Here is a 503018-nt window from a genome sequence, read left to right as displayed (position 1 = left end):
CTATTCACAGTTTGGCAAACCTTTTCATAGATATCCTCTCCTGTAGTTGTCCCTTTGATGCTTTGCAGTGCAGCAAGCTCTTCTATGACTTCAAAATAGCCATCCGTCCCACGAATAAAAATTAGAAGTTGTGCAGAATCTTGAATATCATTAATTTCATCGAGTGCCAAGGAAAAATAGGAAAGTTTTTTTGCAGAGTTTTGCAAATGCTGATGCAAATTGTCTTCCATTCTTCAATCCTTCGTGTAATTGAGGGTCTTGAAAGACTGTATTAAATAAATCGGCCTTCTCTGGACACATCACTTTGGCGACAGAAAGAAGGCATTCTTTAACAAATTCTCCCTCCACAAATGGTCTGCCAGCACATGCTATTAGCTTGGCAACTTGAAAACTTGCTCACAGTGATGAAGTATTTAGCTGTTTCTGCTTCACAAAAGTATTTTGCTGAGTTGTCAATGTATATTTTAGTTTTAATATTTTATCTTTTCTCACTTCTCTGACCAAACAATCATATTTATCTTTATGTTGAGTTTGATAGTGTCAATGCAAATTGTATTCTTTGAACACAGACACTATATTCTGGCATATCAAACACACAGCTCTTTCCTTGAACTGCATGAAAAAGTAATCCTAAGTCCACTGTTCTTTGAATATCCTACACTCCAAGTCAATTTTTCTCTTTCTTGATATCATCGTTTCCTAGGGATTCCAAATTGCTATTAGTAAAACACCAATATATATATACAGCACTCCAAAAACAATATAACAGCAATAACTTTACCCACACAGAGACATATAGACTGCACTGCCCATCAATGCAGTCTGATCAGTGCCCATCAATGCAGTCTTGCCAGTCCACATCATTTCAGCCTCGCCAGTGCCCATATGGTGGAACTCCACTTTTACCTCAGGCTCACACTGGTGTGGTGCAGGAACAGGCACAATTACAGAGCTGGTTCCTCTACCACCTTTCCAGTTCACACTACCCGGTGCAAACTGCACTGTGATCTGTGAACTCGCACAGGAATCTGATCGCATGATCTCACCCATGCAATCAGATTCCACTGCAGGAAAAAAGAAGGCACGTATGCCTTTTTTCTTCTGAATCTAATGCGAGTTCAGCCATACAAGCATATGGCTGAACTCACACTGCTCAAAGATAGCAACAGTGTGAACCAGGGGTTACACAGCACACAACATACAACATCATACACAACTGAATAGCAATCAGAATATAAATGCACTTACTGTCAATTAAATTGGGTTTCCTACTCCTCAGCTGTCTGCAGAGCCAGATTAAGTTCCCATGGGGCCCTAGGCAGATTACCAGTTTGGGGCCCCAATGCGATAACACTGAGCACTGACCATTTGCATTAATACTGACTGTTGACCATTTGCAATAACACTGACCACTGACAATTTGCATTAATACTTAATGCTAACAATTTGCATTAACACTGAGCACTTATAATTATCATTACCACTGAATACTGACTATTTGCATTACCTCTGAGCTCTGACCATTTGCATTACCTCTGAGCACTGACAATTTGCATTAGCACTGAGCGCTGACTATTTGCATTATCACTGTGATACAACTTCCCTAGAAATCATCCCCAACCAACTAACCAACTTAAAAAACAAAGGCTCTCCTAACTTCAAAAAAAGGCTCTTCTAACTTCAAAAAAAAAAAACATAAGGTGCCCCCATATGCAAAAAAAAAAAAGACCTCCTAACTTCAGAAAAGAAAGGCCCTCCTTAACCACAAAAAAAAAGGCCCTACTAACTGCAAAATAAAAAAAAAAAAAAAATAGACCTCCTAACTTCAAAACAAAAATAAATCCTAACTTGTTCTTACCTCGGTCCTTAGGCAGCAGCAGGCTCTGCACAGGCAACCTGGTGACTACTTCAATTACACCAGAGACTGAGAGGAGGAGTCGAGAGATAGAGAGAAGGAGGGGAGTCAGAGAGTAGGAGGGGAGTCAGAGAGTGTGGGGCACATTCCACACATGAGCACTGCGGGCTGGGATGAGTACTGTGCTCCTGGCTCATGTGCTCATGCCATGTGCTCCTGTCTCATGTGCTCATGCCATCTAAGCAGGATGGCAAAAACACCTGGCAGGGAGAGACAGAGAGAAGGAGCAGAGTCAGAGAGTTGGCGCACATTCCACACATGCGCACTGCGGCCCAGGATGAGTCAGCTGCAAAGCAGGATAGGCAGCTGTGGCAAAAACACCCAGTGGGCCAGATAAATGTTCTTGGCGGGCCACATGTGGCCTGTGGGCCGTAGTTTGAGGACCCCTGGCCTATTATGTACAAAGTTGCATGTCTAGGCACTGTGGAGGATAAAAATAACCCAAATATTATTTTAGAAACTTCTGCTCTGCTTTGACATGGCCAGTCTTTTCTACACTCTAGCATGGGGGACACCTTTTTGTCTCTAGCACTATGACCCATCCTAAGATGGGTACTTGCTAGGACATATTGTTGTCCTCTAGTGTTCCTTTATATTTATTTATATAGGAATTCTGGGAAAATGGCTGACTGGTAGCAACCCTCAGCAGAGGCTCCTGAGCAGAGAAAGAAAAACTGGATGAATCAGTCTCTCTGAAGCCAAAAGTGGGGACCTGAGCCGAGAAGTTCAGCAAGCTGTAACTCCAAGGAAGAGCATTCAAGAAAACAAATTTCAGGTACAAATCCTATCAACTAGAGGACAGGAGACCCCTCCCCCAAGCAGGAGGCCTGCCTCAGGCTATCTACAAATGAGCAGGGAACAAAAGACTTCTCATTTTACCTCGGAGAGAGCCACTAAACTCCAGGTCTCTTTCTCCAGGGAGGTCCCACTTATGAACATAGACTCCATCCTGCTAGGCATAAAATTGAAGAGATATTTCCCCCCACAAGTCCAAACTCCCAGTCCACCTTTCCCCCTCACATGGTGGTCTGAAGTTCTGCCCCCTACAGAGCACAGAGTGTTTGGTCTTGTCCTGAGAAATCTGGGCATAGTGTGGACCGTCAACCATCAGGATGGAATCTGTGACTAATGGAGAAGAAAGAGGGTATGCAAAGAAAGGGACACTCAGAGGGAGGAGGAACAATCCCCTGGTTATGACTATGCCTGGCCAGTGGTGGTGTTGACCCTCAGTTTGGGCTGTGTCTGGCAGGATGGGGTGCAGAACTCCAGGCTCTGATGGCACCCAGAGCAGGAGAGTGGTTGCCCCATGTAGACTGAGTTCAGCAGACAGTGCTAGTCCCCCAGCCCTTGCTGGGCCTGCGACAGAGGCTTGCTAGGTTTGAACTGACACCTGAGAGCAAGGGCGTAGTCCCCTGATTCCAATAGAACCCTCAAGCAGTGGTTTGCTGGGTGTGAACCAAGACCTGAGAGCTAGTATGTAGTCCCCTGTCTCTAGCAGGGCTGGTGAGCACAGGCTTACCAGGTGAGGACTGAGACCTGCGGGTGGGGTGCGGTGCCCTGACTCTAACAGAGCCCATGAACAGTGGCTTGCCAGTCAGTGGACTGAAACTGGCAGGCGGGGGCATGGTCCCCTGACTCCAACTGGTCTGGCAAGCAGAGGCTAGCTGGGTGTGGACTGAGACCAGTGGGCGGGGGCATGGCCCCTGGCTCCAACTGGGCCTGTGACCAGAGAAGCAGACAACAGTGTGGACTGAGTCTGGTGGGAGGGAGTATGTATCCCTGGCTCAAATTGTGCTGTTGGAGACCCTTGAATTCCTCTCTGTTGAGCAGGATTTGCACTGCCGGAGACAATCTAATGGGAACCTGTGTCTGGGGCTGTCCACTTGGGGACATTCTGAGGTTGACCTTCAAAGTTCTGTGGCGGAAAAGAACTGAAGGGTGGGGGCTGGGCAGCACAGCTGTTTGTATCTCTTCACAGTCAAGATTTAAGCCTAATACTGTGGCTTCTTAAGATAGGGTAGAAGTTGGCTGATATCAAAACAGAGCTAGCTTGTGCTATCTCACCAAGTAGGTCCTCAAACTCTCTGGCCAAACTCTGAAAGGGCCCTTTGTAAAGTTGTAGGCGATAAGCCACAATTACAAAGCCTAGTGCTTTGGTAAGAGGCTACCTCTACTACCTGGGAACTCCGATTCATTCTCATCCTACCAATTCTAATAACCAAACAGTGGAAAATAAACATGGTGCGGACCCAACAGAAGAACTCTGGCAACAGGAATAACCAGAGTAGATCAACACCCCACCCCACCCCCAAAAAATGACAAAGGAGATACAACTGAAGATGCCATGCTTAGACAAATGGCAGCAATGTCAGAAGTTGAATTCAGAATATTGGTTGCAAATAAGATAAATACAATGGAAGAAAAGATAGAAATTGAATTCCAAAGAGTAGTTCTAAAGTTGTCTCAAGAAATTAATGAATTCAAAGCCCAAGTCACCAAAGATATGGACATAATGAGAAAAGAGATAGCAGAGCTCAAGGAAATGAAAGAGTTAGTTGAGGAATTCCAAAGCACAGTAGAATCCCTCAGTAATAGAGTGGACCAGGCAGAAGAAAGGATCTCTGAAACAAAAGACAAAGCTTTTAAATGCTCCCAAACACTCAAAGAGGCAGACAAATGGAGAGCAAAAACTGATCATTCCCTGAGAGAGTTGTGGGATCACTCCATAAGTTCAAACATTCATTTTATAGGAATTCCTGAAGGAGAAGAGGATGGCCCTAAAGGTACAGATGCCCTACTCCAAGAGATTTTGGAGGAGAATTTCCAAAGCATTGCAAGAGATACAGAACTTCAGATAGCAGACAGTTTCAGAACCCCAGCAAGACTCAATCCAAATGAAGCATCTCCTAGACACATTGTGATTAACTTTGCCAAAGTTAAGACATAGGAGAAAATTCTGCCAGCAGCCAGACAGAGGAAAAGCATCACCTACAAATGGAGAAGTATCAGAATGATTGCAGATCTCTCAGCTGAAACATTTCAAGCCAGAAGAATATGGTCATAGACCATCAGTCTCCTAAAACAAAACAACTTCCAGCCCAGGATCCTGTATCCAGCTAAACTGAGTTTCATTTGTGATGGAGAAATCAAATACTTTAATGGCATAAACATGTTGAAAAAATTTGCCATAACTAAACCAGCTCTCCATGATATTCTCAGACACATCCTCCACAATGACCAGCGCAATGCTCTACCTTCAAAGTAAACTCACCAGAAATTTTTGAACAAAACCCAACTTCCACAGTGGTGAAAGGATTAAAAATGTTCACTGGGGGCGGTGCCTGTGGCTCAAGGAGTAGGGCGCTGGTCCCATATGCCGGAGGTGGTGGGTTCAAACGCAGCCCCGGCCAAAAACCACAAAAAAAAAAAAAAAAAAAAAAAAAAAAAATGTTCACTGGACATCCGAAAATCATGACACCCAAAACACAACCAGGTTTATCAATTCTCTCAATTAATGTGAATGGTTTAAATTGTCCTCTAAAGAGGCACAGGCTGGCTGACTGGATATATAAACTCAGACCAGATGTCTGCTGTAGACAAGAATCTCACCTTACCTTAAAGAATAAGAGGGGTGGCGCCTGTGGCTCAAGGAGTAGGGCACCGGTCCCATATGCCGGAGGTGGTGGGTTCAAACCTAGCCCTGGCCAAAAACCAAAAAAAAAAGAAAGGATAAAAATAGACTTAGGGTGAAGGGATGGAGTTGTATAATACAGGCAAATGGAAACCAGAAAAAAAGCAGGGGTTACAATGTTAATAGCACATACAATTGGTCTTAAACCAACAAAAATAAAGAAAGATAAGAAAGGTCACTACATATTTGTCAAGGGAAACACCCAACATGAAGAGATTTTGATAATTGGCATTTCTGCACCCTACTAGAATGCTCCTCAATTCATAAAGCAGACCCTAATGTATATGAACAACTTGATATCTTCCTGCACTATAATAGTTGGAGATTTTAATACCCCTTTGACAGTTTTGGATAGATCCTCCAAGAAGAAACTAAACAAAGAAATATTAGACTTAAACCTGACCCTAGAACAAATGGACTTTACAGACCTCTACAGAACATTTCACCCTAATAAAACTGAATATACATTCTTCTCATCAGCCCACAGTCATCTTCCAAAATAGATCATATCCTAGGACACAAGTCCAACTTCAGCAAATTTAAAAGTATAGAAATTATTCCTTGTATCTTCTCAGACCACCATGGAATAAAAGTTGAATTCAACAGCAACAGGAATCCTCATACTCAAACAACGTCATGGAAAGTAAATAATTTTAGGCTGAATGATAGCTGGGTCAAAGATGAGATTAAGAAGGAAATGACCAAATTTTTGGAACAAAATGATAATGAAGTCACAAATTATCAAAACCTGTGGGCTACTGTAAAGGCAGTCCTAACAGGGAAATTTATAGCATTAGAAGCCTTTATTAAGAAAACAGAAAAAGAGGAAGCCAATAACTTAATGGATCATCTCAAGTAACTGGAAAAGGAAGAACATTCCAACCCCAAACCCAGCAGAAGAAAAGAACCAAAATTAGGGCAGAATTAAATGAAATTGAAAACAAAAGAATCATTCAGAAGATTAAAGAAACAAAAAGGTGGTTTTTTGAAAAGATTACAAAATTGATAAACCTTTGGTCAACCCAACCAGAAATAGAAAAGTAAAACCTCCAATATTGTCTATCAGAAACAATAAAGGAGAAATAACAGACAGTTCAGAAATTCAAACAATCATCAATGATTACTACAAAAATCTCTATTCCCAGAAATATGAAAATCTGAAGGAAATTGACCTATACCAGGAAGCACACCAGCTTCCTGGACTCAACCAGAAAGAATTATAAATCTTGAATAGACCTATATCAATCACAGAAATAGCATCAACAATACAAAATCTCCCAAAAAAGAAAAGTCTGGGACCAGATGGCTTCATATCCCAATTCTATCAAACCTTTCAAGAGGAACTAGTACCTATGTTATACAACCTTTTCCAAAGCATAGAAAAAGAAGGAATGTGTTGGGACACATTCTATGAAGCAAATATCACCCTGACACCCAAACCAGGAAAGGATCCAACAAAGAAAGAAAATTATAGACCAATGTCATTAATGAATATTGATGCAAAAATATTCAATGAGATCTTACCAAACAGAATTCAACAACACATCAAAAAAATTATACACCAGGATCAAGTTGGTTTTATTCCAGGGTTCAACATATGCAAATCTATAAATATAATACATCGCATCAATAAAATAAAAAACAAAGACCAGATGGCTCTCTCAATTGATGCAGGAAAAGCCTTTGATAATATCCAGTATCCTTTCGTGATCAGAACACTTAAGAAAATAGGCATACAAGGGACATTTCTTAAACTGATAGAGGCCATCTATAGCAAACCCACAGCCAATATCATATTTAATGTTGTAAAATTGAAAACATTTCCACTCAGATCAGGAATGAGGCAAGGATGCCCACTGTCTCCACTGCTATTCAACATAGTAATGAAAGTCTTAGCCATAGCAATCAGGCAAGAGAAGGTGATCAAGGATATCCAGATAGGGTCAGAGGAGATCAAACTCTCACTCTGTGCCGAAAATAATGATCTTATACCTGGAAAATCCCAGGGACTCAACTATAAAACTCTTAGAAGTGATCAAAGAATACAGGAGTGTCTCAGGATACAAAATCAATACTTACAAATCAGTACCTTTTATATATGCCAACAATAGTCATGCTGAATAAATAATCAAGGACTTTATTCCTTTCAAATAGTGCCAAAGAAGATGAAATATCTGGGAATTTACCTAACAAAGGACCTGAAAGATCTCTACAAAGAGATCTATGAAACTCTGAGAAAAAAAATAGCTGAAGATGTTAACAAATGGAAAAACATACCATGATCATGGCTGGGAAGAATGAACATTGTTAAAATGTCCATACTACCCAAAGCAATCTACAGATTTAATGCAATCCCTACCAAAGCACCATTGTCATACTTTAAAGAACTTGAAAGAATAGTATTTCTTCTTATATGGAATCAGAAAAAAACTCAAATAGCAAACACATTACTCAGAAATAAGAACAAATCAGGAGATATCACATTACCAGACTTCAGGCTATATTATAAATCTATAGTGATCAAAACAGCATGGTACTGGCACAAGAACAGCTGTAGATTTTTGGAACAGAATAGAGAACCAAGAGATGAACCCAGCTACTTATCATCATTTGATCTTTGACAAGCCTATCAAAAATATTCAGTGGGGGAAAGACTTCCTATTTAACAAATGGTGCTGGATGAACTGGCTGGTGACCTGGAGAAGACTGAAACTGGACCCCCACCTTTCACCATTAACAAAAATTAATTCTCAATGGATAAAAGATTTAAACTTAAGACATGAAACTATAAAAATACTAAAAGAGAGTGCAGGGAAAACACTTGAAGAAATTGGCCTGGGAGAATATTTTACGAGGAGGATCACCCAGGCAATTGAAGCAACATCAAAAATACATTACTGGGATCTGATCAAACTAAAAAGCTTTTGCACAGCCAAGAGCACAGTAAGTAAAGCAAACAGACAACCTTCAGAATAGGAGAAGACTTTTGCAGGCTATGCTTCTGACAAAGATCTGATAACTAGAATCTACAGAGAACTCAAACTAATCAATAAGAAAAAAACAAATAATCTCATTTCTGTGTGGGCAAGAGACCTGAACAGAAACTTCTCTGATGAAGACAGGTGCATGGCCTACAAATACATGAAAAAATGGTCATCATTCTTAATCATCAGAGAAATGCAAATCAAAACCACTTTGAGATGTCATCTAACTCCAGTAAGATTAGCTCACATCACAAAATCCCAAAACTACAGATGTTGGCGTGGATGCAGAGAGACGAGAACACTCCTACACTGCTGGTGGGAATGCAAGCTAATACGACCTTTTTGGAAAGGAGTTTGGAGAATATTCATGGAACTAAAAGTAGACCTACCATTTGATCCTGCAATTTCTCTCTAGGTGTATACCCAGATGATCAAAAATTATTTTACAACAAAGACATTTGCACCAGAATGTTTATTGCAGCCCAATTCATAATAGCCAAGACCTGGAAACAGCCCAAGTGCCTGTTGACCCATGAATGGATTAACAAATTGTGGTATATGTACACCATAGAATACTAGGCAGCCATAAAAGAAGATAGACTGGGAAGTGCCTGTGGCTCAAAGGAGTAGGGCGCTGGCCCCATGTGCCAGAGGTGGTGGGTTCAAACCCAGACCTGGCCAGAAACTGCAAAAAAAAAAAAAAGATAGAGACTTCACATTTTTTTTTTTGTTTACCTGGATAGAGCTGGAACATATTCTTCTTAGTAAAGTATCTCAAGAATGGGGTGAAAAGTACCCAATGTACTCAATACTACTACGAAATCAATATATAATCACCTATACACTCATATGAATGGCAAAACATAACTATAGTCCAGAAAGTAGAAGGGAAGAGGAGAGAGAGGGGAGGGGGAATATGGGAGGAGGGAGAGTATTTGGGGGGGACCTCACCTAGTGTGCATGATGCAATGGTACATTTCAATACTATTAAGAAATGAGTATAATTGTGATGGATGTGTTACTTAGTTCAATGTAAGCATTTCACATTGTATATTGAAGCAGTACCCTGAACACCATAAATGCATCTATGTACAAAGTTATGATTTAATAAAAAATAAATTTATTTACTTATTTATTTCTATAGTTTATTGGGGCAGAGTCTCACTCTGTTGCCCAGGCTAGAGTGCCATGGCATTAGCCTAGCTCACAGCAACTTCAAACTCTTGAGCTATCCTCCTGCCTCAGCCTCCTGGGACTATAGGCAACCCCATGACACCTAGCCAATTTTTCTGTTTTTAGTAGAGATGGGATTTTGCTCTTGTTCAGGCTAGTCTCACACTCCTGAGATCAAGTGGTTCTCCCACCTCCCAGATGCTAGGATTAACAGGTGTGAGCCACTGCACCTTGCTTAAAAATTTTAAGTTCTAAAAGATGAGTTAATTTAAAGAATTTTTTTTAGACAGAATCTGACTTTTTTTTTTTTTTGAGACACAGTCTCACTTTATCGCCCTGGGTAGAGCACAATGACATCATAGCTCACAGCAACCTCAGACTTTTGGGCTCAAGTGATCCTCTTGTCTCAGCCTCCCGAGTAGCTGAGACTACAGGTGCCCACTACAATGCCCACCTATTTTTAGAGGCAGGGGTCTAACTCTTGCTCAGGCTGTTCTTAAACCTGGAAGCTCAAGTAATCCACCCACCTCAGCCTCCCAGAGTAAGCCACTGCACCCAGCCAATTTAAAGAAATATTAAAGTAGATTGTGTGAAGATGGGATATGAATGGTTAAGTTTGGGAAACACTGGCTTAAACTCTTCAAGCACTATTTTATTTTATTTTTGCAGTTTTTGGCCGGCACTGGGTTTGGACCCACCACCTCCGGTATATTGGGCCGGCCCCGTATTCCTTTGAGCCATAGGCGCTGCCCCAAGCACCATTTTCATTTATATCTTTTTCTCTACTTTCTTTTTTTGTTTTTTTTTTGTAGAGACAGAGTCTCACTTTATGGCCCTCAGTAGAGTGCCGTGGCCTCACACAGCTCACAGCAACCTCCAACTCCTGGGCTTAAGCGATTCTCTTGCCTCAGCCTCCTGAGCAGCTGGGACTACAGGCGCCCGCCACAACGCCCGGCTATTTTTTGGTTGCAGTTTGGCCAGGGCCGGGTTTGAACCCATCACCCTCAGTATATGGGGCCGGCGCCTTACCGACTGAGCCACAGGCGCCGCCCTTTTTCTCTACTTTCTTACACAGCCCACTCTCAACTCTGAAGCTTAGAGGTGTGATAAGACAGGTTGCCTGGGACTGATTCCTTATGAGCTGTGACCTGGAGATGGTTACTGACCCTCTTTGTGCTTTCTCAACTCTTAAATGGGAGTAATTACAGAGTCTTCATCACAGGGTTGTAAGAATTAAATAGGTCATATGAGAATTAAATACTCACAGGTTGCTATTAATATTTTAAAACAGACCATCTGGGCGGCGCCTGTGGCTCAGTCGGTAAGGCCCCGGCCCCATATACCGAGGGTGGCGGGTTCAAGCCTGGCCCCGGCCAAACTGCAACCAAAACATAGCCAGGCGTTGTGGCGGGCGCCTGTAGTCCCAGCTACTCGGGAGGCTGAGGCAAGAGAATCGCTTAAGCCCAGGAGTTGGAGGTTGCTGTGAGCTGTGTGAGGCCACGGCACTCTACTGAGGGCCATAAAGTGAGACTCTGTCTCTACAAAAAAAAAAAAACCAAAAAAAAACCAGACCATCCTTTCTTTTAATTTTTTTTTTCACACATGGACTTGATTTTTTATTTATTTATTTATTTATTAAATCATAGCTGTGTACATTAGTATGATCATGGGGCACCATACACTTGGTTCATAGACCATTTGACACATTTTCATCACACTAGTTAACATAGCTTTCATGGCATTTTCTTAGTTATTTTGCTAAGACCTTTACATTCCACATTTACTAGGATTCACATATACCCTTGTAAGATGTACCACAGGTATAATCCCATTAATCCCCCTCCCTCCACAGACCTCCCCCCTCCCTCCCCTCCCTTTCCCACTTCTCCCTATTCTTAGGTTGTAACTGGGTTATAGCTTTCATGTGAAGGTCCTACATTAGTTTCATAATAAGGGTGAGTACATTGGGTACTTTTTCTTCCATTCTTGAGACACTTTACTAAGAAGAATATGTTCCAACTCCATCCATGTAAACATGAAAGAGGTAAAGTCTCCATCTTTTTTTAAGGCTGCATAATATTCCATGGTGTACATATACCACAATTTATTAATCCATTTGTGGATCGATGGGCACTTGGGCTTTTTCCATGACTTAGCAATTATGAATAGGGCTGCAATAAATATTCTGATACAAATATCTTTGTTATGATGTGATTTTTGGTCTTCTGGGTATATGCCCAGTAGAGGGATTATAGGATTGAATGGCAGATCTATTTTTAGATCTCTAAGTGTTCTCCATATCTCTTTCCAAAAGGAATGTACTAATTTGCATTCCCACCAGCAATGCAGAAGTGTTCCCTTTTCTCCACATCCACGCCAACATCTCTGGTCTTGGGATTTTGTGATGTAGGCTAGTCTCACTGGAGTTAGAAGATATCTCAAAGTAGTTTTGATTTGCACTTCTCTGATGATTAAGGATGAAGAGCATTTTTTCATATGTCTGAAGGCCATGTGCCTGTCTTCTTCAGGGAAGTTTCTCTTCAAGTCCCTTGCCCAGCTTGTGATGGGATCCCTTGTTCTTTTCTTGCTAATGCGTTTGAGTTCTCTGTGGATTCTGGTTATTAAACCTTTGTCGGACACATAACCCTTTGAGAGTTTGCTAACAAGATAAAGTCCAGAATTTCTCGAATTTTTAATAAATTTATGTTTTCCTTCCTAGCTCATATCTTTATTTTTATTTTTACTTTTTTAATTGTTTAGAATTCATTGAGGGTACAAAGAATTAGGTTACACTGATTGCATTTGTTAGATAAAGTCCTTCTTATACTTGTGTCCTACCCCCAACAGGTGCGCCATACACCATGACTCCCATCCCTCTCCCTGCTACCTCAATTCCCCTACCCCAGCCCTTGTATTAGCTTATCTACTGCGTTCATATTAGAATTGAACATTGGATTCTTGCTTCTCCATTCTTGTGATACTTTTTACTAAGAAGGATGTGTTCCACCTCCATCCAGGTTAATATAAAAGATGTAAAGTCTCCATCTTTTTTGATGGCTGAATAGTATTCCACGGTATACATATACCACAGCTTGTTAATCCATTCCCCAGTTCATATCTTGCCATCTGCTCCCAAGTATCCTCTGTGTCACACCTAATTGCTTGATCTGAACACACAGAATTCCTCCCCATGTCTTTGCACTTGGTATCTGCTCAGAACATCATTTCCCCTCTACTGCATGCGTGACTGAATGGTAACAGCTTCAGTGAAGCCTTAGGTGATTGCTCCAACATGAGTCCCCTCCTATTGCAGCCTGGGGTCTGGAATCTGGACTCTTTCCTATCTACAATAGGAATTATTTACCCAATTTGTCTCCAGTATAGGCTGTAAGCTTCTCAAGAAGAAGGACTATTTCTCTTTGGATCTCCAGGTCACTGTCTCCTTGACAAGAATGCATTCATTCAAGAAGGAAGATAGTGTGAACTTAAGGGTGGGTTTAGCTACAGACAAGGTTACAGGGAAAATAGGACAGATGTTTCCTCTTCTCCTTATACTCAGAAAGTGCAAATTCCCTAGTGTAAAAAGAATGTAGAAAATTACTAAGTTACCTGAAAATTTCCTTATTTGTATACATTTTCAATGATATAAAATATAAATTATAGTAGCATCCATCTTAGATGGCTTCCTTTTTAAAGTCACATTTATTTTCCTCAGTGAAGCCAATCAGAAAAAAAAGATCAGCAGGTTTTATGGGGAAAGACTAAAATTTGCCAAGTGAACTAATTAGTTGTACAGTTGCCAATGAATTACTTTCTCATGGGCCTTGATTTTAAAGAACTTGGACTAAATGATCAAAAGATGTATTTTTTGCTCTAATGTGCCAGAATTAGAGTTAGCTTAAATCTTAGGTCTGTAGAAATTAAAATTGAAATCATTTGCATCTAGAAGTAGAAGCTCCTATTCACCCTTCATGTGCTGGTGTAGTACTGGAAAGTAATCTGCTACATTGACTCACTCCAGCTCTAAGACATGCTGCCCTAATAAGTTACTTGTTCCAGCAGCCAGCCAGGTGCAACCAATAATAAATGGCACATGCTAAAGGAACAAACCATTCCTGCAATTCGAAGATCAGAGAGAGACACTTTTTCAACTGTGGTGAGGACATTTTTGCTCCATGGCCAGTCTTGTTGCCTGGGGCATTCTGTTTTGTTCAGAGGCAAAAACATTTAGCAGTTGTGGATGTGTGACTTCCGTACTCACCTAGTTCTTCCAAGATTCTGTGAACAAGTGAATTGACTTTCAGGTTTTCCTTGAGAAAGGAGTGTGCATAGAGTTATATTTGTTTCCTACTGCTGCTATAACTTGTTACCACAAACTAAAAACACACACACACATTTTCTTACAGTCTGAAAGTCAAAAGTCTTAATGCGGTATTTCTGGGGTGGCATTCCTCCTGGAGGCTCTGAGGGAGAATCTGTTTCCTCACCTTTACCAGCTTCTAGAAGCTGCCTGCATTCCTTCGTTTCTGGCTTACTCCTCCATCTCCCAGGCCAGCTATATAGTATCTTAAAATCTCTTCCTTATAAATACCCTGTGATTATTTTGGGCCCACCTGGATAATCCAGGATAATCTCCCCATTTCAAGATCTCTAATTTCATCTTATCTGTAAAGTCCCTTTTGCCATGTAAGATCACAACTTCAGAGGTGGGTAGGACATAGACATCTATAAACGACCATTATTCAACCCACCACAACTATAAATATCATTAACCTAATAAAAATTGCCTAAATAAATGTTGGTGCCTATTAATTGGATGAATCCCAAACTGGAAGCTGTAGTAAACAACTGGCTTTTTAATTATGAAAGCAGTAGTTCTCAAACTTTAATGTACACCAGAACCCCCTGGATAACTTTTTGAGACAAATTTTGGGGCCCATCCCCTTAGCTTCTGACTCAGAATTTTCAGACCTGGGGAAGGGCTCAAGAACTTGCATTTCTAACAATATTCCAGATTTAGCTGTCACTGCTTTTCCAAAAGGCAACACACTAAAAGATGAATGAAGTAGACACTCAACAAATATGGGCGGCACCTGTGGTTCAGTGGGTAGGGTGGCAGGTTCGAACCCGTCCAAACTGCAACAAAAAAATAGCCAGGCATTGTGGTAGGCGCCTGTAGTCCCAGCTACTCGGGAGGCTGAGGCAAGAGAATCGCCTAAGCCCAGGAGCTGGAGGTTGCTGTGAGCTGTGATGCTGTGGCTAAGTTCAGGTAACTTAGTAATTTTCTACATTCTTTTTACACTAGGGAATTTGCACTTTCTGAGTATAAAGAGAAGAGGAAACATCTGTCCTATTTTCCCTGTAACCTTGTCTGTAGCTAAACCCACCCTTAAGTTCACACTATCTAATTAATATCACCCTATCGAGGGTGATAAAGTGAGACTCTGTCTCTAAAGAAAAAAAAAATAGCAACAATTTGCACTACAGGGCCATATGGCCACATGAGGAGCTCTGCCACTGCACTGCAAATTTGTTGGGAAGTACAGCAACAGTGTTCAAGTGTAATCACTGGCCCACAAGTATCTTCATTAGGAGCCTCTCTCACCTTTTCTCCTTCATGAGAGGGACCCACTTCCAACTCTCTTTGGAAGTGTTCTAAACTTTCTCTTTGTTCTTCTTAAATAAAATCTTTCTTTGTTACTCTAAAACTTGTGTAGGTTACTTTTGTTTTCTATCCACACTGCCTGTGCTGCATTAGTTTTATTTTGTTCCCACTCATTTTTGCTTTTGGTTACCATTCTGCCTTGGTTGAACTTTCTAGCTCAGCCAAGTAATTCAGGGTTTAGGGAATCAGAACTCCCACCCCCAGCATATTTTCTGGTGCTGCAAAACCTGGAAAGAAAATTCTCAGCCTTTTCCCTGGCACAGAAGCCCTGGGAAGAAGACCCCCAGAGGACCCCTGTATTCTCCTCATTCCACATGGGATCCCGGGTAGAATGTCTGAGTGGCTGTGTCTGCTTAGGGCAGCCCTGGCAAACCTGCATTTTGTTCACCCCTTCCTCAGGTGTGCTCACAAAAGTGTTAGACTGGGTGGCGCCTATAGCTCAAAGGGCGCCTTCCCCGTATACTGGAGGTGGTGGGTTCAAGCCCAACCCCGGCCAAAAACTGCAACAACAAAAAAAAAAGTGTTAGGCTGAAAAGGTTAGTAGATGGCTCCCAGGAGGAGAAAGGAATTTCTCTAGACCAAGTTTGGAATATGAAAGCATGTTTTTTTCTAGCTTTTTTTTTTTTTAGACAGGAGTCTCACTATGTTGCCCTTGGTAGTGCCATGGAGTCACAGCTCACAGCAACCTCCAACTCCTGGGCTTAAGCAATTCTCTTGCTTCAGCCTCCCAAGTAGCTGGGACTACAGGCATCCTCCACAACACTCAGGTATTTTTGTTGCAGCTGTCATTGTTTAGCTGGCCCAGAGCCAGGTTTGAACCACCAGCCTCAGTGTATGTGGCTGGCACCATAACCACTGTGCTACGGGCACCAAGACAGAATGGTGTTTTCTTTTGGCTTCCCCGAATGGGACCGAGAGGGCACTTCCACTTCCTGGAAGGTGCTAGCATGGAGGATTCAACATGGAGCCCACATGACTTCCCGGAGAGGGAAGATGGAAATGCCAGTGTGGGGGATCCATGGGGAATGCACAGAATGCTGTGAAACTGGTCCATCCGTTTTCCTCTGGTGACTGATTTCTCTTAAGAGTCTTTATTGAGGCTCGACGCTTGTACCACAGTGATAATGGTGCCAATCACATACACCAAGGCTGGCAGGTTTGAGCCCAGACCTGCTAAACAACAATGACAACTGCAACAAAAAAGAGCCAGGCATTGTGGCAGGTGCCTGTAGTCCCAGCTACTTGGGAGGCTGAGGCAAGAGAATTGCTTAAGCCTAAGACTTTGAGGTTGCTGTGAGCTGTGATGCTGTAGCACTCTACTGTGGGCAATATAGTGAGACTCTGTCTCAAGAAAAAAAAAGTCTTGATTGAAAATTGTAGATTGTACAATCACCAAGGGGTGGAAACAACCTACATGCCCATCAACCCAGGGGCAAGAGACAATTATAAGATGGACTTTACCTAACATTTGCAATCAGTGTAACCTGGTATCTTGTACCTTCAATGAATCCCCAACAATAAAAAAAAAAAATAAAAATAAAAAAAAAAAAAAGAAACTATGGTATATGTATACCCTGGAATGCTATTCAGCCATAAAAAAGATAGAGACTTCATATCTTTTATATTAACCTGGATGGAGTTGAAATACATTCTTCTTGGTAATACTTTTTAACAAGAATGGAAAAGCAAATATCCAATGTACTCAATATAGACTATCTATTTCATGGCCACATAGGAGAAAAACTCATTTCAATTCAAGTTGGAGGGGAAGAAAAATGAGGAAGGAGGGAAGTGGAGGAGGGGAGATGGGTTTGCTCCCATTTAATGGGCACGATGTAAGGGTGTATGGCACACCTTTGGAGTGCGGAATACAACTACAAGAGGGACTCTACCTCGCAAATGCAAATACTGTAAACTAGTTGTTTGTACCCTCACATTAAAGTGAAATTTTAAAAAACCTTGTTATAAAATAGTTATGTGCTATACTCCAATAGACAATTTTACTCTTTTTGTGTGGATTATATTATATTATTATTGATATTAATATTATATTAATGTATTATCAATATTATAATATCAATTAATAACAAATTAACATAATAATAATATCAATAATATCATAATCTATATATACAATATTATGGTGATAAATTAACAACAGCCATTAAGTCTCTTTCACCTTCATATCTTGTTTTTCACTCTGATGCTTGCCTGAAGTCTCTGCCATAAGCTGCTAGCCAAAAACAAAGTCACTGAGCCTTTAAATCATTGACACTTCAAAGACTAGATTCTTGGGTATAGGCTTCAGAACTGACATCCATAGACAACTTTCAAGCGACAGTGGTGGAATGCTTCACAAAAGAAGATTAATCCAAGATCTATTAGAACAAAAATTAATTTCCGAAGGAAAAGCTGATTAGGAAAATTTTATCATGATTTAGATAGAATACTACTGGTGTTGTTTTAAGATTCAATTTTTTATTTATATGTAGCACCTCTTTCTTCTTAAACTGTGTAAAATGCATACAATTCATCAAAATCTGCTTTTTTTATTTTTTGAGGCAGAGTCTCACTTTTTATTTTTTGAGAGAGTGTCATGGCATCGCAGCTTACAGAAACCTCACTCTTGGGCTCAAGTGATCCTCTTGCCTCAGCCTCCCTAGTAGCCGGGACTACAGGTGCCTGTCACAACACCTGGGTGGTTTTAGAGATGGGGTCTCACTCTTGCTCAGGCTGGTTTCGAACTCCTGAGCTCAAGCAATCCACCTGCCTCAGTCTCCCAGAGTGAGCCACCGCACCCGACCTAAAATCTGCTTTTTAAAACTGAAAAACACCAAATTTTTCCTGGATGGTGTAATTACTGGCACCACCTGTGTATACACCAGAAGGGAAAAACCCACAATTAGGTGAAGAAAAAGAGAGATTGAAAATGAAGGGCCCCCTGCCCAGCTTATAGTTCAGAAGCGACCACAGCCTCACCCTCTATTCCCCCAGACCCCCTAACCTTCTTCTATATGAGTTACCCTCCCATAACAGCGGGTTATAAAGGTGCATGCTCCATTCAGCGTGTCGGAGTTAAAGACTTGTAAAGAGAAAGTGAGGCATTTTTCAGCAGATCCTAGGAAGTTTATAAAAGAGCCTCAGCATTTGACTAACTTTTGATTCAACTAAGATCTAATAATTTTACTGTCCTATGACTGTACTGTGCATGAAAAGCAGCACATAATGACAGCTGCACAACCCAGGGCAGATGGACAACACGCTACTACTCAGAACTGACTGATGGGGCGAATGCAGTTCCTGCCAAGCCCTGGGTGGAGCTATCCACCTGGGCAAGCTGGAGAGGCTGGCAGAGCAGCCAGGGATCCCATGCAGACCTGCCTCCCGGAAGGCATCGAGGAAACACATGTCAAGCCAATTAGCTTTTCCAAGTTAGCAGAGCTGACCCAGAGTAAGGGTGAAAATCCAGCTTCCTTTGGGGAAGACTAGTGGAAACATCCAAAAGTATACCAACTTGGAGCCTGAATCAGCAGAAGGGAGAATTGTGCTTAATACTCATTTTCTTAACCAATCAGCCCCTGATATCCACAGTGTGAGGCACTGGGACCCCAAAATGACTCAAATGCGCTACTGAACTTGGCCACCTTTGTTCAATAACTGTGACCTGGAGGAGGCAAGAATGCCAAAAAACTAAATTGTTAGGAGCTGTTACTGCAGCCAATCTGGTGTCCCGGGGCATCACAGTGGAACCAGGTGGGGCGGGGGAATACCCTACCCCTTCCACCATCATGTTAGGGCCCCTTCTGGTGACACTCTGTCCTCAGATGGCCCAGATTGCCATGGCTGAAACACGTCTGGTCAGATTCACAGTGCTGCCAAAGGACAGTTGTCTCCTTTACTTGTCTCGAACTTGACCACGGGGATTGGCTGCAGTAACAAACAAGTACCCGCCTTCAGATTGATGGGGCCCAGACTCCTGAAACAAGAGGGCTGTGGGTCACCGTAATGTTTCCGGTCAGCTTGTCACATTGTACAAAGGAGCTGTTTTTCAGTTTTGAAAGCCTTTGGCGGTTACTGTCCTCCTTCCCTTTGTTGTTGGCATCGAGGGGCAATAGTCACAAGTGTTTAACTTCCCCTTCACTTTGTACTTAGGACACTGGGCAGTGCACCAATGAACTGTACTACCCCAGGGATTCCAAGACAGTCCTGGAATTTTCAGGAATGCTCTGAGTAAACTTAGCTCCTCCAGAGAGCCCTTATTCAGTACATAGATGACTTACTTATCTGTAGCCTCTCATGTAAATCTTCTGTTAAGGATACTAGACAAGTGTTAAATTTCCTTAATGAGGAAGGATTTACAATGTCAAAGGAAAAGGCTCAATTGTGCAAACCTGAAGTTACTTGGGCTTTGTTCTTTCCCCTGGGGAGAAAGGAGGCTCTGACACAGTCAAGACAATTAGTTCCCTCCCTAGCCTGTCTACCAAAAACACAACTCAGGGAGTTCCTGGGATTGACTGGTTACTGTCAAAATATGGATCCCCTGACACAAGGAGCTGTCTAAGCCTCTCTATGAGGTTCTAAGGCGGGAAGAGATGAAGGAGCTAATGTAGGGTAGGAAACAAAAGCCTTCCAAACCTTGAAACAGGTTCTTTTAAATGCACCTGCCTGAAAATCCCTAATTTAAAGAAACCTTTCTTTCTATATCCTTTCATTAGGCCTACAGTTATGATCAACCTCTTGTGAATGTTTAGACCCCGCCTGTTCAAGTTCATTATTAAGTTTGTGCCTTCCAGGCTCCAGCAGTCCCACATTAAGACGATGGTGATGCAGGAATTCCAGCAATTATTGATGAAACCTGTTGACCAAGTGGCCAGAAACTTTTGACCCCTGAAATCCCTTTATTACTTCTTTTTTTGTGAGAGTCTCATTTGTTGCCCTTGGTAAAGTGCCGTGGCCTTGTAGTTCACAGCAACCTCACACTCTTGGGCTCATGCAATTCTCTTGCCTCAGCCTCTTGAGTAGCTGGGACTACAGGTGCCCACCACAACGCCTGGCTATTTTTAGAGACAGGGTCTCACTCTAGCTCAGGCTGGTCTCCATCTCCTGAGCTCAAGCAATCCACCAGCCTTGGCCTCCCAGAATGCTGGGATTATAGGCGTGAGCCACTGTGCTGGGCTGAAACCCCTTTAGAATGGGGAACCTGAGAAGGGTCCCTAATAGGTAGGCTGCTGCTCCTTTCTAACAGCAGGAAGTAGTTATGAGGGGTCAGGTCATGTCCATTTTCTCTTCAAGAAATCAGGACCATATCTCCTGGGGGTGGGGGTGGAGGGGAGGAATGAGAAGGAACACTAAGAAAGGGGCTTCAAGAGGGGTGGAAGGAAAACCTGGCCTGCTGATCCAGGAAACCTGGAGGGCCCTAGTGGATATGAAGTAACCAGTGACCAATAGAAAGAGACGATCAATAACAAATAAATAGGTAAGGACAATACTGCCTGGAGGTACAGAGAGGCCAAAGGAAGACTTACAACCAATTTCAAATGGGGTATTTAATACCCCCGGCAGGCCTTTGTCTCTGTCTCTCACCTCTTCTCTTCGGTGAGAGGGACCCACTGCAACAGCACCTGGCTAATTGTTCCATTTTTAGAAGAGATGGGGTCTTGCTCTTGCTCAGTTTATCTCCAACCCCTGAGCTGAGAGGATCCACCCACCTCAGCTTCCCAGAGTGCTAGGATTAGAGACCTGATGTATTTTGACTCCTCAGTGATTGAGTACTGTGGAGACGTGTGATGAGAGATTGGCAACTACTAAAAAATATTTCTTGTCTATTAAAAATAATCCAGTAGGACAGTGGGACTAATTTAATTACATGCCTCTATGCAATAAAATCTAAAGTAAAAAAACACAGGCAAAATAGCTTTCATTGCACTATTCACACAAATCACATCTTGCTTCAAATATTTATTTTCATGGCAAAAATATACTCATTTCACATATATTACATTCAACCATTCAAGTTTTTTTGCCCATTAAATGTACACACCTTTACAAACCAATTAAGTTTCGAATTAAACTTCTGATTATACATTTTTACATGACTGATTATGAGACAGTGGCACATAAAATTACTTTTTAAACTAGAAAATGCCAGATTAGTATTTATATTACCATTTTGAAAAAGTAGATTCCCAGTGCATTGCTTAAATTACAGGGCAACTTTCTAGAAAAATGTATTTCATATAAATTTTCTCCAAATTTTGGTTTTAGGTTTGCCAGGCATATTAACTCATATTAACATCTTTTGAAATTTTTATTTTTTATATATTTGCCATTTAGATTTTTTAAATTATGCTTTGCTAAATTTTCTATGGTTAGAGTTTGGTTTGGTTCAATAAAACAACACAGAAACATACAACAGATTTCTGGTTTGTTACAGTGTAATTCTCCCTCTGAACTAAAAAAGCTCTGTTATAAGTCAGAGTTTTCACCTCAGTTAATGGTACAATACATGAAAACATGGAGATGACTTATAGAAAATATTCATTTAACATGTAACAATATCTGCATAAAAAGCTGTTTTATATTTTAATGTAAAAAAATTACTTGAGAATACAGTAAAAAGCAACAATACTTCAGCCCAGTGCCAATCTTTTGAGTAAGATTTGACTGTATATCTGAGTTTTTTAAAAGGCTTTATATAATTACAGATTTTAATTTTTTCCCATTTTCAATGTATTACTTAGAAATTGAATCTACTGATAAATATGTAATAGCTCAAGTCTACTGGAAATTAAGCTGCTTACCCTTTTTTTCTTTTCCTAATTACATCAATTATGTTAGGATGCTTACCCTTAATATAGAAATTTAAAAAACCTAATATGGAGAGGGTCTAAACTGATCATATTAGCAAATTTTCAATAACCACTCAGAATCATCCCTCCACAATAACTATCTTCTCAATTTCTCTATTGTGCCACAGAAAACAAACCAGCAAACAAAACCAGTAGAGCTCTACCAACCTAGAAGTGGTTGCAGACTACAATGCTTTTTCTTACTTTTCTTTTACCTTTTTGGTTTATATGGCTTGAAGCATTCTGTATTCTTTTTACTCTTGTTTTAATTAAATCTGTTTTAAAAAGAAATTTGTCACCTCTGGAGAATATTCACTTGGTTCGGGCTAAACCAGGGTTGCCTGGTATTATTCCAGAAAACTACAAAACCTTACCAAAATCCTCTCAGGACACTTAGCTCTAAAATTAAATTATATTCCAATAAATATTGATAACTGTAAGTACCAAATATTTCTCATTCAATCATTAATTTCAAGTGATTCCTAATAAACTCCCAGGACAAAAAAATTTGGACACTCTGTTAGTATATTAGTTTATATTCCCCATTCATTTGTTCAGTTGATGAATGAGCCGATGGAAACAGAAAACTAGTTACAATTAAACATGTACTAGTCTCATCAACTTACCCCCCAAATTGAGGCTCAGATTCATATTCTGGCAAACCAGATAATAATCCAACCTTCTGAATTTCGTTGGCAGTAGAGATCTTTTTTTGTAGAGACAAGGTCTCACTGAGTAAACACTGCACATGTTAGTTTCACCAAGTTTTTATAGAGTCCGAATTTAAAATACACATGCACCCTTAAATGTCAGTAGTATTTGTGTTTGACAACTTAATATAGTATTTTTGCACAGTTAAAAAACCACCTGCCAGTTCAAATTGAAGGTTTTTTACACTACAATCATGCTACTTGTGTACTGCCATAGCCAGCGCAGGTATACCGCATTGTAGATTCAAAGCCACAGGATTTTACAGATTTTAAAGGGCCCTCTCATTTTATATACCACAAATCATTTAATAGAAGTTAATGAATTAGCTAACTAGTAATATACAGAAATGTGGACTAGTATGTCAGTGATACTGTTAGAAGTAAACACAATTATTCCTGTCTTGTCATCCATTTGTACTTGTTTTTAATACACTAAAGCAAAACTTAAAAGTATATGGCTACTATCCCTTTCTTAACTCATCAATGTCAGGAAATATTTAGATGTATTCTAGAGTTTTGAAAGCTAAGTATTTTTGTCAAATATACATGGGTAATTTAAACATTTTTGGAGAAATTATGTGCAGGCATACTTTACCTATATGTGACCAGCGGATAACCTTTACATATTTGCCTTTGGACTGCTGATCCCTCACCTGAGTGCTACAAACGTTAAACTTCCTTTTTGGCCCATTCTTTAACAGTTTCATAGGCAGCAACACTGCTTGCTTCATCATAAGCCCCATTCTGTTACCTACCCACGTACCACTCACCTTCCTGCAACAAACACTGGAATATTCACTTCTGTTAAGTCTTTCCATGAAACACTGACCAGTCTGACCTAAATTGCTTTCTGAGTCTTAGTGGCCACTGCCCTATAGAAGCAGAGAGAATTTATTCTCTGACCTCACCACCAGGGTACAGTAGAGAGTCAAGCTATAGACTTTCAGGAAGTCCAGAATACTGTTTAGCAATCTGATTTTATACCACAGCTTAACTTTCCAGGCCCCTAGGGTTGTATAAGCTTTGGGGGGACAAACTTAAGTTAATATCTGGAGCATCACTTACAAGGGTAAATACTGCTATATTTAAATGCAATATGCTCGCCACGGCACTCTACCGAGGGCGGTACAGTGAGACTCTGTCTCTACAAAAAAAAAAAAAAAAAGAATTTTAAATGCAATATGCAAGTGAACTTCCATAACATTTTTATTTGAGAACTACCTGAAATAGAAAACTACACCATTTCAATTCAGCCTTTATAACATCTAAAAGAAAAAAAGAATAAATAAATTAAGAAAACTACACCACTTTTAACAATCCAAGTATCCCTTTGAATATCTTCTAAAATCCAAGTTTAAAATGCAAGTTTAAAATCCAGTTTAAAATGCAAACTTTAAACTGAACTGCCTGATTTTTTGTTATTTTTCTATAAGTAATTATATAGTAGGGTATATGCAGCCCTTATCTACAGGAATTTGAAAAACTTGTTTTCTTTTGAGAAATGTTTTCCCAGGCAAATTCTTTTTTTTTTTTTTTTGTAGAGACAGAGTCTCACTTTATGGCCCTCGGGTAGAGTGCCGTGGCATCACACAGCTCACAGCAACCTCCAACTCCTGGGCTTAAGCGATTCTCTTGCCTCAGCCTCCCGAGTAGCTGGGACTACAGGCGCCCGCCACAATGCCCAGCTATTTTTTGGTTGCAGTTCAGCCGGGGCCGGGTTTGAACCCGCCACCCTTGGCATATGGGGCCAGCGCCCCACCGACTGAGCCACAGGCGCCGCCCTCCCAGGCAAATTCTTAACGGAGTTATTACTCTACTTTTGAAATGTAGAGTATTTTTTTAATCCTCAGCTTCAAAAAAGAGCTCCAGGCCTAGCACAGTGGCTCACACCTGTGGACTGCCTGAGCTCACAGGTTCAAGACCAGCCTGGGCCAGAGTGAGACCCCCATCTCTAAAAATAGCTGGGCCTTGTGGCAGGTGCCTGTAGTCCCAGCTACTTGGGAGTCTGAAGCAAGAGAATCACTTGAGCCCAAGAGTTGGAGGTTGCTGTGAACTATGACGCCATGGCACTCTAACAAGGGCAACAAAGTGAGACTCTGTCTCAAAAAATAAAAAATAAAAAAATAATAAAAGAAGAGCTCCCTGCAATTTAATTATTTTTTCAAAACAAATTTAAAACTGCAAAGGGATAATCTTAGCTTGTTCCACATGAAATCTTTTTTCTGGGAAGCAAATTCCCCTACATTTATATCCAAAATACTTCCTTTAAAAAGTCTGATTTAAGAAACAATGTACAATAAATAGCAGTTCTTGTTTCCATTTGCTCATGTAAATCTCAAACCTGCTCTTGGTTAAGTAATCAACGACCTCCTGTTTAATATATTCTACTATATATGCTTGTATATATTAAATATTGAAATTCTCTCAATATTGTGAACATTAGTATATCAACCCACTTGAAATGACGGTTTTCTTCTGATGATGAAAGCTTCATGGAAAAGCTGGCCAAGCCGTGCTGCTATCACTCAGTGCCATACCACCACACTCCTGGCTCTGGTTCTGGCTATACATTGCTTTCTGGAAGTTTCTAAGGAAGTACGGGCCCAGCTTCTGTTTAATCCTGCTGAAGATTTTTAAAGACTAAATTCTAGGGCTTTCTGAATACTTCACAGTAGATGTTCCAGAAGAAACTAATAATGACTACAAATAACATTCCAAATGATAATTCTAAAATAAATACTTTCTGTGCTCAAAACTACCAACTAAAATATTTCCCCAGAAGACTCCCACTAATCAAAAAAACTGATGCCAGAGATACCAAAAGTGATCAGTGGAAAACACTGGCTTATAACCTACTTTTTGTAGAAATGTACATTTTTATAATTTTGATATGAAATTAATATTCAGTAACTAAAAGACACTAAGGGATACATGAAGCATTATATACGTTTGGCAGATAGTAACATCTTTAATTTAGACATGGCAAACTTATGAAACCTCAATGTTCTACAGTTTGCTCTTGACAATCTCATTTCAGGGTGGCACCTGTGGCTCAGGGAGTAGGGCGCTGGCCCCATATACCGGAGGTGGTGGGTTCAAACCCGGCCCTGGTCAAAAACTGCAAAAAAAAAAAAGAAAATGACAATCTCATTTCAAACTCCAGAAATGTAGACTGATTTTTATTCAGAAATCCCTTCCTATTCACTAACTGCAATTAAGTTTATTGCATAGCTCTTAGAAGCAATGTCAAAAATGTGACATTTAAGAGTGACACTTAAACACTGTAATTTATCCCTAAGAAATTTACTTATGAAATTATTACAAGAGGAACACCAATATACCATATATTACTCTTTAATTAGATTTTTGTTTTACAATATGTTCCTGTTAACAGGATACTTCAAAATGTTTAAACCTGACGGAAATGCATTTTTTAAAAATGTACCACTGAAAGTAAAAAAAGAGCATCAGAAAAATTGCTATCTGTTTTATACGGTGTGGAGATGGGAACAATGCCATAAAACTCTATTCCATTCTTCTGGGGAGCTCTTTCTGAATATTTTCTTCACAGTAGATGTTACAGAAGAAAATGGGTCTGTCTATTGTTCTTTAAATAGAACTTCTAAAAGAATTTTAGATCTAAAATTAGTAATTTGTTCCTAAGTGAGACATGTGCCCACTTTCAATATTATTTTCATTTGTATATTCTGACTTCCCCTCTTAGATGGTTGGTTAGGCTGGCAGACATATTTAGTGATTACACAGCTTTCGAAGTTATATGAGAGATCAGAATATGCCTTACATATTGTAAGTGGGAAAAATAGCCCTAGATTTGTCATTTTGGAAGCTCTCTGTTATAAGGAACTGCCTAAGAAGGAAAAAAAAAGGATGCGTCCTCAGATAAAAGTATAAATTAACCCTTATGTACTGGACAGCAACTAAGACAAACCCATCTTAGCTTGGGGCCAGAAACACTCCTCCCTTTTATCTCAGCTTGGCTCCGTCCCCTACTGTGTGCCTAAATGGGCTGGGGAGGAAAGACTGAACAGCTAAAACTGACCCAGGAGATGAAGGAGCTAAAATTCTTTTGAATACCATAGCAACCTCAGGTAATTGCACAAATGTGGGCTGTGGTTTTGGGAGGAGAGGTGAAAACTTTTGGTAACTATTCCTTTCCTTCAACCAAAAGAAAATAAATGATAATATAAACCTGAATTTATTTATTTAAAAAAAAAAAAAGATACAGGTTTAGGTGGAAGAACTTCCAGAAAACAAAGGAAGTCACTGACAGTGAGCCGCCTTGCGTTCCTTTGGGACAGTGCTACAGGGTCAGCCCCCACCCTCCCCAGCCTACTCTCCAACGCAGCACCTCAGTGTAAGTATAGATAACACTGCACTTTGTAAAGACAAAGGCACCTGCATTCACCACCATCACACTCCACTTACTCTCATCCTAGTCATTTCACATACTCGTAATTCTTCTCTCCTCTAAAACATTCCTTCTGAAGTAGTATCTATTGTTGTTTCATCTATAAAGTAATACATATATTAAAACTCATATTTGTTTTCAATAAAAAGTGCTTGAAACTACCCTAGGCAATTGTTTTTCACTTCATTTTCAACCAAGGCAAGCTCATTTAAGTTTATGAATAATACTGAAAAACTGTGCATCGGATTATTCTCTTCCATTTTAAATAATGTGCCTTTATTCCCAACTTTCCTTTACATTAATTGACTCGTTTTTGTACCTTAATGAATGGAGCTCCTGTGTGGAAAATATAGAAACTACAATTATATAGAATTTTTAGGATAAAAAAATTTCTGGATATAAAAATGCTTTCCATGTTTTAAAATAACACTTAAAGATTTTCCTTATAGTTTTCGGTTTGGTAACAAAACCATAAAGTCCCCAAGGTTTTTTAAAAATAACAAAAGATATAATAACATGGTTTTAAATACAAAGTTATACAGGAACCACTCATATTCGTGGATCATCCCTATGGAAAGTTCAGTTTCTCACTAAGAAAATCCCTCAATATTTCAGTCATAAAATAAAATTCCATTATGAAAAACTAGTTTAAGATAGAAATCTATGCACTTTAATGATTGCCAGAATTGCCCAGCATAGCTTCAGTAAAATAGAGAATTGTATACAAAATACAATCTCCAAAATGTGTGCAAGTACTGCAAATCAGACAGACGGGAGTGGGGCAATGCCCTTGAAACACCCTTTCCCAGCACCTTTCCCAGGCAGGTAATCCCCTTCTGCAGCCTTGTGCTTTGCATATTTCCTTCAGTGCATTGCCATTCACACTGCACCATTTATGTCCCAATATAGTGTTGCCTGGATCAAGTGTCAAGGGGCAGCAAATAGGAGTTGGGCAAGTGTGAGTTAGGCAAGCACTTTTTTTTTAGCTGTAAACACTTCACATGACAGGGTCCCCATAAGAAGGGTGGGAGCTTAGATGAGCCTGGAGCTTTTCAGGAACTGAATGAGAACTCTGTACACAAATGTGTACTGGCAGAGGGTCTGCACCAGCATCATCCTCTGCTGCCTCAGCATGTCCAGCACTCTCGGGATGTCCGACACCTAGGAAGACAGAAACAGGGATGAAGGTAATGCGTTTCCCTGGGGAGAGACAGGATTGGGGGAAAGCTATGTCCTAGCAGAAATCTGGTCAGGAGATAGTCTCTTTTCTACCTTAGCATCTTCCCATGACTCCGTCCTTCTGATTCTTTTTAACCGTAAATACCATGTCCATGTGGACTACTTCTTCGAAATTCCCTGGGTGTAGCTATAAACAACCATCTCTCACCAAATACCAAGATTCAACAAAAACTCAAAACAAACAGTTATTTGGAAACTGATAAATAGCACAACATCCAAAAATTTGGAGAAATACATAATATATTTAATTAACTGTCCGACATACCACTGCAAGACCTGTCCCTCCCCCTGTATTTTTACATCTAATGCCATTGATTTTGTAATATTTTCTGTTAAGAATATGGAAAAAATAAATTATTTCCTCTATCATGAGTAAAACAAACAAACAAACAAAAAACAACAAAAACACAGTATGCTAAATGCTATCAGTATCTAACTCAGAATGTCCCACACAGGGCTACCAGACTAATTGTCCTTGAAAGTTAATAGGCATTCTAGGAAAAAGGGTTCTGAGCTCAAATTTGAAAAATACTAGATCAAACAAAATTAACCAGCTTTATTTATTACAGGACTTTTCATATTTAATATGCTCATAGACACTAAAAAGGTACAACCTTTTATAAGGAATAGTTAATAATATCTTGAGGCCTCCACCGTCCAAGAAAATGTGTTCAAAAAGAACTATTAGGTCACTATGTCTCTCTTTTCCCTAAGTTCAGGCTTAGAGTAAGAGTCATCACCTCATTGTGTTCCAGGCAGGCAATCATGATCTCTGACAAAATGACGACACCAGTCCTTCCTACTCCAGCACTGCAATGGACCAACAACGGAGGGTTGGGGCTTTTGGGTTCACTTGTACTATTTGTATGGCGTCGAACAGACTGGATCTCTTCAAGATATGCTGTGAAAAATCAAGGAAATAGGAAAATACTCAGTGATTAAATCATCATCAAACTGACAACTGAGTTTTCATGGCTCTCCACTGACTGACCATTGCCAACCAGTAAGGGCCAGCGTGGCTGGGGCAAGTTGCTACCCCTGTCTGGGCATCCCCGTTCTATCTACAAAATGAAAGGTAGGAGATCCTTGAGAGTAAGTGATGACATTCAAATGACATCTTCAAAACATCTTCTGTTAAGCCTCCTCAAAACATGTTAAACTTGTTTTATGTTAAAGCAAGTCCAAAGCTTAAATGAGACAACATAAAATACTTCAGAAACCTAAGTCTTATTCTCTAATAGCCCCAGAGGAGGATTGTCCTAGGAACAAAGACACTCACACAAAAATCCCTTGATGTCTTCTGGACAGCCATGCTCAGGCCAATCTGTGTATTGGAGATGCCAAACTGTCCTCTCCTGCCCCGTGAGAAGGTGCTTCATCTTTAAGCCCGTAGTGGCATAGCAACCAGAGTCTGTGCGGAACCGGGTTGTGATCTTAAACCTTCCATAGGTGACAGTGTTGTGCCTAGAACCAAGTCGTGGCCAATACCTAAAACTCTTCTCCCTTCCACCTTCCTGTTAAAGACAAGAACAATTAAACAACACAACCTCCAGCAGTGGGGCCCTTTCATAAAGCATCTCAAACTCATTCCCACCCTGCCCCTTTCTCAGGATTCTTCATGATTATACTAACTGTTCTTCGAAGGCTGAGAAAAATCACATAAGAGAAAATGAGTACATACCTCTTCTGCTGTCACCATTGCTATAATTGCAATTCCCTGTTCCCACACCATTTGCCAAAAATCCTGACAGGTATTCTGTAATGGTCCCTGTGTGGCAATATAATCCCATTCAATTCCACTGACAGAGATCTGAAATCAGGAAAGGTGAAAAAATACTGGTATGTATGTATGCATGCAGAGCAGTACTTAAAAAGTGAACTGCTTATTCAGCAGAATAAGGAAGACATTCAATCTTTTCCTTTATCAACACAACTTCCATTATTGACATCTTTATAAATTTATGTATGGTGAATGTGACTGGGGCAATCTGCTTAACCTTTCTGAATCTCAGTTCACATTTATAACATAAAAATATCACCTACTCTCTAAGGGCTGCTATATTTGAGCTAATGTAAGTGGTGCCTGGCACATAGTACTCACTGTGTAGCTATTATTGCTGCTATGACTTCTTATTAACCTATCAAAATCATTGTACTCCAAATTTTAAACAGCTTCCCCTCATGAAATACAAGCATGTTGGAAAAAAACATTAGCAATTAAGTTAAAAGCCTAAGCTAATATCAGATTTAGAGGGAAAATATATATCTCCCTACCTAGGGTAATCTTACCTGTAAAAATTTTTTTGAGACAAAGTTGGGTGGGGAGCAATGGCTCACGCCTGTCATCCTAACACTCTGGGAGGCTGAGGTGGGTGGATTGCCTGAGCCTAGGATAGACCAGCCTGAGCAAGAGGAGACTTGTCTTAAAAATAGCCAGGACTTGTGGAGAGTGCCTGTAGTCCCAGCTACTTGGGAGGCTGAGGCAAGAGGATCACTTGACCCCAAGAGTTTGAGGTTGTTGTGAACTATAGCGCCATGGCACTCAACCCCAGGCGACTGAGATAGACTCTATTTCAAAAAAAGAGAGAGAGAGAGCGCGCACGCATGCAATGGCATAATCATAGCTCATAAGAAATCCTGCCACCTCAGTCTCCCAGGTAGCCAGGACTCAGGCACACACTACCACCACATCCAGCTAATTAAAAAAAATTTTTTTTGTTGCTTTTTTAGAGATAGGGTCTCACTATGTTGCCCAGGTTGGTCTCAAACTCCTGGCCTCAAGTAATCCTCCCCCCTTGGCCTCCCAAAGTGCTGGGATTATAGGCACGAGCTACAGCACCCAGCCTCATCTCTAGACTTTTGAAATAAGCTCATTCTCCATAATAGTCGAGTCCTGCTCCACACACACCCTTCCTCAGGGCTGCTAGCCTCCCAGCCACAGCTCCGTATCCTCTCACTGAGCACCCACTTGGTGGCAGACATGTGGGTGGATACCAGGTTATAATAGCAAACAAGTACTAGGGAGGAAAGCTGTAATGGGAAGCTTATGGAGCAGATACCATCATTCTTTATTTAAGGGTAAGTAAGATAAGGTTCCCACAACTGGTGAGTTGGTAGACCTAGAAGTCAGACCCAAGTCTATCCAATTCTGAAACTCATACTCTTTCTACTTGTCAGACTGCCTCTGAAGATTTTTAAATATCACTATAGAACTACAATGCTATTCAATTCTTATCCATTTAGTCACAATAGACTGGTTATTCCAAAGAAATGCTTGCTTTTTTAACAAGTTATGTCCATTATTAAAAGACATAGTAGAACATGCACAAATTCCCCAAAACCATCAGGGAATACTGGCATTCACAGGTAGATGACCAGGTCTTCAGATAGGGAACAAAATATTTGTTTTCCTATCAAATATTACTTGTAAATCAAAGATGATGTGGGACAGAAGAAAAACAACACGTGTCCACAGATAAGTACTCATTTACTCACTATAAGGAGATTTTCCCTTCCCCAAAATAAAGAACTGGGGCGACGCCTGTGGCTCAGTGAGTAGGGCGCTGGCCCCATATACCGAGGGTGGCGGGTTCAAACCCAGCCCCGGCCAAATTGCAACAAAAAAATAGCCGGGCATTGTGGCGGGCGCCTGTAGTCCCAGCTGCTCGGGAGGCTGAGGCAAGGGAATCGCATAAGCCCAAGAGTTAGAGGTTGCTGTGAGCCGTGTGACGCCACGGCACTCTACCAGAGGGCGGTACAGTGAGACTCTGTCTCTACAAAAAAAAAAAGAACTGAACTAGCCAACAAGAACAAGGGGTACAATGACAGAGAAAATGTCTGGCTTTACTCAACCACCTGTTGTAAATCATCACTTGTCCATTTTAATGGGTATACTTTAACACCAGTTAAGACACCAAGAATGTACCCTGGGGAAACAACAACCTCTTAATGGGAAAACTGGATATCCACATGCAGAAAAATGGAACCAGACCCCTATTTCTCACCAAGAATATTATTCCAGTTAAATGGCATTAAACTGTTTTTTTTTTTTTTGGGGGGGGGAGGTGGGTGCGGAGCACTTCTTCAAAGAACAAAATGATATTTTAAAATGATTGTAGGTAATATGCAAAGAGAACAGATGGTACCTTCATAAGTAAAAAATCTTGTGAACACCATCAAAAAGCCCAGACACTTTTGTTACATAAAAAGGCATATAAATATATGATGAGGAAAAACTACCAATTTAGGGGCTCCTGAGAGAATTTATGAGCTAGAAAGAGTTCTTTGGCTTTAGGACAAAGTTCTAAAGCCAAGGCAAGTACGCGCTCCCTGGGTCTTGGTTACAATGTTGGAGGCAAAGGGATTTACCCCATGGAAAGTGAAGACACTGACTCTGGCTCTGTCTGATAAACACTTTTTATCTAGCACTGGGGCATGGATTTCCCAGATGTGATACACTTTATCACAATGGTTCGAAACTGCGGTGTTTATTAATAATAATAATAAGATAAAATAATTCAAAAAATGAATTTTTTTAAAATGTCTGTATTCTAAACAAACATGAATACAATTTGTACCATCTTGTAACTTTTATCAAAACTGTAGGTGTTTTTTATTATTCTTTCCACCTACCTTAATATGGGATGCATTGATGTAACCAGTATTGTTTTCTTTAGTTGGGACCAATTCCACTCTAGCATCGTCATAGGGAAGAACATCTTGGAATCGATTCCTTTCTGCATTTTCAGGGAGTCGTGCTATTGAGCACTCACCATCAACTAGCCGTTTTTTCAGAATTCTTTCATATTCTGTGAATACCATTCCCTGTTCTAACCGTTGTTCCAGAATTTTACACTGTAAAATAGAATATATGTAATACTAAAATGAAGATAGCCACATATCACAGCTGCGTTTTGACTGAACATTTGAGATCTCCTTTTCTCCTTTCTAGATTATCTAATATTGAAAATCTAGGTGAGCCAGGTGCAGTGGCTCATGCCTGTAACGCCTGTAATCCCAGCACTGTGGGAGGCTGAGGAGGGAGAATTGCTTGAGCTCAGGAATTGGAGACTTGCTTAAGAGAGTGAGACCCTGACTCCTAAAAAAATGAAAACCCAGCCCGGGGCTGTGGCAAGCACCTGTTATCCCAGTGGCTGTCAGAGGCTGAGGCAGCCGGACGCCCACATCCCAAGTCTGAGGTTACAGTGAGCTATGACACACCACTGCACTCTGCTCAGGGCATAGGGTGGGACTCAGTCTCAAAAACAACAAAAAGAAAATTCTAGGTGAAACTAAAGTTGAAATGTTACCAAGCCACAACAATATGATTTAAAAGAACAAAGACACAATTTTGTTAGTGAGAAATATATTGCAAAATTTTGTTGAAAGTTGAAAATTGGCCTAAAGCAATTTGTTGAATTTGTCTCTAAATCTGTGGTCAATTGTGTGACCTGTAACAAACAGAATTCTCCTAAAGAACAGTAAGTAAATCTAGGGCAGTACCTGTGGCTCAGTGAATAGGGTTGCCAGCCCCATAGACTGAGGGTGGCCCCGGGCAAACTGCAACAAAAAAATAGCCAGGTGTTTTGCGGGCGCCTATAGTCCCAGCTACTCGGGAGGCTGAGGCAAGAGAATCGCCTAAATCCAGGAGTTGAAGGTTGCTGTGAGCTGTGATACCACTGCACTCTACCGAGGGCAATAAAGTGAGACTCTGTCTCAAAAAAAAAAAAAAAAGAACAGTAAATCTAGAGGAAGGATAATCTCAAACATCTTTAAACAAATGCTTAATTTAAAATGTATGATATATAAAACGCTGAATGCAGTAGGAAATGGGAAACTACCTCCAGGACTCAGTTCAAAGCAAACTCAGGCCTGTGTGCTTTTGATAAAAATCACAAAAAAAGTACACCTCAGTTACAAAGGTACCTTTGAAAAACTTAGTTAACTGTTATCTAAAGATAAATCCAATATAATGAAAGCAGTCATTCTTTTCCTATGTATATTCATAAAACAAAAAAGAGCATTCAGAAACAGAAAAAAATTAATCAACATTCAAGCCACAAATCCATTAGGTCATTAGCTGTACGTTTGTCCCAATTTTGAGGCCCACATTATAAAAGTCCTTATACCTACTTATAATTATCACCTTATGTTAGAAAGTTCACCAAAATTTCACAAAGGTATTTTTTAGTAACTGCCCCCTGTCCCGGGGCAGACACAAAGCCCCGTGCGCCCCACACGTACCCTTTCATCATTCGTTGCTCTGGCAGGTACTTCCTTCCCTTCATCAGGCAAAGGCAGTCGAGACAGGGAGAGGCCGTTTAGGGCAGCCAATTTAAGGGGACCAATTTTTTTTGCGTCAAGTCGAGTCTTTTTCATACCCTGTTAAAGTATTTATATGTACATTTGAAATACACACAAATACGACCCGCTTGACAAGAAATTTCAGTAGACTTATGACTGGAAACAAACAGAGAGAGTGTGCTCCTTTGCCAACCTCCCCAGAGATTACACTCCTTCACACTATTTGTTTAACATGAGGAGGAAGACATTCTTTTTTCAAGGCCAAAGCCCTGATAAGTCTTCCAGATACAAGGTTTTGAAACTCAATTGGATACAAGGCTCTGTTGTAATGAAAGGTGAGGCTCCAGGCAAACAGCATTCCTTTTAAAATCAGACACACACACGAAAATCAGCTGTAGTCCACAAAAAAAAAGGTTTTAAATGTGATCACTTGATTATAATAATCTTTTCTAATTTTAAAATATATAAATTATTTAAACTATTCTGAAAAAATTAAATTCTTTCTGCAGCAGCCCTGTGTGTGTGCTGCCTTCCCATACCCTATTCTACATTCTACTGCAGACCTGTGGGACCTGGGCTGGATCACTATACTTCTCAAAACAGTCACATTTTTTAAACCAGGAAAATAAAACAAGGCTAAAATCTCCATTGTGACCCCAGGAGGATAGGGTGTAAGACAGCATTATCAACAGAACGCTGTCTCCTGAAAACAAGTGTTTCTAAAGCTATTCTTTCTAAGGCAAATATGTATAAGAAAGCTAAAGGTGCTTGAGTCAAACAATTTGAGGTTGCAATGAGCTATGATCATGCCACTGTACTCCAGCCTGGGGACAGAGGAAGACCTCATCTCTAAAAACTTAATTATTTAATTTTAAAAAGAATGCTAAATCTCAATAGATATTCTACCCCTCCTTAGAGGCCATAAAGATGAGTAGCTCCAATTTGGAAAAAAAAATGGTTTTCTCTGTTGTCTGATAAGTGACATGACCTTTATTCCAATTCTATAGGTCTAGAAAAGGCAATGAAACCCCACAATCAAAATAATGCAGCAAGGGCCTGGTGTAGTAACTCAGGCCTATAATCCTAGCACTCTGGGATGCCGAAGCTGGAGGATCACTTTAGTTCAGAAGTTCAAGACCAGTCTCAGCAAAAGAGAACCCCATCTCTACTACAAAAAGAAAAATTAGCCAGGCCTGTAACAGGCACCTGTGGGCCTAGCTGTTTGGGAGGCTGAGGCAGGAGCATCACTTGAACCCAGGAGTCTGAGGTTGCTGTAAAAAGTCAGGCATGTCTGCAGTCCCAGCTACTCAGGAGGCTGAGGCAGGAGGATTGTTTGAGCCCAGGAGTTTGAGGTTGCAGTGAACTATGATGATGCCATTGCACTCTAGCCCAGGCAACAGAGCAAGACTGGGAGGGAGGGAGAGAAGCAGAAAAGGGAGGGAAGGAGAGAAAGAAGGGAAGGAGAGAGGGAAGGAAGGAAGAAAAAGAGAAAAAAGATTGCCATTATAATTAAATATAAAAGTTAACCAGATTTAAGTTTTTAATTTTATAATTCATATCTAAGCATGAGCTTCTATATAATCCAGACTAGGAATGCCCCTGTAGAATCCTGGATTAAAATGCAGCCTCTGACTTCTTTCAGGCAAGTCACTTCTCTCTGATCCTCATCTAGACAGAAAGAGAGACAGACACACACTGACACACAAAAGGTTCCTGCTAAGGGTAAAATGTCATAAGTCTAATGTGTACAAAAACAGTGATGTACTGGCAACATTGAGCCACTGGCTCCAGAGGGAAAAACTTCTGATCAGAAGCTACCAATTTTCATGATGTAAATACTCCCGTCATAGCCAATATCAACTGCCAATGTGACAACAACCAGCTCGCAAGACTCCTAAAAATTTAACTGTCAGCTATTGCCAGATAGAATGAGCTGGCAGGTACTTCTCTGCCTGAAAATGACTTAAAATGCCCCATGTTGATACACAGGAATAAAGTTGATTATATCTCTAGGCAGTACAAAAGCCAGTATGTGAAGTAAGTTGCATATAGACAAAACTAGCCTCAAATATTTCTTAATCACCTCTTTATAGTACATGTACATGGGTTTTAAACACATAACTTGCACAGTGACTTGTTAGGTGAGAATCACTGCCCAAGAGGTTCAAGAAGAAAAAAGTCTTTATGTAGATGCACCAGCACCAGAACCAGTCTGTCCTTAAGATAACAATCAAGTCCCTGGAGGTGGAGATGGGTGGAGAAATCTAAGATACTCTTGTTTGCAATTATTTCACTGTTTTTAATACTAAACCATGTACAGTCAGTGTATTTGTTTGTTGTAACAAATAAGATAATGACAACCATGTTAACTATAAAAGGGTCAGAGGGTTTACATAGTAGGGGGTTGGCCTCTTCAACTCTGAGAAAGTCAGTAAATAAAATGTCTGAAGCAACCTTACAGTAATAAGTTAAAATTGACTAAGCACTTTCAATGGGCCAGAACTGCATTTTATTCCTCCAGCAACTCTCTGGGGTCGTCTCATTTACAAATGTAAAAACTGAGTCACAGAGAGATTAAATAGCTTGTCTGAAGTCATACACTACTTCTTATTATGAGGTAATTGGTGTCAAAACAATAAGAGCAATCATCCATGAAAATAAGTTATGCAAGATCATTTATTCAGAAGGCTTTATTTTCATGGCTGACCTCATGTAGGACTTAATGCCACGAATCAGGCAGAGCAGGGATGCCCATCCCTGTGTTTAGACATAGAAGCTGATGTTCTAACACAGGAAGGGTCCTGCCCCCTGAGTAGAGAACTAACATAGCAGGGTCTAGACTTAGACCCACTGTTTTTTAACTCTTAGGACCTGTACTCTTTCCCCTCGAACACAGCTGCTATACTTTATAGAGTACATGATTTTAAATGCATAACTTGCACAGTGATTTATTATGTCACTATGTCTATTCTTTAAGTAGAGTCACTTATGCAAAAGGATGGGGACCCAAAGCAAAACCTAATTACATAATTTTTTAATACTGTAGGCCTTAAAAGTCAACAAGAGGCCATGCGTGGTCTGCTATAATCCTAGCAGTCTGGGAGGCCTAGGCCGGTGAATTGTTTGAGCTCAGGAGTTAGAGACCAGCCCGAGTGAGACTCCATCTCTACTGAGAATAGAAATATTACCTAGGCATTGTGGTGGGCACCTGCAGTCTCAGCTACTCATGAAGATGAGGCATGCAGATTGCTTGAGCCCAGGAATTTGAGGTTGCTGCAAGCTGTAACCGCATAGCATTCAACCCCAGGGCAACAGAGTAAGACTGTCTTAAAAAAAAAAAAAAAGTCAATGAGAGAAAATTTGTATTTCAAGAGAACCAAATTATCAAAGTCCTCAGATTTAGCTAAACCTATCAGGCCCCATTAAAAACATAGGGATAAAATAGGCTTGACTACTAGGCTATACACAAAACAAGTATTATATGGGGAAACTACATGGGTCACATATAAAAACAATGGACAATTCTTAATGTAATGGGAAGAGTGTTAACTATAAAATGATCCTGTCCAGCTGACCCAGGAACTTAGGCAGAGATCTCTCGAAAATCCACCCACCCCTGTTCCCACCCTCAATCACTACTGCTCATCAGCCTTTACTATACATGTAAGAAAGACTGTTCACTCTGGAAAAATTAAACTTAAAATTCAGACCTAAAGCTAATTAAAAGAAAGCACATTTAAATACATGGTACTTTAGTAAGTAGTTTCCGTATATGCATATTAATCTCTTTAATAAGCACTGTAATACTATGTGAATTTTTCCTACTTATCAAGATGTTTGCAGTGTTTTAGAGGATCTCATATGCTAGGTGAGAACCACACTTGAGATGAGCCCTCAAGCGTGCATGTGCAGTCTAGTAGAGATGGAGAAGGACAGCCTGGTGACCATGGCACTGGGAGCCACTGAGAAATAGAATGAATGCCCTAGTTATGCTGGCTTGGCTTGAGTGCAGGGTGTGGGGAATGGGTGTCGGCCTCAAGAGGCCCAAAGCTTGAGCAATGCAACAAAATGATTTCGAGCAGACATACTTCAGGACAAAGCCACATTAATCAAAAATTGAGGACTCAATAGCCGGGCATTGTGGCGGGCGCCTGTAGTCCCAGCTACTCGGGAGGCTAAGGCAAGAGAATCACTTAAGCCCAGGAGTTGGAGGTTGCTGTGAGCTGTGTGATGCCATGGCACTCTACTGAGGGCCATAAAGTGAGACTCTGTCTCTACAAAAAAAAAAAAAAAAAAAAAAAATTGAGGACTCAGTTTAAAAGTTTCAGTGAAAGAATAACAAGACCTCAACAAACAATTGTTAGTTAATAAAACATCAGATACATTCTACCTCTATGTAGACTTGTTGAAGGAAAAAAAAGAACAGGTTGCATAAGTAAATATGGGTTTAAAATTCTAGTTCAGTCACTTACTAGTTATACAACCTTGGAACAGTTACTTAATACCTCATCTTATTAGTCTGTTTCTTCCTCATAAAATGGGTATAATGGGCGGCGCCTGTGGCTCAGTGGGTAGGGCACAGACCCCATATACCGAGGGTGGGGGTTCGAAACCAGCCCCAGGCAAACTGCAACAAAAGTAACGGGGTGTTGCAGCAGGTGCCTGTAGTCCCACCTACTCAGGAGGCTGAGGCAAGAGAATTGCCTAAGTCCAGGAGGTTGCTGTGAGCTGTGATGCCACCACACTCCACGGAGGGTGACAAAGTGAGACTGTGTCTCTAAAAAATCAATAAATAAACAAAAATAAAATAAAATAAAATAAAAATGGGCATAATGATGGGCTTATAAATTGGATGCAGTAAAGCACAGGAAGTGCTCTGCACAAGGTAAATGCTCTGAGATCAGAGCTTGAGATGATTATCCTTTTTTATATTTTGCTTCAAATAGGTAAGAAGTGCTTAATGCATATTTATTATACCAAACATTAAAGAGGCACATTTTCTTAGAAGGGACATTTTCCTTGAATTCTCAGTTCACTTAAAGAGACCTAAACTTCTTAGGGATTTATCTTGACAAAGTACCACCTTCCCAACTCCAGAATCACTTTCCAGTCCTTCCAGGTCACTGCCAAGATGGTCAATCTGTATCCACACAGACTCTGATCTTGAGAATTACATAAAGGACTAAAGAACACAAATGAATCCCAAACAATAAAATAAATAAATAAAAGAATTAAGAACACGTCCCTACATGCTTCTCGGACATCTCTTGAGCAAAGTGAGCAAATGCAGCCTTGAGGTTTTTTAATGGATGGCTAACAAAGCAAACCTGCTGAAGCCAGGACTTCCTTTTCCTGAATAGCATTTCATTCGCCCTTTTGTATTTCATTCCGCAAAGCCTCCTACAGTTACCTTTTAACTTCATCTAACTTATCATCTCTGGCAAAACCACCAAAATTCTAATAGATCTCTACTATTTCCAGAGATAAACTGAGGAGTTCAAAGACTCAAAGACGGACAAAAACAGATTAACACAGAGGGAGAAGGGAGGAGAAAAATGTAAAAAGAACCAAAGAACTGAGTAACTTCAGAAGGAACGCATCAAAGACAACCCAACGCCGGGTAAATGACCAGGCAGGCTGCAGGCCTTACCCCCACCGGCGGCAGGCCTTCCACCACGTTCTTCCTGCCGGAGAGGAGGTCCGACACCGGCCTCTTCTTAGGAGAGTCCCTCCTGGCGCGGTACCGCCCCGACGTGGTGAGGTCGGACTCAGACATGGAGGGCGTCAGCAGCCCGTCCCTGCGGGGCACCCGGGGGCTGGCGGCACGCGTGTGCGGCTGGGGCTCCAGCACCTGCAGGGGCCCGGCCGGGAGCGAGGGCTCCCGGGGGCAGCCTCCGGGCCGCCGGGGCGCAGCCTGTGCTCTGCTTTCCTCCTCAAAATCCTCCTCCTCTTCGCTGCTGTGTATCAGCATGGTGGCGTCTGAGAGGGACTTCTTATGGCCGTATCTCAAACCTTCCTGCTCTTCGGGCTCCTCCTGCTTCGTCCTCTCGCCGAACACGCTCTGCTGGGAGGCCGCGGAGACGGCGCGCGGGGTCACCTCGGCGGCCGACGCCGACAGGGTGCGCTCCTTGAGCCGCAGGCCCTCGAGCCCGTGCGCCAGCCCCGCCACCTCGATGCTGTTGCGCTTGTGCAGCTGGGCGCGCCGCGCGGCGGTCAGGGGCTCGCTGACCTCCTGCAGGGAGTGGGCCACCGGCAGGCTGTCCTCCTGGAACGTCTGCACTGAATGGTGCACGCGCCGCGTGATCAGGTCGGGGTTGCTGCTGCTGATGTACAGGTGGCGCGACAGGTCTGGGGTGCTATTGGCCGGCCTCGGGTATGGGTAGGGCGGCGGCGGCCGGTACACCTGCGTCTTCATGATGTTGGCGGCTGGATAGTCCTGGGCCTGCAGCTGGACGTTGGTCAGCTCAGGGACACTGACGGCGCCCACGACGGGCCTCCGCTCCGCGGGGTAGGGGTACGGGGACGGGCTGTGGAAGCTGTAGTTGAGGGTGAGCGGGTAGTGCGCCGGTGGCGAGGCCACGTGCGCATGCTCGCGGATCTCGGGCTGGCTGTAGACCAGGGCGTCTGGCCGGCTGTAGGCATAGGAGTTGCCGATGCTGAGGTTCCGCAGAGAGTGGCTCTGCCGGTCTGCGTGCACCAGCCCCCGGTTGAGCTGCTTCATCACAGTCTCATAGTCCGGGGTCGGGCGGTAGGACGGGGGTATCAGGGCGCTGTGCCTGTGGGACGGGACGTAGTCGGGTCTCATGACGTCGCTCCCAGTGATGCTGGGGTTGGAGGACATGGGCGAGGGCTGCAGGTAGGACTGAGGGTTATTTAGGGAGTTAGTGCTGTGTGCGCTGTAGACACTGCCGTTTCGGATCCGACCGTTGAGGTCCATCTGGGGTCTATCCAGACTTGTCTGAGAGTGACAATAGTATCCATTCTGGTTGGGCATGAAGAGGTTATCTGAAAAAATAATTTTTAAATGTTTTATTTTAATTGGCCTAATTAATCCACCCAAATATTGAGATAGGCCCCCTAAACTTTGAGGACATTTTTAACATAGCTTGTAAAAATCCATTCTAAAGTGATCTGGCTTTAGCCACGCTGTTGGCATGAACCCAAGCCTCAGCTTTCTCATCTATACAGAAAGTCTCTGCCTGTTCAAAGGGCACTAGTCAGGATCTGACATCCTATAAGATTAGCCAAATATAAGTCCAATGTCACAAGTATAATTCTGTCACAAAACATATCTTCTTCTGAAAGTTAAGAACTATTTTACTGGTTTGGTACCTATAGCTCAGCAGCTAGGGCACCAGCCATATACACCGGAGCTGGTGGGTTCCAATCCAGCCTGGGCCTGCCAAATAACAATAACTACAAAAAAAAAAAAAAAATAGCCGGGCATTGTGGTGGGCGCCTGTAGTCCCAGCTACTTGGCAGGCTGAGGCAAGAGAATCGCTTAAGCCCAAGAGCTTGAGGTTGCTGTGAACTGTGATGCCATGGCACTCTACCCAGGGATAACAGTGAGACTCTGTCTCAAAAACAAACAAACAAACAAACTATTTTATTAGAGACACAAATAGACTTCTGTGAATTCTAGGCAGCAATACTGTTCAAGGCACCAAGCTGCTGACTGCTTTCTCTCCCTGGGCAGGGATGTAGGCTTGCTGATGCTAAGCTAGTTCAAGCACCAACTATAAAAAATTTCATAACTGGAATTTTAGATCATTTGTATAGGTTCTTCCAGAATAAACATAAAAATTTTGGCCATAATAGTGGTAGTGAGTGATATAGCAGGGTCTAAGCTTCTCTGGCCAACAGTGTCACCAGTAGCTACACACCCCATTAGGCCAAGAGGACATGCTAAGATAAATGCAGCTGCCCTGCCCTGGCCCCCATGCTGCAGGCCCAGGGCTAACAGAATCAGGAGTGCAATCTAATTTTACCATGGCTGTGTGTGTGGACCTATTAGGGGCTAACAGGGGGCCGTGTTTTTTCCAGCCACCCTGTAGATCACTCAGTGCTGTTATTAGTGAGGATGATTTTTAACATGTCAAAGAAACTCAACAGTCAAGTCCTTTAGAGAACTGTTTCCTGTGAAAAGCATTCTTTTTTGCTTAAAAAGCCCCATGATGGTTTAAGTGACAACTGATTACCAAAGTAATACACCACAGTCTAGAGAGTGTTACTTCATTAGAGAGGCACACACAGCTGCGAAGAAACACATTGTAATGTTCATTGTATTCTCCCTAGTGACACATAATGCTTCCTTGTCACTGTCCTTTCTCCATCTGTGGAACAGCTGGCTACCTCTCAGTCTCTGGAGTCTCTCTTTCCCACTGCCATCACCCAGGCCCTTCCCACTGCCATCACCCAGGCTTGTGTGTGGACTAGCCTGACACTCGCCTAGCTGGTCTCCCTGCCACCAGGCTTCTCTCTGCACCCCACAAACCACCCAATCCTTTGTGAGACTGTTATGTGGAAAAGACTATACTAAGAACAGAAAGGGGGCAAAGTTAAATGGGATACAGGCAAGTAAAAGAGGAAGATATGCACAAAATCACCATAATTTAAGCAAGAAGAGAGAAGAGTTATAGGAGTCCAGAAGGAAGGATCACTTCCAGCTTGGGCTGGGCTGATGAGACAAAGAAGAGAGGATGGAGAACAAGCCCACAGAAGAGACAGCAGTTGGGGGCCTGCAGGGTAGGCACGTGCAGCTGCTTCCATCAGCAGATGTCTGCACACCTCGGAGAGCACACACCTCACCCCTTGACATCAGGCACAGCAATGCAACTAGTATCAGTAAAGAGAAGTCAGCAAAGGACTAGGAGCCAATTTCCATGATCTATTTCCCCTGCAACATTCCAGATGGAAGAGGCTCCTGCAGCCCAAGGCCCTGAGGTAGGCTTGACATGCAGCAGAGCCCTCCTGCCAGTACACAGGGACAGGAGCTGGGCTGGGAGTAACCTTGACTGCTTTAAGCCACAAGAGTTTGGAATGGTTTCTCAGCACAACATAACCTGGCCTATCCTGTCTGGATAGCAGTATATAGACAGGAGGGTGCAAGGGATAAGGGTGACTGGCTAATAGGGCAACAAGGGCAAAGCTGGGGAGCATGCCTAAGAGGGCAGGCTCAACTTGGCCGGAGTGTCAGGTAGCTAGCCAGGAGCAAAGTAATAGTGGGAAGTAAGACTGGAGAGTAGGCTACAGGAATATCATGCAGAGCCTTGAATACTAAGCAAGGGAACCTGGCCTGGCAGCCATGACCAGATGAACGAGGGAGAACGGATACTGAAGATACCAGCCTGTGAGATGCAACAGCTATATGAGGAGCAAGAAAAAAGTAAAGGTAAAGAAAAAGAAAAAGAAAGTGAAAAAAAAAAAAAAGAAAAGGAGGGAGGGAGGGAAGAAATAAAGAGAAAGACTAGATTTGGAGGACTGGATGAGGAGCAGGAATATGGGGAGAAATATGGAAGATGCAGTGGGATTTGTAACTGACTAGATGTTGAAAGCAATAAAAAACAAAAGTGAAATAATTAATATGTACAGCAGGGAATCTAAGTAATCAGGATAATGATGTCATCATAAAAACAAAGTAAGGAACACAAGAAATGGGGCAGGCCTGTCAAGAAGAGTGTAGAGTTCCAATTTGTTCTTTTAATTTCCAGCAAGTCTTAATGGGGGTACTGTTTACTGAGTGCTACCATAAGCCCGGTGCTGCATGAAGGCTTCACACACAGAAGCTATCATAACTGTCATAACAACCTATCACATGGCTAGAAACATGGGGCTGGAGCCCAGGAGTGAGGAAAATATAGATTTGATGGTCGTCCTTGATGAAATTTCAAATGTGGCTGAGGCTATTGTAGAAGAAATTTTGTAAGAGATTTTGAAACAGATTTTCAAGAAGGAGCAAATCCTTAAACTGGATAGAGGAGAATCTAGGGGTGCTGGGGACCTAGAGAGGGCAGCATTAGCCTAAAGGCAAAGGCAAATGGGTCACCAACCAGCAGAAGTAGCACACTGAGGGTCCTCTCTGAAGAAGTGAGTGAAAAAAGAAGACAGCCTTAGCGCAGTGGTTTGCACCTATGATCTCAGCATTTTGGGAGGCTGAAACAGGAGGATTATTTGAGGTCAGGAGTTCGAGGCCAGCCTGAGCAATATAGCAAGATCCTATCTCTACAAAATAATAAGAAAAATTAGCTGAGTGTCATGGCACATGCTTGTAGTCCCAGCACTCAGGAGGCTGAGGCAGGAGGACTGCTTAAGCATAGGAGTCTAAGGTTGCTTTGAGCTAGGATGACACCACTGCACTCAAGCACAGGCAAAAGAGCCAAACTCTGTCTCAAAAAGATAAATGAATAAATACAAGAAAAAAATAACTCAAACCATAGTTAAAAGAGAGGAGAGCAATATATATATTGCTCAATGCCTACAGACTGAGGAAGTAGAATAAGCAGTAGAGAGAGACCCTTGCAGAGGAGAGCCTTGTCCCAGAAGTGAGAGTGGCTGGAATTCTGAGTACTACAAAGGAGCAGAGTGGGGTGGCGCCTGTGGCTTAGTGGGTAGGGCGCCGGCCCCATATACCAAGGGTGGCGGGTTCAAACCCAGCCCCGGCCAAATGACAACAAGAAAATAGCCAGGCGTTGTGGCGGGTGCCTGTAGTCCCAGCTACTCGGGAGGCTGAGGCAAGAGAATCACCTAAGCCCAAGAGCAGAAGGTTGCTGTGAGCTGAAATGCCACAACACTCTACCCAGGGTGACAAAGTGAGACTCTGTCTCTAAAAAAAAAAAAAAAGAGCAGAGCGGAAGTAGGAGAGGATAGTGAGGAAATAAAAAACATCTGGGTTGGATGCTCACAGAATCCACACCCCAAAGCAATGCTCCCTACTGCCCACCTCAATGCATGAAAATTCTTATGTTTGCACATAAGGGCTGCACAAACAACACACATACAGTCACGAGCTACCTTCTGGGCCCTTCGTGCATTATTCCCTACATGAGAAGGCAACTGGACCCCTCTACTCTCTAAACACCCTCTTCTTTACTCTATACCACAGCATTTACTATCCCTTAAACCCAGGAGCAGTAATCCCAGTCAAGTATTCACTTCTCTACATGCTGAAATCCACTCATCTTTCAAGCTCCAGAAATTTCTTCTCAATCTCCCCAAAAATATGAATCTTTCTTCTAGGAAACAGCACAGTAATTACATGCCTTCTCTCAGTAAAACAATCAAGTTCCTTTTCTTTTTTTCCCCAAGTTCCTTTTGTATTCAAGTTATTTGTGCACTTATCTCTCCCCTTTGCCCCCACTAAATTCTAAGCTTCTAAAGATTCAGGGCCAGTGCAGGGGCTCACGCCTGTAATACCAACATTATGGGAGGCCAAGGAGTTGAAGTCTAGCCTAGACCAACATATCGAGATCCCACATCTACAAAAATTATTTTTAAATTAGCCAGGTGTGGTAGCTGAGACAGGAGGATCACATGAGGCCAGAAATTCAAGGTTGTAAGTGACTATGATCATGCCTGAATCACAGAAAGATATCCTGTCTCTAAAAAATAATAATAATAAAGCTGGGCATGGTGGCTAATGCTTATAATCCTAGCATTCTGGGAGGCCGAGGTGGGTGGATTGCTTGAACTCAGAGGTTCGAGACCAGCCTGAGCAAGAGCTAGACCCTGTCTCTACTAAAAATGGAAAAATTAGCCAGGCATGATCATGGGTATGTGTAGTTCCAGCTACTTGGGAGACGGGAGCAAGAGGATTGCTCAAGCCCAAGAGTTTGAGGTTGCTGTAAGCTTTAAGGCCACAGTATTCTACCTAGGACAACAGAGTGAGACTCTGTCTCAAAAAAAGAAAATTAAATTAGAAGTTTAATAAATAATAAAATAGAAATATAAACAAAAGATGTAGAATTACTCATGTGCATAAACCTCCCTGGTCACAGACTAAATGTTAAATGACTGCCTGACTGTCAGCTTTGGGGGCACTGTTGTAAATACAGTTTGCTGTACTTCTCATGTGAAGACCACAGTAATCAATTATTTAAACTCTGATAATGGGAAAGTCTCTGGTGGGAAAAAACACAGCAAGCCTGGGACATCTTTCACCAGAAAGTAAGGAAGCATTTAATGGCTAATGGGGGAGTATTAAAAGGACATAAGAACTAGCCTGATTAAATTCCCTTTGGCTAAATTTGGGATCATCTGAGCATCAGAATTTGATACTACATGTTTTTTTTTACAAATATCCAATCACTTGAATATAATGGCTATAACCATGTCAACAATGTTGGGATTAAGTTCACCCCAAAACTATCCAGGTTTCAAAAGCTCTCTGTCGTCACAGATTTATTCATAGTAGTAACTATGTAAGGAAGGCATTGCAGAAACTGTGTACTTTACCTTGGGAAGAAGCATATGGTTCCGTATAATGTCCATTATAGTGCAGCGGGGGTGGGGGAGGCATCACGTAGGGCTGAGGTTTAGGCTAAGAAATAGTGTTGGAAATGGGGTTAAAAAGTATTACCCATGTAACACAGATAAAGTCATTCTCTGCTGGATTCATTCCCTGCATTAAAAGACTTCTAAAAGGAGCGGCACCCATAGCTCAGTGAGTAGGGAGACAGCCAAATACATACAGGCTGGTGGGTTCGAACCTGGCCTGGGCCAGCTAAACAACGATGACAACTGAAACCAAAAAATAGCCAGGAGTTGTGGCGGATGCCTGTAGTTCCAGCTACTTGGGAGGCTGAGGCAAAAGAATCACTTAAGCCCAAGAGTTTGAGGTTGCTATGAGCTGTGATGCCACATCACTCTACCGAGGGTGACAAAGTGAGACTCTGTCTCAAAAAGAAAAGAAAAGAAAAGAGTTCTAAAGAGTTAGATAAAAATAAACATTGGCGCCTATAGCTCAGGGGCTAGGGTGCTGGCCACATACACTGGGGCTGGCAGGTTCAAACTCGGCCCAGACTAACTAAACAACAATGACAACTGTAACAAAAAAACATCCAGGTGTTGTGGCAAGCACCTGTAGTCCCAGCTACCTAGGAGGCTGAAGCAAGAGAATTGCTTAAGTCCAAGTGTTTGAGGATGCTGTGAGCTGTGATGCCACAGCACTCTACTGAGGGCAACATAGTAAGACTCTGTCCCCCCACACAAAAAATAAATAAATAAAAAATAATCATGACGAAGACACAGTTGCTCTTACCATATCTATCATTTTTAATGTTTCCCCAAATGGGAATTCTAAGCTCTATGCACTGATACCGAGGATATTAGATAGCGTAAGAAAATCTTCATTCAAAAAGAGCAAGAAGGTATAGTCATAAATATATATATATATATATATATATATATATATATATATATATATATATATATGGGCGAGGTGGCTCACACCTCTAATCCTAACACTCTAGGAGGCCGAAGCAGGTGGATGGCCTGAGCTTAGGAGTTTGAGACCAGCCTGAGCAAGATTGAGACTCCCCTACCTTACTAAAAATAGAAAAAACTAGCCGGGCATTGTGGAGGGCACCTGTAGTCCCAGCTACTCTGGAGACCGAGGCAAGAGAATCTCTGGATCCCAAGAATTTGAGGTTGCTGTGAGTTATAATGCCATGGCACTCTATTCAGGGTGACAGACTGAGACTCTGTCTCAAGAAAAAAAAAGGAGGCTTACATGTAGTACAGTCAATCTGGCTAACAAAGTTTTTAACTTTTGATTGGACCTAAAATTATGTATCATAATACAAATAATTTTCTCTAGATTGGACCATTTCTAGTTAAAAATAATCAGATATCAGCACAAGTTTATGGTTCAAACTTCAAATTAACACTTCTGAAAGCATATTTTATAAGGAGAATGACATCACTAAAAGACAAAAAAGCAATCTTCCTTTTTTCTTACCAGAGACATCCTTGAAGAAGACCTCCTCCTGATGGGGTTCCCTGTGACACTCTGAGTTTGCCTATAAAAGAAGAAGTCCTTGAGAAGAGGACACATCCACACACATGCAGACACACATGTGCACACATGTACATATACACACATATGCGCACACACACGTGTGCACACACACAAATTCTACAAAGACAAGAAGATACGGGAAGGTAAAATGATAAATCTTCTTAGACAAAAAAATGATAAACTAACCCAGTCACAAATTAGAGAAAAGAAAGGAGATTCTCTGTCAGCCTGTGGGGCCTTGGCCCTTTCCTGCTGCCCCAACCCCTTGGTCCGTGAGCTGTGGTGTCAGGCTCCCTGGGGAGCCTTATCCCCTGGACCACCAGAGCGTACTGGGTGAGTCCTGAGCATCTCCACTAACAGTCCTGGGATGACCATCAGCTGTCAGCCCAGGAGACTGAAACAGCATGAACTTCCTTTCACTAAAAGTCTGTTAACCAAGACCACAAACATAATGAAGAGATACATTTTATAATTACGGTGACTTAAGAATCTACATTTCCTCTAAGGAACAAAGTTAAGGACAACAAAAAGTAGAAATTTTGGTTCAACGAGCATGTGGCACTTTCTTTGAAAGGCATTTCTCTCTGATCAGCTTTAATTATACAGTTTTTAAAAGCAACTAAGAGTATTAAAGAACGCTAACTGGGGCAGCGCCTGTGGCTCAGTGAGTAGGGCGCTGCCCCCATATACCGAGGGTGGTGGGTTTGATCCTGGCCCAGGCCAAACAGCAACAAAAAAATAGCCGGGCGTTGTGGCGGGCGCCTGCAGTCCCAGCTACTCAGGAGGCTAAGGCAAGAGAATCACCTAAGCCCAAGAGCTGGAGGTTGCTGTGAGCTATCTTAAAGAATGCTATCTGTCTGTTAATCTGAGATTTAAACTATTCACATAGCAAGTTCCATCTTTGAAGAAACAATTAGGTAATAAAGGAACAAGAACTAGAAAAGCCATGTGTAACCACCATTGTTTTCAAACAGAAGCAAGATTTCTTTTTTTCTGTGTAGTAACTTTTAAGTGCAAATAGGATCTAAGAACCTAAACACGTTCAATTCTTGGCTTTGTTGATAACATGAAATGTTGTGAAAGCTCTTTTCTTTTACCATTTGTCCCTGGCTCATGAGCTCATACAACACAGTTAATAACTGATGCAAAGATATTTTGTGACCCTTTGTTTATAGTGTTCTAAGCACTAATTACTAAAAAAATCCACCATCACAAATGGAACATTCAATCCATTTAATCAGAAAATTTACCATAATATCAAGCCTATGTTTTACAAATTAACATTATTCTTAGCACTCTGCTAAGAGGTATCTTATATTCAAGCCCTGAATACTAGCTTTTTCTTTTTTTAACAAAACTTTTGAGAGAAAAAGAAAACTGGTACATATTAGGAACTAAGTATCAGGTGACTACAACTGTTTTACAGTTGACTTTTAAAAATAATTTCTTGGCCAGGTGCAGTGGCTATAATCTTAGCACTCTAGAAGGCCAAGGCAGGATGATCCCTTGAGGTGAGGGGTTCTAGGCTGCCTGAGTAAGCCCATCTCCACTAAAAATTGAAAAAATTAGTCAAGCATTGTGGCAGGCACATGTAGTCCCAAATACTTGGGAAGCTGAGGCACATGAATCACTTGAACCCAGGGAGGTTGATGTGAGCTAGGCTGATGTCATGGCACTCTAGCCTGGGCAACAGAGTAAGACTGTTTCAAAAAATAAATGAGGCCAAGGCGGATAGATTCACAGGTTCAAGACCAGCCTGAGTCAGAAATCCATTTAATGAATAAAAATAGCCGGGCACTGTGGTGGGCACCTATAGTCCCACTTACTTGGCAGGCTGAGGCAAGAGGATCACTTGAAGCCACGAGTTTGAGGTTGGTGTGAGCTAAGATGCTACGGCACTCTATCAAGGGTGACCAAGTGAGACTCTGTCTCAAAAAAAAAAAAACAACAGGGTGGTGCCTGTAGCTCAGTGAGTAGGGCACCAGCCACATATACCGAGGCTGGTAGGTTTGAATCTGTTCTGGGACAGCAAACACAACAAAGACAACTGTAAAAACAACAACAAAAATAGGCAGGCATTGTGGGGTGGGGGTGGCACCTGTAGTCCCAGCTATTTGGGAGACCGAGGCAAGAGAATCGCTTAAGCCCAAGAGTTGGAGGTAACTGTGAGTTGTAACACCATGGCACTCTACCCAGGGCTATAGCTTGAGCCTCTGTCTCAAAAAAAAAAAAAAAAAGAAAAAGAAAAAAAGAAATCTCTTTTCTAAGGATGTCCCATTCTTCCGGTATTTATTTTAGAGCAATAATTCTGCATGATGGGCCTGGACTTTTTTGTTTCTGAAATACTCCTTAACTGCACATTAATATATTTTTTAAAACTGGCGTCCAGAAGTTGAGGACACTATGTTTTCTAGCCTTGAAATCCATTGTTCCTGGTTGTTTTCCATCGTCAAGACTAGGTTTAGACAAATTAGGTCCTAACCTTTATGTTCAGTCTTATGGAGACTCATTCTCTCAGTAGACCAAACTTTTCTTTATTTAAAATTTTTAATTATGAGTATATAATAATTGTATAAATTTCTAGGGTAGATGTGATGTTTTGATATAGGCACACAATGTGTATTAATCAAATCAAACCATTTATCATTTCTTTGTGTTAGGAATATACTAATTCTACTCTTTTAGTTATTTTTATTCATTTATTTATTTTTATTAAATCATAACTGATGCATTTATGGGGTTCAGTGTACTGATTTGGTATACAGTGTGAAATGCTTACATTGAACATATTCATCACCTCGCTTACTTGTTGTGGTAAGACAATTATACTCTTTCTATTTCCTTTTTTTTAGAGACAGAGTCTCACTTTCTCACCCTTGGTAGAATACTGTGGTGTCACAGCTCACAGCAACCTCCAACTCCTGGGCTTAGGCTATTTTCTTGCCTCAGCCTCCTGAGCAGCTGAGACTATAGGCGCCCGCCACAACGCTCAGCTATTTTTTTTGTTTTTGTTGTTGCAGTTTTGTCCGGGCCGGTTTCGAACCCACCACCCTGGTTATATGGGGCCAGCACCCTACCCAATAAGCCATAGGCGCTGCCTGACAATTATACTCTTTTCTTAATAGTTTTAATTTTATTATTTTATTTTATTATTATTATTATTTTTTTAGAGACGGAGTCTCACTTTATTGCCCTTGGTAGAATACTGTGGTGTCACAGCTCATAGCAACCTCCAACTCTTGGGCTTAGGCTATTCTCTTGCCTCAGCCTCCAGAGTAGCTGGGACTACAGGTGCCTGCCATAACACTGAGCTATTTTTTTTTTGTTGTTGTTGTTGTTGCAGTTTGGCTCGGGCTGGGCTCAAACCTGCCACCTTGATACATGGGGCCAGCGCCCTACTCCTCAAGCCACAGGCACCGCTCTTAATTGTTTTTAAATGTACCATTGCATCATGCACATTAGGTGAGGTCCCCTCAAATGTCCTCCCTCCTCCTACCTCCTCCCTCACCTCCCTTCTCTCTCCTCTTCCCTTCTACTTTCTGGACTGTAGTTTTGTTTTACCCTTTGTATGAATGTATAGGTGATTATACATTGATTTCATAGTAGTATTGAGTACATTGGATACCTTTTTCTCCCCATTCTTGAGATACTTTACTAAGAAGAATATGTTCCAGCTCCTTCCAAATAAACATAAAAGATATGAAGCCTCCATCTTTTTTATGGCTGCATAGGATTCCATGGTGTGTATATACTACAATTAGTTAAATCATTCATGGGTCCATGGGGACTTGGGCTGTTTCCAAATCTTGGCAATTATGAATTGGGCTACAATAAACATTCTGGTGCAAATGTCTTTGTTGTAAAATGATTTTTGATCATCTGGGTATATACCTAGTAAGGAATTGCAGGATTGAACGGTAGGTCTACTTTTAGCTCCTTGAGTATTCTCCCAACTTCTTTCCCAAAAAGTCATATTAGCTTGCATTCCCACCAGCAGTGTAGAAGTGTTCCCTTCTCTCTGCATTCACGCCAACATCTGTAGTTTTGGGATTTATGGGTTAATCTTAATCTGTTATGTGGGTTAATCTTACTGGATTTAAATGATATCTCAAGTAGTTTTGATTTGCATTTCTCTGATAAAAGATGATGAGCATTTTTCATGTGTTTGTAGGCCATGCACCTATCTTCAGCAGAGAATTTTCTGTTCAAGTCTCTTGCCCACACAGAAATGGGATTATTTGTTCTTTTCTTATTGATTAGTCTGAGTTACCTGTGGATTTTAGTTATCAAACCTTTGTTGGAAGCATAACCTGCAAAAATCTTCTCCCATTCTGAAGGTTGTCTGTTTGCTTTACTTACTGTGCTCTTGGCTGTGCAAAAGCGTTTTAGTTTGGTCAGATTCCAGTAATGGATTTTGGTGTTTGGTGTTACTTCAATTGCCCAGGGGTAGGAGGGGCGTGTCCTCCTCATAAAATATTCTTCCAGGCTGATTTCTTCAGGTGTTTTCCCTGTACTCTGTTCCAGTGTTTTTATAGTTTCATGTCTTAAGTTTAAATATTTTATCCAGTGAGAATCAATATTTGTTAATAGTGAAAGGTGGGGGTCCAGTTTCAGTCTTCTACAGGTCACCATCCAGTTCACCCAGCACCATTTGTTAAATCAGGAGTCTTTCCCCCACTGAATGTTTTTGATAGGGTTGTCAAAGATCAAATGACGATAAGTAGCTGGGTTCATCTCTTGGTTCTCTATTGTATTCCATACATCTACCTCTCTGTTTCTGTGCCAGTACCATGATGTTTTGATCACTATAGATTTATAGTATAGCCTAAAGTCTGGTAACGTGATATCTCCTGATTTGTGTTTATTTCTAAGTAATGTATTTGCTATTGAAAGTTTTTTCTGATTCCATATAAAACGAAGCACTACTTTTTCAAGCTCTTTAAAGTATGACGAGGGTACTTTAATAGGGATTTCATTAAATCTGTAGATTGCTTTGGGTAGTATGGACATTTTAACAGTGTTGATTCTTCCTAGCCATGACCATGGTATGCTTTTCCATTTATTAACATCTTTAGCTATTTCTTTCCTCAGAGTTTCATAATTCTTTTTATAGAGATCTTTCACATCCTTTGTTAGGTAAATTCATAGATACTTCATATTCTTTGGCACTACTGTAAAAGGAATACAGTTCCTGACTGTATTTTCAGTTTGACTGTTGTTGGCATTTATAAAAGCTACTGATTTGTATTAATTTTGTATCCTGAGATGCTGCTGTATTCCTTGATAACTTCTAAGAGTTTTGTAGTTGAGTCCCTGGGATTTTCCAGGTATAGGATCATATCATCAGCAAAGAGTGAGAGTTTGATCTCCTCTGACCCTAGATACCCTTGATTGCCTTCAGATCACTCAGATTAAACTGAACTTTTAAGGAACCATAAATTCAGAAATGGGGAGAAAGAGTTGTTTATTCTATCTTTATAGATAGAATCCTCTATCAATAAATTCCCAAAACATCCATAGTTGCTCAGTCTAAGGCAAAACTAAAACTTAAGTGTGTGAAACACAAAATCCAAGGCTGCAGAGCACAGGCAGCAGCTCCCGCCCACAATAGCTATCTTGGCACCCTACGAGCAGTGCCCCGTGTGGAGGTGCACACTGCCCACTGCTTAAGCCGGTTCTGCTAAACACAAACCAACTGGTGAGTCATCCAGTTACTACCTGCTAGGTTGTTTTAACCTAGGCAGACTCACCAATTCTAGTATTTTAACCTCCTTTCTTTTTGGCATTGTTTTTTATAAATGCAGTTTACTCAGAAACCAGCTATGCTCAACGCGGCATAGAAGAGAAAATGATTTAACTATTGGTTATGGTTTCCAAATTTCTGGGGCAGTAACTATGTTGGTGCATGCTGATAAAAATGAAATAGCTAAAGATGTCAGAAGAAAATGTGTGCTGAAGAAGAAAAAAGGCTGAGCCAGGAGCAGTGGCCCATGCTTATAGTCCTACCTACTTGGGAGACTGAGGCAGGAGGATAGCTTGAGCCATGGAAGGAGTTCAAGGCTATAGTGCACTATGATGGTACCTGTGAACAGCCACTGTACTACAGCCTGGGCAACACAGTAAGACCCCATCTCTTAAAAAAAATAGTTTGCCAGCTAACGTATAATCAATTATATTGCTTATTTAAATTGCACATAATTATCTCATGGAATCTGAACACCAACCCTGTAAGGGAGTTCCAGTTATTATCCTGATTTTACAGATAAGGAAACTGAAACTTAGATCAAGTAAATCACTCCTAGTCACATGGCAAACAAGTAGCAGAACCAGCATCTGAACCGGCAGGTCTGTCAGATTCCTGACCACAGGCATCTAACAATAATCGACTTGATCCCCTCCCCAGTCCCAACTAATTTGTAAGCGCCATGGAGGCAGGAAGACATGCCATGGTATCACTGGCACTTGGTACACAGGAAGCCCTCAAATGTTTGTTGAGCAAATGAATGACATGGTGACTAATGACTGAAATTGATGTTCTTTACTAAGTATTTCTGGTCAAGCTAATTTCTTTTATTTTTATATGTAAATTAATCGTATATATTTATATATTAATAGCTAGTGAAGGTGAGAGATTGTATTTATTTATTATTTTTTTTTTGAGACAGAGTCTCACTTTGTCACACTTGGTAGAGTGCCATGGCATCATAGCTCACAGCAACCTCAAACTCCTGGGCTCAAGCCATCCTTTTGCCTCAGCTTCCCACACAGCTGGGAATACAGGCACTAGCCATAATACCTGGCTGTAGAGACAGGATCTCACTCTTGCTCAGGTTGGTCTAGAACTCCTAAGCGCAAGTGATCCACCCACCTCAGCCTCCCAGAGTGCTAGGATTACAGGCATGAGCCACCGCACTCAGCCTGAGAATGAGATTTTTAATGAACAAAATGGGGAGAAAGAGTATTGGATGGTGAAAATACTCAGCAAATTCCTATCTTGGTAACTTGCCTCTTGAGCTTAGTAAGGGTAAGAAAGAACAAAAGTTCTCCCTCCCTACACTAGCGTAGACCAGAGCCCCATATTCAGGCTGAAGGTCATTGGTCTGGCCATGAGATGCCTGGCCCCATGGCCCCCATCTTAGGTGTAGCTCCTTGGCACTGCAGGCAGGGAAAGGAACAAAGCTGGCAGAGATCACCTAGGGCAAATGGGAATACTGACTCTGGGCTTCTCCCTAGCCCCAGGACATGTAGGGTTTTTTAGGGTGATACCGATCTTTATCTATATGAGAACCTACTTAGAAAAGGAAGCTGCCTCTCTTTAGCCTTATCAGAGGCCTATGTCCCCACACCTAGAGATCCACTGTTTGGCCCTGTGGCTGCTCCTCAGCTTACCCCCATTACTGCCCTGCTGGTCCACATGAGTCTGTGGGAACTACTGGATCCTCTCTGCACTTCTGGGGGCCCAGAAGACTGGACAGAACAGGGCTGCTCCATCTTCTTCCAGGGATTTTCAGTCTCCTTAAGCCCTGCCACAAGCCTAGAGAAAGGGAGAGCAACCCTCTTCCTTTTCCAGGCAGGACCTGCTCCAGTCTCCTGATCATAGAAGTCTCCAGGGGCAAAGTGGACCCTGGCTGCTGTGTTCACCAGGAGCCCTGGTCTGCAGAACACTCACCAACTCTCTCACTGTGCTCAAAAAGCTGCCTGCCACTGACTTAAAACCAAGTGTCCTCTGGGGAAAGCCTCTTTAGCTCTCTCTCATTTGGTTTAAAGGTTGGAGAATACAGGTTGGAGAATCCTATCCTGCCCTTCCCCTACAGAGAGAGGAGAAAAAAGGCCCTTTTACCAAGGACCTCTCAAGACTCCTTCTCTCTTCTAGGCTTTTTGTCATATAAATTGGGGAGTGTGATTACAGCATGATCAGTTCTGAGGCTTGGGGTGAAGAGAGGAGGTTGAAAGCAGCTTTTGACCTAGTACATTGACATTATTATCTCATTTATAACTCCTAATTCAACCCTAAAGGAATGTTAAGTAAAGGTCCCATTATCCCCATTTTACAATTTAACACAAACAAGAAATGAGATTGCTATCTACCTAACATTTTTAAGGCTTGAGTGACATAAAAAAGATGATTCTGTACCTAAACTGCCTTATTGGGTGGGCAGGGGTGACTATTGGATCATGCCATTGCATAAATAGTAAAATACAGTTACCTGGGTCAAAATTAGATGAATCGCATAGGCTACCCCAAACACTATTAGATTATAGATCAGGACTGGGGATGAAGGGATGCTCTGAGAACCACCAGTTACCCCAGCCTGAACCAGACATCTATGATGCACTGTTCAGTTCCAGGTCAGCTGTAGGCTTTTTTTTGTTTGTTTGTTTGTTTTTGAGAGGGAGTCTCATTTACACCCTTGGTAGAGTGCCATGGGGTCACAGCTCACAGCAACCTCAAACTCCTGGGCTCAAACGATTCTCTTGTCTCAGCCTCCCCAGTAGCTGAGATTACAGGTGCCCGCCACAACATCTGGCTATTTTTAGAGACAGGATCTGGCTCTTCTCAGGCTGGTCTCGAATCTGTGAACTCAGGCAGTCCCCCACTCCCAAAGTGCAGTTTTATTAAACACCCATCACACTTGAGCTATCCTTGTGGATACTAAGAACAAGTCTATCAGGACTTCAGAATCATTAACACTTGGCTCGGCACCTGAGGCACAGCGGCTAGGGTGCCAGCCACATACACTGGAGCTGGCAGGTTTGAATCCAGCCTGGGCCTGTCAAACAACGACAATAAAAACAAAAAAACCCCTAAAAAACAGAAATAGCCTTGGGTGGCGCCTGTGGCTCAGTGGGTAGGGCGTCGGCCCCATATATCGAGGGTGGTGGGTTCAAACCTGGCCCTGGCCAAACTGCAACAAAAAAATAGCCAGGTGTTGTGGTGGGTGCCTGTAGTCCCAGCTACTCTCCTGAGAATTGCCTAAGCCCAGGAGTTAGAGGTTGTTGTGACCTGTGTGAGGCCACAGCACTCTACCAAGGGTGATAAAGTGAGACTCTATCTCAAAAAAAAAGAAAAAAAAAAAAGAAATCATTAACACTGAACATGACCTAAATAATCTACTCTGAGAACCTTAAAAGAAATGGCGATAAAAATCATAGTTATTTTCAGTTTTGTTACCCATCAAAATTTTAAAAGTTCATATTAAAAGCTTCATTTACTTTACATGGGAAACAATGCTCAGACCGGTTTCCACCGAATGAATTATAGATAATTACATAAGAATGGTTCATGGAAATTGGCTGCTATAATCTATTGGATATACAGAGATTAAAAATAAATTTTGGAAAATAGTCCTTTAAACACAATTATTCCATTTTTAAAAGAATCAGATGTTCCTTATACAGATATAATATATGCAACATGATGATGACATTAATGTGATTTTATTCACACTTACCAATAAACAATAATATCCCAAAAATTATATTTCTAAGACTAAATCATTTAACACAATCATTTACTACTTTTCCTTTTACATTTTAAAATTACTACTGGGTGGTAATTTGCCAAAAAACAGTTTTTTTTTGGCTTTTTTATTTTATTTCGTTGCTTATTTTTTATTTCTTTACTTTTTTTTTTTTTTTTTTTTGTTGAGACAGGGTCCCACCCTATGCCCCTGAGCAGAGTGCAGTGGGCATGGTAGCTCACCACAACCTCAGACTCGGGCTGCGGGCACCCCGCTGTCTCAGCCTCCGGAAGCCGCTGGGATTACAGGTGCTCGCTGCGGTGCCCGGCTGGGTTTTTCCATTTTTTTCACGAGTCGGGGTCTCACTGTCGCTCAGGTGAGTCTCGAACTCCTGAGCTCAAGCGATTCTCCCTCCTCAGCCTCCCACAGTGCTGGGATTACAGGCGTGAGCCACGGCAAAAAACAGTTTTTTAAAAAAGCACTAACACCAGCCAATACAGGAACCATTTGCAAAGGGATTATATTTTATGGTTTATTCAAAATGACTGATTCTTTACTATTTTCCAGAAAAGGAATGAACTGACATAATGATAGCTAATATAAATTCTCTCAAATTTATGAAAGGCTTTCAAATGAAAACGCTGTGTTCTAATAAATTACTTATCTACTGTTCGACTCTTAGGACTCACTTCTGTTTAGAAGTAATGTCACAGGAGCTTGGGTAATTTGAGTCCAGCCTGAGGGAGCCCCAGAGGCAGCTATCCTGGGCCATTAGCAGTACTGAGTCTAAGCACCAGGGGGAACACTTTCATATTCAAATACACCTAGACAATGAACAGAAAGGGTTTCCTAACCCCACAGAGAAAGCAGGATTTCTCCTCCCTGTCAGTTGGTGCTTACCAAAGCACACAGGAGACTACCAGTAGAGACTCAGATAAAAACATGGGAGGGCGGCACCTGTGGCTCAATGGAGTAGGGCGCCGGGCCCATATGCCAGAGGTGGTGGGTTCAAACCTAGCCCTGGCCAAAAAAAAAAAAAACATGGGGAAGAGGGTGGCGCCTATGGCTCAGTGAGGGTGGCGCCTATGGCTCAGTGAGTAAGGCGCCCACCGAGGGTGGCAGTAGGGGTTCAAACCCGGCCCCTGCCAAACTGCAACCAAAACAAACAAACAAACAAAAAATCCATGGGGGTGGGGGCAGAGAGGAGAGGGAACACCTAAGTGCTAATCACTGGATGGCTCTCTTTCCTAATGGACAATGCCTATTCTCTTTGCACTGCCAATCCTGACCAGTTTCTTTCATACCCTGTAAAAAAGAGCACTTCCACAGCCTTTCTTCAATGCTCCCCTGCCCCCAATTTAAAAACAGTAATAAAAAGAAATCAGGGAAGCATCAAAAGGGCTTTCTCTCACAACTCAATCACTGTCTCATTCGGCCTTCCTCTGTTCACCAAGCCCTTACATGTCTGGCAGACCCAGACCGTGAAGAGGAGTGAAAGGAGGCCCTGCCCTCAAGGAGCTCCATTAGACAAAAGATACAGATCAAATCCACGTGTAAACAGCAGACACAGATACTCTAGCAGTCTGGCAGGTTCTCACCTTGCTGCTCTGAATCACTAGCTACAGGGCTGGGCAAGACATTTCACTTCTATCTCTATACCTTCACCAATAACCAGGCAGCAATAATTGTGCCAAACAGGGTTACTGTTAGGACTGAAGAAGATAAAAGCTTCAGTATAATTCTTGACACACAGCAAACATTTACTAAATTATTGTCATAAATTATTAGAATCATTATTATTTAAAAAGCAGGAATAAACCAGACCTTTCAGAGTGATATTAAGGACTAAGCAGACTAAATGCTTGGTGGTGTCCAGGGAGGCTGCATTTCACACCAGATCATGAGCAATGATGAAGACTTTATCAAGGAAGTGAATGAATGAAGGACATTCTAGCAAAGGGCTGGGCCAGAGAGGTATTAGCGCCATAAGGAATGATGGGTTCTGAAAGCCAGAATCAAGAGTCAGCAGGGTTGGGGCAGATAAATCCAGAGAAGGAGGACCTCAGGAGTCTGCACTTAATTCTGTAGCCAGGAAGGGCTGGAGGCGGGGAACACATTCTGATGTGGTCTTGAGCTATAACTTTAAGAGTAGTGTTCTTTTGCTTATCCATCCAGAAGACTGATTAGCCACAGGTGAGACAAAGAGCCAGGAGGCCAGATAGGAAGCAGCTGCAGCAGTCTCGGGGCAGAGGACAACTTAAAGAAAGGTTGTGGGGACTGAGCAAAACCTTTCATGTCTCAGTTTAGACATCACTTCCCTGGTAAGCCCCTCCTAACTTGGCAATTCTAGATGAAGTATTAACCCTTGTTTCTGTAGATTAACTCAACAAATTCATCAAGACCTATAGGTACTTGCTTGGCACTGGGAACACAGCAGTAAAGACAGTGAGAGCATCTGTCCTCATACCTTGTTAGAGCTTAACCTATTGGTAGGGGATGCAGACAATAAATGAGAAACAAACAAATATACAAATTCAGGTGGCCTAAGTGCTATGAAGAAAAATCGAACAAAGCAGGAAGGTAAAGAGAGTTAGGTAATAGTGGAAGAGGGGTGCCACTGACTGTTCGGGGGCAGCCTCTGAAGAGGGGCACATCTGATCAAACAACTGGCTGACTAGGGAGCCGGGCACATAGAGAGTGGGGAAAGAGCATTTCAGGCAGGGGAGGAGCAGGACAGCATCCTTGAGCGTGAGACACCTTCACACATCAGCGAGGATGCTAGGACGGCTGGAACAGCATGAACGAGGGTAAAGGAAACAAGCCAAGGGCCACCTCATGGACAGCCTCATGCTTTTGTTATAAGTAAGATGGAATGCCAGTGGAGGGTTTTAAGAAGAACGATAGGCTCTGACTCATGTTAAACCAACATCATCCTGGCTGGCGTATGAAAATAAGCTACAGGCAGAGGAGGCACAGAAATAGGGAGAGAGTGAGAAAGCCATTGCAGCATTCCAGATGATGAGTGGTGGTGGCTGGCACTAAGTTGTTAGTAGAAAAGGTGGTGAAAATGGTAAGATTTTAGATATATTTTGAAGCTAAAAGCTGGAAGTTGTAGCTGATGACAGAGAAACTGCAGCATGAAAGAGAAACAGGAATCAAGTATGACTTTGGGGTTTGGGGCCTGAGCAACTGGGTAAATGTGGGTGTGCTGCCAGGTGTCGATGTGGGAAGGAGTAGGAAAGAAGTAGATCTGGGAGGAGGAGGAGAACAGGGGATCAATTTCAGACATACCAAACTTGAGAGGCCTCGGAGGTACCCAAAAGGTGATGTCAACTAGGCAGCAGCATGCAGGAGTTGAGGGCTCAGGGAGAAGAAGCTAGAAATAAAATTTGATGGACTTCTAGTGTGTAAGCCTGAAGCAAGGTGAAACCCCCTAGAGATGTAGATGGAGAAGCGGTCTCAGAACTAAACCAGGAAAGATGACTGCGAAGAAACAGCTAAGAATGAGGACACCCAGAGGGGGTTAAAAAAGGAAGGAGATTCAGTGCTATGGAGAGACCGAAGGAAGGAACTCCTGACATGACCACAGGATCAAGTACAGCTGACGATGACAAGCACTGTCAGTGGTATGTCGCAGGGGAAACGGGGGAAAGAATGAAAGGAACACATACATACTTTGATTAAATCAGCTTAAAAGGAAAGCAGAGATACAGGTGCTAAAGCTAGAGAGTATTTCACATGAGAACAATCACAGTGTGCTTAAATACTGATGAGAATGCTTTAGCAGACAGTGAGGAACCAGTGGACTTATAAAAATGTACAGAAGCCAGGCAAAGTGGCTCATGCCTGTAATCTTAGTATTCTGGGAGGCCAAGGTGGGTAGACTGCTTGAGCTCAGGAGTTCCAGATGATCCTGAGCAAAATCAAGACCCCATCTCTACTAATAATAGAAAAACTAGCTAGGCATTGTAGTGGGCACCTGTAGTCCCACCTACTTCAGAGGCTGAAGCAAGGGGGTCACCTGAGCCCAAGAGTTTGAGGCTGCTGTGAACTAGAATGCCACACCATTCTACCCAGGGCACAGAGTGGGACTCTATCTCAAAAAAAAAAAAAAAAAAAAGTACATTAGGAAGAAGGGGCATAAATTCTTCAAATGGCTTGAAATGTCGAATAATTACTTAAAATGCTAACTAGGGCATTGATTTTAAAAAAATATATTCTCTTTTCAACTTTCAAGGATTAGAACGGTTCTAGTAGGGCGGCGCCTGTGGCTCAGTCGGTAGGGCGCCGGCCCCATATACCGAGGGTGGCGGGTTCAAACCCGGCCCCGGCCAAACTGCAACCAAAAAATAGCCGGGCGTTGTGGCGGGCGCCTGTAGTCCCAGCTACTCGGGAGGCTGAGGCAAGAGAATTGCTTAAGCCCAGGAGTTGGAGGTTGCTGTGAGCTGTGTGAGGCCACGGCACTCTACCGAGGGCCATAAAGTGAGACTCTGTCTCTACAAAAAAAAAATAGGAAAAAAAAAAAAAAAAGAACAGTTCTAGTAACTAGTTGGAAGAAATCTTAGAGGCCTATACACAGCTATTAGAAGTTGGTTCAAAGCTAAAATGAGAAAAATAAGTAATGTCATTTTAACACACAATAAGAGATTATTATAAAAGTGTTCAAAAGAGATCATTTGATAAAACTTGCCTTTCTAGATAATACGATAAAGCTTCAAAATGTTAAAATTCATTATATTCCAGTTCTATAATTTCCATGAGCAGGACATACTTACAGGTTACACTGATTTAGTCTGTAAAATTTGTGTCGTGCAACACAGAGTCTCCATACATATTTTGCTGTTTCCATATCTTCCTAGCAAACAAAATAGGCATAAAGTAATAAGAAAGTGCACATACACTTGGTACTTTTTTTTTTTTTGCAGTTTTTGGCCAGGGCTGGGTTTAAACCCACCACTTCTGGCATATGGGGCAGGCACCCTACTCCTTTGAGCCACAGGTGCCGCCACAACTTGGTACTTTTAAAGCAGGGTTTGTTTGAGGACAAGATATGACTTGGCGACATATTATGTCACGGACACTTTCAGCATGCTGTAATTCTTTGATTTTCTAACACTGTGCTTATCATATGAAGACCTTAAGTAGGATTTAAATTACAGACAAAACAATTTGTTCTAACAATGTGATTCTGATATTAAACAGTTTCAAAATGACTTTCAATTTTTCTTCTTAAATATACTCACAAATACTTTTAAAAATCATTTGAGTCAGTAACTCACTATTGCCTTTGTCAAGTGAACAAAAGCTCATAACTATTAAATAATATTTCCTCAAAGCCTTTATCAATAGAATTAAGATATCAGTGTTTACCTTCTCTCCCAGTTAGTCTCTGAAGTTTAATTTAAAGGTCATCATGATCAGATAGTACTTACCCAAAGACTCACTCATTCAGCAATGCTTACTGATCATCTCCTTTTTACCAAGTGTCATTTATAACATGTTATATAAAAAAACTTTACTATTTATAAAATAATGAAATATTATAATTCTAATGCCATCTCCTCTCCAAACACATGCTTGTGAACTTTAAGGAAAAATTTTTCATGCAGATCCCTAATACTCACAGTTTGAAACTGGATGGTCTCTTCTTTATTTGCCAGCTCTAATGCAAAGAAGGACTTGTTGTGGGACATGTTAGCAATATCATGCCACCTAAAGAACAGCAAGTAGAGAATGGCAACTGAGTATTTGTGTATATTCTAGGAGAAAAAGAGCACCTGAACCCTCCTTAAGATCGAGGCCTAAGTTAATGTTTGTTAGTCATTTTTGAAAGAAAACAATGGTTTTAATCAGCTAACATGCATCTTTCTAACTGAAGCAAAGGCAGCTAGGTGCAAAAAGTAAGTGTATATGTTATTGAGGGGGAAAATGCATTGTATGTAACTGCTAGATTCTCTTGAAAATAAAAGACCCCTATATTAGCTAGTTGCCAATTTCTCATTCATGCATTTAACAAAACCAGGGGTACCCATTATAATAATCCCAGAAATTACATTAGGTCCCAGGGACAGTTAAGATCAGTAAAGCACAGTGTTTCCCTCAAAGGAGCACAGTTGGAGGGTAGGGGTGCAAGAAAAAACAGCAAATAAGTAACGTTAAGTTATTTAAGAAAAAAGGCACAAAAGTGGGGAGAAGTGTTCTGAAAAGTTTCACGGTGAAGACAATGTTCAAATGCTAGGAACTCAAGCACTGAACTATTTGGGGTACTCATCAGGATTCAAAATAGTATCTTAGGCTCAATGCCTGTGCTCAAGCGGCTAAGGCGCTAGCCACATACACCTGAGCTGGCGGGTTCGAATCTAGCCCAGGCCCGCCAAACAACAATGATGGCTACAACCAAAAAATAGCCGGGTGTTGTGGCAGGCCCCTGTAGTCCCAGCTACTTGGGAGGAGGAGGCAAGAGAATAGCTTGAGCCCAGGAATCGGAGGTTGCTGTGAGCTGTGATGCCACAGCACTCTACCTAGGGCCACAGCTTGAGGCTCTGTCTCAAAAACAAAAGTATCTTATACTTTCTAATTTATATTTAGTTTTTATATATTAATATTTGATTTTATTATATAACTGTGATTTTATAAAAAGAAAAATTATGGTGGTACCACACCTACAGTGCATCTTACAAGTGTACATGTGAAATTTACCAGGTGTAGAATATAAATGTCTTAACACAATAACTAAGAAAATGCCATAAAGGCTATGTTAACCAGTTTGATGAAAATATTTCAAATCGTATATATAACCAGCACATTGTACCCCATGATTGCATTGATGTACACAGCTATGATTTAATTAAAAACAAAAAAAGAAGAAAAATGGAAGAAAAAATTTTACCCCCTTTATATCTTTCTATATTATATTAAATTTAAAATCTATTAAAATTAATAAAATTAATTTAGTAGTGATTCAATGTTTAATTGTTAAACCCATAAAATCATTTACATCATATTGAATAAGGCAATTTGTAATATTCCTATCTAATGGAGAAGGAAGGCACACAGATGTCTCAAGTTTCCTTGTAACTCTTTGGACACAGTTGGAGACCTGCCCTTCGGGGTATCTCAGATCCATTTTCTTCTCCTTGACTCCAAATTTGACATGTTGGGAAGACTTAATATGAGTGGCTGGAGGACAAGGAAGGAACCACCATAGTGGAGCCACCTGGGCCAGGGCAGTGCTGTCTGGGAGTTGGGGGTCTGTTGCTCAAACTGTATACAATGGTCATATTCACCATGGAGAATTCAGGGCCCAAAAGGCAGTAAAGCAGAGGATGTGAAGGAGGAGAGGTTAGCTTAGAGAAAAGTCTCTTAGCAGAAAAAACTCCAAGAAAAATCTCAAGAAGAAATGGCAGTAGGGATGGGTTGGAAGGCTTGACTTGGGCAGGGGTAGTAGGCATGGCACAGAAGGTTGAGAGTGCAGGGAATAAAAGCAGCTGCTTAATACAGTGGTTAAAAGCTCAGGCTTAAAGTGGAGAATCTAAGTTCTTGTCCTGGTTGTGCTAGTTAATAACTGAGTGACCTTGGACAAATCACTTAAAATTTTAAAACCTCAATAATTGGCTTGGTGCCTATAGCTCAGCGGCTAGGGCGCCAGCCACATACACCAGAACTGGTGGGTTTGAACCCAGCCTGGCCCTGCCAAACAACAATGACGACTACAACCAAAAAAACAGCCAGGCATTGTGGTAGGCACCTGTAGTCCCAGCTACTTGGGAGGCTAAGGCAAGAGAATCACTTAAGCCGAAGAGTTTGAGCTTGCTGTGTGCTATGACACCACGACACTCTACTGAGGGTGACACAGTAAGACTCTATCTCAAAAAAAACCCTCAATTATCTACATGCAAAGTGGTAGTGGTAATACCTGCCACTGAGAGTTATTATGAAGATTACATGAAAAAATACACAAAAGTACTCAATATGGTATTTGGCTCACTATAAGCATGTGATAAATGGCAGACACAAAAGAACTAAAAAATACTTTACAAAAAATAATATAACAATTTAATTTTTCATTAAGAGAAGATAAAGGCTGGGTGTGGTGACTCACGCCTGTCATCCTAGCATTCTGGGAGGCCAAGGCGGGTGGATTGCTTGAGTTCACGGGTTTGAGACCAGCTTGAGCAAAAGTGAGACCCCATCTCTACTAAAAATAGAAAAACTGAGGCAAGAGGATCACTTGAGCTTGAGTTGGAGGTTGCTGTGAGCTATGACGCCACAGCACTCTACCCAGGGTGACAGCTTGAGACACTGTCTCAAAAAAAAAAAAAGAAAAAGAGAGAGAGAAAAGATAGAATTGGGTAGATAAGGCCAGATGTGGTGGCTCACGCCTGTAATCCTAACACTTTGAGAAGCTGAGGTGGGTAGATTGCCTGAGCTCACAGGTTCAAGACCAGCCTGAGCCAGAGCGAGACCCCTGCCTCTAAAAAAAGACAGGCATTGTGGCAGGTGCCTGTAGTCCCAGCTACTTGGGAGGCTGAGGTAAGACAATCACTAAAGCCCAAGAGTTTGAGGTTGCTGTGAGCTGTGATGCCACAGCACTTTACCAAGGGCGACAAAGTGAGATTGTGTCTTAAAAAAGCAAAACAAACAAACAAAAAAAAAAAATTGGGTAGATAGAATATCAGAGTAAAACTGCAATTTCTATGAGATGATACTTTGGATTTTCTGGATTATAGGTTTTAAGGGCTTAAAAAGCAGAGGTTGAACAACATGGTCCAGTTTACTATCTTTAAGATATAAATTTGAACATAGACTACTAAAAAGGAAATTTAAATCACCTGTAGTTTCATTGTTGCATATCCTTTCTGTCTTTCTTACTATGTACATTTTAAGACTTCCACAAATGAATAGTATCACTTTTTAGTATCAGGGGAGGAAAAAAAAAATCAACACTATAAAAAAAAGTTGAAATTTGCTTAGATGTTAGTACTTTAGGAATTTTAGTATATAACTAGAACCAAAAGAAAGGTTTAGGTTTTTCATAAGAAACAGCCCTAGAATCCAGAGCTCAAATGAAAAATTTATACCAAGGGTGGTGCCTATGGCTCAGAGAGTAGGGCACCGGCTCCATGTACTGAGGGTGGCAGGTTCAAACCCAGCCCCAGCCAAACTGCAACAAAAAAATAGCCGGGTGTTGTGGCAGGTGCCTGTAGTCCCAGCTATTCGGGAGGCTGAGGCAAGAGAAGCGCCTAAGCCCAGGAGTTGGAGGTTGCTGTGAGCTGTGATGCCATGGCACCTTACCGAGGACAATAAAGTAAGACTCTGCCTCTACAAAAAAAAAAAAAGAAAAAAGAAAGAAACAGAAATTTATGGGCGGTGCCTGTGGCTCAAGGAGAAAGAGAAATTTATATCAAACCAATGGCCTCCTTAAGGCAAGAAAATGGTCACATATTTTTAAACATTTTATAAATAGGCCATCATTTTAAGCATTATTTTTTTGTGCATTTGGTTTTTAAGAAAGTGGTTTATTGGGTGGCGCCTATACCTCAAGTGGCTAAGGCGCCAGCCACATACAACAGAGCTGGCGGGTTCGAATCTAGCCCAGGCCTGCCAAACAATGACAACTACAACCAAAAAATAGCTGGGCATTGTGGCGGGCACCTGTAGTCCCAGCTACTCGGGAGGCTGAAGCAAAAGAATCACTTAAGCCCAGGAGTTTGAGGTTGCTGTGAGCTGTGACGCCATGGCACTCTACCCAGGTTAAAGCTTGATGCTCTGTCTAAAAAATAAAATGAATAAATAAAAGAAAGAAAGTGGTTTATTAAAAAGAAACACTACAGGCCAGGCACGGTGGCTCACATCTATAACCTTAGCACTCTGGGAGGCTGAGGTAGGTGGATTTCTTGAGCTCACAAGTTCGTGACCTGCCTGAGCAAGAGTGAGATCCCGTCTCTAAAAATAGCCAGCTGTTGTGGCAAGTACCTGTAGTCCCAGCTACTTGGGAGGCTGAAGAAGAATTGCTTGAGCCCAAGAGTTTAAGGTTGTTGTGAACTATAACACCATGTTTAAAGTTGTTGTGAGCTATAACACCATGGCACTCTACTGAGGGCAACAAAGTGAGACTTTGTCTCAAAAAAAAAAAAAAAAAGAAAGAAACACTGCCGTTAGGTGGTATTTTATTCTAGGAAGAGAATATTTCCATTTTTTATTGAGATCTTCAGAGAGACTTCTTGGCAATTAATTTAACTATTGTAAGTACTAAAAACCAAATCACCAACAGGAATCCCAGAAAATACAGAACAAGAAGTAAGAAAAATACCTAAATATCACAGGAGGCCTTCCATTCTTGTGTTTCACAAAGATACCTTCAAGACATGCTCCAATGGATATGTCACTTCCTTGGCTATCCTAAAAGGAAAAGGCAGAAAAGAAACAGGAACAAATGCATAAGAGGTACAACTGTATCGCGTTCCTTTAAACCTGTTTCCCAGGTATAAAATATTCAGAAGACCTATGGAGTAACTATTCAGAAGGAAAAAAGTCTGAATGATACAAACATATTATCTTGTAAATACGTACAGAAATTGAAAAAGTCTAAACTTCTTCAAGAACTTTATTTCAAGATCATTTCAAAGAATGAACTGCAACAATGAGAACGTTCTTTACTATAAAATTTTGGTCACAAGGACCTCAGCCTTTAAGTTTCCAGACCTTTGCACGTCTTCATCCTTCGCACATCAGGGCATCCTTAGGCTTCCCTGTTGTTCTCTCACATTGCTGAGCCTACTGATAGAGCCCCAGCCATCGGCCATGCCCACCTTTGCAGGGTAGCTCTCCTCGCCATAGCCACCCATCCTCTCCACCTCCTGCATGTACAGCATTTCAGCATCAGGAGCTGTGAGTCCCCTGCAACCCAAAACACGTTAGATTGTTCACAAAACTAAAAATGTTTTAAAATAAAGGTATTCTTTAAAACTATGTATCAATTTGGCATAAGACATTATAAACATTTCAAGTTTCGGGCTGTGCCTGTGGCTGAGTGGGTAGGGCGCCGGCCCCATATACCGAGAGTGGCGGGTTCAAACCCAGGCATGGCCAAACTGCAACAAAAAAATAGCCGGGTGTTGTGGTGGGTGCCTGTAGTCCCAGCTACTCGGGAGGCTTAGGCAAGAGAATCGCCTAAACCCAGGAGTTGGAGGTTGTTGTGAGCTGTGTGAGGCCACGGCACTCTACCAAGGGCGATAAAGTGAGACTCTGTCTCTACAAAAAAAAATAAAATAAAACAAAAAAACATTTCCGATTTCAAGACATCTGTTATTGGTTACATTGATCCATCAACCTTTACTTAAAACCAACTACTTGCAAAGCCCCACGTGAGACACTGACACTGAGTTGTATATAAGGTTCTGCCCTTTGTACTTTAGGCAGGTGAGGCAAGAAGAGGAGGATAAAACAACCCCCTGAAAAATCTTCAAGTGAAAGCATCACTGCCTCTTGGCCACCTTCTGAGATTCACCAATGCCCCCGCTCTGGGCAATCACAACACATCTCTCCCACTATATTCATAATCTGATTATATGTATTATAATTGCCATAACAACGGGCTGTAGTGCTAAGCCCTTAGATTGTAAGGTGAAGAATGAACTCTTAGAAGGCAGGGAATTATTCTATTTTTCTTTGTGCCACAGAATCCAGCACTCTGCCTCATACAGTGGCAGAATACCAGACTGGCTTTTAAAGAAATGCACAAATGAATGAATGAAAGTGACAAAAAGCAGGGCAATGTGCTAAAAGGCATCAGTTAGGTTTGCAAGGGGAGGCTCATTTGGATAGCAGAAAGAAAGTAAAGCTAAAAAGGCAGGATTTAACCAACCTGTGGAAAGCCTTTAAATCCAAGGGTAAAGAACTCCTACTACTGGAGGGCAGGAAAATACCCAGAAGCATTTGGGAAGAAGAGGGTAAGAAAAGAGAGTAAAATGATATTCTAGAGCAGGCGTCCTCAAACTTTTTAAACAGGGGGCCAATTCACTGTCCCTCAGACTGTTGGAGGGCCGGATTATAGTTAAAAATAAATAAATAAATAAATAAACAACTATGAACAAATTCCTATGCACACTGCACATATCTTATTTTGAAGTAAAAAAACAAAACAGGAACAAATACAATCACACCGCCTCATGTGGCCTGCAGGCCGCAGTTTGAGGACCTCTGTTATAGAAAGACTAATCTTTTGTGAGTGATTTGATTGTACAAATTTGAATGGAGAGAGACTAAAGGCAAAAGGTTATTTTATTTGGAAGGGGATATACAATAGTTTATTATCAGACCTGCGTTCAAATCCCACTTCTACCACATGTAGGGAAACTAAAGTCTTTTTTAGTTTGGTTTCCTCATCTATAAGTTGGAGATTAAATAATGTTTACCTTAAAGACTAATTATAGAATTTAATGATATATAGACACTCGACAATAGTTCAATTTATAAATTTTCAACTTTACAACGGTGTGAAAGCAATACACACCCAGTAGAAACATACCGCAAATACCTATACAACCCATACCATTCTGTTTTTCACTTTCACCATTCAATAAATTACATTAGCTATTCAAGACTTTATTATAAAATAGGCTTGTATTAGACGATTTTGCCCAACTATTTTTAAGTAGGCTAAGATAAGCTATGATGTTCAGTATGTTTGGTAGGTATATTAAATGCATTTTGATTGACAGTATTTTCATCTTACAATGGGTTTACCAGGATTTAACCACATCCTAAGTTGAGGGGCATCTGTACCTGGAACTGTGTGGTGGCAGGGGCCAGGCACAGCGGCTCACGCCTGTAATCCTAGCACTCTGAAATGCCAAGGTGTGTGGGCTGTTTGAGCTCTTGTGTTCTAGACCAGCCTGAGTAAGAGTAAGACCCCATCTCTACTAAGAATAGAAAAACTAGCTGGACATTGTGGCAAGTACCTGTTCTCCCAGCTACTTGGGAAGCTGAGGCAAGAGGACTGCTTGAGCCCAAGTGTTTGATGTTGCAGTGAGCTATGACACGACAGCATTCTACTGAAGGTGACAGAGTGAGAGACCTCTGTCTCAGAAAAAAAAAGTATACGGGGGAAATAACTCTATACCTGCAGATTTGAAAGAAAAATCTGCCTAATCTTACATTACCCTACACAGAGTTAGGTTGCTACAAAAACCTTTAATACATGGGGTGAAGAATTGGCACCCTTCAATGCCTGGCTGCTTTCAACTTTGTCAGTTTCCTCTCTGGCAGAACATGCATAATAAATGAGTTAATATGGGTAAGTGCTTGCTTACAACAGCACCTGGCACACAGTGAACACTCGTTAAATGTTGGCTACTTGTAATAGCAGCAGTAAAGTTCCAAATTTAATTGACAATTTCATATTAATTGTGCAAAATGAAACATTTAATTAAAAATTTCAAACTCAAACAGGCATTTGTTTATACTATTTCCATGTTTTATTTCTCAGTGTTACCTGTATTTCTGGTGTAGTAAGGCCACTTTTTGGATTGCTTCTTCCAGTACTTTTTCATCTTGTAACCACCCCTGAAGAAAACACACAGACATATAGAATAATTCAGCCAAATTTCTTAGGAAGAATCATTGCTACTGAGTGTTCCTGACTCTTGTCACCATCAGGGGAAATCATGGCTATTATTATGTGGGAGCTTTGCTTACATAGGTAACCATGATCGTTCTAAGGAATTAAGTGGCTTCTGCCTAAGAGCCAAAACCTTTGCCTTGCCTTCTCAATTCATCCTGGAGAAAGTTTCAACTGAATTATTTCAGGTTGGTGACAACAGTCAGCCAATTCTGAGCCAGTAAAATAACATCATGTACATTCTCTGGCTGGCTGTGTAGACACTAAGAAAAAGAGCATACCAGCTCCCTTAGTTGTTCCAAAACAGTTTTATGTCACTTCTATCAGTAGTGACTTAAAATGTGGAAGGCAGTGTCTTTTTGTCACCTGCTTTTCTTTCTTTTTTTTTATGAGGCAGAGTCTCACTTGGTCAACCTTGGTAGAGGTCTGTGGCATCTCAGCTCAGAGCAATCTCAAACTCTTGGGTTCAAACAATTCTCTTGCCTCAGCCTCCCAAGTAGCTACGCCAGCTATTTTTAGAGATGGGGGTCTTGCTCTTGCTCAGGCTGGTCTCAAACTCCTGAGCTCATGCTATCCACCACCTACTTTTAAAATGGCTGATGAGAAGTCAAATTCATTTTCAACGTAACTTTGTGAGGTTTCAAGCCTTCAATTAAAAGCAAAATCTCTGTCCGGGCATCGTGGTGAGTGGATTGCCTAAGCTCACGAGTTCGAGACCAGCCTGAGCTAGAGTAAGACCCCCCACATCTCTAAAAAATAGCTGGGTGTTGTGGGCGCCTATAGTCCCAGCTACACAGGAGGCTGAGGCAAGAGAATTGCTTGGCCAAGAGTCTGAGGTTGCTGTAAGCTATGATGCCCCAGCACTCTACTAGGGGTGACAAAATGACACTCTGTCTCAGAAAAAAAAAAAAAAAAATTAAACATGAGAATTAAATCCAAAGGCTTAAAAAAAAAAAAAGCAAAACCCTGCATGGTGCCTCAGAAGCTGAAAATGACTCACATTGAAATAAAAACCAATTTCTCTGGGGACACTGCTGGGACTACAGACCCTTCAGTTCGTATGGTTGACAAAGACCCAGAAGACTACAGCAGAGAAAGCATTCATACTTGAAACTTTTACAAAAGGGAACTAGGATTTTTAAATGCCATTCCTGACTTAACACAGACTTCATTTCAAGGATTATTAAAGGCATGGGAATAAATTGTTTATAAAAAGGCCCACGGTCAGAAGAAGTCTTACCACAGGAAACAAGGCAAATTTCTGAAGAAAGTCCTGGGATTCATACTGATCGAAGTCACCAAAATCAGCTATACAAAATGACAAATATTCACATGTTAATTATATATAATTTGGATTGTGAAAAATATACAAAAAAATTCAGTCTGCAATGTATAGATGATGTGCTTATAATTCAAAAGTCTAACTTGCCTAATAGTTATATAAAGTATATTTTAAAAAATATTAATTGGGTAGATATATGTGTCTTAACTTGGAAAAAGCCTATGAATTAAGTAGAAAACATGTTATAAATTATATGCTCTCATTTATATAGTTGAAAAAGAAACAAAACCTAGTCTATAGTTATGTATGCTTACTTACATATAGAAAAATATCAGGAAGAAACAAAATTATTGACAGTAGTGATTACCTCTGGAGAATGGGATTTGATTATGTGCATGTGTTACAACAAGATTTATTGTTTTGAAAACAATTTTTTTTTTTTTTTTTTTAGACAGAGTCTGACTTTGTTGCCCTCAGTAGAGTGGGATGGCATCACAGCTCAAAGCAACCTCAAACTCTTAGACTCAAGTGATCCTCTTATTTCAGCCTCCCGAGTAGCTGGGACTACAGGCACCCCCCATAATGCCTGGCTATTTTTAGAGACGGAGTCTCACTCTTGCTCAGACTGGTCTTGAACTCTTCAGCTCAGGCAATCCACCTGCCTCTGCCTCCCAGAGTGCTAGGATTACAGGTGTGAGCTACCATGCCTGGCCCCGAAATTTTTAATTCTTTAAAAAAATTAACAGTGGGGCGGCGCCTGTGGCTCAAGGAGTAGGGCGCCGGTCCCATATGCCGGAGGTGGTGGGTTCAAACCCAGCCCCGGCCAAAAAAAAATTAACAGTGATGGGTGGCGCCTGTGGCTCAGCGGAGTAGGGCACCAGCCCCTATGCCAGAGTGGCAGGTTCAAACCCAGCCCCGGCCAAAAACTGCAAAAAAACAAAAACAAAAACAGTGCTTGCTTCAGTAGCAGATATACTAAAATTGGAACAATACAGAAAAGATTAGCATGGGTGGAAATAATATAACTCTCCACACCTATTATCTGAAGGGATTTTATTAATGATTATTCTAACTAAATTTCAATTCATAAGGTTAAATGCCACTTATCATTTGAAATAATGCTCCATCAGAAATTTTCCCAAGTATATACACACATAAATATATGTAGATTAAACATGTAAAAAATAAAAAAATTTAAAAAATTCAAAAATGTGAGGGGTAAAATCTTCATTTGTTGTGGGTCATTATGAAAGTTCTGAGATACACACACATAAAAAAGTCAAGAAATGCAAAATCCATGCAGACAGAAACAAATGAAGCCCTCCTATCAACACCAATAAGCAAGCAAATTGAAACTTGCACCGGTGAATCAAAAAGGAGAATGTCAACTGTATTTCTTGGAATTCAAATAATGGACCATAACACGGTCTGTCTCAAAATTTCTATAGTGATCCACCTGACAATACCCTGTAATCCAGGATGACTAAGAAACCAAACAAATCAAGTGTACTTAAAGTATAAGTGGATATAACCTCATCAACATCATTGATTGGCAGATCTTTCTAAAATATTCGCTATTAGCAGCAGATCAAATCTTTGAACCAAATAATACGAAGCAGTCACACATCACTTTACAATGGGGATACATTCTGATATGTGCATTGTTAGGGGATTTCACCCTTCTACTTACACAAACCCAGATGAGGTGGAGTTTACTATACACCTAGACTATATGATACAACTTACTGCTCCTAGGCTACAAACCTATGCAGCATGTTACCAGACTGAATACTGTAGGCAGCTGTAACACAATAGTAAGTATTTATGTATGTAAACATAAAAAAGGTACAGTAAAAATAAAGTATTATGCTTATTGCTTTTTATAAATTATGTTAAATTTTTATTCTGAATTGAGAAATAATATATATTTATTGGGCACAATGTGATGTTCTGAATAAAATAAACTTGTAAAAGAAAAAAAGAAAAAAACTAAGGTATTATTATTATTATTTTTTTTTTTTTTGAGTCAGAGCCTCAAGCTGTTGCCCTGGGTAGAGTGCCATGGCATCACAGCTCACAGTAACCTCCAACTCCTGGGCTAAAGTGATTCTCCTGCCTCCGCCTCCCAAGTAGGTGGGACCACAGGTGCCCACCACATCACCCGGCTTTTTTGGTTGCAGTTGTCATTGTTGTTTGGTGGGCCCAGGCTGCATTCGAACCTGCCAGCTCAGGTGTATGTGGCTGGCGCCTTAGCTGCTTGAGCCACAGGCGCCAAGCCTAAGGTATTATTATTTTACAGGATCGCCACAGCATGTGCAGTCTGTTGTAACCAAGATGTTGTTATGTGGCACATGTCTATATACACACATACATTACACATATTTCTATTAATTGAACTGTTTGCTCTGTTGAAATATAATACCGTTAACCTACAAGTCTCATTTCATTGAAGTAATTTAAGATCATTTTTCCCCAAAAGAAAGATGCTTAAATTACAGTAATATGTCACTAATAAAAAGACACTACTAAAGATATATATAAAACATCAGTTGCTTTAAGAATTCCTTGCTGTCTTTGTTATAAAACACGTTTTAATCTGATATAACTATTACATTATTGATGGCCCTTATTTACCTTGCACAGCTAAGCCTGCTAGCTGAATTGCTTGTTCTAATGTACAAGGAATGTTTCCTTCCAAGACATCTTTCTTCAGCTGCAGATAATACTGATACCTATATAAAAAAGTCAATTTTATAAAGTCAACATCAATATTATCTCCAATTGTAACATAATGCATTTCATCATAATTTGTTAGAGAAGCATAAACCAGTCAAATAAAACCTTAACCTCAAAATGTTTGGAAAAATGATAAGAATGTACTTGACCACATTCACATCCACACACACACACAAGTAAATCAATTCAGTGAGTCCCTTATCCCTAACTATATATATTTCAAAACTAAAACTGTCCATAAGACAGTTGATTATCTGTCTCATCCTCTGTATCAACTTATCAACTTTTTAATACAAAACACTTCAGACAAAAAACTACATTAATAATTACAGTAGAATCTCCATAGTTGACCAACTCCTTAAGTTGACCTAATTTTCATAGGCCAGACATGGACCACATGTACTCAACGGAAGTTCCTTCTGTTCACCACCTTTGTATGTTGACCAGTTTCATAGGCCCTTGGATGGTCAAACTGCAAAAGTTCTACTGTACATAATAAATTAGGTCATCTCATTTTGCATAATAGAAATTCTAAATATGTAAAAAGGGAGCCTTTTTCTTCACCTATTTTTCTTAGACTATTAACAGAAGGCATAAGTGAGTATTGGCATTTTTATTTTTTAAATATTATTTTGAAAACTTTGTAACATGTATAGAGAATAAGTACAGTGAGCGGATGCTCATTGTGCTGCCTCAGTCAACCCTGAGCCTGCCATGTTTGGTATTCTGCTCTTATCAACTCCCTCCAAGTGCTCTGCAGCAAACCCCAGATGTCATATTTTATTACCTGTAAACACTTCAGTAGGTATCCCTACAGAAAACTTTATTTTTAAGACATAACTATGTTTTAACATACCCAACAAAATGAACAATGTCTTCACACTACCCAGTTTATGTACGATTTTTATGACTGCCTCAAAAATGTATTTTTACAGTTTTTTCCCGAAGAGATTAGGATCGAAGGGTCCAAAGAAGGTTTACATTCAAATTACAATTGAGACAGAGTCTCACTATGTTGCCCTCAGTAGAGTGCCGTGGCGTCACAGCTCACAGCAACCTCAAACTCTTGGGCTTACGCGATTCTCTTGACTCAGCCTCCCAAGTAGCGGGTCTACAGGTGTCCACCACAACACCCGGCTATCTATTAGAACTTTCTGCAGTGAAAGAAATGATTTATATCAGTGCTATCCAATATGGTAGCCATTAGTTACATGTGGCTATTAAGTACTTTCATTGTGGCTAATGCAGCTAAGAAACTAAATTTTTAATTGTATTAATTTTAATTTATTTAAATTTAACAACAAATAGCTACATGTAGCTATCAAACAGTACAGACTTAGAGGCTTGCTTAGATACAAGTTCAGTTTCTTTAAGAATAATGAATGTATCAGTGGTGCTGGCTATTTCCTGATATATCGCATTACAAGAAACAATATTTGGTTATCCCACTTATAGTGATGCTGACATTGCCCACTGAATTCAGATGACGTCAGCCTGTTCCTTTTACCCAAATGTTTTAGTAGTTTTGACTGTTAAGGAATTTCTTTCTTTTCTTTTCTTTCTTTTTTTTTTTTGAGACAGAGTCTCACTATGTTGCCCTTGGTAGAGTGTTGTGGTGTTACAGCTCACAGCAACCTCAAACTCTTGGGCTTAAGTGATTCTCTCGCCTTAGCCTCCCAAGTAGCTGGGATTACAGGGACCCGGCACAATGCCTGACTATTTCTTTGTTACAGTTGTCATTGCTGTTTAGCTGGCCTGGGTTGGATTCAAACCTACCAACCTCGGTGTACATGGCTGGCACCCTACCCACTGAGCTACAGGCACCACCATCCATTGGGAATTTCAAATGGTGATTTTGGTATTCTACAATTTCTCCTGAATTCATTTGGTATGATTTCTTCTATAAAGAACTTTAATTTGATTATCCTTATAAACTTTACAACAAAAAGATAAGGCTGGTTGCAGTGGCTCACGCCTGTAATCCTAGCACTCTGGGAGGCCACAGCAGGTGAATTTCTTGAGCTCAGGAATTCCAGAACAGGCTGACCAAGAACAAGACCCCATCTCTGCTAAAATAGAAAAACTAGCCAGGCATTGTGGAGAGTGCCTGTAGTTCTAGGTACTCAGGAGGCTGAAGCAAGAAGATCACATAAGCCCAGTAGTTTGAGGTTGCTGTGAGCTATGATGCCACAACACTTTACCCAGGGTGACAGAATGAGACTCTGCCCCTCCCAAAAGATAAATTTACTGCCATTCAGAAAAACAAATTGGTACTCTAGCAAATTTCAAAAGTGACCAACGAGGTTGTTTTTTAAGTATTATAAATTCATAAATTTTAAACATATACCCGATGTGTTTAATTCTATGCAGACATTCTGACTCAAATTTTCCTCTTTTTTTATAAGTAAAAAATCCAGACACAAAGTGTTCGCTCTCTCTGCCATGTAAGAACCCAGCAAGAAGGTCTCCAAGCTAGAAAAAGCCATCATCAGAACCCAATGAATGTTCAGACTTCCGAACTATGAGACAATTTATCAGTTGTTTAAGTCACTTAGTCTATGATACTTTGTTACAGCAGCCCATGCAAAGACATATTCCAAGGTCATTTTTGATGGCTATATTGTATAATCATTGCCTCATACTACAAATTTCCTTTCCTTGAGGATGTCAAATGTTAGTCTGTTTGTTAGCATGAAGTGTTCCTCTGAAATCTGATGCTAATCTTATTTTCTTAATTTCATAAGTAACTTAGCATTTTTGTCCAGATACACAGTATGCCTTTTCAAAACAGAGCATCAAGTCATCTTTTTTTCAAGAAAGTTTTTAGAATGTTACATAGTTAGAATATAGAATTTTTAATATAGTTTTTTTTTTTTTTTTTTTTTTTGTAGAGACAGAGTCTCACTTTATCACCCTCGGTAGAGTGCCATGGCATCACACAGCTCACAGCAACCTCTAACTCTTGGGCTTATGCGATTCTCTTGCCTCAGCCTCCCGAGCAGCTGGGACCACAGGCGCCCGCCACAACGCCCGGCTATTTTTTTGTTGCAGTTTGGCCGGGGCTGGGCTTGAACCCACCACCCTCGGCATATGGGGCCGGCGCCTTACTCACTGAGCCACAGGCGCCGCCCTTTAATATAGTTTTTAGAATGTGTTCTTTGCCAATGTTTTGGCTTTCTCTATTAGGGAATCCTATTACATGTAATTTTTTTTTTCTTGGTCTTGTCTCCTATGTTTATACTATACTATTATAATTTCTATCATGTTAAAATTTATCTCTAATTCTTTTCTCAGCCATTTTTTTGTTGTTGTTGTTAGAGACAGCCTCAATTTCTTGCACCCAGTAGAGTACCATGAGTAGAGGACCACAGCACACAGCAACCTCAAACTCTTGGGCTTAAATGATCCTCTGGCCTCAGCCTCCTGAGTAGCTGAGACTACTGGTGTCTGCCACAAAGCCTGGCTATTTTTTAGAGACAGTATCTCCCTCTTGCTCAGGCTGGTCTCCAACCTGTCAACTCAAGCGATCCACTTACCTCAGCTTCCCAGAGTGCTGGGATTACAGGTGTAAGCCACCATGCCCAGCCTGCCCCTGGCTTTTTTGAGACAGAGTCTTACTTTGTCGCCCTAAGTAGAGTGCTGTGGCGTCATAGCTCACTGAGACCACAAACTCTTGGGCTCTAGTGATCCTCTTGCCTCAGGCTCCGGAGTAGCTGGGACTATAGGTGCCTGGCACAACACCCAGCTATTTTTAGAGACAGAGTCTCACTCTAGCTCAGGCTGGTCTCAAACTCCTGAGCTCAGGCAATCCACCCACCTCAGCCTCTCAGAGTGCTAGGATTACAGGTGTGAGCCAATGAGTCTAGCTTTTTCTCAGGACTTTATTTTTATGTCCACCCTCTGCATAGCCAAATTTTTCCAAAGCTTTTCTAATTCAGATTTAAATGGTTCTTTCATAACATGTTATTTTCTTTTTCTCTTTTTTTTTTTTTTTTGAGACAGTCTCACTCTGCTGCCTTGGTAGAGAGTGTTCTGGTATCATCATAGCTCACAGCAACCTCAAACTCTTGGGCTCAAGCAATCCTCTTGCCTCAGCCTCCTGAGTACCAGGGACTGTAGGCGCCCTCCACAACGCCAGGCTAACTTTTTTATTTTTAGTAGAGACAGGGTCTTGCTCTTGCTCAGGCTGGTCTTGAATTCCTGAGCTCGGGCAATCCACCCCCTCGGCCTCCCAGAGTGCTGGGATTATAGGCATGAGCCACCCTGCCTGATCACATGTTATTTTCTTAATTTGCTTGAGGTCATTTTGTAATATTAGACAGCAATTTTCTGCTGCTTTGTGAACACATTCTTTTTGGTAAGTCTTCATTTTCCTTAGATATGTTATTCAGATTGTTATTTTCTTAAAATATCTTTGAGTGGGTTTATAACAACATTTGGAGGATATAATTGGTATATAATAATCTCAAATTTAAAGCATATAATTTTGATACATGAATATATCCATCACCACAGGATAAAGAACATACCAATCACATGTAAAAGTTTCCCTTGTAGCCTCATACATTATCCTTCTCCGCTACCCCTTCCCCCTTCCTAGGAAACCACAGATCTGCTTTAGGATGCTATGGACGTGAATAGCTAGAACATCTCCAGATACCTTGGAGTCGGAGGTAACCTAGTAAAGGGAAGAACACACTAGGCATGATGTAACAAGGGTCCTTGGAGAGTTTGTGGAGCTGTTAGACAAGCTCTGAATGACTGACCTCTTTCTTGCCTTTGCTTACCTAAGTCAACAATATTTAAAGTTTATTGTCATGTATAGTGGCACTTAATCCTTACTGACACAACTTCTCTGTACTACACTTGTCCAATGAGCAATCCCACTGACTGAATATTGTCAGCCTATTCTCTCTCAACCTGGCTAACGCCTTTGGTCAGGTCTGAACTAATGCCTAGCTTACGGCACAGACATTCCTAATTGGTCTCCTGACTACAGTCTTGCCACCTCTAAGAACTTCTCATGATAGGTGATCTTCAGAAAATGCAAATTTGATCATTCCATTCCATTAAAATTCAAAAATGTCTTCTTCATTGTCTCATGACTTTACTACCAATGCCTTTTTTAAAACTTCCTCCCGGGCGGCGCCTGTGGCTCAAGGAGTAGGGCACAGGTCCCGTATGCCGGAGGTGGCGGGTTCAAACCCAGCCCCGGCCAAAAACCAAAAAAAAAAAAAAAACTTCCTCCCTGAGTGGCGCCTGTGGCTCAGTTAGTAGGGCACCGGCTCCATCTACTGAGAGTGACCAGTTCAAACCCAGCCCTGGCCAAACTGAAACAACAACAACAACAAAATAGCCAGGCACTGTGGTGGGTGTCTATAGTCCCAGCTACTTGGGAGGCTAAGGCAAGAGAATCACCTAAGCCCAGGAGCTGGAGGTCGCTGTGAGCTATGATGTCACAGCACTCTACCAAGGGCGACAAAGTGAGACTATGTCTAAAAAAAAAAAAAAAACTTCCTTTCTCTTCTCTGAGTAATATCTGAAACTCCTTGAAAATACAGTCATTTTCTTTTCTTTTTTTTTTTTTAGAGACAGAGTCTTACTTTGTTGCCCTCAGTAGAGTGCTGTGACATCACAGCTCACAGCAACCTCCAGCTCTTAGGCTTAGGCCACTCTCTTGCCTCAGCCTCCCAAGTACCTGGGACTACAGGCGCCCACCACAACACCCAGCTATTTTTTTGTTGCAGTTTGGCCGGAGCCTGGGTTCAAACCCACCACCCTCAGTATATGGGGCCGGTGCCCTACTTACTGAGCCATAGGCACCACCAATACGGTCATTTTCATTATTCATTTTCATTATTACTCTTGCTTGGCATTAACTATTTTCTCTAGAAAATTCCTTCTAAAGTCAATAAAAAACTCAGCTTCTTTACCTTGCCTGTCCAAGTTACCTTTGTACTGCCTCTAGGAATGCACAGCTTTAATAACAGCATTTATTATCACATGATCACTATACATAATTATTCATTTATATGAAATGCCAGTCCCAGACTATAAGCAAGCAACTCCTTCCTGTTAAGATTAAAATGTATTCACTTACATATTCACCTCCCACTATGAACAACATAGTTCTTAGATAATATGGTGTCTTCAGTAAATGTTTAAATGAATTAATGATCAGTTTTCCTCCCAGCTTCCACTTCTCTCTTTAATCTTTATATTTCAGACTTATTTTGGTCCATTTGTGCTTATCTCTACCACCTGATCCTTGCTGATGGGTTTTCCAATCTCTTCTAATAATTAACCAGCAGGCTCAAACAGCATTCCACACACATGGGGCAGTACCAGGTTCTTACTATCTGCAGGGCATTATGTTAGATAGCATAACGAAAGTAAGGCTAAAGAAAACAAGGATTTAAAATCTAGGAAAAAGATAAGGTATATACAGAACCATAATGAGAGGCTGTAACAAAGGCCATCTTAACACAAGTACAAGCAAAATCTAGGACAGTCTGGAAAAGGCAAACTCATTACAGACTGGAAGCCAAGGATGCTTCATGGAGAAGGTACCTTCTGAACTTCAACTCAGAAGATGAAGGAGATTTCAGTACATAAATATGAGGGAAAGATCTAGGACACAAAGATGAAAACATATGTGGCATGTCCAGGGCCCTGGAAATAATCTAGCTTGGCTCAAAAGTAGTGTTAAATAGGATTTAAAAGATAAGGTAATGATGAATTTCAGGGAACTCTGAAAGACAGACTCAAGAATTCAATTTTTTTGCTGTTGCTTTTTGTTTTGTTTGTCTTGGGGGTTGGGGGAGAAGAACATTTAATTTAGCTCCTCTATCCTGCTCCTTAATATCATCTTCCCTTTCTGGTTTTGTCCCTGTTAAGTATACTTATTAGCCAAAATTTTCTGTTCTAAAACACTTCACTCCTCTCCTTCTCTACCTTCCCTCCCCAACAAATTTTCTCTCCCACCCGTCACAGAATGCAGCTACTGGAAACTTTTGGCACATTTCCTTGAGGAAGGAACAAACACTACGATTTTTTTTTAATCTCTCTCATTTCCTTGTTAGAAAGGATCAGAAACAAAACAATAAAAACATTAAAGGTGACATCACTACAAGAGTTCACAGCCAGGGTAAAAACATCGTTTTTCCCTGTAATGATTCCTCTGGGCCTATAACTCATCCAATGTGTAGTAAAATACTCTGACATGCGACATACCAGCACCTCCTTGTAACAAGATAACTGAAAACGTAGGGCAAGAGGGCAAAATTTTAGGCTTTTATCTCTTGACTTCGACCTTAGTTTTTTTTAATCTCACTAGATTATTTCATAAAAACAAATAGCATGTCATTTCTCACCTGGTAATTTCCTGCTGCAGCTGTGAAACTGAAGGCACGTAAAACACCACCCCAAAATAGACGGTAGGTTCCGATGCATATTTGTCCAGCTGCTTCTTCAGAGGTTTTTCCAAATCTACCCACCGGCGTTGATTTTGCTTATTGTAGTACCAGAGGCTGAAGTAAGTGACCTGAAAGACAGAAGGTCACTGAAGAAGACAGTAACGTACAAAAGGATTTCCATGACTTCAGTTATACCAATCCATGACCTGGACCAATGACAGTGGTCTGCTATGGCCTCTCTACTCAGAAAGGAACAATAGCAAGAACTGAAAGGGAAAAAAAAAGGGAAGACCTATCTTTATCTAGAGACTCATTTCAGGAAATAAGGCAAAAAGTCAATTACATCTGTATATCATTTCTTGAATTCAGCACACAAAAGAAGCATTCCATGTCCTGGATGTTGAATATAGTTGGTGCTACTGAATTTTACACACAGGTTTAACAAAGACAAAAAATACTGAGAATATTATGCTTTAGTAAATTACTATAATATTCTTCAATGATTTTTTTTTTTTTCTAATTTTTCTTATTTCTTGTAGAGATAGGGTCTTGTTATGTTGCCCAGGTTGGTCTAAACTCCTGGTCTCAAGCGATCTTCCTGCCTTAGTCTCTCAAACTGCTAGGATTACAGCAGTGGGAGCCACCACACCTGGCCAATTTGGGCTTCTATAAATAAATTACTTCATGTAAATGCTGCAAATGTCTAGTACAAATATAACTGGAACTCTTTTTTGCCTTTTTACTCCTCCAATTTCATTAGACATGAATTTAAAGGAACTGTAATGCTGAGGCGAATTCATTCTCTCTCCTCCAACTCCCATACACACACACACACGATAATAACTATGACTGATGCAGTAAAATAACACAAGTATATTGCTCAGAGGTTTGAAAAAAATACCGAGTTATTAGTACTTAGATCTCACTTGCAGCGTAATGAAACTTCTAAGGTAAATCAATACTAGTCCTTGGCCCAGACAAGGTGAAAGGGTATTAATGCACGTTAGCAGTTTGAAATGATAATCTCAGGCCACTGCTAATACTTCAAAATCAATTTACAGATCAATGCAATTGGAAAATCGCTACTTTGTAGTTTTAGACTCTAAAACAACATCGTCTGATAGAATTTTGTGCAATGATAATAACGATCTATATCAGCACCGTCCGATAGCCACACATGGCCAAGAGTACCGGAAATGTGGCTAGTGCCACTTAGGAACTGTATTTTTATTTATTTTTATTTATTTATTTTTTTTGTAGAGACAGAGTCTCACTGTACCGCCCTTGTGTAGAGTGCCGTGGTGTCACACGGCTCACAGCAACCTCTAACTCTTGGGCTTACACGATTCTCTTGCCTCAGCCTCCCGAGCAGCTGGGACTACAGGGCACGCCACAACACCCGGCTATTTTTTTCTGTTGCAGTTTGGCAGGGGCTGGGTTTGAACCCGCCACCCTCGGCATATGGGGCCGGCGCCCTACTCACTGAGCCACAGGTGCCGCCCTGTATTTTTATTTTTATTTTATTTTTTTATTATTTTTTTTTGTAGAGACAGAGTCTCACTTTACTGCCCTCGGTAGAGTGCCGTGGCATCACACGGCTCACAGCAACCTCCAGCTCTTGGGCTTACGCGATTCTCTTGCCTCAGCCTCCAGAGCAGCTGGGACTACAGGTGCCCGCCACAATGCCCAGCTATTTTTTTGTTGCAGTTTGGCCGGGGCTGGGTTTGAACCCGCCACCCTCGGGTTGGGGCCGGTGCTCAGTGAGTAGGGCGCCGGCCCCATATGCTGAGGGTGGCGGGTTCAAACCCAGCCCCGGCCAAACTGCAACAACAACGACAACAAAAAAAAAATAGCCGGGTGCTGTGGCGGGTGCCTGTAGTCCCAGCTACTTGAGAGGCTGAGGCAAGAGAATCGCTTAAGCCCAGGAGCTGGAGGTTGCTGTGAGCTGTGTGATGCCACGGCACTCTACCAAGGGCCATAAAGTGAGACTTTGTCTCTACAAAAAAAAAAAAAAAAAAAAGTTTGGCAGGGGCTGGGTTTGAACCCGCTACCCTCGGCATATGGGGCCGGCGCCCTATTCACTGAGCCACAGGCGCCACCAGGAACTGTATTTTTAATGTTATTCAGTTTAATGTTTTTTTTTTTTTTTTTTTTTTGAGTGGGAGTCTCAGTCTGTCACCCTGGGTATAGTAGTGTCATCATAGCTCATAGCAACCTCAAACTCTTGAACTTAAGCAATACTCATACCTCAGCTTCCTGAGTAGCTGGGAATATAAGCGCCCACCATAATGCCCAGCTAATTTTTTTTATTTTTAGTAGAGACAGGGGTCTCACTCTTGCTCAGGCTGGTTTTAAACTCCTGAGCTCAAGCAGTCTGCCCATCTCAGCCTCCCAGAGTGCTAGAATTACAGTCAGGAGCCACTGCACCCACTGGCCTTTTATTCAATTTTAATTGACTTAAAGAGCTGAAAGTATCTAGTGGCTATTTTACTGGAGAGTATAGCCTTAGAGCAACAATAAAACTGAGAAATAATGCTTAGGCCATTTTATTGACCAGTAATCCTCATTCAAATAAAAAATAAATAAGTAAGAAATATATGTGTCATTTTTCCCTTTATATCCACAAATTCTAGTATACTGTTGGAGTTTGGTAAACTTTGTTTAATGAAAAGTATGAATGTTGTTCTCTTGTTTCTTGGTTGCCACTCAAGACATCATGTATGAATGAAATATTTTGTACATTTTTGTACGTTTACTATGTCCTCGTTTTTATTCCAAGAACTGTATAAAGTTCAAAGATTAAAGCACCACCACTAACTTTCTAAGAAGGTATTTTTACCTGTGTTAAATCCCAAAGCCAGTGTTTCTTTAAGTATTGTCTCTGGACTTGTTCTACCAGAATTTCCTGGACAACGTCATGAGCTCTAAAGAGCTATTAAACTCCTAAAAAAACTCCTAAACTCCACAAAAGTTTGAAGACCACTGCACTATTGCACATTGTCCCTCCAAAATTATACAGGAGAAAGCTATACAAATAATCTATCATTTATTTTTTATCTTTTTTTTACGGACAAGGTCTCAGTCATATTGCCCAGGCTAGAGTGCAGTGACTGTTCACAAGAGTAATCCCACTACTGACCAGCACAGGAGTTTTGACCTGTTCCGTTTCTGACCTAGGCCAGTTCACCCCTCCTTAGGCAACCTGGTGCTCCCCTCATCCCCCACCCCCACCCCCGGGAGGTCACCATATATATTTTTAAATTTTATTTTGTTTTTTAGAGACACCAAAGTCTTACTTTGTTGCCCTTGGTAGAATGCTGTGGCGTCACAGCTCACAGCAACCTCGAGTTCTTGGGCTTAGGTGATTCTCTTACCTCAGCCTCCCTACTAGCTGGGATCACAGGAGCCCGCCACAACAGCCCAGCCACAATCAGCCCGCCACAACAGCCCGCCACAATCAGCCCAGCTGATTTTTTGTTGCAGTTTGTCCAGAGCCAGGTTCGAACCCCCACACTTGGTACATGGGGCCGGCGCCCTACTCACTGAGCCATAGGTGCTGCCCAGGAGGTCACCATATTGATGCTGAACTTAGTAAAGACACCTGATTGGCATTGCACACTACAGCCTAGAACTCCTGGACTCAAGCAATTCTCCTGTCTCAGCCTCCTGAGTAGCTGGGACTACAGGCATGCACCACTGTGTCCCGCACAACTAATCTATCATACAAACATGAGAACAAAACCAACAATAAAAATCTATACTTGAAAAAAACAACAAAATCTATCCTTGAAAAACTACATGGAAATCAAATTTTTGAAAATCTAAACAGTTTAATATATCTGAAAGTTCAAATCCTATTGTTAATTATTTTTTGAAGCCATGATTATGTTTATAAAATCAGTTATGTTATTTGTAAGGAAACAGTATGTATCACATTTATGGGAAACAACTACTGTTCCTTCCCTCTTATAAACAGCAATTTATAAAAAAGAAAAATCTGGGGTTGGTGCCTGTAGCTCAAGTGGTTAGGGCGCCGGCCACATACACCAGGACTGGTGGGTTCAAACCCAGCCCAGGCCTGCTAAACAATGATAAGTACAACAACAAAATAGCCAGGTGTTGTGGTGGGCGCCTGTAGTCCCAGATACTTGGGAGTCCGAGGAAAGAAAATCGCTTAAGGCCAAGAGTTTGAGATTGCTATGAGCACTCTACCAAGGGCAACATAGTGAGACTCTGTCTCAAAAAAAAGGAAAGAAAGAAAATTATGATTTAATAGAGCTTGGAAACTCTTAGCCAGAGCAATTAGGCAAGAGAAAGAAATAAAGGACATCCAAATTGGAAAGGAGGAAGTCAAACTCTCCCTGTTTGCAGACCACATGATCCTATATCAAGAAAAAGACACTACCAAAAGCTTATAGAACTGATAAATTCAATAAAGCTGCAGGATACAAAACCAATATACAAAAATCAATATCAGTAATGGTTCTGTACATAATTAACTGAAAAGAAAAAAGAAAAAAATCAAGAGGCAACCCCATTTATAATAGCTACCAAAACAAACAAACAAAACACCCCGGAATAAATTTAACCAAGGACACGAAAGACCTCTACAAAGAAAACTACAGAAAACTCATGAAGCGGCGCCTGTGGCTCAAGGAGTAGGGCACCGGTCCCATATGCCATAGGTGGCGGGTTCAAACCCAGCCCTGGCCAAAAACCACAAAAAAAAAAAAGAAGCCTTCAAAAAAAAAAAAACTTTGAATTTAGGGCGGCGCCTGTGGCTCAGTCGGTAGGGCGCCGGCCCCATATACCGAGGGTGGCAGGTTCAAGCCCGGCCCCGGCCAAACTGCAACCAAAAAATAGCCGGGCGTTGTGGCGGGCGCCTGTAGTCCCAGCTACTCGGGAGGCTGAGGCAAGAGAATCGCTTAAGCCCAAGAGTTGGAGATTGCTGTGAGTTGTGTGAGGCCACGGCACTCTACCGAGGACCGTAAAGTGAGATTCTGTCTCTACAAAAAAAAAAAAAAAAAAAGAAAACTCATGAAAGAAACTGAAGAGGAAGGGCTGGGCGCAGTGGCTCACACCTGTAATCCTAGCACTCTGAGAGGCTGAGATGAGTTGATTGCCTGAGTTCATGGGTTTGAGACCAGCCTGAGCTACATGAGACCCCATCTCTAAAAATAGCCAGGCATTGTGGTGAGCATCTGTACTCCCAGCTACTTGGGAGGCTCAAGCAAGAGAATCACTTGAGCCTATGAGTTTGAGGTTGTGAGCTATGATGCCAGGGCACTCTACTAAGGTCAACAAGGTGAAATTGTCTCAAAAAAAATTAGGACAGAAAGAAAAGAAAAAAGAAATTAAAGAGGATGCAAACAAATGGACAGACATCCATGATTATGGATCAGAAGAAGTAATATTATTAAAATGACAACACTACCAAAGCAACCTACAGTTGCTGGGACTACAGGCAGGCACCACCGTGTCCTGCACAAAATAATCTATCATACAAACATTAATTGATACCTATCCAAATACCAATGACATTCTTCACAGAAATAGAAAAAGAAAGTCTAAAATTTGTATAGAACCACAAAAGACCCCAAATTGCCAAAGCAATTTTAAATAAAAAGAAGAAAGCAAGCCCGGGTGTCACACCTGTAATCCTAGCACTCTGGAAGGCCAAGGCAGGTGGACTTCTTGAGCTCAAGAGTTGGAGATCAACCTGTGCAACAGTGAGACCCCTGTCTCTACTGAAAACAGAAAAACTAGCCAGGAGTAGTGGTGAATGCCTGCAGTGCCAGATATTCGGGAGGCTTAGGCAAGAGGATTGCTCAAGCCTGAGAATTTGAAGTTGCTGTGAGGTAGACTGACACCAGGGCACTCTACCCAGTGCAAGAGAGTGAGACTCTGTGTCCAAAAAAAAAAATATATATATATATGCGCATATATATGCATATATATATATAAAGACACAAATAATATGCCAAGTGGCAGAAGTTCATATAATAATATAATAATCTCATATTTATAGAAAGACACAAATAATCTCATGCTGAGTGGCATAAGTTCATTTTCTTTATGAATGTAAAAACTTGTCCTGAATTAGTCATGTAACATCCATTTATTTTTATTTTTTTGAGACAGAGCCTCAAGCTGTCACCATGGGTAGAGTGACGGGGCATCACAGCTCACAGCAACCTCCAACTCCTAGGCTTAAGCGATTCTCTTGCCTCAGCCTCCCAAATAGCTGGGAATACAGGTGCCCATCATAACGCCTGGCTATTTTTGGTTGTAGTTGTCATTGTTTTTTTTTTTTTTTTTTTTTGTAGAGACAGAGTCTCACTGTACGGCCCTCGGGTGGAGTGCTGTGGCATCACACGGCTCACAGCAACCTCTAACTCTTGGGCTTACCCGATTCTCTTGCCTCAGCCTCCTGAGCAGCTGGGACTACAGGCACCCACCACAACGCCCGGCTATTTTTTTGTTGCAGTGTGGCCGGGGCTGGGTTTGAACCCGCCACCCTCGGCATATGGGGCCGGCGCCCTACTCACTGAGCCACAGGCGCCGCCTGTAGTTGTCATTGTTGTTTGGCAAGCCCAGGCTGGATTCAAACCCGCCAGCCCCAGTGTATGTGGCTGGCGCCTTACCCACTTGAGCTACAGGCTCTGAGCCGTAACATTCATTTAGATGACTCGGAAATATTCATAACTAAAAATCAAGTACAGAATGTTTTTTTGTGTGTGTGTGTGTAGAAACAGAGTCTCACTTTACTGCCCTCGGTAGAGTGCCGTGGCGTCACATGGCTCACAGCAACCTCCAGATCTTGAGCTTACGTGTTCTCTTGCCTCAGCCTCCTGAGCAGCTGGGACTACAGGCGCCCGCCACAGCGCCCGGCTATTTTTTTGTTGCAGTTTGGCCGGGGCTGGGTTTGAACCAGCCACCCTCGGTATATGGGGCCGGCACCCTACTCACTGAGCCACAGGCGCCGCCCCAGAATTTTTTTTTTTTGAGACAGTTTCATTATGTCGCCCTCAGTAGAGTGCTACGGCATCACAGCTCTTGGGTTGAAGTGATTCTCTTGCCTCAGCCTCCCAAGTAGCTGGGAATATAGGCTCCCACCACAACACCCGGCTATTTTTTGTTGCAGTTGTCATTGTTGTTTAGCTGGCATGAGCTGGGTTTGAACCCACCAGCCTCAGTGTATGTGGCCAGTGCCATAACCATTGTGCTACAGGCACTGATCCCAAGTACAAAATTTTAAAACTTTATTCTCAAATATTTAAATAGATCAAATTCAGTTCATTAAAAAAGTCTAAAGAAAAAAAGGCCAGAAATAGGCCAGAGTGTGGAGTTGATAACATTTCCTATACTTTCTTATGCATAAAGTCAAGATTTTGTACAGTTTGGGCTGGTCCAATGGTAGAGTTATCAGAGCTTATTAACATTAGTGTCACTCAAGTTGCTATTCAAGTACTGACTGCTAAATTTGACTGGCTAAAAAAATATTTTGCAGTTTGACAATTATCTGATAATCTCAACTATCTGAACAGAAAATAGGAAAAAAACGTGTTTGAACAATGAAAAATACATGCCAAAAAAAAAAAAGAAAAGAAAAATACATGCCGATGTCAAATTTATAAAGGACATGCCTTTGACAAAAAAATTCCTCCTGGGTGGTGCCTGTGGCTCAAGGGAGTGGGGTGCCAGCCACATATGCTGGAGGTGGTGGGTTCAAGCCCAGCCCTGGCCAAAAAAACTGCAAAAAAAAAAAAAAAAAAGATTCCTCCTATCTTTTCATGGACATTTTTTTTCTTATGTTATACATATTTTTAATGAGTTTAGTGACTTGGTTATTCAGTCCAAAGTGGATTAAAAGATGACACATTAAAGGAGATAGTTAAATAATAGCAAATTGACAATAGAAGGAAGTTATAGGCAATACTAAAAAGCAAGGGAGAATACATATATCCAAGTAAAAACCCTTTAAAAAGTTATGAAGAATCACAAATGCACAGTAGTGTGGAGTTATTTACTGAAGGAACATTTGTTCTAAATATTAGTCATGTATTTAACAATCATTTTTCCTACTCTACTATTTAAGACAAGTGGAAAAGTGTATAAATCTATCCTAGTATTAGCACTCAAAATAGTTGTTCAGACCAAAGAGCAAACCTTGATTGTTAGGCAAAATTAATGACACAGTATGCTTCACTTCCCCAAAATAATTGGAAAAAAAATTATTTTATATACAGCTTTACTGCACTTTAGCCAATTTAATTTTGGCTTTATTATTTCACTTGCATGTTCAAGCCTGTTTTCCAAAGCCAAATATAAAAGATATCTCCATTTTTGCTGTTTTGGAACCAGCCATTGTTTTTGAAAAGTTTGACATTAGCTTGGAAGCTAATTACGGTCACGCGCTGTATAACATTTTGACTGGTAATGGACTGTAAATATAACAGTGGTCCCTTAAGATTATAATGAAACAGACTCTACGCCTATAGCTCAGCAGCTAGGGCGCCAGCCACATACACTGAAGGTGGCGGGTTTGAACCCAGGCCAGGCCTGTCAAACAGCAATGACAACTACAACCAAAAAAAGCCGGGCATTGTGGCAGGTGTCTGTAGTCCCAGCTACCTGGGAGGCTGAGGCAAGAGAATCGCTTAAGCCCAAGAGTTTGAGGTTGCTGTGAGCTGTCACATCACCACATTCTACCAAGGGTGACACAGTGAGACTGTCATGGGAAAAAACAAAAAAAAAGATTATAATGAAACTGAGGCTGGGGTGGGTGGATTGCCTGAGCTCACAAGTTCAAGACTAGTCTGAGTAAGAGTGAGACCTTGTCTCTACTAAAAATAGAAAAACAAGCTAGACATTGTTGCCGGTGCCTGTAGTCCCAAGCTACTCAGCCAGCTGAGGCAAGAAGACTGCTTGAACCCAGGAGTCTGAGGTTGCTGTGAACTATGACGCCGCAGCATTCTACCCAGGGTGATGGAATGAGACTGTCTCAAAAAAAAAAAAAAAAAGGAAAAAGATTATAATAGAACTGAAAAATTCCCACCACCAAGTAATGCTGTAGCTGTCACAAGTTGTAGTGCAATACATTGTCCGTATCTGTGGCAATGCTGGTAAACACAAACCTGCTGCACTGCCAGTGGTATAAAAGCATAGCACATTCAATTATGTACAGCACCTAATACTAGTAAGCAACTATGTTACTGGTTTATGTATTTATTACAATATACTTTATCATTATCTTAGAGTGTGTTCTTTCTACTTACAAAAGAAAACATTAACTTGAAAACAGTCTTAGGTAGGTCCTTCAGTGGGTATCCCAGAAGAAGGCATTGTTATTATATGAGATGATAGCTCCATGCCTGTTAGCACCCCTGAAGATTTTCCAGCGGGAAAAGATGTGACAGCACAAGACAGTAACATTGATAATCCTGACCCTGTGTAGGCCAAAGCTAATGAATGTTCATGTTCAAGCTTTCAACAAAAACTTTTTTTTTTAAACAGAGTCTCACTTTGTCACCCCAGTAGAGCACTGTGACGTCATAGTTCACAGCAACCTCAGACTCCTGGGCTCAAGCGATTCTCCTGCCTCAGCCTCCCAAACAGCTGGGATTACAGGCGTATGCCACAATGTCCTGCTATTTTAGAGGCAGGGTCTCACTATAGCTCAGGCTGGTCTCTGAATTCGAACAGAAAGTTTGAAAAGTAGACCAGGCACAGTGTTTCATACCTGTAATCCTAGTCCTCCGGGAGGTTAGGGCAGGAGGATCCCTTGAGCTCAGGCGTATGAGACCAGTCTGACTAAGCAAGATCTTGTCTCTACTACAAACACAAAAAGTAACCAGGCTTCATGGTGCTTGGTATTTCAACAGCCATCTCTAAATCACTGAATATTTTAGCATCCCCTAGATTAATTCTCAATTATCACTGAATAGACTTTTATGAAACTTTCATTGTCAGATATTTTTAACATTCTCCTTTTCTTTCCTATTCTGTTCTGAACATATCAGAATAGTTTCATAAAGTTAAAATGATTTCTTCATAGCCAATTAAAAATTTTCTTTCTTTCTTTCTTTTTTTGTAGAGACAGAGTCTCACTTTATTGCCCTTGGTAGAGTGCTGTGCCATCACAGCTCACAGCAACCTCCAGCTCCTGGGCTTAGGCGATTCTCTTGCCACAGCCTCCCCAGTAGCTGGGACCACAGGCGCCTGCCACAACACCTGGCTATTTTTTGTTGCAGTTTGGCTGGGGCCGGGTTTGAACCCACCACCCTCAGTATATGGGGTTGGCACCCTACTCACTGAGCCACAGGTGCTGCCCAGCCAATTAAAAATTTTCATAGCTATTCCCTACAACTGTTCAGATAACTATGCCTGCTATGTAAAACTACAGTAAAAACAAAAGTTTAACAGAACTTGGCCTCTTTTCAGACATAACAGCATTGACTTACTTTAAATGAACTGATGTTAACTCTGAGAACAAAGTGATTTGATAATTAAGCTTATTGATCAGAGGAAAAGATGGCTTATAAATTTGAGCTTGAGAAAAAAGTGAAGCACCCTAAACCATAGTCCTCTGAGAAGATATCAGCTATTACAAGCAGGTCCAAATCCTGTAAAAATGTAAACTCTTTTCTAAACTCTAAATCATTTCTCATCTAATTATTTTTAGTCTTTTTGGTTGTACTGTTTTCAAAGCAGAGCAGAGGGATGCATAAATTATCTGAAGGTTTTTTTAAGCCACTTATCCACTAGGTTTCATAAAGTCAATCCTATATAAAAATTGCAAATATAATTTTATCTTGATGCCTTTCTTTGACGAGGCAGAAGTCAAGAGACTTCATCAGGAAGGATACGAGAAGAGCTAACACTAGATAAAGTCTATCCTGGGATGAGATCATTTAACAAGGGTAGTTAACAGTATTAACCTAATTCAGTCCTGGAGCTTACCTCTACACTGAGACCGCCATAAATAATGAATTGTCTTACTTCTTTCTTTTGACAGACTAGTGTCAAAAGACAGAAGCAGACAGAATTTTCCCCTTTTTGATTTAATTTTAATTTCATACCGAGTAGCAGAAGTAATGGCAAGACCCTTACTATTCTATTAAAATTAGAAACAATTAGCCAGGCATGGTGGTACACATCTATAGTCCCAGCTACTCAGGAAGCTGAAGCAGGAGGCTCACTTGAGCCCAAGAGTTTGAGATTGCAGTAAGCTGTGGTGACGCCACTGCACTCTAGCCAGGGTGACAAAGCAAGACAGTGTCTCAAAAAAAAAAAAGAAAACAATTGTACTGTGGACACTGCCTGTCTTTGGTCCACTCCATCGCCAAGATGGTGGGAAGAGATAAGGAATTCAATTATGCTCAGAGTTAAACTAAACATAGCTAAAGCATCTAGTACAGTGAGTGCTTGGTGTATGGTCAATAGCCAATGAATAGCCTGGGTTGAGTGCCGTTATGTGATAGCTTACAGCAACCTTGAACTCTTGGCATCAAGAGATCCTCTTGCCTCAGCCTCCCAAGTAGCTGGCACTACAGGTGGCTGCCACAATGCTCAGCTAGTTTTTCTATTTTTAGGAGAGAAGGGGTTTCACTCTTGCTCAGACTGGTCTCCAACTCCTAAGCTCAAGCAATCCACCTGCCTCAGCCTCCCAGAGTGCTAATAGGCGTGAGCCAGTGAACCAGGCTATCATTCTTACTGTTACATGCAACCATATCACGTATGAAAAAAACAAAACCCAAAAAAGTTAAGTTGGTTTTCTTGAGTGACACTAGTAGTACAAAGATTTGAACAGAAGATCAGCTGGCACTGAAACTCTACCCTGCTGTCCCCCAAATCCCACTTTTCCAATTACAGTTGAATAGAATGGTATAAAGTTCAATCTGCTGAAAATGTACCTAAAGTTGAAATTAATTCGACAGGTCAACAAAGTCTGAGTCATCTCAATGAATGTTACATGACTAAGACAAGTTTTTAGATTCATAAAGAAAATGAACTTCTGCCACTCAGCATGAGATTATTTGTGTATTATCTTAGCCTATTCAGTTAAAGCTTATTTAAAATAACGCAATTACTCTGTCCTATTTACAAATCTATACACTGTACACCTTTTGGCAATTTCATTTGAGTAATCCATAGAAAGTGATACAAACACTTCATTAAAAAGTTACTTCTATTACATACTGCCAATGCTCTTGTAAGATTTCTGACATGCATAGTTTGTTCTAGGGAAACCAGCATCTTAAGCAAAAAATTAAATTGCCTCTGGATATTCTGTCAGTTCATTAAGAGATAAAAGAAATCTAAGTGACATTTGATTATGAACAAATTGCTTGGAGAATAGAATAGGAAAATATCAAAATGTCATGCTTGGATAGGTTGTGCATCTGACAAAAAGAATGATATAGAGGGCTAAACAATTGGACCAGGAATTTGATTAATGTATAAAGGAAGTATGAGTCACCCATACATTCCCTAGAGTTTTGTCACACACCTACTACCTAAGTGGGCACAAAGGTGCTTCCTGGGAGGGAAGACAGACATGGATCTATTATCTTTCCTCCCTGAGAGAGGATTTTTCCATAATAGTAACTTGGCCCATAAAGGAAATGAACTTCCCAAATGGCCCTTCCTATGAAGGCCAAGGAAAAAAAGGGCATTTGTGATAGGAAAGTGGGCAGGTAAAGGGGGTTACTATATTCAGAGGCAAGTTTTCTTCCTTTATTTTTTTATTTTTTGAGACACAGTCTCACTCTGTGCCCCAGGCAAGAGTACTGTGGCATCATAACTCACAGGAACCTCAAACTCTTGGGCTCAATTTGGCAATCCCTTGCCTCAGCCTCCCAAGTAGCTGGGACTATAGGCACCTCAACCCCTGGCTAGTTTTTCTATTTTTAGTAGAGATGGGGTCTCACTCTTGCTTAGGCTGGTCTTGAACTCCTGAGCTCAAACAATTCACCTGCCTTGGCCTCCCTGAGTGCTAGGATTACATGCGTGAGCCACTATGCCTGACCACAAATTATTTACTTAAAAACATGAAGATCAGGTTGGCGCCGGTAGCTTAGTAGGTAGAGTGCTGGCCACATACAGCCAGGCTGGCGGGTTCGAACCTGGTCGGGGCCAGCTAAAACAACAATGGCAATCACAACAAAAAAATAGCCAGGTGTTGTGGCAGGCGCCTGTAGTCCCAGCTACTTGGGAGGCTGAGGCAAGAGAATCCCTTGAGCCCAAGAGGTTGTTGTGAGCTGTGACACCAAGCACTCTACCCAGAGTGACAGTTTGAGACTCTGTCTCAAAAAAAAAAAACAAAAAAAGGGTGGTGCCTGTGGCTCAAAAGAGTAGGGCTCCAGCCCCATATGCCACAGGTGACAGGTTCAAACCCAGCCCCAGCCAAAAACTGCAAAAAAAAAAAAAAAAATGAAGGTCAGCTGGGTGCCATAGCAGTGGTTAGAGCACCAGACTGGCAGACCAGGAGCAGTTAAGTTCAACCCTCACCTGCACATGATTAAGAAAAATAAACCTGGGGGCAGTGCCTGTGGCTCAACGGAGAAGGGCACTGGCCCCATGTGCGGGAGGTGGCGGGTTCAAACCCAGCCCCAGCCAAAAAAAAAAAAAAAAGAAAAAGAAACCAAAAACATCAAGGTCTTGGCCAGGCCATTGGCCTCACGCTTATAATCCTAGCACTTTCAAAGACTGAAGTGGGAAGATCATTTCAGGCCAGGAGTTTGAAACCAACCAATACACCATAAGGAGACCCCCAACACCATAAAAGAAAAAAAAAAAAAAATACAAAAACTAGCCGGGGATGGTGGCATGTACTTGTAGTTCCAATTATTGGCGAGAATGAAGTAGGAGGACTGCTTGAACCCAGGAGTTTGAGGTTGCAGTGAGCTATGGTCACAACTCTGTACTCTAACCAGGGAAAGAAGAGTAAGACCTTATCTTGAGTAAATAAATAAATGAAGGAAGGAAAGAAGGTTTTGAATTGTTCACGCATACTCCAAAGTTAAGACCAAGGGAAGATCCTGATCTGTAGGGACTGAGGAAAACTGCCTCATCCAAGAGGCCTCTAGGCCCACAGCCAGGTCCCATAACAAACTAGAAGAGGGAGTAGCAATGAAACATCTGAAATTGTGTGCAAAATTCTGTGTTGTCATCAGGTTCTCAAAGAGGTCCATAGCCTTTAGCCTTTAAGGGTCCATAACCCTTAAATTTAAAGGTTAAAGTTCAAGCAGAAATCTGACAAATAAAAACTCAAATTCTGTCTCTTTTGCTTATTAGCTATGTGATCCCAAGCAAATCACCCAAACTTTTCATAACTTGAGTTTCCTCATTTTTAAATGGAAAAGATAATTGCTTAGCCCATTGTGAAGATTAAATGAGATTATTAGCCAGCTACTCAGGAGGCTCAGGCAGGAGGATTACCTCAACTCAACAAGTTTGAGGTTGCTGTGAACTAGGCTAATGCCATGGCACTCTAGCCTAGGACAAAGAGTGAGACTCTGTATTTAAAAAAAAAAAAAAAAAGGCAGTGTGATGTGGCTCACATCTGTAATCCTAGAACTCTGGGAGGCCAAGGTGAGTAGATTGCCTGAGCTTACAGGTTCAAGACCAGTCTGAACCAGGGCGAGATCTCGCCTCTAAAAATAGCCTGATGCTGTGGCGGGTGCCTATAGTCCCAGCTACTTGGGAGGCTGAGGCAAGAGAATCGCTAAAGCCCAAGACTTTTTTTTTTTTTTTTTTTGAGACAGAGCCTCCAGCTGTCGCCTTGGGTAGAGTGCCGTAGCATCACAGCTCACAGCAACCTCCAACTCCTGGGCTCAAGTGATTCTCCTGCCTCTGCCTCCCAAGTAGCTGGGACTACAGGTGCCTGCCACAATGCCCAGCTATTTTTTGGTTGCAGCCGTCATTATTGTTTGGCGGGCCCGGGCTGGATTTGAACCCACCAGCTCAGGTGTATGTGGCTGGTGCCTTAGCTGCTTGAGCCACAGGCACCAAGCCAAAGCCCAAGGCTTTGAGGTTGCTGTGAGCTGTACCGTCAAGGCACTCTTCCAAGGGTGATATAGTGAGACTCTGTCTCAAAAAAAAAAAAAGAAGAAAAAAAATTCAAAACTGGAAGAAAAACATCTCAACCATTTGACTTTAAGTTTATTAGACATTAATCCTAAATTGACTATTACTCTATTCTTTAAATAAATTTCCAAATTCTGTGATAACTTGTATGATAATGTATTATATACTTTAAAATGCATATTTTCATGTTTATATGTTTAATTCCCATACTTATTTATATGACTAATTCTTAATTACCTAGATTAAGAAAAGTTATAGAAGGGTGGCGCCTATGGCTCAAGGAGTAGGGCGCCGGTCCCATACGCCGGAGGTGGTGGGTTCAAACCCAGCCCCAGCCAAAAAACCACACACACACAAAAAAGAAAAGTTACAGAAATCCTAAACAGCAAGAAAAAAACACTGATTATTGGTTTTTGACTTTGGAAAACTTTCCATATCTAGATGAGGGACTAGTCTAACGTTATAAAGTAGAACCTCCATAGTTGACCACCTCCTTAAGTTAACCTAGTTTTCACAGACCAGACATGCACCACACATACATAACACCATGGCAGGCTCAGTCCCTTATGTTGACCGCCTCTGTATGTTGATCAATTTGGTCAACTTAAGAGGATCCTCCCGATTTGCCTCAGATGGTCCAATAGCTAACTGAAAATACTGATTCTTGGGGCGGCGCCTGTGGCTCAGTCGGTAAGGCGCCGGCCCCATATACCGAGGGTGGCGGGTTCAAACCCGGCCCCGGCCAAAATGCAAAACAACCAGAAAATAGCCGGGCGTTGTGGCGGGCGCCTGTAGTCCCAGCTACTTGGGAGGCTGAGGCAAGAGAATCGCTTAATCCCATGAGTTGGAGGTTACTGTGAGCTGTGTGAGGCCACGGCACTCTACCGAGGGCCATAAAGTGAGACTGTCTCTACAAAAAAAAAAAAAAAGAAAATACTGATTCTTGTCTATATCTCAATCTTATCGGTTTCTAACATACATATGCAAATAACTAGCTGCTCAGCTCAAATGGGCAAAAAGGTTTGCAGGTATTATATTTTTACCTTACACATATCTTGGCTATTTTTGGAGTCCAAATGAAAGCAGCTGGTACAGAAGGAAAGGAGCATGAAATTCTTGACATCTACTTAGATGACTGTCAAGATAAGGTCAGTGGATATTTAGAATACCTAAGACACTCATTTCAAATGAGATACTGATGGCCAACAACACTTTCTAAAGTTGTGCTTTAGAGTAATGGTTTGCATTATATGATTGATTTCTTTCTATTCCAATAAAATCCTTAGTCAAAAAAATAATTCCATATGCCGTAAGGCGCTATGAAAAGAATCTACTCAAAGTTCACTAAGCAAGCTGACACCTCCTTGACACAGCATTCTTACCTCAGGGACTCCCTAGAACTAAATCACATTCTAAGAATTTCAAAAGAAGCCCAAAGTGAAAAAGAAACAAAAGTATAGAGAAGATGATGCTTTTTATACCTGTATGTGAAGCTTTGTAAATATGCACCTCTCTCCAAATAAAATCATAGAGCAAATAAAGGCTGACGTCACTACTGTCTGTGCTCATCAGCCTAAATTCAAAACAAAAATCTTAATTTTTAAACTTAATAGACAATTATTCAGCAACTATCTACTTTAAGGTATGAGACATTATTCTAAACACAGGTGGTATATTCATGAAGAAAGGACCTACTTTGAGGGAACATATATCCTTTTAATTTTTTTTTTTGAGATAGAGTCTCTGGGTGGAGACCCATGGTATCACCATGGGCTCACACTCCTGGGCTCAAGTAATCCTACTGCCTCAGCCTCCCAAGTAGCTGGAACTACAGGCACTGGCCACAACCCCCAGCTAGCTTTAAAGACGGGGTCTTGCCCTTCTCAGGCTGGTCTCAAACTCCTGAGCTTAAGCAATCCACTCACCTCTGCCTCCTAGAGTAAGCCACCATGCCCAGCCTTTTTTTTTTTTTTGAGACAGAGTCTCACTATGTCACCCATGTTAGAGTGCTGTGGCATCACAGCTCACAGCAATTTCAAACTCTTGGGCTTAAGCAATTCTCTTACCTTAGCCTCCCAAGTAGCTGGGACTTCGGCCCCGGCCACAATGCCTGGCTATTCTGTTGTTGTTGTTGTAGTTGTCATTGTTGTTTGGCAGGACAGGGCTGGGTTCAAACGCACCAGCCCTGGTATATGTGGCTGGCACCTTAGCTGCTGAGCTATAGGTGCTGAGCCCAACTTCAAACTCTTGGGCTCAAGCGATTCTCTTGCCTCAGCCTCCCAAGTAGCTGGGACTACAGGCACCCGCCACAATGTCCGGCTATTTTTGGAGATGGGGTCTCGCTCTTGCTCTGGCTGGTTTTGAACATGTGAGCTCAGGCAATCCAACTGCCTTAGCCTCCCAGAGTGCTAGGATTATAGGCGTGAGCCACTGCACCAAGCCCAGAGCTTATATTTTAAAGAACAAAAACTTGACATGACTGTAATTACTGCAAATGCACTTTAAAAAACATTTCACAAGATCTATGAGAAACCAAAATAGGATAACCAAATATCCAAAGCCTATAATCAAGAAATGAGAGGCTATAGTTAAGAACTTGTAAATTTGATGAGATTTTCCATCTTCTTCAACAAAACACTTTGGAGAAGATTTTAGAAGTGGCTCAATATTTAACTCAACCTCAAAACTGCAGTTATATACAGGCTATATATACAGAAGGAATAATAAGGATTCCTCCCCCCCCCCCAATACAGAAACACCCCTCAGAACTAGCTGGAAAAAAACTGCTAAGATTTAAGTTATAAAACTAACACAATGCTATAGCAAAGTCTTGGAAAGAATTCTATGCTTTCAATAGCCTCAGGATTCAAAAACTTTTTTTTTTGAGACAGAGCTTCAAGCTGTCACCCTGAGTAGAGTGCTGTGGCATCACAGCTCACAGCAACCTCCAACTCCTGGGCTTAAGTGATTCTCTTGCCTCAGCCTCCCAAGTAGCTGGGACAACAGGCGCTCGCCACAATGCCCAGCTATTTTTTGGTTGTAGTTGTCATTGTTGTTTGGCAGCCCCAGGCTGGATTCAAACCCACCAGCTTGGTGTTGTGGCTGGCACCTTAGCTGCTTGAGCTACAGGCGCTGAGCCAGATTCAAAAACTTTTAAAACTGCAAAATAAACCGAATAAGGACTTCAAGATTGAGGAAAACAGAGTATACGTAATAGTCTGCAATGAATTCAATTATATCTATGATCGCAGCTCGGCGCCTGTAGCACAGTGGTTACTATGCCAGCCACATACATGGAGGCTGGGGGGTTCGAACCCGGCTTGGGCCAGCTAAACAACAAGGACAACTGCAACAAAAAATAGCCAGGTGTTGCGGCAGACACTTGTAGTCCTAGCTACTTGGGAGGTTGAGGCAAGAGAATCACTTAAACCTAAGAGTTTAAGGTTACTGTGAGCTGTGACACCACAGCACTCTACTGAGGGCAACATAGTGAGACTCTTTCTCAAAAAAAAAAAAAAAAAATCTATGATACCATGATGAAAATATAATTATAACATCTAATATTGAACAATGGCCAAGCACTTCACATCTGTAATCCCAGGACTTTGGGAGGCCAAGGTGGGAGCATCACTTGAGCCAGTAGTTAGAGACCAGCCTGGGCAACACAGTAAGACCCCATCTCTATAAAAATTTAAAAATTAGCCAGGCTAATGGTGGTGGTAAACACCTGTAGTCCCAGTCACTCAAGAGGCTGAGGCAGGAAGATTGCTTGAGCCCAGGAGTTCAAACCTGGAGTCAGCTATGAAGCTATGATAATACTACTGTACCCTAGCCTGGGCAACAGAGCAAGACCCTGTCCCTTAAAAAGAAAAAAATATATATCCAATATTGAACAGGATACTTGAAAAAGACATACTCTAAGGAAAAAAAAAATAAGCCTTAATCCAAAATTGCATAAAACTTTTTTATTAATCCTAGCGATTAGGTTGTGAAAGCAAGGGGGAAGAAAACAGGCTTCTATTTGATATATATATCCTTCTGAAGCTGTTTTCTCAGGGAAATGGGCAGCAACATTTTACCAATTACCGTAGAGTCTCCATAGTTGACCACCTCCCTACATTGACTACCCCCTACATTAAACTGACATAATTTTCACAGACCAGACATGTACCACATGTATGTATCCATACTGTAAGCCTAGTTCCTTATGTTGACCACCTTTGCATGTTACAACAAACACCTTGGTAGTTTGTTACAACCCATTGGATGGTCAATAGAGGTTCTAGTGTAATTTTTTTCAGCTGACAAGGAATCAGAAGTTCAAATATGACTGCCAAATTACAATAGCATATGAACATTTTAAGTTTAGTATAATGAATAAGAATTGTGATTCTAGGGTAGTGGTTCTCAACCTGTAAGTCAAGATCCACGGGAACTGTATTAAAGGGTTGTGGCATTAAGAAGGTTGAGAACTACTGTTCTAGTGCCTGCTATAACAACATTTTATAAATAAGAAGGTATTCTAAAAATAAATAAATAAATAAATAAACAAGAAGGAGTTCTTTAGGCCAGGCATGGTGGCTCACTCCCGTAATCCCAGCACTCTGAGAGGCTGAGGCAGGTGGATTGCCTGAACTCAGGAGTGGGAGACCAGCCTGAGCCAGAGCGAGACCTCTAAAAACAGCCAGGCACTGTGGCAGGGCCTGTAGTCCTAGCTACTCCGAAGGCTGAGGCAAGAGAATCACTTGAGGCCAGGAATCTGAGGTTGCTGTGAGCTATAACACCAGGGCACTCTACCAGGGGCCACAAAGTGAGACTCTGCCTCAAAAATAAGTAAGTAAATAAATATTAAGTATTCTTTCACTAAATGCAAGCAACATTTACAAAAGAAAAGAGTTCATCTGAAGACAATTTGGTCAGTAATAACAATGGTAATGAAGGCTAACACTTAACTGAGAATTTCCCAAATACCAAGTCCTCTGCTGGATGTTTTACCTTTAACGCTGAATCCTTACAACCATCATCAAGTACCTACTACCCTGTTTCCCCGAAAATAAGACAGTGTCTTATTTTAAGGTGTGCTTCCAAAGATGCGCTAGGTCTTATTTTCAGGGGATGTCTTATCTTTCCTGTAAGTAGGTCTTATTTTCGGAGGATGTCTTATTTTCGGGAAAACAGGGTATTAGCATTCCCACTTTACAGATCAAACACTAATGGACTTAGAAAATTAATTGAAGCCAGGCACAGGGGCTCACACCTGTAATCCCAGCACTTGGGAGACTGAGGTGGATGGATCACCTGAGCTCATGAGTTTGAGATCAGCCTGAGCAAGAGCAAGACCCTGTCTCTAAAAAATAGACGGCGTTGGGCGGCGCCTGTGGCTCAAGGAGTAGGGCGCCGGTCCCATATGCCAGAGGTGGCAGGTTCAAACCCAGCCCCAGCCAAAAATCACAAAAAAAAAAAAAAAAAAAAAAATAGCCAGCGTTGTGATCAGCACCTATAGTCCATCTACTTGGGAGGTTGAGGCAAGAGAATCGCTTAAGCCCAAGAGTTTGAGGTTGCTGTGAGCCATGACCCCACAGCACTCTACCGAGGGCGACAAAGTTAAGACTCTGCCTCAAAAAAAAAAAAAAAAGAAAGAAAATTAATTGAATAATTACTTAAGTGTCAACACTGGGATCCAAAGGCAGGGATACTGCAGACTGTCTTTGTTAAGCAGTCTTTTCAAGAGCACTGCCCAGAGGAAAGGGTGTCCTGACTCAAAGGAACTTGTCTGGTCCTGCTGGTAGCACTATTTCCCTTATAAAATACGTAACTTTTTAAGACAACACCTCTTCTCTGATCCCATGTGCACCAAGTAACTCTTGATTTGCTCTGGCTCCCATGTGACCTGTCTTTAAAGAGATCTTGGCATGGTCAGGAGACACACTACTTGGGGGCACAGCCTTGGCAGTTCCACATCACATATAAATTACTAAACTTATGTCCTGGTTTTACAAGTCTCCTCCCCATGACATTAGGTTTTTAAACCCTGATCACTGGACTCTAAACTGTGCTAATTCCACCAAAGTGATACTGCCCATGAAAGTGACCACGTCTAGCGGATACCCCCTGGTCTCCCTGGTCTCACCACCTCCTTTGCATCTCCATAACATACTTTCAGGCCAGGCGCCGTGGCTCATGCCTGTAATCCTAGCATTCTGGGAGGCCAAGGTGGGTGGACTGCTTGAGCTCAGGAGTTCAAGACCAGCCTCAGCAAGAGCGAGACCTCCATCTCCACTAAAAATAGAAAAACTAATCAATGTGGCAAGCACCTGTAGTCCCAGCTACACAGGTGGCTAAAGCAAGAGGAACTCTAGGTTTCTGCGAGCTGTGACGCCAGGGCACTATCCAGGCCAACAGAGTGAGACTCTGTCTCAAAAAAAACTTTCAAATCAGAGTGAAACTTTTCTAATTCCACTTAAATTCCAAAGACTTTCACAGCCTCTCTCGAAACTCAGAATGAATAATGGGCAGAGAATTTCTTTTCTTTCTTTTTTTTTTTTGAGACAGAGCCTTAAGCTGTCATCCTGGGTAGAGTGCCGTGGCATCACAGTTAACAGCAACCTCCAACTCCTGGGCTCAAGTGATTCTCCTGTCTCCGCCTCCCAAGTAGCCAGAACTACAGGCGCCTGCCACAATACCCAGCTATTTTTTGGATGTAGCCATCATTGTTGTTTGGCAGGCCTGGGCTGGATTCGAATCCGCCAGCTCAGATGTATGTGGCTGGCACCTTAGCCGCTTGAGCCACAGGCGCACAGCCAATAGCCAGAGAATTTCAACAGCTTTGACAGGATATTACTACAACAAACAGTAGTATTTTCCTAAGAGAATAATTCATTTTCTCACTTTTAAAAGTAAATTTCTGTAGTTCAAATACAGTGAATTTAGAAGAAAGTCAAGAATCTAAGTTAACTAAATTAGATACAAATATATGCACATTTGTTTTTAATTTCTTTCATATAAAATCTCAGACATTTATAAAAATATGAAGGCTAAATGAAACCAAAACCATACACCCAAACATCCAGCTTAATAAAATACTAGTGACATAGTGGAAGCTCATGGATATAGTGTTATAATGGTAATATTGTAGGTAGCCCTGATAATCGCCTTTGTGGAAGTGAAATTATATTAGGAATTTCCTAATTCCTAATTAGGAATAATTAGGAAGAGTAAAGATTTTTCCCCCCAGTATGGGCAGTAGCAAAGCTTACTGGCTAAAGCTACTTGCTATCAAAATTTCAGGTTTGCTTGGTGGGAAAACAGTGCAAGGATCCAAAAGATCAAAATATTTCTTGGTATGTATCATACATGCTCTAGATATACAAACTAGAAACAGGTGTTACCCTCTTCAGATTATTTCTGAACACTCATTTGGAAAGATTAGGCCTGATGCCTGAGCCATCTGTTTACATACTGCAGAGCAGAGCTTTTAAGAAAAAGTCTGCTACACAAACTTTCTAACCTTGACTGTTAAATGCTGGAAATAATACAATAGTCTTCATGGGTGAAACATTTTTTAGGGACTCTGCTTGTTTCTTCTCAAAGCACTCTGCTCTTCTTTTAAAAAAATCAGACTCCTGGGTGGCGCCTGTGGCTCAAGGAGTAGGGCGCCTGTCCCATATGCTGGAGGTGGAGGGTTCAAACCCAGCCCCGGCCAAAAACCACACACACACAAAAAAATTCAGTCTCCTATCCACAGCTGTATAAAGTCACTTGTTCCCTGAGGCTGAGAAACTCTAACAAGGGATGGCAACTTCTCTAGACTTCTTGCCTAACAGAAGGAAAGGAATGCCTGTGGGTTCATTTCACCCTGTAGTTATTGAGCACATTCCACTCCTGGCATCTGGAGTACAAAAATAAATAAATCACAGTTTAAGAAACTAACTCTATAGGTCTACAGACCTGGTGCATGAGGAAGAAGGATCCAGGGAAAAGAAACCAAAATAGGAAAAATGAAAAGATGGGTGAGGCAAGCAAAAAAAAAAAAAAAAAAAGTTGGGTGTGGTGGCACATGCCTGTAATCCTAGTGACCTAGCAGGCTGAGGTGGGAGGATCCCTTGAGCCCAGGAATTCGAGTCCAGCCTGGGCAATAAATAAATTCAAGTAAGCAGCAGGACTGGTCACTGAGGCCAGACGTTCTGGTTTACTTTCTCTTTCTTGAGCTATTCCATATCAGTTTCTCTCCAAGGCTCTTCCTTCCTCTATTCCACCCTGAGGGATTTGAACAGTCTCTGCATACCCTCTCCTGGCTTTGATTACCTAAGGGAATGATTCCTAAATCTTTTCCTTCTAGCCTGGATCTCCTGCTTGAACTCTTGACCAGCATATCCATCTGTCTCTTCAACTTCTCCAAATGGCATCACAAACTCCATATTTACTTCCCAACTGAACTAAATGCATGATTTTCCTTGCCTCCAATATATGGGCTCTTCCTTTTACTTTTCCTCTCTCGGCTAAAGCCCCCAACATCTACTGAAAACTTGAGTGTTAACCTGGATCCATGTTAACCTTCCCAAGTCCTGAATAGCTCCAGATTCCAACCACTTCTCTCCATCTCATTCAAATCCAGATGGCCACCACCTAACTACTCCCTTTTAATCTTTCTCCAGAGGGCTTTCATTTTGCAAAAAACACTCTTTTCTCTTTGCTCACACCTATAATCCTAGCACTCTGGGAAGCCAAAGTGGGTGGATAGCTTAAGCTCAGCAGTTTAAAATCAGCCTGAGCATAGTGAGACCCTGTCTCCACTAAAATAGAAAAATGAGCTGGGGCCGGGCATGGTGGCTCACGCCTATAATCCTAGAACTCTGGGAGGCCAAGGCGGGTGGATTGCTTGAACTCAGGAACTCAAGACCAGCCTGAGAAAGAGCAAGACCCTGTCTTCAAAAAACAGCCAGGTGTTGTGGTGGGCACCTATAGTCCCAACTACTTAGAAGGTTGAGGCATGAGGACCACTTGAGCCCAAGAGTTTGATGTTACCATGAGCTATAATGGAACCACAGCACTCAACCCCAGGGAAGCAGAGTGAGACTCTGTCTCCAAAAAAAAAATCACCAAAACACTTTTTTCACCATTTAAACCAGTGATTTTCAACTTATGTGCCATGAGAGGCTCTTAAGTGTACTGCAAAAAATTTTAAAGATCATTTATTAAATTATTTTTAAAAGAAGTTCAGGCTCGGCGCCTGTGGCTCAAATGGCTAAGGCACCAGCAACATACACCTGAGCTAGCTGGTTTGAATCCAGCCCAGGCCCGCCAAACAACGACGGCTGCAACCAAAAAAAAATAGCCGGGCGTTGTGGCAGGCGCCTGTAGTCCCAGCCACTTGGGAGGCAGAGGTAACAGAATCGCTTGAGCCCAGGAGCTGGAGGTTGCTGTGAGCTGTGATGCCATAGCACTCTACCCAGGGCAACAGCTTGAAGCTCTGTCTGAAAAAAAAAAAAAAAAAGAAGAAGAAGTTCAAAACACAGTATGTATATTCTTTCTTTTACTCTTTTTTGGAATCAATATAATTTAATTGTGCCATGGAAGGTTAATTATAAGTTCAAGTGTGCTGTGAGATAAAAAAAAAAAAAAAGGTTGAAAAACACTGATTTAAACCCTTCCCTATCTTTCTCACTACTTTCAGGATGAGTTCAAATCCTTTAACAAAATCCCCTGCATGACATGGCTGAGTATCTTAACCTTTCCTCCCTGTACATCAGGCTTCAAGCAGACCAGCTGCCTGTGCGTCTTCCACCTCATGCATATTTCCTTGTTGGATGCTCTTTTCCAGCCCCTGATAGGACACCTTTGCCCCCAGTTCAGACATCATTTTCCATGGGAAGCAATCTTTTTGCTGCCCAGCCCTCCAGCCTCTAACATATTCTCTTCTTCCCTTATCATAACATGCATCAAGCTTCTTTCCTTCTTGGTAAGAACACTACAGTGAGCTCCTCGTATATGTGGGCTTAGCACTTATAGGTCTTCCATATTCAGTGACCAGACAATTATATGCTTACCAGGGACAAAGTTCATTATTCCTGACTATTTAAGTGGAAGAGCCAGTTTCCCTAACTTTCTTACCATAAAACCAGGCAGACAAAGGGCAAGGAGGGTCCTAAGTTTAACTAAAGCCCTTTCCTCACAGGTCTTACATAACTTTTTAAATTTTAAGCCACTATATAACACGAGGAATGGAAGAAAATACTTCCAAACTACGCAGGGAACTAATATCCAGAATTTACAAGAAACTCAAACAACTCAACAACAAAATACTCCATCAAAGAGTGGGCAAAGGATATAAACAGAAATTTTCCAAAAGAAGACACACAAATGACCAAGAAGCATATGAAAACAGGCTCAACATCATTAATCGGAGAAATATAAATTAAAACCACAATAAGACATCATCTTGTGCAGTCAGAATGGCTTGTTTTTTGTTTTTTAGACAGGGTCTTGCTCTGTCACACAGGCTGCAATGCACTGGTGCTATCATAGCTCACTGCAACTGGCCTGAAGGGATCCTTGTGCCTGGACCTCCCTAAGTGCTGGGATTACAGGTGTGAGCCACCTTACCCAGCCAGACTGGCTACTATTAAAAAGTCAAATAATAACAGATGTTGGCAAGGCTACAGATTAAAGAGAATGAGTATACACCATTGGTGGGAATGTATAGTAGTACAACTTCCATTGAAAACAGTAAGGAGATTTCTCAAAGAACTAAAAATAGACCTACCCTTCTATCCAGCAATCCCGCTACTAGATATCTACCCAAGGAAAAGAAATTATACCAGAAAGATACCTGCACTCATGTTTATTGCAGCACTTTTAGCAATAGTAAAGATATGGAATCAACCTAAGTGGTCATCAATGGATGACTGCATAAGGAAAATGTGGTATATATACACAATGGACTACTGTTCAGCCATAAAAAAAATAATGAAATCATGTCTTTTGCAGTAACATGGATGGAACTGGAGGTCATGATCTTTTTTTTTAGAGACAGAGTCTCACTATACTGCCCTCAGTAGAGTGCTGAGATGTCACAGCTCACAGCAACCTCCAACGCTTGAGCTTAAGTGATTCTGTTGCCTCACCTTCCCAGGAGCTGGGACTACAGGTGCCTACCACAACACCCGGCTATTTTTTTAGTTAGAGTTGTCACTATTGTTCAGCAGGCCCGGGCCGGTTCAAACCCACCAGCCCTGGTGTATAGCCCTAACCACTGAGCTATGGGTGCCAAGCCTGGAGGTCATTATCTTAAGTGAAACAACCCCAAAACAGAAAGCTAAATACCACATGTTCTCGCCTATTATTTAGTGGGAGCTAAATAACATGTACACATGGACATTGAGTGTGGAATATAGACATCTGAGACTTGGGAAAGTGATGAAGGATGAGAAATTACTTAATGGGTACAAAATACATGATCTAGTCGATGGATACACTAAAAACCACACTTCACCACTATGCAATATAGCCACATTACAAAATCACATTTATACCCCTTACAATTATAAATAAAAATTTTAAATAAAACATCATATGGATGTGAGGCCTCCACAACTTCCTACTAAATAGATTAGGAGTTCCCCTTGACAAACCTCCCTTTGAGTACTTTCAACAAACTAGTTATTACAGATTATGGCTTCATACACACATTAAATCCTGCAACCAAACTGAGAATTAGCATGGTTATCCCCATCAGTTAGATGGGGACCTGGAGCTCAGAGATATCAAATAACTTGCCCAAGGTTACCCAACCAGTTGATGAGTAATTCAATTCAAACTCAGGAAAGATGTTTCTGGATTCTTGGCCTAGGCTGTGGAAAACAATAAATTATTTTTTTGTTTTGTTTTGTTTTAAGTCAATGAATATTGAAAGAATGAAGTCAGTAAATGGTACCAGAAATCAGAACGACCCATTTGGAGTTACATTGAAAATGGAAACTTGGATAACCCAAAGTGCATTCATATTTGATTCTGGATGACAGTTTGGGAGGAACATAAACATGTTCAAAACTCAGGCATTGTCAATTCAATTATGAGGCACCCCAAGAGAAGCCTTCTTGCCCTGACCTATTGCTGCCTCATGGGGCGGAGACTTGAAAGCTCAACTCCGATGCCACATTCAGGGACAGGTTATGAAGGTCTGATGGGCTACAACACGGCCCAATGTGCATTCATATTTGATTCTGGATGACAATTTGGGAGGAACATAAACATGTTCAAACCTCAGGCATTGTCAATTCAATTAGGGGTACCCCAAGAGAAGCCTTCTTGCCCTGACCTATTGCTGCCTCACGGGGCGGAGACTTGAAAGCTCAACTCTGATGCCATATTCAGGGACAGGTTATGAAGGTCTGATGGGCTACAACACGGCCAGCAGAAAGTGGTTAAAGGGCCTGGGAAGTGAGGAGCAAAGCCAGGCATAGAAAAACCTGCAGTCTCTTTAGCGGCTTACCTCTCGCAGCTCCAGTCTCTGGGCCACAGCCTCAAGGCTCTCCTGGCCAGTGCTTTCCACCGACAGCGTAAATTCCACAAACTCATTATTGAGCAGCTGAATCCGGGCAACCAGGCAGCTCTTGCTGGACACAGTGTAGCGCCGGGTGCGTTTCAGTTTCAACCCAAACGGCAGTGGCATCTTCTCCCTTCAAGAGCGGAGGCGTAAAGAGAGAAAAGCACCCCCACTAATCCAGCTCTGGTGACACCGGGAGGAAGCGATCCTGTCCTGGCTCCGGCTGCTCACCCAGCAGCCGCTGCCGCCATTAAAAAGCAACCGAGTCTCCGAAGGCCGGGGAAAGGGAACATCCACGCCAGCGCTGAGGAGAGAGGAACGCTGGTTACGTGAGCAATGGTTAAAAATCAGTCAGTGTCCAGAGAATCAGCTTTCCCTCTCCGCTGTAAAAAGGCACTCACTGTACCTGGAGGCAAGGTGGAAATTTATCATCAGAGCTATTTTGGGGGCCCTTGGTCAGACTCCACCCCTTTATTTTACAAATCTTGATAACTGTAGCTAACGTCAGATTGAGTGAGATAATGGCCAGCACTGCTTAATCCCAAATTTAGTAGTCAGCAGTAGTTGTCCTCTTCCAATTCTGGATAAAGTGTTGTTTTTCACAGGTAACCCTTTCGGGCTCACCAATACTTCAAATGTTAGAGTTCTCAAGTTTTTAAGTGAGAAAAGTGCAAGACACCTTCCCAAAGAGGTTCCAGTCCTAGACCCATTAGTCAAATTGACCCTGAAGGCAAAAGTGAGGAATAATCTGCTCTAGTTTTTAGCAGCTGTGAGATTCAAACAAGGTGAAGTGCTTAATAAGTATTTGTAGAACTTTTTCTGGCTTGTAAGTATTGACCTCATCAAACTGATTTACTGCGAATCATCATAAAAGACCCTACAAATACTTAGAAATACTAGAATTACTCGTTAGAATTACTAGAACAACAGTTCTGCAAACCCTGACCCCCGGCTCCTTTCTAGGGTAGGAACGCCCAAACCGGCGATGGACCTTCACCTAAGTGGTCCACTAGACAAGGGAGGCGAGGCCTTAAACTCCATTCGGAGTTAATGAGCAGACGGAATTCAGAAAACCCACGAAGCCACCCGGGCGGTGGAGACCTCTGGCTTCAACTCCTGCCGCACCCTCAGCACCCGCCGGGTAAAGGAAGGCGTTGTTGCTACGCCAACAGGTAATTTGGCAGGCCCGGAACTCTCCGCCCGCGGCAAGCGTTTCTGGACGGACGCGACCGGGTAGGACCAGCCCCTCTGGTCTTGAAAGAAATATTTAAAAGGGTCAGCTCGAGCCCTACAGGCGATGGGGACTGGGTGGGCTTTGTGTGAGGCCTGATGTGGAGCCCTAGGGCCCCCAAATAGGCTACTTACAACGATTTTAGCTACACCTATTGATTGTAACTTCTGAACTGAGGCAAATTGGGGGCGAACGGCAGCTGGGGATTTTTATATGAGCTGGATTTATTTTTCCACTAATCGAGTCAACAAACTCCCGGTTATTTCTAGAGTCCTGGGACGGTTCCCACCTTCTCTCTTCCTCTGCGCAGAGGATGCCCTCAAGGATGAATCGCTTAGCGTGGCCCGGCCATAGCTGCCTACGGTGACCTTGGACTGGAAACCTCGCGGAGGGACTAGGTCTGCCCCCAACCCTCTTATCTGGGAGACAGAACGCAGGCCTGAGGAAGAGAGCGGTTTTCTCAGCTTTCCACTAGGACGGGCTGACCTGGGAATCGACAGCTGTTCTGTCCGCTTTCCTGACTGCATCGCAGCCCCCAGAGGTGATGGGTACTCAGAGCTAGAGAATAGGGTTTATCTATTACCCTAGGCTTTGCCAAACGTAACATTTTGAAATTCCATTCCACAAATGTGTATTGCATCTCTTGAGTACAAGGCAGAGTAATGAACATCGTGAGAAATCTAAGACGGATCCTAAGCCGTCGCTGTCCTTAAGGAGATTACAAGCATGCTATAATTACATACGGAGCTCTATCTCTAATAAGAACTCAACCACGGTTTTCTCTGGCTGGCTTTTTGTTTGGGTTTTGATTTTGTTGTTGGTTTTTTTTCTTTAAATTTGTTTTTGAGCTCTCATTATCCCCAGACAGCAAAGAAAATAAAACAAAAAGTTAAAAACAAGGGATGTGAGAAGGCCAGGAAAAAACAAAACTGGAACTACCTAAAGTATTGTGTTAACAGCATAAGTGCCTTTTGTAGGTAAAAGCACCCTGGCAGGGGTCCTCAAACTTTTTAAACAGGGGGCCAGTTCACTGTCCGTTGGAGGGCCGGACTATAGTTTAAAAAAAAAAAAACTATGAACAAATTCCTATGCACACTGCACGAACGAGAACAAATACAATCACACAGCCTCATGTGGCCCGCAGGCCGCAGTTTGAGGACCCCTGAATAGGGAAACAAGATAAGTATTATAAAAAAGGGTCCCCACGGCAGTACCTTTTGATGCTCTTAGCTGTTTTATAGTTATAAATACTTGAACGTAGCTGAAGCAAAATGGAAAAAAATCAAGAAAGGAGAAATATACTAAGCTTTTAACTAGAAATTTGCCTGATAAACTACAGATGTGTAGACTTTAAAAGGTAATATAATACATAATGTATAACAAACTCTCACGAGATGAGCTGATAGACTTCAATTTTCTATACCAGTTTATGGTAACTGAAACAGGGTAGGTTAAGTAGTATAGATGAGAGACAAGATATTGCATATATGGAGAGAAGAATAAATATTTGAATTAAGAGCTGTTCAGAGGCAGTCTTTTCACTACATACAATTATGCCTGGAAGGTAAGAGATACTATATAACTTAATTATTGACTTAACTTCTGATTAAGCAAACTCAGAGTAAAACTTTAAATTGTCCCTTAGACTTTAAATGTATTACAGCATCAGGGATATTGAAAAGTCAATGTTTTCTCTTTTATTTTAGCAGATGTTATAAAGTTAAAAAGTTGATGTTTATCAAGTGCATTTTCCCCCAAGATCTATAAGAATGGCTCGACCTTTGCTTATTTATGTAAAACTCACTGTGTTAAAATAATTTGTTTAATCATTTAATAGTTTTTAAGGAAAACTAGGAGATAATTTATATACTTTTGTTATGTAGTAAGAAAACGAATATCTATTAAATTCTGCTCCAGTACAAGTTTACAAAAGGCAATCAGAGCTAATTGTTAATTCACTTTAATATTTCCAGTCCCCTTCCAAGTTTCTCAAATACACTTTAACTCTTTATCTTGTTTCCCGCCTTGTGCTCAGGTCCTCGCCAAATGTAATTTTGGCAATGTTGCTTTAAAATAATTACTAAAAAGAGAATGTATGGCATGTTTAGAGTAATATCTGTATCTATAGCATTAAATCAAACCTATGTTTCCTAAGGACAAAACTTGCTCGTAGGTACTCGAGAATAAAATGTCCTAGAAACAAAACACAACTACGTTCAGAGTAAAATTACTGTCAAATCGAAAACTTAAAAAAAATAAAATAAAACCCGTCAGCAACTATTAAGCATACAGCGGTTGTCACTTGTAGTACAAGAATGTTTTGACTGTGTTTACGAGCATACGCTATTATTATAAGGCTTTCTCAGCGAAAAAGAAAATAGGACGAGCACGCCAAGAGCGGCCAATCTAATCAGGATTTGCAGAAATCACAAGTCGGAATTTGCAGATCCAAGAATTTTTTTTCCAGAGTAAACACTCTTTACTCCAAAAACAAAACAAGGCGTTACCAAACAATCCTTCCCTGTGCCCGTTCTCGCCAAAGTTATCCGGCAAATTTCATATTTACATATTCTGAGAGGCATAAATATGCATAAGACTTGTAAAACTCTGACCCAGAATTAAGCCGCAATAATCAGCTGAGAAGTTCAGAGTAGAAATATGAGACCTCTTCTTTTAGAAATTACTCAAGTACACCACAGCGAACCTGGAAAAAGAAGACCTTTCTCTTTGTTACGTTCCTGCTATGGGTCTGGCAGCTGCGACTCATCCTCCGGTACTCCAAGGCTGGCCGGGGTGCTCCGGGGTCCCAGCGTGCGGACACACCCCACCGCTCCGCGCGGGCGCCCGCCCGCCTCCCGTCGGCCCGGCGGACCCCGGGCCCTCACCTGCTCCCGCTCCCGCATCCTCGGGGCCGCGCGCCCCGTTCAGCGGCCCGCCTCCCGGGGCCCCGCCGCGCGGCCGCCGCAGCCGCGCCCGCACACCAGTCCGCGCCGCGGCGCGCTCATGGAGCCCGCATGCCTCACTTCCTGTCTCCCAAAACTCGGCCCGCGGACCATTCCCCCGAGCAGAGTCCGGCAGCGGCAGTGACGGCGAGGGGAAAGGCCTGGGGGTGACTGGCCGATGAGAAACGCCACACAAAGAAGCCCACGGGGATGGGAGGAGGCAGAAAGACGGGCGGACGGACAGACCAGAGACGCGCGGCCGAAGCAGTGGAGCGGCCAGAGCCGGGCGTCCCTCCCCCTGGGCCGGGCGGGCGGGCGGACAGATCCGGGGAGGCGGTGGTGGCCGTGACCTCAGAGAGTTGGAATGCGGGCTCCCGGGTGCGGGGGAGGCGCGGACAGCTGCGACCGGCCGCCGGGGAGGGGGCGCGCCGCTGCTTTTTTTAATCGTATGACCACTTATTTTAAGAGTTTCCAAATAAAGCAAGGCTTTTAATAAAATGAAGGTATTATTTCGGTTCCAGGTAAAGAGTTTTATTCTTGTGTTATTAGGTGGTCTGTACTATGCTGTTATTGCTGGAGCTATTCCTTTACACTTGGACATTTCTGAAAACAGTTCAAATACGGTAGAACCTCTAAGTTTACCACCCAAGGGACTGTACCAAACTAGTCAACATACAGAGGTTGTCAACATATGGAGGTAGGCCTACTGTAGGTACATGTGGTGCATGTCCGGTCTATGAAAATTAGGTTAACTTAAGGAGGTGGTAAACTGTGGAGGTCTACTTCATTGTACTTTTCCTTTTAGTGCTTCTAAGGATATAGCCTATAAAACTAGACACTGATCAGTATTGAGTGGAAAAATTCCCCCCACCAAAGTGTTGATAAGCCTAAGAACTGTATGATGTGCAATACACACTAGAGCTATTAAGGATGAAGACTCCGTGTCTAGTTGTCTGGATTCAAAACCCCACTCCAACACTTTCTAGCTGGGTGACCTTGTGCAAATTTCTTAACGTCTCTGTACTTGTTTCCTATAAAATGGAAATAACAATAAGTAATATCCAATAACGTCTGTAAAATATACGTGAAGTGCTTCTTTAATGCTAGGCTCTATTAATAATGTTTATTATTGGGCGGCACCTGTGGCTCAGTGGGTAGGGCACTGGCTCCATATACTGAGGGTGGCAGGTTCAAACCCGGCCCGGCCAAACTGCAACAAAAAATAGCCAGGCATTGTGGTGGGCGCCTGTAGTTCCAGCTACTCGGGAGGCTGAGGCAAGAGAATCACCTAAGTCCAGGAGTTGGAGGTTGCTGTGAGCTGTGACGCCACCGTACTCTACTGAGGGTGATAAAGTGAGACTGTCTCAAAATATAATAATAATGTTTATTATTATATTATGTTACTGTACTGTATTATCATCACTGTATTGTGACACTAAGGAATAAAACTGTGTGACCTCAACAACACTGCAATAGAGTATTTATAAAAATATTTACACAGTGGTTACTGCACCAGCCACCTACACTGAGGCAGGAGGGTTCAAACCCAGCCCAGGACAGCTAAAACAACAAAGACAACTGCAACAACAACAAAAAAATAGCCAGGCGGGCGGCGCCTGTGGCTCAAGGAGTAGGGTGCCGGTCCCATATGCCGGAGGTGGTGGGTTCAAACCTAGCCCCGTGTCCAAAAACCACACACACAAAAAAAAAAATAGCCAGGCATTGTGCAGGTGCCTGTAGTCCTAGCTACTTGGGTGGCTGAGGCAAGAGGATCACTTAAACCCAAGAGTTTGAGGTTGCTGTAAGCTGTGACAGCACAGCACTCTACTGAGGGCAATATAGTGAGACTCTGTCTCAAAACAAAAATATTTACTTGGCATGTGCTTTGAGTAATTGGAACAGAGAAGTTTTTAATTTTTGTAAATTTTAATTTAAATCGGGCAGTGCCTGTGGCTCAAAGGAGTAGGGCACTGGCCCCATATGCTGGAGGTGGTAGGTTCAAACCCAGCCCCGGCCAAAAACTGCAAAAAAAATTTTTTTTAATTTAAATTATTTTTTCATACTATTTCTGGAAAGCTTTTTTTTTCTAACTTTGTTTCATTTAAATCTCATTTTCTTCAACAATTACCAAATACTTAAATACTTACTATACCTCAGTTATGTCCCTGCACACAAAGGTCTAGTGAATGATAAGCAAACCTACACACCACACACACACTACAAAGGGGCCTAAGTGGGGAGCACTATCATAGAGGTATGATGCTATCTGAGAACAAACCCTAGTGAGATTCAGCTTGCATCATGTACCTAAAGGCAATAAAATTACCCGTGTTTCAAATAGGAAAAAAATGATCAATTCTGTTATTAATTGACATTTCAACTAGCTCAATTTGTGTGTGAGTCCTTTCCTGGCCTCCCAAGCTAGAAAAATTGAAATTTCTCTTCTCCTTTTCTCATCTCCAGCCTGTCCTCAAGACCTAATATTTTCTCCTTTGAAATATCTCACCAATTCTTTCTTTCCTTTCTGTTCCCTTTGATACAGTCTAAATCCAAATCCTCATCATTTTACATTCAGATTATTACAATAGGGATGATCTCCCAGTACCTGGTTTCTCAGTTCTCCCTATGTTAGTACCAGACTTACTTCTGTCTTGTGTATAGCACTCTTGGTGGACTCACAAGGTTAAGCTTTTCTGCCTCACCTTTAGGGACTTCCATACTGGCCTCTCTAACCACCTTTACCACTTTCTTCTCTCCAGCATGCCCTCTACCCCCTTCAAGCAAGCTGTTGTCCCAGGCCAGCATCACCTCCTGTCCTCCTTCTATTTGTCTAAGCCTTCTGCTTCTCTCCAAGTCTCAATTTACGACTCTGCTTCCAAGACAACTTTCTATTCACCTCATTACATGATGATCTCCTCACTTGGCAAGAACTTTAAGTTGTTTCATGAAGGCTTCTTTTATATCTCCTAGAAGTCCTAGGACAGTACTGGGCAGAGAGTAGGCACTAAATAAAAACGTGTTAATTGAATTGGGAAGAAAATAAAAGAATTTTAAAAATAGAAAATGATCATAAAACCCAAGATATGTGAGACAACTGAGTTGAACTTCCTCCCTCACAGTCCACAGATGTCATTTACTAAGTACTTAAGCTCTATTTTCCCTCAACTATGTTAATTTGGCCGTAACATCCCCATAATAAGGCACTTGAACAACCCCTTCAAAATGTTAAACATAAAATTATTATTAGTTTATGTTTCGTAAGTAAGAAAGTGAGATAATTTATATGGTTCAACCCCTAAAGATACAAAAGGGTATAAGCGATAGGTCTCCTTCCCACCCTGTCTACTAGATAGCTCTTCTTGGGGTAACCCAGTGTAACCTCATTCCTGTATGTCCTTAAAGAAATATTTTGTAGCGGCTCGGCGCCTGTGGCTCAAGCGGCTAAGGCACCACATACACCTGAGCTGGCGGGTTCAAATCCAGCCCGGGCCCGCCAAACAGCAATGACGGCTGCAACCAAAAAATAGCCGAGTGTTGTGGCGGGCGCCTGTAGTCCCAGCTACTTGGGAGGCGGAGGCAGGAGAATCACTTGAACCCAAGAGTTGGAAGTTGCTGTGAGCTGTGAAGCCATAGCACTCTACCCAGGGTGACAGCTTGAGGATCTGTCTCAAAAAAAAAAAAAAAAAAAAAGAAATATTTTGTAGCAATACAAGCAACTACACATATGCATCTATACCTCCTCTTATCCAGAAGGTGGCATATTATGTGTACTTTCACACTGGAAGGTAATTCTTTCTAAAATAAATTAAAATAAACCCCTAAACTATATGTATACCATGGAATACTATTCAGCCATTAAAAAAAATGGAGACTTTACATCCTTCGTATTAACCTGGATGGAAGTGGAAGACATTATTCTTAGTAAAGCATCACAAGAATGGAGAAGCATGAATCCTATGTACTCAATCTTGATATGAGGACAATTAATGACAATTAAGGTTATGGGGGGGTGCAGAAAGAGGGATGGAGGGAGGGGGGTGGGGCCTTAGTGTGTGTCACACTTTATGGGGGCAAGACATGATTGCAAGAGGGACTTTACCTAACAATTGCAATCAGTGTAACTGGCTTATTGTACCCTCAATGAATCCCCAACAATAAAAAAAAAAAAAGGAAAAAAAAAAAATAAATAAACCCCTAAACATAAAACAATGAAAGATAAAAAGGTAAAAGGGAATTAAATTGTGGTTTGGATGGTACATTGACTAATGTTTTCTTAGGAGTTACAAAATCAATCTACTTTGATAGCATGGTAAATACCCATTGTACAATTTATCATTCTCTGCAAGAATCCAACTTGAATGAGTACCCTACCTCACAAAGACAGTCATCCCCTGGAAAGGGGGCTGTGAGGGCCAGAACTAAAAAAGTGACATCTTTGGTCTCTGAGCTCAGCCTACCACATTCATCAACACACCAGATGCAACACCTCTTCAGTTCCAAAAGAGTGAGAATTTTATGGATAGATTCCCCTGGATGTCAGAGAAAGGATGATGTTAGCAGGGTACTTGTTCAAATTAACAAAATAATGGAGAAACATGTCAGCCAATAGCAAAAGTGAATGCTGTAGCTTGTTAACTAAAAAAATTAATTAAGTTTGTACTTTGGAAAAAGGAGAGCTTTATTTCTCATAAAAGGTAGCAACCTATTGGGTGGCCATTCAAACAGGTTGGGGAAGCTGAGCCCTGGCCAGAAGCCAGACACCTGTGCTTCAAAGAGACAAAGGGAAACAGGATTGTATACTGACTGGGTGGTCAAATACACATATTTAACAAGCTATAGGATGAGTCATAAATATGAAGGGAAATTATACACACGTAATTGTGCTTTACCTTTCCCATCCCATCATGGCTAGAAACTAAGTTTTAAGGTGTTTCTGGGGTCCCCTTGGCCAAGAGAGGTACATTCAGTTATCAGAAGACTTAGGACTTTTAGTTCACAAACTGTAATGCTTAGTGATTTTGATCTAAGTGCAGACATGCCATGTAATAGTCACTGTGAATGGAGACCTATCCATTGATCCCACCTGTATTGGAAGACAGGTGCTGCAAGAAAACAGGTGAATGGACACATATCTGTCCTCAAAGATTCACCATTATATATTCATGAATATATAATGCTAGTAGGTGAGGAAATTTACACATAGGTATACTGTATAGTCTAAATGTATTATTAATACCTAGTTAATCACTGTGATCAACTTTTGCTTGAGTATGGAAAGACAAATAAAAGTTAAAAAAAAAAAAAACGGGAAAAGAAGAGGGAAAAAAAAAAAAGCATTCCTGGCTGGAGGAAACCCATCCACCCTCTGAAGCCCAAAAAGTAGCTACAAGATGGAGTCTGAAAAGCTAAGCTGAAGCATTACAGCTGACCTAGTCTGCTTAGCTCACATTTTCCCTGTTCCATTCCCCATCCCGTGATTATCTAGATAGGTTTCGCCACGATTGTGAGGATATTTGTCTCAGGAGGCTTTGAGGAGGCAGTTGCACATAGACAGACAATACGTGTTGCGATACTGGCAGAATAATGGTTACTTTGATAAAATGATTTTTTGACAATTTTCTTATTTTAATTATAGTGAAAATTACTTTATTTGTTTAAACATTTTGAATTGTTAGAAGGAAGACTACTTTGATGTTGTTTTCTGTCAGATAAAGTTAAAATTTTCTAGGTTTGTTTCCTGGTATTCCCATTATAAACATTATTAGAATTGTAATCTAGGCAGAGCAGAATTGAGGCTACTCTCCTTGTTCTCCAGAATTGCTGTCCTTCTGAAAATAAAGCTTGTTTGGACCTAATCCCCATCTCTTACATATTGACTACAGCTTCTTTGTCTGGTAACACCTCCGCCCTTGCTTCTGCACACACACACACACACACACACACACACACAAAAGCACATGTAAAGAATATGCAACATCCAGCTGAAATGCAGACATAAGAGGAGGCTGGAGATGACAGAGAGGCCAATGCTAAAGGGCTCATGACTTCATGGAGTAGGAGTTGGTACTTAAGCCTAACTTCAATGCTAATGCTCTTTTTTGGAAGACAGCCCAGAGCCCTCTTACTAACACTGTGGTTTGTTGAAATCTGGTCTTTGTAAAATCCCCTAGACTCTAGGGTCTAGAGGAAAATGTGTCATTCTCCTGAACCAGAGAACCCTTCTAAGTTGGAAAAGAACTATCATTGTCCATTTCAAGCCTATACTCTTACTTCTTTTTAATGGTTTCTCTTAGAGCATCATCATGAACACTGCCTTTAAAATGAGATATGGTTTATGAAGCAGTTTACAGGGAGGCACCTGGAACTGTCAGACCACCAAAAACCATTGCTTTAGTGGGATTCCTCCTCTGTGATCAAACACTTGTAACTTCTGAGATCTAAAGATAGAGTTCTCAGGCAGCCTTCTCCATAGTTGTAAGCTCATTGTCCTAAAGTTAACATTTTCTTGAATACATTTTAATGAAAATGTTCTTTTCCTTCTTCTTTTTTTTTTTTTTTGAGACAGAATTTCATTCTGTGCCCCTGAGTGCTCTGGAGTCATAGCTCACTGCAACCTCAAACTCTTGGACTCAAGCAATCCTCTTGCTTCAGCCTCCTGGGTAGCTGGAACTACAGATGTGTCTTATCACACTCAGCTAATTTTTCTATTTTTAGCAGAGATGGGGTCACACTCTTACTGAGGCTAGTCTCAAATTCCTGAGCTCAAGCAATCCACCCACCTCAGCCTCACAGAGTGCTAGGATTACAGGCCTGAGCCACTGTACCCAGCTGAGTCTCTATTTTTTTTTTTTTTTAATTGAGATGTAGTCTCACTTTGTCACCCTTGGTAGAGTGCCATGGCGTTATAGCTCACAGCAACCTCAAACTCTTGGGCTCAAGCGATTCTCTTGCCTCAGCATCCTTAGTAGCTGGGACTACAAGCTCCCACCATAATGCCCAGCTAGTTTTTTTGTTTAGCAGGTCCGGGCTGGGTTGGAACCCACCAGCCTAGAGCATGTAGCCGGCACCCTAAATGCTGAGCTATGGGCACCCCCCCCCCGCCATTCTCTATTTTTAATAAAATATTCTTCAATATTATCTAAACATTGAGAATTTTGTACCCAATAATGGTAAAACATGTGTTTTCATTTTTAGTTCTGAAATGGTGAGTAAAGGAATTGAAATAATTTATCTGTCTTTTGGATTTTGTCATGAAAGCATCTTTTTGTTCTGACTCCTAGCAAAGTCATCTGGCTTATTGCAAGCATTTAATTTTTAATCATCTGTGAGCCAGGCACACACAGTTCAAAATGTTTCACAAATATCAACTTATTTCTTCTTCATTATAACCCTTTCAGAGAAACTAGTATCATACCTATGCCACAGATGAGGAAACTGAGGCCCAGAGAGGATAAGAAATTTGCCTGGTCTCAGAGGGAATGGCAGAGCAGGAATTCAAACCCAGACAATTTGGCTCCAAGATTCTTGTTCTCAGTCACTTTATTCTGCTACCTCTCATCAATGTCCAATGAGTGTATGATCATTTATCTTTGAGGAATGCCTTTGTAAATTAGGTCTTTAATTTCCTTTACCTTGTTAATATTTTGCTTACTATGTGTCTAGCATCCTGAAAGAAAGTTTGGAGAAATAAAAAGACCTGCAGAGAGTTTATAATTTTGCTAGAGAGGACAAACACACACCTGCATCAAACAGCATCACTGTATACTGTCATGCAATCGATTCTCAGCGTTTTGGCTAAGAGCAAGTATGGAGAGTATATTCTTATGTTTGTAGTTCTCATATAGATGCCACAGGAATTCAGAAAGAAAGATTATGAGAGATTATTAAAGGACCATGTGACACATCCTAGTTGGCCCCATGACTCCTGCTCTCTTGCTTTTTACACTCTGCATAACCTCCCTCCTGGCCCTTAAGTATGGATTGCTTCCACCTAATGAAGATGGCAAAGACGAGGATTTGGGAATGTGGTTTAGTTAAGAATTTGGGTTAATGAAAAATTCGGTCATCAGCAGCATAGAGGTGACAACGGAAGTCCTGAGAACAAGAGTAGTCCAAGGCTGGGTGCAGTGGCTCATGCCTGTAATCTCAGCATTTTAAGAGGCAGAAGCGAGAAGATTTATAGAGCTCAGGAGTTCCAGGACAGCCTGAGAGAAACAGAGACCTTGTCTCCATTAAAAATACAAAAATCAGCTATGCTTGAAGCTGCACGCCTGTAGCCCCAGCTATTCCCCAAGTACTCGGCAGGCTAAGGCAGGAGGATAGCTTGCGCTCAGGAGTTTGAGGTTGAAATGAACTGTAACAAGATCACGGCCCGAGCGCGCGCGCGCGTGCACACACACACACGAAGAAATAAAAGAAAAAGGGCTGTCCAAAGGAGGGAGTTCAGAGAGGGGGAAAGGGGGAAAAGCCCCCGGGGGCCGGGAAAAAGGAAAAACAAATTAAACCCAAGACAGCCAGTGTAGCACCACAGCCAAAGTGAAGATGAATTGGTTCCATTGCTCTGGATAGTCCCATTTTCTCTCCAAATGTAGTGAGTGCTACCTCTAGGAGGCATTCTTTATTTTACAGGTATGAAAACGGAAGTCTCCGCAGTTGAAATACCTGGACCACTACCATAATGCTTTGAAGGTTGGATTTGAACTCAGACCTCACAAAGCCCTGGATCTTTTTGCTACAGATTTAATTCATCCGTGTTACCCAAAGGAGAATAAAATGAATAAATGGACTGGCAGGAAGGTAAAGAATTGAACATTGCTCAGGCGCTGAAGAGGAAGAGAGAAGCCAGCCCACTCCCAACCTACCGCCTTCTTCGCTTCCAGCAGAGGTCGCAGACAGCAGGTTCCGCGGGAGGAGTGCACATGCGCAAGCGCATGCGCGCACAATTCGGCGCGCCGGTCCGGCGGGGGCGGAGACACACGGTGCTCGCGGCCGGGGGCGGAGCGGCGGCGGGAGCTACTGGGGTGGCGGCGACTGAAGCGACCGTGGCTGGGCTGCGGGGTAGGAGACCCCGGCAGGCTCTGAGTAAGCGAAGCGCCGCGCAGTGCTGAGCCTGCTGCAGAACCATGGAGATCGGCACCGAGATCAGCCGCAAGATCCGGGTGAGGCCTGCGTCGACTGGCGCTGGGCAGGGGCGGGAACTGGGCCTCGGCAGGCTGGCAGGCGGTTGTCAGGAGTAACGGGGACATTGGGCCCGGGTGGACGCCGCGGCCTGGCCATCGCCCGGTGTTACTAAAAGGGCTGTAGCGCCGGCGAGCGGCACCTCCTTGCCCAGGCCACCTCAGAGCTCGGAGAGTAAACGGGGTTGTGGCTGAAGAAGTAGCGGCGGGGAAACGGAAGGACGCGTACAGGGCCGGGTGAGGGCCACACACCGCGGCGCAGTAAGCCTCCCTTGGTCGGCAGCTAGAGGCGGGCGCCACCGGGGCCTGGAGTGGCGGGAGGAGGGGTCAAGGTTCCTCCCCACCCCCACCCGGGCTGCAGACGGGGGCGGAAGGTGAGAGCACCAGCATAGTTGCCTCTGCTCTGTTGGTTTGGTTTTCTAGAGCCGACTTTCTCTAAATGCACCTTTGCTTTTTTTTTTCTTTCAGAGTGCCATTAAGGGGAAATTGCAAGAATTAGGAGCTTATGTTGGTAAGTCCTTGTTATTTTTAGTCTTGTAGAACTTAGAATTTGCAACAAGTTGAAATTTAGTGAATGTAATTTTTCCATCATACTTTGGACGTTAGAGAAGATCCCTTTCAACCTTTTTCAAATATGATACTAACTAGTTTTCTCCACTTTTTGCACCCTTTCCTTTTTTCCCCCAAACTCCCTTCTACTGTGTTTTGAAACATTTGGTGTCCTCCATTAAGGCTTTGTCGTGTTTTCCATGTTTGTCTGAATTTTATTTTCCGTTTGTTTTTTTTGTTGTTGTTCTCGATACGTTTTTCTTGACTTTTGATTTCAGAACCGTTATTTTGGATGTGAATGGTTGATGATTTCTGGCACTTGCCTTTGTAAGGATTCGATGAGTTTTATTTTAAGATCTGTTTTCTTTTTTCTTTTTCTTTTTTTTTTTTTTGTGAGACATATGTTGCCCTCGGTAGAGTGCTGTGGCATCACAACTCACAGCAACCCCCAGCTCTTGGGCTTAGGCGATTCTCTTGCTTCAGCCTCCCCAGTAGCTGAGACTGCAGGCCCTGGCCACAACGCTGGGCTATTTTGTTTTGCAGTTTGGCCAGGGCTGGGTTCGAACTTGCCACCCTCAGTATATGGGGCCAGCGCCCTACTCAATGAGCCCCAGGCACCGCCCTTTTCAGATCTATTTTCTTCCTACCTCTTTCTTTCTTCCTTGAAACAGTAATGTGTTCTTTAACCTTATATAATAAGTTGAGTGTTTACTGTGGGCCCAGGCACTGTGTTTAACTATTGCCCTGTATATGCATTAACTAATGATAATCCGCCCGGAGAACAGTGTGAGGTAAGTGATAATATTCTCTATATTCTTGTACAAACAAGGAAACTGAGGCTTTGCCTGCTTGAGTTTTTATGGATTGAGACTTAGGTCTATCTGACCTGAAAGTTGGTGCCTCCTATAAAAATAATAGATAGCACTCACAATAGTGGTTTTCAAACTGTGGTAGAACTCATAAAGTCAAAACAGTTTTCATACTAATACTAAAATGGTACTTGCTGTTTTTGACTATTTTGACATGTGTGTTGACCCACGATTGATAAAATTACTGGCACTTTACCATAAATCAAGATAGTTGCACCCAACTCTGCTAGAAATCATATTCATATCACTCCCCCGTTATAATTAAAATAACAGAAGAGTTTCATTTAAGAATGTCATTGATGGAAAAAAAAAAAAAGAATGTCATTTATTTAAACCCTGGACTATTTTTTTTAAATTTAGAGACAGGGCATTGCCCTGTTGCCCAGGCTGGAGTGCAGTGGCTAGATTATAGCTCACTGCTGCCTCAAATTCCTGGTCTCAAATGATATTCCTGCCTCAGCCTCCAGAAGTGCTAGGATTACAGGCTAGAGCCACCGCTGCTGACCTAAACACTACTAGACTATGACTACATCTTTTTAATATTGGGTGTAAGGAAACACATGGTGCCCATAAAACATTTCTGCTGTATACTGAAATGTGATGGTTTTAAGGAAAATAATTTATATGATGAGAACTAGATTGAGTCTCACTTTGTCACTCTGGGTAGAGTGCCATGGTATCCTAGCTCCCAGCAATCTCAAACTCTTAGTTTCAAGCAAACCTTTTGCGTCAGCCTTCTGACGCAACACCTGGCTAGTTTTTCTGTTTTTAGTAGAGATGGGGTTTTACTCTTGCTCAGGCTGGTCTCGGATTACGGAGCTCAAGCAATCCACCCACCTCAGCCTCTCAGAGTGTCATCTTCTTTAACTTACAGTAACATCTTCTTTAACTTCTTATAAGAACTGAAAAACTGGTTACGTACATTAGGGTACTTGGCAGACATTTACTTGAAAGTTAGCAAAGGAAAAATTTCGTAGACTTTGTTGCCAATGACAAGTTGGGCTGTTGAGCTTTCACATTAAAATTAGAATTTTTGAAAATCTGTGCCTGCCTCCATAAGCTTGACAGCTTCTCAGAACTTGAAGAATTTCTGATGAAGTCTATGGCAATATTAACAAATATTTTATATTGTGTATAAAAGGTATGAACATGTCAGTGATTTCCATAGCTCAGCAAACTAATACTTTCCAAATCACTGATGCTTTTTTTTGTTTTGAGACAGAGTCTTTGTTGCCCTCAGTAGAATGCTGTGATGTCATAGCTCACAGCAACCTCAAACTCTTGGGCTCAAGTGATTAGGCGACCGCCACAACACCCAGCTATTTTTATAGAGACAAGGTTTCGATCTGGCTCAGATTGGTCTTGAACTCATAAACTCAGGTAATCCACCTGCCTCACTCAGCCTCCCAAGTGCTAGGATTACAGGCGTGAGCCACCACACCTGGCCCCTGATGCTTAATGATACAAAATTATGCATACATGGGCCGCGCCTGTGGCTCAGTCAGTAAGGCACCGGCCCCATATACTGAGGGCGGCGGGTTCAAACCCGGCCCTGGCTGAACTGCAACCAAAAAATAGCTGGGCGTTGTGGCGGGCGCCTGTAGTCCCAGCTACTCGGGAGGCTGAGGCAAGAGAATCGCTTGAGCCCAGGAGTTGGAGGTTGCTGTGAGCTGTGTGAGGCCACGGCACTCTACTGAGGGCCATAAAGTGAGACTCTGTCTCTACAAAAAAAAAAAAAAATTATGCATACATTAAAGATCCATTAAAACTGCAGGATGGGATAGTGGATTTTTTTTTTTTTTTATTTGGCCGGGGCTGGGTTTGAACCCACCACCTCCGGCATATGGGACCGGCGCCCTACTCCTTGAGCCACAGGCGCCGCCCGGGATAGTGGATTTTTATGTAAGAGTCCAAGAAGGTGATTGAAATAGTTTGAGATTCTGTATTGCTACTAGCATTTAAGAAATTACCACTTACTGAGTTTTGGTGTATTTTCAGAGAAGAATATACACAATTACAGGAAGCCTCCAGGTTACGAACAGGATAGGTTCTGTAGGTTTGTTCTTAAGTTGAGTTTGTGTGTACGTTGGAATGGGTACATTTACCTGTAATAGCCTCCGTTTGTAACAGTGGGTCGTAGTCAGTGTTTGTAACTTGGGGACTGCCTGTATTTGAAAAGGCTACTCCTTTTTCATTTTTTTTTTTTTTTTGTGGTTTTTGGCCGGGGCTGGGTTTGAACCCGCCACCTCCGGCATATGGGACCGGCGCCCTACTCCTTGAGCCTCAGGCACCGTCCGGCTACTCCTTTTTCAGCGGCATATCTGTCTGAGATCAGGTTTTCTTTATGTTCTTCAATCAGAACAACATAGCAGAACTGATTAAATGCAGAAGCAGAAATTGGAATCCAGCTGTCTTTTATTATTTTTTTTATTAAGAATGACGAAAATAGGAAGGAAAGAGAAAGGAATGAAGGAAGAAGTGGGGGAGAGAAAAAGAGAAGACAAAGGGAAGAAAGAAACTTTTTTTTTTTTTGAGACAAGGTTTCATTCTGTTGCTGGACTAGAATGCAGTGGCATCTTTATAGCTCACAGCCTCAGTCCAACTCCTGGGCTTTAAGTGATCTTCCCTCAGCCTTCCAAATAGCTGGAACTACAGGTATGCACCACCACACTTGGCCAATTTTTTATAGAGGCAGAGTCTCACACTTGCTCAGGCTTTTCTCAAACTTTTGAGCTCAAGTGGTCCTCCCACCTCGGCCTTCCAAAGTGGTAGGAATATAGGTGTGAGCCACTGTGCCCAGGCCAGCTATATTTTAAATTAGATATTAAAAATATTTGTAGAAAGTGCTGGGTGCGGTGGTCCACGCCTGTAATTCCAGCCTCTGGGAAACGGAGGCAGGCGGATTGGTTGAGCTCAGAAATTTGAGACCAGCCTCAGCAAGAGCAATACCCTGTCTCTAAAAAAAATAACCAGGGATTGTGGCAGGTGCCTGTAGTCCCAGTTACTTGGGAAGATGAGACAGGAGAATCACTTGATCCCAAGAGTTTGAGGTTCCTGTGAGCTAAGACGCCATGGCACTCTACTAAGTATGACAAAGTGAGACTCTGTTTCAAAAAAATAATAAAGGGTGGCGCCTGTGGCTCAGAAGAGTAGGGCGTCAGTCCCATATACCAGAGGTGGTGGGTTCAAACCCTGCCCTGGCCAAAAACTGCAAAAAAAAAAAAAAATAATAATAATAAAAAGGCCAGTGTTCGTGCCGATTTTTTTTTTTTTTTGAAAATTTAGTTCTAATTAAAATAACATTTATGTTAATATAATTGGGTTTGTGTTTAATATAATGGATGTGTTACTTTGAAATAAATACCTTAAAAATTCCCAGTTTTAGTTTTGAATACAGCAAATATCAATAGATATTCCCCCTCATAAATCTGAGAGGGGCCTGGGACCAGTTGGATAACTGCTGGTTAGTTAATGGAGTACTTAACCACTTGCTGGGGACTGTTCGTATGTGGTCTGTAGTCACTATTGTTATAAGACTTGAACAGATGAAAAAACTGAGACTCAGAGAAGATGAAGCTAAACCAGGATTTCCAGGATTTTTATTTATTATTTGATTTGATTTGATTTTAAGCTGTTGCCCTGGTTAGAGTGCTATAGTGTCATAGCTCACAGCGGCCTCTAACTCTTGGGCTCAAGTAATTCCTCTTGCCTCAGTTTTTCTATTTTTATTAGAGACAGAGTCTTACTTTTGCTCAGGCTGTTTCAAACTTGTGAGCTTAAGCAATTCACCTGCCTTGGCCTCTCAGAGTGCTAGGATTACAGGCATGAGCTACCACACCATGTCTATTTATTTATTCTTTCAACCCTTAATGGATGCCATCTGTGAGCCAGGAACTTGTTTTGTCTTAAAAAGAGAAATCACAGAAGACTTGTGAGAACTTTCCTAATGATTCTTAAAAGGGCTACATAGAGCTGGTCAGTGCAAATTTTAAGATCAAAGAACTCTAGTCTTCTGGGTTCTTGGTGTGTCTTTTTCTTTTTTTGAGACAGTCTCAAGCTGTTTCCCTGGGTAGAGAGCCGTGGTGTCATGGCTGCCAGCAACCTCCAACTCTTGGGCTCAAGTGATCCTCTTGCCTCAGTTTTTCTATTTTTAGTAGAGACGGTGTCTTGCTTTTGCTCCTGGTCTTGAACTCATGAGCTCAAGCTGTCCACCCGCCTTGGCCTCCCAGAGTGCCCAGCCCTTGGTGTTTCTTTTATGTAAATTTTATAGTAGTAACTTGGTTTAAGAAGGAATGAGTAGGAGTCACTTAAGTTTGTTTACCTAGCACTATTGAAATGTGCCCCAGAAGTTACACATTAGTATAGCTTCTTTTTTTTTTTTTATTTATTATTATTGTTTTGGGTTAAATTGAGGGTACAAGGAATTAGCTTACAATTTTTGCATTTATTAGGTAGAATCCCTCTTATGTTTGTGTCTCACCCCCTACAGGTATGCCATATACCCTGACATTGTGCCCTTTAAGTGGGAACACACCCATCCTCCACCTCTTCCCCTCTCCCTTGTTCCCTCGCCCCTACCTTGAATTGATATGAGTTTTTCTTTCTTTCTTTGTTTTGTTTTTGTTTTTTTGAGACAGTTTCACTTTGTCGCCCTTGGTAGAGTGCTGTAGCATCATGGCTCACAGCAACCTCCAACTCCTGGGCTTAGGTGATTCTCTTGCCTCAGCCTCCCAAGTAGATGGTACTACAGGCACCCACCACAACACCCAGCTATTTTTTGGTTGCAGTCTGGCCGGGGCTGGGTTTGAACCTGCCACCCTCGGTATATGGGGCCAGTGCCCTACCCACTAAGCCACAGGCGCTGCCCAGAGTTTTTCTTTCTGATGTGGGTGTGTATTAGATCCTTTGCTGGCTTAGTTTGTCTTCTACTTAACTGAAAGTTTTTTTACAGGCAGAGACTTCATGTTTGCTCTGTCCTAGTAACCTGGCAGACAGCCCTAATGTTTCACAAGTGTTGATTAGATAAGTTGGTTAACAGAGTCACCATTAGACTCTATTTGAGCCCATGCTTATAATCCCAGCACTTTGGGAGGCCTAGACAGGTGCATCTCTTGAGGCCAGGAGTTCAAGACCAACCTGGGTAACAGCGAAAACCCTGCCACCCTATCTCTACATAATGAATAAGAAATATCAGCCAGGCATGGTGGTGTACAACTATAATACCAGCTACACAGGATGCTGAGACAAAAAAGTCACTTGAACCCAAGAGTTGGAATCTGCAGTGTGCCATGATCATGCCACTGGACTTCAGCCAGGGTAAATAGCAAGACCCTGACCCAAAAAAAGAGAGAGAGAGAGAAACACTATTGGAAAGAAAGTAGTGTTTATGGTTAGCTACCTATTTGTATCTACATACATTATTATTTGTCTGAAATGGATGACTTTCCAGCCTCTTTCTTTATGCTAGAAAGAGTCCTGGAACCCTTTAAGATTATGAAAACAATCCTCTAATAAATACTTGAAAATCTACTCTGAGGGAATTGGGTGGGATATAAACATGAACAACCTTTTTTGGAGGTGATAAAATCTCCTTTGTGCGTTTATTTACAGGCTCACACCTGTAATTCTAGCACTTTGGGAGGCCAAGGTGGGTGGATTGCTTTAAGCTCAGGAGTTCAAGACCAGCCCTAGCAAAAGTAAAACCCCATCACTACTAAAATAGAAAAACTAGTCAGGTGTTACCAGCTATTCAGAAGGCTGAGATGGGAGGATTGCTTGAGTCCAAGAGTTGAGGTTACTGTGAACTGTGATGCCAAGACACTGTACCCAGGGTAACAGAGTGAAACTCTGTCTCAAAAACAAAAAAAAAAAAGGCATTTCAGTGAGGTAGCTGCTATATTTCATTCCCATTGGAAGTATGAACTTCTAGCAACATTCATAATTTTTACTGTGTTTTTTTTACTGCTGATTTCAGATGAACTAGAGCAGCGGTTCTCAACCTGTGGGTCCTGACCCACAGGACCTGTATTAAGGGTACCCACATTAGGAAGGTTGAGAACCACTGAACCAGAGCATTCTATTAGAATTCTCGTAAATATATCATTCAGTTTTCATTAGATTCTTAATTCCCATTGTGTGTCTGCTGAGAAAACAAGTGGATTTCTTTAAAAGCTTTGTTGAGAAATAATTGACATACATTAAATTGCACTTATTTAAAGTTTACAGTTTAGTATGTCTTGACATGTATACACCCATGAAACCCATCACCACAACCATATTTATCACCCTTAAAAGTTTAGTGGCTCCTTTGTATATGTCCTCTTAACTCCCTGCCCCATCTTGTCCCAGGCAATGACCAAAAGTTTCACAAAATGCAAACTAGCATACATGTATAATGACAGAAAGCACGGTCTATTTGTTTTTATTACTGATGTTATGAGAAGAACTATAAAGCCTGCCAAAGTATTTCAACTTTTTTGTCTGTTGACCTTTTTTCTGAGTTACCATTGGTGGTCCATAGTAGATCACACATAAACTAACTAACACACATAAACCAAACTAATTTACTATTAACTGGTAGGAAGCAGCGCAAGCCTTTTGATACTTTACAAAGAGAACACCAGATGACTACTTCTCCTTACTTATATCCTCACATATTACATGCTTTCATCAAATGTTCTTATTTCTTCTTTCCTTTTGTAGATTGGGCTTTTTCAAGATGTGTGTGCTTTTCTTGAACTGGATTTTTAATGTTTTTCTTAGAAACAAAACAAGTATCTGATAATACTTATGAAATGAACTTTTTTGCCTACGTACAAATATTAAGAGTGTTTAAGGTGTTAAGGAAATCAAAAGGACTTTTTGAGGGGTAGAGAGTAGGGTTTCTAATAATGGCTTTTGCTTACTTCTTTTGTTTTCTTTTCTTTTCTTTTTTTTTTTTTTTTTAGTTTTTGGCCAGGGCTGGGCTTGAACCTGCCACCTCTGGCATATGGGGCCAGCACCTATTCCTTTGAGCCATACGAGCCGCTCTATTTTTTCTTTTTGGAATTGTTTTTTCTTTCCTCTTATTGAGGTGGTTTTTGGTCTTTGTTGTTGTTGTTGTTGTTGTTGTTTCGTTCTAGACCTTATCATCATAATCACTGTATAGAGTTACCACTGTAAGGATAAAACAGTGAGTTGATTTTGTTTAACCAGTCTTAAAATTGTATTTCTTAAATGATGAGTTTTTGAGTGGTCTTAGTTTATTTGATGTTGCTGCAAGTTTGTTGTGTTTGCTGCAAGTTTGATGTTAGTTTATTTGATGTTGCTGCAAGTTTTTCTGAGCAGTTAAAATCTGCCTTAACTCAAGATAAAGATTTTCTTTTGAGAAAATGAGTATTATTTTACTCATTATAAACATTATAAGTAAAACTAAAACACTGTTATTCTTGGGGAATACCTGTGTCTTACTGGAAGCATGTCTGAAATTAAGATTAGTAAAAAGATTAAAAACAAGCTGAGTGAGGTGGCTCAGGCCTGTACTTCCAGCACTATGGGAAGCTGAGTCAGGTGGATTACTTGAGCTCAGGTTTTCAAGACCAGCCTGAGCAAGGAGACCCCTGTCTTTTAAAATAGTTAGGTACTGGGCAGTGCCTGTGGCTCCCTGCGTAGGGCGCTAGCCCCATATACCAAGGGTGGCGGGTTCAAACCCGGCCCTGACTAGCTAAAACAGCAGTGGCAACTGCAAGAAAAAATAGCCAGGCGTTGTGGCAGGCACCTGTAGTCCCAGCTTCTCGGGAGGCTGAGGCAAGAGAATTGCTTAAGCCCAAGAGTTGGAGGTTGCTGTGAGCTATGATGGCACGGCACTCTCCCAAGGGAGACACAGTGAGAGTCTGTCTCAAAAAAAAAGTTAGGTACTGTGGCAGGTGCCTGTATTCCCATTGAGCCCAAGAACTTAAGGTTGCTATGAGCTGTGATGCCATGACATTCTACCAAGGGCAACAGAGTGAGACTCTGTCTCAAAAAAAAAAAAAAAAAAAGATTTGCTTTTATAATTTAAGAGTGTCTAGTTTTGTAAGTATTAATCAATTATTTCTAATTCCTATTCTTCTGATACTTGAAGTACCTGTGAAATGAAAAGTAAAAGTGAGTTTTCTTGTCCAACATAATTCCAATAGAACCAAGATACTAATTCTTAGAGCTGCATCTGTATATTCAAGCACATCAACTTCAGTAGAACAAAATATTGAGGAAAACATAAAAGTTTTGACTTACTTTTCCTTTTAAATAGATGAAGAACTTCCTGATTACATTATGGTGATGGTGGCCAACAAGAAAAGTCAGGACCAAATGACAGAGGACCTGTCCCTGTTTCTAGGGAACAACACAATTCGATTCACCGTATGGTATGTTTCTGAATGTCTATGCCTCACAGACTAAAGTTTGGCACAAGTCAGAATAGATAGTCTCTCTAAAAAGGTTCTTGATGGTTGAATTACATTCACTTTGGAGAAGTAATTTGTGAGTAATGAGAATGCAGCCTCTGGAGTCAGCTAAGACTGAATCCTGGCTCTCCACCCTCCCTCAGTTTTTCCATTTGTATAGTGGGAATAGAAGATCACCTACTTTATTATAGATTTGTTGGGAAGATTACATGAGCTAATATGTGAAAAGTGCTTTCAGGTGTGCCTGGCCCATATGTGTTCTTAGTGTGTGTCAACTGGAATTTTATGTTTCTGTCATATAAACTTCATAGCTTATTGGTCCTTCTGGCCCTTCCCCCAAATCAGATGTGTGTTAATTGAATTGAATTGGCTTCCTATATTACGTTATCTAATGAGCTACTTCTTAAGGGGTAAGAGTTTTTATATTTTTAGATTTCTTTTTTTGATTCTCACTCTGTCACCCTGGTTATAGTGTTTGTGGCATCATAGCTTACGTCAACCTGAAACTCTTAGGTTCATGTAGTCCTCTGGCCTCAGCCTCCAGAGTAGCTGAGACTCCACGGCACCTGGGTAATTTTAGTAGAGGTGGGGTCTCACTCATGCTTAGGCTGGTCTCTAACTCCTGAGCACAAATGATCCATCTGCCTTGGTCTTGCAGAGTGCTATATATGTGAGCCATTGTGCCCAGGTATTCTTTGAGCACTTTTTTTTTTTTTTTTAAGAGACAGAGTCTCACTTTATCACCCTCGGTACAGTGCCATGGCGTTATAGCTCACAGCAACCTTCAATTCCTGGGTTAAGGTGATTTCTCTTGACTCAGCCTCCCAAGTAGCTGGGATTACAAGCGCCTGCCACAATGCCCGGCTATTTTTTGTTGCAGTTTGGCCAGAGCTGAGTCTTAACCCACCACCGTTGGTATATGGGATCAGTGCTCCACTCACTGAGCCACAGGCACCACCCTTCTTTGAGCTTTTCAAATTTAAAAATTTTTTTTCTTATTTTTGAGACAGAGTCACCCTGGAGAGAGTGCCATGGCATCATAGCTCGCAACAACCTTAACCTCTTGGCCTCAAGCGATCCTCTTGCCTCAGTTTCCCAAGTAGCTGGAACTGCAAGCACCTGCTATGATGCCCAGCTAGGTTTTGTTTGCTTGTTTGTGATAGAGTCTCACTCTGTTGACCAGACTGGAGGGCAGTGGTATCAGCCTAGCTCACAGCAACCTCAAACTCCTGGGTTCAACTAATCCTCCTGCCTCAGCCTCCCGAGTAGCTAGGATTGCAGTTGCCACCACAGTGCTCAGCTAATTTTTCTATTTTTATTTTTTTGAGACAATCTCAAGCTGTTACCCTGGGTAGAGTGCCATGGCATCATAGCACACAGCAACCTCTAACTCCTGGGCTCAAAAGGTCCTCTTGCCTCAGTTTTTCTTTTTTTAGTAGAGATGGGGGTCTCACTTTTTAATTTTGGCCGGGGCTGGGTTTGAACCCGCCACCTCCGGCATATGGGACCGGCGCCCTACCCGCTGAGCCACAGGCGCTGCCCGGGGTCTCACTTTTGTTCAGGCTGGTCTCAAACTCGTGAGCTCAAGCTATCCACCTGCCTTGGCCTCCCAGAGTGCTAGGATTACATGCATGAGCCACCCCGTCCGGCCCCACCTATTTTTTTTTCTAATTTTAATAAAGTCGGGATCTTGCTCTTCCTCATACAGGTCTCAAAACTCCTGAGCTCAACCAGTCTGCCTACGTGGACCTCCTAAAGTGCTAATATTACAGGCAACTTTTAAAATTTTTGTAAATTCCTGCCTTCCTTTGACAAATATATATAAATATGTAAATTTTGGAATTTTTAAGTGGGTAACTTTGTTTTCAAATATAAAGTACTATTAGAATTTTGAATTTTTTTTCAAACCTCATATGTTCTTAGTTGAGAATACTAATTTAAAGCCATAAGATTGAATTTAAGAAGGCCAGGTGGCTTCAGGACCAGGTTTGAGGTAGAGTGAGGATAGGTAAGAATAATGATATGCCCGAAAATAGAAGCAGGAAATACTCATAATAAAGGCAGTCAGACTAGGAAGCACCAGTTACAGTGAAAGTTGCTGATGGAACAAAAGTTGAGCAAGCAAGTAACCTGCTCAATTTAAATGGCTAGATACTAGGGAAGGGATCAGGTGGCACTAAAGAAGGAGTTGAAGCTGGTTAACTTTTTTTTTTCTTTTCCTTTGGAGTCAGAGTCTCACTATGTCACCCTTGGTAGAGTGCCATGGTGTCACAGCTCACAGCAACCTCAAACTCTGGGGCTTAAGCAATTCTCTTGCCTCAGCCTCCCCAAGTAGCTGGGACTATAGGCACCCCCACAATGCCCAGCTATTTTGTTGTTGTAGTTGTCATTGTTGTTTGGAAGGCCCGGGCTGGGTTCAACCCTGCCAGCCCTTGTGTATGTGACTGGCTCCCTAGCTGCTGAGCTACAAGCGCCAAGCCTAACTTCTTGACTTTATGCCAGCATTTGTCTTCAAGGTGTTTTTTTTGCCCCAGTAGACAACTGTGTGCTTGACAACTTTTACAAAGTCATGTTAAAATTCTGCCCAGAATTCTCTGGTTTATATTGTACATTTTTGAAGATAATTAATAGAATGTAGTGCTCCTCAGATGTCATGATAAACTCACTGCTTCAGTCTTTTTTTTTTTTTTTTTTTCCAGGGGCCAAGTCTTACTTTGTTGCCCTTGGTAGAGTCCTGTGGCATCACCGCTCACAGCAATCTCCAGCACTTGGGCTTAGGCAATTCTATTGCCTCAGCCTTCCCAGTAGCTGGGACTATGGGCACCCACCATGCCTGGCTATTTTTTGTTGTTGTTGCAGTTTGGTCGGGGCCAGGTTCGAACCTGCCACCCTCTGTATATGGGGCCAGTGCCCTACTCACAGAGCCATAGGTACCACCCTGCTTCAGTCTTACTGATCCGACTCAGGTGTGTTACAGTTTGTCCCTGAAGCTTTTAGCCAAAAAAAAAAAAAAGAGAAAGAAAGAAAGAAAAGAAGAAAAATCACAGTGCTTTTGTTGTGAGCACTTTTTCTTTTATTAAATACATCTTTAGCAGTCCTGGTACTTATTTTGTTCATATATATTTTTAATGGCTTGACCTTAGTTCATCCTTTGGATTATGCTTGGTTTGAGTCCAGCTAATGTAAGATGGGAGAGTGACCTACAGGATTTTTTTTTCTCAGATAACTTGATAGAATTATTTAAACAAAGTAGACTACTAACTGAATCTGAATTAATTACTTTCTTTATTTTTTTTTGTTTTTGAGACAGAGCCTCAAGCTGTCACCCTGGGTAGAGTGCTGTGGCATTATAGCTCACAGCAACCTCCAACTCCTGGGCTCAAGCAATTGTCCTGCTTCTGCCTCCCAAGTAGCTGGGATTATAGGCACCCGCCACAACGCCCAGCTATTTTTTTTTTTTTTTTTTGGTTGTAGCCATCATTGTTGTTTGGCAGGCCCGAGCTGGATTCGAACCCACCAGCTCAGGTGTATGTGGCCGGTTCCTTAGCTGCTTGAACCACAGGCGCCAAGCCAGAGACAGAGTCTTATTATGTCTCCCCTCTGTAGAGTGCTGTAGTGTCACAGCTCACAGCAACCTCAAACTCTTGGGCATAAGTGATTCTCTTGCCTCAGTCTCCTAGGTAGCTGGACTGCAGGCGCCCCTCACAATGCCTGGCTGCTTTTTTGTTGCAGTTGTCATTGTGTTTAGCAGGCCCAGGCCAGGTTCCAACCCACCAGCCCTGGTGTGTGTGGCTGGCGCCCTAATCACTTGAGATACAGGTGCTGGGCCTATTTATTTTTGAGATACTGTCCCACTCTTTCCTACCGCTAGCTGTTGGCAGCAGGGGATAGGTAGGAACTAGGTTAGGCCCCTTCTCTTAAGAAAGGCTCCACAGATGGACTGGCATTCCCAATTTTATTTATTTATTTATTTATTTTTGAGACTGAGTACAATGATGTCATCACAGCTCATTACAACCTCAAACTCCTGGGCTCCAGTGATCCTCCTGCCTCGGTATTCAGGATTACAGACATGCACCACCATGTTAAGTTTTTTGGTTTTTTGTAGAGATGGGGTCTGGCTCTTGCTCAGGCTGGTCTCAAACTCCTGAGTTCAAGCATCCGTTTGCCTTGGTCTCTCAGAGTGTTAAGATTAGAGGTGTGAGCTACTATGCCTGGCTGAGTCTGAATTTAAAACCAAATTAATTTAACTTTTTCTTCTTGCCATAAATTGAGTTTTTTAACATGTACTGATGCAAGGAATGATATGTCTCCATTTGGGCACTTTGCTTTCCTAAGTTAAGCATTCATTAATAGGTCAAGTTTGGTGGTTCACACCTGTACTCCTAGAACTCTGGGAGGCCAACATGGGTGGATTGCTTAGAGCTCAGAAGTTCAAGACCAGCCTGAGCAAGAGTGAAACTCCATCTTTAAAAATAGCTAGGCGTAGGCCGGGTGCAGTGGCTCATGCATGTAATCCTAGCACTCTGGGAGGCCAAGGCAGATGGATTGCCTGAGCTCACAGGTTCAAGACCATTGGAGCCAGAGTGAGACTTCTTTTCTAAAAATAGCCCGGCATTTTGGTAGGTTTTTGTAATCCTAGCTACTTGGGAGGCTGAGGCAAGAGAATCACTTGAGCCCAAGAGTTTGAGCTTGCTCTGAGCTATGATGCCATGGCACTACTGGGGTGACAAAGTGAGACAGAGTCTCACAAAAAAAAAAAAAAAAACCAAAAAACAGCTAGGCATTGTGGGGGGTGCCTGTAATCTCAGCTATGCTGGAGGCTGAAGCAAGAGGATCTCATGAGCCCAGAAGTGCAAGGTTGCTGTGGGCGGGGATGCCACAACACTGTACTGAGGGTGGTAAAGTAAGACTGTCTCTCCAAAAAAAGAATTTATTAACACCAACCCCAAACAGACTGTCAATTCTTTGGAGCCCTGAAATAATTGTGTTCCTGGGGACAGTGGCGTGTTACTGGGTTCTCATTGAAAGAAAACTAATGAGATTTCTAAGGTGCTTTCAGGAGGAATCACCTCTTGGAAGGACTATAAAGCAAATTTGCTTTGTCTGTAACTACTAAAATAGGTTACATTATAAGCAAGGTTGTAGCCTGTGTTTGCTTATAGAATTAGTTTGAAAAAATTAGTTACAGTGAAATGGTGTGGTATATTTGGAAATTACTGATAATTTTTTCACCTCTTGGAATTACGTTAAGAAACTACGTAAGTAGGTAAAATGGGTACTGTGCTTAAATAATTGTAATGATAAACAGTATTTTATGTTTTTGATGTTAATCTTTTCTTACTGTAAACTACAGTGAGTCTTCTTCAGGAAACAAGGTGACAGTTTTTGTAGAACAAGACTCTGGGGTCAGGTATTCTTGCCCTTATATTTGTAGAGGCTACATGTTGAAAAGAGTAGAAAAAAATGTGATTTTTAATTGACTTAACACAGTATTCATATAAAACCTTTTTTTAAAGATGATCTTTGAAAGTAATTTTAATACCATGTACTCATTAAATATCATTTATCCGTATGTATCTGGATACAGTGTCATCAGATTTGGCGTGGCACTTCAGATAAGATTGTTCTTAAGGGAGGCTTTATTTTTGAATTTGTTTTGTTTTTTAGGCTTCATGGTGTAATAGATAAACTTCGCTCTGTGACAACTGGTAAGATTCATAACATTTTTTGTATTTCTGCTTGCTATAATATGATTTATTTCTTTTTAAATTCATTCTTAGTGCTTTGGAAAAAAACTTAAGTTTGAAAACTGGTTCATTTGAATGTTTTAGGAAGCACATATTTTTATGATTCAAGAGCAATAATTTTAATATAATTCAAAGGTCATTTAACCAATGGAGAGGGAGCAGTGTGATTTATCCTAAGGAAATGCCTCAAGGATGTTTCGGGATAGTATAATTGAAAATTAAAAGTCTAGTAATAAATTATTCTATTATGCTATATGGAATAATATTCAGCTATTAAAAGTAATGTGGAAGAGGTGGCACCCATAGCTCAGTAGGTAGGCCACCAGTTACATACACCCAGGTGGGCAGGTTTGAACCCAGGCCAGCTAAGTAACAATGACAACTGCAACAAACAAAAAAAAAAAATAGTGGGACGTAGTGGCAGGCACCTGTAGTCTCAGATACTTGGGAGGCTGAGGCAAGAGAATTGCTTAAGCCCAAGAGTTTGAGGGCGGCGCCTGTGGCTCAAAGGGGTAGGGCACCAGCCCCATATGCCAGAGGTGGCGTATTCAAACCCAGCCCCGGCCAAAAACTGCAAAAAAAAAAAAAAAGAGAGAGAGAAAGAGAGTTCGAGGTTGCTGTGAGCTATGTGAGCTATAATGCCACAGCAGTCTACTGAGGGTGACATAACAAGACTCTGTCTCAAAAAAAAAAAAGTAATGTGGAAGAATAACATGAGAATATATATATATATGATATGTTTTAGTTTTTAAAAATGCACATGTATACCCTTCCCCCCAAAAAATCACCTTTGATATAATTGGTTTTTGTTTGTATTTTCAGAATGTTCTACAATAAAACCTATATTGCTGTTGAATTGGTGATGAAGGAGGAAAAGGTTTTAAAATAATGAAAACAGATTAAAAGGACTGTGTTTTCCTTTTCAGAGCCCTCTAGTCTAAAGTCTACTGATACTAACATCTTTGATAGCAACGTGCCTTCAAACAAGAGCAGTTTCAGTCGGGGAGATGAAAGAAGGCATGAAGCTGCAGTGCCACCCCTTACCATTTCTAACAGTAGACCTGAAAAAAGAAATTCCAGAGTTTCTACCAGTTCACAGGAGCAGAAAACCACTAATGTCAGGTAAGAGTCCTCTGAAGACTTGTAACATTTACATTAATTTTCTATCTTTCAGTTGTTCTTTTTAACAGTTTTATCCCCCCCACACCAAGACCCAAGCATTCAGACCTATGTTTTTAGCAATTTTTAGAAATTGTGAAATGATCATATTTCTGAATGAAATAATGGGTAAGACCTAAGTATAATTTCTTTTATCTCAAATGTAGTAAATTAAAGTTTAAGGAAACTACAATTTCAAACTAGTTTTTTTTTCTCTTTTTTTTCTTGAGACAGAGTGTCACTTTGTCACCCTGGTACAAGCAATCCTCTTGCCTCATCCTCCTGAGTAGCTGGGATTACAGGTGTCTGCCACAATGTCCTAATATATATATATAGGTGTTTTACTTTTGCTCAGGCTGGTCTCCAACTCCTGAGCTCAAGCAGTCCACCTGCCTCAGCTTCCCAGAGTGCTAGGATTACAGGGGTGAGCCACCACCCTTGGTCTTGCATATTTTTTTTTTTTTTTTTTTGGAGACAAGTCTCACACTGTCACCCTAGGTAGAGCATGAGGGCCTTGGTGTCATAGCTCACAGCACCTCAAACTTTTGGGCTTAAGTGATCTTCAGCCCCCCACGTTGCTGGGAGTATAGGTGCTAGCCACAACAACACCCAGCTAGTTTTTCTATTTTTAGTAGACAGGGTCTCAAACTCCTAAGCTCACACAGTCCACCTGCCTCAGCTTCCCATGGTGTTGAAATTAAGGCATGAGCCATCTCACTGGCCTCAAAGTAGTTTTCGAGGAAATATGTGATGGATGTATCCTCCCATCGGTGGATACACACTTCATTAAAACTTTCTAAAGTAAACCAACCTTCCTTCCTTCCTTCCTTCCTTCCTCCCTCCCTCCCTCCCTCCCTCTCTCTCTTTCTTTCTTTTTTTTTTTTTTTTGTTGTTGAGACAGTCTCACTTTGTCACCCTTGGTAGAGTGCCATGGCATTATAGCTCACAGCAACCTCTAACTCTTGGGCTCAAGTGATTCTCTTGCCTCAGCCTACTGAATAGTTGGGAGTACAGGCGTCCACCACAGTGCCTGGCTGTTTTTAGAGACAGGCTTTCACTCGGGGGCTGGTCTCAAACCTGTGAGCTCAGGCAATCTATCCACGTTGGCCTCCCAGAATGCTAAGATTACAGGCCACTGTGTAGATTATTTGCTACTGTGAGCCACTGTGCCCCACCTTAAAGTAAATATTACTTAAAGATTCAGAGATAATTGCTCTAATTTAGTTGTACTGTGTTTTGTTCTTTTTTTTAAATAGACAGACTTATGATGATGGAGCTGCAACCCGACTGATGTCAACAGTGAAACCTTTAAGGGAGCCAGCACCTTCTGAAGATGTGATTGATATTAAGCCAGAACCAGATGATCTCATCGATGAAGACCTCAATTTTGTCCAGGAGAATTCTTTATCTCAAAAGAAACCTACAGTGACTCTTACCTATGGTTCTTCTCGCCCTTCTATTGAAATTTATCGACCACCTGCAAGTCGAAATGCAGATTGTGGTGTTCATTTGAACAGGATGCAATTTCAACAGCAGCAAAACAGTATTCATGCTGCCAAGCAACTTGATATACAAAACAGCCGGGTGTATGAAACAGGACATTTGTGTGAACCAGAAATGCTTAATAGCTTAGAAGAGACTTATAGCCCCTTTTTTAGACACAACTCAGAAAAAATGAGTATTGAGGTTTGTATACTTTTAAATTCTGGCTAGCTAGGCTGAAAATTGGCACTTCTTGATACCAAATAATATGTAAAGTAACTGAACATAGATTGCAGATTTACTCTAAGCTGATTTATTTGCTACTTTTCATGATACATACTAGACGGATTTTCCACTCCATTGCTGGCTCTTAAGAGTTTTTTCCTGTCACATCTTTATACCTTCTTAGGATTTCCAGCTTTAGAGATAGTTTTAACGTTACATTTGCCTGGGGATGGGAGGGGTTAGGTCACTTTTAGATTGTTTATGGTAATTTGTAGTAAGTAACCAAGTAACTCCAATTTATTTTCTTGATAGTGCTCTACGCAACTGTTAGTAAAATGAATGTAAAGGTCTAATTTTTGTTTTATCTAAATGTTAGCTATTGGGGATAATGTATTTTTTACAAAAAACCAAGAAATACCCTTTGAATTCTTAATATTACTGGCTTTTTCTTAAATTGAAAAATATTTTATAGTAGAACTTTTGTTATTTTCTGAGATTGGGTTAAGCATAAATTTATCTGATTGCAGGATGAAAACTTTCGAAAGAGAAAGTTGCCTGTGGTAAGTTCAGTTGTTAAAGTAAAAAAATTTAATCATGATGGAGAAGAGGAGGAAGAAGATGATGATTATGGGTCCCGAACAGGTGGCGTCTCCAGCAGTGTGTCTGTGCCAGCAAAGCCTGAAAGGAGGTACCTGACCATAGCTGTAAATTAATTTTTAACTTCCTGATGGAGTGTCTTAGGTTTCTTGAAGAGGATAATCATGACAATAAAAATTTAATGTAATAACATGTAAGACTTTTCCATTGGCACATATTAATGAGAGAAATGTTGAGTTCAACATTGGAGAGGATTGCTGAGAATATTATTAGGTTATTGAGTGTGAAATGTCTGATTTCTTTTTTGTTCTTTGAGACAGAGTCTATTCTGTTGCCCAGGATAGAGTGCGATGACATTGCTCACAGCAACCTCAAACTCTTGGGCTTGAGCAATACTCCTGCCACAGCCTCCAGAATAACTAGGACCATAAATGCCTGCTACAAAGCCTGGCTAGTTTTCTATTGAGTTTTTAGTAGATACAGGGTCTCTTTCTCAGGCTAGTGTCTTAACTCCTGAGCTCAAGGAATCTATCCACCTCAGCCTCATACAGTACCTGAATTATAGGTGTGAGCCACTGTACCTGACCATTTTTGACATTTTACTTTGGTACTTCTTGTTTTTTATTGTGAAAGTACATCTTATTTCTTTTTTATGATTTATTTATTTTTTTTTGAAGACAGAGTCTTACTATGTCACCTTCGGTAGAGTGCTGTGGCATTACAGCTCACAGCAACCTCAAACTTTTGGGCTTAGGTGATTCTCTTGCCTCAGCCTCCCAAGTAGCTGGAACTACAGGCACCCGCCATAACGCCCAGCTATTTTTTTGTTGTAGTTATCATTGTTGTTTGGCAGGTTCGGGCTGCGTTGGAACCGGAGCCAACCCTGGTTATGTGGCTGACGTCCTAGCCACTGAACTACAAGTGCCAAGCCTACATTTTCATTCTTTAAAATGCACGTTTTGGGGCGGCGCCTGTGGCTCAAGGAGTACGGCGCCCGTCCCATATGCCGGAGGTGGCAGGTTCAAATCCAGCCCCGGCCAAAAACCACAAAAAAAAAAAAAAAAAAAAAAGCACGTTTTGATGTGTGATTATCTTTTAATTTTTTTTGGCAGTTTTTGGCTGTGGCTGGGTTTGAACCCGTCACCTCCAGTGTATGGGGCTAGCACCCTACTTTGAGCCACAGGTGCCACCTCAAATTTTTTTTAAGAGCAATTTTTGTGAAACCTTAGACAAGTAAAAAACAGGTTTGTTTTTTTTTGTTTTTTTTTTTGTAGAGACAGAGTCTCACTTTATGGCCCTCAGTAGAGTGCTGTGGCGTCACACAGCTCACAGCAACCTCCAACTCCTGGGCTTAAGCGATTCTCTTGCCTCAGCCTCCCAAGTAGCTGGGACTACAGGCGCCCACCACAACGCCTGGCTATTTTTTGGTTGCAGTTTGGCCGGGGCCGGGTTTAAACCCGCCACCCTCGGTATATGGGGCCGGCGCCTTACCAACTGAGCCACAGGCGCCGCCCAAAAAACAGGTATTATTTTTAATATGAATCAGTGCAGCTTAAGACAGCTCAGAGTATCGATGAAGTGTTTGGGAAGATGTGACTAATAAATACGCAGAATGTGGGTTGTTTGAGAAGTTCTGTTTTAGTGATTTGAATCTTGAAAATGAGCTGTGTGGGCAACCTGAGACCAAGGTGGATAATGATGAGCTGAATTCTGTATTGGAAATGAATCTTCAACCCAAGCATGAATTAGCAGCAAGGTTTGATGTTACTATTCTAATAATATTGGACCATTTAAAACAAATCTGCAAGGTTAAAAAGCTGGATAAATGGATTCCACATGAATAAACAAGGATCAGAAGAGAAATCACCTCAAAACTTGCCTTTCGTTGTTTTCATGACATAAAAGTGAGCCATTTCTACATACCATTGTAATGTATGGTGAAAAATGTATACTTTTTGATAATCGCAAGTGTTTGGCACAACGGTTGGATAGAGATGAAGCTTTGAAACGCAGCCTAAAACTGAATGTTCATCAAAACCTAATGGTGTTTGGTGGTCCAATGCTGGTATTATCCACAGCAGCAGCATGAAACTTGATCAGGTGGTAACAGTTTATGTCTTCTGCAACCAGTTGGACAACATGATGAGGACACGTGGGATCAACCTTTAGGCAGGGATCAACACCAATAGGCATTCGAACAATATGTTTGGTGGGAACTAGCCCTAAAGTTCCTGATACAAGATGTTCATGTGGTTGGAACACCGTTTCTGAGCACTCTGCCGTCATAGGGTTAGAGGGGTAAGCAGCTGAGGTTGGTCAGTGTAGACTGGCCAGTCTTGCACAGTGCTGCTCAAATTACAGAAGTTGGAATAGGAAATTCTTTGTCATGCACTCTGTTACCAGACCTTGTATCAACTGTCTGGTAGGTACTTCTTCTAGGCTTAGGACTACTTTGTGCAGGAAAAAATACTCAGTGTTCAGTAGGATGTGGAAAACTCTCAGGATTTCACTGCCCTTGGTCTCCAGCCTTCATTGCTAATGGCATAAATAAGCTACTGTTAAGATGGCCAAACTATATTGATAGTTTAGGTGCATACTTTGATTTATTGCACTGCTTGTTTTAGATAAGATAAACTTCTGGTTTGAAACCGGAACGTTCAGATTTAATGTCCTAAAAAAATTTAATAGTATGAGAGGGGAGAAAACATTGTTCCAGATTCATTATTGTTAAAAGTTAAAAGGCTACAGTCTCTGTAAGTGACAACTAGTCTGTTAAAAATCTAGAAAAGGCTGTAGTAGAGGGATAATCCATGGCTAGTGTTTAAAGAACTGAATAAATATAATAAAATAATAATAATAAAAATAACTTTAACTTCTTTTAACTTTTTAGACCTTCTCTTCCACCTTCTAAACAAGCCAACAAGAATCTGATTTTGAAGGCTATATCTGAAGCTCAAGAATCTGTAACAAAAACAACTAACTATTCTACAGGTAAATGTATTAACGTTTACACTGAGTAGAAAATTTCTGTAATTCTTGAGTAAGTTGAAAGTGCTTGCTTCCAGATTTGTGGTACAATAAAGGCGCCTATCAGAGCAAGATGAAGTTCCTCTACAGAGGAATGGTTTTAAAAGGAGATTTGAGATGGGCGAAGTAGCTCGTGCCTATAATTCTAGCACTCTTGCAGGCTGAGGTGGGTACATTGCTTGAGCTCAGGATTTGAGAACAGCCTGAGCAAGAGCAAGACTCCATCTCTACTAAAAACAGAAAAATGAGTCAGGCATGGTGGCGCACGCGGGTGTCCCAGCTATTTGGGAGTTTGAGATGAGAGGAGGTTGGGGTTTGGGGTTAATGTAAGCTGTGATAGTTCCTTGGAACTTTACTCAGGATGACTGAGTAAGACTTTGACTCAAAAAAAAAATTAAAACATAAAATAAAGGGAGATTTGACCATTAGCTCTCAGTGGAGTTTAGTTCTTTGAGTACCATGTGATGCCTTTTATTCCCTCTTGGCAATATGTGTAAAATACATAATAAAAATTTTATTAGAAGGGTACAGGCGAAACTTACTAAATGCTGAATACAAATGCCTACATACAGTAACTAAGAAAATGCCATGAAGGCTACGTTGAATGAGAATGAGAACAGTTTGATGAGAATATTTCAGATTGTATATGAAACCTGCACATTGTACCCCTTGATTGCACTAATGTACACAGCTATGATTTAACAATAAAAAAAAGAAAAAAATAAAATAAAAAGCATCTATAAAGATCTCTGACCATCAAAAAAAGAATTTTTTTTTTAAAGAGAGTCTTGATAAAAGTGGAAGTTTCATATTAATAACATTAGATTTAATGTTAGATAAGAATTCATGATACATAAAAAGGAATAAAATTAGAGCCAGGCAAAATGGCGCACACCTATAATTCTAGCACTTTGGAAGGCTGAGGCGAAGCGATCCCATGAGGCCAGGAGTTCAAGACCAGACTAGGAACATAGACTCTTATCTCAACAAAAGAAAAAAAATTCAAAAATTAACCAAGTATGGTGGTATATGTCGGTTGTCCCAGCTACTCAGGAAACTGAGGCACAAGGATTGCTTTAGCCTAGGAGTTTGAGTTACAGCAGACAATGAATGTGCCACCTAGGAGATCCATCCTAGGTGACAGAGAAAGACATGTCTTTCTTTGTTTTTGAGACAGACTGTCAGTCTGTTGCTCTGGGTAGAGTGTTGTGGCATTTTTGTAGCTTGCAGCAACCTTAAATTCTTGGGTTTAAGTGATTCTTTTGCTTTAGTCTCCCAAGGAGCTGGGACTACCAGCACCCACCACAACATCTGGTAGTTTTTCTGCGTTTAGTGGAGATGCAGTTTCACTCTTGCTCAGGCTGGTCTTTAACTCCTAAGCTCTAGCAATCCACCTGCATCTGCCCTCCAGAATGCTAGGAATATAGGCATGAGCCACTGTGCCTAGCCCAAGAGACCCTTTCAGAAAAAAGTAAAATTGGATAATAAGTAGTTGAAGTTATAGAAATTTGTTTATAAACAGATTATTTTCAGTGGAATAAAATGGAATAGAAGATAGAGAATTACCTCTTTTGTGATGTTCCTACCCCAGTCCCAGTGGAAGTACTAAATAAATCATTTTATGAGAGAATGTAAAGGTATTACATGTTTCTGAAACAAAGGAGATGAATCAGCTCTAAGCTGATCTTAAGGAAAGTTCATACTGAAATGCAGACTGAAGGAGTTTTGTTGTTAAATTATGTACTTTGCCTGACCTGCCATAGCCAGTGTGTAAAACTTCTGTTAAGTTGATAGTAATTACCTACTCTGAAAAGATTTTTAAATTTTTGCAATGGATTTTATGAATGCTCTTACCACATTGCTCTGCTTGTCCATTCTCTCTTGCATCTCTTTTTGTGATCCCTTTCGTAAAGTGGACTAAACTGTCAGCTATAAATTTTCGATCCTGATACTCATGTGTCCTCTTGCTTTTCCTTGCTCATTCCTAATTTAAACTTGAACATAAAATTAAGCAGGTTTTGGCATATAGAATAAGGATTATCAGACAAAGGCCAATACTTGACCTAACAGTTTATTTACATTCCCTTTTCTGGTTTATCAGCATTATTAATAGCCTAGAATGATGAGAAATTTAGAGAATTTTCATGATCTTGAAATACCTTGTTTTTATAATCCTTAAATTTTAAGAAATAGTATTGACATTTCTCTCTATATAGGTTATTTGAATTACAATTTTTTTTTTTAGAGACAGTCTCACTTTGTCACCCTGGGTAGAGTGCCATGGTGTCATAGCTCACAGCAACCTCAAACTCCTGGGCCCAAGTAATCTCCTTATCTAAGCCTCCCAAGTAGTTGGGACTATAGGCTCTCACCACACACTCAAGTATTTTTAGAGACGAGGGTTCTCGATCTTCTTTAGGCTGGTCTTGAGCTCAAGTGATCCACCTGCCTTGGCCTCCCAGAGTGCTAGGATTACAGGCATGAGCCTCCACACTCAGCCTAAATTATAATTTGAAATTGATAAAAGATCATGAAGCACAGCCTAAGATGCATTTGATTAAAAATGAATACAGCATATGCTATTTTTTATTGTATTGTGATGTATTCATGACGGTGGCTTAAACACACATAGGTAGTAAGTCAGCTATCTCAGGAATGTTCTAGAGAAAGAAATGAGTGGCATCTATGGACCAATTTGAACTCCTTATATATTCTAAGCTAATCCCAAGGAGGAGTTTATGTTTAATATGACATGTTCACTATTGAATTTTGATGTGTTGCTACATTTGTATTTCCTTCTTTTTTTGCTTTTATGTTAAAGTCCCACAGAAACAGACACTTCCAGTTGCTCCCAGAACTCGAACTTCTCAGGAAGATTTGTTAGCAGAAGTGGTCCAGGGCCAAAGTAGGACCCCTAGAATAAGTCCCCCCATTAAAGAAGAAGAAACAAAAGGAGATAATATAGAAAAAAATCAAGGTAATAAATGATTTCACTTTCTATTACACTATTTTTTATGAGACATTAAATGTTTTCCAGTGAATTTTTACAAAATATATTTATTAAAAAAGTAATGATTAAGAAAAATAGAGAAGATATAATGAGGAAGGTTCATATCTGTACTTTTCAGAAAATTTTTTAAATCTTTTAATTGTGGACATTTTTAATGTTCTCAGAAATGGAAACATTAGTGCAGTGAACTCCTGTGAACCCAGTTACCTAGCCTTAAGTTATCAGAATTTTGTTGGTTTTTAGAAAGCTCCTACTTAAAGATAAAGTATTTATACATTCTTCTTTCCCTCTTTCTTGTTTGTTCTTCCTCTGTTCTCTGGAACTGGAGATCTTAGTTATCTTTATGTTTCCCCTCCCTTAGCATCTTGTCTATAACATACTATCCTAGTGGTCCTACTTTATCTCCTTGTATCTAACATTATAGTTATCTTCCCATTGGTTCTTTTGTTTCCATTTTCTCATTTCCCACTCTCCCTCATAGCCCCAGTTCCTGCTGTCTTTTAACTTCTAAAATGTGACTCTCATCGTGTGACTCCTTTGTGAGAGTGTCCCCTCCTCTTACTGCCCAAGACTAATGCCACATAGCTCAGTTACATGGCCCATGGACCAATATAGCCCTTTTCCTCTATTCTAAAACCTCTGGTCTTTCTATTCTTGTTGGGTTTTTTTTGCAGTTTTGGCCAAGGCTGGGCTTGAACCCTCCACCCCCAGTATATGGGGCTGGCGTCCTACTCCTTGAGCCACAGGCGCCACCCTGGTCTTTCTATTCCCATCAGGAAAGATTCTGGTTTCTTTGTTTTATTCTACTAAGATCTGAAATGAAAAAAAAATCTGAATTTTAAAACCACCAAAAATTCTGTATGCTTATCATGTTATTTCTAACACAGGTTTTTTTGAACCTTGGAGTACATTTTTTTGTTTCTCCTAAACTGTGTCCCTAAATTGTTCCAGGTTTTATGAAACCTTATGATTTTAAAACCATTGGTATCATAAAGCCTTTATTTTTATTTATTTTCTCAAGACAAAGTGAAACTGTGTCGCCCTGCATAGAGTACTATGGCATCATCATAGCTCACAGCACCTTAAACTCTTGGGCACGAATGATATTCTTGCCTTAGTCTTCCAAGTAGTTGTGACTACAAATGGCCACCACGAGGCTCAGCTATTTTTTTTTCCTATTTTTAGTAGAGACGGGGTCTTGCTCTTGCGTAGGTTTGTTCATGAAGCCTTTATGATTCCATCCTATATTCATCTCTTTATTTTGTCTCTCTTTTAAAAATTTTTGACTGCACTGTGTAATTTTCTTTTTTTCTTTTTTCTTTTTCTTTTTTTGGTTGTAGTTGTTGTTGTTTGGCAGGCCTGGGGTGAATTCGAACCCACCAGCTTCGGTGTATTTGGCTGGCGCCCTAGCCACTGAGGTATAGGCGCCGAGCCTGCACTGTGTAATTTTCCATGTCAGTATTATATAGTGTGTGATACATGATGGACCCCAGAACAAGAAAACCTCAGAATAGCCAGTAGGTAATAACTGCAGTGTGAATGGGCTGATTTGAGTAGCCGCATTGCTAGGGATTTTGCAAAGCGTAGTAGCCGGTAGCTCTAAAGGAGCTATGGCAGTCTGTTCCCCATGAACTCTCCAACTAGTTCACCAGGATTCCCTTCAGACAAGACTCCACATGAGACTTCTGGAATGGAATCAAGAGGAACAGGGAAGCTTGGTGCCCGTAGCTCAGTGAGTAGGGCACCAGCCGCATTCACTGAGGCTGGCAGGTTCAAGCCCGGCCCAGGCCTGCTAAACAACAATGACAACTCCAACCAAAAAATAGCTGGGTGCTGTGGTGGGTGCCTGTAGTCCCAGATACTTGGGAGGCTGAGGCAAGAGGATCGCTTATGCCCAAGAATTTGAGGTTGCTGTGAGCTGTGACGCCACGGCACTCTACCAAGGACGACTTAGTGAGACTCTGTTGCAAAAAAAAAGGAATTATGTCTAGCAAAAGAGACCTTCAAAAAAAAGGGCATCAATTGTCATTTATATGCAGAATTTCAGAAGTTATTATTTTCATGAGCTTTTGATGAATTTAATGGAGTATGAGGTTCAGATAAGTAAAAACCCTGTCATGAATTTGTATTTAAATTTTTATGAACTTATATTGTGTTTTATCTGTAAATAAATATGTTTTTGTCTAGTTCTGTCTACTGGAAAGGCATAGAAATAATGATTAACTCATAAATTAATTCCTTATTCCCAGAATTTGGTCTTGAAGTACTTGTATTTAGTGGATCCAGCTTCGTGACAAATGTCTGATTCCAGATATAGGACAGGAAATGTTAAGATGGTCCTGGAATGTCTTAGTATTTCACATAGCAAAAAACCATCAGTGAATGCTAGAGTCATATCAAAAAGATACAGAAGCCAACTTTGGTTCCCATTGGTGAACCAATTTGTCACCTTCTGGAGAACAGCTGATATTAATTGTCTTGAAAACTGGGTAAATAAAATGAGCATTTACACTATTTTTTTTTTTTTTGAAACAGAGTTTCACTCTGTTGCCCTGAGTAGAATGCTGTGGCGCCATGGTTCACAGCAACCTCAAACTCTTGGGTTCAAGAGACCCTCTTGCCTCAGCCTCCTGAGTAGGTAGAACTACAAGGAGCCTGCCTCCATCCCCACCCCCAGCTAGTTTTTCTATTTTTAATAGAGATGGGTCTGGTTCTTGCTTAGGCTGGTCTCCAATCCCTGAGCTCAAACAGTCCTCCCTCCTTGGTCTCCCAGAGTGCTAGGATTATAGGTGTGAGCCATTGTGCCTGGCCTGTATGTTTTTTTTTTAAACAGCAAACACCAGTTATTCTATACTTCCTGATGAAAGAACAAAACACTACCTTAGTCTTGCTAAAGATTTGAACCCAGTTTATCAAGTTTCCAATACAATAGTGAGCTTGCCAGAAGTACAGGGGCCAGGAGAATATTTTGGTTGAGCTGTACCCTGAATGTGCAACAGGCAAAATACAGTCTCTGGGATACTCTCTAAGTCAAACAGTCTGAGAATTTGACATTAAAGGACAAAATAAAAGTGGCGAGGTTAAGTTGTAGTGTCTAGGGATGCACACTTGTTGTGAAACCACAAAGACCCTCTAGCCCAGGAGTGTCCAACCTTTTTTCTTTCCTGGGCAGAGTGCCACACATTGGAAAAATAAAGATTGTCTTGGGCCACACAGTAAATGCCCCAACACTAAGAAAAGCTCATTAGCTAAAGAAAGTCCACACATACTTTTTGTGACAGCCAGCACCACAGATAAGCAAAAGTCCTGATAAAGTCACTTTGAGAGAAAAGATATGTAATGATTACTTCTGGAGGATTAAGGTGGGACACATGGAGAGGCTTGTGGGGTAGCTAGCAAAATTCTATTTTTTGACCTGGGTGGTGGTTAGAAGGTATTTTGCCTTGTAAAGATACATTAAACTATATATTTTATGTGGATTTCTATATTACTATTGTATTTTAAAATTAAAAGGCTAAATTAAAATGTTATCAGGTACCTCTTCATCTATGAAGACTCTTAGTATTACTAGATCACTTTGTCACAAGTGCATAGTGATACCGCAGTGCTTTTTTGCTTATTATTGTACTTTTTTGCTTCATTGTTTTACAGTTAAATCTTTGGCAGGTTTAAAAAATCTAAATTTGACCATGTATTGATATGAATTGATGATAGCATTCCTTTCTCTCTTTTCTTTTTTGTGAGACAGAATCTCACTCTGTCACCCTGGGTAGAGTGCCCTGGAGTCGTAGCTCAGAGACCTCAAACTCTTAGGCTCAAGAGTTCCTCTTGCCTCAGTCTACCCGAGTAGCTGGGACTACAGGTGCCCGCCACAACGCCCAGCTAGTTTTTCTATTTCTAGTAGAGACAGGGTCTTGCTCTTGCTCAGGCTAGTCTTGGCCTCCCAGAGTGCTAGGATTATAGGTGCGTGCCACAACGCCCAGCTAATTATTCTATTTTTGGTAGAGGTGGGGGGTCTTATTCTTGCTCAGGCTGGTCTTGAACTCCTGAGCTTAGGTGATCCTCCCACATTGGCATCACAGAGGGCAAGGATTACAGGCATGAGCCATCACCCCCTGGCCAAGCATCTCTTTTGTCCTGTTTGAGCAGTTAAATTTTCTCTCATCTCTCTAGCATCTTTATTCTTATTACCCTTCCCACTTCACAACATATATATGTGCTTTTTCTCTACTTATTTTGGGTCAGTCACCAGAAGTTTATTTTGCTAGTCTTTTCAAAGATAACAACAACACACTTTTCAAGGAACAGCAGTTTGGGCTTTGTTTCTCTTTTAACATCTTTATTTTCTATTTAATTGATTTCTGCTCTCTTTTTTGTTTGTTTTGTTTGTGGCATGGTCTTACTCTATTCCCCAGGCTAGAATGCAGTGGCACCAACATAACTCACTACAAGTTTAAACTCTTGGACTCAAGCAGCCTCCTGCCTCAGCCTCCCTAGTAGTTGTGACTACAGTAGTACATCATCCCACCTAACTATAATTTTTCTATGTTTTTGTAGAGGCAGGATCTCACTGTGTGTCTTAGGCTGGTCTCCCATTCCTGTCTTCAAGCTTCAAGCCTGTCAAAGTGCTAGAATTACAGGCATAAGCCACTGCTCCTAGCCTGCTCTTGCACACAAACTCTATATTTCTCTTTTCTTCATTTTTTTTTTCACCTTCACCTCCTAACGTGCGAGCCACCACACCCAGCCTATACAATTTTCCTGTTGTGCCACTTTTATTGCATTTCACAAGTTTTTATGTATAAGGATTTCACTATCAAAGTTTCTTTAATATCCATTGCAATTTTCGTCTTTGACCCATGAGTTATTTCAAAAATTTTTTAAATATGTACATAGGTTTTGTTTGTTTTTGTCTTTTATCTTTTCAGTTATAGACTCCTGAATTAATTGAATTGTGGTTAGATGTGATCTTTATTATGCATATTCCTTGAAAACTGTTAATAGTTGCTTAGTGCATAATCGATTTTGTACATTTTCCATGTGTATTTTGGAGGAAAGGGGACTCAGAATTAAGAGGATTGAGAATTTTGTGTTCATTTGGTAGACAAAACTCTGATAAGTTGTCCAGATCTTTTTTTTTTTTTTGGCCAGGGCTGGGTTTGAACCTGCCACCTCTGGCATATGGGGCCAGCGCCCTACCCACTTGACCACAGGTGCCGCCCAAGTTGTCCAGATCTTGACCTTGCTAAGTTTTTAGCCCACTTGACTTACCAAAAATTGAGAGAGTGTTGAAATTGCCCATCATTGTGAAAAATTTATCTTAATTTATCTGTGCTTTTGTTAGTTTTTGCTTTATTTATTTTGAGGCTATTATACACTAGATGTGCAAATATTTGAAATTGTTGTATCTTCCTGCAAATTGAATCTTTTTTTTTATTTATGACTCTGTATTCCAAAGGATGCTTTCATGTTAAAGACACTTTAAAATGTATAGTTATTTTATTAGCATTTTCTTTATATGTCTGTTTTCCATGCCTTTATTTTCAGTCTTCTCTATTTATGCTTTAGGCATAACACAGGTTTGAACTGCCTGGGTCCACTTACATGGATTTTTTTCTTTCTAGTCAAGCAGGGCTGTGGGGGGTGAATTTTTTTCAATAAATAAATTGGAAAATTTTTTGGAGATCTCTGACAATTTGAAAAAACTTTCAGGCGAACTATGTAGTATAGAAATGTTAGAAAATAGAAAGTTAGGTATTTCATGAATGCATAAAATTTATACAGCCAGTAGTTTGGCTATTAACTATCATAAACTATACACTCATATTATAAAAAGTTAAAATTTATCAAAACTTACACATAGGTCATACATAGTGCCATTTGTAGTCAAGAATTTAAATGTAAAGATGCAGTATTAAATTATAACTGCATAAAATTAATTGTGACATACACTTACATAACAAGTTCATAGCCACCTTCTATTACTATTTCAATGAGCTTAAGTGTTTGAAGTATCTACTTAAAATTATGTGTGACACAGATCATTTTCACATGAGCAATTTGTCTCCCCAATAAAATGTACATTTTGGTAAAAATTTATCTTACAGGTGTTGCATGTTTTTCATTGTGGTTAATGAAGTATCATAAATCTTGAATAATACCATGAAACCCATACATAGGAAGTCCTACTAGTGCTCCTAAGAAGTAGAGAAAGGTTACTACATTATAAGAAAAGGACAAATTGCTTGTTATATACCAAAGATCAAAGTTGGTAGCTGTGGTTGCCCACCATTTCACGATAGATGAATCTAGTATAAGAATAAATGGTAAGAAAAAAAAGCAAAGGAGATTTGTGAAGCCATCACTATAGTTTACACTGTCAATAGCAGTAAAGTTTTTGGAAAGCCAGAAGTTAAATGCAGATTTTCGACTGAGTGGGGAATTAGTACCCCAACCCCTGAGCTGTTCGACGGTCCTTTGTTTCTTTCTTAAATATCATGAAGATAGATTTTTGTTTTTTAGTCCAATCTGAATTTGCCTTTTACTGGAGAGCTTACACCATTCACATGTATTAGGATTATTGATAGAGTTGGGCTAGTTTTTGCCATCATCATTCTGATTCGTATTTACCTGGTTTTCTGTTTTTTTCTCCTCTTTGTAAAAGTTGATTAATTACTGTTATTATTCATATTTTTATAATTAGTTTACAATTTAAAACCTTTATTTCAGTTGCCACTGAATTTTTACTATGCAAATTTAATTTAGTATTCTAAAAGTTAATATACTGACCTCATTCCAAACAGTAAAAGGACTTTTTTTGGGGTGGGGACAGAGTCTTGCTCTGTCTCCAGGGTCTAGGCTACAATGCCATAGCCTCAGTCTACCTCACAGCAACCTCACGTTCCTGGGTCCACAGCATCCTCAAGTTCCTGGGCCTGTTCCTCAAGCTGTTTTCTATTTTTAGTACTGACACGGTCTTACTCTTGCTCAGGCCTGTCTCAAACTCCTGAGCTCAAGCTGTCCTACTAGGGCCTCCCAGTGTGCTAGGATTACAGGTGTGAGCCACCATGCCTGGCCAATAAAAGGACTTTGGAATACCTTTGAAGAGCGTCAGTGTTTCACCTTTTGATATACATTACGTTTTCAATTTTTTTTTTTTTTTTGCTTTCATTTGTTTTTGTGTTTTTCCTTTTTGAGGCGGAGTCTTGTTATCCTAGCTCACTATAACCTCAAACTCTGAGGCTCAAGTTATCTTCCTGCCTTAACCTCCAGAAGGTGCGCACCACAAAGCCTAGCTAATTTTTTCTTTGTTTTTTTTTTTTTTTTGAGACAGAACCCCAAGCTGTTGCCCTGGGTAGAGTACTATGGCGTCACAGCTCACAGCAACCTCCAACTCCTGGGCTGGAGCGATTCTTCTGCCTCCACCTCCCAAGTAGCTGGGACTACAGGCGCCCACCACAATGCCTGGCTATTTTTTGTTTGCAGCCATCATTGTTGTTTGGCGGGCCCGGGCTGGATTCGAATCCACCAGCTTAGGTGTATATGGCTGGTGCCGTAGCTGCTTGAGACACAGGGGCCGAGCCATTTTTTTCTATTTTTATAAATAGCAGAAAAAAGTTCTCTTGCCTAGGCTGATTTTGAGAGTCTGAGCTCCAGCAGTCCTCCTGCCTCAACCTCTCATAGTGTTAGAATCACAAGGGTGGGCTCTTATGCTTTTCTTTTTCTTTATTATTGTTGTTGTTATATATTTTTGGCCTGTATAGGTCCTAGAATGTCCTTTTTTTTTTTTTAATGTAAAATTTAGACACCCAGGCAGCATTCATTCCAATTATCATCTACATGTTGATAATTTTATCCATTTTTAGAAGTGTTATTTGGGGATCATTTTCTAACATTTTGAAGACTTTTTGAAGTAAATTCTTTAGAAGTACCTTTGAATTAGCCTGCTGGTGGTAAATTTTCCCAGTTTACCTATGAATGTTTTTATTTCTTCATGTTCTTCTGCACTGTCTTCCCAAATCTAGGTTAACAACAGTTACTTTCTCTCAATACCTTACATACATTATTATTCCATTGTCTTCTGGATTCCATTGTTGAATGGAATTCTGTCATTCTAATTGTCTGTCATTCTTTTGTAGGTGATCTGTCCTTTCTCTCTGGCTGTGCAAATTTTAAGATTTCTCTTTGTTTTTGAGGTTCGGCGGTTTCACTACGATGTGTCTAGGCATGGATGTTCTTTTTTTTTACTGTTTGGTATGATGCATAAAAAAGATATACATTTAAAATAAAATATCTTACTACATTATGAAATATTCACCATCGTAGAAAATTTGGAAAATGAAAAAATGTCCATTAATATCTGCTCACATAAATTAGAAAAACATTCTAAAAATGTTAAAAATTAAAAGCAGTCAGGGCTTGGTGGCTCACACCTATAATCCTAACACTCTGGGAGACTAGGTGGATTGGTTGAGCTCAAGAGTTAAGACCAGGGCAGCACCTGTGGCTGAAAGGAGTAGGGCGCCGGCCCCATATAATGGAGGTGGTAGGTTCAAACCTGTCCCTGGCCAAAAAAAAAAAAAAAAGAGTTCAAGACCAACCTGAGCAAGGGCAGAGACTTCATCTCTACTAAAAATAGAAAAACTAGCTGGGCGTTGTGGCAGGTATCTGTAGTCCCAGCTGCTTGGGAGACTAAGGCAGGAGGATTGCTCGAACGCAGGTGTTTTGAGATCACTGTGAGTTATGATGCCATGACACTCTCCCCAGGGTGACAGAGTAAGACTCTGTCTCCAAAAATACATACATACATAAAAATTAAGAGCAGTATTCCTTGCTTCATTCTTCTCCATGCGTTGCTTCTCTCCCCAAAAGCCACCACTTTTTTTCTATTTTTTTTTTTTTTTTTGAGACAGAGTCTCAAGCTGTGCCCTTGCTGGAGTGCTGTGTCGTCATAGTTCACAGCAACCTCAAACTCTTGAGCTCAGGAGATCCTCTTGCCTCAGCCTTCCGAGTAGCTACAACTGCAGGTACCCACACAGTGCCCAGCTGGTTTTTCTATTTTTAGTAGAGACAGGGTCTCCCTTTGCTCAGACTGGTCTCAAACTCTTCTGCTCAAGCAATCCACCTGCCTCGGCCTCCCAGAGTGCTAGGATTGCAGGTGTGAGCCACCGCACCTGGCCTAAAGCCACCACTTTCAGTCCTTTAATTTTTTTCCATGTCTGTAATAATATACTAATATTTCTTTATTTATTAGCTATGGATATCTGTTGATTTGCTATGATGTGTCAGGATCTAACATTCTTCTAAGCTTATAAAGTAAAACTACTGTTTTTACATCATTTCTTGGTTATTTTTTATAATTTCAAGTAATACACCTAAAATTAATATTTCTTGTCTGATTAACTGTTTCAATGTATTTGAGTCTTCGATTTTGGCATATTTTGATTGCTGGAAGATACGTCCTTTGATTCTATTTTTTTCGTCTCAGAGGCAGAGTCTCAACTCTGTTGCTGAGGCTGAAGTGTGGTGGTGCAATCATACCTCACTGTAACCTTGAACTCTTAGACTTAAAACAATCCTCTTTTTATTTTGACCTCCCAGGTAGTCATGAGCCATTCATTCTTGTTTCTTCCTTCTTTCTTCCATCTTCTAAATTCTGTCATCTGTATTTTTTTGGCTCCATGAATACACTTAGCCATGTAATTTTTATATTGTTGAAGTTGAGATCACATTTACATTTTTGTTCTGTTTTTTAGCTAAGTGTATTATAGTAGATTAGTTCTAAAAGTAGAAAAGCAAAAAGCATTAAAGACTAAATAAATGTTATTAGCCAAATTTACATTGTCTTTCTTGTACGGTTTTTTGTAGGAATTCTTTAGAGATGTTTTCATATTTTCCCCTCTTACAATTTTTTGTTTTCCTTAGGTTCCTATATCTTATTTTACCTTTTTTCATTTCCTACTTGTACCATAGTCTAAAAGTCTACTATTCTTTACTTTTGAGTCTTTAGGTTCCCCTTTTTTCTTAGGTGCCTTCCTTTTTGCAGCCTCTCTCTTCCTTTTCTAATCTATTTGCTCTCGAGGCCTGCTTCAAAGCCTTGTCGTAGGATGTACTCCTCTCCTGAGTTTGCTCTACATTTCTCACATCCCACTTTGTTTTTGTTTTTGTTTTTTTTTGTGCATTTTCCATTTTGTAATTACATTATGAAGAAACTTCATAAGAAAGATTATGGGAGTAAAATTTTCTCAATGTTTGCAAATCTGAAGCTATCCTTGATACTTTGGCTAAATATAGAAATCTACATTCAAATCATTTTTCTGAAAACTTTGAAGGCAAAATAATGGTCTTGAGACTTCCATTGTTTATGCTGAGAAGGTAGTTACCCATCTGATTCTTTTGAGACACAGTCTCACTATGTCGCCCTCAGTAGAGTACAGTGGCATCACAGCTCACAGCAATCTCAGACTCCTGGGCTCAAGCACTTCTCTTGCCTCAGCCTCCAAAGTAGCTGGGACTACAGGCACCTGCCACAATGCCCGGCTATTTCTTTTGTTGCAGTTGTCATTGTTGTTTGGCAGGCCCGGTCTGGATTGGAACCCACCAGCTCTGGTGTATGTGGCTGGCACCTGAGCTGCTGAGCTACAGGCACTGAGCCGAGATACAAGTATTTCTAATACAATAGAATTTCTTGTATTTTCTTCCTGCACCTCAGTGGATAATTTAGAAATTCAATTTGGAAAACACGGTTGTATGTTGAGATTTATGTCTTTTTCAAATTCTTTACTTCCTTTTTAAAATACACATGCTCGCTATATCATGTTGGACTGGAAATACTATGAAAGATACTACTATGAGAAGAAGAGCTTTTATATTCAGAGAAAATGAGGACAATCCCTCTCCTTTGTTCTGTGCATTGCCTTCCTTGAAGGGAAACACTGTTGTATAAAGTGTTATTATATGATTATTTATGTACACACATAAATAGGCATAGAAAATAAAACTATACCACACATAGTTCTTTGTGACATGTTTTACTCTACTTAATGTATCACAGAAAGAGGTATAACAACATAGTAATTATAGGTAGGGACCCAGACTACCTAAAGTGTCTAAAATGTTAATCCAGCCGCTGTCACTTCCTAGCTGACTTTAACCTCTCTTTGCCCCAGTTTCCTATTCTACAAGCAGTGTTAACAGTAGTACTTATCTCAAAGTTAACATAAGGAGTAAATGCTAAAGTACATAAACTTTTCTCTGAGGATGGATATTTATATTGGAATCTGTGAAAGAGTCTTTGCCTAAGTTGGGCTAGGCACTTAAGTCTTTGCTTAAGTTAATGCAGGAAGCAGCAAAAGTGCTATTTTTAAGTACTTACTTCTCTCAGACCCCTGTCCTACTTTTCTCACTGGGGTTGTTTGCTGCCCTCTAGTGAACTAACTGGTTTGCAGGTGGTGCTGGCTGAAGATAGGTTGCTTTTAATGTTACTGCTACATGTTATCCAGCAGTTGGTGCTCTGAAAAATTGTGTGAATCTAAATTCTCGTTTTGCAATTTTACCGATTGTCTTCTGCCTACAAATTTGGATGAATTACAGTTAACTTATAGGTACGGGGAGAAATGAATGAAGATTCTTATTACATAAATTCTAGCACTTAGCTTTTGTTATTGTGAGTGACATCTGGGACTCAAAGGGTACAGTTCTTCTAAAACTACTTTTGGCTGTGGTGAATGGTGTGCCCCACCAACTTGCATCCTTATATATTGAACAGCTTGTTTGTTCCCTGGAGAATAAACCGAAGTAAAAAACGGCTTTTGTCAAACTAAAGCCTTGGAAAGATTTTCTATATTAATGGTTTGGAAGACTTTGATATTGTTAAGATGGCAGTAGTCCCAAATTGATCTACAGATTCAACTCAGTCTTCTGTGAGATTCTGGGTTGCTTTTTACAGAAATTTGCTTGCAGATTCTAAAGTTCATATGGAAATAAAAAAGGGACCTAGAATAGCCAGAAATGGAGGGGGGAACGGTTAACCAGCAAAACAATAAAAGTAGAATAACGAAAACCATTGAAAAACAATGTTGAAAGGGTCTTATATATTGATTTTAAAATTTACCACAAAGCTATAATAATCAAAATGGTGTGGCACTGGCATAAGAATGAGTATATAACAATGGAATAAAAATTAAAGTCTAGAAATGAACCTAAATGTTTATAACTAATTGATCTTTGGTGAGAGTGCTAAGACAATGTAATGGAGAAACAATAGTCTTTCCAACAAATAGTGCCAGGACAACTGGTTATCCACACGCAAAAGAATGAAATTGGACCCTTATACCATATATAAAAATAAACTCAAAATGAATTAAAGATGTAAATATGAGGGCTAAAACTGTAAAACTCATAGGAAAAAAAAATAGGTATAAATCTACATGACCTAGGATTAGGGAATGGTTTCTTACACTGAAAGACTGAAAGCACAGGTGACTTAAAAAATTGGATTTCATCAAATTAAAAATTTTTGTGTTTCAAAGGATACCATCAAAACAAAAAAAAGTTCGGCGCCCATAGCACGGTGGTTACAGCACCAGCCACATACACCAAGTCTGGCGGGTTTGAACCTGTTTAGCAGCCCAGGCCAGCTAAACAACAATGACAACTGCAACAAAAAATAACTGGGCATTGTGGCAGGCTCCTGTAGTCCCAGCTACTTGGGAGGATGAGGCAAGAGAATCACTTGAGCCCAAGAATTTGAGGTTGCTGTGAGCTGTGACACCATAGTACTTTACTGAGGGTGGCATAGTGAGACTGTCTCAAAAATAAAAAAAAAAAAAGGAAAAAGAAAAGACAAACCATAGAATGGGAGCATGTTTTTGAGAATCAAAAGTTCAGTTCTCATTTCTCCATCCATAAATTCATATGTTAATTGTAGTTGAGTTCCATTATTACCACTTTTTTTTTCTTTTGAGACAGAGTCTCAAGCTATTACCCTGGATAGAGTGCTATGACATCATAGCTCACAGCAACCTCCAACTCTTGGGCTAAAGCGAGCCTCTTGCCTCAGTTTTTCTATTTTCTTGGTAGAAACAGGGATCTCGTTTTTGCTCAGGCTAGTCTGGAACTCATGAGCTCAGGCAATCCCCTCCCAGAGTGCTAGGGTTACAGGCATGGGCCACTGCATCCCGCTTACTACATATATTTTTAAAGAGGTTTGTCTGTGATCATGTGTCTAAGGATCCATGTCAGTACTGTCATACACTGTTTTGAAGGGGAAATCAATCTCAAAGTACAATAAACCAATTCAGAAATAGTCTGAAGCAACTGCTGTTCCCGAGGTTCCGGGCCATACCACTTGCAGCGGCTTCTGGGTCGGGGCTCGCAGCCCCAGGCCTGCTGCTGGGCGTTGTCCAGAGCCGGGGCGCCCAGGATTCGTGTCTGTGAGTGCCGCCCCCAGCCGAGGCGCAGAAGTGGGACACCCTGGCCTCAGGGCCACTGTCTTCGCTTTCCCTGCATTGTCGCGAATGTTGTCCATGGCGGTCAGCGCGATGAGTGCCAACGAGGACCAGGAGATGGAACTGGCAGCATTACGTTCTATTTATGAAGAAGATGAAAGTTTCCGAGAATTAAGTCTGGTTTCTTTTCGATATAGGATAGGTGAAAATGGTGATCCCAAAGCCTGCCTAATAGAGATTTCCTGGACAGAAACATATACACAGACACCTCCAATTATATAGATGAATGCTTTCTTTAACAACACCATATCATCAGCTGTAAAGCAGAGTATATTAGCCAAGTTACAGGAAGCAGTGAAAGTCAACCTTGGAACGGCGATGACCTACACGTTGTTTGAATATGCCAGGGACAGTAAAGAGCGGTTCATGGAGAATCACCATCCTGTTAATTTTGCAACAACAAGCAGTACAATCTCAGTTGAAACTCCTAATACAAACTCATCAAGTAAGAAAAAAGACAAAAAAGAACAACTTTCAACAGCCCAGAAACGTAAGGTGGCAGGTAAAACAGATCACAACGGTGAACTTCCTCGGGGTTGGAATTGGATTGATGTTGTCAAGCATTTAAGCAAAACTGGCTTTAAAGATGATGAATAGTGCTTGGAATTTGAGACAAGGAAAGAAGATTCTTTACAAAGTAAACTGGGTTCACAATCTTTCATTACTATTTTATGGTATCAAGGTGGCTTTTATAAAACAATTTTTTGTGTGTTTCCTATATTTAAAATGTTGTAAGCTGAAAGTTCATGAAGAGAGCTGGTTGTGTTAAATTATTTTCACAAACTTGCCTTAATAAAAGGTGAAAATGTTACTGTTTAGTATATTTTAAAAAGCCTGTTGAGCTTTATAAATGGATAAATATGGCAAAAAATAACCAGTGTTAATTTATGTGATCTTATTCTAGTGGATGTGGTATTTTTTAAAGGAGCATGAAGCCCTTTCAAACTGTCATCCAATGGAGTAGAATGTTGACTGAACAGTTACTCCCGAGCATGATCCATTTTAATAGCCCTCTCATCTGAAATAAAGTCTTCATCTCTTCTTTTGCTTAATTACTGAACCATAAATTGCTTCAGAGAAATTTAAATACCAATATTTGAACTTCATACATGGTACTTTTTGTAATTCCTTTTGATTTTTCAAGAGTGAATTGCTTCCCTTTAGTGAATTGGTATCTATTTATACTTTTCTCTTGATTTGGGTCAAGGTGTTTGATAACAGCTTTTAATGGCATGTAAAATAGGAGAACATAAAGTCAAATCTGCCAAATATTTTGGAAAACATTTGATTAGTGTTGGCTCTCACCTACATTTCTCTTTGCTGCATAAACCAGGATGGAAGTACAAGATGCCTTAATATTTCGTTTTTGTATTGTTGAAAACAGTTGACTTTAATAAATTCTTATTTATCTGTAAAAAAAAACGAGTCTGAAGCTTGAAAGTTATAGTTTAATGATGAAAGGAGAAACACTTATCATTGATATAGAAAATAATAATGATGTTGGGTTATGATGCAACTCTTCAGTGCACTTGTCATATGAAGTAAATAACAGAAAAATTCTTTGTGTGTCACATGTCTGTTTTTAGCCAATCAGAAGTCAGGATTATTTTGTATGTAATAATAGGGTTTATTTGGAGAGCAGTTATAAGTAGGACTTAGAGGACACAAGGGGCTACGTATTACGGCTTCTTTGTTGTAGTGAAGACATAATTGGTCTGGTGTGTGTAGCATTTTTAAATTTAGTTTTGAGGACTGACTCTAGAAATGTACAACCGTATCTTTTCAATTGTAGGTTTTCAAATGTTATTCATTCTTAATACCTCTTAAGGTAACAGATCACTGGTTTTTACTTTTGATGAAACAATTTAATGGGCTGTGAAGGAAAAATTACCAGATATTAAGGGGGGAGAGAGAATTTTATGAAAATGTCTTCAAGATTTCCGTCACCGTCTCTACCACTTTTTCTTTCACCGGAGCCAGTTGATTTAGGTTCTGTAGCAAGTTCCTCTTGTTCACTGAATGAGCTGGACAATATTTCCCATCTTTTAAGGAAGATATCAACTGATATAAATGAAATTAAAGGAATGAAAGCAGCAATTTTGACAGTGGAAGCAAATCTTTTTGATCTGAATGTTAGAGTGTCACAGAATGAAGCTAAAATTTCATCTTTGGAGGTTAAAATGAATGAATATTCAACATCAACATCTGAATGCAACAAACAGTTTGAAGATCTTCGCGAGGAAGTAGATTTTGAATCACAGTCAAGGGCTACTGATGTAAAAATAATTGGCTTCCTTAGAAACATTGAGAAAGGTAAACTCTTAGCATACAACATCTTATAGGTACTCATCCTTTAATCTGTCTTCATAGAAAACTTGAATTTTTCACAGACCTCTAATGACACATTTGGATGCTACAAAATTTCAGTTTAGAAGCCTATAATTTATCAGAATTTCATTCTCTTTACTAGAGCTCTCTAAAATATTATTTTTGAAAAGTATAGAGAGATAAAGCAAAACTGGAAATGAGAGAGAATGATCCCCTTGTATGTATCTGTATGAAATTACTGGTATTTCAAAATGTATAATTCTTTCATTATTTGCTGTTGATGTTAAAGAGAATTATTGTGGTATATGAACCTGTCTGGACTGGAAGAGCATTCTTTTATAATCTGTAACATGTCAGTTTCCCAAACTGCCCCCCAGGAATACAACCTGACCGAAATGACATCTGGTTGCAGGTCTGTTCCTCTGGATTTGTGTTATGCTGTGATATTTTCAGAAGGAATTCATTTTCTTTTGGATACACCACTAAAGAGTAATGAGATATAACTCACATTTTAAAAGAAAATAGCTGATAAAATTTCAAACTGAACATAGCTTTTGAAATTTAAAAACACCTTTTAATGAAACATAGTACTTGATGAGAGATTGCCCACTTAGATGTTGCACTAAGGAAGCAGAGCCTGTCCTTGTGAAACCAGTTGTGATAGATGTACTCGAAGTTAGCATGTAGGCATCTTACTAATACTTCAGCATTTGGAGCCCTGCTAATTACTTTCCTTCATACACCATAGTGCAGCATTTTTCTTCTAAGTGAAGTTGATACTTGCTAAGCATTTTGTGGGGATGGGAGGAGGGTACAGAGAAGTGTGACATTCTTCCATTCTTAAGGAGCTTACCATCAAATTGGAGGTAGAGAAAATCAGTTCTTTGTCACTGTTTTGCCCAGTATGACTATTAGGAATATGATTAGAAATTAATATTATTAATCTGTTTAAAAAGTATTAAGTACTCTCTTTAAAAAATACTAATTTATTTATTTTTGGACATAGTATCTTGCTTGTTGCCCAGGCTGGGAGTGCAGTTATATCATTATAGCTCACTACAAACTCTTGGGCTCAAGCAGTCCTTTTGCCTTCACTTATTAAGAAGCTGAGACTGTAGTCCCCAACACCTGGCTGATTTTTAAATTTTTTTGTCATTACAGCATTTCACTATGTTGTCAGGCTGGTCTTGAACTCCTGGCCTCAAGCGATGGCCCCACCTCAGCCTCCCAAAGTGCTGAGTGCTGGTATCACGGATGTGAGCCTTTTGGGGCGGGGGGGTATGTGTGGGGAGGGGGAGGCAAAAACTACAGTTGAGCATAGGGTGCTGTCTTTTTTTCTGGAGATCCAAACAATTCTTTTCATGGCCTGACTTCTGAGCTGAGTATTGTACTTGTTTATTTCCTTTGCATCCATTCAATCCCATAGTTTGGTCTTTTAGGAACTCCATGATTACATAGTTCTCTAGTGCTTTGTTTTGGAATTGTAAAGGTGGAGGAGTAGATATAATGAAGCTCGGGTGATAGTGGGGTTGCTTATCATGTTTATTGTGTGAGCTGCTAGTCCACCAGGCACCCTCCCTGGCTTTTCCATGCTTTTACCTTTACTTCCCCACAGACATTACTTCCAGGAATGTCCTCCCTTGCAGTTGTCGATTTAAGCCTGAGTATAGCTTTTTGCCTTACAGGATATATCTTTGGTCTATTAATACTCCTAAATTGCATTGGTGAAGCTTTAAGTGAGACTTTCATTTAAGAACCCAATAGGATTAATTTCTGGGAAATACTCGCTGGTATTGTTTGTTTATTAAGCTTAGTGAAGTTTTAAAATTTATGTTCTAGGAACTCAACAGAGGCAATTATTATCCCGACTGCAAATTGACCCAGTAATGGCAGAAACTCTGCAGATCAGTCAAGGTTGGTAATATTTAAATTTTCACTATCATCTAGCAATTTTCAGTTGCCATTTCCATTCCTTACACATCATTTAATGTGCCTTGTATCTCTTAGATCCTGCCCTAACATGCTATGTTTAGATCTGTGAAAATAAATTAGGGCGAGGAGATAAGATCTACATTTTCTTCATGTTATATGCTGTTTTCATTTTTTGCCTCATAAATTTTCTTCCTATCATGCCATTCCACCTGGCTCCCTAGTACCTGCTGGCTGCTAACTCCTTTCAGGGATAACTTGAGTCCCTTTGTCACTTTCCTTCTCTATCCAGTTGGCGCCATTGCCCTAGGCTCCTTTAGCATCCTGTTTTGCCTATTCCAACTTACCCTCACTTTTTACCTCACTTTAGAATCTTATGGCCACATCTAGGATTGTTCTACAGGCACTGTTATTTACAGTAGAACCCCTATAGTTGACCACCTCCCTACATCGACCACCTCCTTCAATTGACCTAATTTTCATAGACTGGACAAGTACCACATGTACTAAGGCCTAGTTTCTTAATGTTGCCCACCTCTGTATGTTGACCAGTTTGTTACAGTCACTGCGTGGTCAGTTTACAGAGGTTCTACAATGATTGTTTACCCATCTCACCTGTCACTTCCCCTGACACACAGTACATGAACTACTTCAGGAGTGGGCTGGTGCCTCACTCATCTCTGTGTCCTCTTTGGTTTCCCCTGCCAGGTAGATGTTCAGTGCCTACAGAATGACTGCTGGTCAAATGCAGGGGAATCACTGGTCCTTGAAATCTTCTCATTCCTTGTGTTCCCCCTAAGTCTGCCCTTCGTTGGAAGGTCTGGTCCTTTAGCCCCTTCCTTTTAACCCCTCTTGAATTTTTTTTCCCATTTGGACCCCTAGTCAGTGACCATATCCCTTGACCTTTCCCCAGCTTTCGTCTCAAAAAGATGTGTTTGTCCTTTTGGTTAAACTTCACCAGATGCCAGATACCACCCAGCTAATGAACATCATGACGCTGCCATATTCCTTCAACATTAGTCTCTACCTCTCACTCTACATGTGGAAGTATTCAGATATACTCCAGCCTTGATGCTGCCCTCTCATTTCCCAGCATTCCATCCTGCTTTCTACATAAGACTGTTTTCTTTCAGAAAGTTTTACTAGCATAGGTCTGTATGTCATATCCACTTCCTCAGCTTTTGTGCAGTCTTTCTGTTTTGTTTTCTTTAATTTTTCTTTTTGTCCGTAGTGCACTCAATAGTTTGAAGCCTCAAGTACTTCTTTGAGGCTTATGAATGGTTATAACCTTTAACTTACCTCCTATACATCTTTATTTCTAAATAAAGACCTTTTCTTTCTGCATATTCCATTTACTTTAAAAACATTCTGATTGTGTTCATGTATGCAATGCTTTTTCTTCTCTGAGGTATTAGAGGTTGTCCTCCCCCTTCTTAGTTTTGTTTTCTCTGTTTGTTTTGACTGTCTTTCATGATAGAGGTTTTCCTCAGACATTTCAGAATCCTGTGTTGTTTTGTATTTAAGAGTGGGCCACTAAAAAACTCACTGGTTTTGTGGGTGCATGAGTTGGGGCATGGGGGATTTTGGTTTCATATCTGAATGTAGAACCTGCAGTAGAGAGTGATTTGTCCTATGTGGTTTGGGGGTGCTTGATATGTCAGTGGTTTCAGGTCTTTTCTCTCTGGTTGGTCACCTTTGCCAAAGAAGATCTTGCAGGCCTGGTTGCCAGAGTTCTGGGTGCTAAGTGGGGAGAGAAAACTGGGGGGAGCACCTCCACATTATTTATTACGCAATGTTTACTTAACATCCCCTTCCTCATTTTAGTACAGCACTTCTTTCAATATACCTGGCTTCTCTTGGTTGACTGAACCTCTATCCTTAATTTCTCAAGAGTCTAAAGCTCCATTTCTTCCAAGGGAGAATGTATGAAATGGATAGAAGTTATCAGGAAAACTAACTGCCTTTAAGAACATAATTTTAATAGTATATATTTAGGTTGGTTTGTTGTAGTGTCTTTCCAACGGAGATCTTGATGCTTCATCCACGGGCCTCTCCAGCAGTAAGCAGCAGGAGCAAGCACATCTCCAGGCATCCCGTATGTCTTCATATGGGGAGATGAGTGCCATGTGGACCAGAGCAAAACAGACAAGTGGAATTTGGAGTTTAGGAAGAATTCACTGCTTTTTAAATGGACTCTCTGACTTACCTCTGTTTGGCTTTGTCTTCACCATTTCTTTCCAAGGTCTTTTCTGCTAAGTTCTCAGCCTTCGGAGAATTTAGAGCTTGTATTGCTTCACTATTGGTTTAGAATTTAGCCATTGCAGATCTTTACTGAGTTAGTTCCTATTCGTCTGTTTTCTGCTTTCTGAATGTGACCGGCTCCCCTTTTATGGTGACTTTATTTATGGGTTTATGCTTTTATTTAAAAAAAAAACCTTTTAGACACTATTGTGGGGTTACAGGAGGGAACAAAAACCAAATGCATGGATTCAGCCCATGTTCTTCACCCAGATGTCACTCACTTCTGTGTGATTCAGGCTGCTAACATTCAGCTTTCAGAGGTGACCAGCAGCTTGGGTAGGATGGAACGCTCTGTTTTCAACACACACCTTCCTAAACTCTATAGCCCCTTGTATTCCCATGTTTCTTTGATCCTTCTTTCTCTCTCTCCCCACCCCTCTCATTTTCGTTCATTCTTCTTTATCAGCTTGTCTCCTGCACTGCCCTTTACACTGTTAGTTAGCTTTGCCCTGTGTCTTACACTCAGCATTATTTTCATCTCTTCTACATTCTCCCAAGGTGTGAACTAGTAAAATAGCTTCACACTTCAGGTTGGTGAAAAGGAAAGCAGCAGCCCTTGGGCCAAATTCTGGGCTTTGCTTTTGCTCTCTGTGAGACCTCAGTCAATTAAGAACCTAGAGCTACAAATTGGTCATCTATAACATGGGAGGAAAACTCTTAACTTCTTAGGCTTCAGGCGAGGATTCAGTGAGAGATGACAGCCCTGAATACATAAAATGAAACACTCTTATTTCACCTTCCATTTAACTGTTTTCCTTATTTCTCTTCTCTTGAGGGTCAAGTCTGACTTTTCAGCTTCATTCTAAACACAACAGCCCCACAAAGACTTCACAATGAATAAAGTGAACGTTGAACTTTGTCTTTGCCTTCTTTTAACTCAGCTCTCTCTCCTTTCCTGTTTCCCATCTCTGTTTTCTCCATGTCTGTCTCCCTTTACCACCCCTCGTATCCTGGCTGGGGAAGGCAGGCCTGCCCCTTGGTGGGGTGGTGGTGGGAAAGTGCGGCTGCTGTTGGGTGCTCCATCAGGGAGCTCGTCCTGCCTCTTCTCCCCTCTTGATTGTGTTAGAGTAGGACAGAGCCTCACGATGCCGCCTCTAAGATCTAGGGCTCCATTCCTTTCTTAAGACTGTTTTTCCAAAAACTGATTTGATCAGGTCACTTCCCTACATAGGAATTCTTTTGATTTCTTGTTACTACTAGACCAGAATCCAAAGTCATTGACACAAGATCCTTTATTATGTGCTTCAGCTTTCCTTGCCTCTTACCTGCTCAGCCCACTACACACACACATTTTACCTTCTCGTGAACGCTCTAGGCCTGTGAAAGCCCCTGCCTTTCTGTGTTTCCCTTTGCCTAAAGAGTTCTATTTACTCTCTCACTCTCTTTCTACCCAAGTTTATTCCTGCTCATCCCTTTAATACCCACTTCAGATGTTTGTCCTTGGTAAGCTTTTTCTTAATTCCCCAGCTGGAGAGGGTTACTTTCTTTATTCCTTTTTTGGATCTCTTTTTGGGTCATGAAGTTCTGGAATCATGTGTTTTCTTTATATACTTGGCTCAGTTCTCCTCATTTAGTAAATGAACATGAATGATACCCTGTGAATTTTGGTCTCTGTTTTTAACACTTAGCTTTAAAAGAAGTGGATTAACTTTAGTCACTCAAGGCATATTGATAGGCTAGACCTGGGCTTCAGGTCTTAGCATATTTTATAAAATAGTCTTAAGAAGAATGTTATAGATGATGTGAGCTTTTGGTTATTTGCATTGAAGGTCAGTGTTTTTGTTGCTATAAATTAAAAAAAATGCCCATTCATCTTAAAATTCCCTTTCCATATACCTTCTTTCTATAACTAGGTAGGGACTGTGCCACTTAGAATTCTTTTTATCAGCATCTATTCTTCTCTGTAAGTTATACTGCGTAAAATGAGCAAAACAGGTTTTAGAAAAGTAGTTCAACAATTTGTGTGAATCATAATTTCAGAGAGTATTAGGACTCTTCAATTCTTCATGTTTTTAGAAAAGACTATTGTACTTAAAAGGGTATATTGTTAATACCCCATTAAGTACCCTCATGAGAACCTTTCTCTACTATTGTAGGGAGGGAATGTTAATTAGAATCATTTGTAATGTGCCATATGAGGAAAGGACTCCTTGAGTTCTTTGAAAAAATATTTGGAATAGAATTACATTCCTGTTCCTGAGTAGAACCAGTTGTGATATTCTTTTGAAAGTAATTATGGATATATAAAAGATTGACAGTCTTCTCACATGTGTGATGTTGGGAATGCAAGGTATATTCAAAAGTAAACATTTGTGGCCAATTCTTTTGGCTCAGATTACTATGACATGGAATCCATGGTCCATGCAGACACAAGATCATTTATTCTGAAGAAGCCAAAGCTGTCTGAGGAAGTAGTAGTGACACCAACCCAAGAGTCGGGGATGAAGACTGCAGATACCCTTCGGGTACTTTCAGGACACCTTATACATACACGGTAGATGGTTTCTTTTTCTTGTGTAGATACTTTGTGTGATTAGATAGTGCAGGTTAACTATTAGTTCCCTGCTTCCCTCTCCCAGCCTCCAGCATAGTGCTTTTATTGATTCAGTAGTCAGCTCATGAATAGTTATCCAGATTCTGTTTTCAAAAATTTCATTTCATCTTTCTTATTCAGAAATCCATTAACCTTCAAATAAAAGGTCAGTGTATGATTTAATGCCACTGATAAGATTCTTTTCTTTATGCACATCCAGGAAATAAAATTTTAAAAGCCAGGTGACCTAATCAAGAACTCTCTCTGAAGAGAGTTAACACATCAAGTTTAGGAGATTCTTTCCTTAGGAAATGGACTATGTGTTCTATAAGGGAACACAAGTACAGATAATAAAATTAGTGTAAATGTAAAACTGCTGGCCCTTGTGTTCTGAGCATCAATGCTAATTCTTTGGTTTATCTCCATGTTAACCCTATGAGGATCAGGTGGACAGTGGGGTCAGGGTTGAGAAAAGATTGTCCTTAGTAAGTGCAGGCTGGAAGGCCACTGTTGGTGATGCCGAGTGATCGCTTGTGGCTATAGTGTGTTAGCAGAAACCCATTAATGCTGCACCTGGAGTCTTTCCGAATCTTTTTTTATTGAAGCAAAGGCAAAACAAGAGAGTGATAGTTCTACTGAAGATCACTTTAGGAGACTCAGCATTTTGTGTTTGTTTCCCTAATTCTATGGTATTTTTTATCTGTCTGGCAGAGATCTTGTACAACCAGATAAACCTGCAAGTCCCAAGTTTATAGTGACGCTGGATGGTGTCCCCAGCCCCCCAGGATACATGTCAGATCAAGAGGAGGACATGTGCTTTGAAGGAATGAAACCCGTAAACCAAACTGCAGCCTCAAACAAGGGACTCAGAGGTCTCCTCCACCCACAGCAGCTGCAGTTGCTGAGCAGGCAGCTTGAGGACCCAAATGGTAGCTTTTCCAACGGTGTGTTGAGAGTTCAGACTTCCCCCTTCTCAGAGCGTGCTGTCATTGTGAAGGGAATCTTGGACTTGTTTCTCTCCCTTGAGTATTGGTCAGAGCCCTTGCTTTGATTTGTGTTCAGTGGTGACCTTTTAACCACCACTTAAATTTCAGGCTGTTTCTCCTGGGTATGTTTCATAGGTGGGCTGTTATTCTGGTGCTAAAATGGAATTCAGCCATGGCAACTAAAAATTCCTCTCCTTTATGTTTGTTAACGGATGGACCATCATTCTTGATGCCTTGTTTACTCATTTTTCTCTAGAAACCATACTGTCACTTTCACCTCGTACTAGCAATAGTCTTTTGTAATTAACTTGAGAGAAAAATGAATTTGGTTTTTGATGCTATTTCTGTCTCAGTGAAGTTTCTTTGAAAGGACTTTCTCACCTAATGTGTCAAGATATTTCTTGGGAGTGTAGGAAAAGAACTTCTACTACTTGGCAGCACTCAGAAAAATGCAGTTCAGACAGTGCCATGCTTTTAGGCTGCTGTTTTTGCTGGATCCCCACTTGCATTTTCATTCATGACAGAACAGTAACTGTGCTTCTCATATTTGAAAAAATTTTTAGAAAACACCTCTTTACTCACCGGGTAGATGATTACTGAATCTTATAAATGAACAAATTGAAAGAAAAAAACTGATGGATTTTGAAACTTTTTCTATGTAATCCTCTTGATAGAGATATGAAAATGTATTGAATACCTTTCTCAGATTTTAGGGGGGAGATCAAGAATTGGTAAAGAGATAATACTATTAGCTTTAACCTGAGTGCTTTTCCTGCTGCAAAATAGTTTCATAATTTTGATTATGAAAATTGAAAGTTTCATCCTGGCTCGGTGCCCATAGCACAGTGGTGACAGCGCCAGGCACATATGCCAAGGGTGGCAGGTTTGAACCTGGCCTGGGCCAGCTAAACCACAAAAAATAAAAAATAGCTGGGCGTTGTGGCAGGTGCCTGTCGTCTTAGCTACTTGGGAGGCTGAGGCAAGAGAATTGCTGAAGTGCAAGAGTTGGAGGTTGCTGTGAGCTGTAATGCCACAGCACTCTACCGAGGGTCACATAGTGAGACTCCGTCTCAAAGAAAAAGAAAATCTCATCCTGTCAACAGGAAGAAACATAAAAACAGTAACGGGAAGAACTGTAGTAGCGAGGCAATGCAGAATTTGTGTTGTGTAAAATATGAAAATTCTTGTTTTTTACTGTTTGTGATTTTCAATTTGGTAGCTTAGTAAATGTCCATGTTAGGCTTTAGTGGTATGTATGTAGTAGCAAAAACATTGGTGTGGAGACCTCCATGATGAGTGGTGAGCCTCTTCCCCCTTGCTTTGAATAGAAACTCAAAATGTTTTGCTATTGCTCAGAGATGATACTTTGTAATACTAGGGCATAGCGGAGCCTGGCTGGCTGGAGAGACTGCTGCTTAACTAGTCACCAGGAGTCTGGCCTCTGCAGCACTTCTCTTGGCAGGGAGTTTGAAACTTTGTAATTACTTTTGATTGATTTTTTTTTTTTTTTTGGAGAGTTATTTCAAGGGCACTACAATAGTGACATCTATTTTAAGCTGCCCCTGTCCCCATTAATGGTGGTACAGATTTTTTAGCTTTCAGTAAAAAGTGAATTTGCCTCTTAAAACTTAAGGAAAAATTTTATTAGTTTATGAGGTAAATGTCATTTGGGGAAACCAGAGGCCATGGCCTTTGTATGTATCAAGAAGGTAAAGTTTCCTTGTGAAATATTAAATTCTTTAATATTACTCTTGAGTACCTTACTACTTTATTCATTCTCCAGCTAGTGAGTATTCGCTCAGTCTTTCATTTGTACTGGGTTCTCAGGTGTATACCATAGTCTAAGACATTTTCTCAGCAGGGATGACACAAACGTAAGTTAGAAAAACTCCTTCCAGTCCTGTCAGATTTTCTTTGGAACTTAGAATACTTACGTTTCTTAGAGGTAAAATAAAGGACTTTTTTTTGGCCCGGCTGGGTTTGAACCCACCACCTGTAGCATATGGGGCCTGTGCCCTAGTCCTTTGAGCCACAGGTACCTCCCATGACTTAGTATTTTTAAGTAGCATAGAAAATGTATATATCAGGCATAGTCAAGTTAACTCTTTGATGATGCTTCCATCTGGGCTGCACGACTGGATTGTGTGCCTTGTTCTCCAGTAATGCGGATGGAAGTTGGGCCACTGGAACAAAGTACTCATGGTACTAGCTACTGCTGCTGCTATTGGTATTGGTATGTTATGACTTGGTTGTTGCCTGTTTTTGTTTTTGTTTCTCACTCTGTCACCCATGTTGGAGTACAGTAGCACACTCATAGCTCACTACAACCTGAAACTCCTGGGTGGTCATCTCCCCTTAGCTTCCTGAATAGCTAGTACTACAGTCATGTGCTAATTTTTTTTTTTGTTTTTGGAGATAAGAGTCTCCTCCCTGCGTAGAGTGTGGTGGATCATAGTTCTATAACAACCTCAAACTCTTGGGCTCAAGCAATTTTCTTGTCTCAGCCTCTCCAGTAGCTGGGACTACAGGTACTCACAACAACACCCAGCTATTTTTAAAGACGAGATCTCCCACTGGCTCAGGCTGGTCTCAAACCTGTGAGCTCAGGCAGTCTACCCACCTTGGCCTCCCAGTATACTAGGTTACAGGTACGAGCCACAGCATCCAGCCTATGCTAAATTTTTTTATAAATATGAGGTCTCACTCTGTTGCCCAAGCTGGTCTCCAACTCCGAGCCTCAAGTGATCTCCCTTCCTTGGCCTCCCAAAGTGCTGGGAGCCACCCCATCTGTCCAGGGTGGGCTGTTTTTCATTCTTCCCATGTAATCATCAGACTTTGAGGAAGGCATTATTTTCTTTTTGTATAGATGAGGAAACTAAAGTTCACAGAGTTTAGATGATACTTGCCAAAAGTCTCTAGCTAAGCTACTAAGTTGCAGAGCCAGATTTGAACTGCCAGACCTCAGGCAAGAGGACTAGAAGAATATAGATGAAATACTATTTGCTTTCATAAATGCACAGGTGAACCATAATATGTAACATCCATGATGTGGGGGATTTTGGTTAGAGTGTCTCAGGCCAGAAAAATTGGCAGCTGAATCGGCCCATAGGGGTAGTTTACTTGTTTTATTTGATGTTCTAAATTTGACTCAAAATTTCGCTGTCATATGAAAAGGCATAGTCTTGGCTTACTTAAACAGGAGAAAATCTGGCAACATAGGTGGCATAGTAGTAGATGATGTAATTGGATGTGACCCTGTGAGTGATGCGATTGGGCATAAAACTGCTTTCCAGATTGCTGTTCCCCACCTATCCCTTTGTGTAACGTACCAGTCTTACTCCGTGAACTGCCTTCTCCCTTACAGGTAATGGCATTTGTGACCCATGGTAGGCAAAAGTGTTTTGCTCTCCTTTCAGACATTGCTGTGAGTTGAGCACCTGCACTTAGGGAATTGAAAATTCTCAGCAAGTGGGAAAACTTTTGTGTGATTTGGACCACACTGGGATTTGAGGATTAGTTCACATTTCCTTATCACCAAATTTGTGTTTTCAGTTTCCACTTAATTTTATTGGCTCCCTTACTTTTATATTTAATTCAGCTCTTAAATAATGTTTAGAATTAGAATCTTTGGTGAAAACTTCAGTCCTAGTTGCAAAATCACTGTCCACTTTCCTTTCACAATGAGAACTATATATTCTCATTCTTGGTAATCTTTTATGGGATTCTGTTATCAGTGTTGATCAGATTATTTGGGCTTATTTTATATGGCTGAAAAGTAGATTTTTTTTTGAAGGCCGAGGTTTGAGGGGAATCTGTTGAGGTGTGGCATGTACTGAGTTGATCATAATTGAGATACTTTAAATTCCTTTTCTTTTGTAGCTGAGATGAGTGAACTGAGTGTGACACAGAAGCCAGAAAAGCTTTTGGAACGCTGCAAGTACTGGCCTGCTTGTAAAAATGGTGATGAGTGTGCTTACCATCATCCCATATCACCTTGCAAGTGAGTAGCATCACACGGATTCTGGTTTTCAGTTTAATGTCTGTATCTTATAGCTTATTTTGTTCTTTCTTTTCTGTGGACAAATTTGAGTTATATAACTAAATGCAGTGGTACTGCCCATGGCCTCCCTTTCTGAGAGCAGCAGACTTCTGTGGACATGTTTTTGCTGGGGGAGGAGGCTTCTTTGTGCTCAGACCTGTGACTTACTGATATCTGGGTTGAGATGTCTGCACTTTAGGAGATGCTAACTCCTATTGAGTTATATGATATAACTGCTCCACTTGGTCTGATTATGTTCATATACATAATCAGGAGTGGAAGATAAAGTTACAGGTAATGAAACCATATTTTGGACTTAGGTTAAATTTTTCTTCAATGTAATGAGTTTTGTGAGATGGTTTTTAGAATTTTCGTGTAGTCTGGGTTCTATCGAGGAAACCTTTCCATGTTTCAATTTCCTTAAGGAAATTTTAATACGGGATTTATATGGCTATACATTTAAGGAGACCACGGGAAGAGTCTTTCCAGCAAGCCTCGCATGTAGGCTATGCTGTATTGAATATACTGTGGAAAATATATAGACCTTTCAGAGAAAGTGGTGTGATTCTTAGCACAAAATAAGCTTCTGCCTTTTATGTGGCTTGGCTTACTTCAAAGACCTGTGTTACCTCAAGCTTTGGAATAGACATTTGTGTCCTCTTTTGATGTGTATCTGCCTTTGAATAGAGTACTGAATCCTCTTCTGTTTCTCCTGTATTTCTCAAAAGGAGTAGTGAGGAGATAGCAGAGATAAGGAGCCCTCTACAAAAACTGATAATGCGCTGAGAAGCCGACAAATGAATAATGTGCTGTTTTTGTTTTGTAGAGCCTTCCCCAATTGTAAATTTGCTGAAAAATGTTTGTTTGTTCACCCAAATTGTAAATATGATGCAAAATGTACTAAACCAGATTGTCCTTTTACTCATCTGAGTAGAAGAATTCCAGTACTGCCTCCAAAACCAGGTTAGTGACTTTTAGTACATACTCCATTTGGGTAAAAAAGTAGAAAGTGACATTTTATGACTGTAGACAAAATTGAACAAACATGGGGAATAGTTTTAGAAGTTATTTTGATGGGAGCAGTTAATCTCACCAGTGTTCAAAGAGTAAAATGTAAGTCTTTTCCTCGTTGCTATAGTGGGCCCGTTTGTTGTCTGTGGCAAACAAATGTTGCTCTGTAAACCTTATCTTACCTTTGTTCTGTAAACCCATCTCTCCCTTCCTCAATAAACTTTCACGCTTGCGCTGCAAAGGAAAAAAAGCAAGTGTGACTGGGCAGCGCCTGTGGCTCAAAGGAGTAGGGCGCCAGCGGCTGGCAGGTTCAAACCCAGCCCTGGCCAAAAACAGGAAAAAAAAAAAAAGCAAGTGTGACTATCCTGTAGTATTATTATTTTATCTTGACTAATGAATAAATACATATATATACCAACCTTACTATTCTAAAACTAGTTCTCACTTACATAAAAACATCAGTAGACTGCATTAAAAATTATTTAGCTAAACAGACTTTATCAATCTTTGTTGTTATTTTCGTTAGCAGTGACAACACCACCAACACCCTCTAGTAGTCAGCTCTGCCGTTACTTTCCAGCATGTAAGAAAATGGAATGTCCCTTCTATCATCCAAAAGTAAGAACTTTGATTTTCTTAAAAGTCAGTTTAGTGGCATCTTCTCCGTGCTGAGATGTATAAAATCATTAGCAAATTGAAGGTTTGCTTTTCCCCCCAGTTTAGCTTCTTTTGTGTCAGTGTTTTAACTCTATGGTCTTTAAGATCTTGTTCCTTAGTTGTCACTATACCTCTGTCTGGTGCCTTAGAGCACTCATGGGAAAGAGGCTCATCTTTACATCATATTCTCCGTTCTCTGCTCCTAAGTATTGTGGGTGTTTTTAATTGTTTCCTCATGCCCAAACTGAGATGATGAAATCCAGTAAGTAGGACGGTGCCTGTGGCTCAGTGAGTAGGGCGCCGGCCCCATATATCAAGGGTGGTAGGTTCAAACCCAGCCCCGGCCAAACTGCAACAAAAAATGGTTGGGCATTGTGGTGGGCGCCTGTAATCCCAGCTACCAAGGAGGCTGAGGCAAGAGAATCGCCTAAGCTCAGGAGTTGGAGGTTGCTGTGAGCTGTGACACAACAGCACTCTACCAAGGGGGACAAAGTGAGACTCTAAAAAAAAAAAAAGAAGTCCAGTAGGTACTGCTCAATATCTTCCAAACTCGTATGGATGCTTTTAATTGTGTGTTATTATAAGAATAATCAGTGCATCTCCAGTTGCACAGTTGTTTGGGTAAAGGATCTCCTTTTTGCACTAACAGACACCTGTGAAAAGCCTTTGACTTGGCCCAGCTGTTACTGGACATAGCTAGCTACTCAATGAAGAGTATAAGAAGGGATGATTACAGCATTGATTAGAAGTTTATATTGTATGCTAAGCCTCCTTTTGAAATTTCACTTGCTGGGACTCTCTTGACTAGGATTTTGTCTTTCTCTTGACTTGGATTTTGTCTTTCAAAGGGAGGTTTCTTTTCCAAGGCTTTGGTACTATTAGAAGAGACATTATAGAGTAGATTTCTTACCCTGTTGATGGTAAGGGTAGACTGTTTACTGTCATCTCAGATTGTTGTTTGTTTACTTGTATTAGGCTTGCAAATGTTGTTTAAGCTCTGTTGTCTTTATTTAGCACTGTAGGTTTAACACTCAGTGTACAAGACCGGACTGCACGTTTTACCATCCTACCATTACTGTACCACCACGACATGCCTTGAAATGGATTCGACCTCAAACCAGGTAAAAGTTAAAATTAATTTTTCTTTGTTTGTTGTTCTTTTTTTGGGACAGTTGAGTCAAGTCTCACTCTGTTGCACTAGGCTGGAGCACCATAGTATCATAGCTTACAGCTACTCTGGGCTCAAGGGATCCTCTTGCCTCAGCCTCCTAAGTAGCTGGGAGTACATGTGTGCACCACCACACACAGCTAATTTTTCCATTTTTAGTAGAGCTGGTGTCTCAACTCTTGCTCAGGCTGGTTTCAAACTCCTGAATTGGAGCAATCCCCCTGCCTCAGACTCCAAGAGTGCTAGGATTAGATAGGTATAAGCTACTGTACCTGATCTAAAATTAATTTTTCTTTATCATTATTTTTTTCTTTGAGACAGAGCCTCAAGCTATCACCCTGGGTAGAGTGCCGTGGTGACACAGCTCACAGCAACCTCAACTCTTGGGCTTACGCAATTCTCTTGCCTCAGCCTCCCGAGTAGCTGGGACTATAGGCACCTGGCACAGTGCCTGACTATTTTTTGGTTGTAGTTGTCATTGTTTGGCAGGCCTGGACCGGATTCGAACCTGCCAGCTCTGGTGTATGTGGCTGGCACCTTAGCCGCTTGAGCTATAGGTGCCACCCATAAAATTCATTTTTCTATTGTCATTTCTAATTATTTTCTAATAGTAGTTTCTTATAATCATATAAATTTGGGGGAAATTAAACAGTCCCTTTTTTTTCTTTGCTCTTTAATTTTACAAGCGTCCTATGACATAATTTACTACATGGACCAAACTTTGTTTTATTTAGTGATTACTTTTTTACTTAGATCATATTTCCTTTTTGTTTTTTTAACTTCTGATCATATACTACAAGCATATCCTAAGGCCAGCAGGAGTTTGTATATATACACTGCTTATGAATCTAATCAATTTCCTTAGACATTAGCAATTGTAAAATATGCCAGCAAGTTTCAAATATTATTTTAGTGTGGCATATAAATTTAATTACGTTATCTTTTATCTGCTTACATAATTGATTTTAAAATATTTGATATTGTAATCTTCTGACCAGATATTCATTGTCTAAAAATATTCAACTTTTTAGCTGAGGTATATGTGTATATGGGTGCGAAGCAGATAATTTAAAACGTTTTTGATTCTGTTCATTCAGTGAATGACAGCCAGTCCTGCCAGGCAGAAGATCATGCGGTTTGAAAGTTTCCATCTACTGATGAAAGATATTCTACAGAACTTGTCAAATCTTTGAAACTTGGAATATATTGCTTTCATAATATGAAGTTTATTGCCTATCTGAAGTGTCTGATTTTTCAAGTTTGTAAGTTTCTCAAGTGATTTTAACATTGGGTGTTTTTTTGTTTTGTTTTTACAATGAAAAGACAGTTCAAGGAAAGGCTAAATTCTATTAAAACATTTGAGGCATGTTTGTACACTGCTGTTTTAAGTATCAGCATTTATAATGTAACATCACTGTTAGTAATAATGATACTATAATTTAGGACTATATGGTTTGTGGGCTATATAGAGAGAGATACAGTGAAGCAAGTCTTGTTCTAAAAGTTGAAATTTGCTGCTTTCACTTTTCCCAATGATCATATAATCTCATAATCTACCATGAAAAGAGGAATCGCCAAAATAACTGAGAAGGCTTAAAATAGTCATTCAATTTTGCTTTTTAATTTTTAAGTGAATTTCATTTGAAAAGCATGATAATACAGGCCTCTTGGATTGAGAGCTGCTTTGGTAAAGTTTCCCAGTTTCCTTTCCTTCTGTGACAGGGTGAGCGAGGTTATTATGGAGGGTGGAGACAGCTGGAATAGCAAATATGAAAAATAGGAACAAGTCCTTACAGTGCTCTCATTTACTATAGACATGAGCTTTTTCAATTGGGGGAACTGTGTTATCACAAAATTATACAATTTTTTTACAAGTATATACACAAAGTTTCATAAACAGACTTTAAACTCACAAGATTATAAATACAAATATATTCACACATTCTGGAAAATAACATTCTCAGAAATAGCTTCACAGAAAATATACTTAGTTACTACTGAAGGTAATATTTGAAATGTAAAAATTAGATTTAAATGCTATATTTTAAATGATAGGCTATAATTACAGAGATCAGATAGGTAAACTGCAAAATAGGATGAAACTTGGCCTACTGGATCATTTAGAGTTTTGTGTGTGTGGTTTTTAAAAGTTAAGGCAAGAAGTGTCAAATTTAGAGTTAAATAACAAACAGATCACTGATAGCAAAGACTTGATGTATAGTACTGTTAAAAATTAAAGCTAACAGGTGGTTAGAAAAAAGTGAATTAATGCAAAAGGAATAAGGACTCAAACATTCACAGGACCAAATTAAACTATCTCTATAAAAAAATTCATTGACTTGCTTAGTTATATACCCAAATGGTAATAAACCCATGTCTGTAAAGTTCCGTGTTTTAAGATCATAAAGCCAGCAGTCTGTTTTGTGGCTACTGCTCTTCCTTTGAAAGAAGAATTAACCAGTCCCATTTGGTAAGTTGCACTTTGCTGTGCTGATCCAGAGGAAGACTTGAAACATGAGAAGAAACAAAGACAAAGCACACAAGAGCAGAAGGCTGTTGTGTTAGGCTTGGGTGAAATGGCAATTCCACTTCATTTTAAAGGTTTCCTCAATTGAATTTAAGGCATTTGTTCATTCCAGTGTTACTTGAGATGCTTTGCATCTCTGCAGAAGAAAGTTCTGAATTGCTTAAATTTCTGGAAACAATAGACTTAGCTTATTTATAAATGGTATATACAATGTCTGATAATTACGTTTGAAAACTCATCCTAGAAAACTCATCTTATATACCTCATCGTTAAATATCACTATAGTCACCTTCCAAAGTTCTCCCCTTGGGAAGCTATGCACCAACACCAGCACCTCGTTTACCCTTCAAAGCAATTTTAGAATGCTTTTTCTGGAATGGCCATCAGAGCTGTTGTCATACGAGGTCTGACAAGTTCGTGAACTTGCCACCAGGTGTTTATGTTGGCAGCACTGAACAAACAACTTGGTAAGGTTTTATAACCTTGTCATGTCATATTGACTGTGTGGTGGTGTCTCGCTGAGTGCATTCACTGTTGCATGTTTTTGTGTGCTGTATGACAACAGCTCTGATGGCCATTCCAGAGCTCCAAAATTGTTTTGAGGGGTGGACTAAGCACTGGTGTTAGTGCATAGCTTCCCAAGAGGAGTACTTAGATGGTAACCATAGTGATATGCAGCCATGAGGTATGTAGCATTTTTTCTAGGATGAATTCACAGACTTAATTGTCAGATTTTGTAAGTATATTCTCAGGGTGTCACTATAAAGAACAGAAGGAAAGACGAGGTCTTTCAATGGTTCAGCCATAAAATGCTAAAATCTGATTATTTAATAGACACTGCCTGGAAACACATTTAAGAGTTTAATTTTTCAGTCACTCTGGTTTATGGGCAAGCTAAGGTTGCCCCCAGAACATTTGTTGGATGGATAACCCTAGTATAAAATGAACCACCACAACAAAAGGATCATAAGAAAGGGAACAAGCATTGACTAGGAGCATGTTTGGTGATGAGAAGTGAGCAGTCCTGGAGTGCACAGTGTGCTTTGGCATGTAGTTTATACATAAAATGAACAGTATGAAATGTGCCCAAAGTCCTATTTATAGATTCAGGAGCTTAGATACTACACACAAGATAACTCTCTGGGTTAAAAAAAAGTAAAGATAGGGATTTTCTATGTATGGCCTATCATGTTTCTTCTCCTTCCCTTAGTTGATGGCTGGTACAGCAATGTGGGGATGACTACTTAGTCTGAATGAACTTTACTGGTGAAACTGACTACTGCCGTGATTAAAGCCACTTAGATTGGCCACCTCGAAGGACAGAAATGCATTTGGAAGCCTTATTCTCCCAAGTAGTTTACTTGTTGCAGGTTATGAAGTTTCTATGGAGCTATAATAGAAATGGGATTTCTCTGTAGCCAAAATCTGGTGAACATGACCTAGAAGAGAAATTTAAAACTCCAACATGCTCAAATTTGAGTATTTTTCTTTTTATGGGAGGGTGGTTTAGGGGAAATTTTTTCCCTTTAATGACTGCCTCTTTGTAAAATACATAAATAGAAATCTAACAGTAATGTATTTCAAAATTTAGATTAATTCAGGAGGAAAGAGTAACATTTTTATGTTTCAAGCTTCTTAACCCCTTAATCAGCCCTTCAGACACAGCTATTCAGAGCTTGAAAACTGACTAGGCTCATTCACTGTAGGTTTTCTGTGATATCTTGTAGTTTCTGTTTTTAATTTTCATAAAGTATTAGACACAGAAAATAAATATTAAGAATCTCAATGTCTTGTTAAACTGAGGATTCCAGAAACCTGAGGGGGTGGGATCTATTATACTATAAAGACAGTAACACATTAAAATAAAAATTCATAGGACTAATAGAGCGTCTTAAACTTCATACTTAGAAAAATATATTTTTAAGTAGCAATCTACATAAATTTCAGTCTTCAGGAAACTACACTTAAGTTAAACAGCAAATTCCTGAATGGTGAGTACTGATCTTTGGCAGCATTTAAAGTGAGAAGGAAAAAAAATCTAAGAAGTCAGCCTTAATCCACTAAAAAGGAATTGACAAGTTTTACAAATTTATCTGGGTTCATTCATTTTGGAAATCAGCCTATAAGATGGCACACATATGACTTAAAATTTTCACAGTAAAAAAAAGGTATAAAGATTTTCTTCCATGATTAAATTGTATAACTTTGTGTGAATTTAACACTTTTGTTTACATGTTCAACGAATCATATTTTATATATTAGATTACACCTTTATGCAGTATTCTCTTCCCGTTAAATACTATTTTATTGCTGTCTAAACCTTAACAGAACTGTCCACCATTGGAAATGATTTTGTATTACACTCCTTTCCCAAGAAGGCTACATCATGTTTTCAGTTTTCAATTATAAAGATGGCTTCTGAACTGAAAATAGGTCACAGCTCAAAAATGAAAATGTAGCAGCCATATATTGACAACTTTGGATCTGTTCCTAAATTCAAAACTGCCTGGAAAACATGTCCTTTGTTTTAAAAAAGGACTTTATTCGTGCTTAAAAAACATTCTCCAGGGAAGCATGTGTCTGTTTCCTTAGGGAATATGTTTGCCTTTTAAAAACTGATCCTTTAGAGCAGTGGTTCTCAACCTGTGGGTCGCGACCCCCAGGAACTGTATTAAAGGGCCATGGCATTAGGAACGTTGAGAACCACTGCTTTAGAGTGATCATGGTTTTTCCTTTCCTTATATATAATACATGTATTTGATTAAACAATGAGCCTTGAAAATATAAATGCTAAGGAGAAACACAGTTTTGCTAACAGAGAAAAGATGATGAAAACTGTCCAACTAGGGCTTTTTGTTTTTTTTGTTTGAAGGTGTGCTATACCTTAAATCTCTTCCAGCAAGTCTGCCAAAATTGCTCATTCCTCTGTAAGGGTCAGGGGAAGGTTGGCTTTTACCATTAAGTATTCAGTACTTCCTTGAAATGTAATTATCTGGCAGTGTATGGATTATGGGCATTTTGAACTCATCATTCTTCTGTTTTGATGATTCTGGGCATTTCTCTTGTTACAAACTGGGGTTAGCACCACTTGACCATGCAGGGTTTTGTTTTGTTTTCTCCTCTGTAATTCTGGTCTCTAAAGGCTGTTAATTTGTATAGTATTCTTCTCAGCATCCCTCCATCTCAGTGAGGCATATGTATGCATTTCCAGACAAATAAACTGTAATCAGAGAAAAAAATTGCAGGGAGTTCATTACATTTCTAGATTTTCAGAGTAGTTTAATGTTCTTCAGTTACAGTTGAGCTTTCAGATTAAACACATATAAAATTTTTCCTCATTATTCTGTATGTACGTAAGTATATGGCTTCAAGGAGCCATCTGGTTATGCTACCCCTGATAATGTTACCTAGTTACATTCATAAACCAAAGCTGTAGCCGTTATTATTGTTACATTAACTCTCTAGTAAGGTAGTCTGTTCTTGTCTTGGGATGAGAAAGTTACTAACCTGTAGTCATCCCCTCCAGCACTAACAACATGTCGATCAGCACTGGTAAATCGAATATTTGTCACATGGGGTGAATGACCCAAGAACCTTTTGTGCTTTGCCTAAAAAACAATGACAAAGTCAGGGCATTTGAAGCACAGAGAAGGTAAATGTTTTCTGTCCCAAGAACTGTGGAGACAGTAGGGAGTTGGGATCACAGCCAATGATTTACAAATGCTTTTTCAGAGTTAGTAATGGATTTGCACTTAATACAGCAGGTTATTTGGGCAGTCAGATGTCTCCTGGGACTCTGAAGATTTTTCTCAGAGGAAAAGCATTTGAAATTATAGGTTTGGTAAAAAGCTAATCACCACTTACTAGGATAATCCCAAAGGTGGTATTATTGGAAGGAGGATATCTATTTTTAATAGTTTTTATTTTCAGGGTAATGGGTTGAGATAGTTTAGGGAAAAATTTTGAAATATAAATTTTCAAATCAAGATAAAATGTTTTAAATATTATGAAGGAAAAAGTACTAGAGATCAGACATAAAAATTAGGTGTAGGATGATACACTAAACAAAACACAAACTTACAAATTTTTCTGGACACGGGAAGTCAAATAACTTAACCATGCCAAAGTCATCTCCTGTTACAAGGCTGATTCCTGAATGAGATACACAGGCACAATTGATGTCGGCTTTCTCTGCGTGTCTGGACCAGATTCCCATAACTTCATCTCCCAGAGTACTAAAGGCATGGAACAGAAGAAAATCCACCATCTCAAGTATAAACAGGTTTACCACACTGAAAAAATCCCTTGGCAACTAATCTCTTAAGTACTTTATTATTATTTAAAATAAAGGAAGTAAATTGTGATAAGGCCTAAATTTCATCTGGGTAGCCTCCATTTTTAAAATGAAATTTTATCATTTTAAGGATTTATGGATTGCTCCTTTTAAGATTCAATTAATACGTCATAAAAGATGAGAACTGCTTTTTGAATTAAAAGTGACTTAGAAGCTGGGCTTTATGATACACACTGTTAGTCTCAACTACTCTGTTTGTTTGTTTGTTTGTTTTTGGCCGGGGCTGGGTTTGAACCCGCCACCTCCAGCATATGGGACCGGCGCCCTACTCCTTGAGCCACAGGCGCCGCCCTTTTTTGTTTTTTTTTTTTTGCAGTTTTTGGCTGGGGCTGGGTTTGAACCCGCCACCTCCAACATATGGGGCCAGTGCCCTACTCCTTTGAGCCACAGGCGCCACCCAGTCTCAACCAGTGTGGAGGCTGAGGTGGATCACTTGAGCCTAAGAATTCAAGGCCAGCCCAATTAAGCTAAGAAAATCCTGTCACTAGGGAAAAAAAAAATTTTTAAGTGATAACTTTTAATAGGAATTTGGTGGCATTTTTATTGATCAAAAAGATGGATATTTATATAGCCAGCAAATCTGAACAAGTCTGTAAGCTTTGATTACTAGGAGCTTCAGGATAGCATTCTTTTGGATAACAAATACATTCACATAACAGTACCCAATGTGTTTTTATTGCCCAGTGTTAAATTTAACATTAAGGAAAATATGCTATCTAAAGTCAAGACTTTGATTTTCCTCTTTAAAAGAACTTGATAAAGCATGGAAGTATGTTCAAATACAGACACAGATTAACATACTATTATTCTCTTCCTAAGAATTCAAGACACAGTAACAACCTGAAAATTACTATTCTCTGGTAGAATGGTTCTGTTCAGAAATACGATTTTCTAGTTTTCCTAACTGACCTTAAAAGTCACTTCCCTTTTGAATATATGAAGTATTTACCTAGTCCATGTAGCCCAAGTAATTCTGTCAATAGCAGCATGATCCGTAAGATGTTTTCCTGAAGGCACTTCATAGACATGCCGTTTATAGCAGCCACTGGAGACCTTTCATTATATTAAAATGGGACAAGAATTTCATTAGGCAAGAGGCAGGAGGAGTTTGCAGAATAATAGCATATTGCTACTCAATTTATGTGCTCACATCTATAATCCTAGCTCTCTGGGAGGCCGAGGCTAGTGGATCATCTGAGCTCACAGAATTCTAGACTACCCCTGAGCAAAACTGAGACCCCATCTCTACTAAAAACAGGATAACTAGCCAGGCGGGTACCTGTAGTCCTTCAGCTATTTCACTTGTACTCAAGTTTGAGGTTGCTGTGAGCTATAAAGAGATGGCACTACCCAGAGCGACAGACTCAAAAAGTATACAAAAGACCACTATAAAAGCATTAGTACATGTAGAAAAAAGGACTGATAGGTCACAGGTTACAAAAAGGTAAAAGTTGAGAAGTTCTGAAACTGAGAACCTTTAAATGTATTCACTAAATGCCAAATGTAAAAGCAGAACTACCCTTATAAACTGGGTATATGGTATCCATACTGTACCTGGAGATACCTGCCATCTGCAGAGAAGTCCATTTGAATGACAAAGCTTGGAATATCTTTGCAGTAGTTGATTCTGTTAAGGGTGGGGCCCAGTGTTAGGTCATAAAAATCCACTGAGTTCTCGCTAGAGCCCACTGCCAGATACCGGGAATCTGGACTAAATCTGAGTATGAACCAAAACATATAGAGATGGTTTAGACCACATGTAATAATATAAATATTTAAGATCAATGACTTTTCTAGCAATTGGAAATTTGTGTGATATTTGGCCTTAAGTAGGTTTACCTGACACATGGGAGTTGTACTGAAGTTATACTTGTGTTACTTCAAATAAGAAAGCTTTATATTTTACTTCCATTTGAGATATTTTCTCAATTGTCATCCCCTAATTCCTAGAACACAGTCCACCTAAACTCGCCTCAGGTTGTTAAAATAAAGTGACCCTTTGCAGTTTGGAAGAACTTATTTAGAAAAATGACAAAGTGAAATACTATTTGCCTAGCAATCACTGGAGTCAGCATGGGACAATTCAGTCTTTTGAAAATGTTCCATGAGTGTTGTGAGGTGCCTAGGGACATGTAGGCTCTAAGGAAAGCCACTGTTAACTGTTTCATATAGAGAGGGTTTATAAGAGGAAGGTCTCATTTGTAAAAGGGTTTTACTGGTGAGATTGCAAGCTTTTAATAGTACTGGTATCAGTCTTACCTACTGATAACAGAAATGCTCAGTAAATGGTAGCCACTGTTAAACAAGCACCGAAGGTTCAAGAAGGTTTAAATTGATTCAGATTCTGGCACATAGTATTTATTCAAGAGTATTGATTAAATGAGTAAACTATATATTCCCAAATTGGGGTTATTTTGAGAAGTAAGATATTTTTAGGGTTACAATTTAGTTTTCCAGAGTGTCAACTTTTGAAGTTCAGATGGTTTTCTTGTGTTACAGAGGGAGATAACGTCGATACGGTGAACTTACTGAACATGTCTAGCGTGAATCTATTCATCAAACATTACCTAGTCTTGCAATTATAAGGCACTGTGATTAGTGTCCGGTGCATTTGTAAATTTGCAAGAATTAAGTATATAACAGCCATATTTCAGCAAACAACTTAGGATGTGTAAAATGCTACCTGCTCTCAGACCTTTTTTGAAAGTGTAGCTAAGGAAAATCTTTTGGTTTGGTTTTGTTTGCAGTTTGGGCCAGGGCTGGCGCCCTACTCCTTGAGCCACATTGAAGTAGGTGCCGCCCTTTTTTTTTTTTGAGACCCACTCTCACTTTGTCACCCTTGGTAGAGCGCTGTGGCCTCATAGTTCACAGCAACCTCAGACTCCTGAGAACCTCACATTCTCTTGCCTTAGCCTCCCAAGTAGCTGGGACTACAGGTGCCCACCACAATGCACAGCTATTTTTAGAGGCCGGATCTCACTCTAGTTCAGGCTGGTCCCGAACCCGTGAGCTCAAGCAATCCATCCACCTAGGCCTCCCAGAGTGCTGGGATTACAGGTGTGAGCCACAGCACCCGGCGTTTTCAGTTGCAAGCTGAGTCATTTATATACTAGAAATTCTTTCCCATTTGTTGACTAACCTGATATCATGGATTGCGCAACGTCTGTCTCTCTTCTTTCCCCATATTTTTAGAGAGCTCACTAGTAAAATAATAAATTCTCCATTTTTCATTCCAATAGCCACCATGTCCCCTTCAGGGCTATAGCACACAGTACGAGCAGCATGTCCCAAATTCACTTTGTTTAACATCTTCTGCATAAGAACCAAAAGAGTCATAGAAAACTATGTTAAGTGAAGTACTTATAAAACCAATTTCTTCCCAGAATTCTCAGCATGAGTCTGAAATAGTTTTGTAAGCACTAGCAATTTAGGACTTCATCTTTCCTTCTAAGAAATTGTATAATCTTTTAAAAAACTGTTTATACCTACTTTATCAGTGATATCCCAGAGTCTCACTGTTCCATCCTCTGCAGCAGAAAGGAAAAAATCCCTGGAAGGATGTGTTGCCAGCCCCCAGATCGGTCCATCCACATGCCCATTAACTAAAATATTACATGCTGCATTTTTCTCTCCAACTTCAATTATTTCAGCATTCCTTGTCCCAACTAGTATTTTGCCCTGAAACACAAGTCACACCAGTTCATTTAATATAATAAAACAGTTGCTCTTAATAGAAATAACCCTGTTGACCTACTTTTAGGAACACAACTAGTTATAAGCCATTTTTGCATTATGTCCTATAAAATTTCCTATGACTACAGGCACATCTGTAATAACACTTGGCTAGGTTACATGTTAAAAGAATTGTTTTCTCTATGGTAATATACACCTGGATTCTTCAATAGTCAAACTTTTGACTGACTATGATCATCTTGTGATCTTCAAAGGGGGTAAATGCACTGGCATATAGGAAGAAAGTACTAGGACCTATTTTTTAGCTAAAGAATAAGTAAAAATAAACTTAATTTAATATGCAGACTAAGGATAATGCCAGTATAAGACTTATAAATACATTTATTGAGTGCCTTAATGCTGAAAAAATTTTTATTGGAATGTATAGTTTAAAAAATTGTTTTTTGATTGATACATAATTACACATATTTATGGATACAGGGTAATTAGCATATATTACCTCAAACATTTGTGTGGGAATATTCAAAATCTTATCTATCCAAAAGTATATATTATTGTTAATTATAGTCATTCTCAGTGCTACAGAACACTGGAACTTACTGCTTCTATCCGGCTGTAATTTTGTACCCTTTGGCCAGTCTTTTCCTATCCCCTACCCTTCCCAGACTCTTGTAACCACTATTCTAGTCTCCACTTCTTTGAGATCAACTTTTTTAGCTTCTCCATATTAATGAGAGCGTATGATATTTATCTTTCTGTTCCTGGCTTATTTCACTTTACATAATATCCTCCAGGTTCATTCACATTGCCATGAATGACAAGATTTCATTCTTTGTTGTGGCTGAATACTACACCACATTATCTATACCCAGGCAATGTGTTTTTAAAAATGTGGAGACAGCTGTCCTAATCAAAATGAATCAATTAGTAGGGATTTTCAATTCTCTCTACCATAGTTGAATTAACAGATTTAAGAAAGTACAAATGTTTAGATGGAATAGCTTCCTTTATGTACTATGCACTGCACTAGTGCCAAGGGTGGAACCACCAAACAGCAGAAAAGGGAGAGTAAGGCTGGCAAGCCAGTCTGTTTTAATGCATCATTATAAGCATTCATTGAATTGCAAAGGGTAAGAGAATCATGGTAGCAACCATGCTGTCTTGGCTCACAGAACATCTTACTTTGCTTCTGCACACAGAACGAACACAATCTGTGACTTGTCCTGTCTCAAGCCTGAAGGCACGGCATCGCCTCAGTTCCTGATCCCACAGTTTTACAGCTCCTCCTTCTTTTGACCTAAATAAATAACCAAACCAAAATAAGCATTTACTATTGGCTACTACAAGTAATTTTTATTATAAACAAATACTAAATTATAAGCAGGATACTAAAACAAAAGGCCTCTGGCATTGATTTGTGCCTGTAATTCCAACACTTTAAGAGGCTGGGGTGAGAGGATTATTTGAGGCCAGGAGTTCAAAATCAGTCTGGGCAACAGTCTCTATAAAACATAATTTTAAAACATGAACCAAGCATGGTGGCATACACCTGTAGTCCTAGTCGCTACCAAGGAGGCTGAGGCAGGAAGATCATTGAGCCCAGGAGTTTAGGGTTTTAGTGAGCTATAATCATGCTATTGTCTCCAGCCTGGGTGACACAGTAAGGCCCTGTCTCAAAAAAAAAAAAAAAAGGCCCTAAGACTGATAATTTTAGTATTCTTCTAAATTTTCTCTGGCAATTTTAGGGTATACTATATCTCACTCAAAATATTTGGTTTCAGAAAATTTTATTAATTTTATTAGCATCCACTGTACATTATCTTTGTTAGTAGTACTTTTTAAGAAGGTAACAATTTTGGCTCGGTGCCTGTGGCTCTAGCGACTAAGGCGCCAGCTACATACACCTGAACTGGCGGGTTCGAATCCAGCCCAGGCCTGCCAAACAACAATGACGGCTGCAACCAAAAAAAATAGCCGGGTGTTGTGGCAGGCACCTGTAATCCCAGCTACTTGGGAGGCAGAGGCAGTAGAATCACTTGAGCCCAGGAGTTGGAGGTTGCTGTGAGCTGTGATGCCACAGCACTCTACCCAGGGTGACAGCTTGAGGCTCTGCCTCAAAAAAAAAAAAAAAAAGATAATTTTTAGTTTTAAAGGAAAAACAGAAATGTAGATGAGATAATAAGATTACAGATACTGTGCTATAGAGTGGTGTTTTGTTTTGTTTTGTTTTCCTTTTTTGGAGACATTCTCACTTTGTGGCCCTTAGAGTGCTGTAGCATCACAGCTCACAGCAACCTCACACTCTTGGGCTCAAATAATCCTCTTGCCCCAGCCTCCCAAGTAGCTGGACTATAGGTGCCTGCCACAATGCCTGGCTATTTTTAGAGAGGGGGTCTTGCTCTAGCTTAGGCTGGTCTTTAACTCCTGAGCTCAGGTAATCCACCCTCCTTGGTCTCCAGAGTACTAGGATTATAGGCATGAGCCACTGCACCCACCCGGCCTTACAGAATATTTTTAAGGACCAAAAGAAAAGCATATTTTTCCTACCATTATTAAAACAGCCCACTGAAACGGTTTAGTAGGCTACTAGAGAGTAGGATATGCAGGAGTAGATGACATGGGAAATACAAGTGTTGAGTAATATGTAAATATAGCCCTTTTATGGCTTTTCTCTCAGAAGAACTGAAAATGTATTTCAGTTCATTATCTGCTAAACGAATTGCTGTCTTACGAAAAAGCATGTCCATGGACATTCTTCCTTTATGTGAAAGGCAGAAGGTTCTGTACTCATGCTTAACATACGTGGGCTCTTTTCAGCCCTATAACGATGTGTTTCTTAGTCACTTGTCACATTTCAACACACATGTGACTATGTAGATAGCAAATACAAGTATCTGGTTACTGCTGGAAGATTTCAAAATTACTCAGAAAAAGGCCTCTCAAATTTTGAGGTTTTGTATAAAATTATCTAACAAGTGCGCCTCGAGCAATAGCAAACTATAGAGTTTGTCTTTAGCATCCTCTCATCCTTTTCTAGTGCAAAAATATGGATTTTGCCCTTCTGTATCCAACGTGGATAAAGAAGAACAGGTAGTCAAAATGCATCTTGCTTCAATGGTAAAGATTTCTGCCATAGCCCCTGTCACACAGCAAATATTTATACAGACACATAGTCATCAGGAAAATCAATGCTTAATTTGTAGGGCAACCATATAGTCACACCTCAGAAAAAGTATCACCCAGTTGTTGGAGTTTAGGTTTATCTCTAAAGTGGAAAACAACTGGAAGGTGATTTAAGACCAGAAAGGAGAATCCAGAGAAGGCATAAGACAGACAATGAAGGAGAAGTGTATAAGGAGGAAAGTCAGCGAGGGTGATCCGTGTAGCCTAGAAGTTAACCAGAATACCTCACTGCAAACCTCAGGCCGATCACAAACATTCAGTGAGGCTGAAAAGAAGAGGACTCACGGCCTTTCCTTGCCACCAGTCACTATAAGTCCATCTCGCAGGGTGGTATACATGGCAAACACAGGCCCATTGTGAGCTCTGGCCACGATTCTACACAGTATGTGATCTTTCCACACACAGACATCACCACTGATGGTACCTGTAAACGTCAAGTTATTCTGAAAAGGAGTGGGGAAAGGGGGAGACAAACTCATCAAAAGTTCAAATAGACGTCAGACAGATGTAATTTTTTCTATGTAACTATAATGCTGACTCCTTCCTGGGTACAAAGAACATGCAGGGGATGGTGGGAGATGCACTAGACTCAACAGTCAAGAAACCTGAACTTGAGGCTTAGCTTTCTCAGGGCCTTTTCCTTTTTCCGGTCTGTTGGTTATTAGCTGGAATAACCTTGGACAATTCTTTCCTTCCAATTCTAAAATACTATTAATTCTAGTTTATACTGTTTCTCTGGATTGCTTTTCTCTGCATGCTCAATAAGTAATTTAAAAGTCATTAGTAACTGAGAATAAAAAATACAAATAGGAAGTGAAGATAGCTTTTTATTAGGTAAAGTACTTTGTCATACAAAATAAAACTATTATCTGTGGGAAAGTAGTTTTGCAGATTTCACTGACTCGATACAGGTCTAGAAGCATGATTAATGCATACCTATCTGCACTTAGATGTAAATGCTTCAGGGACAGAAACCGCTATTTCACTTCCCCTGGCTCTTTTAATAGTCCTTAACATCGATGATGCTCAAAAAAGCTTAAACACAACATAAAGCTACCTTGTTACATAAGAAAACATTCTCATTGAGTATACTGTGTTTCACACATAAAGAGCCAACTGTTTATTTTATATTGAGAATAGGCAACTGACTACATAAAGTTAATCTATATGACCAAACTAAACGTCAGAAGCACGTGTATGAATGTGTGGGGTTTTCTTCTGGAAATGTACTACTGGTTTAAGAATAGCCAAAGCATTCAACTGAAGTTTGACATGGCATTACCAACATTTTCAATGATCTTTATCTCGAAAACATAAATGAAATTAAAGGTTTTAGAATTATAAATTTCCTTCTGCAAATATTGCATACACATATAAATGCTTTAACAAGTACATCCACTTAATTTTTTGATGCACCAAAGGATTTATAAAGCTAGCCAAACAGAATATAAAAGGACAAAGCTGTGGATTGTGAGCCACAGGCCCAGGTGGGGTGCACTAAAGTGAGGGGAATAGAGAGCTCTTGAACAATCTTCTTTTATGTGTATCAAGATCAGGAACTGTGCCTTCTGCTGATGTCTCTCTACCTCCTTCTTCTGAATTAGAGACACTGGCTTAGAACACTTCCAGCTAGGTGATAAGCAGTGAGTTAAAATGGTAAAAACCAAAGGAAATCCCACCATTAAAATGGTTTATGTATCTAAGAAAATTTAAAGTCATTGAAGTCACACCACCACATGCATTTTAAGAGACATACTGCACCAAAGGCAACAGCAAGCATAGTCTGCATCCGGGCATCTTGCAGTGTGCTCAGGAGCCCTTTTTTGCTAAGAAGAGCCCTTCCTGCTAGGGTCCAGAACTTCACATGTTTTACTCCCACCGAGACAAACTGGGTATCTGAATCTGGCCGGAATTCTGCCACAAAAATACGTTGGTTATGACCAGCTCTGCTGGCAATTTTGGCACCTGATGAAGATAAAACAAAATTATCTAGGTTATTATAGGAACCAAGCTAATCAACAATTAGGATAAAACAATTATGTAAGATATATAATTTAAAAAACAAATGCTTATAAAAATAGAGGACCTGTTACCTAACAATCATAAGATGTACAATTACTTGTGCAGTGAGTGCTTTTCACATATCTTTGCAAGTCATGTATGTATTTACAGAGACCTTCATTGCCATTGAAGGGCCACTGTAGATTTTGGGGACCATGTCTTATTTTCATAAAGCTGACTACAACTTTAAACTCCTGGGCTGCAGCGATGCACCTGCCTCAGCCTCCCGAGCAGCTGGAAATACAGGCATGTATCAGCACACCCAGCTAATTTTTAAAAATGTTTTATAGAGATAAGGTCTCACTTATGTTGCCCCAGTTGGCACTGAACTTTTGGCCTCAAGCAGTCCTCCCAACTCAGCTTTCCAAAGTGCTGAGGTTTATAGCACCTGGCAACTTCTTTTTATATAACTTAAAAGCAAATGTATTAGGTAATATGACCTGGTTGCTCTTTCATTATCATTTAAAATATACTTGATTTTCATTCTCTAGTGAGACCCTCCATAACCAATCAAATCATTAATAATTAGCAAAGACATTCCTACTAAAAGGAAATAACAGCACATGATTAGACTACTATGTACTAATAACAGTTTCATTAATTTCATCTGTTTTGTGAGCTTACAGTTTCACTGGGCTTTTAGAATGGAACATACCTGTAATACCAACTGTGTACTGTGTATTATGTAAGGCTATAGTAAAATTCATTATTACCCTAGTATTCTTTTTTTGAAAACTCACATACATACAAAAATCCTACCTTCCTGCCATCTCCAAATGGTTATAGTATGTTCTGGGTCTAGTCCCACAGACAGCAATAGTTTGCCAGTAGCACTGAAGCTGACTGAACACACTCCCTTTGAATGGTAGCATCTTAGTATAGATAAAGTCTGCTTATTCATTGCATCCCAGATGTGGATAGAAGGAGCTGTAGCTAAATAAAAATAAAATCCAAAAGTTGTAATATACTTGTTACAAATGTTTTCATTTTTAAAGCTGATGCATATTCCTCTCTGACACATGGAAAATATGTACCACAGAAGAATTATACTTAACAGATAGCTCAAAACTTAGACTACATTTTAAAATGGAGAGGAGGAGGAAGGAGAAGGAAAAGAAAGAAAAAAATATAGAATACTTCAGGCTACATTCCAAATTGCACAATTGGAAAAATAGCATTTGACAAGCAAATCAGGCAATAACAATTTAAACAACTCCTCCATAATAATATTTTATATAATTATTAGGGGAACTGCATAAATATTACAGGTACATATGAAATAAAAGTATACATTCAGTAGTGATGTTATCTGAAGGAAAAACGAAAAGCAAATTGAGAAAGGCAATAGATAGATCTCAAAGGAAATTTTCAACCATACAGGAAAGTTCATGTCACCTTAAAAGACTTTTTTTTTTTTTTTTTTTTTTTTTCACAAAACAGGACTTCATGAGAAAGATAAAACTGCTTATTTTTTTTAAAAAAGTATTATTACTCATCTTGTGTAGCTTATTACTACTGCTTAAAAATTTCTCTGGGCCAGGTGTGGTGGCTCACACCTGTAATCCTAGCACTCTGGGAGGCCGAGGTGGGTGATTGCTTGAGCTCAGGAGTTCCAGACCAACTTGATCAAGAGTGATAGCTTGTCTCTACTAAAAATAGAAAAACTAGCTGGGCAGGGCACTGTGGTGGGCGCCTGTAGTCCCAACTTCTTGGGAGGTTGAGACAAGAAGACAGCTTAAGCCCAAAATTATGAAGTTGGCGGGGATGTGGTGGCTCACATCTGTAATCCTAGCATCTGGATACCAAGGCAGGTAGACTGTTTGAAGTCAGGAGTTGGAGACCAGCCTGAGCAAGAGCAAGACGCCATCTCTACAAAATAGAAAATCTAGCCAGCCATTGTGGTGGGTGTCTGGGGAGGGTGAGGCAGGAGGATTTCTTGAGCCCAAGAGTTTAAGGTTGCTGTGAGCTATGATGACACCAGGATACTCTACCCAGGGTGAACCAAGTGAGAGTCTGTCTCAAAAAAAAAAAAAAATTATGTTTACAAAATATGTTTTATTTTTTGTGCTCAGGCAGCACAGATATAGGTCTTATTCCTCCTCTGGGAAGCCATCAGGTATTGAGTGTCTGTCGTGGCAGGCATACTACTGGATACATCTCATATTTTCTAATCCCTACCTTCTAGGCAGATAGGTCCCCTCCTGCCCAAACTCAGGTTCACAGAAGTTAAGTGACTTGCCCTAATGCAGATCAGAGGTGGCAGAGCAGCACAGGTGTGCTGTGGTCAGTATCCAGGTTCCATTCTCAACCTTGCCACCACATCTAGCTCTCTCTGGAAATCAATCCCAACAACTTTTCACAAAATTATTTTATTTACCTATTTATTTTTGTACTGCATAATATTCATATTTGATTTATTGTGATTATTTAACAATTTATTGAAAAAAAGGCCAATGTTTTTGTTTTTTTATTAAAGTACATTCCACAGCACAAAGCTGCCATGAATAATGTCTATACAATTTAATAGTTTCAATAGCTCTTCAGACACAAATTTCAAACAGATAACTGGCAAACATAATTAATTACAAGTTAGAATTACACTATCCCAGTGGCATAAAATATTAATATAAACAGTAATTTATAGTTGCTCAACTGTGGTTAGCAAAATAAAATCTAGAGTATGGCTAGTAATTACTATTATAATCGCAGAAAGTCAGAATTCCTTGGGTGCCAAAGTCCTCTGCAAGCACTTAGTAGGCACAATTCAAAGGTGATATATGTATTCAAAGGCCATGCTCTCCCAAGGAACAAGAGGCACTTCTATATTAAACATGCAGAAAGAACATCAAAAAAAATCCCCTTCCTAACCAGTTTGATATGGATGCTGTAAGATGAAGAGTGGTCAAAGTTAAATCACTTTCACAACAACTGTCAAGCTCATAACATCTACCTTATGAATGGAGGTTTATTTTTTCCACTTTGAAACTTAGCCTCTCAAAAACAGAAGTTAATTTAGTAATGTGGGAGGGAAGACTATTTTTTTAAAGAAAAGAAAAACTAGAAAACAAAGATAACTCAGCAAACTATCACACACACCCACACTGACCTCACACCATTCTCAAGGCACAGGACAAATCAGAGTGCAGGAACTTCCCCTTTAGTAGCAGAGGAAGAGGTTTAGTGTACAGGAGGTTGTTTATAAAGGGCCAATAAATGTTACTGACATTCCTTCATCTTTGGAAACAACGTCAAGGGGCAAATCAAAACCTAAGATTGAACAAGGGAAAAGAAGTGCCAACCAGATACCAATATCCTTTCCGTGAATGGTCAGTGTGACAATGCCCCACACTCTGGGGCTGCAGAGTACTTGGCAACTCTGAGGACCTGCCAGAGCCACCACACTGGATGACACCAGAGATGACTGGGGTGGGAGTCATGAGTTTGGTGCTTTGTATCACTCAGGAGGGCCTTCACCTCGATGTGGGCCTCTGTACCAGCCTGACCTGTTCTGCAGACTCCAACATACAAGCAGGTCCTGAGAACACTCTGGCAAAGCCAAGATGCATGAATTCTAGAGCCAAGAAACCCAGTCAATGGGGCCTTCCTTCTTGTTCTTCCCTTGCCAGGGCTACAATTACACAGAATGATTTTTTTCTTTTGAGACAAGAGTCTCACTCTGTTGCCCAGGTTAGAGTGCCATAGCCTCAGCCTCACTCATAGCAACCTCAGACACCTGTGTTCAAATGATCCTCCTGTCTCAGTCTCCAGAGTAGCTGGAGGACTACAGGGACTTGCTACAATGCCCAGGTAATTTTTCTATTTTTTTTAGTAGAGATGAAGTCTCAATCTTGCTCAGGTTGGTCTCAAAGTCCTGAGCTTAAGCGATCTTCCTGTCTTGGCCACCCAGAATGCTAGGGTTATAGGTGTGAGCCACCAAGCCCAGCCCAGAATACTGATTTTTGACAGTGAAGCCAAATGAATACTATGGGAGTATACACTCGTGCTCAGGAGTACTTAGTAGGAAAACAACAGCAACAAAAAAATTTTAAGGTACTTCTCTATTATACATACAGTATAACAAATCAAACATTTTATGTTAAGCTTTAGGAACTGCATTTTAATACAAGATTCCCATTATAATCACACACACCACATGCACACAAGGATTAATGACAATATAAAACACCGTATAAATTCTCCAAGAGGGTTCTAGGTGATCCACATCAACCCTGGTTTATGGTTCTTGAGCCCAGCGCATGGCTAAGTGTGAACACGCCCTGCATTAGCATCTCAGGCACAGGGGACCCTGACTTCAGCAACCTGAGGCTAAGCTGTTATGTACATTATATTTACATGTGGATACAGTATTTTAAATTAGGAGGCAAGCATGTATATACTGTTACTATGAAAAACATCAGGAGATGGTTGCAGGACAAAGAATAGTAAATAAAAAAAAGCTATACTGCCCATAGGGAGATGATATGACTGGCTTATAATTCTTTAAGCTAAAAGAAATTGGTATACAAAGAAAGCATAATAAAGAAAATTACTAAAGCAATCCAGAGAGATTTTTTCATTGTCCAGTATGTTCTAATATAGTAAGTCAGAATTAATCATGACTTGGGATGGCCAAAAGGAGAATCTAACTTTTTTTTTTTTTTTTTGCAGTTTTTGGCCGGGGCTGGGTTTGAACCCACCACCTCTGGCATATGGGGCCAGCGCCCTACTCCTTTGAGCCACAGGTGCTGCCCAAGAATCTAACTTTTGACAAGGAAAATCTATATATATGACACACCTCTTGGGTACGGGACACAGCTACAAGAGGGATTCTACCTAACAAATGCAAACACTGCAGCCTAGTTGTATCCTCACATTAACCTGAAATAAAATTTAAAAAAATCATTAATGAATCAAACAATAAAAAATAAATAAAAATTTCATTTCTGAATGTCTACCCTGGACATTCTGGTAAGTGGCATCTAAAATTTCATGAAGAAGAATGCCGTTTCTTTTTTTTTTTTTTTTTTTGTAGAGCCAGAGTCTCACTTTATCACCCTCAGTAGAGTGCTGTAGCATCACAGCTCAGGGCAACCTCCAACTCCTGGGCTTAGGCGATTCTCTTGCCTCAGCCTCCTGAGTAGCTGGGACTACAGGCGCCTGCCACAACGCCGGGCTATTTTGTTGTTGTTGTTTGGTGGGGGCTGGGTTTGAACCCACCACCCTTGGTAAATGGGGCCAGTGCCCTATTCACTGAGCCACAGGCACCGCCCTAGGCAATTCTCTTGACTCAGCTTCCTGAGCAGCTGGGACTAAAGGTGCCCACCACAACGCCCACCATTTTTGGTGCAGTTTGGCCAGGGCTGGGCTCGAACCCACCACCCTCAGTATATGGGGCCAGCTCCCTACTCACTGAGCCACAAGCACCTCTTCTTTCTTTCTTTCTTTCTTCCTTTTTTTGAGACAAGAGTCCTACTCTGCCCCTCTGGGTAGAGTGCTATACCATCACAGCTCACAACAACCTCAAGCTCCTGGGCTCAAGTGATTCTCTTGCCTCAGCCTCTCAAGTAGCTGGGACTATAGGTGCCCACCACAACACCCTGCTATTTTTAGTAGAGACAGGCTGGTCTCCTGAGCTCAAGCGAGCCACCCATCTTGGCCTCCCAGAGTGCTAGGATTACAGGTGAGGTATAAGCCACTGCACCCAGCAGAATGCTGTTTCTTTTTTTTGTGTGTGGAGACAGAGTCTCACTTTACTGCCCTCGATAGAGTGCCATAACATCACAGGACTCACAGCAACCTCCAGCTCTTGGGCTTAAGCGATTCTCGTGTCAGCCTCCAGAGCAGCTGAGACTACAGGCGCCCACCACAACACCCGGCTACTTTTTTGTTGTTGTTGTAGTTTGGCTGGGGCTGGGTTTGAACCTGCCATCCTCGGTATATGGGGCCGGCACCCTACTCACTGAGCCACAGGCACCGCCCCAGAATGCTGTTTCTTAAAAGTGCAAAGCAAAATAAATTTGAGGCCAAGTCTTCCCTTGTGGATTTACAGACCATATGCTCCTTTTGTATGAACAATTTACATTTGAAGAATAGATTATTTTTCACTGATGAGGAGAAGAAATTGGCTCCTGTTGTACTTGAAGTCAGTGAAGCTAAAGTATCCTTCTCAAAGTAGAACTAGAATCGGGGGTGGAAAGTATTGGTACTTGAACAGTTAGGCTCCTTTTCATCTACCTAGAGTCTAGAACCAATTCCAGCTTCATAATTCATCTGTGAATGAATTCCCTTAGGCATTTGGTAGCCATGTTGCCATAGAGGAGTTCAAGATTATAACACCCTGAAATGGGTCAAAGCAGGACTATATCTGGAGATGTTAAGTGTATGTTCTAGAGAGAGAACAAGTCTCATTCTGGGCACTAGGAGGTACATTTAAGAAATCCCAAATCAAAATAGCACCATCGTGGGAGCTAATGATGATGTGAAATTCACCAACTGTAGCCAAAACACAGGTCCTACATGTTCCACAAATATGCACAGACATAGTGTGTTTCTGGGGCTTGAGGGTCAAGAGCAGCTTGCAAGCCCCAAATTTTATTTTCCCAACATAGGCTCCACTAACAGTCCTCTTATTATCAAACCAGATGCACTGGAGCAATTTTTCATGTCTCTCTAGTACTCTTAAGCAGACACCACATTTGACATCCCAGAGACAGCCACTAACACCCAGCTAATCCCTATATTCATGACAGGGCAATGCCTTGCTTATGCCCACTGAAAAGTACCAATAAATTCACCAGTATTTGTGCTCCAGACTTTGATGATACTGCCACCAGAGGGAGATGAGATGTACTTATCATCAAAGTACCCTACATTGACAGCAGTATGGTGGCCAATCAAGGACCCCGCATAAAGTGGTATCAGTGGCAGAAGCCATGTCCCACACAGCAATGGATGGTCCTTGGAACAGGTCACCATCCGTCCACTTCTGAAAGCGTTAAGTGCAGTACAGCTTCCTTGTGGTGGATCAAAGTGGTAAGAACTTCACCCATGTTCACATCCCAGACTCTCACTGTAGACTCTGAAGAACCAGTTACAATGACAGGTTCATCATACTGGAGACAGCACAGATCCTGTTAACACTTTCAAACATTCCAGGCTGATTTTATCCCAAATCTTAATAGAATTATCTCACAGGTCACCGATTATTTTTTCATCATCACACTGGAGTATAAACAGTAGACCTTTACCATTTTCAGAGTGGCACTGAAAGTGCCTCTGCAAATTGTGTCATCCACACTGCCACTTAGATTCTATAGTCTCTATAATCTGGATTATATTTGGGTATAATTGACCTATAAAATTAATTGGGAGGTCCATCTGTGGGTCTGTTTCTCTCTCTTCTTTCTGAAAATCCCCTCCATAGAGGATCAGTGTGTACCATTCATTCCTCATGAAATCACTTACTGCCACTCTTTACATAACAATTCTGCTGCACACACAGACCTGGCATCCTGGCAGAAGAGAATGTTTTCTGCTATAATCTAAGCCTTGCTCTGGTGAAGCAGTAATAAAGTCGCACTGCAACATGGGCTTCCGTAAGAGTTAGTATGTCCATGCTCACTGACACATCATGAAATAAGATGTTCCACAAATTCCATGATCCTGAGTCAGACCACTGGTAAAAGTATTAAATACATGAATCTTTTACTTTTTGATAGTTTTCTTCTGATGTCCTCTTTCTGGAGATGATCATAGATAATATTCCATTGCTTATCTGTCAAAGAGTATTTTTCTTTGGGAACTCATCTTTATTTTAATCTTTCATAACTGAAAAACTTATGAGCTCAATGGTCTTGTCCTCAACCACTGAGTTGGGCTTCCTGGTGACCCACTTCACTCTCCCTGTGCAGCAGCAAATGGCCTGGGCGTGGACAGAGGCAGCTATCACTATGGTACCCACTCTAGCTCCCTGTTCTCACCGAAAACTGCATCTTCACAAGCATTTTAGGCTCAGTTTCCTGTACAGATAATCAATATCGCTCCCTTTTACATTACAAATTGGATCTCATAAAAATCAAAGTTTTAAAGGATATTCTTTCGACATCCCCTAGTTTACCATTGATACAGTGTAATAAAAACTGAATTTTAAAACAAAATTTGAACATGGCTATTAGGTGTGCCAATTGTATCTTGCCCTTCAGTCTTTGTAGTAATCAACTCTTTGCAGCATACCCAGCACCCACTACATCCTTTCTTCTTAACAAAGTTCCAGTTTTATTCAGGAATCTACTCCTACCTGAAGCGCAAGTGCTTCAAGGGAAACAAAGTGAAGGCTCAACTGGTAAGTTTGAGTCCATTGTCATAATCACGCCTATCCCAGCTCCTCTCCTTCTAAGGCCCAACCTCAGTGTGATTTATAGTATAATAGTTTAGTAACCCAGATAAGCCAATCAGCACATGGCACTTCCCTGGTTTCTTCTTAGCATATGGTTTCCTTCATGCCCTAAAATGACCCAATCAGACTAAAAAGGACTTTTAGGTCATGGTTATGAAAAGTTTTGAAAACTTTTTTCCTTCTTCCTCACTGGATAACAATAAAGAAGCGTGTAACCTCAACTGCTACTGTAGCAATTTTTATGAACATAGCTGCAACCAGCCTTATAGGTGAACCTAACACCTAGGATGGCAGAGTGGAAGAGACACAAAGCACCTGGGTTCCGGATGGCCTGGTGGAGCTCAAGAGGTCACCTCCCTCTTCACTGCTGAATGCTAACGGGTGTCTCTCTTTCCTGTTGTGTAAGGCACACAGAGGATCACTGACTTCATTAGAGACAAAAGATGTTCCCTGGTGTCCACTGAAAACACATCTAACGTACTCAGTGGTAATTATACTGTATCTTTTCTAATGTATGTATTTATTCTCCCACATTCCAAAGTGACAATTTAAAAATTTCTCTCTCTTTAAACCAATACCCACTTCCCTACCACCTTGCTTTCAGCTGACGTAGGAAAACTGAAGTCATGAGACGGGAGCTCAGCCATCCCTAAATCTGCCAGTCTTCTTGTATTTGTACCTAAACAGACATCGCTTCTATCTGTGGATAATTTCTTCTTGCCCAACTGATTTCTCCCAAAGTATCCTCTCATCTCAGTTAGCTAACTGGTCAAGGAAAAAATTAACAATTGGCCTTGGTTTTGTCTTTGTAACACCCCCATATCCAATTTATCAGAAAGGATTACTAGGTTTACTTTCAAAATATATGTCATATTTGTCTAGTTCTCTCCACTCTCACTCCTAGCACCCTTATTTAACTGCCTTTTGTTTGGAATACTAATTTTCCAACTTCGTCTCTTGACCCTCTACATTTTTAACAGTGTAGTGGGAATGGCTTTCTCAAAGTATAAATTAGACCACATCACTCTCTTGTTTAAAATTCTCCAATGACAAATACTTAGCATGAATCCAAACTCCTCTGCATGAGCTACAACACCCTGCACGGACTGACCACAACCCCTCTCTAAATTCATCTCAGACGCCTTACTCCAGTCCTGCTTACCTTCCAGTTTCTTGATCCAGCCTTAAAACTTGTGTGGGAAAGAATTAATATAAGTAGGCCTGAGGTTACCACCATTAGAAAGGCCTGCTTGCTGGGCTAGCTCTTGGCCCATGTATAAGAATGTTACTTTTAAAGTGTTCCCTATGTAGAGCGCTGTGGCATCATAGCTCACAGTGACCTCAAACTACTGGGCTCAAGCAGTCCTCTTGTCTCAGCCTCCCAAGTAGCTAGGACTACAGGCACCTGCCACGACACTCAGGTGTTTTTAGAGGCGGGGTCTCCCTCTTACTTAGGTTGGTCTCAAACTCCTAAACTCAAGCAATCCATTAGCCTCAGCCTCCCAGAGTGCTAGGATTACAGGTGAAGTTTTTCTGTTTTTAGTAGAGGTAGGGTCTCATTCTTGTTCAGACTGGTCTCAAACTCCTGAGCTTAAGCAATCTACCCACCTCAGCCTACCAGAGAGCTAGCATTATAGGTGTGAGCCACCATGCCCGGCCCTGTAGCCTCATTTTCATTTTTTATTTTTGTTAAGTGATTTTGCTGTGATAAGATAACTCGGTTTATTTTCTCATTTTTCTCAATGTTGCTTTCCTATGAGTTAGGAATATTGTGATGAAGCTATGTGTGAAAATGTTAATGTATTTTATATTCTTTTAGCACAGCTAGTGTCACTGCATTATAAACACAACACTTCTGTGTTATGAGATAACACAATTATCTCCATGCGTCACTGTGTCTTAAAAATTCTGACATTCAAGGACTGTTTTTGTTCCCCCTCCCTTATTTTAATAATTTGGGGATTAAAAAACAAAATAAAATGTTGTGAGATAGTAATATACAGAGTGCTCAACTGTGTCACTGGAACTTGTGTGTGCCAAGCAGCAGTGCAAAGCAACAATAGTATCACATACGGTCTCTGTGGTTACCACATAACTCTGCAACAAAGGCCGCTGTAGAAAGTATGAAACTGAATGAACATGGCTGTTTTGTCAACAAACCTTTATTTATGGATACAGAAATTTGGATATTATATAGTTTTTGTGTATCCTAAATGTTATTCTTTTGATTTTTTCCAACTGTTTAAATTGTAAAAACTATCTACAGCTCATGAGCCATATAAAAACAAGTGGTGGGCCACTACAGTTTGCCAACCCCTACTCTTAAATTTAACCATGACAGCAAGGACTTTTTCTGTTGAGTTGGATGAATTTGTACTTAAATAGTCAAATCAGAAATCAAGCTTTGCTATGGAAGAGGGGAGGGAAATAGGTACATTGCTGGAGAATATTTTATTATGATCAATCTGCAAATTCTTATTATATTACATAAAAAGCCTACTTATTGACAGACAGGTAGTATGAGGAAGAAAATTTAAAAAAAGAAAAAAATTTGAAAGAAAAAAAGCCCAATTATTATAGTATCAACAAACAATGGATACACATTAACTTAAAAGCTTTTTAGGCCTGGCATGGTGGCTCAGGCCTGTAATCCTAGCACTCTGAGAGGCCAAGGCATTTGAGCTCAGGAGTTTGAGACCAGCCTGAGCAAAAGCGAGACACTGTCTCCACTGAACAAAATAGAAAAACTAGTCAGGCACAGTGGCCCACGCCTACAGTTCCAGCTACTCGGGAGGCTCAAGTCCAAGAGTTTGAGGTTGCTATGAGCTGTGATGCCACACACTCTAGCCAGGGTGACAGAGTAAGACTTTGTCTCAAAAAAAAAAAAAAAAAAAAAAAAGCTTTTTAAATTCACAAAGCCAGGATTAAAAATCAATAATAAAAAGTTATTTTTAAATCTTTTAATGATGTCTTTAGCTAATATGTACAATAGATGAAATTGTGTATAAAAGATTTTTTAAATGTCATTCTTTGGCAACAAAATTTACTGATTTATATTTATGATTAAGTTTAAACCCACCTCCATTTTCACCAGCTACATGCCACTGGCAAGTTATTAACTACCATGAATTTAAAAATATATATTAAAAAATATATATATATATTTATAGGCTGAGTTCAATATCATAACATTAAAATGTTGCATTCTACATTTTAAAAAACCTATAGGCTTCTTTATAGATATTTAAGTTCAAGTATCTTAATATTTTACAAAACTTTAGGCTATCATTACCAAACAATAAAACTAAAACAGAAAGTATTTAATTTTTCTTACCTGACATGTCTGCTGAATCACCTACAAAGGAAAAATATCCATAAATAACATAAATACTAACAGTAAAATGTGTAAAAGTTCAATTATCATCAAATAATAATTTAAAAGATAAAGTGCCATATACAAAATCAGTTTTATTACATTTAATTGTGTGTCCACATACTTGTTTCGATTATACATACCTATTCTATGTATGACCCTTTGGTCTTTCTTTTTTTTTTTTTTTTTTTGTAGAGACAGAGTCTCACTGTACCGCCCTCGGGTAGAGTGCCGTGGCGTCACACGGCTCCCAGCAACCTCTAACTCAGGCTTACGCGATTCTCTTGCCTCAGCCTCCCAAGCAGCTGGGACTACAGGTGCCCGCCACAATGCCGGGCTATTTTTTGTTGTTGTTGTTGCAGTTTGGCCGGGGCTGGGTTTGAACCCACCACCCTCGGCATATGGGGCCGGCACTCACTGAGCCACAGGCGCTGCCTGGTCTTTCTTTATATATAACTTTTTCTTTTTATTTAATGAGTTACATAAAATTTTAATTATAACAACTTTAAAAATAATAGTGATATAATTTAAATTGATATGATCCTTATTTTTGTTTATAAAATGCATTGCTAATAAGCCCTTTGGAGTTTTCATGCACCTCTTATCTCCAGGAAGGAATTAGATATAAACCTTCTGAGAGACATGATGGCCAAAGGTAACTCAAGAAAGAAAAAATGTTCTTTCTTTTAACTAAAACTTTTCCATATGAGTAGAAGTTTGCCAAAAAAAGAAAATATGAAAGCCTATGCTCATTATATTTGTGGTGGAAATACCTATTAACCGAACTCTTAAAAGTGACAGTCTTTAGAGCAAGGAGTAAAATTTACAAATTTTAAAATGACAAAGTGACCATTTTTACTTTCGTAGAACCTTATGTCCATATGAAATAATGATTTCAAGGATATATTGTTAACAAAGGCCCAGACTGCCTTGACCTAGCAAATGAGGAAAAAGAGTAAATAATGTACTCCAAAGGGCTTATTATCTGCTGAGTAGACCACATGGAAAATGCTGTTTTTAGTTCTGAGCACACACTAATAACAACAAAATGGTGAGAATCCTTGACACTATGCCACGTGGAGAATGGTTGAAAGACAGGGAGCGTGTGGTTTGGAGATCAGGCGTGTCTCTTAATAGCTACAGGGTCTGGTAGAAGAGTACAAAGAAGGCTTAAACGCCATTGGTCTAAATATTTTAAAGTTGACAATCAAGATAAAAATTGTCAAGTGCAGTATGCCCCTCTAATAATGTGGAAAGCCTGGTATAAATTTAAAACTCCTTGGAGAGCAAACAACCTGTCCCATACTCTTCCCACCCCCAGCTCCATCCCACACCACAAAGAGTCATGGAAACGCCTGTGTGATGCTACAGACTGAATGTTTGTGTCCTGTCCAATTTTATACATTCATACCCTAATCCCCAGTGTGATGGTTCTAGGAGGTGGGCCTTTGGGAGGTCATTAGGTCATGAGGGTAGAGCCCTAATAGTGAGATTAGTGTCCTCACAAGAAAAAGGAAAAAGAATATTTTTCTCTGCAAACCCTGGAGAAGACCCTCACTACAACCCAGCCATGCCAGCATCGTGACCTTGGGACTTCCAGTCTCCAGAACTGTGAGAAATAAAGTTCTGCTGAATAAGCCACCCAGTCTATGGTATTTGTTACAGGCAACTCAAAGTGAGTAAGGCATGTGGTTACCCCAACTTGTACATCAAAACTCCATCCATTGAACAGCTACCCCTTGGCCATCCCTCAAAGGTACACTGATTGGTTATACAGGCTACCATTCAGAGTATGGAACTCAGAGAAAAAAGTTCACTCAGTTCCAGAAGTAGGTTCAGGACCATTTGGTAGAGAATTCTGGAATTTCAGATACCTAAAGCATGGTCCAGTAGAGGGGTAGGCTCCCTGATGGAAAGGAATTTCCATGCTTTCATGTACACTTTGTCCTATGGAACACAGGTAGAGGATATCCATACTGGGCCTTCTTGAGGGAGAATAGCTCAGAGGTAGAGCTTTTGACTGCAAATTGGGCCTTCTAAAAAAGAACTAGATAAAACACAGACTATCAGAGCTGTTTCCAAAACTGGAAGACAACATCATAGGAATGAGTGATTAGATGTTCTAAGTTCTCCGAAAATTAGAACCAATGAGTAGCAATCACAGACAGACATATTTCTGTACTATGTGAAGAACCACTTTATAACTGAGCCTTGTAGGGAGAGGTTAGATTACTTCATTAGGCATTAAGAGGTGGTGAGGTGCAAGCATATAATGATGGACAGGATAAAATAATACACGTGGGCCTTGAGATTCCATGATTCTAGCCACAAAAAAAGATAAATTTGGATGTAACTGGCTAAAATACCCCAACATAAAATACTTTAATTCCTCTATGATCTGTATTATTTTTTAACACAAATAACAATAAACTTTTTTTTTAACAATAAACTTTTTAAAACAGTGTTTTGTGCTGTTGAACATAACAACCAACACAATTCTCTTTATGTTCAGAGGGGAAAAAAAAAGTCCCTCCTCATTCTTTGATTCTCCCTTGAATCTATCTTAATTAGTCATCAGTAAAGCATTTTATTATCATTTTCTGGAAGGGTATACTGATATGTATTATAAATAAAGCTGCTTAACAGAGGGAGAGAAGGCTCGGTGCCTGTGGCTCTAGTGGCTAAGGTGCCATGCTGCCATGGCACTCTACCCAGGGCAACAGCTTGAGGCTCTGTCTCAAAAAAAAAAAAACAAAAACAAAAAACAGAGGGAGAGGAAACAAGAGGAGAAGAAGCAAAGTTGGGAAATGAAAAGAACCATACCTTCTAGAATTCTATTTGCAGAATGCAAATTCCATTAATACAGAAATTTTGTTAGCCGCTTATATCCCCAGCAACTAGAATAATTTCTTACAAATTGCAGATGTTCAGGAAGTTTGTTGAATAAATGAATTTACTCAATAAAAATTAACTGAACAAAAACTATGTGCCAAGATGCACTGAGCTACATGATCTCTCATTCCTCAAGGAGACGGGCCTTCATTCCTTGTACGAGTGAAAGTAGTACTTTGCTTTCAATAAACTTAAGGCAACCAGGGACAGTGTTTACATATAAAGATTGGAATATTTTCTATATAATGGGTGAAGAAATAATCTATTAACTTTTTTTTTAAAGATTTTTTTTTAATTAATTAAATTTTTTTTTGTTGCAGTTTTGGCCAGGGTCGGGTTCGAACCTGCCACCCTTGGTATATGGGACTGGTGCCCTACTCCCTACTCCCTAAGCCACAGGCACCACCCTTAACTTCTAAGAGGAAAGGCTAGGCACAGTGTCTCATGCCTATAATCCTAGCACTTGGGAGGTCGAGGCAGATGGACTCCCTGAGCTCATGGTTTAGAGACCAGTCTGAGGAAGAGCGAGACCCCCATCTCAAAAAATAGCCGGCGTTGTGGAGGCGCCTGTAGTCCCAGCTACTCAGGAGACTGAGACAAGAGAATCACTTGAACCCAACCAAGAGTTTGAGATTGCTGTGAGCTATTATGCCCTCTACCAACAGTGACAAAGTAAAACACTGTCTCAAAAAAAAAAAAAAAAAAACTTTTAAGAGGAAAAAGCTGCACAGAAAAGAAAAATACAGGGGTCTATGTGGCATAGCTGTAGAATCAGGCTCCCAGAGAATGAGTTCCCAACTGATCAGTTTAGTACTTACATGAGAAATGAAGATATTAAAAGCACAAACAGTCAAGAAAAAGAGATAACTGAAAAGCTAGCTTAGCAATCAAAGCCCACTGAGATAACCAACCCACTAATTTTAATAACTTTTCCAAACTATACCAGAGCTGTGAAGATCTGACGAGCAGATCTATTATGCTGCATTCACAGTGGTCATGGTTGGCAGATTTCTCCTAGATAACCCTGCTATCCTCTCAACAAGTGTGTTTTATGAAGTTAGGGCCTTTGATTTTCCACAGAGATAAAAGACAACAGGCGCATTTCAAAGCAGCTGGTGAAACTAAATCAACATCAAAGAAAAGAAAAAGGCAGAAGAGATTCACCACCATGAACATACTTGGGTTTTCCCTTCTTTGTAGCCTGACCTCTACTGAAGCAGGTTCTGCCCTCCCTGTCTAGTTACTACTACTACTGTGTGGCTCCCCTTATTCACCATTTTCTCTTCAAATCTTTTTCTGCTTTAGATGCTATTGAATTAAACCTTTTTGGTGACCAGAATTCCTGGTAAAGGATCCAACTATTTCAACCATCATACAAGTTAATTTCAAATCCAAATCATCTGAACTGATTCAGATAATCAAAGTGAGTGACATAAAGATACTTGGAAGAAATAATATGGTATAATTGGGTGTGTGCTTTGTATAAATACAGAGTTTGAACAATCCATGCATATATACATACATATATATATATATTTTTTTTTTTTTTTGGAGAATGAGTCTTACTTTGTCACCCTCGATAGAGTACCATGGCATCAGCTCACAGCAGCCTCAAACTCTTGGACTCAAGCCATCCTCTTGCCTCAGCCTCCCAAGTAGCTGGGACCACAGGCTTCCACTACAACGCCTGGCTATTTTTAGAGACAGGGTGTTACTCTTGCTCAGGCTGCATGCCTATCCTAGGATATTGAATTTATTTGAACAAAACAAATGCATCAAATTGTTTCTTTTTAAAATATAGAAACATACCTACTTGGCCAGTTGCCACTATGTTGATAAACTTGGGGTGCTGATTCACAGTGAGGCACAGAATATCATCATTATGTTCCTGATAAAAACTCTGAGAACCTACAAAAAGAATTTGAGAATTAAGTTTAAAACTTAAGACATAATAGACAAATGCATTTATCCAGAGCTACAAAATACTCTTACTTGCTTAGTCATTACATATTTTTTGAGCATTAACTATGTGTATATGATCATAAGGATAGAAAAATGATTCAGAAGTCTTTAAAGGGACGGAGCTCTGAAAGGAATAAACCATACAATACCAAATGTCGCCAGAGTGTTAGGGATCAAAATGCTGTGAGAATTCACAGAAGAAAAGATTATTCTCATCACAGGAACATGGCATTCCCGGACAGACCTGGATTGATTTTGTAAATGTGAAGGTGGGTAAGGAAGGACATTTCTGGTAAAGGAACACTAAGAAAAGACACCGAAGCAGGAAAATGTTGGGTATATTTATACATAGTTCATTTTGCTGAAGGGTCATGACGAAGAAGAGTAACATAGTTGGAAAGGCAAGTTGGAACTAGAATTATGGGAGATTTTGAATGCTAGACTATGATTTTTCTGTTTTGGTTTCCTAAGAGAAGGATTCACTAGTGTCACACGAAAACCAGTGGTAATTTTCCATTTAATAATCTGGGCCATATTTACTCTATTTTATATGTAATCTGCATTTAGCAAAAAAGTCACCAAAGGTTTTTGATCAAAGAAGTAATGTGATTCATCTAGCAGCAGTGACAGTGAAGAGACCTTGTAAAAGTACGATAGCAGACCATGCAGGAAGTAATAAAAGGTCGGCTTTTGCAAGTAAAATGAAGAGGTAGAAAATGAGGTCAGAGCAGTGGGTTGGGTCTAAATTATAAAGGATCCTCCAAAAAGCAAAATAAGAACAAAACAAAAAAATTTCAACAATTACGTTTAACAGACCTAATACAACTTTAAAACTTCTTCTCAAGTGAAATGTACTTCCTGTTTGCCAGGGCTGACAGCTCTATGACTAATTACATATCAGAAAATTAAAAATAAAATTACACAGCTCAGCGCCTGTAGCTCAGTGGCTAGGGTGCTGGCCACGTGCACCGGGCTGGTGGGTTCAAACCTGGCCTGGGCTTGCTAAACGACGACAACGACAACAAAAAATAGCCAGCACTGTGGTGGGTGCCTGTAGTCCCAGCTACGTGGGAGGCTGAAGCAAGAGAACTGCTTAAGCCCAAGAGTTTGAGGTTGCTGTGAACTGTGATGCAACAGCACTCTACTGAGGGTGACATAGTAAGACTCTGTCTTAAAAAAAATAAATTCAGGCGGCGCCTGTGGCTCAGTTGAGTAGGGCGCCAGCCCCATATGCCCAAGGGTGGCAGGTTCAAACCCAGCCCCGGCCAAACTGCAACAAAAAAATAGCCGGGCATTGTGGCGGGCGCCTGTAGTCCCAGCTACTTGGGAGGCTGAGGCAAGAGAATAGCGTAAGCCCAAGAGTTAGAGGTTGCTGTGAGCTGTGTGAGGCCACGGCACTCTACCCGAGGGCGGCACAGTGAGACTCTGTCTCTACAAAAAAAATAAATAAATAAATTCAATAAAATAAAATAAAATTACAAGTATAAACTCAATAGTTTATGTATACATACATTTTCTTTCTTGCTTATCTTACTCTTCCCCATTCTGTTTGAAGGATATGTGAAGCCTCAATTAAAAGGATTTTCTCCCTATGTAGTACTTTTATTTTTTATTAAATTATAACTTTGTACGTTGATGCATTTATGGGGTTCAGGGTACTGTTTTGATATACAATGTGAAATGCTTACATTGAACTAACACATCCATCACAATTATACTCATTTCTTAATAATTTTGAAATATACCATTGCATCATGTATATTAGATGAGGTCCCCCCAAATACCCTCCCTCCTCCCATATTCCCCCTCCCCTCCCCTCTCTCTCCTCTTCCCTTTTACTTTCTGGATTATAGTTAGGTTTTGCCATTCATATGAATGTGTAGGTGATAGTATATTGATTTCATAGTAGTACTGAGTGCACTGGATACTTTATTTTTTCCATTCTTGAGATACTTTACTAAGAAGAATATGTTCCAGCTCCATCCAGGTAAACATAAAAGATGTGAAGTCTCCATCTTTTTTATGGCTGCATAGTATTCTATGGTGTACATATACCACAATTTGTTAATCTATTTATGGGATGATGGGCACTTGGGCTGTTTCCATGTCTTGGCTATTATGAATCCGGCTGCAATAAACATTCTGGTGCAAATGTCCCTGTTGTAAAATAATTTTTGATCATCTGGGTATATACTTAGTAGAGGAATTGCAGGATCGAATGGTAGGTCTACTTTTAGTTCCTTGAGTATTCTCCAAACATCTTTCCAAAAAGGTCTTATTAGCTTGCATTCCTACCAGCAGTGTAGGAGCGTTCTTGTTTCTCTGCATCCATGTCAACATCTATAGTTTTGGGATTTTGTGATGTGGACTAATCTTACTGGAGTTAGATGATATCTCAAAGTGGTTTTGATTTGCATTTCTCTGATGATTAAGGATGATGAGCACTTTTTCATGTGTTTGTAGGCCATGCACCTGTCTTCATCAGAGAAGTTTCTGTTCAAGTCTCTTGCCCACATAGAAATGGGGTTATTTGTTCTTTTCTTATTGAGTTCTCTGTAGATTCTAGTTATCAGATCTTTGTCGGAAGCATAACTTACAAAAATCTTCTCCCATTCTGAAGGTTGTCTGTTTGCTTTACTTACTGTGCTCTTGGCTGTGCAAAAGCTTTTTAGTTTGATCAGATCCCAGTAATGGATTTTTGGTGTTACTTCAATTGCCCAGGGGGGTCCTCCTCATAAAATAGTCTCCCAGGCCGATTTCTTCAAGTGTTTTCCCTGCACTTTCTTCTAGTATTTTTATTTTTCTTTTTTTTTTTAATTATTGTTAAATATCATAGCTGTGTACATTTGTGCAATCAAGGGGTACAATGTGCTGGTTTCATATACAATCTGAAATATTCTCATCAAACTGTTCAACATAGCCTTCATGGCATTTTCTTAGTTATTATATGTAGACATTTGTATTCTGCAGGTACCCTGTTTCCCTGAAAATAAGACAGTGTCTTATTTTTAAGGTGTGCTCCCAAAGATGCACTAGGTCTTATTTTCAGGGGATGTCTTATCTTTCCTGTAAGGTCGTCTTATTTTCAGAGGATGTCTTATTCTCAGGGAAACAGGGTAGTAAGTTTTGCCTGTACCCATTCTAAGATGCACCGTAGATGAGGCCCCACGCATGACTCTCCCTCCACCCCAACCTCCCCCCTCCCTTGGCCCTTTCCCCATATTCTTGTGCTATAATTGGGTTATAGCCTTCATATGAAAGCTGTAAATTAGCTTCATAGTAGGGCTGAGTACATTGGATACTTTTTCTTCCATTCTTGAGATACTTTGCTAAGAAGAATATGTTCCAGCTCTATCCATGTAAACATGAAAAAGGTAAAGTCTCCACCTTTCTTTAAGGCTGCATAATATTCCATGGTATACATGTACCACAATTGGTTAATCCATTTGTGGGTCGATGGGCACTTGGGCTTCTTCCATGACTTAGCAATTATGAATTGGGCTGCAATAAACATTCTGGTACAGATGTGTTTGTTATATTGTGATTTTTGGTCTTCTGGGTATATACCAAGCCTCTTGGCTAAGATCAAGTGTAGTATCTAGTATTTTTATAGTTTCATGTTTTAAGTTTAAATCTTTTAACCAGTGAGAATCAATTTTTGTTAATGGTGAAAGGTGGGGGTCCAGTTTCAGTTTCTCCAGGTCGCTGTCCAGTTCATCCAGCACCATTTGTTAAATAGGGAGTCTTTCCCCCAATGAATGTTTTTGATAAGCTTGTCAAAGACCAAATGACAATAAGTATCTGGGTTCATCTCTTGGTTCTCTATTCTGTTCTATAAATCTACCTCTCTTTTTGTGCCAGTACCATGCTGTTTTGATCACTATATAGATTTATAGTATAGCCTGAAGTCCAATAACATGATACCTCCTGATTTGTTTTTATTTCTAAGTAATGTATTGGCTATTTGAGGTTTTTTCTGATTCCATATAAAATGAAGCATTATTTTTTTCAAGCTCTTTAAAGTATGATGATGGTACTTTAATAGGGATTGCACTAAATCTGCAGATTGCTTTGGGTGGTATGGACATTTTAAAAATGTTGATTCTTCCCAGCCATGAGCATAGTATGTTTTTCCATTTGTTAACATCTTCAGCTATTTCTTTTCTCGGAGTTTCATAGTTCTCTTTATAGAGATCTTTCACGTCCTGTGAAGGTAAATTCCCAGGTATTTCATCTTCTTTGGCACTACTTAAAAGGAATAGAGTCCTTGACTACATTTTCAGCTTGACTATTGTTGGCATATATAAAAGCTACTGATTTGTACGTATTGATTTTGTATCCTGAGATGCTACTGTATTCCTTGATTACTTCTAAGAGTTTTGAAGTTGAGTCCCTGGGATTTTCCAGGTATAGGATCCTATCATCAGCAGTGAGTGAGAGTTTGATCTCCTCTGACCCTATCTGGATACCCTTGATTGCCTTCTCTTGCCTGATTGCGATGGCTAAGACTTCCATTACTATGTTGAATAGCAGTGGAGACAGTGGGCATCCTTGCCTAGTTCCTGATCTAAGTGGAAATGTTTTCAATTTTATACCATTCAATATGATATTGGCTGTGGGTTTGCTGTAGATGGTCTCTATCAGTTTAAGAAATGTCTCTTCTCTGCCTCTTTTCTTAAGTGTTCTGATCATGAAAGGATGTTGGATATTATCAAAGGCTTTTTCTGAGTTAATTGAGAGAATTATATGGTCTTTGTTTTTTATTTTATTGATGTGGTGTATTATATTCATAGATTTGCGTATGTTGAACCAGTATGTAGTACTTTTAAAATGCCCCCAAACTATTAAATGAAAATTGCCACTGATTTGTCTGATCCTGGTGAATCCTTTTCTTTAAGAAAGCAAAATAGGCTCCATGCCCATAGCTCAGTGGTTAGGGTGCCAGCCACATGCACTGGGGCTGATGGGTTCAAACCCAGTCAGGGCCTGCTAAACAACAATGACAACTAAACAAAAAAATTAGCTGGGCACTGATGGGCACCTGTAGTCCCAGCTACTTGGGAGACTGAGGCAAGAGAATTGCTCAAGCTTAAGAGTTTGAGGTTGCTGTGAGCTTTGAGGCGAGGGCCCTCTACCGAGGGCTAGATAATAAGACTCCATCTCAAAAAAAAAAAAAAGAAAAGCAGAACAGAAAGATCATATTAATGTTTAATACCACTCTACCCAATCATAGTGGAGCTATCATAAGGAAAGCCAGAAATAATGTCTAGAATAGATACCCCTCTTTTCTATTTTTTTTAGACAGAGTCTCACTCTATTACCCAGGGTGTAGTCCTGTGGCTCAAGTGATTCTCTTGCCTCAGCCTCCCAAATAGCTGGGACTCAGGCATCTGCCATTACACCCAGCTAATTTTTCTATTTTTAGCAGAGACAGGTATCTTATTCAGACAGATCTTAAACTCCCAAACTCAAGCAATCCACCTGCCTCGGCCTCCCAGGATAACCTCTCTTCACTTCCAATTTTCTGACTTTATGAAATTTGCAATTATACGTATTAGAACAATTCAAAATTAAATACTTAATGTCACTAGTAGGGTTATCACACTGGTCATCAGATGACTCTAAGAGAACTTTTTTTGCTCTTCAACAATCCAATCAGTTGAACATCAATAAATATTTTCTTGCTTTCTTGAATCAAACAAGGTTTCATTGATATAACCAAAGACAAGCAGCTTTCTTAGCTTCTTCCTTGGCTATCCAAAGCCTCAGTAAGAAAACCCCTCAAATGCGGCACTCACTCACCAGACATGCTACTTTCACTGTCAGAGACAATCATCCATTCGCAGCATGAGGTTATAGGGAAACAGAATTAAAGTTTCACTAAAAATTATGGTTTTAAAATACAGTAAACTTTCACTTCTTTTTAATTTCAAGTTAATGTAAGGGTACAAATAACTGGGTTACAATGTTTGCATTTGTTAGTTAGAGTCCTTCTTATAGTTGTGTCCCGCACCCAAGAGTGCCCTATACCCTTACATTGGCTCATTAGGTAGGAGCACACCAATCCTTCTCCCTGTTTCCCCCCTAACCTTCACTTCTATGAGAACTTTGCATTATGAAATCTTCACTATTGTATCATAGGACTGAAATTTGGTTACCTGAAATATTATCAGAAAATCCTTAAATACGAAGTATTTTTATTCTGAACAGTTCTGTTATGCATTTTTAAATTACTATCTGTAGTTTTAACAAAGGTTGTTAAGCTGCTAGATGAAAATTTCTAAGTTTACAGAGTTGGGGAGGGGTAGAAGATCAGGGTTTCCTACCTGTAGCAACATTGTGTAGAATCCCAATGGACGCAGCATGATAAATTATATCATCACCATCGTTTAAATAGTGAACGTTATTCCTACAATCTCTTCCTCGATAACCGAAAACAAGCTCCAACACAAGATCCTATAATAATAATGGTAATGATAAAACCATTATACAGTTATATTCTTCCTCTCTGTAGTCCTAAAATAATTTGGTTGGAGTGAATCAGACTGAAAAATTGTAAGATATTTATGCTGAGTCATGTTAAGCCAATTATTTATTAGGGATCTATCAAAGGTGGTAGACAAAAACCGATGAAATGTTTCACTCAATATATTATGTTCAATGAGAAAACTGGACAAGAGTAAATGTGATAATTAAATTTATAAATTTTATTTCTTCAGTAATCATTTTGTGAATATGAAATGATAATAACATTTAGTTTTTACCTAAATTATAGCAGTGTTTTATTACTTACCATGTACAGCAGTGAGCCACGAAAATTTTAACAGACATTAATTATCTTCAAAAGAAGTTCATAGCTCAGTAAGTATATTCTTTCTTTTCTTTTTCCTTTTGAGACAGTGTCTCACTATGTCGCCCTTGGTAGAGTGCTGTAGTGTCACAGCTCACAGCAACCTCTTGGGCTTAGGTAATTCTCTTGCCTCAGCCTCCCAAGTAGATGGGACTACAGGCACCCACCACAATGCCCGGCTGTTTTCTTGTTGCAGTTGTTTAGTTGGCCCAGGCCTGGTTGGAACCCACCACCCTCAGTGTAGGTGGCTGGCACCATAACCACTGTGATACAGGTGCTGAGCCACTCAGTAAGTATATTCTTTTTTTTTTTTTTCTCTCTCTTTATTTGATCAACATAATTTTAGTGTGCTGCAGAAGTTTAACTACTCTTTAGTGCCAGGAGATAAGAAAGGTTGAAAAACACTGATATAGAGTTTTTTTCTTCCATCCCAACTCTAACAGATATCATATATAGGGCATTTTATTGCCTGGAGAAGGACAGTGTAAGTAAACTTTTTGAGTCTGTCCATAGTAGTATAAAGTTCTTGGTGCTTTTTATTGTTGTTGTTAATTATCAAACATTTAGTGAGAGCAGCAAAGGAACCCAGAAACACCTGTAGGGTTCACAATGTAGTTATAAGAATTGACACATTTACAGTAGGTTTGGTGTGCTTCTAGATTTATTACATTGTAGTTGGACAGCAGCTCTTTTTCTCTCAGTGTTAATGATAGGATTAGGACTGATTTTCACTTGCCTGTACTGAGTGCGATTATCATAAATAAGGGATTTCCAAGACTCACAGCTGTGACTTAGAGTTTAACTATATCTTTGCAGAATTACTACACTGCCAAAGATCAATAGAATGTCTACTACTCACTGAGCAAATGAATGTAGTCCTATGTCTTAACAGTTATTGTGCTCTAACTTTTTAGAAGCTCTATAAATAATACCAGATTAGAAATTAAAAACCTTTCATATTACAAAATGCAATTTGAATGATGGAAGGCGACTCAAATATTGGCTTTCTGTAAAAACTTTACTATGTTAAATTTAGATTATTTGTAATGAAATAATAAATTTGGCTGCTTGAGCAGTTTTAATTACTACCTTAAAAAATTATACTCTTTGTCATGTCTAAACAATCACCATTATTTTGTCCCATACATAATGCCAGTGTCTTCAATCAAAAAGGAGGGCACATTTTTGATGTTTTCAAACTTCAAACACAAAATTAAGCTAGACATATTTTTCTATGTAACCTATTTTGGGCAGCTGAAACATAACATTCCATACTTTTTTAGATAAAATTAGAAAAAAAGAAAATGGAATCACAAGATAATCTGATTCCAAGAATCTTAGTTAAGATTTCATGTGTTAAACACTGAAATATAGCCATTCCTCCACATCTGAGGATTCAACCAACCATGGATAAAAAATATTTGGGAGAAAAACCCAATAAAAATGGTACAATAAAAACTAATACAAATAAAAAAATACAGCATAACAAATATTTCATATAGCATTTACAATGTATTAGGTAATATAGACAATCCAGAGATGGTTTAAAGTATACTGGTGGCTGTGTATAGATCATTTGCAAATACTATGCCATTTTCTACAAGAAACTTGAGTGTCTGAGGATTCCAGTACCCACAAGGGGATCCTGGAACCAATTCCCCCCTGATGTGGAGGGACAACTATACATTTTGTGTCCAAAAGAAGAATATTTCAATTTGTGTTCACTGGTAGTCACAATACCTGATTTGGATACATAACTAGGATAAATTATGTCAAGTTATATCTTTGAAGAATCCAAACAGCACAATTAGCATTGGTGGACAAAAACTAAGTAAACTTGTCTCTGACAACTCATGCTAAGGTTTAGGCAGATAACTCTGCAATGCAAGTGTCCACTTTCATTGACCTTGTAGGGCTGGGGTAGGGAGGGAGCTACAAAAATCACCTTCCCACAGCTTTACACCTTGTTTATGCCTTGTTTATGCCTGCTGCTATGTTTATTAGCAGCAAACAGTTTGCTTGTTTGCTGCTAATACTAGAGTTATAAAATGCCTGCAGAACCTTCCTTCTTCCTCAAGTATTGTGCAAGTTTTCTTTGATTAGAAGCAGAGACAGAAGGAGAAATGTCTTTACAAACTCTACCATGAAAACATCACATGAGGTTAAATTTCTTGATTCGGCATAGGATTTAATCTGTATCATATAAATTTAAATACTACTTAGTGGCTGAAACTTACAAGACATTGCCAAGGCGTCTGTGATTCTGTAAAAAATATATCATTCATTTATATAGTAGAACTTCTGTAAGTTGACAACCCAAGAGACTGTAACAAACTGGTCAATATACGGAGGTGGTGGCATAAGGGACTAAGCCTATTACACTGATATGTACATGTGGTGCATGTGTGGCCTATGAAAATTAGGTTAACTGGGCAGTGCCTGTGGCTCAGTGAGTAGGGCACCGGCCCCACATACCGAAGGTGGTGGGTTCAAACCCAGCCCCGGCCAAACTGAAACAAAAAAATAGCCAGGCATTGTGGCAGGCGCCTGTAGTTTCAGCTACTCGGGAGGCTGAGGCAAGAGAATCACCTAAGCCCAAGAGCTGGAGGTTGCTGTGAGCTGTGACACCACGGCACTCTACCCAGGGTGACAAAGTGAGACTCTGTCTCTTAAAAAAAAAAAGAAGAAGAAATTAGGTTAACTTAAGGAGGTGGTCAATGTAGGGAAGTGGTCAACTACAGAGGTTCTACTGAATTTATGTTTAAAAGTCCTCTGAGATAAGTCGATTCAGGGTATTATTCACAGAAATGTAAGAGACTGACAAAAAAAGAGAGAGAGAGAGAGAAACTGAGGATATCAATCCAAAACTCAGGCATGGGCTAGAGTTAAACAATCAATTTTTATGTCCAAACAAAAAAGATTATTCAATACATTTATTTTCATGAAAACTAATGCCAAGACTTGGATATTTTATAAAAAGAAACTCTGGGTACATTTTAGTGTCATTATGGAGTGGGGCTTTCTTACCTCTATAGGTCTCTTTTTCTTGCCAACATTGTTTGTCTGGAGTTTCTCTGGCTGTGGAGGGGCCCTGCTCACTGGGGGCCTAAAACAGAAAATGAGGAAGGAGAAAAAGCACATAGCATTTGGAGCCTTCATTGAGCCTCCCACACCTGCCATTCAGAGAGGTGTCTGTCACACCTTCCCCCAAGGTGTAAACTGCCCTTTACACCTTGATAGCTTCTAAAACAGGAAGATAGAGAGAAAATATTTAAACTTTTATTCATTTTATGTTTAATTCCTTTGGGTATGCTTTATATGTAAATATTATAATAGCATAAGAATGGACTGTTTATACACAAATCAACAATAATTTCTTGATGGGTGCATTATTAACAAAGTCTGGATTATTTTTTTTTTTTTTAAATAGCTTTTTTTATTCTTTTTTTTTTTTTAGAGACAGAGTCTCACTTTATCACCCTCAGTAGAGTGCTATGGCATCACACAGCTCACAGCAACCTCCAGCTTCTGGGCTTAGGCGATTCTCTTGCCTCAGCCTCCCAAGTAGCTGGGACTACAGGCGCCCACCACAACGCCCAGCTATTTTATGTTGCAGTTTGGCCGGGGCTGGGTTTGAACCCACCACCCTTCGTATATGGGGCCGGCGCCCTACTCACTGAGCCACAGGCGCCGCCGCCACGGCAAAGTCTGGATTATTAACTCTAAACAGCATACCTTACATATAGTAGTACTCAATACATTCTCCTTCAGTGGAATTTTGGTAATAGTTCTAAGAACTTTCTACACTCTTTGGCAACAGAAAGTACATCTGGGTTCAAATTTGTACTTATTACTTGTTCCTCCATGCCCTTACCTTCTTTACTTCCTGAAGTCCCTGGCATTGGTTTTTTGTTGTTGTTGTTGTTTGTTTGTTTTTGAGATAGAGTTTCACTATGTCACCCTTGGTAGAGTGCCGTGGTGTCACAGCTCACAGCAACCTCAAACTCTTGGGCTTAAGTGATTCTTTTGCCTCAGCCTCCCAAGTAGCTGGGACTACAGGTACCCACCACAACACCCAGCTATGTGTGTGTGTGTGTGTGTGTGTGTTATTGTTGTCATTGTTGTTTAGCAGGCCCTGGCTGGGTTCAAACCCACCAGCCCCAGTGCATGTGGCTGGTGCCCTAACCACTTAGCTATAGGTGCTGAACCATTTTTTTTTTTTTTAAGACAGAGTTTCACTTTGTTGCCCTGGGTAGAGTGCCACGCTTACATAGCTCAAAGCAACCTCAAACTCCCGGGTTCAAGTGAGTCTCTTGCCTCAGCCTCTGGAGTAGCTGACTACAGGTGCCCGCCACAACGCCCAGCTATTTTTAGAGATGAGGTCTTGCTCTTGCTCAAGCTGGTCTTGAACTTATGAACTCAAGCAATCTACCCGCCTCAGCCTCCCAGAATGCTAGGATTACAGGCATGAGTCACTGTGCCCAGCCTAAGTCCCTTGTATTGAATGCCATGAATCACTCATTTATACTCAAAGGAGATATTTTACAGTCACAAAACACTGTAAACCATACAACACTCAGTAAAAGGTCATTACTACTATTATTATTATTACCTCCAACTTTTCCTCTTCTCTTATTCTCCCTATTTACTAAACATTTATCAACTTTTAATTACATAGGAGCTCTCAAAGGTAGCCCTCTTTTTTCTGTTCAGGATCTACTTACAATGTCCCATGTCTGAACAAGTGTATAGAGTTCACATTAGTTCCTCTCAAAAACTCATTAACTTATAAAAAAGCACCATTATTTTTATCTCAACTATTATTCAAATATTTAATAATCTAAATATTGAATGTAAATCAATCATTCCAGAATCCCTCCCTAAATTATAAGTTAACATTCAATCTCAAACAACTAAATCAGGAAATGCTAAAAATGAGCTTTCCTGTGGAAAAAAATTCTAACATCTAAGCAATTAAAATGTCCTTAGATTTTCAAAATGATTATCAAGACATACATCTATAAAAAGTAATGAAGAGTTTTTATCTGATACATGCAATATAAAATAAATGTGGGTTTTCACATATAAGAAGCAGAATGACTAGTATCATAAAAAAAAAATGTCCTTATCAAAAAAATACAAGCAACTTTTCAAGTTAGCATAGAAATTCTGGTTTAAAACCTCCTTCATGGAGGGTAATTAGTGGGTCCACACCTACGGTGCATCTTAGAAGGATAAAGGTGAAATTTACTAAATGTAGAATATAAAAGTCTGAACACAATATCTAAGAAAATGTCACAAAGGCTATGTTAACCAGTTCAATGAAAATATTTCAAACTGTATATAAAATTAGCACATTGTACCTCATGATTGCATTATTGTACATAGCTATGATTTAATTTAAAAAATTAAAAAATAAACCTCTTCCATATACTTTTTGAATGTTCATAAGTAAAAAACAGAAGTGAATTCATACTATTTAACATTTAAAAATATTTCTGTTAGAATAATCCCAAAGAATGATAGAACCTTGGCTTTTCTTCCAAGGCAATTTTGTTGATGACCTTTATTCGGTGTTATTATCTGACAGCTTTAATTGTAATTCAAACAATAAAAAGGTAATTTTTATTCTATATAATCCTATGTAATATTTAGGTGTATTTTAATTTTTATGAAGATCTTTATATAAAGTATATTATTCCTTAAAATGAAATTATACAATGTACAAAATTATACATGTTGAATAGATAAAAGTTTTAGTAAAGCCATTACTTATAGTATAAGTCCAGTAATTAGGATGCTATTCAGGTATACTAATTCCAAAGGGAAGAAAGTAGAAAACCATAAATAGAGGTAAAGAACACCAAGTAACCTAGCTCATTAATGGTAAATATACAGATAACAAAATTAGGCCTTGTGAGCATAGCAAAGAAAAGATTACCTGGAACCTCTTTTCAGCAGCAGACAAAAAAGGGAAAAGATTACAATATAAATTTGAATTTAACACTGGTAAAATACCTTCTGTAACATATTTTTACAAGTTTAATGTAATTAAGTTATACTGCATATATTAAAAGGCCTGTTCTTTTGAGTTTATTATTGCATGTACGAAAAGGCTTAAATTATTCCATTAATGGCAGGGAAATCAGAAGAAAGAAGATAAAAAAAGAAAAATAAACTAAATGAGAATTCAAGATGCTTTATATATTGTAAACTTTAAAGCTTGTCATACTTATTTCTCTGCAGTGCAATCTGAATTTCAAATAAAATATTTAAGCTTATATTTGTTCTTAAGAATGAGCAGTAAAATGTAAACCAACTTAAAGGCTAGTAGCTAGAGCTACTTTCAAGGAAATTGCCTAAAGAGCCTAAGCTCCTCCAATTCTGACCTAAAAGAATTCTCCAGACAGCCAATCCAAGCAGGCAGAATGAGTCACTCAGGCCCATGCTAGATCTGGGACTTTGCTATTAAAGGATGTACTTGTGTTTTAAAAAAAAAAAAACTTCCCTTAGTAGTATATTAACTGAAGCAGAACTGGAAAGAATCAGAGAAGTAACTGCATCCATCTTCCCATTGAAACCAAGAGGCTTCTTTACATGTCTAGAACATCCCTGTATAGCACCAATGATAAGTGGTCAGCTACAGTGGTCATCTAAACTCTGTATGACCACTGCTTGTGACAAAAAGGTTATGTCTACGTAAAAGTCCATTCACATTCAAGACAGCAATTTTATCTCCGCTAGTTTTCTTTTTTCGTTTGTTCGTTCTTTTTTTTTTTTTTTTTTGAGACAGAGTCTTACTATGTCGCCCTGGGTAGAGTGGAGTGGCATCACAGCTCACAGCAACCTCCAACTCTTGGGCTTAACTGATTCTCTTGCCTCAGCCTCCCAAGTATCTGGGAATACAGGTGCCCACCACAACTCCTGGCTATTTTTTGGTTGTAGTTGTTGTTTGGCAGGCCCAGGCTGGATTTGAACCTGCCAGCTCCAGGGTATGTGGCTGATGCCCTAGCTGCTGAGCTACAGGTACCAAGCCTACATTAGTTTTCTTGTTCTGGAACAAATGATTCCCAGCATAATTCATTTTTCTTTCTTTTCTTTTTTTTTTTTTTTTTTTGAGGCAGAGCCTCACTCTGTTGCCTAAGGCTAGAGTACCCGGGTGTCATAGTTAACTGCACGCTCAAACTCTTAGGCTCAAGTGACCCTTATGCCTCAGCCTCCAGTTAGTGGGACTAAAGGTGCCCACTATGACAATTGGCTACATTTTCTATTTTTAGGGTCTGGCGCGCCTGAGCTCAAGCAATCCACCCACGTTTGCCTCCCAGAGTACTAGGATTATAGGTGTGAGCCACACCATACCCAAGCCTTCTTTTTTCTTTATATGAAGTGCCTCCCAAGCTTTCTTAGTCCTATGCTTTTTGCTTTCTTCTAGACCAGTAAACTGTCACTACACCCTTTAAGATGCAAAGATGAATAATGAATAAGCTGCTCTAATATAAGGCTAGGTCTGGATACTTTCTGTTAAAATGGTATAAGATTATGTGGGCCCTTTTAAAGATTGTTTCATACCCTGGACTATTTTTTCTCCCCACTAGTTACATATACTTTTAAATATTTGTTTGTTTGTTTGTTTGTTAAGAGATGGGGTCTTGCTATACCTATATTGCCCAGGCTGGTCTTGAAGTCCTGGCCTCAAACGATCTTCCCACCCCAGCCTCCCAAGTAGCTGGGACTACAAGGTGTGAGTCACTGTACCTGGCTGGACTCATATTTTTGCACTAATCACCCTACTTAAAATAGAGAATGGATTCTTCCATTCTTGTTTGTTGAATATTACGGGATGCAAATATTTGAGTTTCTGTGAAATCTAGTCTCAAATCTACTTATTTCACCCTTATCTCCCAGCATTTTCCTTGGTGGTACCTTTTTTTACTTATGAAAAAGACTAGCCATATTCCATATTGTCCTGTTTCAGAAACTCCCTGAAGACATTTTCATCTTCCTAAAGGTAGCTATAGGAGTACTCTAAAGAGTCCTTTCTCATGTATCATTTTATTAAATACCACAATTACCCTATTTGAATGTTTTTAAATGAATGCATAGGTTAAACACGCACTAAATGAAATTAACATGTTTATAAACCAAAAAATCCTTCACTTAAAAATGTGTGATTTGTGTGGTTAAGTTTCTTTTTATGAGACTCTGAAACTTAAGAAAAAATTAAAACTATCTTGCAAGGGTGTGCAACCTTTTGGTTTCTCTGCACTACAATGGAAGCAGAAGAGTTGTCTAGGCTACACATTAAATGCAACACTAACAAAAACTAATGAGCAAAAAAATGGGTTTGTGCATAATTTTCGTGATAGCTGACACAGATAAGCAAAAAAGACCTCACGTAATCTGCATGTGGCCCACAGACTACAGGTTGGACATCCCTGAAAGCGTAGTAATTTATAAAGCCATTTGTAAAACCAATTTATCATAATGAAACCCCTCATAATAACCACATATAAATTGGGCATGGTGGTGCATGCCTGCAGTTCAAATGCAACTCTTTTGTAGGATCTGTCCTAGTTCATTTTCTAATTCTTTATGAATGTAGTTAGAAATCAGTATCTAAAATACTATAAAGATCAAAATAGGACAAAGAGTAAATTTTTGAATAAAGTATTTCCTTTAGTAAAATACTTACCTTACTACTCCCTGCCTTGAAAAGGAGCAAGGGAAAAAATTAGGGAAACATACATGAACATCAATGATGGATAAAATACAGACATTTAGTAAATGGAAGAAAGGCAACATACCAACAGAGTTCTAAGGAAATATAAAAATGCCTAATTTATGTCACATTTTAAAAAATATTTTTATTTCAAAATACTGAAAACTTAACTGACAACACTTAAGTACTTTAAATATACAAGATTCACTATAAAAACATTTTATTTTATTTTTTGAGACAGTCTGTCACCCTCAGTAGAGTGCCATGGCATTAGGCACAGCAACATCAAACTTTTGAGCTCAAGCAATCTTCTTGCCTCAGCCGCCTAAGTAGCTGAGACTACAGATGCCTGCCACAACACCCAGTTATTTTTTTACAGATGAGATCTCCCTGTTGCTTAGGGTGGTCTCCAACTCCTGAGCACAAGCAATCCACCTGCCTTGGCCTCTCAGAGTGCTAGGATTATAGGCATGAGCCACCGCACCCAGCCTACTACAAAAACATTTTAAAGAAAAATATAAATTAAAATTAGGAAAAAAAAACCCAAAAGCATCAACAAAATAGAATAGTTATCAATTGTCATCTTAAACACTTTCCTAGACTGGGTGTGGTAGCTCATGCCTGTAATTCTAGCACTCTGAGAGGTCAAGGCAGGTGGATCAACTGAGCTCAGGAGTTCCAGGGCAGGCTAAGCAAGAGTGAGACTTCATCTCTAAAAAATAGTCAGGCATTGTGGTGGGTGCCTGGAGTCCCAGCTACCCAGGAGGCTGAGGCAAGAAGACTGTTTGAGCCCAAGAATTTGAGGTTGCTGTGAGCTATGCCATCACAGCACTCTACTGAGAGCAACAAAGTGAAACTATCTCAAAAACAAACAACCCCCCCCAAAACCAAAAAACCAAAAATACAAACATTTCCCTTTGAAGTTGGCAAGATATTTGATTAAGTATTTGTTTTAATTATTTAAAAAACTGTTCACTTTGGGCAGCGCCTGTGGCTCAGTGGATAGGGCACCAAACCCAGCCCCGGTCCCGGCCAAACTGCAACAAAAAAATAACCTGGCGTTGTGGCGGGCACCTGTAGTCCCAGCTACTCGGGAGGCTGAGGCAAGAGAATCACCTAAGCGCAGCAGTTAGAGGTTGCTGTGAGCTGTGTGATGTCACGGCACTCTACTGAGGGCGATAAAGTTAGACTCTGTCTCTACAAAAAAAAAAAGTTCATTTCATATTTAATAAAAATATATTTTATTTAAAATACAAAAAAGCACTTAAACAGACCATATCATTTTCCCATAAATATATTCAAAATTAGTAAAAGGAAGTATCCATCTCTTTTATTCCCTTTGATTCTTTTATTTTGTGAAAACAAAGTCACAATAATGACTTCTGCCTTGGAATTTTCAACAGAATTTAGTAGACTCAAAATTGTAAAAATTTTTTTTTCAAAATTGTAAAATGAATCGAAAACAAAATACAAAACAATTTCAAATAATTTTGGAAAAGCTGTAAAAAATCCAAGCTAACAGCAAAAAATATAGTCAAGATAGTGGTAATCATCTTGGGCAGTAAAATATTTTCATCTGTAAGTACATGGGTCACTTTAGCAATAAGAGTTGGAAAATTTAAATTTAAGTGTTTTAGCATGAACGAGACACCCTACACATTAAAATTAGGTCACATAATTCTGACATACCAGATTTACCTGATAAATGGCAATCAACTTAGGGGAATGTCTAGAGTTATTTTTTTACTTTTTCACTTTTCATTACTTGGGAGATGTAAAATTTCCTTTAATATGTATATTAAGCACTATACTGCAAATATTCTAACTATAAAATTTTAATAATGTACACATTTGCATATTTATGTGTACTCCTATAATTAATATTTATGGAATGCTTATTACTTTGTGAGTATCTAATTTCAGAAATAAGTGTTTCAGTATTTGGTATCTCCTCAGGTTACTCTGTATTTCATCAAGAGAAGAGTGTCACTGGTGAAGACCTACTATCTAAATTCTTGATTTACAGTATTTCATTTGAATCTTGAAATACTCCATAAATTAGGGGCTATAACGATCATTTTACCACTGAGGAAACTTTGGTTCAGAAAGAACAATTTTTCAAGGTCTCACATAACTGGTAAATGAAAAAAATGAGTATTTTAGCCCATCTGATTCCAAAATCCATGTCCTTTGCACTGCATGCATATAATGCTGCTTTCTATAGAGCAATATGCTTAAACCTGGAATTCTGTGCAAGTATTAAACTATGGTAACATAGGCTTTCTTAGTATTTCTTTTTCTTTTTTTTTTATTGTTGGGGATTCATTGAGGGTACAATAAGCCAGTTACACTGATTGCAATTGTTAGGTAAAGTCCCTCTTGCAATCATGTCTTGCCCCCATAAAGTGTGACACACACTAAGGCCCCACCCAACTCCCTCCCTCTCTCTTTCTGCTTCCCCCCCCATAACCTTAATTGTCATTAATTGTCCTCATATCAAGATTGAGTACATAGGATTCATGCTTCTCCATTCTTGTGATGCTTTACTAAGAATAATGTCTTCCACTTCCATCCAGGTTAATACGAAGGATGTAAAGTCTCCATTTTTTTTTAATGGCTGAATAGTATTCCATGGTATACATATACCACAGCTTGTTAATCCATTCCTGGGTTGGTGGGCATTTAGGCTGTTTCCACATTTTGGCGATTGTAAATTGAGCTGCAATAAACAGTCTAGTACAAGTGTCCTTATGATAAAAGGATTTTTTTCCTTCTGGGTAGATGCCCAGTAATGGGATTGCAGGATCGAATGGGAGGTCTAGGTTGAGTGCTTTGAGGTTTCTCCATACTTCCTTCCAGAAAGGTTGTACTAGTTTGCAGTCCCACCAGCAGTGTAAAAGTGTTCCCTTCTCTCCACATCCACGCCAGCATCTGCAGTTTTGAGATTTTGTGATGTGGGCCATTCTCTCTGGGGTTAGATGATATCTCAGGGATGTTTTGATTTGCATTTCTCTAATATATAGAGATGATGAACATTTTTTCATGTGTTTGTTAGCCATTCGTCTGTCGTCTTTAGAGAAAGTTCTATTCATGTCTCTTGCCCATTGATATAAGGGATTGTTGGCTTTTTTCATGTGGATTAATTTGAGTTCTCTATAGATCCTGGTTATCAAGCTTTTGTCTGATTGAAAATATGCAAATATCCTTTCCCATTGTGTGGGTTGTCTCTTTGCTTTGGTTATTGTCACCTTAGCTGTACAGAAGCTTTTCAGTTTAATGAAGTCCCATTTGTTTATTTTTGTTGTTGTTGCAATTGCCATGGCAGTCTTCTTCATGAAGTCTTCCCCCAGGCCAATATCTTCCAGTGTTTTTCCTATGCTTTCTTTGAGGATTTTTATTGTTTCGTGCCTTAAATTTAAGTCCTTTATCCATCTTGAATCAATTTTTGTGAGTGGGGAAAGGTGTGGGTCCAGTTTCAGTCTTTTACACGCAGACATCCAATTCTCCCAACACCATTTATTGAATAGGGAGTCTTTCCCCCAAGGTAAGTTCTTGTTTGGTTTATCGAAGATTAGGTGGTTGTAAGATGTTAGTTTCATTTCTTGGTGTTCAATTCGATTCCAAGTGTCTATGTCTCTGTTTTTGTGCCAGTACCATGCTGTCTTGAGCACTATGGCTTTGTAGTACAGACTAAAATCTGGTATGCTGATGCCCCCAGCTTTATTTTTGTTACTAAGAACTGCCTTAGCTATACGGGGTTTTTTCCGGTTCCATACAAAACGCAGAATCATTTTTTCCAAATCTTGAAAGTACGATGTAGGTACTTTGATAGGAATGGCATTGAATAGGTAGATTGCTTTGGGAAGTATAGACATTTTAACAATGTTGATTCTTCCCATCCATGAGCATGGTATGTTCTTCCATTTGTTAATATCCTCTGCTATTTCCTTTCTGAGGAGTTCATAGTTTTCTTTATAGAGGTCCTTCACCTCCTTCGTTAGGTATATTCCTAGGTATTTCATTTTCTTTGAAACTATGGTGAAGGGAGTTGTGTCCTTAATTAGCTTCTCCTCTTGACTGTTATTGGTGTATACAAAGGCTACTGACTTGTGGACATTGATTTTATATCCTGAAACATTACTGTATTTTTTGATGACTTCTAGGAGTCTTGTGGTTGAGTCTTTGGGGTTCTCTAAGTATAAGATCATGTCGTCAGCAAAGAGGGAGAGTTTAACCTCCTCTGCTCCCATTTGGATTCCCTTTATTTCCTTGTCTTGCCTAATTGTATTGGCTAGAACTTCCAGCACTACGTTGAACAGTAAAGGTGACAGAGGACAACCTTGTCTGGTTCCAGTTCTAAGAGGAAAAGCTTTCAGTTTTACTCCATTCAGTAAAATATTGGCTGTGGGTTTGTCATAGATAGCTTCAACCAGTTTTAGAAATGTGCCACCTATGCCTATACTCTTCAGTGTTCTAATTAGAAAAGGATGCTGGATTTTATCAAATGCTTTTTCTGCATCTATTGAGAGGATCATGTGATCTTCATTTTTGCCTCTGTTAATATGGTGGATAACGTTTATGGACTTGCGTATGTTGAACCAGCCTTGCATCCCTGGGATGAAGCCTGCTTGATCATGATGAATGACTTTTTTGATGATAAGCTGTAATCTATTGGCTAGGATTTTGTTGAGAATTTTTCCATCTATATTCATGAGTGAGATTGGTCTGAAATTCTCCTTTTTGTTTGGGTCTTTTCCTGGTTTTGGTATCAGGGTGATGTTTGCTTCATAGAATGTGTTGGGAAGATTCCTTCTTCCTCAATTTTTTGGAATAATTTCTGCAGTACAGGAATAAGCTCTTCCTTGAAGGTTTGATAGAATTCTGGAGTGAAGCCATCTGGACCAGGGCATTTTTTAGTTGGAAGCTTTTTTATTGTTTCTTTGATCTCAGTGCTTGAAATTGGTCTGTTCAGGAGGTCTATTTCTTCCTGGCCAAGTCTAGGGAGAGGGTGTGATTCCAAATATTGATCCATTTCCTTCACATTGTCAAATTTCTGGGCATACGGTTTCTGGTAGTATTCAGAGATGATCTCTTGTATCTCTGTGGGATCAGTTGTTATTTCCCCTTTATCATTTCTGATTGAGGTTACTAGAGATTTTACTTTTCTATTTCTAGTTAGTCTGGCCAATGGTTTATCTATTTTATTTATTTTTTCAAAAAACCAACTCCTTGTTTCATTAATTTTCTGAATGATTCTTTTGCTTTCAATTTCATTGATCTCTGATTTGATTTTGGAGATTTCTTTTCTTCTACTGAGTTTAGGCTTAGATTGTTCTTCTTTTTCCAATTCCATAAGGTCTCTTGTGAGATTGTTGATGTGCTCTCTGTCTGTTTTTCGAATGTAGGCATCTAAAGCGATGAATTTTCCTCTCAAAACTGCTTTTGCAGTATCCCACAGGTTTTGGTAGCTTGTGTCTTCATTGTTGTTATGCTTAAGGAAGTTAGTGATTTCCTGTTTGATTTCTTCCTGCACCCATCTGTTATTCAACAGAAGATTGTTTAATTTCCATGCCTTTGGATGGGGTCGAGCATTTTTGTTAGAGTTGAGTTCCACCTTTAGTGCCTTATGGTCTGAAAAGATACAAGGTAAAATTTCAATTCTTTTGATTCTGTTGATATTTGTTTTGTGTCCCAGGATATGATCAATTTTGGAGAATGTTCCATGGGGTGATGAGAAGAATGTATATTCTTTATCTTTGGGGTGGAGTGTTCTATATGCGTCTATCAAGCATAATTGTTCTAGGGTCTCATTTAAATCTCTTATATCTTTGTTTAATTTCTGTTTAGAGGATCTGTCCAGCTCTGTAAGAGGTGTGTTAAAGTCCCCTGTTATGATGGTATTATCAGATATCATATTGCTCAGACTGAGTAAGGTCTGTTTCAAGAATCTGGGAGCATTTAAATTTGGTGCATAGATATTTAGAATTGAAATGTCTTCTTGTTGTAGTTTTCCCTTGACCAATATAAAGTGACCATCTTTGTCTTTTTTGACTTTAGTTGCTTTAAATCCACATGTATCTGAAAATAAGATTGCAACTCCTCTTTTCTTCTGAATTCCATTTGCCTGAAAAATTGTCTTCCAACCCTTGACTCGGAGCTTTAATTTGTCTTTTGAAGCCAGGTGTGTTTCTTGCAGACAGCAAATGGATGGCTTGTGTTTTTTAATCCAGTCAGCCAATCTATGTCTCTTCAGTGGGGAATTCAAGCCATTAACATTTATGGAGATAATTGATAAGTGTGGTAGTATTCTATTCGTCTTATTTGGTGAGAGTCCATTGCTTAGTTTTATCTTTTGCATCAGTGTGGAGGTTAGGTTCTGTCCTTCGATTTCTGAGTTCTTACTTTGCTGCTGATCCATTGTGGTGGTCAGTGTGCAGAACAGGTTGAAGTATTCCCTGTAGAGCTGGTCTTGTTGTGGTGAATTTCCTCAATGTTTGTATATCCGTAAATGATTTGATTTCTCCATCAATTTTGAAGCTTAGCTTAGCAGGGTACAGAATTCTGGGCTGAAAATTGTTCTGTTTAAGTAGATTAAAGGTAGATGACCATTGTCTTCTTGCTTGGAAAGTTTCATTAGAGAAGTCTGAGGTCACTCTGATGGATTTGCCCCTGTAGGTCAACTGGCGCTTACTCCTGGCAGCTTGCAGAATCTTTTCTTTTGTCTTGACTTTGGACAGGTTCATCACAATGTGTCTTGGAGAAGCTCGGTTAGAGTTGAGGCGACCTGGGGTCCGATAGCCCTCTGAAAGCAGTGTGTCAGAATCTTTGGTGATGTTTGGGAAATTTTCTTTTATAATATTCTCTAGTATGGCTTCCATTCCTCTGGGGCATTCTTCTTCCCCTTCTGGAATTCCTATAACTCGTATGTTGGAACGTTTCATAAAGTCCCATAATTCTGACAGTGAACGTTCTGCTTTCTCTCTCTTCTTTTCTGCCTCTTTTACTATCTGAGTTATCTCAAAAACTTTGTCTTCTACCTCTGAAATTCTTTCTTCTGCATGGTCTAACCTGTTGCTGATACTTTCCATTGCATCTTTAAGTTCCCTGATTGACTGTTTCATTTCCTTCAGCTCTGCTATATCCTTTTTATATTCTTCATATCATTCATCTCTGATTTGATTCTGTTTTTGGATTTCCTTTTGGTTATTTTCCACTTTATTAGCAGTTTCCTTCATTGTTTCCATCATTTCTTTCATTGTTTTCAACATGTGTATTCTAAATTCCCTTTCTGTCATTCCTAACATTTCTGTATAGGTGGAATCCTCTGCAGTAGCTACCTCATGGTCCCTTGGCGGGGTTGTTCTGGACTGGTTCTTCATGTTGCCTGGAGTTTTCTGCTGATTCTTCCTCATGAGTGATTTCTTTTATCTGTTTCCTTGCCCTAATTTTCCTTTCACTTCCTCTTGCTCTTTAAGTTCTTGTGCCTGTGGAAGTTGTGGGCGGGTTTAGACGGGTTGAACACACGCGACCACTTGCCGGTTTTCCACTGTTTTAGTCCTCCTCTTGGGGTCCAGAAGTCTCTCGCTGACTCCCTGTATCCTCATAGGAGTGATGATAGGCAGTTCCCACCAGCCAGAGATGCCTGGAGTCCTATCCTTTCTTAGTATTTCTAATTCAATACTTTTCCTCTTTGTACATAATGACAAAAATAAATGACCACTGTCTATCCCCCTTTATTAGCTGACCTCTTATTGCAATTATCTGAGATCAATCATCAGCACACCGGGCACCTGAAGTTGCTGAGGAAGCATCAGGACCTCAACATTCCAAATAGAACTTCCTGGGAATACTGGGGTCAGTCAATTCACTGAACCTCTAGTTCTCCCATTCTCCACACTCATGTGCATCTTACGTTCTAACTTCATTTCTGAACATTAACCCCACAGGTGCAAACTCAAATCCCTCTGCCAGAATTTTCCTGAATGGTGTAGCATTCCTACCTAGCTGAGCTCTCAGTCTGTAGCGCTACCCTCACTGGCCACACATTCACTTAAATTTTCCAAATCCTGTTCAACTATGAATGAATTCCATTTCATTTAATTTTTTCCAGGAATACTCTAACTTCTCAGAAGAAAAGTCCTCATTTGAGCCTTCTCAGAAGTCACTGCTGGTCTCACCTCCTACTCCCTCTTTGTTCCTTGTTGCTGTTTCTGGATATTATCTTCATGATTCTTTAAACCTCTTCACTTGCTGACTTCCATGCCATTCACCAATCCATATGCTTCTTTATTATTTTCCATCTTTGATTTTAAAAACATCAGCTTCACAATTTCTCTTGTGATCTGTCTGAAACCCCCTTACAAATTGATGACGAGGTGCAAGGTGAGAACTAGAGCTCTGTGAAGGAGCAGACTTAGCTAAAATAACGGTAGTAATCAGCCACTGCCCCTTCATTTGCTTGATAATAATCACTGTTGCCCTTTGCTTCTTTACCCTGCAGTCATGCATAATTGTCAGTATAGAACATTACCTGTGTGGAACCTTGAAATAGTTTTTGAGATATCTTTTAGGTTCTGCATTCCAGGAATGGACCCACACAGACTAAGGACTGACTCCGAATGGTCTTGGGACACTCCATCCAAGGTCCTTCATTCTAGTAACTGACCTATCTAGACAATAACCCATAACAAAGGATTGATGGTTCTCCCCCAGACCAGCCAATTAGCAGACCCTGACTAGAACTCCAGAATTTTTTCTTTTTCTTTTTCTTTTGTAATACCAACAGGCTGAAATGAAACGTTAGTCTTTTTCTGGCTCCAGTGGGTCTGGACATTCATTAAGCAAAGAATAGAACTCTCTTTGCTCTTCCAGTTCTGTCAAAACATTCCTTCACATCTAGCAGATAACCCTTGGAACTTTTACAAGGCCTCCAAAAGGTGGCTTTTATTTTTTGCCATAGCATGCCCACCACTTCATGAGTTAAATGTGCACACCCTGAAATGCTTTAAAAGAAGTCCCTTCCCTAACTCTGTGCTATCACCATTTTCCATTTTTGGTGGTAACCCATCTGCTTGCAGATACTCTTAATAAATCTCTGCTATTAACTCTATTCAGCCTGGTTCTTTGAGGCACCTTTCCACCTTTCAATATCTAACACTGTATGTAGAATAGAGGTTTTAAAAAGTTATCACTCCTCATGAAACTGCGGTGCATATATCCCTATTTCTGAAATAATGATTGTCTAACATTGATAAAGGCAGATGGATAGGCAGGCCTTTTCAATGTTGAAACCTACTCCTGCTCATGTGCTTTTTAAAACACACTTGATATGGAGTCAATTTTTATTATTTCCCCCAACTCCATCACATATATTTATAAGGGTTAGCAAATAAGATTAATCATATCAATTTTATATATGTGCATTATTCCCTAACTTACTCACAGATAGTATCGCCATCAAAATGTATTTAAAGACAAACATTTTCTAAGAGATGCTGAAAACTGTATAAGGTAAGACCAGTGTTACTTAGTTTTTGCAAAAAAAAAATTGTTTAAGTGGATTTAATACCAATTATCATTTTCTTCATCTAGTTTTAAACTTCATCATTACCTCTCATCCAGTGAAGGTTCTTTTTGTTGCAAATGAGGCTTGATTCCAAACATTGGGCGAATATTTGTAGATAAGGCTCTGATGGTGTAACTGATTTCATTCTCCCTTGTAACATCACTGTCATACCCTACCATAAAAATATAAATTATTCCTTAAGTGACTGAGGATATCAATTATGATCTTATAAGTTGGATATGAGGATATTCAACAATGTGAAATAATGTATTATAACCAAATTATGAAATAAGATGTAGCCAATAAAAATGACATAGAAGAGGGCGGCACCTGTTGCTCAGTCGGTAAGGCACCTGCCCCATGTACTGAGGGTGGCGGGTTCAAACCCGGCCCTGGCTGAATTGCAACCAAAAAATTAGCCGGGCGTTGTGGCGGGCGCCTGTAGTCCCAGCTACTCAGGAGACTGAGGCAAGAGAATCACTTAAGCCCAGGAGTTGGAGGTTGCTGTGAGCTGTGTGATGCCACGGCACTCTACACAGGGCCACAAAAAAAAAAAAAAAAAAATGACATAGAATATTTAATGTGCAATGATTTTTTCAAAGTATTAGTAAATGATAATAGCAGGCTAAAAAAGTAAGCCCAATAGGACTCCACTTTTGTTAAAAACCTTATAGACATAAATGCATATATGCCTCCGGATATACTCCCAACGTTAACAGAGTGGTCAAATTATGGATGCTATGTTTATTTTTTATTACAAAATATATTTTCCATAATGAGCTGGTGTATTAGGAAAAAAATCAAAATTGTTTTAAAATATGAGGATCAATAACGTAAAATTTATTTTAGTGGGACTTATTTAAAATATGATTATCTTTCATAAGTAGATGAAGAATATTCAAGTCATCAATACATGCTGTTCTTGAGTCACAAAATCAATTTTGATAGAATAAAACCACTAATGCCACAATTCTTCAAACATTATTACCAGTACTGGTTATAACTTCTGCAGATTAAATAAGTTGTACTAAATTTTCTTTTTTATTAAAATATAATAAATTGACTTACCCCCATCTTCTTCAGAATCTATGTCAGATTCTTCACTATCACAAGTCTTTTTTTCTCGATATCCCTCCATCTCATTTGTCCATATCATTAAAGACATATCTGTACCTCCTAGGGTAACCAACATGCTGTTATCATAAGTCCAGCGAACATTTGTGACATGTGTACTATGGGCCACGTACCTCTTAAACTTTCCAAATTTTCCCTAAAGAGGAAAATAAATTCAAACAATCTTTCTGAGAAATTTTATTATCTGAAAACATTCAGTTATAATTTTGAATTCCTTTTATTTTTCTTAGCATATGATTATAAATATAAATATTATCATTCCAAGTGCAACATGTGAAGAATCATAAGAAAATAGTGAAACTCACTAGAACAAACAATAGCAATCCAAACATGGTGAGAATAGAATAAAATTATTAGTTTCACACATCATACAGCAAAATTCTTCAGGAAAACAACTGGATATTGTGCATTAAAAGCATAAAAATGTTCTTATGTTTGACTTATCCATCTTGCTTTTAGGGATCTTTGCTAAGAAAATGCTGCATTTGCAAAAACTATATACCACAATATTTAAATACTTAAAATTTTCAATAAAGTAATAATAGCTAATTACAGTGTACACATCTATGGAATAGCGTGTATGGATTAAAAACAATTATGCAGATATACTATATTGGAAATACAACTGAGAAGGAATACAAATGCTTATGCATGGCACAACTATATAAACAAAGACTAATCATCAATTGCTTTAGTATATACTTTGTAAATATACATATACACGTGTGCACACACACACACATGCCCATGTAAATCTTTTTCATTCATTAATGCTTTTGTTTATAAGCACTACACATTGGGATGTATTTTGCTTTTTTGTTTGTTTTGGGACAGGGTCTCAATCTGTTGCCTGGGCTACAGTGTAGTGGAGTCATTGCAGCTCACTGCAACCTCAAACTCTTGAGTTCAAGCAATTCTCCTGCCTCAGCCTCCTGAGTAGCTGGGGCTACAAATATGTACTACCACACCTAACTACTTTTTGTATTTTTTGCAGAGGCAAGGTCTTGCTATGGTTCTTAGGCTATTTTACTTTTTTTTTTTTTTTTTTGAGACAGAGTCTCACTATGTCACCCTCTGTAGACGGTTGTAGCGTCACAGCTCACGGCAACCTCAAACTCTTGGGCTTAAGCAATTCTCTTGCCTCAGCCTCCAAAGGAGCTGGGACTACAGGCGCCCACCACAACGCCCAGCTATTTTTTGTTGGTATCGTTGTTGTTTGTTTGGCAGGCCCGGGCTGGGTTCGAACCCACCAGTTCCCATGTATGTGGCCAGCACCCTAGCCACTGGGCTACTGGTGCCAAGCCTATTTTACTTTTAAATATAGACAAAAATTCATGTTATAAATATTGGCAAATTTAAATCTAGAACACTAGCACTACCAAGTTATATAAGAAAATTTCCCACTTTATGGGGGCAGGACATGATTGCAAGAGGGACTTTGCCTAACAACTGCAATCAGTGTAACCTCTTATTGTACCCTCAATGAATCCCCAACAATAAAAAAAAAAATAAGAAAATTTCAAATCAAAGCATCATAAGCAGTCAAAAACAACAGATGTTCTAAATAAAACATAGTGATGGCAAAAATCAGTGAATTCTCTAGGAATGAAGCCTCTTAATAAGAATTAGGTTCAGGTGACACCTGTGGCTCAGTGACTAGGGCACTGGCCCCATATAGCGAGGGTGGCGGGTTCGAACCCCGCCCCGGCCAAACTGCAACAAAAAAATGGCCGGGCGTTGTGGCAGATGCCTGTAGTCCTAGCTCCTCGGGAAGCTGAGGCAAGAGAATCGCCTAAGCCCAGGAGCTGGAGGTTGCTGTGAGCTGTGACGTCATGGCACTATACCGAGGGCAACAAAGTGAGACTCTGTCTCTTAAAAATAAAAAAGAAAAGAAAAAAATTGCAACAAAAGAATTAGGTTCATATTCTATTTCTGACACAGCCTTACTGGCCAAGGGCATGGTTCATGCCTACATGTGGTTCACAACTGTAGTCCCAGCTACTTGGGAGGCTGAAGTAGGAGGATCACTTGAACCCAGAAGTTCAAGGCTGCGGTAAGCTCTCATCATGCCACTGCACTACACTATGGGCAACAGAATGAGACTCTGCCATTTAAAAAAAAAAAAAGTATGGTTGGAGATCTGTCATTAAAGCACAGCAAGAAGGTAATTTTTCTAAGATTGTGTGGTTCTCACTAGAATGAGGTGAAAAATGAATCCGTACATCAATTTCCTAGAGCCTGTTTCTAAGGGATCTATACCATCTGGAATGTTGGGAGTTTCTGACTATTAAATATTTTAGTGGGACACACTCTTATCAACTAAAATTTTACCAATCTATGGAGCATTTTCTTGGGTGTCTGAGTTTTCAATGAGAATTTTTAAACCTGTGTTTTCATATCAATGCTGATCTAAAAATATTAATAGCAGTTACTTCAGATCACCATGAACAAATACCTTAATATGACTCAATGTCCTATTTATGTTTACATTCATGCTGGTGCCAGATTATAATATATTAATAGAAGTTAATTTGTGACATTTAAGAAATACATGTATATGGACTTGATACATGAATTTTATATCTGTGCTAAGCAAAAGCCTAATGTTTTGTAGTAATATGATATAGGGAAGTGGTAAAAGAATTGAATAATCACATGGTGTACAGTAGCATAGGTATGTGAAACTCCAAAGAATCCATATTGTTAGGCCAGGCATGGTGGCTCACGCCTGTAATCCGAGCACTCTGGAAGGCTGAGGTGGGTAGACTGCCTGAGCTCACGGGTTTGAGACCAGCCTGAGCTCAAGGGATACCTCATCTCTAAAAATAGCTGGGCACTGTAGTGGGCACTTGTAGTCCTAGCTATTTGGAAGGCTGAAGCAAGAGAATTGCTTGAGCCCAAGAATTTGAGGTTGCTGTGAGCTGTGATGCATGGCACTCTACAGAGGGTGACAAAGTGAGACTCTGTCTCAAAGAATAAAAAAAAAAAATCCATGTTGTTTGGTTTCAACAACAATGAAAAAAATCATTCATTGCATTAAATCAATATTGTTTATTTTAATTGTATAGAGGTATTATATTTTGGATTTAATTGATTAAAACATTATAAACTTTTGAGTTTATATTTACTATTTATGGTATATATTTAATCAAAAGAATAACAAAATTATTTAAGTTAATATTGGATATAAAAGAAACGTTTCTTTTAGAAGCGTCATTTATATTATTCAGTATTGAAAAATACTGTAGAATATAATTTATAACTTAAGGCATGGGATCATAAATTATAATACTTACAGATAAAAGCTATAATAAATATGAACCACAATTCTGAGTCTTTCACAATATGCATATATTACACATTACATATGTTTCTGTTACGTATGTACCATTCATTTCACAATAATGAGATGCTATGATAAAGCACTGCCTTAACTTTTTCATAACTTATGATTATTAGAAAAGTTAAAGAAAAACACATACTTTAGTAGGATATCTAAATAACTTCACAAATCCCAAATCATCCCCAGTAGCGAGGACCATTTTGTCACTGCTGAGGCAACAAGCAATTACATCTGTGACTTCTCCAATCACTGGCCAAATTCCCTCACAGCATAAACCAAGAACACTTGTCCATGATGCCCAAGCAATTTTCTCTACCTAAAAAGACAAAACTGATGCAGTAAATTTGTAATATCTAAACCTAAAAAATTAACAACCAAAATATAAACATTTCTTTGTAATTTTGTAACATGCAAAATTAAAGTTTTAATGAAAAAAGAGTTACATTTTTAGTTGTCTTGGTTTTATAGCTTCTCTGAATCTAATAGTTCCAGCAAAAAAATTTAAACATAAATTTTCTTTAGGGGTGTACTGATGTATCCACCATGTGTTCTAGATGCTCAGCAGACAATGATAAATAAGGCTGTTTCTGCCTTTAAGATAATGAAGAAACATTCTTACAGTTTGGATCTAAGTTTCTACTAATGCATTATGGTAATCATGTCTTCTAACAACTGGAAATTAAGAATTCTTAAAGTCTTTCCCTTTATTAAGCCAATTTAATGTTAAATTTGGTGAGCCTCTCTTCCTAGGTCATACCAAAAAAGTTGCTAATATTGTCAGACACCAAACCCACTCAATTTTGTATTCTGCTTTTAAAAATAGGAATCTTAGGAATATGAGTTCCAAATATGTGCAGACAACCAGTCTCCAATCTTAGATGGCATGCCTTCTACTTGCTGTTGCAATGATTTCTGTCCTGAGAGGAAAGTAATTAGAGCACACCTAGACACCCAAGTGATTATTCCTTTTCTTTCTTTCTTTTTTTTTTTTTTTTTTTTTTGTAGAGACAGAATCTCACTTTATCGCCCATGGTAGAGTGCTAAGGCGTCACAGCTCACAGCAACCTCCAACTCCTGGACTTAGGCGATTCTCCTGCCTCAGCCTCCCGAGTAGCTGGGACTACAGGTGCCCGCCACAACGCCCGGCTATTTTTTTGTTGCAGTTCGGCCAGGGCAGGTTTGAACCTGCCGCCCTCGGTATATGGGGCCAGCGCCCTACTCCCTGAACCACAGGCACCGCCCCATTCCTTTTCTTAATACTTTGTCTCTTCTTTTACCCTTCTATGTATTCTGGCCCCCAAAAGTAAATCCACTCAATAACACCCATAATGTGAGAACCAGCTTCACCTATAACTAAACAATGGAATGTAGGAATCAATTTTCAAATCACTCTTATATAAACAACACCACAAACACCACTATCTTCCTACCTCCATGCTGGGGATGGTTTGCTTTTTCCCTCTAGGAGCTTCAAAGAATAACTGTTCTTTAGCACCAGTATTGACCTGTAAAAGCTTTCCTTAAAAAAATTAAAAAATACATATATACATATAAAAATATATAAATAAATATATATGCCAATAGTATATTTAAATTTTATGAGAAAAATTATGCTTAATATAAAAACCATTTTTCTCTGTAGTCAACATATATTAAGAGCATTTTATTTTCTTAAATTATATATAATTAATTAAATTCAAAATCAGTTTAATTTCTGTGTACATATATAAGCTATTTCTGTTGTTATGCATATACAAACCCCCCCAGAAACAAATATTGGAATTTTTTAATTTCAGATTAATCTGAGGGTGCAAATCATTAGGTTACAATGTTTACATCTGTTAGGTAAGGCCCCTGTTATAGTTGTGTCCCACACCCAGGAGGTGTGCCATATACCCTTACATTGTGCCCTTTAGGTGGGAGACACCAATCCCCCTACCTCCTCCAACTTGAATTGAGTTTTTCTCTTATGTGGGTATTAGTTCATCTACTGGTTTCATATTAGTATCGAGTACATTGGATACTTGCTTCTCCATTCTTGCAATACTTACTAAGAAAAATGTGTTTTAACTCCATCCAGGTTGAAATAAAAGATGTCAAGTCTCCATTTTTCTTAAGGCTGAAGTATTCTATGGTATACATATAACACAGTGAAATGCTTTTTTTTTTTTTTTAGACAGAGTCTTACTATGTCACCCTCGGTAGAGTGCCATGGCATCACCGCAACCTCAAACTCTTGGGCTTAAGCAACTCTCTTGCCTCAGCTTCCCAGGTAGCTGGGACTACAGGCACCCGCCACAATGCCTGGCTATTTTTGGTTGTAGTTGTCATTGTTGCTTAGCTGGCCTGGGCCAGGGTCGAACCCAGCTCCCTTGGTGTATGTGGCTGGCATCATAACCACTGTGCTATGGGCACCGAGCTGAAATTTTTTTTAAAGTATACTTGTTTAACAATATTTGGAAAAACTTAATTTACAATACTAAGTTTACAGAGTTGAATACATGAAACAATAAAATCCTTAAAAAGCAGGCATTTAAAATAGTTAACATTTATCACACTTATTAAATATAGTCATATGTCATGCATTCTGCTAAAAAGCAAAGATACTTTATTAATTCTTTGTGTATATAATTATGACTATTCTTAGAAAATGTTATGTATTTTTGTATCAAACAATGAGGAAGATGACTTTAAAATATTCAACAACATTTCTAGTTTCCAAATTTGAAGTTACTGTTTATTTCAGATTTATCTGACAAAAACAAAGGTATCATGGCTCAGCACCTGTACCTCTGAGGCTAGGGTGCCAGTCACATACACCAAGGCTGGCGGGTTTGAACCTGGCATGGGCCTGCCAAACAATAACTACAATAATAACAAAAAAAAATAGCTGAGAGTTGGGGCAGCCTCCTGTAGTATCAGCTACTTGGGAGGCTAAGGGAAGATAATCACTTAAGCCCAAGAATTTGAGGTTGCTGTGAGCTGTGATGCCAGGGCTTTCTATGAGGGTGACATAGTGAGACTATCTCAAAAAAAAAGATAAGGATATCATCATGATCAACAATTTTTTAATTTAAATTAAATTTTTTTTATTTATTATGGGTATATATAATAGTTGCATAGTAATGTTTTGTATAATATTCCAATTATTTTATACATTAAACAATGTATACTTACTGTACTACATTTGAATGACACTGAAGTACTGAAAAGCCTAAAGTTTACAATGCTCACCTTCACAAGTAAAATAAAGTAGTAAAAAATAATTTTGAGAATGTTTTCACAATTTTTAAACTCATCTGGTGAATCACTTTTGTTACTCAAAAATAGCTAGACTAAATCAAATGAAATGTTTATAAAATCTTAAGGTATTTAAAGTCTTACCTCTAATATCCCAATCAATATGGGTTATGTAACTGGTAGCTCCTTTGCATATTCCTACTCGTTTACTACTGATAACGTTGTATATATCTATGAAGCCATCATGGGATGCTACAGCTAAGTATTTCCCAGAACCTATAATAGAAACATTAGTTTGACATATTCTACCATAGGAAATACTTTTTATACTCTGCAACTTGGGTTAACTATCCTAATTAGTTTTTTGGAAAATCTTACGTGTTTCCTAAGTTATAATATAAGAAGAGAGATGTTTCTAATGACAAATGATAACATTTTTCAAGTATATTATAATTAACAAAATTTTTTTTAGTGTAAGAAATTAGTTCAATGGAGGTCAAATGTCAAAAATTATCTACAATGTAATGTTGATACACTTCGTATTTAACAACAAAAAACTTCTCTAAATTTAGAAAAAATAAAATAAAAGTGGCCCAGGGAGGTGGCTTACACCCATAAACCTAGCAATTCTAGAAGGCCAAGATGGGTGGATTACTTGAGCTTAGGAGTTTGAGACAAGCCTGAACAAGAGTAAGACTCCATCTCTACTTAAAATAGAAAAATGAGCTGGGTGTTGTGGCAGACACTTGTAGTCCCAGCTACTTGGGAAGCTGAGGCATAAGGATCACTTGAGCCCAAGAGTTTGAGGTTACAATGAGCTGTGATGAGGCCATGGCACTCAACCCCAGGGTGACAGAGTGAGATTTTATCTCAAAATAAATAAATAAATTAATTAATTAAAACTAAACCATAAGTAAATTTTACCATAAGTAAATTTTGCCTTAACTTTAGTCCTACTTTACAGTACATTTTGTAGTAGTGAATATATGAGAATTGATGGAGTAAAATCAATGCAATTTCAAAACATTAAGAATATAATGAAAAAAATTAAAAAATAAAAATAATAGCCAGGTGTTGTGGCACGTGCCTGTAGTCCCAGCTACTCGGGAGGCTGAGGCAAGAGAAACACCTAAACCCAAGAGCTGGAGGTTGCTGTGAGCTGTGATGCTACAGCACTTGACCGAGGGTGACAAAGTAAGACTCTGTCTCTTAAAAAAAAAAAAAAAAAAAAGAATATAAAAAATGAAAACAGTCATTCAACCCTTTTTATGTTACAAATGAGGAAACTGAAGCCCAAAGAAGTGCCCCAGCCCAAGCCACATTGACCATTTAGTGACATAATTAGCACTAAGGCAGATATTTGTACTTATCTAATATATGGCTTTTCCCTCTTTCCACACTACCGCTTCTAGACAAAGTGTAAAATTCTGAGATAAATTAATAAAAATTACACATTTATACATTTGCTCACTGACAGACCGCAGTTAATAATCAAACACAATTTCAATAGACTCTTACCAGGTGAAAATCGAATATCTGAAATAATATCTTTTCTGTGGTGAAAAGACACAAGATCCTCAAGAGTATCTGCATTTGCCATTAAGAAACTTCCATCATTAAGACCTACAGCCAAAGTTTTGCCATCAGGAGAAAAACAGCAACACCTCCCACCTAGAAGAAAAAGATAATATATATTAGGTAATTTTCTTTCATTTAAAAAAAGTATTTTTTGTTGTTGTTGTTGTTGTTGAGACAGAGTCTCACTCTGTCACCCTCAGTACAGTACCGTAGCGTCACAGCTCACAGCAACCTCAACTTCCTGGGCTTAAGCGATTCTCTTGCCTCAGCCTCCTAAGTAGCTGGGACAACAGGTACCTGCCACAATGCCCAGCTATTTTTTTGTTGTAGTTGTCACTGTTGTTTAGCAGGCTCAGGCTGGGCTGGAACCTGCCAGCTCTAGTGAATGGCGCCTTAACCATTGGGCTATGGTTGCCAAGCCAAAAAAAAGTATATCTTAAATGAACCTTTAATTTCAAAGAGGATATGTCCTTAAATTAACATAAACATGGAATCAAGTGATAGAGATAACAATTTTTTTTTTTTCAGGATACTGCTTCAATATACAATGTGAAATGTTTACATTGAACTAAGTAACACATCCATCACAATTATACTCATTTCTTAATAGTTTTGGAATATACCATTGCATCATGCACATTAGATGAGGTCCCCCCAAATACCCTCCCTCCTCCCGCCTCCCCTTTCCCCTCCCCTCTCTCTCCTCTTCCCTTTTACTTTCTGGACTATAGTCAGGTTTTGCCATTCATATGAATGTGTAGGTGATAATATATTGATTTCATAGTAGTATTGAGTACACTGAATATTTTTTTCCCATTCCTGAGATACTTTACTAAGAAGAATATGTTCCAGCTCCATCCAAGTAAACATAAAAGATGTGAAGTCTCCATCTTTTTTATGGCTACATAGTATTCCATGACGTACATACCACAATTTGTTAATCCATTCATGGGTCGATGGGCACTTGGGCTGTTTCCATGTCTTGGCTATTATGAATTGGGTTGCAATAAACATTCTGGTGCAAATGTCTTTGTTGTAAAATGATTTTTGATCATCTGGGTATATACCTAGTAGAGAAATTGCAGGATCAAACTGTACGTCTACTTTTAGTTCCTTGAGTGTTCTCCAAACTTCTTTCCAAAAAGGTCGTATTAGCTTGCATTACCACCAGCAGTGTAGAAGTGTTCCCTTCTCTCTGCATCCACACCAACATCTGTAGTTTTGGGATTTTGTGATGTGGGCTAATCTTATTGGAGTTAGATAATATCTCAAAGTGGTTCTGATTTGCATTTCTCTGATGATTAAGGATGATGAGCACTTTTTCATGTTTGTAGGCCATGCGCCTGTCCTCATCAGAGAAGTTTCTGTTCAACTCCCTTGCCCACATAGAAATGGGGTTATTTATTCTTTGCTTATTGATTAGTTTGAGTTCTCTGTAGATTCTAGTTATCAGACCTTTGTCAGAAGCATAACCTGCAAAAATCTTCTGCCATTCTGAAGCTTATCTGTTTGCTTTACTTACTGTGCTCTTGGCTGTGCAAAAGCTTTTTAGTTTGATCAGATCCCAGTAATGGATTTTTGGTGTTACTTCAATTGCCCAGGGGGGGTCCTCCTCAAAAAATAGTCTCCCAGGTGATTTCTTCAAGTGTTTTCCCTGAACTCTCTTCTAGTATTTTTATAATTTCATGTCTTGTTTAAATCTTTTATCCAATGAGAATCAATTTTTGTTAATGGTGAAAGGTGGGGGTCCAGTTTCAGTCTTCTCCAGGTCACCATCCTGTTCACCTAGCACCATTTGTTAAATAGGGAGTCCTTCCCCCACTGAATGTTTTTGATAGGGTTGTCAAAGATCAAATGCCGATAAATAGCTGGGTTCATCTCTTGGTTCTCTATTCTGTTCTATAAATCTACCTCTCTCTTTTTGTGCCAGTACCATGCTGCTTTGATCACTATAGATTTATAGTATAGCCTGAAGTCCGGTAACATGATACCTCCCGATTTGTTTTTATTTCTAAGTAATATATTGGCTATTTGAGGTTTTTTTCTGATTCCATATAAAACGAAGCATTATTTTTTCAAGCTCTTTAAAGTATGATGATGGTGCTTTAATAGGGATTGCATTAAATCTGTAGATTGCTTTGGGTAGTATGGACATTTTAACAGTGTTGATTCTTCCCAGCCACGAGCATGGTATGTTTTTTCATTTGTTAACATCTTCAGCTATTTCTTTTCTCAGAGTTTCATAGTTCTCTTTATAGAGATTTTCACGTCCTTTGTTAGGTAAATTCCCAGATATTTCATCTTCTTTGGCACTATTGTAAAAGGAATAGAGTCCTTGATTGTTTTTTCAGCTTGATTATTGTTGGCATATATAAAAGCTACTGATTTGTATGTATTGATTTTGTGTCCTGAGATGCTGCTGTATTCCTTGACTACTTCTAAGAGTTTTGTAGTTGAGTCCCTGGGATTTTCCAGGTATAAGATCATATCATCAGTGGAGTGTGAGTTTGATCTCCTCTGACGGGATAACAATTTTTATAGAAATTGGTAGTATAAGTTTTTAAGTGGCAATTAAAACAAACTTGCCACTGAATATAACAAAAACAAGTACTGGTATTTACCTTAAAAGAAATTAAGTTATGAAAAAGAAAGAGAGATTATTAACATAAAAATCCAATGACATATGTGGAAAATTTGTGGGGGCATGGGAAGGGGATGTTACTTTTGTAGCCTCTATGCAACAAATCAGTAATTTAACAAATAAGGCCGTCCTCATAAAAATGTTTAAAAATGCTGGAAAAAAAAAATAGCCAGATGTAATGGTGCATATCTCTAGTCTCAGATACTCAGGAGGGTGAGGTTGCCTGAACACAGGAATTTTCAGGCTGCAGTGAGCTATGGTCATGCCACTGCATTCCAGCCTGGACAACATAGTGATACCCTGAAGGGAGGGACAAAGGGAAGGAATGAAGGAAAGAAGAAATGAAGGGAAGGGAAGAGGAAGGGAAGGGGAGGGAAGAAAAGATTTAAAAAATGATAAGCAAATAAAGAGGATGACAAAACATGTACATAAATTTTAAGAAAGAAAAAAACTATTAAAATTTTAATACTCAAGTCATGTTTGACTTCTGCAATTACAAGAGGTGCTGAAATGTGACTTCTACTCTTCTTTTGTTAGCAGTATATAATAAATAATTTTTTAAAAATAATATAATTTTAATATGGTCTTTCTCTTTCATAAAATATGTATAAGTTCGTTTGGTACTCTCTGTATTAAGTTAAACTAGGAAGCTATACCTATACGAAGGGTGACAATTAAGTTTGCAGACTTGCCACTGTGTACTACTCAACAGCACTGTACAAACATCTTGGTACGGTTTCATGACCTTGGTATATCAATGTCTCACAGCTGTGTTCATGTCAACATGTGGCAGTATCTTGCTAAGTTGCCTTCATTACTGTTGCATGGCTTTGTGTGCTGTCTCAACAATGTCTGAGCTTGAATTAATTCAATGAATGAACATTCAATTTCTTTCTTTCTTTTTTTTCTTTTTGAGACAGAGTCCTACTTTGCCCACCTCAGGAGAGTGCCGTGGCATCATAATTTCACAGCAACCTCAAACTCTTGGGCTCCAGTGATCCCCTTGCCTCAGCCTCCTGAGTAGCTGGGATTACAGGCACCCACCACAATGCCCTGCTAGTTTTTCCATTTTTTTTTTTTTATAGTAGAGCTGGGGTCTCATTCTTGCTCAGGTTGGTCTCAAACTCCTAAGCTCAGGCAATCCATTTGCTTTAGCTTCCCATAGTTTTAGGATTACAGGTGTGAGCCACTGTGCCCAGCCCCTATGTTCAGTTTTTTGAAGAACCTCCATTCTTCATAACAGTAGTAGGTACACTAACTTACATTCCCACCAACAGTGTACAAGGGTTCCCCTTTTCTGCACCATCACCAGCATTCATTATTTCCTGTCTTTTTGATAAAAGCCATTTTTAACTGGGATAAGATACCTCATTGTAGTTTTGATTTACATTTCTCAGATGACTAATGATATTAAGCATTTTTTCATATACCTGTTGGCCATGTGCATATATTCTTTTGAAAAATGTCCATTCAAGTCCTTTGACCATTTTTTAATCAAATTATTTGATTTTTTTCCTATTACATTTTTAGAGCTCTTTATGTATTCTACTTATTAATCCCTCATCAGATGGGTAAGTTTATAAATATTTTCCCCCATTCTGTGGGTTGTCTCTTCACTTTATTGGTTGTTTCCTTTCCTGTGTAGAAGCTTTTTAGCTTTATGCGATCCCATTTGTCCGATGTTGCTTTGGCTGCTTGTGCTTTCGGGGTATTATTCAAGACATCCTTACCCAGACCAATGTCCTGAAGCATTTCTCCAATGTTTTCTTTTAGCAGTTTGATAGCTTCATGTCTTAGATTTAAATCTTTAATCCATTTTGATTTTATTTTTATATATGACTTAGAGATAAGGGTCTAGTTTTATTCTTCTGCATATGGCTATCCAGCTTTCCCGGAACCATTTATTGAAGAGATTATTCTTTCTCCACTATATGTTTTTGGCACCTTTGTTGAACGTAAGTGCACTACAGATGTGTGGTTTTATTTCTGTTCCATTGAAGACGGTCAACTAACTTTGAGAGTAAGTAAATAGTCAATAATGAATATAACGATTGTTGGGATTGTACGTCCTCACTTTTTGGAGAAAGGGGGAGAACTGCATTTGTACCAAAGGTAGTTACATCTCTTTGGGTAGAAACATAAGGTTAGTTATGATGTTGTACTAAAGTTAAAATGTATGTAGAAAGTTAAAATGCATGTGGAAGCTGATCAGCCAAAGGGGTAGATTGTGCAGTTTAGTATTTATTACCTCTCAGTTCCAAATCTACCATTCTTTGGGCCTCTTACAAGAGTTTTCTTTTGCCAGCTGACTGATAATAAGTTTTGCCAACAGAGGGTGCTGGAAAGACACTACACAGACCAAACAGAAGGTGATTCCTCTTCCAGTGTGTTGTTTTGCAGGGGTCTGGCAGCCTGCTCCACAGTGGCAGCCGGCAGCCACAGCCCCATCCTCCAGCAAGTTTCTTCAGTCACAGAATTGGCCCTAATGATTCAGCTGTGATTTGCAGTCTCCAGCAAGATTCTCTGCCAAGACAGAAGCAGTCTTCACAATAACCCTTTCCTAAGTTTTTTACTAAGCAGTGGTCCTGACCATTCAGTATTTGCCTGTGCCTGCTGGCAAGCTTTTCCTTCAACCAGTGACCACTCTCACTGTTCTACTGAGGCCTGCACCCTCTGAAAAGCTTCTTAGCTAGACTCACTGCGTGTTCTGATGGCAGTCACATCCTTTCCAAACAGGTCTGAATCTCCTTTAAATTTCTTTCTTTGTTCACTCTCCCTCAGCAACGAGGGCTTAGTAACTGCTTTCTACAGTGGCTACATCTAAAGCCTTTTTAGTAGGTTACTACCTTTTACCAGCTAACAATTCTTTCTATTAAATTTCTCTTATTCAAATGACTAGTGTAGTCTCTGTCTTCTGACTGGACAGTAACTGATCTAATCTCCAAAAGTGTGAGTACACATATGAAAAACGGCAGCCAGGGAGAAGCCCTGGAGCATTCCCAAATGTAGAGAGCAGGAAGGAAAGGCAAAGCCAGCAAAGGAAACAGACAAAAGGAGCCAGTGAAGTAGAGAAAAAACAGGTATGTATGGGTTGCAGTGAGGAGTGAAGAAAGTGTTTCAAAAAAGAAGGAATGATCACTTGTAACAAAAACTGCTGTGAGGTGAGATGAGAACCAAGAACTGACAGAGAAATTGGCAGCAGGTTCAATGGACAAAGAGAGACAAAAAGTTAATTGGAGTGAGTTATGGAGTAACTGTCAAGTGAACTCAGAAGTTAGCCTCAACTGTTTTGAGAAGTTCTGCTACAAAGGGAAGCAGAGAAACAGAATAGTAATTAGATCAATCATCACAGCTGCTATTTTACTCAATCCTTATTCTGCTGGTTTGGTACAGGCATAGAGCAAGTGGAAAGTTGAGTTTAAACAAAGAATAACATAATAAATAGCCGTTTAAATTCACAGCTGAGCGAAAAATAGAAAAATTCCAGTTATCAAAAATAAAATGGGGGCAGAAAAATCAAGCAAAAAAGCCACATCTTCCCTAAAGGTACAAGAAACAACTCATGCACCTAGACCTCCTGGACAAAACTGCAATTTCTGAAGTGATGTTAATTGTACTCATTACAATATTGGCTTTCAAATTCTATGTCAATTTTAAGCTCCATCACCAATAGTGATGATGTAATACCCTTGTTTCCAAATTAAAAAACAATCTGATCTCTGAATCATTAGCATTAAGAGTTATATACTGCATTAATTTTTTTAATTGAGAATGGCTTATACAAAGTATTCCTTTCTATTTTCTTACTTCTCTCAAGTGTTATGAAGATGATGGTCACTTGGCTTTTCCTGTGGCTAGACAATCCTTTCCTTCATCTTTGATTCTGTCACATTTCTTAGAGTAGTTATTCCCAACTTTTTCAACTAGAGGTCCTCCTATAGTATACCCACTCTATTAGATAACATTCTCTGCCAGTTTACTCAGAAATTCAAAGCTGCCTATATAATCATCTACCCTAGATTAATAATAATAGCACCGCTCCAACAATTGAACTCCTTGTCCCTCTACACTACCAGCCTCATTTGCCTCCTACTAATGTATCCGGTTTTGTTTGATCCTAAAATATCCTTCCTTCAACTCTGTTACCCCTTTTTAAGTTAAGGCCTTCTCAGTTTCCAGTTCTGAATTATGCATATGCCATAATCACAAAGAAAAATACAGCACTGTTTACTTCCTATACTCTTTCTTCCAACATGTCATTGGAAATTTGCTCAGTTTAGGCATCATCATAGGAGATCCTACAAGGCAAAGACTGGGCACAGTAATTTTCTTTATGTAGCACCACAAGCAAGTAGATATTTAATAAATATTTTAAAATACTTAAAATCTTTTTTAACATGGTTTTTATTGTTTTCTTATTATTTGTAAGGGTTAGAAAATTGTGATAAACTATGCTCAAGTCTGAGAGCCTCTTACCCTTTTTCAGCTTCCGGACAGCCAACATACAGTGACTAGGAGAGAGATCCCATATTCTTAAGGTTTTATCATCACTCACAGTAGCACAGATGGGCAAATAAGGATGTGTAGCCAAACCCCACACCTCTCCTTCCATGTGTCCCTATAAAACATAGTCAAGATCAATTCCACCCAAAGATATATATATATATAAATAGTATACTTCAGAATAAAACTAAAGATAATATTCAATAATATATGACGATGGATAGAATAAGTTTTAATGAGACTTATTTTTGAAATGCCCCATAAAATACCTTTGTAACAACTTTATCTTCACAATTACAAAATAATCAAGTTAGTATTAAAATTAACTTACAATCTTAAAACATTCTGTGTGGAAAGGATAGGAATTAGCTACCCTCAAATGTTAATAATTGCCACACAGTAGGGATTCCCTATATGATAGAATACAAAGCTCCACAGACCTCATTAAAGAAATTAAAAATTTAAAACAAACAAAGCCATTTAAAGTCTCTGGAAATAGTTCCAAGGACATACAACAAATGAAGGAACATTTAGTGAAGAAAATCTGCTAACATTTAGTAGGAACAGTAAGAGTCTGTGGTATTCAAACTAACATCCAGACTAGATGTGGTAGCTCGTGGCTATAATTTTAGCATTTTTGGGAGGTGGGAGTATTGCTCGAGGCCAGGAATTCAAGACCAGCCTGGGCAACATAGTGAGACCTCATCTCTACAAAATGTTAAATATTAGCCAGATGTGGTGGCACACACCTGTAGTCCCAGCTACTCAGGAGGCCAAGGTTGGGAGGATTACTTGAGTGCAGAAGTTTGATGTTGCAGTGAGCTATGATCATGCCAATGCACTCTAGCCCAGCTGACAAAGCTAGACCCTATCTCAAAAAAATAAATAATACAATAAAATAAACAGATCTACTACCTTCTTGCCTCCTCATCTGGATGGAACCTCCAGGCCAGACTAATACAACCAAGAACACACAGCCCCCATGTCCCAGTTCCTGGGCTATCTTCCCAAGAGGGGCAGGATACCAGCATGTCTCCTTCTCCCCCCAGCTGTGTGTTGCTGAGGCTAAATTCTTGGCAATCTCAGAGGACAGGTAGGAAATCCCTTCTGCCCAGCTTCTCCTCCAGATAGAGGCTCTACTTTGGGTACAGTGCCACTGAGAATAATAGGGCCCTGATGGCAACTCAGGAATACCTGAGCTGACAATCCTCTCTCTCCTTAGCAAGCATTCAGCTCCTAAGGCCTGAGATACTCAGGAAAAAGTGTTCCATTGGGCCTCACTCTCAACTCCAGAGCACTGGCTCAGAGATTTTGCCTGAAGTAAGAGGAAAGCCAGAAAAAGAGCTCCTAAATCCTTTTCTCAAAGAACAGACTTCATTTCCAGCAGAGTGTAGAAATTCTCATGTCTAAGGGTAACCTCAGAAACAGTGGAGGTTGTGATAGAAGGTAATTGGGAGATTGGTAGATTCATTGGACAAATAGGCTTAACTGCAGACCAGCTAGTTTGTCCAAGGTAATCAGAGAAATCTCAGAGATAGCTAAAAGGAGGTTGCTTGGAGTCAGAACAAACCTCAAACGCTGAGGGAACTTACCCTTCAAAGGAACCTGAATTTGATTGGGTTAGTCTGGGGAGCAATTTATAACCCTAGAAAATGTTGTAAACAATAAAGCCATCAGCCAGCAATAAAAGGAGTTTAAAATGTTGGGTGTAGTCAGGGAACAGACAAAGAGGAGGGAATACTTATGAAACCAATATTACCCTCATACCAAAACCAGACAAAGACATTACAAGAAAACTATAGACCAATATCCCTAATAAATATGGACACTAAAATCCTCAACAAAATACTATCAAATTGAATCCAATTAATATAGAAAGAATCATACACCGCAACCAAGTGAAATTTATCCCAAGAATGCAAGGTTGACATAACATACAAAAATCAATTAATGCAGTACATTGTATCAACAGAATGAAAAACAAAAACCACACAAGCATCTCAATAAGACATAGAAAAAGCATCTAACAAATCTGTCTCCACCTATAATGACAACACTCAACAAACTTTGAATAAAAGGGTAATTCCTCAACCTAGTAAAGGGTATCTATGAAAAATCCACAATTAATACTAAATGGTGGAAGTTTAGGCACTTTCCCTCTAAGATTAGGAACTAGACAAGGATGTCTGTTCTCTTACCACTTATCTTCAACATGGTATTGGAAGTTCTAGCCAGCATAATTGGACAGGAAAAAGAAATAACATGTATCCAGATCAGACAGGAAAAAGTAAAAGATAACATAACCTTGTATATAAGAAAATCCTAAAGAATCCACCATAAAACTGTTAGAACTAATAAACAAGGTCAGCAAATTCATAGGATATCGGTCAATGTACAAAATCAATTATATTTCTACAATTGACAACTCAGAAACAAAATTAAGAAAACAGCTCTACTGTGAATGGAATAGAGTCCTTAACTGTTTTTTTAGCTTGACTATTGTTGGTATATACAAAGACTACCGATTTATGAATGTTGATTTTGTAACCTGAGACTCTGCTGTATTCCTTGATCACTTTAAAAGTTTTGTGTAGAATCCCTGGTGTTTTCCAGATATACAATCATATCATCTGTGAAGAGTGAAAATTTGATCTCTTCTGACCCTATATGGATACCCTTGATCGCCTTTTCTTCCCTAATCGCGATGGCTAAAACTTCCAATACAATGTTGAAGAGTAGTGGAGAGAAGACAGACACACGACCTACAGACATATGAAAAAATGCTCATCATCTTTAATCATCAGAGAAATGTAAATCAAAACTACCTTGAGATACCATCTAACTCCAGTAAGATTAGCCCATATCACAAAATCCCAATACCAGAGATGTTGGCGTGGATGTGGAGAAAAGGGAAATACACTGCTGGTGGGAATGCAAATTAATACATTCCTTTTGGAAAGATGTTTGGAGAACACTCAGAGATCTAAAAATAGATCTGCCATTCAATCCTATAACTCCTCTACTAGGTATATACCCAGAAGACCAAAAATCACATTATAACAAAGATATCTGTACCAGAATGTTTATTGCAGCCCAATTCATAATTGCTAAGTCATGGAAAAAGCCCAAGTGCCCATCGATCCACGAATGGATTAATAAATTGTGGTATATGTACACCATGGAATATTACGCAGCCTTAAAGAAAGATGGAGACTTTACCTCTTTCATGTTTACATGGATGGAGCTGGAACATATTCTTCTTAGTAAAGTATCTCAAGAATGGAAGAAAAAGTATCCAATGTACTCAGCCCTACTATGAAACTAATTTATGGCTTTCATATGAAAGCTATAACCCAGTTATAACCTAAGAATATGGGCAAGTGGGGGGAGGGAGGGGGGAGGATGGGCAGAGGGAGGGTGATTGGTGAGATTACACCTGTAGTGCATCTTGCAAGGGTACATGTGAAACTTAGTAAATGTAGAATATAATTGTCTTAACACAATAACTGAGAGAATGCCGGGAAGGCTATGTTAACCAGTGTGATGAAAATGTGTCAAACTGTTTTTAAAACCAGTGTATGGTGCCCCATGATTGCATTAATGTACACAGCTATGACTTAATATTAATAATAAAAAAAAGAAAACAGCTCTATTTATAAAAACATCAAAAAGAATAAAATAGCTAAAAATAAATGTAACAAAATAAGTACAAGACTTGTACACTGAAAACTATAAAATAGTGTTGAAAAAAGTTTTAAAAAATCTAAATAAATGGAGAGCAGTCCCATGTTCACCAACTGAAAGACTCACTGTTGTTCAGATGGCACTACTCCCCAAACTGATTCACAGAACATTGCTACTACTAACACTGTGGTACATATTTCTTGAGTAAATGTATGAAAACATCCCTGAGAGGTATATACATTTCCATACTTATAATTACTATGGTTTTATAATACTTTATTTCTAGCATGGAGAATTTCTTAAACTTCTTTACTATTCTTATTTTCTCAAATGGGTAATATTTTTAAAAAGATTTCCAGAATTTATAAAAAATTTTCATTAAGATTTGGATTGTGATCATATTCGATTTAGAATTTATTTAGTTCTTCTATGGCTTTAGTAAAAGTCTATAGTTTTCTTAACACAGACCTTGCATATTTTTAGCTATATTATTCCTGGTTATTGTATAGTATTTTTTATGAGATTTTTAATGTCATATTTTCTCACTGGATATTGTTAGTATACAGAATATTGTTGATTTTTACATTGACTTTGTACCCAATCACTTTATAGGACTCCTTAATTAATTCTAATAATTTTTCAGTTTGTGGCTCAGCACCTGTAGCTCAGCAGCTAGGGCTCCAGCCACATACACTGGAGATAGTGGGTTTGAATCCAGACCAGGCCTGCCAAACAACAATGACAACTACAACTAAAAAATAGCCAGGCGTTGTGGAGGGTGCCTGTAGTCCCAGCTACTTGGGAGGTTGAGGCAAGAGAATCGTTTAAGCCCAAGAGTTTGAGGTTGTTGTGAGCTGTGATGCCATGGCACTCTACCCAGGGTGACAGCTTGAGACTCTGTCTCAAAAAAATAATAATAATTTTTCAGTTTGTTTTCTTGATATTCAAGGTGTAGGATTATAATGTCTGGCTGTTGTCTATTTATTTCCAACATGTATATCTTTTATTGTTTTATTTTATTGGATTAGCTAAAGCCCCCAGCACACTGTTAGACAATAATAATGAGCTCTGGAATCCTTGTCTTGTTCTTATGTCAAGGAGGTAATAAGACATTATAAATATTTATATATTTTTTGATATGTAGTCTCCCTTAGTCACCTTCAGTAAGGTGCCATGGCATCATAGCTCACAACAACCTCGAACTCTTGGACTCAAGTGATCTTTGCCTCAGTTTTTTCATGTTTAGTAGAGATGGGATCTTACTCTTGCTCAGGCTAGTCTGGAACTCCTGAGCTCTAATAATCCACCCACCTCAGCCTCTCAGAGGGTTAGGATTACAGGTGTGAGCCACCATGCCTGGCCAAGATATTAGAAACCTTAAACTTTATAATAACTATCAAAAATAATAAGATGTGTTAAAAATTTTTTAACTGGGAAGCCATTAGGTGGAAAGAGCCCCAGCCCTTTTAAGTTTCTATGTAAGCAAACCAAAGCCCAATATAAATAATAAAATGAAACTAGAGACTTTTACTACTCATAAACTGCCAACTAACCTCTAGTTAAGGTCTTGCCACTCTAACCAACCAAATATATTTTGTCTTACCTCCATGTTCAGCCTACAGTAACCTGCTACCCATGCTGTGTGCTGCAGATCTCTCTAAACCTCTTCCAGTTCCGAGTTCTGCCCAATTCATGAATCCTTTAATGCTCAAACAAACTGAGCTATATTTATCTTGTCTAAAGTTTTTTCTCTTAACAGATATCACTTATAACTTCCAATTTTTTTCTTTTTTGAGACAGAGTTTTACTATGTCACCCTTGGTAGAGTGCCGTAGCATCACAGCTCATAGCAACCTCAAACTCTTGGGCATAAGTGATTCTCTTACCTCAGCCTCCCTAGCAGTGGGGACTATAGGCACCTACCACAACACTTGGCTTTTTTTTTGGTTGTTGTTTAGCAGGCCTGGGCCAGGCTTGAACCCACCAGCTTTTTTGTTGTATGCAGCTGGTACCCTACTCACTGAGCTATGGGCACCAAGCCAAATTCAATTTTTTTTTTTACAATTATAAAATTGTTTGCATTTTTTAATCATTTCATCTATGGATTCATTTATAAAAATGCAATTGTGTTAACATTTTCTAGGAGATCACAAACATATGAAACACTATGATTCCACCATCTTTTTCCTTCAAAGGCATATGATTAAATATATTAGTCTGAAATTAAAGACTAAGACACATTATAAACATTTTGTCATCTGCTTAAAAATTCTCCTCAATACATCAAGATACATATGGGGTGGCCATAATGTTTGTGTACAATTTAAATATAAATATTTTCTATTTTTAATGTTTTCTATTTAAATATTTTATATGTTTTGCAATTTATACTTAAAATTGCACACAACCTTTATGTCCACCTTGAATTAATATTAAAGCTCGCTGGTGTCCTAAAAGGGAGTGAAGTGGGGTTTGAAGGAGAAAAAAGTCTGTATTAAGAATTAACATAATTCTTTTTCAAGGTAAAACCAAAGTTTAGCATTACTATGTAGAGTTGCATGAAGATAATTTTTTATCAGAATAGAATGATGATGATAAAATAGTAAAACTTCATTATTGTTAACAGTACTGATTAATTTCCCTACCTACTTTCCAGAAAAACATAATACATAAAAGACATGTACATATAAAAAATCTAATCCACCATTTCTGATGGAAATGTTAAGGATCATATGACCAGAAGCTATCCTGCTGTTTAATTTTGTATTTCTGAGTTTGGGGATTTTTTAATTTATTTTTTATTTTTTGAGGCAGAGTCTCACTCACGTTGCCCCAGGCTAGAGCATCATGGCATCAGCCTAGCTCACAACAACCTTGAACTCCTGGGTTCAAGGGACCCTTCTGCCTCAGACTCCTGAGTAAGTGGGACTACAGGCACCTAACACAACACATGGGTAGTTTTTCTATTTTTAGTAGAGGTGGGTCTTACTTTTGCTTAGGCTTGTCAGAAACTCCTGAACTCAAGCAATCCACCCTCCTCAGCCTCTGAGAATGCTATGATCATGGGCGTGGGCTACCATCCCCCACTGGTTTTTATTATGAACATCTTTTCATTGATAAATGTTTTTAGTAAAAGATTTCAGCATACATTCATACATTCATTTTTTAAATCTTTATGAGACAGAAATTTAATTTCAGTGGAAAATAACTGCCTTAGGCTCAAAAAATAAACTGAAAAAATTAAAATACAAATGAAATAAAGAAACTAGGTTAAGTTAATTAAATTATGATATTTCCCCCATTGGTCTCTTATTTTGTGATAAGAAACTACTTAAAATATTGTCAATTATTCCATATGAAAATATGCATATTTATTGATACCTAGACATTTAGCTAAATTAAAATTTTTTCTGTAAACATTAACATTAACACATATTTCCATGATTAATTTAACAACCTTTTTAACCACTGTCAATTTTTTGTATTGAAAGAATACAAAACTTCTTTTATGTATTAAAAGAATCAATTGTATGTAAAGGAAAAAAATACATCAGTATTTAAAATTACCTGAACCAGAAGTGTTATCGGGCCACTTTTATCCACTTCTAGTATTTCACCATTCTTTGTGCCAACTAAAATATGACCATGTCCTAATGATATAGCACGTATGGATGGATTATCTTCCAAGAGAAGACCTGAAATGTTGAATGGGATTATTCTTCTAGGTATGAAGTTACTTTAATACAAGGATGTATATACTGCCAAATATGCTAGTCTGATAGTGAAAACCATTTTCTAAGGTTACTTTCTCCTATACTTTAATTGTTCTAATAAATGTACTATATTTGCAGCAATCATCCAATTTACTAATCTCAAAATAAGTACCACCTATATACTACAATTCTATGGTTCTGCTCTATCTCAGATTCCCCTACTACTGTTCTGACAACTATGTATTTCTTTACTTCTTCTACTATCTCCTCCACATCCAACTCCTGTACCTCTTAGAGGACTTATAATATTCAGATTAGTAATTTTAATTTGATCAAACTTAAATATATATTTGTCCCTTGGTATTTGCAAGGCATAGATTCCAGGACCCCTCACAGACACCAAAATCATTGGATGCTCAAGTCCCTTTATATAAAATGTCATAGTATTTGCATATAACCTACATATTTTCTCCTGTGTAGTTTAGTCTCTAGATTATTTATAATAATGTATGATGTAAATTATATGTTAATGATTACATTGTTTTTTAAAATTTGCATTATTTGTTATTGTGGCATGGTTACTTTTTCTCCCTAAGATATTTTCACTGAATCTGACTATGTGGAGCCCACACACAGAGAGTTGTTATATTTGTTTATGTCTACTTGTCCTAGGCAGGCTTCAGTGATATAATCAGCAAACATGATAGATTCAGCTCCTGCCTGCACAGAGCACACAATGAGGAAAAGACACCCTATGTGAAGAGCATATTGGAAAAAGAGCGTATAACAAGGAAATTTAACCTTTTGGGGGGAGGATAGAGGGAATAAACGTAGAAGAAACGGTGTTTGAGATTGAAAAATGAGCACATGTCAGATAAAGAGGGGAAAAGAGGGATGAGAAAGGGAAACTTCTAGGAAAAAGTAATGAGATGTAGAAAGGTCTGGTAGTCAGAGAGAATGTGGTTCAGGGCCTTAAAGGAAGAGATGCATTCAAAGAAAGGGAAAAGGGAAGAAGGGCCTGTCAGGCTAGGGAGGCAGATCAACAAAATGCCAAGGTGAAACAAAATGTCAATTTTGTTGAATTGACAAGATTGAAAACAGGTTCCTGACTGGTAATAAATGTGACGCTCATGCGAAAATTTTCTTTGGAAAATTAAAAATGTTAAAAATTAGCATTAGTAGAATTATTTCCTGGAATTGTGAGAAGATGGCTGACTAGAAGCAGCTTTCACCAGAGGCTTATGCCCAAAGGGAGAGATATTGGACTGAAGTGGATGGAAACCAAAATAGAGGAGCTCTGCACTGAGAGGACTACATGAAATACATATCACCTAGGCTGAACCAAGTAGCAGAAACAATAAAGTGGAAGAAAAACAACGGGTATGAGCCCAGCTCCCAGAGGAAGGGAGATCCCTGCCTCCAAACCGGAGCTCCATGGTGGGCCACCAGTCAGCCAACAAACTGGGTTCAAAAGTCTCCTGACCTTATTCCACAGGAGAGCAGTTGCTAAGATCCAATCCTCCTTTATTATTGAGGTCCCACCCCTGGGACTGGGCCCCATTCTGTCTGGCATAAAAGATCAAATATTTTTCCTGCATCCTGAGCACCCAGATTACCCTTCCCCCACCCTAGTTGCTGGAAGGACCATCCCTGGTAGAGTCCGGAGTGTTTGATGAGCTCACTGGGAAGCGGGGGAAATCTGCCAGCCACTGAGCTGCAGCATCAGAACAGTAGCACAGCAGTCCAAGCTTTGTTGGTGAGGGTGAACTACTAGCTCCAGCTCCTCAGGAATTCTCAGGCAGCTCTGTTTTCTGCCCTTCAGGACAAATCCTAAGCTCCATTGGGTGGACAGGGCCAGTGCTTAAACAACTCTGACTTGTGGCTGAACTTTGGACCTGTCCCCTCTGCCAGGCACAGCTCTCTGAGCTTGACTGGATGGGCAGGCAGGTGTCTAAGGGACTTTGGGCTGAGCTTTGGACCTCTGGCCTCCTCCAGGCAGGGCTCTTTGAGCTCAATTAGGTGGGCAGGGCCAAGGTTTAAGCATCTTTGAACTTAAGTTTGGATCTCTGGCCTCCACCAGGCGGGACTCTTTGAGCTCAACTGGATGGGCGGGGCCAGAGTTTAAGTTGACTTTGAACTGAACTTTGGACCTCTGGCCTCCACTAGGTGGGGGTCTCTGAGCCCAACTGTATGGGTGGGGCCAAAGCAAAAATGACTTTGGACTGAACTTTACTTTTTGGCCGGGGCTAGGCTTGAATCTGCCACCTCCGGCATATGGGGCCAGCGCCCTACCCCTTTGAGCCACAGGAGCCACCCTGGACTGAACTTTAGATAAGCACTCTCCACTGGGTAGAGGCTCTCTGAGAACAAGTGGGTGGGCTGTACCCAGTGCCTGAGCAACTCTTATCTGCACTTTATTCCTGCACCCCCTGCTAGCAGTAGCCCCCTAAGCTTGACTAGCAGGCCTGCCCAGTGCCTGAGTGACTCTGTCTCACCTCAAGGCCTACACTGTCTATAGAGCTGCAACCCTCAGCACTTGATTGGCTGGATGGTGCCCAGAAAATAAGTATCTCTCCTGAACTCTGAGCCAGCGCTGTCAGAGGGACTTTGATTGGAACTCTGGGCCAGTACTGCCTACTGATTCCTGTCTCTCTGAAGACACTGTCTAGGGCTGTGGATTCATCACTACTCTGCCTTTGTTAGTGTAGCAGTGGCACTGCAATGGTGAGGAGTGGACTCATCAGGGACAACGTATCAATTCAACTAAAAAAGTATAATTACCAGGGGGCAGAGACAAGATGGCTGACTAAAGCCAGCTTTCCACAGAGGCTCCCATCCAGAAGGAGAATTAAAGTACAGAAATCAAGCAAGTAACCTGTCAGATCAGAGCTGCACGAAGAGAGAAGGTTGAAGAATGCACATTAACCCTGCTGAGGCGAGCTGCGACCCAAGGACACAAACAAAAGTTCTGAGCTCCCAGCACTCCCCTCCACTCTCACTCTGAGGTCTGGAAACCTGTCCCCCAGGAGTCCAGATTCTTGGGTATTATCTCAAGAGGTGCAGACAGGGCATGGACTTCTGCTGGCCAGTGCTGATTCTGCGGCACGGGAGAGGACGGTCGGCTGAGAGGGAACCACTCTGGAGCGGCGGTGCCCCAAGGCGCAGAGCAACAGCCATTTTTGGCAACAATAGGGTTCGCCCCTGGATATTATGGAGTCACACCCCCTGTCTCTCTGAGCAACCAGAGGAGGCCAGGCATCTTCTCTGGTGGCAGCCACTGGCAGAAAAGATCTGGGACGGAAACGCAGGCCCCATGAGTAAAGGGTTTGCCTGAGGCGGTACAAACCTGTGTGGAGCACAGGGACTAGAAAATGCACGGGCAGATTCCCAGGGTGGGGCTGACCCAGAGGACCGCTTCACTGAGCCTAGGATGCACCCGGTCCTCAGGGGATCATCAGCCTAGACAAAGGAGGACAGGAAGCTATAACTGACAGCTAACAGTGCTGCGAATACAAACTATCAGCAGCAGCAAAGACAGGGCCTGAGGCGCAGGTTTTCTGAACTCAAAATGACTTCTCTTCTGCAGGGGAATTTAGCCAGGACAGAAACAAATTACGCAAAGTTGTTCTGTCAGTAACATCAATCGGGGCAGGGCTAGAACTGAGTGAACACAGCCCCAGGCTTCATCAAGCGCCTGAGGATGTCAGGCCTCACCTCCCCCTGCCGGAAAGTGGCAGAAAGCAGTGGCCTGGCTGAGGAGACATAGATCTCCCTGTGATTCAGACAGGTGCAAATCCCTGGAGTATCTGCTCATTGGATCAATTGGGTCACAGCCCTGCGGGGTTTATCAGTGACGGGGTGTGACAGAGGTGCAAGGTGGGAAGGAGGCATCAACCTTCCCAGACTAATCTATTTGCTGGGTGGGTCCTCCTGACCTCATGGAGCACCGGAGCAAGTCATATTTGAGTTGAGTTGTCAGAAGACCCCTGCAATCAAGTTGCCATAGATCTTTTAAACTCTCCCACCTGACACAGGTGCTGACTGAGACAACTGATTTAGACCTCTTGAACTGGGCCAATCAGCGGAGGACTATCCAAGTGGTACCCTGGGTGTGTGGTTGTAGGAAGGTTTGATTTTCCTTTACCCATTGTTGCCTGGGGGGGGGGGGTTTAGGGTGACTTAATTGCTAGTATTTCTCCACAGCTGAGACTTCAACCCAGAGTAACTGATTCACTAGGGTCAGACAGAGACCAGCTGAAAACAAGACAGGGCCACTTAGCCCCACCACACCAAGCAGGTCCCCAGTTTCTCAGGCCGTAGCACTGTACAGATCCTTGGCAAAGCTGCAAGGGAAAAGGTACAGACACCAGTCCCAGCTTTTGGGCAAAGGGAGTTAATCACTCCTCCTGGAGCCCTGAACCCAACTTTTCTTTATCTACTCATCTACTCAAATGGTGTAAAATAATCATGGGGCAAAATCAGCGGAAAACCTGTGGTAACATGAATAACGAGAGTAGATCAACCTCCCCTAAGGAAAGATACTGCAGACGTAACTGTAGATCCCATTCATAAACAGATGGCCGAGATGTCAGAAATCGAGTTCACGGTTTGGATTGCAAACAAGATTAATAGAATGGAGGAAAAGTGGGAATTGGAAATTCGAGGAGAAATTCAAAAGTTATCTCAAGAATTCAACATATTTAAAGACAAGATCACCAAAGATTTTGACACATTGAAGCAAGAATTTGCAGCCCTCAAAGATCTGAAAAATACAGTAGAATCCCTCAGTAACAGAGTGGAACAAGCAGAAGAAAGGAATTCTGACATGGAAGACAAAGCGTTTGAACACTCCCGAACTCTCAAAGAGGAAGAGAAATGAAGAGCAAAAACAGATTATTCTCTCAGAGAGCTCTGGGATAATTCAAAGAAGGCTAATATCCACTTCACTGGAATCCTGAAGCGATGAAGTAGCTTCACAAGGCACAGAGGTTCTTCTCCGTGAAATTATGAAAGAGAATTTTCCAGACATGCCAAGAGATTCTGAAATTCAGATAGCAGACAGTTTCAGAAACCCAGCACGACTCAACCAGAATAGGACATCCCCCAGGCACATCATAAATAAATTCACTAAAATTACCATGAAGGAGAAAATTCTGAAAGCAGCCAGGTGTAAGAAAACCATAACCTACAAAGGGAAGAATAACAGAATGACTGCAGATCTCTCTGTTGAAACCTTTCAAGCCAGAGGAGGATGGTCATCAACTTTTAATCTCCTAAAACAAAATAACTTTCAATGCAGGATCCTGTATCCAGCCAAACTGAGTTTCATTTATGATGGAGAAATTAAATACTTTAATAACATGCACATGTTGAAGAAATTTGCCATAACCAAACCAGCTCTTCAGGATATTCTCACACCTATCCTCCATAATGAGCAGCCCAATCCTCTGCCACAAAAGTAAAGTCACTCAGAAACTTTCAATCAAACTCCAACTTCCACAGTGGCGAAAGGATTAAAAATGTCCACTGGACTTTTGAAAAACTTGATACACAAATTTTACCAGGTTTATCAATATTCTCCATTAATGTGAATGGCTTAAACTGTCCTCTAAAGAGGCACAGGTTGGCTGACTGGATACAACTCAGGCCAGATATCTGCTACATACAAGAATCTCATCTTACCTTAAAAGGTAAATATAGACTCAGGGTGAAAGGATGGTCATCCATATTTCAGGCAAATGGTAATCAGAAAAAAGCAGGTGTTGCAATTCTATTTGCAGATACAATAGGCTTTAAACCAACAAAAGTAAGGAAGAATAAGAATGGTCACTTCATATTTCTGAAGGGTAATACTCAACATGATGAGATTTCAATTATTAATATTTATGCACCCAACAAGAATGTGCCTCAATTTATAATAGAAACTCTAACAGACACGAGCAATTTGATTTCCTCCAGCTCCATAATAGTTGGAAATTTTAACACTCCTTTGGCAGTGTTGGAAAGATCCTCCAATAAGAAGCTGAGCAAAGAAATTTTAGATTTAAACCTAACCATCCAACATTCAGATTTAGCAGACATCTTACAGAACATTTCATTCCAACAAAACTGAATACACATACTTCTCATCAGCCCACAGAACATACTCCAAAATCGATCACATCTTAGGTCATAAGTCTAACCTCAGTAAATTTAAAAGAATAAAAATTACTCCTTGCATCTTCTCGGACCACCATGGAATAAAAGTTGAACTCATTAACAACAGGAACCTGCATACTCATACAAAAACATGAAAGTTAAATAACCTTATGCTGAATGATGGCCATGTCAGAGATGAGATTAAGAAGGAAATTACCAAATTTTTGGAACAAAACGACAATGAAGACACGAATTATCAGAACCTCTGGGATACCACAAAGGCAGTCCTCAGAGGGAAATTTATAGCACTGCAAGCCTTCCTCAAGAGAATGAAAAGAGAGGAAGTTAACAACCTAATGGGACATCTCAAGCAACTGGAAAAGAGGAACATTTCAACCCCAAACCAAGTAGAAGAAAAGAAATAACCAAAATTAGAGCAGAATTAAATGAAATTAAAAACAAAAGGATTATACAACAGATCAATAAATCAAAAAGTTGGTTTTTTCAAAAGGTCAATAAAATAGATAAACCTTTGGCTAACCTAACCAGGAAAAAAAGACTAAAATCTCTAATTTCATCAATCAGAAATGACAAAGACGAAATAACAACAGACTTCTCAGAAATTCAAAAAATCCTTAATGAATATTTCAAGACACTTTATTCTCAGAAATATGAAAATCTGAAGGAAAATGACCAATACTTGGAAGAACATCACCTTCCAAGACTTAGCGAGAATCAAGTGGAAATGTTGAACAGGCCTGTATCAAGTTCTGAAATAGCATCAACCATACAAAATCTCCCAATAATGAAAAGCCCGGGACCAGATGGTTTCACACCAGAATTCCAGCAAACCTTCAAAGAGGAACTAGTTCCTATACTATATAAACTTTTCCAAAATATAGAGAAAGAAGGAGTCCTCCCCAACACATTCTATGATGCAAATATCAACCTGATCCCCCAAACAGGAAAGGACCCAACAAAAAAATCAAACTATAAACCAATATCATTAATGAGTACTGATGCAAAAATACTCAACAAGATATTAGCAAACAGAATACAGCACCACATTAAAAAAGGTTATACACCATAACCAAGTGAGTTTTATCCTACAGACACAGGGTTGGTTCAACATAAGCAAATCTATAAATATAATACACCACATAAACAAAAACAAAGAACAAAGACCACATGATTCTTTCAATTGATGCAGAAAAGGCTTCTGACAATATCCAGCATCCTTTCATGATAAAAACATTCAAGAAAACAGGTTTAGAAGGACTATTCTTAAGCTGATAGAGGCTACAGCAAACCCACAGCCAATATCATATTGAATGGAGTAAAACTGAAAGCATGCCCACTCAAATCTGGAACCAGACAAGGATGCCCACTGTCTCCACTGCTGTTTAACATAGTGTTGGAAGTCCTACCCATTGCAATCAGGCAAGAGAAGGAGATTAAAGAAGTCCAAATAGGGGCAGAGGAGGTCGAACTCTCCCTCTTCACAGATGACATGATCTTATACCTGGAATACCCCAGGGACTCAACTACAAAGCTCTTAGAAGTGATCAAGGAATATAGCAGCATCTCAGGTTAAAAATCAATACCTACATCAGTAACCTTTATATATGCCAATAATTGTCAAGCTGAGAACAAATCAAAGACCCTATTCCTTTTACGATAGCACCAAAGAAGATGAAATACTTGGGAATATATCTAACAAAAGATGTGAAAGATCTCTATAAAGAAAATTATGAAATTTTGAGAAAGGAAATAGAAGAAGTCAACAAATGGAAGAACATACCATGCTCATGGCTGAGAAGAATCAACACGTTAAAATGTCCATACTACCCAAAGCAATCTATAGATTTAATGCAATCCCCATCAAAGCACCAATGTCATACTTTAAAGATCTTGAAAAAATAGTACTTTAATTCATATGGAACCAGAAAAAAAACAGAATAGCAAATACGGTTCTTAGAAATAAAAACAACTCTAGAGGTATTATGTTGCCAGGTTATATTGCAAGGCTACAGTGATCAAAACAGCATGGTACTGGCACAAAAACAGTGACACAGATCTATGGAATAGGATAGAGAATCTAGAGATGAACCCAGCCACAAATTGTCATTTAATCTTTGATAATCCTAACAAAAACATGCAATGGGGAAAAGAATACTTATTTAACAAATGGTGCTAGGAGAGAACTTGTTATCCACATGCAGAAAACTGATACTGGACCTGCACTTCTCACCATTGACAAAAATTGATTCTCGTTGGATTAAAGTTTTAAATTTGAGACACAAAACAATAAAAATTCTAGAAGAGGGCGGCGCCTGTGGCTCAGTTGGTAAGGCGCCGGCCCCATATACCGAGGGTGATGGGTTCAAACCCGGCCCCGGCCAAACTGCAACCAAAAAATAGCCAGGCGTTGTGGCGGGCGCCTGTAGTCCCAGCTACTCGGGAGGCTGAGGCAAGAGAATTGCTTAAGCCCAGGAGTTGGAGGTTGCTGTGAGCTGTGTGAGGCCACGGCACTCTACCGAGGGCCATAAAGTGAGACTCGGTCTCTACAAAAAAAAAAAATTCTAGAAGAGAGTGTGGGGAAAACACTTAAAGATATCGGCCTGGGGAAAAACTTTATGAGGAAGACCCCTCTAGCAATTGCAGCCAACACCAAAAATAAATAACTGGGACTTCATCAAACTAAAAAGCTTTTGTACAGCTAAGAGTATCACAAACAAAGCAAACAGCCCTCAGAATGGGAGAAGATTGTTGCATGTTATAAATCTGACAAAAGCCTTATAAGAATCTACATAGAACTCAAATTAAACAATAAGAGAGGTGCCAACAACTCTCTCTATAAGTGGGCAAATGATTTGAACAGAAACTTCTCTGAGGATGACAAATGGCCAATAAACACATGAAGAAATGCTCATCATCTTTAATCATCAGAGAAATGTAAATCAAAACCACTCTTAAGATATCACCTAACCCCACCAAGATTAGTCCACATCACAAACCAGCAAGATTAGTCCACATCACAAAGTCCCCAAACACCAGATGCTGGCGTGGATGTGCAGACAAGGGAACACTTCTACGTTGCTGGTGGGATTGGAAACTAATAGCCCTTTTGGAAAGAAGTATGGAAAATCCTCAAAGAGCTAAATGTAGACTTTCCTTTTGACCCTGCAATCCCATTACGAGGTATCTACCCAAAAGAATATAAATCAATTTACCACAAAAGACATTTGCACTAGAATGTTTATTGTGGATCAATCCATAATTGCCAAGTCATGGAAGCAATCTAAGCACCCATCAACCCATGAATGGATTAACAAACTGTGGTATATATATACCATGGAATATTATGCAGCCATTAGAAAAGATGGAGACTGTACATCTTTTACATTTACCTTGATGGAATTAAAATACATTCTTCTCAGTAAAGTATTGTAAGAATGGAAAGACAAATATCCAATGTACTCCATACTAATATGAAATCAATATATAAACAAGTACATGATACTAAGAACAATAAACACTATTATAGTCCTGTTGGGGGGTAGAGGGAAGTGGGGTGGGGGAGGACGTATGGTAGAAGGAAGGAGGGCATAAGGCGGATCTCACCTTGTGAGGGTGTATAAGACACCCCCTGGGTGAGGGGCTCTTCTACAAATGGAACTTTACCTTGGAAGTGAGAACAATGTAACCTACATATTGTACCCTCATATTAATTTGAATAAAGTTTAAAAAATAGCATTAATAATGCTATACTTGCCTAATATTTTACCATGTGTATCACAGAAAATAGATTTTTGAAAGGACAGCAATGATGTTGATCATTTAACTGATACCCATTCAGTAAAGAAGGAAAAATACATTCCACGTGTTCTACCTCAGTGATCAACCACATCAATGAGCAATTAATCTTTTTTTCTACAGAATAAACTAAATCTCAAATCACCTTTAGATCCCGGGGCCAAAGCAGCTCTTTTTATAGCATAGGTCTTGAGACATCGTTCAAAGGAGTCATCCCAAAGAGCTACTACACCATCTTTTCCTCCAGTTACAAATCCCTACGAAAATAAAAGGTTCAAGTTAATAACCTTATTCATATTGAAAAACTGTAGAGGAATGAATACAGCCAAAAATTATAGCTTGTAAGGAATAGGAATTCACATAAGAATCCATTGTATGCCATGTAATTATTTATTTATTTTTAATTTTTTTAGAGACAAGATCTTGCTCTGCTGCCCAGGCTGGAGTGCAGTAACATGATCATAGCTCACTGCTCTGTTGCCCAGGCCTTGAGTCTTGGACTCAAGAAATCCTCCCAAAGCTAAGGTGGGAGGCAGGGATTGTAGGGAGGAGTCAGTGTGCCCAGACTCTACTGTTTTAAAAATATCAACATGTAATCTGTAATAATATTTATAGTGACTCCCAAACATTTTTAGGATAGAAGTTTAAAAACACAGTTTCTAATCTAAAACTATAAGTTAGATCTACCATTATCAGTAAATTACATATATCTTCCTGTAATCTTCATTACTTTAACCTTTATAAAGAAGAAATAGGCTGAGTGTAGTGGCTCACACCTGTAATCCTAGCACATTGGGAAGCCAAGGTGGGTGGATTGTCTGAGCTCAGGTGTTTGAGACCAGCCTGAGCTAAGCAAGACCCCATCTCTACTAAAGATAGAAAAACTAGCCAGGGGTTGTGGTGGGCACCTGTGGCCTCAGCTACTTGGGAGGCTGAGACAAGAGATCACTTGAACCCAAACGTTAGAGGTTGCTGTGAGTTGTGATGCCATGGCATCAACCTCAGGGCAACTGAGTGAGCAGGTCCTCCCCTCCAAAAAAAAACAAATAAGTAAAAAGAGGAAATAATAATGATACTTGATAGGATATGATGATTATATATAAACATTTAGCATAATTTTTGCCTCATAGTAAGACTTCATAAATACTAAGTTAAACATTTTTGTAAGAACAGCAGACCTATTTCATTCTCTGTTCAAGAATTTCAAGAGAATTTGAAGAGAGATAAAACAAGGTCAGGATGTTCCTAGCCCACAGACTATTATTGGGTGGCCCAGCCAAGTAGAAAGCCCTGTTTCTTAACTTCTGAAAATGCTCTATGTTCCATGATCAAATTGTTTAACTTAGTACCTCTAAGTTACTTACTTTTTCCAATGCATGCATACTGAACACTGGCCCATCATGTGCTTTAACTGTTTTTACAAGGAAAATGTCTCTCCAGATACACACATCTCCTGTGGATGTTCCAGAAAAAGCCATCTCTTCAGTCCATCCATATACTGCACACATCATTGTGTCACTTTTCCCCAGTGTGCCTATGTAGCCTTTTCTTCCAATCAATCCTCCCCCTGGTTCACAAAAATATTACAAAAAGTTCCACTTTCACAATGCAAGCAATTACAAAGAAGCAAAATGTTTTTTCTATTGTTGTTGTTTGAATAGAAAGACATAAACAGTAAGGAGAATTAAAAAGAAAAATACAGGTATCTCAATCAGTGATATAGGCAACATTTTGCCTAACTGCTTTTAGGCCATATATTTTTTGGATAAAGACCTGGATTAAGTCAGTTTTAATTAGTCTTTAGCATTTTTGAAGATATTTCTCAAAAATTTTATTATGATACACTTAAGAATACAAAAAAGTATTTAAAAAAAACAAATACAGCGAATGCCTGTACATTCACTACCAACCCACAAAAGTACCAAAATAACTGAAATGTGATGCCAGTCCCATTTCCCTTCTCCACTCCCTACTATTCTGGAAGTGATGATGATTATTCTCATGTGTGCCTTTATACAAATATGTTATCACGAATTTATGTTTGTTTGTTTGTTTTGAGACAGAGTCTCGTTTGGTCACCTCGGTAGAGTACTGTGGTGTCATAGCTCACAGCAACCTCACATTCTTGGGCTCAAGCAATTCTCTTGCCTCAGCTTCCCAAGTAGCTGGGACTACAGGTGCCCTCACGACACCATGCTATTTTTTAGCCACCACTCTGGCTCAGGGTGGTCTTGAACCTGTGAGCTCTGGCAATCCATCCACCTCAATCTCCCAAGTGCTGGTATCACAGGCATCAGACGCTGTGCATATTTATGGTTCTTAAGCAATATACATATGAATCATGTTATTTTCCATGTTTTGAAATTTTCTATAAATACCATCCTGCATATATTCTTTTGCAACTTGCTTTATTCAACAGTGATTTGGTATATAGTTTTATACATGTTGATTTTTACCTCCAGAGAATTCATTTTCATAACCATACAGCATGATATAAACACATCAGGGTTTATCCATTTTCTTATTAATAGGCATGTAAGTTGATTCCAAGATTTTACTATTGAAAACAAGGCAGCTTTATACACTCTTGCAAGGGCCTCATCTATATAAGTACAAAAGTTTCTCTAGGAATGCCTACCAGTGGTTATAGAGTAATGTGCAAAAGGGAAAACATACAGATAAGACAGGTAACAACTCTTGACAAATTGTTCTCTAAAGTTAATGTATCAACTTACATTCCCACTAACAGTACAAAGCTACTTAAATTTAAGAAATATCTTCACTAAGCTTATTCTTTTCTTATAAATGTTTGACTTCTTCCTATATTTACGTATTTTTTCTAAAAGGCTTAAATTTATTGAGATTTTGATGTTACCCTGATGGAATTTATCATCCATTTGAAAAACAGACAATAATTTTTACTTTAAAATATGAACTTGGTGGCTCAGCGCCTGTAGCACAGTGGTTATGGCACTAACCACATACACGGTGGGTGGCGGGTTCGAGCCCGGCCTGGGTCAGCTAAACAACAATGTCAACTACAACAAAAAATAGCTGGGTATTGTGGTGGGCACCTGTAGTCCAAGCTACTTGGGAGGCTGAGGCAAGAGAATCACTTAAGCCCAAGAGTTTGAGGTTGCTGTGGGCTGTGATGCCACAACACTCTACCAAGGGCGACATAGTGAGACTGTCTCAAAAAGAAAAGAAAAAAAGGATGGCACCTGTGGCTCAAAGGAATAGGGAACCCATATACCAGTGGTGGCAGGTTCAAACTGCCAAAAACTGCAAAAAAAAAAAAGAAGTTGTTAACCAGCTTCAACTCCCTCTTTAGTGCCACCTAATCCCTTCCCTAGTCTCTAGCCATTCAAATTGAGCAGGTTACTTGCTTGCTTGAGCTCATGGGTTCAAGACCAGCCTGAGCCAGAGTGAAACCCTATCTCTACTAAAAATACAAAAAACTGAGGCAAGAGGATTGCTTGAGCCCAAGAGCTGGAGGTTGCTATGAGCTATGATGTCACCAGGGTACTCTACCCAGGGCAAAAGCTTGAGACTCTGTCTCAAAAATAAATAAATAAATAATATGAACTTCTTTCGCATTTATAATTTACAGTTATAAATTGCTAAAGTAATATAATATTCCATGTTTATACAATTTTATAGCATATGAAATTTTTCATTTTCTGTTTAGAATATAAAACATAGTCAACAGTAAGCAGTATGGACATCACTTGATTGATTTCACATATCAAATCCTTTTTATAAACATGAATACTACATAAATACAGCTAATAGACAGTGATAAAATAAATTTTATGTTTATTCAAAATATATCAAGATAATAGTGAATCACTTGTAAAAAAAAAAAAATAACATTTTGGATAATCTTAGATTTCCAGAAAAGATGCAAAAATAATTCATTCTGTTCCCATCACTGTTAATATCTTATGGTAATATCCATAGATCACTTGTCAAACTAAGAAACATGTCTAAATCATTACTATTAACTGAACTCCAGACTTCATTCGGATATCATTAATTTCTCATCAAGTTCCTTTTCTCTTCTAGTGATGCAGTGTAGGATACCACATTGCACTTAGTCAAACTACTTTTTTTCTTTTTTTTTCGAGACAGGGTCTCTACCAAGTTTCCTTGGTAGAGTGCTGTGACATCACAGCTCACAGCAACCTCCAATTCTTGGGCTCAAGTGATTCTCTTGCCTCAACCTCCCAAGTAGCTGGGACTATAGGCGCCCTCCACAACACCCAGCTATTTTTTCAGAGACAGGGTCTTGCTCTTGCTCATGATGGTCTTGAACCTGTGAGCTCACGACAATCCACCTACCTGGGCCTCCCAGAGTGCTAGGATTACAGGTGTGAGCCCCTGCACCCAGCCTCTTATTTATTTATTTATTCATTTATTTATTGAGACAGAGTTTCATTCTGTCTCCCTGAGGTTGAGTGCCATGGTATCATCATAGCTCACAGCAACCTCAAACTCTTGGGCTCAAGCAATCCTCTTGCCTCAGTCTCTCAAGTAGCTAGGACTTTAGGTGCCTGCCATAATGCCCAGCAATTTTTTCATATTTTTAGTAGAGATGGGGGTCTTGCTCTTGCTCAAGCTGGTTTCGAACTCCTGATCTTAAGCAATCTACCTGCCTCCACCTCCCAGAGTGCTAGGATTACAGGTGTGAACCACTCTACTGGCTTGTTAAAATGCTTTTTAAAGTAATAATTTCCTAAATTTCAAGGGAATAAAAAGAAGCATTTCCTTACCCGCTCTTCGCCAAAATTTCATGTGTTTAATTCCAGCTGTAATTAGTTTATCAGGCACATAGGGGTTCATCTTTACAACAAAAATCTTATCTTTACTTCCTCTGTAACAAACACCAATATGTGTTAGCTCTGAAGATTCATCTTTCCCATAATAATCTTTTGCTTAATCCATACCCTATCTTGATTATTCCATTCACTGAATATTTGTCTCCTGCTTGTCTCTCAGATTTGGACTGTGTAATCATGCATTTGTACACTTGGTCTTTTCTCATCATTTTAATATATTAACTGTTTAACAAAATCTAAAAAGACAGGAACAGTAAAAACTGAACTTTTTTATAGCACTCATAATACCTATTACAGTACTATGCACAGGGAATGCTATTTGTGGCATGAGTTAAAGAAATTCTTTTTATAATACTTTGTTAAGCTTAATATACCCTTTCTAACTATGAAGTTCCTCCTAAGCTATCATTTATTTGGGCATTATCTATATACTCTGTAAAAAGCATTTATCTATATTTTTAAAGTGCTTTAATGTCACTTTAAAGAATAGGAGGTTAAAAAAAAACTTTTTAACACTATTGACTATCTTCTCCTTTAAAGCACAGTTAATATTTTTATCATAAAATTAATACATGCTTATTGTAGAAAACTTGGAAAAATGAAGAAAATATAAGAAAATAAAAATAAGCTATAACTTCTTTGTGATATAAATTTTATCACACTCTACAATGGCTATATAATAGCCTTTCATACAGAATTCATTTTACCTATATGGAGATTTTAAATAATAGCTATTTCAAATGTCATATTATAGTTACATTAAAAAGTAGATTCAAAGGAACATCTACAAAGGAATGCTGAAATGATTTGATTAGATTACTTGTTCAATGGAAATAAAAGTGGCAGCAATAAAAATGTTAATATTTGCTTGATTTAAGAATTGTCTTATTTATTTATTTATTTATTTTATTTATAGAGTCTCACACTGTTGCCCTGGGAAGAGTGCTGTTGGCATCAGAGCTAACAGCAACCTCAAACTCTTGGGCTCAAGCGATCCCTGCCTCAGCCTCCGAGGTAGCTGTGACTACAGGCAACGGCCACAATGCCCAGCTAATTTTTCTATTTTTAGTAGAGACAGGGTCTTGCTCTTGCTTAGGCTGGTTTTAAATTCCTAAGTTCAAGCAATACTCCTGCCTTGGCTTCCCAGAGTTTCAAAATCATTTTAATCAAAAATTTTTAAGGTGAAAGTAATTCTACTATTTTGCCAATGTGATACCAAGTTTTTTTTCCTACCTTGCTATTGAAAGTTTCTCTCCTTTCTTCCAGTCCCATAGCACAATACTGTGGCTATCATCTATTCCAACTGAAGCCAAACGTTTCCCATCCACTGTGAAAATTGATAAGAGAAATATACTGACCATTAACATTCAAATGGTAAAAAACATTCACTATATATTCTAAACCCACACCTTATATTTAAAATTTGATAAAAATAATGTTAAATGTTAGGCATGCATACTAACATTTACAGAACATTTAACGTAACGAACTATAAAAACAACCAGAATCTATAATGAGGGGAAATAAAAGTTTCTCAAATCCTCTAAACATATCTGCTGTCAGCTCCCCCAACCTCACTTCCCTTACCTACCTATTAGATTGGGATGGGGGAAGGGAAGGCAATAAGAAAAGCAGAACAAAAAGATTATAAAATGAGAAGGAAAGGAAAAACTAAGACATGAAGAGACTTAGTTACTTCAATTACATTTACCATAAAAACTAAAACTTTTGATAATATCCAGCATCCTTCCATAATCAGAACGCTTAAGAAAACAGGCACAGAAGGGACATTTCTTAAACTGATAGAGGCCAACTACAGCAAACCCACAGCCAATATAATATTAAATGGTATAAAACAGAAAACATTTCCACTCAGATCAGGAACTAGGCAAGGATGCCCACTGTCTCCACTGCTATTCAACATAGTAATGGAAATCTTAGCCATTGCAATCAGGCAAGAGAAGGCAATCAAGGGTATCCAGATAGGGTCAGAGGAGATCAAACTCTCACTATTTGCTGATGATAAGATCCAATACCTGGAAAATCCCAGGGACTCAACTACAAAACTCTTAGAAGTAATCAAGGAATACAGCAGTGTCTCAGGATACAAAAATCAATACATACAAATCAGTAGCTTTTATATATGCCAACAATAGTCAAGCTGAAAAAAATAATCAAGGATTCTATTCCTTTTACAACAGTGCCAAAGAAGATGAAATATCAAAGAAGATGAATATTTACCTAATAAAGGATGTGAAAGATCTCTATAAAGAGAACCATGAAACTCTGAGAAAAGAAATAGCTGAAGATGTTAACAAATGGAAAAACATGCCATGCTTATGGCTGGGAAGAATCAACATTGTTAAAATGTCCATACTACCCAAAGCAATCTACAGATTTTTTTTTTTTTTTCTGGGTTTGAACCCGCCACCTCCGGCATATGGGACCGGCGCCCTACCCCTTGAGCCACAGGCGCCGCCCGCAATCTACAGATTTAATGCAATCCCTATTAAAGCACCATCATCATAATTTAAAGAGCTTGAAAAAATAATGCTTCGTTTTATATGGAATCAGAAAAAAAACCTCAAATAGCCAATACATTACTTAGAAATAAAAACAAATCGGGAGGTATCATGCTACCGGACTTCAGGCTATACTATAAATCTATAGTGATCAAAGCACCATGGTACTGGCACAAAAAGAGAGAGGTAGATTTAGAGTATAATTGTGATGGATGTGTTACTTAGTTCAATGTAAGCATTTCACATTGTATATCAAATCAGTACACTGAACCCCATAAATCTATCATTGTACAGTTATGATTTAATAAAAACAAAAAAATTTTTTTAATTAAAAAATTAGTCAAATGGAAAAACATGTAGGTAACAACATGTTGCCAATGATATAACTGCTTTTAGTGAAGGCCAATTATTTTAGCTGTTATTATCAAGCAACACAATACATTAGACAAATCGTTGAGACAAATGACTGATGAAACATGCTGATGAGCATACATATTTATAAGTTATAAAGGCTCAGACTAAAAGAAAATGTTTCCACCTTGCCACACTTTTTACAAACCTCAAGTAGTTCCTCTTTATTCTAAATACATTTTTCTTGTTGCAATTCACTTTGTTTCTTGACTGTTCGCAAATCCTTGAATGTGTATAGTTCCCTACCCCCTGGCTCTAGTACGGATAATGTATCACTTCACTCACAGTAGGAAAAAGCACTAAAAAAAAGCACTACTGTATTCATAATATAAAATTCTCTATTATTGGAATTTTCTCTTTCATCCCTATGCATACCCCAACTTTCAGTGTAGATCTACGGATGTTAAACTTTTAAACATGCAACAAACTGATAACATGATCTAAAATTATTTTTTCAAGAAGTTGAAAACTGTCACTGTATAGAAATGTCTAAGACAAGTATTTCAGTCCTCACTAAACATTTTCAAAGTTTACTCCATGGCTATAAAACAATAAGTAAGATCAACATTTACCCAAAGGGGGCGATACATACTACTTTTGACAGAGATGATTTTAGTTAGGTGTTATGCAGACAAACATATTTTATTTTAATATAATACAGACATACTAATTTTAAGGGGATTAAAATTATACCCATTGTATTATAAACTAGCTAGAAAATCCACACTTTTAGGGGACATAACTTAGTATGAATACTTCACAAAAATTGTGAAAGTCACAGCTAAATGATAAATTTAGGTAACACTGGTTTAGATTAAAATGCTATGTACTGCCTCTGTATTTTGATCACTCTCATTGAGGTAGCAAATATCCTTACCTGAGAAATCAACAGCACAAACACCATATTGGTGATAGCCCTTTAATATCGACAATGGTTTAATGGTCTCTGTATCCCATACGTGAATTGAGGGATCCCTACCTACCTAAAATAGAAAGAATTATAAAAGTCATTATATACAATTAAATTATTTCTTTTCATAGCCATTAAAAGGAAGTAAATAAGAGGTTTTACTGACTTTGATTTACTTGCTATAAAAAATATAAAGGACTGTATGTGCATATGACTAATTTTTTTCCTTACCTTTGTTAGAAAGCTAATGAGGCTAGGCTCAGGGTTTCTAGGAATATTCTAGAACTATGAGACTCTTTTCCCACACTTCCATCAATAAAAATAAGTGCTATTTAAATCTTACCCTATACTTTATCAATAAAGATAATAAATGCTTGCCAAACACCTATTATTGTTAAGGTTTCTGTGCTAGACACAGTGAACACCAAAACGTACAGGTAACTTCTGCAAACTCAATGGGAAAACAGGACATTTTCCATTAAAAAAGAACAGACGGTTAACAGATGCTTAAATAGATAAAAAGGTTGTGAAGGGACACTTCATGGAAGAAAAGGTACTAAAGCTGGGCTTTCAGAAAGTGTAAGACTTGGATATAAAAAGAAGAAAGCAAGCACATTCTAAACTAGGATAATCATATTAACAAATATTCAACTACCACACTTATCAACTATCTCAATAAATGTTAATGGCTTGAATTCCCCACTGAAGAGACATAGATTGGCTGACTGGATTAAAAAACACAAGCCATCCATTTGCTGTCTGCAAGAAACACACCTGGCTTCAAAAGACAAATTAAAGCTCTGAGTCAAGGGTTGGAAGACAATTTTTCAGGCAAATGGAACTCAGAAGAAAAGGGGAGTTGCAATCTTATTTTCAGATTCATGTGGATTTAAAGCAACTAAAGTCAAAAAAGACAAAGATGGTCACTTTATATTGGTCAAGGGAAAAATACAACAAGAAGACATTTCAATTCTAAATATGTATGCACCCAATATAAATGCTCCCAGATTCTTGAAACAGACCTTACTCAGTCTGAGCAATATGATATCTGATAATACCATAATAACAGTGGACTTTAACACTCCTCTTACAGAGCTGGACAGATCCTCTAAACAGAAATTAAACAAAGATATAAGAGATTTAAATGAGACCCTAGAACAACTGTGCTTGATAGATGCATATAGAACACTCCATCCCAAAGATAAAGAATATACATTCTTCTCAACACCCCATGAAACATTCTCCAAAATTGATCATATCCTGGGACACAAAACAAATATCAACAGAATCAAAAGAATTGAAATTTTACCTTGTATCTTCTCAGACCGTAAGGCACTAAAGGTAGAACTCAACTCTAACAAAAATGCTCGACCCCACCCAAAGGCATGGAAATTAAACAATCTTCTGTTGAATAACAGATGGGTGAAGGAAGAAATAAAACAGGAAATCATTAACTTCCTTGAGCATAACCACAATGAAGACACAAGCTACCAAAACCTGTGGGATACTGCAAAAGCAGTTTTGAGAGGAAAATTCATTGCTTTAGATGCCTACATTCGAAAAACAGAAAGAGAGCGCATCAACAAGCTCACAAGCAATCTTATGGAACTGGAAAAAGAAGAACAATCTAAGCCTAAACTCAGTAGAAGAAAAGAAATCTCCAAAATCAAATCAGAGATTAATCAAATTGAAAACAAAAGAATCATTCAGAAAATTAATGAAACAAGGAGTTGGTTTTTTGAAAAAATAAATAAAATAGATTAACCATTGGCCAGACTAATGAGGAACAGAAAAGTAAAACCTCTAGTAACCTCAATCAGAAATGATAAAGGGGAAATAACAACTGATCCCACAGAGATACACGAGATCATCTCTGAATACTACCAGAAACTCTATGCCCAGAAATTTGACAATGTGAAGAAATGGATCAATATTTGGAATCACACCCTCTCCCTAGACTCAGCCAGGAAGAAATAGACCTCCTGAACAGACCAATTTCAAGCACTGAGATCCAAGAAACAATAAAAAAGCTTCCAACCAAAAAATGCCCTGGTCCAGATGGCTTCACTCCAGAATTCTATCAAACCTTCAAGGAAGAGCTTATTCCTGTACTGCAGAAATTATTCCAAAAAATTGAGGAAGAAGGAATCTTCCCCAACACATTCTATGAAGCAAACATCACCCTGATACCAAAACCAGGAAAAGACCCAAACAAAAAGGAGAATTTCAGACCAATCTCACTCATGAACATAGACGCAAAAATTCTCAACAAAATCCTAGCCAATAGATTACAGCTTATCATCAAAAAAGTCATTCATCATGATCAAGTAGGCTTCATCCCAGGGATGCAAGGCTGGTTTAACATACGCAAGTCTATAAATGTTATCCACCATATTAACAGAGGCAAAAATAAAGATCACATGGTCCTCTCAATAGATGCAGAAAAAGCATTTGATAAAATCCAGCATCCTTTTCTAATTAGAACTCTGAAGAGTATAGGCATAGGTGGCACATTTCTAAAACTGATTGAAGCTATCTATGACAAACCCACAGCCAATATTTTACTGAATGGAGTAAAACTCAAAGCTTTTCTTCTTAGAACTGGAACCAGACAAGGTTGTCCTCTGTCACCTTTACTGTTCAACGTAGTGCTGGAAGTTCTAGCCAATACAATTAGGCAAGACAAGGAAATAAAGGGAATCCAAATGGGAGCAGAGGAGGTTAAACTCTCCCTCTTTGCTGACGACATGATCTTATACTTAGAGAACCCCAAAGACTCAACCACAAGACTCCTAGAAGTCATCAAAAAATACAGTAATGTTTCAGGATATAAAATCAATGTCCACAAGTCAGTAGCCTTTGTGTACACCAATAACAGTCAAGACGGGAAGGCAATTAAGGACACAACTCCCTTCACCATAGTCTCAAAGAAAATGAAATACCTAGGAATATACCTAACGAAGGAGGTGAAGGACCTCTGTAAAGAAAACTATGAACTCCTCAGAAAGGAAATAGCAGAGGATATTAACAAATGGAAGAACATACCATGCTCATGGATGGGAAGAATCAACATTGTTAAAATGTCTATACTTCCCAAAGCAATCTACCTATTCAATGCCATTCCTATCAAAATACCAACATCGTACTTTCAAGATTTGGAAAAAATGATTCTGCGTTTTGTATGGAACCAGAAAAAAACCCGTATAGCTAAGGCAGTTCTCTGTAACAAAAATAAAGCTGGGGGCATCAGTATACCAGATTTTAGTCTGTACTACAAAGCCATAGTGGTCAAGACAGCATGGTACCGGCACAAAAACAGAGACATAGACACTTGGAATCGAATTGAAAACCAAGAAATGAAACTAACATCTTACAACCACCTAATCTTCGATAAACCAAACAAGAACATACCTTGGGGGAAAGACTCCCTATTCAATAAATGGTGTTGGGAGAACTGGATGTCTACATGTAAAAGACTGAAACTGGACCCACACCTTTCCCCACTCACAAAAATTGATTCAAGATGGATAAAGGACTTAAATTTAAGGCATGAAACAATAAAAATCCTCCAAGAAAGCATAGGAAAAACACTGGAAGATATTGGCCTGGGGAAAGACTTCATGAAGAAGACTGCCATGGCAATTGCAACAACAACAAAAATAAACAAATGGGACTTCATTAAACTGAAAAGCTTCTGTACAGCTAAGGAGTCAATAACCAAAGCAAAGAGACAACCTACACAATGGGAAAGGATATTTGCATATTTTCAATCAGACAAAAGCTTGATAACTAGGATCTATAGAGAACTCAAATTAATCCACATGAAAAAAGCCAACAATCCCATATATCAATGGGCAAGAGACATGAATAGAACTTTCTCTAAAGATGACAGACGAATGGCTAACAAACACATGAAAAAATGTTCATCATCTCTATCTATTAGAGAAATGCAAATCAAAACAACCCTGAGATATCATCTAACCCCAGTGAGAATGGCCCACATCACAAAATCTCAAAACTGCAGATGCTGGCGTGGATGTGGAGAGAAGGGAACACTTTTACACTGGTGGGACTGCAAACTAGTACAACCTTTCTGGAAAGAAGTATGGAGAAACCTCAAAGCACTCAAGCTAGACCTCCCATTTGATCCTGCAATCCCAGTACTGGGCATCTACTCAGAAGGAAAAAAATCCTTTTATCATAAGGACACTTGAACTAGACTGTTTATTGCAGCTCAAGTTACAATCGCTAAAATGTGGAAACAGCCTAAATGCCCACCAACCCAGGAATGGATTAACAAACTGTGGTATATGTATACCATGGAATACTATTCAGCCATTAAAAAAAATGGAGACTTTACATCCTTCGTATTCACCTGGATGGAAGTGGAAGACATTATTCTTAGTAAAACATCTACAAGAATGGAGAAGCATGAATCCTATGTACTCAATTTTGATATGAGGACAATTAATGACAATTATGGTTATGGGGGGGGGAACAGAAAGAGGGAAGGAGGGCGGTGGGTGGGGCCTTGGTGTGTGTCACACTTTATGGGGGCAAGACATGATTGCAAGAGGGACTTTACCTAACAATTGCAATCAGTGTAACCTGGCTTATTGTACCCTCAATGAATCCCCAACAATAAAAAAAAAAATAAAATATTCAGGGGGTTTAAAGCATCAAGCATGTAAACAAGACCCTGAAAAGACAATTTTACTGTTGTAGCACTCTGTCCTTTATCTTTTAACGTGGTTTATGATGTTCAATATAGTACTCATATTCTTTTTTCTTTTTATTTATTTTTTTTATTATTATTTTTTTGGCCAAGACTGGGTTTGAACCTGCCACCTCCAGCATATGGGGCTAGCACCCTACTCCTTTGAGCCACAGGCGCCACCCAGTACTATATATTCTTAATTATTCCTCTAGAGTCAAGTAATCATTTCTTTCAACTATAGCATAAAGAGATCTTTATATATAAAGACAAATCCTGAAATAATCAATATAGCTGTCAATTACAGTAAATTTTGAGATTGATTTTATATAAAGACATAACAAAAACCAACACCACAACCTGCCAATATTTCACTAAGTTATTCAGAAGTTATTTAGCCAAACATTACCAGAGACTTTCACATTTTCTTTTCATAAAACTTCTACAGAACTTGATACTTCTGATGATTTTACAGTAATACCCTCCCCTGGTGCTCTGGTCTCCTTGACTTACTAAAGAGTTTCCTTCACAACCGCATCACCTGTTACTTAATTATAAACCTCCAAGATTCTATCTTTAACTTTATAGTCTTCTCATTCTACAATTTGCCCTACAATATCTCACTTTCACAGTTTCAATGGCTAAACCAACAAATAACTCCCAAATCCTACTCTCTAATCATTCCTTTTCTTTTGAATCCAAGACTTACAGTATCAATTACCTCCTGGACATCTCACCTGGAAATGATGTCGACAATGACTACCATTCACTGAGAACTGACTAATGTGGCAGAAACTGTTCTAAGCACCTTACAAAGGTTTACTAATGATTTCAACAACTTTATGAGACATGCACTAGTTGTATCCTTACTGTAAAAGATAAGGAAACAGGCATACAAAGATTAGGTAATTTGCCCACAGCTAATAAATGGAGTTTGGATTCAGACATCATATATTCAGTGCTGGTTGAGGTATAGTCAGAATATTATTAAGGCACACTAAGGGCATCTCATGCAGGGATGAAGGGGAGGAGGGAAAGGCTAGGAAAGTTCTCAGATATGTTACTTAGCCTAAATCTTGAAAGGAGTAGGAATTGAAGTTGGAGGGTTGAATAAAAACGGAGTGTGAGAGTTTTCCAAGAGGAGGGAACTTAAGGACAACATTAATACTGAAGTAACAGAAAAAATATTAACTCACAGTTTTTCAGTAAGGGCTAAAATCAATCACATGAGCTCTCTGCTCTCTCTCTCTCCCTAGCCCTGTTTTCACATCTGAAAAGAACTTAACAAACAGAAAGGAAATATAAATCTTTCTCTTTTAAAACTACTTTTTTTTTTTTTTTTTTGAGACAGAGTCTCACTTTGTTGCCCTCAGTAGAGTGCCATGGCGTCACAGCTCACAGCAACCTCAAACTCTTGGGCTTAAGCGATTCTCTTGCCTCAGCCTCCCAAGTAGCTGGGACTACAGGGGCCTGCCACAAGGCCCAGCTGTTTTTTTGTTGCAGTTGTCATTGTTGTTTTAGCTGGCCCGAGTGAGTTCAAACCCAGCCTCTGGTGTATGTGGCCAATGCCCTACCAACTGAGCTCCAGGCAAGGCCTAAAACTACTTTTGAGTTATTTTCCTTGTAAGGTGGCTATAAAAAAACAAACAAAACTGCTTTTGGAAATGTGTTTTACGGCTTTGGGGAGTTTCTAAATGCACAGGAGGGGTTACAAGCTAACGGTCTCAGTTTCCACTCAAAACTGTTACCTCAAGGTTAGAATCACTGACAGGATTACAATCACCTATGAGAAGCCTGTCTCCAATGGCAAGACAACAGCTTTTCATTCAGCTGCTAAGAAGACAGAAGGGGAGGATACAACAGTTTCATTGTACCTGTTAATTTGATACAACAGTTTCATAGTACCTGTTAATCCTAGCACTTTGGAAGTACCTGTTAATTGGTTAAGAAGCCATAAATCTGAAAAAATGAAAAAAAAAAAAAAAAAGAAGCCAGAAATCATCTTTAACTCTTTATAATTTCTAAATAAAAAGACTAAGTATCAAACCCAAGTCCACAAGCTCACAATAATAGAAACTAAGTAAAAGATGTGAAACAACATTATACATGTTGGACAAATGATAAATAGCTCAGACAGCAAGAGCATAGTTTACATGGAGGCATAGTAAGAGACAAAAAGAGAAAGTTGCAGATTTAGACTAGGCTAAATCCCTTGAATTGCATGCTAATGCATTGAGACAGCCCACAAGCTAATAATAAACATTAAAGAATTTTAAATCTTTTAGAAAGATTACTAGTGGGTCAAGAAAATGGATAGTGGCTCCACACCCATAGCTCTGTGAGTAGGGCCCCAGCCACATGTACAGAGGCTGGCGGGTTCGAACTTGGCTCAGGCCTGCTAAAACAACAACAGCAACCAAAAAATAGCCAGGTGTTGTGGCGGGCGCCTGCAGTCCCAGCTACTTGGGAGGCTGAGGCAAGAGAATCGCTTAAGCTCAAGAGTTTGAGGTTGCTATGAGCTGTGATAGCATAGCACTCTACCCACGGCGACATAGTGAGACTCTGTCTCAAGAAAGGAAAGGAAAAGGGAAAAGGGGAGAAAAAAAAGAAAAAGGGAAAGGGAAGGAAATAAAGAAAGAAAATGGATAGAAATGGCAGGGGCAAAATAACTTAAGGTTATTTTGGCTACGATGGTTCAGAAATTACCAAGCACTAATTGTCATTAGAGACAGAAAAATTAAAAACTAAAACGTGGCTCAGTGAGTAGGGTGCTGGCCCCATATGCCAAAGGTGGCGGGTTCAAACCCAGCCCCGGCCAAACTGCAACAAAAAAATAGCCGGGTGTTGTGGCGGGCGCCTGTAGTCCCAGCTGCTCGGGAGGCTGAGGCAAGAGAATCGCATAAGCCCAAGAGTTAGAGGTTGCTGTGAGCTGTGTGACATCATGGCACTCTACCCAAGGGCGGTACAGTGAGACTCTGTCTCTACAAACAAACAAAAAAAAAAAAACTAAAGCAAAGATTATTCAAGGTAGAGAATCAACATATATTTGGGTCAAAGAACAGGTGCAAATACAGGAATGACTGACGGCTACAGGGCTAAACAACAATAAGGTTGACTTCCAGGCTTAGGCAATCAAGTTAATATGATGCCATGTTCTAAGAAGGAAATATACAGGGATAAGTAGGTTTGGAAGGGAAGATTAAATAATTATGGTACAATTTAGTCAAGATACTCAAGTTGAAATACATAAACAACTTGGGAGGTAAGTTTCTTTCAGGTTCTTTTATCTCCATTTAAGATCATAGTTTCTGACAATGGGTCGGTCGTTCTTTGTACTCTGTTCTCCACAACAAGACCAAACACTCTTTAGATTTGTCATCTAAATTTCAAAACACTCATAAAATGCTTCAGAGGTACTTTGTATTTTAAATAATTTTAACACAATTAATTTATTTTAGAAGTCTAAAACTTTATAGAGATGGGACTAGGTTGGTTGTAATATAACGAAGTTAAGAAATGGAAAACACCAGAAGTACAAGAGACAGCAAGAGCCTGTGACTTGGGAGAAAAACTTTGAATCTACAGTGCCTAAAGCAGAAATGCTGTTGTGTTGTGTAAGCAAACCCAGAAGAATAGGAACTATAGCTTGACAGAGATGACTGTCCTATGGCATGCTGACCTTTTATTTAATCTGACCTTCATTCCCTAAAATCAAAGTGGTAGTAAATGGCCACTTTTTACACTGCCTTTATTCCAGTAGTACTAGAATAATGTTCACATTCCTTTCCATGGTACTTGGGTACTAACGAAATATGCTTCAAGAAGAACCATTGATATAAACTAAAGGTAAATGCTGCCCTGAGCCCTCCACCTACATTGTTAATTAGTTCTTACAGTAATGCCCACATGTACTCTAAAATTTGAGCAATGCAGGCTACTCACATTTTTAAAAAATAAGCTGTGTTGTTTTTTTTGTTTGTTTCTTTTTGCCCCACTTTTACACATGATATAATACACATAGAAAGCTTTCTCCAACTTCCTCTCTGCCAGGTAAACTATTCAGTTCAAATGTCTTCAGATCTCCCTGATTCTACTGGGCACAATAAATCAGTACTTCACGGTCGGGCATGGAAGCTTATGCCTATAATCCTAGCACTTTGGAAGGCGGAGGTGGGAGGATTACTTGAGCTCAGGAGTTCAAAACCAGCCCGAGCAAGAGCAAGACCCTGTCTCCACTAAAAATAGAAAAATTAGCTGGGTGCTGTGCCAGACCTGTAGTCCCAGCTACTCAGGATGCTGAGGATCCTTGAGGTTGAACCCAGGATCCTGAGGTTGCCATGACCTTGGCTGATGCCACAGCACTCTAGCCTGGGCAACAGAGTGAGACTCTGTCTCAAAAAAAAAAAAAAAAATCATTTGGGCGGTGCCTCTGGCTCAAAGGAGTAGGGTGCTGGCCCATATACCAGAGGTGGTGGGTTCAAACCAAAAAAAAAATTATTCATTACATTGCTACCAGACTTTGTACATATCTCTACATTAAAAAACAAAAAACATCCCACCCACCCACCCCAAAACAGGTGATTTTACCTCCCAGAAGATATCTGGGCACTGTCTGGAGACTGTTTTTGGTTGTCACAACTCAGGTTATGGGTGTTACTAGCACATAGTGCACTAAACATCCTATAGTACATAGGTCAGCAGCCTCCCACAACAAAGACTTATCTGGCCCCAAACATCAACAGTGCTAAGGCTGAGAAGTCCTGATCTACACTTGGTACACGGTATCACAGTTTTTCTTGCATTTGTGTCTTCCCCCTCAGAATATGCATTTTCACCATGGCAAGAGCATAACTTATTTATCTTTATATTCCCAGAAAATTTCCTGGTACATAAAATGGGCTTGATGAATATTTTTTGAATGAAGGTAAGTTAGGAGGGAGAGAATGGGAGAGGACAAAATGGAAGAAAGAGCAAAGGAAGCACAAAGAAAGGGAGGAGAGAACAGAGAAAGAAAAAAGGAAAGAGTTTTCTCTCCTTTCAGGGAAGCTATATAGGATGATATAAGTATAGCCTAACTTTAAACTCAAACAAATTTCTAACCTGTCTGGCTTACTGTCACTCAATCTCTCAAAGGAGCCTACCTGGCCTGTTGCCACGTAGTCTTTCAAGGGATGAATAGCCAAGCAGAGAATATCATCGTCATGACCCAGGTAAAAACGCTGTGTGTTCTGTTGTCGATTATAAATGACACCCACTGCAGCCACATGGTACACAATTTCACCAATTTGAGTATAAAACAGATTACTTCGACAGTCATAACCTCTGTAACTAATATAGCAAACAAATCATATATAATTAATTTTGGCCTTTTACCTAATCAACACAGAATATACAGAGAAGTAGGTACCTCTTAGGTCAGTCATTCATTTTCCAGTTTTACAGGATATTGAACAATTAAAGAAAATACCACTATCTCATATCCCATAAACTTTTTTGAATTGCTTTGATTAAATGTAGCTAAATCTAAGCTATGATACTGAATGAAAACAAGGGTACAGAAAGTATATTACTACTTGTATAAGTGTAATATTAAATTTATACTATAAAAAGTTGCTTTTTATAAGTATAAAGGTATAGAAGAATATATATTTGTATATATACATAAATATTTCAGAAACTAAGTAATAGTTATTACCTATGGAGGGGAGAAATGATGGCTAAAGGGGCAGAAATGGGAGGAAGATTTTCAAACTATACCCTCTTATACACACTTTCAAACAATGAGCATATAATATATATTCTAAAAATAAGTTTAAACAAGTTAAAAATATACTTATCCAGGAAAAAGCAGTCAAATCTTAAAATGATGAACATAATTCTATTTATAGCAACCTTTCTTTGTACCCCAAAGAAACCCTATTCATTAACTACAACTGCATAGAAATACTGTCTATTTTAACAATGGAGAAAAAATACTTTTACTAAATAATTTTTTCAACTTCTTGAAAAGCATTATTAGTTAGGTAAGCAAACGAGTGCTAGATGAGGGGTAAATAGTGGAGTTAGAAACTCTGTTGTTTCCAAGCTGAAATGTGAGAACCATATTGCCAGATGTTATAAGGGAATCCAGAAACTATATTTTACTGAAATTATAAATAAGAAGGGCAGGCAAACCACAATGGCTCATGCCTGCAATTCTAGCACTTTGGGAGACTGAAGGTGGGAGGATCACTTGAGGCCAGAAGTTCGAGACCAGCCTGAGCGAAACACAAAAAAATTAGCTGGGCATAGTAGTGCACACCTGTACTCCCAGCTCTTTAGAAGACTGAGGTAGGAGGATTCCCTGAACTCAGGAATTTGAGGTTATAGTGAACTATGATCATGCCACTGCACTGCAGCTTGGGTAACAGTAAGACTCTATCTTAAAAATTTTTAAATAAATAAATATTATAAAATAAAATTAAAATCAAATGGTCAGACTAAAAGTCACAATATCATTCCACATTAGACATATTTAAGGGAGATAGTAAGTCTGAAATTTTACTTATTTTGTTTAAAGACATTCATTTCCATAAATATAAAATTTTCATAAAACATTGTTTTATTTAACAGACACTTTCTATAGTGCTTATGATGTGCCAGACAACGTAGTAAGTCCCCACTAGCATTGCCTTATTTATTTCCTCATCAAAATCTTATGACATAGGTCCTATTATCTCCATTTTTTTTTGTTGTTGTTGTTAGAGACAGAGTCTCATTTTATCACCCTCGGTAGAGTGCTGTGGCATCAGCAACTCCTGGGTTTAGGCAATTATCTTGCCTCAGCCTCCCAAATAGCTGGGAATAAAAGCGCCCACCACAAAGCCCAGCTATTTTTTTTTTTTGGTTGCAGTTTGGCCAGGAGCAGAGCCGGGCCAGGTCTGAACTGCCACCCTCCGTATATAGGGCCGGCGCCCTACCCACTGAGCCATAGGTGCTGCCCATATTTCCATTTTACAGGTAGAAGAACTGAATACAGACAAGTCATGTAACTTATTCAAAGTCACACAGCTTCTAGGTGTGAACCAAAATTCAAAACCACATAAATGAAAAGTAGTTGTTTTATACCCATGAACAAAATGTAATCGAATACTATTTCCTGGCGCCCGCTCTCTTCTTTTAGATGTAGCACTTTTTTGTTTCTCTTTGCATTGTTCTTTAAGCTGAGGTAGATCTTCTTTGTAAACCTTTAAAAAAATGTATATAAGCAGGAATGTTCTTAGAACATATATAAAGATGTTTATATATATTCTTAACATAACTTTAGACATTGATCTACTGTTGGTCAGCTTTAACAACTGTCTTAAATGAGAAGATATTTTATGAAATTCACATTTCTATGTATTACACTAAAAAATACTTATTTAGCATTACAGGAAATCTTTACATTTCATAAGAGAATATTTTTAAACGAACAATTTTGAGTGTACTATGACAAAAGTCTACAGGCAAATAAAGTAGACATACTTTAGTTAAAGCACTTAACATAAGAGAACATTTCACACAATTGTGGTTTAACACTTACAGGAGGAAAACTGAAATAATCATACATTGCTTGGGAAAGTAAAGCCACAAAAGATAACCACAGATGACTAACATGAAGCCAGATAAAGAAAAAACTGGACTTTCCTAGGAAAAATCATAGAAATAGAAATAGAAAATTACCTGCCGACGGTAGGTGAGTTGTGTCTCTTGTTCAATTTCTGAATCCAGCTCTGGAACATCAGACAAATCTGAATCTGATTCATCGCTATTGGAGTCAGCCAGACTTTCTGTAATTTTTAGAAGTGAAATGTTACTTCTTTAAAGATTCATTTTCAAAATAACACTATAAAATTAATGATTGAGAGCTGTAAGTTGACACGTAGACAAGACATAAAAGAATCAAATGAAATTAGGTACTCAAATGTAGCAGGTGTCAATAAACTTCTGCTAAGATTACCTTCCTTCCTCTCCACTCACAGCAAACTCAGTATTTCCTTTAAATCCCTTCACTGATTCCCGACTGACTGCTATATCACCTTTAAATGTCTGTGCAAATATTAGTGAATATAACCTATAATAAACATGACAATAGCTTAAAAATACTACACGCAACAGATGAGTTGACAATAAGGAATTTTTCTTTGCCAAAAAAAGCATACATGCAATCTAGTTACTCATCTCCCAGAGGACATGCTAAATGTTTGTTTTGCTAATATAACTGTTCCTTCACCAGTCATTTGATAGATTAAAATGCAACCATACTCTATATTCTACACTCTGTGACATCTGACTTTAAACATACAGACATGTATTTTTTTCAGTCAGGGTCTCACTCTGTGGCCCTTGGTAGAGTACTGTGGTGTCATAGCTCACACCAACCTCAAACTCTTGGACTCAAGTGATCCTCCTGCCTCAGCCTCCCTGGTAGCTGGGACTACAGACGCCCCCCCCCAACAACGCCTGGCTATTTTTAGAGACGGGGTCTCACTCTTGCTCTGGCGGGTCTCAAACTCCTGAGCTCAGGCAATCATCCCGCCTTGGCCTCCCAGAGTGATAGGATTACAAGTGTGACCCACTGCACTGGGTCTAGACAGACTATTTTAATTTAAAATTTCCTCTAATAACAAACCATACTGCTTACTTATAAGACTAGAATATAACTTCAATATAAAATTATTATTTTGGGATTATTGGAGAGGTAACAGGGATATTGTTTAGGCAGTGTATATTACTCACCTTGGGGTGCTATGTGAAGAGCATCTTTTAGTTTTCTTTCAGGAATAAACTTCCACTGAAAGACAGAGTGATCTGCTCCACCAATAGAAATAACCCACTGATAATCATGGGACCATCTGACATTAGTTACATGAGCTGAATGGCCAATATATTTTCTAAACTTGGCCCCTATAACAAAAATATATCTTTAAACTGATAAATGCCAACACACAAAAAATACCATTTCAAATAACAATTTCTATACAAGAATCATTGTGTTGTTCTTCTATTATCTTAATTATGATCAAATGGGGAAAATGCTGATACAAAGTTAACTAAATAAATGAATGAATCTAAGTCAAGGAACACAAAATATTTCCTCTACTGATTTACAATATAATTTGGTAGGAACCAAAAGGGCTGTGAGACATTATCTTACTGCTTTGAAAAAAGCCTAAGGATCAAGTGTTTTCTTTCCTTTTCTCTCTTCTTTCTTTCCCTCTCTCAAAGTCTCTCTTTATTGTCCTAGCTAGAGTGCAGTGGCATCATTGTAGCAAACTGCAACCTCAAACTCCTGGGCTCAAGAGATCCTCCTACTTCTGCTTCCTGAGTAATTGGGACTACAGGCACATGCCACCATGCCTAATGTTTCTATGTTTTGTAGAGACAGGGTCTTGCTGTTGCTTAGGCTGGTCTCAACTCCTGGCCTGGCCTCCTGCCTTGGACTTCCAAAGTGCTAGAATTATAGGCATGAGTCACTGTGCCCAGTCTCTAATTTGTTTTAATGTATATTTTCACATAAAGCTAACACAAGCTAAGTATCTTCAATAAATTGCAGCAATAAATAGATTTGACTACATTGAAATTAACAACCCAATCAAAGACCTCATTAAGAAAATAAAAAGACAAGCCACAAACAGAGAAGATATTTGCAATCTGTAAAAATTACAAAGCATTTATATCATTACAGAGTATATAGAATAACTCCAACAGACCAATAAAAGAAATGATTCAGTAGAAAAATAGGAAAGTAATAGAAACCTGTGTCTGACAGAAGAGGAAATGCAGAAAACCAAAGCATATTTAAAAGACGGTCAACCTCATTAGTAGTGGGTCACACGGAGACCACAATGTGACAGTATTTACACTAACTTCCAAGTGCTAAAGAGGATGTGAATAAACAGGGTTTGTAAAATGGCATAACCATTTTGGAATATAATTTAGTATTTTCTTATAAAGTTCATCATTCACATCTCTATGACCCAACAATTTCACTCCTAGGTATACACCTTTGAGAAACTTGCAATAAAAGAACAAAAGACTGGAAATGACCCAAATGTCATTTGGGAAATGACATAAGAAAATAAATTCATTAATTATAGCAATACAATATTCTACAGCAATAAAAAACAAATGCACTAAAGCTACATGAAACAAAATGGATCCATCTTAGAAAAGCAGCACTTAATACATTTATACTATAAATCTGCTTTCTTGATATTTGTTTTGTTTTTCCAATAAATTTCCTTCTGAAATCTAAAGAGATATTTTCCTCAAATATGAATTTTATTTGTCAACAAGAAGTACAGAGGGGGTCTTAGCTGGTATTAACAGTGATGAAGGTAGCAGATTACAGTGCCTTGCCCTTACCTCTCCATTCTTTCCCACCCCTCCCTGCTCACCCTCCACCACAGCCCCTGTGTTGCTGCCTGGGAAAAGACCAGATTATTTGAGAGAGATTATTGACAACAGCAGGAGAATCTAGAGAAAAAGATAACAGTGAAAAAAATGGGGAAAGGGGTAATGCTTTGGACTCGGTAAAGTGGAGTAAATGTGGGGTATATATGAAACATACGATCATCCTCTCTGGGTTAACCTCACACATTTTGTGTTTCAATTACAATGATTCTGTAACATAAACTTCTATTATGTAAGATGCTTTTATATTTTGTTAAAATTGTACTTCTTTGAAGTCATTTAACAGATATCCCCTAAGAGGATATCTAAAATATACTATACCTTGGCTACTTTTTCTTAACCTTAAGATGGATCAATAGGATGACTTAATAATTAATTTAAAAGAGGTTGGGTATAGCAACTAACACCTATAATCCCAGCACTCTGAGAGTCTGAGGGAGAGGACTGCTTGAGTTCAAGAGTTCGTGAGACTACAATGAGCCATATGATCACACACTCTAGCCTGGGCAACAAGACCAACCCTATGTCTAAAAATAAAAATTAAAAAGATAATAATAATAGGCTAGGCACAGTGGCTCATCCCTGTAATTCTAGCACTTTAGGAGGCCGAAGTAGGAGGATCATGAGGCCAGGAATTCAAGACCAGACTGGGCAACATAGAAAGAACCCATCTCTAAAAAAAAAAATATTTGACCGGGCGTAGTGGCTCACACACCTGTAATCCTGGCACTATGGAAGGCCAAGGCAGGATGATTGCCTGAGCTCACAGATTCGAGACCAGCCTAAGCAAGTGCAAGACCCCATCTCTAAGAGGCTGTTATGAGCTATGATGCTACAGCACTCTGCCCAGGGTGACAAAGTAAGACTCTGTCTCAAAAAATAAAATAAATTAAATTAAAAATAATTAGGTGGTGGCATGCATCTATAGTCCCACCTACTTGGGAAGCTAAGGCAGGGGCATTGCTTGAGCCCAATAGTTTGAGTTCACAGTGAGCTATGATTGTGCCACTGCCGTCCAGCCTACTATTATTAAGTAATAATAATTGAACAGAAAGAAACTTTTTCTAGTAATACTGCTAACTTCAAAATATGCATATGTGAATTTAATAAACATAGAATCTTAAAATATTTCTATTAATCTTTTAAATATGCAACGATCATATCCTATCTTCATTCCCACTAACCCAGCCATAGTCTCAAGGTGAATCAGTGTCTAGAAATAAAAAGTCAACCTCACCATAAAATAAATTGCTAACAAAAATCTAACAAAAAAGAAACAAAAACAAAAATTTATAGTTATATTCTTGAAAGAGTGACTGATCTCTTAAACAAGACTGATTTTCTTAGACTTTAGTTACTATTCACACAGTAATTCAAAGGACTATTACACATTTTATAAGTGAATAAAAACTACTGTGCAATAAGATTGTCTTCTCTTATTGCAAAAGATAAAAAATCATCAATTAATCCTATTCACTTGGCTTCAAAGTGAATACTTTTGAATACTTCAAAAAGTATTTTCTTTTTCAAAAAGTATTTTTGTTTTTTCTGGAGATCAGAATATGGAACATTAAGCAAAACAATGACTAAGATTAAGATCATCAGGATTCTTACTGAATTTCACACTTTCTCACCAGGCAAATTACCATCTTGAAGTCTGTTGTGCTTAGTGATTCTCATAACCTGGCTGTGTAGTAGACATCTTAAATAGGGTACTTTAAATTGCTAGAGATTTAGCTAGACTTTACTAACATACTTAGCCATTACTTATGGAAGTACTTTCGCATGCACTAGGGAGCTGACTTCTCACAGGCAGGATCAACAAAACAACAAAGCTGGCAGGATCTTGAACTTATCACTTTACTATAGTAGTATAAAGACACAACAGAAATATCAACCTGGGCTTGTGGAAAAATTAAGCCCTTAATTGGACATCAGTGGATTACATACTTGAATCAAACTATTCTAGCTGCTCCCTAAATCACCTTTACTAAATTACACTTTAATGTTTATTCAACAGCTTTTATCAATGAGCCAGGTGAAAATTATTACTCCATCTGGTTTGGGTATTGATGTTCTAGGAATACACACTCACTGCACCTAATATGAAACCCCACACCACAGGAGGCAGTTCTTTTTTTTTTTTTTTTGTGAGACAGAGTCTCACTTTGTCACCCTTGATAAAGTGCCATGGTGTCATAGCTCACAGCAACCTCAAACTCCTGGGCTCAAGTGATTCTCTTGCCTCAGCCTCCCAAGTACCTGGGACTACAGGAACCCACCACAATGCCTGCTATTTTTAGATCTGAGCAAGGCCTCAGGCAATCCACCCACTCAGGCCTCAAATAGTGCTAGGATTACAGGAGTGAGCCACTGCACTCAGCCCTACAAGAGACAGTTCTTTTTTTTTTTTTTTTTAAGAGACAGAGTCTCAGTTTATCGCCCTCAGTAGAGTGCCTTAGCACTCACAGCAACCTCCAACTCCTGGGCTTAGGCAATTCTCTTGCTTCAGCCTCCCAACTGGGACTATAGGCGCCCCCCACAACACCCAGCTATTTTTTGTTGCAGTTTAGCCAGGGCCGGGTTTGAACTCACCACCCTCAGTATATGGGGTCGGTGCTCTATCCACTGAGCCACAGGCGCCACCCAGGAGACAGTTCTTTAAAAAATAAATCTAGGAAGAAACTGTGATTTTCTGAGGAGTAAGTATGCTTTTATTTTTTAAAAAAATCTACAAAGAGAACTATTTTGTGCCCTGTTTTATTTTATTTATAGTTTCGTGGGAGCTCAAAATCAAATCTGATGTCCAATTATTATCATCTTCTTTATCTCGTTTTAATATGTTACTTCCATGGTACTTTAAGATGGTACTGAGTCTCTATTTGTATAATGACGTTAGTACTTAATGGACTTGTTATGAGTAGACTCAAATAAAGCATGGAATAAATAAATGACTATAAATTTTTTTTTTTGAGACAGAGTCTCACTTTCTCACCCTTGGTAGAGTGCTGTGGTGTCATAGCTCACAGCAACCTCAAACTCTTGGGCTTAAGGGATTCTCTTGCCTCAGCCTCCCAAGTAGCTGGGCAACGCCTGGCTATTTTTAGAGACCAGATCTTGCTCTGGCTCAGGCTAGTCTCGAACCTGTGAGCTCAAGCAATCCGCAGGCCTCAGCCTCCCAAGTGCTGGGATTACAGGCATGAGCCACCACACCTGACCCGAATGACTATAAATTTAACATTTCATTTAATTATCCCCAGGTCTATGAACAAAGTGATAACATTTTAAAAGATATGCAAGAAAAAGAGGCAATGTAGAAAATAGCCAATGATAAGACTTTTCACTCTTTTTTTGGATACCTATTATTGAAAATAAATGTTAAAACAATACGTGCTAAGGATTTAAGCAAAAACACATTTAACACATGAAAACCAACCACCAAACCAACAATTTTCAAACTGTAACCTGAGTTTGTACAACTGACAACTTCCTCAGAATTTTTGAAAAAAAGATCTAAGAAAAATGTCTCCTAAAAGATACACGTTCAACACATTAAATGACTGAAGGTAACAGGCCATAGGAAAAATATAACCACCACTATATAGTCTGACTATATGAAGCAATTCAGGAAGAGAGAAGAAAAATTTTTGTTAAACAAGAAAGCAGTATAGTCCATTTACAACATATGAATTCAAAATTATTTTCTAATAAAAATTTGATGTCCAAAAGCAAATGTAAATATGACAATAATATCACCAATCAGTACACATTAAAAAAAATATGAAATCTTCTTATCTGTCTCAAGACTAATTTTCTGCAAGAACATAAATGTCTTTTATAAAAGAGGTTACTTAATATTTTAAAGTAAAAGATACCTTTTCTTAAACATGGATATCTGAATAACTTTATAATTCCATAGTCATCGGCTGTAACTAAAACTTGGCCAATATAATTTCCATCTACTGAATTTATATCATTAACATCTGAATATTTGGGCCAAATTCCATTTACTTCAAGGCCTGAAACACATGTCCATGAAGCCCAATGAATACTTTTTGTTTCTTCCGTACTTGTCACTTCTTTTCCTCCTAAAAATAAATCAGAATCTTAATTTAAGAAGTTATTTCATTTGACTTTCACTCAAGCTTAAACTGTAACTGTAACATGGTAAACTCCAAAATTTTAAATTATCTTCCCATCTCAGTTAGACGAGAATATATAAATAGGTAGCCCACTCTGAATAAGGAGAAGAGAAAACTGAATGGAAGAATTTTTTTTAAGACAGGCAAGGTGGCTCACACCTGTAATCCTAGACTCTGGGAAACAGAGGTGGGTGGATTGCTTGAGCTCAAGAGTTTGAGACCAGCCTGAGCCAGAGCAAGACCCCATCTCTAGAAAAATAGAAAAAATTAGCCAGATGTTGTGGCAGGCGCCTGTAGTCCCAACTACTCAGAAGGCTGAGGCAGGAGGATTGTTTGAGCCCAGGAGTTTGAGGCTGCTGTGAGGTAGGCTGATGACACAGCACTCCAGTCCAGGGCAACAAAGTGAGACTCAACCTCAAAAAAAAAAAAAAAAAAGAAAACTTTTTTTTGAGAGTTACTACCAAAATTATACTAATTTGGAGGCACACATAGACTTGAAAAATTAACTTAGCAGGTTCACCTATATGGAAAATAAAACCGAATCTTATTAAAATCATCATATAGATTAATCACAACAGGTTAAAATATAAGAAAAGATAAAAGCCATAAAAAAGGAAAAGCAGGTATTAAAAAAAGGAAACCTAAGATACGTATGGTTCAGAAAAAAGAACTAAAAAAGATTAAGAAGAAAGATGAGTGGGTAGTAATATATTTACATTATAAGGGCATTAGGATTCAGTCAGTCTTCATTACACATGGATTGTTAATGAAAAACTTTAGGTGAGATGCATTAACTTCATTATGCAGCTGTTATTATGAAATAAGTTCTTGGAATACAGTGACTAATTCACTAAGCATCATAATAAAGTACTAGGAGAGGAGGGCATGTGTGGCTCAAAGGAGTAGGGTGCCGGCCCCACATACCGGAGGTGGTGGGTTCAAACCCGGCCCCAGCCAAAAACTGCAAAAAAAAAAAAAAAAAGATAAAAAGTACTAAGAGGTAATATTTTAACAATTCTTTTATTCCTGTTTTATTCTTTAATTGGAATTTTTTAAAATTGAGGTTTGTTATATTATTATTTGCAAAGTTAATTTGAGATAACCACAAAAAATAACCCCAAATCATTTATGATCACACATTTGTAGCAGTAATATTTAATCAGATCCACCCACAAAAATTGCATTCTGATTCTCTTATATACAATAGGACTGCCATATACTACTTTCATGGTACAGAGTGGATCCATCTTAGATCCTCTAGTCAAAGGAATTTTTAATAAGAACATTTAGAATAGTGGTTGCCAGGGACTAAGAGAAATGGAGGTTAGGGAGGGGTAGATTTTGGTTATAGTTTCAGTTATACAGAATAAGTAAAGCCTAGAGACCTGATGCACAGTATGTTGAGTATGGTTAATACTACTGTATACTTGAAATTTGCTAAGAGAACAGATCTTGTTATTGAGACACAGTCTCAACTCTGTGCCCTGAGTAGAGTGCAGGTATGTCGTCATAGCTCCCTGTAACCTCAGAATCCTGGGTTTCAGGGATCCTCATGCCTCAGCTTCTTGAGTAGCTGGGAGTACAGGCCCATGACAGATGGGTTTTTTTCTTTTTCTCTTAATTTTCTGTGGAGACAAGGTCTCACTCTTGCTTAGACAAGTCTTGAACTCCTGAGCTCAAGCAATCTTGCTGCCTCAGCCTCCCAGCATGCTAGGATTAGGCAGCACTCAGCAAGAAAATAGATCTTAGATGGTCTCACCACATGCACAAAAATGGTTAACTATGCAAAGTGATATGTTAATTAGCTGGATTGTGGAAATCTTTTCACAATTATATGTGTATCAAAACATGACATTATACTTTGCAAATATATATATCAGTTGTACCTCAATAAAGTTGGGGGGGGAACAAAAGAATTTTAATAATAAGAAGACAGCCTTATAGAAAAGACTACAATGCCTAAAATATTAGCTCAGATCTTTGATTTCCTATAATCAAATGTAACTTACACTCTGGTTCTACTGAAATTCTGAAATACTGTATAGGCTCTAAAAATCTATAAACAACATATAATTTACTAGAAATGTTTACCTGGCATCCTATAAAAAAGTCTTTTCCCATTGCCATCATTTGTCTGTAAATATCTACTGTCTGAGGACCAGTCCATATGAGTAATGAAACTAAGTGATCCAACACATTCGCCAACTTTTTTATAACGCTGAGCAACTCCATAAATATCAACTGAGCTGTCATTGCATCCAACAGCAAGGTAAGTTCCATCTGGTGAATATTTTAATTCATGAATTGCCTCCTTCCTATCTTTAATATGTACAACTTCTGTCATATCTCTGTTAAAAAGAAAAAAATGATACTATATGAACAAAAGTCACACAACAGAATTTAGTTCTCAAACTTATTTAAAATAACTGTCAGGCTATACCAAGTATTTGTAAACTATAAAATAAATGTAAATAAGGCCACCAGTATTAAGTTCAGGAATAATTATTTTGCTGAACAGAAACGTATGGGGACACTATATGTCAGTAGCACAGAAAAATGCTAAATTTCAGTTTCTAAATTATTTTAAGTATTTTAAAGATAAATATTAAATTTTGGAGTCAATAAAGGAATTAAGAAAATAAAGTCATAGATTTTTATGGTAAAACTTCTTTGTAAATATTAAGTTTATGAAAATTCTTAATTATTATATAAACATAGTTTTCAAACAAAGTTTTGCAATGAGGCAAATGTACAAAATGGCATTCAGGAAACAAAGGAGGAGTTAATTCTGATTACTTCAGTCATACATTTAAATACACATTTTTTTGAGACAGAGTCTCACTACGTCACTCTTAGTAGAGTGCCATTGCGTCACAGCTCACAGCAACCTCAAACTCTTGGGCTTACGTGATTCTCTTGCCTCAGCCTCTCAAGTAGCTGGGACTACAGGCACCTACCACAACACCCAGTTATTTTTTGGTTGCAGTTGTCATTGTTTAGCAGGCCCAGGTCAGGCTTGAACCCACCAGCTTTGGTGTATGTGGCTGGCGCCCTTCTCACTGAGCTATGGGTGCTGGGCCTAAATACAGCTTACACAGCTATAACTAGGTATTTTAATTTCAACTTCTTTGACCTTCATTATAAAAAAACACAAATTTGTTGCTTAGGGACCATGTCGACCAGTAAAGTCAAACATTTTTTTCAGTGATGCCTTATAACTGAGTTTCCAAAATAATACAGATACTGGCAACAACCATAAACATGGACAGTTTAACACTACTGTCTTTCCCAAGTTGTATAGTTAAGTGGGGAGGAGGGAGAAAAGTTGGGGAGAAGGATCCAGGGAGGGAACGGAGGTCAAAGGAGGAGAGAGTCCTATTTCCAGTAAGAGTCAGGGACTTTTCTCCATATAAATTTGGCCTCCCACATTTGAAATGCTCCAAGTAAATAATTTCAAAAGCAGAAGTTTAAGTGTAAGTTTCCCAATTTTTAAAGTTTCTAAATATATAATTGATAGAAATAAAACTCAAATTTCTTCCAGTAACTCTAAATACTTTGTTTTAGGCAATATACACTTGAACTCATCTTCTTCTATGAGAGATGGATATAAAGTAAACATGATAAAATGTAGTGATTATTCAAAAGTGTGTGAAGTTCTATAAGAAATACTGAAAAGTGTTAAGACTAGACTAAAGGTGGAAAGGGGCCAAGGAAGGGTGACACCTGTTTTGAGCATAAAACCTGAGAAGTTGGTGAAGTATAAAAGAGGAGAGAGGGCTGTCCAAGAAGACACAGGGAGCCAAAACACAGCAGTATGCTATTATTGTGGCATCTTTAAAGAACAGCCACAAAGTACTACGGGTACAAAAACAAGTGGGTAAAGTGTTAGTGATTGATGGGGTAAAAGAGATAGATTGAGGACAATCTGTGACAGATCTGGTATGTTGCCAAGGAATTTGGACTTTACCTTGGAGTTAATCATAGAGAGAAAGATAAAAATCAGTCCTTTAACTGAAAAAGCAGACCAAAACAAAACAAATGAAAGAAAAAATATTGTATGTGGGAAAGTGCCAGATATTCACCAAAAGTTCATTTCCCTTTCTTCCTAGACCAGATTTCTCAGGCTCCTTTGCAGTTAGTTTAGTCATGTGCCTCAGTTCCAACCAAAGACAAGTGATGGAAAAGCTGTGAGCCATTTTCCAGCCCATCAGGGGTCCTCAAACTATGGCCCACGGGCCACATGAGGCGGTGTGATTGTATTTGTTCCCGTTTTGTGTTTTTACTTCAAAATAAAATATGTGCAGTGTGCATAGGAATTGGTTCATAGTTTTTTGGGTTTTTTTTTTTTTTTAACCATAGTCCAGCCCTCCAATGGTCTGAGGGACAGTGAACTGGCCCCGTTTAAAAAGTTTGAGGACCTCTGATAGATAATCTCTGATGATGGGCCCGAGGGAGTGATGAAACTACAACTAACTGAAAGGGACCTTGTCTTTGAGTTACCTGGGGAAAGAAAGCCACTCACTGACTTCTGACTATTACATGTACAAGATTAATCCTCACAAGGGACTGCCTTGAGCTCAGGAGTTCTAGACCAGCCTGAGCAAAGAGAGATCCAGTCTGTAGAAAAACTAGCCAGGAGCCAGTGGAACATATGCCTTCTTCTTGCCATCAGACCTGATTAGGGTGTTGACCTTGGCCACATCAGTGTCATAGAGCTTCTTCACAGCCTGTTTGATCTGGTGCTTGTTGGCTTTGACATCCACAATGAACACAAGTGTATTGTTGTCTTCTATCTTCTCCGACTCAGTTGTCAGGGGAACTTGATGGCATAGTAGTCAAGCTTGTTTCTCCTGGAGGCACTCTTCTGAGGATATTTAGGCTGCCTCTGGAAACTCAGAGTCTTTGGCTACCGGAAGGTGGGTGATGTATGGATCTCTTTTTTTAGTGGCTGTGGATGCCTGTTAGCACTGCCTTCTTGGCCTTCAATGCCTTTGCTTTGGCTTTGCCTTTGGGAGGGGCAGGAGCTTTCTTCTTCTTCGCTTTCAGCGCCATCTTGTGAAAATCTTCTTTTTTTTTTTTTTCGAGACATCCTTGTCACTCCTGGTAGAGTGCCATGGTGTCATAGCTGATTCCAACCTCAAACTCTTGGACTCAAGCAATCCTCTTGCCGCAGCCTCCTGAGTAGCTGGGACAACAGGCATGAGCCACAACACCAAGCTGTTTTTAGAGACAAGGTCTCATTCTTTTTCAGGCTGGTCTGGAACTCCTGAGCTCAAGCAATACAACCGCCTCAGCCTCTCTGAGTGCTAGGATTACAGGAGGGATTACAGGCATAAGCCACAGTACCCAGTTATAATTATAATTTTCTTCACAAATTTTAATTAAAATGCTTCTCGAAAATTCTTCATAATTAAATTCGTTTTACAGAATTTTTATTCAAGAGATTTAACTGCTTCCAGTGAGAGAAATGGCTTATGTCCTATGTTTTCTGATACTATGCCTCCTGTCCACCAACATACACACTATCTCTCTCTCACACACACACACACACACATACATACAGAAACAGTAGAAAACAATAATGATAGAGCAATTCGGGTTGAATGACTGATTTTATAACATGTACTATGTTGCTATGTCAACATTATGAATTATATAACCACCCTCTCACATGAAGAAGTTTCTCTGGAAAATTTAAAGGAAGACTAGTAGATGAAAATTTGTTAAATTTTAAAAAATTCAGAATTAAGTCTTCTGGGAAACTAATACTTGAATGGTATGGTTTATTTATTTTTTTTTTTTTTTGTAGAGACAGAGTCTCACTGTACCACCCTCGGGTAGAGTGCCGTGGCGTCACAGGGCTCACAGCAACCTCCAGCTCTCGGGCTTACGCGATTCTCCTGCCTCAGCCTCCCAAGCAGCTGGGACTACAGGTGCCCGCCACAACGCCCGGCTATTTTTTTGTTGCAGTTTGGCCGGGGCTGGGTCCGAACCCGCCACCCTCGGCATAGGGGGCCGGCGCCCTACTCACTGAGCCACAGGCGCCGCCCGGTATGGTTTATTTTTTAAAAACAGACGGAAGCCAAAGCCTGGAAATACTCACACATTAACAGCTCGTAATACATCACAAAGTAAATGTACACAGTTTTGATCGTAGCCTGTTAACAGAGGAATCATCCTATTCAAGGGAGTCTGGGGAGACCTATCAAAGAAGTGGCATAGATAGCTATGATAGCTCAACTTTATTCTGATGAATGAATGAGACTTAGCTCAACATAAGACAGGAACTCCGAGATAAAAGATCCATGTTCCAGCAGAGACAAACAATATATGAAAGAGCTAATGGCAAGAGAAAGAATTCGAGTTCCACTTGAGAAGGCCAGTGTTGATGCACTGACACAATCAAGGGGGCTTGGCTTTGCTGTGAGTTGAGACTGGTAAGGAAGTCTGAGGGAATATAATGAAGGCCCTCATAGGTCTAATGAAGATTTTTGGCCTTAATCTGTGAGTTTAAGCTAGGGTAGGACATACAAAAATCAGATAACTGCCCTGGTAAAAAAACAAATTGAAGGAGTATAATAGAAGGACTAAGACCAATTAGAAAGTTACTGCAGATGATGGTTGCTCAGACTTCAGAAAAAAGTGAACTGATTTAAAACATATAGTATTTTATATATATACACACACACATACATTTTATACTACTATATAATGTAATACATAGTATATGCTATTCACAAACTTCAATAAAAACATTCCTAGAAAATTTATCAAGTAAGCAAAGTCAATAGGATGTGGTAATAGATGAGAGATGAAGATAATCCCTATGTTTTGCCTTGCACAAGAAAAAGGAACATTTCCTGTACTTTCACTAGGAAAGGGACCATGGACAGATGATTTGTTTGGGAGGGAAATCATGAGTTCAGTTCTGGAAATACTGATTTGGAGATGCCTTTGAGACATCTAAGTGATGTTAAATAAGTGAGTAACTGGTTATGTAGGGCTAGAGTTTAGAGATTAGAGCTGAAGCTGTGGATTTAGGGTCATCAAGCCACAAGTGGCAACTAAAGACAGAGGCAGGATGAGACCACCTAGGAAGAAAACAGAGTTAAAAGAGCAGAAAACCTAGGTCTGTTCTTTAAGGAACTCTAATATTTACCATAGACAAAAGATGATCAAACTATGAAGAAAATGGAACCAGAGAAGTAAGCCGAAAACAAAAAGAGATTAACACCTAAATCCAGGGGAGAAAATGTTTTGAGAAGCACCAAGACAGTAAAAAGGATCAAATACTGCTGAGAATCCAGATAGATGAGAACTGAAAATATCTCCTAATCTTAACGATATAGGGTGCCGTTACTAGTTGTTTGTTTGTTTATTTGAGATAGTCTCATTTTGCCAGCTATTTTTAGAGATGAGGTCTTGCTCTAGCTCAGGTTGGTCTCGAACTCATGAGCTCAGGCAATCCACCCGCCTTGGCCTCCCAGAGTGCTAGGATAACAGGTGTGCACCACCACACTGGGCCAGTAATTGGGTTTTTCAATGCAAAGCTGAACGTAAAAGCCATACTATGGAGATAGAAAGTTGATAAATTAATTAGAAGAAGAGAAAACAGTAAAGTTAGACAAGTTTTTTGAGAAGTTTCCTATGAAAGGGGGGAAAGCATAAATGTGATATAACAAGAAAGTTGTAAGTTTGAGGTAAGAAATTGAATATAGGATATATTGAGCATATTTTAGTAGTGATTTTGGGTGGGGGGGTAAAAAAACTCTTTGATCTGAAAAAATAACGTATATGTACAGAGAGTTACTTTTTTAAAGCCAGGAAATAATTTTGGGAACTTATTATTTCCCAAGAAGTGAAGCATACAAAGTATAAATCGTTTGAAAACAATTTTTAAGTAAATGCATGATTTGTTAGGTGAATACTATCACAATCCTTCCAAAGTTGATATACCACATCCTGCCGTGTACAATTCACACTTTTTTTTGCCTAAATTTTTGAGGGAAAAATAAGCATGTCATTATTCATGGGTAGAATGGCTCTGGAGCGAGGGCGTCCACCAGGAGTGGAGGACACTCACTCAGGAGGCCACTGTGCCCTTCTACCTGGGCACACTGGGCACAAAACATTCCAGGATCCAGTGGGAGTGGGCCAGAATGGCCTCCACCAACCACCATAATCAGGGGAGAGGGTGATGATGGCGCTGGCAAAGCAGGCCGCAGCCGTGCAGGGTGAGGGCCAAGGTCTACCCATATGGAGTAGACCCTAGGAGTCCCATGCAGGCCACAGGGACCCACCTGGCTGTTCAGGGCTGAGTAGCCTCAGAAACTCCAGCCCCGCTAGCGATGCATGTGGCCACATTAGCCACAGCCCCTGACATGGCAAGGAGGGAAGGATTCTTAGGAGAAAGAGAAGGGGTAGCCCTCACAACATGGGTTGCAAGAGGGCAGTGCAATCTGTACATTTTCTAGAGGAGGGTTAGTCCTCTCTAGATGTCTCTCTCCTAGCTAAAAGCTAGTCACTTTTTCAAGAGGCATTTTAATCATAGTTTGGGCCCAAAACATCTGTGCACATTATGCATGGGACTGAAGTATACATAGCAAAATACAGTAATACGGTCAGAGAGTGTCAAATGGCTAGCCACCGGTTAAACACTATTAATAAAGTAACAATTTTATGATTTTACAAAAAAGTTTATTCCATACCTGCCAGGAAACCTTGTTCCATCTTCATCATGATTTATTAGCCATGATTATCAATCAAGTTCTTCCACTATTATGAAGTCTCTCTTATCTATTCATGAGAATGGATGAGTGTCTCTGCGGACTTTTTAGTATTTATACACATGTACATTTATTACACACACACACACACACACACACACACACTTCTATTTAAAAATATTTCATAAAAAAGTTTTCAGGGCGGCGCCTGTGGCTCAGTGAGTAGGGCGCCAGCCCCATATGCCGAGGGTGGCAGGTTCAAACCCAGCCCTGGCCAAACTGCAACAAAAAAATAGCCGGGTGTTGTGGTGGGCGCCTGTAGTCCCAGCTGCTCGGGAGGCTGAGGCAGGAGAATCGCATAAGCCCAAGAGTTAGAGGTTGCTGTGAGCCGTGTGACGCCACGGCACTCTACCCGAGGGTGGTACAGTGAGACTCTGTCTCTACAAAAAAAAAAAAAAGTTTTCAATTACTTCCACAGTATCAGTGTTTCTCTTATAATATAAAATTTGGGGAATGAGGTCAGCAAAGTGGTGGCATGGGGGCTAGTCCCAGTGCTAGTTTCCTTGAAGAAACATCACTTTGCACAACTATCCATGCATGAAAATACCTTCCTTAAGAGCTAAAGAAATCATGTAAGAGATAACACGTTGAGTATAGCATGAAAATAAGACAAGATTCACTGAAGAAGGTAGTAAGAATAGTTTCACATTACCCATGCAACCCTTCCCTCAAGCCAACCTAAGCGTACATGAATGGATAAAATATACATATACACACATACACACACGCACAATGGAATACTATCCAACCTTTAAAAAAAAAAATCTGTTTACAACATGGATGAACCTGCAGGATGTTATGCTAAGTGAAATAAGCCAAGCTCAGAAAGACAAATACTGTATGATCTCATTTATATAGGCAGTCCCTAGCTTATGAACAACATAGGTGCTGTAGGTTTGTTCTTAAGTAGAATTTGTATATAAGTTGGAAGAGGTACATTTACCTATTACCTGTAATAGCTTCCTTAATAAGTAAAAGTCATATGTAAGTCAGATGTTTGTAACTCAGTGACTTACTGTAATAGCCTCTATTTGTAAGGGCAAGCTGTACATAAGTTGGATGTTTGTAACTTGCAACAGCCTGTATGTGGAATCTAAAAAAGTTGAACAGAAGCAGACAGTAGAAAGGTGGTTACCAGAGACTGGGGGTAGGAGTGGGGAATGGGGCGACATTGGCTAAAGAGTACAAAGTTTAAGTCAGACAGGATGAATAAGTTCTGGAGATCTATAGTAGAGCATGACCATAAATAATAGTAATGTACTATACACATGAAAACTGCTAAGACATCTTAAATGTTCTCATCACAAAATATGGTAAGTATGTGATGTGACGGATACGTTAAGTAGCCTGACTTACTCATGTCACAATATATAAATAAATCAATCTCATGTTTATTTATACAATAAATATATACAATTTTTATTTGTCAATTATGCCTTAACCCATTTAGGCCTCATGTTCCATTATTGGATTGGCAGTAATGTGGGAGTTATTTATATCCTACTACTCAGGGTCAACACTGAAGTCTGATTTTTCACACATCTGCCTCCTTAGATAGAGTACATGTTATCACATGGTGCACAGAGTTAGTCACTACTGCAGATACTGGTATGCTGGGAGCTTGTGAGAAAGTCATGCAAAAAATTCAACAATTTGATTTTTGGCCACAAGGAAGAGTTTGGCTTTGCTCAGGCTGAGGCCACTTTAAGACCTAAGCTCTGACGCGAGGTAATTTCAAGCAAAGGAGTTAGTAAGAAGGAAAAAGGAGGACAAGGGGGTGAACAAGAAGAAAGAACACATGAGGAGGAACCAACAGAAAAATTGAGGCAACATGTAAAACTAAAACAGAGGAACTCCCCCAAGGGACCATTAGGCAGCTACTGCAGAAGACTCCACCTTTTAAAGAATTAATGGACTTGACAGAAAGGGAATTTAAAATATGGATGATAAAGACAATTAAAGGAATAGGCAAGAAAATGGAAAGACAGAACCAAAAGTCAGATGAGAGATATACAGAATATATAAAGGATATGGTGGAGCTTCAGGAAATGAAGGAGACAATCAGGGAATGTAAAGAGGCAGTAGAAAGTATCAAAAATGGGTTAGACCCTGGAGAAGAAAGAACCTCACAGCTAGAGGATAGTGTTCGAGTTAACCCAGATAGTTAAATAGAGAGAAAAGAAGAGAGAGAAAGCAGAACACGCTCTTAGAGAACTACAAGACTCCATGAAGCATTGAAACATTCGGAAAATACGGATTCTTGAAGGGGAAGAAGATTGTCCCAAAGGAATGGGAGCCTTACTGGAGACCATCATAAATGAAAACTTCCCAAGTTTTACTAAAGAACCCAACACACTCCTTTCAGATGGATATTGAACTCCGGGTCATCTCAACTCAAACAGAGCCTTTCTAAGACACATTGTAATGAACCTGTCCAAAATCAAGATAAAAGGAAAAATTCTGCAAGCAGCCAGCAGTAAGCTCCAACTGGTCTACAGAGGCAGAGCCATTAGGATGACAGCAGACTTTTCAACTGAAACGTTCCAAGTTAGAAAAGCATGGTCATCCACCTTCAACATTCTTAAACAAAACAATTTTCAGTCCAGAATTCTGTATCCTGCTAAACTAAGCTTCAAAATTGATGGAGAAATCAAATCTTTTTGCAAATATACAAGCAATGAGGAAATTTGCCACAAGACCAGCTCTACAGGAAATACTTAGAACTATTCTAAACACTGACCACCAGCAAACACCCAGAAGCTAAAGGTCAAAACTTAGCTTCCACAATGGCACAAAGGATAAGACTACACAATGGACTTTCACAAAAGAAGATGAATAGAACTCCACCACACTTATCAATTCTCTCAATAAATGTCAATGTACTGAATTCGCCACTGATTCTTCACTGATGGCACAGGCCATCCATATGCAGTCTCCAGGAGACACACCTAGCCTTGAAGGACAAATCAAAACTCTGGGTTAACGGATGGAAAACAGTATTTCAAGCAAGTGTAAATCAGAAGAAAGGAGGAGTTGCAATCTTATTTTCAGATACAGCAGATTTAAAGCAACTAAAGTTAAGAAAAACAAAGATGAAGACTTTATACTGGTCAAAGGAACAATACAACAAGACATTTCAATTTTCAATATTTATGCACCGAATTTAAATGCTCCCAGATTTATGAAACAGACCTTGTTGGTTCTGAGCAATATGATATCCTATAATACCATAATAGCCAGGGACTTTAATACCCCTCTGACAGAACTGGACAGATCTTCTAAACAGAGACTAAACAAAGATACAAAGGCCTTAAATGTGACCCTAGAACAAATGGAATTAATAGACACATCAGGACACACCCTTCTAAAGCTAAAGAAGATACATTTTTCTCATTAGCCCATGGTACATACTCAAAAATCAACCACATCCTAGGATACAAACCAAACCTCAGCAAAATTAAAAGAATAGAAATTATAGCTGTATCTTCTCAGACCACAGGGCAATAAAGGTGGAACTCATCACCACAAAAACGTTCATCCCCACACAAGGACTTGGAAATTAAAACAACCTTATGCTGAATGATAGTTGGGTTCAGGAAGTGATAAAAGAGGAAATCGTTAAATTCCTCAAACATAACCATAAGGGTCACAGTGTATGGCACACCTCTTGGGGGCAGGCCACAATTATAAGAGGGATTTTATCTAACAAGTGCTATCAGTGTAACCTCTTTGTACCCTCAATGAATCCCAAACAATAAAAAAAAAAAAATTAAAAATTCAACCTCCAGCATAAATGGGTTAATAACATAGAAGGATATAGCCAGGCATTTTGGCAGGCACCTATAGTCCCAGCTACTTGGGAGGTTGAGGCAAGAGGATTACTTAAGCCCAAGAGTTTGAGGTTGCTGTGAGCTGTGACACCACAGCACTCTACCAAGGGCAACACAGTGAGACACTGTCTCAAAAAAAAAAAAATATATATATATATATAAATTAAAAAAGTAGGGGGATATAATTTTTTTTAATTTTAAATGGTAGATTGGTTCAAAGTAATTAAAAAATTATTAACCTTTTCTTTTTTCTTTTTGCTATTTTTGGTCGGGGTTGGGTTTGAACCCGCCATCTCCAGCATATGCAGCCGGCACCTTACTCCTTTGAGCCACAGGTGCCACGCAATTATTAACATTTTCTTATCACATAGAAAAGAGATGTTTAAGAAGATATTATGGCTTTACCCTGTTACACTATCTTACACCCTGGTGTGTGTACCAGTGTGTAAGATTCTAATCTAATTTGTATTCCTGCAACCATAATATAACCATTCCTTGTGAGGGTTCTTTAATACTGCTATATTACTGAATCCTGCTTTATCATATGGAGAACACAAAGCAAACCAAGAAGAAATAAATTCAGAAGGATTAAGAATACTATTTTGTGACTTAACCTATAAAGGCATTTACTACTCAGAATAACCATTCCACCAATTCCAACAGCAATGTTGAATTCAGTTGCCAAAACACAGCCTTATTAGAAATTTTTTTTTTTTTTTGAGACAGTCTCACTTGGTCACCCTTGGTAGAGTGCCATGGCATCTTAGCTCACAGCAACCTCAAACTCTTGGGTTCAAGTGATCCTCTTGCCTCAGACTCCCAAATATTGGGACTACAGGCGCCCACCACAATGCCAGGTTGTTTTTTAGAGACGGGGTCTCGCTCTGGCTCAAGCTGGTCTTGAATCTGTGAGCTCAGGGAATCCACCTGCCGTGGCCTCCTAAGTGCTGGGAAAAAATAAGAAATTTTTCATCTAGTTTATTGCATACAATATTTGAAAAGGCAAGTAAATGGCTAAAAGTAATAATAACTATTACTTTTTAATGAACATTAGCTAAAAGATGATCACTACTTTTTAACAAATATCTGCTAAAAGATGAAAACTCTTAGGTGCTTTACATTCATTTTAAATTCTTGTAAAACCTCTACACATTAGCATTCCAATTCTAATACTTTCAGTTCTTATACAAAAGGAAAAATAAGGCTGATCACAAATACTATTATTCACAAGTAATATTCACGTTTCTACTTATGATTTCTAACCTGTAAAAATGAAAAGTCATCTTCAAAGAAATTATACAAGCAATGAGAAGAACAGATATTCAATCTTAGATGATAATGGTTATAGAGATTCTAGAATCAACGACCAAATCAGTGCCCCAATAATAATAGTAATGAGAGCCTAGCAGAGGAGTTTCATAGTCTTTCATTTCAGTTTAGGAAGCTGTTTTGGCATGACAAAATAAGGCAATATGACATTTACAGAGCTCTGGGAAGAAAGTTTTAACTGACATTCAAATTTTATAAACCATTTAAAAAACGAGTTTAAGGCGGCACCTGTGGCTCAAGGAGTAGGGCGCCGGTCCCATATGCTGGAGGTGGCGGGTTCAAACCTAGCCCCGGCCAAAAACCAAAAAAAAAACGAGTTTAAGAACTCAGAGTAGTGGCTCTCTGGTCCTCCCGTTCATCAGACAGCCACTTCTTCTAGTGCAGCGCCAGCCACATCCCCGAGGCACCATGGTGAAAGTGAAGGTCGGAATAAACGGTTTTGGTTGTATTGGGTGCCTGGTCGCCAGGGCTGCTTTTTACTCTGGCAAAGTGGATATTGTCGCCAGGGCTGCTTTTTACTCTGGCAAAGTGGATATTGTCGCCATCAACGACCCCTTCATTGACCTCAACTACATGGTCTACATGTTCCAGTATGATTCCACCCATGGCAAATTCCATGGCACAGTCAAGGCTGAGAACGGGAAGGTTGTCATCAATGGAAATCCCATAACCATCTTCCAGGAGCGAGATCCCACCAAAATCAAATGGGGTGAGGCAGGCGCAGAGTATGTTGTAGAGTCCACTGGTGTCTTCACCACCATGGAGAAGGCTGGGGCTCACCTACGGGGGGGTGCCAATAGGGTCGTCATCTCTGCCCCAGAATTCTGCTGATGCCCCCAGGTTTGTGATGGGTGTGAACCATGAGAAGTACGAAAACAGCCTCTGTATTGTCAGCAATGCCTCCTGCACCACCAACTGCTTAGCCCCCTTGGCTAAGGTCATCCATGACAACTTCGGCATTGTGGAGGGACTCATGACCACAGTCCATGCCATCACTGACACCCAGAAGACTGTGGATGGCCCCTCTGGGAAGTTGTGGCGTGATGGTCGCGGGGCTCTCCAGAACATCATCCCTGCCTCAACTGGCACAGCCAAGGCTGTGGGCAAGGTCATCCTTGAGCTGAATGGGAAGCTTCCGGGTCCCCACTGCCAACGTGTCAGTCGTGGATCTCACCTGTCGTCTAGAGAAGGCTGCCAAATACAGCCTGATATCAAGAAAGTAGTGAAGCAGGCATCAGAGGGCCCCCTCAAGGGCATCCTGGGTTACACCGAGCACCAGGTCGTCTCCTCTGACTTCAACGGTGACACCCATTCTTCCACCTTTGATGCTGCGGCTGGCATTGCTCTCAATGACCACTTTGTCAAACTCATTGCCTGGTATGATAATGAATTTGGCTACAGCAACAGGGTGGTGGATCTTATGGCCCACATGGCCTCCAAGGAGTAAGAACCCCCAGACCACAAGCCCCAGCCAGAGCATGAGAGGCAGAGAAAGGCCCTTAGCTGCTGGGGTGCCCCTGCCTACTCAGCCCCCCACCTCACTGAGAATCTCCCCTCGACAGTTTCCACACCAGACCCCCTCAAGAACAAGAGGGGCCTAAGGAGCCCCACCTTGTCATGTAACATCAATAAAGTTCCCTGAATTCAAAAAAAAAGAACTCAGTGTAGCCAAATTCTCTTTCATAGAGACAGAAAGCAGAATTGTGATTTTTTTTTTTCAGGGTTAGAGAGGGAGGAATGTAGATTTATTATTTAATTGGTATAGAGTTTCTGTTTGGAAAGATGGCATAATTCTGGAGCTGGATGGTGGTTATAGTTTCACAACAATGTGAATATACCTAATGGCACGGAACTGTATATTTAAAAATGATTGGAATTATAAATTTTACATTAAGTGTATTTTACAATAAAAAAATTACTTTAAGAGGCAAGGTTCAGTGACACCCACCTGTGATCCCAACACTTAAGGAGGCTAAGGCAAGAGGACTATTTGAGCCCAGAAGTTCCACACCAGCCTAGGCAACATAGCCAGACCCCATCTCGAAACATAATTTTTTTTAAATTAGCCAGGCATGGTGGGGTGTGCCTATAGTCCCAGCTACTGGGGAGGGTGAGGCAGGAGAACCCTTCAAGGTTCTATTGAGCTGTATCATACCAGCCTGGGCAACAAAGAGAGACTCTGTCTCTGAAAAAAAAATTAAGTTGAAGAGAAAAATCTCAGCATATCCCATCATAAAAATCTGTCTCAGAAAGAGGACTATGCAAATATCAAAGCTCAGAAGTACAAGGGAACCTGATGTAGCTGAAGAAGTTAATGAATTTTTGTATAGATGAAAGGAAGAGACTGGGGTTCAGGGAATAGGCAGGAGAGATGTCCACCATACCATGTTAAGGATTATAAAATTCATCCTAAGGACAATACAATGTCTTTATCATACTTTAGAAAGAGGAAGAATGTAAACAAATGTGTTTTTAAAAGAATCACTATCACTGTAGAGCAGCGATTTTCAACCTGTGGGATGTGACCCCTTTGGGAGTCAAATGACCCTTTCATAGGGGTCGCCTAAATACATCCTGCATATCAGATGTTTACATTATGATTCACAACAGTAGCAAAATTACAGTTATGAAGTAGCAACGAAAATCATTTTATGGTTGGGGGTCACCACAACATGAGGAACTGTATTAAAGGGTTGCAGCTTAGGAAAGTTGAGAACCACTGCTGTAGAGTGAAGAAAGGTATGGAGACCACCAATCCAGTCAGGAGATAACATAAGCCTTCACAAGAGTACACAGTAAGAATGGAAGAAGGAAATTAATGTGAGAGCTCCTTAGGAAGTAGGGTTTCCAAAAGTATGATTAACTAGAAGAGCTAAAAGAGAAAAATGAATTAACAGTTTCTATATTGAGCAATCAAGGAGAAGATCCTACCATTCACTAAGCTAGAGAATAAGGCCTTTAAAAGTACTTATCCTTATAAACATACAGTGGATCTACAGCCAATTTTTTAATGGCCACATAGAATTCAATTACACCTACCTATAGCTGCTTTAACAAAACAGTTTTTAAACTTTTCTAATTACCCCAACAAAAGAAGAGAGGCAAGCATCTGTTTTTTTTTTTCCAAAGCATAAAGCCCTTAATAATAACAAAAAAACATTCACTCAGTTTTAACAGCCTCATGGTTATTCAGCGGCAAGAGATCATTACTGAAAATCTATACTACCCATGAAAAGGAAATCGGGACCCAAATTTATAGCTCAAAATTTTATCTATTAATCTATTAAGCATTCTTAACCTCCCTAAACCATTTTTGAGTTTATTTAATATTCTAACAAAGCTATTGTTATATATATATAGTGTATATTTAATAGAACTAATATCTGAAATATTAATAAGATGAAGAAAAAAGGACAAATGAGTATTACATATTCTACCTCATTGTGAGCATTATTGTTTCTATTTCCACCCAAATACTATACCTCACTCGAAGTACAGTGAATGAGCCATCCTTCATTCCAAGCGCAAGATGGATTCCATCTGCATTCACAGCTGCACAACGAATTGGTTCTTCCATATTACACCTTGCTATTAATGCATGATCTACTAGGCTCCATATCCTGTAAGATTTAATTTAAAAAATAAAAAAGAATAGTAAACTAAAGCATAGTTTAAAAAATAGTAACATATACTATGAAAAATTTTGGTTAAAATAATAATCTCATTTTAAGTAAGATAAATCTAGGTATTTTAACTGTCTCCTTTCCAGGGAAAAGTTCATATCTGCAAAAATGGGCATGCTGTTCATGCTTAAAATGACTGAAGTTGATAGAATCTTTTACTTTTAAAACAATGTAGAGATGTAAATTCTTTTGAACCACTTTAGACAGATGATTTGTACCCTACTCAAAGGCAATATATATACAAATAATACAGCTGAATCTCCATAGTTGACCATCTCTCTACATTGACCAACTCCTTAAGCTGACCTAATTTTCATAGACGGGACATGCACAACATGTACCTCTGTATGTGGATCAGTTTGTTACAGTCCCTTGGGTGGTCAACTTACAGAGGTTCCACTGTATATACACACACACACACATCATTTTATATATATGTGTGTGTATATATATTATACATATATATATATACTTTTCAATTTAAGGATAACACTTAAAACTATTTAAATTCAAAATATGTCCCAGATTAGCTCAGCGCCCATCGCACAATGGTTATGGCATAGGCCACATGCACTGAGACTGGCAGATTCTAACCTGGCCTGGGCTAGCTAAACAACAATGATAACTGCAACCAAAAAATAGCCAGGCATTGTGGCAGGCACCTGTAATCCCAGCTACTTGGGAGGCTAAGGCAAGAGAATCACTTAAGCCCAAGCGGTTGAGGTTGCTGTGAGCTGTGATGCCACGCACTCTACTAAGGGTGACACAGTTAAGACTCTGTCTCAAAAAAAACAAGAGTTCCAGATTAAAATGCTAGAAATCAACAAAAATGATAATTAGAAGATACCTATTGCCAATTTAATACAACCTCAGTCAGAATCTAGTAAAATGAATTATAACTAATAGCTGGTAGTAAAAAAACAAAATGTATGAAAAATAGCTTAAACATTTTCAAAGATTGTGAAAATGTAAGGTAGTTAAAGCCTCTGATTGTTCACCATATTATTCTTCAGCAGGTAATTTGAAAAAAAAAAAAACAACACAAAAAAATGACTCTCCCATGTATTTTTTTGTTTGTTTGTTTTGTTTTGTTTTTTTGAAACAAAAAACATTATGTTGCCTTCAATAAAGTACCCCGGGTGTCACACCTCATAGCAACCTTAAACTCTTGGGCTTAAGCAATTCTCTTGCATCGTCCTCCCAACTAGCTAAAACTACAAGTGTCCGCCACAATGCCTGGCTATTTTTTTTTTGTGGTTGTTGCAGTTGTCATTGTTTAGCAGGCCCGGGCTTGATTCAAACCCACCAGCCCCAGTGTATATGGCTGGCACCCCATCCACTGAGTTACAGGCATTGAGCCTCTCCCATGTGTTTTTGAACCAACAGTGTTAATGGCAAATTTTATTTGTTCTTGTGAAATTTAACCATTGTCAGTTCCGTGAATTTTTATTAGAAATAGAAGCTGAGGGCGGCGCCTGTGGCTCAGTCGGTAAGATGCTGGCCCCATATACCGAGGGTGGCAGATTCAAACCCAGCCCCAGCCAAACTGCAACCAAAAAATAGCCGGGCGTTGTGGTGGGCGCCTGTAGCCCCAGCTACCCGGGAGGCTGAGGCAAGAGAATCGCTTAAGCCCAGGAGTTGGAGGTTGCAGTGAGCTGTGTGAGGCCATGGCACTCTACCGAGGGCCATAAAGTGAGACTCTGTCTCTACAAAAAAAAAAAAGAAATAGAAGCTAAAACTCCTAACAGGAGTTTAACAGTTTAGCAGTGGTAAAGTTCTATTGTGATTTTTTGATCTCAGAGCCAAGCCTGAAATTTTTTTAAACCAGAGAACTGCCCTCAACCACTATTCTTAAATGCTGAATGATTCTGAAAATCAGCTTTTACTGTATACTTGATACTGTTTCCTAATGAATTCAGCCTAAAATTATAATCCACAAGCAGCACTTATATGTGAAATTTATACTGTGGAAAAGTCATGCTGTTTCCATAATGATTAACATCAAACTGCTTTATATACTTCCTGTGCTATCAAAACTTGGGAGGCCAAGGGGCTGGATCACCTGAGCTGAGGAGTTTGAGACCAACTTGAACAAGAGCAAGACCCAGTCTCTAAAAAAAACGGAGTGTTGTGGCAGACATCTGTAGTCCCAGCTACTCAGAAGGCTGAGGCAAGAGGATTGCTTGACCCCGAGAGTTGGAGGTTGCTGTGAGCTATGATGCCATAGCACTCTAACGAGTGCAACAAAGTCAGACTGTCTTAAAAAAACAAAACAAAAAACACTTAAAACAAGAAGACAGCTCTCCATTCCCACACAAATCTGCAGTGGAATTTTTTTGGAACATAATCTACAGTTTCAACAGGGATGTTGGACTACCCTCCTTTGGTGGTCCTTTGTCTTGTCAGACCCTTGTGGCCTAACAGAAAGCCATAAACAAAACTCAAATTTACCCATGGAAAAATGCCCTCAGAGCAGGCAGCACCTGTGGCTCAGTGGGTAGGGTGCCGGCCCCATATACTGAGGCTGGCAGGTTCGAACCTGGCCCCAGCCTGCTAAACAACAATGAAAACTATATAACAACAACAACAACAGCTGGGCATTGTGGCGGGCACCTGTAGTCCCAGCTACTTGGGAGGCTGAGGCAAGAGAATCGCTTAAGCCCAAGAGCTGGAGGTTGCTGTGAGCTGTGATGTCACAGCACTCTACTGAGGGCAATAAAGTGAGATTCTGTCTCTAAAAAAAAAAAAGAAAGAAAAAGAAAAATGACCTCTGAGCAAAAGTGGCTTTGGCTCACTGATGCTCCTAAATTCCCATTTTCTTTCACGACTGGCTAGACAGTTCTTCACTATCTTGTCAGTTCTTTGAAACTTTCAAGGAGATTTACATTTAACTAGCATCTTTATTGTTGTCTTAAGTAGAAGAGGTCTTTCCAAATAAATTTCCTACCAGTAACAGAAAGAGAAGTCTGACCAATTAGGACCGACTGCCCTTTTTACAGCAGCTAGGCAGCAGCTGGTAATAAGTTTTACAAGGAAAGAATTATATAAAGCAGTTCCCACCAAAGCACATGAGTAAAGGGGAGCCCCCACAGCAAGTTTCTCTTCAGGTACAGAGCTCCAGCATCTCCCACCCATATAAAATGCACAATGATAGTAAATGGCATGACTAATTAGCATACCATAAAAAAATGAGAAGTTATCTGGATCCCCACCTCATTCCTTACACTTTAACTCCTTTACATAGATAAGGAGTTAAACTTAAAAAGAAAAAGTGACTAATGTACAGGAAGAATATATTGGAAAAAATTTTTAATTAATTTTGTAGATTTCTCTATAATAAAGTATCAGAAGTCATAAAAGAATATAATAATAAATTCAGCTATGTAAAACCAAATAACTACAACAAAAAACTTTCGCATGACAAAAACAAGCTAAACAAAATAAAAAAGTAGGCCGGTTGCAGAGGTTCACACCTGTAATCCTAGCACTCTGGGAGGCTAAGCATGGTGAATTGCTTGAGCTTAGGAGTTCAAGACCACTCTGAGCAAAAGTGAGGCCACATCTCTACTAAAAATGAAAAACTGACACAAGAGGATCACTTGAGCCAAAAAGTTTGAGGTTGTTGTGAGCTACGATGCCACTGCACTCGACAGAGGGCAAAAAGCAAGACTCTGTCTCAACAAACAAATAAATAAGTAAAGTAATAAACTGGCGGAATTATTTACAATTTATATCACAAATGGTTAATATCCATAACATACAAAAGACTATAAAAAAAAAGGAGAAAAATATCAATAACCTTACAGAAAAAAAGGGCAAGTAATGTGGGCAGTTCATAGAATTCTAGGGAAGGTAATTATTTTTAAAACTCGTAATGAGAGTGCATGTACTGAGAATAAGATGGAGTCAGTCAGGCTAGGGCTGAGACAACACAGCTGGTCTGGCCAGTCCTGGGTGACCTTTACCTCATGCCTTCTATCCTCATTGTTTTATAAATTCAGCTTTAACCTAAGTGTACATCTTGAGTAGTTTAGATCAATTGACGTAGAAAATTAACTTCTGAATTAGAAATGTTATTCTGAGTCATGAGTTATGCCAATTATTGTTTATCATGGGTCATGGGTTATGACGATTATTGTTTAAAATAAAGATTAACATGGTTTTTTACTTTGAACTTTTATGTAAAAAACTGTGGTTTTGGAAATGGAAGGGCCAAACAGTCTCCGAGTGGCTACTCTCACTGGTCTCCGGAATCACTGGCCTTCTGATAATGAAGCTAGTTGAACCTAAACCCCCGTCTCTGTATTTGGCTGACAGTAACAGGCAGCTGGACCCTCTTTGGTAACCATGACATAGAGAAAGAATTAGCACTTTTCTGCCTTTTCTGTACAAATTGTACCCAAGGTAACCAAATAGCTGATGAGAACAAATTCTTCTTATAGAAATATTATAGCTAAAAATGAATAAAAGAGATTGAGGACACATCAACAATTGCAATATGTGGACTTTATTTGGATCCTAACTCTAAAAACCATAAAAATGTTTTATGAGACAATTGGGGGTTAGATATATACTGGTTAGATATTTTATTATATTAAAGGAATGCTATGTGATAACAGTATTATAATGAAGTTTAGCATTACCTTTCAAAGGCAAAACGGTAATATTTACAAATGAAATGGGAAAAAAAGTGAAAAAAAATCTTAACTCCCACTACCAGAAGTTCTTAAACTTTAGTATACATTATAATCACAATCAAAATTATAAGAAATTTTGAATTATAAAAGCCTGAGAATTTGCATTTCTTACAATTCCTAGGTAATGCTGAACCACATTTGGAGAACCATTGTCATGGACAAAGGGATAATTTCCTTAATATGCAGATAGATATTATTAGATTCTATTTTAAATCACTTAGAAATTGAAAATAGGCGAAGAGCTTAAACAAGCCACAAAAAAGGAAATACAAATGTCCTCTACACATAAAAAAACATACTCGACATTCCTCAACATGACAGAAATACATTATTTTTAAAACGTAACAAGATATACTTTTTCAACTTGTGGGGTAATAATTAGTACTGTCAAGGGTATGGGAAAATAGGCACTGACATATATTGATGATACATATATAAATTATTACTGTCTCTGTATAAAGCATTATTTATCAAAATTTAAAATGCATATACCCTTTGAACACTGTTAAGAATTTATCATAGAGATATTAATATTTACACATGTACAAAAACACATGTGTAAATAATATTCATTAAAAGCATGGCATTTACTAAATATACAAAACTAGAAGAACCCAATCTTCTATCGATAATGGATTAGTTGAATAAATTACAGTATATTCATGTAGTGAAATACTATGGTGCTGTTAAACAGGCAGCGGTAGCTCTGAACATTCTGATGACAGCCATATCATATATTTTTCAGAGAAAAAAATTAAACATTAATAGTATTAATTCTATTAGTTCTAAGTATATAACCATGTTCATTTATTATACAATGTTCTGATAAAATTTAAATCTAACTTTTTCTCTGAGTTTTCTTTATATTTATCTTAGGATGAAGTCCAGTCTCTACAATTACCTTACAATTTGCTTACCTGACTGATCGATCATCACTTCCAGTCACAGCCAAAGGTTTAGTCGGATGGATAGCAAGTGCCCAAAGTTCGCCTTCACAGTGCCCTTGCATAATTAGGAAAGGTTTATTTCTTTCTTGTACCACAATTTCAAAAATTTCACTGTCCTGTGTTCCAACTAGAATGTGGTCACCTCGCCAACAAACACTCCTCACAGATAAACCTAGTAAAAAGTAAATTGTATTTAATAGCAACACCATAATCATATAATGCCAGTCTTCCTAAATTGAAGTTAATTTTTATATTTTGTGTACCTTTGATGTGAGACAGAAGAAATATGCAAGTCCTTGATCCATACTTCAATTGTCCATACTGTTTTCTGTGTGGAACTGTAGTTAGCTATTTTTATACACCTAACCTCTACCCATCATTCAAACATACACTCTTCTTCCTTCTTTCTTGTTAGACAACTCCAACTTCAAACTGGACAAATATAGTCTCTTTTCTCAGTCTTGTAACGTTTACAGTCTGCATAATTCAGTAAGTAATTACTCAATAATTGCTTTTATAAAATTATTATTTTTCTCTACAATAATCTGGCTTTTCACTTGTCTGTATTTTATTTGTTCAATCTGTTTATAAAATCATTAAGAAGAAAAAATTTTGCTTTTCAGCATATTCCACAAGCCCTTTTGGAACCTTAAAAAAGATATTGTTTTCCTCAGTTTTCTCATCTGTATTATATGGTCAACATAAGGATATTGTGAACCTCACAATGTTCTTGTGAGGATCAAATAAGAAAAAGTTTCAAATTATTCTGTAATCTTTAGAGTATAATATGCTCAGCAAAAAAAAACTAAAATAGAGTAAGTTAACATTTGCAAGCTTATTATGTGCCAAACATTCTTCTAAACAATTTTACACACATTAACTCAATTTATTCCTAAAAGATATTTATACTTATTATCCTCAATTTACATATAAGGATAAATTACTAGTCCAAGGTTACATACCTTGTGACTAGAATATGGTTTAAATACAGACCTATGTGATTCCCATAACTACTCTTATAATACAATACCACCATAGTAAAGTATTAATTTTTATAGTAAAAGATTCTGTTTCATTACATCAAATTCTCAAAATCCTCCTAATTGCTGACAAATCTGGATGAAAGAAAAACACTTACACACACTAAAATCAACCCCAATTCCCAACATACTTTATTTCCAACGGTTTATTTGCTAACTAATTATATTTAGCATTCTAAAAATAAAATTATTTTCAAAATCCAAGGTTACCAAAGTAAATGCCTGTCACTTCTCTCTGCAGGAACCACTATAACAGACAATTACATGTACACTACATAGAGGCAAATGTGAGTCTTATTTTTATTTTTAAAACATGCATTTACTTTTACTGAAAGAAAAAGACAATCTTTGAGTTTTCTTAGTAAAATGAGACATTTATTTTGTTATTACCTTTGTATCCCTGGTCTGTTTCCCTGAGATCAATCACAGTAATTGGTTTAAAAGTTAAATCCCAAAGACGAATACAGCCATCTCTGCCCCCAGTAGCAAAGCCTTCCTCACAAGCATTCATACTAAAAATTCCTGCCTACAAAAAGAAATAAAATAACATATGCTTTTTAAGAAAATCTACTTTATGAAGGTAGAAACCCACTTAATAATACTTTGGTATGATGTAAGAATAAACAGGATACTCTGGTATAATGTAAGAATAAATCAGAGAATACAAAAAAAAAATCTAGAAATAAATCCGTAGGAATATAATACAGTTGACCCTTGAACAACCTGGGTTTGTACCTTACAGGTCCACATACACATGGACTACTTTAAATTAATTCTTAAATTTCAGAGTATTATAGGAGGAGGGCAGGTGCAGTGACTCATATAATCCTAGCACTTTGCAAAGCCGAAGCAAATGAATTGCCTGAGCTCAGGAGTTCGAGACCAATCTGAGCAAGAGCAAGAACCCATCTCTAAAAACAGCCAGGAGTAGTGGTGGTCACTGTAGTCCCAGCTATTTGAGAGACTGAGGCAATAGGGTCACTGGAGCCCAAGAGTTTGAGGCTGCTGTTAGCTATGATGCCATGGCACTCTACCAATGGTAACAATGTGAGACTGTCTCAAAAAAAAAAAAAAAAAAAAAAAAAGAATATTACAGGTACACATGTTTTGGTTACATCATTTCCTTTTGAACATTTTAAGTCAAAGTTGTAAGTGTGCCCTTAACCCAGAATATGTGCCTTTTACACATTAGGTATGAATTAACCCAACCTCTTCTACATCCCTCTCATCTACTTGATTCCTATTGAGTTTTACTTCCATATGTGCACATAAGTGTTGATCGACTAGTTCCAATTTAGTATTGAAAATATGTGGTGTTTGTTATTACATTCTTTTGATACTTCAACTTGGAGAATGATCTCCAGTTCCATCCAGGTTGTTAAAAAAGATACTAGATCGGCTCAGCGCCCGTAGCACAGTGGTTACAGCACCAGCCACATTCTCCAAGGCTAGAGGATTCAACCCCAGCCTAAGTCAGCTAAACAACGACAACCGCAACAAAAGAAAAATACCTGGGTGTGTGGTTGGCACCTGCAGTTCCAGCTACTCAGGAGGCTGAGGCAAGAGAATCACTTAAGCCCAAGAGTTAAGAGGCTGCTGTGAGCTGTGACTTCACAGCACTCTACTGAAGGCAACATAGTGAGACTCTGCCTCAAAAAAAAAAAAAAAAAAGATACTAGATCACCATTTTTTTTTATAGCTGAGTAGTACTCCATGGTATACAAATACCAAATTTTATTAATGGGCACCTGGTTGGTGCCCTTTGGATGGGCACTTGGGTTGTATCCACATTTTTGCAATTGTGAATTGTGTTGCTATCAACATTCAAGTGCACTGTCTTTTGATAAGATGTCTTTTTTTCCTTTGTAAATACTTAGTAGTGAAACTGCTGGATCAAAAATAGTAGGTCCACTTTTATTTTTTCCAATAAATACTGCTGGTATTTATTACTTCCATACCTGCAGGTTCTGCATCAAAAACCAAACACAAATCCAATACTATGCAAGGGATGCAAAACCTAAGAATATAAAAGGCCAACTGTAGGACTTGAGTATGCACAGACAGGGAGGGTCCTAGAACCAATCCTCTGAGGATACTAAGGAACAACTGCATATAAACAAAGTGGTATTTGCTGATATGTGCATAATATACAAGAAAATAAATTTAAACCCTATACCATATATAAAAATGAATTATAGATACACTTAAAATTCTAAATGTAAAGTATAAAACAAAAATGTTAGAAAAAAGTTAGAACAACACTTAGATAACTATGGGCTGGGATGGACCTAGGGCAGGTCACCCACGAGACACAAAGAATGAGAAAAGACATCATAGAACAAAGACAAACAGATTGGGGAAATTTTTACAACATGTATGACTGTCAAAAGGCTAATAATTCTAATACACAAATGAAAAAAGGAAAGAAAAACAATTTAACAACAGTAATTTTTACAAAAGCAAAGGATAAGACAAGGCAGTTAATAGAAAAGGAATTCGTGTAGTCAAATACATGGGAGTTTCACAACTAGACAGGAAATAAAATTCAAACAAGAAGTTATTATTTTTTACCCAGCAGATGAGCAAAAGTTTAAAACACCAATTGCATTCTGTGCTGATAAACATGAGGGAACTATTATTTTTACACACTGATATTATGAATGTAAATTAAGGAAACTAGTATTTTTATATACTGATAGCTTTGGTCTTCAGGCATTTTGCTTAAAGCAACTTTTGTTGTAAGTGGTTCTTCAATATATTAAGAACTTTTCTACTTGAAGATCTCAAGTAGATCTTCTAACTATGTGGCAGCTCTCAAGTAGATCTTCTAACTATGTGGCAGCTCTGCACTGTCTCCCTTCTGCTAAAAAGCTCAAATCAAAAATACTAAAAATTTTAAAAAGTTTTCTGATTTGATAACTTATTCAGATGAAAATCTCACACAGTACAAAAATTAAATCCCTTTGCCACTCACTAAAGGGGTCAATGTTTCTGTTTTTTCTAGAACTGCACCCAAGTTTCCCTCTGGTAAGTTAGCCTCAAGAGCACTAGCTTTATTTTACTGTGGTTAATCTAGAAAACCTTTTTATTTTTTTTTTTGAGACAGAGTCTCACTTTGTTGCCCTCAGTAGAGTGCTATGGCATCACAGCTCAAAGCAACTTCCAGCTCTTGGGCTTAGGCGATTCTCTTGCTTCAGCCTCCCAAGTAGCTGGGATTACAGGTGCCCTCCATAACACCCGGCTATTTTTTTGTGGTTATTGCAGTTTGGCCGGGGCCGGTTTGAACCTGCCACTCTCGGTATATGGGGCTGGTGTCCTACTCTGAGCCACAGGCGCCGCCCTAGAATACTTTATTATTATTATTATTATTGTTGGCGATTCATTGAGGGTATAAGAAACAAGTTTCACTGATTACATTTATTAGGTAAAGTTCCTCTTATAATTGTGTCTTTCCCCTAATCTAGAATACTTTTGAGTTGAAGTCAATAAGCTTCTCTTTAACAGTATTCTGAGAAAGACACCATACTAAAGCAATGGTTTTAACAAAATACTAATTAAATCTAGTTTAATAAAAATCCATAAGTCTAATTGTACGATGTTTCATCAAGAAATCTTGAAAACAAAGTAATTCAGTTAGAACAGCATTTTTCAAGCAACTGAACTGATTAGAAACAATATACTATTTTATGCAGTCTGTTGTTCTAGGACAGTCTAAGTGGTTAACACCTAAAAGTATTTAAAATATTTAAATATACTTACATTATGGGCTCCTTGTATTGTTCGTATAAGATTAATTCCTTTCCAGACATAAATATCCCCATTGAGTGCACCAGAATATGTTAATTCATCTCTCGCACAAGCTAGGCACAATATTGTCTGAAGGTCACCCGTCTTACCAAAGACACCTCGTTTTGGGGTCAGAGCATTTCCACATAAACTCCAGAACTAAAAGGTATATAATGTATTCAAATTACCAAAGGATATTTATGAAATAAAGGAAGACATTTACAACACTTTAATGCTATATTAGAGAAGACTAGAAATTACCTAGGAAATTGCTTTCTGATACAATGGTATTCAATGTTCATTTCCTCATCCTACTACTGTCAAAAGCTACATAGCAGATAAGCCACTGGTTTTGATCCTTATCTTTAAGAGAAATGAGGTTGAACTAGATTATTTAAAAATGTGCTATGCTTTCCTTAGGTTTCTGAGAAAAAACACCTACATGAAATTTAGGTAAAAAAACTGGGAATAGGTTAGCAATGAAAATGAAGATAAGACACCATACACTAATAGCAAAAAAGACCAAATCTAATGTTCAAAGACACGAAAAAAATATATTAGTAGGTGCTTTTCTTATTTTCAAAGCTAAGCAATTCCTTTGCTTATAAGGCTTTAAAAATAAGATAGATCCCCATGTGCAATGATTTGTGAAATGATCTATACCACCATAGATTTCTGCTCTATTATGTGGATTCAGGTAAATCTTCATAGCTTGCAGAGAGGAATTAAAAAAAGAAAGGGAGTAAGGCACAGTAGCACACGCCTGCCAAACAGCTATCCGGGAGGTCAGGCAAGAGGATCACTTGAGACCAGGAGTTGGTTGGAGATTGCAGTGCACTATGAATGCACCTGTGAATAGCCACTGCACTCTAGCCTGGGCAACAAAGTGAGACCCCATCTCTAAAATATAAAAAACAAATTTAAAGATAGGGCATAGCAGGGATATGTTCATTAAATAGTTCTACATGAAGAAATTAGTCCTAGAAAATAAATTTAACTTTATTATACATAAATTACCATTTAAAATAATATAATGTATTAATGTATTAATACTACATACTCATATTAAAACCTGAAGCCTCAAAGAACTAAAAATTGTTATCTGTTCAAATAGCTATTGAGTGCATTCATAAATAAAATTTTAATTCTTTTTAAATTTAAAAGCTCCATAATTTCTATGCATTTGAATAGCTGGTTCTCTCTTTTTTTTTTTTTCCAGCAAGTCTCAATTTGAATTTACTATCTTCTACTAGGTCAGTGATTCCCAAATTGTCTTCACTTTGTAATCACCTGGGGAAATTATAAAACAGGATGCCTGGGCCCCCAACTGAGATAAATTGAGACAGAAGCTATGAGGAGTGAAGCATGGGTATTCAAATTATTTTGATGCTCAGCAAGGGTTAAGAATCACTGTTCCAGAATCCAGATTAGTACAGTCCAGTAGAACTTCCAGTGATGATGAAAATGTTTTATTTATATATACGTTCCCATATAATAACCACTAGATACATGTGGCTCTTGAGCATTTGAAATGAGGCTGCTAGTGTGACTGAAGAAATCAATTTTAAATTTTTATTTAACTCTAATTTATGTTTGAATAGCTTCATGTGACTAATGGCTACTGGGCAGTGCAGGTCCATATCATCTCTAGTACTTAGCTTCCTCACCAGGATTGTCTGCAAAGAGAACTACCAAAGGAAAGAAAATGTAACAAATACATTTGTTTAGTTTATTTGACAAGATGAACTTTTTAAAAACCTGCACATGGAATGTTAGCTTTATTTACAATATAAAATGGCAGTAACTTATTCATAATTAATTTGCCAATCATTTATTAAGCACTTAATAAATATCAAATACTATATCAAATATCATCTTGTTCATCCAAGAGAAACAAGACAAAAATCTCTACCTTCACAGTGCCTTAAAGCCTAGCATACAGCTTTGGTGATTAATTATTTATCAAAAAATTAAAGATTTAATACTATCCATCAATCAAATCAATATCAGAATATCAAAACCAGAACAGCAGCAGCAGTTAAAGATACACTGGAGAAAATGAGGATGGAGGTAAGCATATCAAAAGAAGGACTGGGCTTGGAACCCGTAGCACAATAATTATGGCACCGGCCACATGCATGAGGCTGGCGGGTTGGAACTCAGCCTGGGCCTGCTAAACAACAATGACAACTGCAACAAAAAATAGCCGGCATTGTGGTGGGTTCCTGAGAATCACTTAAGCCCAAGAGTTTGAGGTTGCTGTGAGCTGTAACTCCACTGCACTCTACTGAGGGTGACAGAGTGAGACTCTGTCTCAAAAAAAAAAAAAGACTGAAACATAGAATCTTTTACTCACTATGAAATAACGATTACCCTATTTTCCCGAAAATAAGACAGTGTCTTATTTTAAGGTGTGCTCCCAAAGATGCGCTAAGTCTTATTTTCAGGGGACATCTTATCTTTCCTGTAAGTAGGTCTTATTTTCGGAGGATGTATTATTTTCGGGGAAACAGGGTACCAGGAAATGTTATATCAGGCAATGGTAGAAAAGAGAGTATTTTTAATTTGTACCAGTGATTTAAAAATAACTATAAACATAAGACTGAATATCACCACTAACTTTATAGGCTTCAAAACCTGAACTCTAATTATAAAACAAAATTCAGAGTTTTCATAAGCAAAGTAAGTAGTGCCTACCAAGGCTGAGGTCAAATCAGAAAGCAAATATAAAAAAAGGAAAAGGTGGGCAAATATAAAAAAAGGAAAAGGCTCAGTGAGTAGGGCACCGGCCCCATATGCCAAGGGTGGCGGGTTCAAACCCAGCCCCGGCTAAACTGCAACAAAAAATAGCCGGGCGTTGTGGCGGGCGCCTGTAGTCCCAGCTGCTTGGGAGGCTGAGGCAAGAGAATTGCATAAGCCCAAGAGTTAGAGGTTGCTGTGAGCCGTGTGACGCCACGGCACTTTACCCGAGGGCAGTACAGTGAGACTCTGTCTCTACAAAAAAAAAAAGGAAAAGGTAACACTTCAGAAAGGTTACCTCATACTAGGCACTCCAACAAGCACTTATACAAACACTTCCTTATTTAATCATCAACTCTTTGAGGATGGTGACAGCAGTCACAATTTTAAGATATGAAAAAAGCTCAAAGAGGCTAAATGACTTATCCCAGGAAAATCACTGGTAAGTGGCAATGGCAACTCTATGTTGCTTCTACCATTTTATCCCATTTATTTTACACCATTTTATCTCTATGAATGAAAAATTCTTTGTTTACTTGGTATCCTAGTCTCACATTTTCCTGTGTAAGTGAAATATAATATGAAGAAACAAGATGAATATAGTAAATTCTACCTTGCTTGACTATAAATTCCTTTTTGGAAAGTGGTTTATTAATTCCATATTCATACTTATATTCCTTAACAATGTCATGAAGTAACTATACCATAAATATTTGTTAGATTTAAAGTAGGAACATTAAAACATTGGCATTTTAAAAATAAGTACTGTCAAAATTCTAAAAGTCCCTAATTTCTCTAATAGTATGATATATACTTAGTGGCAGAGAACAAAACATAGCTATTATAAAGCAAGACCCTTCTAGTACCTTGATATGTTTTACACCACAGCTGACAAGTTTATTTGGCTGGTACAAATCCCAAGAAATATCAAATATCTGTAAACAAATCAGATTAGTGGTTAAAATACTTATTTCTAGAATCATTTAAGAATCCTGTCCAAATTACCAAATGGCCCAAACTCCTATCTATCACATAATAATATTCCTCAATAAATAATAATCAGAATCTCATACTTCAAAATCTTATGAGAAATAAACTAAATAAGAAAATGATAAGGAATACGAACTATTTCTTAGTTTCTATGAACTTTAGGAAGCAAGTTTTGGAATAAAATTTAACAACTCTATTTTTAATTTTAAAAATGTTTTTGGTCCATAAACCCAAAAAACATAGTTCAGTAGAACTAAGACATGAGGCAGGTATCTGCAGAATTTCTACAGAGAACAGATTCTGAATGGAATGTAATACTTAGACAACTAGAAATAATAAACATTCTTATGGCTTTCTATCACAGAGAACTACTTACATAAAGGACTGAAATATTTACTTTAATCTTTTTTAAACTCTCTTATTCTTTATAGGTCAGCAAAGTTTGACTATATACTATACACTTATACTTAAATTTGGGAGGTCTCCAGGCCTTGTTAATATCTCATAAGTTCTAAATACATACAAGCCATTTTGTCACAAAAGCAAACAAGTAAAAACCTAGATGAAATAAATATGCATTATAAACACATAAGTACACAATAAGTGTAAAAAGCCTAACATTTAAAAAATAATTTATCTATTGTTATCTAGCAGTCCTCACCATGTTTCTTTCAAATCTAAGCAATCTACCTGTAAAACGTTTACTTTTACTTTTTAGCTTTACTACCTCTAAAAATCTACAAAGTGATACTCTTCAGTGATAATGAAGAATATGGCTTATGAGACAATGTTTAACAATTCACTATGATACAGATTATAATCTACTGAACTTTAAAATACCACAAAAATGCTTTTAAAATTCCACTGATAGCATCATTTTTACAATAATTACTTTATTTACTAAATCCAAAGTACTAATGTGTGAGCTTTGATCTACATAAATCAGAAGACTTAGCAGTCTATAAAATAAACCTCATATTTTAACAGTTATCTAAATTATATATACGCATGTGTGTGTATAATAGGCCCTATGGAGAATCTGCTAAAAACCAAGCATTTTCGCCAAAACGTAAATACACACAAAATTTTCTATACAACTTTTATAGATTGTTAGATTTCAACAAACAGAACCATTAACCAGGTCTCTCTGCTGTTTGAGCGTAGAATTTCACTATGTACACACACAAAAAAAAAATTAGATATTTTTAAGAGTTTATGATAAAATTTTGATCTGTTTATAAAAATGGCATAATATTTAATTTAAAAAGCTGGTCACAATGTATCCTGCATATTAATCTTATGCAACTAGGAGTAAAGAATATATATTTCAACAATTATAATTTTGGTAAAATTTTTTTACCAAAGTAAAAAATGTTAGGCCTCTAAAAAATTTAATAACACATAATTTTAAATTCACATATGCAACATTATTTTTCACCTTAACTATTATACACAATATGTAACAAATTAGTGGTAAACCAAACTAAACAAATTCTAGGCTCAAACCACTCAACTTTCAAATTGAGATTTGAATGGGTATTTGTGTACGTCCAAACTTATCTAACTGTATATATTAAATATGTTCGGTCCTTTATTTGTCAATATATTTCCATAAAACTGTTTAAAAAAGAAAAAAATCAGAAAAATCCAAGGTTTACTGAAGCAACATGGTTAAAAGTTTTTCATTAATATCATAGCTGTTGAATCTTTCTTCTAAGTCCTACTATATACATATACACACTCCAAAACTTCACAGGTTTTTATAATTACACAGTTTTTCAGAAGTAGGAAAAATTATATATGACCTATCTAGCAATAACAAAATAGAGAAGAATAAAATTCCCTGAACTATCTTCTGTTTTTTTTCCCCATCCCGTATCCATAAGAAACCCCAGAGTGGAATACTTACTCTATCTGTGTGACCAGGAGCCACGGACAACGTTTTCCCCCTTTTCCAATCCCAAACACAAACTGCATTCTTTGAATCAAGTCCAACTGAAACCAAGCGCTGAATTAAGTCCAAGAAGTCCATGAAGGAATGAAAAGGCAAATAAATCAAGGAGGAACCAAATTATAAATGGCAAATAAATTCTACTTATGCTTTTTATAAATATAAAAACTTACACATCTACATTTATCACCCTCATAAAAAAAGGTTGAATATATTTCTTCTTGGTAATATTTGCACACATATATAGTTCTTCACATTATGAAAAAGAAGAGAAATCTGTATTTTTAACAGGATTGACAAAACATCCTGGCAAAAACTAAAAATACTAGACAAAATGTAAATAATCTTTTTAAATGCACTGCTGAGCAATCAAAGAATTAAGAAATCTAAGAACAAAACAAATGATTTCAAGTGGGAATCCTGGAGGTTAAGAGACTACCTATATCTATTTGACTCTAAAGGCATCAAATGAACCCTATTGTTCCTGACTTTTGTGCTTTAGGCTGAAAAGGAACAGGAGATAAGGTCTAGAGCCTACCTAAGGTGAGGACTGTATAGTAGACCTCTGACTAAAGCAATGAATTCTTCAGAGTCAAGGACAACAAGAAATACCACTTTTTAAAAGAAGATGTGGCAATGTATGAAGGAGGGAAAAAAAAAAATTGAACATTTATAACCACAAGCAGTCTTTCCACAGTTGTATGACCTAAAGATGGAAAGTATAAGAAAGGTTAAAAAAACATAAAAGATAGACTTCTAGTCAAGAAATAGTATCAGGGTCTGAACTTCCTCTCTGCCATAAACAACTAAAAACTGTACAAATTATGAAATAAATGTTTTCAGATACTTGCAACAGGAACTGAAGCACTGTGAACCTTGAAAGAAGAGGGATCAAACAAGGTGAGTCATACAATCACTCCAGCTTTCTCAGGGGTAATTTCTCAGGGGTAATTTCCAGACTATGTCACATAAAAGTGGAATCCAATTGGAGTCCAGTAGCCTGATTTGAGAAGACAGAACCTAACCCGGGGTCAGAGAGTCCAAGATGGCTAGAATTTGCTGAGCAGAGGAAGAATTCCAGAAAATTTGTCTATAGGTTAGATTTGAGAACACCAATTTCTGCACAGAGTAAAATCCATAGCCTACACAGAGAAGAAATTCTAGAAAAAGAACAGTTACTGGAAAACTAAAGGCACACAATTCTCGGAGATCACAAAGGGTCAGGAATCACTCAAATTCCCAACAGCCAAAATGCAGATATTTCTTTGAACTAATTGAGTATTCACTAGAAATATGAGGAGGGGGTGTGATATATTAGTAGGGAAGTTAAACCAGCTGTCAGAGAAGAAAAACTATTCTACCCTGCCCCTCAAAAGTTTGAAAGCCAGATTTTCACAAGGATCAAATTGATCCATAAGGAACTTACCTACCTGCCAGAACAATGTCCTAATGTTTTACAAGGATACAACAAAACCCAGCATTCAAAATGTAACATACACAATGTCCAGCATCCATGGACATTGAAATATGGAAATAGAAAAATGTGACCAACAGCCAGGGGAAAAAAAAATCAGTTAATAAAAACAGAACCAGGAACTACAGAGATGATTAAAATTAGAAGACATTAGTTGTTAAAATGAACATCTTCAAAATGCTTGAGATTTTGAAAAAATGCATACAGAATAACAGGAAGATATAAAAAAATAGAAAACTTACAAAGTTACATTATATGGAGTTTTACTCCAAAGTTAACATAGTTTACCAGTAGCTTAAACCATGATGAAAAGATAAATGAACATAAAGACACACTAACAGAAACTATCCAAAACAAAGCATAGAAAGAAAAAGGAAAAAAGAATTAATAGAGCCTCAGTGACATTTACGAAAATATAAAATAGTCTAATGTCAATGGAAAAGAACTCCATGTAAAATAATTTTGCTTATTCTGAGCAAAATATGTATGACCATGGCCTGGAAAGCCAAGCCTAAGAAGTCTTGAGCAATGGTTTTCTTATGGTTGGGTTACAGTTTGGTTCTATACCACCTTTCATGGAGATAGGAGTTACGCAAGGTGGAAGGTATACATTGTTTGGCAAAAAAGTCAGGACATCTCAAAGAAGGGAATTAATGGGTTATAGATGAGTTTAAAGATTCTTTGATTTGTAATTGATTAAAAAAATGAAGCTCTGTCTAAAGGCTTGGAATGTTTTACACTAAGATAAGAACTCAAGTGATCTATTAAGTAAATCGATGACCTGAAGATGTGGTTTAAATTTGTCTTACATATTTTGGGAGCCTGTTAATGAGTTACAAAGGATTATCTCTAAGAATGAGAAGGGGTATAAAAAGGCATGTCTGAGAATTAAAATTAAAAATTATTTTCTTTTCTTTGTTTTTTTTCTTTTCTTCTTTTCCTTTCCCTCACCCCTTCCCTCCTTCTCATCCCTCAGAAAATAGTGACTAATGCTCACATAAATTGGATTTAATTTTGACCAAAGTACATTACTTAAACATTAATTTTTAAATTCAACTTGTTAATATGTTGTTTAGGATATTGCATCCTCATTTATAAGTGACATATGTTTGTAATTTCCCCTTCGTGATAATGTATTTTCTCCAATTTTAATAACCAGAGCAAGTAGAATAATTTTGAAGTATTTCTTCTTTTTCTATTGTCTATAAGATTTGGCATAATCTGTTTTTCAAAATTATCTTTTACTGTTATTTATAAATATTAGTTGTCTATTTTTTGATATTTAAAAGAAATAATAAGAAGTTGTTAACTGATGACTCCATACGGAATCTCAAAGTCAAAGCATTCTATAATAGACATACTCTTATTTGACAATGTGAATGTTACTTTCTTTGTATTATTATTATTATTGCTTAATATTTCAATGTAGCAATTGTCTGATTCCTTTTCTGAATGTATTTATGTTCGTTCATTCTTTACGAGGTTTCTGTTTCTAGTCCGTATCTTAAACATTGTTATTGTTATTAAATTTCAAGCCTGTTTAATTTTGTGAAGGCAAAAACATGGAAACCTAATAAACACATGTATTTTTAAAAATACAAAAAAAAAAAAAAAAGGCATGTCTGATGTCCCTTCTCCTAGCCCAGAACTCAACTTTAGGGTATTTCTGCGGTCCCCTTGGCCAAGAGGAAGTCTATTCTGTTGGCTGCAGCGGGGTAGAGGGGGTTAAGATTTTACTTTAGTTACACTAACATATAGGTAATTATGGCTCCAAAAAGAGAGGAAAGATACTGGGCAGCGCCTGTGGCTCAAAGAAGTAGGGCACTGGCCCCATATGCCAGAGGTGGCGGGTTCAAACTCAGCCCTGGCCAAAACTGCAAAAAAAAAGAGGAAAGATAAAGAAAAAACCCTGAAGAAACAACAGCCAAAATGTTCTAAATTTGGCAAAAACCACAAACCCACATATATAAGGTGCTCAATAAATCCTAAGCAAGATAACTATTTACCCAGAAAAAAACATGCATCAAAACACAAGGTAATCAATTTGCTGGAACCAACACTAAAGAGAAAATTCTTAAAAGCAGCCACACAAAAAAGACAATTTGATATGAAGGAACAAAGATTAAAAAATTATCCTAGACTTCTCATCCAAAGCCATGTAAGTCAGAACACAATGGGCTCTGATGGGGGAAAAAGTCAACATAGCATTGTGTATCTAGCAAAAATATCTTTTGAAAATTTTTTCAAGCAAACAAAAGCTGAGAAAATTCATCATCAGTAAACCTGTACTACAAGATAGGATAATAGGAGCTTTAGCAGGTAGAAAGAAAATACCAACTAGAAAGGTGATTTGCACATGAGTAAGAGTGCCCAAATGGTAAATATGTATATAAGAATTTTCTCATTAAAATTTTTTTTTAAATAACTGTATAAGGCAAAAAGTAACAATAGTTGTTATAGGATTTCCAAAATATAAAGAAATAAAATGAATGACAACAATAGCATAATAAATAGGAGAAGAGAAAGGAACAGCAGAACACTTTTCCATAACCTTTCCAATCATGCATAAAACATCATAAAGATCACAACACCTGGGATCACAGAGTTAAGTGTCAACAAATTTTAAAAATTAAAATACAAATAATGTTCTTCTGATAAAAACAAAATTAAATTAGAATAACAGAAAGTTATCCAGAAAATTGCCCAAATATTTGGAAATTAACAATATACGTCTAAGTAAGTGAAGGGTTAAAGAAGACCTCACAAGAAAAATGTGAGGAATAATGAACAGCACACACACTGAAAAGTACTGATTTAGAACAGGGGTCAGCAAACTACAACTCTCAGGCCAAATCCTTCCTTTACCCTGTTTTTGTAAAGGTTTACTGGAATACAGCATACCCATTCTTTCATGCACTGTCCTTTTTCACACTATAGTGCAGAGCTAAAAGCTACAACAAAGACCATATGGCCCACAAAGCTTAAAATATTTACTATCTCATTTGTTATAAAAAGTTTACCAAACTATGGTTTAGAGCATGGATTCTAGGCCCACAAAGCTTAAAATATTTACTATCTTATTTGTTATAAAAAGTTTACCAAACTATGGTTTAGAGCATAGATTCTAGTACCAGACTGTCTAGGTTTAAACACCATCTCTTACTGGCTGGATGACTTCGGGCAGTTATTTAGCCTTTTCTGTACCTTATTTTCCTCACCTACTCTATGGGAATAAATAAAAGCACTTCACAGGGTAATATGATAACTAACATATATATACACATATTTAAAGAAGTTAAAAGAGTGCCTGGCATAGTTTAATGTTATATAAATGTTTGCTGTCGTTATTATCATTACTACTATTAGTTTACCATAACCTTAATTAGTTTTAGGAGGCCATGCCCTCTACCTCTTCTTGAGAAATGCTATCTAGAACCCAGTTATAAATAGTTTCTACAAAGTACAATTACTATAGAAACTCCAAAATGGGCAGAATGAATATTTACATAAAAAGATAGAGAATAAAGTTTCTTAAGACTCTCCACAAAATCCGTATTTTCACCAGAAAACCCAGAGAATAGGAGGAGATGATTTACTTGGTTCACATATTTGGGAACCAAAGAGTATCAGCAAATATCTAACCAGAACAAAAATATCTACCTCTTGCATACTGTATAGAGATTAGAATTTCACAAGACAAGTATGAAGTGAGGAAAAGCTAGAAGGGCACTGTCACTTCTGTTGATTCCTCTTTCCTGTGGCTCAGGTCATCATATACACATAGCAACCACAATTGGCCAAAAGCTTTAAAACTCCACATATCTAAATAGAACCTCATAGCTCTGTATAGACAGAAACAAAGTAGACCCGGGAGCCCTTCTTCTGTAGTCTTGATAAACGTATCTTGGCTAAAATCAAGCCCCCCCACCCCCGCCCCCCGGGCCCCAAGCATAGGTTACACAACAACAGACAGGAAGAAGTAGAAACAACAAAGCAAATGCTATCTCTTCTAGATTTCTATCATTTTTTGTTCTGTTTTGGTTTTGGTTTTGAGACACAGTCTCACTATGTCGCTCTCAGTACAGTGCTGTGGCTTCACAGCTCACAGCAACCTCAAACTCTTGGGCTTAAGTGATTCTCTTGCCTCAGCCTCCCAAGTAGCTGGGACTTCAGGCTCCCACCACAACACCCAGCTATTTTCATTGCAGTTGTCATTGTTGTTTAGCTGGCCTGAGCCAGGTTTGAACCCGCCAGCCTCGGTGTATGTGACTGGCGCTGTAACAACTGTGCTACAGAAGCCAAGCCTTCTATCATTTTTTACGTTATCATTTTTTCTCCCATTTAACCCAGCTTAGGTGAAGAAGAAGAAAAAATTTTCCAGCAAAAGTGATACTTAACTCCTATCTTAGGAGACAAAATAAGAGACAGTCTGGTAGAAAATTAATAAAAAGTACATTTCAGACCAAGAGACCTTAAGATAACAGAGATCATGGTGCTTTTGAGAAAATGCCAGTAATTCATTGTGGCTGAAGAGAGAAGTACCAACCTGGAAGTGGCAAGAGACTAGGCTGGAGAGGTAGGTCAGAAGTCAGGAGAAACAGTAGGTTTTGGTTTTTGATAGTTAGGATAAAGAGAGAATTCAGTTTTAAATGTATATAGAATATCTATAGGACACTTAAGGGGCTTATTTGGAGCTGAAGAGAGAACTTGGAGTCATTATTAATTGATATGGATGTTAAAATCATGGGCCATGATAATCACCTACAGAGAGTAAGTAAAATGAAAAGAAAAGAAAGCTAGAGACTCCCTAAGAACACTGTTCTACATTTAAGAAGTAGACAGAAGGAAAGTTTCCTTTAAAGATAAGTAAAAAGCCAGGCATGGTGGTACAGACCTATAGTACTAGCTACTCGAGAGACTAAGGCAAGAGGATCATTTGAGCCCAGGAGTTTGAGTCTGGCCAGGAAAACACAAAGAGAACTCCCAGATCCCATTAAACAAAATTTAATTAAAATAAAATAAAGATAACAACGAAGTAAGAATCAAAGAGGAAGAAGGAAAACCAGACAAAAATCCTCTATCCAGCTTCCCAAATTTCTCCGAGATCCTATTCCCAAAGAAAAGCTTATTTGTATCCATTAATCGAATTGGAAGTATCTATACAAAATTCTAGCACACCAAATAAAAAAGAAAAATGTCCTAATACACACTAGGCACATCTTACGAGTTCCTGAAATTATGAAACCTATTTAAATAAAGGAAAATTAAAGTTAAAAGATGCTACTATAGCAGTCCTTTTGATCTCAGTGTTTATTATGGAAGAATTAAAATCATTACAATGTTACAAAGTAAAATCACAAAGTTTACAGAAGATAGAGGCTTAATGGAGTAAATAATGGTCAAATTATGCATAACGCCATTAGAAGTTAGAAATCTAGCAGAGCAATAAAAGAACAAAATTCAAGAATAATAAAACAGGTACCTGAGGTATGTCTAAGATATTGAGACATTACTAAAAAGGTCATTGGAAAAACCAGTAAACCTACCCTCTAATATTTTTGCAAAATGGCTCTCTTTATAATCACATGCCAAAAGTCAAAGGTAAATTGAAGCATTCTATTTTGTACTAACATGTAACTAACAAAATTAAGTTAAAAAATTTTATTCCTAGTTAATTCTATAAGCAGCAGAATTCTAACTATAACTTAGACTTTATTATGAGAAATGTGTTTTTATAAATTATGGCTACATTTTCAAGATAAAGCACCAGTTAAATTTATTCCCTCTCCCATTTGCTATAAAATTTTAGTCTCTGTTTGTTATGAATTTATATAAATAGCCTTTTCTGGCCCTAATTATCTTCAATAAGGCAGAATGCCAGTATTAGTGTATTCCATTCAATTCATTAGAAGAAAGCCACTGGAAAAAGAACATTCAGCATTACCACCAACTGAGAAACTCATTCATTGGATAAATCTTAAATGATCACTTATAGTTTCAAATACAGTAAAAATGCAAAACTTATACACTATTTCCTACTTGGTATCCCATAAACTGTTGATAGATACAAGCAAATAGATACGTTCTCTCAAATATATTTTTTCAGTTAAAGCATTTTTCATTAACATAATTTAAGATATTCTTAACTTAATCTTCAATTGGTAGCGGTTCCTTACATTTTAACTTTAGCTATACTTAAAATAGATGAATTCCTTTTGAAGTATAAATAACTACCTCCTAAGTTACATGTTTGGGAGGCAGTAAAGCATTGCTGTTAAAAACATGAGCTTTGGAGTATAACTGACCTGGGTTCCCGCTCTGGTTCCATTTACTAGCTGTGTAACCTGGGGCAAGTTATTTAACCTCTCTAAGTCTCAGTTTCTTTATCTGTAAAATAGAGATAATAGTAGTATCCATTTCATAGGGCTGTTGTGAGGATTAAATGAGATAATGCAGGCTTAGCATAATGCCTGGCATTTAGTATGTGTACAACATCTTTTAGCTACTATGTTTTTACAATCTTAAAATTTTAAGCAACATGTTCTCCTGAAGATCTGTAATGATAAGATACATGTACACAAGACTTTTCTTATAAGTTGTTCAAAATAAGCAAGATTAAAAGTTTTCAACTAGTAAAAGCTATGGGTGTGATTTCTCAATGAACATATATATCTAAAAGAAATTCCACAGCAATGCAATACATTACCCTTAGGAAGGGAAATCTGAAAGTTAAATATACAGACACATACGGCTAAAATACATATGTGTATGTGTGTGTGTGTGTATATATATATATACACATATGTGTGTTTTTTTGTTTTTTTTTTTAGAGACAGAGTCTCACTTTGTTGCCTTCGGTAGAGTGCTGTGACATCACAGCTCACAGCAACCTCCAGCTCTTGGGCTTAGGCGATTCTCTTGCCTCAGCCTTCCAAGTAGCTAGGACTACAGGTGCCTGCCACAACACCCGGCTATTTTTTGGTTGCAATTTGGTCAGGGCCGGGATTGAACCCGCCACCCTCAGTATATGGGGCCGGCACCCTACTCACTGAGCCACAAGCACCGCCTAAAATATTTTGAATTTCATAAATCTTCTTAAATGATAAATGATGTCTTCAAAAAAACTTTGCAGGTTTTATATTTTATATTCCTATAAAGTAGGTAAAAACATTATTCTTTTTCCTTTAAAAAAGAAAATGAAATTATGAGTACATTAAAGATAATAGCAAGAGATGAATTAAATTTCTGCAATTTCCAATCACCACGATATGATCATATTAAACCTAAAAGAACATTCTACCCCAATTAAGAAATTCCAACTGAGTCTTTACGGATCCCTTCCCAGAAAGTCATCTCTTGTCAGAAAGAATAACCTATACTTACTCAAATTAGCTAGTCCTTAGAGTAATGTGCATATAAACATTTACTGGTTATCATTTTCAAGGAGCTAGGAACACTGTAATCTGTTTCTGTAAAATCTAGATATACAAAATAATTTTATGAACTGAAAAGCAGATAATTTTTTCTAAAAATTAAAATAATTTTAAAGCCTAACTTTGAAGACTATAAATTAACCACACCTGCAAAATCCAACTTCTTACTGGTAAAATTTTAAATATATTTTAAGTATAACAACTTTCATAAAAGCACTCCAGAAAAGCTCTTGGCTTATTTAACTTTATAAAAATCATTGACTAGAAGTAGATGATAATTTGAAACTGATTAGTCAGTAGAGTGACAATTATATCCCCTTTGAACTTTGATTTTGCATAAAAATAGCTCATATTATAGGAATTATCTGTCTGTTCAATAAAAAAGATAACAGTAATAGATAACCTTTAAGGTAAATGAAATTAAAATAAAAAAAAGCTCTACTTAGACAAACTTAATTTTCCTAAGGCATCTTCCATCTGTGCTATAAAAATACCCTACCTAGAAAAGTTACATATAAATTTTTTTATAACAACCAAATAATATTCTACTAATAAGAGTCTCTTTGACTTTCAAGGTAGTAATTAATTCAATTAAGAAAGTTCTTGAGATAATGAAATAAAAATTTCCTGTTCTTGTTTTTCTTATATATATCAACTACCCATTTCACCTACTCACTTCCACCCTAAGTAAACAAATACTTTTCATCAATTGCTTTCCTATTTAATATTTATAGTACACATTACATAATTTAGAAAAAGGGAAAAAATTACCACATACCTGTCCATCCAAGTCAAATGCTAAGCAAGCTATACCATGTGTATGAACATCCTTTAGAACTGATATGGTCTGCACAGTGTATGAATCCCAAACACAGATATAAGGCTCTTTCCCAACTTGACCTGTTGCTACCAATACTCTTTCAGGATGTAATGCAAGGCTGCAAAATAAAGAAATAAACAAATAAGACTTAAAAATTGTTAAAGAGTTTTTATAGTATTTGGTATACAAAGCATTTATATATACTGATATATTAGACTTTATTTATCAATTTTATACAATTTGGATTTAAAATAAATAACATAAAAATCCATGCTAAGAGTTACTACTTCAATAGTGTATCTGATTATGTAATTATAGCTATCATGATACCTGTAATTTGATATAGTGTGTGTAAATTTCTCAAAAAAAGAACTCTCAGTTTTTGGCCGGGGCTGGGTTTGAACCCACACCTCCAACATATGGGGCTGGCGCCCTACTCCTTTGAGCCACAGGTGCCACCCAAGAAAAGAACTCTCATAAGCGATCAACTGAACCACAGCCAACAGGGTAGCAGCAACCCTACCACAGGCCATTTTCTCATTTGGTATTTACCTGTTTTTAAGCTTTTTCTTCCTTTTTATTGGATAAAGTTAGGTCAAATATTAATGTGTAAAAATAGCATTTAGTAGCATTCCTCCTAGAACATTAACACTTAAATTACAAATCCCACCACCTGTAATTCATAGAAAGTAATGTAAGTTTTTAAAAATAATTCAAAGAGTTAACAGTATGGGCAGCACCTGTGGCTCAAGGAGTAGGGCGCCGGTCCCATATGCCGGAGGTGGTGGGTTCAAACCCAGCCCTGGCCAAAAAAAAAAAAAAAAGAGTTAACAGTAATCGTTTATGCAACGTACATTAGCAGAAGGCAAGGAACAAATATAAATCTCCATTTGATAAATTTTTCTATAAGTAGATTTAGAATATCAGATTTGCCTTTAAGATTAAAAAAAAAAAAAAAAGCTCCTGGCATCAGGGTAGGGGATAAATTTGAAGGGGAAAAATTAGGAAAAAGCAATAAATAGAATCAACAGACTGCATGTAGAGAATAAAGGAAAGAAAAAGGTCTAAGATGACTCTTGGGTTCCTAGTTTGGGCATTTGAATGGTTTGGAGTAGTATTCACCATGTCAGGAAGTAACCAATGGGAGAGAAGATGAGTGGGAATACAAGGTTAGTTTGACATTAAAATCAACAAATTAGCTGGATGTGGTGACTCAGATCTATAAACCTAACACTCTGGGAGGCTGAGGTGGGTAGACTGCTTGAGCTCAGGAGTTCAAGACCAGCCTGAACAAGAGCAAGACCCTATCTCTACTAAAAATAGAAAAATGCTAGCCAGGCATTGTGGCAGGTGCCTATAGTTGAGAGGATCACTTGAGGCCAAGAGTTTGAGGTTGCTGTGAGTTAGGCTGATGCCATGGCACTTAACCCAGGGCAACAGAGTTGAGACTCCATCTCAAAAAAGAAAAAAAATCAACAATTATAGCATATTAATAGAATGAAAAACATATACGATCATCTCCCTAGAAACAGAAAAATCATCTGACAAAATCCTACCCCTTTCATGATAAAAACACACATCAAATTAAAGTTGAAGAGAACTTCCTTAACCTAATAATGCATATATACAGTGATAACTCTGAAATTTATATTTCTAGGTCACAGCAATGGTTAGGCATCTTAATATATCCAAAAGAGAATTTTATTTCCTCCATTGTCACCGTCCCAGTCTCCTCTTCACCTTAGTAAATGGATTACCATCTATTCATTCACTTGCTCAGCCCAGGAATCTAAACTTTATTCTTGCCACTTTTCTTTTCCATACTCACAGCATGCATTCCATTTGCCTGTAGCATTGACTCTATCACCACCCTCATCTCTGCTACAATCTTAATGTGGGCCAGAACTCCTCTTAAATCAGAATTACTTCAGTAGCCTTCTGACTACCCACATTTCTTCCTCTATTGCTCCCCTAAAGAGCTTTCTCAATATAGCCAGAGTGATCTGTTAAAACAGCAGTTTTCAACCTTCCTAATGCCGCAACCCTTTAATACAGTTCCTCGTGTTGTGGTGACCCCCACACATGAGGAGCGGTGTATCAGTTCCTAAGACCATCAGAAATATGTGTTTTCCAATGGTCTTAGGCGACCCCTGTGAAAGGCGAAAGGGTCATTCGACACCCAAAAGGGTGGCGCCCCACAGGTTGAGAACCACTGTATTAAAACAATGTAATTCTGGTCCTATCATTCACTTGATTAAAATCCTGCAGTAGCTGCCATCAAGTTAGAATAAAACCTAAGCTACCTAAGACGGCATTTACAATGCTCTATAAAATATGCCCTTACCTACTTCTTTTAACTTCTACCATCCTTCCTCCTATTCATCATGTTCCACTCACCCTGGCCTTTCTGTCCCTTAAAAAGGCCAAACCAATTGTGCTCTCAAAGTCTTTGTCTAGAATGATTTTTCCAAAACTTTGCCTTATTAATATCATCCAAGTTACCCATTTAGGTCAAAGGTAACTTGTTCAGAGAAAACTTCCCTAACTATCACTAATAATGTCAATATATTCTATGCATTATATTCATTCATTCAGAAACGAGGTCTTACTCTGTCACTCACGGTGGAGTATAGTGGCACCACCATAACTCACTGCAGCCTCCAACTCTTGAGCTCATGCAAACCTCCCATCTCAGCCTCTTGAGTAGCTCTTGGCAATGCAGGAATGCACCACAACACCTGGCTAATTTTTAAAATTTTGTAGAGATAGAGTCATGTTACCCAGGTGGTCTTAAACTCCAGGCTGCAAGTAATCCTTCCACTTCAGTCTCCCAAAGTGTTGAGATTACAAGCATGAGCCACTGTGCCATGCCCCATTATCCTAATTTATTTATGGTAGTTATCAACTATCTAAAATTACTATTACATATTTATTATCTTATATGTCCCCACTAGAATGTATACTTCAATAGGACACAGACTGTCCTTTTTGTTCATATTAAATTCTGGCACACAGGAAATATTCAATTAATATTTGTTAACTGAGTTTCCAAGGAAACTGTTAAAATTTTTTGAATAAAATAATCCCCACTACAGAAAAATCAACTATATGCAATCTTTTTCACTGCATCATGTTTTCTAACAGTATTTAAAACATTGAAAAGTATTTAAATGTCTAACATTTAAGAAATGGAATTAGTTGCAGCAGCTCATACCTATAATCCTAGCACTTTGGGAGAGTGAGGAAGGAGGCTCATTTGAGCCCAGGAGTTCGGGGCTGTAGTGTGCTATTCCAACTGGGTGTCTGTGCTAAGCTCTGCATCAATATGGTGACCTCTTGAGAGCAGAGGACCACCAGTTTGCCTTATGAGGGAAACCCATGTCACAAATGGAGGTCAAAACTCCCATGTTAATCAGTAGTGGGGCCACACTTGTAAATGGCTATTGCATTCCAGCCTGGGCAACACAGGAAGACCTTATCTCTTAAAAAAATTAAAAAGTGGCTTGGCGCCTGTGGCTCAAGGGGCTAAGGCGCCAACCACATACACCTGAGCTGGTGGGCTCAAATCCAGCCGGAGCCCACTAAACAACAGTGACAGCTGCAACCAAAAAATATCCAGGCGTTGTGGTGGGTGCCTGTAGTCCCAGCTACTTGGGAGTTGGAGGCAAGAGAATTGCTTGAGCCCAGGAGTTGGAGGTTGCTGTGAGCTGTGATCCTACAGCACTCTACCCAGGGTGACAGCTTGAGGCTCCATCTCAAAAAAAAAAAAATGGGGATTTTTTTCGTAACACTAGGAAAAGTTTATGTTATAATGTTAAATTAAGAGCACAAATCCAAATTTTATATACAGTGCGACCTCAATTACTTAAGAATTCATGCATCAAAAAAAGTTTAGTGGGAAATAATCCAAAACACAATAGCAATATCTCTAGACAGGTAAGATTATAAGCAACATTTTTCTATATCTTTCATTTTTCTGTAATAAATATGTATTACTAATTTTAAATATATAATAATAACCCTCTAAGAAGCCTACCAAACCTCTCACACTCTCCATTATGTTGACCTCAAACTTTTACATAGTTTATCTGACTGCAAAAATTTTCTTTTGCAAATGCATGTCATCTGAATCCAACATCCAGTTTCCATATAAAATTTCTTACCATGTCAATAGTGCCACCATCTATGGTGTTTTATGTGTTACGTTCACTGTCCATGGGTTAACCAAGTCACTTTGTGACCAAGTAATGATGACTAGTTTGTGAACTCTGTAGTTAGTTATCACCTATATTGCAAGACTTAGAATAATCTACTTTCCACTGCTGGTTAGGAATTATACCCTGCTCTCTGAACTTGCACTTGCTTAGCGACTTAAAATTTCATTCTTGCCACTTCTCTTCTTTCTCATCACATGCATTTTACTATGAAGATGAGAACACTGAAGTGGTTACACCTGGTTACATCATCACTTGTGGCTAAGTTAAATAATTCTATGAGCAGTATTATACTGTATAAAAACAATATTCTTAAGAGTAACTGTCTCTGGCAACTGTCATCACCTCCCATATGCTGAAATTAACATGTAACACAACTTTCAATACCAAAGGCAGTGGTGTCTAGTATTGTTATCTCTTACAAAGAATGTGTTTGCAAAGCCATGAAAAGATACAAATTTCAACGAATTTGAGGCTTGGAATGAATGCGTTCTTTGGGTGAGAAGTGAAGTTGGTACATTATTCTCAGGACAGAAAGAACAGCAGGATTTGTCTGACAAGGAGATGGATAGAAATTGTGTCTCTCCATTCTTCTAACTCGCTAGGAAGCAAGTTAAGATATACACTTCTCTTGCTATCGGTTATTTCTGGGCCTATAATTTCAGCTAGGTTCTGCTACACATTCAATATTTCCAGTACACGTGACTATGATTCTCCATTTCTCAGTCCCATTCAGAGATTGACATCATCCATACCTTGGCAATGGTATAATTCAGAATCCTCATCTCACATCCAACCTGCCCTTCTGTGTTATTCCTATATTCCCCATCTTCTAGATTAATGTAAATCAGGTATTCATCCCCACGTTGTGAAGAGTAAGATAATTGTTAGAGTGAAATCTGAATTAACATCTCCTATGACGTAACCTCTTATTTGCCAATCCAGCATATGATTATGAGCCGCCCATTCTCAGAAAAAAAAAAATTAAGAATTTTGTGATATTATGAATTGCCTGCCTGTAACCTCTAAAATAGATGCATCCAAGGTAGAATGTCCACCTTTGGTCCCATACCCATGAATATCCTCTCATTCTAGCAGTCAATCAACACTAAGCAATTATTTAGTGTTTTTCTCTACTCACTAGAGTGTTTTTCTCTGCTCACTACTTCAGATGTATCTGCATGCCAATATTATACAATGTGGGCACTATATTTCACTCGATCTTTTCACAATACAATCCACCTTTAAATTATATTGGTCAACTGAGGGTTATATTGTAAATAGGAAATCCAACAATTATTACAGCTTTTGTTCCAGTTCTTATTGTCTTTGGCCAATGTGGTGACCATGGCCATGCGCCACCCTTTAATCAGAATAGAGTCTACTGTAGCCAAGGCAACTTCTTTTTACAAGCTAGGTATAACTCCTTGTCAGTCCTATGTGGTCTCAGACTATTGATCCATATTGAAGACACAAAGGAGGATACTTTCCGGACTAAAGGGAAACTAGTTAGCCGTTTATGGCTGATTCATGCTGGGTTAGTGGTGATATGTAACTTCAGTACAAAACACAGTATTCCAGGTACCTTGCCTTGACTGGACATAAACCTAAAGTGCTTTTGAAGGGGAGAGGACAAGATCTTGCTCTGTCACTGGGGCTACAGTACAGTGGCATCATCATAGCTCACTGCAACCTCAAACTCCTAGACTCTTAATTGTTCCTCCTGCCTCAGCCTCCCAAGTAGCTGCAACTACAGCTGAATAATGTCACTACACCTGGCTAATTTTTGATTTTTTGTACAGGGTTCAGGCTGATCTTGCATAACTTGGCCTCAAGCAATCATCCCACCTCAGCATCCCAAAGTGCTAAGATTGTAAGGGTGAGAAACTGTGCCCAGCCTTAGGATACTACTTTAACTGTCTATGCAAAAACATCCACTGAGACTTTTATAGGGTGGGGATGATAGGTCCTTCTGATGAGTATTTACATTTATCATCAAATACAGGGTGGCCATATAGTTCATGTGGCCACCCTGTATTAATATATCGGATGGCTGGTTCATTTCTGACTACAGATCCTGGCTCTGAAATGTAAAGTTATTAATGGACAGTCTTGAGCTTTCCATGATCCAAATCTATCAGTCAAACCCACTGCAATTACTCTATGAGTCTGCTGAAATCATCAACTGAGGCACTGGGTTACAACGGAACCCACGTGATATCCATAATCCAATAATTATGCACACAATTATGACCTTTAAGGACCCTTGTGCATGACCGTCTTTCTACACTGATAATGGAGGATATCTTTCAGTGTTTTTTAAGTCCATGATGATAGTGAGCAGTGGTTTCAATAGAAAACCATACCAAGGATTGCTTTTTTGGTAATAAATCTCCAAACAAGATGTCCAAAGGCCTAATGTATTTAAAGGGTCCCAGTACTTGGTAAAGTATCTGCATTGTTATATAATGCATAATAGTAAATGAATGAATCTGGTGAGACCCTGAGTTTTTTTAAGGTTGACTCCTAGCCCACTAGCTGAACATTATAAGATTACTATTTTATCTAAGGCAGGGGTCATTAACCCTAGCTTCATATTAGAATCATCTGGAAAGCTTAAAAATTAAAAACAGAAGCAAACAGTAACAAAGAAACTATACCTGAGCCCCACCCTAAACAAAATAAATCAGAATTTCTTTGGGTAAGGTTCAATTTTATTTTGTTTGTTTGTTGTTTTTGAGACAGAGACTCAAGCTGTTGTCCTGGGTAGAGTACCGTAGCACCACAGCTCACAGCAACCTCCAGCTCCTGAGCTCAAGCTATTCTCTTGCCTCAGCCTCCCAAGTAGCTGGGACTACAAGTGCCCACCACACGCTTGGCTATTTTTTGGTTATAGTTGTCATTGTTGTTTGGCAGGCCCCGGGCTGCATTCAAACCCGCCAGCTCCGGTGTATGTGGCTGGCGCTTTAGCTGCTTGAGCTACAGGCACGGAGCCGATTTTGTTTTAATTCTCCAGATGATTCTATCAATGCAACCAGGGCTGAGAATCAGTGATGTAGGGTAATGGTTCTCAATTTTTAGACTATATTAATATCACCTGGAGGTGTTTAAAACTGACTGCTGGGCTCCATACTTAGAATTTCTGATTTGGTAGGCCTGGGATGAGACAAGAGAATTTGTATTTCTAGTACGTTTCTAGGTAATTCTAATTTGCTAGTCTGAAGACCACACTTTTGAATAACAATAACCTAGAGCTATCAGCCATGTGCCATTTTTTAATAACTAAGCAAAGAGAAACTGCTGGAATAAATCTTTTTTCTATTTTTTCTAATTTTTTTATGGATACATAATAGTTGTAAATTGAAACAAATCTTTTTTTTTTTTTTGAGACAGAGTCTCACTATGTCACCCTTGATAGAGTGCTGTGGCATCACAGCTCACAGCAACCTCAAACTCTTGGGCTTAAGTGATTCTCTTGCCTCAGCCTCACAAGTAGCTGAGACTACAGCTACAAACACCGGGCTATTTTTGTTGCAGTTGTGGTTGTTTAGCTGGCCGGCACTGGGTTCAAACCGCCAGCTTCGGTGTATGTGGCTGGCAACCTACCCATGGCGCTGCCTAAAACAAATCTTGAAGGAGGTTAGTTTTGAGTACTAATAAGGATATGATTCCTTTGTCTTCTTCCTGCTTCCTTTCTCTGTAACACTTCTAAACAGAGCTTCTGATCTTCCCTTCCTCCCAAGAAGTTTCTCTTTCAACAGTCTTTCTCAATTCAGTAACCAGCAACTCCATTCTTCCAAATGTTCTGACCAAAAACTCTATAATCATCATTGACTTTTCTGCCCCCAACAAATCACGTGAACATACAGACTCCCGGGGAGTCTTGTGATTACAATTATTTCCAAACAGTTAAGGCTTCCAATAAAGTGAAGCACTCCTCACCTTACTTGATATAGCTGATCACTCCTTTCTCCTTGAAATACTATCATCACTTGACTTCCATGACTCAACCTTCTCTTGGTTTTTCTCCTGCTTCTCTGGCCACATTTTTGTCAATTCTTTATCTCCCCTACATTAAAATGTTGGAGTACCATGGGGAATCCATTTTTTTTTTTTTTTTGAGGCAGAGTCTCACTTTCTTGCCCTCAGTAGAGTGCCGTAGCCTCACAGCTCACAGCAACCTCCAGCTCTTGGGCTTAGGCGATTCTCTTGCCTCAGCCTCCCGAGTAGCTGGGATTACAGGTGCCTGCCACAACACCCAGCTACTTTTTTGTTGTTGTTGTTGTTGCAGTTTGGCCGGGGCCGGGTTTGAAACTGCCACCCTCAGTATATGGGGCTGGCGCCTACTCACTGAGCCACAGGCGCAGCCCCGGGAATCCATTTTTTAGATCTTTTTTCTATCTATACTCACTTCCTCAATTATGTCATCCAGACTCATGACCTTTGCTGATTTATACCAGTCCAGCTTGCTTCCCTGAATTGTAGACATATATGTTCAACTGTCTAATTTACATCCTATTTGGTTGCCTTTTAGGTATCTCAAGTTTAACACTTCCAAAACAGAGTTTCTGATCCTCCCTTCCTTCCAAAACAGAAAAGTTGCTATTCCAAAAGTCTTTCCCAATTCAGTAACCAGTAACTCCATTCTTCCAAATTTTGACCAAAAACTCTGTGATCATCACTGATTATTTTCTCTCTCACAATTTATATATGATCTATTAATAAAGCATGCTGCGTCTACCTTCAAAATATATACAGAATTTGAGCCTTTCACTGTTACCACCACGGTCCATACTTCTTGAATGGATTATTGCAATAGTCTTCTAAATCCAAGGTCCCTAAATGTGCGTCACAGACAGGTATTGGTCCATGGCTTGTTAGGAACCAGGATGCACATCACCACCTGAGCTGTCTCCTATCTCAAACCACCAACCTTCCTGCCCCATCCATGGAAAAATTATCTTCCATGAAACTGGTCCCTGGTGCCAAAAAGGTTCCAGTCCTTGGTCTGTTAAGAACTAGGCCACACAGCAGGAAGGTGAGCAGCAGGCAAACAAGGGAAGTCACCTGCATTTATAGCCATTCCCCATCCCTGACATCACCTGAGCTCCACTTCCTATCAGATCCCTCCCTCCCTACACCCCCTCTCTGTGGAAAAATTGTCTTCTATGAAACTAGTCCCCGGTGCCAAAAAAGATTTGGGGACTGCTGTCCTAAGTGGTCTCCTTGCTTCTGTCCTGCCCCTCCCCCTTCTGCCTGTTCTCAACATAGGACCCAGAGTGACCTTGGTAAACCATATGTCAAATTATGTCACTAATTTGATTAAGTTGTTGTAATAACTTCTAGTGCCATACTGGAAGGCCAAAGCCCTCTTAGTAGCCTATAGGTTCTACACAATCTGGCCCCACCACCATGACCTCATCAGGCTTCATTACTTACTATTTTCAATCCAGCCACACTAACTTTCTTACTGTTACTCAATCACATGGGCACTCCACAGTAGGGCATTTGTATTTATTTGACAGTCCCTTTGCCTAACATTGCCTTTCCACAGACATCCACACACAATGTTCCCTCACCTCAAAGACTCTTCTCAAGTGCCACCTTTATAGTAAGGCCTTCCTGGCCACTCAGTATCTAAATACCTACAAGGTCTGACAATTAAGTTTGTGAAGTCATCCTAGAAGAAGTGCTACATACTTGGTTGCTGAATTTCACTATGGTCACCTTTGAGGTAATCCCCTTGGCCATCTGATGACCATATGATATTCAGCAATGAGGTATGTAGCACTTTTTCTAAGATGAGTTCACAAACTTAACTGTCAGACTTTGCATGTAAACTCTTCCCAACAGTTTCCCATTTTCTATTTTTTTCCCCTTAGCTTTCACACAAACTACACATATGCTTGTATACATACATATAAATACACACATGTGCATATACTTTAATACATATGTATACACACACAATTTACGTTTATTCTGTATTTCCCCACCCAGTAGATAATAAGCTGAAGGTAGGGAATGTTATCTGGCTCATTGCCATATCTCTAGTGCTAAAAATAGTTCCTGGCATATAATAGATGCTCAATAAACATTTGCTGAAAGAATAAGTAAACCAAGAAATGGATGTGTCCCAGACACTTAAGAAAGTGTCTTAAGGGAGTGACCAATAAAGTCAAATGATGATGAGAAAATCAAAAAAGATGAGAAATGATAACTGGCCAATGGATTTGACAATATGGAGATCATTGGTGACCTTAACAAGAACTGATATGGTGAAAGAAAACAGAACCAAGAGTAGATGGGAGAAAACATAGTAAGTACAAAAACGCTTTCAAATAGTCTCTTAATACAGACCATGCATATGATGTTATCTCTTCTCAGAATGCCATACCTTCTTTCATTCCTTCTGATGCCTATTTCTATTTCCTTAAACACTCAGCTCAGGCATTATATTACCATCACTATGAACTGTTATATCCCCAGGTACATACAATATCATAGGTACACTAGTATATCCCTATCTCTAGTATATACAGTATTCTAATTGATTATTTGATGATTTGGGTCTTCAAACTCTGAGTACCTTAAGGCAGGAACCCTTGCACAAAACAGATGCTCAGTGAACATTTCTTTAATATGTGTGAAAACCTTAAAATAATAGAAGTTCTTTATAGCTTCTAAGAATTCCATGTTTCCCTTACTGTATATCTAAAACACTATTTTATTAGTTGTCTGCATATTTGCACATAAGACATTATAAAATTATACAGGAGAGTAGTTATTAAAATACAAATCTAAAATTTTAGTTTTTCTAAAGACATAAAGAATAAAGATATAATTACATATTTATGACAATTTCAACTATATTCTAGTTAATTGCTACCTTTCACTGAAAACAACATCTCCTAATTTTATCCCTTTAATTATGTAGTATTTAAAACATAACCATAAATATTTTGATATCCAGACACATAAAAGTGAAATCCTACTGAATAAAATTGCTACAGTCTGTGAAAGTTAAGTCCACCTAATTCTAGTTACTTAAACATAGGAACATTTTAAGAAATCTGTGTGTGAGGACAATTAATGACAATTAAGGTTATGGGGGGGAGGAAAAGCAGAAAGATGGACAGAGGGAGAAGGGTGGGGCCTTGGTGTGTGTCACACTTTATGGGGGCAAGACATGATTGCAAGAGGGACTTTACCTAACAATTGCAATCAGTGTAACCTGGCTTATTGTACCCTCAATGAATCCCCAACAACAAAAAAAATAATAAATAAATAAATAAATAATAAAAAAATAAAAGAAATCTGCGTGTATTTTAATACTTTCTGAAGTATTGCTTCTAGATATTATACTCTTAAGAAAAATTCTGGTATCAAGTTTAAGGAAGGGGGTTTGTGTGCATTTCACAAATCACGAATGTGAAGAATGGTAGACATGGGATGCAAGATGTCAGTGTGTTTCCCAAATAGAATCATCTGAAGCACTTAAAAAAAAAAAAAAAAAACAATTCCTGGGAGCCACCCCTCCATAATTTTGATTTAGTGCATCTGAGAAAAAAGCTAGAAATCAATTTTCAAACAATTTTGATGATTAACAAGGTTTAGGAAATCGTGAACATTAAGTTGACTGTTAAGTAGATTTGCAGGAATTCCTGGCAAACTTTAAAAGCTGCTTCTCTGAACATACACAAACACAAAAAGTATTGATCCACCATGGAAACATCATATATTTTGAAATGCTTTTCCAAATACAATTTTGACGTGTATTGAGTAAAGAAGTTTCTTTTATTTATTTATTTTTTCTTTTTGAGACGGGGTCTCTCTATGTCACTCTCGGTAGAGTGCCACGGCATCACTGCTCACAGCAGCTCAAACGCCTAGGCTTAAGCTATTCTCTTGCCTCAGCCTCCCCAGGTAGCTGGGATTATAGGCACCCACCACAATGCCTGGCTATTTTTTGTTGTTGTCATTACTATTTAGCTGGACTGGGCCGGGTTCAAACCTGCCAGCCTGGGTGTATGAGGCTGATACCCTACCCACTGAGCTGCGGGCACCTCTAAAATTTCTATACTATAAATACCGATCTGTCAAAAACCACTTTTAGTAGATTACAGAGAGGCTCCATCAGCTGTCTTTCTTAAATACACCATCCTCCATAATTGAAGAGAAGAGCTACTACAACTTCCATTTTGTCTTAAATTTAAAAAAAGCCATACCTAGAAGAAATGAATAATAATCATTCTTCTAACCTGTAGCCAAATAATGTGGTATAGTTTTCAAAGTATTTCAGTTGTATTGTCATTTGAGCTTATCACTATCTCATGAGATATTCTATGTTAAAACAAAAAGTACGTCAAATCCTTTACCTATAATACATAAAAAATGGTGATTATGCCCATAAAGTAATCAGAGTCAAGTACCAAAATATATCAAATTAATTACAATCCATCAATGGTCTTGACTGGTATAAATGATTTGAAAACTGTCAATAATATCCACTACTTTAAGAATAAGCTTGCAAAAAATTGCTGATGGGCAGTCACAAGAAAAACAAATGTTTAAAAGCTATCATATTCTTTTGAAAACTGGAAAAAGTTTCAAAATATAGACTAAGCTATAGATGTGCATCGTATGCTAAAACTAATAGTCTATTTTATAATTTAGTCTCAAACCTGTCATAAATACCTACTTACTAGAGAATTTTTTTTTTTTTGAGACAGAGACTTACTATGTCACCCTTGGTAGAGTGCCATGGCATCACAGGTCACAGCAACCTCAAACTCTTGGGCTTAAGCAATTCTCTTGTCTCAGCCTCCCAAGTAGCTGGGACTACAGGTGCCTGCCACACACCCGGCCATTTTTTTTGTTGCAGTTTTCATTGGTTAGCTGGCCTGGGCTAGGTTCCAACCTGCCACCCTTGGTGTATGTGGCCAGTGCCATAACCACCGTGCTATGGGCACCAAGCCCTCACTAGAGAACTGAATCAATATAATTTGAGACACAGGGGCAAAAAAAGAATAAAGTGATAAAAAAAAAATAGAGAAAATGATGTCATATGGTATCACCACTGGTAATCCTAGATGACAGTAAGAATGTACTAGAACCAGCAGGCAAATGAAAGACTGGTTGTGATTCAGTCTTTACAATCAATCTACTACTTACATTTTCAAAATCTAAGGACAACGATCTTCTCATTCTGTAACAGTCTTAACCCCAGGCTAAGTCGTACTTCACCAATAAGTTTTTTTTTTTTTTTTTGGCCAGGGCTGGGTTTGAACCCACCACTTCCGGCATATGGGCCCGGCACCCTACCCCTTGAGCCACAGGCGCCGCCCTTCACCAATAAGTTTTTATGCACATTTCAAGCAAACAGGGAAACAGATGATGATAACAGCACTGACTTTTTACTACTAAGGCTAAAATTATAGCACATTGTTTTTCATCATGTACTACATTTAGGAATATTGTATCTTCTGCTGTGACATAATTGAAAAATTAATGGAAATGCTTCTACACTTACAGGTAAAACACTGAATTGAAAAAAAATTAGAGGTTTTAATATTTGCTTGATCTATTTCACAAACTAGAAAGATCTGTCATTACTACTTGAAATAAAATGTCCAGAGACTTTTGACGGCTAAATTATATTCTTAGAATCACATTAAATTTGTGCCACCAATTTCAAGATGCTATCTGATTCAGATTTTACTACCTCATTGTAATTTTTCAGTTTCTCTTTTCATTGTTACACTTTCTTTAAGGTGTGTAATTTGCATAAAATCATAGGCATGCAATTATGGCAAAATTATAGTACATTTATAATTTTGAAATATTTTGAGCCAAATGTATGTGTTGTGCAACTATACTAAAAAAAGGCAAAGCATTACCTTCTATATAGTTTAATGAAATACATCTATAAAAATTCAAGCAGTATGACACATAATATATCTTCTAGTTACTGCTAGAAGAATAAACAAGACATAATTTACCCCAACAAATAAACTGCATCTAGTTTCAGAAGGCCTTAGTACCATACTGTTCCCATAACCGCCAAGGAGTAAAAACAATATACACCACAAGAAGTCCTCAAAATCCTTCACATCTACCCTCTCCTTCCTTCCTGAATTCAACAGAATTCTACCTAACATACTGAATGTCTGGAGGAAGGCTTCAATCAAGGCTGCTTCTTCTAGGTGAAGCAATTACTCTGCCTGGTTCCTAAAACATGGAAAAAAAGAGAGACTTGAAAGGATTAGAGAAAAAGACAAGAAACTGGGGGTAAACTCTGTTCTTGGGATAACAAGATAAAAAATTACTACAGATTGTTTGCTTTGTATTTATCATCAGCAATTTGGATTATTATAATAGGTCTATAACCCTAGTCACTACACTACATAAAGAATCCTAACTTGAGAAAAACAAAAATGATTTGTCAGTCTCCTTTCCAACCAGATATATATGTACAATCTAAAAAAAAACAAAAAACTCCTGCTTCAGTGTCTAAAAAACACTGCCTCATTCCCTACTCTGCAATCTCAATCTTTGCCATCCTTATCTTTACTCCATCTTTTCTTACCTTTGTCCTAGGCCTCCTCTTCCCCCTTACACATTATAGATGCACAGAGATGCAAAACAGAAGAACAATCTATTTGTGGAATTAAAGTACCAGGACTTCTTGTCTATAAGACATCAAAGGAAGACATTGGATTTCAAATGCCCAATTTAAATCCTGTGCCATATACAGGAGAGAATAAAAGTAACCAAACCAATCATAGAATCTCTGTTAAAACACCAGTGGCCAGGTCTGGGAGCTCATGCCTACAACCCCAGCACTTTGGAAGGCCAAGGTGGGAGGACTGTTTGAGGCCAGGAGTTTAAGACAAGCAAAGACCCACTTTCCTCCCTAAAATGTTTTTTTTAATCAGCTGGGTGTGATGCCAAGCACCTGTAGTACCCACTACTGGGAGACTGAGACAGAACTGTTTGAACCCGTAAGTTAAAAGTTACAGTGAGCTATACAGTCTGGCCACTGCATTCCAGCCTGGGCAATAGAAGACCACCGTGTCTCAAAAACAAAAACCCAGGAACAGCATACAAACACATTCTCAAAGTGTTTAATATGTTCTCCTCTGTAAAGGACAAAAATGCTGTGCTTGAGACAATAATCAGCGGCCCGGAATAATTTCTGGCTCTTAACTTTACCACGAAAGTTCCACCAAGACACTGATTGAAAATAACACTTCAAATACACAGCTCACTTACAAAACATAAACAAGCACAACTTCCAAAGAAGAATAAAATACCAAAAAAATATAAATTGTAACTTAATGAAAAAATGCAAAAGTAACTTATTTAGGAGTACTTTAAAGAAGGCGGAACAAGAGAATTGGAAATCAGTGGAGTTATTTTTAGCACCTTCTTCGGATAAGACCTGCCTTAAACTGCCTTTGGGTGTGCGAATCTTGACGTGCACCGCGCTGCTGAGAGGTTGCTTTTCTATCTCACAGCAGCAGGCAAGGAAACCTGAACTAGTGGTTATGGCCCAAAGGTCAGTGCCCTCCAGGACGCTCCGGTCAGTTGTTTATTAGGTAAAGGATTTTCACCTGGCACTTTAAGAATTCGTTTATTAAGAAATCAGTGGCGGGATGTAAAGGTATAAAGTGCTACCAAAATAAGCTTTTCGCAGTTTTTATAATTCGGATGGAGGGGGAAAGTGTACGAAGCTGTCACACCGCGGTGGATCCGCGGACTTGGGGATGCCGCACAGACCCAGGAAAGTCCCAAGGCCGACCGGGAAGGGTGGCGGGGCGACAGCGGGTGACCCGGGGACTCGGGACCAGACCGCTGCGGATCCCCCCACCCCGGCGGTGCTCCCCGCGGGGGCTGTCACGGCGCCCTGGAGGACGCGGAGGCGCCAACTCCGGGGCCGTCTGCGGGGCTGGCGGCGGCGGGCCCCGCTCCGCTTACCTGATGATGTCGTCGCTGTGGCCGCGGTAGAACTTCTGCCGGTGCTCCCGCGGGCTGTACACCACGCCGACCCCCGCCACGAAGTATACGATCTCCTTGGCCGCGGTGTAGTAGAGGTTGTTGCGGCACTGGTGGCCCCGGTAGCCGTACACCCACTCGAGCCGCAGGTGGCAGCTCGGGGCGCTCCGGGCCGCCATGTCGGGGCGCCCACCCGCCGCTCCCTCTCCCGCTCCGGCCCGCGGTGGCGGCGGCCGGCGACGAAAGCCCTCCCGCTGGCGGCCGGGACTTCCCGCCTGCCGCGTCCTCTAAGCCGTGCTGGGGAGGTGCATCTCGTTTGTGGAGCCGCCTCAGCCCACGGGCGGCAGGAAAAGCCTCGCCTCGCCGAACATGCCGCGGGCCGCGGGCGCCGCCGGCTGTCCAGTGGGTGCCCCGAGCCCTCCGCCCGCCTCGGCTCGCCGGGTCTCCTCGAGCGAGGGCCCGCCTCCAGACTCCGCTCCTCAGCCGCCGCCCGCGCACTCAGCTCCCCGCCCCGGTCACCAGCGGCGCTCGCGGCCTCGTCGCCACAGCCCGGCGGGCCCGCGCCGCGCGCCCCCGCGCCGAGTCGAGCGGCGTCCGCGCTGCCCCCGGCGCTCCGCCCTCCCTTCCCGGGTAGGGGATCGGCGGGGTCCTCCCGGGTCACCGCCCGGTTGCGGAGCGGCGCCGCCGCCGCGTTCTGGCTGCTGAGCCCTGGCGAGGCCGCCCACGCCCCGCGGCCCTTGGGCAACCTGCCTCCCGCTGCCGGAGGGGAGCGCCGTAGGTTCGCAGGGCTGTCGGCCCAGCCTGGAATGCGGTTGTGTCTGGGAGAATCCACGCCAGGATGTAGCTATCCTCGTTCTCTCCACCTCCCAACACCCTGCGCGTATTTTTCCTGCTACCTCAGAGGGCTCGCTGGCCCGGGCATTGGATGGGAATAAAACTCGACTTCCTAAGGGTACATTTTCTTATACGTGTAGATGACCTCAAAGCTGAATTAGAATTCAGATCGTGGGTGAGGCCTTGGTGTGTGTCACACTTTATGGGGGCAAGACATGATTGCAAGAGGGACTTTGCCTAACAATTGCAATCAGTGTAACCTGGCTTATTGTACCCTCAATGAATCCCCAGGAATAAAAAAAAACTAATTCAGATCGTAAAATTGATACAGGGTTCCTCCCATTCAAAGCTGGACAGGGGACCCCAGTTTTCCTAGGCTTGGGCAAGTTCATCAAGGGAACACCCTGACCTTGTGCCCTGAACTGGGTGGACTGCATTCATTCCCTTGTCAATAACACTCATTAAAGTTGAAAACAGTGTTTCAATTTGCCAAGTCTTGGCCAAATGTAATTCTCAAGACGTAATACCCCTAGGCAAAGAGCCCATGTAGAGACTCCCCAGTTCTTTCCCCTTCCAGAAGCTCTAGTGCTTTTTACTTTCTTCTGTATTCTTTTGTCTAATAAAAATCCTAATTTACCACTGATCTATGGTCCCTGGGTTTATTCTTCTAATCCTCAAGACCAAGGACCTACTGAGAAAGAAATTCTGGTATCAAAATGACAGGTGAGCTCTGATTTCTTAATAAATCGAAATGGTAGCTGGATTTTTTTTTGTTTTGTTTTAACTGTTTTGGACATCACCTGTAGTTTCTTTTTTTTTTTTTTTTTTTTATTGTTGGGGATTCATTGAGGGTACAATAAGCCAGTTACACTGATTACAATTGTTAGGTAAAGTCCCTCTTGCAATCGTGTCTTGCCCCCCACCTGTAGTTTCTTAACTAAATGAGTTCTTGTAGAAGATCTCTCACGTTGTGGTGACTGTGAAATCAAGTGGCTTAAGTATAGTAATCCTGTAGAATACTACTATAACAAGTATTGGGAGCAATCAGTTCGGACAGTGTCATTTTCCTCTGCTAGGTAGTTTCTGAAGTACCCTTTCTCACAAAAGTAAGAACAAGGATCATCAATACCAGCAAACATAATTTGAAATCTACAATTAAAAAGGCAGTTTCTCAGGATTAGAAAGGGAGCGGGTAGTAAGAGTATTAGCTAGCTACAGGCTTACAAAAAGAAATACTAATTGGACCCTTATTGTCTTAAAAATTTGGTTTTTGTAGGAAATAAAAAGACTTTGGAATTTGACAAAAGCTAAAATAAACCACCATCCTTTCCCAAAGAAGATTATTCCTGTGTGGTACAGGTAATGTTAGAATGGATGTTACCCAGTGTCTACTTCTTTAAATATACAAATTACCAACTTGAGGGTCAGTCAGGTGGCTCACACCTGTTATCCTAACACTCAGGGAGACCAACGCTGGAGGATCCCATGAGCTGAGGAGTTTGAGCCTGAGCAAGAACAAGACACCATCTCTACTAAAAATAGGAAAATATGCCAGGCCTAATTGGAGGGGTATGTAGTTCAGCTACTTTGGAGGCTAAGGCAGGAGGATTGCTTGAGCCCAGGAGTTTGAGGTTGCTGTGAGCTAGGCTGATGCCAAAGCACTGTACTCTGGGAAAAAGAGTGAGACTCTGTCTCAAAAAAACAAACAAAAAAACCCCCCAAATTAGCAATTTGAGATGGGATAACTTTTTGGCTTGGGTTATGACTTCTATCTCCATGCAATCTCCATGCAGAAAAGAATCTTCAAGAAAGAATTTACATAAGTGTCATGAAAAGTAAACTCTGAACAAGTTCAGTTCTGGACAGAATCTAAAAGAGAAAAGAGATTTCTCTTTCAAAGAGCAAAGGAAATTTAGGCTTGAGAAGCAAAGAAAAAGGGAATTTAGGCTTGAGAAGTGGCTCTGAGACCCTTGTCCCCGGACAAAGGCACATACAATTTCTCTTTGTCACCTGTAGGGCTTTATTTGTTAATAAGGATATAGACTCATTCACCAGTGAGTTCCTTGAATTCCCTTAGTGAAAAAAAGTAAAAAGCTGTTAATCATTCAGATTTAAGCAATGAATTTAGAAAAGATTAAAAATTTTGTTGCTGGGCGGCGCCTGTGGCTCAGTCGGTAGGGCGCCGGCCCCATATACCGAGGGTGGTGGGTTCAGGCCCCGCCCCGGTCAAACTGCAACCAAAAAATAGCCGGGCGTTGTGGTGGGCGCCTGTAGTCCCAGCTACTCGGGAGGCTGAGGCAAAAGAATCGCTTAAGCCCAGGAGTTGGAGGTTGCTGTGAGCTGTGTGAGGCACTCACACAGTGTGAGGCTGTGGCACTCTACCGAGGGCCATAAAGTGAGACTCTGTCTCTACAAAAAAAAAAAAAAAAAAATTTTGTTGCTATATATTTGTGATACATTAATTACCAGTAACATGTAAGTTTTAGGATGTGTAGGCTATAGATGAATAAGAAATCTTTTTTCTTTTGTTCTATGTTGTGAATTTTTCTGCACAATGTATTATGGATCCCATGATGTACATTTAAAAACTCAGATTAATAACAAATACAAATAATTTATTTTCCATTATCTTATTTCCTTTTTGATTTTAATGACCCAAGGGTAGAATGTGAAACAAAAACATTCTTAATTAAACCGTCCTCGACTGATAACTCAAGACCAAAAGAGAGACCAGAGGAACAAAGGTGGTTAGAACATAAACCATTCATAAGAGAAGAAAAAACAAACCTGATCAATTTTTATCCTTACAACTGTATGTAATCTGTTATTACTAATATCACATCAGAAAGCTTAATCAAGCTTTTATTGCTAGATGGAATTCCATCATCTGTATCCTTTGAATAAGGTTCTAAGGAAAAGACCCCCCCAAATTTTACATTTCAACAAGTGGACATTTGTTAGGCATTTTAAATATAAGCTACAATCCCCCTCTGATAATCTACTTCCTGAAATTTGAGGACCTAGTATGGAGACATTTGAAGTATTTTTAAAAATTGAAGCAAGTAATAAGTGATTTGTTGGCTATAGGTTATGTGCTGGGAGCATGCTAGGTACTCTTGGGTTTATAAAAGAAATATAAGGAAAAACATATAAAAGCCAAAATTTACACTATTAATTCTAGCTAGCTAATTCAGCTAATTTATGAATAATAATGATATTTTAGTAAGCAATCCATAAAAATATCTCTGTAACTATACCCTGAATCTGCCTGCTTTAGGTACTTACCACAAGGCCTGGCACTACCCACACCATACATATTTATCATCCATTAAATAGAAAAGAGAATATTGTACAACCACAATAGTATTCATCCTGGCTTTATCTTGAATACTTGAAACCTTTGAAAACTTAAATCTTTTCTGATATCCAGTACTATCCAGTACTGTATTAGTCAGGACTTCTTTGGCTGTAACAGAAATCCACTCAACTGCCTTAAGATTATAAGGGAATTTTAATGTCTCATAAAACTCAAAAGTTCTAGAACTGCCATCAGTAGGCTTGGCTCCTAGGGCTCAAGTGAGGTCATCAGAACCCTATCATGAGAATTAACTCAGTTCTACTTTGGGTAGATTCCATTGCCAAACAGAATAGCTGCTGACCACTCCAGTTCTACATCCCATCGGCAATCTCTGTTGAAGGAGCTTTTCTCAGGGGTTCCCCCGGAAACTACGAGGTTTCAGCTACATTGGCTCTGGTTGGCTGACTTACATACCACCCGTGGGTCCATAGGGCCAGATAACCTAAAACCACAGGAAGGAAAAGTGAAAGTGAAGTGGATAGCGACTCTCCCAAGGATTTAAGTGGTAATACTAGAAAAGAAGGATTGGAGAGCTGCCCAGGGCTAACTTGGAAGCTATAGCATCCCCCGATCTCCATACACCAAACCAAATACACCCACAATCTAAATAATAAATGTCTTGTAAGTAAATGTAGCTTTAAGACAAGACCCCTTCTAACCAGATTGCGGCCCAAAGATCCTCCTCTGAAAAATAAAATCCTGAAGCTAGCACCAGATGCCAGGCAGGCAAAAACAACTGATGTTCTCTATCATTAACCATCGTTCCAAATGCCTATTAAAGTCCACCTAAAGCCTTTAAAAACTAGTCTGGTATATAATTCAAATAAAAAAGCCCCAAATCAAATTATCTTCTCCTACACATATTGCCATCTTGCCATCTTCTCCTTTTGTGTTAACAACATCAGTCTTACACCAGTTAGGTTGGAAAGATTCACAGTTGTCTTTGGTTCAGTGTTTTTTCACCTCCCCATCTACCTAGTTACCAAGTCCTTTTGACTGTATTTTAGAAGTAGCACCTAACCCTCTTTACATTCACAACCTCCCAATTCCCACAGTTCAAGTTCTAATTACCTTATCTGTAGATTCTGCTGCCTGAGTTATCTGTAAAAAAAATCCTGTATCTGATTATGCCACTTCCCCAGGTGTAAGAATGTTTTCTGTAAGCAATTTAAGAATAGGCATTTTGAGCCTTGAAATGTTCTTTTTATTTCATGCACTAATTGCTCTTCTAGATACCTGTCACAATGTAATATCAAAAAATGAAGATCAGATTCACATATCAAAATATTTGTCACAGCATAATTTGGGATAAATAAAAGTATGGTAACCTAAATGTCCAACTATAGGGAAAGCTTTAAGCAAGTCCTTTCAGCCAATGTGACAAAATAGTATAAAACCATTAAAAATTAAGTTTTCAGATAAAGTTTGGCAGTACTGGAAATTTCCCAGAATAGAATCTAAAAATTTTTTTAAATTGGGATACAAAAAATATATATATGGCTCAACACCCGTAGCTCAGTGGTTATGGCGTCACATACAGTGGGGCTGACGGGTTCGAACACGGCCCAGGCCTGATAAACAACAATGACAACTACCACAAAAAATAGCCAGGGGTTGTGGCAGGTGCTAATAGTCCCAGCAACTTGGGAGGCTGAGGCAAGAGAGTTCCTCAAGCCCAAGAGTTAGAGGTTGCTTGTGACGCTCTAGCACTCTACCAAGGGTGACATAGTGAGACTCTGCCACTGGTGGCACACACCTGTAGTTTTAGCTACTTGGGATGCTGATAAAGAAGGATCCTTTGAGCCCAGGAGTTTAAAGTTACAGTATGATATGCTTACGCCAGTACACTCCTGCCTAGGCAACAGAAAGAGAACTTGTCTCTTAAAAATAAGTAAAAATATACATATAATAAGAGAATTTTGTTTTTCCGAATTCCTCATGGGAAGATAGTTATGTTTCCTGGGGGGGGGGGGAGAAATTTAATGGGTGCTTGGCATAGAAAATCCTAAAAGAGCCAAATGTAGGCAAAACTTTTCTGCATGAGAAATAATTGTTGCTCCAAGAAGATGGAGGAACAAAGATAGCAAAATTGTAAGTTCTGCTATGTAACTCTCTCCAAAACTTTCAAATCTTACATAAAGTTTCTAAACACACGAAATGTTAGGCAGAGTTTTTATTTTGTAATGTTTGTTTTGAAGAGAATCCTAGAGTTGTTTGGGAGGGAAAAGGGGAAGTCTGGGATTCTAAAGGGTAGTGAGCTTGGAATTCAAGCTACATTAAACTCTCCAAGTGGTAAGGGAAGTCCCACTGACATCTCCATTACACACACCTGTTGCATCTATAATTAAGAAAAAAATAACAGTAATTTTAAACAAATATTGGGTAGCTTCTAGTTGACTGCAGTATAAAGGACCACCTTCTCATTGTGACACATAAAGCCTCCAACCAGTCTTAACAGACTCCCCTCCAGGTAATTCCTCCCAACTTGGCCTGCTGTTCAGCTGTTCTAGGTTTCTAGGTCATTCCTGAAAGGCCTTTCCAGAATTCCATACCCACTCACAGCAACCATGCTGTGACATAGTCTCAACTATCCAATGTTAGTCCAGTAAACGCCTATTGAATTGTTGAGCTCTAACCCAAATGTACCATCTTATATGAGTTGAATTATGTCTCCCAGAATTAATAAATTCATGTTAAAATTCTTACCTCCAATACCCAATACTTTAGAATGTGACCTTATCTGGAAAACATTTTATTGCAGATACAATTAGTTAAATTAAGATGAAGTTCATACTGAAGTAGAATAGGACCTTAATTCAATGTGACTAGTATCCATGTATAAAGGAGAAATTTGGACACAGACACCAACACAGGAAGACTGCTACACGAAGATGAAGGCAGGGATCTACAAGCCAAGGAATGCCAAGGATTGGCACACCACTGGAAGTTAGGAGAAAGGCATTGAGCAGATTTTTTCTTCATCCCCCTCAGAAGGTACAAACCTTCCTCAACCTCAGATTTCACCTCCATGACTGTGAGGTGAAACAATTTTCTATTGTTTAAGCAGCTCTAAGGATACAGATACACCCCTCTTTTCTGTAGTTTGCTGTGACATTCACATCCACCCTGTCCAGAATTAATTAGCTCTCATTTAAGTCCCTCACATATTTTATAAAATTATACATACCCTTATAGTAGCACTTATGTTGAAGTTTAGGAAACTATGCTTCTAGAACAGCGGTTCTCAACCTGTGGGTTGCAACCCACAGGATCTGTATTAAAGGGCCATGGCATTAGGAAAGTTGAGAACCACTGTTATAGAAAGTGTGTTCTCAAGAGCATCTGTTTACCTGTTTTTTCATTTAGAATCTATAGTTCTGGGGGCAGCGCCTCTGGCTCAGTGGGTAGGGTGAGCCCCATATACCCAGGGTTGCAGGTTCAAACCCGGCCCTGGCCAGCTAAACAGCAGTGGCAATTGCAACATAAATAGTTGGGCATTGTGGTGGGTGCCTGTAGTCCCAGCTACTCGGGAGGCTGAGGCAAGAGAATCACTTAGGCCCAGGAGTTGGAGGTTGCTGTGACACCACGGCACTCTACCAAGGGTGACAGAGTGAGACTCTGTCTCAGAAAAAAACAAAAAAAATCTATAGTTCTTGTTTAGTCATTACTTATCCTGTATTCTCAAGAAAACTGAGCTTGGCTCAGCACCCTTAGCTCAGCGATTAGGGCGCTGTCCACATACACCGAGGCTGGCGGGTTCAAGCCCAGCCTGGGCCCGCTGAACAACTATGGCAACTGTAACCAAAACAAACAAACAAACATACATACATAACTGGGCATTGTGGCAGGCTCCTGTAGTCCCAGCTGCTCATGAGGCTGAGGCATGAGAATTGCTTGGGCCTAAGAGTTTGAGGTTGCTGTGAGCTGTGAAGCCACAGCACTCTACCAAGGGTGACACAGTGAAAGTGTCTCAAAAAAAAAAAAAAAATGAGCCTGAGGCAGTGGTTAAGGCAGTGATGTTTTAATTAGGAAGGGCAAACCCACAGCATTGAGTCTGAGGTAAAGGAAGTGAGGCAAGGAAAACTGTGAAGCCACTGGAAGTGACAGGAAGTGATGTTACTGCCCGGCTACCACCTTGTACGAAGCCGCAAGAGACAGAGCACATCACCAAGTAGGTACATCCGTTTGGCACAGAGGGCCACAGGTCCTCCATGGGCTTTAAAGACAGATATGCTTTGGAGTTAGTCTTGGGAAAGAGGAAGGAGGGGAATTTGTCCAGCTCCTTCCTATTCCTTCTCTCTCACTGGGGAATTGCTTCCAGATTCATCGTGCAGCCAAAGGCCCATACTTCCAGATTCATCATGCAGCTTCTTCTGCGGTCCCTAGAACACTGCTTTCTTGAGCCCAGTTCCCACAGGGTAACATGCAAGGAGGGCCAGGTGACACCCATACACATGGTGAGTTGCATTACAGGAGAGGAATCGCAACCAAGATTAGGGAACCTTAACCTTTTAAAACGGGCTGTAAATTTGTCTGACCTCTGTTGTGCAGGGAGATGTCATTTTAATTATGTGGACAATAAACAAACCTGTCCCCTGCAGCAGACGAAGAGACTATCTTTATCTTTCAAGGTTGTTCACTACAGTCATCCTTGGAAGACACTCTGGAACCAAGGCAGCTAGATGTGTAGAAATATGAGATTTATAGAGTATTGTCTCCTAACATAGGAGCTCCAACATGCTGCAAATGTTTATTTCCTGACTAAATATTTCTTTTCTTTTTTTTTTTAAGGTTATTTTAAGCTTTACAAATACTTTTTGTTGTTTGGGATTTGTTGAGGGTACAAAGAATTATGTTACACTGATTGCATTTGTTAGATAAAGTCCTTCTAGCTTTACAGATTTTTTTTTCCTTTTTTTTTATTGTTAAATCATAGCTGTGTACATTAGTGCAATCAAGGGGTACAATGTGCTGGTTTCATATACAATCTGAAATATTCTCATCAAACTATTCAATGTAGCCTTCATGGCATTTTCTTAGTTATTGTATGTAGACATTTGTATTCTGCCTTTAGTAATTTTTGCCTGTACCCATTCTAAGATGCACCGTAGGTGTGGCCCCACCCATTACCCTCCCTTCCCCTTCCTTATTCTTCTTAGCAAAGTATCTCAGGAATGGAATAAAAAGTATCCAATGTACTCAGCCCTACTATGAAGCTAAATTATAGCTTTCACATGAAGGCTATAACCCAACTATAGCACAGGACTATGAGGAAAGGGCCTGACTAAATATTTCTAAACTGTGATCAACATGCAAAATTTATTTTTGCAGCAACTGAGAATATTGTCTTAGGCAGGTAATGGAACATAGTATATACAATAGTGCGACTAGCTACTAGTAAATATATATTGACATTATGCTAATAAACGAAAACATGAGAAATCTTTGCTCAATGATTTAACAGAACTTTAGGGACATAAACAATTCTACCCAAACAGTGACATAATACTTACAGATGTAACTATAGATGTTTGCAAAGACATTATGGGGCGGTGCCTGTGGCTCAAAGGAGTAGGGCACCGGCCCCATATGCCGGAGGTGGCAGGTTCAAACCTAGCCCCGGCCACAAACTGCAAAAAAAAAGACATTATGTGTTACAATAGTGAGTATTCTGTAATTACTGATTTGTTTCAAGTTCCTTCATGGTTCTAATTCCTTCAAGTACATCACCAAATACTGTACTAGTTGAAAGCATGTCACAGAAAGAAAAAGGTGAAGAAACACCACCATAATCATTCCTAAACATAATTTGAGTTCTCACGTGTGAATCACTGGGCTTAGTACTATGGGGGAGTATTCAAGCAAAATGAATACACAATCTATGTCTTTTTAATACGGAAAAGTTTCGAATTCTTTATCTTCCACCACCTTTACATTTTCAAGAATGCAAATAATTTTGCGAAATGTTGCTCATTTGGGAGTGTCTGATGTCCCATTACTACATTCAGAGTATACATTTTTGACAGTAATACATGAAGCAATTTGTATCCTCCTCAGTTCACCAGGTCTGGAGGCAAATGGTATTTGTTCCACTGTTGATTAACTTGGATCACTTGGTTAAGGAGGTGCCTGCCAGGTTTCTCCACTATAAAATTACAGTTAATTAGTATCTTGTGGAGAATTAATCAAATATTTAATACAGAATTTTTATTATAATTAGAAAACAAATTGATAATATTTCAGTTTGATAATCTTTTAAGGCAAGATATTCATGAGAAGTGTTGCAGGGGTCCTCAAACTTTTTAAACAGGGGGCCAGTTCACTGTCCCTCAGATCATTGGAGGGCCGGACTATAGTTTAAAAAAAAAAAACTATGAACAAATTCCTATGCACACTGCACATATCTTATTTTGAAGTAAAAAAACAAAACGGGAATAAATACAATCACACCGCCTCATGTGGCCCAGGGGCCGCAGTTTGAGGACCCCTGGGTTATATATGACTGATTTAGAGTATCATTTTGGACTTGGCACCTGTAGTTCAATGGCTAGAGCACCAGCCACATACACTGGAGCTAGTGGGTGGTTCAAATCCAGCCGGGCCTGCCAAACAACAAAGGCAACTACAACAAAAAAATAGCTGGGCATTGTGGCAGCCACCTGTAGTCCCAACTACTCGGGAGGCTGAGGCAAGAGAATCACTAAAGTCCTAGAGTTTCAGGTTGCTGTGAGCTGTGATGTCATGGCATTCTACTAAGGTTGACTAATGAGACTTATTTCAAAAAAAAAAAAAAAAGAATATCATTTTGATCTCTAATTGAATGACAAAAAAGCACGTGATAGTATTTTTAGTCTGATCATAAAACTCCATTGAGAATTTTTATGAATGCTCAGAATATAAATTTCACTAACAGTAATTACTTTGTTCAATGCACAAATCAACTAGTCTACTATGTTAATTTTACAATGAAACATTTTTGAATATTGACATTTCTTTTTTTTCCCCATAAAGTGTGACACACACCAAGGCCCCACCCCCTTCCCTCCGTCCCTCTTTCTGCTTTTCCTCCTCCCCATAACCTTAATTGTCATTAATTGTCCTCATATCAAAATTGGTACATAGGATTCATGCTTCTCCATTCTTGTGATGCTTTACTAAGAATAATGTCTTCCACTTCCATCCAGGTTAATATGAAGGATGTAAAGTCTCCTTTTTTTTAATAGCTGAATAGTATTCCATGGTATACATATACCACAGTTTGTTAATCCATTCCTGCGTTGGTGGGCATTTAGGCTGTTTCCACATTTTGGCAATTGTAAATTGAGCTGCAATAAACAGTCTAGTACAAGTGTCCTTATGATAAAAGGATTTTTTTCCTTCTGGGTAGATGCCCAGTAATGGGATTGCAGGATCAAATGGGAGGTCTAGGTTGAGTGCTTTGAGGTTTCTCCATACTTCTTTCCAGAAAGGTTGTACTAGTTTGCAGTCCCACCAGCAGTGTAAAAGTGTTCCCTTCTCTCCACATCCACGCCAGCATCTGCACTTTTGAGATTTTGTGATGTGGGCCATTTTCACTGGGGTTAGATGATATCTCAGGGTTGTTTTGATTTGCATTTCTCTAATATATAGAGATGATGAACATTTTTTCATGTGTTTGTTAGCCATTCGTCTGTCATCTTTAGAGAAAGTTCTATTCATGTCTCTTGCCCATTGATATATGGGATTGTTGGCTTTTTTCATGTGGATTGAGTTCTCTATAGATCCTAGTTATCAAGCTTTTGTCTGACTGAAAATATGCAAATATCCTTTCCCATTGTGTAGGTTGTCTCTTTGCTTTGGTTATTGTCTCCTTAGCTGTACAGAAGCTTTTCAGTTTAATGAAGTCCCATTTGTTTATTTTTGTTGTTATTGTGATTGCCATGGCAGTCTTCTTCATGAAGTCTTTCCCCAGGCCAATATCTTCCAGTGTTTTTCCTATGCTTTCTTTGAGGATTTTTATTGTTTCATGCCTTAAGTTTAAGTCCTTTATCCATCTTGAATCAATTTTTGTGAGTGGGGAAAGGTGTGGGTCCAGTTTCAGTCTTTTACATGTAGACATCCAGTTCTCCCAACACCATTTATTGAATAGGGAGTCTTTCCCCCAAGGTATGTTCTTGTTTGGTTTATCGAAGATTAGGTGGTTGTAAGATGTTAGTTTCATTTCTTGGTTTTCAATTCGATTCCAAGTGTCTATGTCTCTGTTTTTGTGCCAGTACCATGCTGTCTTGACCACTATGACTTTATAGTATAGACTAAAATCTGGTATGCTGATGCCCCCAGCTTTATTTTTATTACTAAGAACTGCCTTAGCTATACGGGGTTTTTTCCGGTTCCATACAAAACGCAGAATCATTTTCTCCAAATCTTGAAAGTACGATGTTGGTATTTTGATAGGAATGGCATTGAATAGGTAGATTGCTTTGGGAAGTATAGACATTTTAACAATGTTGATTCTTCCCATCCATGAGCATGGTATGTTCTTCCATTTGTTAATATCCTCTGCTATTTCCTTTCTGAGGATTTCGTAGTTTTCTTTATAGAGGTCCTTCACCTCCTTCGTTAGGTATATTCCTAGGTATTTCATTTTCTTTGAGACTATGGTGAAGGGAGTTGTGTCCTTAATTAGCTTCTCATCTTGACTGTTATTGGTGTATACAAAGGCTACCGACTTGTGGACATTGATTTTATATCCTAAAACATTACTGTACAGTTTGATGACTTCTAGGAGTCTTGTGGTTGAGTCTTTGGGGTTCTCTAAGTATAAGATCATGTCGTCAGCAAAGAGGGAGAGTTTGACCTCCTCTGCTCCCATTTGGATTCCCTTTATTTCCTTGTCTTGCCTAATTATAATGGCTAGAACTTCCAGCACCATGTTGAATAGTAAAGGTGACAGAGGACAACCTTGTCTGGTTCCAGTTCTAAGAGGAAAAGCTTTCAGTTTTACTCCATTCAGTAAAATACTAGCTGTGGGTTTGTCATAGATAGCTTCAATCAGTTTTAGAAATGTGCCACCTATGCCTATACTCTTCAGTGTTCTAATTAGAAAAGGATGCTGGATTTTATCAAATATTGACATTTCTTAAAACAGTCTTTCCTGCAAATTGAATTTTCTGCTGAATCTTTTTATTCTTTTCTATTTCTAAAGATCTGATAATACCCAGGCCTAGAAATAAAAGTTTGATTACAGAAAATAAATATCAACAGCTTCTAATTTCTATTGACCAATATTCCAAAAAAGATCACACAGTAACAGTAGAGCCATTGGATTCTTGGAAGATTGCAAGAGAAATAGGTCCATTAAATTTGTTTCCTCGTCTTTCCTGAGCAAGATTGTGAAAATAATTAAAATTAAATCTTCAATAAATGTGAACAGTTGTTTAGCACATTAGCCTAGAGACAGAGAAATGGGCAGTTTAGAGTGGGTAAGTGGAAGGAAGGGGAAAACTCTTCTCGGCCAGGCAAGGTGGCTTATGCCTGTAATCCTAGCACTATGGCAGGCTGAGGTGAACAGATTACTTGAGCTCAGAAGTTGGAGACCAGCCTGAGCAAGAATGTAACTCGTCTCTACCAAAAATAGAAAAACTGAGGGAGGAGGATCTTTTGAGCCCAGGAGTTCAAGGTTGCTGTGAACTATGATGATGCTAAGGCACTCCACCCAGGGCAACAGTGAGACTCCAACTCAAAAAAAAAAGAAAGAAAAGGAATTAGATTATAAAGTTTATATGCAAGAAAAGTAATTACAACACTGCTATATAAATTTAGTAAATTAAGAAGGCAAATATGCAAAAGAATTATTTCAAAAAATTGTGGAATATTTCGAAAAGAAACTAATTTGGCTAATCAACAATCATTACCAAAACAGAAGTTAAAGAGAACAGACGATTGAATTACAACATTTTAAGGACATTTATTGCTTCCAGCCTGTTAGACATTAAGTGAACTTGAATTTAGTTCCAATGAATGGGCTTCATAAAAAGGAATTATATAATAATTATTCTGTTCATTGTTATCAGAGGTGAATAAAGATTTTTTTTTTTTTTTGAGACAGTCTCACTTTGTCACCCTTTGTAGAGTGAGGTGTTGTCATAGCTCACAGCAACCTCTTGGACTCAAGTGATCCAGTGATCCTTTTCCCTACAGCTGCACCTGTAGTCCCTGCCTGGGACTACAGGTGCCCACCACGAATCCCTGGCTATTTTTTAATTAGAGACAGGGTCTCACTCTTGCTCAGGCTAAAGATTTTTTTTTTCCAAAAAATATCACACATAGGAACTGGTAATATACATAAATCTGTGCCACACCATTAAAAATTAGGATTGACTATAATCATTAGATGAGGCTTCTGAAACACAGATGATAAATCAAAAAAGCTCTGGGTTAACTTCAAAATTTTTAACTACAGTATAAAAAAGAACATGGCACGGTTCTCAATCATAGAGCCATAATTGAGGGGTTTGTAGCTTTTGAACACAATGCACCTTTAAGAAAAGCTTAGAAAGTATATCACCGAATAATTGATGTTGTCTGATATGATTTTTGAACAACCATTAATTTTTCCAACACTTATGGCCTCATGTCTTATGAGATAGTGTTTATATCAATAAAAAAAGAGGTTAAAAAAACATAGTAATAGAGAAGGTCTTAATGTACATAATAGGACCATAAAACATTAATATTAGGAACTTACCATGTCATAGAAAAAAGGGAGGGTTAACTTACCATGTCATAGAAAAAAGGGAGTTTGCTTTGAGTCTTTTCCTAGAAAGCAAGCAATTTACTAATGAGAAGCTTCGATTTTTTTTTCTGTTGTCGTGGGTAGAGTGCTGTGGTGTCATTGTAGCTCACAGAAACCTCAAAACTCTTGGGCTTAAGCAATCCTCCTGCCTCAGCCTCCTGAGTAGCTGAGTCTAAAGGAACCTACTGCAATGCCCAGCTAGTTTTTCCATGATGTCTGGCTAGTTTTAGTAGAGACAGGGTCTCGCTCTGGCTCATACTGATCTTGAATTCTTGGGGTCAAACAATCCATCTACCCTGGCCTCCCAGTGCTAGGATTACAGGTGTGAGCCACCATTCCTGCAGGGCCTAAGCTTCCATTATTAAAGGCAAGAACTCATATGTCTAATCTTATTTTTTCTAAATATGGATATATATGCCTTCTCATCCCTATAAACCATGTATTATGACTGAATATTCATTCATTCAACAATACATGTAATTGATATCATGTAAGTGCTGGAACCTTTGGTAAACAAAACAGTCAAAATCCCTGATTTCACAGAGCTTACATTCCAATGGGGGAAAGCATAACATATAAACAGATGTACCTGTAAAGAAAAAAAAAAGATAAGGAATATTAGGATGCAGGTGATGGAGAAAAAAGTGAGTATGAAGATATAAGCACTTGTCAGCTTTGCTGTAGTAAAGGCTCTAAACATCTCAGCAGCTTACAATAGCCAGCATTTCTTTCCTCTTCACGTTACATGTTGGTGGCTGTGTATTCATCCAGACAAATCTCACTGTCTCTATTAGCAAAGAGAGAGCCAAAGCCAGGAATTATGGAAGAAAGGGATAAAGACACAGAAGTACTTGAGATTACAGTTTTCTGTTTGGTTTTATCAGAAAGTATGTTAAATATTCTATTCTTCTAAGTGTTAATATTTATCAGAATGCTTAATAGTTGGATCTTTAAACTTCAAGTGATCCATAACTTGTATTGTGTATTATTAGAAAGAAGGCCATTTATTCAACAAATATTTTTTTGAGCACATATTAGGAACCAAACAACATTCAAGACATTGGAGATTCATCAAAGTCTCTATTCCTTGTTCTTACATTCGGAGAAGAGGAAGTTGGGAGGAGAAATAGACAATAACGTATACAGTTATCCCTTGGTACCTGTGAGGGATTGCTTCCAACTCCCAAACTCCCACCAAACTCCATGGATGCTCAAGACCCTTCTATAAAACAATGTGGTATATAACCACGTCCACACTTCTGTATATTTTAAATCATCTCTAGATTACTTATACACAGTAATACCTAATTCAGGTTATAGAGTTATACTTTTAGGGAACAATGACAAGAAAATAGTCTGTTACATGTTCAGTACAGATGCAGCCATCCATTTTTTTTCCAAATATTTTTGATGCAAGGTTGGTCTAATCCATGGGTGCAGAAATCAGATACAGAGGGCCCACTGTACAATCATACTTCTAAACTATGTTGGCTCTTAAGAAAGCCAGAACCTGACAGTAAAGGAGCAAATTAGATTTTTTTTTTTTTTTTTTGTAGAGACAGAGTTTCACTTTATGGCCCTCGGTAGAGTGCCATGGCCTCACACAGCTCACAGCAACCTCCAACTCCTGGGCTTAAGCGATTCTCTTGCCTCAGCCTCCCGAGTAGCTGGGACTACAGGCGCCCGCCACAACACCCAGCTATTTTTTGGTTGCAGTTTGGCCGGGGCTGGGTCCAAACCCGTCACCCTTGGCATATGGGGCCGGCGCCCCACCGACTGAGCCACAGGCGCCCCCCGCAAATTAGATTTTCATTCAGAAACTATTCAATAGGGGAAAAGAGACCTTAGTATAGAACTGAGTTCAACTCCAAATACAGTAAGAACAAGTGGGAATTTCCAGTCAGAGAACATGTTTCAGGGTTTCAGAGGCTTGTGAGTGGATAGAAAATCCTTCAGAGAAGAGGCATCAAACTGAGTTAACAGGCCAGGGTGATCAGACATTACCTGGGAGATAGTGGGAGATGAGGGATTCTGACTTGGGATTCTCGCTGAAATTGGCCTCTACAAGAACGGACACAGCAGCCCAAGGTTGAGGTCAAGTCCAGAAAGGGGCTCAGAGGCCCCTGATTAAAGCTCAGTCAAGGAGAGCATCTTTGTCAGTGATGGATGGTAGGTCCTCTGATGAAAAAAACGTAGGTTTGAAACAAGATAGGGATGGTTTGGAGGGAGGACTCTTTCAGGAAGTGACATTTCAGCGAAGACCTTTGTGAAGTGATAAAGTAAGGCAGGTGGATACCTGGGGGAAGAGCATGGGTGCCAGCAAAGAGCAATTATAAAATGCCCTGCTAAGTCCTGTCAAGATCAGTGTCACTTCAGTGGAATGAGCAAGTTTGAGAGGGTGAGGAATGTTCAGAGAAGTAGCCTGTAGCTAAAACTGTAGGACTTTTAGGTCTTGGTAGGGGGTTTGATGGTGACGGTAAAAATTCTGGAGCTTAACTTTTGTTACGAGTGATATTCTAGCCAAATCAAAGGCATTTTCTTACACATTGCCCTTCTCTCATGTCATTGTAGATCAGAGTAGAAGGCAGGGATGTAAAAATATATAGTGTATTGCGTTTTTAAAATTGGTAGTTTTGTTTTGCATTCTAAACATTTATAGCGGGATTCCCTATATACAAATGCCATGTGATAGGTAGATTTGTGTTTGACAGAAATGTCATTTAGCTAAAAAAAAAATGCACTAGGTTTTTCTTTTTAAAAAATATTTTAAAAATCTGTCTTGGCTCCTTGCCACTGAGTAGGAATAAGGCATTCTTTCATATCTTCAATCATATTAAGATAAGATATAGAGCTAGAGGTGGCTTCTTGTGAACCAGCAGGCAAGGAGGGAATGTTGACCTGAGCGGAAAAGGAGAGAAATGAAGAAATACAAAGACTTGGGGGAGGCAAAGACAGACAAGAGACAAAAGACCGGATGGCATCTGGAGGACTGACGTAGCTGATGACAACTTAGCAACTGACATCCAGTCATCAGGAGGGAGAGCCTCACCACTCAAAGCATCTACCAAAACCAAAGCAAAAGGAGCCGCAGGACCACACTAAGCATATATGTGCCTGTCCCAATTCCCTAAGGGTCTCAAAAGAAATACTGATGTTCTCTAATACAGCTGCCTTGCTAATCTGCAGCCTCTCGCACTGGGAAATAAGAACCATCCACATATTAATCCAGCACCTGCACTGTGGAATCAGATTTATACAGTATCTTAACAAGGTTGCATAAATCTTAGCACAGGAGGTGGAGATCAACCTCAAAGAGGAAAAACTGTGCTTGCCAATAAGGAAAGGATGCACGGGCCACATGGCTTCTGGCAGGTGGAAAGAATGTTGTTAGAGGAGGGAAAGTGGTTGGGGGTCGCTCCCTGAGCATTTCCCAGGTTACGGGGGCCCTGCCACCCATAGCCTGCTCCCCACATATTTTCCATTTTATATTTTTTCCAATTTGTGAATAAAAAATTTTAGTTGGAGTTGTTTGACTCTGCCTCTACAGAAGACAAATGTCTTTAGCCAATTGAGCAGGACTATAAATACACCGGTCCAAATGAGACCTGTGCATAACAAACATGACAAACAATATTTATCACTACTAGAAAAACTTCAGGGGCGACTGGCTCGCCACAGTGTTGGGCCAGGTTCTTCAGTAATTCCCACGTCAGGGGCTTCGCACTCTGCGATGTCTTGGCTCAGCTATGCACCTCCAGGTGAATCAATCTCAGCTTCAAGAAGTTCCTCTGGCTCCCTTCAGGGAGCCAAGGAGGGCTGTCAGCTGTTTTAAGAAAAACACAAACATATCCTCCCCCTCATAATCAGAACAGGCTCAGGCCCTTGCCAGATACCAGGTACAGGATCTTTCCATAGGATGTTTAGAATTAGGTGCACTTCAAGAAGTTCTGCTGCTGTGTGTCTGTGGATATCAACATTTAAAGTAAAAAGGGCAAGAGAGAGGGTTATGAGGTGTATTGGGGTATATCACCCTTTAATTTATAAATTTGAAGTTTAAGAGTGGGGGGAGTGCGTTCAACAATTCCTTGGCCCTGAAGGTTGAATGGAATACTTGTTTTGAGAGCAATAGAGAAAGTGGAGCAAAAGGAAAAGACTTTACTAATAAAGCAGGACCATTGTCGGTCTTAATGAATTTCTACAACAGCAAAAGCATTTAAACAATGAGCAATAACACTTAACAGCTTTACCAGAGGCTGCAGAGGCAAAAATGACACCAGAGTAGGTGTCAACTGTAAGAGGAACAAAAGTTAAGGAACACGGGTAATATCCATTTGCCAAATCTGACCTGGTAAAAGACCATGAGGGTTCACACCAACATGAACAGATGGCAAACAAAACATTTGTTATTTTCAGGATGTAGAGGAATAATCCATAACAACAAGTGGGAAAATCCCGTATCAATGCTCTCCTTCCAAATAGAAGCTCTGACTGCTGTTAGGGGAAAAGGGGTGTGACTGCTCCAAAGTGCTTCCTGCTGAAGATGGACAATGATGTGGGGAGGAGCAGTTAGAGGTTTGTCAATCTTAACTTTGGAGGTAGGTAGCTTTCCCCAAGCTTGTAAAGCTAATTAATTTGCTGATAGGCTTCAGGTAGATAGAAGCCTGAACCCCCCCCCCCCAATAGTAAAAGGAACGTTGTTTTGTCTTTCAGCCTGCTCAGCAGCCCATTCTAACCTCCACAACAATCTCCTCCAGAAAGGCAAGCCTTAGCAGCTGACATCCAATCATCAGGAGGGAGAGCCTCACCAAAGCATCTACCAAAACCAAAGCAAAAGGAGCTGCAGGATCACACTGAGCATATATATACCTGTCCCAACTCCCTAAGGGCTTCAAAAGAAAGAGACTGATGCTCTCTAATACAGCTGCCTTGCTGATCTGCAGCCTCTAGCACTGGGAAATAAGAACCATCCAGATATTCTCTCTCCTTGGTCAGAAGCTTGTGCAAGGGTCTTTTGTAATGAAGATGTAAGTGAAGATTTTAACTTTAACCCCTTGCTTCAGTGTCTTCCTTGGGAAACCTGCTGAACAAAGTGTCTCTAGTTTTTGCCCCTAACCTTACAGCTTCTAGTTTTAACCTAACAATTTCCAGTGAAATCACAGGCACATAACACATTGACATACAGATAGACTTACTCCGGACTATGATTACGCACCCCCACCCCCCCCAAGCGTACTACTGTAAACTTTCACTTTTTTTCTTCTCATGGGGGCTTTCCTCACCTGCTTAGTTCCACTTTCCCATGGAACCAGAGGGGAATGATAGGGAACAAAGATCCCTCGCCTGCTGGGACTCACTTTTCCATACTCAGGTCCCTGCTCACCAGCCGGCGTGAGGAGGGAGCGTTGACCTGAGTGGAAATGGTGGGAAATGAAGAAAATAAAACCATGAAAGACAGGACACAAGGGCAGCGCCTGTGGCTCAAAGGAATAGGGCGTCGACCCATGTGCTGGAAGTGGAGGGTTCAAACCCAGCCCCAGCCAAAAACTGCAAAACAAACAAACAAAAAAACCCCAGGAGACAAAACATAGAATGGCATCAAGAGGACTGACACAGGTGATAACTGCAGCCAGCACCTGAATTGTGGAAACAGCTTCATTTATACAGTATCTTAACAAGGTTGCATAAATCTTAGCACATGAGGTAGAGATCAACCTTGCTGATAATAAGGAAAGTACGCATGGGCTACATGACTCCTGGCAGGTGGAAAGAATGTTGTTAAAGGAGGAGAAGTGGTTGGGGGTCGCTCCCTGAGCGTTTCCCAGGCTGTGGGGACCCTGCTGCCCACTGTCCACTCCCCACAGTGGCTGTCACATCAATAGAGTTTAAACCAATAGAGTTCTAAGCTTACTTTAATTGTTGAAAATTAATTTATTTTCAGTCTTCAGAATCTGATTTTCAGAGTACAGGAAGCTTGATTGAAAAAGCAATTGAGTGTAATCAGCTCTTTTTATGTGCTTGATTTAGAACTAGTCTGTTGTATCTGATATGAATCAGAAGCACTTGATAAATATTCCTGAGAAAACCTGGATAGATCACCTTAATGAATGTATAATTGCCTCTGAGATTCAGACTGAAATAACCAAATTTAGAATCAAAGGGCACGTTTAATAATTGTATTTTCATTTTCTTTCTTTTTCTTTTTTGGCCAGGGCTGGGTTTGAACTCACCCTCTGGCATATGGGGCCAGTGCTCTACTCCATTGAGCCACAGGCGCTGCCCCATATTTTCATTTTCTTAAGACTTAAGACTTAAATAGCAGGTGATAAATTCACTAGACAGCTATAAGAGAAAAAACGGATCTTGGCAATTGGCCAGTAATGCGAGATTAATGTAATGTAGCTTATGAACAAAAATTGAGAAGCATTTTATTTATTTTCAGAGAAGTCACTTGTTTTATAAGGCTTTTTGATTAGGAGATTATTATAGACATAGTAGAGTTTTAAGAGAGTATTTTTCACCAGTTAAAGAAAAAATTTATATAGCTTTTCCGAGTCTTAAATTAAAAAATAAAATTTTAAATTTTTGTGTATTTGAAATACCAGTAATATTGGATTATGACTATAGCATAAACCAGTTTTTCTATAAGCCTTTTCTATAAGCCTTTTCTAAAGGCTTACATATGTTTAAGACTTGAGAAAAATGTGAAGATTTGTAAACAGAGTTATGTAAATTAAAACTGTATTATATGACAAAAAATTGGGTACAGGTGAAAAAAGAATGGGTACAGGTGAAACTTACTAAAGGCAGAATACAAATGTCTACATACAATAACTAAGAAAATGCCATGAAGGCTAAGTTGAACAGTTTGATGAGAATATTTCAGATTGTATATGAAACCAGCACATTATACCCCTTGATTGCAAAAAATAAATAAATAAATAAATAAATTGGCCCTGAATGGACAGGCAGAAACAATATCCAGTATGTTCTAGAATTAGCATATGAAGTAGCATTTCAAGTTACTGAATCAAAGTGTCCAGTAAACTAAAGGATAGAAAATAAATATTTTTAAAAAGATTTCCTACATAACAAAGTTCTCTGGAAAGATGATCATCTGTAAATGGGAAATCATAATTTTGGCTCTGCTTTTCCAATAGCCAAAAACTCTTATTCTGTTCATTGTACTGTACTGACTAGAATGTTCTGAACAATATTAAATACTAGTAGTGCCAGCATGTCTTCTTCCAGATATCTTCTAAGGGTGCAATGTTGAGGATGATGTTGATTATGGTCTAAGATATGCATACCTTCACTTGGTAAAGAAATATTCCTACATACCTACTCTATCAAATGGTGTAATTTCCTCTTCCATCCATAAGAAGAGAGAGACTTTGTGAGCTCTGCTCATTACTATATCCCTAGTCCCCAGAAGTTGCCGGACAGAGGCAGGCACTCAATAAATGCTTGTTGAATGAACAGTAAATTATTAAGAGGATTGTATCAAGAAGACGTGAGGTATTAAAGAAATAATCTTTATAATAATAAAGTTTATTGGGGATCTTAAGAAAAATGATCTAGCGATATTGGAATTATATGTATAGAAAAAATTATATTAGAAAAAATATATATCCACTAGCTTAAAATAAATGGAATTTGTATAATATTTAAACCACATTTTTAAACGTACAAGGGTCTTTTTTTATTATAAAACCCCAAAACCAGTCGACTGATATCTACCCCTTTTAAATAAAAAAGAATTTCAAGTTGTTTTAGGTAAACTATGCTTACAAAGACTAGTATACAAAGGCTTTTGCATTTTAATGAAAAATACTATGCAACACCATGTTTTCAAATGGTTAAAATTAGTTCCCCTAACCATTTAAGTAGACGTCAATGGGCATATTCACTTATTATATGATCTTCTAAACATATAACTATTTTGCATTTACTATAAAATTATAGTATTTATTGGACTTCATTCAGCTATTTATTCAGTAAATATCCGTGAAATGTTTATTGCCATGTGCTAGAAGAATACCTTAAAGTCTATTAGGAATATAGATATTACAATGCAGCCTATAGGTTTTATAATAGGAGTATTAATAGTACCTTGCAGACAGACCCTTGGAACATCAGTAAGGTTCAACAGTAGAGTTGAAATCTACAACTATATCAGAAAAGTATCAGGACTATCAGAAAAAAGGCATGGGGGAAGGAATAAAGGACATAGCAAGTACTAGACAGCATATGGAAAGGCACTGAGTTCTGAAAGTATGTGAAGTGTAGTGTCACTCAAATGCCCATGGTAGAGTGCCGTGGCATCACAGCTCACAGAAACCTCAAACTCTTTGGGCCCCATCGACCCTCTTGCCTCAATCTCCCTGGTAGCTGGGACTACAGGCTCCCACCACAACGCTTGGCTGTTTTTAGAGATGGGGGTCTTGCTCTTGCTTAGGCTGGTCTTGAACTCCTGAGCTCAAGTGATCCACCTAGCTCAGCTCCCAGAGTGCTAAGATTATAGGCATTAGCCACCACTCCTAGCCTTTGACCTGAGTTCTAATTTTGATTCAGCCGTTAACTAGCTGGATGACTCTGAGCAAGTAACTAAACCTACGTCGCAGTCATTTTGTCTGTAAAATGGTGATGATAACAACCTGCAAGGTTAGTAGGAAGATTTAAGATCATGCACGGAATCGAGTGTTACATCTAACCTGACTAGAGTAAAAACTCAGTAAATGGTAGCCATTTTTATTTTGTTATGTAGATATATCTGTTAGTGACTACTCCATTTAAGTAATATTGAATAGCATTTGCCATCTCTTTCTTTTTTTTTTTTAAGACGGTTTTGCTTTATTTTATTTTATTTTATTATTATTTTTTTGTGTGTGCAGTTTTTGGCCAGGGCTGGATTTGAACCTGCCACCTCCGGCATATGGGGCTGGCGCCCCACTCCTTTGAGCCACAGGCGCCGCCCCTTGCCATCTCTTTCTGAGAAATTTTCATTCTGTGACTTTTTTTATTTTAATTTTTAATAAGAAACTTTTCTTTTTGGAGACAAAGGTTTCGTGACGTTGTTGAGGCTGGCCTTAAACTCCTGGGCTCAAGCAGTTATCCAGTCTCAACTCCCTGAATAGCTGGGAATACAAGTATGTGCCACCCACTACACTTGGGAATTCAACAGCTTTTAAAATGCCAAGCTAATGCTAACTGCCAACATAGATAACAGATAGAGGTTCTCTAAAAGAAAATGATATGGTCTTGCAATGGGAATACAAAAGGAAGACAATAGTTTTTAAAGGAAAATGAAGAGGATTACATAATTGTTTGGAAATGATTATCCTTTACTGCAAGGATCAGTAGCAAGGGTGGACTGGCAGTTCTAGGACAGAAGTATTTTTTGTCTGAAGCTGAGATGGTCTTTGTGCAAAGCTGTGGTACTTGTAGTCTTTTGTCATAGTTTTTTTGTCAGGCATTTACGCATGAGAACCCTCTTTTCACAGCTTTCCCTGGATCAATTTGTCTGGATTTTTTTTTTTTAACACAAGAGCCTCCATTTTGATTCTGACAATTTTCACATAATAATAAATTTACGTTTTCATACAGAGTCCAAGAATATAAAAGAATCACTCTGGCCAGACATGGTGACTCATGCCTGTAATACTAGCATTTTGGGAAGCCAGGGCAGGTGGATCACTTGTGCTTACGAGTTTGAGACCAGCCTGAGCAAGAGTGAGACCCCCATCTCTACTAAAAAAATGAAAAACTGAGGCAAGAGGATTGCTTGAGCCCAAGAGTTTGAGCTTGCTGTATGATGCCACTGCACTCTACCAAGGGTGACAAAGTCAGACTCTGTCTACAAAAAAAAGGTATCTCTTCTTCCTGAGCAAAAAAGATGGTAAACAAGGACTCTCAGACCATATCCACTTCAGGGAAAAATTTCTACCCCATAATCAGTGGCTTATGCAACTGCTAGTTATAGAATTTGATATAATTGTTTTAAAAAGTCTTATGGAACATCTACTATATGGCAAAGTGTCTATAATAAAGTGGAAAAACTTGGGCAGCGCCTGTGGCTCAGTGGGTAGGGCGCCAGACCCATATACTGAGGGTGATGGGTTCGAACCCGGCCCCGGCCAGCTAAAACAGCAGTGGCAACTGCAAGAAAAATAGTTGGGCGTTGTGGCAGGCGCCTGTAGTCCCCCTACAGGAGGTTGAGGCAAGAGAATCGCCCTAGCCCAAGAGCTGGAGGTTGCTGTGAGCTGTGACACCACAGCACTGTACCAAGGGTGACAAAGTGAGACTCTGTCTCAAAAAAAAAAAAGTAGAAAAACTTCCATTAATTCAAGCATATGCATGTGACTTTGCAAGTATTTGAAAGCATTTACCTGAGTAACTGTCCCTCAAAAGAATAAGCTGCATTCGCATGTCTCTTTAGATCTGTTCCTTGTCTCCATCTATTGCACTGAAGTTTCTGTGCCTATTTACTCTTGACATCGTAAAATTGCTCTGACAAATATCGTAAATAATGCCCCATGGCCAAATCTAGTGAATTTTTTAATTAGTGGTTTCTGTCACTTCTCAGAATTTAACATGGTTGACTTGCCCAAAATTTCAAAATTTTGAAATTTTCCCTTTCACCCAATGATGCTACACTCACCTGATGGTCTTCCTACATCTCTGACTATATCTTCCCAGTATTTTATCTTCTTTTCATTATCTGCCCCTTAATGTTGGGAATCTGCAGGCTTCTGTCTTTGGCTCACATTCCCTGGGCTGATCTCATCCTCCTCATGAGCAGATAAGTAATAACATGAGTCTCAAATTTTATCTCCTTCTCTGACCTCTGTTTATTGTCACTGATGTGTACCTGCCTTCAGGTTACCAACAGAATATCTCCATCTGGCCATCTTAGAGACACTTAATATCATTATGCCTCAAACTAAATTTAATCTCTTTTTTTCCCTCAATTCATTCTGATCTTGGTGACTGGCTCCCCTATGCACAATTTGCAACCTATCTTAGCTTCCTCTCTTTTCTTGGATAAATGCCCTCCAAACATCCAACCAGTGTCCAAGTCCTGTTGAGTCTATGTCTTTAACATTTTTTGACCTCTTCTGTCCATCCTTCTTACGCTCAGCAATGCACACCTTGACTATCACAATAGTATCCTGACTGGTCTCCCCACCCTCACTCTTAGTTAAGTTGTCTTATCTCCTTGATAGAATTTCTCTGGTGGCTTTTCATGGAAATGTGCCAAAATCCAAACCTTACTGAGTGGTCCTACTCCTAATGATCTGGCTTTAGCCATCTTTGTGTCTTCTTTGTTTCCACACTTCCTTTCCAGGTCACATAATTTCATGTTGTGAAGCTTTTCCTCATCTACAGACTGCAGAGACTTTTATAATCCCCTGTGCAAGGGTAGATTCACTCAGTCCTGTGCCTTCTTTAACACCCATCTACGTTTTTTTTTTTCTTTCTTTTTTTTGAGACAGAGTGCCATGGCATCATCATAGCTCACAACAACCTCAAACTTGGGCTCGAGTGACCCTCTTGCCTCAGCCTCCCAAGTAGTTGGGACTACCGGCGCGTGCCATAATGTCCAGCTAGTTTTTTCTTATTTTAGATGGGTCTCGCTTTGCTCAGGCTGGTCTCAAACTCCTGAACTCAGGCAAGCCATCCACCTCGGCCTCCCAGAGTGCTGGGATTACAGGCATGAGCCACCATGCCAGCCCCAATCTATGGTTTGAATCTCGGCTCCCATCATCCTTTATTGAACTTACTTGTTTATATGCATTATTCACCCCGTTTCTCTGGAACCTTGTAGTATTTAAAAGCATTTTTGCATGAAAATCATTGTCAATAGATATTTATCAAGCTAGCTCTTCCTCAAGGAAGTAGGAAAACAGGAACGACCTCTGTTTTTCTTTTTTAGTAGTGCCTCAAATTGCTGTATATCCAGCATATAAAAAATATTGCCTGATTGAGAATAGATTCAGTCTAAGAATGTACATATCTATCAATATATGACTGGTTGCATATATTGCTGGTTCCCAGTTTCAATGTTTTTCGAAAAGACAATGTAATCGTGCCTTATTTTTATTAAGTTGATTTGATCTCCAGAATCATCTCATGAAATAGTCACTATTATTGTTACTGTTACCATTATCATCATCATCTCCATTTTGTATGTGTAGTCTGGAAAATGTTGTGGTAGCCTCCAAGAATACAATGAGGCAGGCTATTCCAGAGGTCCTGGAACTAAAAGGCTCACAGTCTAGATTAAGATGCTTGAATCAGTTAAATCAATTTAAAACGTGCAGTGAGAAGCAAGGGGTAAGGGATTGGGTAGATGAACATATTTAAAACAAGCAGGTAGAAGTACCACATTACTTGTGCATCAGCCAAAATTCACACGACTCTCTCTTGGTCTCATCTGCCTTCTCTGAAGATGGTATAGTTATGAGGATCAGATTTGAGGGGGAGCAAGAAAGTTCAGAAGCAGAGGTTCACTTGCTCTATTAGAAAGAGGTAAGAATATATGGCCACAGCTATAATTCAAGGATGACTTGATAAGTAGCAGTATATGTTTTAAAAACAGGACATTTGGGTTAGAATGGTGGTCAATTTGAGGTAAATGAAGCTGATCCATGCTTTAAGAACACTGGGGTTTATTTTGTTTCCCATTGTTATCTTTAAGTAACACTCTCATTTCTTTTGTCCTTTTAATGTACGTTTGGGACATAAATGTCTATTTATTCTATTTGTGTTTAATGTGTCTCATAGGTTAATGATGTACTTATTTCCTACATTTAACATTTCTCATTAGATGCACATATCCCATTTGTTTTTCTTGTCCTTTTAAAGACAGACTTGAAAAAAGAAAAGGCGGAATTGAGGGCCAGATGTAATGGTTCATGCCTGTAATTCTAGCACTCTGGGAGGTGGAGGCAGGAGGATCACTTGAGGTCAGGGGTTGAGATCAGCCTGAGCAAGAATGGGACCACAGCTGTGCTAAAAGTAGAAAAATTAGCTGGGTGTTGTGGCCAGCACCTGTAATCTCAGCTACTTGGGAGGCTGAGGCAGGAGGATCACTTGAGCCTAGGAGTTTGAGGTTGCTGTGACCTAGGCTGAGACCATGACACTCTAGCCTAGGGCAACAGAGTGAGACTGTTTTAAAAAACAAATGCAAAATTGAAAATTCTTAAATATAGAAATGCAGTTTACATTATGGATGAAGAATCTGAGGCACAAGGCAATTAAGTCATTTCTCCAAACTCCCCACAGCTAGATAGAGCATAGCAGAATCATGGTTCAAATATAGGAAATCTGGTTCCAGAGCTTACCTTTTTTTTTCTTTCCAGATTAATTTGAGGGTACAAATGATTAGGGTACATTTTTGTGTTTCTAAGGTAAAGTTCAAGTCAGAACCCATTTTTTAGTCATTATTTTATACTGATTCCTAATTTGCCTGAGAAAACACAGCTACTAAGCGCTCTTTCCACTAGTTACTTTTGGTGTATAAGTACCCTTTGGGCAGGAGATGGGTTTTGTTCATCTCTGTCTGCGCTCTTATCATCAAGCATAGGGTCTGGACAAATAAATTCCAATTTAACATCTAGAAAATGTAACCTTTGGCATTTAATTATCTTAGTTATTTAATTTTAAACTGATTAGCCTAAAGAGGTATCTAGTTGCTAGAGAGCAAAAGATAAGGATGTATGAACTGAGATCTCCCTCTGATTGTGAAATTGACTCTTTCAAAGGGCTTAAGTTGTTTCTCTATGGTTCATTTTCTCTAGTAGGAAATTGGCCCTAGTAATTCTTATCTACTCCCTTCACCAGGGATTGTTACAAAGTAACAATAATAGTAACATAGTAGTTTTCCTACTACTATTACTAGAATAATTACTTCCTCGTACTATCATATCCTTTGTTGTTGTTTTTTTAATAGTTGTTTCTGCATTATTTGTTAGATATTATAAAAAATATAACAAAGTCTATGTATAAATTCATAAAATCAATTAACTGTAAACATATTTACATGATATAAAAATAATGTTTATATTCTTTTGAAGACACATTTTATGTTACATTTGGAACATGCTTAACATCCTGCAATTTGCTAAATATTCCACAATTTTTCTCATTCATTTGATTTTTGTGAAAGAAAAAAAAACAGCGTTCTGAAAGACGCTATTAAAAACATAAATTATATGCTACTAAAATACTAATATTTTTATTCTACCTTATGTATTTATTTGCATGTTTATTTCTCACTTACAAAAATATTGCTTTTCTCTAGGAAGTTGGCAATAACTTCAATATATAGAAGACTATTTAGAACTCAACATAATGGTTGGTTAGTCCTGGCTATTCATTACAATCATCTGGAAAACTTAAAAAAGTACTGAGACCCAGCCTGACTTCAAGCCATTTTTCACTCAGCATCTCTATTTTTAAGAACGTCCCAGATATTCTACAAAATACCTGACTAGCACTCTTCAAAACTGTCAAGGTCACCATAAGCAAGGAAAATCTATAAAACTGTCTATATAAGACCAGGGAAGGCAAAGGAGACATGATTTCTAAACATTAGGTAGTATCCTAAGTAGGATGCTGGAAAAGGAAAATGCATTTAGGGGAAAACTACTGAAATTCAAATACACCGAGGAGTTCAGTTAAGGTACCAAAATTGGTCCCTTAGTTGTAATAAGGGTACCATGAGAAGGTAAGATGTCAACAATAAGAGCAACTATTTACTTTTCTGTAAATTTAAAGTATTCTAAAATAAAATGTTTACTTAAAGCATCTGTCTAATATGGAGCCAGGGATAAGACTCACCTAACATAGGAATCTGCTTACACTGTAAACAAAAGGACCCTATGAAATATTGAGCCCAGTTGTCAATTGTCAGGACTGCTTCTTACCCTGACGTCACCCCGACCCCCAACGATGGGCTGTTCCATTAATACCCTTAGAGAGATTATATCTCTAGAGGCAGTTCCAGGGAAACACAAATGGACTAATGACGATAAACATAAGTGTAACAATCATAATCCTGATAATTATTCACTTCCACGATACAATTAGAGAAGGACTGCTTAGTAAAGATACAATTTCTTAGTTTAATTTTAATAACTATTAAAAACAATATGTAGATTAAATATGTCTGTATTTTGGTATTCTACTGGTTTGAGAAAATTGCTGTAGAGACTAATCTTGGCTAAGAGCTTGTCTCTAACAGAGATAGAGGGGACTTAGATGTCACCAGAAAGTTCAGCAGTATTGAGTTAATTTTTCCTTTCCTACCCTTGCCCCTGTGGGGGCAAGGAAAAAAGATCCCTTGTTACACTTCTCTTTTCATAACCATTGCTATTAAAGATATTTGTCATCTGTGTGAATCTCTAGAACAAAGTCAGAAATGTAGCTGAAGAAATCACTCTGCACGGCAAACTTTTGACAAAACAGTACGTGCCTGGAAGTGGTGTTTCTCAAAGCTCTTTTTAAATTTTTTTGCATACATTACCTAGTTTAGTAAAAATGTTACTGATTTATAATCCAAAATCCCTAAACGCTTCAGATTAACAAAAGTATTAAAAACATGTAGTTAACAAGATTACAGTCCTAGCTCCCAAACTCCAGGCAATTTAAGGAAAAATAATTTCTCTTCTGTGAGCCTGTTTCCCATCTGTAAAGTGAGTGGATTGGATTAAGCAAGCCTCTTGTTATGTCTACAATTGAGATTTGGTGAGAGAAACAGACTGGAGAGTTTTAGGCCTCTTTGGGTCCTGACGGGGGGATGATATCGTAGAAGCTGTTCACACGTTTGTGTTTCTAGAGTCCAAAGGTAAACGAGAGGGGTAGAAATGAGCCAACGGGAGAACTGGCACAGTCATCCGCTTGAAGGTCACTTCCAGGACTTTTCCGGATCCGCGCGGCCAGCAGAGCATTCGGCTGCTAGGCAACCGCGCCTCCTGGGCGGTGGAGGACCCTAGGAGGAGGTGTCTAAGTCACTACCTTTTTGGTTAGCTGCGGTGCCGTCTGAAAATTAATGAAATCTGTAAAGTTTAAAAGTACAGGTATTTTGGCAGCCAAGTTTGGCAAACCTTAAAGCTGAGTTCTGCTCAGAGTGGTTTTTCTTTTCCCTGTTTTCAGGCGCGATGCGGGCACCTCTCCGTCAAGGCCCCATCCGCGGCGCGTTGCCGGGCAGAGTTGGACGCCGCCTGCTCCCCGCCCACCGCCCTCCCAGAGCTGGGTCCTGGTCCTTCGCTCGCAGCGGGGCCGCCATGGGCCCAGAGATGGAGCCGCTGCTCCTGGCCTGGAGCTATTTTAGGCGCAGGAAGTTCCAGCTCTGCGCCGATTTGTGCACGCAGATGCTGGAGAAGTCCCCTTATGACCAGGTACCGGCCGGCCCCTATCAGCCTGTGGATCCTGGCGCCGAGGCTGAGGGCTCTGGGGGATTGATCCTCCGACTCCTGGGTGGGGAGTCCGGGGAGGAAGGCCCAGGCGAGGTGACCGTACAGCCCGCAGAGACACCCGCAACGAGACCTTGTGGAGCCGTGGCTAGCGGATCCCTGCTCGCGGCATCCCTGGGGATCGCGAGTTCTGTGCTATGACCATCCGCTCTTCAAACTTCAGCCTCCCTTTTCCTTGGAGTGTCCTATAATGAGAGCCCTGAATTTTAATTTGTTAAGGAACTTTGGTAGTTCATTTATACTTACATATGGATGGGTTCTAAAGCTGCCTTCCTGCGAGTTATTTTCTAAAAGAAGTATGTAGAAACAGAGATCTGTGATTCTCCACCCCATGCTAACATTGCTGCCTTTCTCTTTTCTTTCTTTTCTCTTTCTTTTTCTTTCTTTTTTTTTTTTGAGTCAGACGTGTGATCCTCCCACCTCATCTTTAGACAGTTGTCCAGGAGCGAAGGAGCTTTTGATTAGGAGGCCATGAGTTGAATGTGAAGGAAATACATAAGTTACAGGAATGAAAGTCTAGGAGGGGAAAAGATTTATTTAAAGAAATTACCTGTGCAAAGAAAGCAATAATTGTAGGAAGGAGTCATGGGAAAGAAAGTCTTGAAAGAAGGGGTGCTGGCATTTTATTATAAGAGAACTTGGATAACCTACGCAAATATTATACATGGCAAGTGAAAAAGGTGTGAAAGGTACAACTCTGGTAGGCATATAGCTCCTGGAAGAGGCAAAAAAGGAGAAAATGGGAGAATAAGGGTAGAGAGCTGTGGCATTTTGTCACATTTGCTTCTAGTAAATGCAGAATATATCTATATAGTTTGAGTTCCCCAGCTTTTTCTCTAGTGATGTTGCCTTGGAGATGTTAGAAAAAATGGAAAATTGAAGGGAGTTGCAAAAGTGGAGGCCAGAGTGTGAATGCTGTTACTAGGCTCTGCCTCAGTTTGGAGCAGATGGATGTTGAGGTGAACATTTTTGTCCTTCACATAGCACATCTCCCTTAGAACAACCTTCTTTGTGGTAATGCCTAGGTAGGTTCTGTTTGTGTTAGTTCACATTAGTTAACAGAACTGCATTTCAGTAGACAAGCATTTTCCCAAGTGTGTTTCTTGGCATTGTAATCCTATAGATGCTACTCAAAAACAAACAAACACAGGATTCCACAAATATGTTTGGAAATTGGGCAAAATACTGTTCTAGGCACAGTGGTTTTCATTTTCCATTGAGTTAGGGTCATTCCCATTCTATGTTCCACACAATCCTAATCCCAAGAGTTGCTCAGTAAAAGAAAATTTCCTCATTAAATTCATTTGGAAAATGTGTATTTCTTCTTGGAGATTCAAGATGCATACTAAAGACTCTGAGTAGTTTTGAAGAAACTTAATTTTGCCAATTTTGATTAATCATAATAATTCTGAAATTTATTTGACCACTGATTCCTTCTTTTGGCCAAAGGCAAGAGTCTTTTGAAGATGTCACATTGGGAAATGTAGGCAAAATTGAAGTGCTTTTATTAGTGATTAAAACCCCATAATCTTGAGTCCAAAATGTGACTATCACTCCTATCAATTAAGATTTAGGCTGCACTAGGCACTGTGTCAGGATTTTTTATCTGTTCATTTCAATGACTTTTTATTGAGTGTTTACTGCAGATTGAGTATCCCTTATCCCACATAAGGGACCAGAAGTGATTAGGATTTTGGAATTATTTATAATGTATTTATCAATTGAACATCTCTAATCCAAAAATCCGAAATTCGAAATGAGCGTTTTCTTTGAGTTACAAGTCAAGGCTGAACAAGTTTTGGATTTTGGATCATTTGGGATTTTAGATTTTTGGATGTTTAATTCTATAAATATTATACATTTCTAATGATTATAATAACCTTACAGAGTAATTAACAAAAAGATAGCTAACATTTATTGAGTATTTACTATGTGTTAGGCTTGGTTTACAGGGCTTTGTGCGATATCTCATTTAATCCTCAGCTATTTTAGGAAGCTGGTAGTATTTTACCCGTTTTACAGATTGGGTACACACGAAACACAAAATGATGTAAATTGTCCAGAGTTACAAAGCTAGCAAACCTATTCCCTTTATCTATATTATGCTGCCACTTGGGCTCTTATTTAGTGTAATTTTTCAAAACTGTGATTCTAACCTTTACCCAGTACATTTTCCTGTCTACTGTGCCTTTTTCAAGATTTAAGCTAAGTGTTAAAGAATTTTAATATATCTGTGTACTTGGATTAAAGACTCCAAGAAGTCCTGAAGGAAAAAACCCTATGTGATTTTGTTTAAGCCAGTAGCTAGGACTGAGGGTCACTTTTAAAAATCAAGTTTTAAAATGCTTCCTGGACTCCTCCAGGAGACTGTTTCTGATAGTAATTATCATCCTTGGTGTTTCTGATGGTGGTTTCAGTGGAAGAAGTTAAATGATAGAGAGATTTACAATCTATGAAAAGCTAACAGAAATGTGATTGGAGCAGGAGCAGATTGTCCTCAGCTCCACAGTTAGCAGGTTCACCTTCATATGCTCCTTTAGCTTCAGGGGCATTTATCAAGGCTTCCACATTTTAGAGTACTTTGCCTCTCCAGCTATTTGAATTACTATTGCTATAGCACCAAACTGATTATGGTATTAGCAGTCCTTGGACACATAGAGGCACAATGAAATGAAAATATTTCTTCTGAGTGCCAAAGGAATTGATTTTTGCCCTTGTCTTTTTTTTTTTTTTTCTCTCTCTCTCCAAAAGAAAAGATAGCTTATGTTTTTTTAAAAAATGTTACTTTTCACTTTTGGTTCTGCTTGTTTTTCTCCAAGAGGAGAACCTCTCTAAAGTGATTTGGTATTTGTTAATCTTCTTATAAGCTGGTCCAGGGAGCTTCAAAGAGATAACATTTTTGTCCCCAATATTTGAGCCTGTTGGGATGAGGCCTCCCTGTAAGACTTGTCCACATTTATTTCTCTTTGAAAGGATACTATTTTGGTATAATATAAAAGATCTTTCATTGGTGCTTCATATTTTCTATAAGGACCTCTAGATTTTTTTTTTTTTGGTTCTTGCCAAAATCAGGGTATCCCGCTAGCTAGAGAGATATCATGTAGTATGGAATAGCTTGTTTCCTTAGAGTAATACATTTTCGTTTTGCTACAAAAGGATTGAAGAGTAGATTGAATAATAATACAATGTTTGGGTATAGGGAAGCGTTCTAGAAGAATAATAGATTTTGAGCTACTTTTCCCAGACCTAGAATGGTGGGGAACACAGGGTGGGGTCTATAAGAATGAAAGATATTAAAGTTCAGATCTGTTAAGAATAAAGAAAGAACCCGCCACTCTGTCTCTACAAAAAAAAAAAAAAAAAAGAATAAAGAAAGAGGGATAGCTGGATAATTTATTATGTCTTCCCCTTTTTGATAAAATATAGTAAGAATAACCAATTCATGGAGATGCATTGTCCTTTTCAAAATATTCTTTAAATTGTGACTGAAATAGTGATTACTAGTAATGATATAAAAGGAGGAAGTACAGAACAGTCCTCCATATAAACCATATGACCTAGAGGGAATGCTGGCTTCTACCGCTCATGTTGATCATCCTGATTAGTTGCTTAATCTGATTATTGTTCTTTGTGTTCCATATGTCAGATTCATGGCTTTAAAACCAGTCCTGATTTTTTTTTTTAGTTCCATTATAATTAAACAGCTCATAAAACAGAGGTTTTTCAGGCAGTGGGGTTTTTAAAAGACAGTGTGCTTTCATTAATGGGGTAGGGTTCTGATAGATTTTTAGATTATTAAAATCTGATTATTAAAGTGATTCTGAAGGTGGAACCCTTAGGCGTATATCAGAATGGGGGAAAGAATGTTTTCCAATTCCATTCTCCTCCCTTGCTCCTAACTGCTGCTTATAATGAAAGAGGAGGATGTTATTATTGTAAATGATTTGAAGGTGGTAAAGTGGCTGAACACCATTGGCTTATTAGATGAAAGATGTGGAACCAGTGCTCCCAGGGAGCTAAAGGTTAAGTCATTGGTTGAGACCATGGCCTGGTGATCTAAGCCAAAAAGCTTATCTTTCTGGCTTATGTAATTTGTTCCCTCTTTGGGGCCGTAGAGACTTAGCCAGACATGATCTTTTTGTTTCTGTACACTATTTCTGTTAAACTATACAGATTACATCTTCACTTGGCTGCTTGGGCACTAGATCTCCCTACTCTTCTGAAACCCATCTATTTCTCTGTTCTTTTTTCAATTTTTGAGACAGAGTCTCACTCTGTAGCCAAGCTAGAGGCCTCAGCCTTGCTGACAGCAACCTCAGACCTAGGCTCAAGCAATACAGACCTGTATCGCCATGCCCAGCTAATTTTTCTGTTTTTAGTAGAGACGGTGTCTTGCTTTGCTCAGGCTGGTCTCAAACTCCTGATCTTAAGTGATTCTCTTGCCTTGGCCTCACAGAGTTCTATAAGATTATAGGAGTGAGCCACCATGCCTGGCGCATTTCTCTGTGCTCCTGTATTCCTTTTCCCTTCTTTTTGTTACTAATTTCTGAGTAACGACGCAGCAATTTAAGAGTAGAGCTGGATAGACTCATTAGCCAGTGTAAGTACTAGCAGAAATTAGAAAGTCACGTTCAGAATTATCTTGAGATTTATTTTCCTGAAGTAATAGCAATAACCTAAGAGAGAACGCTGTGCTCTAGGGAGGGAGGAAGGAAGGAAGCAAGGAAGCAAATGGATGTGACTTGAAATTGATGGTAATAAGTATTTTCTGATTCTAGACAGCGGCATTCTACTTTCTGTGGCCTCTTACTTTGAAGCGGATTCTGAGAGAAGCTTTAATTTGATCTGTCACAAGTGGGAGCCAGTTATGAGTTCTGAAAAGGGGAGAATAGATGGTTTAGTGCTTATCTGTTAACTTGAATAAGCATGATAATATATCTGAAAGAATAATCTGAAAATTGTGAAGTGTTCTCAGAAAGGCAAGGTTTTATTATTAGTCCTTAAAGCTATTCCAGTGAAGTAGGTAATATTGTTCTAATTTGAGAGGGTGATGAAGGTTGTATGCCTCGTTCAAGGTCATATAGCTAAGTGGCTCCCTAAGGAGCCCAGGTCTTCTGACTCTAGGGCGAGGCCCTGTACTTAGTACTCCCCTGCATTGATACCTGTAGAAATAGTTTGCTAGACCAAGTAAACCTAGAGAACCACCTATGTGGTTCTCTACATAGGTGGATTAATTTAAATCATAGTTAACTTAATAATAAACTATTTTTGACTTAATAATAAACTATTATTGAGAGAGCTCAAAGATGAAAGACTCAGTAATTTATTAAAAAAAATTTTGCCCCATCTCCAAATTAAAATATCCTGACTCTTTTCCTTCATAGTCTTGTTCCTGGTAGATCTCCAGAGAGCTGTGCCTTCCCTTAGTATTGCCACGCAGGAGTGGGGAGCCTACCGCTTTGGGGCCACATGTAGCCTTCTGGATCCTTAAGTGCAGCCTTTTAACTGCATCTAAATTGTATAGAAAGGGGTACAGCAGAGAAAGATGAAGCTTTTCTTGACTCCTTTGGTGGTTAAAAAAGAACAATCTTGAAACCAAAAGCCCACAGGTTCCCCACCCCTGGATAGAGATGATAGTGTACCTACACCTCAAAGAGTGATGGTAAGAGCTTTCATTAATACATAGTAAGAGATCAAAAATATTACCTGCTATGCTCTTGTCTCTACATAGCTAGAGATATTTGCATGTAGGATTCCCTCGTTTGTGTTCTTCTGAAAGGATTTTTGGTAATCTGGTAAGCATTTGTGAGGAAAACGTCCAGTGAAATGGACAAGGATATTGAATATAGTTCATAAATCCTGTAGTCCCAGCTACTCGGGAGGCTGAGGCAGGAGAATCGCCTAAGCCCAGGAGTTGGAGGTTGCTGTGAGCTGTGTGATGCCATGGCACTGTACCGAGGGCAAAAAAGTGAAACTCTGTCTCTACAAAAAAAAAAAAAAAAAAGTTCATAAATCATTGGCACTCAATAATTTCCAGAATAATTTCTCTTTTATTGACTCCCTTCTTATCTCCTGTGTCTTCTGTTTTTCTTCTTTTTACCTTAGTTGTCTGTAATTTGTCCCTAAGCTGAGTATAGCCTTTGACACATTGTACAGTGATGTATTTAATTAGGTGCCTTCCCTCATAGAATGTTTTCAGTACCTACCTGGTGCCACGGGTGCCAGGAGCATGTTTTGGAATGAATGTGTTCTCTACCCCTACCCTCTTAGGGCTCGTCTCCAGTCTCTAACTACATAATTTCTTGCCCCTCTCTATGCTTCCCCACTCTCTGGGCCTCTGCTTTTCTTCTCTGACCTTCACATTCACATGATGGCTTCACGTCTTTTCCCCACTTGCTCTTCACCTGCACAGTCAGTCATAAACATGTTTCTGAAGGGCAGATGCACAAAAACAGAGATCACAGACCTTCATCAGACAACAGAATCCTGCGAGGCTGAGTGAGTCCTTTCTGTTTGGGCCACTGGAGGAATATACTTGCCCTTGGCAGAATAACAAGCCTCTAGCTTTTACTTAGTATCAGTAACTTCTATCTCCTTTAGCTGTTTTCCTTTTCAGGCATTGTCTGCAATCACCTCTGGTAAACCACCCTCCTCCCATTTCTATAGTGGACTCATTGCATGTCTCCTAAACTTTACCCTTCAGTCCTTCCTGATTATTTCCTACTCATTTTTTTTGAGGCACTGACACAAAAGAGCATCTGCTTCTCTCAACCATTTGTGTGAATTTGAACAAATTACTTAACATCTCTGTATTTGTTTCTTTAATTGTAAAATGGATAATAATTCCTACCTGCTTCCCTCAACTGGTTATTAGGAGATTCAAATGAGATAATGGGCCATACAAATATGTACACAAATAAATAGAAAGAAGAACAGAAAAGGCCACTTCTTCCAACTGCCATCTCGTTCCCTGTTATCAGTGTGTTTCCTGAAGTATCAACTGTGTTTAGGAAATCTGTACTTTTTTCAGATTCTGCCTTCTCCTACACACTGGAGTTGAAAACCTCCACTTGCTATTGTATTCTTTAGTTGGTCTTTTGTGTTCAGTTGATTATTAAATGTGCCCTAAATTCCACCTTCTAGGGCCTTTACTGTCTAGTCCGGTCAGCGTTTTCCTTTCATGTTCTTACTAGGTGTCATGCTAAGTAAATGTGTATCTTTGCATGGTGCCTATAGGGTTTGCACATTAGTTGCACTGATAATATGTTGTGTTTTTTTTTTTTTTTTGAGACAAAGTCTTGCCTGTCACCCTTGCCTAGGGTGCTATTATAGCTCACTGCTACCTCAAAGTTCTGGGCTCAAGCGATCCTCCTGTCTTAGCATCCTGAATAGTAGAGACTGCAGGCCCATGCCACTACACCTGGCTGATTTTTTCTACTTTTGGTAGAGATGTGGAGTGTTGCTCTTGCTCAGCCTGGTCTTGATTTTAAGCGATCCTCTTGTGTCCTGTGACTCACTACACCTGGCCTGATAATATATTCTTAAAAATATATTTGGGGTATTCTTTTTGGATTTAGAGCCATAGAAAAGAAGGATCTTTTTCTTTTTTTCCTCTCCTTTTTCTGTTTCTTAGTAATTTCCCCAATAAAATATGTTACAGGTTAAGTGTGCAACAGTTAACTGCTAACTAGACAGACATGTAAGTGTAGATGTTTTATAGATAAATTTGGTTTAAATCTGATTTTTTTTACTGATGGGTTTATATTTAATTTGTGTAGAAAAAACCTCAGATGCTGAGCTTATCAGCATCTGGCAGTAATGTACACTATGTACTTTATTTATAAAAATCTCTTGAGGACATTACAGTCAGAATTAATCTGTTATTGTTAGCCATAAATTCCATTATATTTATGTGGAATGGAAGAGTTTATATTATTTGATGTAAAGTCTGAGTGTTTTAACCACCATGAGCTTATTCTTGAATATGAGGAAATATTTCCTTGGTATAGTTATAAAATTATTCTTAATTCCTGAGATAGTCTCTTAATTATGTAAGTAGTTACCATATCTTTCTTTGTGCTCTGAATGATGTTAAATTAATTCGAATTTTCTCACCAAAGAAAATTTAGCATTCTTCAGTGTATGTTAGTTTTACAGAACTCTTGAAAGCACTTGTAGAGAAAGATTAAAGTCAATATTTAGATTTTTATTGGATGAGAGTTTACCTACAAATGCTTGGTTAGTTATGAAGACTTTTTATTTTATAAATTGCTTCTTTAAAAGCTTACTACTTTCTTAATGCTTTCCAGGAACCAGATTCTGAATTGCCAGTGTCTCAGGTAAAGAAAGGATTAGCTGCAACCTGTAGTTTGGAGAATAATTGCTATTGCTTAGCTGTTGCTATAGATTAGAAAATGTGCTACATATCTACTTTTGATGTTCTAAAATTAGCCATATCTACCTGACATCCTGGAACTTCTTACATAAATAAACTTATATTTCCAATACTTTCCGTGTATATGGATAGGCTTGTAGAACTAATCTACTGTGTTCATTAAGGCTTGGAGCTTAAATAGTAATGACCAAGATTGGCCAGAGGATGAGAAAAATAAAAGAGGAGCCAAGGGGAACTCTGCACTTAGCTCCCTTAGAAAGGGAATTCTACTGGTTTGTGATGGAGTGCAGAAAAACAACAAATAACAATAAGGGAGTCAGTAGAGCCACATGTGTCTGAAAAGACATTACAGCAGTGAGTTTCAAGGCACACTGGTGTGCCGTGAGAGGATCTTAGGTGTGCTGCAAAAAATTATAAAGACCATTAATTAAATTATTTTCAAAAGAAGTTCAAAGCACAGTAAGTATATTCTTTTTTTTATCCTTTGTTTTGATCAACATTATCTAAGTGTGCTGTGGAAGTTTAAGTATGCCATGAGATAAAAAAAGGTTGGAAAACACTGCCATAGAGGATAGGATGGTGTGTTTTGTGCAAAGAGTGGGCCAACTCTGCTTGGACAGGTTGATCTTCACTAACCTAGGAGCTCTAAGAGGGAAATGCCTGCTGCAGTGAGTGAGGATGGGGGAAGGGACACTGGCCAGATAACCACGTCTACAAGATCAACTTGGTTAAGGATGGGAGGCCACCAGAGAGACCTACTAATGAGCTAAGAGACCAGGGAATGAATCAGGAGGAATGCCTGGGAGAGAGGAGGTCTGGTGAGGGAGATACCTGGCCAGTGAAGCTTTTAGCCCGACTATAATCCCAATTACTCACTTTCAGTGAGTCTGGGAATAAGGAGAAAGGATATAGAGAGCTATAAATCAGAGAGCTTAAATGTTACCAGGTGTTTACCCTGCCATGCGAGATGGAATGTTAACAGTGTTTTTTAGGTAAATAAGCTATTTGAACCTCATATGGGCTTTATATGAGTAATTATCAAACCTTTTAGAATAGAAAGCATTTGGCAAAACACTCTTAAGGAAGCCTATATAACATTAAACAAACACTGTACATCGTCCAAAATGTGGTGCTCTATTCTTTGAAAGGATGACATTTGTCTTTTGAATGTTTAGAATCTTGATTTATGTGATAGATGGGAAAATGATTTTTCTGTGTAATATATGTACAAGTCATTCAAGAAGGATCTAGGCTGGGTGGTAGCTGATGCCTATAATCCTAACACTTTGGGAGGCGAAGGCTCTAGGACAGGCGTCCTCAAACTTTTTAAACAGGGGGCCAATTCACTGTCCCTCAGACCGTTGGCGGGCTGGTCTATAGTTTAAAAAATATATATATATGAACAAATTCCTATGCACACTGCACATATCTTATTTTGAAGTAAAAAACAAAACGGGAACAAATACAATTCACACCACTTCATGTGGCCCGCGGGCCGCAGTTTGAGGACGCCTGCTCTAGGATCATCTGAGACTGGGAATTAGTTCGAGATCAGCCTGGGCAACAGTGACACCCTGTCTCTACAAAATTTTAATTAATTTTATAGATAGAGTCTTACTGTGTCACCCTGTGTAGAGTGCTGTGGCGTCATAACTCATAGCAACATCAAACTCTTCAGCTCAAGCAGTCCTCTTGCCTAAGCCTCCCGAGTAGCAGGGGCTACAGGCGCCAACCGCAGTGCCCCACTAGTTTTTCTATTTTTAGTAGAGACAAGGTCTTGCTTTTGCTTAGGCTGGTCTCAAACTCCTGAGCTCAGACAATCCACCGCGTTAGTCTCCCAGCATGCTAGGATTATAGGCATTAGCTATTACACCCAGCCTTACAGAAAATATTTTAAATATCAGCCAGGTGTGGTGGTGGGCAACTATAATCCCAATTACTAAGGAGGCTAAAGCAGGAGGATCACCTGAGCAGGAGTTTGAGGCTGCAGTGAGCTATGATCATGCCACCATACTCCTGCCTGGATGACTAAGGCTCTGTCTCAAAACATAAAGAAGAATCTAAATTATAAATAAAAGAGTGTGGTTTTTGTTCTCAAGAAATTTGGAAGATTTTAATTAAATTAAAACAGCAAAAAGTTGCATTGTAGGAATTTTTTTTTTTTTTTTGAGACGAGGTCTCTCTAGAGTGCAATGGCAGCATCATAGCTCACTGCAACCTCAAACTCTTGGACTGAGGTAATCTTCCTCTCTTGCCTCAGCCTCCCAAGTAACTGGGATTACAGGTGTGCGCCACCACACACTGCTAATTTTTTCCATTATTTGTAGAGACAGCGTATTGATCTTATTTAGGCTGATATTCCAGGCATCAAGTGATACTCCAGCCTTGGCCTCCCAAAGTGCTAGGATTACAGGCATCAGCCACCATCCCTGGCGATAGGAATGGTTTTTAAAACTGCTGTAATTGACATTTAAATAAAAAATTTCAAAGTAGCACAGGGGCTTCATGAAGAACCTTTATTTAGCATTACTGTCCTGTTCTTACTGTAGACTTAATTATCTACTGGATAATGATCTAAAATGGAACAAAGCTAATTAGATTCTTCTGACCTTTCTGTTCACCTCACTATTCACACTTTTTGGGTTTCTTCTCGCACATTTTCACAACTTCAAAAGAAATGAGGCTTTACAATAACAGTTCAATATTTTGTGCCTAAGTTTTTGTTTTTATAGAGAGCAGAGTGTCACTTGTTACTGATTCTTACGATGTCTGTATCAGGTCCTTTGGTAGCCTTATTCTAATAACAACCTAGGAAAATTGTTTATTGGATGCCTGAAACTACTGATCGTGCATTCTGTATTAAGAAGACCCAAGCCGGGCGTTGTGGCAGGCGCCTGTAATCCTAGCTGCTTGGGAGGCTGAGGCAGGAGAATTGCAGAAGCCCAAGAGCTAGAGGTTGCTGTGAGTCCTGTGACATCATGGCACTCTACTGAAGGCGGTAAAGTGAGACTCTGTCTCTACAAAAAAAAAAAAAAAAGAAGAAGACCCAAAAGAGTTTTTACCTCTTCCTGTGTGTATTTCCATAAATAGAACTGGATTAACAGACCTTGGAACAAATAAATCAGTGTCTTTGTAATGTTAGCTGGCAGGTGTTTGTCTCAAGAGTGATGTCTGATAGACTAACTCAGTATGTGAATGAGATGGGATTATGTTTCACAGATACAAAGAGAAATAATTAATATGATAGTTATTCATTTAGATTCGAAGAATCCATGTTTTTCCCTCAAAATGTTCCTAAGCATCTATTTTTATTGCTATTACTCCATTACTTTATTGCTAGTACTTCTAATACATAAAATGTTCAAATAAATTTACATTAACTATTCTTTTAAACTGCCTGACCCTGCCATTTATTAGTAAAATTAACATACCTGATAAAACAAATTTACATTTTATTCAGATTCAAAGGGAAGTTTAGGATTACTGTGTGTGCTTTGCTATGCATTTTATTTTAATCTCTGATGAATTTTGAACTTTGGGTTTTTGTTTTTTTTAAACAAAGTATTTAGGGCTATAAAATGTTCTTGACTTGTTCCAAAATAAAAATATTTTAATATTTTTTAAAGCCAAAGCCCCATCTGCTGTTTTCATTAAAATCTCAAGAATTGTTCACATTGCCAGTAGCAATTCTTTGAAAACAGTCTGATGTTTAATCAAGCAGTGATATGTGATTTACAAGGTCATTTTTTGTTAGGACACAGGAAGAGTTAGGAAGAGTAATTTTTTCAAACAATGATAAAATTTTAAATTGAATAATAGTTTAAATAGATTTAATATAGATCTTTAAGTATAAAAAATTCATACCATTAGAATTATATTTTAAAGGGTGAGACAAAGTTAAATCTACTTTGCTTGGAAAATTGAATTCTTAGGGAATAAAATTTTTAAAAGATGGGCGGCACCTGTGGCTCAAAGGAGTAGGGCTACGGCCCCATATATTGGAGGTGGCAGGTTCAAACCCAGCCCCGGTCAAAAAAAAAAAAATTTTTTTTTAAAGATGTTGCTATTTAACTTTCAAAGTAGCATTTATTCATTTGGCCGGGAAGAATTGTAGTTTTCCTTTTCTATGTTTTGCTTTGCTTAATATAAAATATAAAACATTTGTACTTCTTTAATATTGAAGAGGTTAGTAGGGAGATCGATGTTAAGAAGCATGATGAATTGGATGATAAAACAGTATGAACATGAAAACAGGTAAAATATGTACATCAATATTAATAGTCAACTATATAATACTGATAAATTACAAAACTATGAAAACTTGGTGTTTAAACAGTTGATTTATCTAGGATTCCACATAATAGTTCTTAAGTTTTATTGCCTCCTCATTATCAGAATAGATGTCCACATACCTCTCTGTGGCATACATGATTCGTCATCTGGTCCCTACTTTTCTCTCCAGCTCCCTCTCTGACTGCTGCACCCTTTGCTGAACCTGATTCTTCAACCATTGCCAACTCTCTTGGAGTTTCCAAACTTGCCATAAGCCCTCTAGCTAGCCTTCCCTTTGCTCTACGCACTCTACACTTTGCCTGGTCACTGGGCCCAACTCTTTTGTCCTTTCTTCCACACCCAGGCAGAAGCTCACTGCCCTTTTTTTTTTTTTCCTTTCCTCCTGAAGTTCACTTCTTTTTATTTTTTATTTTTGTTATTGCATTTTCCCTATTACATGGAAATTCTTCCAAGTTAGAACTAGGACTGTGATTTACTCGTCTTCTTGTTTCCAGGTGCATGCATGTAGGTGCTCCCTAACAATATGGGAATGAACCAGGAGAGCCCACCTCATACTTTACTGTTTCTGCAGGAAGTGCTAGCTACAGACCTTTCTGTTCATCAGAGAGCACTGGACTAAGAATGTCCTTTTGAAACATTACAGCCATCAGATTCTTGCAAGCCATTACAAATCTCTGTGGAGATTTAAAATAAATAGGATTCCTTATGTCCATCTTTAAGTTAGACTGTTTAACTTTAAGCCAGTGAGGACTTCCCTAACCCCTGGGAATAGCTGTATAGATCTGGCATCTTTCCTGACCTTTAAATAAGTGAAAACATCAGATTGTTTCTATACTTTGGTGGATGCAGTTCCAATTAGAACTGATTTCTTTTTACAAATGAATTATTTCATTGAGTCCATATTCTATACATTCAGTTGTGTTAAATTCACACATAACATTGGAGACATTTTATTAAAAAGTTACCTAGTAAGAGTCCAGAAAACTTCAACCAGAAAAGTCAAGCCCAAAATTGAATCATTTTACTAAATATAATTTTACTTTAGGAAACTAAATACATACATTGTGGAAGCAGTCTTTTTTATTCCCATTAAAATGAAAGCATGGGCTCGGCACCTGTAGCTCAGCGGTTAGGGTGCCGGCCACATACACTGAGGTGGGCGGGTTCCAACCCAGCCCAGGCCTGCCAAACAACAATAACAACTACAAAAAAAAAATAGCTGGGTGTTGTGGCGGGCACCTGTAGTCCCAGCTACTTGGGAGCCTGAGGCAAGAGAATTGCTTAACCCCAAGAGTTTGAGATTGCTGTGAGCTGTGACACCATAGCATTCTATCAAGGGTGACATAGACTCTGTCTCAAAAAAAAAAAAAAGAAAGCATGATGTTTTTCTTTTTAAAAACATTTTCATTGATGTATTCCAATTACTTTAGCCCACAAAAGAATCTCCATTTTCCAATTTATATAAAACCTATTTTCTCCACCACTCTCTTGTCACCTATCATGTACCACTTTGCCTTGTCATTTAATCCAAAAGCTGATGCATTCAGGGAAATTAGGATCTATGTTTTAATCTTTTCATATTTCCTGTTCAGAACCTAGTCCAGTGCTATATAATTAAGGGGTGCTTAATGAATATGGAATGACTGACTGATCTTGGGTTTATTTGAGGGCTTTCCAGACTCCTGTAGTTCTCATCAGTTTCTTCCCAGTCCTTTGGCCTTCATTCAGCCTGCTTCACAGCCAGATCCCTAGTAGCCTGAGCCGAGGCACTCTTCACGTTTTCCTTACTGCTGCTTCCTCCGTGCTTTAGAGTTAGTTCTGTGCTGCTGCTTCAAGAGTTACCTTCTTCCCAAATCCTCTATAGGACATGAAGCTTTCTTCTTCTCTGCTTTTGTTCTGTAGTGAAGCAGAGAGGTAAAAATTTCTGATAAAGCAATTGAAATTGTGCACACTTTTACACTGAAAAAATTTTCAACTTAAGGCAAATTCCTTAATTTAGCACCCCCCTCCCCCGCCACCAGGTTTTATAAAGAGTAGATCATCAAGCAGTGTTGTTTAGTTCTTAGAAATCAGGAGAAATTGATCTTAGTTCAATTCAACCAACACTTCTTAAATACCTATTATACACAAAATCCATAGGTATGGAAAATTCAAGAGTGTAAAAGTTTGCATTGTGGGGAAGGCTGGGCCAACAGATGCCCAAACGATTATAATATTTGTCAAATACAAATAAGTATTTGTAAGTACAAAATAATAGAGGTGTAAAGAGAATTCTCTGTGAGAAAGGCAAGAGGGTTGTAGGTATAGAATTAGAGAGTCAGGAAAGTTTCATGGCTTCATGAAGGTCTTGGGCAGAAAGAGCACTGTTACTTCATTCATTTATTTTCAAATTACTATTCTAGAAATATTTTCTAAAGATCTTCTTTCACTTATAAAAGGGAATGTTAGAAAAAATCAGGTAATTACCACACTTTTATATACTAGGTAATCAATATTTTGTTTCTTGATGAATAAATGACCTGTCCTGTATTATTACAGTTTTTGACATGGCCTTTTAAATTAGAATAATGCAATAGTGGTAAATGTGTTTAATAAAAACAAAATAATAATAAAGGATACCTGTCTTCTATAAGCTATGTAGCATTTCTCATGCTATTTTAATACTTGTTTTATTTATCTATGGTTTTTAGGCAGCTTGGATTCTAAAAGCACGAGCACTAACTGAAATGGTTTACATAGATGAAATTGATGTAGATCAGGAAGGAATTGCAGAAATGATTCTGGATGAAAATGCTATTGCTCAAGTTCCACGTAAGTATTGGTTTTTCAATTAAGTTAATGGAATGCCATTAGGAGGAGGACTACTATATATATATAGGAAGAATATGTAGCTAGGTATTTAGATATATTTCTATACTTTATATATAGACATATGTAAAACATTATATACATGAAACAAAAACACTATCTCAAATAAATAGTTTCTACTCTCCCATATAGTACAAAGGCTTCTTTCCCGAAACTCAATTATCTTCAACTTAAGGTATGAGATTGATATATAACAATTTTCATTGAAAGCTATATTACACATTGTAAAAGTAATTTATAAAAATGCATTCTATTTGACCTGGTTATCTGCTGTATCAGAAGATAGTTTATCTGGGACACATCCAAACATCTAAAGTGTTCTAAAAGGATTTACAAAAAAAAAGATCATTCAGAAACATCACTTAATTGTTAAAATTGGATCAGGCACGGTAGTGAGGTGGAAGGATCCTTGAGCTCAGGAGTTTGAGACCAGCCTGAGCAAGAGTGAGACCCCATCTCTACTAAAAATAGGAAAATTAGCCAGGCATGGTGGCGGGCACCGTTAGTCCCAGCTACTTGGAAGGCTGAGGCAGGAGGTTCACTTGTACCCAGGAGATTGAAATTGCTCTGAGCTATGCTGACGCCCTGAGCTAGGATGATGGTGCAGCACTCAAGCCAGGAGCCAACAATCAGACATGATTTGCTCATGATGTGAGGTGATGGCCTGTGATTATCAACTGGGATTGTCAAAGAGGCCCAGTCCCTATCTTGCAGATGTAGGTGGTGCAAATGGTATTGGATAAGAACCATGACATATGGTGGTCTTAGTAATTTGTTAGTTAACAATTCTCAGTCATTTGTATGTTTTGGTAAGTAATAGCTGTTTTAAAACTTCAAATGGAAATTGAGAAAAAAATTAATATGTTTTATATTAAATATCTTTCTTGCTCATTATTTTGCTCTTTGAGATTTAAAATATCTAAATTATAGATATGATGTAAATTATCTTTTACTGGGAGAATTTTGTATGAAAAATAATTAAAGCAGTATAGAACCATTATTTTGAACTTTGGAGCCTTTTAGTCTTGAGTTTGAATCCCAGCTCTACTAATAGATTGCCCTGATAACTTAATTCTGTAAACCTTTGTTAAATGGATTACTTACCACCTACCTTGCAGACTTAGTTTGAAGAGTAAATGTAAGAGCATAAGTAAATGATAGGGGCTCATTAAATATTAGACTAAAACACGTTTCCCTAAAATGCATTTCATGTTATTAATGTCTTTTTCACCAGACTAACACAATTCCAAAACCTGTATTAGCTGACAGTTTTTATAGATTAATGAATGATATGTAAATTGAATTTGCCATTTTATCTCCTAGGCCCTGGAACATCTTTGAAACTCCCTGTAACTAATCAGACAGGAGGGCCCAGTCAAGCTATTAGGTGTGTACCATACTTTTATTTCATATTCTCTGCCATTAAATATTGACAAGACCATATAAGATTTTTCCTTAATTGATCTTCTTTGTATTATAACAATTTATAACCTTCATAGGCCAATCACTCAAGCTGGAAGACCCATTACAGGTTTCCTTAGGCCCAGCACACAGAGTGGAAGGCCAGGCACTATGGAACAGGCCATCAGAACACCCAGAACTGCCTACACGGCCCGCCCTATCACCTCGTCTGGAAGATTTGTCAGGCTGGGAACGGTAAATTCTGTCAGCTTTCCAGTAGCCTTGTATTACCAAAGTAACTGTGTTATGTTGTATCATTTTAGAATTATATGGAAGATTTTTGAAGGTGATTCTTTTAATTTGTTGCCTTTATAAATTTTATGTACATTAAACTTAATTTATATTTCAGCAGAAAGTTTCAGATTTCTGTTTCCCCCTTAGGCTTCCATGCTTACAAGTCCTGATGGACCATTTATAAATTTATCTAGACTGAATTTAACAAAATATTCCCAGAAACCTAAATTGGCAAAGGTACGTACTTAAAATAATTTTAAATTTTGAAATAATGTTACAGGAAGTATGATGATAATGATGTTGTAGAAAATTAATAAAAATATGTGAAGAAAAGACTACATCTTAAGTAGAAATGTTTAATATATAATGTGTGTGCTAATTTTGTCTTAATTTTTAGTGAATTGAATTAAGACAAATAGATCAGAAATGAATTACATAAAAGGAGAGTCTTTTCCCTTGACAAAGAGCATTATATAGTATCATCTTTGAAGAATAAAGCTTGAGTGGGTCATCTGTATGTGTGTATATCTCTTTTTTCTTTTTCAGCTTGGACTATTCTCAGAAAAATAATTTGCTATCCTTGTAGGATTTTAGGACTATCAAAAGCATGATATAAAATATATATTCCTAATTAGTAATTAATCAGACATCTCAATAAGAATTACTCAAGCTGGATAGTGGCAAGCTAGCTACATTAGTAATTATAACCACTCAGACATTCAATGTTCTTTTAACTTAACAAGAAAATGAGAGGCAGAGGAGAGAAACAGGGAGAGGGAGTGGGGATAAGGAAGAGAAAAAAGGAAGGTTTCCAGACTTTCCAGTATAAAAAACTTGACAACGAGCTTAGAATAATTCAGAGAAAGGAGCACTGATCTTCTGGAAACTAGTTTAAGCCTAGTCTAGGTTTTTAGCTGAAATCTCTATGAACATTGTACCTAAGTGATAAACTCATTACTAAATCTCAGTTTTAATTGTGTTTAACATATGTATTTACTAAACATCCAACACTCTAGGGAAAATAAAAATGGACACTAGCTCTCCAGAAGTTTAAATTCTAAAAAGAAATGCTGTTCTGGGCTCCGTGCCCATAGCTCAAGCGGCTAGGGCGCCAGCCACATAACACTGGAGCTGGCCAGTTCGAATCCAGTCTGGGGCTGCCAAATAACAATGACAACTACAGCTTAAAAATAGCTGGGCGTTGTGGTGGATTCCTGTAGTCCCAGCTAATTGGGAGGCTGAGGCAATGAATTGCTTAAGCTCAAGAGTTTGAGGTTGCTGTGAGCTGTGACGGCACAGCACTCTACCCAGGGCAATAGCTGTCTCAAAAAAAAAGAAAGAAATGCTGTTCAGTAGAGAGGGAATCAGCCTATAATAATAGTAATGACTTTTTTCTTAAAATCTTGTTTGATAGCAATCCAGTCAGCTTCGTTTAGCAGAACTGTTAAGCCTTACTTATTTCCTTTCGTTTTATGAGAGTGGAGTATAAAAAGCACCTCATATGTAGTATCTGGTTCCCTATCTTTTTAGGCCATTTACTTGAAGTCACTGGCTGACTAGTTGATACCAATGCTATTTTTTAACCAGGGAGAACAGTCAATGAAGGCATTTTTCTCAATTAAATTAAGATGCATCCAGGACAGACCTGGCCTGTTGCTAGATTTAGCCTGAACTAGATATTGTGCTTTTTCAGTGTGTTGTTGAAATGATGCCAGGTTTTTTCTGTCTTTGGCCCTCAACCTGCCTTGACTCATCAGGGCTCATTTTTAATATTGCTATATTGCTCGGGGTGTCTGTGTATCATGAGTCTCTGTCACTGTGTTGGGTGTTACAACATTCTTTTCATGGTAGTGGTGGCAGCAACTGCATTCTTAACTTTTTCCTTTATAAGAGAACAAATGGAGGGGTAGTTATAGTTTTTTTGTTTTGTTTTAAGGAAGGTCTTATCCTGATTTCTTTTTTCTTATATTGGTTGCTTGCATGTCTTCTCTGTTAATATAGAGGCATTAGCCTTCTTGCAAGTGTAAAGTAATAGTATTATGGAAAAAAGTAGTACCACTAAGAGGTAATCTGCTAAGTCATTATTCAGGCAAGTTGGGTGAAATATTAAAAATAATAGTTCTTAGCCCTGGACCAGGTGTCCTCAAACTGCGGCCCCCGGGCCACATGAGGCGGCAATGATTGTATTTGTTCCTGTTTTGTTTTTTTACTTCAAAATAAGATATGTGCAGTGTGCATAGGCATTTGTTCATAGTTTTTTTTTTTGAAACTATGGTCCGCCCCTCCAACAGTCTGAGGGACAGTGAACTGGCCCCCTGTTTAAAAAGTTTGAGGACCCCTGCGATTAGACTCACCTGAGGGCTTTTTTTTTTTTTTTTTTAGACAGAATCTCTGTTGCCTTGAGTAAAGTGAGTGCTATGGTGTCATAGCTCACAGCACCCTCACCCTCCTGGGCTTAAATGATCCTTTTGCCTCAGCCTTTCCAGTAACTGGGACTACAGGCATACGCCATGAAGACTGGCTAATTTTTTTATTTTTAGTAGAGATGGGGGGATCTCACTCTTGCTCAGGCTGGTCTCCAGCTCCTGAGCTTGAGTGATGCATGTGCCTTGGCCTCCCAGAGTGCCAGGATTATAGGCCTGAGCCACTGCACCTGCCTCATCTGGGGGTTTTGAAAAATACAATGCCAAGGCAGGGCGAGGTGGCTCACGCTTGTAATCCTAACACTCTGGAAGGCCGAGGTGGGAAGACTTCTTGAGCTCTGAAGTTTGAGACCAACCTGAGTAAGAGTGAGGTCTGTCTCTACTAAAAATAGAAAAATTAGCTGGATGTTGTGGTGGTGCCTATAGTCCCAGCTACTCAGGAGGCTGAAGGAGGATCAACTTGAGCCCAAGAGTTTGAGGTTGCTGTGATATGATAATGTCATGGCACTCTACCCAGTGAGACCCTGTCTCAAAAAAAACAAAAAAACAGGGCTTCACCATTCCTTCACCTCAGAGATTTGATTTAATTGGTCTGGTCTGGTGCTTTCAGATGATTCCAATGTGCAGTTAGGCTGAGCAGCACCTTGTTAAAAAAAACTTGAATATTCTGAGTCATAGAATTACTATGAATGCCATGTAAGGAGAACTAGCTTTAAAAATTAAGCAAAAAACACCCTACTTTACCCTTCTACTCTACTTTGTTTCAGAAGGAACGTTCAGATTTTTCATGTCTAAATTATCATTAATATCATAATCGCTGTAATATAGGGTGGTCATAAAGTTCATGTGCAATTTACAATACATGGGCTTTGTGGCCACCCTGTACATTTAGAGTGTAAAATAAAATGAAACTAAAGTTATTTTTAAGCTTTCCAGTATGTATTCTGTAAAAATCAAACTCGGTGATAAATAAATTGCCATGTTTTAAAAATGAGTAAAAACAAGTGATTATAACAAGGGATGGGTAGACCCTTATAAATCCCAAGCACTTTTGAGTATTTTTTTTCCTTTTGATTCATTTTAGCTTTGACTTTTGATATAACAATAGAGTGTTTTTGTTAAAATCTAAAAACAAATCTAGAGGGAGGGCAATGGGTGGGGCCACATCTATGGTGCATCTTAGAATGGGTACAGGCAATTGCACTAATGTACACAGCTATGATTTAACAATAAAAAAAAGAAAAGAAAAAGAAAGAAAAAATACACAGATAATTTTAGGCCTAATCAGTTAAAATGCCATTGTTTTAGATCAGATTGCTTGAGACAGCATGTACTTTGATTAAATATGCTTTATCAGACAATAAATGGGAATAAAGGTTTTTATGTTTTTTTTTTTTTTAAAAAACCAAATCTAATATATTTTTGGCTTTTTTTTCTTTATAGGCTTTGTTTGAGTATATCTTTCATCACGAAAATGATATTAAAACTGTAAGTTTAGAATTCATGCTATTTCCTTTTATTGTAACTTTTTTGACTTTGGGAGTTTAGATTCTGAAATGTCCTATTTCTTACCTTATGAAAAGATAAAATTGTTAAAGATTGGAGTACTAATACTTTAAAGTCTGCTGTCAGTTTCAGTGGGAAAATTTATATACATACAGAAGTGGTAAGAACTATGTCTGGTTGATAGAGTATGTCAATCTCCATTAAAGGGCAAAATACAGATAATTGAGAATACTAAATAACATGCTTATGTCTAAGTTTAGTTTTTAAAGAGTGGTTAGTATTATTGATCCCTTTTTTTCCCTTTAGTTCATGTAGCATATTATAGGTTTACTAATAAGTGTATGTGATTGTTTTTTAGTGTGCCCTCTCCCCTACCTTTAACATTTTGTGATCAAAGGTTTCAAACATATAAAAGTAGAGAAAATAGTAATGAGCTCATATCACCTCTCACTAAAATTCAACAACAATCAGTCACCTCAGTAGCCTCTTTATTTATTTATTTATTTATTTATTTTTATCATCAATACATTTATGCCATTATGGAATTCAATCTTAGTAGCCCTTTTTTTTTTTTTTTTTTTTTGAGACAGAGCCTCAAGCTGTCGCCCTGGGTAGAGTGCCGTGGCATCACAGCTCACAACAACCTCCAACTCCTGGGCTTAAGCGATTCTCTTGCCTCAGCCTCCCAAGTAGCTGGGACCACAAGCACCTGCCACAACGCCTGGCTATTTTTTGGTTGCAGCCATCATTGTTGTTTGGTGGGCCCAGGGTGGATTTGAACCCACCAGCTCAGGTGTATGTGGCTGGCGCCTTAGCTGCTTGAGCCACAGGCGCTGAGCCTTAGTAGCCTCTTAACAGAATTTTGTGGCTATATGCATATGAATTCTCAAATTTGTTTCGAGTTTTGCATGCTTATATGCAAATGAGCAGTAACCTTACACTTTCGTCAAATTAAGTGTAGTTAATTCTGCAGTGTCTGATAGTATTTCTTCTCATTTTTTTTATCCGTTTAGGAAAAGAGCTTTATATTCATATATTATTCAGGAAAATAAGAATGTTTTCTTTAATGATGTTTTCTATGTGTTTGTCAGCCATTGTGCTAAGTACTAGGAGAGCTAATAAAAATATAATTTTTCTTGCCTCTACAAGCTGTGTAATCTAGTGAGGAAATAAAATTGACATAAATGAAACAATTTAAGAAGTAATTGCCCAATAGTGAAGTTGTTACCAGGTAGCTAAGGAAATAATTCAGATGTTAGCAGAGATCCATAAAGTATATGGAATGTTATAGAAAGGAGGAAAAAGAAATGTAAAGAAAGGGCAAAAACATAAGCAAGATATGGAACGAGAAATAAATAGGCCTTATCCTCAAAAATGGGAGCACCAAAGAGACTTTTTAAAAAAAGAAGTTACAGAACTTGATGATAGATTTGATCCTGGGGACAAAAGAAAGAGAGGTCAAATGTGCCTCCTGAGGATGCTATGAGAAGAATGATAGATTTATGAACATATGGAGGATAATTAGGGTGGCGCCTGTAGCTCACAGGAGTAGGGCACTGGCCCCATATACCGGAGGTGGTGGGTTCAAATCTGGCCCTGGCCAAAAACAAAAAAAAGGAGGATAATTAGGGAAAGTAGGCAGTTTGTAAAGAAGCTGAAAGCATCTTGAGTTTGAAATTACAAAAGGCTCAGTGGAAATAACTATTGTATGCATTAGGAGATAAGGCATTAAAATGTAGGTGAGAGCCTGGGTCAGATTATACTATAGTGTATGGAAGTTATCTGTGATGAAGTGTTCATAGATGTGGTCATGTAGGGAAAAGAAAAAACTAAGGTTGGGACAACTGAGAAACCATGCACATTTCTATAAATAAAAATCAACCATTTTTACTTAAAATAAAGCTTTAAGGCTGAGGCTTTCTATATGATGATCTATAACGTTATATAGTCATACTGTCTATATATGAATGCTATTCAAATATGATTCCATTTCATAAATGAGTAAATTTCTATTTACTTGAGTATTATAAAGTATACTTATTTTTTGACATTGAATCCATTTATCAAAGAGGCATCTACTCTTTCACCCAATTATTTTTTAGCCAAAATAGTGTTTTAGGCACTGTTCAAGCCCTGAGATCACAGAGTGAAGCAGGCAGACAAAATCTCTGCTCTTTTAAAGATTATATTCTGAGTAAGCAATGAATGCAAACAATAGACAAATTAAAAAATGTGTAAAGTATTATGAGATAATCAGTACTGTAACAAGCAAAAAAGCAGGAAAGCAGATAAGGAAATTAGTAATTATTTACCTTGTATTTAAAATAGGAGGATGCTATTTTGGATGGAGTCAAGGGTGGTCAGTGAAGTCTACTCTGAAAAGAAAACATTTAAATAGACTCCTGAATGAAGGGAGACAGGAGTCATGTAGATATATGTAGGAACAGTATTTCAAGGGCCCTGAGTAGAAGCATGCTTGGTTGTTTAAGGAACAGGGAGAAGGCCAGTATGGCTGAAGTGAGACCTGTAAGGGGGAGGAGTTGTAGGTGATGAGTTCAGAAGCTAGACAGATTGTATGCCATTTTGGAGATCATTCTATTAATAGATTCATCTTAAGGATGTCATTCTGCATCTTGGGATTTACACAGGGTTGTTGAGGAATAAAAATCAGATTGAAAAAAATCATAGGATTTATTCTCTGTACTACTAAACTTAATATTCTCAAGATTCTAAGGACTAGCAGACTTTAACCTTTATGTACTATGCGAGTATAATAGAATGCTTTCATGGTTCTTCATGTTTATTGATTTTTAAAAATTTGATCTTAAACAGATAGAGTGGTGACTTTTTTTTTTTTTGAGACAACCCATCTCACTCTGTTGCCCTGGGTAGAGAGTACAGCGGCATCACCATTGCTCAGTGCAACCTCAAACTCCTGGGCTCAAGTGATCCTCTTGCCTACAGTCTCTTGAATGGCTGGGACTACTGGCCTGTACCACTACACCTGGCTAATTTTTCTTGTAGAGATGGGGGTTCCACTTTTGCTCAGGCTGGTCTTGAACTCATGACCTCAAGTGATTGCCCTGCCTTAGCCTCCCAGAATGCTGGGATTATACGTGTGAGCCACTGTGCCCAGCCTAAACTTATTTTAAACAGCAAAAAATTTTCCATTAAACAAAATCTTATCCAGACTCAGATACATAAAACAGACAAAAGTAGAGCTGCTTGAATTATAGCAGGGCTAGCAAACTTAGAACATAGCCATCAGGATCCTCCTTGCTTCTCTGCCCACCTGAGCTTCTGTTCCTCAAACTTGGGGCTGTTGGATAGTTCCTAATTTGAGCTCTGTTTCTCAATTACCTGGGGAATTGTTAAAATACAGGATTTCTGGGTCAATGCTAAACTACTGAATCACAATCCCGAAGGGTATATCTGGTGACTCTGTTAAAAGCTTTACAAGCAATGGTAATATTCAGGCATGATTCCAAACTACAGCTGTAGGAAGTAGTAGTTTTAAAACCAATGGTTAATAGAAGGCTGTGATGATAGCTCTTCTAATGTAGAAAAATAGAACTTCAACCCAAACAGACGTTTTTTATAGAACACAAAATGAAGCAATTTGTTTTGTTTTTATGTAGTAAAAAGCTCATATTGTTCATTCCTATTTCCTATTTTATCTTACTAGTTCACTTATTGAGTTATTACTTGATTGGTTTATTCTTTAAAAATAATGATTGAGTGCATATGCATTGGTGCTTTTGTGGGTGCTGGGAATACCAAGTAGGACGGATGGCCTCTGTTTCCTTACTCTGCTCTGGGCTGGCCACATTACAGTGCTGTTGTGGATCAGATTGTTCCATCAAAAAGCCATTTTTGCTTTTACCACAAATGTTATTTTTTAAATGGAAAAAGGATTTAGATAGCAAACACTAGGCATACATTTTTATGCCATGTGTATGTTTTGGCTCTTTGGCCAGGGAAAAAAGGAATTCTGTTTTTTAACTTGCTTAAGAAACCAGTGGTGCTTTTATATTAAAAACCTTGGGTGGCTTCCAAATTTCTTTTTAAATAAAGTGTGCCACACAAATATAGATAGTATTATAAACAAATATAAAGAATTACTGTGAAGTGGTATTTAATGTTGAGAAAGAGTAAAATTGATCTTCCATTTAAAACTGTATTTCTGCCTTTAAGCTCTTAACTCTTTTCCCATTTCAAGAGGGGCAGTATTGACATCCTAGAGTGGCAGGCCTGTGGATTGATGATTCTATGCTTATCTATAGCCAAATAGGAAAAGAGAATACTATAGATAACTACAGAGAATACTATGCAGTGATATTTAAATGTTACAAAAAAGTAAAGTTTATCTGCAGGAAACTGTATTTATGTCTTTGAGTTTGTAATAACACCTTTTTCCTGCCCTTTCCTTTTTGGATGACATTGGTAGGATTGACATAACTAAAGTGGCATGTAGATTGGTGATTCTGGAATCTTTATTTTTATATGTTCTTTAATTTCATTGTTCTTTTTTTTTTTTAATTTCATTGTTCTGAAGTTGTCACAACCATAACAATAGTGGAAGAATGACTATTTTTTAAAACTTAGATATGCCAAGATTCTTTCTGTATTAGACTTTTATAAACTTAGGGTTTTAAAAAATGACATTCTAGGACTTTATTAATACCTATATATTGGTTTTATTAAATTATTCATAGATCCTGAAATTTAAATGTACAGTGATTTATTTTTAAAAATTGAAAAATGCAGGGCACAATGGCTCATGTCTGTAATCCTAACATTCTGGGAGGCTGAGGCAGGTGGATTGTTTGGCTCAGGAGTTCGAGACCAGCCTGAGTAAGAGACAGACCTTGTCTCTACTGTAAAAAAAAAAAAAGAAAAAAATTAGCCAAGAGTTGTAGTAGGTGCCTGTAGTCCCAGCTACTTGAAAGTCTGAAGCAAGAGGAATTCTTGAGCCTAAGAGTTGGAGGTTGCTGTGAGCTATGATGCCACTCTACCCAAGGGATGGGGACAGTGAGACTCTGTCTGAAAAAAAAAAAAATTAATTAATTAATTGAGAAAATTGGGAAAGATTTTAAAAGAAAAATATAGTCTGTCACCACTTTAAAATTTTAAAATGTTAAGAGCTTTTGATTATGAATCTGATTATTATGATAGTTTGGTTCTTAAGGAATTTTTAACAGAGATCAGAAAAAAAGAATGCTATTAGTCAACAAATAATTTTTACGTGGCCATAGCAACATCCCAGAATAATAGCAGAAATGTAAAAGAAGGGTATCTGTGCTTAGGGAGCTTAGGTACCATTTGAAATTACTACAAATGCTTTTCACTAGTTCAGTCTTCATGTGAAGAATGATCATTAAAATGTAATTTTTTAGGTTGGGTGTGGTAGCTCATACCTGTAATCATAGCATTCTGGGAGGCCAAGGCAGGTGGACTGCTTGAGCTCAGGAGTTCTAGACCAGCTTGAGCAAGAGCCAGACCCTTGTCTCTACTAAAAATAGAAAGAAAAAAACAAAACAAAACAAAAAACAAACCTGGGAGTTGTGGTGGGCACTGATAGTCCCAGGTACTTAGGAGGCTGAGGTGGGAGGGTCGCTTGAGCCCAAGAGTTTGAGGTTGCTGTGAGCTATGATCTCATGGTACTCTACCCAGGGTGATAGAGTGAGACTCTGTCTCAAACAAAACAAACAAAAAAAGAAGTAATTTTTTAAGCCATATTTATTCTATGTCAAAAATTTATATTAATATCCTTGAGTGGATTAGCACAAACATGCATCCTCCATAGAGAGACTTTTTTTAGGACCATATCTGAAAGGAAAATCATTAGTTGTAATGTGTACTAAATCTAATAACCTTGAGAAGTTAGAGTATATAAAAGATCTGTTTATATTAAACATGAGAATGAATATGATCTATTTGCTGGAAAAGGTCTTTACAGAGATTAAGTTAAAATTAACATGATCACATATTTACATGCATGCCTGAATTAAAATGATTGAAAATATATTTTCCTAGTATTTCCAGACATGATGCTAGTTGAAATTATACTTTTTTCCTCATTTTTTTCTTTTTAAAATTTCTATCTGGCTCACCCTCAGAAAAAGAAACATATGAAAGTAGTTGTGTATAACTCCCTTCATCATAGCTTCAAAGAAAATGAAATACCTAGAAATATACCTAACAAAAGAGGTGAAGGACCTCTATAAAGAAAATCACGGGGTGGCACCTTTGGCTCAGTGAGCAGGGCGCCGGCCCTATATACCGAGGGTGGCGGGTTCAAACCCAGCCCCGGCCAAACTGCAACAAAAAAATAGCCGGGCGTTGTGGCAGGCGCCTGTAGTCCCAGCTACTCGGGAGGCTGAGGCAGGAGAATCGCCTAAGCCCAGGAGTTGGAGGTTGCTGTGAGCTGTGTGATGCCACGGCACTCTACCGAGGGCAATAAAGTGAAACTCTGTCTCTACAAAAAAAAAAAAAAGAAAGAAAGAAAATCACGAAACACTAAGAAAGGAAATAGCAGAGGATATTAACAAATAGAAAAACATGCCATGAACATGCCATGCTCATGGCTGGGAAGAATCAACATTGTTAAAATGTCTATACTTCCCAAAGCAATCTACTGATTCAGTGCCATCCCTATTAAAATACCAACATTATACTTTCAAGACTTGGAAAAAATGATTCTGCATTTTGTCTGGAACCAGAAAAACCCCTGTATAGTTAAGGTAGTTCTTAGTAATAAAAACAAAGCCAGGGGTATCAGCATACCAGATTTTAGGCTGTACTACAAACCATAGTGGTCAACTCAGCATGGTACTGGCACAAAAATAGAGACATAGGCAGCTGGAATTAAATAGAAAACCAGGAAATGAAACTAACATCTTACAACCACCTAATCTTCAATAAACCAAACAAGAACATACCTTGGGGAAAAGACTCCCTATTCAATAAATGGTGCTGGGAGAACTGGATATCCACGTGTAAAAGACTGAAACTGGACCCACACCTTTCCCCACTCACATAAATTGATTCAAGATGGATAAAGGACTGAAATTTAAGGCATGAAACAATAAAAATCCTCAAAGAAAGCATAGGAAAAACACTGGGGAAAGACTTCATGAAGAAGACTGCTGAAGACTGAAGAAGAGATTCAGCCCCAAAAGAGCAAGGACATGCTGCTGTTTCCGGGAGAAGCGGAACAGAGTATCAGCATCGGCATCCCGTCCTGTCATCCTTCTGTGGACCGGCCACTCACTAGTGAAGTAAAGCCAGAATCCACCGTAAAAGGAGCGGACAGGCAGATGGAAGATGAAGTTCAACCCTTCTCACCTGATGAAGAATTTGATTATGACAGTGTGGTGCTAACCCCCAAGTTCAGTCTTGCAGAGATAGAAACCCTCAAAGAGCTATCCACGCGAAAGAGAAAGAACAGCAGTGCAGACTTAGCGGAACCCCTTGGCTGATTCACTAAGGCATTTTTGTGTTCATTTTAATTTACTCTTATTCAAGCAACATCAGAATAAAAGATTAACCTACTATAAAAAAAATAAAAGAAGAAGATTGCCGTGGCAATTGCAACAACAACAAAAAATAAACAAATGGGACTTAATTAAACTGAAAAGCTTCTATACAGCCAAGGAGACAACAACCAAAGCAAACAGACAGCCTACACAATGGGAAAGCATATTTGCAAATTTTGAATCAGACAAAAGCTTGATAACTAGGATCTATAGAGAACTCAAATTAATCCACATGAAAAAAGCCAACAATCTCATACATCGATGGGCAAGAGACATGAATAGAACCTTCTCTAAAGAAGACAGACGAATGGCTAACAAAGATGAAAAAAATGCTCATCATCCCTAATTATTAGAGAAACGCAAATTGAAACCACCATGAGATACCATCTAACCCCAGAGAGAATGGCCCACATCACAAAATCTCAAAACTGCAGATGTTGACGTGGATGTGGAGAGAAGGGAACACTTTTACACTGCTGATGGGATTGCAAACTAATACAACCTTTTTTTTTTTGTAGAGACAGTCTTACTGTACCGCCCTCGGGTAGAGTGCCGTGGCGTCACACGGCTCACAGCAACCTCTTAACTCTTGGGCTTACGCGATTCTCTTGCCTCAGCCTCCTGAGCAGCTGGGACTACAGGCGCCCGCCACAATGCCCAGATATTTTTTTGTTGCAGTTTGGCCGGGGCTGGGTTCGAACTCTCCACCCTCAGCATATGGGGCTGGCACCCCACTCACTGAGCCACAGGCGCCGCCCACTAATACAACCTTTTTGGAAAGAAGTATGGAGAAACCTCAAAGAACTCAAGCCAGACCTCCCATGTGATCCTGCAATCACATTACTGGGCATCTATCCAGAAGGAAAAAAATCCTTTTTTCATAAGGGCACTTGCACTAGACTTTTTATTGCAGCTCAGTTTACAACTGCCAAAATGTGGAAACAGCCTAAATGCCCACCAGCCTAGGAATGGATTAACAAGCTGTGGTATATGTACACCATGGGATACTATTCAGCCATTAAAAAAAATGGAGACTTTACAGCCTTTGTATTACCTGGATGGAAGTGGAACACATTATTCTTAGTAAAGCATCACAAGAATGGAGAAGCATGAATCCTATGTATTCAATTTTGATATGAGGACAATTAATGACAATTAATGACCAGGGCGGGGGGTGGAGGAAGGGGAGAGCAGAGAGAGAAAGGAGGGAGAGGTGGGGAAAGGAAGAGCAGAGAGAGGGAAGGAGGGAGGGGGTGGGGTACACAATCGTAAGAGAGACTTTACCTAACATATGCAATCAGTGTAACCTGGTTTCTTATACCCTCAATGAATCCCTAATAATAAAATAAAGTAATTATTTAAAAAAAGAAAATAAAAACCAAGACAAAGATTGCCAAAAAAAAAAAGTAGTTGTGTGTATAACTTGTTTTTAATTCCATAGCTTTCAAGTAGAGATGTTGATTTTTCAAGTCCATTGGTGGCTCAGCATGAAGTCACCATTCCTTTATAAGTAGTTTGCATATTTAGAGGTCTCCTCTAGAGCAAGAGAAGATGGAGGACACAGGAAAAGTAATTAATTTTGCAGCAGGAGATCCAAGGAATTCTTCTGGTATTCATTTCAGAAAAGAGTTAATATTAAGAAGCGCCTGTGGCTCAGTGAGTAGGGCGCCGGCCCCATATGCCGAGGGTGGCGGGTTCAAGCCCAGCCCCGGCCAAACTGCAACCAAAAATAGCCGGGCGTTGTGGCGGGCGCCTGTAGTCCCAGCTGCTTGGGAGGCTGAGGCAAGAGAATCGCATAAGCCCAAGAGTTAGAGGTTGCTGTGAGCTGTGTCACGCCACGGCACTCTACCGAGGGCGGTACAGTGAAACTCTGTCTCTACAAAAAAAAAAAAAAGAAGTGGACAATAATCTGGGATCCATTTTTGAGATAATAGAACTAAAAATCTGAGAGGGACTTTAAGCTGCTGATATCATGTTGAATATTAACACTGAGTAAAGAATAAAAATTTTTCAACCTTGAGAGAAAGATGATAAGTATTCTAAAAGATCAGACTTCTCTTTTAACTAACAATTCCAGTTTCTATTAATCAGATCTTTATATGAGCTTCAAATTTGTCTAAAGACTGCTTGGGTTTCCCCTTTGTCAAAAATGGTTTCCATTTCTCTGTATAAAATCCTAATTCCTGTTTAGTTACCTCCTGTCTGGTCTTGAATAAACACTAGAAGGAAGAACCTAGAGGATATTAAAGCTATGGGGTAAACAGGTGTAAAATATGACAGCAGTTGAAAAGAAGATCTTTTCAGTCTGAAGCAAAGGGAAGTCTGACCCTTAGAATTACTGGAATTTATGCTGATGTCAGAAAAATGAAATGGTTGTTAAAGATAGCAGTTACCCAAATACCACAATTCCTTTTACACTTCATGATCCCAGTTTCTATTTGTTTTCTCTATCTGTTTGTTTGATCTTTCTCTGTTTCTGTATATCTGTCTTTAAAATGAGGGCTGTAATGGGACCTGGCTTGTATACCAAAAGGCTTAACTACCACTGAGTTTGGAGGCATTTTGAATCATCAGACGGTAGATAAATGGTGGTGTGGTTAAAATTTATGCATTTTTAATATAAATTTTGTGTCTAGTATATTAAAATTATATTCAGATATATTGTACATCTGCTTCTCTTTGATCCACGTTTCTATCTTATCTGCTGTTAGCCCTCTGGTCTAGAACTGATTAGGGAAAATGGGGCCATCTGGAAACATGAGCAACTTGAGTTTCAGTCTGATTTCTAATACACATTTTGATTGATGCTAATTATATGGTTTATTTCATTTATTTTCTTAATATTTACTGTTAGAAAAGAAAATACTAATCTAAAATGAATTGTTTTCAAAGGCTTTGGATCTGGCTGCCCTTTCCACAGAGCATTCTCAGTACAAGGACTGGTGGTGGAAAGTACAGATTGGAAAATGTTACTACAGGTAAAATTTTGATTATATGTGAAGGGCCTAGAAGTGACCGTGTATTTTAAAGTTTCAACTTGGATATGTATGTATGCGTGTATATATATAGGTATTTTTATTTTTATTTTTGTAGAGACAGAGTCTCACTTTATTGCCCTCGGTAGAGTGCCATGGCATCACACAGCTCACAGCAACCTCCAACTCCTGGGCTGAAGCGATTCTCTTGCCTCAGCCTCCCGAGTAGCTGGGACTACAGGCGCCCGCCACAACGCCCAGCTATTCTTTGGTTTGCAGTTCAGCCGGGGCTGGGTTTGAACCCGCCACCCTTGGTATATGGGGCCGGTGCCTTACCGACTAAGCCACAGGCGCCGCCCTATATATAGGTATTTTTAAAAGAAAAAATATATTTTTATTTTTAAATAAATAATATTAAATATATATATGTATATATATACATATACATATATATATGTATTTTTAGCAGCTGACTATTGCTCTGGAGGGACAGGGCTCCGGGCTCTTGGTGTAGACGTGCGCATGCTCTTTACCATGGCCAGCTTCTGGATGTGCAGGATGGCTCTGGCCCTGCAGGTGGTGGCCGTGCGCAGATCAGGCGGCACTTGCTCTAGCGGATCATGTGCGGGATGATACTGAGGGTGGCCCTGCGGTTCTTGCTTGTTGTCTGCATGTGGGAGGTGGAAGGCTTGCGCTGGTGGCATCTCTGCTTCATGACCACTGTCACCCCTTTGCCGTCAGCTGCTGGCTCCATGCCCGCGGTCTTGCGGTGAATCAGCACGTTGTAGCAGAAGTTGTGAGCCTTCAGGTTTTGGGGGCTCAGTGCTGTACATGTATCTGGTGATTCCTCTTCATCAGGAAGGAAGGTGAAGCAGTTCACACCACCATCTGCGGCGGGTGTGTGGACACGGCGTCGTCTTCCTGCGCAGCCGCGGCTGGAGACAGAAAAAGCTATATATATTTTGATAAGATTTCCTCATGGAAAAGGGAGAACTGTGTCTTTGGCTTACTTGAGAAAACATTTACTTAACAATCAGGTGATGGTAATAAGAACCTTCAGAATACAAGTTTAGAGCTGGGATGGTTAATAGCTCAGTATCTCTTGCTGCATTTTCATTTGTTTTTTAATTTGTTTATCCTTCTATCTTAATTTTAAAAATTTCCGTTTTCATATTCTTGTTCTTTATGTATCTTTTTTATTATATTTTCTTCTGTGTCATTTGGGAGATAGGCAAATTATTAGAAATATACAGATTCGTATGCGATTTGAATTCACGGAAGTCAGTGACTGTTTTAGTCACAATTTAGGACTTGTGTTCAATTGATGTTATGTACAGAAATATGTTGTTTTTCAGGATTTTAGAGATCTTTGATGACATTTTATAAATACTCCTTGTGAAATCTGTGGGACCTTTGAAGAAGTGGGGTGTCTGCCACATCACTAACTTTAGGCTAGTCTTTTGGGATTTCTTTTAATCACTTTTAAATGATAATCAATTTTAATTCTCTTTTTGGAATTAAGATGTTAATTCCAAAGCCTCAGATAGCTCTGTGGGTATCAGCCACACCAATGCTTGAGGTTCAGGTTATAAAAAATGATCAAAGCTATCCTTTCAAGCCTGTAAATGAAAGTAGCACAATGTAACATACTGTATGTCATTGTGATCGTAGTTACACAAAGGAAAACGTTACCATATTGAAGTAGCTCTTAGATGGCTAGAAATGAGTAGTAACAAGAAAGCCTGGAAGTCTGTTAAGGACAGGCTGCATGAAAGCTCTGTGTACTCCGATGATAGATTTAGTGATAACAGAATGTTTCCTGAGGAGAAGACATGGGCATTGACATCAGGACAGTCATATTTAAGCAAGGAACAAATCTCAGATTCATAGACTAGGACGATCAGTATCAGATACCTAATAAAGGAAAAGAAAAAAGATTTCTTAGAATAATAAAATGGTATAATTAGACTGTATATTACTCAAGTGGCAAGTATTACTTAGATCAAAATAAGGATAATTTTTCAAATAGGCTATTGTATCAGAGAAGATGTTTTCAAAAAAATGTCATCCTTTAGTAAAATGGAGTACTAGGCATTTATTCAGGTCACTTGCCATATGTCCAGCTGATCGTAAGCTCTTTGGGTGGTGAACTGATGTGACCTCGCTTGCTGGCAGCTGTTAGTCCTGCTGTGACTAGGCTTAGACAGACTCTTTATACACCATTTGGGGGCTAAAAGCTAGTGAATGTGAAGATAGGCAACTTATGCCAAACTGTATAAACATACATGTTAATGTAGTGTGTGTACAACATTACCTTCTTTGGTACATGCTTACTCTTATGGATGTAATATCTCTATTCATATCCCCAGGGTATGATATGGTATTTATTTTATTAATGTTTAATTTTTAAAATTGCTGTTCATAGATTAGGAATGTATCGTGAAGCAGAAAAACAGTTTAAATCAGCCCTGAAGCAGCAGGAAATGGTAGATACCTTTCTCTACTTGGCAAAAGTAAGTAAATCTTTTAAATTTGAATGAAATCTGTCTTCTCAGAATAAATGTTTAAATTCATATAGAGGGTAACTGGGAAAAATCAATTACCCTGAAAAAATAAGAAAAGTCCTTTGAAAGATTGTCTTTTAAGACAGAAGAAAATATCACAGGCTCACTACCCCCATGGGTAATAGTCCCTAGAGAGGCCTTTTCTGCAACACATTTGTCTACTATCTGAGCAGGTTATAGAGAACAGGGACCATGTTATGTAAGTCTTTAAGGTACTTTTTATCATGTACCTTATGTATTGCAATTTAATTTAACCCTTATGATAAACCTGCAAGGTTGGTTTTATTATTTGACTTACAGCATGTTTTTAGGCTATTAAAAGCCAGCATTCAGACCCAGGTCTTTCTAGCTCCAGAGCCTATTTGTGACCACATAGTGCCACCCATAGCCACAGCCAAAGTGACAGGCCAACTAGAATTTTCAGTATTGGAGTAAAATTACTTCTTTACTTACACCAGCTACTTTGAAAGAAAAAGATGAAGTGGTGGTTATGAAGCTATATATAAGGTATATCTTGCTGTATCTTTTAGAGTTTTTTAAATTTAAAGATGTGGTAAAAGAGATTCAAAAGAAGAGGACATATAGGGCGGCACCTGTGGCTCAGTGAGTAGGGCGCCGGCCCCATATGCCGAGGGTGGCGGGTTCAAGCCCAGCCCCGGCCAAACTGCAACCAAAAAATAGCCGGGTGTTGTGGCGGGCGCCTGTAGTCCCAGCTGCTCGGGAGGCTGAGGCAGGAGAATCGCTTAAGCCCAGGAGTTGGAGGTTGCTGTGAGCTGTGTGACACCACGGCGCTCTACCAAGGACAATAAAGTGAAACTCTGTCTCTACAAAAAAAAAAAAAAAAAAGAAGAGGACATATAAAAGGAAGTGCCTCTCATTCCTAAATATGGTAATAAAAAACATATTAAAAAGAAACACAATGAAAAGTATACTATATAAATTAAGTTTGCTGATTGTAGTATTTTTATAGTGATTTTCAAAAATGTTTGAAACTATCTGGAATCTAAGTTTGTCTTTTTGTTTGTTTGTTTATTGAAACATTCTCACTCTGTCTCCCTGGTTAAAGTGCCATGGCATCATAGCTCACAGCAACCTCAAACTCTTGGTCTCAAGTGGTCCTCTTGCCTCAGCCTCCCAAGTAGCTGGGACTACAGGCATCCATCCCAATGCCCACCTAGTTTTTCTGTTTTTAGTAGATGGGGAGGTCTCGCTCCTGCTGAGGCTGGTCTTGAACTCCTAAGCTCAAGCAATCCACCCACCTCAGCCTCCCAGAGTGCTGAGATTATGGGTTTGAGTCACCACGCCTGGCCTGAGTTTGTCTTTCACACATTATATTTTGACCTTAAATTTTTAAAGTTTCTAAGCATAGTAAACTTTTTAGAAAGAAACAGCTTAAAATTAAAGCTCAGGTCACTGTTTGACCATCTTCTTAATTATCATTTATCATGTGGTTGGAAAAAATGTGCTTAGTATTTTAACTATCGTTAAATATGTGGTTTCATCTATTTTTTCATAAATTGATTTTTTAAATCCATTATTGCCTAGATGACTATGTAGAGGTAAAATTTACATTATTTCTTTTATGTGAAGGAATAGTTTCTATGTAATACAGATCAAGCAGATTTCAGGAATAACATTGTTTCTTAAAATTTTTAATCATTAATTTAAACATTATTAAATATATTATTACATACTATATCAATCATATTATTTATTATATTTTAAAAAGCATGGCAGAAGTGTATAAGGTAAAAACTGAAAAATTTTTTTAAACATACATAGTTCTCTCATCTCAAACTTTACCAATAAATACTATAAACAGTTTTCTCTTATATCCATTTGGGCATTTTCATAGTACAACCTGACTGTTTAGCAAGTGGATCCAAAATCCTAAAGGAAAATGTCATAATCTTTTCTTTCCATACACAAAATCATAATTCTGTTTTAGAAATTCCTGTGAAGCATATAGGTTATCCATGTTAATGTTCTAATTACTGATGAAGTGGAAACCATTGAACACTAACTTGCTTCATACCTCACAAACCTGTTTGCCCTCTACTTTGAAGGGGCCCTTCTCCAACACCCTCTCCACTGTTGCTGTTTGTCATACCTTGTTCTCTGTGTCCTCCCCTTTTCCTCCAGCATCTTCAACTTTAGTCTCCTAATTGGTTCCTTAATGCCAGCTTATAGGCCTGTGATTTTCAACCATTGCGCTTTGGCACACTAGTGAGCCATGAGAGGATCTTAGGTATGCCAAAAAAAATTTTAAAGACCATTAATTAAATTATTTTTGAAAGAAGTTTAATGCATAGTAAATACACATATTAAAACCATTAAAAAAAAACCTTTGAAAATTGATTATATGGTATGTCCTTGTTATAATAAGTAAATGTTTTATTGTTATAATGAATAAACACTGGCTTCTTTCTTTTTTTCTTTTGAGACAGAGTCTCACTTAACCCTGGGTAGAGTGCTGTGCCATCATAGCTCACAGCAACCTCCAAATCCTTGGGCTTAGGTGATTCTCTTGCCTCAGCCTCCTGAGTAGCTGGCCTCACAGGTGTCCGCCACAACGCCCAGCCATTTTTCTGTTGCAATTTGGCCCGGGCTGGGTTTGAACCCACTACTCTCCATACATGGGGCCGGCACCCCACCCACTGAGCCACAGACGCCGCCCAACACTGGCTTATTTCTAAAGTGGGTGGGGTGTAGCCTTGGAAATTAAGGTTTCAAGACACATCCATACATAGATGGTGTGATTTGACAAGGATTTGCTGATGAACACTGGTGAAATAATCCGAAGTGAATGAAGCCGTGTGACTCAGCAATCCCTTGTTGTCTCTTAAGTAGTAAGGAGGTGTAGCTAAACTGAACGTGTCAAATGGTTCTGTCTAGATTTGAAATAGTGAAGTAGTTGGACACAATTACCTTGCAAATCCCAGCTTTGAAAATTTTCCAACTGTGTCTAATTAATACCTGTATTTATTTTTAAAAAGTATGAGTTATTTATTTATTTATATTATTTTTGATTTGGTAATTTTTATTTTTATTACATAGTGTTCAATTAAAATGGACATGTTTTTAGTAAAGAAACAAATATTAGAAGAAGATGCTAGTGTGTCAAATACAGCTTTATCCAGTATGTTGGCAACTAAATTAAAAACAATTAGTCATTTATATAATGAATATAATTAAGATTATTTGTCATTTGGTTTTATATGTAGTAAAGGAAATCCACCACGTCTAATATGCATAATTTGTGGCGAAACATTAGCAAATGAAGCTTTGGTTCCTAGCAAATTAAAGAGACATTTATAGTACAAACATTCCTGCTTGTCCAAAAAGCTGGTGGAGTACTTCATACGACTTGCTCTCAATAATACTAATCAAATAAAAATATGGATCAAATATGCAACAATATGAGATAAAGCACAGCCTCTCTGGGGACTGTTACACAATAACAGAAATCTCATACAATTGCAGAATCCATTATTGTATTGGCCTGCTGTACAATTGTAAAAACAATGTTTGGAGAAGAATACAGAAAGGAAATTTAAAAATTCTGCTTTCAGATAATACAATTTCTCAGCATGCTAAGGATTTATCTGAAAATATAGAATTTCAAGTAGTATCTCACCTCAAAGAAGTAAACGTTTGCAATTCGTTTGAATGAATCTACTAATACCAGTGGTAAACCCCAACTTTTATTATTCAGATATGTCTATAAAGAAGAAATCATAGAACAGTTTTTATCGACCACTCCAAATAACAACAAAGGGTGAAGATATTTTTGATTTGATCTGTAATTACTTTAATTCTAATAACTTGTTTTGGGATTCCTGCATAAGTATTTGTACAGATAGGAGCCTCATCTATGTCCAGAGGTGTAAAAAGATTTGTTGCATTTGCACAAAAAAAAAAATTCAAAAAATTTTTTTGCACACTGTTTCCTACACAGAGAATTGCTGGTGTCAAAATCATTAGAGCATGAATTACAAAAGGTTCTAGACACACTAATAAAATAATTACATAAAAAGCAGGTCATTACAATCAAGATTATTTGCAGAATTATGTTCCTCAATGGATGCTTCTCATATATGGAGGTGAGATGGTTATCTTGAGGAAGAGTTCTATTAAGATTTTATTAATTAAAAATCCTTTATAAAAATGCAACATTCTAAATTAGGTGATTTACTTTGTGATAAGGTTTGGTGTAATAAAGTTGCATTTCTTACAGATTTATTTCAGTGTTTGAATACTCCTAATAAGAATATGCAGGGAAATCATGAAAGTATTTTCGTGTCTACATATAAAATTAATGCTTTCAGAGAAAAATTACTGCTCTGGAAGAAAAGGATTAAAAGAGAAAATGCAGTAGAAATGTTGGAACTAGTGAAAAGGTGTAAACTGGGTAAAAATCTTATTGAACAAATTTTACAAACTTTAGATTCATTGTACACAGATTTTGAAAAATATTTTCCTGCATCTACACTTGACATGATGTCTCTGGATGGGTTGTGAAATCCTTTTAAGTGCATTATGTCAGCAAATTTAAATATTACTGAAGAGGAAGAGTTAACAGAAATAATGACAGAGGATTTCAGTTAAAATATTCAACAACCTTTTGGTTATCTCTCAGGGGTGAATTTCCAAATATTACAGAAAAAAGCAGTAGAAATACTTCTTCCATCCTCAACATCATATTTGTGTAAAGTGAGCTTTTCTGCCAAGAATAATGTTAAAAACAAAAATTGATCATGGCTAGAATCCTTGAAAGAAGATTAAGAGTATGCCTGTCCAAAATTTTAAAAAGTCAAGCTCAGATATCTCATTAAATGTTAAATTATAATAAACAGAAAAATAAATAGAAGTAAGTTTTAAAAAGAATTTTAATTGGGCGGCGCCTGTGGCTCAGTGAGTAGGGCGCCGGCCCCATATGCCGAGGGTGGCGGGTTCGGACCCAGCTCTGGCCAAACTGCAACAGAAAAATAGCCGGGTGTTGTGGCGGGCACCTGTGGTCCCAGCTGCTCGGGAGGCTGAGGCAAGAGAATCGCGTAAGCCCAAGAGTTAGAGGTTGCTGTGAGCCGTGTGACGCCACGGCACCCTACCCGAGGGCGGTACCATGAGACTCTGTCTCTATAAAAAAAAAAAAAAAAATTTAATTGTTATCTTTTTATTACAAATTGTAATAAATTGATTCACTTTATTTTTTGGCCATGATAGTATATTTTGTCTGCGTTAATAAATAAATGAAAAATGGTGTGTTCTTTTTTCTTAATTTTTTTTTAAAAAATAGACATAATCTAAGTGTGCTATGGAAGTTTGACTATAGGTTCAAATGTGCTATGAGATAAAAAAAGGTTGAAAAACACTGCTATAGACAAACTCATGTCTGTTCTATCATAAAAAGATTTTCCCTTGATCCTTGTCTATTCCTGCCCAGTCTCTTTGACAACAGTAAACCCACAATAAGCATTTGTTGGAGGAACGAATGAATGGTTCATATAACAAGTAGAGATAAAACTATAACATCATTATTAGAACTTAATCCTGCACATTTCTGAAAACTTTTTACTATAATATCTAAGAGATAATTTGTTACTAATCAATAATTATAAACTTGTCATAAGAAATACTGTTGTTTCAAGAACTGATACTTTTATTGAAATGTGTCTTGCTTTTAGGTTTACATCTCTTTGGATCAACCTGTAACTGCTTTAAATCTTTACAAACAAGGTTTAGATAAGTTTCCAGGAGAAGTAACCCTACTCTGTGGAATTGCCAGAATCTACGAGGTAAAATTCATATTATTGTTATTGTTTTTTATTGATATATAGTGATTGTACATATTTGGGGGGTACATGTAATGTTTTAATGCCTAGGTACAGTATGTAAGGATCAGATCAGGTGATATTTATCACCACAAACATTTATCTTTTCTTTGTGTTGGGAACGTTATGATTCTCTTCAAACTACTTAAAAATATATAATAAATTATAGCTAACTATAATTTCCCTATTATACCATCGAATGCTCTAGAATTTAATCTTTCTATGTAACTGTATTTTTGTATCCCTTAACCAACTTCTCTTTATCCTCCCTCTTTCCTGCCCAGCCTCTGGTAACCACAATTCTATTCTCTACCTCCACGAGGTTCACTTTTTTTAGCTTCCACATATGAGTGAGAACGTGTGATATTTGCCATTATGTGCCTGGTTTATTTTATTTACCGTAATGGCCTCTTGTTTCATCCAAGTTGCTATAAATGACAGGATTTCCTTTTTCTTCATGGCTGAATAACGTTCCATTGTGTGTATGTGCCACATTTTCTTCATCCGTTCATCTGTCAATGGACTCTGAGACTGCGTCCATATCTTGGCTGTTGTGAATAGTGCTGCAGTATACATGGGAGTACAGATGTTTCTTTGATACGCTGATTTCATTCTCTTGCATATATACCCAGCAGTGAGATTGGTGGCTCCTATAGTAGTTGTATCTTTAGTTGTTTGAGGAGCCCCCATACTGTTCTCCATAATGGCTGTACTACTTCACATTCCCATCAACAGTGTATGAGTGGGCCCCTTTCTCTGCATCCTCACCAGTATTTGTTATTTTTTGTCTTTTTGATAATAGCCATGCTAACTGGTATGAAATGATATGTTATTGTAGTTTCGATGTGCATTTTCCTGATGATTGGTGATACTCAGCATTTTTCATACGTCTGTTTGCCATTTGTATGTCTTCTTTTGAGAAATGTCTGCTCAGATTTTTTGCCCATTTTAAAAATTGGATTATTTGCTTTTTGCTATTGAGTTGTTTGCACTCCTTATATATTCTGGTTATTAATCTCTTGTCAGATGAATTTGCAAATATTTTCTCTCATTCTGTGGATTGTGCCTTCGCTTTGTTGACTCTTTCCTCTGCTGTATAGCAGCTTTTTATTAGTAGCTTGATATAGTCCCACATGTCTGCTTTTGTCTTGATTGCCTGTGCTTTTGAGGTCTTACACAAAAAATCTCTGCCCAGATCAATGTCTTGGAGTGTTTTCCCAGTGTTTTCTTCTAGTAGTTTCATAGTTTCAGGCCTTAGATTTAAACCTTGAATCCATTTTGATTTTATTTTATTTTGTGTATGGTGAGAAATAGGGGTCTGTTCAGTTTTCTCAGCACCATTTATTAAAAAGACGGTCCTCTCCCTGTTGTATGTTCTTGGTGTCTTTGTCAAAAACGAGTCAGCTGTAAATGCGTGGATTTACGTATACCTCTATTCTGTTTCACTGGTCTGTGTATCTGTATTTATGCCAGCATTGCTGATTTGATTGCTACTGTTTACTATCCTAGCATATTTTGAAGTCAGGTAGTTTGATGCCTTCAGTTTGGTTCTTTATGCTCAGGATTCTTTTAGCTATTCTGGGTTTTTGGGGGGTACACATAAATTTTAGGATTTTTTTTCTGTTTCTTTGAAGAATTCCATTGGTATTTTGATAGGGATTGCCATGTTGTTTTTAAAAAGTTGATATAAAATTGAGGTTATATGCCACTTAAATAAGCTCATAGTTCCTTGGGGTCCTGGTAATGAGAATAATTTATAAAATTATGGATTGTTGGCCTGAGGTTTACCAGTAAAGCAAGAGACTTTATGCATTTAGTCAAACTTAATTTTTATTAGGAAGTATTTCAGACACACACAGAATGGTATAAAATAGAAATTTAAATTAATTTCCCCATATGGATAGCTTCTTGTCCCATTTAAAGCCGACTCGTTTTGATTATTTCCTAATGTTTGTAGTGTCAAATATCAAGTTTTTCCCATATATGGTGGATATGTTTTGAGGCTTTCTATTCTTTTCCCCCATCCTTGTATCAATATTATATCACCTTAATTTCTGTAGCTTTATAAAACTGTGTGGTAGAGTTCATCTTTCTCAGGAGTGTCTTAGGTATTTTGGACTTTTATTTATTCTTCTAAATTTTAGAATCACATTGTCAAATTTCATCAATAGTCCCTTTGAGATATAGTTCCTGCTGCCTAATTATTGTAGCTTTACAATAATTCCTGATATCAGGTCAGGGAAATTCTACCACATTGTTCTTCATAGTTGGTTATTCTTGGTCCTTTGCTCTTCCTTATTGATTTTAGGGTTGACCTACCAAGAACTCTAAAAAAACCCCTGCAGGTATATTGATTGAAATTACATTGAATATATGAATAATGTAAAATGGGTGGTTGGGCTGCCTTTCTTCTCATTCTTAATCATGATATAACTCTCCCTTTTACTTAGGACTTCTTTTTTGTCCCTCAGTGTATATTTTGTAATTATCTCTAGAAAGATGTTGTCGGGAAGGCAGGGGAGGTTTCCCAAACCACCCTGAGATTCAGTGATTTACTAGTAAATCACTAGGATTTACTAGTACTTACCATGCAGTTGTACTTACAGTTAATATTTATTAGAGCAGAAGGATAAAAAGCAAAATCAGTAAAGGGAAAACACTTAATGGGGCAAAGTTTAGAGGAAATCAGGAGCAAGCTTATAAGAGTCCTCCCCCATTGGAGTCACACAGGACATAATCATTCTAGCAACAAGTTGCAACAGCTTGGGAGAAATGTCCACCAAAGATGTTCATTAGAGTCTTGGTAACCAAGGTTATTACTGGAGCTAGTAATATAGTCATGTTTTGCCTGTCATGTAACAAACCACACTGTAAAAAAGTTTAGGTGTAGTGAGCCTCTGTTATCATTTGAGGAAAGTTTTATATCAATATAGGGAACCACCCAAATTCCCAAATGCAAGCCTTTCTAAGAATAGGGGTATAAGGCTCTATGTTTACATTTTTTTGCACAGATGTATTACTAGGTATAACTGAATAGAATATTATTTTCCCATCATATTTTCTATTTGATTACTTGTAGTGATACAATTTGGATATTTGTCTTTTCTAAATCTCATGTTGAAATTTGAACTCCAGTGTTAGAGATGGGGTGTTTGGGTAATTGGGGCAGAGCACTTCGATCAGTCAGTAAAAATACTTGATCAGTATCTCTCTGTCTTTACTTGTTGTAACCTTAAATTGAATATGAACAAAACTTTGACTAAGAAATTTAGGAAGGAAAAAAGTGGAGTTGATTTTTGAAACCAGTGGAGTTCATGCTAGTTCCAGTGGTGACTATCCTGATCTTACTGGAGCTCTTTAAACCTTAGGATCAGCCTTCACACTTTTCAGTCCTTTTGCCCTTCTTTTCTCAAGCAAGAAGTTCTAGTAAAAAGAGCTAAAGAATTATTGCATCTTTAACGTGAGGTTGCTGGTGAGATGAATTCCTTCTAAGCCTCTAGTATAGTTACTGTTGCTATGGCATTGATAGGTAGTGATTATGAGGGTATTCTTTAATCATCTTTTTTTCCTGGTCTGAGTTGAGTTTGCAGTTGGAAGAAGAAAGGAGTAAAGAGGAAAGCATCCTAATTGTAGGGACAATATTTCATGCATAAGTAAGGTGATCAAGGATTAAGCAGAGACTTGAAATACTGTAGTTGGGATATTTTCCCCTTGGATATACACAGTTAATTTCTTTTATGCCAAAGTCTACCACACCGAAGTCAGATTTCCAGTGTATTCGTTCTCTTTATGTAACAAAAGATTTGGAGATAATTAGTAAAGTTGGGTTCTTAGCATTGTACCCTACACTGTGTTTGCCTTTAAGGACTTTTCTTGATGTACATCATGCTTGTCTCTGGAGGATTGATTCTCTTCCTTCATGTTCTCTTCTTTTTATTTATCTTTTGTTTTTATATTGTACCTTTCAGGTATATTTGTTGAAAATGGAATGGGGAAGATTTTTGTAAGTATGGCACATAGTCCCAGAAAGGCTTATTAGGAAAGATTGGTAGACTTGAGAGTATAAAAGCTAAATTTCTTATGTAGCAAAAACAAAAATACGAACCAAAGCAAAACAAAAGGTAAAAATATCAAACAGGGAAAATGCTCGCCATATCTAAGAAAGACAAAAGACTGCTTTTTATTTCCTCAATCTACACATTGCTGAAAAATCGCTAAAATGGGAGATTTACACACATGCACACACATACATAGGCACACACACAAACACACAAATGCCCATGTACACACACACACTTATATTCTCATTTATTTAGTCAAGAATGTAAACACTTATGAAAATTAGATGTTTTCTCAGAGCAGTTGTGGATCAACATATCATGGCTTGGCTTTCCTATAGGCTCTACTTTCCTATCAGTCTTCACAGTGGCCATTGACCCATGCCATGCTTGTAAAACCATCCCCGAGATGAGATTACAGCCAAATTCCAGCTATATTTTGTCTATACACCATCCTTTTGTACTCAGGATATCTAGAAGAACTCAATGGAGCCATCTATACTTTTCCTCTGAAGAGAGTGTTTATAAACACTGAGCCTTCCTGAATTTTGAACTAAATTCCGTATAAGCATAAGTTCATTTCATCTGAGATGAGAAAATAGAGTCAGTGCCCAGGATTCTTGAGCCATGTCTCTGCCTCTAGCTCTCCTGTGTCCAAGAGGGTTTTTCCTCCCCAGTCTCCTCATACACACAAACCAATAATAAAAGGACAAAAGATAGGGTAGAGAGGAAAGCCTAAGAGTTCCAGGTTGTTGTGAGCTGTGACACCACAGTACTCTACCAAGGGCAACATAGTAAGACTCTATTTAAAAAAAAAGAAAGAAAGAAAGAAATTTTGTTCATATATAAGCACATATATGAGTAACATGCTCTAACCATAAACAGAATCATTCTAAACTTTGTAACATGCAATGTATTTTTTTTTGTTTTGTTTTCAGTCTCTTGACTATCTTTCTATATCAATAGAAATATAAATGAATAGAAATATAAATATCTGATGAGTTAAATGCCTCACTTCTGTCATAATTAAAGACAGTAACAACTAAAACAATAATCTCACTTAATGAGATTGGTAAAGATAAAGTTCCATTATATCTAGGGCTGTCAAGGATATGGACTCCAAACTCCAAACTCCAAACTCCCATTGTTGGTGGGAGTGCACATTGGTACAACCCATTTGGAAACTTTTTGCAGTTATTGAATTTTACTTACAGAAATTTTTCTTAAGGTGCTAAAAGATATGTACAAAGATGGCTTGTATTATATTTTGTCATAAAATAGTAAATTAATGGTTCATCAAAAGGGGGGTTGATTAAATTATTGATGGAACACTGTGTGGAAGTAAAAAGAAATGAAGTAAAGTTTTTCGTTTTGATATGGAAAGATAGTCAAGAGACTGAAAACAAAACAAAAAAAAATACATTGCATGTTACAAAGTTTAGAATGATTCTGTTTATGGTTAGAGCATGTTACTCATATATGTGCTTATATATGAACAAAATTTCTTTCTTTCTTTCTTTTTTTTTAAATAGAGTCTTACTATGTTGCCCTTGGTAGAGTACTGTGGTGTCACAGCTCACAACAACCTGGAACTCTTAGGCTTACGCAATTCTCTTGTCTCAGTCTCCCAAGTAGCTGCGACTACAGATGCCCACCACAATGGGCATTGTTGTAGTTGTCATTGTTGTTTGGCAGGCCCAGGCTGAGTTCAAACTCGCCAGCTCCTGTGTATGTGGCTGGCGCCCTAGCCACTAAGCTACAGGCACCGAGCCATGAGCAAAATTTCTTGAAGAATACTCAGGAAACTACTAACAGAGCCTTGTCCAAAGGGACTTGGAGAGGACTTTTTCTTTTTTGTAATGTTTAAAGTTTATTTAGCGTAAACATGTATTTTATAAGTTCATAAAACTTAATTAAAAACTATATATTGTATTGTCTCCAAAATAAGTGAGTCTAAAATTCCTCAAAATTGCATAAATTGATTTCTGTACCCATCAGTCAGGTATATAAATATTTTAAGGTGGTTTTAGGAAATGCAAAGCCTTGAATCAATTGGCTGTTGAGGCCAGAGTCTTCTTTATATTCTCCATTGCCACCTTTGTAGGCTATAACACCAAAGCCTTGCAATATGAGATGCTTTTGTTATTGAGTAAGAATTTCACTTATAAAGCACATGAAAAAAACGTATATAAAGCATGGGTTTGGATCAACTGGTGAATGTTTTATTAGGGTTTGTGGGACTCACTGAGAACCAGTTGAGTGATAGATACAAGATTTATACAAATGAAGCCCAAGCCATTTAATCTTATTACTGGTAAAAGCAGAATCAGAGCATGTGGCTTTAGATATATGGGCAAAGGTATTTAACAGCCTTCAATCTCTTAAGTTAGACAGACTAATCCACAGTCATGGACATAGGTCTGTGACTTACAGACTTTTTCCACTCAAGGAGAACCTGTTTTTTCCATAAAAATATGCTATTTATGCTAACATGTTATAAGTTTATTAAATGTTATTTAGAATGAATTAATGTTTTAAAATATCTGAGTTTCAATTTCTAATATCAATCTATATAACCTATATAAATAAAACTTCTTTGGGGTTCTCAGCTTTTTTTAAAAGTTTAAAGGTATATTGAGCTCAAAAAGTTTGAAAACCTTTGTTACAGTAGAAACATGAGAAGTTAAGAAAAATTCTGAAAGTTGTTTAATTCTGATTTATTAGTTTTTTAGTATTCAGAAGCACTAAATCTGGTGCCAAGAAAAGGTACATCACATAATCTTGTTCTAAATGAATTTACCATGTTTCATGGATTCTAAAAACATTTCCCCCCCCCACATTTTAATGTCTCTGAAATTATGGTATGTCTTACAATGGATAGCATGTCTTACAATGGATAGCATCTTTTGATTCTTCTGGCCAAGTATCATATGTAATGTAGTTGTCAAAGTCTGCTTATACGGAAACCTGATCATTATTCCTGGCAGCATCGTGAACTTGGTAATTATTCCCGAATGTTGCCCGAAAGCTTTTGTTGACACCTACTGGTAAGATTAAGAAAGCACAGGCATCACCTTAGCAGAATGACTGTCAATAGCTTGGAAGAAAGTTCTGGAGACAATACTGGAGCACACTTTTAAGAAATGATGAGAGTGGATTTTCTTTTTTCTTTCTTTTTTTTTTTTTTGCAGTTTTTGGCTGGGGCTGGGTTTGAACCTGCAACCTCTAGCATATGGGGCTGGCGCCCTACTCCTTTGAGCTACAGGCACCGCCCAGATGAGAGTGGATTTTAAATGTTCTCACCACAAAGAAATGATAAATATGTGAGGTGATGGATATATTATTAGTTAAGCTAATTTATTCATTCCAATATATTCATAATGTATATACATATATCAAGGCATCACATTGTACCCCTTTAATATATACAATTATTATTTGTCACTTAAAAAATACTGTATCACCAGTGTATGGAATAATACTTTGTGGAAACACCTAGACATGGATGACTAAGTCAAAAAGAGATTAAGAAGAATTTGACTGTATGTGAAGGAATATTATATTTATTTTGCTTATGTACTTATACTTTATATAAAGTATACAAAAAAGTGATCAGTGTCTGAATACATCTAAAGTCTTTTAGTAAGAATCAAATAAAAATTATATGTTTAAATTGTGTGGTACATATTACAATCATGGGAGTCTCTTATTTTTGATATAATGTGATGGAAATCTAACAAAAAATATGAGATATGAGTCCTCGTATGGTAAGAACAAGTGAGTGGTTTATATAATAAGCGACGTGTAAGTCAAGAGGCAGAAGAAGCTATGTGAAGTGAGGGCATTAAGGAAATCTTCAAGAAGGATGTGGAACCTGAACTGGGACTTGAAAGTGGACATAAGAGATGTAACAGGTCACTGTATTCTGGTCAAGGGAACAATACAACAAGAGGACATTTCACTTCTAAATATGTACCCACTTAAATGCTCCCAGATTTATGAAATAGGCTTTGATTGGTCTGAGCAATATGACATCCATAACACCATAATAGCTGGAGACTTCAACACCCCACTGGCAGAACTGGACAGATCCTCTAAACAGAAACTCAACAAAGATACAAGGGACTTAAACATGACCCTACAACTGTACTTAATATTCACATACAGAACACACCATGCCAAAGCTAAGGAATATACATTCTTCTCGTCAGCCTATGGAACATATTCCAAAATAGATCATATCTTAGGATACAAATCAAACCTCCACAAAATTAGAAGAATTGAAATTATACCTTGTATTTTTTCAGAGTACAAGGCAATGAGAGTGAAACTCCAACAAAAAGTTTCATCCCCACACAAAGACATGGAAATTAAACAACCTTATGCTGAATGACAGTTGAGTCAAGGAAGAGACAAAGGAGGAAATTGTTAAATTCTTCAAACATAACAACAATGAAGCTATAAGTTACCAAAACCTGTGGGTACCTGTCCTAAGAGGGAAATTTATTGGATTACATGCTTACATCTGAAAAACAGAAAGAAAGCACATCAACAACCTAATGAATCATCTTAATGAATGGAAAAGGAAGAATAATCTAATCCCAAACCTAGCAGAAGAAAAGGAATAACCAAAATTAAATCAGAAATAAATGCAATTGAAACAAAAGAATCATTCAGAAAATTAATGAAACAAAAAGTTGGTTCTTCAAAAAGGTAAAGTAAAATTCTAATAACCTCAATCATAAATAAAAATGGGGAAATAGGCCTGTGCAGTGGCTCATGCCTGTAATCCCAGCACTCTTAGGAGGCTGAGATGGGTGGATCTCCTAAACTCACAAGACTGAGACCAACCTGAGCTAGAGCGAGACCCTGTCTCTAAAAATAGCCAGGTGTTGTGGCAGGTGCCTATAGCTCCAGCTACTCGGGAGGCTGAGGCAAGAGAATTGCTTGAGCCCAAGAGGTTGCTGTGAGCTATTACATCACAGCACTCAATTGGGTGTGACAAAATGAGACTCTGTCTCATAAAAGGAGGGGTAGGGAAAATAACAACAGATAATGCAGAGATACAGGAGATTATGTCTGACACTACAAGAAACTCTATGCCCAGAAATTTGATAATGTGGAGGAAATGGAACAATACCTGAAATCACACCCTCTCCCTAGACTTAACCAAGAAGAAATAGATTTCTTGAAGAGACCAATATCAAGCACTGAGATTAAGAAACAATAACAAATCTTCTAACAAAAAAGAAAAAAAAAAAAAGCCCTGGACCAGATGGCTTCACACAGGAATTTTTTATCAAACCTTCAAAGAAGAGCTTGTACCTATACTGTAGAAACTATGCCAAAACATTGAGAAGGAAGGTACCTTCCCCAACATGTTGTATGAAGTAAACATCACCGTAATACCAAAACCAGGAAAGGACCTAAAAGGATAACTATAGAATTTTACTAATGAATAGAGATGTAAAAATACTGAATAAAATTGTAGTCAATAGACTACAGCTACACATTAAAAAAAATGATACTTAATCATGTAGGTTTTATCCCAAGGATGCAAGGCTGGTGTATGTAAATCCATAAATGTAATTCATCGTATCAATAGAAGCAAAAACAAAGACCATACAATCCTCTCAATAGATACAGAAAAAGCATTTGATAAAATTCAGCATCCTTTTCTAACAAGAATACTTAAGAATACAGGCATAGGTGGCACTTTTCTAAAACCAATTGAAGCCATCTACTACAAACTCACAGCTAATATCATACTGAGTAGAGTAAAACTGAAAGTTTTTCCACTTAGAACTGGAACCAGACAAGGATGTTTACTAACACTACTACTATTCAGCATGGTGCTGGAAGTTCTAGCCAATGCATTCAGGCAAGGGAAGGATCTAAAGGGCATCCAAATGGGGGCAGAGGAGGTCAAACTCTTGCTCTTTGCCAATGATGTGATCTTATACTTAGAGAATCCAAAAGACTCAGCCACAAAACTCCTGGAAGTGATCAAGAAATATGGTAATATCTCAGAGAATAAAATCAGTGTACACAGATCAGTACCCTTTGTATATGCCTATAATAGCCAAGAAGCTAATCAAAGACACAATTCACTTCACAGTAGCTTCAAAGAAAATGAAATACATAGGAATATACCTAACAAAAGATGTGAAGAACCTCTACAAAGAGAATTACGAAACCCTAAGAAAAGAAATAGCAGAAGATATCAACAAATGGAAGAACATTCCATGCTCACAGCTGGGAAGAATCAACATTATTAAAATGTCTATACTACCCCAAGCAATCTACAGATCGAATGCAATCCCTATTAAAATACCAACATAATACTTTGAAGAACTGGAAAAAAATAGATCTTCATTTTCGTACGGAACCAGAAAAAACACTGTATAGCCAAGGCAATTTCAGGTAATAAAAACAAAGCTGGAGACATCACTCTACCATATTTTTAGCAATGTTACAGGTCCACAGTGATCAAAACAGCATGGTATTGGCACAAAAATACAGACATAGACGTATGGAATTAAATAGAAAACCAAGAGATGAAACCAGTCTCTTATAGTCATCTGATCTTTTATAAAACAAACAAAAGCATACAGTGGGGCAAAGAATCCCTATTCAAGAAATGGTGCTGGGAGAACTGGATAACCACATGTAAAAGACTAAAACTGGACCACGTCTTCCACCACTTATAAAAATTAACTCAAGATGGATAAAAGATTTATATCTAAGACATGAAATGATAAAAATCCTAGAAGAAAGCATGGGAAAAACTCCTGAGAATGTTGGCCTGAGGAAAGATTTTATGAAGAAGACTTCCGTGGCAATAACAACAACAAAAATAAACAAATGGGATTTAATCAAACTGTAAAGCTTCAACACAGCTAAGGATACAACAATCAAAGCAAATAGACAACCTTCAGAATGGGAAACGATATTTGCATGTTACATCTAACAAAGGCTTTATAACTAGGATCAACAAAGAGCTCAAATTAATCAACAAAAAGGAGCAAACAATCTTATCTATCACTGGGCAGGAGACATGAACAGAAGAACCTTCTCTGAGGAAGACAGATGAATGGCTAACAAACATGAAAAAATGCTCATTGTCCCTAATCATCAGAGGAATGCAAATCAAGACCACCCTGAGATACCACCTTATTCCAGTAAGATTAGCCCACATCACAAAGTCCCAAAGTTGCAGATGCTGGCATGGAGAGAGGGGAGCACTTTTGCATTATTGGTGGGACCGAAAACTAATACAACCTCTTTGGAAAGAAATATGGAAAATCCTTAAAGAATTCAAATTAGACCTCCCACTACTAGGCATCTACCCAGAAGAAAAAAAGACATTTGCACTAGATTGTTTATTTCAGCTCAATTTACAATTGCCAAGATGGAAACAACTTAAATACCCATTAATTCAGGAATGGATTAACAAGCTGTGGTATATGTATACAATGGAATACTATTCAGCCATAAAAAAGATGGTGACTTTACATCTTTTAACTTGGATGGAGTTGAAACACATACTTATTAGTAATGTAACACAAGAATGGAAAGCAACTATCCAGTGTACTCAATATTAATATGAAGCCAGTAACGTTCTAATTCACACCCACATAAGAGTAAAACTCAATTCAGTTCAAGTGGGGGGAGGAACAAGGGAAGAGAAGGGAATTGGTGTAATCCCACTTAATGGGCACAATGTAGGGATATATGGCACACCTTTTGGGCGCGGGACACAACTACACAATGGATTCTGCCTAACGAATTGTGACCTGGCTGTTTGTACCCTCACACTGACCTGAAATAAAAAAGAAAATGCCTCCCTATTGTTAACCACCTTTCTCTGTAAAAAATAAAACAAACCTAAGTCATTAAAAAAAGAAATAACATTCCTTAATAACATGAAATGCATTTATTTATGATTATCAGTATTTTATAAAGAATATACAGGGTATCCATAAAGTTCATATGCAATTTAAAATAGTAAACTATTTTAACTATTAAACCGTCTAATAAATGTAGAAGGTTTCTTTAGTTTTCAAGTTTGTGTGTATTTCTGAACATATTCTGGGTTGCCATCATTGCTTTCCTGGACTCTTGATCTTGTCGCTACCATTCTTCCCTATTTTGGTATGTCCTGCATGTGGCAGCAAGTTATTCTTTAAAAATGCAGATACCATTATGTTATTCCTCTGGTCTGAATCCTGTAATGATGTTCTCTCGTGTGACACCAAGGCCAACAGAGGCCCTAGCTGCCTCTCTGATCTCCTTTTATGCCTCACTTGTTTTGGTGTGGTTCTTTATACGGGACTTGTGCATTCTCATTCCAGTCTCATACATTCGCTCTTCCCTCTGCCCAAAGTGAGCATCCCCCAGATAGGCCCAGGTCTTGATCCCTTATTTTATTCAGGTCTCTCTTCAAATAGCACCTCTTCCAAAGTGTCCCCTTCGACCACCCCTTCTGAACAGCACTCCCGCCACTTACCATGCTTTGTTTTTCTTTACATAGCTTATGCTTGGCTGACATTGTATTACATATTTGCTCATTTGTTTTTCTTGCCTACCAGATACAACCTCCTTGAGGACAGTAACCTTTTTATTCATCTTGTCTTCCCAGAATAGAGTCTGGCATATTGAGTCAGGCTTTTAACAAATAGGTATTGAATGAATGGATTTAGCTAAAGTCAGAAAAAAAAATTTCTTGCCCAGTATTAATGAAGTCTTGCTTTTCTGTCTTGATGGAGAATAGGAAATGAACAATATTCCCTCTGCAACTGAATACTACAAAGAAGTTTTGAAACAAGACAATACTCATGTGGAAGCCATTGCATGCATTGGAAGCAACCACTTTTATTCTGACCAGCCAGAAGTAGCTCTCCGGTTTTATAGGTGTGCTTTACATTCAATTTGTAGAACCTACTTTCCTATGAAACAATAACTAAGATGAGATAAAAATGTAGTAAAAAACTATTATATAGTAATGTATAGGTCATGTGTATATAAAACTAAAAATTCTAACACTCAGATGTTTTATGAGCATTAAAGTGACATCCAATATTTGGAAACATGCAGAAGGTCTGGCATCTTGCAGAAACATACCTGGATAATTGAGTGAGGTTTTACCCCATGTCATTGTGTGAGTTAGCCATTTCATCATGGACTAATAGTGTGATAGTTCCTTAAAACACTTCTCATCACTGCCTCCACTAAACTTAGAGATATTGAAACTGAAATAGTGAAGAGATTTGCAAAGAGTATTTGGCCCTGTGTTCTGAATCTTGATGAGTATTTGAAACAGAATCCCCTGTTTTGTGAAATATTGTCAACTTTTGTTCAAAAAAACATTTTTTTTTTTTTTGAGATAGAGTCTCATTGTGTTGCCTTGCTAGAGTGCCATGGTGTCAGCCTAGCTCACAGCAACCTCTAACTCCTGGGTTCAAGTGATCCCCTTGCCTCATCCTCCCGAGTAGCTGGAATTACGCATACCCACCACGAATCTCAGCTAGTTTTTCTATATTTAGTAGAGAAAGGGCCTCACTCTTTCTCAGGCTGGTCTCGAACTCCTGAGCTCAAGGGATTCATCTGCCTTGCTAAGTGCTAAGATTACAGGTGTGAGCCACCGTGCCTAACAGTTCAAATATTTTTTTCAAAGTCTAAATAAATAATTTTCACTGTTTCTCTAAGTACATACTTATTTTATCCTATGTATGGCTTTTGAGTTAATTTTTAAATTACAATTTCCTCTTTAGCCCCTTGGGTAATATATAAGGAGAAGACTGGCAGCTGACACGAATTCTTTCCAAACATATGTTGGAGGCATAAACATATACTAACACACACGCCATTCTGTGCACAGGGGCAGCCGACTCTACTCCCCCACCTCAAAGTGGGTCATGGGTTTCTCAGAGCAGCTGGGCTGGATTTTCATTTGCTTATTTGAACTCTCTTGTCCTCTGTCCCTTGGGATTAATGATGCAGAGAAGCAAGTAGAGCTCTTGAGCTGCATTGTGAAAGCTAAGTGGATAATGTAGGGATTCCCTGATGGGCTTACCTTTCTTCAGAGGAGCTCATCGAAGGTCAGTAGACACGGCTTAACCACAAATACAGATAGCCAAAAACAGGATCCAATCAGCTGAAAATTTAGAGGGAAATGCTAAACACAGCCACCAAATTAGATTAAAGGATCTTAGGAATTTACCCTGTGGACACCAGACCCTTACAAAACTGAAATATGTAGGTTGTACTTTATGTGACTGTTTATTTCTTAGTTTTTTGTTTTCTAACAAAGTTTTTGGGGAAATAAGTTAGATACATTGTTTCTGATCTTGCCTCTGGACACATTCCCCCTTATAAAAGATATGCTTTTGCATTTGGTGCATTTGGTGTGAACGTTTGTATTTACTATAACATTTTGTCTTTATATTCTTTGTGAGTGTTAAAAATTGTAAGATGAATTCATTTCTAACTTTGTAAAATATATCTTAGCGTTTGTAAAGTTGGTCTGACACCAAAATTTGCGTGTTCTTTTTTTGAAAAGGCGACTCCTGCAGATGGGTGTTTATAACTGCCAGCTTTTTAACAATCTGGGACTGTGTTGCTTCTATGCCCAGCAGTATGATATGACTCTGACCTCATTTGAACGTGCCCTTTCTCTGGCCGAAAATGAAGAAGAGACAGCTGATGTCTGGTACAACTTGGGACATGTAGCTGTGGTATGTTGTCCTTGTGGTATATTTTTGTTATGGAAAGTTACTTTGAAGAAATTTTCAGGTACTATAAATCCAGGTTTGGGTATAGTCCTATGTAGCAATTTAGAAGTAGTTTCTAGATTTTATTATAGCTTACTTAGGAACATAAGTTCCTAAGTTAAATCCACTTAAATAACATTCACATTTGACTCCTATGATTGAATGGTACTTGTTGCCTTTTCTGTGGTGGCAGAGAAGATTTATATGAGGAAAGAGAAGAGGAGATGGTAGGAAGAAGCTTATGGATTCACGGGTGCAAATAAGTTACTTTCTTTTGTAGGGAATAGGAGATACGAATTTGGCCCATCAGTGCTTCAGGTTGGCTTTGGTCAACAATAACCACCATGCTGAGGCCTACAACAACCTGGCCGTGCTGGAGATGCGCAAAGGCCACGTTGAACAGGTCAGTGTATTGGCAATGGCACAGCGGGCGGTCTGCCTTCTTCAAGGAAAAGCTGGCAGGTGTGGCCAGTGTTATAGTGTACCTTGTATTTTTAAAATGAGCTCTGGAGTCCCACAGGCCTGGATTTGAATCCCAGCTCTGTCTCAAGTTACTTAACCATTCTGAAACCAAAATATAATATTTGATTTTATTAGGACAAATCTGTGCTTCCCCAGTCTTCCCTATCTTAGTAAATTGTTCTAGCAGTTACCATCCCAGTTTTGGTCTAATTGTTCAAGCCCAAGTCCTGGGAGCTACCCTAGAAGCCTCTTTTCTCACCTCTTCTCTCTGCCACCGCTGTTGCCACATCACATTCACCAAGGCTTGGTATTCAACCTCAAAGTCCCATCACATCTTGAACCTGGCCATTTTTCTGTAAATTGCTCTGTTTCTTGCCTAGACTGTTATAAGAGCCCCTTCACTGGTCTTTTTGTTTCCACTTACATCAGCATGTGAGTGCACTCTACAATATGTACACCCTCCTCAACACAGCGTAAGGGATTTCTTTTTTCTTTTTGAGAGAGTCTCACTATGTCTCCCTTAGTAGAGTGCCGTGACATCACAGCTCACAGCAACCTCAAACTCTTGGGCTTAAGCGATTCTCTTGCCTCAGCCTCCCAAGTAGCTGGGACTACAGGCGCCCGCTACAACGCCTGGCTATTTTTTTGTTGTGTTTGTCATTGTTTGGCAGGCCTGGGCCGGGTTTGAACCTGCCAGCCCTGGTGTATGTGGCCAGCACCCTAACCGCTGAGCTACAAGTGCTGAGCCAGCATAAAGAACTTTTTAAAAAACAAGATAATTTGGCGGCGCCTGTGGCTCAAAGGAGTAGGGCGCCAGCCCTATATGCCGGAGGTGGCAGGTTCAAACCCAGCCCCAGTCAAAAACTGCAAAAAAAAAAAAAACAACAAGATAATTTTATTACTACTTTGCTTAAAATCCATTAGTGCCTTCTCCTTATATTTGGAATAAAATCTGGACTTCACAGAATCTGGCCTCTGGCTTCCTTTTGTAGGGCATCTTTTGTCTCTCCTTTCCTAGTGATTTGCAGACGTGTCACTGCCTTGCTGCTCTGGAAACTGCACTGCTCAGTCTTCTGTTAGGGCCTTTAGAACATTTTACCTTCAGATCTTTGGAATGTTCTTCCTTCAGACAAAATTTCTTTTTGTCATTCATGTCTTAGCTTAAATACCACCTCCTTAGAAAGACCATCTCCAGCATGATAGCCTTTGGGTGCTATCACATCTACTTTTTTCTTCAAAGTACTGTCACTTCATGATTATTTTCATATTTATGTATAGAACGTAGAATATTAGCTGCATGAAAGCAGGGACCTTATCTGTCATGTAGGTATTATATATTCAGCATCAGAATAGTGCCTGTCACATGGTAGATGCTCAGTCAATATTTGTGGAATGAAAGGATGATAAAGAAAATAAATAGTAGTACTGACCTGACAGTGTTTCTGTTAGGAGTAGACTATGCCTATAAAGCTCTTGGCATAGTAGACACACAGAACTAAGCACATAGGAGATGCATAATAATACAATTTAAAACAAAAACTTTAAAATGCTAAGGACATTTATACAATATTAGTGGTAATCCAGGGTAAATATTTTTGCATTCCCCACTTTGGAGATGAAGAAATGGAGACTTGAGGAGGGTGAGTAAGTTTATCCAGGTTTATAGACATGGTAAACAGCATGTGGGATATTAACCCCAACCTCTTCTCCTAGAAACAGAGATACACTTTTAACGAAAACAAGAACCATCATCAGATATTACCTTATTTCATAAATTCTCACAAAGTAAATAAGATGGACTTATAGTTAATAGACATTTAACTACTATAAAGGGGACACTTGTTTTGTCATGGAACTTTGTAATTTTTTTTTGTTCCTGGTGATTTCTTTTCCCTCCTATTTACTGTAGTTTCTCTAGTATGCAATTGACTTGAAGTGTTTTGATGAAAGATTTCATGATATAAATCCCATTTTATTATTAAAACGTCTACCATTCTATATGAACCCATATTTTATTTTCTGTAAAAAAAAGATAATTGAATTTGTCCTGAGGATCACGAATATTAGTTTCAAGGTTAGTTACAAGCCAGAGGGTTGTTCAGCAGCTTGTAATACTGAATTTGTGGTCTTTATGACAGATATATGAACTTCTCATGCCACTCAGTGGTCTCTGCAATGCATGATCCTTTGAGCCTACAGGGAACAAAAAATAATGTGAAAGTTGTCTTTTATATATCTTAGAGACAGAAATCTTGTTGCATTCAAATGTCATTTTACATACAAACTGGCCAGCAGTGTAATACATGCCTGCTCACTGTCATCCACAGAACTTTGAGCTTTGAAATTTACAGCAATATTTTTAATGTTTAAAATTTTTTTTATTGCATTAGAGAACAAGTAATTAGAGCCTGTTAAATCAATCAATAGCAGCACAAACTAAGAAGAATTTTTTTTAGTGTTAAGAGTATATTGTATGTCATATTGACACATAAACTTTGTAAGAACAGTGGTTCTCAACGAACTTTAAATCTCTAAATTTTCAATTCTTGTATTTTCTCTGTTTTTTTTTTTTTTTAAACAGAGTTTCACTTTGTCACCTAGGTAGAGTGCCATGGCATCATAGCTCACAGCAACCTCAAACTCTTGGGCTCAAGCAATCCTCTTCCCTCAGCCTCCTGAGTACCTTGGACTACAGGTGCCATTACCACTCATGGCCAATTTTTCTATTTTTAGTAGAGATAGGGTCTCACTCTTGCTCAGGCTAGTCTTGAACTCCTGAGCTCAAGCAATCCACCCACCTCAGTCTCCCAGAGTACTGGGATTACAGGTATGAGCCACCACACCTAGTCTTTCTCTGTCTTTTGAATCATTTATCATTAGCATAATTTTGTCAAGATAACAATAGTTAGCTGTATTTTAGTAAGTCATTGCATTTCATGAGATGCCATCTATATTTATCATGTTTACTAAGGTTCTATCCTAGGTAAAGAATTCTTTTACAAAAGAAGTCACAAATACAATACTGATAGATGCTCACATGTGTTTGGTTTTCCTTTTCTTTTTTTACAGGCAAGGGCACTATTACAAACTGCATCAAGTTTAGCACCCCATATGTATGAACCACATTTTAACTTTGCAACAGTCTCTGATAAGGTATATTGTTTCTTTATTAATTTATCATCTGAACTATTCTTTTTATTTCTTAGCTTGAAAGAAAAGTAAAAATAAATAAGGAAATTCTAACCTAACATTCCTGAAAGAAATGTTTTTTTATTATTATTTTTTATTAAATCATAACTTTGTACATTGATGCATTTATGGGGTTCAGGGTACTGCTTCAATATACAATGTGAAATGCTTACATTGAACTAACACATCCATCACAATTATACTCATAAATGGTTTTTTAAAAAACTCTCAATTATTATAGTTATATATATCTTTACTTCAAGGGACAGTTTAACTTTATTATTGAATATTGAGTAAACTTCAACAATTAAAGATTACAGAATAATTATTTTATATTTTAAAATATGACATTTGGTCACTAAAGAAAAATACTCATTGAGTAATTCCTAGTTTGGGAAGCAATTAGTTATTGGCTTTTATAGTGAGAAAATCCTGTATATTATTGTGTATCATATTCCCACAAAGTCTTGCAAGATTACTGTAAAATTGGGGCTATCAGTGAAAGATAACTTAACTATGAACAATGTGGGGGAAATGCAGCTGTTAATACTGTGTTGCGAGTTAGTTAATATCCAAAAGTAAAAAGGAACTATATGCCATTTTTTTTTTCATGGTATGTGCCATTTTTAATGTTAAGGAGAAAATAAATTACATCTAATAACTTCTACTTGGAAACCTTTTTTTAACATGAAAGTGTTGTCTGTTTTGAGAATGCAGAAATGGCCAAAAATGTTTGTAATGTAAATAAGATAATTTTAGACTGTAGTTAACAATTATTTATTATATATTTCAAAATAACTAGAAGAGATTTAGAACATTCCTAACACAAAGAAATGATAAATGTTTGAGGTTATGGATATCACAGTTACCCTGATTTGATCATTACACATTGTAGGTATATTTCAAAATATCATATGTACCCTGATATATGTACAGTTATCGTGTATCAATAAAAAAGATATATTCAGGCAGTATCTGGATAGTACGTGTAGAGTTTTTTGAGACTGGAGTTTAATACACATTAAACTGTAATGTACCCTTGAAATCAGAAATGTACCCTTTATGAACTTTGAAAACTACGTATCTTCCCAAAATTATTGTTCTAGCCTCATTTTATAATCTTAAAACATATATTAAATACAATAATTTTAGCTTGAAATTTCTAAAAAGATAGTGCCCTAATCAAAGTGTGTCTTTGTTTATGGTACATTGCGTATAGTTTCCCTGAGATTTTCCTAAGCTATCTGGAACTGGCTATTTCAACATACAAATATCATTTTATGTTTATAATACGAAAAGAAAACACAGGTTTTCAAGTTATTTGCTAGATAGCTATAATAAGCATGCAATAATTATAATTGGTTATTTTATTCTTCTCATTTATTTTTCAAGATTGAATTATGATCTAGGTAAGGGAATTCTAAAATCAAAGTAGTATTATCAAGCAATTTACATGTAAGAATCTTTGGAGTTTCTAGGATGCAGATAGGATGTCTTTTTTTCACTTCCTTACTTATTTTTTCTGTTCTCATTCGATGGCCGTTTTCTTGGGTTTCTTACAGATTGGAGATCTGCAGAGAAGCTATGTTGCTGCACAGAAGTCTGAAGCAGCATTTCCAGATCATGTGGATACACAACATTTAATTAAACAATTAAAGCAGCATTTTGCTATGCTCTGATTATTCCTTAGACCAAATATGTTCTTATGAAGGGGCATTATATACAAGGGGAAAAGTACTGTGTGTATGTATGGATGTACTAGAATATATATATTTTATAAACCTGTGATTGCTATTAGTGAAGGTGACATATGAGGGAGTTTAAACCAGAATGTATAATGAAAATTTTATAATAACAGGAACTTTGTGAAATATTATTATAAAATACAGACTTTATGCATTTCTAAGTAGATCATGAAGCTTTCTCCTACATTATATGGTAAATGTTTATCTTCATTAATTTCCTCAAATTTTTATAAATGTACATTTTTAAAGTCCTTAAGCTATTAGCCATCACGTAGCTTAAGAGGTCTGAAATTTGCCTTTAAAATTGCATTTTTAAGCTCCACACTATGGCACGTGACTATAATCTTAGCCTCTTGGGAGGCTGAGGTAGGAAGATCACTTGAGCCCATGATTGCAGTCTGGACAACCTAGCAAGAACATGTTTCTTTTTAAAAAAAAAATTTTTTTTTAAACCAAAAAGCTGCACTTTTATGTCTAAAAGTATGTGTATTTATCCTAAGTAGAAACTTTATTTAGGACTTTAAAAATGTATTTAAAACTATTTTTTTTTTATTAAATACTTTGTGATTATCCATTAAGCTTTATAATAAATCAGTATGTAAAATATCTTTTTTGTTATTTTTCATGAGTTTTTATTTCTGTCATCTCACATGAAACAGGAATTTTAGAAGTACAGTGATCTTAGAAATCAAGTCATTATTTTAATTTTATTTCAAGTGATATACCACCGATTTTGTCTTTTCCTGAAAAACTACTTATGGGATATTATGTTATTACTGTAAGAATATCCAGATTAGAAATAGAATCACAGGTCAGTAGTCACTACCTATGGTGGTGGTGGTTGTGTAAAGTCCTGGAATGTCTCTCAAACTTTTCGGGGCTTTATTTAGTGAGATTCTCATTAAAGTGTTCACTCAAGGAAATGTGTTAACGGGACAAGGCCTCTCAAACTTACTCTTTAGATTTGGGGATTTGTCCTTTTTATTTTCATTTTTTTAACTTCATGAACACTTTGATATTTATATTTTGTACAGATATGTATTAATAGTACTACTCAGCTGAAAGAACAAAAAAAAAAATTCAAGGAGTGATAGATTGTTAGAGGCTGGACTTCACTTCAGAGAATACGTAGACGACCTCTTCATGGAACAGATGAAGAAAACAAATTGGTGGTTCAATGGCACAACTGGAACCCAAGCTTTTGTTCCTCTGCTTTAAACTTGAACCTCTTTTTGGTTCTCTATGATCTGTTAGTGCTTAGTTAGCTCTTGATAATTTCCTCAAGCACTATCATATTTCCTAATACTATATGCAATATTTAGATTCAAGTTGTATAATATGAATCATTTTCTCAGTTAACTTAAAATAAGAGCTAATAATAATGACTACCACTTACTGAGGATGTTGAATGTGCCCAGCACTATTTTAAGCACTTTATGTAAGTTAATTAATTTTATTCCCACTACAGTCCTATGCAATGCTGTTGTTATTCCCATTTCATTTATGAGAAAACTGAGGCACAGAGAAAAAGGTTATAAAACTAGTGTCAGAGATTCAGGTGTAGGCAAGTGTGGCAATAAATAATAAAAGATATTCAGGCTGGAGAAGAAGATATAAATTGATCTTTAGTCACAGATGACATAATTATGTAGAAAAATCCTATGAAATCTACAAAAAGCTAGGAGGACTAAAAACTGGGTTTAGCAAGGTTACAGGATAGATTATCAATATATAAAAGTCAATTGTATTTCCACGTATACACAACAAACAGTTGGAAATTAAAATTGAAAAATTAATACCATGTATAATAGCATCAAGAGTATGACATACGGCTTGGCGCACATAGCTCAGTGGTTAGGGCGCTGACCACATACATGGGGGCTGGCGGGTTTGAACCTAGCTCAGGCCTACTAAACAACAATGACGACTACAACAAAAAAATAGCCGGGCATTGTGGCAGGTGCCTGTAGTCCCAGCTACTTGGGAGGCTGAGGCAAGAGAATTGCTTAAGCCCAAGAGTTTGAGGTTGCACCATGGCACTCTACTGAGGGCAACATAGTGAGACTCTGTCTCTAAAAAGAAAAAAAAAAAAAGAATATGACATACACATAGGGATAAATTTGACAAAATATATATATAAGACTTAGACAAAATATCACTGAGAGAAATTAAAGATCTAAATAAAGACCTAAATAAATGCAACCATGTTCATGGGTTGGAAGACTCAATACTGTTAAGATGTTATTTTCCCCCAAAATTAATCTATAGATTCAATATAATCCCAATCAAAATCTCAACTTGTTTTTTGGTAGAAATTGATGGGCCAGTTCTAAAATTAATACAGAAGTGCAAAGAATCAACAAAACAGTATTGAAAAAGAACAACAACTTTGGGACTAATACCTGATTTCTTACTTTAAAGCTACCATCAATAGTATAGGAATTAGTTATCAATATAGATAAATAGATCAATGGAACAGATCTAAAGAGTCAGAAATAGAGCCACACATACATGGAAAACTGGTTTTTAACAAAAGTTCAACATACTGAAACAATCAGATAATCACATGCAAAAAACGAACTTTGGTTCATACCTTGTACCATCGATTTTAACTCAAAATCGATGGTTGACTTGAATGTATAATCTTTAAGTATAAAGCTTTTAGAAAAAAATCTTAGTGAATTTGGATTACACAAAGCTTTTTAGCTACAACACCAAAAACAATACAAAAAAGAAAAATTGATGTTTGAATTCATGAAAATTAAAAACTTTTATGTTTCTAAAGACATTGTTAAGAGAATGCAAAGACAAGTCACAAGCTGTCTTGGAGAAAACATTTGCAAATATATCTGATAAAGGATTGGCAGCCAGAATATATAAGTAACTCAAAATTCTAAATGAAAACAATGCAATTATAAAGTGGGCAAATAATTTGAATGAACACTTCAAAGAAGCTCTGTAAGTGGCAGATTTGCACATCAAAAGATGCTCAGCATCACTAGTCATTAAGGAAATGCAAATTAAAATCTAATAAGAATGGTTAAGGTTAAAAAGATTGTTCATACCAAGTGCTGATTAGCATGTGGAACAACTGGAACTTGGGAAGCACACATTCAAGAAAAGACTCGGGGGTGAATGTTCGTAGCAACTTTATCTGTAAAGCCCCTAAATGGAAACAATCCAAATGTCTGTGAACAGGTGAATGGTTAAATAAACTGTGGTATATCCACACAGTAGAATTCTATTAGCAATACAAAGAAATGAACTATTGGTAATACACAACAACATGATTATATTTCAAAATAATTATGCTGAGTAAAAGAAGCCAAACAAAAAGTAATGCATGCTGTATCAATCTGCTTGTACAAAATTCTAGAAAATGCAAATTAATCTATGTTGACAGCAGATCAGTGGTTGCCTCCGCAAAGGAGGCAGCAGCAGGAGGGAGGGACTTGAAAGGCATATGAAGGCCAGTGCAGTGGCTCACGCCTGCAGTCCTAGCACTGTCGGAGGCCGAGGTGGGTGGATTGCTTGGGAGTAAGAGCAAGACCCCTTTTCTACTAAAAATACAAAAAATTAGCTGGATGTTGTGATGGGAGCCTGGGGCAAGAGGATCACTTGGGCTCAGGAGTTTGAGGTTGCTGTGAGCTAGGCTGATGTAGCCTGGGCAACAGAGTGAGACTCTGTCTCAAAAAAGAAAAGAAAAAAACCAAGGCACACGAGGAAAGCTTTGGGGTGATAGATTTATTGATTACCTTTTTCTTTCAAATATGAGGGTACAAATTTTTAGGTTACATTGTTTTCACTTCTAAGATAAAGTTGGAGTTGAGCCCTTCACCCAGAGGCCGTGATGAGCACCTTCACATTGTGCACATTAGGTGAGATCCTGCTGGTCACCCTCCCTCCTCTCCTGTCCCCCTTGCTAAATTATATTTGTGTTTTATCATTCGTGTGGGCGTGTAGTTGTTTATATATTGGTTTCATATTAGTATTGAATACATTGGATTTTATTTTTCCATTCTTTAGATACTTTACTAGGAAGAATGTTCCAATTCCATCTAGGTAAACATAAAAGATGTAAAGTCTCCATTGTTTCTTATGGCTGGATAGTACTCCGTGGTATACATGTGCCAGTTTGTCAATCCATTCATGGGTTGGTGGGCTTTTGCGTTGCTTCCACAACTTGGCAATTGTGAATTGAGCTGCAATAAACATCCTGATGCAAATGTCTTTGAGGTAAAATGATTTTGTTCTTCTGAATAGATACCTAGTAATGGAATTTTGGGATCAAATGGAAGGTTGACTTTTAGTTCTTTGAGAATTCTCTGTATTTCTTTGCATAAAGGTTGTATTTGCAATCCCACCAGCAGTGTAGAAGTGTCGCCTCCTCTCCGCATCCATTCCAGCAAAGCCCAGCTATCTCAGTTGGTAGAGCATGAGAATTTTTCTATTCATATCTTAATTGTGATGATGGCTTCACCAATGTGCACATATGTCAATCTGATCACATTTTACACTTTATTTTATTTTACTTTTTTAAAATTTTTTTATTGTTGGGGATTCATTGAGGGTACAATAAGCCAGGTTATACTGATTGCAATTGTTAGGTAAAGTCCCTCTTGCAATCATGTCTTGCCCCCATAAAGTGTGACACACACCAAGGCCCCACCCCCCTCCCTCTGTCCCTCTTTCTGCTTTTCCTCCCCCCATTTTACACTTTAAATATATGCAGTTTGTCATATGTCAGTTGTATCTCAAATAAAACTGCAAGAAAAAAACCTCACAGAACTCTACAGTGTTAGTAAAAGCCAATTTTAACATATGTAGATTATACCTCTATAGATCTAATTTTCAAAAAGTTAAAGAGCCAGGCTATTTTTACAGATACTTTAAGTGCAATAAAAGTTGAGCAGTTCTATAAACACTTTTTGAATGTTTTAATTTTTTAATTCTTATTATACATATAATCGGACATATTTCTGGGATATATGTGGTATTTTGATACAAGTATATAATGTATAATTATAATGATAATTGGGATAGTCATCACCTCAAACATTTATCATTTCTTTGTGTTAGAGACATATCAAATCTTCTCTTCTTGGGATTTTTAAATACACAATAAGTTATTGCTAACTATTTAAAATGGTTTTTTTTTTTGAGACAGAGTGTCATTTTGTCACCCTTGATAGAGTGCTGTGGCATCATAGCTCACAGCAACCTCAAACTCAAGGGTCCAAGTGAGTTGAGCTACATGCCTCAGCTTCCCATGTAGCTGGGACTACAAGTACCCGCTACAATGCCTGGCTAAATTTTTGAGATGGGGGTCTCGCTCTTGCTCAGGCTGGTCTCGAACTCCTGAGCTCAGGCAATCAACCTTCCTTGGCCTCCCAGAGTGCTAGGATTACAGGCATGAGCAACCATGCCTGGCCCTTACAATTATTTTTTTATTTTTATTTTTTGCAGTTTTTTTTTTTTTTTTTTTTTTGGGCCAGGGCCAGGTTTGAACCTACCACCTCTGGTATATGGGCCCTACTCCTTTGAGCCACAGGCGCCACACTTTTTTTTTTTTTTTTCTGGCCCTTAAAATTATTTTTAAGTGAATAAACATGATAAGCATATGGGAGAAATCACTGACAAAGTGTCTTGCCTGAAAGAATCAGTAAGACCTTGATAAGCAGAGAGAAGTTATGGAGAGGCATTCCAGGCAATGCTGATGGGTGAACATTTTTGTGAAGCCACTAGAATATGAATTGGGCTGGATGAGAACTGGGCGATAGCAGTCAGAGTAAGCTAGTCATGAGAGCTAAATTTTGGAAATTAGAATGTAGAAGGTTTGGAATCCTAAGAGCTAAGGAGTTCAGGTTTTACCTGAAGATTGAAAAGGAAGCAAGTATTTTGTAAGCCTTGATTTAGAGACAATATTTAGGGTCAGTCGGAGAATACAAAGTTAGATATAGACTTTAAATCAAGTTTACTAGCAAGAATGTGAAAATGAATATATTTATACCAGATACTAAATGAAATTTTCTAAACCTCACAGCATATGAAACTGGTAGGATAATTTATGTCACACTTGTGCTTGGTTACACACTTTCTCTTTCCCATCTGTGCTAAAGAGCATAAAAGTTTGCCTAGATAGTCACAGTTCGCACAAAGAACCCTGACGCTCACATTAATTACAGTCTGCAACAAATAGTTTTCTCAACAAGATTGCTGTCTTTTTACAAATGTAGGACTACTACTTATGTTTTTATATTTTGTCAAACAGGAATTCTGGGGAAAACAAAACATTAATACCCGAGAATACAGTTTTCTCAGTAATATTTGTTATAGTATTTGGATTAGTGTATAGGGCTGTGGTAATTCTGATATCCCCTAAAGTCTGAGAACCATTTTGCTAACCATTTTGGTTTCTAAGAGCACTTTCACCTTTAAATTCCCTGAAAGACAAATTATTGAAGCTTTCTCATGAAGAAAGAGATAACCTAGATAGCCCTATGCTTATTAAAGTCTACCTTTGTGTGTGTGTGTGTGTGGTTTTTGGCCAGGGCTGGTCTTGAACCCACCACCCCCGGCATATGGGACCGGCGCCCTACCCCTTTGAGCCACAGGCACCGCCCCTAAAGTCTACCTATTAACACAACTCCAATGGCAGGTGTCCCAGGTTCCCTAAGTGAGAGGGATCCAGGGCACCTTTGGGGGCCTTCATAAAATACTTGTGAACCAAGACAGAACATCCGACTAGTTTAATTATTATGTATTAAGTGCTTGCTGGATGTAATCTTCACAATTCTAGGAGTTATCCATTATGACTCCCATTTTTCTAGTGATGATAGCCTCACAAAGTTACATAACATGTCCAAGGTTACATAGATAGCAAAGGCTTAGCTGGGAGTCTCAGCATCTTGGCATGCTAGCTTCTTTCAGCCTGCTGAGAACAGATCCACAGGATTAAAGTAGAAGATGAGGCAGCAGCTCCCTGGAAGTCTGGTAAACATGGAGACGCGACAGGGAACAGTGATTTGCAAATGCTAAGTCTCTCATCCAAATGAGTCCTGAGGGTTCCATGAATTCTAGAGGTCACCTTGTGCTGTCATGAGCTTCTCTGATCCTGTCAGCAACCTGTGGGCGCTAGCAGCCCAGCAATTCATATCTGCATCTTTCAGATAAGAAAAATGAACTTCAGAGAGATAAAATGATCCACCCACAGTTACACAACTGGTAACAGACAGGTGGGGACTTAAATACAAGTCTTCTGCTCCCACCAGTACATTTCCATTTTCACAACCATATAGCCTGTTAATCATACAGAAACTAACTGAACGGCAAAGCTAGATGTTGTAAACTTGGCAGGAAAGGGAGACCTATGATTAGAAACACAGCCACCTCCAGCAGCGCTGACTGAGCACATCTTAGACGCTTTCCACCCAGAGAGCACCGACCATGCCATCACTTCTCAAGGGAGCAGGAGGAGTCATGATTGCTCCAACAGAAATAGGCTGCGTTAATGTACGTAGCATTCTGACCTGTCCAAGATTACAGTGGGCTTATTTCGGTTTTATAGTCCCTGATAGTGTTTCAACCACAAAAAAAATTTCTCAAGAACTTTGATTGAAAAGAGCACACGTGGGGCGGTGCCTGTGGCTCAGTGAGTAGGGCGCCGGCCCCATATGCAGAGGGTGGCGGGTTCAAACCCAGCCCCGGCCAAACTGCAACAAGAAAAGAGCACACGTTCTTGGTACTGTACTATGTTTTGGATATTGACTCCCCAGAACAAGGCTGCTTAGTTTTACATCCTTGAAACTCCTAGAACAAGCAGCTCTTCCAAGTGTCCCGAGATACGTACTAGCAGGAACAGGAGAGACTGAGCCGAGGTATCCAGGGCGCTGTCCGAGAAGTCCACTGTTAGTATGAAATTTGAAGTCAGAGCCTCCTGTTTTTCTTTTTCTTTCCTCTTTAAAATAGCCACATGAATCCTGCAGTTAACCCCAAAGCTTACCAGTATTTAATATAAAAATAATATACTCCTCACATAAAACAGCTGCTCCAGAATGAAAGTCTGTATTTTAGCTGGTGGCTTCCCAAGCAGGACCCACACCTGCACTTCTGCCTTCTCAGCTGGAGTAGAAAAATCAAGTGGATGAAGCTGGCCTTGCTTGGGGGTCTTCCTTTCCCTACGTACACCCACAGGTGTGCCCAGCCTCGTTTCCCCTTGCTCGGGGCTCAGGACCCTCTTCTGCCCCACACAGAAGCATCTCCTGTTCTGGGTCCTTTTCTCCCCTCACAACATTTCCAGTTCTTCATCTCCTTCCTTGGTGATTATGCCAAATCACTGTCTAGCATGGACAGCTGTCTGTGTGTCTCCTTAAATCAAAGACTTGTCTTTTCACATGGAATTTCAGGCATTGTGGCAGACTTATCTGAGAGATATTTCAGGGCAGGGAAAACCTTGTGGGGTCCCTCAACTCACACCAGGAAAGGATTGCCTCACCAGGTAAGCTGCTCTTGCAAACCCCAAAGTCGTGAGAACATCTGGGGAAGTTACCATAGCAGAAAGCAAGAAAGTTTAAGACCCTGTTTATTCAAATTGCTTTTTCAGGTTTCAGCATGGCGTTGCTTTTCAGGCTGTATTGGACCGGGTTTAATTTTCAAATCTGATGGAGGGGTATGACAACAATGACAGCAGGATTCAAAGACAAGGTGGCCGAGCCCGTACCATCTCCACATTTCCAGGAGACCAGAAAATGGTGGGTAAATCATTGCTCACTGAGGTTCGCATCTCTTTCTAATATGTCCTGTTAAAATTCCAGGACCTACTCTCCCTTGAGCAAAACTGTTAATTACATTTTCAAAGCTGTAAACTCAACACAGTGTTTTTGGAAGATGGTGGGAGGATGAATAAGTGTTTGGGGACACTTTCTGCTCTGGCTTTGCTCACACACCCATCTCTGCCCACGTGGTGCCACACAGATTATACCTTTGGGGCTCTGTAGGGCTTGCTTTGTGCATCCTGTGTGCATGTGTGAGTGTGTGCGTGCATGTGTAGGTGTATGTATGGTAGTGAGAAGCATCTTCCTTTATTTTTATAGTCGCAAGTTAATCCAGAGATCCTGAAAGTTGTTATGTAGATAGCATTTGGGAAATAAAGATATATTTGCTTCTAATACAGTAATGCAGTTGTGGGGTGTCAATCTCTTGCATTTCTGTGTGCCAGCAAAGCTCATGCACTCACTGTCTTAGAATTATCTGCTTATTATCTAGAGAGTGTTTCAAATGTCTCTGCCCCCACCCCTCCAGTCACAGCTAACAGAACCGGGAGTAGCACATTTTCTGGCTGGGCAGCAGCAATCTGCCCCGTGGCATGCATGAGACAGAAAAGGCTATGCGTGAGAAATGAGACGCCGGGCACACAGTGGCGTGCGTGAGAAATGAGACGCCAGGAGTCAAGTGGTCCTAGGGAGAGTCAAAGAATATTACCTTTAGCTTCCCTCTACTGAGTTAGACAATTTTACAATTTCTTTGTGTCTTTTTTAGTAGTTTTTATTAATATTTAGGGGCACACTCAACTTAAGTCTATATTTAGTATTTCTACCCTTTTCCTGCATAATTCAAAAACCTCCAATCATACAGGCTGACATGTTACATGTCCAGTACTTTAATTTTACCATGTTCCTCTATCACTCAAAGCAGTAACATATTACTCTTGTTGCTAATGGTTGTTTAGATTGATCTATATGATCACCAGTTTCTTGGTTCACCATCTTTCTTGAGACCAGTGCCATCCACTTGTGAATTCTCAGGGAGACTTTCCTTACCCTTGGTATATGATCCATGGACAAATAAAAAGGTATATTCTCTAAATGAGAGATATCAGATTTTTTTCTTTCTCTATTATACAAGTTGCTCTATCAGTTTTTCTTCTTTTTTTAAGACAGAGTCTTACTCTTTTGGCCCAGGCTAGAGTGCTGTGGTATCTGCCCCAGCTCACAGCAACCTCAAACTCCTGAGTTCAAACAATCCTCCTACTTCAGCCTCCCAAGTAGCTGAGACTACAGGTGTCCACACCCACGCCCAGCTAATTTTCCTATTTTTAGTAAAGTTGGGGTCTTGTTCTAGCTCCTGAGCTCAAGCAGTCCTCCCACTTTGACCTCCCACAGTGCTAGGATTATAGGTGTGGCCCCCGTGCCCAGCCTGCTATATCTATTTTAATTTTATTATTCAACATATCTGTGTCCTCATACCTTTTCTATCTATTAAATTGTCAGACTCTGAAAGTATCCTGATACACTGTCTCCAGGGGCATTGATTTGACCACTAAGTGACATCATGTGTACGTATGTATAAATCACTTAGCTCAGTGCTCCGGGCTCTGCCTCATTTTTCCTTCTCTTTTTTTCTCCCTCATAATAATCTAAGTGTCACAGTACAAAATTCAGAACAATAATTTCTAATTGTAATAGACTTTTATTTGGAATACCGCACAGTGTTAGAAGCTAGAAGTCTGAAATCAAGATATTGTAAGGGCTGTGCTCACGGGGCAGGCTCTGGGTAGGAATCTTTCCTCACCTCTTACCAGGTTGCTGGCAATCCTCGGTGTTTCTTTGTTGGTAGCTGCATCACTCCAGCCTCTGTTTCACATGGCCTCCCATACTTGGTGTCTACATCCTCTCCGCTTCTTGTGAGGACACTAGTCATTAGATTTAGGGCTCACCCTTGTCCAATATGACCCCACCTGAATTTAACTAATTATATCTACAAAGAGCCTATTTCCCGAAAAGGTCATATTCTGAGGTTCCAGGTGGACACGACTATTTGGAGGACACTAATTCCTCCCACTACAAGGGATGATGTGCACAGGGATGGGGTGATCTATTTGTCCCAATGAAGACTGTCATTTCCCATCACTTTATCAGAGGTCAGTAATCCCCTGAAAGAAGATTTTTTTTTTTTATAAGAACTTTTTTTTTTTTTTATTGTTGGGGATTCATTGAGGGTACAATAAGCCAGGTTACATTGATTGCAATTGTTAGGCAAAGTCCCTCTTGCAATCATGTCTTGCTCCCATAAAGTGTGATATACACCAAGGCCCCACCCCTCTCCCTCCGTCCTGAAAGAAGATTTTTAAGGTAATCTTTGGAGCAAAAGGTTTTGTAGATGGTGTAGGGCAGAATGCTGCTCTGGGCACAGTGGGCCTTTTAATGGGAAAAGTGTTTCTTTTTTTTTTTGATAGTCTCACTCTTGCCCTTGATAGAGTGCCATGGCATCATAGCTCACAGCAACCTCAAACACTTGGCTTTGAGCGCTACTTCTGCCTCAGTCTCCCATGTAGCTGGGACTGACTACAGACACCCACCACAACGAACAACTAATTTTTCTATTATTAGTAGAGACAGGTCTTGCTCTTGCTCAAGCTGGTCTTGAAGTCCAGAGCTCAAGTAATCCACCTGCCTTGGTCTTCCAGAGTGCTAGGAGGGAAAAGTATTTCAGTAAAAGACAGGCTGAAATATGTTTCTGAATATTAGAAAGGCACTGACTGCCACCCTGCAGGGGCCAGAAAAACAAACCTCTTACTCACTTTCTTTATTATGTTCTTGAAAAACAGCTCTGACTCAAAGGAAGAAGACTGATAGGCAACTAGTTTATGTTGATGTCCAAAGGGGGGAACGAAAGCATTCTGGGAGCAATAATGGCTATTTATTATATGTTTGGCAGAATAACTGCATAGTTTGGGCCTATGTCTTGGTTTGTGCTGAACACATAGGCTCTAAGTTCAGGGGCAGAGCTGGTCAGCAGGTGAAGGGATGTCAGCAGGCAGTGGGGAAGGGACTGTCTTGAGAAGAATATTTAGGTGATAGTTATTCATTCATTCAACACTTACTGAAGGCCCATGGCGTGACAGGCTCTGTATTAGATTGTGCAGCTTTCTTCAGTAGAACCAGATACAATGTCTTATGTTTGTTTACTTGAAAAAACAGTAAGATCATGCAAAGATGGCATCACATGGCTTCAAGTACCCAGTGAACTCACAGCAGGAGATGCTGATATAAAATAACCAGGCATTGGTGCCTGGAGCTGGTGGGGCATGTCAGGGTATGTGTGAGGCTCAGAGAGTCAGGCAAGATCAACACAAAGTTACTTACTCTATTAATCTGAGATGGTTTCTTAGCCAGGATCACATTAGGTGTTATGGAGAGGAGAAAAGAGAAAAGAAGCAGTAGGCTTTATCAGGTATCTAGGAAAATGTGCTTCTTATTGGATTTATGTAAAAAAAAAAAATTAATGTAAGGACAAAAGTTGAAATATCTTCCACTAAGACAATTTTAGACATAAACCTCAATAGTTGTGCCTCTCAACTAGTGGTGAGGCAGCATGGATGGTTCTTTCATCACAGAGATGAATTCTTTGACGAAAGTTCAGGGAAGCTCCCAGAGGCAGGGAGTTTCTTTCTCGCCACAGATAGCTGGTAGAATCTATTCATTTGGCCACAAGTTGGGGGTGCCCACAGGAGCCAAGCACAAAATGATGGGGTCATAGAGTTTTCAGGTGAGAAGAACCTGCACAGAGTGCTTTACCCTTCCCTTTTATGTTCCAGAGGAGGAAATTGTCCGGAATGTTGAAAGGCCTGACCTGAGACCACTGCTGGCTGGGGGGCACCAGGTCTTCTGAGCCATGTGGGATGTTTTTTGGACAAGGCCTTCCTGCCATCTCTGAGCCCTCATCACTGGGCACATCCAGGATTGGAAGAACCTGTACTAGACCACCTGTACCTTTAGAAGCGCTTTTTGATTGTCCTGGAACACAGTAATAAATGGAGCAGCAAGTAGGACAATGAAAAGAGGTGAGAATCCATTGTAAAGTAGGGGGAACATTTAAAAGAGTGTGAAGGCAGAGACTTAGTACTTTGTTTATCCTAATCTTTTTCGGTGATGTTATTAATCAAACTAGGAATCCTATCTGGGTGAGGTGGCTCATGCCTGTAATCCTAGCACTGTGGGAGGGCAAGGCAATGGATTGCTTGAACTCAGGAGTTTGAGACCAGCCTGAGCAAGAGCCAGACCCCATCTCTACTAAAAAAAAAAAAAAAAAAAAAATAGAAATAGAAAATAGTTAGCGGGGCATTGTGGTGGGCTCCTGTAATCCTAGTGACTTGGGAGGCTGAAGCAAGAGGAATTCTTGAGCCCAAGAGTTTAAGGTTACTGTGAGCTATGATGTCACTCTACCCAGGACAACAGAGTGAGACTCTGTCTCAAAAGAAAAAAAAAAAAGAATCCTGAGTTCGCTTCTAAAAACATAGTATAGTTATACTTGATGTAACAGGATTCTTAGGGAATGAACATGGAATGGAATTGGATTTTCCAGTTAACAGGGATGAACAAAAAAATTGTGTTCTGTTGTTTTAACCTTCCAGGCTGACATTTAATCTGCATTACCAGTTCACTCTTTATATTAGTGAGAAAAGTGAATATATAATTTAGTATTTATTTCATGAATGTGCATCTTTTAGGACCTTGGGGTGGCCATTCTAAGAAGAACAATCATACAGAACAGACCATATAGAAATGTGAAGTTTAATATATACTGCAATAATTACTTGTGATTATTCGTAAAAAAAAAAAACACTTTTTAGTTAAAATTCTGGTATCAGTTTGTTTTGCTATTATTCTCCTCCCCCCCCTTTTTTTATTATTAAATCATAGCTGTGCACATTAATGCGATCATGGGGCACCATACACTGGTTTTATTGACCATTTGACATATTTTCATCACACTGGTTAACATAGCCTTCCTGGCATTTTCTTAGTTATTGTGTTAAGACATTTACATTCTACATTTACTAAGTTTCACATGTACCCTTGTAAGATGCACCATAGATGTAATCACACCAATCACCCTCCCTCGACCCGTTCTCCCCCCTCCCTACCCTCTCTCTCCCTTTTCCCCATATGCTTAGGTTATAACTGGGTTATAGCTTTCATATAAAGCCATAAATTAGTTTCATAGTAGGGCTGAGTATATTGATACTTTTTCTTCCATTCTTGACATACTTTACTAAGAAGAATATGTTCCAGCTCCATCCATGTAAACATGAAAGAGGTAAAGTCTCCATCTTTCTTTTTTTTTAATTAATTTATTTTTATTGTTAAATCATAGCTGTGTACATTAGTGCAATCTCCATCTTTCTTTAAGGCTGCATAATATTCCCTGGTGTACATATACCACAATTTATTAATCCATTCATGGATCGATGGGCACTTGGGCTCTTTCCATGACTTAGCAATTATGAATTGGGCTGCAATAAACATTCGGGTACAAATATCTTTGTTATAATGTGATTTTTGGTCTTCTGGGTATATGCCTAGTAGAGGAATTATAGGATTGAATGGCAGATCTATTTTTAGATCTTTAAGTGTTCTCCAAATATCTTTCCAAAAGGAATGTATTAATTTGCATTCCCACCAGCAGTGTAGAAGTGTTCCCTTTTCTCCACATCCACGCCAACATCTCTGGTCTTGGGATTTTGTGATATGAGCTAATCTTACTGGAGTTAGATGATATCTCAAAGTAGTTTTGATTTGCATTTCTCTGATGATTAAGGATGATGAGCATTTTTTCATATGTCTGTAGGCCATGTGCCTGTCTTCTTCAGAGAAGTTTCTCTTCCAGTCCCTTGCCCAGCCTGCAATGGGATCACTTGTTTTTTTCATGCTTATACGTTTGAGTTCTCTGTGGATTCTGCTTATTAAACCTTTGTCGGAGACATAACCTGCAAATATCTTCTCCCATTCTGGGGGCTGTCTGCTTGCTTTACTTACTGTGTTCTTGGCTGTGCAGAAGCTTTTTAGTTTGCTCAGGTTCCAGTGGTGTACTTTTGAAGCTGCTACAATTGCCCTGGGGGTCCTCCTCATAAAATACTCGCCCAGACCGATTTCTTCAAGGGTTTTCTCTGCACTGTCTTCTAGTACTTTTATTTCATGTCTTGAGTTTAAATCTTTAATCCAGTGAGAGTCTATCTTAGTTATCTTAGTCTATCTTAGTTAATGGTGAAAGGTGTGGGTCTAGTTTCAGTCTTCTACAGGTTGCCAGCCAGTTCACCCAACACCATTTGTTAAATAGGGAATCTTTTACCCACTGAATGATTTTAATTGGCTTGTCAAAGATCAAACAACGATAAGTAGCAGGGTTCATCTCTTGGTTCTCTATTCTGTTCAATACATCTATCGCTCTGTTTTTGTGCCAGTACCATGCTGTTTTGATCACTATCAATATATAGTATAGTCTGAGGTCCAGTGGTGTGATTCCTCCTGCTTTGTTTTTATTTCTGAGTAATGTCTTGGCTATTCGAGGTTTTTTTCTGGTTCCATATAAAACGAAGTATTATTTTTTTCAAGCTCTTTAAAGTATGACAGTGGAGCTTTAATACAGATTGCATTAAAATTGTATATTGCTTTGGGTAATACGGACATTTTAACAATGTTGAATCTTCCCAGCAATGAGCATGGTATGTTTTTCCATTTGTTAACATTTTCAGCTATTTCTTTTTTAGAGTTTCATAGTTCTCTTTATGGAGATCTTTCACGTCCTTTGTTAGATAAATTCCCAAATATTTCATCTTCTTTGGCACTACTGTGAATGGAATAGAGTCCTTAACTGTTTTTTCAGCTTGACTATTGTTGGTATATATAAAGGCTACCAATTTATGTATGTTGATTTTGTAACCTGAGACGCTGCTGTATTCCTTGATCACTTCTAAGAGTTTTTTAGTAGTATCCCTGGAGTTTTCCAGATATACACTCATATCATCTGTGAAGAGCAAAAGTTTGATCTCTTCTGACCCTATATGGATACCCTTGATCGCCTTTTCTTCCCTAATTGCAAGGGCTGAAACTTCCATTACAAGGTTAAAGAACAGTTGAGACAATGGGCAACCTTGCCTGGTTCCTGATCTGAGTGGAAATGATTTCAATTTAACTCCTTTCAATAGGATATTGGCTGTGGGTTTGCTGTAGAAGGCCTCTATCAGTTTAAGAAATGTCCTTTCTATACCAATTTTCTTAAGTGTTCTGATCATGAAGGGATGCTGGATATTATCAAAAGCTTTTTCTGCAAGTAGGGAGAGAATCATATGGTCTTTGTTTTTTAATTTGTTTATGTGCTGAATTATATTTATAGATTTATGTATATTGAACCAGCCTTGAGACCCTGGGATAAAACCGACTTGGTCATGATGTATAATTTGTTTGATGTGTTGCTGGATTCTGTTTGTTAGGATCTTGCTGAATATTTTTGTATCTATATTCATTAGTGATATTTGTCTATAATTTTCTTTTCTTATTGGGTCTTTTCTTGGTTTGGGGATCAGAGTGATGTTTGCTTCATAGAATGTGTTGGGTAGCCTTCCTTCTTTTTCTACATTTTGGAACAGGTTGAGTAATATAGGTACTAGTTCCTCTTTAAAGGTTTGGTAGAATTCTGACGTGAAGCCATCTGGTCTCAGGCTTCTCTTTTTTGGGAGATTTTGTATGGTTGATGCTATTTCAGAACTTGATATTGGCCTGTTCAATATTTCCACTTGATTCTGGCTAAGTCTTGGAAGGTGACGTGCTTCCAAGTATGGGTCAATTTCCTTCAGATTTTCATATTTCTGAGAATAAAGTTTCTTGTAATATTCATTAAGGATTATTTTAATTTCTGAGGAGTCTGTTGTTATTTCGTCTTTATCGTTTCTTATTGATGAAATTTGAGATTTTGGTCTTTTTTTTCCTGGTTAGGTTAGCCAAAGGTTTATCTATTTTAGTGACCTTTTCAAAAACCAACTTTTTGATTTATTGATATGTTGTATAATTTTTTTTTCAATTTTATTTAATTCTGCTCTAATTTTGGTTATTTCTTTTCTTCTACTGGGTTTGGGATTGGAATGTTCTTCCTATTCCAGTTGCTTGAGATGTCCCATTAAGTTGTTAACTTCCTCTCTTTCCGTTCTCTTGAGGAAGGCTTGTAGTGCTATAAATTTCCCTCTTAGGACTGCCTTTGCAGTATCCCAGAGGTTCTGATAATTTGTGTCTTCATTGCTGTTTTGTTCCAAATATTTGGTAATTTCCTTCTTAATCTCATCTATGACCCAGCTATCATTCAGCATAAGGTTATTTAACTTCCGTGTTTTTGTATGAGTATGCAGATTCCTGTTGTTACTAAGTTCAACTTTTATTCCATGGTGGTCTGAGAAGATGCAAAGAATAATTTCTATTTCTTTAAATTTACTGAGGTTAGACTTGTGGCCTAAGATGTGATCGATTTTGGAGTAAGTTCCATGGGCTGATGAGAACTATGTGTATTCAGTTGTTGGATGAAATGTTCTGTAAATGTCTGCTAAATCCGAATGTTGGATGGTTAGGTTTAAATCTAAAATTTCTTTGCTTAGCTTCTTTTTGGAGGATCTATCCAACACTGCAAGAGGAGTGTTGAAATCTCCAGCTATTATAGAGCTGGAAGAAATCAAGTTGCTCATGTCTGTTAGAGTTTCTCTTGTAAATTGAGGCTCATTCTGGTTGGGTGCATAAATATTAATAATTGAAATCTCATCATATTGAGTATTACCCTTAAGAAATATGAAGTGACCATTCTTATCCTAACTTACTTTTGTTGGTTTAAAGCCTATTGTATCTGGAAATAGAATTGCAACACCTGCTTTTTTCTGATTACCATTTGCCTGAAATATGGAAGACCATCCTTTCACCCTGAGTCTATATTTATCTTTTAAGGTAAGATGTGACTCTTACATGCAGCAAATATCTGGCCTGAGTTTTTGTATCCAGTCAGCTAACCTGTGCCTGGATTAGCTGACTGGATACAAATTCACATTAATGAAGAATATTGATAAGTTTGGTAACATTTTGGGTATTGAGTTTTTCAAAAGTCCTGTGGACATTTTTTAATCCTTTCACCACTGTGGAAGTTGGAATTTGATCAAAAGTTTCTGAGCGAGTTTACTTTTGTGGTAGAGGATTGGGCTGTTCATTATGGAGGATAGGTGTCAGAATATCCTGAAGAGCTGGTTTGGTTATGGCAAATTTCTTCAACATATGAATGTCATTGAAGTATTTAATTTCTCCATCATAAATGAAATTCAGTTTAGCTGGATACAGGATCCGGGTTTAAAAGTTATTTTGCTTTAGGAGGTTAAAAGTTGATAACCATCCTCTCTGGCTTGAAAAGTTTCAGCAGGGATGTCTGCAGTCATTCTAATATTCTTCCCTTTGTAGGTAATGGATTTCTTACGTCTGGCTGCTTTCAGAATTTTCTCCTTCATATTAACTTTAGTGAAGTTAATTATGATATGCCTAGGGGTTGTCTTACTCGGATTGAGTCGTGCTGGGGTTCTGAAACTGTCTGCTATCTGAATTTCAGAATCTCTTGGCATGTCTGGAAAATTCTCTTTCATAATTTCATGGAGAAGGGCCTCTGTGCCTCGTGAGGCCACTTCATCACTTTCAGGAATTCCAATGAGGCAATATTAGCCTTCTTTGAATTATCCCAGATCTCTCTGAGAGAATGATCCATTTTTGCTCTCCATTTGGGAGTGTTCAAAAGCTTTGTCTTCAGTGTCAGAAATCCTTTCTTCTGCTTGCTCCACTCTGTTACTGAGGGATTCTACTGTATTTTTCAGATCTTTGGGGGCTGCAAATTCTTGCTTCAATGTGTCAAAATCTTTGGTGGTTTTGTCTTTAAATTTGTTGAATTCTTGAGGCAACTTTTGAATTTCTCCTTGAATTTCTAATTCCAACTTTTGAATTGCTCCTTGAATTTCTAATTACAAATTTTCCTCCATTCTATTAATCTTGTTTGCAATCCAAATTCTGAATTCAATTTCTGACATCTCAGCTATCTGTTTATGAATAGGATCTTCCATTACATCTGCCATATCTTTCCTTGTGTGGGATCGATCTATTCTGATTATTCATGTTGCTAGAGTTTTTCCGCTGATTCTGCCCCATGATTATTTTACACCGTTTGACTTTTCCCCTGGAGCTTTGCCAAGGACCTGTACAGTGTTACGGCCTGAGAAACTGGGGATCTGTTTGGTGTGTTGGGGCTAAGTGTCTCTGTCTTGTTTTCAGCTGGTCTCTATCTGACCTTAGTGAAACAGTTACTCTGGGTTGAAGTCTCAGCTGTGGAGAAATACCAGCAGTTAAGTCACCCCGCCCCCTACAGGCAACAATTGGAAAAGGAAAAATCAAACCTTCCTACAACCCCACACCCAGGGCTCCACTGGATAGTCCTCGGGCAATTGGCTCAGTTCAAAAGGTCCAAATCAACTGTTTCAGTCAGCACCTGTCTCAGGTGGAAAAGTTGAAAAGGTCTCTGGCAATAGATCGCAGGGGTCTGCTGACCACTCAAATATAACTTGCTCTGGTGCTCTATGAGGTCAGAAGGATCCACACAGGAAATATATTAGTCTGGGAAGGTTTATCCACCTCTGTCACACCCCACCTTGCACCTCTGTCACACCCAGTCACTAATAACCCCGCAGGGCTGTGACCCAGTTGCCTTCACTGAGCAGATACTCCAGGGGTTTGTACCTGCCTGAATCACAAGGAAATCTATGTTTCTTCAGCCAGGCCGCTGCTCTCTGCCTCTATCTGGCAGTGGGAGGTGAGGCCTGACAGCCTTGGGAGCTTGATGGAGACTGGGGGGTGTTCTCATTTTCAGCCCCATCCCCTGATTGGTGTTACTGACTGAACAGAACAACTTTGCGGAATTTGTTTCTGTCCCAGCTAAATTCCCCTGCAAAAGAGAAGCTGTTTTGAGTTTATAGAACCTGCGCCTCAGGCCCTGTCTTTGCTGCTGCAAAGGTTTGTATTGGCACCTTGGTTAGCTGTCAGTTCTAGCCTCCTGCCCTCTTTTGTCTAGGCTGATGATCCCCTGAGGGCTGGGTGTGTCTTAGGCTCAGTAAAGCAGTCTTCTGGATCAGCCCCACCCTGGGAGTCAGCCGGCACTGTGCATACATTTTCTAGTCCCCGCGCTCTACCCAGGTTGGTACCACCTCAGGCAAACCCTTTACTCATGGGGCCTATGTTTTCATCCCAGATCTTCTGCCAGTGGTTGCCACCTGAGAAGATGCCCGGCCTCCTCTGGTTGCCCAGAGAGACAGGGGGTGTGACTCCAGAATATCTAGGGTGAGCCCCATTGTTGCCAAAAACGGCTGCTGCCCTGTGGCTCGGGGCACCGCCACTCTGGCATGGTTCCCTCTCAGCTGACTGTCCTCGCCTCACTCCCATGCTGCAGAATCAGCACTGACCAGCTGCAGTCCAGACCCTGTCCACGCCCCTTGAGAAATCACCCCAGAATCTGGATTCGTGGGGGACAGGCCTCCAGATCTCAGAGTGAGAGTGGAGGAGTGTGCTAGGAGCTCAGAATTGCAGGTAGAGAATATATACAGTTTTACACAGTTTTATGTTTGGTAGGAGAGCGCCATGGCACCCTAGTAGGGGAAGTAGGTCCAGTTTTTAGGGGTCTCTCTCATGGAGTATAATGGGAGGACTTTTGAACTCTGCTCATTTGTTTATGGGGTACTCCGAGCTGTTCTCATGGGGCAGGAGACTCCCATCTGCTTAGTGATAGATTTTGTACCTTTTGTTTGTATCCTTGGGGTCGCAGCTGTCCTCAGCAGGGTTGATGTGTGTTCTTTGACCTTCTCTCTTGGTGCAGCTCTAATCTGCCAGGTTACTTGCTAAGTTTCTGCCCTTTAACTCTCCTTCTGGATGGGAGCCTCTCTCTGGACCAGCAAGACCAAGGAGAAAGCAAAACAGACAAGGAACATGGAGCACCAGGCCATGGCTGGGAGCAGGAGGAGGGGTTCCAGAGGAGCACAGTTAGGGCGAGAGTACCTGAAGCAGAGGCCCAGGAGGAGAGGGGACCAAAGAGCAACAGAAGGAGGAGCCCCACTCTGCTATTATTTCAAATAGATCCCTCCACCAAATACATACCCTAAAACAAAACAAAACAAATTTAAAAGTCAAGTTTGAATTATAGGACTCAATCAAATCTAAATACTTAAAAACAAAGAAAGCAACAAACAAAACCAACCTGACTGATAAAAATATGTGTTTCTTTCTTTTATTCTTTGAGACAGAATCTCGCTCTATTATCCAGGCTGGAGTACATTGGTTTGATCATAGCTCACTGCAACCTCAAACTTCCCAGTACGAGCAATCTTGCCACCTCAACCTTGTGAGTAGCTGGAACTACAGGCACACGCCACCATGCCTGGCTGATTTTTAAAAAGTTTTTGTGGTGAGGGGCTCTTCTATCTCATCCAGGCTGTTCCCAAACTCCTTTCTCAAGTGATCCTCCTTCCTGGGCCTCCCAAAGTGCTGGAATCATGGGTGTTAGCCAGGGGGCCAGGCCTGACAAAGACATTTGAATCCCAGTGAACCTATTTCAGGTCATAATCAGCATGACAGAACTCCAGTACAATACTATTTGTGCAGTTCTGAGAATTTTGCCTAGGTGTGACAATCAAATCTATGAATGTAAGTAATAGGAATGGAGGATCTTTTAGGTCTTTTCTAACCTTAAATTCCATTATTCAATATTTTTGCCTTTTAAAAATAAATTCGTCTGGAAGGTATAACTGACCCATAAAGTTGCTCTTTTTCGAGGGGATAATTAGAAACAGATTTAATTCAATTCCAATAGTAAATTCAATTCCATTAACTTTCTACAGCCAATATAACCATATATGTAATGATTTTAAGTCCTCCACACCAATGTATATGCATATACCCTTAAGGCAAAGTAAGAAAACTTTTCATAAAACCTAAAATTGCTTCTTATTATAACGGCTCTGGAGACAAGGAGATATAAAATTCATTTCTTTTTCTTTATCTTTTTCAGGCAGGGTTGCCCAGACTGTGGTACAGTGGTGTGATCATAGCTCACTGCAGCCTCAAAGTCCTGGGCTCAATTTTCTCACCTCAGCCTCCAGAGTAGCTGGGACCATGCATGCCCACCACCATGCCTGGCTAATTAAAAAAATTGGGCTTGGGGGTGGGTAGAGACAGAGTCTATGTTGCCCAGGCTGGTCTTGAACTTCTGGCCTCAAGTAATCCCCCTCCCTTACCCTCCCAAAGATCTGGGATTATAGGTGTGCACCTCCACACCTGGCCCCAAATCCATTTTTTTATACAATCTCAGAATTAAGCCAGGAGATTGGGTTTTTCTTTCATGGGAGAATGGGAGTCTTTTTCCTAAAATAGATTTTCCAAGTTTTTCTACAGACTGTAATGTCTATTTTAATATGAAACTGTATGGAATTAACATTTGTGTATTTTGTGTGTATTTGTTTGATATTTAGGGGTTAGTCATTTTTTTTTTTTTGAGACAGAGTCTCGCTTTGTCACCCTTGGTAGAGTGCTATGGCATCACAGCTCACAGCAACCTCAAACTCTTGGGCTTAAGCAATTCTCTTGATTCAGCCTCCCAAGTAGCTGGGACTACAGGCACCTACCACAACACCTGGCTAATTTTTGTTGCAGTTGTCATTATTGTTTGGCAGGCCCAGGCCGGGTTTGAACCTGCTAGCCTCGGTGTATGTGGCCCATGCCCTGCGCAGTGAACTATGGGCCCGCCAAAGGTTAGTCATTTTGTATCAGTTATTCATTCATGAGCATTTCATGTATTTCCTGCATGATGGGAAAACAAACTGAGGGGACATGACTATCCTAAGTATGTATAGGTGAAGTGGAAGACTCTACTGTAGTGAGGCCCTCCTACACCAAAGTCGGTTACTGCTCCTCCACATTTCACCAACTCTGTGACATTGTACCAGTCACAAACTGGTGACGTTTCACTAACCTTACTCAGGAGGAAAACTGGGCATGCTGTGATTCTTACAGTGCAGTGTAAAGACCACCCGTGGAGAATGTTCTTGGGGAAGGAGTGCCTGTGAAACACTGGCTCCTATACTCAGCCCTACTGAAGCAGATCCCGGGGAAGGGTCCCAGTAGTAAATATTTTAGGCAGATTCTGTGGTTGATTTTTATGCTTATCAAGGTGTTGGAACTGTATATAGAAGGAATGTTGACTCATAGCTGAGTAATCACCACGGCAACCAAAGAACCCATCACCAGAACCATATTCCAAATCTCATGTTTACCGACTTCTACTTTAAATGATAGATTAGTGAGGAACAACACCACCAAGATCCGGTCAGAAAGACATCATTTATTCATTAACACAACCACAAGTCCAGAAGCAGCTTGACATGACAACTCTTCTATCCTGGTGATGATCCCTTCCAGATAATAGAGTGACAGGGTCATGGAGCCCCTTCAACAAGCCAGAGATGTGCTCGTCCCAGAGTGGCCCCATCAGGGACACACTGTCATTCTGCCAGCTGTACCAATGTGAGACATGTGGGGTGACCACTCAAGGGAACTATTGCATGCTAATGTTATCCCAGTCCCTCAACACTTCAAGCCCAGGGATCTATGAAGCAGACAGCAAATCCGAGAAAGAAAGAAAAAAAAGACATTGGGAATAATTTTAGAAAGAGGAGGGATGGGACACTTTTAGAACTCTGATATCAAAACATGAGAAAGATAAAGAGAATCTGAATTTTCCATCTTCCATTTTCTGAGACTGTCTGCAATGCATTCTTAATAAATCAGCTTGGAATAAAGCTCAGGTGATGGGCCTTTGGTTGCCATGGTGATTACTCAGCTGTGGACAGCAGCCTACCATGCCCTTAATTTTCCTACAGAAGCACGCACAAGGTCAGCAGAGAGCACGGAATGCTTATCCCAGACTCCTGGGAGAAGAGTTGGACTCTGCTTGGCACATGACCATCATTTCTTTAAAATTCATTCAATTCCTTAAAATATTAGTGATGGTTTTAACATAAAATAAAAGGAAGCAAGTTTGAACTCTGGCATGCAGAAAATTTTATTTTTATATAACTTAATTATGCCTCCTACCTTTACAGTGATGGGACACTGGGGAATTTAATCAGTCTTTAGCGGTCACTTTACTTTGTCAAGGCTGTGTGAAGGTTTAGCAGTGGGGATTGGTTACATACAGACAGGGTTTTCAGAGGACACAGCCTGGTACCCAGTGACCAGCGAGATCTCCTTACTTTCCATATGGGTGGTCATCTTTAGTCTTGCACCTCTCTGCTACTCTGCTGTCTCCTGGGGTGTGCACTTTGCTGAGACACTGATTTTGGTCCTCTCTGCGTAAATGTGGCACCCAGACACCCCCTCTCAGGGGTCTTAAAGATTCCTTGGGGTCTGTCCATGAAGCATAAATTTCACTCTTTGGGACACACCAAACTCTCTGCTTTTGTCACGTTTCTTCGATCCCCTGGAATCTTTTTCTATTATATAGGTAGAGGAAATCCCTTCCCTTTCATGTTTCTCCCAAACATTTTGTTTACACCCTAAGCTTTCTGTTGCCCAGAGGCTTAGAGTTTTAGAAAACCCAGGAAAACTTTCTCTGCTTTCTAGCTTGCTGTATTTCTCCCTGGAGACATTCATTCATTTATTCAACAAGTATTTACTAACCATCTACTAAGTGCTAAATACTATTCTAGGCTATGAGGATATAGTAGTGGACAAAACATACAAAAATCCTGTGATTGTAGGGCTTGTACTCTAGCAGGGGAGACAGACATCCACACATGTGATGTATAAAACCATTGTATGGTGCCCATGATCGCATTAATGATTAAATAAAAAAAATAATAAGTAAAGCGTATTGTGTGCTACATTACCTGCTAGGGGGAAATAGCTCAGGAGGGTGCAGAGGGAGTGGTAAGTTGCGAGACGTTGGAGCACAGACTTACAGAGGGTTGAGGGAATGAGCTAAGTGAAATACCTTAGAGAAGAGTATTCCTGCTCAAGTGACTTCCCTAAAACAGGAGCATGCTTGGGGCTTTTCAGAGAATAGCCAGCAGAACCAGATGGCCAAGGGTGAGCAAGGAAGGGGACAAATGGCTCAAGGTAAGGTCAGAGGTCTGTGTGTGTGTATCTATTAGAATATATTTTTTTCCAAAATAAAGTTTTTCTAAATTTTATAATACATATCTTTTTTAAAAAAAAATTTCAGAATATTACAGAGGTACACACATTTTGGTTATATAATTTGCTTTTGGACATTTTAAGTCAATGTGATAGAAGTGTGTCCTTTTTCCAGAATATGTGCACTGCACCGGTTAGGTGTCTCTTAGGTTTTGTAAACCATTGTAAGGACTTTGATATTTTGGGGGGAAACCACTGGAGGATTTTGATTAGAAACATAATAAGACTTGGATTTTAAACGGATCACTGTGGCAGCTGTGATGAGAATATACCTTACGGAAGAAGAGTGGAAACAAAAAGATGTCAAAAATGAAATCGGAGCTCAGTGTCCATAGCTCAGTGGTTATGGCACCGGCCACATACACAGGAGCTGGTGGGTTTGAACCTGGCCCAGGGCTGCTAAACAACCATGACAACTACAGCAAAAAAATAGCCAGGCATTGTGGCAGATGCCTGTAGTTCCAGCTACTTGGAAGGCTGAGGAAGAGAATCGCTTAAGCCCACGAGTTTGAGGTTGCTGTGACAGCACAGCACTCTATTGAGAGCAACATAGTGAGACTCTGTCTCAAAAAAAAAAAAGAAAAGAAAAGAAAAAAGAAATTGGACCAAATTGTCAAATTTCGAAGCTTATTGCCTTATGATAAGAGAAAGTACAGATCGCAGTCCAGGGGACTTCAAGCCAGGTAGGAAGAAGCTTGCCTTACAGCAGTGATAGCACGGTGTATACGCCATGAAAAAGGAATTATATCCACATCGACCTTTTTGGTGATTGGCTGTTACACATTATCATTCTTTTTAGAACAAACAGCTCTTTATGCTGATTTGTTTATAGCTAATTGGTTTAATTTTACTGAATCATGCTGACATGGATGCTAAGTTTATGGTTTGTGTTTATGACTAGAGAGAGCCATTTCAGGGAGATTAGGATGATTTAGGCTTGATTATATGGCTACGGGTGAATGGCCTTGGGGTATATCTGAACTGTGGCCTCTGCTTCTTTTTCTTTAACAGAGAGGAGTCTTCCCCTTGCAGAAACTCCAATGTGAGATGGATCTGAGAGTGTTGAGAAGTAGCCAGATTCTGGGGTTATAACCCTTCTCTACCTGCTTTTTTTATTATGTTGGCACAATTTCTTCTTTTCCCTGCTGCAAGAGGCAGTCATCACGGACCCAGATTTTATAACATGTGAGAGGTTTTCCAGGAGCTTTTGCTCCATGACAGGCATAATACCCTTCAGGGATGCCACAGACAATCATTTGTGCTATAGCACTTCCTGATAACATGAGTCATTTTTAAAAACACTATCTAGTAACTCGATTTTGCAAATGGCCTCACAATTTGATTCAGATAAGCTGAACTTTATTAAATCCTGGAGGATATGTCCCATCACATGCTACATCAGTTAAGTACTTTTTTTTTTTCAAAGAAAGAAATTTATTTCTAAGCTCTGTAGTTGTTTCCCTCTTATAACTTCTGTATCTCAGCGTAGCTTTTATGGCTGGAGGGCCTCCTATTACTTTGAATTAAAGCACAGCTATTTCCTGGGCATATATATCAGCATCTGTTCTACATAATGACTTGTCTATTATGCTCTGATTTAAGCTATATAGGAGTAACAGGAGTATTGGAGCAGGATGGAGCAGGGATGGGCTGGCGTCTTATTATTATTCCAGCTGATTTTTATAAGCTTTCATCTGGAATGCAGCCATTTCTTCCTTAGAGCCTTTTAAAGTGTAGTTGCAACTACTATCTACTTGGAAGAAAGCTTACATCTTTATTTCCACCACAACTTCAAATTCTTCCAGTAACAAATAAAAATCTTGGATGTTTTATCTTGCATTTTTGTTTTTACCTCTCTGTGCTGAGATCATGGTTTCTGAATCTTATTGGAAACAATAGAAATCAAAACTGGCTGACTTGAGTGGAAAGTGAATGTGTCAAAAGAATGTGAAACAGACCATAGAAATGACGAGATGTCTGGAGAGCCAGACTCAAAGGGCAGGTGGATTGCAAGGGAGGAAGGGACGGCCAAGGACACATCACAGGAATTATCCGCCAGCATGCTGCCTCCAGCATCATTAGATCCTCAATAGTTATAGAAAAAAGTGAAAGAACTACACCTTTATATTTTTTTTTTTTGGAGATGGAATCTTGCTATGTTATTCTGGCTGATCTTGAACTTCGAGCCTCAAGTAGTCCTCCCACCTCAGTCTCCCAACGTGCTGGAATTACGTAAGCCACTGTGCCTGGCCTGAATGAGCTAAATTTAGAACATGTAGAAGTTAGTAAAGAAAAAAACGGGATGGGCATAGTCTCATCTGACAGAATAGAAGAGCTTACGTGATTGGCACTGAGAAATAAAACAGCTTGACACTTTGGGAAGAGGCGAAAAGTAGGCAGACAGGTCAGGCAAGTCAGGCATGCCAGGCCATGCTGAAAAGTGGGAATTTCTTCCTGCAGGGAATTAGGAGAGATTGCAAGGGTTTCATCAAAGGTGGGAGGAAAATGTTCTGAGTTTTTTTTTTTTTTTTTTTTAATTTTTTTATTGTTGGGGATTCATTGAGGGTACAATAAGCCAGGTTACATTGATTGCAATTTTTAGGTTAAGTCCCTCTTGCAATTGTGTCTTGCCCCCAAAAGGTGTGGCACACACCAAGGTCCCATCCCCCTCCCTCCTTCCCTCTCTCTGCTCTTCCTTTCCCCACCCCTCCCTCCTTCTTTCTCGCTCTGCTTTCCCCTTCCCCCACCCCCACCGTGACCTTAATTGTCGTTAATTGTCCTCATATCAAAATTGAGTACATAGGATTCATGCTTCTCCATTCTTGTGATGCTTTACTAAGAATAATGACTTCCACTTCCATCCAGATTAATACGAAGGATGTAAAGTCTCCATTTTTTTTAATAGCTGAATAGTATTCCATGGTATACACATACCACAGCTTGTTAATCCATTCCTGGGTCAGTGGGCATTTAGGCTGTTTCCACATTTTGGCGATTGTAAATTGAGAGCTGCAATAAACAGTCTAGTACAAGTGTCCTTATGATAAAAGGATTTTTTTCCTTCTGGGTAGATGCCCAGTAATGGGATTGCAGGATCAAATGGGAGGTCTAGCTTGAGTGCTTTGAGGTTTCTCCATACTTCCTTCCAGAAAGGTTGTACTCGTTTGCAGTCCCACCAGCAGTGTAAAAGTGTTCCCTTCTCTCCACATCCACGCCAGCATCTGCAGTTTTGAGATTTTGTGATGTGGGCCATTCTCACTGGGGTTAGATGGTATCTCAGGGTGGTTTTGATTTGCATTTCTCTAATAGATAGAGATGATGAACATTTTTTCATATGTTTGTTAGCCATTCGTCTGTCTTCTTTAGAGAAGGTTCTATTCATGTCTCTTGCCCATTGATATATGGGATTGTTGGCTTTTTTCATGTGGATTAATTTGAGTTCTCTGTAGATCCTAGTTATCAAGCTTTCATCTGATTAAAAATATGCAGATATCCTTTCCATTGTGTAGGTTGTCTCTTTGCTTTGGTTGTTGTCTCCTTAGCTGTACAGAAGCTTTTCAGTTTAATGAAGTCCCATTTGTTTATTTTTGTTGTTGTTGCAATTGCCATGGCAGTCTTCTTCATGAAGTCTTCCCCCAGGCCAATATCTTCCAGTGTTTTTCCTATGCTTTCTTGGAGGATTTTTATTGTTTCATGCCTTAAATTTAAGTCCTTTATCCATCTTGAATCAATTTTTGTGAGTGGGGAAAGGTGTGGGTCCAGTTTCAGTCTTTTACATATAGACATCCAGTTCTTCCAACACCATTTATTGAATAGGGAACCATCATGTATGCAAACTGATCTGCAGAGATAGAGTTAGGGATGGAAAGAGCAGGTGCTTAACATCTGCTTGATGACCATATATTAGATCTGCTGTAGCCCGGTCATTGTAAGAATCTGGCAAGCACTGTGTTAAATGAATTGGGAGAAGGAGAAACTAAAGTCAGGGAAACTAATTAGGAATTTAACATATTCCAGACAATATGTCACTAGGGTCTAACCAAAGATGCCATAATTAACAATATGGAGTCAAAGGACAAATAAGGAGTCAAGGGACATTATAAAGAATCAATATGACTTAGAGGTAGATTGACCACTGGGGAACAATGGGAGTGGCCACTGGCCTGAGTGTCCAAGGAAGGCTATTATGAGAAGATGTTATTTGATCTGAGATCTGAATAAGAGAAGGAACCAGCTATGCAAAGTCAGGGGAGGTATTATTCCAGGTGGAGGGAACAGCAAGTGCTAAGGCCCTGAGGCAGGTAAACTTGTTGTATTCATGGAGCAGAGGACAGTCCAGGACGGCTGAAGCATAGTGTATGAAAGGAGAATAATATAGATGAGGTCAGAGAATCGATAAGGATGAGATAATCTAGTGTTTTCTAATCCGTGGAAAGGAATTTGGATTTTTTGCTTCTTCTATTGAATCTACTTCAACCTTCTTGCATGAATCTTTTAAGCATAGTTATTTGACCCTATATAAGCCCAGCTGATCCCCCAACATTCTCCCCTTAACTTGCCTTTGTTGATCTCTGGTCATTGTTTCATGTATTCTTTTTTTCTTTTTTTTTGAGACAGAGTCTCACTTTGTCACCCTTGGTAGAGTGCTGTGGCCTCACAGCAACCTCCAGATCTTGGGCTAAGGTGATTCTCTAGTCTCAGCCTCCCTAGTAACTGGGACCACAGGTGCCCGCCACAATGCCTGGCTCTATTTTTTTTTCTTGCAGTTTTGCCAGGGGCTGGGTTTGAACCCGCCACCCTCAGTATATGGGGCTGGCGCCCTACTCACTGAGCCACAGGCGCCGCCCCATGTATTCTTTTTTTTTTTTTTTTTCAGTTTGGCAGGGGCCAGGTTCGAACCTGCCACCCTTGGTATATGGGGCTGGCTCCCTACTCGCTGAGCCACGGGCACCGCCTGATTTTTTTATGTATTCTTAATTAATGAAACAAACACTGTGTCTTTGAATACAAATAGCAACAAATTAGAAAGAAACCATAAGTGAAAACTGAAAAGGCATTAAGGATGTGAGCAGGAACCATGTGATTCTCAGTGAATACTTTATCCATATTTGCAAATCTGGAGACCCCAAATTTCTCTGCATATTGCCCTCCTAAATGTTCAGTCTACTCTATTGTGAATTAACATCCTTAGTGGCTTAGTCCTTTCCTGGTGCTGTAATTAAATACCTGAGAATGGACAACTTATGAAGAAGAGAATTTTTTTTTTCTCACTATTTTGAAGGTTGGTAAGTCCAAGGTTAAGGTGAGGGCTGCTCTCTCTTCTTCTAGGAGGGTACCTTGTTGCTATGTTCTCCAAAGGGGGACAAATACTGTGTCCTCACATGGCAGAAGAACAAAAAGGGCCTAGTTCCTTTTTGGAACAAAAAGGCACTAATCCATTCATAGCTTAATTGCTTCCCCAAAGGCCCCATCTCTTAAAAACACTACACTAGGAATTAAATTTCAACACCAATTTTTGAGGGGACACCTTTAAACCACAGTACCTAGTTAACATCTTGTTGACTATTTTTTCAACTAAAGTGTAAGCGCCCTGAAGTCGTGGATGAAACTGTTTTGTCTACACACGTAAATCTCTAGGAAGAATCGAACACATTTCTGGTTTCATGGTAGTTGCTTTAGAGTCTCTTATTAATGAATTACACTTTGAAGACATTTGCTTACACTGACAGAGGGATTGTGTAAAGATAATTGTTGGACTTTCTGAATACCCACTATTTGAGGGTGAGGAGTATTGCCCAAGATATAAATTCCTTACCCCCACTGCTCAAGATAAAACCAGCCTTCCTTTTCCAACCTCTCTTGCAGCTAGGATGCAAATATGTGATCTCTACTTCTCCAACAAGAAGCACTTGTGGGACACTATAATTTGAAAGAATACAATAGGAGGAAACAAGTTGGCTCCCAGAATCCAATTTTCAGATGATGGAAGATTAAGTAGCGAAGCATCAAGCTTTCAAGAATGGAGGAGTGGAGGTCTGGTAATCAGAGCCTGGGGTCAGCAGTGGGAACCACAGCATCTGTGCCCAGTGATGGTAGAAATATCTTTTCCCGGTGCTGTCCTGCAGCAATGGCTTGCATGTTGCATGGATGCTCAGCCTAACTCTAGTCCTCCAGGAATTTCTGTAAGTGACCTCATATAACTTTAATACATTCTTTTTTCTGTGTGAACTGATAGAATGCCTTCTATTTTTCTCAGCTAAGAACTACAAGTGGTACAGCTGGGTAGAGCAAGCAGGGCTATTCTCAGTTAAGTATTAGGGTTGAAAACGACTCAAGAATTAAAAAGCAAATTTCTAAGTTATAATTTAAGCCAGTGGGGGCATGATCATTGACTTATAAAAATTCAATTTTCTTTTTTTTTCCTTTTTATTTATTTTTTTATTGTTAAATCATAGCTGTGTACATTACTGCAATCAAGGGGCGCAATGTGCTGGTTTCATATGTAATCTGAAATATTCTCTTCAAACTGTTCAACACGCCTTCATGGCATTTTCTTAGTTATTGTATGTAGACATTTGTATTCTGCATTTAGTAGGTTTCGCCTGTACCCATTCTAAGATGGACCATAGGTATGGCCCCACCTGTTACCCTCCCACCATCCTAACCTCCTCCCTCCCTTCCCCTTCCTTGGCCCTTTCCCCATATTCTTGTGCTATAGTTGGGTTATAGCCTTCATGTGAAAGCTATAAATTAGCTTCATAGTAGGGTGGAGTACATTGGATACTTTTTCTTCCATTCCTGAGATACTTTTCTAAGAAGAATATGTTCGAGCTCCATCCGTGTAAACATGAAAGAGGTAAAGTTTCCATCTTTCTTTAAGGCTGCATAATATTCCATGGTGTACATATACCACAATTTATTAATCTGTTCATGGATCGATGGGCACTTGGGCTCTTTCCATGACTTAGCAATTATGAATTGGGCTGCAATAAACATTCTGATACAAATATCTTTGTTATGATGTGGTTTTTTGGTCTTCTGGGTATATGCCTAGTAGAGGAATTATAGGATTGAATGGCAGATCTATTTTTAGATCTCTAAGTGTTCTCCAAACATCTTTCCAAAAGGAATGCATTAATTTGCATTCTCACCAGCAGTGTAGAAGTGTTCCCTTTTCTCCACATCCACGCCAACATTTCTGGTCTTGGGATTTTGTGATATGGGCTAATCTTACTGGAGTTAGATGATATCTCAAAGTAGTTTTGATTTGCATTTCTCTGATGATTAAAGATGATGAGCATTTTTTCATATGTCTGTAGGCCGTGCACCTGTCTTCTTCAGAGAAGTTTCTCTTCAAGTCCCTTGCCCAGCCTGCGATGGGATCACTTGTTCTTTTCTTATTTATATGTTTGAGTTCTCTGTGAATTCTGGTTATTAACCCTTTGTTGGAAACATAACCTGCAAATATCTTCTCCCATTCTGATGGCTGTTTGCTTACTTTACTTACTGTGTTCTTGGCTGTGTACAAGCTTTTTAGTTTGATCAGGTCCCAGTAGTGTATTTTTTAAGCTGCTTCAATTGCCCGGGGGGTCCTCCTCATAAAATATTCGCCCAGACCTATCTCTTCAAGGGTTTTCCCTGCACGCTCTTCTAGTATTTTTATAGTTTCATGTCTTAAGTTTAAATATTTAATCCAGTGAGAGTCTATCTTAGTTAATGGTGAAAGGTGTGGGTCCAGTTTTAGTCTTTTACAGATGGCCAACCAGTTCACCCAGCACCATCTGTTAAATAGGGAATCTTTTCCCCACTGAATGTTTTTAATTGGCTTGTCAAAGATCAAATAATGGTAAGTAGCTGGATCCATCTCTTGGTTCTCTATTCTGTTCCAGACACCTACTTCTCTGTTTTTGTGCCAGTACCATGCTGTTGTGATCACTATCAATTTATAGTACAGTCTCAGATCTGGTAGCATGATTCCTCCTGCTTTGTTTTTATTGCTGAGTAATGTTTTTGCTATTCGAGGTTTTTTCTGATTGCATATAAAATGAAGTATTGTTTTTTCAAGATCTTTAAAATATGACATGGAGCTTTAATAGGAATTTCATTAAAATTATATATTGCTTTGGGTAGTATGGACATTTTAACAATGTTGATTCTTCCCAGCAATGAGCATGGTATGTTTTTCCATTTGTTAACATGGTCTTGTTACTTCTTTTCTTCAGCTACTTCTTTTCTTAAAGTTTCATAGCTCTCTTTTAGAGATCTTTCACGTCCTTTGTTAGGTATACTCCCAAATATTTCATCTTCTTTGGCACTACTGTGAAAGTAATAGAGTCCTTGACTGTTTTTTCAGCTTGGTTATTGTTGGTATATATAAAGGCTACAGATTTATGGGTGTTGATTTTGTAGCCTGAGACATTGCTGTATTCCTTGATCACTTCTAAAAGTTTTGTAGTAGAATCCCTAGTGTTTTCCAGATATACAATTGTATCATCTACGAAGAATGAAAGTTTGATCTCTTCTGACCCTATGTGGATACCTTTGATCACCTTTTCTTCCCTAATTGCAATGGCTAAAACTTCCATTACAATGTTAAAGAGCAATGGAGACAATGGGCAACCTTGCCTGGTTCCTGATGTAAGTGGAAATGATTTCAATTTAACTCCATTCAACATGAAATTGGCTGTGGGCTTGCTGTAGATGGCCTCTATTAGTTTAAGAAATGTCCCTTCTATACCAATTTTCTTAAGTGTTCTGATCATGAAGGGATGCTGCCTATTATCAAAAGCTTTTTCTGTGTCAGTTGAGAGAATCATACGGTCTTTATTTTTTAGTTTGTTTATGTGCTGAATTACATTTACAGATTTACGTATATTGAACCAGCCTTGAGACCCTGGGATAAATCCCACTTGGTCCTGGTGTATAATTTTTTTGATGTGTTGTTGGATTCTGTTTGTTAGGATCTTATTGAGTATTTTAGCATCAATATTCATTAGTGATATTGGTCTATAATTTTCTTTTCTTGTTGGGGCTTTTCCTGGTTTGGGGATCAAGGTGATGTTTGCTTTGTAGAATGTGTTGGGTAATATTCTTTTTCTATATTTTGGAAGAGGTTTAGTAATATAGGTACTAGTTCTTCATTGAAGGTTTGGTAGAATTCTGATGTAAAGCCATCTGATCCTGGGCTTTTCTTTTTAGAGAGATTTTGTGTAGTTGATGCTATTTCAGAACTTGATATAGGCCTGTTCAACATTTCCACTTCATTCTGGCTAAGTCTTGGTAGGTGGCGTACTTCCAGGTATTGGTCGATTTCTTTCAGATTTTCATATTTCTGAGAGTAGAGTTTCTTGTAGTATTCGTAAAGGATTTTTTGAATTTCTGAGGGGTCTGTTGTTATTTCATTGTTACCATTTCTGATTGATGAAATTAGAGATTTTACTCTATTTTTCCTGGTTAGGTTGGCCAAAGGTTTATCTATTATATTGATCTTTTGAAAAAACCAGCTTTTTGATTTATTGATCTTTGTATAATTCTTTTGTTTTCAATTTCATTTAATTCTGCTCTGATGTTGGTTATTTCTTTTCTTCTGCTGGGTTTGGGGTTGGAATGTTCTTCCTTCTCCAGTTGCTTGAGATGTCCCATTAAGTTATTAACTTCCTCTCTTTCCATTTTCTTGAGGAAGGTTTGCAGTGCTATAAATTTCCCTCTTTGGACTGCCTTTGCAGTATCCCAGATAAGTTCTGATAATTTGTGTCTTGATTGTTGTTTTGTTCCAAAAATTTGGTGATTTCCTTCTTAATCTCGTCTATAACCCATCTATCCTTCAGCATAAGGTTATTTAATTTCCATGTTTTTTATGGGTATGCAGATTCCTGTTGTTATTGAGTTCAATTTTTATTCCATGATGCAAGGAATAATTTCTATTTTTTTTTTAATTTGCCGAGGTTAGATTTGTGGCCTAGGATGTGGTCGATTTTGGAGTATGTTCTGTGGGCTGATGAAAATAATGTGTATTCAATTTATTGGGATGAAATGTTTTGTAGATGTCTGTTAAGTCCAGATGTTGAATGGTTAAGTTTAAATCTAAAATTTCTTTGCTTAGCTTCTTTTTGGAGGATCTATCCAGCACTGCTAAAGGGGTGTTAAAATCTCCAACTACTATGGAACTGGAGGAAATCAAGTTGCTCATGTCTGTTAGAGTTTCTCTTATAAATTGAGGCTCATTCTGGTTGGGTGCATAAATATTAATAATTGAAATCTCATCATATTGAGTATTACCTTTAACAAATATGAAGTGTCCATCTCTATCCTTCCTTATTTTGGTTGGTTTAAAGCCCATTGGGTCTGCGAATAGGATTGCAATGCCTGCTTTTTTCTGCTTTCCATTTGCCTGGAATATAGATGACCATCCCTTCACCTTGAGTTTATATTTGTACTTTAATGTAAGATGAGATTCTTGTATGCACCAGATAGCTGGCTTGAGTTTTTGTATCCAGTCAGCCAACCTGTGCCTGTTTAGAGGACAATTCAAACCATTGACATTAATTGAGAATATTGATAAGCCTTTTGAGAGTCTGGTGGACATTTTTAATCCTTTTGCGACTGTGGAAGTTGGAATTCGATCAAAATTTTCTGGGTGCATTTACTTTTGTGGTGGAGGATTATACTGGTCTTTATGGAGGATACTTCTGAGAATATACTGGAGAGCTGGTTTAGTTATGGCAAATTTCTTCAACATGTGAATGTCATTAAAGTATTTAATTTCTTCGTCATAAATGAAACTCAGTTTAGCTCTGTACAAGATCCTGGGTTGAAAGTTATTTTCTTTTAGGAGATTAAAAGTCGATGACAGGGTGGCACCTGTGGCTCAGTCGGTAGGGCGCCGGCCCCATATACAGAGGGTGGCGGGTTCAAACCCGGCCCCGGCTGAACTGCAACCAAAAAATAGCTGGGTGTTGTGGCAGGCACCTGTAGTCCCAGCTACTTGGGAGGCTGAGGCAAGAGAATCGCTTAAGCCCAGGAGTTGGAGGTTGCTGTGAGCTGTGTGATGCCATGGCACTCTACCAAGGGCCATAAAGTGAGACTCTGTCTCTACAAAAAAAAAAAGTCAATGACCATCCCCTTCTAGCTTGAAAGGTTTCAGCAGAGAGATCTGCAGTTATTCTAATATTCTTCCCCTTGTAGGTGATGGTTTTCTTTCATCTGGGTGCTTTCAGAATTTTCTCCTTCATATTAACTTTAGTGAAATTGATTATTATGTGTCTGGGGAATGTCTTATTTGGGTTGAGTCGTGCTGGAGTTCTGAAACTGTCTACTATCTGAATTTCAGAATCTCTTGGCATGTCTGGAAAGTTCTCCTTCATAATCTCATGGAGAAGAGACTCTGCCTTGTGAAGCCGCTTTGTCGCTTTTGGGGATCCCTATAAGACGAATATTAGTTTTCTTTAAATCATCCCAGAGCTGTCTGAGAGAATGATCTGCTTTTGTCCGCCATTTCTCTTCCTCTTTGAGAGTTTGGGAGCATTCGAAAGCTTTGTCTTCAATGTCAGAAATCCTTTTTCTGCTTGCTCCATTCTGTTACTGAAGGATTCAACTGTGTTTCTCAGATCTTTGAGGGCTGCAACTTCTTGTCTCAATGTATCAAAATCTTTGGTCATTTGGTCTTTGAATTCATTGAATTCTTGAGATAGCTTTTGGGTTACTGCTTGGAATTCTAATTCGATCTTATTTGCTATCCAGATTCTGAATTCGATTTCTGACATCTCAGCTAATTGTTTGTGCATGGGATCTTGTGCTGTGTCTGCCCCATTGATCCTTGGGGGAGTTGATCTAGTCTTATTATTCATATTGCCAGAGTTTTTCTGTTGATTTCACCTCACGATTGTTTTTCACCATTGCTTCTGGCCATCCTCAGAGTTGGGGAGGTGTCTCTCCAAGATTAGACCCCCACTGGATCACTCTATTGTTGCTGGATCTTTGTAGGGAGTGACCCTGTGTAGCTCCTCTTGGGCTGCCCCAGCCAGGGAGTTCTGGTTGTGGGAGCAGCTCTGGAGTATGACACACCCGTATCCAGAAACGGGGGTGGGGGTGGTGGTGCACACGGTTCTGGGAGTGCCTGGCGCCCAGTGACTTTGGCACAGAGAGCCCAAGGCTCCAGTAGTCTCTGGCCAGGAGAAGGGCTCTGTGCAGAGGCAGGGAGGGCTCCAGAGGGCATGCAGCTACCAGAGTCCCTGGCCCGACTAGTGGGCCAGTGTGGAGGCAGGGAGGGTAAGGGAGGGAGGATGCCGGGTTGCACGGCTCCTGCATTTCCTGGTCAGGGCATGCAGAGGCCCGGCGGGCGCTGGTTGCAGGTGGTGGTGCAGCTCTTCTGGAGTTCCAGGCAGGCACCCATTGTGGTTGCGGGGCAGCTCTTACCAAGGGCTGGGCAGGTGCCAACCGTGGTTGTGGTGCAGGTCTCACGGAGGTCTGGGCAGGCGCTGCTCATGGGTCTTGGCGCAGCTGTCCCAGAGGTCCGGGCAGGCGCTGATCATCATTGCGGTGCAGCTCTTCTGAAGGTCAAAATTCAATTTTCTTACAACTTCTTGGAGTGCAAAACCATTGAAATAACAATTGCTTGAAAATGGAAGGTGAGTATTTGGTGATCAGAAACTTATCAAGACATTTCCACAATAAAGTACCCTCATGAGATGGTACATAGGCGCTTGTACTGACACACAGCTTGATGTTGTGTGTGTTATAATACATCCTTTGCCAATATGAGCTCTTTTCCATTCCACCCCAGATCCCTGAGGCATATATCATATGGTGTGAGTGTTTCTACATTGAATTCCTGACAATTAAGCAGAAGTTTTAAACTACTTGGTCAAGCTGATATTCTTGTAAACAGTTCAGTTTTTCCCCCCGGACTGTTTTCATGGCCCTAGTCTTCATTTTTAATGTGATCACAGTACTAGGGGTGATCTTGTTCTGCCAGTTGGGCTCCAAGGCTAAAATCTGGGCTAAACCCTGAGCTAGGATTAATCCTTACTTAACTCTGTCAGTAACCCTGTAAATGGGGTTTCTTTGCTCCCATTTTATACATGAAAAAACTGAGACTTAGGAAATGCTATTGGAATTTCAATGAGACAATTCAAAAGCTTTTTAGGAACCATAAACCATTATAGAAATAGAAGGTGTGGGTGTGCATCAGCTAGAAGAAAAACTGCTGTAAATATTTAGGCAAAGGAGTATTTAAGGTAGGAATTAGGTCACAAAATTATTCAAAGGGCTAGGGAAGGAAAATGAAGGTGGAATGATATTACCCAGAACCCAGAAAATGCAGAAAGTGGCTGCCACCCCAGGAGGAACTGTATCCCTGGATTCTCCAATAATTAACCACTGATGGAGGTAGGAGAACAGCTTCCACTTTCTTTCCACCTTCTAACCTTGGCCAATGCTTCTTGTAAGCAGAACCTAATGGCCTTTTCAGGTTTCCTCCCTGCTGTGCTGGGGAGAGCAGACCAAGACGTGAATCTGCTTAAGGACCACAGGTGATGCCTGCATGATGCTAATCCATGTTTTCTCAGTCCACACTGGAGTCCTGTTAACAAAAACAAAGAGTCTTTCTTTGGCTCTTGCCCCTCCACATTATGGGGTCTGCAACTGTCACCAAGATGTCCTCCTACTGTTCCTATGGATCCACTGAAGTGTTCCCGAATGCTGGTGAAAACACCACTCCTGGGTTCTGTGTGTCAGCTGTTGGGATTTTCTTCCCTGGGGTGCGTGTGGCAGAGTCCCCTGCTTGAGGAGTTTGGGGGTTAGTGGCCTCCTAAGGGCAGTGCCAAGAGCATGCCCTCCTGGGCTTTCCCATCAGCCCTGCTGCTAAGGGGTCTGGTGCCCACTCAAAAGCTCCAGATGCTGCCATGATGTGGTTGCACCTGCCACCCAGGATGCTGCTGCCGCCATCCAGGGGAGCCGTCCGTTCCACTGTGATGTGCCAGCTGAAGACGATGGCATCAGCTACAGAGGTTGCCTGTGCCACATCCCTCCCCCCGCAAGGTACTGCCACTGCCACCACCTTCACCCTCCGCTGAGTCTGGGTGTTACCTCAATGTGGAGTTGCCACTGGTACAGCTGCTGTTGTTGGTTCAATTATCACACTCTGCGCATGTCACTGAAGTGGTCATTGTACCCCTACCATATCCCAGTGATCTATTCTGAAGGGGGCTGTGCTCATGGCCCCAAATATCACTACACATGACCCTTCTCCCAACAGGTCACAGAGTATTTGTTTGAAAAAATGCTTTGGGGGGCTTTTTTGATTTTTTTACTTACCCTGGGGACCGGACCTGTGAGCCTGAGCCCAGAACAGTATATGCATTCATTCACTCATTCCTTTGCTTAGCAAAAGTTTATTGCTAGCCCTCATTCTAGGCTCTGGAGATAAACTAGCAAACACAACAGTCAAATTTCCAGCCCTTATGGAGCTTATAGTCAGGTAGCAAATTGACAATAAAGGCAGATCATAAACAAATTTTATCATGGGGTAATAAATGCCCTATCAGAATAGGGAAGAGAATAACAGTGTATGTGTGGAAGAGAGAAAGGTAAGGTGACATTTGAGCCTTATTTCCTATTAGCTCTTGTCATCTGTGTGTCTCTGTTCACAACCTATCACCTCAGTGACCTTCCAGTAACTAATCTTCAGGGATGTTGCTGGGCACAATAACCCGTTGGTCAAACAGAATATTTGACAACCCCAACAATTGCGTCACAATTTCAACAGTTAAAATATTTTGAGTATCTCTTATGTACCAGACACTCTTCTAAGTGCTTTGCATATGTGATCTAATTTAGTCCTTGTTCTGATCCTATGGAGAAAGTACTGTTATTATTTCCTTTTCATGATAGAAAAATGTAAGCACAGAGAAATGAAGTTCCTCACTTGGGGTTTCACGCAGCAGGTACATCCCAGGCAGTCTGGCTCCAGAGCCTGTGATGTAGGGGTGCTCCCATTTGACATGAAGGCAAAGGAGGAGGGAGCTGTGGGAATATCCAGATGAAAGAGGTCCAGCAAGTTCAAAGACCCAGGGGCAGGGAGAGCTTGGCCCGACAGAGTAACAGTACGGAGACCAGTATGGCTGGAGTGGAGAGAGGCGGTTGAGTTGTGGTGTTTTTGGAGATATAGTCCTTAAAGAGGAAATTAAATTAAAATAGGTCTTTAGGATGGACCCCAATCAGATATAATTGATGTCCTTACAAGAAGAAGAAATTTGGACACAGGCATGTGCATACACAGGGGACAGACCACGTGAGGACATGGCAAGAAGGTGGTCATCTGCAAGCCAGGAAGAGAAATGTCAGAAGAAACCATATCTGCTGACACTCTGATCTTGGACTTTCAGCCTTCAGAACTGTGAGAAAATAAATGCCTACTGTTTAAGCCCCCTGGTCTGTGGTCCTTTGTTCTGGCAGCCTGAGCTGAGGAGGATGGGGGAAAGAGTGAAATGAGATGAGCCAGAAATGCCTTCAGCCCAGATCATGGGGTTCTTGATGGCCGTGGTGGGGACTTTGTATTCTAGCTGAGAGAAGGAGAAAGGGATGTGAGGTTCTGAGAAGAGGAATGACATGATCTGACCTGGTTTTTTAAGTATCACTCTGTATCACTGTCAGGGCCCAAGGCTAGGAAGACAGAGTGAGTGGTGAGAGTGATGGCTTGGCCTGGGTGGCAGCAGTGGAGTCAGTGGAGTCAGGGAGAGGAGAGCAGACTCTGGATATACAGTATTTTGGAAGTAGAGCTCCCAGGGATTTGCTGATGGAATGAACTTTGAATGTGAGAGAAAGAAAGGAGTTATAGACGTCTCCATGGCGTTCAGTTATCCAAATGGACATGTTAAGAAGGCAGGTCCAGAAGAGATGTCCAGGCTGGCACGTCTAGGAATTGTCAGTGAATAGATGGGATTGAAAGTCATTAGACTGGGATGAGATTACCTAGGGAGGTAATGTGGGCAGAGAAGATAAGATGTCCATTGACTATATCCTTCAAACTTTGAAGATTAGGAGACATGAGAATGCAGAAAGAAGACTGGGGCTGAGGAGTGGCCAGCAGGTCAGAAGGAAGTCAAGAAAGGGAGTGGGGTGCTGGCAGCCTAGTGATGTCTGTTTCACAAAGGAAGGTGCTCAGCAGTGTCACGTGAATCTATTGGTGGAGTAAGAGGAGAACTCACATTTGACCATTGGATTTAGAACTGGAGTGATAGGGATGGAAATCTGACTTGAATGGGATCAAGAAATGCTAAAAGGAGAGGACCAGAACCAGTGAGAGTAAACAACCCCTTCAAGGTATCTTTCTGTAAAAAGAAGAGAAAAATGAGCAGTATCTGGACTGTACATGTTAGGTCAAGGGAGGTTTTTATTTCTATTTCTCTGTTTTGCTCTGTTTTTAGGTAGGCAGGATACTTCATGTTTGTATGCTGATCAGAACCATCCAATGGAGAGAGGTGTGAATCAATTCATTAACCACCAGTCAAGAAAGGACTCCCACTATATGGAAAACAGACAAGACGATCATTAGGCCACCAGAAGCCAGGAGTACATGCACTTATGCCCACTGCAGCCTGGGCCATTGGGTAGGTCCATCACACACTGTTACCTACTAGTCTGAATCCAGTGAGGCAGAACAAACTCACAGGAAGTTATGTGAAGGAGATTGATTACTTACAGATAGACAGCAAGGGAGAGAAGAAGGCTTGGACCCATTGGGAGCTGGTCACCCAAGGCTCAAGATCACTGCTCAGAGTGGATGGCATCTTGACGGTCTGTGCTGCACTTTGAACCACAGCTGAGGAAACTTGGAAGGCAGCCTGCCCTGAGTTTTATATCCTGGGGGCAATATGACTCACTGGCTCACTGGGCCAAGCTTTTTTCTTTTTATTCTTTATGCCCCATTTATTTCTTTAATTAAATCATAACTGTGTACATTTATGGGGTACAGTGTGCTGATTTGATATACAATGTGAAATGCTTACATCAAACTGATTAACATAACCATTACCTCACTTACTTATTTGTTGTGGTCAGACATTTATACTTTACTCTTAATAGATTTGAAATGTACCGTTGCATTGTGCACAGCAGATGAGGTCCCACCAAATATCCTCCCTGCTCCTGCCCTCTCCTTCCCTCCTTCTTTCTGGACTATAGTTGTGTATTATACTTTGTATGAATGTGTAGGTGATTGTATATTGATTTCATAACAGTATTGAGTACATTGGATACTTTTTCCTCCCATTCTTGAGATACTTTACTAAAAAGAATGTATTTCATTTCCATCCAGGTAAACATAAAAGATGTCAAGTCTCCAAGGCTTACACAGGACATTTCTTAAACGGATAGAGGCCATCTACGGCAAACCTACAGCTAATATCATACTGAACGGAATAAAATTGAAAACATTTCCACTCAGATCTGGAACTAGGCAAGATGCCCATTGTCTCCACTGCTATTCAACATAGTAATGGAAGTCTCAGCCATCATCATCAGGCAAAAGAAGGTGATCAAGGGTATCCGAATGGGGCGAGAGGAGATCAAACTCTCACTCTTCATGGATGATGTGATCTTATACCTAGAAAACCCCAGGGACTCAACTGGGCCAAGCTTTGAAGCATATCCTGCTTCACGGGGAGAGAACAAAGCCTAAGTTGTTTCAGGCAGGTCCCTCCTATCTCAAGATGCTGCATTCCTAGCACATTCTACTGTTATGTTTGAGAACTACAAGCAAGAAAGCAGGAGAGGTGGATTGGTCCAAGGCCACTTGGAGAACTGTCCTCCAAGGAGGAAACTCAGTGATGCCAGAAAGAGACAGTCATTGCAGGACCAAAACATTCCAGTGTTGGGTTTGGCTTTAGAGAGACAGCTCCAGGTGAAGGGCAGCATAAGGGCATAGGTACCGCTATCTGGGAAGATGTGTCAGTGGGACCAGATGACATTCTCTTCTCATTGCTCCTATCACTTCAGTGAAATAAACAAGGTTGTCAGCTGAGAGTAAGGAAAGGGAGGAGAAACTACCAGATATGGGGGCCATCCGGGAACCCTGCTCCATATTTTTAAACCCAGAATATCTCACTTGAAATTTCTAGTTGATGTGCTACATCTTTAAGCAGGCCACCTTATAAAGACATTTTTCCCCCGGTAATCCTAAATGCCACCCTTAAAGCAAGGTGATTTACCTGAGTTGGCTGTCTAATTTAATCAAACTATCAAAAACCAAACTGAGGCTGTACACAGTGGCTCACGCCTATAATCCTAGCACTCTGGAAGGCCTAGATGGGAAGATCGGTTGAACTCAAGATTTCGAGACCAGCCTGAGCAAGAGTGAGACCTCCACTAAAAATAGGAAAATTAGCTGGGTGTCATGGCAGGCACCTATAGTTTCAGTTACTCATGAATCTGAGGCATGAGGATTGCTTGACCCCAAGAGTTTGAGGTTGCTCTGAGCTAGGCTGAAGCCACAGCACTCATCACCAGCACTCATCACCAGGGTGACAGAGTGAGACTGTTTAAAAAAAAAAAAAAAGGATAATAAAAAATAAAAAACAAACTACAATGTGAAAAAGATTCACATTCAATTTAGGTATGAACTCATTGCAAAATCGACACTTATAGATTTATAATTAGGGGAGAGGAAGCCCACAATTGATCCGAATGGAACAAAGGAGCACAAGAGTGAGCTGAGCACAACAGGGGAAGGGCGTACTACCCATAGAGGCTCCCTCTTGGATGTGGCAAAGCCCAGTCCTCAGGAGCTGCCCCAGGCCTTGTGGCCTTAGGGTGCAGGGCTGGAAGGGTTACGGCAGAGCCTAACATCCAGTGCTGGTGTGGGTGGGCTGAGCCTGGGGCCCTGCTCAAACTAAGGATAAATCACTGTGGGAGCTTCTGCTCTTTCTCCCTCACCACTTCTAGGGTTTTGATCCAAGGCAAAAGACCCTTCACTGAAGGTCAAGTCAGACTTCAGAAGAAACAGAAAACAGAAGTGCAGACATGATAGTGGTGGAGCTGGGAGTCTCTTATGAGGCGGTGCCCATGGTTTCCCCACAGAGCAGGCTCAGGCCACAGCAAAGAGAAGCTAGGAGCCAAGGAGGAGCTCACCTACAGGCTGCCTTACCCAGAGGTTCTTTCCAGTCCCTGAAATAACTTTTACATCATTGCATTTAATTCCTCCGTCCCCCTCCATCTGGCTCTGAGCAGAGGAGGCTCTGAACAAGTTCTAGGTGTTGCATAGTTCCAGAGGGTGCCCATGTGGTTGCAGCCCACCAAGGGCAGTTGTGAGATACCAAAGGTGAGTCTGGTTTCCCCTTATCCCTTCTGCATATCTTTGATTTTCAGATTAATAGTCATAGAGAAAACTGAGTCCAGCTGTTCTGCTCACAAAGCGAAGGAAGCACAACTGTAGGCAAGTGAGTGTCAGGCGCAGTCCTTGGGCAGCTTGTCAGCCAGGTGGAGGGGAGGGCCTTAGTTCATCCTCCCGGATGCCCTCATTGCACAGAGGTCTACTCTGTGTTAAGCTACAGAATGGTGTTCTTTGAATTGCCAGAGTAACTACTTCTCTATCTTGCCAGGCAGAGTCCCCTCAAATAAGGAGGCCAGTTTCCCAGATCAGACCCCACAGTAGAAAACAAAAAGGAAGAAGCATCGGGACTGCAAAATGAAACAGAGACCTCCAAATAAGTTCTAAATACATCAGGTACCATGTCATCTCTGTACCATCTCTACACCTAGGGGTGTGCTAGTAAATGTTTAACAATCAGTCCTCCAGGAAAAAAAAGTTTGCAGCATATGCCAGTTTCTGTGGTGTAAATATTTCCTCCATGATGAATTTCAAGCTTTCCGATATAAGGCCACTGAAGGCAAAGTTGGGAAGAGATACATACCACTGGCTTTTATGAGTTGGTAAGGGCCTGTTACAGCTTACCACCAATATTTTATTAGCAACAATGTGAGGGCAGTGGGCTTCACCCCTTATTAAAGCTGTGGTAGAACTCACAGAAATAAAAGGTATAGGGATGCAAGCTTGAGGAATTGGGCAGACATAAATATCTCTGAATAATAAGAGAAGAAATACGGGCAGATCTCTGCAGTACGTGACCACAAAGAGAGAGACTTAGGAAGAATGATTGTACGGGCTGTTTTGGGCAGCGTGGCTGAGAATGGGAAGCAGGCAAAAATCCTATTTTCTATTCATTACTTTTGTGATTTCAAAAAGGTCAAAGAAAAATAACATTAAAAGTATTCTGTGCTATGCAATATACACTTCCCTTTAGAAACCTTTAATACAGTCTTTAGACTAATTCTTCACTTATAATTATTTGAATGGGTCTGCTCTAGGGGATGTGATGAACTGAACTACTGAGCTTTGCTGTGAGGCCGTCATCGGATAAAGTTAGACTCTACTTATGAGAGAACCCCCATCTCCAAGCCCATTTAATACTAATCTCTTATTTATTCAAATCAGTAATGGCAAGAAGGTGAGCTCCATGAGGACAAGGACTTTGTTTTGCTCAGTGTTATATCACTAGTGCCTAAAAATACATATGAGAAAGTGCTCAGTAAATGCTGTTTGATAGTTATGGAATGACTTTTTGAACATCTCTATAGTGCTTCATGCAGTACAGTACAGTAGAATTTTCTGCACTAATGGAAATATTCTGTATCTGTGCTGTCCAGTATGGTAGTCACTAGCCACGGGTGGATACAAAAATGTGGCTTCTGCAATCAACAAACTGAATTTTAAATTTTGTTCAATTTTAATTAATTTAAATTTAAATGACCATATGTGGCCAGTGGCCGCTGTAGTGGACAGCACCGTAAACAGCTTACTGATCCAGTTATGATCTATGGACTGGCAGTGCTGCTGTCCCCTGCAGAGCCAGGGTCTGTATTCCACCCCTATGCAATTGTATATGCTAATGTTGTTTATTAGAGCAGAGTCTGAAAAGCTCTGCTCTAATAAACATCAGCACTCTCGCCTACTTCATTTAATGTTATTCTCATGAGAAAATCCATATTATGGGTATCATTCTTCCCATTTTATAGACGAAGTAGCTGAACTTCTGCAAGGTTATGTGATTTGTCCAGAACACAACATGGAAGGAGAGACTGGGTCTGCAAGCCCAGCGCTCCTTCCCTTATGTTCTCTCTCCGCACTGTTGGAGTGGAACAGCCGGCTAGGGCCAGGTGATTTCAGCATTGCCATTTCTTCTAGGACTGCTTGAAAATGAAGTAAGATCAAAGCACTTCACTGCTGGAAACACGACCCCGGAGAGCCAAGTGGGGGTGAGTTGTAGAAAGGGCTGGCATGGTGGGGGCAGGTAGGGAATTAGCTATTAGCTTCCAGTCTCTTCCTCAAGCATAACTGAGTGGGGAGGAGCTAAGACATGACCTGGATGTAATATCAGGCTTGCTTTCAACCAGAAAAAGTCATCCTTTTGGACCTTGGGATCTACGTATATACGTACAACAGACTCTAGCTGTTTTCCGTTTGTCATCGCATCATGATTGTTTGTAACAATTTGGAGGTTAAATTTTGAATGGCTTAATTAAATTTCCCTTTGGGAAGTCCCAGAGGTGATTGTAGGACTTCCTCCAGAATGATTGAAGGTGAGATAGTGAAATGGCAGAGAAAAATGAGCAGGGGTTTCAAATATGAACTTCAAAAGAGTACTCAGATGGCAGGCAAATTATGGCTTGTTTTGCTATCTAGCAGGCTTCTATGGGGCATCTCTCTGGAGGAAGCTCCAGGTCCAAATTAAGTAAGTTAATAAATGTAATTAATGATGGCAAATTAAATCTTCCCGCAAAGTTAAGAAGTCTGCAGTAAGTATGTGCTGGTCAGTCACGGAGCTTTCACGGTGGACATTTTCTTTTTCAGAGCAACCCATTTCTGACCAGCCTACGGTATTGTTTTGTTGGCTCTATCTTTGCAGATATAAAACCCTCAAGTGAGCGGACTTGTTAAAAAACAAAACAAACTGCTAAAGCTAGGTGGATGTACTCCCGATTTGCAAACCAGTAGTAAGAAAGAACAAAGGAACAAATAAGTAAACAAATGATGAGGAAAAGGTAAAAATAGTAATATTCAAGTTACCAACCTTGAAATAAGAGGCATCACCTCCTCTTGGCCCACCCAGCCCATGACCTGTCCTGCTGTGTGCTGTGGGAGGGAGAATAGTTACTCTCTGCCCTGGCACCTGGGCTGTTGCAGCCACTCTTAATTCATCTCCGAATTTATCAAGAATGTCTCATTCCTGTTTCACACGTCAGTTGATTGATCATCAGAACTCTGGTCTATTCTAGCTTTTCAATAATTCCATTACACCCTTTCTGTTCCTAGGGTTACAGTGTAGGTTTTCATCATTTTACCTGGATTTCTGTGATTGCCTCCTAACTACACCCTTCTAACTCCATCTAATCTCACCCTTCATCAATCCATAATTTCCAATGAAATAGAAAGCAAGTACCAAGAATAATCAAACCAACATTGGTACTATTTCCATCATCCACAACTGTCATATTTGCCTCAAGTCTTCTATGAAATTTTATCACAATTCTAGCTAACACCTTACTAATTCACCATTTCTTCTTCCCATCTCCCTTCCTGTTCCTCCAGAACATAGAATCTACCTCTATGTATGGTAGATTACATTATTTGTTTACAGTAATTCATTGCTTCTTCATCTTGGCATGTTTCCCTAGAGGTAGCACACACTTCTCCACTGACTTTTGTCTTGGCTGTGTGACTTTCTTTGCCCAAAGGAGTGTGAAGCAGGCCGGATCTGAGCAGGCTTTACTCATGTTCTTGTGGTTTAATGTTGCCCTTCCTGGATTCGTATTCTCTACTATGATTATAGATAGTGGCTTTGCCTGGGTAGTAGAATAAGAAGCCACATGGTGTTGGGCCCTACTGAGCCCAGATAAACCCATCACATTCCAACCAAACCTGGCGGAGTTGAAGAGAGACATGGCCAAACTGGGGCCGGTATAATGGGAGTAAAAGCGCATATTTGTTATTGAAACCCATGAAGTTACTGGGGTTACCAGTTCCACAGCAAAAGCTCAATAATTAAAAATATTTATGTATGTGAAGGCTTACAAAATGTACACAAATGTACCTATTGTGTTTATTTTGTATATCTTGATAAGCATATGTTGTGCCCAGTTCTCAAAATCCCCCACAAAGACCACCAGGGAGCTGAGTCTGATGCAAAAGCAAAAGAGCCATTTTATTGCAAGCTCTGCTTGGACTCCCGGGGTCTCTGTTACAACAGATCCGAGCCAGGAGCCCCGAGCTCTGGAACAGGGATATTTTTATAGGATAGCACGGCAAAGTAGGCGTATACAAGTTAAACAAAGGGATCGCTTCTGGATTGGTTGCCACTGGTCCTGCCATATGGCCCATTCCAGGAGGCAGTTTCTAATTGGACGTGGATGACTCAAGGTACAAAAACCAGCAATTCATGGTGACTCATCAGTTTTAGACAAAATGGCTGAACCCTTAAGATGGCGTTGGTCTAGTTCTCTCAAATATGGCGTGGGTCTGGTTCTCTCACATATATATGTAACCATAACAATATAGCATTCTGTTCAACTGTGCTCCTGGTTCAATTTGACAAGGGAAGGAAGGCTTATTAGAAAGAGGGCAGATGAGGGCGGTGCCTGTGGCTCAGTGAGTGGGGCGCCGGCCCCATATGCCGAGGGTGGCGGGTTCAAACCCAGCCCCAGCCAAACTGCAACAAAAAAATAGCCGGGCGTTGTGGCGGGCGCCTGTAGTCCCAGCTACTCGGGAGGCTGAGGCAAGAGAATCGCTTAAGCCCAGGAGCTGGAGGTTGCTGTGAGCTGTGTGATGCCACGGCACTCTACCAAGGGCCATAAAGTGAGACTCTGTCTCTAAAAAAAAAAAAAACAAAAAAAAAGAAAGAGGGCAGAAGAAATGGCTGTACAAAAAAAAAAAAAAATGGATTCCACACATTCTCCAAAAGACATGTACAAAATAGTCCCAACCTGGAAACCACACAAACGTCTGTCCACAGGTTGGATAAATAGATTGGGGTACAATCACATCCTGGAATTCTGCGCAGCAAGGAGAGTAAGGTTGTGACCACAGGGTTTCTAGGGGGCTCATACTGTTGTTGTTTTTTAATCTGGGTGCAGGTTATATTTGTGCATTTTAACTATTTCACCCAAACTTGAACAGGGATTTATTAGATAACAAATAAGAAAAGAAGATGGAGAAAGTAAAGAAAGAAAAAGAACATCAGTAGCAACAGAATAATCCAAACCACCCCGGCGAAAGATTCACTTCCCCTCAGCTTCCATCTGTGGGTAGAAAACAATACATTTTTGGACCATTTTGTTTCTATACAGTTATTCTGAAATTGTCTTAGCTCTCTTATATCGCAGGAGAATTGCAAAGGAGAAGTTTCATGCTGTCAAATGATTTACAATTGCTCCAACCCACTTTGTAAGTTTCAGAGAGGAGCTGCAGGGCACGGTTCTAAGTAGCTTTGAAGTCAAATTGTATTATTTCTATGTAATGCAAATTGACAAGGTCTCTAAATTAGGCAACTAACTAGAAAATGAGGTCTGAAAGCCAGTTTTATGAGCATCTAGTCTCAAAGACTTATCTGTTTGTGGCCAGGGCATGGGTGGGGAGTACATTCTCCATGCAGGAAATCAGGGCGACAGGCGGAATGGGGAGAAGATCAAACAGAAAAGCTAGGGAATAAATAGATCTAGGGCTTGAAAATTGTTCAAGGTTTTATTTACCAAATATTTACATAGCACTTTCTGTATGTCAAGCACTCTCTAAATACTCACTGGATGAAGGAACTGATTTAATCCTTACAACAAACTGGTGAATAGTGGGTGCTATTGCCATCATCCTATTTTAAAGTTGAAAAAGCTGGAGCCCAGAGTGGTTATTAAATACACGTGAAGGTCACACAACCGCTAATGGGCAGAGCTAGAACCAATTCCAGGTGGTCGGTCTCAAGTCTAGTTCTGTGCTGTGTCTCTCCAAAACGGCAGTGTGATTCCAAATACGAAGACTTTGGATTTTCTTGCTCCGTGCTGTGATGGAGACATTGCCAGAAGACTCTTTCCTCTCCCTCTGCCCCTGGTCGCTGACACAGCTTCCATATGGTACTAGTTCCACTTCTGTAACTGATGCTTGTTCTTCTGGGTTGAATGTTCTGGTTTCCCAGTGTTCCTTATAGAAGTGCAGATAACCCTGCAAGAGCTCTGTGGATCAACGTCTGAGTGTAAGGCTCCACCCTGCTTTCTGGGAAGGAGAGAATGCGACCCAACAGGACAGGAAGACACAAAACTTGGCGGTGAGCCTGAAGGCCAGTTTCCCTGACCTCACTGTTACATCTCAATCAAGTGCATCAATTGCACATTTGGGCACATCAGGGCACATTTCTTCGTCTACTCACCCATTCATTCCTGACGTTCAAGTCCTTGATAGGTGCAAGACCTCGCTCCAGGTGTCATGTTGGCTGTAATGGCTTTATTAGAGTCTTTTTTTTTTTATTGTTGGGGATTCATTGAGGGTACAATAAGCCAGGTTACACTGATTGCAATTGTTAGGTAAAGTCCCTCTTGCAATCATGTCTTGCCCCCATAAAATGTGACACACACCAAGGTCCCACCCCCCCTCCCTCCGTCCCTCTTTCTGCTCCCCCCCCAAAACCTTAATTGTCATTAATTGTCCTCATATCAAAATTGAGTACATAGGATTCATGCTTTATTAGAGTCTTTATATCTTGCCCATTTTAATTCATAAAACCCTTTCTCACAGTATCCTCCAGAGTCTCTATTATTATTCCCAATTGCTGGTGCAGAAAGTTAGATTTAGAAAGTTTTCCTGAGTTGCCCAGGGTCACAAAACTTGTGAGTAGCAGCTCTGGGATGAGGACACAGGTTTTCAACGAATCTCAGTGAAACAACAGGAGAAAGAAAGGGAATCATTCAACGTGTGTTAATTTTTGCCTGTTTTTTTTTTTTTAATTGTGGCAAAATGCACATAAAGAATTTACTATTTTAACTATTTTTAAGTGTGCAGTTGAGCAATGTTAAGTATATAAAACTGAAAATAGTAACTCCCATTCTCTCTTCCCTCCCCTTCTCTCTTTATGAATTTGACCAGTCTGGGTATCTCATGTAAGTGGAATCATACATTTCCCTTTTTGTGACTGGCTTATTTTACTTAATGTAGTATCCTCAAGGATTATTTATGTTGTATGTAGCATATGTCAGAATTCCCTTCCTTTTTAAGGCTGAATAACGGTCCACTTTACGTGTGCACATATTTTGTTTATCCATTTATCTGTCAACAGACACTTGCATTGCTTTGCCTTTTGGCAGCTGTGAATAATGCTGCTTATGAACATAGAGGTACAAATGTCCCTTTTGAGACCCTGCTTTTTATTTGTTTGGGTCAATAACTGCTTTTTAGATCAAATATTAACATGAAAATGAAGAAGCCTGTAATGAGAAAACCAAAACCTTAGAGAACGTGTCATGAAAGCTGGGGTCCCTGTGCTCAGCCCGTGATTGAGCCTTTAGGGCTGGGACCATGAAGTTCAGGAGAAGTGGTTAGAGCAGGGTGCCTTCCCTCTCCATGCTGGTGTCCCCCCGACAGTGAAGTCCCTCCCTTGAACATTTTCCTCCTCCTTGTGGTAAAACCCAGCAGTGCCTCTAACATCCACTTCAGTGCCCTTCTCTGTGAGCAACTTTTTATCTGAAGATACAGGCCTGAACTCCAAGCTCTGCCCTGGATTTCTTGGCGGCAGGCTGGACCAAAGGGCCAATTCTTAATCATCTGTTTTCAGTCTCAACTGGCTGGCACAGTCAGGGTTGTTACAATTGACATTCCTTCAGTAAAACACCACAGAGCTCAGGCTCCAGATTCATTGCGCCAAAGGCCCACCATCCAAGAGAACAACATTGTAGTAGAGAATATTGGACAAAACTTGAAATTGCAAGAGGAAGAGAAAAAATGATTTCACCCAACCCCATAAGATGGGAAAATTTTAAGATTTCCCTTTGAAAAAGATCTGTCCCCCAAACACAAGCTAG

General features: G+C 39.2%; 5 protein-coding genes and 2 pseudogenes across 24 annotated transcripts; 4 read left to right on the top strand and 3 right to left on the bottom strand.

The window, feature by feature from the left end:
- Positions 1-21371: 21371 nt before the first annotated feature.
- Positions 21372-115351, bottom strand: PTPN21 (protein tyrosine phosphatase non-receptor type 21). 3 transcript variants are annotated; one of them, XM_053600988.1, is made up of 19 exons: positions 115237-115351; positions 111067-111424; positions 83445-83614; positions 75970-76067; positions 73294-73361; positions 71928-71998; positions 69244-69331; positions 68745-68833; positions 64057-64144; positions 63208-63287; positions 48912-48972; positions 47408-47492; positions 40608-41962; positions 34898-35035; positions 33287-33508; positions 30336-30464; positions 29934-30168; positions 29395-29555; positions 21372-28576 (listed from the first exon to the last, which is right to left on the bottom strand). In XM_053600988.1, the coding sequence occupies exons 2-19, from the start codon at positions 111244-111246 to the stop codon at positions 28448-28450; spliced, it is 3447 nt and encodes a 1148-aa protein (XP_053456963.1). In that variant the 5' UTR covers positions 111247-111424; positions 115237-115351; the 3' UTR covers positions 21372-28447. The 3 variants fall into 3 exon arrangements, with proteins under 3 accessions (XP_053456963.1, XP_053456964.1, XP_053456965.1); XM_053600989.1 differs by lacking the exons at positions 33287-33508; positions 34898-35035; XM_053600990.1 differs by lacking the exons at positions 111067-111424; positions 115237-115351 and having other exon boundaries at positions 68745-68828; positions 83445-83481.
- An 8914-nt stretch (positions 115352-124265) lies between these two features.
- Positions 124266-181255, top strand: ZC3H14 (zinc finger CCCH-type containing 14). Of its 9 annotated transcripts, none has more exons than XM_053600981.1 (17): positions 124266-124451; positions 124938-124980; positions 134157-134271; positions 139981-140021; positions 140987-141182; positions 142475-142904; positions 143453-143613; positions 146413-146513; positions 149371-149526; positions 167235-167309; positions 171960-172119; positions 172870-173087; positions 177024-177144; positions 178010-178146; positions 178724-178812; positions 179866-179972; positions 181117-181255. In XM_053600981.1, exons 1-17 carry the CDS (start codon positions 124416-124418, stop codon positions 181121-181123), a joined length of 2193 nt encoding a protein of 730 aa, XP_053456956.1. In that variant the 5' UTR covers positions 124266-124415; the 3' UTR covers positions 181124-181255. The 9 variants fall into 9 exon arrangements, with proteins under 9 accessions (XP_053456956.1, XP_053456955.1, XP_053456954.1 ...); XM_053600980.1 differs by having other exon boundaries at positions 178721-178812; XM_053600979.1 differs by having other exon boundaries at positions 172870-173102.
- LOC128593190 (RWD domain-containing protein 4-like) lies at positions 163101-163822 on the top strand (annotated as a pseudogene).
- A 139-nt stretch (positions 181256-181394) lies between the features above and the next one.
- On the bottom strand, positions 181395-359340 carry EML5 (EMAP like 5). 9 transcript variants are annotated; one of them, XM_053600971.1, is made up of 43 exons: positions 359056-359340; positions 342821-342980; positions 333094-333192; positions 331061-331129; positions 327429-327614; positions 324060-324195; positions 322600-322801; positions 316785-316922; positions 301449-301705; positions 299091-299303; positions 293539-293706; positions 292483-292589; positions 291886-292004; positions 289920-290106; positions 280032-280137; positions 277455-277548; positions 276156-276256; positions 272748-272950; positions 271529-271640; positions 261284-261411; positions 254006-254147; positions 246829-246981; positions 245455-245586; positions 244122-244199; positions 243501-243589; positions 242210-242386; positions 238662-238863; positions 237639-237765; positions 222337-222415; positions 218786-218915; positions 212307-212405; positions 207567-207587; positions 196597-196770; positions 195533-195741; positions 194062-194219; positions 191776-191890; positions 190390-190578; positions 190040-190212; positions 188455-188617; positions 187850-187953; positions 186628-186781; positions 186054-186154; positions 181395-185766 (listed from the first exon to the last, which is right to left on the bottom strand). In XM_053600971.1, exons 1-43 carry the CDS (start codon positions 359250-359252, stop codon positions 185730-185732), a joined length of 5988 nt encoding a protein of 1995 aa, XP_053456946.1. In that variant the 5' UTR covers positions 359253-359340; the 3' UTR covers positions 181395-185729. The 9 variants fall into 9 exon arrangements, 7 of the variants coding, with proteins under 7 accessions (XP_053456946.1, XP_053456948.1, XP_053456947.1 ...); XM_053600973.1 differs by lacking the exon at positions 196597-196770; XM_053600972.1 differs by lacking the exon at positions 244122-244199.
- On the bottom strand, positions 201006-203677 carry LOC128593187 (F-box/WD repeat-containing protein 11-like; annotated as a pseudogene).
- Positions 313815-314947, top strand: LOC128593189 (glyceraldehyde-3-phosphate dehydrogenase-like). The gene has a single exon (XM_053600987.1). It carries the CDS (start codon positions 314150-314152, stop codon positions 314747-314749), a length of 600 nt encoding a protein of 199 aa, XP_053456962.1. The 5' UTR covers positions 313815-314149; the 3' UTR covers positions 314750-314947.
- A 30894-nt stretch (positions 359341-390234) lies between the features above and the next one.
- Positions 390235-451487, top strand: TTC8 (tetratricopeptide repeat domain 8). Of its 2 annotated transcripts, XM_053603193.1 has the most exons (14): positions 390235-390439; positions 405893-406013; positions 407394-407457; positions 407570-407726; positions 407913-408002; positions 411632-411676; positions 422125-422210; positions 424633-424720; positions 430456-430566; positions 443434-443573; positions 445222-445396; positions 445713-445835; positions 448964-449047; positions 450646-451486. In XM_053603193.1, the coding sequence occupies exons 1-14, from the start codon at positions 390326-390328 to the stop codon at positions 450760-450762; spliced, it is 1515 nt and encodes a 504-aa protein (XP_053459168.1). In that variant the 5' UTR covers positions 390235-390325; the 3' UTR covers positions 450763-451486. The 2 variants fall into 2 exon arrangements, with proteins under 2 accessions (XP_053459168.1, XP_053459169.1); XM_053603194.1 differs by lacking the exon at positions 407913-408002 and having other exon boundaries at positions 450646-451487.
- The last annotated feature ends 51531 nt before the right edge of the window (positions 451488-503018 follow it).

This window comes from Nycticebus coucang, chromosome 9 (genome assembly GCF_027406575.1).
Source record: "Nycticebus coucang isolate mNycCou1 chromosome 9, mNycCou1.pri, whole genome shotgun sequence".
NCBI lineage: Eukaryota > Metazoa > Chordata > Mammalia > Primates > Lorisidae > Nycticebus > Nycticebus coucang.
The sequence above is the reverse complement of the archived record's forward strand: the minus strand, read 5'-3'. Positions and strand labels throughout refer to the sequence as shown.

Coding starts and splice junctions, on each gene's coding strand:
- PTPN21 (XM_053600988.1), bottom strand. CDS start 111,246: ATGCCACTGCCGTTTGGGTTGAAACTGAAACGCACCCGGCGCTACACT. Junction 35,036..40,607: donor AAGGCCTGCCGCCGGTGGGG/GTAAGGCCTGCA, acceptor ATACTTTAACAG/GGTATGAAAAAGACTCGACT. Junction 28,577..29,394: donor CCTGCCTGGAACACAATGAG/GTGATGACTCTT, acceptor CTGTCTTCCTAG/GTGTCGGACATCCCGAGAGT.
- LOC128593189 (XM_053600987.1), top strand. CDS start 314,150: ATGGGTGTGAACCATGAGAAGTACGAAAACAGCCTCTGTATTGTCAGC.
- EML5 (XM_053600971.1), bottom strand. CDS start 359,252: ATGGCGGCCCGGAGCGCCCCGAGCTGCCACCTGCGGCTCGAGTGGGTG. Junction 333,193..342,820: donor CATTTGACTTGGATGGACAG/GTATGTGGTAAT, acceptor GACTTAATTCAG/CGCTTGGTTTCAGTTGGACT. Junction 212,406..218,785: donor TCTACACAATGTTGCTACAG/GTAGGAAACCCT, acceptor TTCTTTTTGTAG/GTTCTCAGAGTTTTTATCAG.
- TTC8 (XM_053603193.1), top strand. CDS start 390,326: ATGGGCCCAGAGATGGAGCCGCTGCTCCTGGCCTGGAGCTATTTTAGG. Junction 407,458..407,569: donor GGGCCCAGTCAAGCTATTAG/GTGTGTACCATA, acceptor TAACCTTCATAG/GCCAATCACTCAAGCTGGAA. Junction 424,721..430,455: donor CCTTTCTCTACTTGGCAAAA/GTAAGTAAATCT, acceptor TCTTGCTTTTAG/GTTTACATCTCTTTGGATCA.
- ZC3H14 (XM_053600978.1), top strand. CDS start 124,416: ATGGAGATCGGCACCGAGATCAGCCGCAAGATCCGG. Junction 141,183..142,474: donor CAGAAAACCACTAATGTCAG/GTAAGAGTCCTC, acceptor TTTTTTAAATAG/ACAGACTTATGATGATGGAG. Junction 178,813..179,865: donor GTCCCTTCTATCATCCAAAA/GTAAGAACTTTG, acceptor GTCTTTATTTAG/CACTGTAGGTTTAACACTCA.